Raw genomic sequence first — 439,336 nt, 5'->3', positions numbered from 1 at the left:
TGATGCCCTATTGAAACTGTTGTTCTTTTAGAATATTGCGGAATGAGGAGTCCTTTTTTCATTTGAAGTGGTACTGTTTGGTTTTAGAAATTAAAGTTTGTCAATTATAAATATGATCCTATCATACCAATTTAATTGACATCTTCACAATTTCTGGCCTCAAAAATCAAAGTTTGTCCAAATTTAGAGGACAATTAGACTACGGTTATAAAAAAAATTGTAAGAAAAGTAAGAAAATAACTCTAGGAGGATGGCTCGAACCTCTGAAAAATTAAGAAAAAGATTAAAAACCTAATGAACAATTAGCCGATCAAAGATTATGGTCAATGGTGTATGATTACAAAATTAAATGTACAATTAGATAATGACTATAAAAAATAAATAAAAATCGAAGAATAAAGCTACAAGGAGGGCTTGAACCTCCCAAAAAAAGAAGAAATAATTAGACAACGGCTATAGAAAAATTAGAAAATAATGCTAGGAGGGTTGAACCTCCAAAAAATTAAGAAATATGATGAATGATTACAAAATTTATTGAACAATAGTCTAAAACATTAATATAATGATGCATGATTACAGGATTTAATGGATGATTTGTCCATAACTAGAAACAAATAAACAAAAATTGAAAAATAGTGCTAGAAGGAGGGTTCGAACCTCCAAAAAAATTAAGAAATATTGATGTATGATAAAAAAAAAATAATGAATAATTAGACTCTCAAAGATTATGTTTAATAATGTATGGTTAAAAAAATTAATGGATAATTATACTTTGAGTAATTAGACTAAAAATGAAAATAATGCTAAAAGGAAGGCTTGAACCTCAAAAAAAAAAAAATCAAGAAATATGGATGTATGATTAAAAAATTGAATGAAAAATTAGATTCTCAATAAACAAAATGGATAAGACAAATTACAATTTTCATGCATGGCATTTGCTATGTTATTATAGGGCTTGCATTGATTATATTCTTTTTTGCATCCTTGACAGTAATATTCATTTGTTCAACCTTATTCATTTATTTGTTAGATTTTTTTGATTGAAAATGAGCATAAGAGCAGTTCAACCTCTAGCAACTCTATCCATTCATAAAGTCTTACGGGCACTTACACTCGAAAAATTTATATTTATTATATTGTGCTCCTATCCAATGATGTCTAATGCTTTAATCGGATGCAAATTTGATATATATATAGAAGATCTTATTTTTGTGGTACTATATTCAATCCGATGCAAATTTGATATATATAGAAGATCTATTTTTGTGATACCATATTCAATCACCGAATCCATATCCCTTCTTATTGTCATATTACCTATCAAATCAAAGCTCTCAATAGCTCCAACCATCCCTACGGATGATCGAGTCTCTCTCAAGACTTCTTGGTCTGTTGCTTGACATTGTTTACTGACTTGTTAAGAGATCCCTATATTTAATGGAATATATTACACTTATTGGAAAACTCAAATGAGGGTTTTCTTGCTTCTATGAATTTCGATTTATGAAATATAGTCAAATTTAATTTTCAAAAGTCTTCCAAACCAATAAACGAATAGAATGATTTGGAGAAGAAAATTTTTTCTTTCAATGCAAAAGCGATGAACGTTTTGTTTTGTGTTTTAAACAAAAATGAGTTTAATCATATTTCTTTACGTGAAATTACACAAGAGATTTGGCATATACTATAAGTAACTCATGAAGGCATGAATAAGTAAAAGAATCTAAGACAAATTTTTTGATATATGAATTTGAATTATTTCAAATAAAGTCAAGTAAAACTATTGTTGATATGTACACCTGTTTTACGAATGTCATCAATAGTTTAAAAACTCTTAACAAATATTTTTCTAATCTTGAACTTAAAAACAAGATTCTAAGATCCCGAGTTAGAATCCAAAAGTAACGATAATACAAGAAGCAAATAACCTAAATAACTTTCTGCTGGAAGAATTTATCGGGTCTTTAATGACCTATGAAATGACGTGTATTACACTTGATAAACTTAAGAACAACCTTCCAAAGAATATGAACGATTTGACACTTCGAACAAAAGAAGACCACTCGAGCAAAAGCTTAAGTGAAATTTTAACGGAGCATGAAAATTTTTTCTTTGACATAAGAAGGATACATCCAATCAAATTTTAACATCATTTATCTATCATGTTTTGATGGAAATAAAAAAATAAAAAAATAAGAAAACCATAAATTGATTAGATTATGAATAAATCAAAAAAATATTTAAAAAAAATCTCTAAACTAGAAAAGTAATAACCAATTTGATTTGGCTTTAATTGAAAGCTTTGATGAAAATTTTGTAGTATTGGATCAGTCCTTATATACGATTCGTTGATTTTGGTTTGACTTCAAAAATAATGTATCGGATATTAAGGCTTAATATTTTTAGATCAAATTTTTACCATAAATTATATATTTATTTAGAAACTCAAATATCAAAAAATATTACATAGATCCAACATATTTTGGTAAAAAAAAAAAGTTAGAGAAAATAAAAAATCATAAACTATTCAAATTCTAAGTAAATAAAAAATTAAAAAATAGAGAAAAGGTGATAGATGTCTACCTGGATGCAATACAATACTTTCCTAAAAATTTTAGACTGTTTGGATTAGTTATTGTTTATGATACATTATTTTTTGTTGGACCCCAAAAAGTGTATTGGATATCAATACTTAATTTTTTTGGACCAAATTATTAACATAAATTGTCCAACTAATTAGAATCTCAAATGTAAAAAAAATAATGCATGAATCCATCATGTTTAGGTGGAAATGAAGAAAATAGCAAAATCGTACACTGTTCAGAAAAAATTCTCTAAATTAAGCAAACATTGATATATGTCTATAGAGGTCTGATTCAAAGCTTATATAAAAATTTTAAAGCATTTGAACTAATATTTGTTTTCAATACACTATTTTTGGTTTGACTTTAAAAATAGTGTATTGGATATCAGAGCTTAATATTTTTAGACTAAATTTTTATCATAGGTTATATATATACTTAGAAGCCCAAATGTCAAAAAATTTTGCATTGATCAAACATATTTCAATGGAAATGAAAAAAAATAGAGAAAATAGGAAAACCACAAACTATTCAAAATAAAGATTGTCTAAATTAGAAAAAAAAATCTATCTGGGTTTAATGCAATGCTTTCTTAAAACTTTCGGACCATTTGGATTAGTTTTTTATATGCAATACATTATTTTTTATTTAACCCAAAGAAAAACAGTGAATTGGATATAAAGGCTTAATTTTTTTGGGCCACATTTTTACAATAGGTTATCTATCTATTTAGAAGCTCAAATATTTAAAAAATATTATTTGGATCCATCATATTTTAGTGAAAATAAAATAAGAGAAAATAGGAAAACTAAAGATGGTTTAGAATTTGAATAAATAAAAAAATTATAAAATAGAAAAAGAGTGATATATGTCCATCTAAGTCTAAGTCAAACCTATTATAAAAATTTTAAATTATTTTTTTGGTTTGACCCCAAGAATAATGTATCTGACTTAATTTTTTATTTAATTTTTTTTATTATATTTTGTCTTTCTATTTAGAAGATTAAATATCGAGAAATATTACATAGATCGAATATATTTTGATGAAAATAAAAAAATTAATAAACTGTTTAGATTCTGAATAAATCTAGAAAATTTCGAAAAAATTCTTTAAATTTAAAAATATAATAAATATTCTAATGCAATATTTTCTTAAAAATTTTAAAACATTTGGACTCGTTCTTATATGTGACACATTGTTTTTGGTTTGATTCGAAAATAGTGTATCGGATATCAGGGTGTAATTTTTTTGAACCAAATTTTTACAATAAGTTATCCATTGATTGAAAAGTTTAAAAGCTAAAAAAGTTCTAAAGATCCATCATGATTTGGTGGAAATAAAAAAATGGAGAAATAAAAAAATCACAAACTATTCAGATTTTAAATAAATTATATAAAATAAAGAAAATATCTAAAAAAATAAAAAGATTAATATATCTTTATCTAGGTCCAATTTAAAGCTTTCATGAAAATTTTAGAGTATTTGGACCAATAATTATAAGTAACAGTGAGAGAGAAGATAATAAGGAAAAAAAAGATAAAAATTATTGGATGATTGTTATCTTTATCATTTTGAAAATTTGGGACTGTAAAATTTTTTTAAAATTAGGATTCCCTGTGAGAATTTTTTTTAATTAAAGATGTTTTTCGATGAATTTTCGGAAATTCACCTTAATTTTTAAAGTCTTCAATGTCAACGAAGTAATTGCGTAATTGATATGACAAAAAATAACGTGTATCGTATGTTCTCAAAACAGCTGGACCGCCAATGAGATTGAGACTAGCAGTGGAGCCCAGCGCGATCGACCAACCACGTATGTCACAACAATGACCGATAAGTGCAAGGTCGAGCGCAGAGACCCACCAGCGTACCGGACCTATCCCAGATGGGGGACCACCATACGGGTCAAGACCAGGATCCGACCGCCAGACGCCCATCCCCAAGCTTTGCTGTTTGACTTTGACTGTTCCCTCCCGCCCTCTCACCCACACGAGCGAATCTTACAGAACCAAAATTGGATTTACGTACGTTCGTCAACCAGCTCGCATAACTACACGCCTCACCAGTCTGCTTGGTAATTGACGGCAGTCGCGACGGTCCCACAAGTAAGACGAGGGTTTTATCCAAAGAGTTACGAAAAATACAATTAACCAAAAGAGAATTGCACCCCTTCAATGTTAAAGAGTCTAATCCTTATTCTAATACTAATCCTAATCCTGATACTAATCGTCGTGACTGCTGTCGTCGTCGTCCTCGTCTTCCTCATCTTCATCGTCCTCTACTGATTGTTGATGTCGGGCGCACTGCACGCCGGCCCCCGACATCAACTGCAACTCCTGCTTCCCTCCTGCGGCCGGTGTGCCCGCTAAGTCCATAGGGAGCACCGTGGCTGTGGAAATTGGCTGGGCCGACGCCAGATTGATAATCTGAGGCCCCTGCGGAAGCGCCCAGATCTGCGCCTGGCTCGATGGCGCCGCCGCTACGGCAGCCGAGGGTGGCACCATCCACAGCGCCCCCGGCTGTATCGCCATCGATCCCGTTGCACCGCCGCCTCCCCCCATCGCCCAGACCGGGATCACCGCTTGCGTCCCGCTCGCGCCCAAGGGGGCCAGTCCCGCCGGTATCGAGATGGTGCCGCCACCCGGCAGCAGCGGGTCTTGGAGGGGGAAGTAACCGGCGACGCTGCCCTCGCTTCGCGACGGTTGAAGCTTCTTCCGCCGCTTGTTGGGCGCATCTCCGCCGTCCGCTGCGGGGGCGGATGTGGAGGTCAGCGGCGCAGAGGACGACGCCTCGGTGGGAATCTGGAGCGTCCCGCCGACGTTGGTAGCGATGGCGGGGACGGTACCGGTGCCGGTGGCGGCAATGATCGCCGGCTCCGCCTGCTCGAGGAGCCATTTTATGGTCTCGCCATCGGATTTGTGACCAAGCTCGCGCGTCAACTGGAAGATCCGAGCGGCGCAGGCCGCCGGCATCCGGACCCGCCGGCCCCGGCCCTCCACCTTGGTGTGCCGGTCCTTATTCCGTGATGCTGGTCGCCGAAGGATCTGGAACGCCCCCAACCCCATCATCTCCATCGGCTCGGGTTTGGGAACGATGAACCGATGGACGGGTATAATACCGGGCGGCGGCGCAGATGCCACCGGTCGACCGCTAACGCTTCCGCCACCGCTAGGCCGGGAGTCGGTCTTCCCTTCTAGCTTCCGGGAATCCATACTTCCTCGTCACCGTCCCTGCACACGGAGAGCTCGTCCTCTTTTCCCCTCCTCGCTGTCCAAAGAATCAATCACGATACCAACAAAACCCTAAGAAACCCACCGCGCCTCTTTATCTATCATCCACCACCACTAAACGGCGAATCCGAGTCCTATTCCAACTGGACCCCGCTTCTATTGCACCTTCCACCGTCGGATCGCGATCTGGCCCACGCGTGTTGTCTCGGTCTTCGCCCGAAAGGGTTAGTTCTGGGATTTGGCACCGTAGGTTCCTTTCCCAGGCTCCGCAATTCCTGTAACGCATCCGTGCCACTCCTTCCCTTCTTGGATCCATAGGGCTGGCCCCACTGCTGCCCTCTTTGAATACATCTCGTCTCATTTACGCGGGCATGGGGCCTCCTTTCCGGGAATTTGGGCCCCGTCCCTTGTTAAAACTGCTACTGGAAATACACTTCATCTCCTGTCACATTCAACCCCAGAACGTACCCACCTTTTATTGGATTTAAGCGTGGCCCACCAGTGGGTTCCGCGTTTTCCAGCATGGGCAATCCATCGGGAATGGTTGGTCACGAGACATCTCGCGTGACGAAAGCTGTTGGGAGGCTCGTGAGGCCGGGTCCCTTGTCGTGGTGCTCTCAGTCGACAGCCAGAGAGGAGGGTCCCACGAGCCGTGGTGGGTTCCACCCGTGGAACGCGTGGCTCGTCGGCCATCGCCGTCGGGTTCGCGGAGCCCCTCCCGCGGTGGTCCCCGGCTCCAGGCATCGCTCACGCGGGCGGGTGGACCGAGGCGGCCCCCACTTGAGCGGAGGACGCGCGTCAGGGGCGACGTCGATCGTGGGATTTAAAGGCGCGGTGGACCAGGGGCGGGACGCAGAGCCGGGTCCCATCCCCGCGAGGGGTACGCGTCGGTGAGGGCGTCAACATCCGCGATCGGTCGGTCGAGGACGGTGGGTACAAACACCTGGAGCCAACCGGGTGTGCGACCACCGTCCGATATAGAATTGGATTGGGCCTCCACCATCATCGGCGTCAGAAGCTGGGGTCCAGTTTGATATTGGGCACGTTAAATTTGTCTTCGGTGCGTCCCGCATAAAGGGAACGTTTGGATTTGATGAAAAGGCTCGGCTGTGCATTGAGGCAAATGAGCTTCGAAGTTTACCAAGCAAGTGTTTAGATTAATGGCCTTTGATACGGCATGTTTTGGAACCCCGGCATGTCACCGCTGACGCCACACGTCAAGTCAGAATCGTATCGAGAAGTTGTTCCACCTGTTCCATCCCGAGAGCTCGGGCGGTACCGTCTGACATTGCTCCGTACGTCCTGGACACGGCGCCCGATCAGAATACTCGTCCCGCCCCTCGAGGGTCAGCAGCCACGCACTACCGACCCTCGTGCAATAATATAAAACCCCTGGACGGAGGAATAGTATAAAACCCATGGCCGACCTCCGACCAAGAGGGGACAGACACAGAAAAACAATCCACCCCTACACAAACTTGCTCGTCGGAGGGGTCACAGCCGGGGATCACCTGACGAGAGCTATTTTTTGCAAGCGAACGACCACCCGCGAGCGACGAGCGTTTCAACCTGGGAATCACCATCCAGTGTACGAGGACGAGCTGCCAACCATCCCGGAGATGAAAAAGTCGTGGCTCATCATAAACGACACTCGGATCGACAGACCAAGGAACGCTGATCAATATCCGTCGCGAGGGCCCGGTCGACCTAGGCGTCCAGCTCAGCCAACAAAAGACTTCCAACATCGACCCGTGAACTAAGCCGTGCTAACTCATCAGCCATGATATATCTGTTCATTAACCGCCTTCACAACCACAAACACTTATTTGCTGGAGAAAGAGAAATTTCATGCAAAAACTTTGAGATGCCTAATGGATGGAAAAAGGACTCATAAAGAGTGTCATTCAATTCTTAGTTTAGTTGTCCTTATCATGAGGACGTCCATTATTGTTGTCCCATGGGAACATAACTGTTCGACAACCGCCAAATGAGTGAGAAATAAAGCAAATCAAGTCCTTTGGAGCACAGTTATTGACACAAATCAATCCAACGACCAGCCTTGTGTCACGTACTAGGTTATCTGCCTTCAACCTCTGGTTTTGTATCTTAACTCCCTTGTACCTACAGAGATAACATTCCAATTAAAGCCAGAAGAGAATCTACCATGAACAGGCCATGGCAGGTTGAGGATAAGTTCAGGACAAAAGGTTACTTGTCTTCCCAGCTTCATGACAGTAGCTTGAGAATTCGTTCCAGGGGAGAAGATGAAGGTGGAGCCATCGATGACTCTGAGCGCATCCACGCCAAGAACTTTCTTCTCATCGTCCACCACCTGTCCCACTTGGCATCCGCAATGGAAATGCCATATCGTCAGTACAAGGTCCCTGCAGTACCGCTCCAAGGAGGTGGAGTCGTCGTCATGTCTTTCTCGGTTGTCGATAATTAAAGATGCAGAAAGGGCCATCAGATCCGCCACCCGACTGATTAGGGTACCCAAATTTCGAGAATTCTCTGGACTCGATCACTCTATCGATCGTCTTCATGTCCTCGACGCAGGTCTGGAGGTCCTCGGGCTCCATGAAGTAGTTAAAGGTGACGGAGGGGTTGTCGCCTGGGTTACAATTCTTGAGCCGAAGATAACCCTTAGAGAGACGGCATGGCAACTTCTCACCGATTAGACCACCTCGAAATGTCTTCGTTTCCTTGTTCGGAGGAAGTGCGAGATGGTTCAGTAGCCTGGCTTAGATACACAAGGGTTTTCATGCAATAAAATTCAACCACGGCTTCAATATCATTGCGTGCTTTTACCCTAAGGTAAACTTAATTCAAATGAACACTGTGATATAATGCTCCTAACCCAGTGGAAGATCTGCGATGGTACAATATCTCAATTCTACTAGTTTAAAGATCCAAGAGTAACACCTTGGATGAGTAAGAGTTAAAAGGACTCACTCCCGAGCCATGCACCTCGATATAAAGCCCCAAGGGCTGTACTTAGGATGAGTCCCTGCAGTCTCTAGATGTGCACCTTTGCCTAAAGACCCGAGGCCAGTACCTAAACTAAGCTTATATGTTTTTTAGCCATGCACTTGGTTTGAAGACTTAGAGTGGTACCTCGAATGAGTAAGAGTTAAAAAGGACTTGCTCTTGAACCATGCATCTCGGCGTGAAGACCCAAGGGATGCACCTAAGCTGAGCTTACATGCTCTCTAATCATGCACTCGACATGAAGACCCGAGTATTATATCTTAACTAGACCGATGTAATACTCTAGCCGGCAGACTTCCATCAGAACATGCACCCAATAGAAGAGCACGCAAGTGCGCTCTCTAGAGAAAGGCCTCGAGGGATGCCCTTCTGAGGGGGGGCAAATGATAGGGACTATTTTGCCCCATGCTAGCTCATATGCCATTAAGGCCAACACCTAAGCAGGGCTCTAGGTCACCAACCCTAAAATGGTGCCATAGGGCATCCCAATGTGCATCGCATCAAGGATTGGTGATGACCGCCCTGCCTTATTAAGATCAGAGAATGATAAGGCGGTTCAACTAATCATATCCTAGACCGATCAATAAAAAGGCCTAAGGATCAGGTATAAAAAGGAACTTATCAACTCACGCTGAGGGATAAAAAAGAACTCTAGACACACTAACCTTCGTATAGTTTACACTACCGTCTTCTCTTTTTTGCTGACTTAAGCATCGGAGGGGTCACGTCGGGCAACCCCTAGTGCTAGTCTATCATGTAAGATCATCGATGGTCAGGAGGTGACCCCATTGTCAGGATGCAGCCATGCAACCACAAGACAAACTATCTCTCGGGGACACTCAGATGAACCAGCCTACAAGGGAACCTTGTAGCCAGAAAGATCCTAGACCATCTACTCGGTCATCCCAAACTGGGTCCTCACTGACAGGACCACTTTCGATTGATCGCCCATGTGGTCACCTCAGCAAGTCTTCCACATCAGCTACAAAGAGGCATTTGGATGAACTTGCACATTCAGTAGTAAACCAACCGCTTGTCAGTCCACCGTACTCATGTCACCATTAGCTTTGAAAATTATTATTAGCAAGCTAGATTTGAAATGTATATGAAATTAATATTTTGTAAACTGCATAAACAAAAAAAAAGATTGTACATTTTGAAAGCATATATTAAATGAATAAAAAAATCATATTATTTTTGAAAATATTTACTTATAATAAGTTTTTAGAATTGCACTACAGAAGCATTATGGATCAATTACTTATAGAATTATGTAATTAATCTTTTGAGATTGTTTTGCATACATATTATTTGGATTGAAATGATATAAATTTTTAAAGAGCTGTTGAATCTATTAAATATCCTATGGATAAATTAATTATTAATTTAATTATATGATAAATGTTCTGTGAAAGTTAATTGTTTGGGTTTTCATCATCCATCCCCAGCTTTTCATTGGATTGAGGGTATTATAATTTAATTGTATCAAAGCATATAGTTGGAGATCTTTTGAGAAGTATGAGTTTCAAAAATAGTTTGAGGATTCTTGATAATTTAAGTTATCGTGATATTAAGTATAAAACTAAAATATGTGTGTTCCACAATCAATTTTGAATATATATGATTTCTTGAATTATTTGTCTTAATAGATAAAGTGAGACATGATATTATGATATAATTAATGTCATAAAAATATATACCAATTTTATTTTTCAATTAGAGATGTGAAATTTAGAGGATTAAACTTCTTATTTAGGGAAAAGAATTTAATCCCTATTTTTTCTAAGGACTTAACTGAAAGTATAAAAATACAGAGACTAAAATATAAAAATATCGAAATAAAAGAAAAAGTTTTTCACCCACCGCCTCTCTTACGAGGAAAACAGAGGCTGTGAGTGGCCGTGAGTGAGAGAAATAAAAGAAAACAGAGAAGAAGGAAAGAGAGGAAAAGAAGAAGAAGAGAAGCGAGAAAAGTAGAGGAGAAGAAAAAGAAGAAGAAAGAGGAATAGAAGAAGAGGAAAAAGAGAAGATTTATGTTATCTGATGTATATGAAAATGACTAGTCACCACTATATTTGAAAAGGCTAAAATATATATAATTCTAAACTGATTTGCAAAACGATCCGTTTAAGCTCTCAGATGGGTAAAAGGTGATTGATATGTTATTTTTTGTAATATGACAGATATATGATCAGTATGACTATGATTTGAATTCTACCCATGCGAGTTATACGTTGGTAATATATTTAGAAACTAGTTTTTCTCAACCTTAACATAGAGTGATATGTGTTATAGGATAAGATACATTATCTTAGTCGTAACTCTTGTCACCAGTTGCCAGCAGCTTTTCGTGCTGGTCTTTGGTATCTTATTTTAATTTTATTAATGTCCATCATTAAGTAGCCCACTCGACAATATCTACTGTGACTCTTATCTTCCATGGCTTCGTACAAAATAATCGAAATATTGAAGCATAATAAAGCGTTCCAAGGCATGGGAGCATTCAAGAATACAAAGTTTGCGTCATGTACTATGAACGGAGTACAATTATTGTGAGAAAGAATTCAATTGCAAACTGGTTCGACTACCATGCTAAGGCTTCTTCATCTTCTTCTGCTCCAACCTCTGGTTTTGTATTTTAACTCCCATGTACCTACACCATAATAATAGATGCAGTGGTCAGCTGAAGAAGAAGAAGAAGAAGAAGAAGAAGAAGAAGAAGAAGAAGAAGAAGGTTTACTACCTTCCTAACATCATGACGGTAGCTTGAGGATTGGTTCCAGGAGAGAAGTTGAAGGTCGAGCCGTCGATGACCCTGAGCGAGTCAACGCCATGAACCTTATAGTCATGGTCGACCACCCGGCCAACCTGGCACCCCCCATGGTAATGGTACATGGTCAGCACAAGGTCCTTGCAGTACTGCTCCAGGGTGGTGGAGTCATAGCTGCCATGTCTTGGCCTGTTGTTCACGATGAAGTTTGCAGAAACACCTAGGAGATCATCTACTGAGAGGATAGAGTACCGGAAGTCCGAGAATGATTTGGACTCGATCACTCTGTTGATCGTCTTCATGCCCTCGACGCACGCCTGAACGTCCTCAGGTTTCATGAAGTAGTTGAAGGTGACGGAGGGGTTCTCGTCCGGGTTACGGTTCTTGAGTCGAAGATGACCCTGAGAGAGAGGGCGCGCCACTTTTTCGAATAGCAGTCCCCCTTGAAATGAAAACTCGTCGGGAATGCTTACTTGGTCGGCACCCTCAACCATGTTTTGTTGAGTTCTTTGCTTGCGAGGAGAGCGGAAGACGCCAAGACGCCGCTGTTTCAGTAAGATTTGGTTACTTGTGTGTTATCATGGTGAATGCCAGTTCTCGGTCATCCAAGAAGTGGATATAGTTTAGATACTGTTAGTGTAGTTGACCAGAGTCTGGAGAGAACCTGGGATGCTTGCTGATCGCCGTCGCCACCAGAGGAGTTGCCGGCTAGAGCAGGGAGGTAGTTATAGCCGGTGAAGGACTCGATGTAGCTGCCCGACCGAGTGATCCCGACGACTTGCACGGAGGTAATCTCCACTGGCTGCTGCGAGGGGAAGATGACGGCGTTCATCGGGTTGTCCGACATGCCTTGGCCCACAGCCGGCTGGTCCAGAACTACCTCAATGCCAAGAGATCTGAGGTGGTCGGCAGGGCCGACGCCGCTCAACATCAGCAGCTGCGGGCTCCCAAGGGCTCCCGCTGACACTATAATACCGCTGGCCGAGCCATGCTTCAGGTAGGCCTTGTGCATGTTGCCCATCTCATCCTTATATATCACACCGTATGCCTGTGGCCTCCTTCCTGCACAAGTATTTGTAACAGCAGCGTCAAATACTAACCATTAGTTCTACACACACACACACACACGCAATTCCCACCTCCTTTCTTGAACAAGATCCTCTGTACCGTCGCGCGCAAAAGAACGGTGAGCGTGTCGGGATCGGCATACTGGAGCAGGTCGGCCGCGGTGTGGCGACGACCAGTTTGATCGAACGTCGACCCCCCGGTCTTCGTGCCATACATGTGATCGTACGTGAACCCGTTGTACGGCGTGACGCCGGCCCCCAGCAGCCCGTCCTTGAGCGCCGAAGTCCACGGAATCAGCTTTGGCTCGAACGCCACCACCTTCTCCAACCACTGGTATGACTCGTTCACCAACCGCGCGTCCCAGTCCATGTCCCTCACCTCCTGGGTACTCGCGCGCGAGTAGAACCCAGAGTTGACGCAGGTGCCCCCGCCAAGGACGCGGGCTCGCACATTGATGACGCCGTCCTCGGAGACGAAGCGCTGGGCTGGCGAGGTCAGGGATCGGTCGGCGAGGTTCTCTACCTGGAGCTCCATGCGCGATATGTTGCGGTTGCCGTACGGGGAGCCTCCTCTTTCGAGCAACAGCACGTTGGAGATCTGCGACAGAGTCGCCGCTAAAGGGCAGCCGGCGGTTCCCCCGCCGACGATGATGTAGTCATGGTACGACACACGTGGGGCTTGCGTTGCATGCTTCACGAATGTGTAGTTGGGGCCGCCTGTTAATTTAGAGAGGATAGAGACGGAACATATGGTCAGCACAAAGTGCAAGAGGTACACTCACAGTCCAAGTCCAGCTAGACTGAAAGCGAGTACACACACACATATATATATATATATATATATATAGAGAGAGAGAGAGAGAGAGAGAGAGAGAGACGGTTGTCTGCGTAGCAGAAGAAGCAATGGGAGCAAAGGAAGACAGCAGCTGAAGCGAGTAATCGCAGTGGTGCAGTCTCCATCTTTGGTTAGGAGCAATAGGAAGAGCTTTGGAGTCGGCTAAGGGTCGTATGTATTATATATAGTGTTCTCATGGGGACGATGGCGCCACGTCATGTTGAACACACTTGGGCAGCACAGGAAGATTTGAAGGACGCCTCTACATACACGCGGGTTTACTACACGGCCCTAAATCCGTTGCGATTCGCGTGGATGCTGGCCCCCACTTATCTCAAGGGATCGCCCTCCGCCGCGTGGTTGTCGTCACGAGTAGAACACACGCGTGCACTGAAGCTTTTGCTTGCCGCGCCTTGGATTTATTGATATGTCTTTCTTTTATTTTATATTATTATGATAATTCACCAACTGAAGTACTATTTCCCAATTGAGATGCATGCATCATAGTGATATCGACTCGTGCATCAAATCTCTGGTGGGGGTTCAACCACCTCCATTAATTTTTACGCACCAACTGTCATCAGATGATCACATTAACAAGTCAGCGTTTCTTTCATCTCTCTCTCTCTCTCTCTCTCTCTCTCTCTCTCTCTATATATATATATATATATATAGTTGACGAAGGTGTACCAAGTCATTCATGGAATACCAAATTCTAAATAAAAATAAACGCAAGTGTCCAAGTTGGATGTTGCAAGGTATATCATGATGATTTGACTTTGACAAGTCTTGTATGCACTATCTAAATTGTGTCAAACAATGTCCCGTGACTATCCTCCACGCATTGATTTGTAATAAATAAGGATTTTGATTTGGACATTTGTTATTATATATTTTATGTGAAAAATATCAGTCACGCACCAATTCAATCACAAAGTTGACGTCTATGTCAACAGTAAGATGTGACACGTCCTTCCTGTTGACTCTTCTGATTTGGAAGATTGACTATTCAACCATTGGTTATGTCAAAAGAAAAAAAAGACAGGTGTGGATACAAGTAAGGTTGAGAAATATTTATGTTGTATTTATTTACTGTCACATCCATTATTTAAGACACACACTCGTTCTAAAGCGACACCTCAACGATTATTTTGATTTAAGCGATTGACTATTCAACCATTTGTTATGCGAAAAGGAAGAAGATGTCAGGTTGAGAAAAATTGATGTTACAAAGATTTATTTATTATCATGTTCATTATTTCTCGTCAATCCAGACTTTACACATGATTGGACTCTATTGCCACATTACCTACAGGAATATTATCTCTTTAAACTAACTAATAATATTATCAGGTTCACGATTAAAATTGTCTATATCTCCTATTATAATTTATCATTATTTTTTAAGAATCTAACGTCTGATGAAGATTTTGAACGTGCTGTTTTTAATTTATAGATAATAATAATAATAATAGTAGTAGTAATAACAGTAACAATAGTTTAGTAGTTGTCATTCATAACAAAAAAAATGATATCGGCGTTATCAGGTTCCCAAGGAGACATAACACATGGCCCTGCCTCCAATTTCTCATTATTTTCATGAACAAACTTAATCATTTAGAATCCATCGTGCGCAATAAAATTTTATGATATTAGCGTTTAATTCTCTCACAGGATACTGGAAAGTATATTAGCCTGCTTGCTGGATATAGCATTAAGTGCGACATGTATCAAGAATATATTGTCAAACTCATCCACATTTATTCTCTCTATTATGTTTAGGAAAATCCTCCCTCCTATATAAATAGGGAGAGAACAACTTCAATGACATATAACTTCTTCCATAATTTGGATCTTCTATCCTCTTTCAACATGGTATTAGAGTCATCGTCGTGAAGGCCACTTCTAAACCTCTCGAAGTAGACTAGTCTTCCCGTCGAACTCCATCGAATCTCGACTCCTTCTCCTATTGTCTCATGGATCGCGACTCCATCTCAATCATTCCCCCCTCCATCGCTATTCCTGTCGTGACCGCACCCGGCATCGCCATCAAGTGCAGCGTTTTTCCTTGGCGAAAGGTGGCAGCAACAGCGGCATCTTCCTCCGTCGAGCTCTTATCGCTGCAACGTTTTCCATGAACGTCCTCCAGGATCGTTATGTCGACCTCCTTCGAAGCTGAACAAGGGCCACCACGTTGCGCCCTCTTCTTCTTCCTCTTCTCATCCCTACACCGGCAGCATTCTTTACTATCGTCTTCCATCTGCCTCTTCCTGCAGAAGCAAAGCCATCTGCTCCTCGCAACCTTGCAACTACTCCCCGGCTAGCGACCTCTCCTCCTCGTTCCCGCATCTCGCTCGAGCGAGAAGTCCCACTGCCGTCATCCTTGCCACATAGCCATCACTGCCTTCTTGCAGCAGCAGGAATGATTACAGTTCTTCTTCAACGTTCCTCCTCCAGGATCGAAGGAACTAGGACGAGCAGCAGCCCTTAGTTTCTCCTCTCTGCCCTAGCAGCCCATAGTTCCTCCTCTCTGCCGCAACAGCCGCAGCAACAACTGGGTCCGCAAATGATCCAAAGAGAGTGCCTCAGGTTCCGGGCGGTCGCTCGGGTTTGCCATCACTGGATCCCCGAGTGGGGCCGGTCGGACCCGAGGCGAAGTGGGGGGCTCCAGAAGTGTTGTGTGGGCCCAAACGGGCGGCTCGTATTGTTGCAGTGGTTGGACTGCCGGCGGGTGCGCCGGATGAGGAACGAGCGGGATGATGGCCTGCACCACATCCATTAGAGCTTGGACTTGACGGGCGAGGTCCTGGAAGGCCTCGGGTGACACAAGCGTCGAGTCGGCGGGAGCGCCGTCGGGTAGCGACAAACCCGGGTCGTTGGATATTTGCTAATATCGTTCGGAGGTCGTGGGGGGGTGTTCGTCACGATGGCCTCCGTGCGGGGGATGTTCCCCTAAGGCTTCAGTCGGATGCGACTTGTCAGCCGTGGGGTCGTCTGGGCCACTCGGGTGATCACCCGACATTCTGGGCCCTCCTAGCACCAAAATATTTGCGTAAACAAACTTAAGCCGTGGCCTCGGGGCCGATGCGGCTCGGTTCGGGTCCGGACGACGGGGATCTTCCCGGTGCGGCCCTCGGGTTCGCCGAGGTGGTCGGCTGCGGCAGTCCGATCAGGACGGGGTCAGCCGTCTCCGCCGGAGGGGGCTCCTCAGCTGGGCATGCGCTCCATCTGCCGTCCTACACACAGGTCGGGTCGGGAGGCTCGACTCGACCCCTCCGACGATCAAGTCAGTAGATGGTGGAGGGGGTAGAAAGAAGAAGAGTTTGAGGTGTCTCCCTAGTGTGTTCTTTTCTCCATCCCCCTTACTCGTTCAGAGCGCGAGGGTATTTATAGGGAAGCTTGTTGTTGTTTGATGTGCCCGCTTGCAGGGGGTAGGCTAGTAGCGTATGACATTAGCGTTTGCGTGGCGTGAAGAACCAAGCCTGAGTAGGCGTTAATGCGCCTCAGTCGGTGTTCTGGTCCGTTTGACCGGGCGTGAGGCGTTGGTTGACGTCAGCCGAGTCTTATCGTAATTACTATCCTCATTAGTAACCCAAAGTTCCTAAATCTTTGAGGGAGAATTGATCGGCCAGTTGCTTTAGGAATGCCTAAATCTCCAATGGATCATTACCTATGATAATAATATCATCCACATACACTAGAAGATATATTGTGTTTCCATTTTATTATCGTAGAAATAACAAGGTATCGGACTTGGAGTTAATGAAACTCATTGATGTCAAAAATGAGCTAAGTTCAGTATACCAAGCTCTTGGAGCTTGACGAAGTCCATAAATAGTTTTTTGTAGTTTGCAGATATGTCTCGGATAATGTAGATAAACGAAGCTATGAGGTTACTACATGAAAACATCTTCAGTTAGAGTCTCTTATAAGAAGGTATTGTTAACATCCAGTTGTCATAGGTGTCAGCCTTTTATATTGTCAAACTCAAGATAAGCTGGATTATTGTGGATTTAATAATGGGATTGAATATCCATATGAAGTCAACACCAGGTTGTTGATGAAACCCTTTGGCTACCAGACATGCTTTATATCTAGCAACGGATCCGTCTGGGTTTCGCCTAATTTGAAAGACTCATTTACACTTGATGATATTTTATATATGATGAAAGGGTACTAGGGTCCATGTAGAGTTATATAGGAGAGCATCATATTCTTCACATGTGGCTTTATGCTAGTGAGGAGATTTTTGAGCTTGAGTAATTATGGTGGGTTCACTGGCCTTATAGGAGGAGTTCGTTATAACATGTAGGTCAAAAACTTGACGTAGTTTAAAAATATTATTTTTGAAGCATGTTGTCATTAGATATCTAAGGGCTATGGAAATGGTAGGTTGTATTGTTGGTATAGCCAGTGTGAGTCACTAACATTAGCCAAGCCAGTTTATGGCACTTCAATATCACAAGATCTAGGAGAAGATAAAGCTAGTGGCAATATTGATGAGGGCATTCCATCATCAATAGAGGAAACTTATGAAGAAGGGAATAGAGAAATAATAGAGGGAGTGAGAAGCTGTTGAACTAGAGGAGTGCGTTGATCTTGAGGGTAAGGACTAGACGGTATTGTGGGAGCTTCATGTGACGGGATTAGAGAGATATTCCAGTAATGTATGTTTATCGGAGTAGCTTGTATGGTAGGATACTCATGGTTTTGAAAAGGTAAAGAAGACTCCACAAAAATAATATGACGTGATATAAAGATTTTTTGAGTTTAAGGTTCGTAGCAACGGAAAGCATTATGTTTGAGAGAGTATCCTATAAAAATATAAGGCTTAGATTATAATGTTAGCTCATGTAAAGCATAAGAACGTAGCCATAGATAACATAGACAACCAAATACTTTGAAATTATGAAGGTTTGGAAACTTGTGAAATAGTTTTTCCAATGATGATTGGTATTGTAGGACTGGAATGAGCATACGATTAATGAGATAGATTTCAGTTTGAAATGCTACTGACTAAAAAGTTGGTGGCATGGATGCGTAATGTAGAAGTGTGAGACTAATTTTAATTATATGCCGATGCTTGCGTTCGACAAAACTAACTAATTGAAGAGTATGAGGGGGTAACTTGAGGTATTATATACTACAAGCTATGAGGTAAGATGTAAGGGCTTGATATTTGCCTTTACTATCAGAGTAAACTGTTCTAATAGAAAATTAAAAGAAATTCTCGATCAACTTTCTAAAGTTGATAAAGATTGCTAAAACTTCAAATTTATGGTAGAGATGATATAACCATGTATATTTAGTGAAATAATCTACAAAAATAACATAAAATCTGAACTTGTCAAAAGAAGGGGTTGGGTCGGGGCCCCAAACATCGATATAAATAATTTTAAATGGCATAGAGCAAGATATGGAGGATGTTCCAAATGTAGTCTATGACTTTTATTGCTACGACAAGCATCATAATATGTTATAATGTTATTGGTTTTAAAGGTAGAAAGAGAATAACGAGAAAGTAATTTTTGCTACATAAAGGACGAGGGGTGACCAAGATGACGATGCCACACATCAACTAGAGCTGCAACTGAAGAGTGAATAGTGGGTTGGGTTATTTACAAAGCTGACGACCACCTATAAATGTTGTCTTTATTCTAGCCTGAGACTAAGGATACCCTGTGCTCAAATCCTTAACAAGAAAAAAGTTAGAAAAGAATTCAATTGAGATATTATTTTATTTATAAAATTGAGAAATAGAAATAAGGTTTCGTTTAATGTAAGATGTATACAAAACATTAAAGATTGTGGTAAGTGAATTAAGTATTATGGAACCAGTATGAGTAATGGGAATTCCTTTACCATCATCGATGATAATATCTTCATTTCCACCGTAGTTGTTATGGATAAATAAGTTTTGAAGATCAGAGGTGATGTGATGAGATGCACCATAGTCCACAATCCAATTAGGTTGGCTCATAATCGAAGTAGTCATGAGATTCACCTGAGGCCATCGTGATGGAGCATGGAGTCTAGGTCGAGACTAATAGACTTTCACGGAATGTCCAACTTTATAATATAATTGGCAAATGATTCTTTGTTAACTTATGAGGTCAGAATGCTAGATCTGATGATAAATGAAGTTGCCACCTTGATAGTTATGATTGAAATATTGATGACATAGATATGGGGGGGTTTGTTTGAGACCAATAGGTTCAAGAGACGACATAGCCAAACCTTTATTGATGTTTTTATTGTATTAGTTACTCTTCCTCCTATATTTTTGACTGACTTGAGTTGTGATGGTTGGTCCGACAACTTATCCTCATGCTTTAAATACATCTCATAGTCTATCAGCTTGTCATAGAGTTCTTCGAATGATATTGGTGAGTCGTATATGTTGAATCTCGTATTTTGATGATGAAACTACTTGATATATGTTTATTATTTAATCTGCGTTTTGAGTGACGCAGGGTGCTTCGATCAGGATGAGACAATTAAAGCAGGAACATCATGTTGTGCCGGAGGAACATGTCAGAAGATTGGACGTCGGGCCGGTGGATCGGTCGACGTATCGACAGAAGGCTTCGGGCCGTGGACTCGGGCATCGGGCCAAGAAGAGCGGGTATTGTGCCAAGGATATCGGAGTTGCGGAGTCAACTGGCCGATTGGGCAATAGGCTGCAGGAAAGGACGATACGCAGAAGAATCGGACGAAGCGTCGAGGGACCAATGACATGCCGGACAACTTGGTTAATTGCTTAGGATTAATTGTCTCGATCGAAGTTTTTGTTTTTGTATGTGCAGGATTAACTACGATGGAAGAAAGACATGCAGCAGGAGTTGCGTCGGAGTCATGACAATGATCACGTTGGGAGTTCAAGAGCTCGACGGAAGTTCGGACAGTCGTCGGAGGTTCTGCGGGAGCAAATCCGAGAAGTCCAGAAGCTTGCCAAAGGAGCTCGTCGGAACTTGCCAAGTGGATCGTCGCAGTCCAGGAGTTTGCCGGAAGTCCGCAGGAGCATCACCGAGGGTTCATCGGATGATCGACGGAAGTTCGCCGGAAACTCGCCGGAAGAAGCGAGTGACGCACCGAAGCAAGACTACAGAATATGTCTTAGGAAATAATCGTAGTTAGCACTTTGATTAAGTTAGAAATGGGAGGTGATCCCATTAGCTTAATCCTGGGGCAATTGGGCCCCTAAAGAACTCAAATTGGGTCGAATGGTTCAACCCATTCGGACCCAGGTTGCTATGGGAGGTGCAACCGCCCAGGCAGGGAGGTAGCACCGCCCAGGCTATGTCTCCCAGCGAGACTGGGCGGTGCAACCGCCCCAGCCAAGAGGTGCAACCGCCCAGGGCTCAGTCTTCGAGCGAGACTGGGCGGTGCAACCTCCTCTGTCAGGAGGTAGCACCGCTAGAGCTCAAGTTTCGAGCTCTGCCAGGCGGTGCAACCTCCCCAGTCAGGTGGTGCAACCGCCTGAGCTCGGTCTTCGAGCTCTGGCAGAGAGGTGCAACCGCCCCTGACAGAGGTGGCACCGCCCAGAGGCTCAGTCTTCGAGCTCTGCCAGGCGGTGCAACCTCTCCAGTCAGGAGGTGCAACCGCCTGATCCTGGAATTCCGGGATTTGATCGTTTTGAGCTCCAAATTTGAACTGGGTTGGGGCCTATAAATACCCCACCCATTCAGCACTGAAAAGATACAGAACTACACCGATTTCTTTATCTTTTCTGTGATTCTAAGAGCTCAAATTTGTGTTAAGTCCAAAAGTTCTCCTCTTTCTGTTCTTCAAGTCTTGAGTTGTAAAGAGAGGAGAGAAAGGTTCTGTAAGGGTTGTCTCCTGAGCCCGTCAAAAGGAGTGAAACTGTAAAAGGGCAGTTGGCCTTCGCCTATTGAAGGAAGGCCTCTAGTTGACGTCGGTGACCTCGTCGGTGGAGGAAGCCAAAAGTGGAGTAGGTCAAGACTGACCGAACAACTCTAAATCTCTGGTTTGCTTTTATTTTGAGCACTTTATCATTACTGCAAACCTCCTACATAGCTACTGCTCTCTGCGCTTTTACGAACAAGTTTCTAAGTTCTGATCTTTCCGAATCTGCATTCAGACGTAAATCGGTGTTTTCGTACGATCTTTACATTGCAGTTTACATTTACGTTTTGATTCTATTTATAACTGCAAACTGTCTTCTGCGCTTTTACGAACGAGTTTCTTTGTAGTTTACGTTTACATTTTGATTCCATTTATAACTGCAAACTGCCTTCTGCGCTTTTACGAACGAGTGTCTAAGTTCAGATCTTTCCGAATCTGCGTTTAGACGTAAACTACGTTTTGACGTAAAACTGTGTTTAGACGCAAACTGCGCTTAGACGCAATCTACGCTTAGACGCAATCTGAGCTTAGACGTAAACTACGCTTAGACGCAAACTGTGTTTAGACGCAAACTGCGCTTAGACGCAAACTACGCTTAGACGCAATCTGAGCTTAGACGCAAACTGCGCTTAGATGCAAACTGCGCTTAGACGCAATCTGCATTTAGACGCAAACTACATTTAGACGCAAACTGCATTTAGACGTAAACTGCGTAAACTGCGCTTAGACGCAAACTGTGTTTAGACGTAAATTGCACTTAATCATAAGTAATCTTAGAATTGGCTTTTGCATCAAAATAGTTTTTATCGAATGAACACAGCTTTCGTTTTTAATCGCTGAAAGATTTCCGCTGCACTAATTCACCCCCCCCCCCCCTCTTAGTGCTCTCGATCCTAACAATTGGTATCAGAGCGGGGTATTTCTCATTTCGGATTTACACCCGAGAGAAATGGCTCTTCAAGAGGGCTTTTCGGTCTTTCGTCCACCGTTCTTTAACGGATTGGACTACACTTATTGAAAAACTCGAATGAGAGTTTTCTTGATTTCTCTAAATCTGGATTTATGGAATATCGTTGAAAATGGTTTTCAACTTCCCTCTAAACCGATGAACGAATGGTCGGATTTAGAGAAGAAGTATTTTTCTTTAAATGCAAAGGCTATGAATGCCTTATTTTGCAGTTTGGACAAAAATGAGTTCAATCGGGTTTCTTTGTGCGAAACGGCTTTCGATATTTGGCGCACTCTTGAAATCACGCACGAGGGAACTAGTAGAGTCAAAGACTCGAAAGTTAATATTTTACTGCATGATTTCGAGCTTTTTCATATGAAACCAAGCGAAACCGTTATTGACATGTACACCCGTTTTACGGATGTCGTCAATGGTTTAAAATCACTTGGTAAAAGCTTTTCGGATTTTGAGCTCGTTAACAAAGTTTTGCGCTCACTTTCTAAAACTTGGGATTCAAAAGTAACTGCTATTCAAGAATCGAAAAACTTGAACCAATTTCCACTTGAAGAACTAATTGGTTCATTGATCACATATGAAATGACGTGCAATGCACGTGAAGAACTTGAGAACCACCTTCCAAAGAACAGGAAGGATTTGGGACATAGAACATTTGAAGACCACTCGAGCATAAGCTCAAGTGATGGTGAACTTAAACTACAAATGAAACAAAAATTAAAAAGTAAAAAGCATGGAACTACTTGCTTTGAACGCAAGAAGAAGAACAAAAACTGGGATGAATCGAGCTCCTCCGAAGACGAGGAGAAAATCAACAAAGGCGAGGTGGCAAACTACGCCTTTACGGCTTTCGATGCTGAGGTAATCAAAATGCCTTTAATTTACTTTGAAATTACATGATGCTTTTCATAAAGCATTTCTCCTTTTTTAATTTTCTTGAAAATTGCATGTTTAATAATTTTATAATAAAAATACAAACAATTAGGAATCATGCTTATCATTCTAGTAATTTTGAAAATAATCATGAAAATTGCATGTTTATGATAAACAAAATGATTTTGATTAAAAATACCTTATGAAATCATGCTATATGTGGTTGAGAAGTAATAATGTGTATCATGTTGATTACTATTGTTATTTCTCGATTTTGAGTATATGAAATCCTGTTTAATTTGAAGTTATGATTAATGAGTATATATTTTTGAAATTATGTATGATGATTCTTGATATTTATGGATTATCGATTTTCATGATAATAACAGTGGCTTTAAAAAAAAAAAATTTTTTGATGCATGTTTTCATAAATGAAAAGGCATGCTAACATGAAATCGACCACTTAAAATGAAACACTTAAAAAGGGGGAAAATATATTATCAATGAAATCATGAATCTGTTTATGTTATAAATTTTGTGAGCCATAAAAATTATTTTGATGATTTAAATTTGAAATGAGTTTTATCAAAATCATGATCTTGATTTATCAAATTGAATGAATTGAAAATGAATGATGATTTTTCTCTTGAATGATTGTGACTTGTATTCCTTGTATTCATGATATGATTTTTATGCAATTCTTTGAATTCATGAAATATTTATCTCATCACCCAATTATTTCTTTTCAATATCCCTCAAGTGATGATATGAATACATGAGATATTCATGAATTTATTTTGATGTATGCAAATGAGAACTTTCGATCATGCATGGTAGGATGCAATGTGACAAATTAATACCATGATGATTTGAAATATTTATGATCTGGAATGATGCATATGTTTTTTATTATGATAATGTATGATGTGTATCATGAATGCTTAAAAAAAAAAATTAAATAAATAAATGTTTATATCATGTTAGATGGTTTTACATATTATGCATGATAAGCTATAGTGATGAGTGAAACAATGATTGAAATAATATGAATGATGATTTGGAATCATGCATATAATAATGAGTTTATATGTTTTGAAAATGTGCATGTTTTAATTTGAAAATATAATGATGCACAAGTGAGATTGATACTAACCTTTATCATGATTTAAAAATTGATGTAAAGGGTTTTTCCCTTCTTTTTGACAATGACAAAAGGGGAGATAGCTAGCTTGCACAATTCAAAAAGAAAGCAAAAATTGCACTTCTCTTCTCAAAAGAGAAGAAATTGCTATCTTGAACATCACCAAGAAGTGCTATCTTGCAAATCTCAAGACACAAATGCAATCATGCAAAATTTATAATTTTGCATATCATTAAAATTTATGATGCTTTGGTGATTATGCATGTTCTAAAATGTTATAAAATTCACTAGCTTACATGATGTAGAACTTAGCTATATTGAACATCACCAAGGAATGCTATCTTGCCTATCTCAAGAAGCAAAAAGTTAACTTGCACATCTAGCAAAACTTATATTTCAAGAAGCGAGTGTTGCTTTCTTGAACATCTCAAAATTGCTAGCTTGCGGGCCTTAAAATGTAGAAATTTTTTGCTAGCTTGTATATGGTAAACTTGCTATCATACTACCATGATGATGAGCATGCCTTATCTTCATGATTATATTTAAAAAACTATGGCAAAAATATGTCCGAATGATTAAACGTGTTAAAATTATTTTTCGGACTTTTTTGATTAAATGATCAAATCACTTGATTGCCATAATGATTTTACACAATTACTTGCCATGATTACATGTTGGAAATTATGTGCTTGAATACAAATATTTCCATGATAATAAGCATGTTTTACCTTCATGATTGTAATTGAATATCTCTAGTAAAACCATGTCCGAATGTATGAAAGTGTCAAATTTCATTTTCGGATTTTCTTGATCCTAACAATTGGATTTTCTTAATACATTATCCTCTTCCAAACTTAACAAGCATATGTCATATCAAGTTTAATTCACATCATTGATTTTTGACATATGGAATCATCTAGCAAATGCACTTATCATGTGAAAAATATTTTTCGAGAAACATATTTGATGATTCCCTCTTATAGAAGGAAGATATTTTTTTACATACAAGGATTTAACTCACTTACATATCTTAATCCTTGCAAAAATGAAGTGTGCTTTAATATCTTATCAATTTGAACTTCATATATGGCTTTCCTCCTTCATGTAAAAAGATAACAAATAAAAAGGAAGAAGCAATAAAAACTATCTCCATGTCATGTTTTCCTCGAGATGTTTGCATAATTGGTATCCTATCACTCACTGTTGGAAAATGACATGAACCAACTTATGACATCGCACTTATATTTAAAATTTGCTTATATCGTTCTCCTTGTTGTTGATGACAAAGGGGGAGAAATATATAATTGATACTATGAGTGCCATATTTGAAGAATATGAATAGATGTTATGAATGCCATATTATGATGAGATATCAAAAGCAGCATTCATATGAATAGGTGCTATGAATGTCATATCATGTTAAGATATCAAGAACTTGAATCGCAATTTTACATGTTGATATCTTACCATTTGATGATAGCAAACTTGCATAATGGTAACAATAGATATTATGTTTTTCATGCAATGAGTTAAAACTTACATCACAAACACTTGATTGTGGTACTTCTCCTTTTTGTTGATGACAAAGGGGGAGAAGTATGTTGATGACATCACATGTTATGCATAAGTTTATGATGACATGTTGCTTGGATTTTTGAATCCAAGAGTTTCTATCAATATGGCATATTGATAGGGGGAGTTTGTTTAAACTCCGGGAGTTAAGGTTAACTCCATTTATGATGACATGTTGCTTAGATTTTTGAATCTAAGAGTTTCTATCAATATGGCATATTGATAGGGGGAGTTTGTTTAAACTCCGGGAGTTAAGATTAGCTCCGTCATCAAGTAGTTGTCATCATCAAAAAGGGGGAGATTGTTGAATCTCGTATTTTGATGATGAAACTACTTGATATATGTTTATGATTTAATCTGCGTTTTGAGTGACGCAGGGTGCTTCGATCAGGATGAGACAATTAAAGCAGGAACATCATGTTGTGCCGGAGGAACATGTCAGAAGATTGGACGTCGGGCCGGTGGATCGGTCGACGTATCGACAGAAGGCTTCGGGCCGTGGACTCGGGCATCGGGCCAAGAAGAGTGGGTATTGTGCCAAGGATATCGGAGTTGCGGAGTCAACTGGCCGATTGGGCAATAGGCTACAGGAAAGGACGATGCGCCGAAGAATCGGACGAAGCGTCGAGGGACCAATGACATGCCGGACAACTTGGTTAATTGCTTAGGATTAATTGTCTTGATCGAAGTTTTTGTTTTTGTGTGTGCAGGATTAACTACGATGGAAGAAAGACATGCAGTAGGAGTTGCGCCGGAGTCATGACAATGATCATGTTGGGAGTTCGAGAGCTCGACGGAAGTTCGGACAGTCGTCGGAGGTTCTGCGGGAACAAATCCGAGAAGTCCAGAAGCTTGCCAAAGGAGCTCGTCGGAACTTGCCAAGTGGATCGTCGCAGTCCAGGAGTTTGCCGGAAGTCTGCAGGAGCATCACCGAGGGTTCATCGGATGATCGACGGAAGTTCGCCGGAAACTCGCCGGAAGAAGCGAGTGACGCACCGAAGCAAGACTGCAGAATATGTCTTAGGAAATAATCGTAGTTAGCACTTTGATTAAGTTAGAAATGGGAGGTGATCCCATTAGCTTAATCCTGGGGCAATTGGGCCCCTAAAGAACTCAAATTGGGTCGAATGGTTCAACCCATTCGGACCCAGGTTGCTGTGGGAGGTGCAACCGCCCAGGCAGGGAGGTAGCACCGCCCAGGCTATGTCTCCCAGCAAGACTGGGCGGTGCAACCGCCCAGGGCTCAGTCTTCGACCGAGACTAGGCGGTGCAACCTCCTCTGTCAGGAGGTAGCACCGCTAGAGCTCAAGTTTTGAGCTCTGCCAGGCGGTGCAACCTCCCCAGTCAGGTTGCACCACCTGAGCTCGGTCTTCGAGCTCTGGCATAGAGGTGCAACCGCCCCTAACAGAGGTGGCACCGCCCAGAGGCTCAGTCTTCGAGCTCTGCCAGGCGGTGCAACCTCTCCAGTCAGGAGGTGCAACCGCCTGATCCCGGAATTCCGAGATTTGATCGTTTTGAGCTCCAAATTTGAACTAGGTTGGGCCTATAAATACCCCACCCATTCAGCACTGAAAAGATACAGAACTACACCGATTTCTTGATCTTTTCTGTGATTCTAAGAGCTCAAATTTGTGTTAAGTCCAAAAGTTCTCCTCTTTTTGTTCTTCAAGTCTTGAGTTGTAAAGAGAGGAGAGAAAGGTTCTGTAAGGGTTGTCTCCTGAGCCCGTCAAAAGGAGTGAAACTGTAAAAGGGCAGTTGGCCTTCGCCTATTGAAGGAAGGCCTCTAGTTGACGTCGGTGACCTCGTCGGTGGAGGAAGCCAAAAGTGGAGTAGGTCAAGACTAACCGAACCACTCTAAATCTCTGGTTTGCTTTTATTTTGAGCACTTTATCATTACTGCAAACCTCCTACATAGCTACTGCTCTCTGCGCTTTTACGAACAAGTTTCTAAGTTCTGATCTTTCCGAATCTGCATTCAGACGTAAATCGGTGTTTTCTTACGATCTTTACATTGCAGTTTACATTTACGTTTTGATTCTATTTATAACTGCAAACTGTCTTCTGTGCTTTTACGAACGAGTTTCTTTGCAGTTTACGTTTATGTTTTGATTCCATTTATAACTGCAAACTGCCTTCTGCGCTTTTACGAACGAGTGTCTAAGTTCAGATCTTTCCGAATCTGCGTTTAGACGTAAACTACGTTTTGACGTAAAATTGTGTTTAGACGCAAACTGCGCTTAGACGCAAACTGCGCTTAGACGCAATCTGAGCTTAGACGCAAACTGTGTTTAGACGCAAACTGTGTTTAGACACAAACTGCGCTTAGACGCAATCTGCGCTTAGACGCAAACTGCGCTTAGACGCAATCTGAGCTTAGACGCAAACTGCGCTTAGATGCAAACTGCGCTTAGACGCAATCTGCATTTAGACGCAAACTGCATTTAGACGCAAACTGCGTAAACTGCGCTTAGACGCAAACTGTGTTTAGACGTAAATTACACTTAATCATAAGTAATCTTAGAATCGGCTTTTGCATCAAAATAGTTTTTATCGAACGAACGCAGCTTTCGTTTTTAATCGCTGAAAGATTTTCGCTGCACTAAATCACCCCCCCCCTCTTAGTGCTCTCGATCCTAACAGTATATTCGAATTGTTGTTGCTAGTTCCTTATACTCATCTCCTAGACCATTCAGGGTATGAACTAGGACTTCTTCATCACTAAGCGAATGACCTATCAAAGCCAAGTCATCGATGATAACTTTAATATGTTATAGATAATCAACAATAGTACTTCCCTCTTGTTTCATTTTTATTAGATTTGATAGAAGATCAAGCATGCAAGTACACGAGCGATTTGCCAATATGGTTTGCAACTTGTACCAAGCTTCTGTAGCAGTCATACAAGAAGATATCAGTGGGGCAATGGATCCAACGACAGAGGCTTGAATAGTTTGAAGGATGAGACAATCTTGGCATAGTCATAGTTTGCTGAAACTAGAGAACCATCGACATAGTCTGGTAAATTATATCAAAATAGAATATTAGAAAGCACATGTTGGATATAATATTTTATTTATATATGTTGAAAGAAAAGGTTTTTCTTTTGACTGTCTAACAATTTTCTCGTACAGTAAAAAAAAAAAAAAAAAGAAGTCTTATCTGCTATCAAATACTTCGTGATATATAATAGCGTGGCTATCTCCTCAACAAGTTCCTTTCTTATTCTAAACCACACACATTCACGTGATAAGAAGCATGGCCAATTCATTAATGCAAGACAGGAGTGTCTGACTGGGACAGAAGTAGGAGACCAAATACAGGCAAGTCGTCTCTTCCAAAAATTATCTCGTGCTCTCCTACACACTTGTCTCGCGAGTCCAATAAGTGAAGGCCGGCATGCCACATCAGACGAGAAGAAAATTCTGGATACAGAATCCTGTCCTATGTATGTTGTAATTTAGATTGGTGGATCGCATTGAAATATAAAACACTTGAATAATAATCATCCAAGAGAGGCTCGTCATAGAATTTGAAGTATCATCGTTCGGGAAGAAGCAGTAAAGACTTCACAAGATGGTTCTGCAAGAAAAAACTTAATGTTATCTCCCTTGTGTACTTGTAAGGGACATCCGTTTTCTTGCTGATGACACGTTTTCTTGAGCAGATAACTAAGTATAGCTTTCGTTAAATGAAATATTGTTCTCCCACTTCAGAACCATCGCCATCGGACAGACTTGTCGACCACAGATGGCAGTTCAATCACCTCTATTAATTTGCACGAACCAACTGCAATGCGATCTCTGCAATTAAGTGTAGAAGATATTTCGGGCAGTGAGGTCACTGTCAACAGACAAAATATACGGCTCCATATTGATCGAAGACTAAATCGTATTGACGGGATAGCGAGTTGGATGGACAGCGCTGCACAAGAGAAATGCCTCTTGGTTCTCTCCATGGAACCGCCGAACTGAGGTTAACTACGTACGCCATGATGTGGCCATGACATGCAACAGGTCTAACACGAGGAAGGGTGTTGATGTAGCTCACGTTCATGCCTGTCGTCCAGTCGATCGAGAGACAGAATTGCATCTCACGACTGGCTCAGTTTGGTTGTCCAATAAGTCTAACAGCAAAGGAAGGTCCGACAGAGCTTTCAGAACCACAGGTCGTTCATTGATGACGAGGAAAGCCGAATACAAGTCAATGCATTTGGTACGTAAATGATGGGATCCACACACACCTCCAACTTGTGACGACCGTCTTCATGCTCGGACTTACCAAGTGGAATGAATCCATTGAGTTCTGGAGGTCTCTTGGAAAGCAACAGATCCCAATTACCTAAAGAGTTCATGATTCCTATAGATCCCAATTACCTGACTCTTCCTATGCTTATGATGAATATGAGGTTAATCTTCTCGCCCATCTCTATCCTGATATCACATATGAATATCTTCAGACACTTGTGCATGGAAAGTTGGTGGAGAGAGAGAAAGAGAGAGAGTACTCTACTCCTTGTTCTTATCAGTTCGTCTCCTGCTGGCCACCATGCAAGTGCCACACTGTTCTGGCATCTTCCACCATCTCCCACTTGTTCAACGCCATGGCCACAATGCTTTCAAGTGTTACAATACCCAACTCACTTATCACTGTAGTAACAATCATGGGACTCTTACTGACCCCTCCAAAGATGTGTGGTAAGAAAAAAATATTTTTTTTTGAATATTTATTTTACTAAATGTTGGTAAGAGGTAAAGTACCATATAATTAATAATAATTACACGTAATTGTTCGCATGACAAGAAGGTTACAATGAAAACAGTAGACAATCCATGGCGAAAGAAGAGAGTTCCCAAAAACAGTAGAGCAATCACAGATTCAAATACCTTAATCTAAAGAAGTCCATACAAAAGCTCCTCATTTTAACTAAAGATTGATGGAAAAAAGAAAGAGATTTATGGACACTGCATCAAATTCGAATGGCCATCCATATCTTTCCATATTTTAATCTACGAGTTTAAACCCTGGTGCTACAGACCTTTCCCTGCCAAAAACCCTTGGGACATATCAACACAGAGTCGATGCAAAGGCCACCTTTTGTATGCGTGCAATCGATTTGTGTCATCGAGAACTTGAGTTTAGTTGCAACATTGCATCTGTCTGCCACAAAGTCTCCTGCATAGTAAAGGATCCAGCTCCCAGGATCGCCTAAATAGCACTGAGATAGAGTCTGCTGACTGTTCGATGTCGATAGCTGGAATCGCACCGGTTTCTTGTCCCAGCCATGAATGTGCTCGGAGCTACAAATCCGACGACCAAAACGCTTGGAAGCTCGACCCAGGTGGAGCCGAAAGAAGAGGCTGTAGGTACCGGCCGGGAAGCAGAAATCAATTTCCCCATCCACCTCAAACCACCAAATTTGCTTAAGGTATGCAATCATGTGGAACCTGCAAATAAAAACATTCGATACGATGGTCACTTCCTTTTTCTTTTCTTTAGCTCAATGTGTTTACAACAATTGTATTATTATTTGATTTCTAAAGATTAGAAATGTTTCCGAATGCAAGTCCCTACAAAGATTGAAACTACGTTTAGACATTTGAACACCAACCAATATCAGAAATCAAAAACTTGTCGAGCTATAGATAATCAAGTATTGATTCAAAACTAGTAAACCGATTCCAAATAGCTACAGCACATACCTGACTAGAAATGAACTACATGTATCACAGAGCTGAGAAGGACTTCGACTATGTCAATTCAATGTGAAGATGGGATATGTGCCACCTATCGGACACTACTCTTCTCGGTGGGAGAGTGGTGACGTCTAAGAGAAGATGAGAAGGGTGAAGAGGTTACTATCAACTAATATTTACATGTTATGATGCCACATCTTAATCTGTCTATGCTTAACATCAAAAGTATGATAAAAATGGATGCCAACACTCCAACTAACACTGCTCTCCTAACCCTCTATTGCTTGGCCAAACAGTCCTTAAACCTTCAATTTACATCTTCATCTACAGAGAATCATTAAATTCACAGTTCTTTCTCTAAAAATAGTAGATAGTTGATGACTGCATGACACAGTCGAGAGGGACCTTGATCATGTCAAATCAGTGTTGACACGTTAACAACTTACAATTTATGACATATCTACATCGTTAGAGAATTATTAAGTTTAATAGTTACATCGTGACAAGGACTGATCAGGCAATCAAAAACTTACTGCAAAATAGTCGGGATTCAACAGAACAAAAAACCATTCAGCTGATCATCTTACTCGAGAATTAAATGATGCAGCAGTATGTCATGAGAGGACTTAGCATTATGAAAAGGTAGAGGCCAAATTTCAAATATCTCTTAAGTCAAAGACAACAATACCCATTCCATTTTTCAGGATAGCTAGAGTGTGGTTGCAAAAATGCAGTCTAAAAACTGCTTTAGGATCTGATTTCATGGAAGCTATTTGCAATGGCCTCAAAACTCCTCTCTTTTACTTTTCAGCAAAAAGGTAATTGTCTGCAGCAGATTGCTGTATCGATGAAGAACCTTCCTATCACTGTCTCACTTCATTAAGAACAAAATCAAGAAACAAGCCCGATAAAAAGCTCAAACGAACGTGTAAACAAGAAAAAGGAAGGAGCTGTGCAGTGAAGATACAAAACACTTACAAGCAAATAAACATATAAAATTTAAAGGATTAGTCAAAGAGGGAAATGTTACAAACAAGTTGGGCCTCACTCCCACAATTATAAGTGTCGCATGACCATGAAAAATGTGGCTCAATGTGAAAAATAGAATCCGATAGATTAATTAGCTTATCTACTTTATTGAACTTAAATCATCGACCAAAATGCTCAGATTAAAATTAATAGTAATGCACCCATAAGACCCTTTAAGTATATCATAGTCTTGTCCACTTCCGATGTAAGACTAATCGAGATGTTACAAATGCTATACCTCCAAAGCCAATCAACAAGGCCTGTTATTCCTTTGCAAGAAACCACTGCCATGTTCAAAGAGTCCTAAAGAACCTGTATCAACAGATTTAAATTCTACAGAACCTTGCTAAGATTGCTTAAGACACAAAAACTTCAAGAGCAAAAACAAAAATCCACAACAAGCATCTTGGCACATTACAGTGATATCAAATGACAACTGCAGACCTATGTACAATTCTTAGCATTTAAGAGATCTTAGAACATTTGCCTGTCAATGATTTAAAGACCGTTGATTTGTGCCACCCAAATTGTGGGTCTTTTGGATGAGAAAAATCACACATGTTAAGCAAAGTTAAAACTCTATTCTGCAGTAAAGGCCAACACACCAAAAATACTACTGTAAGTATATAGACAAGATCTAATACCTAGATTCTTCGGTGGGAAGGTATTTCCAGTATCTCCTGTCATCGATTCCGGTGATCAGCAATGCCTTTGAGGAAATGGACAAGCAAATTCCACCGCTGCTCTTCTCCAGCCAGAATTCCTAATTCACCATGTTTCGAAGCTAACGTTAGATGAATTCCCAAGAAAGCACCATAGCTCGTTCCACTACTAATTATCTCCATTTCTTTCCAGAGTTAAACAGGGTAACCCCACCCGAATCCTAAAGATTATTTCATCTCGATCTTAAAATTGAATGATCTGAGCACGAAAATGTCACCTTTAACATCAAAATCACCGATTCTTACTATCCTGTTCATATAATTCGAAGAAAAGGAGATACCTTGGTGCCCCCATCGAAGGGGTTCGGCCGGCACAACCGCGCGTAGATCTCTTTCTTGCAAAGACTCGTCTTCTTGCACGGGCTCTTCTCATCCGAGGCCAATTCCATCAAATGCCCGTAGTTCTTGGGTAGCTTCGTCTCCCACACGAAGTCCGCCGACGCCGCCCCTCGGAACGCTCGGCTGAGCCGCGCGGCGCGGCATATCTCCAGCGGGTCGAGGTGAAGCATCACCTCCGCGACGCAGTTCTCCGGCAGGTACCCGAGCCCCGTGTCGTGGCCTTCCGCCTCCCTCTCCGGGCCCATGATGCTCGAAATCCACGAACCCATCAGCCAGATCAGTGGTACCACCTCCAAGAGGGAAGAAACACACGAAGCAAACAAACCCGACCAATTCCCAACCCCAATGGCAGCGGTCCGAGCAGGGCGCTCACGGAAAGACGAGGGCTTTCGAGGACAAGAGCAAGGAGGCAAGAACCGGAATCGATTCGCGATCTATCAGTCGCCGTTGCTTTGTTGTTCGATTCGATGCTTTGCTTTGAAACGCCGAAAGAAGCCGAAGGGATTTAGGCCACGAGCTGTGACTGTCAGAAGAATAGCGCATCTATCTATTGAAATGCTGGCGGGCAGCCCGAACACCAAGTGGCGGGGCCGCCCCTGCTCTAGTCTAGTGTGAAAGCCAGGATAAAGACGACAGAATCCACGGCATGCCACGTCGGATTCGGAAGCCGGGAGGAAGAAGACGGAATCCACGGCGTGCCGTGGCGGCGGTGCGACGTGTACTGGCGAAAGTAGTGTTTACAGGTCGGCAAAAGACTGATGTTTTGCTTACTTACCAATAATCCACGACTCACTCAACCACTCGAGCTGTCATTGGACATCGTACGTAGACCCGGAGATCACACGTCAAGTGGGGGAAAGAGCCAGCGACAAACAGCCAGGAAACTGTGTTCGTTTGACAGCAATCTGTGTCTTCTTCCCCGGTCATTGTTTGCTTCCGACGGATTGCCGCGCCACGTGTAGACCACAGGGTAGGGTAATCAGATGCAGTTGTACCAAAGATCACACGAGCACAAGGAACAGCACTTGCAAGCCAATGCATCACCCATGTCCGAGGGAAGACGGTAGGGTTCTTCATACTTGGATAACAAGCCATGAACAAGGATTAAAAGTGCAGACAAGTAGGGAAAAAGGATTAAATATTTCATTTGGCAGCATACTTTTGCCCACAAAGCCATGCATCAGTTTCTCCTTTCCTGGCCTTTGGTGTTCCCCTGTTTAGTGTGTTTAAGGTCATAGTTTTTTTCTCTTCTCTGATATGTCAACAGAGTTTATTTCGAAGACATGTGGTGGCTGATCACATGGACCAATCAATCATCAATGACACTGACAGCAAAACTAGGAGCTGCAACAATGGATCTCCTTCGTACTTTTCTCAATTCTAAAAGACGAATGCTTCCATATTTTGAAGGCCGAAGTTTTACAGTATATGTACAAGAAACATAGATTCGTCCTTTCGTTAGTTAATAGAATAAAATCTTTAGGGAAGATGGTCATTAATCATTAGGTGAAGAGAGAAGCCACGAGTTAGTTCATTGTACCGCAAGCTTCATTCCACTGCAGCCCAACAGTATCGATGATATCCTCTTGTAGATTTGCTGCTTCCTTTCGAGGACCAGACCCATCGAAACCATGATCTATTTCTTAAATTATGTGGTCCAATAATATGAAATAAAATATATTATAAATTTAATTAGCTTTTGATCAAAATTATTGGTCGATATAATAGAGATTCTAATATTGGGAGATCGTTTTGATTTGATGCGAGAGAGACACTTTGTAGGCTCTCCATGGAGCTAGAAGAAGAAAATAAATGCTATTAAGCGTCATGAATCGCCCTTAGACAACTATTTCATACGTCATCTTTTAACACCATAACAATTCAAAACTTTACATTATTTAACTGCAGGCAAACACCGCAACGCATGAAAGTTCTAATAAAACACACGAGGCACAATAATCGACTATAAAAGCACAGCGTGTATGATGTCCTCCTAGCACAAGTTCTAAACCCCTCCTCACCACCTCTGGTTTTGTATCTTTGACTCCCATGTACCTACACCATGAACGAGGTAAAATTTCAGATATAGGTACATGTTAAGGTAGGAAAACTATGCCATGTAAAGGTGGCACTTTATGTTCGTTTTGGAGCAATACTGGTGAGGGAGAGAAACTGCTTTGACTAATAATGCGTTCGATGGATTAATATTAAGAAATATGACGCCAACGGTTCATCACGGAAAAGCAAAGTTTGGCTACCTTCCCAACATCATGACGGTCTCTTGAGGATTCGTTCCAGGGGAGAAGTTGAACGTGGAGCCGTCGATGACCCTAAGCGAGTCAAGGCCAAGAACTTTGTAGTCGTGATCGACCACCTGGCCAACTAAGCACCCTCCATGGTAATGGTATATGGTGAGCACGACGTCCTTGCAGTATTGCTCCGAGGAGGTGGGGTCATTCTCATGCCGTGGACGGTGCTTCGGGATCGAACTCGCTTCATCGTGATTGATTTGGGGTACCTAAACTTCGACAGTCCTTTCGACTCGAGCGCTCTCTTCATCGTCTCTAAGCCCTCGACACATGCCTCAACGTCCGCAGGCTCCGTGAAGTAATTGAAGGTGGCGGAGGGGTTGTCGTCTGGATTGCGGTTCTTGAACTGAAGGAAACCTCGAGAAAGAGGGCGCGCCAACTTGTCAAGTATTATGCCGCCTTGGAATGAAAACACGTCTTGCTTTCCTTCCTTAGACGGAGGTGGTGATAGTTGAGGGTTCTGCAATTTACTCACAATTATTCTGTTATATGGTTCCACGACAGCGTCGATAGAAATCTGAAAACAACCTGGTCGGATGTTTCTGTACCACCACCAGAGGTGTCATGGACGAGAGAAGCTGCTAGGTTGAAGCCGGTAAAGGACTCGACGTAGTTTCCTGAGTGAGTGATTCCGGCGACTTGGATGGAGCTGATCTCGACTGGCTGCGGCGAAGGGGCAGCGATGATGTTCATGGGGTTGTCCGACATGCCTCGCCCGATCATCGGCTGGTCCAATACCACCTCGATGCCAAAAGATCTGAGGTGCTCAGAGGGACCGACGCCGCTCAACATGAGTAGCTGCGGGCTTCCGAGGGCTCCCGCTGACAAGATAATTTCGCCGGCCGAGCCATCCTTCACGTAGGCCTCGTGCATGCCGCCCATCTCGTCCGAATACAGCACGCCATATGCCTGTGGCGTCTGTCTTCCTGCACCGGTATCAATTGTAGGCATATAACTTATGCTTCCTCTTGTTGTCCTTTAACAAAAATCCTTTGGATTGATTAATAAGAATTTTTTCTTATAAATCTTCATTTAAAAATATAGATTCGATATCAAATTGATAAATAAGACAACAAAAGTGAGTAGATAAAGTTAAAAAAGTTCTCATAAGAAAAAATATATTATCGAAATTAATACTTTATTACTATGAATACCCTTTTACTATAAGAAGTTGAGCTTTATACTCTTGAATACTTCTATTTATATTATATTTTATTTTGAATGCTTATTTCAACCCAATGATATTATTTTCTTTAGATAGATTTATTACTTATCAGGTTTCAACCTTCTCAATTGATTTGATTTTTTTATTATTTTTTGTTATTTCTCTTTTTTAACTATTTCCCAATGCTTGTAGGATTTGAAATAAATAAAATAAATATTAAATCATAAATTTCTATTTATGATCTGATTTTTCCTAGAGAGGTTATCTTTGTGGAATTATATGTTAAATTTAAACTATGACTAGTTGAGACTAATGATGAATTTTTTATAGTTAGATTTTTCACTTAATTTTAAGGTATGTCTAGTATTTTAGAATCTAAATTTGTTTTTCACTTTCATTGTTCTCCCAATTTGAACGGACCAATTCATCAAACATAATATTTCTATTAATAATAATTTTACCATTTATAGGATTATAATAAATATGCTTTAGATTATAAGAAAATAATCAATTAAAATATATTTTTTAAATTTTTTGATAAGCTTACGATGATTTTATAAATTTACCAATGCATAAGCAATACAACAACAAAAATTCTTAAGCGACTTATACTTGGCTTTATACTATATCAAGCTTCAAAAGAAATTCACTTCATAACAACTCTTGTAGGTGAAACTAATTTAAAAGATAATTATCCTTAAGTAAACTTCTTGTCATTTTAATGATAGTTTGCTTCTTGTATTTTAATGATGTATGCAATGTTCCTAATTCTCTATGAATATTATTTTTTTATAAAAAATATTAAACTCGTTTATAAAAATTTATTACTTTTATCTATCTAATGTTTCTTTATGCTTCTATCGGTTTTCCTTTCCACAAGTAGCTTGAATCTTAAAAATATTTTATATTTTAGTTTTAGAAAATATACTCATGTCGCTATAATCATTAGTAAATAATAAAAATTATCAACTTTCATCAAATAATTTTATATTCATAAGTATACAAAAATCAACATGAACTAATTAAAGACATTATTTCTTACTTTCCATATTTTTTTCAAATGGTCATTATTTCTTAATTTATTTGTCATAAATGTATCTTTCATATACATTAATTGTTTCAATTTTAGGCAATCCAAAAATTATTTCTTTTAAACTTAATAACCTTAAATCCTTAATATTAAAGTGTTCATATCTTAAATGCTACAAATTAAATTTATTTTTTTTAACTTATAATAAAAGAATATTTTTTAACCTTAAAAACATTAAGTAGAAATATTTTGTTTTATGTCATACATATATTGTCAAGGTGATTTACCTTACCTTGACTAGTTTTTGCTTCAATTATTTTTTTCCTTTTCACTTGAGTTTTCTCAAGATATTTAAATATTAATCTTATGTCAAGACATATGATTAAAATAACTATTATAAAAAATATATATCATTTAAGACATCATTAACCTGTAAATGAGTCGTGAATGATTTACTACTTTCTTTATTTTTTTTACATAGCTTGCTTGCTTTTTTTCTTTTCTTGTGATTTACTTTTATAATATCAAACTTTTTATAATAGTAATATTAAATTCTACTCTTATATTTTTTAATTATAATTTTTGTTTATCATACCCACCAAAATATTCTTTTTCTCTTTATCTTATATTTTCTATTATTTTTTTTTGTCTAAAGCACCCACTTTACCTAGAATATTATTTTATTCACTCTTCTTAAGTAACTTGTTCAATCTTAATTTATGTGTTCACAAAGAACTCATTAATTCATCAAATTAAAAAGTAAATAAATCTTTTGATTCTTTAATTATAGCAATAACATGATCAAATTTTAGAGTTGAGCTTCATAAAATTTTTAAAATAATAGTATTATTATGAATATGTTCACAATAAGATTTTTTTATTAATAATTACAAGCACTCTAGAAAAAAAAATCTAATATCAATTTATTACCTCAAAAAAATACATTTATAAACTTACAAAGAAAGGTTTAAAGTTGTATCATAATCACCTTCAATAAGCCTTAAGATTCATTTTGAAGTATTAACAAAGTTTTCTTGAGGTAGTAGTTGCTAGAATTATTGAGAATATCATCTCATGTACAGTTTGTTAAATAAAAAATAATATCTTTGAATTCTTTTTTTTATTCTCTCTCAGTATAGTTTCATCATTTTGATCAATTGATAATAAAGTTTTCATCTTAATACTTCAAAATTCATAATATTTATTAACGAAGATAAATATACGATGTTGACACATAGAATTATCATTAGATGTCATAATATTTTTAAATATCTAATTTAGATTGAACTTGACTCTAATACCATAAATATTGAGGATGAAGGAGTAAGACAACTTAAAACAAAAAACTACAATACAATTAAGAAAAAATACTTCCAAATAAAAAAAGAGAGTACCAAGAGGTAAAATATACAAATACTTGCAAACAAATTGACAAGTACTTTTTTGTTCTGTGAACTAATATTTTATTCATAAAACTCATGATAACTACTTCACCATTATCTCACCCATGATTAAGGTAAGCATAAAAATAATATAACAATAACTTTTTAGATTATGAAACACTAAGTAAAACTAATTAGAACATAAATAGAACTAGCTAAGTAACTATATTTATGAATTAAGTAACTATACTTGGATAACTAGCCATGAACAAAGATTAAAAGTGCATACAAGTAGGAAACAAAGAACATACACTTGGGAATCTTTTTAGGCCAGCTTTAATAACTTCAAAGCATATATTGCCATAGTTCTCCTGTTTAATCTCTTTAAAGTCACAGTTTTCTCTGATATGCCAAAAGAGTTTAATGGAGACAGACGTATGGTGGCTGATGACATAGACCAATCGACCATCATTGACCAATTAAATTCCTGTGCCATACCTGGCAAGGGAGCGACACTAATGTTCTGAACTTACACAGAAGCCCCCTACTCTGTCAGACTAATTATATATTATTTCTATAATTAATTTTTCTTAGTATCTCCATCTTTATAATTTTAACAGTTATATTAAAATATTTATATTTTATAAAAATAAAAATATTTAATTCTATTATTTTTATTATTTTATTTTTAATCTTATATAAATTATTTTTAAAATTTTGTATAAAATTCTATAAAATTATCCTTTTAATTACAAAGATAATATGTAATTCTTTTGGTGGCCTTTTTACCATAGAAACCACTAAAGGCGACGCCTTTGGCAATATAAAGCGCTAAAGGTGACGCCTTTCCGTGGAGTGTGAGCATGGCCGGCGCTACCACCCCTTCCTCGGGCGTTTGGAAGTTGTACCGGCCGTATTGGAAGCGGACGAATTTGCTGCAACTCGGCGTCGTCGCCCTCCTCTGTTCCGCCTCTTACTTCCTCGGAATCTGCCATCACGGAGGGGATTCCGCCTCCTTCAACTCCACCGTTCTCAGCGCCGTCTCTTGCGACCGGAACCCCCCTGCCACGACAATAACTGTTGGCGCCGGGACGCTGGACTTCGCCGTCCACCACGGGGCGGACCAGTCGTCGACAGGGTTTCCGGTTGTCCGGGAATTTCCGGCGTGCGACGTCAAATACTCGGAGTACACGCCGTGCGAGGACCGGACCCGGTCGTTGCGGTTCGACCGGAAGCGACTCATCTACCGGGAGCGGCACTGCCCGGAGAAAGGAGAGCTCCTCAAGTGCCTGATCCCGGCGCCGCCCGGGTACAAGAGCCCCTTCCCATGGCCAGCGAGCCGGGATACGGCGTGGTTCGCCAACGTGCCGCACAAGGAGCTCACAGTGGGGAAGGCGGGACAGAATTGGATCCGCGTCGACGGGGACAAGTTCCGATTCCCGGGTGGCGGTACCATGTTCCCCAACGGCGCCGACACCTACATCGATGACATCGACCAGCTTGTTTCTCTAAGTGATGGGTCGATCCGGACGGCCGTCGACACCGGCTGCGGGGTGAGTGGTTCCTTCTTTGTTCTTCTTTCCCCTGTTCCTGTTGACCCTACTTGCTTTTCCGTGCTTAATGACGGCGGTCAATGGGGTTCCGGGCAAAAAATTCGATTTTGGAAAGTACTAAGATTGGATTCTTCCCCCTTTGATCTGCTGAAATTCCCGGCGTCGGTTCAAATTAGGTTTCCCTGTTGATGGAACAGGGTCGATTGACAACACGAATTTTTCCTTCTTTCTACGACAAATCGTCAGAAAAATCTGGATTAGCCTGATAGATTCTGGTCAAAGTCAACGCTCTTTTGACCATGAACCTGCATGTCGGAGAAAACTCGAGTGAATTCTTGGATTCGTTGACTATCTTTCTCTCACAAATCGGTGAATGCTTCGATCCCTCTGATTGGATGCAGGTGGCGAGCTGGGGAGCTTACCTTCTCTCTCGGAATGTCCTAACCATGTCGTTCGCGCCGAAGGACTCGCACGAGGCGCAAGTCCAATTCGCGCTCGAGCGTGGCGTCCCTGCCATGATCGGCGTGCTTGCATCCATCCGCCTCCCCTACCCGTCGAGGGCCTTCGACATGGCCCATTGCTCAAGGTGCCTCATTCAGTGGCACCTCTATGGTACTTCTCTGCTTCTGTCGCTTCTGGTTCATCTTCTTGTATCACCTCCTCTCCCGTCTTACTCTGTCATGTTCTTGTGAAAAGATGGGCAGTACTTGATGGAGATCGACCGCATTCTCAGGCCCGGTGGCTATTGGATTCTCTCCGGGCCACCGATCAACTGGAAGCAGCACTGGAAGGGTTGGAACAGAACAGAGGAGGATTTAAGCGAGGTGCAGTCTGCCATTGAAGCTGTTGCCAGGAGCCTCTGCTGGAACAAACTGAAGGAGAAAGGAGACATTGCGATCTGGCAGAAGCCTGTCAATCACATCAGCTGCAAAGCCAATCGCAAGATCATTCGATCGCCTCAGTTCTGCCAATCGCAAGATCCAGACTCCGCTTGGTATGCGCTTCTACGTAGCACCTGCACTACCCGCCTGACAAAAGGATCATCTTTTCCTGTAATGATCTGCTAGAAATCTCGAATCAGGTACACAAAAATGGAGACTTGCATCGTCCCTCTGCCTAAGGTGGCCAGTCCCGAAGAGACTGCCGGTGGGGCACCGAAGAGGTGGCCCGAGAGACTTACGGCGGTGCCGCCACGGATCGCTAGTGGAAGCGTTGTTGGAGTCACAGCGGAGATGTTCTTGCAAGACACCGAGCTGTGGAAGAAGAGGGTTGGATACTACAAGAAGGTGATCGGCCGACTGGGTCAGGCGGGCAGATACCGCAACCTGCTCGACATGAACGCTAATTTTGGTGGCTTTGCTGCCGCCCTGATCGATGATCCTCTCTGGGTGATGAACATCGTCCCAACAACTTCTCAAGTTAACACCCTGGGAGTCATCTATGAGCGTGGGCTAATCGGAACCTATCAGGACTGGTGAGTGACTCACTCCACAGATCTGCTGGTGCTGCTACCACCACCACCACTGTTTCTGCTTCTCTGTCCTCACAGTGCCATTCGTTGCAGGTGCGAGGCAATGTCTACGTATCCAAGGACTTACGATCTCCTCCATGCCGACTCGGTGTTCAATCTTTACAAGGACAGGTAAGAAGGATCGATTCTGCTTCTGCGTCGAGATCATGTAGCTCATGTTGGTGCATTATTAATTCTGCTAATCCAGATGCGAAATGGAGGACATTCTGCTGGAGATGGATAGGATCTTGAGACCCGAGGGCACGGTGATCATCAGAGATGATGTCGACATCTTGGTCAAGATCAAGAGCATTGCAGATGGAATGAGATGGAACAGTCGGATCGCAGACCATGAAGATGGCCCTCTGCAGAGGGAGAAGCTCCTTTTGGTGGTGAAGACCTACTGGACTGCTCCGGGACCAGACCGGCAATAGGTTGCGGGTTGCAGAAGATAACTTGAGATCTAACTCTTTGATTTCACAGCTTGTTTTATCTTATTGTGGTAGTTCATTCAATTCATAACCGGACCTGAGCTGCGTCAGTCTCGTATCACCTCTGACAGAGATGATAGAAGAAGAAGAGATAGTATAGGAACCAAGTCCTACACCAGCAGCAATTCTTACCTAAAATGAGATGGTCGAAGACAATTCTTCTATTACTGATCAGCATATAATAATAATAATAATAATAATAATAATAATAATAATAATAATGACAAATATTCTTGCTGAATCTTTTTGACTGATATTATCCAACATCTTTAGTCTATCAAAAGTGAACAACAATTTAATTGATATTATTATTATTATTATTATTATTAAATTGTGTTTAAGTATTTTGAACTCGTAAATTTATCCTGATTCGATCTGATAGAATAATTAATCCATTCTCATTGAATCTGAACTCCTGATTAAAATAATTAAATCTAAATGAATGATACTATGCTTCTCAAACATTAATATAGCTCATAATAAAAATGAAATCTTAATATGACGTATGTACTTAATCTTTCATCATATTTTGACATTAAATCAACTCTAATAATAATTATTAAGAGGTAATTGTTCCATTAATTTATTAAATTTAAACTATATATATATATATATATATATATATATATATATATATATATATATATATATATATATATATATATATATATAGTTTGTTCAGTTTGTTTTAAAATCGTGCGTTACATTTCATTCAGTTTGTTCGACTCAAGTCCGATCGACTCGGCCGGAAGCCCACCGAAGGCCCGAAAGCCTGTGTTTTTTGGGGCAGCAGTCGCGGGTCGCCGGCCAAGTTCCTCCAAGGTCTCCGATCCTCTCTTGTAAACGGTTTCGTAATCGCTTATCGCCGTTTCCGTGCTCTTCTTCTTATTAGTCGTCGATGTGGTTCTAATTCCTTTTGATATGGAGCAGAGAGGGAGAAGGCCCACAGGAACCCGCAAGGTGGCCATTCAACTGGATTGAGTGCGCCAACCCTCCAGCTTGCCGCCTCTGCCTTTCGCAACCTCGTCGACGACTCCTTTGATCCCGTCGAACACCGGGCCGGACGGTGGTTGATTGATGCTTTGGGTATTCATGGTCGAGCATGAGCTTGCATTACTTGTCTATCACTGAGTTCACTCACTCTTTTCTACATTTGTACGTTTCTTTCTGCTAGGAGAGATGTTAATGAGCTGTGTTTATCTTATTTCAGTTTGGTCCGACCGAAACAAATGTTCCAAATACATGATTCTACCAACCAATTGATGGTTACTGATATCAGCTTATGATGTCTATCTGAGATTGAATTGCTTTAGTTGTTTAATCTGTAATGTGCATCATTACTAGTATGGTCCTGTCTTTTGTTAAGATGTATATATGCTGATTCATGGACGTAAATTCTGTGGCTTTACTCTGAATGCATGGAGTTGCTATTTAGCTCCAAACTCTCTCTTCCTCTTTCATATGTATACATGTCTATGCATGTGTTTATTGACTAGAAAAGGTTAAAGGCTTGGTGAAATCCTAATTGTTTATGAGGATTACTTGTTTTATGGACTTGACCTTCAAATTAGTTTGATATCATGAAATGGAGAATAAGGGAGGCAAGATACATACTTTAGGACATATGACATGCTGCAAAAATCAAGCTTATTGATCAGTCAACTTGAAGGTGACTGATGGCATCAAATGATGCTTTGGAACAAGGTCCACTGTACCGAAGTGTACCGCCCATACCAGGCGGTACGTATCGGTTCGACAGGTTATTGGTATGCGGACCGTCCGGTATCGTTACAGTGCTACAGTACTATACTGTAGCACTGCTACAGTATGAAAAAAATAAAAAATTATTCGGTATGCCTTGATGTACCGCCCTGTAACGGACAAACTTCTAAACAAGATGTTGGATGTAATGCTTATGTCTGTCCGTTGTCTTTTGGCATGTTCATGCCTTGTACAGAATGTAAAGGGGCGGCCGAAGGCTTAATAGTCCCATTTTAGTTGGGTTGGTGGCCTCTTTAGGCTTGTAAATAAAGGTTGTGTCATGTGGACACGTTCGTGAGCTTTTCGGTCTGTAATGGACCATTTTACCCTTTGTTGTGCCATTGTTCAGAGCTTGTAAAGTCTGTTTGTAATTTGCATTGTCTATGAAGTGTTTTTCGGACATGTTTGCTTGTGGATCTCGATTGAGGCGTTCTCTTCAACCCGTTCTCTCTTTTGTTGGTCCTAAGGGACAATGGGAGGCTTCGGGGAGGCTGACCTTTGCGGACGGACACGCGAGGGTGCCGCACGCCTTAGGCAAAACCAGCTAAGGTCGTGACATTATGGTATCAGAGCGGGACAAGCACTCATAGAAACACTTGACATGCAAACGTGGGGGACCTAGCGGGGCTGCGTTGAGGGCAGTCAGCACACGCGCGACCGTTTTAGGGAAAACGGGCATGGAGATGTAGGGAAAAGAGTCGCTCAGAGGAGCGAGCATCTGAGATTGGCATTCAGAGGAATGGCCAACCCTTCGCGCAAGAGGCACCACGAGAACAGGCAAGCTTGGAAGAATTTGGAGCGCACAAAGGTTGGGATGGCTGAGTTTGAGCTACGGCTCAACGTTGACAACTTTACTTGATGGTGCTCAAGGCAAGCGAGGCGCTTGGCAAAGGACGAGACCATGCAAAGTGGAATGAGTTGCTCAGCGACCGAAAGAGTTGTGCAAAGCTCACAGAGGTGAGGGGAATTGCTAACTCGAAGAATTCGGTACTCATGCATGGGCTTGTATGCGAACGATGGATTGTTCGTGGCCATCCCAAGGCGGTCGAGACTCGGCGCCATGGAGCATTGAAACTTTCTCTTCGACATGCGAAGGATACGTCCGGAGGAGGCTGAAGTGTGCAACGAGTTCAGCATGATGCTAGGCCTTGAGGGGTGCAGCGGTGGCTGTATTGACGTGGAGGCGCAATCTAGCAAGTGCGTTTGCAAGAGGCAGAACAATGCACAGTTTGTTCAGCAGATCGGAGTAGTCCAAGGGGATGGTGGTCTCCGAAACGAAGAGAGATATTGCTCCAACGGGATAGTTATCCAGGAGGGATAAGTCTCGGCACTCCAGAGGGAGAATCATGTGAGACGGACTTCACATGTTGAGGAGGAGTACCTCAACAAAACAACAACTCCACGAAGCTCGATGGACTGAGCAAGCGGCGAGGAGTCGTCGCATGATCTCGCTTGAGAGAATGCATTGGTGGATGCATTGCGAGATCAAGTGGGGGAGCGACCCAAAGCAACTCAAATGGAGGCACACTTGGAGTCGATATGGAGATCGGACTCAAGGGAGGGCTGACCCGTGGAATGGTGGGCGCGAGGGCCACCATCGACTCAATGCAAAAACGAGGAACGGAGCAACTTGGGTATAACTTGGCGAAGTACCCAAGCCGCATGAAGGGAGCCAGCATAGAAGTTGGAACATGGAGCAGAGGCACAGTGCTTTCCCTAGACAGAGGTCAAGGACATGAACTCTTGCAGAGGCAGGAGTAGAATCATGCTGTTCCATGGGTCCTTCATTTTGACAGAGCGGACTCATCTTGCATGGTGCCAAAGACGAAGGGAGCTTCGGGGCACATGCACCTTATCTCGGAGGAGCATTTGATGGAGGAACTAAGGCGACTCAATTTGAGGAGGCGAAGTTGAGTTCAGAAGGCCTTAGCACGGGGCAAGAGGACGCAGAGGCGGGTACTCTTGAAGAATATGCCACAGTGTTGCCATTCGAGTTGCTATGAAGGAAGCAGTGCGCAGCGGAGATTGTGCTGGTAGGGGCAGAGGCCCAGGATCCAAGCAATGGTGCACAAATTACAGTGAAGTTGGTGGACTTCGGGAGCTACTAGGCGACGGACTGTCCTAGAGCGGTGCTTCATCTAGGTGTGACCCAAGAGTGGGTGGATGAAGGTCGATTGCCAAAGGAGCGAACAAAATCGAAGGTGGAGGAGACCCTGCGATGTATTGGCAGAGGCCACACATGGAGGGTTCACAATTCGAGTTTATTCCACAAGGATCAGAATGCAATGAAGATGTCACCAGGAGGCGACATGGTGCAGCGGATCGTGGTGGAACAGTTCGTGGCAATGCGACACACACGACATAGTCCCGTGAGGGATGAGATCATATGGAGGTATGATCGGGAGCTACTGGGAGCTCCGCTTTGGTGAACAACACGACGGCAAGAAGGGCTATGGATTCAAGGAGTGAAGGCCATGGTACCGCAGAGGCGGGTCTTCCGGGCGTGCACCGAATTTTGCATCGGATGAAAACCTTGGTCATCAGCATATGGGGGCTGGGTTCCACCAAGGGAAAAGTTCGAATGCAAGTACCAGTGAGTCCCATGAGAGGGACTTGATCATGCAGAGGTATGATCGAAGCAGCTGGAGAGTTGGACTGCTCCAGAGCTCATATTCGCTTAAGGGAGCCCGACAAGTCAGAGGACAAGGTCGAGTAAGCGAACGTTGCTACCAAGGAAGCTAAGGAGAACAGAATCGGTGCTAACTCTACAATGTGATGGCAGAGGCCATGCTTGGGAGTTGCAGTCTGTCTTTCCATCGACCAAACGGACTGCTTGGAGAACACAGTGGTGTTGAAGCAGGGGGTCGAAAGGGGCGAGGAAGCGACGACGAGTCCAGATGGACTTAGCTACCCAAAATCAAGCATCAGTCAGAATGGAGGTGGACTCAGAGGAGTGCCACAGAGACATTTCTACTGATCATGCAGAAAAGGGATACAGAGGCGAGGCGACGGATAGTAGGGCCATGGGCATACCAGCGCCATGGTACCGCAGAGGCGGGACTTCCGTGCAAGTCATTGATCCCTTGCTCTCACGGAGGGAGAGCGCTTGGTCGTGAAAGGGGCCGAGGAGGTGGAGCATGCAGAGGCAATCTCCAAGTACCGAGACAAGGCTGAAGGGCAGAGGCCAAGAAACTTCGTAAGACCGGTGTCAACAAGTTTCTCATCAAGATAGCCGTAAGTGAAGGACTTCGGGTCATGCAAGAGTGCACGACCAAGGAACGAAGCAAGCAGTACGCGGTGCTGTACCTTTGCTACTCAGTGGAGTAGGTGGCAGGGTTGATGGAGAAGACGGTACAATCCCAGAGGCGACCTCATCTATCAGAGAATTACTCCAAGTTGGGGTGAAAACTTCCTGCATTCCAGAAGTTCAATGGCATTGAGAAGGTGAATCACAGTAGCTAACTCAACGCAAGGAGTGCAAACACTTCAAGTGCTTCAGGAGTGTGAGCAAAGAGCAGGCGAAGGCCAGTAACCAGCTCGATGCATGAAGTACAACCTCGAGGAGGCGGGCGAAGTCAAGTAACCTTTGCCTTCTCAACTCTTAAGAGAATGGGCGAAACCGAGTACCCCAGTTCTCTTATCTATCCAGCAGAGGAGCTCTGCACAAGTTCAAAGACCCTTCGAAGATAATGGAAGACAATAGTTGTCAAATCCTCACCAACGGTGATCAGTGCTACTGAGAGTAGATTGTCCGCTTCATTTCCCAACGAAATGCCAATCGAAAGCGGAAGTGATGCGAACCTACTTGGATGTGACAACTAACTGAAAGAAGAGTCAATGAGCAGATTTTGTGGAGGAAGGACCCAAAACTTCTGAAGTTTGCGAGGCGATGCTCGTTAAAGCTCCAACAAGCATCCACCCAGTTCAAGCAGCATGTGGAAATTTTGAGAGACTGGCACAGAAAAGATGGTCTTTTCCTTCATTTGGTGGATCCGCAAGAATCGACAAGGATCAACACAACTCAGCCAACCCCACACCAGAGTCAGAGTCATTGGCGAGTTGAAGCAGCATGGCGGATCAAAGGTTCGACTACTCAGAAACAGCAGCGGAGAGCAGCTGGGAGCCAGGAGGCGCATTGCAGCTGGAGCGAAAGATTGAAGACTCAGCAAAGGCGAAGAGTTGCAGTGTTCACAAAGGCTTCGACGAGGACGTCGAAGGGATAAGTGGGGGAGAATGTAACGGACAAACTTCTAAACAAGATGTTGGATGTAATGCTTATGTCTGTCCGTTGTCTTTTGGCATGTTCATGCCTTGTACAGAATGTAAAGGGGCGGCCGAAGGCTTAATAGTCTCATTTTAGTTGGGTTGGTGGCCTCTTTAGGCTTGTAAATAAAGGTTGTGTCATGTGGACACGTTCGTGAGCTTTTCGGTCTGTAATGGACCATTTTACCCTTTGTTGTGCCACTGTTCAGAGCTTGTAAAGTCTGTTTGTAATTTGCATTGTCTATGAAGTGTTTTTCGGACATGTTTGCTTGTGGATTCCGATTGAGGCGTTCTCTTCAACCCGTTCTCTCTTTTGTTGGTCCTAAGGGACAATGGGAGGCTTCGGGGAGGCTGACCTTTGCGGACGGACACGCGAGGGTGCCGCACGCCTTAGGCAAAACCAGCTAAGGTCGTGACAGCCCGGTACACCGGTACCATACCGTACCAAGTCCGGATCGAAACGCTGGTACGATATGGTACAACGAACCTTGCTTTGGAGGACCTTTGTTTAGGTTTACTCCCTAGACGTGAGCAAAACAATGTGTCAAGTTTATAAATGAGTACTGCCAAAATGTGATCCCTCTATGCTGGGTGTCAGTTTTCCTCTAAGGGAAATTCTTCTGTAATCACTTTTAAGCTACTCCTTCAGATCAAGACAATCATTGGACTCACCCATATCAAAATTTCCTAGTAGGATTTCTTTTCATCGATTCAAAGCAGCAACACAGATTTTGGAACAATTTACATGCCCATTACTTCTTTTCCATGAGGATAAGAATACTTCTTTTTCATGAGCAGGACAGAGAGCATATTTATCATATAATGAGAACCATTTCATCTGAGTATGTACTTCGTTATCCACATTTCTAGAGATTATGTTGAACTTTCGTATCTAACTCATTCTTGACTCTTGAAGTAGCCATATATCATGGCATTATGACTGCCAAAGCTATAAAAAAATATTTAGGAATTACCTCAAGCCACATAACATTTTAATGATTCTTTGTTGCCAGTACCAAATCATCAAATCATCCCTGCTTCTAATACAAAGTATCATTTTCTTCCCGTAGTTGCCTGAAAATTCTTGATAATTTGATGTTGCAGCGAATATGATATTTATACTCATAATACTGCTATTGTATTTTCCCAGATGATTAATTTCCAACAGAAGCTGATGAAGGGAGCCCATTTTAGTCCTCGATGCCTCTTATATTGCATAAACCAACATGCACTTGTGAAGATGAAGACTAGGAGGAAGAAGAACAAAACCATGCTGATCATTTAGATCAGTATAGAGGGGAAGGCAAATTAAAATTGATATGAGCGCATGGTAGTCACAGAAACTAAGAATCAGACTCTTCATCTCCAGGCTCTCTGGTCTCCTTGGGATGACCTTTGTCCATTTTAAACATCATACATACTTCTTGGGAGTCCTCATTCTTTTCTGTTGTAACTTCTAGCTATTACCTTGTACACAGATACTGTATGAATAGTCTCTTATTAATTAAGAAAGGAAGAATTCCTAGCTTTCTTTAGTTATACAAAGTGTTGGAAAATCATCATTGCTCTCACATAAAGAGGGGAATGGCAATTCATTGTTATTTTCTGAGCTTTGATGTTTTTTTGCTTCTTTCAGTCTCATTTTCTTCTAAATTATGCATCCTATTTATTGTACTGGATTCCTAGGATTAAATTGGGTTATGGTGTTCCTGATCTTCATATTAAATCTAGGAACTTCATTCACTGATTTCTGAAATGGGTGCTCTATGAAAAGAGATTTGACTTTGTAAGCCTTCTGAATAATGCAACTGCAATGACAAATCCACTGAGTCTCAGAAATCTCCTTCGAGGTAGAAATAGAGTACACTCTGAATTAGATGCATTCTCTTTTATCATCACATGGCGTTGGAAGCTTGTACTGTTTTCGTCTCTGTTTCAGGAGTATCTAATCCAGGATCTGCCATCCATCAGGGTCGCATCCACCTCAATGGACGACCGATGTGACTCGAATGAGGTAGCAAAGAAAGCCTGGAGAAAGATGGTCGGTAATCGTGCGACCCCTCAGTACTATCTCAGGTTTGGAAGCTGTACCTTCCTGGTTAACGTGACAGTACATTGTGCTTCTCATTTCATGCAACTAGTTAATCAGGTCCTTAATTGATGAACAGGAAGCTGCCTATACTCCAACCTTTTGCAAGTGCTAAGAGCAAATCTTTTCTAAGCCATCAAGAATCATGAACAGGAGGAGCCCTCTGCATCTGTTTTGCATCCCTGTGAATGATCACCACCTTAGCAAGTCTATTCATGCTCATGTTTTTAGAGGAAGGTAACTGTTCAGTGATGTTTCCTCTTACTTTTTTGAGCATTTCCATGCAGAGACTGAGGTCAAACTGCATTTACTCATACTGTGAATTTTGCTTCTAGTTTTTATCCTTTTGTTCTCAGTGGTGGTGGGTTTTGAGTCTCGCTCGGAGATTCTTTGGGTGCATCAGTCCCTTTGCTGCGCTTCCTACCATAGAAATCTGCCAAATGTAGGTATGTAGAAGTTCTTTCATCCAAAAGCAAGGTTTTATGCCCAAGAATCCAAGAATTCAATCACAAATATTTTTCACTCATGATCATTTGCAGCTTACGAGGTTTCCAATCAACACTGCTGTACAAGGGAAAATCTGACTTGGAGGCATTGAACATGGTGCAGTATAAGATTATTTTTAATCTTTTCTCAAGTTTCTTGCCTGACTATAAACTTATAATCTACAGCATGGGATTGAGTTCGGATATCTGATTATGGTTGTCTTGGGAGCCCAAGCTTTTGAGTTGATCAGATGGTGGTTCCATTTTCATGATGGACGAAACACAACACAATTCCTACCATAGTGTCACGGTCTTAGCTGGAATTGCCTAACGCGTAAGGCATCTTTGCGGTCAAGACGCGAACTTAGCTTGCGTTGCCTAAGTTGTGCTTCGCCCTTGCAATATTGTTCCGCAAAGATCAGCCCACTTGCAACCTCTCGCAAGTCCCGAAGGATCTGTAAAAGAGATAGTTGATTAGTTCAAAAAAACGACCGACGGACAAGTTTCGACATCTCGCGAAAAGAGAGAAAGCTTTACAAGCAATTCAACGAGCACCTTGCATACACAAGAGAAAAGAGGGAGAGGGGGAAAATAAGGGCTTTAGAAGGTTGAACGAACAACTGCTTACCGAGTCCCGAGCGCGACAACAAATTCCCGTTAAGGCAACGTGCGAACTTGCGAAGGAGTGTTCAACGCTCGATACTATACCAAAGCCCCATCCAGTCCTGTGTCACCTGGGGGGTTCCAAGGGGCTGAGATGGCTGATGTTTTGGTGAGCGGAGGCGGATTCCAGAAATCAGCTCGCGGCACACGAAAACAGAACTGTTTTGGGTTGTTTTGGGGCTGTTTTGCTCAGTTCGGTGAGCGGTCGTTTTATACGCTGCAGCTTGTTCGAACTTACATGTTTACAAGCAAAATGACTCAAAACTAAGACAAAACATGCAGTCAAGCAGGTACATGTAGGTGTGAGCGACGAACGGTTCGTTGAACGGAGTTGTTGTGAGTGCGCGACAACCGTTCGTGACAATAGACATCACCTGGGAACTGCAACTAATGATAAATTATGAACTCTTCTACGTACCTCCTTTAATCAAACAACTGCATCACAATTGATGTTCATATAAGACATCAATTGCATATATGCATTTTTATGGTTCCAAATTCATTAAATTAATAGATCAATTATACCGTGGAGGCTTGCCCGTATGCCTCAAGTATATATATCATGTTACAAGAGAAAAGTGGATGAAAGATTCAGATGCTAGGAATTGAATTAGATTACAATTTCTTGATGAATATACTATCATTAATTTAAGTAATATGAGTTTGTTTATGATTCATTAAGTTAATAAGTCAATTATCCTATCAACATAGATTATAATAGATTAAATAGAATAATTAGCTAGTATATATGGATAGAGTTCATTCGAAGAGAGCCACCATAGAAATCCTGTTAAGGCCAGCTGTGATCTAATTACATTCCATAGAGATTGAACACACTTGTGCAGGGTGATTTCTATTGGTTTTAGATGTCACTGTTGGGTCAAAGAAGAAATAATTGAAGTATCTATCAGTGTAGAATTAGAGAAGAAAGAAGGAAAATGATTATTAAGTTTGAGATTTGTATGTTAAATTCTGATACAATGTCATGCACTCGTAACCATATCAAACTGCTGTCTTTCTCCTTGCATAACCTTCACACTTCAATCTCAGACACACCAACTCTAGCAGCTGCTGCTGCTGCCACCGCCACCGCCACCGCCACCGCCACCGTCACCGTCACCGTCACCGTCACCGTCACCGTCATCTCAATCGCGAAACTGTTTTGGCTTTCCCTTTCCTCTGGCCCATCCTTTTAGCTTGTAAAGCAATTTTAGCTTCTTCAGACCTGAATGATTCTTCCTTGCTGCGACATCCAAGCAAGATTCAATACCAAGTTCTGCAACTGACGAGGAACAATAGATAGGCTTCTTTGGACCTGAGCAAGTTTCATGACTAATGCCTGGTACTGGTGAACAGTCTGAGTCATGGAGTTCCACCCTGCAACTCATGACGTTGTCATTTGCTGGGAGCTCCATGATCCACTGGCCTCCAATTCTCTGCACTGGTTTTACTTCATGTTCTTCTTCCTTTTGATTCATCAAACCTAAATGATTCTTCCTTGCTGCCACATCCAAGCAAGCTTCATGACCAAGTTCAGTAACCGATGAAGAACAATATGTTGGCTTCTCTGGACATGAATGATTCTTCCTTGCTGTGGCAACTGAGCAAACTTCATGGCCAATGCCTGCAACCGGTGAAGAACGGTCTGTCTCATGGAGTTCCACCCTGCAACTCTTGACCTGGTCATTTGCTGGGAGCTCCATGATCCACTGACCTCCCATTTCCTGCACTGGTTTTACTTCAAGTTCATTCCTCAAGCATGATCCAACCCAGCCCAGATAAATCAGCTCCTCCATTTCTAGGTACCACCGGTATCGAAACTGGTCTAGCTGTTCAGGCATTTCATTGTTGGATAAAATCCTGATGCTGTCATCCTGGAGTGTCTCCTCTTTACTCTATGGACATGAAAGTAAGAGCATGCATCACACTAACTATTCAGTCGCTACAACAAGCATTATAATGTACTCAAATGAGGGGCAGGCTGAAATACTAACCTCTGATGCATATTGATAATTTGCCGTAAATGAATCCATCCTTGAATCTAAGACTTTCTTTCCCTTCAGTAGTTGATCAGCTATATCTTTTACTCCTTTCAGCTCCTCATTGATCTTTGATAACTCGGCATCTCGAGCATCCAGAATCAGAGCCTGCCGACGAGCTTCATGCAAATGAAGCCTATTTAGTTTGGACAACTTTTTGGCCTTCCACCGTAGACATTTGAGCTCTGTTCTCATAGACTCGAGGCTTTCAAGAGCTCGTTGTTGTTTGGAAATGGTGGCCTCAAGCCTCTGATTCTGGGCTTCCAGGCACTCGAGCTTCAAACCCAGACACTCGAGCTTCAGATTCTGCAACAGTGATTCCTGCTCTTTTGCATCACAGTAGTCCCAGAATTGCGATTCGACCTCGCATGATCTGCTGTTGATTGAATCTACAAGGCACTTCAAGCTTTCAACCTCTTCTTCCAAGCTATGTGCATCTTGGAAATTGATGATGGAGACCTCACATGGGTTCTCTGGACATTGCACCCTCATGATTTCTTCTTCTTCTTCTTCTTCTTCTTCTTCTTGTAGGTACATGGAAGATGATTCCTGGCCTTGCAAGCTCACCTCATCCTCAAATTCAGAGAGAGAAATGCAAGGGGAGGAATCCATGAGGTGATCTACTTGGCTTGATGTACTAGAGGGAGATTTGCTACTTGTTCTACTCTTTTTGGCGATGATGGAGAAGGTGAAGCCAGCCAAGGGACGAGATAATGGAATGGCAAGCTTTAGGAGAAGAGTCTTAATTTCCTCTCTCCTATTCCTTTCCTTCTCCATTCATAGAGAGCTGATGGTGCCTTGTTCTCCATGCAATTGAATAACCTATTGGAAGTCTTGTGCATGCTTCATCCTTGTCTTGCCTCAAGGGACTACTACCTTTTTGTGCACCTTCTGAGCCACCTCTTGAGGTTGGTTTCCCTCCAAAAGGGGTTTGGAATTCAAGTTGCTTTTGCTTTGAGTAATAGAACACACATAAACAAACAAGGATAAAAGATAAGAGAAGGAACAAAATGGCCTTCTCCAAGCTGATAAAAATTGGAAGAGATTTGGGTTAAGAAAGGTCTCACTGAAATAACCAGCCAACTTAAAGACAACCCAGCCGGTACTATAACTAAGCTGAATAAAGGCTAGCAGCAGAATGCCTGCAGCTCCCCTCACCCAAATGGCAAAACCTCTAAAATCTAAACCATGCATTCTTGTCACAGAGATTACAAGTATTATCCAGTGAAACCAACAGAATTCATTGTTCAAACATATATAATTCTGAGGACTTAATTCAGAATTGATTTCCAGTGAAGTCGTGGTGAAGGGAAATGCATTTCACAAATCCAAAGTGCATGTTTCTTTAACCTTTCCATTACATTGTTATCCAAAACACAGGTTGGCTTTAACATTTTAAATAACAAATATGAATGATCAAATACAGGTTGCCCGCATGTTGTAAGCACTTGATCTCCGTCTGAAGAAAAATTATTGCCACTGTGGTTTTTGTTCTTATGATTCTCCATTAGGGTCCGAGCTAAGGAATTGTTGTGGAATGTGTTGTTTGATTAGGTTCTTCATTTTATTGTTAATCCAACCTGGGCTCAATTGAACTTACTTTTCTAACGATAATTATACAAACTTGATTGTTGGATATCCTAATTCAGTTTAAATAAGTCAATTAGGTGCAGATAGTCTGAAAAAACAATTTATTACCTGAATTAGCTATCTAGGCATCTAAACCCATTCCTAGTTTGACTCAAAGTAGCCATATTTTCATATTTATCTGTTCTTGATCAATTGATATCCTAATCTGATTCAAGTGTATGATGTGCCAGATAGATACAGGTGCCAGATAGATAAAAATCTGAAAGATGTCTTTGAACAAAAAAGTGAGAAAATTGGTTCCACTTTGAGAACCAATAAATTAAATGGAATTACTTGATGGGGGAGGTGGGAGAAGAGGAAGAACACCCAGGTTCAGACCTGAGACATAGTTGGTGGACTGAAGGTTGATACTCTCAGTTATGCTATGGATCAACCTGCTCTAAACACTTGGCTGATACAATTCTCTAATAGTCTATTTGCATGTTTAAACAACATTCTTGGGGATCAGAGAGGGGTACACAAAATATTGAGGCAAAGGCAAGTCCTGTTCATCAAGATGTCATGCATGCTCAAAATAAATTTCTCCTCACCGAGCAAGATCAATTTAGTACAATAGCTTGCAATAAAAATCTATCAAGCAAATTCAAAATATTTATCTTGTTTGGATTAAGGAAAAAATAACTCAAAGTTTGGAGACTTACAATTTAATGGCCAAATTTGGAGCTTGAAACCTAAGACTCTTAGAAACTCTTGTCCTGTTGTTCTATTTCTCCAGCAATTCTCTTTCAATTTATTGTGTATGCATCTCTCAGTCAAGCCTTTGCTCAAGCATTGGCACCATCTCCTCCTCTTTCACCTCCAATTCCTTCTTTGCCTCTCCTCCTCCTCTGTGCCTGCTATATATATCTCCTCTATAGAATTCCCAAGTCCTCCAAACCAACACCAGCATCACCGCAGCCCCTGCCATGGTCACCGCCGTAATGATGATGAATGCAAGCTTGAAGCACTCCTCTCCGACGCATGTCGCCAACGATGACTCCGAGGAAGAAGAGGAAAAGGAAGAGTTTGACATGTTGCCGATAGCGTTCTGCCGCACAGCCGCGCGGTCGTACAACTGCCCGGCCACCTTCACGTTCAGTATGTATGACCCGATAGGGCTCGCTGCGCCGCCGAAGTTGTGCAGCGTCGAGTAGTGCTTCAGCCCGAACACCTCCGATATGATGGCGAAGAACAGCGGCACCTGCGCCCCGAAGCAGAATCCGGTGATCACCGATGCGGCGTATAGCGAGGCCGGGATGCTCCCGAAGGCGATGAGGAGGTGGCCGGCGCAGGATAGGAGGAAGACCAGAGTGAGCAGAAGGGGGCGGGGAAGCCTGTACTTGACTAGCAGGATCTCGGAGGCGAACCCCGCGACGACGCGGCCGGCGTAGTTCCAGATGCTGATAAGGGAGACCAGGGTGGCAACGCTCTGGGCATCGTAGCCGAGGGACTGGCCGATCTGGCCCATGTTGTCGATGGCGGTCAGGGTTCCGCCAACGCCGCAGATGGTGGCGATGACGATGATGAGCATGTCGACGCTCGCGATGGCTTGCAGGATGGAGTAGTCCTCGCCTCTCTTTGGGGCCCTGAAGACGTCGGCTAGGGCTGAGGAAGATGTAACTGAGTTTTTCTTTGGTGTTGTGATCGATGCTTTCGGATCGATCTGTTTGGATTCCAGCGGAGGACCTCCGATAGGTGGCTTGCCGCGCTTCCAATTCGATGCCTCCTCTCTCGCGACCACGACGAGAGGGAGGAAGAGGAGGATGAGGACGACGACAGAGCCGGCCGTGTAAGCGCGCTGGGAGAACTCGAAGCGGCTTTGCAGGATGATCACGGCCATGAGGAATCCGGCGAGAGCGAGGGTGATGTAGAGCAAGGAGCACAGGACCTTGAACTCGTGGGATTGATGACGATGAGGAGGAGGCTTCATGTAGCGGATGGTGTGCAGGAAGACGAGGGAGACGGCGGCGGGGAGCCAGGCGACGAGGAGGACGAGCGACCTAGGGTCACCGCCGTGGCCGTAGAAGGCGAGGTAGAGCTGGGTGAAGATGGCGCCGCTGAGGCCGACGAAGCCCTTGAGGAGGCCGAGCACGGCGCCGCGGCTATCGGGGAAGTTGCGGACGCAGGCGACGAGGGCGCCGGTGTTGGCGAAGGCCTGCGAGTTGGCGCCCACGCAGATGTAGAGGCACATCTGCCAGAGGCGGGGGCGAGGCGTGCGGCCAGTGATGGCGAGGTAGATCATGAGGTAACCGAAGAAGTTCATGGCAGCGCCGGTGGCGAGGACGACGGAGGGCGGGGCGACTTCGTTGACGAGGCCGGGGAGGACGCCGACGCTGGAACCGAGGTCCTTGAAGAAGGAGATGGTGTTGAGGGTCCGTTGGTCGTAGGCGAGGGAGGACTTGATGGCGGCCGAGTAGGCGGAGAAGATGTAGGTGGCGCCGGAGGCAGTCATGATGAGGAAGGAGGCGAAGAGGGTGAACCAGCGTCCGCGGGCCACATGGACGGCCAGGTTGATTGGATCCCAAGATGACATCCTTCTTTTTTCCCTACCCTCTCCCCCTGAGAAGAAGAGGAGGAAGAGGAAGCCGGAGAAGAAGAAGGGGCGGCTTCGGCAATTGGTCGTCAACAGTGATTGGCCGCTGCCTCAGATCTCGGAAGGGATTTTCGTTATTTCATTACATTGCCGTTTGTCTTCGAGGAAGAAAACGTGAAACTTAAGATAATTTGAGGTCGGCTACGACATAATATTTTAAATTAAAAGGTGAATATTAAGATTTATGAAATAAACCGGAAAAAAAAATTCACCATCAGTAACAATTATAACTGTGATTAAAAGGAATTTATCTTTGATCGAACCATTTAGTAATAAAATATGAAATTTTTTATGCATATTAACATTAAAACTTACAGCAACTTTAAGATCCAAGATCTTTTTAATTAATTTATTTACATTATTAATGTGATTGAGCTGCAAGGATACATTGACAGTTATCTACGTTTCACGAAACCCCAAGTACATTTAATTTGTCGTAGCGTATAAGTTGAGGTTAGATGCCGAGAAAAATTGAGGCCCAAGACAGACACATCAAGTCGGGCAAATGAATATAGTTGGAAGGAATTAAGAAAGCATGTCAACGGCAGCGACAGACAGGCACGCGTATATATGTGTAAAATGGTAAACATGCATGCTATTATATGCAAAAAAATAAAAAGAAATAATTGTTATAAATGCATAAACAAACAAGCATATTTATCGAATGTGGACCCAACATTAATCTCGTCAAATGTTGGGTCAACTGATGCCATCATAAATTTGATAAAAATTTTAAGAATAAAATATAAATATCATGTTATAAAGAATATAAACATATTCATAATTAGAAAACACTTATATGCCCATGAAAAAAATTTAAAGACATTTGATATTAAATAAATAGTTGAGGATATTTTCAAATCGAATCGAACCAATCAGCGGTTCAGTTCCTGATTTTTCGGATCTGATCCACCCATCCAATTCGGATTTTATAACTATGAAACCTCTGTATTATTTCAAAAATCACATACAAAATCTGTGAACAAATTACATGGGAAGCCGTCTCTACCATTCTGAGTGACCAACGAAAAGAGACTAATATGTATTCAGGTGATGACATAGGTGACGATATAATCATGAAAAACAGATACCAACATACCTTGAATTAGCTACGTACAACTTACCAAACAAGATTAAATGGTTCGGACCCTTCTGGATATGCCGCCTTTTTCTTTTATTTTGGTGCTATGTAGATGGAGGACCATATACAACGCTGCAGTCCAATTTCTACTACAAACATTCCGAGAGATTCGCAGGTCCGAGAAGTTCCAATATCTTCAAGAATAGAAACCTTGTGAGAAAAATCAAATAAGAGACGTCTTTAACTGTATAAAATGTGTGTCAAAACTGAACATGAATTGTAAGTTAGAAGGATTATCACCTTCACTGCACCAATTACGTGCTAGTGTAGCTGTACACATCTGCCTCTATTACTGTCCAGTTCATGAAGTATAAGATGGGTTTTGATCAATTTTCAAAATCACTATGGAACGAACACGGATCCACCAGCATTCAAGTGTCAAACATGGCAGCCCCTGATGTAAGAGACGACAATAGTCCGGCTGCTGGGCCAGGAAGAATGTCACCAAATGTTGACATGGCAGCTGCAGATCTGTCCTTGAGCTTACCGACTTGTGCATCAGACAGCATGGAGCCCCACCTAGACGTACTCTCCCCAAATTTGCTGCCAACCTATTTATTTTGGACAATAAAGTTAAAACCGAGACCCAGTTCTAGGTTTCCAGGTAGCTGGAACACAGCAAAATGTCATAATTAAAAAAAATTAGACAAACATCAAAGCAAGCTATATCAGAAATATTAGGAGATAAAGCACTGTTGCAGATCAATTCCAACAGTGAGGTTATACGTATAGGCCAAAAATCAAGCTGACGTAGCGCATGCCAACTTGCTAAAGTCTATGGGAAGATATTGACATGGATTTAACATTTTCTAAATTACCACAAAGATGATGTATGACATTCATATGGGAGACTAGTAATTCAGCAAAGAAGTGATTGAGTTGGAAAATTTTCAGACTGAGTAGCTAGTCTTTCCTAAGGCACCAAAAGAAGTCAAAGCACATAATCTAGAGGACCTGCAGTACAGGAAGATAAATCAATATTAATTCGAGTACTAGTACTACAAAAAATTGATGAACACAGTTGTGGAATTGATGTTTGTGGCTGAAATCCAAGCCATTTCCATCCATATGCAGTTGTCTACAAGGACGACGCAACTAGAGAATGCTGAAAGCTTATTCAACAATTTGAGTCAACCTAACATCATCCTAGAAACATGATGCCAATATAGAGAGGTCTCCTAAAGCCCAACAGGCTATTTGGTGGGTGAAAACATTTACCTGATCAATTACAGTATAATTTTGTGCAACTGACTAACCCCCCAAAGTTCCATAGGCCTGATCTATTATGCAACATATTTGGAAACATAAGCACATCATGGCTAGGCGATTATGGTATTGTGGGGCTGGAGTGCTGAATAAATAATACAAAGGTCTTTGAAGATTAAGTCCACTCAGAAATCATGAGCACAATCCACAGAACAATTAATCAATAATACAGTCTTTTGATATCGTAAACTTGAATTGCAATCAATAATCCAATATAAAACCCGTCTATGCTGAATGTTCAAGCATGCCTTTGTCATTGCCTAAATATATCTTGCATAAAGTTATAAACAATCTAAATAAAGTCACCAAGTCACTCATGAAAGAATTATGTAATATTGTCAAAATTAATGTACCTGTGTCATTATGGACTTAAGCAATGGTGCTGCAACTCCAAAATTTGTACCATCATCAAACTCGAACTTTGACAATTGTTCTCCATTTGTGTTTGCTTTCCAAGAACTCCTCATTGTGGAATCATCAGCTGCCTGCAGAGCTGATTTATGTGCACCTCTTGAAGACAAGGCAGGAGCACTGGAGGGGAAAAAAGTTAATATCATAATCACATCATAATTAGTAAGTTGGGGTACGGTTAATTGAATGAGAGTGATCCTTTCAAAAATCTAAGATGAAAACAAACATTTTTTCAAGCAATAATTCACCAATCTAATTATAAATTTAATCTTCTTTTGCTCCACCACTGGCTGCAACATTAACCAACTGGTGCATGTTATCTAGAACTACTTTTTTCCACATATAGCAAACACATATGAAGCTTCAAATTTAGCTATATAATTTTTGCAACAAAGTGGATGATACAACTAGACAAGATCTTTTAGTAGCCATGAAGAAGATGCTAAAACTATAGATTGAAATCATTTCGTACTGATCATATAAATAGGTGTTGGTCTTATATACACTGAGCTTACCACAGTGTCCTGACACTTTAAAACAATTCTAGTATACCATAGCATCTGTACCCGGAAGTACCGCTTCTCTTGCTGTAGAAGACAAGGCCTACAAATTCTACATGTGATACTCCAAAACATGCACTTTGTCAACTCAGACTAGCATAAACTACTTTGTAAGTTCATTGGGATCTTTTAATACTACTTTGTCAACTTCATTTCTCTTTAAAAGAAACAGACCATCTAAACAATACCAACTTTCATTATATGCTCCTAAATTAGTGGTGTCTCATCAGATAATAGAAGGTCAGACCCTTGCAAATAAATTACCATAAAACCTTTTCAAGCAATCCATACTACCAGCAGATAATATTGCAATGATCAGGCACCAAGGAACATGATCTTGTTTTCTCATTAAACCTAAAACTTCTAATTTAGGCTTCCCACCACTATGACATGATAGATTATATTTCTGTTGAGAAAACCATGTGGCATGGTCCTTGCACATTTCATTTTCACTTTTTTTATCACTCAAACCCTCCCTCCAGGTTCACACTTACGGTAGTGCACTCATTTTTTTGCAATCTCGGAAGAGATGAAATATGAATTTGTCTTCTCATATTTATACTTCTAGTTTGATTAATCATACTTGGTTGATCTAGCAAGTCATCTGTCACATGAAGTGCTAGTTAAGATCCAGCAGCACAGAGATTATCGTCAATCAAGAATCCTCTAAAGTGATGAAGTTAATTAGAAATCATTTTTCCCAAAATTTCATTCCATCTTTCCAGGTTTGTGATCCTCAATTACTCATATATTATATTGAATGTTACTGAAACACCACTTTCATTACTTTATGTTGCAACCAGTTCTTGCAAGAATAACCATAGAGGAACAGTTGGATTCTTGCACAAACACTAGCAAAATTGGAAGTTCTAAAATGAAGGTAAAAGAGTTGTGAGTTGTACCCTCCTGGAAAATGAAGATATAGAAATCTGATTAGTTGAGGAAATGCAAATTTGTAATCTTCATTAACCATAATGACACATTTAATCCTGATTTACATGACATCATATTAGCACAGCGACAATAAAATTCTGATCGTCATTAACCATAATGACACATAACTAATCCTGATTTACATGACATCGTATTAGCATAGTGATAATAAAAAAAATAGCCATAATAAAATTATTGGTTCTTTTGTTAGAACACCAGATTGTTCGGTTGCTATTGAAGGAAGCTAAAAGAATTGGAGGTAAAAGAAGTGTAGAAGATATGGTAACTAGATAGCTGAAAGAATAAGTAAAAATAGGCAAAATTGACCTAGGAAAGTTTATCATGTAAATTGAACCAGTTATGCAGAACTTAACCATAGATCCCAGCTTCCCATCTTTGTCAAATAAGAGAAGATTAATAGTAAGGAGACTTTTGATCCACATTATTAAGCCAAGAAAAACAAATTCAAACTCTGTATTATGAATGTGTAAGACATTGGTGCATCATACATTTAAGAAAACATAACTTTAAGTACTCTTAGAACTCCAAGGCCATAAGAACGGCATGCCACCTTTACTTTTTCATGCCTTCAGCTACAAGGTAAAAGTCTGATACGTAAAAACAAGGCTTTGTGCAGTTGGATTGGTTGTATCCAATATTTAGATCAATGGACTGAAAGACAGAACTACGACATAATACCTATTCTGTTCACCCATAATTTGCTGTAGTTTGACTATTAGGCATTCAAAACATCAGCATGGCAACCAGTCAATTAAACAGAAGAATTTTTAAATATTTTTTGGCTATTTAGAAGATTTACAAACTAATCTCTTTTTTCTCCTTAACAACCTATCAAGCATGTTTTTGTCTATATCTCATAACTATTGCAACTAAATGTAATCACATTATTTGGAAGACAATAATACCCAACATCTACATCGTCTAAGAACTAAGAAGCTTCTTTATATAACAGTGATGGAAGGACAAGGCTCGCATCACTGAAAATCAACACTTCTGAACCAATATATTCTAGGATATTAATAGTCCTTCAAAACTTTTGGCATACTTTTCATCCACATGTGATTAACCTCCCACAAAGACCATTCTAGAGAATGGAAGACCAGTCGTCAACATGTATCCTTCAGCAATTGTAATTTTATGAGCTAGTTACCAAAAAGTTGGGACAATTCAAGAGTAAAGGAAAAGTAGATAATGATTTTAAAGCGACAAAAATATAAGGAACCAAACGGCTGCTTCTTAACGGAAGACTTTAGCTTTAAAAGTTGGTGTTAGGTGGTGATCCTGCAAAGATCGCATTCCTAAACTTCAACATCAACTTGATCAAAATCCAAAGCATAACATACAGATGGCTCAAAAATAGAATGTTGCAAATTAAGCAAAAAAAACACCAACCTGATTGGAAGGTATTTAAATCGAGGAACAGTGGAGCATCTCATGATGTTTGAGCCTGTATTTGACTTTGTAGGCAATTTTTGAATAGTGTCTGTGTACATGCGATTAAGTTGGACCAAGAAGCCAAACAGGACAGCATATCGCTTATATGATTGCTGCTCATTTTTCCAAAGGTAAGATTCATACCTGTAAAAATTTTATATAAACAAAAACAAAGCACATTATCTCTGCATCTTTTACCTTTAACCTTATACATGTTATCAAGACAAATAAAAGCAGAACCAAAATTCAATTTTACTAGTTTACCATATGTAGCAAAAGCAGTATAAGGATTTCAATTGTTGGTGTAGCATCAAAACTTTTGGAGAAAGTACTTACGTAGCCCAATCAATGGGATCCAGCCTCAGTGAGAAGCTATTTATTAGCCTTGTAACAGCCTCAACATTAGCAGAATCAGACCGAATGTATGGATGCTTCCATCTCAACGAAGGACTCAGTGATACATTTCTTGATGAATTCTCTGCGGCATTTAATTCAGGACTACTGGTGGTGGAATCTTTGCCCCCTGATAGAACATCAGCAATGAATTTTAGGTCTAGCAGAATTTGCAAGATTCCCTTTTCTGAAACATGAGATTCACCACTCTTCACAGCTGATAAGAAACTTTCGTATATACCAACTACCTGTAAGTCAATCTGTCAATTAGCATAAAAAATAACTAGAATTGTCTGGAGGCACTGCAAAATTATGCTCTCCAAAATAACTCCATAATTCTGTTTCCACCAAAGAATGAGCTCTTCATCTGACCAAAACAAAAGTGGCATCAAGTGTTTACAACAAAAAACAGCCTGCGATAATTGGTAAATGGTTGTATGAGGTATATAGCACATATGCGACTCTTGTGAACCTCAAGGATGCAAACCATACTTCATCAACTGTTCATCTCGTTGCAACTGGAACTAACAAGTTGTGTCTCACATTTGTATATAAACCAGATACCTAAATATATATGATATTGAGCAGATGCTAGAAGTACCTAGTATCATATGCTTCATACTCTATACATACCCTACTGCCTATCCATTTATCTTCATCACTGCTAGAAACCAGTAAGTCTGCCCTCATTTATCTCTCACCACATGCCTTCTACTCGATAATTTACATCTATATCCTCTTCGGACATGTCAGAATCAGAGAAGGTTGTACCATGCACAATTCTATGGATGGGCAAAAGATCCCAATGGAAGAGACTATTGGCTAGTTTGACAACTGTCTAGGTGTTAAAAACCAAACTAACCAAAGTGGAAAACTGACTGGCTGTTTCAATCATGGTCCATATTTTATATGTTCTTCAGTTTTTTGGTTCTCTTGGTTTAGTTCCAATTTGGCCTCTTAAAAGAAACTGGCTAGGGGAAATGGCCGATATACCATAGAAAGGATTACTCTTTGGCTGGCTGGTTGGTACTGTAACCAGTATCACAATATTCCTGTGATCGTTGATCAGTTTAATAGGTGTTTTCTTTTACAGTTCGTATTCTGGGTTGGGTCCATCTCTCTAGTAATCGAATGAACCGGATTGTAGATATGAAAGAGTAAGAACACAATGGGACCTTACCCTCCTTTGTCTAAAATTCAAGTAGAAGAAGGGAAGGAATTATTTTTCAGAAAAGGGGTTTTTTTCTATTAATCATTAAGTTCAGAGTGCTATACTTAATTTAAATTATAATTTAAACTAGTAGTCAACTGTTAAACAAGATATTTATTACCTAATAAAGTTAACTTTAGTCATCTTCATTTCAGCAATACGAAGTAAGAAGTGTCTTATAATAAACATAAATTGGACTAAATAAACAGATTTGGTAGCTTTTAACAGACCAGATCAAAATTACACCAAACCCACTCCAGGCAACATCTGCACCATTCTGTATGTACCTTACTCTTTCCCTTGCATATCCCTTCCATGATCCATTCCTTGATGATAAAAAAACCAGTGATTTAAAAAGCGCTAGGCGCCAAAAGGCCCCCAAGGTCCAGCGGGAGGCACGAGCGGCGACAGAGGCAGCGTTTGCGAGTAGCGACAGCGGCGAGCGGCGACAACGACAGCGTTTGCGAGCAGCGACAGCGGCGAGCAGCAAGATCGGGATCGGGATCGGGATCGGGATTGGGAGTGGCAGCGGGTTAGGGTTGGGTAAGGGTTATATCGGTTTAGTTGGTTCGATTGAACCAACTAACCAACCGAACCAGGACTGAACCAGACCTAAAATCCTGGTTCGGTCGCCTTGGTTTACCCATGCGCTCGCCCGAAGCGCCCAGCGCCTGGGCTCGGGCGAGCGCCCAGGCGGCGCCTGTTTGAAGCACACCGCCTGGGAGATTAGTGAGGCGCTCGGGCCTCGCCTCGCCTCGCCTCGCCCGAGCGCCTAGGCGCCTTTTTCAATGATTGTGTTATGGTTGACAATATTGAAAACTAACACATTTGAACTTGGTACTCTCTCTCTCTCTCTCTCTCTCTCTCTCTCTCTCTCTCACTATGATCACCTCCTTCCTATCATGTTGATGCCACATCCTCCTCTGTCAGCATTGCCACCTCTTTCTCCTCTTATCATACAAGTCACCACCTTCTCCTCCCCCACCACGTTCTCCTCTTCCTCTCCACCTCCTCCCCACCACCTCCTCCGGCCAATGAGCATACCAACACACAGTATATACCCAATCAGTACTGGATCAATTCACCGAGGACTGTCATGATTACCAGATCGAGATTTGAAACCTTGATTCAACTATCATAGTGTATTAAAAGCAAGGATTGAAATTTCGTACTATACTGATGTACTGAACTTTGCTCGGTACGGTACGATATGACATACCGAGCGGTACACCTAGAAAAAAAATATAAAAATCAATTTTAGTACCAAGCAATACTAAATATATATATAATATATATATATATATATATATATAAAAACCTTCGATGCCATTATTCCACCCTATCCCCATCCTATATGTATTGATGAAGACAATCCATCTAAGTCAAGCGTAGACAGTGCCTAAATGTGAAGTTAGGCACTCAGGATCACTAAAAATATATTTTAAAAATATATTTTTTATATATAAAAAAGATATAAAAATAAAAAATCAATATATAAAGATATAAAAAGAAATAGATACGGCATACTAAGCAATCGCCTCGTCTGTAACCTTCGATGTCAAGGAGGTGGGGAGAAGAAAGACGACATCAACATCGGAGGGTTCTCCATGCGACGATAATGGACGAAGGAGACCGTTCGGAGATGAAAAACGCCGGGGTCTTCGTCGCCTTCCTCGAGGCCGCCTCTTCCGCTGCTCTCGTCGCCACCTCCCCTGATCCTAGCGCCTCCAACTCCCCCTCCAAGGAGGCACGACTCTCCTCGTCGTTACCTCTTGGATCGGGATCGTCGAGGGAGGGCAGCGTCGGATCGAGATCGAGAAAGGGCGTGGAAGACAAGTTCGGGTCGAGGTTCGACGGGCTCAAGTTCATCGAGACACTGGTGATGACACATCGATGACTCCGTGGTACTCTTTCTCGACGCTTCTCCCTCTTCTTCGAACGCCCTCTTCTTCCTCACCCTGCCTAGCTGTAGCCAGGTTGATACCGCCCAATAGCGGGCGTTCCGTGTGCCGGTCAGCTGGCGGATTGATACGTACCGCTTGTACCAGGCGATATGGAATGGTATTAAAAACCCTAATTAAAAGTGTTAATATCAAGCCGATCTAAGTGGTAATAGCATAGCTTACCATATATCAAGGTACAAACAACACACTTTTTCTTCAGTGATCTCAATGTATACTGTAACATACTAACATAGAGGACCAAAAAGAGGACAATGTGTGGTACATATCGAGGTTTAATTCATTGCAATAAACTACTTAAACAATTTGGAACTGATGTCTTGGAGCAAACTTGCTATAGAGCTAATTTCATTTGAAACTTCTATTGATAATGTCCAAATATTTTCTAGACTATGTAAGCTCTAAGGGAGATTTAAATGCTTACTTCCTGCTTGTATGTGCTTAACCTGCCAAGATATTTCTATGCATGTTTGCAATTGGATGGCATGAGCAGGGATTGTTGGTATGGTCTGAAACATGTTATGCTGGAGTGGTATTTGGCAAGCATCAACTCAACTCACTATAGGATTTTGGATTTATCATTTCTTTTTTTTAGAGTCCTAAAATGCTACATTTAGATGATTAAGTGAAAAATATACATTTTACATGTAGTGAGAAACTCTCTAACTTTGACTTCATCAAGTTTTATATTGATTGGGAGTCCTAATCAGCAACTAATGTCCAGTAGTCGATCTGGAGTCCAACCTTGAGCAACTAATATCCACTAAACTCCTTCAGCCATATAGTAACTTTTACATTTCAGGAGGAGTGACAAATCCATTAAGAAACTGTTGGGCAACTATAAATAAACTCCTGTGATAGACCAAAGATATTTATCTATTCTCTTTCTTAATCACTTCCTTCCAACACTTTTTTCTTTTCTCCTTTTACTTTCTTCTTGTTTTCCCTATACATTATAGTCTCCATATAAAGAGGCCACATCACAGGAAATCTTATTGAATCAACAACAAAAATCAGCCTATCTTACTTGATCTGTTAAGATATACATATGTGCATCTTCTAAGGTGTATGTGTATCTTCTATGCACTAAGGTGTATGTGTATCTTCTATGCACTAAGCACAAATATCAACATGACATCCTTGATTCAAAATTGGAGTATAAAAGCAGATTTTATTGACCATCCCAGGTTAGAACATGTTAAAAGCTATAGAAACAAATACAAACTACACATGGAAAGGAAAACATTTTATGTAGATGCAGATATAAATATCAGGCAGCTACTGACAGAACAAATAGTACCAACCTATTAATTTACATATTTAACATGACGAAAAGAAACATACCTTCTCTAAAAGTTTCCATGCAAACATTTGCAGTGTATATCTGTCAAGAACATGACCTCCAATTTTATGAATTTCTAGGCATGCTTGAAAGAGAAAGGAGGTGATATATAGTGAAGGCACAGAAGGAAGAGCGATTGTCATCTCCAATGGTCCCTCATTGGATTCGTCTTGTTTGATGATTGTTACTTCCCAACCCTACAATGGCAATAGCTTCTTGTGTATAATTTAACTAGATGCATGACTAATTATCTCTCAGAACACATTATAGAAGTTTAAATATAAGAAAACAACTGTATTATAGACAAGTATAACACAAGAAAAAATGCAATTAGTTCGTGAATTAGCTAAAGACTAATAACATCACATAGAAACATCAAGTTCTCAAACAAGAGCAAGTTACATCCGATGTGTGATATCCGACAAGAAGAAATAGTTAGACAAATCTTTGGTACCACTTGTGTCTCTCAGTGAGACTTTTAACATGTAATGTGCAAATACAAGGCAATAATAGGCAACCAAATAGATTCCAGCAGAGTTAGTCAATGTCACTAGTACAGGTCATTTGATCAATTTCTTCTACTCCTCTTAAGTTATAGTTGATTCTTCATTGTTTTCCCTTAACTACACGTATTACTCCTGCTCAAACTTCAAACTACCCAAAAAGAAATTTAAAATTTTCTTGTCTTCTTACATTATTCTTTATCTTTATCTTTATTTCTTCTATTAAAAACACGAGTATATATCTTTATCCAGGTTGCATCACATGAACTTATACAAAATGAGCAGACTAAGCACCAAATTGATATGAATAAATCATTTTAGGATTCTTTAGTCACCTCCTACTTCCCTAGCAACAAAAGTACAAAAGCCAATTGGGGCTATCTCCAAGGATCCTTCCTTACCAAGAACATCATTAGTCAAACTAGCAACCATAAAATCCTTTCTATTGTTTGAACAAGACTTCTTAGGTTTTTTTCTACCTTACCACAAAACACTAAGTTTTATTGAATGACTTTGATAAATTGTGCTTTTGTACACAAACATTTTTACATGAAAGAATCTCTATTAAATATTTGTATGTCTGTATATAAATACAAAGGCAATTAATGTGCACTCTCCATTTGGTAGCATAGAGCATAGAATAAAAAATCATGTAACAAAAAAACTTGCATGCGTATAAATAGAAATTAACCAAATAGCATTATGGCCTGGTTCAGATGCAACCTACAGATAATATGCTGATCAAGCAGGTGCAAAGCAATCATTGACACATTGGAAGAAGAGAGACACATTTAGTGCTTATGCTTAGATGCTAATTTAGTTCTTAGATATTTTCCAGCTGTACTGAAAATTAAAGGTGTTTTAAGCATATATGGAAACCCTACTTGTAGCCCTCTATGCATGCCTGTTCAAAGATTCAATAATGAGAGAGCAGCTAACTGGATGCATATCAATAATCATGTGGCTAGCAGCAGAGCGTCTTTTATATAATTCATATAGAAGGAACTGATTTTTATCTGACAGGAAGCCTGACTGTGATGAAATGTGAATTCCAAATTCCAAATACCTAAAATTAACAGTATTTGTATTTAGAAAGACCCTTCAACTATAGAAAGCAAAAACTTCTAGTGTCAAATGCAAGTTGTTCAAGTACTTCATTGACCTTTAAAAGATGTAAAATTATACCAAACTATAAAATTCACCCAGCTAAAACCTTCCAGAGTTGCTATGAATCTAAGTTTTGCAATTAATGTATAAAACCGACAAAATGGTGCGTGCTTGTTATGCTTGGATTCTAAAATATACTAAACTAAAAGTAATATCAAAAACCTATGCAATTACTGGTGTAAAATGCCACGACTTCCCTCTTAAAAAGATTGTCAAAGGAAAAATAATAATAATTGGTCTGATGGCATTTTTTTTTCAAATTACATCCAATGTTGGTTAAAGAAAATATCACCTTTAACAGCATAAAAGATACTGAGTGAACTATATTCTCTATGAACTACAAAAATGTCTTCATTCTGTCACATGTATTATGTTGCTTTGATGTTTCTCATTTTCTAGGCAGCTTTGAGTTTGTCAATTTTGCCTCTTTGCTTTGTTAACATAGTACATATCATCACATAACATCCTAGATATAACCGAATCAATAACATGCCAAGTTCTGACTGTTTTACCCCTATTTAATTGCGTGCACAACATAGCCAACTAGAATTTTTTCAATTTCAAGGCCATCAGTCTCATCTTTTTCATCCTATTTTAGTTACTTAAGACAACATTCCCACACTACAATGTACACTTGAAAGAAATCATTCATGGAAACAAGTCACTTGGTTAAAATAGTTTACTGCATGTATACAAGTTCATGTTCAGTAATTATTCTCAGTCACCACAGAGAGAAAAATGAATGCAATCATTAAAATGTCAAAGATTTTTTCCTATATAATTCTTGAGAGAAGTATTTAAAACCAATACAAACTATGAGATTCAAGGGATATAGTCATGGAAAATAAAAAAATAACATGGAAATTATTATTATTGAGAACTGTTCAGAACATTGAACAAGAAATATATACCTGTAAAGGAGTGGATGCAGATAATGCATCATCTCTATTCAGATCCTTGGAAAGAATCAGTCCTAGATCCTTAGACACCCATATAGTCCACAAGCTATGAGCTCTGATGCATAATTCTCGGAAAATTTTGTTGAGTTCATCAAGTTTTCGGCTTGTGCTGTCATCCAATGCAAACAATGCAGCAGCAGCTGAAATTGTTTGCTTCCTTGGATTATCAAGAAATTGTCTTCTAGGACTTTTGGAACTGTCAAATGTATGCCTTTTAGGGATAGAAGAGATTGGGGACTCAAAAACCACCTTAGATTGCACTGGCAGAGGAAATGATGGTAGGCTAGCAGAGACTACACCTGTCATATCATTAACCCACTGTCGCGGGGAACCAAGAACTAGTGGTATATAACTTGAATGGTTATGCAATGCAAATAAAAGACGCCCTAGAAAAAGCGATCTCTCAACAAGCATCGAGTGAGGTAAAGAATGATTTTCCTGCTTGTTGCTGCCTAAAGAAGTAGAAAGCTGTGCAAGTTCATCTCCAATTTCCTTCAACAAAACAGATATGATGTTGTAACATTTCTCTTGAAGATATGGTGCCAACTCTTTTAACCTAATAATAGAGTTATGAGATTCTACAAAGCATATAAGATCCTCTATTATGCTCCGGCATTTGTTGTCCACCACATCTCTGATCCGAGTAACTTCAGGTCCAAGATATGTGTTAAGGCTATTCTGGAAGTCATTCTCATAAATTGTCAGCTTAAGCGCATAAAGCAATCCTGTTTTCTTTTGAATTGGCTCTGAGAACCAAATACCACCACCATTAGATGGTTTCTTTAAGTAAGCTTGGAAATCATCCTGATCTTCTTTTGGATCTGCAGTCTCCACAATAGCCTGAATAGAGTTCTTCAAGTTGATATCCTGGCTCAAGTTATCAAACTCAGAATGCACGATCTCCTTCATTCTTTTAACAAATGCCTCTTCCAACCTATCTTCAAAGATATCCTTCCCATCTTTCAGAATGATGCCTCGAATCTGGTTCCATGGAGACTCAATGTCGGAGCCAAAAACACTCTTCAGCCACTGCTCCAAGCTATCCTCCAGGTCCCCTCGATCATCCAAGGCTTCGCAGACCAGTTTTTCAGCAGTCGAAAGCCCTTGTCCGCTTGCAATTGCATCAATTATATAAGCACCGCCAGCCAGCACCCCAAAGATCTCATCGCAGCAGTTTCTCAACCACAAAGAACAGGTCTGAGCAATGAACTCTGGCTCAAGAAGAACCATGACTGCTTCCAATTTCTCCCGATGTGACTTCCAAAGCCTCACCTCCTCCTCAGGATGGGGAATCGCCCCAAACAACTGCGTTCCAGGGGGAGATCCGAGCACCATCTTGTAGAACAACGGCATTTCATTCAATGCGAGAAGAAAGAGCTCGCCCACTTGCCCCAGACTAGATCTAATCGTCCTCACCACATCACATAGCAAGCAAGAGGAAGAATCAGGGTCCAAGGAGGTACCCGCCAACTTCTGCGAGATCCACAACCTCCTGGAGTCCAAAAACAGGCCGAGCACCTGCTTTGGGTCGAGATCGTCAATGGTGGCGGCGGCAGCGAGGGCATCAGCATAGGCCGCGACGGTGAGCCCCTGGTCCGTAAGCCTCTCCCGGCTCCTCTGGGAAATCTGGGCCTTGAAGCCTTCGACGATCTGCCACTGGTGCCGGAGCAGCGGGAACTTGGCAAGCACCTCGCGATCAGCGGCGTCGTCGGCGAAGAGGCCGTGGACCTCCTTGGCGCGGAGGTACCGCCCGGATGCCTCGAGGAGCATGGACTCGTCGAGGCAGCCCCAGATGTTTTCGGGGGTGTCGACGAGGTACTTGACCCTGGACGCGATGCCATAGACGCGGGCGCGTGCGGGGTTGGGGCTGAGGACGGGGGCGGCTGCAGGGGCGGAGAGGGAGCCGACGGCAGCATCGATGGCGGCGAGGTTGGAGTCAATGGACTCGCAGGAAGAGCGGATGAGGAGGATGGAGTCGGCGGAGTCGATGAGGTCGCGGTAACTCTCGCCGACGAGTTGGCGGAGCTCCTCCTCCTTAGCCTTGATCTCCCGCCGCGTCGCCGCCTCCCCGGCACGGATCTCAGGGATCGACTTCGACCGGAAAAGGGACTCGGCGTCGTGGGCGCCGCCGCCGGCCTCCGGCGGCGGAGGTGATCGCATGGGGACGGATCTGAGGGGGGGGGGGGGGAAACGTAGGGAGGGGGAAGTGAGCGGTCGGTGAGAGGAGGGAGAGGTATTTGCGAGGGAGGAGTCGTGGTGGAGGCACGTGCAGATCGGAATAGAGAGCGGGAAGGGGGAGAACGATGGGGTCGGTTGTGAGGGGCCCAAAGACGCATACGCACGGCCCACAGAGAAGATTATATATATATATATATATATATATATATATATATATATATATATATATATATATATATATATATATATATATATATATATATATAATCTTTAAAAATTTTAATTCTAACTTTTGGTGATGTGAATGTATGGACCGCTCCATCTCTTTCCTCAGCGATAGTTGATAGTGCGATACGGGCTTGTAGAGTTGTGTTCATGTTTTACACGGCATATAGCTCTATTTTAATTATCTTTTATAATTATTTTAATCATTTAAATATAGGTTATGTGCGGTCATCATACGTAAATAAAATTATCAAAAAATAGGCTATCTAAATAGTCATTTTAGGGGTTTTCTAATTTCATAGAGTGATGCGAAGTGTCAACTAGTATAACTCCCTAGAGCTAACCGGTGGAACATGATTGGATGGGTCTTTAGAGTATTGTTTAAGGTTGGTTCATTGTTTTAATCTGTAGCAATGTCGAGTGGGCACTTGTAGAGATTTTTTGCCATCGCGGATCACCTAGGACCCTTTGTCGTGTAACCATTCAGAACTTATGATGTTTATATTTATAATTTATATTGTCCATCAAGTGTTTATTGAAATGTCTACTTGTGAGGTCTTGAGTTAAACGATCATAAAAGGTTTCGGGAAGATTAATCCTTTATGAACGGACATATAAGAGTATAGTATAACTTAGACAAAACCAACTAAATCTATAACATATTGTATCAAAGTAGGGCAAACACATTTAGAAACATTTGACATGTAAACATAAGAAACTTAACAGGGCAGCATTGAAGGCAGTTAGCACATGCGACCGTTTGAGGGATACAAACATAAAGACGTAAGGAATGAAATTACTCAAAGGAACATACATCTAAAATTTACAATCAAAGAAATGACAAACCCTTCATGCAAGAAGCACCATGAGGACAAGCAAGTGGGAAGAATACATATGGCTTGATATTAATAACCAAACTTGGTGGTGCAGACAAGCATGGTGCTTGGCAAAGAATGAGACCATGCAAAGAGAGATGGGCTACTCAGTTAGAAAGAGTTTGCTAATTTAAAGAATTCAATACTCACGCAATAGCTTGTATGCGAACGATGAACTATCTATTACTAGCCTAAGGCGATCAAAACTTAGTATCATGGGGCATAAAAATTTTCTCTTCAACATGTGAAGAATATGTCTATAAGAGGCTAAATTGTGTAATAAGTCCATAAGCCTTAACGAGAGCTATCTTGACAATAAGTCACAATCTAACAAGTACGTTCACGATAATGGAACAATACATAGATTGTTCAATAAGACGGAGTAGTCCAAGAGGATGGTAGTCTCCAAAATTTCTAGAGGAAAGAATACAAAGAGAAAAATTACTCCAATGAGATAGATATTCATGAGGGATAAATCTTAATTCTCTGTAGGGAGAATCATGTGCAATGGACTATACATGTTGAGGGGGTACGTCAAGACAACAACTCCATAAAGTTTAATGGACTGAATAAGCGATGAAATTTTATCACATAATCTCATATGAGTAATGCGTTGGTGGATGCATTGTGAGATCAAGTGAAGAAGCAACCCTAGGCAACACCAGATAAAGGTACACTTAGAGTTGATATGAAAGATCGAGCCCGATTGTAACATCTCATTAGTCCCACATCAGAAGTGGGCAATATGTATGATTGGCTTATATGAGTCTGATGAGTGCATTATGTTAACTCCCACTTAAACATTTTGGTCCGTGGTTGAAGGATCAAAATGAAGTTATTGGCTACCCGTGGATAAAGTCAAGAACTAATCATGTGAAGCATTACAAGACAGAGGCATGAGGTGGAGGACGATGACTAACAAGGTTAGAATGATCATTTTAATAAAAATATCACTTTGTGAGAAGTTCTCAAAGGCACTATTTGAGAAATTTTGATTTTTTTCAAGAATTCTCCTATATATATATATATATATATATATATATATAAACTTGTAATACATGACTATTAGAATAGAAATAATAAAAACATAATTGATACTTATATCCTTTAGAAACTGAAATCTGATAATTATGATGACAAATAAATTAATATTATATTTTAGATATTTTTATATTCCTAATGTTTTATGATGACAAAAATTATTTGTGTATTGTTATTATTTTTAAACTAAACTATTCAGTGATGGTAATCTCACTATTTGAGAAATTTTGATTTTTTTCAAGAATTCTCCTATATATATATATATATATCATCAGAAAACTTGTAATACATGACTATTAGAATAGAAATAATAAAAACATAATTGATACTTATATCCTTTAGAAACTGAAATCTGATCATTATGATGACAAATAAATTAATATTATATTTTAGATATTTTTATATTCCTAATGTTTTATGATGACAAAAAATATTTGTGTATTGTTATTATTTTTAAACTAAACTATTCAGTGATGGTAATCTAAATAATTTGAATGGATGTTATGATCTTAATATTTGAAATGATACATGCTAATTAAATTTTGCAGGGATAAATATCCCATTTCCAAAATTTTCTATTTGTAAAATGAATATTTCAGTTGATAACTCTGTAATAGCAAGAAAACAATGATTTTTCAAAGCACACAAAATTATAAATATTAGAGAAAAGACACCCCAAAAAATCACTAATTGGTGAACCATATACATTTGCTAAGACTCGAAGAGTACAAATCAATATCTCTACTGTTCATCAACATCAGAACCATTAGTACGAAACAGACATGCAGAACCCTTAACTGGATATGGCAGATATTACATTCCAAGTTTGCCAATGTATGAAGACAACTCATAGTCTATTACCATGATGGACACTGAAACTGTTCCTATATTATTTATCATCATCTTAGTGCTTAATATGTTACAATTAGATTACACAGGAAAAATGGTTGCAAACAGCTCTGAAGATAAAACATGCCGTAGCTGAAAACAATTAGCTCTTTAAGCTTTTCACAGTCATGGTGATTCTAAGTGCAACTCCAAATATCTGCAAACTGGTCGGTGGCAGAAGCCAGAAGAAACGCCATGTGCACTCGCTGAAGTGATGATGACTTGATTATTTGTGCCACAGTCATCCAGGAGAAACTCAATGTAGACTTGAAAATTGGAGGCGATGATGACTTGATTATTTGAGCAGCTTGTTCACCGTCTCATCCTAGCTCCTGCAGTTGATACAACATTTATGTTTTCAGGTTCCAGAGCTTTGTTTAAATCTCGGCATTTCCTAAGAGCTGCTCTTATCTCCTTCAGTAACTCATCAACTCCAATGTGTTTTCTGCAAAAGTAGAGAATGCAATTACCACTATACTACAGTTTGAATGATCAGAACCAAGCAACAAAATGTGGAATAAGGGATACCATGAGAAGCTACTATAGATGATTTTATTCAATGTTGTATATGCAGAATATGACTTGTATGACAGCTAACTCAAAGCAAATAGTCTCCTGCAATCTCTCATGCCATAACTTGAGCTGGAATGCATAAGCTGTAGTCTCTTTTGCATATGGACAGTGGTGATCATCCACAATGAGGAACATGAATTTGCCACAGTAATAAGGTTTAACTTCTAGAAACCAACAATGAAGATAGTTGGAACAGGGTAAAGGAATGTAGGATACTTGAAACAGGTAGAAATATTAAATGGCTTTGGGAAAACCACTTCAAGAAAGTCTAGATAATTTGATAAAAATTTTGATTCACGAGGCATAAACTCTTTATGATTATAAAATAATATTATGCTTGTCATGCACATAATTATGCTATTTTTTAGAACACAATTGCTACTTGCACATGTTTGTGTTTAACTAATTTATTGATAAAATTCATGTGCCTGCAGTTATCACACACAAGTGCTCATACATTTGACCCTATTAAAGCATCTTACACTGTCTTAATAATATAATCAACTAATCAATTTTATAATGAACAGATCAAGAGATATAGTACAGTGACAAGGTTCTTATTATAACAACTCTATGATTAAGCTTTCTTATACACAACCTCGGATCAAAAGTTCGAATTTAGGTTATTTAATTAATTCCTAATACTAGCATATCATTTCCTGATTTATGTCCACAAATGAGTTAAAGCTGCTTCTGACTTAATCTAAGATGATAGGCTAGTAAAAATAGTCTGTCCATCAGGAACTTATCAGAATTATCTGCAAAAAGAGCTTACTACTTTATCTTTGAATATATTCAGTATACCTGCACAGGTGACCAAGTATTTTAGCCATATTTTGGTAGTGAAGATGATGACAAGCAATGCAATGTAGTATAGACCATGATCAGTTTGGGAATAGCCACATGCTATCGCCCAACAAAAGGATTGGGTTTGATGGATACATGGGAGATCTTCGATCATAGAGTACCTCCAAAACCAATGACAAGGAACAACCAGAAACTTGAACTAAACAATGTCCGATGAATAATCATTAAATAGAGAAGGTCAATTTGGAGCGGTTTCCTAAGAGAACGATTCTCTGGAAATAGTTATCTTATGCCACAAAAAAAAAGATAAAAAAATAAACATAAAAACAAAGCAGTTTTGCTGACCCATAAAATGTTAATAGTTGTCTTTCAACAAATGAAGTGTTTGAAATGAGGGGTTGAGTCCCAGAATGAGTTTCAGATATGAACACAACGAACATATGTTTAATGTGAATAGGTTGTTAGTGTCCAAGAAAATGTTTGCGACTTCTTTAAAACCATCTGTTGTATTATTACAGATGATAACAGAACTACACAGCAATGGAAGAAAACTAATGGATCTTAGTTTTCAAAGTATATCAGAAAAAACAAGTACAAAGAGAAATTCTTACAGTACGCTAGCGCCAACTACTGCCAGAGGACGTGGATAGTCTTCAATCCCCTTCATCTCTTCACTTTTCACTCCCGAGGTAGGTACATGTTCATCTTCAGTTACAGTGGTCAACTTTTGGCTCATTGCCAACTCAAGTGTTGCCTTACATCCAATATTAGAAATTTCTTGAATCAAATATGGCAACCTATCTCGAGCCTGTAGAAGTCATGAGCATAACACAAAATTGATCAAATGTAGCAAAGACGAATCACATAAAGCAGGGTAGAAGAGCATGTAGCTAATTAACCAAGGGAAACAAGACTAATCAAAGATTTTGTTCAGAGAATCAAATATCAAACACATAAGATACACCTCAGGAAGGTCGGTCTTGTTTAACAGAACAATGTATGGTCGTTGAAGATACTCTGGGTTGTACATTCGAAGTTCCTGCAAAAGAATTACATTAGCCATGAATTCTACAGACTGTGAAATCAGCATTGACTAATTGAACTTTTGAAAAATCTAATAAAAATATTAACAAACGTGAAAATATCCAATAAGAGCAAATTACAAATAAATTATTGATTCTCCGACAGCTTTATACAAAACTAACCTGGAATGTCCAACATAATAAGCTAAATACAACGGAAATCAACTAGGAATATTATTAAGTAGCTCAGTGTACTGATTTGGGTTCTACAGGCAAACAATACTGGGTTACTGGTTATGAACTCAACCAAGACACATCATATCCAGCTATGTGATGTGAAAACATTGAATTACCCTGATTATTTTACTTAATAAACCCAATCAGACATTAAGTTTTGCCTCACAAATCAGCCAGGACAACTTCGTAAAGCCTGAAAGCTGTCTACTTATTAATCAAGTGGATCAGCCAAACCATCCTAAGCCCAACATTTTTCAGCTATATGGTTTTGGGTTCAGATTAGTCTCTCATCAGGTGAAGGCCCAAAACCTCTAATGTTAATTCAAGTAAATATCTGCTGCACTTGTATCATCTAAACTGTTGTAATTGATGGATCAAATATATACACTCTATGGAAGATTCAGACTACTATCTGTCCTAAGAATATTATACTTCAAAATTCAAAGCAACAGCAAAAAATTACCACTTGCTCAAGTTCTGACAGTACCATCTCCATCAACTGTAAACCACTTTACCTTCCTAAACTCTAAATCCATGCATCTCATCAAACATAATTAAAAATACACCCTAAATGATTTCGCCTGTTTTATCAATACAATCATTCCTTTCAGTAAATTATTAGAATTGTTGTGATCAAGGCCAATATACTGAACATGGTAATAGAGAATTACTAAAGAATCTAACATATATCACCTCCTTAACAGTCCTATAATCATTCACAGGGTTCTCAGCAGCAGCATCAACCACATGAACAAGCATCTGTGTTCTCCTTATGTGTCTTAAGAAATTACGACCAAGGCCCTGCATTAAAAAAAAAATTCCTTGCTAAAGCATATAATAATGCCAATAGAAGCAGGAAATAGAATACATGTGTGTAGTAATACCTTTCCTAAATGAGCACCTTCAATTAGACCAGGCAGATCTGCTAGTGTTGCTTCAGAAGAATATTTCAGTGCCCCTAAAGTAGGGTCACCATCAAGACGACCAAGATTTGGCATTAAGGTTGTAAAAGGATAGTCAGCAATATCTGGTTTTGCAAGTGTAATGGCTGCTAAAAGTGTAGACTTCCCCGCATTTGGAAGTCCCTAAAAAAGCAAAATATTTTGATCAACATGTGGATTATGTATATCAAGCAAATTTGACAGTGACAAATAGTGTCCCTAAAAAAGCAAAATATTTTGATCAACATGTGGATTATGTATATCAAGCAAATTTGACAGTGACAAATAGTGAGCTAACATGGTAGCCAAGTTACTTTCATACATGGTGATTCTTCCAAAAGTATAGTTTGTTGATACTTGTTTTCGGATAATCTTTGTCCTTAGTAGATATCTTCAGAAGTAATATAACATCGCACATTGAACCTTTAATTTTTTTTAAAATAAGATTTATTGAGATTTTATCATCTGGTACTAGTCTTATGTTGGTTTATCTATCTAATGGGGTTGAACAATTGCTTTTTGTGATTGCACATTTATACTTTGTTCCAAAACCTATTGTTTTAGACTGTTGCAAAACCTATTGTTTTAGGTAAACAAGTGCACAAGGCTTCATGCCAGTGCACAGGGTGAAATTGCCCAGTTCCATCCTAAAGAGAGGTTACCAAGTGGTAACCTTTAGGGAAAATTGCCAGCCCTGTCTCCAAAACAAAGGTTGCTGGGTGATAACCTTAGAGAACTGGGCTTACCACCCAGTTTCAATTATTTAAATTGGGGGTATTGGATAAGCCTATTACCTGGTACCACTAGTTTTTCCTTCTTTTATTGGATAACTTCATTCACAACTATTACTTCTTTTCTTTTTTCCCTTCCTCCTATGATCCTCTCTCCCTCCTCTATTTCTCCCGACATTCCTCTTCCATGCAACTCTTCCTCCTCCTACCTGTTGCCAGTGCTCTGTTGCTACCCCACTACAACATCGGATGGTCGATTCCTCCCCTTTCCAGTACTCCTCCTCTTCTACCTCCACCACATTTTCTTCCCCCTTCCCTACTCCTATTCCTCCCTCCTCAGACTACTCTAATACTACTACCTCTACCTCCTCCCTTCTCCCCCCTTCCCTACTCCTATTCCTCCCTCCTCAGTCTTTATCATTGGCCCATGCTGACCGGTACATTGGCATACCATATGTTGGCACACTGATGGATACAACCCATACCAATCCGACAGGCAAACAGTACAGGTCTAGGATCAAGACTTAAAACTTTGTTGAAGAGACTCAAAACTATGTTCCTTTACCCCTATAAAGAGAGGGTGTTTTCAGAGCTTGAATCCTCATTACCTAAATTGTAATGAAGCAACCTTATCATGATATCAGTTGAGGTATCTTCTGGATTTACATTAGATGTGAAAAGAAGAAAGATCTATGAAAATACCTTTAAATTGATGAATAACTTGAACATGTTTTTCATTTTCAGTTATCTTATCTTCACTCTTTTTACACCAATCGGAAAGAGAAAAAGGGATGTTTGCTATCATTCCGGTACCACTGTCTAATCAATAAGTCAAGCTTGTCTGCCCTTTCAAAGGAAAGGTGATCCTGCCTGTCCAAGGGGAAAAGGGTAGAAAGACAGATCTCTTTGACTCTCTTTATGATTTCAATATCTTAAAAGGGTTTTTTGTAAATAACTTAATTTGTCACACAACTACTTTCTTATATTGCTTAAGATGGAAAAGAAAACCAAATAAAAAAAATCAGAATTTGGTTCAATCGAGAATTTCAAAGCTTAATTTAGAATAGCAAACCTATAAAGAAGTTCAAATTTTGATTGAAAAATCCACAAAAAAGAAGCATTTATAAATCAAATATTGCATAAAAAGGGAAGATTATCTTCCGAAACAATTTTGGAAGTAAATCATATCTAAAGAAGGCAGATTGATGAGCTGTATTCAAGGGTTCTAATTCTTGATTATAATTTTCTTGAATTGATATTCCTGTTACACCCAAGGGGTCTTGAAAAGAATATTTAAACAGTTACTAGGTCCTCTCACTGTAAATTTCTTAGAAACAAATAACAAAGTCACCCTTTCCCAATGACTTAAACTGAATCTCAATGTGTTTCACGTTTCTTTAGCTTCAGTTCTACAGACAGCATTTCATAATTGACAAATAATTATCATCAGGTTCTATGTAATACTCATTATCTGTTTCATAACCTTTAGACTTCAATTAGACATGATATGAAGTTGAGTCTTTAGAAATAGTTAATCAAACATAAGACTCAAAATAACAACCCATCTTCACATTCATTGAGTTTTCAAGTTATAGATTTCAACTAATCTGTTTTACAGTATTACTCTGCATGAATAGTTGATCAAACATAATACTCAAATTAACAATCCCTCTTCACATTCTATACATTTCAACAAATATGTTTTAGAGAATTACTCTACATGAATTGCTGTTGTCCGGACACAAGTAAAAATGTTAAATAATCCTTGCACATACCACAAGAGCAACGTCAGCAACCACCCTTAGAATAAGTTCCAAGCTAACCTCTTCCCCAGGTTGTCCAAGAACTAAAATCTGGGGGGAAGGCAATAATATGCTTAATGAAGACATATATGCATTTACTGGATTATAAAACAACAATAAAAAGAAAAGTTAATGCAAGAAAATCATGTGATATACATGTTGAGGTGTTAAATAAAGAACAAGCTGCAACGTCCCAACTATTTGGGGTTTCATTGAGCTCTATGTGAGCAATATTTATAGTTAATTCAAATCTTGGTTTGAATGGTGATATTGCTTTACAACAGTATATTATGCTTTTAAATAAACCCTGCTTCAACATATGTTCTTCATTTATTAACAAATACAAAAGTTCAAGAAAACTGCAACACTCAAAATTATTAATGATGTTGACTTTCATAAAACAATATTCTAGTTTTCATATTAGTTTTCTAGTTCATTTTTCTCTGTAGAAAAATGGGAAACAAGTTGACCTATTCAAAATCCAAAGTTATTTCCCTTATTTGTTTACCTCACCCTCGATTTCTAGTACCATTGGTGGTGACACAGGTGGCTGCAGCAGTCATAAACAGCAAGTGAATGGTGATAGCAATAGTAAGGTCAGTGGTTATGAAGATATGGTGTGAAAGTGATGACGGTTGAAGAGGTGATACTGGTGTTCTAGTGATGTGAGGCAGCAGTGGTGGAGGAGGATGGTGATGCTGGCAATAGTTTAAATGTTAATGGTGGTGCTATGATGGTGCTATTTACGAGCTGATAATGCAATCACTGGTGGGATAAAGATGGCAATGATATAGACACTATAGTTACAACAGTAGTGACGATAGTGATGGACAAAGCAACAATGGTAATGAAAATAGTAGTGGGATGGTGCTAGTGGGGATGGCGATTGTGGTCATCATATTGGTAGCAGGGTAGTGCTATAGCAGTGATGGCAGTGAAAATTCCAATGACGTTAGTGAACATGATAGTCAGCCACTGATTGTAGTTGCAAGTTGCAACAATGTGGTAGTGAAAGTGGTGATAAAGATGGCATGAGCCACATGAAAATGATATCAATGACAAGACTAGCACAAAAGATCAAGTGATTTGGGATATAATTTTGTAGCCTTCCAAAGTCTACAAAATTGAGAAAACAGGAGACGTGATTCCTCAAGAATATAATTTTCATTTTTTAATTAGAAAATTCATTTTTCAAAGTTTTCTATCTCCTGATTTTTTTTTTAGAAACTAAAGATATCTCTATAAGCACACCCTGGACATTCAAGCACCCAACCCAAAGTAAGTTCTTGGAGGAATTCGAATTGACACCATGTAATTTCACTTCTACATTTTGATGATACCACTAAAAGAGTTCAAAAGTCCCGGATGACTATTAATGTTGTCATCATAACATAAAAGGAAGCAACTTGAACTACTCATTAGTTCTTACCTTGTCGCTTTCATCTCTCATTACATTAGTAGTTAAAGCCATCAACCTTTTCCTTTTGTGTTCTGGCATCTCTAACAAACTAATCTGTCACAAAAAGAAAAAGAATTAGTGTATATAAGGCCAGAATAGAAAGTAGCCAAAATGTCAATTAATGATGTTCAGTTAACATCATAAATTCCCAGTTAAATGAAGATGATTATTAGCCATCAGACTGACTACTATTGGCTGATTTTGAGCTTTTATTATTGGCATCTTGTAACCTTTTGACAAAGGAAAGGTATATGGTATGCCTAGTTTTGGTAAACGATAGGTTTTGTCACTTATGCTTTTTTATCGCGCACTATGTATTATAAGTTTCCATTATAGGAACAGTGTAAAACGAAAAAAGAGCAAGGATGGATTTATTTTTTGGAACTTATTTACTGACTTGTCCTCAACACAGTCTCCCCATTCTTAATTCTTTCCCATGAACATTAAAAATACAAAGACCAACAGAATAATTGGACCAGCAAGCCTCAGCACATCGGAATAAGTGTGTGCCACCCACGACCTAGGGCGATGCAAAAGAGACAAGTTAAAAAAACAAATCTAATTTTAAATTTATTTGGCAATTAGATCTTCCCCTTTTCCTTTTCCTTTTCTCTGAGTAAAGGTTAAATCTCACCGGACTGGACCTACCCATTTCTTTTCTTTTTTTTTTACTAAACTTTTCTTGAGTTATATTTGTATATTTGTGCCACTCGCATTTGGCGATGACAACTGATGGCATGGTTCTGTATGATGTAATGGTCTACGCAACCAGAATGTTAATACTTCGGTTGGCCAAGTGGATATTACTGCTAGCTTTGGACTTCATAGTGAAAGTTTGGAGTAAATTTTTGGCTAAGGTTGGCATGGTAAGTGAAGACCAATTTAACAGAGGTTTAGAACCTCAATTATTTTGATTTTCATTTTTTGAGTTATATCTGCTAGTGCAGTATGCTCTTTAATCACAGGATAAACTTGTTTAAGATAAATTGGTTGTCTAGTTGATTTAGAAGAAAAAGAACTACATGCCTGGAAACTTCTGCAACGTGACAACTTCTGAAAAATAGAGTCAATCTAATACTCACCCCACCTTGTCCACCCCTTGCAACAAGAATTTCATCACCTGGCTGTGCCAAATCTGCAAGGATCTTTCCTCTTCTGTGTTTTACAACCGTGCCTGTCATATTTCTGAGATGTTAGAGACAGATGCAGATTTCCATTATTAATGTCCGGTTAAAGGTAAATGTATGTACTGTGAAGATCCATTTACATATACAGAGCGAGATACAATTATTTTACCATTGAGTGACCTAGATATCCAGAAAGTTATAGAACCATAAATCAATGTTGAAAAGGAAACAGTTCTACAGCCAACTGAACATTGTCAAGCATCATGCAACTAGTTTTATCCACAAGTAGTAAGTTTCAATTTGCTAAATATTATATAAATTCCTCATTTATGCATGTGTGAATAAATATATACACAGACACATAGAGAGAGAAAGGCAACTCATCCTCTGTAGAAGCACCACTTGCATGTGCCACAGAAAGAAAATCTAAGACAATGTCATTAGTTGAAAACAGATGCAATTTTGAGGATAGATAAATTTTATATAAGTTTTCATAAAATTTGAAATCCATACTTTGTTACGCAAACAAATACGTAAAATGTAGGTACCCATACATTTATAATATTAAATTCCTAGTTAATTATAAAGCTTGGAGCCTGTTATACTTTAAACGGCTCTACCATTGATGATATTTTTAGATGTTAACCTAGAGGTGTTGTTAATTATGCAAATATTATGTGTTTTTGTGGTGCATTATGAATATACCACTGAACATGGTAAATGTTGTCATTTACAATTGCATTAAGTACATAAGTAACATCAAAAGGCAACATCGGCTCATCATGTAGCATTATCCTAGAACCATCAAGAAAATAAAATATATCAGGTTATTGGGGAATTTATCGATTTGAGCAGTCTAAGATATTCAATGCATATCATAAACAAAGACATACATGTTTATACACAAAATCCGTCCAGACTATTATAAAATTATGTCCAAATGAATCAGAAACTCCTTTTGTTGATTTATACCAAGAATTGGCAATCTCTGGTACAAAATCAATTCCACATGCATTTTAGCAATTAAAGAAAATAAGTAGAAACCTTGATCCTCAGAAGATATGCAAGTTCATATTCCAAAAGACACAAAAACGGAACACCTGTCACGGCATCTAGTTACAAGCTACTTAGAAGTTATTGCATCCATAATAACATCTCAATCATCTTAATGAAGCAATTCCTTGATAACTTGTGCAAATACAGAAAAATGCACACCTATAGGAACAGGTATTCGTAAAGTTGGTGCAGCAAATCCATCATGGAGTTGTGAATTCAAAGTACCCATGGCATCAACATTTCCCCCTCTCTTTGCACAATATCGTTTCTTTTGGTGAAACTCTAAAAGAGATTCTGTACTCTCATCAGCATATATGATTACATCACCCCCATGTCCTCCCATTGGTAAGATAAGTGAGCCATCTGAATCCCTTTTGTACGGGCTTTTCTTCCTAGTATTCTCGTGGCCATATTTTCCTTGTGTCTTTGAATTTATCTTTTGGTTTGGCATGCTGAGAACTGCACCATGGCCTCCATCTCCAGCACGTACAGTAATAATGACTTGATCGAAATACTTGTGTGGTTCTCTGATCAGTGCAGCAGTGTCAGTTGAAGGGGATTCTTTCACCCTAGTAGATCTACAGTTAATTGCAGTATGATCTATGATCTTTGGACTATAGCTCCACTGCTTAAACCTGCAAAAGAGGCAAGTAGAGGAATGGAATAGAATGAGGAGATATTTCAAACCCCATAATCATGAATATTTGAAATCCTCTGCTTAAAGGTGTGCCTGAAGACTCAATACAACAACTTAGTTTTTGGCTATTTAATACAGTTTAGGCCAAAGTTATTGTGCCAAAGAGAAAATGAGACAACAAAATCGGATATATGTAACATTGCATAATTCTGTTTATTTCTATTTAAAACAGAAACAGACAAAGAGATCATGTGAGAAGGTGCCAGCCCACCTAAAAAGCCTTCAACTGTCCAGCATCCACTTCTCATGGCTAGCCCATATGATAAATTTTAAAAGTCAAGGACCAGTTCCTACATACAAAAGCTTCAACCATCCAGAAATCCACTTCTTGTGAGTCTATGACAGTCCCATATGATAAATCTTAAAAACGACGACCAGGTTTTATAACAATCAGGAGACATACTTTTTTCTCATTCTCTACAAGACTCTTGCAATGCTGCTCACACTTACTCAGAGAGCACCATCTAGGAATGCTCATATATGCTTTTATTTTCCAGTCATATGCGTTTAATGTAAAAGCTATTTTCTATTATCTATGTGGTAAGTATGTTCCTTGAGCTTACAAAACAAAATACATCAACTCTCTCACCCACTTCATGGACAAGGACATACAAATGTTGGAAACATATCGAGTGAACATTTTGCTAAAACTAATTTACCATAATATTTTGATCGTAGAGGCGAGGTGAGATCCACATTCAAGAGTACTGTTGGTAGCGATTTGAGGGGGAGCACAATTGATGAAATCATGTTCCACCAAATCACCGTATTCGACTATGTACAAACAAATAGGAGGGTGTTTGTAATATGTCAAGGGGGAGGGGAACTAAAAATCTCAAAATTTAAGTTGAAGAGTATGTTCCAATTAAAATCATTGAGAAATCATAGAATATGCAAATAGTTGTGTATCACTCTCCTAGTATAATCCTAATTTGTTGACAAGATGAAGCAAATTATTCATCTTAACCATGGAACGTCTGAAGTAAAAAGATGTTGACCATGAATTCAGAAAGTTGCAAATTCAATTTAGGTATTGTGGATCCAACGTGATAATGATCTTTAACAAGTTCATTGGAAACTTTGAACGATCTCTGTTAGATAATATAAGGACAACGAAGTAGGTTTCGTTTTGACCAGTAATGTAGTTTAGGCTACATTCTGAATGAGGTGTGGATGAGGGATATCATGTGCCAGGGAAATATCTGAGGTTACTGCACAAATGAGTTTGCTCAGTCCTAGCTTAATTTGAGCTAGCATAGATGGGCCAAAAATTGTACTGTCAGACCATTCAGAATAGGATAACCGAAAGCACAAAGTGAACTAACACCAAAATAATAAGAATTGAAAGGCACAGTAACGTTATGCAACTAATGAATTATTGAGTCCCTTCCTTGCGTAACATCGGGTACCCGAGCAACTTGACCTCCCAGGCAAGGATGCAACATGAAGATTCATTATACTTCCCACCAGACAAATGATATAATGATAGTTTCAAGAAGTCCTCATCCGGCTTCAGAAAAAATAAAACACATGAAATCAAGCCATTCCACATAAGAAACGAAAACTACCACTTGGGCACAAGAAACTGGACAGTGTGTCCCTTGAAACTCTCATCAATATTTTAAAATTTTCTTTCCTTAACTATAATCAAATTGTTTCATATGGAGAGAAACAAATTATGTCCACCTGTGCTTTGAGATTCTCATCAAAATTCTAAGTTTCTTCTTAACTATAATCAAGTTGATCCATAAAGAAAGGGGAAAAAAACTACCAATCCACAACAAAGTCGACTGCCTGTGCCTTGAAATCTCCTTAATATTTAAAATTTTCTTTCTTAACCGATAAGCACCCATGCAAGAAGATGATGTAATATGAAAAAAAACTAATCCCAACAGTTTCTATAATACCCGATTTAATCCCTCATCCGAAGTAGAATATGACTTGAATGGACTTATAAGGACTACCTGTACTAACATTAACTTGGACAAAAGCTTTTAGAGTTTATGATTCAGACTCAACAAAGTTAATGGGACAGCGTTTCATTTGGTCAAGTCATGACAAATGGTATCCGACCTAGTATTAAGCATGGTGAGAGACCTAGTATTAGATATAGTAAAAGGCACGGGACTAGAGGGCACGTTACAGTGTGATATGTGTTGGACATGGTGAGGGGTTCAAGAAGAGAAGGACTATCCGTGGATTAAACAAAGCCACCACTAGATTGGACGTCACAACGAAAGTAGTAGAAGACATAAGGATTATATGGAACCACCCTGTCAGGATTTGATTTTGAACTACGTTAAGTTGCCAAGGATATCAGGCCCTTAATTCTACACCGAAAGTAGAAGACATAAGGGTTAGATCGGTCTCCTAGCACTGACTTTGGATCATTAGTTCAAGCTTAATAAAATTATTGGATCAATTATGTTATCCGGCCAAGTTGTGACAGTTTCATCGACAATAAATCAAGACGATGAGCGTAATACGATGGTTCTCCACGATAATTTCAAATTGCATAATGATGATTCGATAGAGTCAGCTACGCATTACGAAATATTTTGTCCTCGACAAACAAGGATCGTAGACGACAGAAAGCAAAGAGCATAAGAACATCGACATTGGAAAGAGGCGAACCTGCGGACGGAGACGACGCGAGGGTTCGAGAGAAGAGAGAACGATGACAGGTCTCTCAGGGGCCGCTGGGTATTCAAAGACAGAGGCGGACACAACAGAAGGGCCATTTGAGCGGGCGAGCGAAGCGATTAGAGAAGACAGCGGTGGCGATGCCGGCCGAGCCGGAGGAAGGCCAATAAAAATATCATCCGCCGAAGGTTAGTTTGGAGACTGAAGATCCGCCGTTCAAGACTCGGATCGACGGATAACATTCAGCCACGTGTTGGACTAAGCTGGGCCGGGCTGCATTGAATTGCGTTCGATGACGTCGGGATGGGTTTGGATAAGACCGATAGTATATATATATATATATATATATGATTAATAATTAATGATAATTAAGGGGTTATGAGAAATAAGAATATAATTAATAATTAATGGATTGTATTCAATAAAATTATATTTTATATTTTTTAGATAATTATATAAAAAGAAAAAAAATATTAATAACAAAATGGAGATCGTTAATAGCAATCTCAATTTTCCTATATCCAGCATCAATGACTAATGAATCTATAACACCTTAACAAAGTGAAGGTTTATGATTGATTGAAAAACTTAGAAATATAAGATTATATATATTAATATATTTTTTGATTATCTGACTAGGATGGCACACTTTATATCTATCTCAATGTTTTATTATAAATTTTTAATTTTGTCATGCATCAAATTCGTATTATGTCCAAAGAATATGACATGATCATGTCAACTACATAATAATATAACATTGACATGTCTAACACAGAGAATTAAGGTGTCAATTATGTAACATCGTATTTCATGTGACGTTGAGATGTATTGATAATTATTCTCACATTATTATTTATTTATCAAGTATATAAAATTAAAAATATAAAATATGTTTGGTATGTATTTATCTACGTATGCATGTATTAAGAAAATTAGACTAAATCCCAAACAAATTCAAATCAAATTGATTTGTTTCTCGATGAGTCGAACCGAATAATAGGCCACGAGTATTCTATTATTAGATATTAAAAATAATATTATTAATGAAATCGCTTTTTTGTTTGTTTGTATGGGTTACTTACATCTACCTGACCGTTTAAGATTAGAGTCCGACATCCTTTGATTAGGTTTCGGGTATGTTCAGGTAGGAAAGTAATTATTCGAGTCGGACTCGGACTTACATAACGAGGATGCTAATCGGGTTTCGGATCCGGTAGCATGAAATTAGCGGGTATTCTACCCGTTATTCCTCCAAAACCGCACTCCACAGCGTATGTTAGCCCCTGGCGCAACAAAGACCCGAGGGCAGCCCCCAAGACACGTTGTTTTCGCCCAGAGCCAATGCTTGTCCCCACCAATCTGAACTTTACGTGAACTTGGCTACCCGCTCGATGATTGACAATGACGATGGGACCCATGGAAAAGACTCACGGAAACGCTGCCCCTCCTTCTCAGGGTGACCGATGCGGGTTGCCCGCAGTATGCTCGAACGAGGAACGAAAGAGGCAACCTCCTCCTAATTCTCTCTTTCATATATACCATCCGGTTCTCCCCTTTCTCTCGCGTTCTTCCTCGTCCGCCTTCGATCCTCCTCCGTGGCTCCAAACCCCTGTCGCTCCTCCCCGAATCTTTCCTCGAGGCCGCTCCTTCGTCCCCCTCGTGCCTTATTTCCCATCAAAATCTTATCTTGTTTGGCTTTTCTCGTCGGATCCCCGCCGCTCCCTGCTGCTGCACGTGATTCGTCCGTCAATGCTGCGCCTTGAGCTGTAGGAACGACCGTCGACGGCGACCTAGGCTGCGATGAGCACTCATGCAGGGTAGGAGCGCGGCGGCGTGACGAGGGGCCCTTTGCTGGCGGCGAGGGCGGAGATGACGACCTCGGGGACGGGGGCGGAGGCCACGACGGCGGCGGGGCCGGGACAGGTGGTCAAGGTGAAGCGGAAGCTTCTGGTCGCGTGCATGACGTGCCCCATCTGCCACAAGCTCCTCCGCGACGCCACCACCATATCCGAGTGCCTCCATACGTGTGAGTCAACCCCCGCCCCTCTCCCCTTTGCCTCCACTTACTTGGGTTTCTTATCCCTCGGATCCTTTGAGGTTGCGGTCAGTGGCTTTCTTCGGTGATACTACGTGGTTGCCCCGTGGTGTTGGGTTTCTACGATCTTGCTTCTACGTTATTGTTTTGGGTCCATGATGTTCTTCGTGTTAATGATTTGCGTCCTTATTAGTTCTTGATATCGGAACCAAGCAAGCGTCTGAACAAAGGCCGGATCTTTGGTATCTTTCAAGGTCTCCAATACCTTTCCGCTTTGGCACGAGGCTTCGTTGTCGCATACACTGGTTGCCAGTTCTGGCGTCTGTGTTGTTTCGTGCCTTCCACTCTGCTTCCATGATGAGGCAGGAGAAATGATTACTGGTTTTCGTATGCAGTACATAGCGTTTTCTTTGTCTTCTTTTGGTCTCCGTTAGTTCCAATCGAGTGGCTTTCCCGGGTTAAAGTTGTATTTTTTTTAGCAAGGAAGCAAGGGACGTCAATGCATGCAGTGATTTAAACTGGGTTTTTATCTTTGGTAATGTATAGACGAGTATTTCTTTTGCAACATTTTAGATGTTTCCTTATCCGGGAGGGAAGTTGAGATTGTTTTGTGTTGTTATGCGAGGTGCTGAACTATTGAGCTGACGTGGAGTTCTTACCTGATCATAGATGCCGGTCATAGACTTCTCTTACTTGCTTGTTTGATCCTCTCTGTTAATTGGTCAACTCTGAAGAAGTACTGTAATATGATCTTGTGGTTAAGATATCTAGATATCCTCAACTGAATCCCATTCAGTTCATGATTTTTATGCTTGGTCTTTTGCTAAGATTTTACGGCTGAAGCTTATAGTTTGTATATCTTGTTCATATTCTTGGAAGTAGGGACAGAATCCTCGAATCATTTTTTTTCATAAACATAATATGTGTTGGAGTAATGGATTGACCATTATACTCTTTTATGTGATTATTTGCTGCAATCTCTGTGTACATGTTTGCATTATGTTTTGTGTGGTTATCTTTGGCTATTCACCTCCACTTCCTTTTGTAACAATCTGACTAAAGAGCTAACACCTCTCTTTCTCTCGCACCCTCAAGTTGATCTATTATAACCTCCCTCCACACTTTGCAATTGCATCTGGTTGGTGTTGGTCACTTAAATTGGAAGTGTGTACTAGATTTTTATATTTTCAAAGTCAGAAGATTGTTTTATGACTTCTCCGAGATACATTTAATCACTTTGATATTTGTACTTGTCAACAGTTTGCAGGACGTGTATATATGACAAACTCAATGAAGAAGAGGCAGATTTCTGCCCTGTATGCGGTATTCATCTGGGTTGCCTACCTGTAGAAAAGCTCAGGTAAATTTGGTTTTCTTGGAAAACTTTATGTTACATGGTTTCCTAGTTTGACTTTGCTATATTTATTACTTTTATTTGTCCCAGAAGCCTTGTTAATCTCTTTTTGAGTTGTAGAACTTATATAAGTTTGTGTAATTATTTGCTTTTCGAGGTCAGGCATAGCCCAAGTTTTCTTGGATGCTACTACTTTACCCTTCTTTATTATTGATGGATGTTGACAAGTTTAAACAGTCATGGAGAGTTTTAATGGAAAACCTAGAAGCACCCAACACCATAAAATCTTGTCACACTATGCTGAATAACAGGGTTGATAACTGTCCCAATGATGGGAAATTACTAACATGTACTTCATATTCAGTCTTGAATAAAAGGGGTTTATCATGGGTCACATTTAATGCATATGGTGCTGTTCTGTTCATTTGTTTGAGAGAATGCTGATATATGAGATCAATAGATGGTGAATGCTTGCTAAAAATGTATATCGAGGACAATCAAGAGGATATCGGTCTGGAAATTTAGCATGAAGAGAAAATGAGTTAAATTCCCTGAATACCAGCAAGAAGTTGCATGCTGGGCACCTTTACCTTGCATTATTTTCCTTAGGACAATACCACAGCATATGATCACGGCCCTCATTACTAGTTCATTCATCTAAGGCAGAAAAGGGTTTAAGAGAACAAGGTGAAGTTCAAAAGAAGCTGAGTATTAGATAGATGCATTATAACAGTTGGGAAGGATAGAAATGATGAATATGTTAGAGAAGGTTGGATTCATCATTAAGGCCACAGTATAGGAGAACCTATGAGATCTTCAGTTGCATGATTCTTAGTAATATCTGCTTGTTTTCTTCTCTGAAGACTAAAGAAAGAGCGCAGAGAGCCAGTCCCAATGCAAGATGTCAGAAAATTTTGTTTTGTACTACTAACATTGGATGAAGATTTTCATAAATGTGCATGGTGTGGATTCCTAATGCCAACACGACTTGCCAAACTACGTAATTCTTTTATCATCAAGCTTTCTAGTAAATTTTCGTGTAGGACACTGTTGTTCATCTTGCTGTTAGTAATTGCTTCTTCAATAAATTTCACTTGTTGCCTTATTGTTATTTCTTGATTACCTGATATATGTCCATCAAATGATATAGACCCATGAATGAGGATTTAATGGGCTTTTTCAGTCCTTGAACATGCATCTTAGAAGAGGCATTCTGTTTATAGTGATAATACCTCATGAAGGCATCATGCCACCAAACTAAAGTGAACTTCTTTTATAGGTATCTTGTTTAATCTTTTTTTTTGTTTCATATATTAGGTTTAAGGGTCGTTGATGTATTACTATTTACCATTAGAATTGGATTTTTTTTTCGTATACATTAAATTGCAATTTTGTCTGGTGGGTACCTATGTATGTTGATTTGGAAGGTCCTTCCTACATGGCCACAACTATAGAGATCTATAAGTGTTATCTTAACCAGTTCTCAGAAGAGTCTTGTTTTCAAATAAAACATCTTTGTTAATGAACAATCCAAATTTCTGAAGTCCTATTGGATGCTGTTGGCAAGTGAAGCTTATAAATGTTGATTAAAGTAGAACCACATCTCTCAGAATGTTGTTTGTGTATAGGTTAGATTTTGGTAGTTAGATGAGAGTGTCGTATTGATTATTGTGATGCCATTCACCTGCCTCGACCAGATAGCATTTCACTATAGTTAAGACAGTATATTTGATGGTTCAACAGAAGATAGGATACTTTCTTTCATTTGGAAACTACAATTTGCCTACCTGATTATGCAAACTAAAATTTTAATTTTGAAATACATGGAAATCTTTTGAAAAATTTCTAAATAAATCATGGTATGCTTGGGAGGCAAAATCTAGCAATGAAGAATGTCACGTGAAATTTCTTGTAGCAATATATCTTGAAAGTTCTGATTGAATTCCTTAACTGTTGTCTATAGACTCTTTTGCCAAGATACTAGATTGTATAAGTCTTTTAAGTTATTCGGATAGGAAATCAAGCATATCTAATCCCATTGTATGATTTACCTGATATATCATGCAATTGGCTGCCATATTCATCATGGACCATCAGGAAAGATAGATGAGACCATTTAGCTATACAATGACGAACTAATGCTCATATTTTTTTTCCATTAGGAGATTCTCTTAAATGACTTGCTTATAGAAAATATGAGGAACAATTGACCTACAACTTAAGATAAGGGCATTATAAGAAATTTACATTGACTTTCAGATTTATTTTAGATCCAGTTGATATTTATTGTGGGTAAAGGGAAGGCCATTACCTCTCGTTGCTATGCTATGGTGAGACCAAGCAACTGAGTTCCATATTTAATGATGTGCATATGCAATTGTGTTACAGACACTGTCTTTAAAACTAATACTGTCATTCATCTCAATATCACCACTTTTTGAACTGGACTAAGAGATATTAATGTATTGCATAGTAATGGCCCTCTTATGACTGACAGCTGCCATGATTGCTTAAACCGCTATATAAATGGTCCACAATCCACCTGTATTTTGGCAAGAGTCATGAAGCACTCTCGATGGTGTTTGGAGTTTTTCTACAGGTTTCTTGTTGTTTCTAGCGTCTAAGATGTAGCTTTCTCAATTGCTCTTTTCTTTGAGAAGCAAGGGATTTTTTTTTTTTTTTGTGATATATACTTCAGCTTCATATTTTGGTCTAAAACCTTGAAAATTTATGTTTTTAATTTTTTATGGTTGGGCATGTTGTCTTTGAAGTTTGAACAAGGTAGCCATTTTCTTCTCTAATAATTGACTGAAATGAAAAATGCTTTTGGATAATGTCAAGTTTTCTGATAAACTAATATCTAGTTGTTCCACCAGACATAGGAAGAAGAATGTTAGACTTAGATTCTTGTCAAACCTTAACACATGGGCAATCTTGTTTGAGTTGTTACTTTAGTAACATACTGCTATAGTTATCTGTTAATGCATATCTCAATACTAAGATTATTCACAGAGCTGACCACAATCTGCAAGATCTGAGAGCAAAGATATTTCCTTTCAAAAAAGCAAAGGCTGGAGCTCCTGATCCTTCTCCTTTCATTACATTGCCTGTTAGAAGAAAAGAAATATCACTTTCCTCATTGGTGGTGAACACTCCTCGAATAGCTGCACAGACAGGCCTGACAGGAAGGCGAAGAAAAGCTGTTGGCAGTAGGGCTGCCACATCTCATGGACGGAGTCCTGCTACTAGTGAATCCAATATAAATGAGGATAATGATATTGATAAGTTGGCGAAAAAGTCAAGCTCAAATGGAAACCTGAGTAGGCTGTCCCTCAGCAGAAGACAGGTAAAAGACATACTATTTTGTTCTTTCTTTTGTGGGTAAATAAATTTGCTGCTTAAACTTTGAGTGGTCCTTTTTAAACTTTTTTTTTTCACTCTGTAGAATTATGTTTACATTTTCAGGCTTCTTTGGGTGCTGACATATCCAGCAACACTGCTAAAAAGGATGTAGAGAATGGTGGAAAGCCCCTTCAGGATAAGGCGGAGCTCTGGAAGCCTTTAAATTGTTTGGTTGAAGCTGCAAATAGAACAAAATCTTGTAGGTCCAGTATGCAGAATCTTGTTTCTAAAGCAGAGCAAAGACATGTTCCTGATAACGAAGTAAATATTAACAAAACCAGGGTTGAGGAACATCCTCACAAGTCTGAGGTAAAGGATGAGAAGAATGACAGTGATCAATTGCTTCCAGTGACAGTAAAAGCCAAAAGGTTGCAAGGAGTCAGCAAGAAAAGGAGGAACCTTAAAAACTCGGTTCAAATTTTGCCTCATGCTGCAAATGCTCAAAGTGATCGGAGGATGATAACTCCTTTGTGGTTTTCCTTAGTTGCAACTTTTGACCAGTTATGAAGCTTGACTTTTGGCAGTTATATATTTCATTGTCTGCAGGGCACATGCTTCTTATATTTGATTGTCCTTTTACTCATCTCATGTGAAATGGTTTCAGGACAGGAGATTCCTCATTGCCCCAGATATCAACTAGTTATTTGAGGATAAAGTGAGTGAATTTTATCCTCATGCAACTGTGTGACTCCAATAATTGCAAATTTGCCCTTGTTTAATCTTCCTTTTTTCATTTTAAATATTTTCAAAATTGTGCTGGAATGTAGCTATATTTCCTTTAGTTATGTAAAATGTGTACCAAGTCTTTTGGTGAATACATTTGTCAATAATATTTAAGTTGTAATAAAGAACAGAGCAAGATAGTCTGATAAAAGGATATAGAAAGCAAACAATCAAAATTTTCCTGATTAACTAATGGAGCATATAACCATATCTTTTATTGGTGACATGCACAACATTGCATAATTAATTTATGAAGGGGCTAACTATTTTAGCTGTATTTGGTCATCCAGTTAACTCCTATGCAATATAGGTAATGTAACTATCAACAAAGTGTAAGTTCTTGTACCATATTTTTAGCACGATATGATTCTATAATAGTTTCTTTTCAAGCATTTTGTATATCAACCATTTAATTGTTCTATTTTTTTAATTGATCCCAGAGATGGTAACGTACCTGTTTCTTACATTCAGAAGTATCTTGTCACCAAGCTTAATCTTGTCAGTGAAGCTGAGGTAAGTCTTCTCTAAAACCAATATATATTACTTATATCGAAAAAGTTATTGTTTTTGAGATAGTGAGGAATCAATTCTATTAATATGTGCTGTTTAAAATATAAAAAAATGCAACATAACAGAAAGAATGTTAATATATTTTGATTTTTCTGGTTGAGTTTTATTTGGTTGATAGTGAGTTGTTTTAAAGAACCAAACTTATTTGTGCTGTTTAACATAAAAAAAATGCAACATAACAGAAAGAATGTTCATATATTTTGAATTTTCTGGCTTGAGTTTTATTTGGTTCATAGCAAGCTGTTTTAAAGAACCAAACTTAATTTTAAGCCAACCCAGGTTGCATTCCACTATAGTTCTGTTGAAGTATATTTTCCTTACTATTCTGTATAGTTAGCTTTTCTTAACATACATGGTTATCATAAGCAACATCAAAAACACAAGTACGACTGATTTAACTTAACATCGACATATCTTGCATTCACTATGCCATGGTCGATAAGCTCACATGTCTTCAACTCTCTAACTGGTGTTTGCAGGTGGAAATCACATGTCACGGTGAACCAGTGAAGCCCACATTGTCTCTGCACAACTTAGTAGAGCAATGGGTACGAAGGGGCTCATCGCAGAAGCTGCAGGCAGTTATTGGCACCTCGGCCAAAGAGTTTGTTGTGGTGCTAGGCTACAGGCGCCGCAGGGTTCCAGCCTAGTGAATGCACAGCAATAACAACAATCCCAAACAACCTTTACATCGAATTGGCCGTTGCCGGTTGATTCTTCAGGACTTACCTCTTGCGTCTGAGGTGCCCCTCCTTGTGCATCCGACTCAGCTTCTGTGCTTTACGATGTAGCAGACCCTGTTTCAGTCGACGAGTGTATTCTTGTTCATACAACTTGTGCTGTGAAAGTGGTGGTATGTTCTTGATTCACATGAAACACCAATTTGTCCTCAGTTTAGCAGTTATAAATGAGGTGGCATATCATTATGGTGTCATTTTAGCTTTGAAGAAGAGAAAAGTATTTGGTTTTACTACTGGATTGTCTGTATATTCTGTGTGATTCACCATTTTATCTTCTTTTTCTGCTTCAAAATCAATTGAAACAATTGTTATTATTATAATTGTATTGCAAGTATATCTGCATGGTTTTATCATCTCTATTTCTGAAAAGAGTTCTTGGAAATGAAAAGAGACCAGAATGCTGCTTTATTAATTGTGGAGGAGTGACTGGTTGGCATTCTCACACCTAGAAATATAACCAAGATTAGATTAATAAGGTGGATACAACAACAATAAGTAGTAAAATTTTAACTCCTTGGGATCTGTCTCTCTCTCTCTCTTTTTGTTAAAATTGAGTTCTGTACAAAATAATATCTGTAATTAAATGAAAAATGTTTCTGTCAACCTGTTAAGGAATTCATTATCTCACATCTAAGGTTATATTCTCCCTATCTTTTATCAGACAACAAAAATAATTAAGACAGTATTTGTTGCAGATTTAATCAAAGCCACTTCTTTTTTCTTCATCTTCTTACTGGTTGCTCATCAGAAACAGGTTAAGAAGAGGATTTCAACTCATGATCTCTTGACAAAAAACCCAAATACCTAAACCGTCTACCCTAGTGGACATCAGCTATTCTAATATACTTTGGCTAATTAAACTCATTATTCCAGTTAGAGTCATGATCTCCAGCATAAGTTATACTTAATGAAAGCTTTCTGAAACTTTTGACAGTTCTATGTAAAGATGAAACAGTTCCAAAGGTGAAAGAATTGACAATGAGCTGAGAAAACCAGTGAGCTTCAATGCTGCCTCTGGTACAAACAGATTTCAGCTTCATAAAAAACATCATGGTTTTATATGATTCAGAAGCAAATCCACAGGCATTACCAGCAAATTTCTCGGTTTTCTTAGAGTTGTGGATTCAGAAGTACACTACTGATCCATCTCTATGAAAGCTAAAATGAACATGAACCTTCCATCACCTTATGCTTTGCTCTGTGACAAGTCATGAAAATCTATATCAGGAAGTGCAAACTATTGTACACAAATCTGAAAGTTCCATCCATTTTGTGATAGGAAAACTCAATACTTGTAAACATGTTGGATTTTTTTTAGAATCAGATAAGTCAATTGCAGGATGAAATATACATTCCAATGATCATATCTTAGAACACACACACAGTTATTAGCTATCACAGTATCATGCAGATATACTGTTATATACAGCAAGCCATAATGACTAAATAATGATTCCATCTTTTCAGGTAAATCCTCTAGTAAATATTTGGTAATTATCTAAATAATTACCTGCATGAAAGAAATGCAATTCCATCCATGCAAACACAAGCATGGGACTCATATGAAAGATGTGTGAGTTACACAGTCTTTGAAGACATCTTAACCTATCAAAATCTCGGTCAATTTCTGTGATTCCAAATACCATCGATCCCTTTTCTTTGTTACTATCATCTGTAATCACAAGCATCCATCAAAGCTCCACACATTTCACTCTGGAGCTCCAAATCTTAACCAAGCTCACATGGAAACCCACTTCAGACCATGACACATTCAGAACTAAATTTCTCCATGATCCCTCAACTGATTCATGCAAGTCTATGCTCATTGGAAAGGTACGATCCATAGCTATAACCTGATTCAAACATCAATGGAATCCATCAACTATAGCTTAAGTTATTCCCATCCAAAGTGAGGAGAGAAGCACAACCGAACCCAAGTCACTATTATCCCCTTCCTTCAAGTTTCATCCACGCTTCAACATACCGGCCATTTCTGACCGTTGATGATTTTGAATCTAAGGGCCCAAGTTTGAACCGAGGCCGCGGTATCGATCCGCGTGCGGCATCCGCGGACCAATCAGCTTTCAGCGTTCGCCCGTGCTCCTCGTATATAAACCGCGCTCCCGTTCCTCTACTCTCGCCTCGCTGCAAACGCACTAGCTTCCGTCCTCGCTTACGATACGCTAGAATTCACTGCGCTCGAGCTTGAGGGATTCTTGTGATGGCGACCGAGGATACCGCCACCGCCACCGCTGCGACCGCGATTGAAGAGCCCATCGTGGATCCTGTCCCGGCGGACCAGCCGGCTGAGGAGGATGCCCCCGCTGACGCCGCTAAGCCGGCGAAGTCGAAGAAGATGAAGGCCCCCAAGGTGGCCAAGTCTAAGAAGACTGCTGCCCCGAGGAAGCCCTCCGCACACCCGCCCTATGCTGAGGTGAGGATCCCATCAATTCGAAGCCCTAATTTATCTTCGATCTGCTCGTTTCTGTAGACCTAAAGTTGTTTTGTTTGGTGTTTGTAGATGATCAAGGAAGCGATCACGGCCCTCAAGGAGAGAACGGGGTCGAGCCCGTACGCGATCGGGAAGTTCATCGAGGACAAGCACAAGGCACACCTTCCGTCCAACTTCCGCAAGATCCTCCTAGTACAACTGAAGAAGCTTGCCGCCGCCGGGAAGCTTACCAAAGTGAAGAGCTCCTATAAGCTCTCAACTGCCGCTCATCCTGCACCGGCGAAGCCCAAGTCCGCGGTTGCCCCCAAGAAATCGGCCTCCGCCCCGGCGAAGCCCAAGGCTAAAGCGAAGACCGCCGCTGCCGCCAAGCCGAAGGCCAAACCAGTCGCTGCGGCGGTGAAGACCAAATCTAAGTCGGCCGTGGCGAAGCTGAAGCCGAAGGTAGCAGGAAAGCGCAAGTCCCCAGCGAAGCCGAAGCCGAAATCGGCGGCGCGGCCGGCGAAGGCCAGGAAGACCAAGGCGAAGGAAGTCCCCGGGAAGAAAGCCGTGAAGACCGCGCCTCGGGCGAAGACCACCGCTGCGACGAAGCGGGTCTCTGCCGCGAAGAAGCCGAAGACCGTGAAGCCGGCTGTCAAGAAGGCGGCGGCTAAGAAGGCGAAGAAGTAGAAATCTTCCAGTAATGAAAATGTCTCTTGTTTTACTAATATTTCTTCTTTTTTCTTACTCCTCGTTGTTACGTGGAGGAGGAGAAGAGGGAGTGGTGGGGCAGTCGATGTAAATGGGGCGGTGTGTGGTGGGTGCGTGTACGCGTGGAATCGCGTGCTTTTAGGTGGTAAGAGAATAGGGTGCTAACAAAGCAGCTATGCCAATGTTTTTTTCTTTTAAGAAATATTATAATCTTTGGAATTATATTCGGGGTCGGTTTGGGCCCACTTTGTGGGGGTAGATGTGGACGTTTTGCTTGAGGGTGCACGTGGTCAGTGATGAGACGGCATGTTTGGCGACGTGGACGACGATTTGAGCGTCCAAACTGACTTGTTGGAATCCGTTTCCTATTAAAATTGTTTCAGTTATAACTATCTCTTACCTTTCGATAGCTTATATGAAATATTGGAATATACAGTCTTTTATTTTGGGAAAAAAGTATTGGAATGCCAAAAAGAGAAAAGAAACAGGAAAAGCAAATGGTGGGCCATCCGAAGGGCCCAGAAAAGTGTCGCTCAGACACATGACGCGTGGACCGAAAGGGATGCCAACAGAGAGACGACTTACAACACTACTTGGGCCACCACTGTAGGACGTGGCGTACGTCCTTGTCGTTAGAGGTTTCTACTTTTAAGTCGCGACTGAGGTCGTTGAATTCAAAGTTAAAAGTGCTTCCGAGGAGGTAAAAAGAGGCACGGAGAGCATTTTGGAGGGGACGACACGATAAGTTGATGGTGAAAGCTGGCGACGGCTCGAGTTCGAGAGGTCATTTCTCTAGAAGCGTCTCGCTCTTTCGAGCGTCTCCCTCGAACGGTGGTCGTCCTCTTCGTTTGGCTCTCGGAATAAAGAGCGAAGACCAGGTATCTGGCTACCTTCTTCTGATCTCGTCGTGCAGTTGTTTGGTAATCATCGCTTACGTTTTCACATGATCGAGTAGTTCGGCGGAGTTCAGTTTCGTTTGTTGTCAACGAACGCGAGATAACTTTGTGTCGTTTTCCTTTTCTCGAGTGTAAAGGGCGGATTTATCTTGAAACTCGTGGATTCAATCTCTCTCCATTTGTTTCTGGTGATTAACTTGGATGTTACGGTAATCTTGGTCATCGGGATTCTGTATTCGACGGACTGGATCAGATAATGTGAATAATGTTCCAAGGGGTTTTGACTTGAACCTGAGTTTTGACGATGCGGCAGGCAGCAGAGGAAATGGGGGTGTACGATTGTTACTAGCGGTAGAAAATTGTCATCTACATGTGATGAGAGTGCTTATTATACTAAGAATTTAAGCTAAAAGGGAATGGAGCGGTCTTTTTGCGTGTCATCATTATTTTTCTTTTTCTTGTTTTTGATGTTATTGGAGCTCGCTTATATTGCATGTTTATGCCATATCCAATTCAAGAAGTTTTGCCCCCTTTTTTCTTTTTTCTTGTTTTTGATATTATTGGAGCAGGCTTATATTGCATGTTCATGCCATATCCATTTCAAGAAGTTTTGCAGTCAGGGAATGTCAGGGGTTTATTTATTGGTGGGTGTTTATTTATCCGGGAAGAGTTTACCGTCAGAGAATGTCAGGATTTTTGGTTACCATTGAAGAGTGCATTTAGCTGGAAGGATCAATTACATGAAAGTGGTAGGCTTTTCATTTTCGATTTAGAAAGAAAGATCAAAATGTTGTCTCAAGCTTGTACTAGTTCTCTGAGCATACAAATTTATGCTTATATTGATTGTGTTGGACTGTTCTGTGATCTTGCCTCCTAATTACGCTATAATTCTCACCTTACCTTGCCTTATATTAGATTGGTACCAAGTGGCTAGTGTCATAGTTTCAGCAATCGGATTAATACATCACCAAATACAGTGGTGGAACACCAACCTGTATCATTAAAAAATAATAAAATAATTAAATTCTGATATGTACCAACTTACATTATCTGGCACCAATCCTTGGTCGGATCCATAAACATCACTCAGTATGTATTGGTTTGGCCAACCACTGACCTAGCATGGATTGCCCACAATTTCTAGGAGAAAGATAATATCTTGTCAGTTAAAACTTGTTCGTAAAATTATCTTAGATCTACTAGAGCTGATGGTTACTATGATGTTTCTAGCAGGTGGATTCTGATAAGCAGATATGCAATTGCTTGATTTCTCAATGAAGAAAATTTGTTGTTTGTAGGTTTCTATGATCAGTTGGACCTAGTCATTAAGTAGCATGGTTTCTGAAATATATCTCAATATTTAACCTACTGAAGTCTATTTGTTTGCAATTTGCAATAGATCTATATTGGACCTAGTTGTGGTGGGCATTAGACGAGTAGCACTTTCGACTGTTGGAACCAGTTCTACGGCCAGTTAAACAAGTCATGTTTTAGTTCTGTTAATACATAGTTTATTATTATTGTTCCTGAGAAGCAATGCCTAAGTGACAATTTTTTCAGTGTTAAATTAATATACTCAAACTAGATGAGCTGGAAGCACTTATGAAATTAAGGTGGTCATATAAAATATGCAATTAGTTGTTTTGTAAAGTGCTTGAAGGACGCTCATGATGCATTCCCCTGTGGTCATCTTTTGTTATTTTTCTTTTTGGGAGAGTTTGATTCTAAGGGATATCTGGTAGCTCATACATTTGCTGGAGTGAAAACAAAAGGGTTGGGTTTGTAAAAAATGTAAGCAATATGTGATTTGCAAGAATATTTAACTATACAGAGAGATCAGCTTTTTCTTTGGGGCTAGGAACCCAGGTGAGAATTGAAATGGCTGTAAAGAGAGAGGATTTCTTGTGTCTCAATTAAGGTTCTTGCAAGTTGCTGATATTCTGATAAATGTACAACGAGGGCCATTGTGAAATGGTTATGATCTATCAAGTTTAGCATCCAGCTGTGGGAGTTTCTTGTAGTAATCTGGTTGAAGGTAGAGTTTGATTTACAAGGGGATAAGAAAAGGATGGCTCCCATGAGGAGATCTCAGCTTCATACTCCATTACTGCACGATATCTTGGTGGGATTACATTAAAATACAGGATCATTCATTGGCTAATTTGATTTTTGAATTTATTGTCTTTTTTTTGCTAATTATGTAGCAGCAAGTTTCCTGGGTCCTCTAGTCTGTTGTCAGTTGTTGCACTTATTGTTTATACAGGTCAGGGTGATTTAATTTATTGATTATACTATGGTGCGAGGAAGTTTATTTTGGATATTGTATTTTGAAAAGTATGCTTGGGAAATTGAACTTTTAGGCATTTCTGCCTTTTGTTTGGAGACAATTATTCTTGTTTGACATTCATCTTGAGTATTTAATTTGGTAAAGGCTATCATGCAAATTATAAGATCTGAATGCTAACATCCCCTTCTATTTTCATATTTCAGGCACATATGACATTTTAAAAAGATTGAATATTTACTTGAAATGGTTGAAAGCTACATTTTTCTTTTGACTTTTAAAATGCAAGTTTTGTGAAAAATTTATTTCATTGATACCAATTGTTGAACTCATATTGCAACATTATTCAGTTCATTTTCATTATTACATGAGGGTTAGCTGCTGTTTTGAACTTTAGGATTCTATTGAAGTAGTTTGACATGCCCTGGTGGGTGAAGAATTATAATGTCATTGTTCTATTATTTGCATATTATGAGTCTGACTTTAGACTCTTCAGTTTTAGAATTTTTGACAGACTAAAACATACCTGGTAGGTGTCCTTAGGATTTGGATTTATGTTTTTAAATTAGAACTTCCATGGTTTGATGTCAGATGTCACTAGGATTTCCCTTATTTGCTATGAGAATCAGAATGTGAAAAAAAGATTTCGAAGCCAAAATATGAAGAGCTACTATTCCTTGATAGAGACAGTTCATTACTATTGTTATTTGGTTGTTATGGTAAAGGATCTGAAGATAGTTTTGCACAATAGAACTCTGGCTGATAATTAGAGATTTGACACTGATCTGTATGATTTTTATAACTTGCTTCAATCATATTGATGATCTATATCCGATGTTGTTGACAGGGGAGGTGGTGACTTCTGGCAGTTTTCGTCATGATGCAGGACTTTCGATCCTTTTAATAGCTGCCTTAAGCTCTTGCTGGATTGATTCTCTTGTTGGTGACATCACCATATCATCCCAAATGAAACCAGACCCGGAGCTAGTATCTTCCTGTGGGTAGAGTTCATAGATTGAATTAGCATCCTCATTTACTTTGCTCAGCTTCTCCAGACAGATGATCTCCTGTGGGTCTACCAATAGGTTGCTGCTTCCATCCTTCCAACCTATCAGCTGCAGACAAGATGAAAGCCAATACTATATTACCCTGTATCAAGATATCATGGTGGTTGAATGTTGCACTTTCTTTAAGTGAAAAAAGTGGAGAGAGGAAGAAACCTTAGCAGATCCCATGGAGTTGGTTGAGTAGAGCCTGGCATTGTCAACAAGTTGACAATATCTTGGAAAGGCATTAGCAAACCTTTGGTGAGACTTCAATTGGGATTTCACTCTAACTGCTCTACCCATTATTATAGCTCTCCTGCCATTGACATCATAGAGTTGAGCTTGGAAACTTTCAGCTCAATGACCTTATGGTCGAAAATTTCAGGTTAGAACAACTAGCCAATGTACTTCTCCTGTCCACATTGATTGTCTCTATTCAGCTCTGTTAGTTATCCGGTATTTATGACCCAAGAAGTCTTATATATATATATATATATATATATATATATATATATATATATATATTCAATTTAGGTGCATGAACCCCCCAAGGCATAAATTGTTACATTTGGGTTTGATTCAAGAGTAAGGTTTTTTTTAGAGTCGTACCTGATTCCTCGGACTACTGCTAGGTAGGCATCACAAACAACTCCAACCATCTCTATCCTGTAAGGCTTCCTTGTACTGCACTTATTGTTCTCTTGGTTGTCCTCCACCGGTTCCCAGTAGTTCTCTGTGATGGTCCCATCATCAGCAACCTTGTATCCAGCTCCCATCCGATACTGCTGGTGATGTACATTCCGTGCCATGGCTATGGTTTGCTGAACAAATGGTTCCCAGGAGAGAGTGCCATCCATGATCACATCTCGACCTTCATTCAGCGCAGTCACGAGTAGAGAGGAAGCTGCATCTGTCGATGACTGATGGACCTGCTTGTAATTGTTGTGTGAGCTCAGTTTATTCTGGAAGCTTAGACCATGAGGAGGACAAGGATGACATCAGATTATTTACTGATTGATGTTGGAGATATTGATCTATATTCTCTAAACTCTGTTGATGATATCTGATCTGATATGGATTTCAGAGAACCCATGTTTAACTAGATTGTAGGCATAGATTAATGGAACTGAATCTAGTCTAAGATTGAATGAACTCAGAATCAGATCCATACTCGAAGGAAATTACACACATCTGGGCTGAATCAGAAGTCTGTCCTCCCTGTTTCGGAAGATTCGATAGTCATGGAGTATGTGATATGTGGTGTCTAAGCTCCAAGCGGAAGGTTTGTCTTTAGCTCCTGGACTAGTTAGAAAAAAAATCATGTTTGTTTATATTTCTGCAAAAGTGTTCATTATTCTGTTAATCATCATTGCTATCTAAGAGTTATGATATTAGTTATGTAGCATCACTCAACTTTGAAATGACACTAGAGTAAATCTATTTTTTTCTAATAATTTCATAATTGGGAGTCAATCCTCTCAAGTTTGAGTCAACTTTTTAATTAAGGCAAATCTAAGTAAAAAAATCATTCTGGAATCTAGTTTGCTGGCAATAATAAGTATCTTGTTAGAGCAGTTCAAGCAAACAAAGAGCAATCATAAAATTTTCCTGTAGGTTTGAATTCAAGAAAATGAGGGCACAGAGAAATAACGAAAGAATAGACTAATAAAATAGGAATTTTCTATGGGGACCAAATAAATTGATTACAGACAGACAGGCCGAGACATAGAGTAGATAAGAAAAATATTATTACATCAATTGTAGTTTTTTTTTTCTTGATGCTGATGTCATAATCTTTTTCAGGAACAGTTTCTAATGTTTCAAAGCAAAGCAAATGGGATTTTGATGCTTTAACTATCTTAATGTATATTTAATATATGTTTTCCTCTAGAAGAATAACTGAAAGCAGAAGAGTTAAGGAATAAAATCTCTAAACAAAGAACAGTAGAGAGAGGAATACCAGTTCAGCAGTCTGGAGCATGTCATCATGATGACCTCTGGAGCTGATAGCTCGATAAATGACATCCGTCTCTTTGAATGCATCAGCTTCAACCACCACTGTGTTTGCTGCAGCGCCAGACCAGAAGGCTCTGATATGCGGGTAACAACGTATCATGATAAAAGACTATGCATATCTAACTGATGAAAAGCAGATACAAATATGGTAATTTCCAGTCATATCAGGATCAGATATATCTAACTAGATACATTGTTGATCTGAAGTTTTTTAACTTGTTTAGTTTGAATGTGACCTAGAACCATTACTGTCCTTTTGATCTTGGTTGTTTGAGTGGAGGACATGGGACATTTGGGCATCCCACCTGTCACCTTAGCTGTTTTTAACTCTTCTACTCAGACCATACCTTAATAATAAACTCTTCTGATATACTGGTGTATGTCTAATAGTGCTACCCAACATTGGAGATGCCTGTCAAGGCAGTGATTTAAAATTTAAAATTTTTAATTTATTTTACTTTTTTTTTTCACCAAGTATCATTTTGCTTCTGGTCTCTAATTAACCGACGTCTTTTTTTCATTTTTTTTTATTACCACTTTATTGAAATTACAGTCAAGGAGTTGGCATTTCGCCAAGTTTTAGTGAATTATACTGTTAGCAGAATATGCTAGGATGAACTGCTTCAGTGACAAGAAACTAGTAATTATTACTACTTTATATATGTAGGCCTCATGAACCGACAAGATCTTACTGTTCCCCTGGTCTTAAGATGCACATGGTATGACTGCTACTTTGTGCCATGCATACTGTATATAATCTGAACATCAAATGAAAGCTTCTTTAAAGTTGGTTTACTTGGTGATGGTTTTTGTACTTTTTAATCTCTGTTCTTTATCATTCCCTTAATACATTTGGGGTCTGTTTTAATTTAGTGTGATGTTAAAAGAAAAGAACTTACTCCTTTAGTATTTCCTTTAGCACAGTGCTCTTGCCAGCTCCCATCCCACCACCCATCAGAAGAAGAACAGGGCTCCGATCAGCAATGGCTGCCGGAACCATCACGTCAGTGCACTGGGATTCATCATGGGTTCCAATGCCAATGGCCTTCATCTCCTCCACCAATGTCGATATGACTCTTGTGACCTTCAGGTCTTTTGTTACCCTTTCAAATCTTAGTTTCCTGTGTTCAACCATGTGAATTACCACCACTATGTTAGTGAATCAGTTTTGATTTGCTTAAAAGTATGTTAACTGATTCAGAAAACTATAGCTTTCTTGTGATAACAGCATGAGGACTAAAGTATAGAAATGCTTTTACATCCAAAAAACACCAAACAGTGGTGAGATGATCTACCATTACTTTTCCTCCACATTTTACCATGAATGGGGTCATCTTTTTTTGGGTTTCTTTTGTAGGTGTCTAATAGAATATGTTTTAGTTGAAACACTCACTGCAAGGAGACTTTTCCAGGTACAGTGACAAGAGACACTGTGTTTTGTGAATCATATGAAGGCCGCCTTGTCCTGATAATAGAGCTATATGGATTGCACGTGGTATTCTCTCTCCTGCTTCTTCTATTATTATTGTTTGTGTGCTATGTTGCTGTAAGTCACTGCACAAAAGCTAACATGAGGTATAGCTCCTGTATCTCGTCAAGCAACACAACAGGGATTGTCAGCCTTCAACTGGTTGACAACCATGGCCTCCCACCAGCAACTGCGAGTTAGCAGCACATTTGCTCCTTGACATATTAATATATGAATCATTCTTCTATGAGCGCAGGTACAGGTACCAAAGAACCATTGAGCTTCCGCCTCTCATGTGGCTCCACAAGCCCAACCTCACCGCAACATGGGATGAGAAGAGTTTTTAATACAATCCAGAAAATTATCCTCATGTTCAGCTGGTGAGTGCTTCCTTTGGCAAGTTCATCTAAACTACAAACATTTTTTGGGTCAAACAACAAATGTACAAAAATAAATGTTTCGGTGATAAGCATTCAATTTTAAAGAATGATACTCTGGATGATGCATCTTAGAACTGACTGTGAAAAGGGATGTGATAGAGTGAAATGGTGATGCAGATCAGGAAACTGCCATTTTAAATGAGCATTCGACCCAACTACTCTGTACTCCACTGAAAATAATAACTTTGGGTCCCAAGAAAGTCCTCAAGAGCCATCTTAATGTCTCTATGAGAAGAGGACAACTGAGTTATTAACTACCATTTTTTTCCTTGTCAAGTTAGGTGGACGAGAATTAAGGGAGATAGTGATTATTACCTTGTGGCCTCCATAACAAAATTCTTGAGTTTCATTTTCTGTTCGCTATCAGCGTTTAATACCTGTACAATATACAACAATCTATCATGGAGAACACTGCATATGTGAAAAGGGCTTCATTACTGTCTGGTGAGTATGTGCTATAAAATTTTCCTAATATATCTTGTGTTGTTACCTGTTTGATCAGGGGAGTGGTGTGATTCCAGTGGAAAGCAAAATAACCAAGAATGCATTTGTCCAGCTCCTCGACAAGCTTCACATACAGCGATTCATGGTCTGGGTCGTTTGCAAAGAAGGCAAATAAATTGTCCTCGCACTCCTTGGTTCTCCTCAGGTAATCATGTGCCATCTTGCACAGGTTAGGACACTCATTTACGTCCTCGATCCCCATCTGCCTAGCTGCAATTACACCATCAGAACATGTCATCCCTTGGAAGAGACAATAAACGATGCAGTAAACAAAATGCAAAATGTGGAGGAGGACCAGGTGAAAAGCTTTTCAAACAGGTACAATGCATGGACGTGGGTCCGTCGAATATGAACCAGTCATGGTTTTCATTTTATCAGCAGTTCTGTTTCCCTGTCATTTTTCTAGGATGGGATGGGATTCAGGTTCTCGTCGGCTTAAGGGAGGAAAATATTACAATGGGTATCTTAAGATCATAAGATTTCAGTATCATAATTGGTATCATAAGATAGCTCCAGTATGATAATGGGTGTTCTCTTACTGATGTTCTAAATAATGTTTACTGTGTTATGGAGTTTTCTTAATGAGAAGATATGTTATTCAAAGGTATGTGTGACTGAGGAAATCATGTATCTAATTCTGATTTTTATAGTTACCAACATAATGAGGGAAGCTTTCCAGCTGCTCCACCCGCCCGGACTCGGCCAGCAGAAGCACCGGCTGCGGATCCCTCATCTGCGGCTACCTCCTCCGTCGCTAGTAGCGCAGCGCTGCAGAGATGGTACCAGCAGTTGGGTTGACAATGAGCTAGAGGACAGGTTTGGAGCTCCCATCTGATAGGTGGAGCCGGAGGTGATTTAGTTAGAGAAGTTTCAACGAGAAAGAAAGCATCAGGGAGAGGTCAAGAGGAAAGGAGATCCACAAGACTGGTCAAGCTAATGAGGGGATGCTTGCCTTTGGGAATGGTGGCCTGAGGATAACATGGAACTTGAGATCCGAACCTGTAGGAGACGGTGTTGAATGTGTAACAGAAAAAAACGGGTGGTGGGAGCATGCAAAATGAGAATAGCTTTTGAGGTCAGCGCTGCATCATAAGATGAAATAAAAGAGGAAAGGATAAAGGTACGTAAAACACTCAAATTTTAATTATATTTTTTTTCTAATATACATCTGAAAAACAACAACAAAATTACTGATCGATATTGACTTGTATATATATATATATATATATATATATATATATATATCATCCTTGATCTTTTGTTATTACATATAATTTCGTTCTCAATTTTCTTTTTGATAGGTTGTTTATTAGACTGCTACCCCATGATCAGATCATCGGAGAAAGGTTGAGACGGTCAATCCTTTTACCCCACCACCTCCTGACATCTGGTTTGAATCTATGGGTGTTATTGTTTTGATGTCGCCTAAATGTAAACTGACTCTGTACAGGTCAAGCCTTGATTGGTGCATAGATTGGCTGAAATGCCAACTTATGGTGTTGTGAGCAGCAGCCGCGTCACAATCTTCCAGAATGAGTTGTCCCTCCGACGGTGGCACTGAAAGAGTTGTGGATTTGGGTTGTGAGGACACCCTTGAAACTGTCGTCATGCTATGGTAAGTGTGACTCTCAAGTTATCACCATGACTTTCTCTTTGTTGGTCTCACGAATAAATAATTGTCTAGCGGAACAAAGTTATAAATTTGTAACGTAACATATGAATGTTCTCTCACACGTTTAGATCATCCACTTGTACTCGAGATTCTGATTAGAGTTTTAAGTGTTTTATTAAGATAGATTTTGGTTAGACGTGAATTTTAATTGTCCAACATGTGTAATGTGTTGGTTCATCGTTATGTGTTACTGTCACACTCTTAAAATAACATTCAAGAAATATAAATTTATCTTTAATCAAGAAATTATGATTCATAGATAATCTAAACACCATACCTTTAGTCGAGACACACACAATAGGCTTAAGAAGCCACAGGCCAAAAACGGGTTCTTCCCGTCCCTACCGAGCACTAGTTTTTCTCTTCTTTTTACCAAATTTGTACTACCGATAAAGAAAGCAACAGTCACTACGACGACACCAAATAATTTTTATTTTCGCTCTGATTTCTCTACCCTACAAATCCAATCAGCCACCAAATGATTGATCCATCAAAGATTCACAACCTGCAATGTGCTTTCATTGCAACCGATGGCCTGACCAGTTGACACTGTAGCACACGACGATACAGCAAGAATGTCATCAAATTATCTCTTGGCATAAAACAAACAAGAGGACCGTAATAAAAATCCAAAACTAAATCCCCATCTACAGACTCGGTCTTTTTATAGGGTAAGTGCACCGGACATGCTTGTCGACTCTTTAAACCTTCCAAATATTCCCTAATACCCATAGTTTGCTCCATAGGTTGAGGAACCATAGGGTCCAGCATTGGCTGGAGATCCGTACATCGGGCCATGAGCTTGATATGAACTGTAACCATGATCGCTGGAACCTACCGTGCTCGGCTGAGGAGCTGCAGCTGCAGCCATGAAATTCTGCAACATAAACAGATGATTTAGCCCGCTAGAGGTAAAAAAAAAATTATGAGGTAAAAGACAATGAACAGAAGTGAGGAAAAACCCTCATATGCAATTATACTAGTTTTGTTAGTGAGACAAGTCCACCAATAACAATCAAATTCCCATCTCCAATATGCTGGCGGGATACTTTCTAATCATGAGTTCTAAACATCATGTAAGACATTCATTGTTTGAGTTGTCTTACATACAACAATTGCATACAATTCAATTCTAGTTTTCTCCGAAAGGTGAATCCAAAATCTACACTTATTTTCATCTGGACTACACAAACCACAAAAAAAAAAAACCATGGATGATTCAAGCACACTGCAATAAGATTCATGGAGCCAACATGGAGAATTGTGTGCACGCACTGTACAAAGTTACTCCATGCCAATGAATGGTTCAACCTAACAGGATTAAGTTTAAACACTGTCAAAGTTGAAAGCTAGATCCAACTTCCCAATGTAAGCAAAGATATAGTGTCACAGGCCTCAAACAGTAAAAACAAGAGCAAAGGTTACGAGGTATATCATAAAAAATTCATGTGGTACATGGGTTACAACTAGAAAAGAAAACTGCCCTGGTTGTAAGGATGACGAATGATAGGCATGTTTAGTTGTGCTACTTGCAGATAAGGGTACAATAGACCCAATGGTCAATCACATAAACATTGGAAGTACCGATGATAAAAAATTTGCTTATAATCTGCATGAAATGGCAGCCCCAAGCTTCTTTTCTAGGATAGATTAATTTCATGTTTCTCCCACCTCTTTTCAGCCAATTGTGCTAGTAAGATCTTTTCTTCAGATTTATGGTATGTATCTTCCACAATAGCAGAAGCATTGTAAGTTATTTAGAGACAGAAGACACCTTAAATACATGCATAAAATACACAAAAATTGTACTGGATAGACATACATGGGGAAAAAAACTTTATACTATAAAAAGTTTTAAAAAATGAATAAAATTACAAAATAGCCGTATAATTTCTTTCGATTTAAAAAATAGCAAGTAGCAAACAATAGCCATATATTGTGCTAGTAAGATATTTTCTTCAGATTTATGATATATATCTTCCAAAATAGCAGAAGTTCTTTAGAAGACAGAAACCACCTTAAATACATGCATAAAATACACAAAAAATGTACTGGATAGACATACATGGGACCAAAAAAACTTTATACTATAAAAAGTTTAAAAATGAATAAAATTACAAAATAGCCATATACTTTCTTTCGATTTAAAAAATAGCAAGTAGCAAACAAAATATAAGCAGACCGCTGACTGAAACCTAGAAGAAATAATAAAGCTTGAGTTGGTGAAATTCCAACATGAAATACCAAGGAAATAAGAAAGTTCTTTAACAACAAATGCATACAGCCTAAAGCATGAGGCTCTGTCCCTGCAGGGTCTAGGAAGTAATACATGCAGCCAACCCCCTACATATAAAAAAAAATATGCTCATGATTCAAACCTTGGTGACCCATGTTGCAAAGCAAAAGCACATGGTAACAAGGCATGCCTTGAGTTTTTCATTAAAATAATTAAATATATCTAACATAAAAAAAATAGATTATCCAGGATATAGGGTTATGGACTGTACCTGTATCAACTGCTGAGCAGTTTGAACTTGTGTAGCACTGCCAGTAATCTCAACAGTCATCTCTCCTGGGACCCCCCTTGATTCTTGTATGGTTATGGTTGCCCCACTAGAACGACGGATGTAGCTAATATTTGCACCAGCTTCTCCAATTACAGCATCAGCATATGAAAGTGAAATCTGCATATGCTGTGTAACCTGTAAAGAATCCATCAGAAATATGTAATTGAAATATATTCACAAAAAGAGCAGTTACAATTGCCCATGCTTTTGGTAATGCCTGACGAACATAGACTACCTGAGAAATCATTGTTGGTGCATGTTGATTTGCTGCCGAGTGAATGCCCATTGGAGATGTGTTTTGCCCATACAAAGATATACCATGATGGGGTTGCTTTTCTAAAAGGGGACGTTCCGGTGGAGGGTAAAAATTATGATGTGGCCGTGGAGGAATGAACTGAGGGTTGCCACCATAGCCTAAGCCACCAGAATTAGGGGGGAGACCTTGGGGTTGGCTCCAAGTTTGAGCAGCGGGCATGTTCTGTTCCATGTGCACATTTGACAATGACAACTAGACAACAAGTTTGAAGTCACAAGACATCAAAAGAAAAGTAAAACTTGAACAAGTTCGTTAAATTGCACAATTAGAATTTTTTCAGTACCATGCTAGAGAAAATCAACTTACACGCTTTTCAAACAAAGGAAGAACACTGCGATCTACTAGATACTTCCTTAAATGAGTTGCAATTAGTTCAACTGCTTTATGTGTTCCGTTTGGTTCTCCTTGTATCTCAACAACTCTATCATCTGGCAGCGCAACAGGAGGAAGATTGTCTGCAGGCAAATAAACAAGGGACATGGGTTCATGAATCTAAGAAGATGTCAAACATCATGTACAAACAAAAATAATGACACCAAATTTGCATGTCTATTTTCGACTAACCAATGATACATTTGCTGAACAATATATTTTTTCATATATAAGATTATTACCCAAATAAACTGGCACTGCAATATACTATTTTTCTGTCTTATTACAACTTCAAAAAATATATATACATCAAAATTTTCTTAATCATCTCATGATATATTTCAACATGCAATTTGGGTGAAAAGCAATATTCAGCATGCATAATTTTATCAATTTCTAGAAGCACACTACTCATACTTTTATTTGTCTCATATATAAGCCAATCCTAATTCAAATTCTGCTGATATTGCTTACAATCTGACAGCCTGTCTGTGTCGTTCAATATGGTCAATGTCAATTCATGTATAACTCCATTCACATATTTAAAAGATGTCACATATTGGTGACAAAATTTCACTGTATCAAAAGAATATTACCCAGAGACAAGAAACACTTTGGATCATTGTATGCAATGTCATGTGGTGTGCACCCTGGAGGGCAAAGTGGTAAATGGGATAGATAACATTTAATAGGTTCATTATTTTGCATCATGACCCACATTAAATTACTTATTTAAGTTCTTTGCTATATCAGAATTAATATTATGATCTCATAATCAACCATGCTACTAACTAACAATGGTAGCAGAAAACAGGGATATTATGAACTCACTTTCTATTTGTTGCAAAGTATATTTGTTGTTTTTGCTTTTGTTGAAGAATTCCGAAGTAGAAACTTCAAGAGATATTATGTTCTATTCACTTATATCTATAGAACTAAATAACGTTAATGGGATTGGATCCACAATTTGAGCCTTCCGGAACACATATCATGGTCATCATGCAAAAATATCAGGAAAAGAAAAACAAAATTGTGATTCCTCGAGAGTAAAGAAAAATTGGTGACCAGGATCAAGCGAACCCTTAAAGTGCAGTTTATAGATCATAAACATACAAGACAATATACATAACTAAATCTACATTCTAGCATTAAAGGACCAATATTTAGCCTAATATGGATTCAAAAGCTTCTGTGTTCTCATTATATCTAAACCAGAATCCTACAAGTCTTATATTGCATGTTGTATTACCCTATAAATGTTACTAAGTGACCTTTTGTGAGTTGTGCCTACCATTAGATAAGACTGAAAAAATATTAACACAATCATACATGAATTGATGAGTTGAGGGTTTCAATATGCCAAAAAAATTATTATTTCACGCCAGGAATGCTGTTTCATGTATGAAGAAGAAGTGGAAGGGCAGTGGAGCAAGAGGATGGAGGAAGGTAGAAAAGGAGGCGGAGAAAAACAAGGAGGAAGAGAAAGGAAGAAGAGGAGGCAATGAAGAAAGAAGAGCAAGAGGAAGGAGAGGAGGCAAAGGAGGGAGAGGAGGAAGGAGAAAGAGGAAGAAGAAGAGACGATAGAGGAAGAGGACGAAAGAGAAAGAGGAGGATGGAGAGGAGGTAGAGGATAAGAGGATGAGGAAGCCTACCTGCCAGCGGTGCACGATGGGCAGTGGGCGAGACGAAACAGGATGGGCTCGCGTTTGGGGCCATGTGGGCTCATGTTATGTCTTTTATTTTTTAAGATTCAGACCAAACCACCTGAGACGTAGGCGGTCTGTATATCGGGTCACGCCCTGACCGGTATGTATCACCCATTTCATACCGATCCAAGCCAACTGTCAAAGTTTGATTTTACACAATTAAGGTCTCAAGGAATATTCTACTCTTCATTTCAGGATCAAAATCAGCAGCTTGCAACTTTATATTTAATTTAAAAGCAATATTGTGTCTATCTGAATTGGTGAATTAAACAATTGAGGGCCAATCGAATACCGCCTAGCAAGGTTCCTGGTTTTGCCCAGATAGGTAGTTATCACCTTAATTACGAGGCCGTATTCATCGTTTTGGGCTTGAGCACTGATGCAGACCCCTCTGATGCGGGTAGTCTGGGTCGCTTTTTCAAGGAACAATGGGCTTAGGAAGAAATGCATGCAATATTTTACAAAGAGCAATTGGCTAGGGAATAAATGCTATCACACATGCTTTGCTCCTCATGCCTCTTTTCATTGCCCACCTAATGTCGCTAGCCCACCCGATACTCTCCCCTTTCTTTTAGTACCAAAACATTTAACGTCATACCATGTGTCAGCCCTATGTATCCCCCCTCCTTCCTCCTCTTTCCTTTTTGTACCACAGCATGTATCGGCAAATCGTGTATGTAAGCTGGTACGAACTGGACCCATACTACTCCAACCAAAGATTAGTATGGGTCAAATCAAGGTTCACCATACCATGACGTATCGCTCAATACGAGCGGTACATACCGATCCGATAAGAGACCAATATGGGCAGTACATACTGGTCTGTTGGTATGCCTCACCGTACCATATGTCAGTACATCTATATGTATCATTTCGATGACTACATCAGTACGGACCAATAAAACAAACCATGGGTCAAATTGCGAACTACGCTACCCAATGAGCTCACCACTCACATAATTGTGTCAATGTACTCTCAAGTCCAACTCAAAGGCTAATCAGGCATAAATTTTTGATAATTTGTTAAAAAGATGCAGAAAAATCAACCGTAGTTGAAAGGTACATCAAACAATATTGCAAACACTAGTCATTATGAATTGTCATTCCGATGTTGGATGTAGCTAAGCACTTCAAAGTATGAACCCAAAAACCTTAATCAGAACCCTGAATTAGAATCTAAAATCTATAGTGACTAATTATTCAAAAGTTTTTTATCTTTTGACATTGGCTTTATACCACTACAGCTGCACCAAACTTCTGCCAACTGAACTGGATCTGTCATTTAATATGAAAATGTCTACAATCAATGTTCCTGTTTCATGCCCTAAATTGTTAAGTCATTGCAGAAGAGACCATTGGTCTCAGAATATGGAGTAGTCCCGGAGCATGGCACTGGCTCTGAAAATGATATTACATCATGCCAAATAAGTTCTTTATAGAATATACATAGACAAACTAGATAAATGTGGCTTTCTGATTATGATTTTCCTAATCAATTGTACTTTTCCCATTATAAGTGATATGACCGCAAACCATATCATACATAACTGAACCAGTCCAGGCTTCATCACTCCTTTAACTAGTAAATCAATTCAGTGTGTAAGTTGTGCATCCATAATTTCTCAATAGGTTTTATTATTCCTTATCAGTTGTGATCTCTATTCTAGATAAGACATAGAATCAATACCATTCCAAGATAGAAATGTTTCAAACAAGCAAGATCATGATATTATGGTGTAAACGAGACAAGTAAACATAAGGCTCTGAACAAGTTATTTCTCTCAGCTGTCAAGCACAAGAAAACATAAGAGAAATTTTAGAGTAGCAGAACGAATAGGAATTATGCTGAGAAACTAACAAACATAAAAAAAATGAAACTAATATATTCTCAGTGATAAAGAACAATAACATAGCAATTAAAGACCTACTAGCTAAATATGGCACAATAGATTCAAATCAGCTTTTAAATTTGTTCTACATCTTTAAATTTGAAGAGCCCCTCAAAAATCCAAAACCTTAATTACTAATGAGACAAGCTCGGACAACACAAGACCAACAAGCATAAATAAGAATAAGTTGCAAAGGAAACAATTATGGACCTACTAGCTAGATGCAGTAGACGATGCTTAAAAAAAAGATTTTAAATACAAAAAGGTTTGCACGGTCATACCAAGGACACGAGCAGTAGCACTAGAAGCTTCCTGAATGGCTTTTATGGTTGCTCCCTGTTTACCAATGAGACTTCCTGCTTGTGTAGCAGACACAAGCAATCTTGTGGACACTGTGTTATCAGAACCTGGTGGAGCACGACCAGACTCCCCGTCTAAACCATCAATTATCCATTTATGAACTCTGAGAAGAGCATCCATAGCAGGAGGAATGGAAGCATCAGGTTCCTCCTTTGCTGAAATCATTACCTTCACAAATTTCAAGAAACAAGTTATATTGAGTAAAAACAATAAATTATGCAAAAGACCTTCCAACTGACACATTCTGAGTACATAATACAATCAGATAAGAAACATAGTGCCTCCAACTGACACACTCTGAGTACATAATACAATCAGATAAGAAACATAATCCATTCAACTAATGAAACAAGATGGAAAATCATTTCAGTTCTATTAAGAAGGCAATGCACATGCAAATTAATTATACTATGTCCCCAAGGACCAAGATCAACAAGAGACATGATGAAATAGAATGGTTATACTACGGAACATTAATATGTCCTCTAGAAGAACTAGGTCATTTAGTTTTAAATCCACATATTTTAAACCAACAGAAAATGATTCATGCATTTCCATACAGTTACAAGTTTCACAGGCTTACAAGTCAAGAAAGAAACATCAATAATGCTACAGCAATTCCGTCCAACCCTCGTCAAGAGAACACATCAGTGTTCCACAATTTTGTTTATGGAATGTATGCAGTCGTCTATGAGCATAAAACCATATGAATTAAGCAGGGTAGCCTCATGCATGACATTCTTGCCAATACTAAGTCTAGGGAGGGTCAGTGTATTTGTAGGCTCACCCCTATAAATCAGAAAAGTTTATGCGACTCCACAATTTCATGTGTGTTGAAAAAAAACAACCTACTGTGTCACAAGGAGCAGAGTACCATGTGAGCCGCATATCCTTTTCACATAAGCATAAAAATACGATTCATATGCAGTTAATGTTTCCACCTGATTACTACTAACTGTGTTACTGTTATTTTTGCATCATACTATATGGCTCATGAGAATATAACATTAGAAACATAGATCTTTACCCATTTTCTTATTTTGACATCGTTTCATATCCTTTCCAACTTGATACTAACATTATATTTAAATGTAAACCAAGCATCAAACGTTTGTTTTCTAAATATTCCACCAATCTGAAGATTTGCATCTATAAGTATCAACATGTTAATTAGTACTACTGATGAACATCTGATTCCTTTTCTTAAAAGATTAGATTAATATTAATATTGCTTTGAACATGTAACATTCCCATTCTCAACTAATACATATTTTGGCTCTGAAAAATACCTATAGTAGTTTTCACATCACACACTTTTTCACTTATTAAGAATGCATTCATCTCCTCTTAAAATGACAACCAAGCGGGTTGTGAAATTACCAGAAACAAAGTGAAGCTTGATGGTCATCCAACATGTGTAGGCTTAGATAAAATCCAGCACAGATGCTCAACAACTGATCTTTGCAAACTGGATCTTTGTTCTTCTATTTTGGTTCACAAGGATGATTTTGTTGCCTTAAGTCTGAAGAAATAACCTGCAAGATTAATCTAATTATCATTGGCTAAAGGTTCGAATCTGGGAATCTTAAGTGTTTATCTAAGGTAATATTTTCACTGTATTATATTGGATTATTCTCTCAGAAAATATTATTTAATTAGTCTATATTTGAAGTACTTGCAGAAAGAAAAGATGAGCATTAAGATTAAAAAAGATTAAAGATCATAACAAAATTTTATTTGATAGTTCTCGCAATATAACAACCCCTCGCCATTTTTTTTACATCCAGCTGGGATAAATACAAAAATCAAAAGGCAATCTGATTATACACTAGAATTAATTCACCCAGTTCAGATCAAAAGCTTGGAAAGCCATATTGAGGTCATCTCATAATGACTCTTGTTCCTGAGTGACAAACAGTCTATTTGCCTTTTTATGAAGCCTTTAAGGTTGCTGATAAGATACTACATCAACAACAGAGCCGTAATATGAAATGTCCCAACAAGCTTGTTGACAAGATCCAACCTACATGTTCTTGGAAGTATTTTAAGGAGTTACTACCCATGAAATTTGACGAAAAGATTTAAGTTCACAACTTAGCAAGTATGACCAAGATGGCTAGATCCTTTACACCATCAAATTCAGATTCAAGTAATCAATTCAATATAAACTTTCTGTCGATGATATAAACTAAGAGAAATTGAATATTTAAAAATTCACAAATTTATCGATGCAAGATTCTGTACGCTTTACAAACTTTAAATTCTAAGAAACATATCAGAAAGCAAGAAGATCTAATGGACACAATGTTTAACAGATTCTATTCACTAGTAGTGAGAATCTTCTAAAACTCCATTCTTATTTGCAATAGATGTTAGATAATTATATTTCTTAAAATCGACCTGATAAGGTTGAGATTACTATATTAACAACACATGTGCTTAATAAATTAACAACATGCAGCTTATGCTCAAATGACAGGGCTTTTGAGTCAATTTTAATCAACATAAGCTGACACTATAGTGAAATGTGCTAGATCGTCAACAAAAAGTATTATTTGGCAATTAAAATCATGGCTATCTCAGATCTTTTTATTTTCAGCAGGCTTTTTTTGCTTGTTTAATATCAAATTTCTTTTATTAGGACAACTATCAAGTTCTCAACTAAAACAGCAGATGTACCTAAACCAATTTCCTCAGGAAATCAAAACCTAGCTTCCTTCTGATGGCAAGGACAAAAAAATAATAATTCAAAATTTCACATGCTGAATAAGATATATATGGAATAGCATAAACTCGATGTTTTAGAATAGCAAGCATAACCATACTGATCCCAAGGAATTGATGACATGCACTTGCGGATAAAAGACAGAATTAAGCTATCAAATACTTCCAAAAAGTTAGCTTCAATTGTTGAACCTTTCATAAAAATGATCCATGGAAGTTGTGTCTAAAATATCAAAAGCTACAGGTTACTTATGTGCATCACAAATATTCAAACAATTATGAACTCACCCAACCAATGAATTAATAATGCAGTCATTCAGAAAAAAAAATCAATGAACGACTGAATAAATTGAACTTAAAGTTCAGATACACATATGGACCATTTGATCATGCAGCCTCATTGATAATCTGAGATTTTAATTAGCTTGAAAAATTAGTATTAATGCCTCATATTGTAAAACAAAGAACCAACCATCAATAGCTTGATGAAGAAGCAAAACCCACAAGCAGTCAAAGCTTTACAAATCAACAATTCCGCAAGCCAAATGAACAAAAAAAAGGGAAACACCTAATAACAAATATACACTGACACAAGAATTTAATGAGGAAATGCTTTCACATGTCCGGGATAAGAAAAGCTTGATATATATGAACAGCATAACAAATTCGATGTTTCAGCAAAAAGAAAAGGGCAAGATATAGAAAATCTGTCACGATTAAAGGATTCTTAAAGGCTAAGGACTTCAAAGTATCTAATAACAGATACTTGGCTATAGTGCCCACATTAAAGGGGGGGACCACCAAATTAACAGTATACTTACTGCTCTTTCTGCCACTCCAGGAGGTCCTTCAAGGATCTTAATCCGAGCTCTTGATTCCTCGCACAATTTTTTGATGAACTCTCCTTTGCGGCCAATGAGACCACCTACCTTATGAGCAGGAACCAATATACGAAAAACACTCTCTCCAGGCCATCCAGGCCACTTCTTTTCACCAGCTTCAGTTGCCGTCAAATCATCATGCTCTTGTTTGGTTTCATGTGAGTTCTCAGTCTCTACAGCCACCTCTTCTTCCACAATATTCTCCGGAAGGCCATCCATAGTGTGTTGTATTAACTAAAATAATCATACATGACAAATGTGTATGAGGAGTCAAAAAGTAGCAAAGGAAAATTTAATCAAGAATAAGAAAGCAACAACAAAGATGTGCCGAAGACAGCATTGATGGTGAATCCACAAATAACATATTTACAGAATCAGACTATAGCAGGAAACGAAGATCAAGAACAATGCAGACAACATCTACAATCTAACAAATTATAAACGAAGCAGCAATCCTATGAAAAATATTGTGGAATTTCACATTCGAAACAAAAACAAAAGCAAATCAAGATGAACAAGCATCTCGAAGAAAGTAAAATGCATTATTTCTAGTTAATACTTCAAAGAGATGTTACAAACACAATGGGCATTCCACTATAATATTCCTCAGTTTCAAATTTCAAATTTTCAATTTATACTGATGTAACGGGGTATCAGAGTTTTCTTCAATATATAGAAATTGTTTCACCACGAAAGGCGAAAGCATAAAATAAGGACCACATTCCAATCTTCGGAATTAGTTAAGATACTAACTAGTAAAAAATAGATGATGCACAAGCATATCATATAAAGTAGCTGAAACTAGTGGTCCCAGATAAATATGTCAAATATGACCTTTTCCATATTTTTTCACATTCATCATGGCAAATGTTTCAGTTCTTTATCTGCCCCAAATCCTTATATTTCTCAACTTTCCAATTGTATACATAGTCAGATATAGAAGTGTATGTTTCTACATATGGCCATCAGGCAAAAAAGATACAAGTCATCATTAAACATTCATGAGAAAAACCAGAAACATTACATCAATAAATCAATTCTGCAACCTTTACCGATCTGCAAAGGTTTAACAGCAAGCCTCCAAAATTTAGAACACGTTGATTGATAACGAACAAAACTACAGTTTAAGAAACACTGGATTTTCTTTGCCTGCCCACCTAAAATATATTAATATTTGACCTTAAAATGCACTACCTTTGTGCATGAGTTCAGAGTGCCGAAGGTTGTATGGTAGCTAGGTTTCCATAACTTAAGATGCCCAACACTACCATTTGCATGTCAGAAAGCTAAAAGCCCAAGCAAGAAAAAGACACCACGAACATCAAAATTTTAAGCTTCTTGGAAACCAATTTAGAACTTCCAACTTACCAAGCATGCAGCTTCTATGATTTTTATTTTCATCTAACAAGAGGGCTAATGGCAATTTCTAAACGATGCACAATTCAAGAGGTGCCAGCAGATGCAATCAGAACCTAGACATTGTCCTTGTTGATTCAGAAATTAGTCTCTACAGTTTAGAATGTGGGATCAGCTGCAAGTGTATCACGTATTGTCAAGCAAAGACATCACAAACATCAAAACTTTAAGCACCCCTAAAAACCAATTTAGAAAATCTAACTAATCAAACATGCAACTATGATGATTTCTTTTCCTCTAACCGAATCTCTACGGCGATTTTTGAGCCATGCACAATTCAAGAAGCGTCAGCTGCTGCAAACAAGAAGTTATACACTGCGAAGTGCATTATCTGTTGCCCTCTGGTGAGCTAAAAACCATGACAAACGAAACCAGTAAACTCTGATAAAAGACCAAGCATCCACGCAGCACTACCTTTCACATATTCCATAACAGACGGTACAACACAGAGAAAGCAATGAGTTCATCGAAACCCTAGAATAACCTCAACTAACAATCAATAAAACCCTAGATGTCTCCATCTAGGATACTTACACGGGCAAAGAAACTACTCTGCCAGAAGAAGAAAACCGCCTAAACGAAAACGAGAAAAAGAGGGCTTACGGCTTCCAACGATGAGATTCTTCCGATGGAGGAACGGCCGTAACAGATCCGACGGCGAGGCGGACGAATTCGAGAGTAAGAGAAAGAGAGAGAGGAAGGACTCGGGCGGCGGCGAAGAAACGAAGGATTAGAGAGAGAGGGCACGGTCGTATTTATTTCTGTGGCGTTGGGTTTTGGGGTTTGGGTTTGAGTTTGGTTTTGGGTGACGGGCGCACGTACGAGACATACGTGCGGCCTGCGAACGTAAAATTTACGATGCGGACGTCCGCGGCGTATATATATATATATATATATATATATATATATATATATATATATATATATATATATTATGATTTATATGGTATAACTAAACGTATAACATAAATTTCAATCAATCTCTTCGCTTTATTCATTTTTTTTAAGGATAAAATATATTAAAATTTTGATTAAATTTTGATCATTTGTTCCCGCCTATATAACATACACGATGTTGAAATATCTTATTAATAATATTGTAGAAAATGTACATGTTGTGGGAAACAATCTAAAACCGTGGTCTCGGGGCCAACGCGGTTGGGTTCGGATCCGAATGATTGGGGATCCTGTTGAGCGACCCTTGGGACCGCTGGGGTGGCCGACTGCGACGGTCCGATCGGGACGAGACAATCGTTTCCTATGGAAATGTACTCCTCGCTTGGGCATGTAGTGGGAGACGCTCCGTCTTCGTCTTTACACACAGGTCGGGTCAGGAAGCTCAATCCGACCCCTCCGACGATCTAGTTAGTAGATAGTCACAGGGGATTTTTTTTATCTTTGTTTTCTCTCCCCTCCCTCAAGCCGAACGTGAGGGTTCTGATAGAGAAGCTTACCGTTTCCTGATGTGCCCGCTTGTAGGGGGCAGGCCCGTACTTTCGATAGCGTCCGACACCAATGTGGGCGTTGTGTGAAGAAACGGGTTTGCACAGGACATGACGTGCCCCGACCATCGTCCTGGTCTACCTCGGTCAAGTGCGTCAAGTCAAACCGAGGCGTGGATCATTATTATAGAGGAGTCGATGTCAACGTACGTCCCATCAATCACCACTATCAGTACACATCCTTAGATTTTATTCTTGACTAATTACTTCTCACGTGATAGTTTAAGATTAAATCAATGATCCAATTGCATATAATATTCCTTTAGTAATTAGAATCCTATATGGGAGACATTTGATTAGTTTCCAATAGATCCCCAAATATAGATGATGTCTACGAGAGAAGAGATTATTGACGCTTGCTTACAAGGTCTTTGTACTTTTCAATTGATGTAAGCCTAAGTCGGGTTATTATCACTCATTCAAAACTCTTACTGTGAGTAAATTGTGTCGACCATCAGAGGTCTTCATGGATTATATGGTGATAGACGAAGGAAGAATGATGATAAAAAAAAGTCCAATATTTTTTTTGAATAGACAAACGATTTGTTTTATCACTAAAACAAAACACTACATCTTTATTCAAAACCAGATATCACAAACGAGTTTTAAATACTTAATTATTAATTTTATTATTTACTTTGAGATTTCACGAAATAATTTATTTGAAAGTTTCCAAATGGTTTTGCTCTATTTAAAAATAAAGAATGATAGCTATTTATTTTCATATTATCTTAAATTTTAGGCCTACGTATTTACTAAAATAGTAACCTTCATAAAAATTATAATTTAACTAAATATATATTTTTTACAATAAAAGATCCTTATAGTGGATTCCTAATAATTAGACTTTACAATTTATTATTGTTATCATATTTTTTAATAAAACATTAATATTTTTTATTTTTTTATTTATTATAAAATAAAACGTTGTAATTCCATTGAAAATTATTGTACCTAAGTTTCAACAAATTACAATGTCCACTTACCATAATTATCAACATTATTAAAGGTCTCGAGATATTATAAGATAATTTGCATGTGAGTTTGAATGTTACTTAAAAGATTTGTACATAATTCACAATAAAGGACAAGTTACATAGAAAAGCTTCACTCAAGGATTATTACATGATTTTATAGTATTTGAATGTGAACCCCCAAATGTGACTTAAAAAATCTCAAAAATTATCTAAATATCCTAAAACTAGTCAAATCGTTATTTATATCACATTTGCTTGCTATATTAACATATAAAGATGAGTTTAACAAATTTTATAATATTACAATTATAAATTAACATGTAAATACATCAAATTTGACTTTAAAATCACATAAAAATTAAAATAAAATAATAAAAAAAAAACACCTCACGTCAAAAGATTGAGATAAGTCGAATGAACTTCATGATATTACACTCGGTAAATGCTCTGCACCGCACTGCACAACACTAGTATACGGGATTATGATACAAATGAACTATACCATAATTGATGCTACAATCTAGTGCAACACAATTTATTGACGAATGTAGCAACATAAAATTTGCCCATCTAACTTCAAAAACATCAATAGGAAATATAACGCAAATAATTACTCAATTTTTTTTTTCAAAAGATTTTATAGTCTAATTGAGTACATTCTACTATTAATTCTGGAATCCGAGTGTACCACAACTCATTTACTGTAAAGTTTGTCCAACCGGCCACAAAATTTCACGATTAAAGAAAAATATAATGTGAGTTGTCTACTATTAATTCTGCAAGTCCCTCTTTCCTGATCTCAAATCTAAAACCCATCAACTACAGAATAGTACATTATGCTAACTATGGAGATGTCTCAACCCATATCCTTGGCCTTTTCACACCCACTGACGATCGTTAAAAATCTAACCACATTAACTTGCATGCCCAAAACCCAGCATTCTACCCAAGCAGATTAGTTCAGGTTTTGTCTTCTCTAAGGGTGTGAGAGAAAAGACTCGTGAGAGGTACAAAAGCAGATGCACTACTACAAAAGAGGAAATGCAGAATCTTCCTCTACCAAATATTCTTTAAGGAGATGAACAAAAAAAGATAAAGGTGAGAGGATTACAGCACAACAAAGCTCAGAAGAATAAATTACCTCAAATTATAACCATTACTAAGACCACATGATCGTATGTGCTCTCAGGTTACCTACCTCAAGGACGGTACAAGTATCCGTTCCCGCCTCTTGCAAAATAGTCTTGAAGCTGGTAAGAGTATCCATTCACATCTGCATCCCTCAGGCCGAGCATCGATAGATCAGTAATTCCATAAGGCTGCTGGTTCCGCATCAGTCCATCAAACTGTCGATTAGCATAGGCCAAAAGATCCATCTGCTGCATACGTCCATCCCTCAGCCCTTCGGGAGGGTTATTGGATGCACCGTAGCCCCTATGGAAGCCCTCATCATAGTACTGATCCAGTTGTTCAAACTGGCCAGAGCTACCTAGTGACCCGGTGTCGGCGGAAGACAAATTACCCGGAAAGGAGAACTGCCGACTGAAGGCATACTGGGGACTTCTTGCTGTCCTTCCAACGTTCTGTTCATCATCTAGCAAATCATTGATGATGTCAAGATGGGGGAACTCATCCCCTACCGTCCCTTGGACATGATATGGGGTAACCCTGGAGGCACTCTCAGCTGGATATTTCTGTGCAAGTGATTTTCCATAAACATTGAGCTTCCCCATGTTATCCCCGAGACTTGAGCCAAAACTCTGACTGCTGCTGCTGCTGGATTCATGGTAGCTGTCGTCTCTCCCTAGGTGCTGGCTGTGGACTACTTCAGGCTTAAGGCAACCAAAGGTCAATCCATGCCGAAGTGATGGATGGTCCATCCTTGTAGGAGTCTGAGGTGGAAGCATAGATGTAGATGATAAAAACATTGATGGAGAATGCGAATAAGCAACACTTTGGCTGCAGGATGTAGTATCATCATTTAAACAAGATCCCCTTTTACCAATTATGGCATTTCTATATGACTGTGGAACGAAACTTGGGGCAGTTGGAGAAGGATCATTGCCTAATCGACCAGCTGCACTCACAGAGCGTGAAAGTAGAGGTACTGCTTGAACTGCGGAAGGAATGGGCACAGTAGGCCTTGGTGCTGGGATGAGAGGAGCACTATAAGGCCTTGATGTTGCATTGAATTGGTGTGGACCATTAATCTTTGCTTGTGTGTTTTGCTTCAGAGCATCAGAGTGAATACTGGACACAATTGGGGGTGATCTTGATGCAATAGCTGGAACCTTGTCAGTTTGTGCAGTGTTGCTTGATGGTTGCTCTTTAGAAGATGTTGGCTCCACTGAGATGGTGGCAGTGGTGGAAACAGCCACGGAGGTGGTTATCACAGACAACTGCTTAGGCTGCTGAGGAATGTTGGATATCTTTTTACCAAGGCTAGGTGAAGAAGAATGTTTCTCTGAATCAACCTGATCATTGGGAGTTAGCTTCTTTTGAAGAGAAACTTCCTCCTGAGACAATAAGATATAGCTTAAATTAACTTGATTCCAGTCAAATCCAGTTAACATGATTCTACTCCAAAAATGCCCAATGTTCCACAAGTTCATACAGAGGCATACGCTTCAAGTATGGTACAGAGTTATATGACCGAATGTAAACTCTAAATAAGAGAATTGTGCAGATAACAAACATCCTCATCATGTAAATCCTAATAAAAAAGGGCAAACAAAACCACCTACCAAGATGAAGAATGGTCAGCTGAGAGAACCGATAAAAATGTATATGGCAATTGCTCGAATGAAAAATATTACCCCAGTTGAATAGCTTCAAGAAGACTCATCAAAAAATATTACCCCAGTTGAATAGCTTCAAGAAGACTCATCAAAAAGGCAACGAGAGAAAACCAACTCATGAAGAGACAATGACCCAGATGTTCTCATGCAAATTCAGAATGACACAATAAAGAAAACTAGTTAAACTTAAAGCCGCACCAAGCAATAGGAGTTAAAAAAAAAATGATCCATCTTAAAAAACAAATGAGAAACTTGACACCCATAAATAAATGTAAATAACAAGCACAGATGCAGACTATAGTCATGGAAGCAATAAAACAGACAAGAAAACTACTGCATGCATAGTAGGACAACCATAGAACATTTATGGCCTATCTTTTGAAAAAGAAATTATAGGTCATAATAGAAATATTAGCAAGTATACCACAATATACCAGATTCCAGAATAACCAATCTATCCATAATAAAGCTCCAAGACACATATTTTGTGCATGCCTCTAGGAATTATTTAGCAAACTAGATCAAGAAGACGTAGCATAGCATATCACAATCTAAAACTATCCAGGAAGCAGCATCTAACCTATGAAACATATTTAAGTTTGTTATGATCATAAAACCCACTAAATAAAGGTAAAACTTCAATATAAGAATAAACTTCACCTTTTCAGCTAGATTTTTCTCAAGCCGCTGCATCTCACCCTTTAGGGAGAATACACTGGCCTCTGATTCAGGTCGTGAGACCTTGCTGCCAGTGACATCATGTGAATGGCCATCAACAAGAGTTGTTTCAGATCGTGGAATATGCCCACCATTAGTTAAACCCATCCGTTCATGTGTTTCCTCATTCCGACCTTTTCCTCTGAAGATACGGCTCATTACTCATTAAAAACTCCAGGAGTTACAGTCACTACAAAATATGCTCATATGCATCATATGCAAATTACCTGTTGCGAGACTGGATATTGTTGTTGCTTTGTAAAGTGCTTCCTTTGTATGGTCCACTCATGGTAACAGAGGGGACTGAATCAGTTGAGCATGTTGAGGAGCTGTCGTCCATTGCAGATTGGCTCCTCTTTTCACTTTGCCCATTTTGTACATCACTGACACTAGCTTCAGCGGCCAGATGAGTTTCTGATGTATCTATATCCCAATTACTAGGACTGGAATCTCTGTCATTTGATCCCGGTTGCAGAACCTCAATGACATCATCTCCAGTGTCAGACACGTCAGATGCATCTTCCAGGGTACCAATCTTTTCAGTAACCAATTCTACCCGCTCAGAAGGGAAGCTATCTGAAATCCTTTCTACTGATGGAATTTCCTGTTGGAGGAAGCTATCTGAAATCCTTTCTTCCGATGGAGTTTCCTGTTGAAGTCTTTCCGGTACTTGATTACACCTCTCATCCTTTCCTCTCTCTTTACCTTTGCGACTATTACGCTTCTGTTTAGCCTGAAAGAAGAATAAGGAAAACAACAAAATTAAGTGCACTACAACCTCATCTAATTTAATTTGTTACAGATAACTAAAAAAAAGCAACAAACTATTATATGTCCATTCCACTGCAAAAATTAACAGCACGAACATAAAAAAAAAGAACCAATGTCTATAAGAATTTTTAAGGAAGCAATTGCAACACAACAAATAAAGCTAAACACAACAATTACAGAAGTGGACTGGAGATACAGTTAGTTTCATGTTAATATAAATAAGCTTACTCCACCTACCAAATGTGAAAACACAACACATGTAAAGTAAAATCAGATTGCGGTCCAGTTGCAAAAGAATAAGCATAACCTGAAGTTAAGACAATCAGCTACGAAATCCATCTGAACCAAGATAGAAAAACCTAAATGATACCTTGTACTGTATCCTAGATGATACGTTATAAAACAAACAATCAATGAAAGATGTTAAAACATACATCAAACTCAAAGCACATGACCTGGATGCCAAATATAGAACTTAGCAACAGACCCCAGTGAGATACCCCATAACCCCAGGTGGGAAACCCAAGAGTAGTCACCCAATCCAAGATAGATGAAAAGTTAATTTGTACAAGATCAATTGTGTTAAATTTTGATGAATTAATATTCAATAGTAAACCTGTTTTTTCTTTGCACGCTTTTCCTTTTCAGTAACACCACGCTTAGACTTAAGCTCATTTTCAGCTTGGCCAGCTGCTTCTTCCTCCCGAATAAGCTCCTCCTGCCTCTTTAAAGCAACAGCCTCCTGGTAGGAAACTTCGATCCTACTGCTGACAACAACATGCGAGGAACAAAGATACTTAAAAGGACAACAAGGATACTGTAGGATTAGTCCACAGACAATCTGCATAGATGGAAAGCACAAACTATGGACATCATCAAACAACACCAAACTGTAAATCCTGAACAAGAATATAGGCCATAAAATTTGAAATTCATGACTTAAGTTAGAGAAGTATTAGGATCGCTTGCAGTTACATGCATAAACTCCAGTTGACCGACTTGCCATAGCCATTTGATTAAATTGATCTGAAACAGGCTAGGAATGTCAATGCCAATGTGTAATTGCATAAAGAATCTTTAGTGTACCAAAGTTAAGGTTGCTTTGAAACTTTCTTAAAAAATGTTAGTCAATAATGCCGAAGATAAGTGATACCTGAATATGTGAACCAGGACAAAAATTTCAATAGTCCTGCGACCCAGCTCCATAAGTCGCCTTTCATCTCGCTCAATAGAAGCCTTGTTAAATTCATCTCCAGAACTTCCATCCTACATATGCAAGATGATTGAAATATATTCAGCAATAGAGATCTGAAAGATGGGTCTTCATGCACAAGAGAAATTAATATTTTGTGAAACATATCCTAAAGCAAGATACTGTGAAAAGAGAAAGCCAAAATCTAATGTATGACAAAATGCACAACCATGTAAATTGAATGGGTGTACACATTAGTCTGATATTGCGAATCAAATAGGTTTCTTCGTTTTTGTAAAGCATAGCCTAAAGGAACTAAAAATAAGATGGATAATGTTGTTAATTGCATCATATATAAGAAGATAGTTACAATCAAACACTGAATAGCAAAAGATTTCAAACAGGTAGGTCATAAAAAGAAACATCAAGAATCATGATTAGGAACAGAAGTGACTCAAACGTGCAGCTATTGAGTATATACCAAACAAAATGAAAAGGAAAAAAATATGGTACGTATTATATGGAAAAGCAATAATTCATCTACAAGGTCACAGTTGCAAGATACAACCTTCTGGAGTCCATTAACAAAGCCACATGTTTTGGCAGATCAACTGACTACAAGCACCAAATTTCAACTTCCAACAATGATGATTAAAGACAATGATGTTAATTTTGTTAAATTAGATCTAGTTGCAATGGAAACCAAACAGCAAAAATTTTCAACCTAGAAAGGATGAAAAAGAAGAAAAGGCCAGAAGTGAGAAAAGGAACAGGGTAACATGAATGTGAAGCTACTGATTATATGTATCACAAGAAAAAGGGGAAAATGGAAGCATTATATAGCAAAGTTCTTATTTGACTGTCGGGTCAAAACTGTCAAATACAACTAGATTTCATTAATAAAGAAACGAGTGTTTTGGCAGACCAGAGGTATCTGCAGATCAATTGAATACAAGCACCAGATCCTAAATTCTACTGCTGATGACTGCAACCTGAATTAGATTGCCAAGTCAATGTCAATGGTTCCCTTTAATACTATTTGCAACAGCACAAGATATCAAGTATTGGAACTTATATGCCTTGAAGGAGAGACGCCCTAGTTACCTAGTTAGAAGGTGTTCTGAACAAAACCAGACACTCGTTTCTCCTCTCATTTGGTGATCACAACTATTGAGGGCCTAATCTAAATGCTATATTGGCTTAAGTGCCAAAAAATCCCTTGAGATCTTTCAATCCATATAACTTAAAAATCTCTATGATACTGAAACTAAATATTAGAATCTCATAAATCAATTGAAAGCCTTCCAAATTAAGATAAGTCTATTTTGTATTGCCACCATTGGGAAGAATACGGAGGTCATGCAGTTCATGTGGTCAGATTGTGAGAATCAAACCCAAACACCTTACATAATAGTCTGGAATATAAGATAGGAGATAAACATGTCAGATAAGTCGAGAAACTTCTCTGATAAGTCGAGAAACTTCTCTAAGCCAAAAGTACATATATATACTAAAAGGGGAATCTGAACGCATGAACCTAGATATATCACATGGTATTACATAGAAAAACTTCTTTGGCACCGCCACTAACATAAAAAAATCAAGCATTTCAAGGAGAACAATGAATTCACCTAGAATTGCACATTAAATAGTTTCTTTTTACCTACCTTTATACGGTTCTGCAAACACTTGTCATCTTTTGAAGGCAAAGGCTGATGAGACAATGAATCTGATACAACTCTTTCGATCAAAACGATTACATCATCAGCCAACACAAACAAATCTTTATCAACATGTACCATAGGAGCTGGTAATTCCTCTAAGTCTACTGATTTATCTCTTCCATTCATGTTCTTGCTCTGGAATTCAAGAGCTTTCAGCCCACTGTATAGAGAATCCATAATTAAAGTTGATGTAACTTCTTTCTCTATGAAAAAATGCTTGACAGCAACTTTCAATATAGCATCTGTTTTGTCTCTTGACATGTGCTGCCTCGCATTTGGATCGGTTTCTGACCAAAAAGCACGAAAACTACAAAACCCAGACAATATTCATCACAAGTTTGCACCCACTTAAAAAGGAATTTGCAGGTAGTAGAACCACATGTAGCAAAATTATGATAAAATTAAAAGGTAATCGTTGCCTCATATCAAAACAAAAATCCAGTAAAGTTCCAACCTGGGCCACCTGACTTTATCTTCAACAAATTTGCTAAGCTTGCCTATTCTTTCTTCCAGAAAATGACGGCAAATTTGCTCTACATTTGACAAATACACTCGAACCAGTTCCCTTCTGTATTGGCAATCAAGACAACGGAAAGGTCGATCTGCTTTCTCCCTGAAGTAGCAAATGCAAAAGTTAAGAAAGAACATGAAAATATCAACAGTGGGTACTAATGAACAGGTAAATTTATTATATCATAAGCAGGAATAATACAAATTTCCACTCAAAAAGATGTTAAAAGAAACCCAAGCAGATGGATGTACAATAATAAAAATGAAATCACTAAAACAACATATTGTCACATTTAACATGGAAAAGTTGGTATTGCTCTCAACAGAAACCAGATAAAGGCCAATTATCCATATTTGTGCAAATTAGAACAGATACAAGCATTAGGACATCTCTGTATCCAAGGTCAAAAACATTGAACGAAGAAATTTTTAGCACGATAATGTTTCCTGTCTAATTTACTTAGTCATAACCCAGAGTACCTAAATGGAACATCATGTAAGAGTCTTATACTTGGTTTTGCATCCCTATCAAGAGATTTAAAAAAAAAATCCAAATGGTGCTAATCCTCAAAATACAACACTCCCAGAATATATACCGATGTAAATATAACATAATGCACCAAGCAAACTATAAAAACATGACCCCACATACAGGTACAAAAAAATTTATGCTGCTAACCTTTGTCTTTTTAATTCAATAACCTCTTGGCTCTCTTTTCATCAAAAAGATATACATGCTTATAAACACCACATGATGTTTATTAAAAATTAAATGGAAAACAATGTGGCAAATGTGACAAAGTGTGCCACTCACCTAATTTTGAACATCTTTATTGAACTGGTAGTGATAACTGATAACCATGATTGCAAAACTTCAAGGACAAAGAAAATCTATGGTTATGAGTATTTTCAAATAAATTTATCAACTATGAATGAAAAAGATGCAATATATGACCAATTCAAAACTCAAGTCACAATTCAACGAGGAACTTGATAGTATGACTGCCATTAGATATACAGAGCAAAACTATGTTGCAAAGCTAACAACAAGTTGTTATATTCAACTGTCACCTTATTGGGTTAAACCATCTGTTGGCTGGTGCAAACTAAATGGAGAAGGTTGTTGGAAGTTGGAACCAGGTGGAGGGAAGGCCAGGCGTTATCATCAGAGATGTTACTGCTAAGTGCTTGTTCTGTGGATGCAAGTATGAGGAGAACATTTCTATTTTATACTGCAAAGCAGTTACAGTTAGAAAGGGTTTAAACTTTAAAGACTGCAATTGGAGGAGGGCATCCAAAGGACTCATACTGAGATTGATTTGAAGAATCAGTGTCACCTGTTAAACAGCGAAAACTAATCCACCTTGGACTATTTTGATTGTAGTTATATCTTTTTTCTTTCTACTTAACCATTATGGGAAATATAAAATTTCTCATGTTTTTGGAGGATAGAATAGAGTTGCAAACTAGCTGGCAAAACATGCCAGACAGTATAGGTCTAGTCTAACCAGATCTGAAAAGGGATTGGCCATTCAATCTGCTTTTGATTTTGAACTCTGACGTAAAAAGGGACCTGTGTACCCGTCTTAATTAATACTACTTTTAGTTTCTGCAAAGAGAAAGCTATCAACTTTATGTCTTACGATCCCTTTGTTCCTTTTGTCATCTTTATTTATAAAACACAGTGTCCTATGAAAATTCAAGGCATATGGACCAAAATATGCATCACGACCCAATTCTTTTCAGAGGAAAACGAGGTTAAATTAAAAGGAAACTACAAAATGTGTAACAGAAGGATGATCAGAGAACCAAAAAATGGAGAGCCTGCTGTTCTCCCAGAACTGGCAGCCCTATGTGCCACGATATTAGAGTCTCCAGGTAGATACTCAAAAATTACAACAGGTCCATACCGACCAGTACTTCAGTTCAGTTGGTTTATTTGGATTTCAATAGCAGCATGGTAATGTCAAGAAGTATACCATTACTAAACATGTCTCAAGCAACTTTGCAGGAAAAATGATCATTAAACCACATCTAACAACTGAAATCAGGACCAAAGGATCTGCAAGACTGCCAAAACAGGATAAAACAGACCTTTCAAAGAAACTCTAATTGCATGGACAAGCCAAAGAGACATTGGTTCACAAAGACATAGAGCCTTTGATTCAAGGAATAATATGGAAGCATAAAAATAAAGCACCAAAGGAGATGACTATTAGTGTTTTTTAAAAAGCAGTCCTTGTTGCCACATATCCTGTGCAAATTGTGTGGATGCCTGTAACAAGAACTAATCTGCTGTACCATGCGGCATAATTATATATGGAATACATACAGCCACAGATACTCAAGCAGCTGCATATAGTTGAGCAAAGTATACAGCCAAGTCCACCAGTTAGATAGCCATATATGTTGTTTCCTTCTTCCTCATTAAACTGTTATTGTCACCTTGAAATACTCATGCTATGATTATATCATAGTAGTCAGTTAGAACTTTACTGTTTCTAATTACTTAGAACTTATACAACTAAATACCATTTATACACGATTTGTATCTCGATCATCAACATCTCATTTTAATTCCTCACCAAGTGTTAATTATTTGTTTTCTCTATTTATTTTCTCAGGGGAAAAGTATTATCTGAAACCAACATTCAAAGGACTCTTTTTTCTAGAAGTTAGACCACTTTAAAAGCCAATCAGCTGCAATTTTAAAGTTTGACAGACTATTTGAGTGAAAGTGTTAAATTGTTCTAAAGCCTTATTCTCATCTACTTAATCATTGTTCCTATGAACGTGAAGATTCATCCTTAATTTTGATAAGAACAGACCATGAAGCTTCATTGCTCTCAAACACTTCCACACTATGCTCAAAATCACACTCCTTGGCTAAATTGCTGTCACGATAACTATTTATAAATTGCATAGATGTGGTTGGCTCTTCCTAAATCTCATCCACATCAATTTCCGATACACTACCCTGCCACTTTCCACCCACTTTCAATAAGTTTGAAACCAAAAGCCCAATTTGGCCTTACTAATTACCAGAAAGAACCTTTTTACTTCATGCTCGGTCATAAGACCAGATGAAGAGTTTGAATAAGCCAGAGTAACAATATTATCAAAAAAATTTATGAAAATAAGACAGAATATATAAATACCCATATGGGACTAGCAAGAGTGGAGCAGATTCATATTTAAAAAGGCAGTTAACCAAATCACTAAGTTCACAAGTACAACAGATAAAACAAATGTGCAATCTAAGGTCAATATTATATAGCCAAGTATCACTCAAAGCCACTTCCACCACAACAATTGTGTGTCACAGAAATTTAGATAGTCCACATTATCCATGTCAATTGCAGATTCCTAATTTCAACAATGAGATTCAGTCAACTAAAATAATCAAGTTAGAAATTATTATTAGAAGCATTATATGAAACTAACATAGGACAAAGGTACCTAATAACTTGAACTTGGGCTTTGATAACAAGAGTGTCAGCGACAACAAAGCCATCATAAACTTTTGACAACTCCATGAATTTTTTCCAACCCCAATCATGTTCCTTCTTCCAAAACCTGTGTAATGTATCTGCAAATTTCCTCAACAGCATAAGCTCCTAAAACAGCTTAGTGGATGCTAAGGAGAGCATTTTTAAATTAACATTTTCTGCTATTTGACTGACCAGAGTACTTTGATTTTTTTGGGTCTTTGTTAACTACAGCTATCGTAAACTGTGCAAAATGACTCCAACCTGCCAATTTTATAAATTTATAAAAGCATTGTGATGTTTGTCATTGAAAATTACAACATAAGTTGTATGAACCAATGAGAATAGCAATACAACAGGCTGCAAACCTGGCAGAAGTTTCTCATGATTAGCAACAGAAAGAAACAAAGAAAGATGATTGCAGACATCACAACCCTGTGGGTAGACCAAAATGAACCTGCAAAATTTTAAGCAAATATTAAAACTTGATAACTACAGAAAACTTTACTTAGAAGACAGACTCTATCAGATATGTCTTGTATAAGCAAGCATGTCAATAGATTGTAGTGATTCAAGATTGTGGATGTCATAATAACCATGTCATTTCAGCTGCCAAGGATACAACAACAAGAACAAGCCATTCCAAATTTTAGTCAGCCACATGGATCTTCTCCTACCATTGAGCTTTGTACAAGGGCATGTCTAGCATTAGATCTCTTTTTGAAGTTTCTAGTAACGATTGCTTAGGTCTCCCATTACCTTTCCTCATACCACTAGTATTAATTGATTCATCTTATCTAGCCACAACATCTACAGGTCTCCTTTGAACATATCGAAACATCTTAGATGAGGATCTTAGCTGTTTTCAGCTACCGAGGATGAGATCTAAATTCACTGCAGGCTATATCCTTCCGTACCACCACAAAATGGAAATTTCATCATCTTATGAAAAAAAAAGTGAACTTCCTATGAGTATAACCATTATGCAGCATTTTTGCCTACAAGGGGCAGTCAAATGAACAAGGCTGTTGACATGACTTGAACCTTGTGCAACACTTTCCTAGGGAGACCAATAATAAAACATTTCTTCATGCCAAATTGACAAAAAATGTTTTGAAAACACCTAGAAATATTTATCAAGGAACAATGTACAGACCAACAAAACAATCATACAGCGGAATACTAAAAATTGTGTCACTTATGTTTAAAAGAAACAGAATTTGCAGATTTATGAATTTTTCAGCAAGATTAATGTTATTGATAGAAAAGACACATGGTTGATTATCTTCTTCATTTAGGCATCTCATTAGGAGAATTTGAAAAGAACCAAAGGATGTTCAACTAAGCATATCAAGTAGCTTCCCTTCCCCAGGCTGAATTGGCAGCCACCTCCCCCAGGCTGGACCAAGCTTAATAGTTAATACTGATGGGGCATGTCTCTTGCAGGATTCTGGCCCAGGCTTCTTTTTAAGATATCACTATACGACATTGCTTGCTGGCCGGTCACTCATATCACCCTTCCATCCCCCAATTCAATGTGAAGCATTAGCAATTTGGGAAGGCCTACATGCTGCCATCCGACTTGGACATTTCAGGATCCAGTTGGAAACTGACGCACTTACCATCCAAGAGGTGTTGGATCATGGAAAAAATCCACCATGGAGAATTTGGCATATACTTGCTGACACACGCAGACTAATCGATACACTTCAAAGTTTTGTGTCTTTTTGTTTCAAGGAATGTAATCGTGCAGCACACTGAGCTGCCACTAAAGCAAGACAGACCAGATCTAACTTTTTGTGGGAGGAAAACTTTAACCCAAGTCTCGCTGACATTTTGTATGATGACCTACACAGGTCTTTCGGTAGATGTTTGAAACCGTAATAGATTCCTCTATTCTTTTGGAAGGAAAAAGAAGGAAGTAATTTGGGTCTGAATTGCTACTCTCCAAAGTGTAGAAGCAACAATATGGCTATGTCAGATTGATAAAATAAAGCCACACATAAGCATCTTTTCACTCCGTTACAGTAAGAGATGATAAAATGTGTCAGAGCACATAAACTTCCTCTATATTTACAGATATAAACATGAACATATTTGATACAACACGTCAAGGATTTGAAAATCGTATGCTGGTTTAGGTAAAAATCTGATCGGAGTTGACCAAACCATGCCACCCAATGTCACCAAAAAATATATTACAAAAAAATCATCAGAACAGGCTTATATGGTCTGGTAGTAATAAATTTCTCCAATAATTCATAGATATAAACAACATCATATTTAACACAATACATAAAGGATTTAAATGTCAGTCCAATACTCGTTTCCATAAGCGGGAGAACCAATACGGTACCTGTAAACCAGGCAGTAGACCAACTGACACTGCCTAATATCACTAGAAAAATAATAAGAGAACAAATACTGATTGGCACCAACTTATATGACCAGGTATTCGGCCAGTACCAACTGATTACTCGAAACATGTACAGTATACTTATATTATATGTACCTAAACATAATAAAAGAATTAATTTTGAAGAGAGCATCTTTTTGGAATATTTTTCTCAAAATAAAAGCATATGAATCCCAAGATAAAAAGAACATTCAAATATCATATTAAAAGGTGGCTAACCAAAATTAAATTACTTTCACAAATCATAGGTTATCAGAAAAACTCAACAGATCTTCCTAGGCACCTAAGATGTGCAGTAATATGTGATATAAAACATTATATTGGCCATGGAAACTATATATGACAAAATTTTGATGATAACTATAAAACAGTAATTGATTTTTATTTTAATTAGGATAAATTATTTTCACTTTGCTCTATTTGATTTTGGAATTCTGTTCGCTGGCTCGATTGGCTCTTGTATCCTTTAACAAATTTCTACTTTTCCTAAACTCGGCTGGAAACTCCAGCACAAGAATTCTAAGGGTTGACAATACATCAATAACAATAAAACTTTTCTAAATACACTCCCAACAATTGTAAGAAAGGCATATAGCAGAACAATGCAAATGCCTATAGTAAATGAAATAATCAATTGGAAGAGACATAAATATTGATAGTTAACTTCTTACCACTTGTAACCACCAATTTCAAATGCATCACCTCGCAATTCTCTTTTGTTGATTGTTGAGAAATTCTCAATCTTCCATGTATGTTTTCCATAGAGCTCAGACGGCTTTGGCCCTGAACGAAAAGTTGCATCACAAGATGAACTACAAGAAACATGGTAACTTTACTGGAAGAAGAATGTCATCGGAATAACGCATAATGAAAGGATAATAATACAACTGGATGTTCGCCTTAATTCACATAAAGGGCTGCAACCGCCCAATAAAGAAGCTTGTCTATTTGCACTACAACATGTGTTTGGGGTGCATTGTTCCTACGTCAACAAGCAGAGGAACCAGAAATTGATCCTTCTGACTTCTAATTATAAAATAAAGATTTTAAACCAATGTTGGATTGGATCCACATAGCAGAGAACCTAGGTAATCCTTTGCTCAATGAGGCACGAAGCCCCCTACATCCATCTCAACATCAAGACTTTATAAAAAGAGGAACGACATGGCACATAGGAAGATGAGCACCTTGTCTCAGCAATCGCATATCTAGAGTTCAGTCTAGTGAATGGCGTGGCATATCACAATGTCCAGCCAACGCGCAAAGGGGAAAGGGACGACAGTCGCACTGATTGAATTTGGATATGACTGATGAACAACGGTTTCAATTCAGTAACGAGACATCATCTCCCTAGCAGTTCAGGGCTTTGTGAGGTCCATGGAGATAATGGCGATGGGTACAATAGTGCATCAACTGACGGTGGCAACAACGATGGTCAATCAATTATTCTGCCTACTCAAGCTTGATGGGCATGAATGACGGAGCAATGTTTTATGCATGTTACATAGGATTCATATCAAGGAGTTCAAAGATCAGTGCCTCTCATTTATACTCAGACGGATTAAAAAAACGAAGGCATTCGGCAACTTTGACAGATATGATGGAGCCCTCTGTAGTGTTGACATCAATAGGAGCTCATCTATTATGAAGGATCTCATAGCCAACAGATGTATGAACATGATCATTCTTTTGGGAGTCAACTCGTTCAGACTCCAATGTGCTCCAACCTCCATAGCCGTACAAACCATTGTCATACATGCCTGAGGAGGCTCCTACTACACGTGTAGTTAATAATAATAAGGTAATCATCGTTACCATGTTGATACGTTAAAGGCACACAATTTACAAGTATAATCTATCATAAGAGCAGTTCCAAGTTTGGGTCCGATAGACATACAATATTAAGATACTACTTCGAAAGATTGAGGACCCCGATCTACTGTTTTGGAGTCTCGTCATTTAATTTTGTGGTAGAATCATGTATATATTAATCTTATCATGATATTTTATTTTGCTCAAAATCTTGGAGTTTCAATACCTAATCTAATATTCCAACTCTTTCTTTTCATTGTAGGTAAGGGGACACTTCGATCGATGGAAGTAACTTTCTTTGACCAAGGATCATATGGTAGAATTCTTCATGAATAAAAAAAATAACAATTTCTATATTTGATCCTTATAGCCTAGAATTTCTATTGATTCTTTTTGTATTTAAACTTAAATACCAAGAAAGTACGAGAAAATAGTTTTTTTTCGTTTTCAAATAATTTTTCAGCCATTTTTCCAAACATTCAATGTGTACTGATCAATTGACCGATATGCATGGTCGGGAGAAAAGTATGTAAAATTTACAGTTGGCACAAAAGGGTGTTAATAGAACAGAAAACAAAGAGTTCGCTATTCCTTCTCATTTGACAATGTGTCGTCAACACCAACAAAAATAAATCATGTTCATCCTTTGAAATCACAAAAGCAATGATGGAATTTCAATTCTAAGTGACTAATTCAATTCAGTTTTTTTAGTTCCAAATGACTAGTTTAATTCAGCTCCAAAGCAATACAAATCAGCATTTACAATGCACTATAACTTTTTAGTGAATGACAACACAAGTCCATCGACAAGTACATTTACTTCTAAACTGATTAGTTTAAAGAATCTAAACAAAATGATATAATTGCAAAAAGAATACTTCAAATTTTAAAAAAATAAACCAGTTGAAAGGGGAAGATAGCACACCACAATCATCATCGTCGTCAGTATCCCAATATGGGGGTGAAGTGGAAGGTGCCCCGTTCTCGAACTGCTCACGAGACCGCCATTCTGTAATTGAATCACCCGACAGGCAACGCTGCTCGCTCAACATTCCCTCTGTGGCTGAATACCTAAGGCTCATCCCATGATCCTCTGTAATAGTTCCGGCCATTGCCCAAACCAATCAGATTATTTCTGATGTAAATTATGAAACCGTCCTCTTCTTCCCCTGCGAGCCAAAAGAATAGAGACAGGTTAGGAACATGCAAGAGAACAAGACAAAAGGATATAAACAAGCAGTCGAAGTTTTCGTGTGACCCACAAACAATAGGTTGAAAATACAAAACAAAAATGAAGCATTAAGCACAAAATCACCCAACACGCAGCTCAAAAAATTAAACGATAAAACAAGGTCGGTGAAAAAATCCCCTATTCTCTAAAGTCCACGCCCGTAAGAAAGGACTCCTAAAAAACCCCAATCACGCCCACGGAATCCAATTAGACCACTAAACCTCTATCCGATCTCTCCTTTTTTCTCGTTCTTCCCCGATCGTAAGCCTCCACTAACCAAATTCTAACCAAAATCGACCGCAAGCCGACGTCCCCAGCTGCGCCGCCGGCCCAGGAACGAACGAGGGAAACCCACATGGGAAACGAGTGAAGAACCCCATCGATTCGACAAATCAGCCCTAATAGGCACGCCCTGGGCCAATCGGCCGGCTAAAGGAACGAATCCACGGGAAGCCCGAGCCGATACACGGATCTAAATCGACTACCTTGTGGGGCGCGGGCGCGCGGTGCGGCAGTAGAAGGAGCCGGAATTCGGGAGAGAGATAGAGAGAAGGGCGGTGGGAAAAAAACCTTCACCCACTCGGCTCCGACGGCGAGCGAGAGGAGGCGAGGACGGAGTTCGGAGGCGAGAGGGGAGAGAAGAGGGCAAAAAGGGAGACGGCAGAGAAATAAAACTACTAAAAGCTACAAATTATATACGTATGGAGACATCAAGGGCTAAGTTCCTTATCTCGAAACCGACGTGTTTTCATTTCTTGTGTATTTATTCGTTTATAATTATATACATTATTATTGTAACAGACAATATAAATTTATTTCTTTATTTCTTTATTTAATACGAGTTTATGTTTTTTTTGTGTTTGATAATACAAAATATTCGTTAATGTCAGACTATTAATGTGTTTTAACCCTAATTCGATATTAAGCTATAACTATATTTATTTTATATCTCATTACAAAATTTAATTCGATTTAATTATATTCAATTGGTATGGATTTCTGAAAATTTTTTGATTAATTTGAGTAACTATTAAGTATTTGAACTCCAACTCAAAATTAAATTCCGCTCAAATACCTTTTTTGTGAAATTATATTCTAAAATTATTTTAAAAAATAATTATTATTATCATTATGATGACTTATTAAAAAATTCATTTTTAAATTTAAATTTAGATTATTTTCTAAAATGATAAGTGATGAAGATGATTGATTTTGACTATTATCATTATGAATTATAATGGACAGAGTATTGGTGAATTATACTTTCTATTTCAAATTCAAGCTTATGTTTTTTTTAACTTTCACAAAAATAAGTGGTGAATACATTATTCGATTTATGATTGATTTTGATACTACCTTTTTGAAATTTCGTTAAACTTATTTTCAAACTTATTGTTTATGCGCATGGATGTTGAAATTATTATAGATTGATTAAAACTATATTTTAATCATGTCATATAGATTAAATTTTTTAGTTGAATTTATGTAAAACATGATGTGTGTATATGTATACATATATGTATACGTATACATATACATAATATATATATGTATATATACATGTATATGTATACATATATATACATATACATATATATATATATATAATACATATATATAAATAATACATATGTATACATATACATATACATATATACATATATATACATATACATATATATATATACATCTACATATATATATATATATACATATAAATATTGGTTTGATGATGTGATTTAAAATCTCATCCAATTAATCTTATCTTTATAAAAAAGAAATGACACCTCATCAACAATACCTATGAGTAAAGATGATATTTTTGTAACTTGATCGGATGGACTCAAGTCGTAGAAATGTAATCTTACCTCTAATAAGTAAGCATAATCATCATTAAACCAAATTGAAAATATAGCGATTATTTTAGATTATCCACATTAAGATCATTTTTCTTCCCCAAACACTCTCGTAATCTTAGTTTCATTTGAATCAAAAGTGAATCGATTATATGATTCATCAGTTTTAAATAGAATCAAAATCGATCCTAGATGTTTTGATTATAGTTTATGATTTGTGGGAACTGAATGAAACCAATGGTTTTGATTCAAATTAATAATTTTATTTTTTAAAATAAAATTGATTAAAACCCCTTTGACCAATCGTTTGGGACTATTTGGATTGACTATTTGAGCCTAACTGTCCAATAGTCGATTGTTTGAGGTATGTAAAGATATTTTAGTTATTATATAATTAAAAAAAATCCAACAAACATATAACAATTAGTTTTTGGTGCATTTTAGGAATTTTTTTTCTTCTAAAAATGCTATAAATACTATCCAATCGATTAAGCACTTATAATACTATAAAACTCTATTTTGACTATAGTTGCAATGTTCTTTTTGATACGTCCTCTCCCATCCCCCTCATACTCTATAATCTCAAGAATTTTAAGAGTCAAATCATGTCAACTCAAAAAAGTCAATATCTTATTAAAGGTGAGGACAATCAATACAATGGGCAATGCAATCAAGTCATTTTCATAAAACTTTGAGTCCAACAAAAGGGATGGATATGAAACATTTTGAATACATCTTGCAAAGAAATACCTTACATAAGCCAAGATTAAAAAAAAAAAATATTTTTTCGAATACCCAATTAATCCGAATTTTTACTTTAGAAAATAAGAAAAACCCGAAACCCTCATATATATATATATATATAATAATAATAATAATAATAATATTTTAACAAACCATAAGTCGTCGATATGGGATTTCATGCAAATATCATAAAGAGTAAAATATTTCGTAAAATTAGACAATATTGTAGTGAAAAAACAATAATTAATTAATTTTGTTTTCATTAATTGGTCCAATAAATATTGTAAAACTATTTTGTTTTTAACATATGCGGTTGGGATATTATTTTGTTGTTGTTATTGGTCCAATAACTCTGATCAAATCCGTTAAAATGTCATCCAACGTCTCTGATCAGATCTGATCTCGCACATCAACCGACGTTTGTGATCGAATGCGATGGAAACGTTAAACCACCCCGCAGAAAAGACGGCGTGGGAGCTCCGTTATTGGTGACCGGTTTCCCACCCGAGAAATCGAGCCCAGACTACCTTTTATTCCCATTTTGTATTCCCCCTCTTTTGTCCCGATCGCGGCCCGCATTTCGTCCTCCCCCAGACCTCGAGCGCCCGCGTCCGGGGGCTCCGGCGATCGAAGATGAGCGGCGGCCGGCTCTGCGCCGTCCTGGGGGAGCTGGGGTTCGACGCCCAGGACGCGCTCGATCCGGACAGCTTCGAGTGGCCCTTCCAGTACGAGGAAGTCCGTTCCCTTCTCGATTGGATCTGCTCCAGCCTTCGGCCTTCCAATGTCCTCTCCCCCTCCGAACTCTCACAGTATAACCTCCTCCTCCTCCTCCTCCTTTCTCTTCTTTTTAATCGCTATTTATCGTGTAATGAGGGAAAAATTGGGGATTACCGTGGTTTTAGGTGATGCAGGTTGGAATGTCTGTCTGTTTGGAGGATTTCTGGACTCACTGCCTCAGGCACGGTGCTATTGTTTGTTATTGTAACGACATGCCATTTTGCGTAGCTTTTGGTGCATGTGCTGGGGTAATGACCTCCTAGAAGAATGTAGCAGTCAGTAGAGGCCCCAAAAGAAATTTGAATTTATATTTGTTGATAGTCCCGGAAAAGGGTTCCAAAAATAGTACAAAAATATCAAAATCAAAACAATTCTCTCGGCGCCAATCATAAGTGTGTTGGTCTTGAAGGCTGAAGGATCCATGACATAATAGATCAAACAAGACTGTTTTGAACCTACATTCAGTTAGTTAGACTCAAATTACATATTTCCAACTTCTGTTGTGAAAATAAGGCTCAATTTGACTCGAATAGATAAGAGTCTAATGTTATATACAACTAGGACTTAGGATCAATCTTTTAAGCTGATCTATACTGTATTAGATGTCTTCTTTTGTGACTGATCTTGTTTGGATTATTTTTTCTGGTTTGATGTTCAAGATTTGGTTGTGAACCTAATTCTCCATACTTGTGCATTATGGTTATTTCTAGCTTTGTCTCAGTGCCATATTCAAGTTAGATCTCTTCATATACTCCCCTCGTGAATGCTAGTAATATGTTCTTGGTAGTGTAGTCAAAGATGTCAAATTCTTATGAAAGTCATTTGAACAAGGGTGCAAAAATGTTATCAGCCTCGAAGAGAACAAAATCCAGGAAGAATGCTTAAGTCCGAAAACTTAAACGTTATCAGTTATGGACAATTGGACACCATGTGTGTTAACATCTCAGATCTTGTCCCATTATGACAACTAATCCTGCGGCATCAGCCATCGGGGCATCTTGCCTCTAGTGCATATCTGAGTGTTGATTGTGGAGTTTCTATGCGAATGATAAAGAAGAATGATGATGTATTTTCTTTTTCTTCTTTTATAATTCAGGAGTAACAAATTCATCTCTATACATTAGGTCTTAAGATGGGACTTACGGTTTTGTTGTTGTTGTATAAATTAAGTTTTGAAGAAATTTCAAGGGTTTGGACTTTGTATTTGATATGGTTGGATGATAATGCCGTGATCATCATTATTTTTTTTAATTTTTAGTGTACAAACCTTAGTATGTAAGAAAGGGAGTGATCATGGGCATTTGTGGTATGAATGGGTCTGGAGCACAGAAGCCCTAGAAAGTAAGCTAGAAGTTGCTTTTGATTCGGGATGGTATTTTCCTCGATATTTGGAAGAAAATATGGTGGTTAAATTTTATCTTAAATTCGGGTCCTGTTCGTTATCTAACATTTTTTTTTATTATTGGGACTGCAGGTATGAACAATTTCTGCATGAAGGAAAGCTGCTGGAGGTAGTGTATAGTTAATTTCTGAACATGGCCATTTTTATAGCACATTTGTTCTTAAGAAAAGTGAAGATGGAATGTTACTTTACATGGGCTTTGCTAAAATGAGATGAAAATGAAGCTGAAGGCCCCCCTCCACTATGTATTACATATATTCTTACTATCCCTGTAAATAATAAAATTACTAAGGATGCAGTATAGGTTATCATGATTCATGTTGTCTACATGAACTGACCCTTTAAACTTTAAACTACTTTTGGTACTGGAGTCCAGATGTGTTTGTTAAAAGTCTCATAGCTTATCTAGTAAAATCTTGTCATCGAGGCTCTCTCATCCACAACCGATGAATTCATGTTTGACAAGTATGAGATAAAATGCATATCCATGTCAATACTTCACATACTATTTGGTTATATGATTAAATCACTTTGTGGTTGTTCTTTTTCAACAAAAACTACATCCTATCATGCCTTGTTTTTCCTGATCTTATGTAGTCACATTCATGCATTAGTAAATTATAAGTATCCTATGGTATCCTATGTTTATCTTCGTTTGTTCAATGTTTATTCTGATACTAAACATGTTGATGTCCAACTGTTGTGCTTATGTTCGTGCAAGACTAGGTCTATATTGTCCACTGTTCTCAATTGAGTTTGTGAGTTGGACCTTCACTTAAGTTTGCTGCTGGATGATGTTGGTTTAAATCATTTTTGCAGGTTTGCTGCCATATCATGCCATTTAAGTGAGTGAGGGTTTTGATGTAGTATCAGTTAGTATTACGTATATAGCCTTGTCTACCTGTTCAAGTATGATCATGGAGTGTTGGCCTCTGGTCGGAGACCATCACAACCTGCCGCAATATGTATATTATAATCTGTCGGGACTACATTTAGCTTGACTTGGCCATCACAACCTGCCAATATGTATATTATAATCTGTCGGGACTACATTTAGCTTGATTTGGCCATTGCCGATTTTGGCTGGTTCTTGTAGAGTCCAACCAATCCTTGTATCTTTCTGGATTTTGGTGTTGGACCTGACTGCTCATCAAGATCAGCTTTGAGTTAGGACCTGCTTTATTTGTTTAGCCAAGCCAAAATAGTCGTGAGTAAAGTTTTGTGTGGGCAGTTTCAGTTTTTAATTTCTTCTTCCTGCTCAGAAGTGTTGACGAATGAAATCAAACACTCTAGGAGGATCTGAATGATGTTGCTTAGTTATCTGTCTGTTAAAATAAACCATATTGTATTATAAGCTTCTATATCTATAAGCTTTACTATTTTCATTGGCTAGGGGGAGGATTTGGATTCTGCTTTTGATAGCATTTCAGCCTTTTCAAGTAAGAAAGATAATCAGGAAGCAGTGTTTGGAGCTGAAGAAAGGCTCATAGATATCAGGTAGATGCTATAGATATTTTCCTTTAAATTTTTTTATAAAGTCATGATTAGCATGTCTAGGTAAAGTGTTTGAACATAGACTATATTTTCCTTACACTAGTTTTTCCATATTTGTTTCATGTGTATTTATCAATCTGGATGCAGTCACATGTTAGCATAGACATTTACTCATTCATATGTGTATCATTTTTCTCAGATGTGATGCAGTATATGACATTAAGTTTCTGCATTTCTAGATACTGGTTGGTCATTTCTAGCTTGTAAATCGAAGTAGAAGTCTTCTTGAGATTATATTCACTATAAATTCAAAAAATTGATGTTAAAAAAAAATTAAAAACACAAGAGTTATCACTATTTAACTTGGTAAGACTGGTTTGGAAACAGTAAAATTTAGAAATTCACATTAGACTTGTGAACATGTTATCATTAAGTAACGGATGACAATTTTGTCTACTTGTTTGCTGAAAATTGTCAGCCACTAATCTGTTATCATTGATTAATTTAGCTTTTATTAGGTCTATCTTGACAATTTTGTTTTATTTTAGGACTTTTAATATAATCAATAGGCAAAAGAAGTGTACATTTGTCTTTTTTGTGATTAATTTTTCTACGAAGCAAACAATTGAGATGTTGAGAGTCGTTGGAGATGCTAGACAAGCAGGGTTAGAGGTTAAGGAGGGTAAGAAAGTGGAGAGCAAGGTTTGTCGTACCGCAGCAGACCACTTGGTATGGGCGGTACGTACCGGTCTGTTTTAGCACTACTATCTAAATGTCAGGTAGGTGAGAAGACATCTCTGGACTCCTTGTTTTAAGATCAGATATGCAGTTGAAGGTCTATTTCTGTTTTGTACATATCTCAAAAATGTTCTCTGTATGATACTTTTTATTTTTGTAAATAGTTCGGGTACTGGCAGATAGTATGTCTAGCTAAATGGCAGGTAGACAGCTAGATATCCTGAACTGTTATTTTCAGGTAGATATGTGCTCCTAGGTCTATTTCTCTTTCATGCCTCTGTCGAATTCCTAATGCTTGCACTCATTAGTTTCCTTCTGGGGACTGACAATCACTGCTTACTTGATAATTTTCATAGAACTAATGCTTTCATTTATTACAAAAACCTTTCTTATTAGGGAGGCAAAACTGGCTTACAAAGCAGAAGTTCTAGAATTGCAAAAGCAGCTTGAGCGTCAACAGTCTCTATTTGATATGCTAGCAGGTCAAGCTTCAGCTCTTATCCAGGGAAGAAGGGCTAGAGTATCTGCAACATCTGTTGTCAATGCACAACTTATTACATTAGATGAGAACCTTTCAGCCAGGAACTTAGAGGTAGACCTCATTTTTCTGAACTTGTCATGTCATGTTTTGATGATGGCGATTGCATAAGTTCTTTGTTTGAAAGGATACAAATGTGCCAAAATGTTAGGTTTGATGTAGGGAGTTGAGGCAACCTTTATGCTGGTATTTCTTGCTGATGCGACATTCCCATTTCAAATTTGTGATTCTTTCAGTCTGCAAAAGAACCCCTGCTATTGTTCCAAGAAAAATTGGTTGTCCCTGTGTATGTCATTGAATACCTGCAAGATACTGGCAGCACATGTAGTTCCATGACCATATGCAGTGCTTGGATTTGGATTATTATTTCATTGTTTGATTTAGATTTATTTGTACTGAACCATCAAAAACTTTTTTTCATATACTACTATAATTTCTATAATATTTCTAGGTTGGGCTAGGGTATGAGTGAAACTGCTTTTTTGATGTCTTTTCATAAAATATAATTTTGCATTCTACAGGCATATGCACATGAAGATTGTTTACCATCTTACACTACCTGTGATGCATTGCTGTTCTTGTTTTTTGAAGTCTGTTTCTACATAAATTTTAAGTTGCATTTACTAGTACTTCCTATGATGCATGGAACTCTATGTTCACATGTTGCACTATTAACTCATCAACAACTTAACTCACTACTTTTCTTGCTTTTAGATGAATTCTGTTCTAGGGAAAATTGCCTCAACAGCTCAGGAATTGGCTCATTATCATTCAGGAGATGGTAAGTTATCTTCATATCACTAGGGTCCAACTGCCAAGCTGCCTCAAGGATATAGGATATGTTGTTATCTTCTCCTTCATTTTATGCAGAAGTTTGCTTGACTCAAAATATTGTTTAATATCTATAATATATTTTTAGTATTCTGTGATATGCAGAGGACAGGATCTACTTAGCTTACTGTGACTTCCATCCTTACTTGATTGAAGATCTGGCCTGTACAAAAGAATTAAACCAGTGGTTCTCAAAACAGTTTGATAGGGTAATCTCTCTTATTTATTAAGTGCCATCTTTGCTAGGTCTTTTAAGATTTTAATTTCTTAAGAATGTTGTTTATGAATGTGTCACTCCATCTTTTCTCCTTAATTCAGTTACAGCAATTGCTGCAATAGTTGTTCAACTATACTTGTACTAATTGAACAGATGAGATTGTTAAATTCTTAGTGCTTGAGGACTACCAGCTACTGCGACCTAGATTACTTTAGTCCAAAGAATTATGCTGAGAGTAGAATAACATTGAATTAATGGTTTAATTATAGTTAAATTTAGTTGGATGAAGCATACATACTGCATAACGATTTTCTAAAAGAGCCAAAAGGGTGAATAACTAGAAAAAGTCTATGGAGAGAGATATTAAATAGGTACACAAGTCTGAAATACTCCTACGGCTGTTGCATATGTTCTTAGTCCGAAATCATCTATGTTTGCAAGTGTTAAAGTCGTGTCCCCAAATTTTTAAAGAAAGTGTCAGCAGTAGACATGCATATGAAAATCTTCCGAATCGCACTCACCCATTCTCTGTGCAGCTGCCTAGTAATTAGAAAAAAAGATGAGCTAAGTTGTTGATGAGTTGGTCCTAGGAAAGGGTTGGCTAAAGAAGGGCAGCCAGAGGACCACTCAAAAGGCTTCTATTTAGGATTTTTGGAAGACTTTTCTCTATAAATAAGAGTGTCAGTGAGCAAAAAAACATATCAGACCTCTAATTTATTACCTTTACAGCATTGTAGTTTTTGAAGATATTTCTTAGTTTAGTGCCTCGGGTGTTTTAAAGGAAAAAATCATTCATGAGGAGGGGTTGTTTCTAATGGTTACAGGAATTCTTTGTCCATAACCACACCACTCATCAGACATTATATTTACTGTTATTATATCAAAATATATGTTAATGGTGGAAGTGAATTTTTAAACAATTTTGTGACATATTATGAAATTAAAATTATTTTGCAATTATCATAAAATTACAACCAAATTGTCAAATTGTTTTACTTTTAACTATTCTTCTAGTCTCCCTAGATCTTCATTGTCTTGCCAAATTGATATTCATATTTGTGTCCATGGAACCCTGCATGACAGTCATCTCTTGCCATTGATTGTAACAAGTCTACCTTTGTGTAATAAGGAAGAAAAGTCATATGTATTTTTCGACCTGGGGGTCTATTTGTTGGGGTGAGGGGAAAGATATGATGGCAGTGTATCACTATGGTTGTTTTGTGGTTATAAGATGTCCTGAACTGCATGATGGTTTTCATTTGACAATGTGTTGAGGCTTAGAGATAAATAGGCATTACTAATAAATAACACTGAAGTCATGTATTGTGCATCATCCTATACTAATGTATTTGACACTGTATAATGGCCCAACACGAGGTGCTTGTGTTCATTGTGGTGATGACACTTGCTACATACAAAGTTACAAATGCTAAATCTGCAATTTAAATGTTAAAGTTAATAATGATCAGGACTGGGCAATCCCAAGTCAAACTAAGGTGAGTTTTCTGATCTCTGGAAACAAAATAACCTGTGAGAAGCTTTTTTTAAAATTTTAAATGTATGTTGCTCAAGTGTTATGCCCTGGCTTGACCAAAGATCAATTTTAATGTAATTTGAGCTGGATGATTGGCATGGTCATGTCCTTTTCCTTGCTTTAAATGAATACTGTCATAGGTTGACAAATTGAAGACTCTTGGAAGCATCAACTTCTCGCTTCATGTTGTGCATTTCATGAATAGAAGCGCCATGGTTGTCAGTTTCATTAAGTGAAGTATGAAGTCAGTACCACAAATTATTGCAGATCCTATTAGTGATCAAACAAGACAAGAAATATAGACAATATTGGTATATGACATGATTGTTGCAAAACATGGTACATGCTTGAGAAGACAGGGAGAAATGAAGGGGCAGGACAGATGGAGAAAGAAAGATAGAGAAAGATTGCTGGAGAAAAGAGATGAATAGAATGTCATGATATCAATAAGTATATAGGCTTAACCCATGTAGCATTTACATGTCTAATAATGGCCACATATCAATCTTATGAACTCCATTATCAATATAATTATTCAGTAGTATGTAGTTAAGTGCAATTTGATGGTGAGTACTAGATATCTGTTGATAGAACTAATCTAGTTAATACAAAATAGCCTTTCAGTACTCTTGTACTTCTGTTTACTGACACTAATTTGTTTGTTTGGTTAGGGACCATTGCGACTTGTTGCTGAGGAGGGTAAATCTAAGTGTTCATGGGTGAGTCTTGATGACCTAACTAATTGCTTAATCCGAGGTATATTCCTGGTCTAGCTTTCTCACTTGTTGCACTTAGGAGTATTGGTTTTTATTTCTTGCAGTTCCTGCAAATTCATCTGTACATCTTTAAGTAACAGAAGTGATTAGCCAGATATTCTAAATTGTTAAAATGGTGGTATTGTGGAGTCAGATATCTGGGGATGATATTCTAAATTGTTGCAAAATTCCCATGTGGACAAAATAACAATTAGGGGATGATACTGTGTTTCAGATAACTGGTAAAACATAGTTCTTTTTGCTTGGTTTGATGATGATGGAAAGTCCTTCATACCTGATGATGAGTAATCTTTCTATTCTATAGTCTTAATGAATAGCAAGCTGCATCAACACATCTTGATGACAAAGTCTCTTGGAAGGGGATGAGTCACCATATATTTAGTTTGGCTAGAGGTCCTATCATTCATAATTCTGTATTGCTGATTGATCATTCATTACACGTCCGAGTTCTTCCACGATTCAGATTTAGCTAAGAAATGAAGTTGCCTTTAAATACTTGGACTTTGCTTATCTTTGCTTAAGAATTAATTACGGGGGTTTCAAGAGGAAAAAACTCTCCTCAGTGCCACTATTTATTCTTATGGAAGATCATTTCATATTTGAGAGATGGTCGTGGATTTTGTGATGGACATGTGGATAAGTTGTAATGCAGAGATTTCGTGTATCAATACTGTACCAATTAGGGCTTGGGCTGGTACTGTACCAGTCCACACCAGTGTGCCGATGGTTGGTATGCCTGTTCATATTTAGTTTCCAAAAAAGCCTAAAAAGCTGAACATATAAGAAAATTTTCCTGGTATGAAGCTTGTACCGCCTTATACCGGGTGGTACCAGTCCTGTACTGATTGGTGCCGGCCCTGTATCACGCATACTGTCTGGTTTACCCTGATCAGTGTAATGTAACCACCTGTTGGACTGATAAATGGTGCCCATACCAAACCATACCTGATACTGATAGTATTGCAAATCTTGTTCTTGGTCAAGACCAAGACCTATCTTGATTGGTCAAGACCAAAGCTTGTACCACCTTATACCGGGTGGTACCAGTCCTGTACTGATTGGCACCGGCCCTGTACCTGGCATCCTGTCCAGTTTACCCTGATCAGTGTAATGGTAACCTGTTGGACCAATAAATGGTGCCCATACCAAACCATACCTGATGGTATTGCAAATCTTGGTCTTGGTCACAAGGAGTGAGGTTTGATGTCTTAAATGGACAGTCTGGTATTTAGTGGTTTGGCTTACCAGTCTGATCGGTTTTTATTGGTTAAATAATAATGGATAAGCAAATTGCCCTATACCACTTGGTTTTCATTATTCCAATCCAAGACCTTTTTAATCTTGGCTTCCTTAAGTTAAAGACTTGATCAGACTAGTTTACTTCTTGAGAAATCCAATCTTATGAAAATCCATTGGTTTTAATTATGCCCTAAATCTTTCAGTTTTTTTGAGGGAATGAGATCAGAAGTGAAGAACAAAATGGAGAAGGCTGAGCAACTTTGATATTTCTTATAGGAATAAGTGGGCGGATCATGATTTATATAGGGGGAAGGATTGTGGTTTCATGGTGGGGGCATGTCATGCCAATACCTTTTTGGTATGTTACAATCTCATTCGGTGTTGTGCTGGTTTGCGTAGGCCAAATATTTTGCACCACCTATGGCTTGGATTTCAAGGAATTTGTTGGTAGTTGACCAGTGCTGATCATCATTATTGATGTAGGCAAAATAGATTTTCAAGAGCACGAGGACTATGACATTTTATTTATGGGGGCAAGAAAGATGAGTGACACCATTTTGTGGTTCTGCTCACTGTGGAAGGAAGAGAGAAAGGGGAAGAAGGCATTGGTTTAACATATGCATTACACTTCTTTGTTTATTACATTGTTGGCTTATGGGCATTTAGTGTCACGACCTTACAATGGGCAATGGAATTGTTACCTAACTGATGTTAAGTGTGTACCAAAGTTGACCCACAACCATAAATTGGATTGGGCTACAAAGTAGACTTTCTGAGCAAAGATACTTGGCAACTATTGTCTTTAGAATGTTTCTTTTTTTCTTTTTTTCCTGAGCAAAGAGCTTATTTACATTAAAAAGTTTATAATTTGGGATGTTGAGGTTTGGAACTTGCATTGTATCTGTTTTTTTTACTATGAGCAAGAAATTTACATTATCTGTATGTGTTTCTTAACGCAGCAAATGTTTACTTGCTTAGTTTTTGGCTTTTCAAGTATTTGTTGACAACTAATTCTTCTTTTCTTCTCTTGGTGTTGCATCTCTAGGAGATAATGAGAAACATAATCATCATCATAATCGTGTAGCTGAGCTCCAAAGGCTTCGTTCCATGTAAGTTTCTTTATGCTTTATACATTATATTCATTCCTTAGTTTCCTGGTCACAACACAATACTAAATTGTCCTAGTAAACTTTGTCATAAATTTTATTATTAGTTGTTCATTTGCAGTTGATTTTGAGAGATACTAGTGTCTAGGTTGAAGTTTTGCTTATTCATGATAAACAAAATAACATTATTCTCCGATATTTTGCTTAAAATATAATAAACTAGTAGTTAAACTGTTAGTATTAATATTTTAAAAAAGTGACTGCGGTATGAGCTGTTAAGGTACTGCATAGCACATAAAAGAAGATGCAACTTCCTATGTGATTCAGTTTAAATATTTTAAAAATATTTAGTTTTGTGTATATTATTAGAAAAATTAGGTAATAGTTTTAAAAATATTACAGTCCGTCTTGCTTTGTCTCATATTTGATTAGGCAAAATGGATCTAATTGGTCACAGTCACTCATTTTTTATCTGCATAATCTGTTTCATTGGGTTTATGAGTCAGGTCCTAGAAATCCAACCAGAATCATAGCTGTTTAAGCAATACTATAGATTAAATATTGTATTCAGAATCTAGATATTCTTCTCATGACATAATCAAATCCAATCATTAGGTGCCTTTGAATTTTCCATATGCAAGGAATACAGTTTTGCTTGGACTGGCACATACTGGCCGGTATTTACACATCCAAGTGTGAATCAGGATGTGGACCACCCATTTTCGGGCTGGCTGTTTTTTTTTTAAACACTGCAGCTTAGGGTTTGCATCCAGATGTGGAGTTGCGGACACTCCAGCTCTCACCGGCACATACCGGCGAATATTTACAGATCTGAGTGTGAATCAGGATGTGGACCACCCCTTTTGGGCTGTCTGGTCCTTTTTTTAAATACTGCTGCTTAGGGTTTGCATGCAGATGTGGAGTTGTGGACACTCCGGCTCACACTGGCACATATTACCGGCCAATATTTACAGATCTGAGTGTGAATCAGGATGTGGACCACCCCTTTTCAGGCTGTCTGGTCCTTTTTTTAAACACTGCTGCTTAGGGTTTGTATGCAGACGTGGAGTTGCGGACATTCTGGCTCACACCGCCTTACACCTGCACCACAGTTCCACTCGCTGCCATTGTATGTCCCCTCCTTCTTCTCTCCTCTTCCTCCTTTGCCTCCTCTCCTCTTCCTCTTTCTCCTACTCCTCGCCACCTCTATGGTCACCTCCTCTTCTTTTCCTTCTCGCTTTGTGGTGCCATGGAATACACTGATGTACCATTTGTCAGTCAGCCAGCATGGATCAGATTGTACAAGTCTGGCCATGGACCAGTATAGGTCCGGTACCCAAAACTGCAAGTGTTGTTTATAACTTTCTTATGAATTCTTTTAATATGAAACTGCAAGCGTGGTTTCATATAATTTGGAGTTCTACTAATGATATTCTACAATTTGAAATCAGACACAAAAATCCTCTTAATATGATATGATCTTTTAGCCTATCTTCTCTCTTTAGAAATGTACTTGTCTTGATTATGAGTCTTCTAACCTATGATGAAATTCTATCTTCAAGTACCTTTGATAAAATTCTATTTTCTTTATTACTTCATCCTGTAAACTTAGGATCTTCTGCATTTCCAAATATTTGTTGTATTTTGATAGGTGCTCATCACGATGTATTTTTCTATAGAATGTTTATCAACTTCAAGTATATCATTTCATCATATATACATATATTTTCTAAACCTCTTGTTGGAAAGAGCCTTTGGTGATGCTTTCTTCAGTCTCTCATATTTAATTTTCATGAAGTTGCAAATTTATTTTCTTTTGTTCCATTATATTTTTCTATGTACATGTATATCGTTGTGCAAAACTTAACAACCTGGTTGGTAGGTACTCTAGAACGAGGTATAGGTCTCTATTACTGAATATTAATGCTTAGAATTTGAAACCACAAGAAATGATTTTTTTTCCTATTAATTGGAGAACTTTTTCAACAAAATATTTCTGTCATACTCTTTTTTCACTTTCTATTTCGCTTCATCATTAGTGGCAGCTATTTCTTATATAATATATTTTAATTTGGCTATAGATTTGCTACAAGCGAAAGACAGTGGGTGGAAGCTCAAGTTGAGAATGCTAAGCAGCAGGCTATTCTTTCAATGCTGAAGGCTCAAATATCTTCTGATGAAGCTCACATTCATCGGGATATATATTCTCTTAGGTACTTCATTCTTTATTTGGCTGCCTATTGTTTTCTACATCGTTATTATTTTACATCATTCGGTTTAAGAATTTTCTAGCTTGGTACTTTGCATTTGCTGCTTGCAATGTGTTGCTTGTGTGTCCTAAGAATTTTCTCTTACTTGGACTCACTCCTGGATTAACTACATTCCAGAGTTTTAACGGTCAAACGATCAGTCTACACATCAGCTAAACTGTTCTAAGCACTTAAAATTTTTAATTGTCTGCATATAGTTTTCTGCATCATTATTATTTTGTACCATTCGGTTTAAGAAAATTCTAGCTTGGTACTTAATATTTGCTGCTTGCAATTTTGCCTGTATGTCCTTAAGGATTTTTTCTTACTCGTACTCATTCCTGAATTAACTACATTCCAGACTTTTAATGCTAAAAAAAAGTCAGTCTACACATCAGCCAAACTGTTCTAACTTGTTTTCGGATAATTCTAAATAACTATTTAGGAAAATTCTTGGCAATTTTCTTTTAACCACGAATATTGTTTTGCTTTGGATTGTGGTCCTTGATCGTGACTGATTACCAGAATGGCTTCAATTGTCGTAGCGAAGTGGCTAAGTTGCATACACATGCATAAGGTGACACTAGTGGATAAGATTGGAAAGGTTGGATGCCAATGGGAGTTGAGCTGATTTCATGGATAAGTAATCTAGTTGAAAATAGAACACAGAAAATTGAGTCTTCAATAGGTGTTACATTCTCTCTTTGTCCATGTACAAATGGTAATGAGGCTTTTAGGTGAATCTCATTCCCAAAATTTTTTTTGGGCCAATCATGATTTATGTGCTTGTTTTAATGGGAACTTACTTCTAATTTGTGTTTCCAAAATGTGATGCAAAGAGATACTTATACAACTCTAAGAAAATTTTAAATTCTTCTTGGTGACCTTTTATTATTTTGTCAGTGTCATGACCTGGGCCTAATGAGTTAATTAGCCTATTAACTTCGTTTGGTCAAAATGTCTAAGCTGAAGTTGATAGTAATCCACTCATCAGACTCTTATAAGCCAATCTTAATCTTTCCCACTTTCGATGTGGGACTAATTAGGGTGTTACAATCTCCTCCACTCAAGAGCTTGACGTTCTCGTCAAGGTTGATGCATGTGAGGCGTAGCCCAGCCTAGTGGTGGCTCTACGTCGTGACGAGTCATCGGGCTCCATCTACGGATTGTCCTTTCCTACTCGAGCCCCCTCAGCATACCCAAATATTAGTTCGGCTCTCATACCAAATGTCATGACCCGGGCTTAATGTGTTAACTGGCCTATTAACATAATTTGGCCCAAACCACTGGCTAAAATGCTTAAGTTAAAGTTGATAATAGTACACTCATCAGACTCTTATAAGTCAATCTTAATCTTGCTCATTTTCGATGTGGGATTAATCAGGGTGTTACAGTTAGTCAGGAGGTAAATAATAATGATTAAGCAGTGTGGACCATTTTTTAAATTGGGAGTCTTAGTCACTCTTTTGGAACTTTGCTTTGCTTTATTCAATATAGTTTCCCTGTAGTCACTGGGATGTTGTTTTGCTTGGCCTTGAGGATTAAGGTGCAGGAATATGGAATGACACTAGTGGAGGATTGTTTTTAATGAAATCCAAGGAGAATTGAGCAAATACACAAATGCCAAAAGAGATTATGAGATTGAGTTAGATTTTCATAGCTTGATCAAAATTTATTGTTCTTTTCTCACATTTGAGTGTACTGCTAGGAGTCTAGGAAGGAATCAGGAACAGATCACCATCATTGTCAAGCAAGTTGGCGTTGACATAATGAGTGTAGAGATTGAGTGATCCTATAGTGAGAATCATGGTTCGCATTATCGATCTGTACCGGTATACCGATCAGCCATCGATACTGTACGTACCGATATACCGACACATGATACAGTGAGGTATACCGATAGATTAATATGTGCCATCCATATCAGTCCCTTATCGGATCAGTACATATCGCCCATACCGAGTGGTATGTCTCAGTATGGCGGACCTTGGCGAGGATCACATTGGCTAACCCTACATTTCCATTATGGTGGCGCTGGTTGCTTGTGTACATGGTATTGCTAAGTCGCTGACAGAGTCAGGCTGCCAAAAAAGGATTTTTTTGATATGATACATATAGTACACTTGTAGCACAGTCATATTTAAAAGGAATAAAAATGTACTAACTGTACCTCAATGCAATGGCAAGTTACTGTGTTGGACTTAATGTCCAAACACATTGCCTGCATGTAGCCTGGAACATTTCATAGATTATGAAAAGCCCAATTTTCATTGGTGAATACACCACCATCAATGGTATGTTCTTTTGATGATCATTCAGATTTTATATTATTAGTTTTAGGAGCTGACTGATAAGGAAATTGATAGACGCGGTCGTTAGAATTTTGATATTTTTATTTTGCAAAATTTAGAATCTGCAGAATCCTCACAAGATTTCTATGTTAACCCTGCAGGAAAAAACATTCTGAGTTGGCCGGGGAACTTTCAACTCTCTCCCATAAAGAGCAGAAATTTTTGTCTGAGGTACTCACACTGTTTAATTTTACATATGACACTTCTCGTGGCTTCATCATACTAGTAGAGTTTATTGCACTTTGCTGCATTATATCAGTTAACTCTTCATCTTGTTTTATTTCATGCCTAATAGAATTCCTCAGCTGACTATATTGGTTGATAGACACTGTTGGTTGGAACCACTGATCTTTTCCTTGTTTCTATATTCAAAGAATTATGTCTGTATTTGATATTTTTGACAACACAGAAAGGTTCTTGTCTGTTTGTTTATATCCTGCTTTGTCATGAAGAGCATATGAAAAGTTCTTTCATTTTTTGAGGCAAAATCATGTCAGCTTATCACCTCTATGCCTCAGTGTGTAAAATATAAAACCTTCATCTTGGGTTGGCCTTACAATCATTGTTCTTGAGGCATTTTTTAAAACTCTACTTATTTCCCAGTCTTTCAAACTTCCAAACGAAGTCATTGTATGGGAATCATGCTGTTTTTTGAATTTTACATTTAAATTTTGGCATCAGTACCAAATACCTTAATCTGATATATTAATCACAATGATCTGATGTACATGGAGAAAGACTCGAGATAACAGCAACTTGAAATTGCTATTTTGACAAGTAATTGATGGAAGTTGATTGTTTCTTCTTTCTTAATTTCGTTTACTGAATATTGAAATTAGTAATATGGTTTCACAGCTTTTGACAGGTAATTGAGCATATGAAAAGTTCTTTAATTTTTTGAGGCAAAATCATGTCAGCTTATCATCTCTATGCCTCATAGAGTGAAATTTAAAACCTTCATCTTGAGTTGGCCTTACGATAGTTGTTGTCAACTCTCCTAACTTCCCAGTCTTTCAAACCTCCAAATGCAAGTGATTGTATAGGAATCATGTTGTTTTTTGAATTTAACATTTAAATTTGGCATCAGTGCCAAATACCTTAATCTGATATATTAATCACAATTATCTGATGACACATGGAGAAAGACTCAAGATCACAGCAACATGAAATTGCTATTTTCTCAAGTAATTGATGTAAGTTGCTTGTTTCTCCTTTCTTAATGTCTTTTTACTGAATATTGAAATTAGTATTATGGTTTCACAGGATTCATCTAAATCTATAGTACAAGTTCAATAATGATAAGGACTCCCATTCTAGGGTTGTCAATGTTGAGGTTAACTCACTGGGTGTACTGGGTCCAACCTGTAGCCGATCCAGTTAAGAAAACCCGGCTGAGTGCACTTTTTGATTTCCTCGGCATCAGCTGTTTGGGTTGGTTTCAGGTAAAAGTCTTGGACATTGGGCCATGACAAACAAAATTTCTGATGGTGTAGGACTTTAAGTGTTATTAGTAAACCAAAATTGTTTTTTCTTAGACCATACTGAAGGTAAATAATTGTTTCTGGAATATGGAAAGTAGTATATCTTTTTCCAATTTATTCATGATTTTTAAGCTTTGCACTTGTGGAGACTTCCTATACTAGGTTGAACAAGAATGTCTCAGCCTGGGGCCTAACATGACTCAGAAAAGCATAAGCAGAAACCTGGAGTGCATCAGAATTGTAAAGAAAAAATTTAGCTGCTTTTGTCTGCAGGAGAAATGAACCAGTAGCCACGTGTCTCATATGACTTCTGCATTGAGTTGTGTTGGAGTGAACAGTCCATAAGAACCCTAATATTTGAAAGATCAAGAGATTGGCATGGATCTTCGTTGATGCAAATCATAAGGTTTCAATGATCAAATCATTTAAGAACTAGTTTAAGTGAATTCAAAATTAGCAGAACTTTTAATCGGTGTGAATTGAAGATTGAAAATTTGCTGTAACACATTCTATTGGAATAGAAGATTGGTAATTAGCAGGAAGATTGAAGGGACACATTCTATTGGAATAGAATAGTGTTAGGCAAGGGTTGAGTCTTTCAGATTTAGACTCAATTTGGTTGTATTTTCAATTTTCTAAAGTTCAGTTTAGTTCCATCTTTCTTTTTCTATGTATCTAGGAGCTGTAAAAGAACTCCATCTTTCTAATATTATCTCCCTACAATCTACCATGTCACATTCTGTGTGTCAACTGTTAAATATGCTTTATAGACAATCTCACACATTATGATGTTATTTTGATAACTTCATCTTGTAAGCCTTCCAAATTTTTAGATAATTTTAATGAACTCAACAGCAATCGTCAAGTAATTTGTTTCATGGATGATCTGAAATTACTTGTTCAGCAACATGTTGAAGCTATTATAGACAAAAATACAAAACCATGATTCTTATATGTGATGTGGAAGTGGTTGCTCAACTTTTTTGAATCCACCATGACCATAGAAGCTCTATTGAAGCTGCAATCTTCTTTGGATCTATTATTAGTAAAGTTGTTATCTAGTAATCTGACTTTATTTCAATATTATGTTTCTTAAGTGTTGAAGCCTACTATTATGTTTATCATGCTTGTTTCTGTAGTTGATTTGATCCTTTTATTGCTTCCTGTTCTCCTATTTCTTCTCCAGACTATTCCACGTCTTTGCTCAGATCTTGCTCAACTCCAAGACACCTATATTTTGCAAGGTATAATGTACAAGAAAACAAAAGTTATCATGAAGAGTGATATTTTAACCTTTTTTTGTCAATTTCTCAGGCGATTACGACTTGAAGGTTATGCGGCAGGAGTACTACATTAATCGGCAGAAAATGGTATGATAATTTTCTCTCTATAGAATGCTGTTTATGAATTTATAACCTTTCAAATTCGTTTGTTGATGTTTAATAATTTTCTGATTGCTACCTGGCTTTTCCTTGTGCAATAAGCAACTTATTTATGTTTATCAACCAATTTCAAAAAGTTCCTCTGATAGATGATGAGGCACCTTTAATCTTGAAATTGTTATTGTGGATTGATCACACACTTCTACTCTTTAGTGCACTATATGGCATATGCAACTTTTTGTCTTGCTTCTTCATAAGTAATCAAATTCACACAGAGTCAAATCCTGTAGCATCTAATGGAATATGGACTAACATGCAGTTAATTAAGCATGAGGAATTATGGTTTGGCTAAGAATAACATTTCACATGAGAGACATTCTTTTCCTTGAATTTTCCTCCCTTAAATGCCAATTTTTTAATTGAACTCCCTCTTTTTTGTTCTTCAACCATGGAGTCTTCTTGTAATATTTGAGTTAATTTAATAAAATCCTTTGTAATATCTGTTTATCCGATTGCCCATTATAGTTGTATTTGAAGAACACAGCTTGAATTGTCCATACCTTTCAGACGACTGTGAATTCCTGTTGGCTAAACCTGACACAGTTTTCTGTATGAGACCTCAAATCAGCATTTACCTGTTAAGAATTGGGTCAAATAATAAGCACTCCATGCAGGATCAGATGCTGGCCCTTACTAACACAAAGGTGTGCTCTGATGTGATTTTTTTTTTTTTTTGAAACTGCACCTTCTTGCCTGCAGAGCAATGTAAAGTTCCATGGTTTCATGTAAACAATATAGTGTGCACTGTCTATGGTGCTAGTATCAATGGCAAGCAATCCTGATTGTAAATGCTGGGGCTTCCTGATATTTGGTGTTATAACAATAGTATTGTTTGTTGATTTCTCCATCATGCTGGAACTGTTATTAAAATGAGGCAACAAATAATTTTTGTTTAACTTTGCAGATTGTTTATTTAATATCTAGTCTTTCTTTTATTCTTGTTGCTTTTGGGACATATCATTTTTGGTGCCAGCGCCTTTCTATGTGTACACTTTTGACCTATGCCATCCTGTTCTAAACAACTTGGTGATCCTTGTTTCTTATAAGAAAATTAAATTTACAAATGAATAATGCCAGAAGTTCTGTGCAGAAGAGTAACCAATGAAAACTTTTTTTGGTACCACCATCTAGATGTCCCCATATCTGATGGTAATATATTTGGCTGAAAATATGTTTGAGGTAATTATTTAGGCAATTCTCTTTAATGGTTGATGATGAAACAACCTGGAACTTTATCCCTTGTACAAGGACTATCCTTTTTCCTTTGAAGCGAAAAATAGACAGTGTATATCATTTTATCAATTAAGATTATGAAATAAGGACTACAAGAGAGAGGAAGAAAGAGTGTGACAATGAAAATGAGTGAGTGTGAGAGTGAGAGGGAAAGAAGCACAAGGCGATGACAACCATTATAGACTTAACATCATTGCGAATTGTTTGCAAAAGTAATAAAAAAACTCTAGCTTTTTAGCTGAGATATTGACTTTCCATCCAAAAAATCCTCCTATCAGAAGTCTTCACCGAGTACGAGGACAATGTATTGTTATACATGACTTGTAAAATTAATGAATCTGGCAGTGACTGTCATGCAGCAAAATTACTGGGTAGAACAACAAAATTGTGCACTTTTGATCCCTTTTCAATGGGTAAAAGAAGCCTGTCTACATAATGACATGACAATATGGATTTATTCATTTATTTAGTATCAAAATGTGAAAATTTTGTGGTTGTGACTTCTTATCGTCTTTTTTGTATTCGGCGGAGTACTTCAAGCACTATTTTGATCTCATCATTCTATTTTCAACAGTATGATTCTAGTGGCACATTCTTTTCTTCTTTTGTTGAATTCATGATGGTGGATCATACTAAAGAATCTCATGTTTTGCAGTATATTAGTCATCTAGTTAATCAACTTGCCAGACATCAATTTTTGAAAATAGCTTGTCAACTGGAGCGAAAGACGATACTTGGGGCTTATTCATTGCTTAAAGTGATTGAGTCAGAGTTGGAAGGCTATCTATCAGCAGGCAATGGTCGCGTGGTATGCAAACACCTATTCATCATTTCAGCATCATATGTGGGAGGGCTGGTTCAAGTTCCAAATTGATACCAATGCTTGTGTTCTATTTGTTCAAATCCGATCCTCATTCCCATTTAAACTTTTATGCATTAGGGAGATTACCAAATAGAAATATTCTTGTATGTCACTTGTGTTTTGGCTTTTGCTTGCCATGCAGGGTCATTGTCTCTCCCTTATTCAAGCTGCATCAGAAGTACATGAACAAGGGGCAGTTGATGACCGTGATACATTTCTGCATAGTGTCCGGGATCTTCTAAGCATCCATTCGAGTAATCCTTGATATTCATAATGACTCAATACAACCTTGATTATAATATATTTAGTTACACTGATATGCTTTTCTTTTAGATTCTCAATCAGCATTACCGACATATGTATCAGCACATGGTATAGTTCAGCAGATATCAGGATTGCAGTCGGACTTGCTGTCTCTTCAGTTTGAACTCGAAAACTCTCTTCCAGAAGACCGAAGAAGATGTATCAATGAACTGTAAGTGAACTTTGTTTATCATGTGTACAAACTTAGATTTAATATACTAGAGACTGGGAATAAAATGAGTCAATATTGGACTAGCAGTTTTTGAGAAAAAGAAAGCGTTATAGCCAGCCCCATGTTATTGCATAAGTCATACCTTGTTTTCTAATAGTGGCTCATACTCGACCCTGACCTTCTAGGGATGGATCAAGTTAATCTTTTTTCCTTTTGAATTAAAAATGTTATCTAGTAGGTTACTTGGCAACTTTTTATATGCTTTTTCACATCAATGTCATGAGGATAATCAGGATACTCGACCCTGACCGAAGACGATGTATCAATGAACTGTAAATGACCTTTGTTTATCATGTGTACAAACTTAGATTTAATGTACTAGAGACTGGGAATAGAATGAGTCAATATTGGACTAGCAGTTTTTGAGAAAAAGAAAGCGTTATAGCCAGCCCCGTGTTATTGCATAAGTCATACCCTGTTTTCTAATAGTGGCTCATACTTGACCCTGACCTTCTAGGGATGGATCAAGTCAATCTTTTTTCCTTTTGAATTAAAAATGTTATCTAGTAGGTTACTTAGCAACTTTTCATATGCTTTTTCACATCAATGTCATGAGGATAATCAGAATGAACTCTTTGTAGAAATATTCATGATATGCATTAATATACATATTTATTAGTTTTGTATATCACAATAGGATTTGTGATATGTGTACACATATTTATTCTTGTATGTCTTGTATATCACATAACATTTGTGATACGTGTTTATCACGATAGTCACCTTTCATATGTTTTGATGTTATTTGTTAATATGCATATTTAATAAATGCTTTGCATCTTTTACGGTGCAGATGCACCCTTATTCAGACCCTGGAGCAGTTATTGTTCTCGTCGTCAACGACAGCAGAACCATTGTTAACACCTAGGGTATGTCTTTCTACTGTGTTTGTTGATTCATACTAAGAAGCCTTGTTACTTTGTATTTTGCTTGCTTATCTTCAAATTTTTGTATATATACTTGCCAAACCTTCATAATACCATATTTGTCCGTCTAGATTTTACGTGTAACCTTAAAGATTTAGATTTGTGTATATTTGCTTCTTGACACATGTTAGGGTATATATGATTAAACATAATACCTATTGGGTTGGACGTGGAACTAATTTTCCATATTGCAAAATACAAACAAAAGTGAACAAATTCTTCATGAGAATTTGGCATGTGCATATTTTCTTAAAGATTTGGTAGACATGATAGACAACCGAAAAAGTAGAACTAGACTTTCGAAGAGTAACTTTTCTTGAAAATTATTGTCATGATGACCATGATAGTTAAAACAGTCTTGTATGGCACTGACACTAGACCTGAGGCTAAACATATTTATGCAAATGTTCTTGTAATTTCAATTTTCAAATATTTAAAGAAATTCTCTCTAAAAGTATTGGTATAGACATTGGCAACATGGCTGGAGCCTGGTGGTTGACAGTCTTTTTTTTATATATACATTTAATGTTTGAACAATGTAAGGGGTGTCTCCTCTTCTGTTTGACATCCACTACTCTTTCTGTTTCCTGCTAAATGATGTGTTGAATCCCAACCATTATATTCCACATAAAATTTATATATTATGAAGTATTTTGAACATTCTACTTGGGAGTGCCAATAGTTCCTTTGTGCTGTTAAAATCAATGTTCCAGTTCTTTGATGTGCTAAAAGTTGATTGTTATTGCATGTTTCTGTTTTTTCGCTCAACTATCTAATTAAGGTTATTCATGCAAGCTTCTCTTCTGGGCTCTTCTCATCTGACTTGTATGTTGCTGTTGATAGCCTCTGATGCAAGCACTTGATGATATGGAAAAGGTTAATTCTCAAGTATCTGCTTTTGTTGAAGAAGTGACAGAGGCTCATCGTCAGAAGGCTGAGGTATAAAGTTCATGACTTTTCTGATCTCCATTTCATTAAATTTAGTTAATTGAGATGTTAAGCCCAAAGATAAATGATAATGGCCATTAAATCATTCCACCCATTCTTTTGTGAGTTCAATATGTAGTAAGCATTCCTTGGAAAATTCAACAATTTGTAGATTGTCAAACATCATCCACATGAGGTGGGACGGGAGAGGCAGGTATTTGTTGACTTCTTCTGCAACCCAGATCGTCTCAGGAATCAAGTCAGAGAGCTCAGTTCTCGTGTCAAGGCTCTCCAAGAGTGAGAAGTCCACTCATGGCATCTACAATTTCAACATTTCTTGTGTTGGTACTGTGAGCAAGCAGAAGAATATCATAAACATTTATTCTTTATCACGTCATACTATATTTTAAAATTTGCTGATGGGTGGACCTTGTGCAGGCCTTTGTGAATGCAGAAAATAGTCAAGGGCAGTTTCTCCGAGAAAGATAATGGTCCCTGTTTCCTGTTTACCAAGGGAATTTCCAATCCACCAATATCTTGGAAGTCCTTTTCTGATGAAGTTTGTGATTTATAGGAAGAGGAAGTTGCTGCATGTAGTGTGAGAGTCAGCCTCTCAATTCCCAGTGGTTTTTGTTGGTTAATGTTCCATGGGTGCCAGTTGGTGATCTTATGTAACCTGTAACCTTTGAGTAGCATATACCAATATGGGATTTCATTGTTGCTTGTTAGCTAGCAGTATATTGTTCCCCCGACACACCCCTCCACCCCCCAACACACTTCATCCAAGATTAAGATGGTGTAAGATGTATCGAAGTTATGGACTTTGTTATTCCTTCATTTTAAATTGTTTTTCCTCCTGAATGGTCAAGTAGTAGAATATGTTCTTTGCAAATTCATGGCCGAAAAAGTTTTCTTTCCATCCATCTCCTGGGAGTAATTTGTTCCCTTTATTTTGATCAGATCTAATTTTTAAGCTGGACAATATTGTGACCTGCTGCTAAAAAGCAAGACATTGTGAACCCTATTATTCAGATAGTAGTAGTATTCCTTTGTCAATATTTTGTTACTTTACAATTTGTAGAGACCGCTACAGTTTTACATATGTTTGTCTTTTTCTTTCAACCCTGGTATTGAAGTTAAAAAGCACTCCAAACTTGCAGTGAGTTCAAGTCAACCCAATACAGAGAAAAAAGAAAAGAGAATTGAGATTTATTATGCCCCTTTGTGCTGTCTGCCAATTTGTAGAGACTGCATCTGGCTCGAGAGATAACCCAAGCTCAAACACATCTACCCAGTTCAACCGGCAAGTTATATGTGCATTAATTTTGAGTTTTCTGTTGATACAGTTAACATTGGCATCACACAGTTATATCATTTTAATTGGTTCATAAGTCTGAGTCTTGGTTTTATAGGTAGTAAACAATCGTACCTCTCCACAATTAGATGATACCACTATTGAATTTTCATTGATACAAATGACTACCGTTATTCTTGAGATGACAGGAATTACAAATGAAGTCCAACCTATAAATATGATTAGTGCAAAGAAATGGCAGATTCAGCAATTACTCTGTCAAAAATCAGAAATGTTCATATTTCACATACAGCAGTTTGCTTCAACTCTGGGGCATTAAAGCAGCCCTTTCCATGCTACAGAGCACTGGCAAAGTTACATAGCAGAGGGAAGGCCAAAATCACATGATGTTGCTGGCAGGGTGAACAGTAACACCACTGCACACAGGCTGCTGTTGTTCAAAGAACAGAAACAAAAAAAGCATGGCTTGAACATATTCTCCTTTGTTCTGATTCCAGTTCTTTTCTTTTCTCCAGGACCTGATGCCCTATGCAGACTATACTTGATACGAATCAAAAAAGAGCATACTGATGCAACTTCTGTTTGATGCACCTATCAACCATAGTCAGGTATGTGTATATATACAATTCAAGGACATGTAGATTGATCATATAAAATGATGCATCTCCCTCTGCATAAACTTACCACTACTGGTCTCCCTCACAAGAACAAAAGAGCTGGACAGGCAACGAGAACATGCACGAGGCTAGTCTCAACATGTATCATCTATCTAAGAGGATGTGCTTAGGTTTCCAGTGTCCTCTGCAAACTCCTCCCTGTACATCTCCTCTATCATCGGCTTCCATATCCGAACTCGTGCGTTTATGAACCAGTTGGAAATCTGAACCAATAACACACCAAAATGAGAACCATCAACAAGCAGCTATTTAGCAGAGCAAATTATCCACAAGAGACTTGAGGAGGTTTGAGGTTTGGACATCACTTGGTTTCTTGTCAAGCCTGTCTTGGAAGCCAGCATGAGTTTCTCAGTGTCATCAGGATATCTGCAAGGAAAAAACAAAAACCACACACTGCACACTGTTAAGAGTTTATAATATATTTAGATCTAAGTCCTCATAACTTTTGAAACGCGGCATGTGATTCTATTTAATTAGGTAAGATATATTATAGATATGATTGGATTCTGATTATAGTTATTGACCAATAGAAAAGAAGTCCATATTAAAATAGAATTCCTTAGGAGATAACATTGATGGTAGGAACTCTCAACTTATCCTAACCACATCATCTGAGTGCATTTGAGGGTATCTGAGTAGTACCTCAGCAATTGAGAGATTAAGATTTTTCTCTCAATCTTTCTCTCCCCTAATCCCCTAATCCATCAATCAATCTAGGTAGTTCTGAAAAGATAGGAAGAGAGGAGAAGGATCTAGTTCTCCTTGCAGATTGATATTTCAGATCCGAAGATGAAGCGCTTGTAGATCAGATAAGGTTTATTCTTCTTAACAACAAGAAAGGTACGCATCATAATATTGTTAAATCTAATTTATTTGATTTCAATCTTGACATAAAAATTTTTCTGCATTACAGATAGTATGATTATAGATTTTATGCTAATATGTTAGAGTTTATACTTGGGGATCATTGCCTAGCAAGTTTGGGATCATATATATATATATATATATATATATATATATATATCAATCTAAAACTTTTGTAATTACTAAAGACTAAATCGGTTTATGTGTTAGAGAGGATTTTAGAGTTTATAGTATCTCAGGATTTTTTGTTACAATATGAACTTTTGGAATTACTACTATTAGTCTCACATTATTTGTATGTGATGTTATTTTTCTAATAATTCAGTGCATATGATCTAAATATGAAAAAAGAAAAAGAAAAAACATGGCAGCATAAGACAGTTGTAGTGCTTACGGATGAAGAAAATTTTCGAACAGCCAAGTCCGGAGGACGGCCACAGAGTCTTCGGGCAATCCCCTGAGCGGCCTCCAAGCTTGCTGAGCTTGGATGATGGCCAGCTTCTGCAGAGCTTCTCTTTTCTGCCGCATGGTTTCGTCAGCCGGCCGCCGTTGCGGAGGATTCCGGTGGAGGCTTTGCAACTCTTCTCGGTGAGGAAGAGGCTCTCTTGAGACATGGATTTGAGTGAGGATGGCATCCCTGAGCTTAGAGAAGTGGCGGGACATGGCTTGAATTGTGAGAGCAGTGTAAGTTGCGGCAACTCCTCTGCCTGCAACAGCCTCAAACAGTGATATCACTCGGTCCATTCGATGGAAGTACTGCTGGTATCGGCTCTCAAGCTGAAACGGAAGAGAGAACACATACCACAACTTATTTCTTCAGCTGCAAAGATCTTTTTCCTTCATGTCACATTTAGCATGATAGTTACACTAAATATGCCAACCGCAATAATTGATTCTACAACAAAATAAAGAAGTCGTAATGTCTCAACTATTTGGGATCTGTTCATATTTTTAGTTAAGTTTTAAAATGTTTAAGCATTTATTTATAATTAAAAAGTAACCACAACACCATTAGCTCTCCTTTGCAAATATTGATACTATCTTATAAGGTTTCTCCCTTATTTTAGAGCTAAAATAATTGATTTTGTTAAACTAAACTGCTACTGGTGAATTTTTCCTCGAACAACAACACCAAAGTCCCAATTTTTTGGAGTTTTTTTTCCGTCATTTTTGAAATAGAAGGTGGGACATTTCTTGTTTTCTTTTCAGGGGTTACCGAGTCGGTTTGCCAGAACAAATATGAAGATATGAAAATATCAAAATGGCACAAATGCACAAGTAGAAACACGATTTGCCAGATATGTAGACAAGTACTTATAAGGAATCCGATTTGTCATGCATGATGGATTGTTTTTCTAATTTAATTGCACAAGAAAATTGTGTCTGCAAAATAGTTTAAGCACATTTATAGGTTAGCCAAAACAAAAAAAAAATACTATGATCATTTAGAAAAGTAGCATTTATATCACATTGTTCTCGAGAATGATTTTTCATGGAAAAAGGCGAAACAGACATTTTGTTGTTTGTACTGAATCAACATAGCAGTACCTTTCTAATTCATCATTTTATTTCTTACCCTTGCTTGCTACAAAGGTAATGATAAAGAACTAACATCATGATTGTGTCGAAAAAAGTATCAAGATTAATACTCACATTTTCTTTTTATGACACTACAGTTTTCTTTTCTCCGTGCAACATCAAAGACAACAAGAAGCCATAAGGTCCCAACAGTTTTCCTTTTTCCACAATTTTTGCAGTAAAATGTGGGACTTGTGTGTGTGGAAATTACAAGGTCAGTTTGCTATAGCAGATATAAAGCTAGGAAAAAAATGAAAATTGGCACATATGCGCACAATGCAAACACACATTTCGCATTGAAGTACTTGTAAGGAGTCCTATTTGCTATGTAAGATAGTGCCTTCTTTTATTTAGTTTAGGCACATTAGTAGGTTTGACAAAGAAATTAACTCATGATTATGCTAAGTTCCGCCTTTCGGAATGTAGCGTTCCATTGTATATCAAACTGGCACGAGTGACTTTTGATATTCTGATAATTGTACTCGGATCGACATAGCACCTTTCTAATTCATTCCTTTATTTCTATCCTTTCTTGCTACGAATGCAACTTATACATAATCACCATCATGATTTTGCCAAGAAGTATCAGGGCCAAGATTCATAGAACAAGATATGAAAGGAGGAAAGCAGAATCCATTAATAGGCCTAGTATACATGGTCGTAGACACTCGGTGTAAGCTTTATCAAGGTGGAAGACTAAATTGCAATGTACGATGCGAGATATCGATCTTTATATGCAGTTTGAGCTTCAGTTTGCAATGTAATGTGCCATTATTACTTGGGTAAAGGAAGAGGGAGTATTCAGTTGTTGTACCTCATCCAACAGGGCAACAAGCTTCACAACTCTAACTTCAACATCATGCTGCTTATCCTCCTCAGATGAGTAGTTGTTAGCTTCTTGCAAATTTCCTTCACAGTTGATGATTTCTTCCACCTGCAGAGACTTTCTACCAGCTCTGTTAGTCATTCGAGCTGACCTAATCCTTCTGAATTCTTCATCAGAACTCAGCTCTGCTGCACTTCTTACAGACACAATCTCATCAAGCAGCTCCTGAGCAGGCTTCAAATACCGAGAATGCTGGAGTACAGAGGCCATGGATGCCAGGTTTTGAGGAGTACCACAGCTTTCTCTTGGCCAATTGAGCTCCTTTAAATCTCGTCTTCCAATCTCATGTTCTTTTGCTGGTTCGCAGTCGTAAGCACCATCAGCATTGGATGATAAGCGTGAACCAAGAGTTAATGACAGGCCATGAGTCCAACCATATATGAAGTCATGCAGATCATCCTCTTTCTCACCTTGAGGATGCACCGAATGCCTCTTGGCGATCGCAGAATCTTCGGTTACTCGAACCTGAACTGGATCGGTTGGTCCGAAGAACTGCATTTCTGGTGAGTGGAGCTGATCCTGCATGCTGCTTAATTGAAGGAAATCATCTTGGTTTCTTCTGTCCACGTGAAAAGCACAGGAATGGAAGTCCTCAAAATAGGTTGGCCGATCATCCATGTTGGTGACCGGATGTTGCCTTATAATTCTTGAAGATGATTCCTTGGCATGTTCTTCTGAGATTAAGGATTCAAACATAAGAACGGCTGGTGAAATGATGCACACTGTGTGTTCTAGCAATATGGCATCTACTGTTAGAGTTTGCAAGATGAACACTTCTTTGTCTAATGGCATGGAGTCGATAGCAACTAAACAAAAAGTTTGTGACCAAAACAAAAGATTGTCCTTTGATTATACTTGAAAATCAACAACACTCGATCATCATCGAAGCGAGGAACATTAGTAAGAACAAATAGCCTCTGTTCTGCATACCACCCAAATCAGGCAGTTCAAAGTGAGAACTAAGCTTACATTACCTAGAAAAAAAGGGTCTGCATATATATGCACATTCAGATTTCATGCAAACGCTGCAATATCATGCAGGGTCTACCTCAATGGAATCTAACAAGCAACTACCACCATGAACATGGAATTCCCAGGTCTAGAATTGATGAACAAGGGAAGATGAGGGTTTTTCTCAGTTGACGACAGGTTGAAACATCATAGAAACTAATCAAGACTTCAAATTGAGCTGAAATCTAGCAGGACAATTGCATACTGTAATATCTAATGCTTCTTCACTTACAGTGATGAGTAGAGTGAAGATGTTGCAGAACTAGATGATGAACATCAATGAGCAATGTAACACCCTAAAACTCTTAAACCCCATCCAAGTTTCTCAATCCAACAGTACCTAGAGCATGATGCAGAAACACACATGGCTTGGCTTGGGAAAGGCAATAAGAACTCCCATTACCAGCCACTCAAGCAACCCATACAAATGGCAAGTGTTGTGCATGAGAAACCACCATACCCAGATCTCAAACATACATAGGAGAAGGAGAAGAAGATGCAACAAGGATGGCTGAGGAGAAGTCAGATAGCCTGATAGGGGTGGTCCCCCTTCCTTGAAATAAGTCCAAACAGAGTTTTAAAGCTTCAGCTTTAGTACCCTACTGTATAGTGTCATGTGAAGACTGATGGTCTCTCACTCCACAAATGATCCTTTTTCCTCTCTCTCTCTCTCCATTTCTCAGTTTCTCAGTCTTTTTGGGAGTTGTGTGCTGCAAAGAAGAGCCAGGTGAGGATTCCAAAAACATATCCAATACTCCACAAAAAAAAAAAAAAAACAAAAAAAAAAAGAGAGGGTAAAGTGGTGGCTCTTGAATGCTCAATGAGTAAAACAAGTACTGCCTTTCCTGGCTTCTGCTGCTCCATGAGGGCACTATCTCTCCCCACTGTGGTGTTGCAAGGATACAGGATTAGAGATGACCATGAAGATAGGAATGTGTGTGTTTGAGTGTGATGTGGGTTTCAGTTTGCATTCACATCTGATCTTGAATTGATTTGATTGAACACCTGTTTTGCATTTGGTTTCCTATGGTAGTAGAGACTGCCACATTGCTTACCCACACCCCCCCCTCCCTTCCCCTCAAGCTTACTTCTCTCTTAGCTGGTCAGACCATAGGTGTTCTTTGGATATTTTGTACCCCCCAAATAAAAAATTGATTTTATTTGTTCCTTCATATTTGAAAGGAATTCTTAATTTTGATAATTAATTATTTATTTTTTAAAAAATAAATAAATAAAAAAATAATACTAATTATCTTAAGATCATGTCTTAATGATTCTAAGATGATTAATATTATTTTTTATTTTTTTAAAAAATTGTAATAACTAATTATCATTTTGGAAAACATATGTGATCAAGTTATTTTAGTAAAAAATTAAGCATATTTTCATTCAAGTTGAAAAAAAGGGAATACCTAATATGGGAGATGTCATGTTTATTTTTGATAAAATACCTTTTGTGGTTTTTTCATTTTTTAATGATTGTTCATGATGCTCTTGCATATGATATGATGAATTTGTCCTATTCCCACACACATACACACTCTCTCTCTCTCTCTTTCTCTCTCTTGAGATGTATAATTAATAGGGTGATGGAGTGGGCAGCATCAGTGGATGAGTTATGGTCTATTCACTGTAGCTACCCTTCTTTTGACAGGAGGACATCAATATATGGCTCATCTTTTAAAGCCTCTCTTAAAACCAATTAAATTCAAAAGAATGCCTTTCTTTATTCCTCAATTCTTTATACCTATATATAGTCCTTTTGTCTGTTTTATTATTATTTTTTTATAGTTGTTTGGCTCAGACATCTGTCGTTACAGAATAACTCATATATTCTTCCTGACAACAAGAAGACATTTATTTTCTTTATTTTGTATTACCTTCTTCCTCACTCTCACTCTTTTCATGTGTCTTTTTTTTTTTTTTGCTTATTTAATAATCTATTTGAGATTGAATAACTATTTATCTAAATTGTGACATGTACAAAACACATGTTATTTATATTAAGAACAGTAGCCATATGATCCCCCTATCTAAATACAAAGAAATGTTAGATGTCCAATGATCTAACTTGAATTAAAATTTGGCACAGACAATAGAATCATTGGGAAAGAAACTTTTCAACTTTTTGGGAGACTTCTGAGGAGGAAGAAAAGAATGCAATCATCACAAAACTATGCATCATGGCAGAACAGCTTTAATGAAGAGATTCTCCAGGAAAATGCTGTTTCTTGTTCCATTTAAATGTACTGTAGGGATTACCTGAAGCACCATTTGGAGATTTCATGGACCAGTAAACAAATACAGAGAGGACCAACAAGTCTTCCATTAGATCACTACAGATATGACATCAAGAAAAATACACACATTTCAAGGATTGTGATGCATGGTCGAGCAGCTCAATCCTACATGCTCCTTGAGAGTGTGTACACCTTTCTGCTAAGAAGAAACAAAGAAGATTGATGTAAAGCACAACTCAGGATGTGCTTCCAAATCTCTGCCTTGATGCTAAGCTCTTCCCAACATCCACTTGTGCCAACAGCAATCTGTCCTTTTTCTCTGGAGTTGGTGTCCTCCCAATCTGACTAGTTTTCAGATTGCAGCTCACAGTGTTGAGTGTTAGGTGACATGACTTCATATCTTCCAAAATGGGGTGGGTGGTATTGATTCACATCTCACCATTTGGACCAGCATCCAACAACTTTCACCATCTTTGCCAAGCAGATGGGACACAGCACGGTTTGCTGGGCAGGTAGCAGGTTTTGAGGTCTTGTTGTCATGTGTGTTCTCAGTCTCCAAATGCTCCCCTGGACATGGTGATCTCCCCTCAGTCTAGGTGTATGCTACTTACCAGTAGTACCTGCTCGTTCAGAGCTCAAGGAGAGCTCACTACAACCATGTTCATGAGTATGGCAACATTAAGGTGTATACAATTCACAAGGATTTGCTGTTTTGATGCTGCATCCTATCACTGCATTTAGATTGAACAAAGCCTTGCTCTTCAGGAAATGGTCAGCAGCAGTGCTTCTTGCACTGCAATTATTAAGTTTATCTGTGATGAGATTAGTGAAAGAGTGAAGGTTAACCATCTTCCAATTCTTTGCAAAAATTGATCTCTGATGAGGTTACTATTAATAAGTTTAAGCATCTTGGATTGGTGATTCAGATTCATCAAACTAATGAGTTAATTATGTTCTTCAAACAAGTAGAGGAGTAAATGTTGGCCATGCAAGTCTTTTGATTCAAACAAGTATGTCTGTGATATCAACACTAAATAATTCAGCATCACAACTTGAAGCTAGGAAAGGAAGAGGAAAGAGAGACAAGGAGTAGAAAGCAGACACAAGCTTGACTTTTGTCTCTCCTCATGTCCTACATAACCATCAATGAATGAGTTGATTTGAAGATGGTGTGTGGCCCGCAGACCAAACCCTAACATCTCATGTGCTCCTCCATTATGATTGGATCCAAAGTAAGGCCATGTTTGTGTTAGCTCGCCTCGATCACATGCCCACACATGGGCTGCCTGCCGTCAGATCGACGGTCGAGATCTTTCCGACGCCGTCCTTCGATGAATCCTAGCCGTCCGATCTTTGTTCCTGCATGGTCCTCGTGGGTGTCCTGCGTCGTCCAACAGACAACCCTAGCCAGTTGTCGATACCGTGATTTCCCATGCATGGAAGCCCGGAGACTGCATGCCTTCTCTTACTCTTCCTTCCATGTTGGACTACAAGTCTATATCATCCCTCCTTCTCTTCTCATCACCTGTGATCGTTGTGGAATCTAAGGGACATGGAGGCTGAGGCGAGCTACGTCAAGGACACCGAGCTAAGGCTCGGTTTGCCCGGCACCCACGCGCCGGTAGCAACGAGGGGAAGCAAACGAGCGCTGCCGGAGGACGACGAGAAGAGCCATGGCAAGAGCAAGTAAGCCTGCGAGAGCGGTTCTGCAAGAGCTGTTGGGGAAGACATGGCGGAGCGTGGCTTTTGCTGATGACTGTTTGTTGAAATGACAGGGCTCGAGTGGTGGGGTGGCCGCCGATCCAGTCGTACAGGAAGAACAGCTTCCGGGCGAGGAAGGCGGAGGCGGAAGCCGCCGGATCTTACGTGAAGGTTAGCATGGACGGGGCTCCCTACTTGAGGAAGATTGATCTTAGGGTTTACAGGGGTTACAAGGAGCTCAGGGAAGCCTTGGAGGACATGTTCGGATGCTTTTCTCTGGGTAAGGGAGCATATCCTCAGTAACATTCATGACAACCATGGATAACAACAAGCACGATGATGCAAAGAAATCTTGCATTACATCTTCCAGGAGAAGCGTCTGGGGCAGAAGGGTGCACTGGATCTGAACATGCCATGGCTTACGAAGACAAAGATGGAGACTTGATGTTGGTTGGAGATGTCCCATGGGAGTAAGTGTCTGATCTCTCTGATGGTGTTTGCTTCTCCCTCTACTGCATGAGCTGACATACATGCATCTCTTCTTGTAGGATGTTCATCTCTTCCTGCAAAAGACTCAGGATAATGAAAGGATCTGAAGCAAGAGGCTTAGGATGAACAAGGCATTCAGATCTTCAAAGGATCAATGTGGAGGAAGAGGTTTTGCCTGTTCTTGTGGATTCTTCCAAGTCAATGAATCTGCTGAAAAAAGGGAGAAAGAAGAAGTCAGAAAAGAAAAAGAAGCAGAGGAAACAAAGCTTGGCAATGAAGAAATCTGAAAACCAACAAAATTGGTGAGAACTGCTAAAAAGATATCTCAAGTTTTGGTGTTAGAATAGCTTTGTGGTGTATAAGGGGAGATACAGAACTTGTTCTCCATGCAATTGTACAGAAATTTGCTGTAATCCATGTGCAGTGAAGAATATGGTTTCAAGTTCTTGCAAGTAGATCAAAGGCTTGCTTACAAATTCCTATTTGATGTATCATGATCTGAAAGAGAAAAAGAAACACAAAATCATGTTTGTGATGTCACTAGAAACTATAAATAGAGATTTAAATGAGCTATAAGAATATTGTATTAGAAATTAAAAAGTAGGGATTGAATGTTTTCTATTATTGACTGAAAATGTTGTCTTGTACAGTGGAAAAAAGCCACTCATTTCAATATCTCAATGATGTTAATCATCAGTGCTTCTTGTTCAAATGCAAATGAATGGCACAAGCAAACATACAATGTCTAATATTTCTATAACAAGCAACAAGACTTGACCTAATGCAGATTCAAGTTTGACTACTCCATGTATTTACCCACACAGCACCAAAATATTGTAGCCAGAAACTGGATGTTCCCAATGCAAACCTCAGGTAATAACATACTCCTAGTATAGAAAAATACTGGAAGAAACAGTGACCTCCCACATTCTTCACAACAAACAAGTCAAGTTGATCCCTGTGACTGCATCTTGGATTGGTTCAGTTCTAATCCCCTGTTTTGTCAGCCATGTCAAGTTCTTGGAAGCAAGCAATGTTTCGTTGCTTGATAGGACATGATGCATCAGCAAGAATGCTAAAATGCTCAGTGTTCTTGTTCTTCTTCTTTATGGACTGTGAAATGATCTACCGGTTTGGAGCCCTCACGGGGATCCTGAATGTTACTGCTGCCATTGTCATCTCCCAGAGCTTTCAAGCTTGAAATAGTAACAACAACAAAAGAATGGCTCTGAGGTAACCTCTTTGTCCTCAAAATATGATAGTGTCTTCTGCCCCCGAGTCAACCCTGTGCAGTGCCCCTATAGAAGATGCAACATATCTAATAGCAGAAGTAGCACGTAGAATAAAGCAAGGTGATCTCTCTCTCTCTCTCTCTGGCGCGCGCGCGCTTGCTTGCGCTTCCATCGTCTTTTTTTGGGACATGATCTTCTCCATACCATGTCAGGCAGAAAAGCTATCGACGCACACATTTGTCCCTGAGAGCGCTTGGCATTTCTTCAAACACCTTCACCTCTCTTTTTCTCTCTCTCTCTCTCTCTCTCTCTCTCTCTCTCTCTCTATATATATATATATATATATATATATATATATATATATATATATATATATATATATATATATATATATATATATATATATATATATATATCATATTTAAGGCTTTGGGACCCACATTTGTCCTCGAGTGAATGGGGCTAATTATATTTAAAAAAAATGATATCGGAGGAAATATGTAGCTTCATTTATCCTATTAAAATGATAATTTTAACGTTCAATGATAGACGACGGTACTATCGCATTGATATCGATGAAGTTACTTAGCGAAGATGATAAGGTTCACCCTCATCGTGATTCCACTCGCCTCCACGAGGAGCATGTCACTAGTCTCATCATCACTTGTCCTACGCCACTCTACATCTTTGTTGACTCGACGAGAGATAAGAGGTGATATCAGAACTGATGTGACAGTGAGGGGAGCAGTATGTTGAGACTAGGATCCGCCTAATGAGTTAATAATGAGACAATCACCATCTTGACCTAGATGCCATGATCACTATCACTATCTGCGTCAAAACGAACTTCATTATCACTCATCAATTATATCACCATCGACGTAGATATAAAGTTACACAAGATGGGTGACATGCTTCCTATTGGGGTGGGTAACGTCGTGATAAGAGCGAATTTTATCGTCATAGGAAGCGGCTACACAATCACTTTGACATTACCATTCACCACCACCGAACATTAAAATTTTATTTTTATTTTTATATTTTCGCCAATAAAATTGATGTTAAATTGGTTTAGATATTTTATTTAATTTTTTAACAGGTGCTCTCTCTCTCTCTCTCCTTCGACATTGTAATCTTTGGCAAAAGGCTTTCCGGCCGATCGATCACCATATCCCATTGCCATGTTTTCGCCAGCGGCGCCCCTGGCGACCAAGAACCTCGGCTCTCGGAGATCCACCGAGTGCTGTGCCGCGCCCGTCGCTCCCGGCAGGGGGTTTCTTCTTCTTTGATTTGATCTCCCGAAACGTTACACTTCTCGATCTCCGAAATCTGGGTAGCGTTTCACCTGGCATCTTTCTCCAACGCCCTGAACTACGTGAGTTCCTCTGAGGTTTCCAATCTATTCGATAAATATGCGTTTCTTTTCTGCGGATTCCGTTGGTTTCAACCCGAGATATGCTAAAGTTCCGATTTTCTCGTCAGCACTTTTTGATTCGCTGGAAGACAATCCTGACATGCCATGCGAGTTCAGCGAAGCACATAGGAAAAGAGTGCGACATATGTTTCCATTTCTTGGATTCCCTTTAGCAATGTCGATTAATGAAAATTCGAATTCGGGTACGTGACGTGCTTACTGTACTGATGTTGTTCAGTTCTTTGTTTCCTACTGCTTCTTGATTGGTCTTCGCGTTGTAGTTTGTCCTCTGAACTGCCATGGCCATCTAGGTATCTTTCACGAATCAAAAGTTCTTGATTTGGGCTCATATCTTTGGATGATTAGGTCCATTGCAGCATAAACTGCAAGACAAATTGACAGCTTGGCTAGTCCTGATTCTGTCCACTGCTGATAAATGACATTTAGAGGAAACATAATATCATCCTGCTGCGGCCTGTCTAGGTTCATACCAGGTCCATCAGTATTATGAATGTCTATTTCTAAGATAATATCAATGATATTATCTTGTCGATATGGGGTTGCTTTCATGTCTCTAGTCACCTAAGTAGACAATTTCAATTGTGAATTCTTGATTCAAATTTAACAATAATACTACCTTTTTTGTACTTTATGCTTTTCAAAGTTTATATTGAACTGCATGTATATAGGTCTAAGAGACCTATATTCAAACTACAAGCAATCTGTCATTTTTCCCCTATTGGATCCTCAGAGCAACAACATGATAGATGGCTACCATTTTCTGCAATGAATGTGGTATCTATAATGGTACGTTCCTGTGTATTAGTCTTTTCTCTATCCAAGGGGTTACCTATTTGTAGTTATCTAATATTTCTAATATGTTATCCAGACTGTTCATCTCTTATAATGAGTGTCACCGTTTTGCCAATTTATTACAAGTGTCTGGTTTTTCCTTCTCTATTCCCTAACTGTCAGAGAAGAAATACTTTTATATATTTTCTTACAAGTTGAAACGTAATAATGAAATTCCATTGAATAATAAATGTTTCACGTGGGTACTTTCAAAAATCTGCTAATTGTTGATTTGGTATCGTCTATTCAAAAGCTAGTTTGATGTATGAAACGATAAATATGAATTTTGAAGACCTTGTGAATTATAGGAGAAAACTCTCTATCCTTCTTTTCTTGTGCATGTGGAAGCATGATGAATTAAGCCAGCCGACCCTGATTTGATAGAGTAGATAGAATAAGGTTAACCATATGTTGAGGCACATCCATAATTATCTAAAGCAAGTCTTCATCTCTTTCATACTCTGAGTGAACTCTATGCAAATGATGACTTTTAGTACGATAAAGAGATCATAATCATGGTGTAATGCCACAATTTGCAAATGTTATATCAGTACCCCTTCCATTCTTTTTTTTCTTTGTTTTATTAGGACAATTGAGGTGGAGACCACCTCAATAAATATGTGGATCAAATACTCTGTCGGCTCCTTCATAAAAATTTGAACACAGTAAATCTTTTAGTGAAGTGTGAAATGACCTGAATAAGGCTTTAAGTACCACTTCATTATTCGCTAAGCACCTCATGTCTTCTATCTGTTCCAATCAGATCATTCACATTATGATGGTTGTGAAGCTGCAAGAACTATCTGCAAATCTAACACTCATCGGTGGCTTCTGTTTGTGATGCTTTGATGTAAAGGGGATCATGTCATCGTCACTTATTTCCTGCCTTTGTTTTCTGATTCTCTGTAGCTTTAGATGTAAAAGAAATCCCTATGTTGATACAAAATGCAGCTAAACAAAACTATTATCTGGAATATAAGACCTATAACAAGCTTAAGTTGTATGGAATTAGGGTTCCTGTTCCACTAGGACTCATGATGGGAGCCATCTAATTAGTCTGTTAATATAGAGACCAAAGTGGTTAACAAACTAGAAAGGAGTGGATGATGATATGCAATGAAGAAACACACTAGACAAATTGCAGAGGAGGTCTTGTCTATCAACGTAAGCATCTATGGCGTACACTTGAAGTTCATTGTCATCTTATGACGTGGTTACTAGTCTTCTAAGAACATAGTGTTGAATCTCGTATTTTTATGATGAAACCACTTGATATGTGTTTATGTTTTAATCTGCGTTTTGAGTAACGCAGGATGCTTCGATCAGGATGAGACAATTAAAGCAGGAAAAATCATGTTGTGCCGGAGGAACATGTCTGAAGATTGGACGTCGGGCTGGTGGATCGGTCGACGTATCGACAGAAGGCTTCGAGCCGTGAACTCGGGCATCGGGCCAAGAAGAGCGGGTATTGTGCCAAGGATATCGGAGTTGCGGAGTCAACTGGCCGATTGGGCAATAGGCCGCAGAAGAGGACGATGCGCCGAAGAATCGGACGAAGCGTCGAGGGACCAATGACATGCCGGACAACTTGGTTAATTGCTTAGGATTAATTGTCTCGATCGAAGTTTTGTTTAAGTGTGCAGGATTAACTACAATGGAAGTAAGACATGCAGCAGGAGTTGCGCCGGAGTCAGGACTATGATCACGTTGGGAGTTCGAGAGCTCGACGGAAGTTCGGACGGTTGTCGGAGGTTCTGCGGGAACATATCTGAGAAGTCCAGGAGCTTGCCAAAAGAAGCTCGTCGGAACTCGCCAAGTGGATCGTCGTAAGTCCAGGAGTTTGCCGGAAGTCCGCAGGAGCATCACCGAGGGTTCATCGGATGATCGACGGAAGTTCACCGGAAGCTCGTTGGAAGAAGCGGTTGACGCACCGGAGCAAGCTGTCCTTCGAATTGTCATAGTTAGCATGTTGATTAAGTTAGAAATGGGAGGTGATCCCACTAACTTAATCTTGGGGCAATTGGGCCCTTGAAAGACCCAATTGGGGCCGAATGGATCAGCCCATTCGGACCCAGATGACTTGGCCACAGGTGGCACCGCCTGGGTCGGCGGTGGCATCGCCTGGGTCGGCGGTGGCATCGCCTGGGTCGGCGGTGGCATCGCCTGGGTCGGCGGTGGCATCGCCTGGGTCGGCGATGGCACCGCCCAGGGCTCGGTCTCCGAGTTCTAGCTGGGCGGTGCAACCGCCCCTGACAGGCGGTGGAACCGCCTGAGCTCGGTCTCCGAGCTCTAGTTGGGCGGTGCAACCGCCCCAGTCAGGCGGTGGCACCGCCTGAGCTCGGTCTCCGAGCTCTGCCAAGCGGTGCAACCGCCCCTGACAAGCGGTGGCACCGCCCAGGAGCTCAGTCTCCGAGCTCTGACAGCGGTGCAACCGCCAGACCCCAGAATTTCAGGAATTGATAGTTTTGAGCTCCAAATTCGAACTGGTTTGGGGCCTATAAATACCTCACTCTTTCAGCAATGAAAGAGCAACGAAAACCACCGAAATCTTAATCTTACTCTGTGATTTTTAGTGCTCTAAAGTGTTGTATGAGTTAAAAGTTCTCCTTCTCTTCTTCCAAGTTCAGATCTTTCAAGAGATGAGAGAAAAGTTTGTAAAGGTTGTCTCCTAAGCCCGTCAAAAAGAGTGAATCTGTAAAAAGGTGGTTGGCCTTCGCCTATTGAAGGAAGGCCTCTAGTGGACGTCGGCAACCATATCGGTGGAGGAAGCCAGAAGTGGATGTAGGTCAAGACTGACCGAACCATTTTAAATCGCGCTGCTCTCTGGTTTGCATTTACTTTGAGTTCATTATCTTTACTGCAAACCTCCTTCATAGCCTACTGTGTTCTGCGCTTTTACGTCTGAGTTTTCAAGCTCAATACTTTTCGAATCGTGTTTAGACGTAAATCGGTTTTCTCGCAAATCACTCTAAATCGAGCTGCTCTCTGGTTTGCATTTACTTTGAGCTCATTATCCTTACTGCAAACCTTCTTCATAGCTTACTGTCTTCTGCGCTTTTACGTTTACGTTTCCAAGCTCAATACTTTCCGAATCGTGTTTAGACGTAAATCGGTTTTCTCGTACGAACATCGTATTTCAGTTTGCGCTTACATTCTGATTTCTATCACAATAGCAAACTGCCTTATCAGATTCGTTTTTAACTGTCTCTTGCCTAATCACAAGTTAAAGTGATTTACGAATCGAAGTTTCTGCTGAAATCAGCTTTGTCGTACGAACTCAGTTTTAAAACGCACAAAGTTTTCCGCTGCACTAATTCACCCCCCCCCCCCCCCTCTTAGTGCTCTTGATCCTAACACATAGCTATTATCATAAATTGTTCATATCTTGATAATGAAATTAGTGCAGGAAAAGTGATGTGTTGTAGGATATTTTTCTGTTTTTCAGATGCATTGTCATCATCATAGTTCTGGTGGCAATTTTGGATGTATTTAAAATCCTACTTTGAGTTATATTCATCTTTAGTTGTTATTTCATGTAAGGATTAGATGTTGTTATAATCAATGTCTTCAATTTCAAATAATACTGTCTGTACCGGGCGATACGTACTGGTCCGCCAACAGATCGATACACGAACCGCCCGCTACCAGGCGGTACCGTCGATTGGGTTATTTTCGCCCTGTTATCATTTTAAATCGGCAGTGACCGAGGAAGAAGAAAGAAGAGGGGTGATCGAGGGAGAAGAAAGAAAAAGGAGAAGAAAAGAAGTACCTACGCCGCTCTCCCTCCTCGTCTGTTGGCGACCTCTCATCTGCACGGGGAGAAGAATCTCAGCGTCGCGAGGAGAAGAGGTGATGTCACGGCGAAAATGATATATATGTATGTATATATATATATGTATGTATATATATATATATATATGTATATATATATATATATGTATATATATACATGTATATATATATAGGCGATGTCGCCTCGTTTTTTCTGTGATATCGCCTCGGCGACGTCGCCCTGCGTGGGGAGAAGAGTTCGACGACGTCGTCGAAAAAGATTTTTTTTTTACTTTATATATATACATACATATATATATATACATATATATATATATATACATACATATATACATACATATATACATACATACATAAATATATATATATATATATATATATATATATATATATATATATATATATATATATATATATATATATATATATATATACTGAGTAGTATATCGAAATATACCGCTTGGTATACAGTACCGTACCGTAACGAGCAAATCTCGAAACTCCAGTACAGTACGAAATTTCAATCCTTGATTAGAATTAGTGTTCTACCATGACTTGAGTTTTGATAAAATGTTCTTTTTTTTTTTTAGGTTTGTAGATTGGTTAGAATACGGGTTTCAAGAGTTTATACATAAAAGGTCATCTAATGGACTCATTCGGACAAAAGAAAGTTGATTAGTTAAACCACAAAGCCATCGTGCTTCTCTCCTTCTTTAAATTCTATTCTTTTTCTTTCATTATTCTCTCATTCTCTATAATTTAGTGCTCCAGTACTTATGGTTGGAGATTAGCCAACTCATAACTTCTTTTTTTCCCTTTTGTGTTCTTATTGTTTTCCCTTAAAAGCTACCATTATTGGAGTTTTCTCTGTATCAGATCAAACCTCTACTGGTTAGAACTTAACGTTCTGCTTGGCCTTCTACTCGCTGTTTCATGCTTACTTGATAGAGACATGTAGCTTATGTAGAAAATCATAGTTCAAGTCATGGAAAATCTTTCTCTTGTAGGGATAGGACTGCATATGTTGATCCTTCTCAAATCTGCATTGGTGAGAGGCTGTGTGATGTCCTACCTAAGATGAGACAAACAACAAAGTAAAATCCAAACTAAGCAACAATATGGTCCCCAAATGTCTGACCTTTTGTTATTATTATTGGCAAAAGGTTTGGACATTTGAAGTGGTTATGTGAATGATCCACAACCATCATTGGCTAGGAAAGTTTGTTATGAAAAAGCGACTTTGCATTTCTTGATGACTTATCTAGACAAGTGTTTTATTATTTCTCATATGATGTGTTTCATCTTTTGTCACAGAAATAAAACAATTCTATACTGAATTCTATTGATTTTTAATATACTCCTGTTTTGAATTATTATCTTTTTTTCTTAATGCTTTTGGTTTGTGATATTTCAGGTGGCAAAGATTATAGACATTGCCCCTATATGTATTATGTAGCTACTTGTTGTTTTATGATCAATTGGACAAAGGTACAGAAGTTCATTATATTTTCTAAACATCCTGTCCTGTTTCAAATTGCTTGATATTGTAATCCATAATTGTTTTTCAGCAATCATATTTCACTTTCATTTTCTTTTACATGCTTCCTGCATGTAGTCACATTATTTGTGGTTCAGGCTGGTACCAGCTTTTGGTTTGTGGAACAACACCATGGATGATACATGGATATGGTGAAATCAGAGATGTGTTTCTAAAGCACTTTGGGAGAAAAGTGCTATGGTTAGTGTTTATAGTTGACATTTCATGCACATAGACGATATATCATTCAAAGGTTTGAACCAGCTGTTTATCAAATCTGCAGAAGTGACAGAGGACGGAATATTCTTGGTTGGCGAATGGATTGCATGGTACGGATTCCATCATCAGAAGATTTTTGTATTTGAACTCTGCTGTTGTTCAAGACACTCCTGATTTGCTTCCTGACACAACCATTTAAGTTATCCTTTTTACTTAAAAGTTTTTGCACTCAGGTATCTTTTGATCTATCATATGAAATTCTCTTTTCCACCCTTTTGGATTAACTTTCTGCGACAACAAACCACAACAACCTGCATAGGGTTAAGATTCAATCCCAGTGGTTTATATACTTGTATGCTATTGTTTGGTGATCAAGTGAATGAATTTTACAGGCATTGTCTTATACATATAGTTCCTTTCATGTTTCTCCAGGAAGGTGTCTCACCAAAGTTGAGTTGTTAAAGATTGTTGAGATATGTTGAGAAGGTATATAAATTGCCAGTAAGTGGTCAGGAATGATGAAATTAAACCTTTCCTAATCTCTGTACTTGTTTGATGCTTACTTTCATTGTTACGCAGGACAGAATTAAAATTGTGCCCAGATAAGTAGAGGAGCAGCTGGAGGGAACAACACATTGCTTGGGGAACACCTCCCTTGTACAGGGATCCAGGTACCTGCTGAATTCTTCTAAAACTATATCATGAATAACAGCAGCTATTCGTAGCTTGGCCGAGAGGATACTGTCTGAACGAGTTATTTCCGTTGTTTCAAATTAATTCTCATTTCATTTCTTGGTTCTATTATGTAATTATTCTGTTTCCAGTAAAACTATGGCTGTCACTAGTGAACAACCTTCATGATATGAAGCAAAATTTGGACCAACAACTTCTATTGCACTTCTTGTCTTCTAATAAGCTTTTTCCTATTAGTCAACTTAATTCTCTTTTTTTTTTCTTCTCAGATTGGGACTGTATCTTTTGCGGACATTCTTCACAGGAATAAGTATGATATTGTTCTTATGGGAAAAAATTCTGTATAACCTAAACTGCATCAGCTAGCTTGCTAATGCTTTGTTAACACCTTCTGTTTGTTCAATATCTCGCATTAACATTTTGGTATTGCAAAACAATTATATTTATGTCTTCACACTGATTATTAAATTTTGTGATAATAATCGAGAATTTATGGTTGGCCATCCCTCTGACTTGTGAATTAATGAACAGAATTTTCCAGGAGTAACTCATTTTCCTCGAAACTAGGTTTCTATATGATCTCGAAACATTGCTTACCAACAATTGATCTCTTTCAGGAGGTTGCCAGTTCTGCTGTCAATCTTGATTTGTTTGAATGTTACTGTACTTGAATTCATGTTTCTAAACAAAAATTAGTTAGAAAAAAGCAATGCTCTATATCATGTTATCAATGAATTTTCCATGGTAACCCATTGGTGAACATTGGAGTAATAATTGTAGGTGGTGTTGTCTGCCATCACAATTTAACTAGAGATGTTGTCTTACACAGAAATCAATGGTCGAAAACGAGACTTTGTTTGTGATGTCCCGTTGTTCTCTTGCAACAGTAATAGCTGGTTATTGGTAAACATTCGAGTAATAGTTGTAGGCGATTGTTTGTCATCGGCAATGAGTAACTCGAGATATTGCCTTATACAGAGCTCAATAGTCGAAAAATGAGGCCGTCTATGAGATCGGTCGCGGCTGATTCTTGAACATTTCGAGTAATGATTATAGGTGGTTGTTAGTCATCACAATATTTAACTAGAGATCTTGCTTGACTTATATAGAGCTTAACAATAGATAAAGATCCATGTAGCTATTCCTCAAATGATCATGATATTATGATTTTATTATTGGCGCGGTGATCGCCAGTCAGTCGTCACAATAACCATATGAGCCTGCAGCAACGAAGAGGGGATAGTATTCCATTCCATATGGTACTACAGTTGCCAATGGAAGACACTAACCCAGTGGGACAAGTGAACACAGTTCTGAACACTCAGATCTCACGGCAGAAGTCGGCACTTTTTGGCACACACATGTCCACTAGTTTGTGCCATGTGCTTACAAAAGATATTGACAATGGTCTCTGCCTTCTCTAATGGCTTGAGAGCAACAACCAAAAAAAAGTACAGGCCACTACCAGGGATACCCCCACCACAAAAAGCAGAATGAGTGCATGATCAGCCACCCTTTGACTTATCTGAGGAGCAGCACTTTAGAGAAATAAAGCAGCCATCACCACCACCACCATCATCAATTTCTCTGAGGTGTCATGTTAGCTCAAATCCTGCCATTATTCCTTTCCTGATCAATTCCACTACAGAAAAAGCACTGTCTTTTAAGTAGCACTTGAGAGAGAGAAAGTCATCACTGTCATCATCGACAATCATTACAACTTATAATCTCTATGTAGCATCATGTTAATCCAAACCTATCAGTATCCCTTTTCTTGATCAGGACCAGTGCCCACTACAGAAAAGCAGACCCCACAACAAAGTGCATTGTCAGTGCATTACAACCCCAGGAAAACAAATATGAGCAGGAAAGAACTTTGCCGACTTTCCTTCCATCATTCAAAAGCATATTGGAAGATTTGTCGAGATGAGTAGACTCTTCGCTAACCATAGGCTTGCAATCATACAACCTTTGACAAAAGAAAAAAGGTAGAAAATGACATCATATGATAGCTGAGTTGATTGGTACATATTGTTATACTGATGAAACAGGTTAGGTTAATTGCTTTCGTTATGAAGGGGTGTCGGGTTCAGGCTTGACTGGTTGGGCATCAGGCTGGTGTGCGTCATAGATTGCCATGGCCAGTGAAATCGGCATCATGCAGAGAGCCTTGGACTGAAGGAACTGCATTGCCGCTCCAATATCTTCCTCCATAAGCTTTGCTACTTGCCGTTCTGTGCCATCTGTCGACCACTTCTCCCACACCTGTTGGTTGGTACCGCCCTTGCCTGCCTCTCCCTGGTGACGACGAAGCAGCAAGGTCATCAGATAAAATTGAGTACTTCTTACTTAATTTTTGTGGAAATATTAATGTAGATAAACATTACGTTCTAAAAGGAGCAAATGTTCATGGGCAAGGAAAAATGGTGTATTGACAAACTGTATCAGTACGATGCACCAGCAAGAATCCTAACGACAATGATCAAGCAATGCACTATAATGTTTGTAGAAACATTAATGTATAATTGCACATAAACATTACATTCCTACATGAGCAAGTAGCCATGAACTGGATCAGTAAGATGTACAGCAAGCATTAGCAAGTGTCTATCAACAAAGAACAAAATCTCTAGATGCACTGACGGATACATGCGGTAGAAGGAAATAACTAATAACATGCCAAGTGCTTAATCAGTTCAGAAAAGAAACTAAATAATCTGAAAGGTTTTGTTTCTCCTTCACAATAAAACATGTTGCATACAAACATCACCAAGTCTGCAAGATTGTCTATTAGCCATTATATAAGTCTGCGAGAACACACAGAATGCATGGAGTGACTAACTGAAAGAAGATTGCCTGTGCATTCACAAAAGAAAAGAAAAGAAAACCCTTCATCTTTCAAGATGCAGGTATTGGTTTATTACCTCAACTGCCAGGGGAATATCAGCAATCAGCTGTGCCACAGCACCAGCACCGCCGAGCCTGCTCATGCTTAGTACCTTACATTTTAAGGATGAAATCAGTTCAAGCATGCACTTTGGAAGAAAGGGGGTAAATAAATAATATAGATACAACATCACTTGGAAAACCTTCATAAATGGGATTCTGGCAGAATTCTAAGTATGCCATTGCGATAAGTTACTGAAATGGGATATAGAACAAGCTACTAAATGATGAACAGAAGGTGCAGTTCAAAAGCACAAGATATACTCAGTCTTGGCATGTTTCAAAGAAGACCATGCACCATGGTATGATGGTCCAGAAGCTTCTTTGAGAAAGTCTCCTGTAGCTTAAATGATGCAGATCGAGAAACTAAACTGGAATTGGAATTTTTTGGTACGCAACGAAGTGGCTGCATTTGCTGTTTCTGTTAGCATTTTTGGATAGTTCACAAACTAATGAGTGAATACGATACCATGCCCACTGCAGGTGGTCATTCCATATAATTTTTCATACATTTGGCAACAATTTAAAGTCATCAATAGATCTACTACGATTACAATAATAAAGTTGGTATGAGCTGCAACTCATGCATGACACAATGACTCTAATAGAAGATAGGTGACAAAAAAATTGGCAATAGTTTGAAGTCTTCGGTAGATTCATTATGATTGCAATGTTAAGTTGGCACGGGATGCAGCAACTAATGCAATGTCATGGATCACTGGATACAAGAACATACAAGTAAAAAACACAAATAAAGTACATGTATAGGTTTAAAAGTAATTTTTGAGAGGAAGCTGGTAAAGCAAAGGCTAGACAAAAGTTAATGTAAATTAGGTACTATCATTTAGGCAAAAGAAAGTTGAAACATTTTGGCTTCAGGTATTAACATTCATTGCAAGTGGAATGGGCATATCAATGAATAAAATTATTATTAATGGTTCAGCTTTTGACACATGAGCATCCAAAAGCAAGAGAGAGGGAGAGAGAGGAAGGAGTGCAGCAGCTATGTGATAAGAATTTTTGTTAATGCTAAAAGGGCAGCCCAGTGAATTTTTGTACATGCTTCTAAATTATTAAACAAACAGCCGCTCAAAACAATTGTGATGATAGACTGCACTGAAACAACTCTTAGATAATGCAAATTTAGAAAAAATAAGTTCAAGTCTAAATGAAGCAATGACCAGATAAATTTAGTTCAATCATGAGCATCAATTTTACTTCCAGAAAACTAATTATTCTGAAAACATATATATACCTTCACTTGCAACCTCAAAAACTTCACATAGTCTAGAATCTCATCAAGCATGGCCGCTCTATCTGTCTGCACAGAAAAAGGTCCACAATGGACAAAGACTAATACTAGTTAGTTCGCTAACCAATATCCATTAATTAAAAAAAAGACAGCTCCCATATTGCTAAGGATTGTTCCAATATTAATTAAGTTGCCAAACATTATCTAATCCACATAAAAAGAAGAATCACCTCTTCGATGCAAACAATAATGGAACCATTAACCATCTTTGTCTAGGGGAAAGATACTCTCTAGGGACAGAAATGTCACAAGACACTAATAGATCAAACCCCAAGAAGAACAATACCTAGGGGTAGAGTTTCACCAGGAACTTCAAATAATTTAAGGCTTGTGAAACTTTGTAAAGAAAGAAGAAACTTACGGTGAACGTGCTATTGCCCCTGAGTACACATGTTTACTTCATAGGAGAGCATGAGATAGAAGGGGATGAACATAATTTGTCCGACAATGGTTAAATCTGTAATATTCACCAGTTGTGGGTCTGGAAGGATGATGTTCGGTAGCTTTATATCTCCATAAGATTCTAATTTTATAAAGGTGCAGAGTTTATGCCAACAAGAAAACCCCAAGCAAAGACAACAAACAGCAAGTGCTTTAAGTTTCTAGAACTTTCCTAAAAGGGAATAATCTTTATCAGAAATTCTCTGGCTTCTCATTCTGGAATCAAGCATCATTGTTTTTAACTGATACAAAAGTAGCTTTTTCACTTATCTGCTGTTAGCTCACAGCTACTGACAACCCACAAGAACAGCAAATTATAGTCACAGACTCACATCTTCTGAGAGATTTATGATTGCAGCTAAATGAAGGCAAATACTTGATACTATAGCATAGCCTAGGCCAACAATGCATATGCAGACACTCTTCCATTCCGAGCTTGTATCAAATACCAAATTTGGAAAGGAAATAAAGCAATAACTAGAAATCTCAATTTTATAAACTGCACAAACACCAGTTTGTATCAGGAAAAGCCAACTGAAGCGCTACTAACACCACTACTATTGATCAGGTTAAAACATGCGAAGCCAACCTCAAATTATCTAAGCTCCAAACATCTGAGCTTTTGAGGTATATAAGGGTATCCAACAGTCAAAAAGTAATTCAAAGGAGAAAAATAACCTGGTTGAAAGGGAGATGTAGTTTCATGCATACAGAAAATGGATTGTACTAATTTGCATATAATATTTACAATAGATCTGATTAATAGACATCAACGATCAAAGTTCATTTCACAAGACTATGAAGCAACAGTATTGAAATGTAGAAGTGAAATTTAGGTTTCCATGATGAATTATGTGTGCTACAGTGCAACTGAGAAGACAATTGAGAACATTTAAGAGTCATTACTACATATGAAAACAAAATCGGGGTTAGGTTGGAAGTTTTTGCTGTTCTTTAAGAATTACTTAAGGTTAAGATAAGATATAGCAGACAAAGTTGAGGATCAAGTTCAATACAATCTTGAACTTTCAAGATATTGTAATTTCTAAGGGATAACACAAAAATAAGATCTAAGATCCATGGCAATAGGACTACCAAGATGTCTGTGAAGCTTCTATTGGAATGCAAAAGCACAGAAAACAGTCAGCTATCCTCAATCATTCTGCAGATTATATCACCAAAAAAGATGCAGTAATCTTGACTTTTACCAATCTTTAGATTTTGGTATAATTTATTTACACTTCTCCCACATAATTTGTGATGGCAAACTGACATGAACTTTCTAATACAGCCTTCTTGAGAAGAACTCGAAAAATACTTGCAAATATAGAGGCCATAATGTATCTTACATGGATCATCAGAACTCCAATAGACCCATGCTCTACCTTTGATTAAAATCTATTCATCAAACGTACTACCTGATAATGATATATCACAAAACTTAAGAATAACAAGTTCTTTGCCCAATCAACTTGTTCCCCAAGGGCCCGGGTGTCGCAACTGAGAAAAGATCTCATCCATAAAGTCAAATACTCATATAGGTACACAGAGAACATTCTAAGATTTAATTGTGCTGTTGCATGTGTAAAACTTTGCTGGCACTTATTTTCTTTCTGCGGACTCTAAGAATATTATGTAGTACTGAAAAACGAGTGAAGACCGGAGATGATTTAGCAGGAAGAATAACCTTTTTGGTCCTGCCCCTTGCAACACATATAATTGTGCTGTTGCATGTGTAAAACTTTGCTGGCACTTATTTTCTTTCTGCAGACTCTAAGAATATTATGTAGTACTGAAAAACGAGTGAATACCGGAGATGATTTAGCAGGAAGAATAACCTTTTTGGTCCTTCCCCTTGCAACACATATAATAAATAACAAAGTTCAAGTTCTTTTTTCCAAAAAGAAACTTACTGACATCTAGTTAGTTTGGATATCAAGAAAATGTTGTTGTTTTATAGAGTTATACAGGACTCAAATAAAAACTAACTGAAAACATTGAATTATTTTCCTAAAATTAAGATATGTATATATTCTATGAAAACCTTAAGACCATCTTTCATGGAACTGAAAAAATGAAAAGGAAACCCATCTAGTCACCTTGTTAGTGTTGGGTACCAATTCCTGCAACGCTCTAATTCTTTCCGCTATTCTTTCTCTACGTAACTGCAATCAACAAGAAAAGAATGCAGTAGTAGAGCAGGTGTGAATATATATAAAGGAAATAATGTCTTCCATATGTACTAAAGAAAACACTAGTACCAGACAGAGTACAAAAGATAATCAATAAAACTTGATGAAATTGATTGTGCAGTATGTATATGTAAACATAAGATAAATTAAGATTGGGCAAGTTTCAAAGAAACTTCATTACTTCAGTTATTGAATGCCACATATAAGACAATTAAAGGATAAAAACGAACAAGTAAAACATTAAATGCTTAAAAAAACTTTAGAATTCACAAGACTTTTTAGTAAAATCACGAACTTTAAAGTGATACAATTGATACGGAAGAATCATGTATGTTTAGAAATAGGAAAATATTATTACCATTAAGTGCAATGAAGAGTTTAGATGATAACATCTTTACGAAGTGTCAGAACTTACTCGCTCAGCAATGCTATGAGGATCAGTGGCCTGGCCACGCCTTGCCCGCACCTTTGGTCGTGGAGCTGGAGGTTGTGGAAAGGCTGCAACTCCACCTTGCTTGGCTTGACCATGGAAAGCCTACAAAATTTGGAAAGAGCAATTCAAAGAAAAGAAGATATGCAAAAATGACAGACATATGAACACTCTCCAACAATTTAAGAAATATCAATCACATGAGAATAGGAATCAGGATGTAGACGAGAGAGGAACATACTTAGATGCAAGTACCTGCTACCATAAGCAGCTCTCCTCATCCTGGACCAGCAACAGATACTACATATAGGACCAAGCTTCTAAACAATTGGAGTTCATCTTACTTTTTGTTTTCCTTCCACTATATTTGCAGAATTCGAACATGAATTTAGCATGGAGTTGATTAACAATTAATGATTTTTCGTGTTTCTTGCTGCAGATAACCTCATTTACTTCATAATTCCACTTTTCATCTACAGAAGTTCATATGAATTTACAACCAAAAATTCAGAGAAACCATCAAGAAATTCAAATTTGGTGATACATAGTCCTCCAAAGAAAGAAATAAAATAAGTCATTTTAGTTTATATCTGAACGACAAATGATTTTGGACAGGACTCTCAAGAACTTGAATACCGACGAAAACCGGCAGATTTACGCCATAAAACGGGAAGGACTTTGAAGAAACCAACGGACCTGAGGAGGAGGAGGATTAGGTCGCATTTGATGGGACTGGATGTGGCCGAACCCCGGAGCAAACAACCCCGCCGACGGAAACGTATCCCTCTCCTGCTTCAAAGCCACAGACCCCGGTCAGCTCGCCAAAAGGTCACATTTGTCCCTCGACAAACTCACAAAAGACGAGCATACGTAACATCAACATCCGCCATTTTGGCCCAAGAGGGTGCCAAATCGGTGAGCGAGAGAGAGAGAGAGAGAGAGAGGAGTCATCGGCTCACCGCCTTTCCCTCCGGGTCCTCGCGAAGACGCTTCCCGCTCGAGGAGCCCTGCTCCAAGCTCAGCCCCAGGGGGAACGCGCAACCTACGCCACCGGGTGCGTCGGCTGGCCTCCGGTGGAGGGGAACCCCGGCGAGGCTACCGTCGGCTCCGCCGAGGCCGGCGTCCCCGCCGGCGGTGTAAGATGAGGGCAGGGAGAAGATCTGCTCGAAGAAGTCGTCGGCCATGCCGTCCGGCTGCTGATGCGGCGGTTGGTTCGCCATGGCGGCGGCCGCTCGGACGATGGCTTTTCGTTTGGTAACGGAGAATGCGGAATGATAGAGAAATTATTATTGTTCTTATTATATTATACGATAGAGAGAGAGAGAGAGAGAGAGAGATTTGTTTTAATATATTTTATTTTATGTCAAAAAAGCTCAAACTTTTGATGCGGACTCCAAATATATTTTTAATAAAAAAGAAGCATATTTTTAATAGAATAATATTATATGCAGACAAACATGTCATCAAATATTTATTCTTTTTATTTAGTCAATCAAACTTATCATCCCCAAATCTTCCCATCAACTATTATTTTTTTTAAATACAATACAATTATCTTATTATTTTAGTAAATTTACTATTAAATATTGATATTTGGGGTATTTTCTTATAAAACATTTATTTAAAAAAATAATATTTTAAATTTAAAAAAAAATCCAAATTATCCCTTAAATTTTTTTTACTTGTTACAGTATTTTAGCTATTAAATAAAAACATTATAAAACCAACTTGAAAACACTAAATTGACTCGTAACCTTAATCAAATTAATTATAAATTTAAAAATATAATATTATAATGATCTATGAGCGATGATAATCAAAGTGATACAGATCTATAGTATTTTCAATATATCAATAAAATACTATAAATATTATTAAAAAATATTATAAACGATCTAAATGAAAGCGCTGTAATATAATAAATAGTTGAAAACTGATAGAAAAAAAAAGGGAGAAAAAATTTGAAGAAAAAAACTTTTGAGGGGTCTTTTAGATTTTTTTAAATAGGAATATTATTTGAGAAAAAAAAATAAAGATGAGATATCTTTTGAAAAATACCCAAGATAGGAATATTTTTGTAAGGAAATCGCCCTTCATATTTTCTATGTTCTTAAAATTTTATTATATTTTTCAATCACTTTACATAGTTTATCCTTGGAAAGTTTGGAAATAACATATTTTCCATCCAAGTATTAAAACCCTATCTTTTCCTTAACATTCATCCAAACATTAATTGCACATAACCTCAAATCAATCATCTGGAAGCTCGTAATTCACCATAAGATGGATATGAATCAGAATAATATTCTTCTAATCCAAATCACAATCCAACAAGTTTATTCGATGGATGACCAATTCGGATATGGATCGATCTCGATCCTGTCCTTTATTATGATATGACCAACATAAAAATAATAAAAAGTATTCCCCTAAGAGCCCATAGAATGTTAGACCAGATTAGACCTCCTTGATCTAACTTGTCACAAGTCTAACGGTGGCATGCATGTCTCATAACCTTACTCCTGTTTGCCTCCGCTTCAAAATAATTACTACACTCATCTTGTCAAGCATCCAACAACACCATAAAGTTATATACCTTCTCCTCCATCAGGACCGATATAACACACAAGGCTTCAATCCAGATTCAGAGCCCATTAAGCAACTTAAAGAAGCTACATGCAGATTAGCATATGTAACTTCTGCAAAAAAAAATGCAGGTTAGCCATAATAATTTTGTACAAGTATTTTTCTTTTTTTCTGAAAAGGAAAAATTATCAATTACCGTTTCGGGTTGAATGTAAGAGTTCTTATATCTCTTTATTCGTCTTTTCATGCTCTCTTAGGTTTCTGGATTTATAAAACAATCTACTACTATGAGGAAACCAACCCTATAGCCCTAGAAAAAGAAAAAGGATTTGATCGATTAGCAAACCTTTTTATAACTCTGATAATCAATTTTCGTCCGAAAGTCGGACAAACAACAGGAAGGGATCCTCCGAATTGACTATTTTAGTCTTATCAATTTTGATAGGAAGTAATTCCTGATGTATATTTTGGAACGGTATCTCATGTAGTAAGCTACCATCATATCATGTTTCTTTCTCAAAGAAAAAGAAAAAAAAACACTTCTACAACAATATTCCTACCTGTGACATGGAAACTCACTTTTGAATATGAGCATTGTTCCGGGGGTTAGAGGTCAAGAGAAAACACTCGGCTCGGTTGGCCATACTATTTCTTTGCTTGCATATTACCAGGTGAATTTGGCTCTGGATTTCAAGAGAATTTCCACAGAAGTAATGATTGACCACTAATTTTGAGTGGGTAGACATAAACTATCACTCAACTTATTACTTATCCATTCAGATACCAGAAAATTTATAAGCAGCAACAGAAACTCAAGAAATGCCACGGAAACTCATGTCTGATGCATAAGAGAAGAAAGAACCCATATACCTAATAATACAACACTGAGAAATGGTTGTCGACGACAGCTCATAAGGAGCTCTCTTTGCCGCCTGAGGTTTCAAGTTCCTTTTCTTCTTCACTGCTCATGGCTTTGTCGAGGCTTTCAGCTGGAGGTGATTTACTTGAATCTTCAGGACCCTTCTTCAATTCAGTTTCAAATTCTTTTGCAGCCTGAGCATTTAAGATAGGTTAATCAGTAAGATTAAAGAAGTAAACATCAACAGCAAAATAACCAAGGGATGTGATTCTTGAACTGTATATCATGCAGAATGCAGTCAAAATAACCAAGGGACTACATACTCTTAATCGACCTCAGGAAAAAGAATCATTTTAAGTGTCAATTATTCAACGGTGAAAAAACTCTGATTCTAGGATTATTTTACAATATTTACAGCCATAGTATCTCAACCTTGTTCATGATCTTGCATGCAAATGTAGCAATCATCATAAAATGTCAGTTGGCCAGCTAAATTTAATTTGTATTATATTTTATGCTTCCATGGGACCATCAATTCTCGACTCTGGGTGTGATACTGATAAAACCATACAGATACACCACATATGACCAGAGACTAATTAAATAACCAAGTATGATCATATCCTGAGTTGCAACCTCACAAATTGCATGTTTAATGAAGAATCATAAAAGCTTTCATAACTGGGGTGATTGTATCTTTTTAGAAATCAAAACAAAAGTACAAGAATAACCACACATCTTCTCCATGATGGTAAGTGAAATTAAAGGGGACCCTGCATTTGAAAGGTCATGCTTTAGTAAAATTACTAACAGAAGCAGAACGTGTAAACATGGACAACGAAGACTTTGGCAATCTCGATAAGTAGAGAAGTCAAATATTGCATTATTCAAAAAGATACCATAAAATAACTCATTGTTGATCTCATCACTAATAAGGAGACAAAAAGGGAACTTTGATTATGTTCTAAAGATCCATAGAAAGTCTCACCAAGAATTTTAGCCAGCAAGTGGCTTATTGGCATAAGCATCGCATCTCATCATATGTCATCTTAAGTCCTAATGCATCTATCTACAGTCAGTTTAGTCCACCACCATAGTTGCACTATAACCACTCACTAACTGAGTGAAATTCACAAGAGAACAAGGTTAATGCCATAAATTAGGCCATATTAAACAAAAGGATCCACTTATCCCATCTACGTTACTCATAACTATTCTTGATTTGACTGAAAATTCAAGCTTGATTTATGTAACTTGTATAATTGGATTAGAGTGGCTGAAGGACTAGGGAACATGTAACCTGCAGGAGCTACTCCACATTGCTTGAAAAAAAGATTGACACCAGTACAACTAACTACTTGATGCTGAGGAACCAGATTGCAGCTAGAATACTTGCAGGTTTTATCAGAAGTCCACTTTTATACTAATTATGAAGCTTTGGAAGTGTCCCACATATCAAACAATAGGAGATCCAGAATCAGCAAGTATTGATGATTTAGCCTGCATATATCCATTCAAGATAGAGGAATTTGGCCCCGAGTTTTCAACTGCATATTCTAACATCTTAATCCTAAATTCTGTGTGTTCCTGTCAGGCCATAATTTTATTTGCGTATGTGTAGACCAGACTGCTCTCTCTCAGAAATTATTTACTGATAAGAGGCATGTTCAAGGAATGCTGTCTCAAACCTTAGTTCCTAGGTGCGACTCCTTAATGTTATATACTCAGTTGTTTGGGCAACTCATACAAGGAAATTGTATACCCCGAGTCGATCTCAATTGACCATAAGGTACATCACTCATAAAAGTTGATCCAGCATCCTAAATCTTGATCTAAAAAAGGATGTTCTCAAGATCCAGCAGACGCAGAATAGTTTCGCTACAATATAGGCACATAAAACAGAATAGAAAGACAACCAAACGCCCGAATCAAAGCCCGGATTACCAAACAAGATGCAGGATTCAAAGGAAAAAAGGGCATTCAATCCCTAAGAACAACTGGAATGAAACAAACCCACCGACCAATTCCTCGAGAGGCAAAAGAGAGGGACGAACCTGTTGGAAGCTCTTGACGGTCTTCCCGAAGCTGCGGCCGATCTCGGGGAGTTTCTTCGGGCCGAAGACGAGCGCGGTGACTCCTGCGATCACGACGAGCTCCGGGACCCCGAGGCCGAACATGCAGCGGCACCCGAGGCCCCGGTGGCGGCGGAGGCGGGGATGGGGCCCGAACGCAAGCGTCGACCGCGCGAGGGCCACCCTCTCTCCGCCGCCGGCGAAGAACGCGGAGTTAGGCGAGCCGAGGGAAAAGGCCTTCATCGGCAGCCGAGTCGTGCTCGCCATTAGGGATGCAGAAGAGAAGGTCATGGCCGCCATCTCTCCCCGGATGTGTTCGCTCCGCTGTCTCGATCGCAAACCACTCACGTTTTCCAGGTGTCTGTTATTTCTCTCTCAGCCATTGGCCTACTTCTTGACATGGGGTTACCAGCCGTGAAGTGGGACCCATGGATGACGGAACTGAACCGGCCCGGTCAATTGAGTCGATTTTAATCGGTTCGGAGCAGACCGTAGCTAACGTAAACCGATGCTTGAGCGGTCCGGTTTCTTTCTTTTTATAGAAATGGTGAATATTATTGGCCGTTTTATTGTCTACTCAAAAAGACTACAATGCCCTTTTTCACATATCCTAATTAATATTCCATCGAGGGCTAATAAAGTCTTCTTCACAAGCATAGGGAAGAGGAGAAACAAAAAGGTGAAGTAGAGTATGAAGATTTATATTGACCATAAACATGATATATCACAATTAAGATGGTTGTAATTGTAATATATTTGTATCACCACAAAAGTTGATGAGTCAATTAATATAGACTTATTACAAAGAAAAGACTGTAAACACATCAGCCATAATACCAACACTAAATAGATCTTATATTCTGTACCACAGCAAATGTGTTGTTTCAATAAAAATAACCATGATGGTCCTCCTTCCAGTCATGCAGCATACGAGGATTTCAATGCTTGCCAATAAATCCAATGAAAATAATTGCACGGCTGTACCATCCATGATAATGAGAAAAATAAAAGAGTATTGACTGAAGATGTAATTGAACATTTTGCCAAAATATATGTAGTATATACATTGCCACAAGCATAGCTGAAAAGAAAAAAAAATAGTTTCCACATAAAATGAATCTTCATCTGCAATTAGATACATCTATTCATCAAGAAATAAATTTCAACAGTTCATGTCGGCGGAGATCGAACAGACAAATGACAGAAGTAGTCAAACATTTGATGTATAAGGCTTCTTCACAAGCAGCCATAAGAATGGGTATTCGATGAATGATTCTGATAGTTTCTTTTGGTACACAAGTCAAATGATATCACAAGTCTCAGATATTGAGAATAACATGACAAAGATGATAGAAACTTGAACAGATAGTAGCACAGAGAAGATTGTGGTGCTCATGGCAAAAGAATATTAAATAAAAAACACCAATCTGTGAAGCAATCTGCAAATTTCATGACCCAAAAAAACGCTTAATATCATATGTAGGATGCTTTGAAGCTTTTCATCTGTAACCATATCTTGCATGCCCAGATGATTGTGAGCATTGGCCAGGCACCATAAAAACAAGGCCCGTCCAAGATGAATGTATAACATGTTTGCTACCTTAAGAAGCTGAATACTGGAGTATCATCAGGAGGCTTCATTTAATCTGTTCTTGGACGATTGGAACCAGCTTTTTGGCGGCTATTGTACAGTGGCAACAGCGAACGAGACCCATGTTTCCTCCTACCATAACACCGCCAGTATACAAGCAGAACAAGAAGCAATACACCAATTGGAATTGCCCATCTGTTCCAGTATTGCAAATATAAAGATAAAAAGATCAGTGAAAAAGGTTGTTTAATATGGTAAGTAATCTGCAGTGTGATCAAAATGTCAGTTGAAACTATGACAAGAAATGGAGAAAGTCTTGCCTGTCCAAATCAAGAATAGGGCTATAAACTATAGTCTCCCATGTAGACACAATAATGTGCCAAGCAGGATTGTAATACAGTGATTCTGATGACCAGAACATTCTTGTGTATGTCTCCAAGAAGATGAACATCAGCCAACCAGAAATCTCCAACAAAATAAACTTGATGATAAATCGACCCACTATGGCCACAATAAGTGAGAAAGTCACCAACCAATTTGAGAGTCTTTGATTGTAGTCCTTGATGAAAAGGGACCGAGATTTTCCAAGCATCTGAAGAAAATCCAAAGTCATGATCAGAAACAATTCATTTGGTTCACTGACAAGATTACGAATCATCTGAAGAAGAGCCCAGAACGGTTTTTCTCAAGCAAACAATAATAGCAGTTAACCTGATTAGCTGATTTTCACATAGTAATTAGTTTAGATTATTACAACCTTGAACACATCTCTAACAGAAGGTGTCAGACATTAGTTAGAGAAACACGTCTCTAGTGAATCTTGATTGCATAATCTAATACAGATTATAAATGTCATAAAATGATAAAATCATACCAAAAATGTCGCAAACAAAAGAAAAAAAAAACAGAAACAAGTACATCCTCTTCTTATCCTCAAATACTCGTAACATCACAATTCACAAAGAATCACATAAATTCCTAAATTGAAGCATAGAAAGATCGTCAAACTTATAAATATAACAACCAAAGAATCCCTTGATTCATCACCTGCCAATTTTGATAGATCATAAGACAATTCTAAATTAGCACACTCTCAGAATACTTCTTAAGTATATACAACAAACAAAAAACTCACCAGGTTGAGTCAAAACTAAAATATTTGATATTCTCAAACTTAGGCCACCACTAAGTTTTAGTAATGACTTCCACATATCCTAATTCCTTATGCAAATGAATGAAATGCAACACAGAACACCTTCCTCGAACACAGTACTAGGAGCCCAGCTGCTAACCAAAATCACTAATAATGCAAAAAATCATTAGTATTCTACAATTCTAAATTTGTCTTGCATTGTCAAATGATCCTCTCTATATTTTGGGATGTCACCATCTTTTTATACCATGTGATCCTGCATAACAGCAAACTGGATGCCAGTGAACCACCTATCAACTGAATGCATAGTTTAGACCATAAGTACCCGGAAACTGGAATATTTTGGGTTGCGGTATGAAGTGTGGATACGCCAATTAGATGAACTTCATGGTAAGGTAAATGAGGGTGAGGTTGAAGTGGTTTCATTACTTCAGGTTGTCGCAAGGATGTGAGAAACCATAATACAACGAGCAACAAGCAAGAATTTAGCTGAAGAGGTGTTTATTTAAATAAAAAAGAAAAAGAACATGCTGCTATATGTGTCAACTGGCTGGACCTAGGCCCAATGCAAGTTGAATTAGCAGGACTCAGACCAGAGACTTGGTTGCTCAAACCAAGCCAGAGGATCTGGGTGGGACTGGTCCATTTATAGTTTACAACAGGGCAAGGCAAGATTTGAACTTCTGAGGATAAGACTGGGCCCGGCCGTTCAGGTTCATCAGCCTTGTGTCAAATCAACCCACTTCTTTTGGCACATAATTCAGCAGAAATGGTACTATCAGAAACAAATCTAAACACATTAACATATGCAACTAATGGAGCATCTAATACATATCCCTGCTGGCAATAAGATTATATCCAGTTAACGTAGCTCATAGCAAAGTATTTCAGAAGTGAAATAACATCATTTTCTTATGATAAGCTAATCCCACCAAATTCAGAATCTTCCTTTGAAGCATTGAAAAGACACCGTTATCTTTCCTTTAACACAATCTAATCACAGTCAATATTTCACCCATCAAATAAGAGGAAACTGATTGTAACAATTAGTCACAGGACATCTTACCTTCATCATCTTCTGCTTATATGTTTCTTTTGAAGGCCCAACACAGTCTCTTTCAAAAGTTTGATTGCACTGAAGAAAACCAGCATTGAATTTTGCCATGGAAGGAAGTCTCATGACTTGAAGGTGATCCATTTTATCCTCACACTCAGTGTATCTGGCTTCACACAATTTTGATGAGTGATATTCATTTGCCAGAAGGAATGTTTTATAAACCTGATAAGACAATTGTACAAGTAAGCACAAAGATAATTTCATAAGCATGAAAAATATCTAAACTGAATAAGAGCAGATATGGCCCATAAGCTACAGGTTCATATGCATTTGCTCAATGCAACACTATTGCCTGAACAGATTTCATAATCTCACTTTTAAAATTTATAAATGATGCAAAATAGACAAGTTATACTCATACTCAGATCTATATGAGAGCATGTTTTAACATCTTTTTTAGTATCTCAACCAAAAAGTCCAATTACAAACTCAAATTCCCTGGTCCAAGTGTTAGGCTCTTCTTTTCCTATCAAAAATCAATTGCAATCCTCTCAATTAGGAAGCAGGTTATAAACCTTTCAGATCTGAATTCAGTCACATATTAGTCTCCATTTAAGTAAATCACAGATCAAGACAAATATGAAAAGATATATTTTTAAATATCCTTGAACAGTTCATTTTCAAATTATATACTTCGTTTCCAGTCTGACTTCTCTTGGTAGTTTTTTTTTTCTCTGCAACCATCCATCTTCCAAAGCCACCTGAATTCCAGAACCTATTACAAAATTTTAAGGGTCAAAGATATTTCTAGCAGCTCTTCTACTGCACCACTAAGTATTAACCATAAGTTCAAGCAAAACATTTGCAATTCCAACTGCCTGTATTTGCCAATTTTTTCACCTATTTAGTCCCCTTATGTGAGTGAAGTGAAAAAATAATGCTGGCGTAGCTCTTGGAGAGCTCTGATTTAGTATGTCTATGCAAAACTTCTAGCATTGAACACATTGTTGCACCTTTTGTATCTCATCGTCAAGTTTTAGAACAGATCTTTCAGCATGATGCCGACCAAAATGTTGTTGATCAAACAACTTTTTTGCTTCAGCCTTTGATTCTTCATGAACTTCCTGCAGCCTGTTCTCTTGTACTGGTAGCCGCAAAATGTCCATCTGTTGACTGTATAATTTCAAACAATGGTCAAGAATCACCTTGTTAAATACTTCAACAATAGAACCTGTGGATGGAATTTCTCCATTATTCAGGGCGTCAAGAATCTGAAAAGAAACAATGGATGCAATAATTAGAGCTACTTATGATGCTCGATACTTCAAATTCAAGTTTAATGGTTTTAATTTGTGCATGAAAACCACATCAAGTATCCAAGCATAGGAACAGTAACAAACAGATAACTTGTGGAATGGACACAAATTCATGCAAAAGCACCTGCTCTAGGAAAGCTACAAAATCCTTTCCATTTAGAGGTTTTCCCTGGACAACTTTTGGACGTATAATGGTTGCAACAAGTTTTTTCAACTGATCCCTTCTTTTCACATACAACTGATCCAGCTCAGTGTCCTTCATATCGCAAAGTTTTGTCCTTTGAAGATGAGGCTGTCAGAAGTTTCAAGGCTCTTGTCAGATCATAAAGTAACAAATTGCAGGAAATGTATATTAGAGCATATGTTAACTTATAGAAGCATAAAAGAATAACTTCCAACGTCCAAGTGAGGGCAGCAAAACACAATGATGGCAGGTTCCACATTCCAATTCAAACAATAAACTATCAGAAAGTTAACTAATATACTATCAACTAATGACAATAACAACATAAGAAAAAAATAAAAGAGCTTTTAAGCCCATGAATGTTGCAAAAGCTAAGACACATGAAACATGGATACTTAAAAGAAAATTGAGTCCTCATCCATCTCCTCTCCTCCTTGTCCTCATCCCCTCCTCGTCTCCTCCTCCTCATCCCTTCATCATCTCCTCCTCCTCTCCTCGTCCTCCGCTTCTCCTTCTCATTCTCCTCCCCTCCCCTTCGAGTACTGCAGTATATACCAGCATAAATTGGTATGCCATGTGTACTAGACCCATGCTGGCCAGCCAGGGACAGGGATGGTTCTGGTATCCAAGATTGAGAACCATGATTCAGTGAATATGCAATCTTGCAGGCATCACAACATGTACCATGGAACAGAGTTACAGAATTACTAGAAAAATCTTGTTATTGTGTGTGCAACTGCACTTATGGCCCACATCACAACTGTGTAACAATTTCCATTAACTACTTAGATGATAATTCTTATAGTTAGCTATAAGGGCAAGTAAGCAAAAAATAATGCATTAACAAAATATCTATGATTTATACACAAAACCAAGTGTGATGAGCCTTTTAATAAAACAATCCTGGATTTAAGCACGTATGAAAACTAAGAATCTCAATTATCATTCAGAATATATTCATTTTTATTACTAAATAACCAATAATAATCTCAGATTTCACAATTGTTGAACACAGTCCACATTCCAGTAGCAACAGTAAAACCAAGTCCGTCTAGGCATAGCTGATGCCTGATCATATGCAATAAAACAACAAGACATGATGTCATCCAGAAACATTAACAAATAAGAGGCAATTAATGCTTATTGTAACAAAGTTTAACAATAAAAATGCCCTTTTATTAAGGAAATTAAATGGGCATACCAAAGAAGACTTCTGCAAAAGATCAAAATCTCCAAATTATATAATCATTGACTAAGATAAACTGTGATATTATCAACGATAACCAATGTTTACCTGTGGTAGGCTAAAGGCAGTACTATTGTCACCCATTATTGCTAAGGAATCTCGAATTTGGTTAACCTGATTCACCACATCAAAATGGATAGCAAAGGTTTTTAAGAAAACATAGGAGAGCTCACTAAACACAACTCTATTAAAAATGATATTAATGTTAACAAAAGAGCCAAGAGGCTTCAAAAGAGCAGGGAAGGACAATTTTCAAATATTGTTCATTTATACATAAAAGTAAGAATTAACAGTTGGACCATACCTGATCAATGTTTCTATCTCCTGAAACCATAAAAAATATTGAATATAAATACTAAGGTAACTTCATAAGATTCCCATAAATGGCAAATGAAAATGAAGTGACAATCAGATAAGACTGACCATTATTATTTGGTATGCGCCGAAGGGCTTCGTTCACCATTTCTTGAACAGACTTCCCTTCTGCATAATCAAAATATATAATTTTTAGTGAACTAGCCATGAAGAGATGGTAAAATTTTAATGCAGACATAAAAGGGATAAATGGCATCTCAATGTTCTGATAAATCAAAGTGCATTACTCAAAATTCTAGGTACATAACGTAACAAAAAAAGTTGAGAAACTCTGATTCACTTGGCACTGCAAAGTATCAACCACATCAACCAATGTATAATCTGCTGGACTACTTCAAATACAACATACATGTCAAATTACTATCAAACAAAATCCGAGATGTAAAAAGAACATTAAAATCAAATCACTTTAGTCATTAAAAATGTTAGAAGTTGTCCATGGATCAAAAGACCTTTTCAGGTTGCTTGACATGTTACTCTCTTATTATAACATTATATCGTAGATTATGTAAAATACTAGTTGTATATATACTTCTGCAAATGCTAACTAATACAGGGTGTCTCACTTTGCAAACCTAGGTAGTAGCACCTATTGTCTAAAAACTGTTTTGCAGAATCTTCTGTAGTCTCATATTCTTGGCAGAATCTTCCATTACATCATATTTTTTCTTTTCCAGTAACAGTTGTCCTGATGTTCTAGTCTATCTTTTGTTATGGTGGTTGTTGCTGTTGTTGCCTACTTGTTAGCCTTTTAAAACTTTTTGTCGATTACTAACATGTATTGTCACTATTACTTAAAACTATTTCAAGTAAACAGATAAGAAAATAAACTTACGCAGGAAATCTCGTTGGATAAGCCACAAGAGTTTAGCAGGCTCAAATGCAACATCTTGCCCCTGTATAAACACACCATATTGTGAATAACTACAAGTATATTTGGTTATCTAAACCACTAAGCACATAATATCAGTAGATTACCTTCACCCTGATCTCCATGAAGCAACAGATGAGCAAAATCCAGAAGTAATTAGAAAGGAAAAATCAACAAACTAACAATAACAAAATTTTTGCACTAACAGAATTCAAATTTAGACCTTCCATAAAATTCTTCTGCAATTTCAACAGCAAATGAGAGCCGAGATATATCAGCCTCGCGAATCTACAACATGAAACAGAAATTTGAAGAATAGAGATCATAAGTGGATAAAATCTCATCTAGCATAGAAAAAAGAAGTCGGTAGCACCAATTGTAGACTCATTAAATCCAGATAAATAACAAACCGTCTCAGGAAGATTATAAATGAGAACAGAGCTCATTACTGTAGCCAGCGCAAAGATCCTGTAGAAGTCAAGGACAAAGTTAACATGATTGTATTTTGTAGCAAAATTAATGATGTAAATTTTGGTATTACCTGTCATCATATACATTTGATTTGCCAACACTTTCAAATCCTTCTGTATCTAGGTACAATACAGATACTTTTGTTCCATCAATATCCAATTCCACCGGTGTTCCCCAAACCCAAATGCCTGTATCAAAAGACGCTTGCTTACTAAATACAAGATCTTGCAACAAACAAGAGAAATATTAAGAATAAATTACTAATGTTGACTAATGCAAGATTATAAGATATGGCTTGGTAATTACTGGAAAGGTAAATATTGAATAAATCAGTGTATATTGACCTTTGGTTTTGGTATCACGCATATGTCCAACCCCGAAACCTGCACATAAAAATTCATTTATATTCAATAAAAATGTTAACGTTAAGTAATTTGTCAAATTAAAGCAAGAACAATAAGAAATGCACCTTCATCACAAGAAAGGGAGAGAAGTTGGTTGAGAAGAAAGGATTTGCCTGAGCGATATGGACCAATAACCTGAGATAGAAATCATGGTTATTAAAAAATAAAGAGAGATTATGATAAGGGACTGATTAAAATGATGCTAATTGACAATTATATTGGGCAATATTACTACAGAACTAAATTTTCATAATGACTTAAAAAGTGTGAAGCCATATCCATTCAAGGATATTATTTGGTGATGAGCAAGAATGATGCAGAATAGATCAGTGATTTAAAAAGGTGCTCGGGCAAGGCGAGGCGAGGCCCGAGCACCGCGCTTCACTTCCAAGCGGCGCGCTTCAAAGAGGCGCCGCCTGGGCGCTCGCCCAAGCCCAGGCGCTGGGCGCTTCGGGCGAGCGCCTGGGTTAAACCAGGCGACCGAACCAGCGTTTTAGGTCTGGTTCGGTCTCCGATGCTTTAGTTGGTTCAATCGAACCAACTAAAGCACCGATATCAACTGTCGCTGCCCAACCCTAACCCTGCTCGTTGCCACCCCCGCTCCCGCTGCTCGTCGCTATCGCCGCTCCTGCTCCCGCTGCCGCTACCTCTTTTCTCAGTCAGCACCCCCTTACACTCCTCTTCCTTCTTCTCCTTCTGTATACTGTTAACAGTATACTAATAATAGTATTTGTATTTATTATATTAATAATATATTATTTTGATTTTGTATTTTAGATTTTAGATTTTCTTAATTTAATAACATATTTTTATTTAAAATTTTAAATAATTATATTTATTAATTATATTATATATTTTTATATCTTAGCGTCTCGCTTCGCTCGGGCGAGCACCTAGCACCTCAGGTGTTTTTGGACCTTGGCGCCTAGCGCTTTTTAAATCACTGGAATAGATTCAAGGAGAGGGATCATGTGAACTTACTGAAGAAGACTCCAACATGATAGGTAGTAAAAGAACTTTTGAGAGAAGAAATCATAGTTGCAAAATTTGAATCAAGATCGGGATAAGCTGGAGATGAATCAATGGAATTGGTGGGACCAGCAAGACCACATTGGTAGTGTTGGAATTGGCAAAAATATTATTTTAAAATAAAAATATAACTAAAATGTAGGGAAATTAATAAAAAAAAATATGACAATACGTTATCTCTATATAGCAATTATTTCTAAAATCATCCAAAGATAATAAGTTAATTGATTAAATCTATATAATAAGAAGAAATAAGCATTAAAAATACCCAAGAATATACTCGTGATAGAGCCCCAAAATGCTCACATAGTTGAAATGTATAAAATACTGTTCTCATCATGGCCCCTTCCTATCGCAGCCATAATCATAAATCACAAAATCAAAAAGAATGAACTTGTGTATGTGAATTTGAGTGAAAAAAGAATGTAACGATGCAATAAGCAGAACTAAAACTTGCATGACCCCATCCTCGCACACTGTAAATTGTGTGAGACCAAATCTATAAATCTCAAACATCTTATAATTTGCAACGGACTCGAGAGATAAACTTAGTGCTTACTGCGACAGCAGCAATAGGGGTAGTAATTCTTTGAATTGCCTCCAAACCCTCTCTTGCAAGACGCAGTTTAGTATGTTCCGAATCTGGCTCCACAATAGGAAACCTGCAAAACAGGTATCAAGCTAAGACCAAAGATAAAAGAACCGTTGGTCGGTTCCCTACTAAGTCAACCAAAAGGAAAGGTTAAATGTTGAGCAGTATAATCTTCCTTGGTGCAGTAAAATGGACTATTAGGCTTTATTCCCCGAGTTGCATAGGATATACATAATGCCCTTGTAATTATGATAGCATTTGCTATAATCGACAGGCACAGTCAGAAATCAGCTAAAAGATCTCATCATGCCGCATCAAAACCATTCTTTCCATCGATTCGCGCACACTACCCTAACGATTTCGCAAAACGAAAAACCATGAAAACAGATCACACTTACGCTCGGCGGAAATCCTCCGGGCCAGAAGAAGAAGCGGATGCGAAGGACCAAACCAAGATCACCACCCAAAACGCCAAGACCTGCAGGGACGCCTCCATCTCGTTCGTTCAACCTGCCGATCCCGGATCGCATCCAGCGAATCCCACCGAGCTCCCAGATCAGTAGAGCTGCCTCCACGAAAACCTCCAAGAGGAAATATATCCACCGGCTACGGCGGAGGCACCGCTTTCCCCTCTCGGTCTGGAGGTCGCTAAGCGAGTCTGCGATCGAAGTATTCCGAAAAGTTTGGGTTGGGGTTTCTTCCGAGAGAGAGGGATGTGATGACGCCTCCGGAGATCGAGAGATCGAGGTAGAGAGATGGAGAGAGAGAAGCATCGAGATTTGAACCGTTCTAATTCCAAATTAACCTTCCACCTGTTGAAACTTGGACTTCATCCAACGGCGATCTGCGCTTCAAGATTGGAGATTCTTACGATGAACGGTTGTAGATGCACCCGCTGCATTCATTTTAGGGCAGCTTCACGTCTCCCTCACAGAAATTACTGTGCACAGGACTCTGTCGTTACAGCTAATAATACTGTGCATTAGATGCCAATCAAGGTTGACTTGGTCAACCTAACCCTACTGGGAACTTGGAAATCACATTGATAACATGTTCACTATGCATAGCTCTCTGCCATCATAGTGGATGGACAAATTGACTTTGATAATTTATAGAAGGTAAATTATGTTTTATAATTGTTGAGGAGAAACTCTCTAAACGATTAGACGAGACGATTGATACGATACACTCGGAGGGAGTCTAGAGTTTCTCGATTCGATCTTTTCGATACTTAAATTAATTTTTGAGACCGTATAGAATATGGAAGATTTTGGGAGTGATATTTGACTTTTATACCTGATCGATTGAGGAAATCTTTTGTAATAACTTGAACATCCCTCCTTTTGTGCCTTGTCATAACAAGCTCGAATGATCTCCCATAAACTGTTATCCATGGAGATCGATATAGGGGATAGGCCTGAATAATCTGCCATGCACAATAATTCACAAGGGTCAATAGGATTAGACAAAATGATCTTATAATTTATCGAGATCAACATATCATAACCACCCTCGTATTATTGCTTAGCGAAGGTTGATTTGATCTTTTTTTCTTTTATACATATGATCACTTGATGGATTAAAATTAATTATCAAAATTTTTTCTATCTAGCATCAATTAGCTTAGATGATTTATTTAACTCTAAATCCGTCTTTCATTAATTTATTTATTTAACTCATAAAATGATACTTTTTTTTTAAGAGAGGTTATTTTTTATTTGCAAAAGCAATGTAATAAGAACATCAGTAAGTTAGTAATCTGATGAATGTGTTGAATAAACCAAATGTGATTTGGATCTTATTTTCTAATTTTCTTTGTAGAAGTGAAATAAATATGATCGACTAGAATTCAATTCACCAAGATAATCTCTATACTTTGCATGATAAAGAACCTCAAATGTGACTGTTATATATGTCTAAGGTTAGAAGAAATAGTCAAATCAACTGAAATAGAATATTCGATTGATATTGTTATATTATAAATCTCAACTCAAATAAATATTTTAGTTGATTGGATTCAAAAACTGAATAAAGACATAAAGTTGTTTTGAACATTCTTATTCTTCTTGTTATTTCTTTACAAAATGAGCACAAATAAATGGATGTATAATCAATAAATAAATAATAAAACCAAGTAAAAACTAAAGAATTAATTCAAGTAAATTAATTCCTTGCAATCAATAAAAGAAAGTTACATGTGCATTATGCTACACATATTCACAATGTACTTTTAAGTAGGTAAAATCATTATATACATGACATTAAAAATCATTATATACAATAACAGGTATATGCTATTCATCCAAATAGCAGCTTCCCTGATGGCATCAGTGACCGATCAAAGCCAAACAGACGGTCACGATCAAAACCCTACTCCCCACGTCGCTCCATATATAACAGCTGTAGTCCCAACCCCTCGTTGGCTTTCTTCCATCGATCTTGAAACCCTAACGCGGGCCTCGCCCAACCCGAGCCCCGGCCGCCACCTTCCTCGTCCAATGGCATCGGCCGCTGTCCGCCCCCTCGTCACCGTGCAGGCCCTCGAGGGCGACATGGCTACCGACGCGCCATCCGCCGTCCCCCTCCCCGACGTCCTCAAGGCCCCGATCCGCCCTGACGTCGTCCGCTTCGTTCATGCGAACCTGTCCAAGAACAGCCGCCAGCCCTACGCCATCTCCAAGCGCGCCGGGCACCAGACATCCGCCGAGTCCTGGGGCACCGGCCGCGCCGTCTCCCGAATCCCCCGCGTCCCCGGTGGAGGCACCCACCGCGCCGGCCAGGGTGCCTTCGGCAACATGTGCCGTGGCGGGCGCATGTTCGCCCCCACCAAGACCTGGCGCCGCTGGCACCGCCGCGTCAACATCAACATGCGCCGCTTCGCCGTCGCCTCCGCCCTCGCCGCGTCTGCCGTCCCTTCCCTCGTTCTCGCCCGTGGTCACCGCATCGAGTCCGTTCCCGAGCTCCCCCTCGTGGTCTCCGACTCCGTCGAGGGCGTGGAGAAGACTGCCTCCGCCATCAAGATCCTCAAGCAGATCGGTGCCCTCCCCGATGCTGAGAAGGCCAAGGACAGCCAGGGCATTCGCCCCGGGACGGGAAAGATGAGAAACCGTCGCTATATCTCGCGCAAGGGTCCCTTGATCGTCTACGGCACCGAGGGCTCCAAGATCGTTAAGGCTTTCCGTAACATTCCTGGCGTCGATGTGGCCAATGTGGAGCGCCTCAATCTTCTGAAGTTGGCACCGGGAGGCCACATCGGCAGGTTCATCATCTGGACCAAATCCGCCTTTGAGAAGCTGGACTCTGTGTTCGGTTCCTTCGACAAGCCATCTGAGAAGAAGAAGGGGTACGTGCTGCCGAGGTCCAAGATGCTGAATGCTGATCTCTCGAGGATTATAAACTCTGATGAGGTGCAGTCGGTGGTGCGACCGATCAAGAAGGAGGTGAAGAGGCACACTCTGAAGAAGAACCCGCTGAAGAATCTCTACACCCTTTTGAAGCTGAACCCCTATGCCAAGACCGCCAGGAGGATGGCTCTGCTCGCTGAGGCCCAGCGGGTCAAGGCCAAGAAGGAGAAGCTCGACGAGAAGAGGACCCAGCTCCCCAAGGTACTGCATTTTGCTGTCATTGTAGTGTTCTTGTTTATTCTATATGTGCTAATCAATCTATTTAGCAGTACTTATTATTATTTAATATAGTATCAGATTTTTGCTTCATTTGTTGATAATTGTTGCTCAATACTTTTTGAAAATATCATTTCTGTGTTTTTTTTCCTTTCATGCTGTCCATCTGCTAGGACCTTGCATTTGGTATGATCTAAAACAGTAGCAAGCTTCTCATCATTAGTTTTGACAATTAAACTACTATTTGACATCAGCGTTTAAGATGAAATTTATGGTCTGGATTAGAATTCGTGCGGCACATATAATGTTTGAAACTCTAAATACGTTCGTTTTTTCAAGCTGTGGTTAATTTCTGTGGAATAGTTCCTTGATTGCAATTATTGTTTGTCATGTCAAATCATGTTATTGTTTGTACAATTTTCGTTACTTAAAAGTTAAAATTGCATAACATGGTAAGATGTGCAAATACTATTACCCTTTATTAAAGCATGACCTGTTGTCACCAAGCCCACATGTATTTATTATTCCAAGACAAATATAGCCACTTGAGGGGTGGAACATTGTATGGGGAGTTATATTTTCGTTTATTCTTAGCTTACTGGCAACTTATTGTTACTAGCAATTAAATGCAAGTATTTAATGTAACTAGTTTATTTTACATAGTTTATCCTGTCATCAGCATGGCCTAGGATAGTCTTGTGCTTGATGGTGCAAAACCCTAACATGCAGGGTTAAGATGTTAGCTTCCTGTTCGTAGCTGAAGTCTAATAAACTATACATTAAGTTGTTAGTTGTAAGGTTGAAAGTATAAAGCACGCTAAATTTTCAATGATGCCGTAGAAGCATTATGTATGGTTTCTACTTGACAAAACGGAGAGTAGTGGATGGAAAGTAGTGTTTCTACTTGACAAAGGTTTAGTTACGATATTGTTGTCGTAGATGTCATTAATAAATCCTACCATGTAGCACCAGTGCTAAACCAGAGTGGCATACTCGATTGGGTGATCTTTAAACAATATCTTCTCTGTTTCTAATGTTGAGGCATCCAAGGATGCCTTTGTCAAGGAATATATCTACTCGAACAGGAGAAGGTTCAATAGAAGAGAGTTGCTTGTGGCCCAACCCTTTCTGAGATGAAGAGTATCAAAGAAATGTTATCTTATTCGGAGAACCTGTGTCCTTTGCAACGCACTAATGTGATTTTTTTTTTTTAAAATTTGTTCCAGGAGGAAGCTGCTGCGATCAAGGCTGCTGGTCGGGCGTGGTACAAGACTATGATCTCCGACAGTGACTATGCTGAGTTCGACAACTTCTCCAAGTGGCTTGGCGTGACACAGTGATCGATCATTGAGTGGTAAGAGGGAATTCTTTTAACCAATTTGGTTCAGGCATTGAGTAAGAACCTTGCATGGACATGTTTATGTTGTCATTTCAGAACCGTGCTTGCTTAGATAAACGAACAAATGTTTTGTTGAATGCAAGGATTGTTTATGTTCCTATTCTGTTTCTTCTCTCTGCCCATTGTTATTTTGTTACCTGCTAGTGTAGCTGGACTCTGCCTGACGACTGTTTCTACCCATTACCTCCACTTGATTTCGAAATGAAGTATTAGTAGGAGATTGGTACTTAATTAAACAGTGTAAGGTTCCCCCAGAAGATTCTCGCTACGAGAGGCATTGGATTAGATTTAAAGCTCAAAAACATGGGTCATATGTCTTCTGATTGAAACTTTAGCTCCATATTGTAGCCTTCGAGGCTCAGCTTTTGCTTCCCTGCAGCTTGTTCTGAAGGCTGAGGACGTGTGAATCCATTTGCCATCACATGTGAACAGGTTGTTGGTCCGAAGAAGGCTTAGGACTTTGAACAACTTCAAAGTTGATGATAATGATAGTACATAAACATCTAATCTTATGAACTGATCATTACTGTGGCATTACTCTGATACAGAACTAAATTGACATTATACATCAACTTCTAGTTATGATCGTACAGAAACATCATTCTCACATCGGATATATAAACTAAGTTGGGATTCCACTCTGCCTTCACCATCGAAATGTTTCATAAAATGATTCTCATCTAATTCTGAAAACTAATTTAATTATTAAAAGGATGCTCTCTAGAAAACATAGTAGATTGGTCATGTTGCACTTGTTTGGGTTAATTATAGATTATTCATTGTAGTTACGTCTCTTTAGTGTTTCAGTTCGTAGATTTAAAAGATTTATATTTAAATATTTATAGTTATAAAAGTTATATTTAAATGTCTATAGTTATAAAAGTGAAACATTTCACTTCATTTATTCTAACGTTCGTCGGCGTATCGACATAAGCGCAAAAACGATTAGCAAACAAAAAGGGAATTTTAACATTTCAGTTATGCTTTCGGTAGTGACAAACGATGGCGTCGTTGAAGTTCGCAGGTGGTTGTTGTGGATGAGGATAATGCAAATGTCGATATTCTACATTTGTATCGACGTCGCTCGGTAACTACGTCTGCATCAACGTAGATGCAGAGCGATGAAAGGATTACTCTACATTTGCATCGGCATCGATGCAAATGTAAAACGACGTCACTCTGTATCTGCATCGACCATAATAACGATACGAGGGTGGAGCCACTCTACATCCGCGTCAACAATGCTTGGCAACTACGTCAAAACTGACAATGTTATGATAAATAAAGTTAGATATTTCACTTTCATAACTATAAGAATTATAATGTAATTTTTTTAGATTTGAGGATCGAAATACTAAAGATATCTAACTACATAAGATAATATATAACCTTACTCCTGTTACAATTATCCATCACTATCGAAAAAATAATCAAAATAACCAAAATATTAAAATTATCTTTTTGCCCATCGTCGATTATATACACTTTCGTTGATAAGTTTGACAAAACCTTGCTCCTGCTACAATCGTTCATGTCAGCCTAATAGCTCTGATTATTGATTATCATGCTGTTAATGAAGCACGTCGATTCTTATTTTAGGATTATCATTGGAGCAACTAATGTTTGACAAGGCAACCTGCATTGGCAACTCACGTATCACCACCCCGTGAAGTAGGATCACCTGTCTCATACTACAATTCTGAGCATCTAAATGATTTGTCTCAGCTTAATGCATTCGCATCTTGCACAGCTATCACCTCACTATACAAGTTCCAAAGGAAGAGGGTAGTGGCGGAAGATTCCGTTGAGCAATAACATAAAACTCAAACTCACGTTTAACGTTCAACACCAAGATGACTTTAAACACGGAAGAGCCTTAAGCAAGAACATGGTTTCTGGAGAGTTTGATGGGTTCCCCCAAACCACCATTATAAAGTAATGAGAAATACCAGGAGACTCGTATGCTGCAAAGGTGAGACATACTTTTAAGCCAAGCCATCAACGCCGTTTGCAGGCGCTACCTATCAGGACTCCCATCTCCATATGCCACCAATCCATTGTTTGGCGCAGGGCTGCTAGATCTGGAGCTGCTTTGAGACCCTCCCTTATCTTCCATGTCCTGTGGCCCTGCATCAGATTTAAATGCTGATGGATGTGGAGATCTTGACCTTGACCGTCCACTGACGGAGCAGTAGCCACCTCCTTGAGGACCAAGACGAGATTGTATCCTATTGCCTAGCGCAGGCTTCTGGTCATCCAATGGACTACGGCTTCGTCTTGGGCTCTGAGTACGATCCCTACGACGGCTGCGATACCCAACAGGGCTGCGTGACATGCTCCTGCTTCGGTCCCTTCTGCCACGGTATCTAACAAAAAAGATTGATATACAACATTGAATGTAAATCAGATCCGAGGATTATTAGCATGCTTCTATTTTAATTAGACATAACTGGAGTAAAACAAGGTATCCATGACACAAACTAATGGATATATGAAAAACCAAATTTCAAATTGCTCCACATTAAATTACAGGTTCTAGAATATATATATATATATATACTATACTATAGAAAGCATGAACTTGCTCTTTAAATTGTGCTGTTGTTGACAGACAGAACCTTGCTATTGCTTCATTCAGCACTTTTAAGAAACCTTAAGGAGAGGAACATTACAATTACGCATTTGATCCATATTACTTTCAATGCACTATTTGTTAAACTAAAAAAACTTCAATACATTTCTTTGGTAACATTTGATGAAAGATATGGCATTGTGTCATATATTCCCCAAAAACACATGCTTGGATAATTAATTGATAATTTAATTTGATCTACTCGGTTGGCAATTCATCTCAATCTACTTGAATTATCATGTAAAGCCTTTACTTTTTAGGCTAAAACTTCATACTTAGAACAATCGACATTAATCCTCTCTAGTTTTCTTTTGTGAATAAGGTCAAGGAAAAAGTATCCAGGTCCAAAGGCCATTAAAATAATTACAGCAATTGTGATAATAGTTTTATGACATTTTTAGTGGTGCCCTGATGATTCTATGAGGTCAAGAAACAACTCTAAACACCACTAGTTGGACATCAAAGTATAATCTGTATATATAAGCAAAGATATCTAAAAGACAGCAAAAAATATATCTAAAAGACAGCAAAAACTACGAGAAGGTAGAAGGACAGGCATGAGGGAGGACCTGGGTGGGCTACTGCCTCTTGGAGAGCCTTGATACCGCCGGGCAGGTGAACGCTCAGAATTGAATGTGCGTCTTGAGTACCTAAGATGAATTTCAGTCAGTCAATGTTTACTGAAGATCTATCCAAGCTTCAATTATGTTACATCACTAGTTACCTATTTCTTCCCCATTCTTGTTCATATCTGCCTCTATAATAGTAGGAGCGAACAGGAGAACGCTCTGGAGACGGAGTCCTGTATTTCCGTACATAGGCATACTTATCACTGAATCCACGTCCCTTCCTAATGCGTTTTGGGGGACCACTAGGGGATGGCTTTCTGGACACATCCAGTTGCTTTAAAGCAGGCTCAGAAGCTTTACGCCCAGGACTCCTTGTTGGACTCGCTGAATGGCTTTTGCTTCTACTGATTCCTCCGACGGAACTTTGATTAGCACCACCAATATGTGGAACTCCACTTGGACTTGATGTAGGTCCCTTGTCTGCATGGACCCTAGGACTTCCAATGCGATCTCCCTCCGGTATTATCGGGCTGCTGCTCATGTAATATCAAAATCATTCTTAATCTCTCATATACATCAGAATGTTGACAGAAAAAGAGCAAGCCTGTAAATAAACATGAAGTAGTAACAAGCAAAGGGACGGAACCTGGATCTGCTTGATTTCTCATTTGACTTGGGAGGTTGATTGGCCATTTTGTTAAATTTTCCTATAGAACGATAGGAGTCTTCTGGATCATCTCTAGTTTCTTGAAAAACTAGGCCTGATTCACGTGATGCATTAACCTGAGCAGCTACCCGTTCACTTTTCTTTGTCCTTTCTGCAGCTGATTCTTTTCCTGGGACTATTGAAAGAGATTGTTTCTTTCCTGTTGGAGATGCAACATTACCAGGTTATCAGCAAAAGTACCAACCATATTGAACAGAACATAAGCCAAGAATTATCAGGCAACAGTAAACAGAGAAACTACCATATGTTTAGTTCTCATCAGGTGAAACACAAAAGACATCAAGAAAATGTAATAAATCGTATCAATCAAAAGGTAGTAATAATCAAGAAACTACAATGTTTGTATTTCAGAACTAATCAGCCAATTGATATTCTATAATAGTCATTGCTCCCATAAATGCAGAAGTGTTTACATGAAAGTACCTGGGTCACAATTAGTTCCAAGTATTTTATATACTTACGTAGGGATTAGGATATTATTAGTATATAACTAATAATCGAACACTTCCAGTTTTGCACATGCTCTGGTATTTCTTCAGTTCAACCACAGTTTATTTTGGAAAGAGAAAATATAAGAAACAGATGTTCTCTAGAGATAAGTCTTGTTCACTAATATGCCTGAACTCTGTATCAAAAAAATATACAATACGTACACTACACACAGAAACAAATTGTCTTATACCAATTAAGTATATCACCATAATTATCAACAAATTTCCTATGTTCATCACTTTTTCTTTCCATGTTCCACTTGCAGATTGGGTAGAAAGTAACATAAAAATCAATCATCCCCTCCATAAATTTTGTATAAAATATAAACATATAAATTTTACAAAGGAAAATAAATTATACATAACATATAAAAAAATATTAACAACTAATATATCAGAATGAACAATAGGTACAAAATATAAATAACATAATGAAAGATCATAAATATATTACAAAAAGTAAATAATATAAGGAGTAAATTGTATAACCTATTACTAAAAATAATAGATTACAGGATACTAAGGGGTCACCTCAACATATAAATAAAAGAGTAATCATATCATTTGAGCATCCAAGCATTTAAACCTACAAGTATCAATTGTACATGTATGCATTCAAATGACCATTTGAACTGCTACTTGCAACATTTGTATCTGCTTGCATTTGTTAATTGCAGGTTTCTACAATTGCAGAAAACCTAGCTTCCTGTAAATACATCTGAAAGGAATGTGAAAAACACTGCTAGACGTAGAACAATTTGTTACTTGGCAAAAAATTAACCAGTAGCAAAACGAATCACAATTGGGATCAATTCTTAGATAAAAATAACTACTAACATATTTTTGAAAGTTAAACTAACTGAATCACAGCTGTCTATTAAACACAATAATTGAGAGAAAGTATAATCAAGAACCTGAAGAAATGATCCAATACCTTTTTTGGAGCTAAAAATGGACATGAACTAATATAAAGGATGACATCCTGCAATTCATATGAACTTTCATATATGTATATATCTACTATGACTGTTGACTGACAACCATGCAAACAAATTTGAAATAGAATTAAATGAATATTTGATATGTAGGTGGAATTTCAGAGGAGAACTACTTACCAACTTCAAGTGATGTATCAGCGGTTTGCAACGAGTGCTTGGCTTTACGAGTATCATCCCGATGGCCAGCTCTTTCAGAGCCAGAGCTACTACTACCGCTGGTAGTTTCACTCTCTGAGTCACTAGAACTTGAGCTCCTATATACAAGGACAATTTAAAGCACATTAATTGTATGTTGTCCACAGCAAACAAATTGCTTAAAAAGTATTAAATCTGACATGAACCAACACACCATTTTGGCTTGCGAGTTGATTTTTTGTCATGCCTTCTTTGTCGTTTATCTGTATGATGATCTCTCTTGCCTTTTCCATTCCTATTTTTCCTTTTTCTTGATGTTCTCTTTCTCCTCTTGTATCTAGCACCGCTGGATGAACTAGAATCTGATGAATCAGAGTAAGAACTAGAGCCACTATCAGATGAATAGGAGTCCGAATCAGAATCATCAGAACTAGAAGAATCAGATGATGAATATCTTCTCTTTCTCTTCTTTCTCTTATCTTTAATAGTTCTTTTATGACTTGACCTCTGTTCTCCACCAGAACTGTCATTGGAACAAAGATCCAAGCTGGACTCGTTACGTTTTTTCTCTGCAAGAAGTACAACGTATCAGATAAACAACAAACAAAACATGCATACTCCTGGTAACATCTTGCATGCTCCAGCTCTTACCTTTCTCTTTTCCTGGAGCAACTTGAGTCTTACCATCAGAAGCTTCACCACAATCTACAACTTTTACAAGGCAAAGAGGTTTCCCTTTCTCAGAACCTGCCTGTTCTATTTTCTTCAGCAGGTTAGATCCACTTACTACCTTTCCGAAAACAACATTTTTGCTGCAAATTTAATTTACCGCATCAGCATCAAATAAATTAAAAATTATATTTCAGCTTCAATAATATCATGGCCAAATGAAAACTATGAACCTGCATTGGTAAGTAACCTTAATGATGATAAGCTTAATAAGACGAAATAACACACTAACAAAATAACAAAACTGAATCCTTTACATATCTAGACAGCAATTGCAGAAAAAGGAAAGTGTTACCCATCAAGCTGTGGTGTTGCCTTGAAGGTGATGAAAAATTGAGATCCATTTGAGTTGGGTGCAGAGCTTGCCATGGACAAAAGGCCAGGTCCATCATGCTTCAGCTTAAAATTCTCATCTATAAAAGATTCATTGTCATCATAACATCTCTTGTAGTAAGGAAAAAAAAAAGATCGTAAAGCATGGCACCAATCACATAGTTTTTTACTTCCAGCATGTACCTGGAAATTTTCTTCCATAAATGCTCTCACCACCACTGCCTGGAAATACCACATATAATTGCGCTTTCAAAGTATATATAGCAAGAAGTCACATGGAAAGTAGAAGCCTGGATATAACAAAGCAATACCATCTCGCCTTGAGAAATCACCTCCCTGTTGCATAAAGTTCGATAATCATCATTTTCCACTGATGGTGAAATCCAGAAGACACAAACATGTTATTCCAAGGAAATATGTGTGGTGTTGAATGCTATATAATTTCCACAATGCCAAAAAAGATTCCAACTAAGTTTCAGCAGTATACTGCACTGTCGGACAAAAGTGAAAAGTGTCTAATTCAAGTCAGCATGGCAAGGAATGACGTAAATTTACATACTTGAGCAACAAATCCTTTTACAATGCGATGAAAGAATGATCCCTTGTAATGCAGTGGCAATTGTGTAGAATCTCCAATGCCTTTTTCACCTAGACAAAAGCCACATCTTAGGCCTTCTATTCAAGATTAGAGAATCTCTTAAGTAGAGCAAAAAGAAGCCAAAAAACAAATTTCTAATGCTAACAGTAAAATAAGACCATGTAACAACTGCAACTTAGAAAGCTAATTGTATGCCAAGCTCATCAGTACACTGACCAAAGTTACACTAGTGCATGATATGCATCACGCGTAAGAAAGAACATGTACCAAATGGATGCAATTACCACCATACCATGAGAACTGTGATATATTATCCATGTCATACAACATTACAACAGAACAAAGTCTCTCTCTCAACACATGATCATCCTTTTTACTAGATATGCATTGACAATTTATGCTGTGAGTCTGTGAGCTTGGCATATCTCACTACATACTGTATCATTTAGTGCCTACTGGACAATGAGCAGAGGACAGCATAAACACTTAAACCTACCCCAAATCCTATTCACTGACTTAAACCTGACTGCTCTTCCTAGAAATATAAAGGGTCCAACTAGATGCTAAACAAGACTACAAGAACTCTTTCCATATAGGACTGTAAGGATGAAATCAACAGTCTTTTTTTAGCACTTTACTCTGTTATCGAACAAGAGAACATGTCTTGATGCTTGAGCAAACATGCTAACAACCTTGGTCATATTTAAAGCAGCAGAACTAATGAATAAATTACTATAATCATTTGGAATCACGTGATGAAGTGATTAAAGAAAATATTTTATTTTCACTGAGACATCTCTCACCAGTAATGTGCCATAGTGATAATGTTAAATCAAGATTTTAAATCTTGGTCTGATATCCGCTTTGGAAATCAATTAGATTGGTATGCTGCTCTGTATTTTTGGATGATATACCAATTTGTACTGCTCGATATCAATGTGAAAAATATGAAAGGTTAAATACTAACTGATGCTGACCTATATAATTTCGTACCAATCCTTGGTCAGACTAGTAAAAAATGGTCTATATGTCCCAGTCCGATAGGTTTTTGAAACCCTGGTAATGACCCTATGTTTGACCAATGATTTAAAAAGCGCTAAGCGTCAAAAGGTGTCAAGGTTCTAAAATGCTCGAGGCGCTAAGTGATCGCCCAAGAGAAACGAGACGCTCTAAAATATAAAAATATAAAAAATATAAAAATATAAAATATAATTAATAAATATGATTATATAAATAAAAATAAAACATTAAACTAATGTTAACAATAGTTAGAGGGGAAGAAAAAGTCACTGATAGTGGAACTTTTGGACGACAATGACGGTGGAGGAGGAAGCTGCGAACAACAGTAACGGCGGCAGCAATGGCAACAGCAGAGGCTACCGACGGTAGTAGTGGTAACAATGACAACGACGAAAACTACAAACGGCAGCAACAATAGCGGCGAAAGCCGCAGACAACGACATCATGAGCGGAGGAAGCTTCAGAGGTGTTCGTCGGGGGTGGACAAAGCTGCAGTCCTCTCCCTCGACGATGGAAGGAGCTGCAAACAGAAGCAACGCCAACAGAAGGAAGCCGCGGACAAAGGCTAGGCCATCGGACCTGCCCATCGACGATAGAGGAAGCCTCGGTCCACTGTCTGCAACGGAGGCAACGACAGAAAACGTCGACAGCAAAGGCTGAAGTTGCGGTAGGGTTGATGGCTAGCGGTCACGCAAGGGTGTGGGGGGTGGCTTTTGCGGGCAGGAAAGTGGCCAGTTGGTTCGATCGAACCAACTAGCCACTGTTGAACCGAACCAAACTTAAAAGTCTGGTTTGGTTGCTTGATTTGAACTGGGTGCTCGCCCAAGGCGCCCGGCACCTGGGTTTAGACAAGCGCCCAGGCAGTGCCTCACTGAAGCATGTCGCATGGTCCACCCTTGAGGCACTTGGACCTTGCCTCGCCTCGCCCGAACGCCTATTTAAACCACTGTGTTTGACTAAGACATAAAAAGCTCTAACTTGGCATTCCTTTGAAACAACACAAGCTACTATTCCAAATCAGACCAACAGGTACGACATTGTTTACACACCTCAATGTGGTTGGTTTGGACCATCCTTGACCAGAACCAGATTTGTCAACGTATATAAGCAAATGGAGACGGCTGTTTGATATAAAACATACATATCCTTAAGAATTTGTGTCAAGCATAATAACTTTCAAAATATCATCTCCAAGTTTCTAATAGTGGGAACCATAATCAGGAATAAACCTATTTTCCCCATACTTATGCCATTTTTGTTTTCGGTACCAACATGCTTTATGTCAAAGAATGCCACCTAAAAATGACGAGCTAAGAGCTGTGGATGATACTTCAATGCCTTGTAGAGCAACAAGTTGAAGAAATTAACTTAAATTTATCGACCAGCCTAACAGATAATTACATTTTGATGCTTAAAATTGTTCATATACTAAACATTATCAGCATATATGTATGCATCACAGATACATTGACATATGCACTAAAATCTGTTGAAAAAGATAGTTAAGTCTTTTTATTCTAGACGAGGTAGATGGTATCGGAAATGTACCAGTGCAAAGTGCTCGAAAATTCTCTGCAGTCTTTGGAACTACATCAGCAAAAAGCTGTCAACACAAGTGGCAAAAAGTAGTAAGACACAACGCCACCGTCAAAAGTAAAGAGACGGAAAGTTGAAAATCAAGTATCTCTCCGGAAGAAGTAATACTTAGTTCAGTAAAATACCTCTATCTCCATTCTCTCGGCAGGGTTTCTGTCCACTGAAATGTCCAAAAAAACTGTGGGATTCTTCTTCATGGCCATCTTCTCTTAGTCCAAAATGCTGCATTAATTGAAAAAAAAAAGAACATTTCTTTCGAACTTGAAGTAAAGAAAGAATTGTCACTGTCTTCAATTCCTGTAATTTACTCGATGAATTTTCAAATTACAGGATCAAAATGGCAACCTTTGCTCATGGACCACTTGACAGATACTAATTATGGAACATCTATTTTTCTAATTATAAAAAAGTGAATCAGTCAATCAATCCAGTGGGAACGTCTACCAGAGTAGAAGTATATACTAACAGAATATGACAGAGCATCTAAATCATTAAAGATCAAATTTGATGAAATATAGCACTTCAGTTTTAGCCAAGAACAATACGTAACGAGGCATATTTGCATTTATTTTCCGGCTCTAGTCAATTTCTGAAAGCTTCAATTGGTGTGAACTAAATATAACTAAACCTACGTTGAAATAGGTTATCCCACGCTCCTTCATTTTTTTCTCTTTTTTGCACTAATATTTGGTAAATTTTATTTCCTACCCTTTTTGCTGGTTCTCACCAGAAGGAAAAACATTACTCATCCAGGATATAGTGGAAGCTCATGTTCGAAGAGTCATGCAATATATATGCTATAAAATTATAATCAACCTTATTAAGAACCAAGGTGAAGGGCACCCACCACATAGAGCTAACTAAACCCACGATGGGGAGTAAAGTTTTTCTCTAAGTTTGAAATGGACATTTCCTGTTCATAAGCTTTCTAAAAGCTGAAGACAGCTTTCATATAAGCAGTTACCTTGAAGATTCAAGAATACAACAAGGTTACATGTCGGATCTTTTTATTCGAAGAAAAACAAGTACATGTACATATGTGAAAATTAAACACAAGGAATCACAAACAGAGAAAAATAGGTACATAGTCACAAAATAGGATAGACAAAATTCTTCGGAAACTATACATCAAAAGCCACGTCTAGAGCAGTAACTTACGCCTCAAGAAGTCGCGACGCATTTGCATCGATTAACACAACAAGAATAGAAACTATCAAAAAGTACTACTTTCCAAATACAATGCTGGAATTTGGAATTTCTTGGTTTCATCGATGCATCACAGGAGATGCACCCATGCTAAGGAAGAAATCTTTCTCGCTCGTGATGCAAGAATTTACGCGAATCAAACCCCGAGGAGTTGTATTGGATCAGAAGAAATACGAAATCTCGGGAGTTTGCATCAGATAAGAGACAAAATTATAAGTTTTGACAGGAACTCCAGAAGATCAATCAACAACATCTCGATCTTAAACCTCGATGGATAAAACAAAAGACGAAATGACATGATTTAATCGCGCTTCAGAACAAAGAGAGAAGGAGGGCGAAGGCTTACCGGCCGAGGGTTTTCTCTTCTTGGGGCTTGCGATTGAGAGACGCGCCTTAGAAGCGGTGGTAGTTTAGGGTTTTGCATGATAACGGGTCGGTTGTCTCGTTGAGACCCGAAAAGTAGAATCCGATAACTAATTACCCAATTGGGCCAACTGGGCTTCCTGTCATCGTATCAAGCTGTATTACATATAAAGTAGTTAAATAAGCTTTTTTTCTATAAATAAAAATGTTATACTCATAATATTGGTTTTGTTTGCTTTAATTATTTACATAAATTAGTTTTTTTTCATATAATTAGAGTAAATTAATTGTCCATCATTGGCATGGAGATTCAACTAAAGAAATTAATGATGTTATATTTGTTACGAAAAAAATATGATTCATGTGGTTCGGATCCATGTGAGTAGGGTTGTTCGAAGTATCTTTGAGGTGAAAACGTCAAGGGGTCATCCGAGATGTTACCTGTACAAAAATCAAGATCGAGAGAGCTTTTCCGAACTGATCTCTATGATGCATAAGTTAGTATCCGATAGTAGATTAGTGTAGTTCCCAATGGTAAAAAAATGTGACCACTTAACTATGTTAAAAGTAAAATTCTAGTAGTGTTTTATCATTGGTATTATATATTCAATCGGTATCGATGAAGGCAGGAAGATGAACTAATGAGAATCATTTAAATTATCATAAGATACATTTTAGTATAGACCAATACGTAGTGGACAATCAATATATAAATCATGATATTTTTTAATTATAAATAAAATATCTGAATATGTAAGAGATAGATACTTCAAATAACCAAGTACTTGTTAGTACTATATGAGATTTATATTAATATTGTCATCATATAGTTTGAGTGACTTACTAGAGGAGAGTGGGGTAACAACTTCTTTGACATTCTACATATTCATCTTTAATAATAGATATCAAATGCATATTTTTGAAATAAAAAAATAAAAAAATATGAACGTTGCTTCCACTCCCAGAAAATAAATTAAAATTTATATATTTTTATTGAAGAATCAACTTGTCAGTTACTTAATCTTCGTAGAATTATTGTCTATGTTGATAATGATATCCACACACACATTCTTTTTATTATCGTAGGAATAAAAAGATATTCATTTTCGTAGGAATAAAGATGTATAAGATTTAGAGTTTATGAATTTGACTGACTAAAAAATAAAAAGTGCATGCTCTTAGAGCTTAACGAAGTTTATAAATAGTTTTTCATAGTTTACAAACATGATTTATATATTGAGAACAGATGAAGTGAAAGGATAACTATATACATATATCTTAAGTTAATATCTCATATAAGAAAATATTGTTGACATATAGTTGACATGTATTTCAACTTTTGAGTAATAGCCAAACTTAAGATAAGTCAAATTATTAGTGATTTAACAATTGAACTGAATGACTTCGTAAAATCAACACATTGTTATTAGTGAAGTCCTTTTGCCACTAGACGAGCTTTGTATTTGGTAATAGATCAATCTACGTTCGATACTTAATTTGACATTATATTTGGTATGACATCATAGAGTAGAACATCGTATTTCTCACGCTTGACTTTGTATTAATATGAAGAATTTTGTGCTAAGGTGATATTGGATTTAGCGTGATTTGAAAATATTATTTTTGGAATATATTTTAATATAGATTATATTAAAAATATAAAAATTATTATTTTATATTTATCTCTATTCTCATCTTTTTATCATTCTCTTCGTCGAAGTCATTCTTAGATTAGAAGCCTAAGAAGAGTTCAAGAGGAGCTAAAACCCCACCTGATGCACAAAGGTACGTAATATGTCGACATGTAGAAGCTATTACACAGCATATATTCGTTAGTCTTATGTCCTCCATGCATATATTTGACAGTCATTTGTATGACCGTCGTCAACCCTTTGGTGATGGACTCCGCCCTGCAGCCTGCAACCCTAATGCCCCCTATCTATATACATAGCAGTACTGGAAGGCTGTAACCCTAAACCCTTACACACAAAACCTGTATGACAGCTGTTCTCTCTCTCACTCCCTCTTCCTCTAGTCTCATCTTACTTTTAGCTTTGGCTTAGATGTCCCTTAGGTGGGGAGGGAGGGGGAGGGGGAGGGGGGGGGGATCTTTACTTGCACCCACCAACCCATCACTTGAGTCTTCCCTCTATAAATCCAGTCGGTGGGTCTTAAGAGCGTGACATATTCCTATCGACTTCCTCCACAAGGAAATGATGCTTCTTTACCTTTGTTTGATGCTTCTTCTTGGTTTCTCCTCTCTTCTGCATTCTCTCTGTAGCTGGTAATTCTTTTTCTGACTCTTAAGCTTTTCATCGCTTTGATCTTTCTTTCTGTTTTCTTCTTGACCTTTTGGAGCTATAATATTTTCATCAGATTAAGATCATTGAGACGTGCCCAGGGGAATGAGTGAAGCTGCCAGCATGATCTAACTTTGAATGACTTGGTGTGTTCATCAAGGGTTAGTCATTGCTAGGTCATGCTGCGACAGCTTCACTTCTTCCCCATCGACAGGCATAGCAATCTCCTACATGAAATATAGGACAAGACAAGATGGAGACAATGTAAGTATAAGAACCTCTTCACCTGCTCACTTCACAAGAACAATGTATAGATGCGTGATTAGATGAGGTCTTCACGGTTCTCTCTCATGAGACAACATGGATGTCTGTTAGTGTATCCTTTACGAGGTAAAAGAGGCAGTATGTCGACAATGTTTAGCTACTATGGCTTTTCTCCCCTAACTCTGCCTTGTCATGGCCATGTCTTTGGTTCAGTGTTGTCTTTGGTTCTGAAACTACAACTCTTAATTCCTCAGTCAGTATACATTGCATACCAAACTAATATAGCTCATTCCTTCGAGTTTCCTCTCCCCATCTTCTTCCTCCCCCAGTCGCCACAGCCACCTAAGAAGGTGCCACCATGCGATGGTGTGGGTGCACCATCCTCTCTCTCTCTCTCTCTCTCTCTCTCTCTCTCTGTGTGTGCGATGGTGTGGGTGCCCCATAAGAACCTGAAGCTGCCACCGTCATCTGAATCAAGCTCCAAAATCTCTGTTTTCCAGATGTTGGTTCGTCTGCCATGGGTGCATCGAAGAACAAGGTCTATATCGTGGGAATGGCTATGGGTTTCGCAGTCTGTTCCTTTGTTACGCCAACCGCGCCCTCCAACGGAGACGAGAAGGGCTACAGTCGCTTTCGGCCACCTCGCCGCCGTCCAATCGAACGCCTCAAAACATCCTCGCCGTTCTCGCCGCCGTAGCTCATTGTAACGACGGCTTGTCGGGAGGAGGCAGCTTGGCAGTTGCTTTTACGTACCAATCTATCCATAGAGCGTAATATGACCAAAACAATGACGGCATGATCGGCAGACAAGAGATAAGGGTGCACGGCAGTCAATGTTTCTTTGTGCTAAAGACACAAAGCACCACCACCTTCACTAAGAGCAGAGAAAGACTACTCTTAACATTAGAGCTAGCAGATGAGTATGACATCGAATTTAAATCATGCCTTTACCCAAATCTAAGAGAGTGGAACGACTCCAAATGATAGATATAGTAAGTATCACATCACATTTTTGGGTGCCGATCATTCTGAGAAGATATAATTAATCACAATCAGATGAATACAATAATGTAAATGTCTGGCAATCTTTTGCTAAAAGTAAAGCATTTTAACTGAGAAATTATTAAACACAAACATACAAGAGAACAGAAACGATAAACCATATGATATAATTAGTTCGGTCTTAGAGAATACAATGGAATGTACCATCAGTTTCTCACTACTCACTTCTAAAAGAAAGATAGATATGGACCCTCTGGGACAAGCCCTAGAACAAGACCGGCAACTAAGACTGAGGTCGAAGTCTACACCCTGTTGTATGCCACTGATTTGTTGAACAAGCGTCGGATGTACACAACCTGAAGCCCACTTGCACAAGCCAGCACCAAGTACTCGGTCAATGTGTAGACGGTAAGGCGCCTTCTGGTGCTCTCATTTGCTGTGTTGAAAGATATAATTAGACAAGTAGGATAACTACCAAGCACTCACTTGCACTATGGAATTATCGTCTCTGAGATTCCAACTATTTATTTACAGCAAGTGATAACAAACGCCTCTTTCATTTCAAGTCGATAATAAATAGTAACTGCATCTTTACCAAAAGTTAGTGAAATGGTAAAAATGACTTAAAATTTGCAATATAGATAAAACTGGTCAATCAACTATCGCTGACCATCAAATGAAAAGTTCTTTCAAGAACCCACAAACGATCAAAATCCAAAGAGAAATAATAAGTTGGAAGCATACAGAAAGAACGTTACTACTGTCTGTTAACAAAGATGAACTATGCATCCTGTGAAGTGTGGACCAGTAAAGTCCCAAAAGAAGCATATATTTCATTGTTCATGTGTGGTAGTAGTGTTTCCCTTTTTTACTTTCACCCATTTCTCTAAATGGATCTTTGGTCCTCTTGAATATTATCTGACCTTTCTAACATATCTTTAAGCTCTGTGTTTTTAGTAGAAGTAAAATGAAACTGAGTGGATTTTCATATTCCTCTTGAGTTGAACTGTATTCATTTCTGAATTATTCCGACATAACAAGAAAAAGAAGTCCCCAAAAAGAAAACATAACACTGCCTAAAAGAAAGAACTCCAGAAAACTAACAAAAGTATCCTATTTAAGAAAAATTGAAAGCCAACAACGAAGACAAAAAGTGGATGAAAGAGCATGTATTTGGTGAATCTTGAATGTTCACTAACAGGATAGGAAACTGATGCCTAAAAAACAATAAAGCCGGAAAGGCAAAAACAAACACTTCAAAAAAAAAAAGAACACTTATACACCGCACCCCAAACCCCACCATAAACACACACATCCCAAAACCCCACAAGAAAAAAAAAAGGAATGATCTGAAAGAAAGAATAGGCATTTTCACATCAGATGAGCTGCAAAAGGAGCAAAAAGGTAGAGCATTACTTTCTTGTTACAACCAAGTAGATACTTTTGCTTTTAAGATCCTTTGATATAACATGCTTCTACCTCTTAACTCAGTCATGGAGGAGATCAGGAATGAGAAGTACATGTTGACGGAAAAATACAAGCCCCTTAGCATCCTAGTCTCCTATAACATCTTATTATAAGAAGCCAGCAATTTTAAGGACAAGTGGCTACCATCTAGAATCTCATACTTCCAGCGCTTACATTTAAAAGAATAAAGTAAATAACCAGGGTCTTTTAAACTTTGATAAGAAAAACCAAGACTACGAAGCTATCATCTAACAAGAACCATATCAATGTGATGACTTTTATCGGAATGGATATGGGAGGTAGTAGAACATGCATCAGCTTAATAAAATTTTGTTACTTGTTGATATCTAGATTTCAGATTTCCAATGAGCATAGCCTGTTTGGTTGTTTTCTCTGAAAAGTTCCCTACTTTCTGTTACAAGAACAAAGTACAGTTTGTTTATATTTTCAGGATACAATTAATTTGGTTGAGTTAACTTGGACATGTCTCAGAGAAAGAAAGTAGACAGACCATAATGGTGGGTTTGGCTAGTCCAGTGGTTTGGGAAGAACACAGTGGGTAGCTAGCAGCAATAACATGTATAAGATAACTTATAATACAATAGGATACAATATATATGTAATAGAATCATGATGTAATAAGACCAAAATTATGCTTCTAGATGTGTGTTTAAGTTACATTTTAACTTGCAGTTTTTAAGAATGAAAACTAAAAACAAGTGCAAACATTGTTTTCATTTTGTTGTTTGAAGAAATAGAAAAGAGTGCCATAGAATAAGACCAAGTGTGTTCACAGTCGCAACAAAACTATCTGGACAGCTGTACATGACTGGAGCACTCAGATTTTCCAAACAACCAGTATTCTATCTTTCTTTTTTCCTTTAAAATAATTCTTTCTAGAGTTTTTTTAGGGTTTTCCCCTAAGTTCTTTTTTTTTTTTGAGATTTCAAAAGATATTTGTTTTCTGTGGACGCTAAGAACCAAAAAGCTTGAATGTTTAGGAACAACAAAACATTTGGAACATGATTTGCATCAACAAAAAAAAATATTATTAACATCTACAAACTATTGAGTTCATGGGTAATCAATTTCTGTAATAATCTATTCAACAAAGTATATAAATTAGATAATTTAGCTTACTGTGGCGATGACGAGCTTCACGTGCTTTTAGATAACGTTGTTCTGCTGTGACAGACTCCAATGCTTCTCTAAGCTCCGCAATTTTCACATTAATTGGGTTTAGATGCTCTGCGGTGGGATTAGTTATAAACATTTAGCTAAAGAAAATGAAATTGACAGAATACAACATTTACCATATATATGACAGATATCACTCTAGCGTGATAATATTTTTGTTTCACAAAATAGGTATAACAAAAGTAATGGTTCACCAATTTTGCTCAATTAATTAGTTAAGATCCTCCAACATATTGTCTCAGTGAAAACTTCTAGGAAATAATTTATAAGATCATCAACATTTAACTAGAAGCAGATAAGTTTCTGGCTCCAAGTTTATTGTTACTAACCATCTTTGGCTAGGTCATGTTCGTTTGGAATATGGCCTACATGAATGTAAAAGGAGACAGTCTCTGGTGTTCTGTTTGGATTATGAAAGCAGAACTTGTACATTCCACCTCTTGGAGCCTTGAACTCAAACTTGTCACCAGAAGTTCCCTTCAAGGAATGCACAGTGTTACCAGCTGGTGATGTCACCTACAAACATTTTGATATATTTCAGTAACAATCAAGTACTACAATCTTACCCCAAAAAAAAGATATAAACAACAAATTCCATATAAAAATGGAGTCATGCATGATGATGGAACATAGCTTGAACAGTCGAACCAGTGAGTGAGAACAAAAGCAACACCAACATGCAGATTATGATCTAAAGATTAATTTTCTTGTGCACCTTAAAAATGTTGACCTTCTACAGAAAAGAATCCGCAACAACGATCAAAAGAATGATACAGATTGAAGAAAAGAACTTTTGCAAAATTTTGTTAAAGAAAAGTGAAATGTTACAAAATTAAACATAATATAAGATAGCAATCATGTCAACTTGTTCATGGTTTGTTTAATTTTAAAGACCTGTTTCAGAAAGTTAAAGTACAATTATTCAGTTTTGTAAAATATAAAGAACTTAAAAGAGTGTCCATCTCCCGCTCTCTATTATCCACTTCTTTTTACTCAGAGGCTTCAAATGATCCAGCAGGCTCTTTGATAGAAGATAGAGGATTCCCATATATAACAGGTTTATTTATTCTTCTCTTACACCAATGTCTTGGATCAGTCAAATGTGCTTTCTTTTCTTTTCATGATTCCCATATATGTATTTTCTTTTGGGCTGTCATGGATTGACTTTAACAGATACCAGTCAGACTGGCTAATCCAAATTGAGAGCAGAAAAACTTTCAGAACATCAACACCACTCAATTATATTATAAAGGGTAACCAGAAAGGCTAGTTAATTTACTCGCTAGCATCTCATACTACTCACCTATAACTAATAATAAGAATAAAATACACCTACCAACTTCATGTAGATCAGTGTTCATATTCAAGATACCAATTTCTTTGATAAATAATTAGTTTATGGAAGTATCCATTTTATTGGGCCTTTAGGTTACAATGTCACATATTATGAAGGATGACAAGCAAGGAATGTTAGCCAAAAAATAAAAAAAGTAGGCAAAACTGTGCAGGATAACTTAAAGCTCTGACGAATAGTAATTAGGTCCACTTCTTCAACGTAACTTCAAGATTATTGTGGTGGGAAGTACCTTTTAATTAAAAAAAAGGTTAATACATATGCACAAGGAATAAAATCTTGGTCCTATACATATCGAACTGGCACCCATATCAGTATGGTACCAGTGTGCATTGATATATCAACACTTGATATAAGGAGGCAATCAGCCAGACAAGTAGGAGGAGATAGCAGTGATGTGACAGAGTAGGAAGGAAGATCAGGCAAAGGAGAGGGAAGGGACTCTAACAGAAAAGAGAAAAAGAGAAGAAACAAGAAAACAAAGAAAAAGAAACTGCAACAAATGTTAGAAATGAAAAAAGAAAAAGAATGATACCATAACCAGGTATGGACCAGCTTACAGCCCTTGTAAAGTGGCTTACCAGACTGTCCAACCCATGCCAGATCGAATTGGACAAAATTACATAGTCTGCATCCCAACTGGCTGTTTTACCAGTAAACACTGACCCATACCAACCAGTACAGGTGGCATTTTAAGCCATGTATGTTGAAAAGTCTTGATTTTGTCAAACTACATAGCCAGTCTATGCAACCATCTGCATGCAGATTACACAGAAACATGCAACTGTATCCATAAAGCATGCTTCAAATTCAAGTTGCGTAGATCAAATTAACCTTTAGATCCTAGGACTATTCAACTATCATCCTAGATACTTCAAATGCATAGTTTAGAGATGAACAGGGAGGATACGCAGCACTAAGCCTGCTATCAAGTATGTGCATCAAGCCATGGTAAATGTGGGGAGAGATGAGGGCTGGATGCAAAAGTCACTAAGCATGGTTTTTAAATTAAAGATTTACTTGTCTTTTGGAAAAAAATATTTTCCTTTCTCACAAGAAAGGGATTTCCTTTCTTATTCAATGAAAAAAGAGGGCATCCTCTGCATCAAGGACTCATTTTTAGCAATACAAGAAGCGAACAGGAGTATACAAGCAGCTCAAGAACATGTCCAGAACTAGAAGAAACAAAGTATTGAGACATGAAAAGATTTGAACTTTCTACAAAATAAAGCGAAATATCAGCAAATTTTAAGATTTGAGAAACCAATGATTAGATCTCAGTCAAGGCAGCCTGATGTTGACCTCCAATCGCATAAACCTCAGAAGAAAAATAAAAATTGAAACCCTTAATGCAAAGAGAAATCGGATGAACTCACGACAAGATCGATGCCAGGGTGATCGGAGCTCCAAAAGATATCGTGATCCACGACAACGAAATTGCCCGAGACGGTATCGCCTTCGTAGAGGACGAACTCGTAGACGCACTCCACGTCGTTGACAGTGACGGACAGAGCGGAGAGACGGCAGGGTACGGTCGCAAGGAGCCCGAGGATCAAGAAGACCTCCGCGAGTCCGACCGATCTCCTCGTCCTCTCCATTGAACGCCAAGCTTGATCTCGATCCCGTTTCCCCTCTCTTCTCCCTCTTTTCGTGGGGATTTCTCCTTCGATCCGGTTCTTCCAGCCGTAGGGTTTGGAAAGCCCTCGATCGAGCTCGTGAGGCGTTTCATTCATCGTATTTGTGTTTGTTCGAGCGTTTTCGTGAATTAGTCCCCCAACGTTTCCGTAATTGTTATTTATAATATCATAATATTCTTAGACGATTTTCCTAAAAAAAACCTATTTTTTAAAGATTTTTTTCGCAATTATTGTTTTCTTTTTCTTTTTTTTTTAAACGGTGTCTCTATTTGATATAATCTTATAAATGGCTCTCACCACCACCAATTGGTTGGACCAATTATCTTTAAGAGGTCGAGCATCATACTCTCCTTATGCATCGTTAATTATCAACATTAGAACATTCGTCAACTTTTCTCATACTTTACCCTTTTATCTTTTATTTTTTATCAATTAAGAAAGTAAAGTAGTTCGGAAAAAAAACATAAACGATACTTAACACGTTGAGTCACACAAAGAGAAAGAAGGAAAAATCCCATACGACGAAAGTCATGACAAGGGATAGATAATATGGGATAAGAGGTAGAGTAAGCTGAGTATAAGAGGGGCGAAAATACTAAAATTGATGATCGTATTACGTAAGGAATGCCCAATGATTAGTATGACAAAAGGCGATGATACGAAGATCATTTTTATAATTATTTAAAAAATATAAACTGAATGAAGTTAGATTATTTTGGTTTTTTTATATAAGTTTAAAGTGATATATTCAACTTGAGAGGGGTATATATGATGGAGAGTATATGAGAAAATGTCAGGTGAATGTAACTTATGACTATTTATTTAGTTATAGTTTGATGGTTAAGGTAACTCAAGTCTCACCACTAATATTTAATTATCTTACATATTCTAACTATGATATTTGTAAGTTCTCTATCATCCTTCATCTCTATCGAAAGTACATCTAATTGTTCAAGAAAAAAATTAATTTGTCATCCTCAATAATTCAACACATTCACCTCAATAATCTAGTTTCTACAACACAAACTGTATATACAACTTACCTAATTATTTCAACCTAACTTGCAATCTCAAATGTAATTATGTTAATAGTTCTTCAAGAGAAGTATCATTTTACTGATGAATCTATGCAAATTATTGCTCCAGACTGATGAATTCACAATGTCAAGAAACACCTCATGACAGGCACCAACACATTCTAGTGTTCTCCAAAGACAAGATTGCTTACAGTCTGCTCAATGCCAAAGAACACGTTATGAGAGGCACCAACAAATTCTAGGATCCTCCAAATACAATATTGCTTACAGTCCGCTGCACTGATGCACTTTTGTTAGTAACACACTTGTGCTACTTGTGATTTGATTGAGCTGCATGTGGTAGATTACAGCTTGTTGAAGTCAATCACCAGCAATTCTAGGATCCTCCAAAGACAATATTGCTTACAGTCTGCTCAATGCCAAAGAACACATTATGAGAGGCACCAACAAATTCTAGGATCCTCCAAATACAATACTGCTTACAGTCCGCTGCACTGATGCACTTTTGTTAGTAACACACTTGTGCTACTTGTGATTTGATTGAGCTGCATGTGGTAGATTACAGCTTGTTGAAGTCGATCACCAGCAATTCTAGATCCTCCAAAGACAATATTGCTTACAGTCTGCTGCACTGATGCACTTTTGTTAGCAACACACTTGTGCTACTTGTGATTTGATTGAGCTGCATGTGGTAGATTACAGCTTGTTGAAGTCAATCACCAGAAAATTCCGTCCTTCCAATGTGATCTTTGAATTCATGGCCATGGCAGCCTCGTTAATGGATGGTTACAGAGGCCATGAGCTCGCTGGAACAGGTCAGACAACTCTCTTACAAGTCATTTCTTGCCTGCCTCTTATTCCTGTTGAGTGAAAACTAAAAAAAAAAAAAAAATTTAATCCGATTAAAATTAAGAAGAAAAAAATTATTTAACATAAACTTGACAATTTCTTAAGGATCATAAAGAGGTTGATGCAGATTTATGAACACTAGAAAAGAAGAACATCTAAACAAAAAACAAATGAGGATGATTGCGAGGAAGACGCACTGTATTGGTTGCCGACAGCCAAAAGATGATGTAGGAAGCATAAAACTTCAGTCTTTAAAACATTCTTGCAATAAAACAAATGCAACACTTCAAATAACTTAATACATTTTAATAAAGAAATAACAGTATAATAGAAATTTTGAGTTTCCTTGAAATATTTTAATGCTAACCGTACCAGCAGTACCTTTGTCCTATATATAAATATATATAGTGTGGCATCATCAATCTGTAGCTGAGGAATCATTCAGTGACTAAAAATGGAGTTGCAGGACAAGATTCAGACCCCCCAGAGTGAAGTTGGGTTCCCAAGGACTAGAGATCACACCTTCTCTGATAAGCTGAAGGGAGATGCTTCCTGCATGATGTTAATGTTGATCTCTTGGGCAATCTTCTCTTTTTGCTTCATTTATTTTCATGCAGGTGTCGAAGCTAGGATTTGGATTCATGGGTCTCAGTGGGATATTCAATGCACCAGTGAGTGACTGAGGTTGGGATGTCCATCATCAAGCATGCTTTTGAGAGTGGCATCACCTTCTTCGACACCTTCAACATATACGGGCTTGCTGAAACGAGAGCTTTCATCGCGACAAGATGGTGCCAATCGAGGAAACTGTAAGTAACAAAAGCTAGAAGATCTCTATTTGTGTAACAGACAGACCAATTGTCATGGAGTTAGTTGGATTTACCAAAGCCATTCAACATCCTTGTGATACCTGCTCACAAAAGATCAACCTTCCCATGACCTTTGTAGTCACATAGGACCTGCAAAGTGAGAAAACGAATTAGTAACACACACGCGATCTTCCTACTAAAACATAAATACTCGGGTCACAGAAGCAAAACAAAAAAATAACACCATAGCAGATGGACAACTTCATGCATGATTGCATGACAAAGGGTCATGCGTCTGCTTATACCGAACGATCTTCCTCCCTTAAGACTTGACATCCCTGATAAAATCTAAATATAGCATAAAATCAAACTTCACGGTGCATGTGAGATTTAACTTAGTAGTAGCTTCATGTTGTAGATGAAACTACTGATCCACATACACCTCTCTTTCTACTTGGATCTCTTGGAGATGATTCAGCATTCCCACACTGTGCATCCCATAAGTGCAGTGCGGATCGAGTGGTCTCTCTGGTCTCAGGATATTGAGGAAGAAATTATCCCAGTTTGCAGGTATGAGATTATTTTTGGTTGCGCTCAGAGTTGATTGATACACAACTTTGCTGGCATTTTGGAAGAGTAATGTATTGTACTTGTAATGCCAATTTCTTTGTGACCCATGCACATCCATATGATGATGAGAAGACAAAAGAACAACAAGAGGACAGGTTCACCTGAATTTATCAAGTGATAAGCACTGCACAAGGTGATCCTTGAAACATTGTTAGTGGAAATCCCTGGAAAAGGATGTAAGAATATGTATCAGCTTCACCTAATAACTTAATTGCACCTGGAGCACCACGATCATCTCATTCACTGATGTACAAAAAAGGGGCAAATAACACATGAAAATTCAGTATCATGCCTCCTCCATCTTTAGTACGAAGATGTATCAACAGAGGAAGTCATTCAGTTTGCCTGATTGTTTGTTTGCATACCTTCTTCAAGGTTATCTGATATAGTGTTTGTGATGATTGTTGAAACACAGGGAACTTGGCATTGGAATTGTTCCATACGGTCCTATCGGTCACGGATTCTTGGCTGGCAAAGGAGATGCTGAAAGCTTACCTCAGGATTCATATCCGGTAGAGAATTTGACATAAATTAATCTTTTTCGAACTTTGATTCTAGATTTTGATGAAGTTAGGTTTTTGTACTAAAGATGTATTGTCATACTTGAATGATGTTTCAGTGCTATAAGAACAGCCTGTCAACTGATAACCATCCATGAATTTCTCTCAGAATTGGCATCCAAGGTTCACTGGAGAAAACTTGGAAAAGAACAAGAGACTCTTAGAGGATTAGAGAAGTTGGTTGTGAAGCATCACTGTACACCTGCACGACTGGCTCTGGCTTAGCTCCTTCGCCAAGGAGATGATGTGGCTCCTATCCCTGGTAAGTTTACAGAAAAACCTACCATCAGTGGTGTTTCAGATTAGATTTTCTGTTCAAAAATCAGAATCAATGAAAGAGACCGGAATACCTGTTTTATACTAAAATCAAAGGTCATGTCCTCCCTCTGCTTGAAGAAGAAGATTATATTTTGTTCAGGAATCTCAGTTCTGACATATCAAGCATTTTTTGCTGGGTTATGATCCTCTGGTTGCTGCACAGATAAATTCATGATGCCATTATGCACTGGTATATTACACATATTTGTCTGGCACCTGATGTTGTGAATAATATCAGGTACAACCAAGTTCAAGAACTTGGATGACAATGTTGTCACTTCTGAAAGTGAAGCTCACAAGCGAAGACCTGAAAGAAATATCTGATGCAGTCCCCAGAGATGAAGTGGTAGGTCACACAACCTATGCTTCTGTTGCATCATTCAGTTGGAAGCATGCGAACACTCCCCCTCCCTCGTCATGGTAGTCTCTCAGCTTAGGAATTCCTGCTCATCTGCCTGGACAACAATATGCAAATTGTTCTGTTTGCCTGTTTGAAAGTTGTACCAAATCGATGCTATGTAAGACTGGTATATATTGAAGCTTAGCAGTGTCATGTTTCTGAGTTCATGAGACACATGAGTTGGCATGCTTGTCAATCCAAAAATCTAAATAATATGCACCATCAGAAACACCCTTATTTTTTATGTGTCCGTCCACATGTGGTAATTTGAATTATTGAATTTTATCAAACTACTAAACTTGTAATCACCACAGGTTTAAATATTTAACAAAATCAACAACCTTATTGCAGATAATGATATCCAGAAATGTCAACAAAAATGATCCAGTTAATCTCCACCAGAAAGATCTTTCCCTTGACTCCCTAGTACAACTATAAATACATATCACAATTTCCATCAGAATTTAGTTTTTGCCAACTAGGAGCAGATAAAACATGGGAGGAGGATACTCCCATGTTTAATCAATAGCACTGCAATGAAAGGGGTCTGACTAGATTACGGCAACAAAATAATTGAATTTCATGATATAATGGTACATGTGAAGACCCCAAAGATGATGTGATGCGGCATCACGATGAATGGTTCAACAAAATCTATTCCATGTAAGAAATTTGGGCCTAAATTTCCATATTCTGATGTACAACATGAACCATATCACCATGTAGGAAATGAGAAAATGATGTGCTGAAGGGTGTCTTTAGATTAATTGAACCAATGCAGGGAAGGTAGAAAGACTCCAACCAAGATACGAACTATTGAATTGCCACCCTATCTGGGATTGGTGGAACTAAGAAAGCCTAATTTGTCAGCCAACATATTCACAACCTCGTTACCTCCAGACTCGGTTTCAAATCTACCTTTCTCACCATCGATCCCTTCATTTAGCAAGTCCTCCCAAAATTCATCGTTCAGCTCCGCATCTGATTTGACATCTTGCAGCTCAAACTGTTCTTGATTGTTCTTGTCGACCAGTTCCTGTATCTCTAGAGCCAGACTACCCAAACTTGAGACCTCCTCCACATGGGAGTCATGTATAACCTCGGCTTCAATTTTAGTAGAAATATTCAGTTTTGGGTTTCCACTTGTGCCCACATCATCATTCTCAGGAGCTCTATCTATCAGTCGTCTTCGTTTCTTAGAAATGGCCTCTTCAAGCTCTTTAATCCTCTCTTTTTGCTCAACTAACTGCTGTAGGAAGCTGGGGTTCCGCATAAACCGGGCTAAGAATGTCATCATTTGCTGCTGTTTCTGTTCTGTTGCAAGTACCTTCTCTTCCATATCTTTGAGATGGTTTCTTGTGTTCTGCTGCTCCTGTCTCAGCTTCACGAGTTCTGTCAATAACAATTGCTTGTCACGTTTTAACCTGTTGATTTCCCCTTCCAACCCAAATTCTCCGACCTCAAGAAAGGAAGAGAGAGGCTGCTGCTGCAAAGGAGGATAAGAGACTTGCTTTCTCCTCTTTATGGTCTTGAGGAGGTGCCTCTGGCCTCTGAGAAACCCCTCATTAGCAAATTCCCATCTATCTGGATCCACCTTCCTGAAACCCTGCATGGATATCCAATGTTATAAGAAGCAAAACAACAGATGGAAACTCTGACCAATGAAATCTAAAGACATTCTGTTCTCATGAAACCTCATAATTATGCAGTCAAAAACATGAAAAGCAAACAACTCAGATTTAATACCTGAAAAGCTAATAGGAAAAGCCATGATAGCTGGTGCCAGAAGAACATGGAAACACAACAGCAAAATAGGTTACTCAAACAAAATCGTTTCTACTGGAAGAGTCCATGTCATTCTGTGTATCTTCTTTCTATATTTTCTTCTCTAACTTATGAGACATGCAACTTGTGAGTATTCTCCTACCCTGGAAATAAACAAGAAGATATTACCGAAGAGAAAAACTATAAAACTAAAAGAATACTCCTTCGCCTATGTGCTTATGCAGAGAGTGATGAGAAGATAGCTGCAGAAGCAGGTAAAGTGTTGCTGCATAACCAAAGACTACCTCTTTCTTGCCCTTGGAATCAAATCTTATGGTGTACATAATTACATTCAATATAACATGCAACCATTAGCAACAGAAGAATTAGAAGTGTGTTAAAATTAAGATTTTCAAGTTTGGGTACTTGACTCGTACCATTATGGATCCAAATTCTACAAACGTACCATATGCTGATACATCAATACCTACCTAATTCTAAAAAAATAAAAAAAAGGGTACAGTCCTTTATACTGCTGAACCATTACATCTTGTCCATGAGTGATTTATTTATACACAAAAAAATGGATTTATTTATGCCGACAGATGAACGAGATAACATATTGAATAAACCAAGTAAGCTAAGAATTCGACAGCAGACAACTAGAAGGGTGTATAAAATGAGCCACATTGGAAATACTTACATAGGTATTCAGTTGTCGGACAAAGCTGGAGAAGTTGTTGTGCTTGAAGTATCTTGGGAGCAGAGTCATCGCGAATGCGTGAGGGTTCCAGACCACAAAGCTGTTGTTCCTCGGGCTCCATGACACAACTTGATCGGTGCTGGGTTCATCAACTATCTCGTAAGTCTTCATAAGGAAAGGCGGTGGACCAACATCGTGCAGTCCATCCAATGGCTTAGGAGGATCCATGGCGACATCGGTAGAAGAGGCGGATACATCAGAGAACTCCTGATGTTCCTCTTTCACTGGGTTCAGATTAGGATCCATGGTTGAAGAGAATGTCAAGAAAGTTGGCCAGATTAGTGAAAACTTGGAAAGGAAGTTACAAGCTCGAAAGGGCTAATGCAACCAAGCAAAAAATAGATTTGAGAACACTTCCTACATCAGCCAAATTTGTAGAAAAAGGATGTTTAAAAAGAAAGTTAGTGCTTTGATTTCGCAATGGCAATCTAACTACAAGATTGGAGCAAAGGAAGGTTTTTCCAGGTCATAAAACCAATAAAACGTACAACATTGCGAACTTGGGAAGCTGTGAGTCAACAGATAGAACAGCAATAAAAGGGAAATTGGTCCGCAGCAAAGATCAAGGAAATCAGCGAGAACAAATTTCGCTGTAATGAATGGAATATAACGAAACAGTATCGGGAATGCTGAAGCTTTACGACCAAAACAACGACCAACAGTAAAAGGAGCTACAAAGACCCAATTTTTCCTTCAGAATAACGAGATGTCAGAGCATGAAAGAGCCGAGTTCATCGATGAAGAGGGGAAGAGACAACATATTGAGGAAAGAAAAAGAAAAGGGCCCATCGGAACGATGACAGGGTGCACGAAAGAGAGACGAAAGCAATCACAAGTAGGAACTTCGATGCGACGAATGGGAACTAAACGAAGCAGAGCCGGGAATCTCTGAAGCCTCGCAACCAAATCAAAGTAAAAGAAACAAAAGGGAACAACAGTTCTTCAGTAGGGAGCTACAAAGACGCATCCTCCTCCTTCGGATTAACAAGATATCATAGCATGAACGAGTCGAGCTCATCGAACGAGGGCGCATCACGACTCCAAGAGAGAGAGATTCCGGCGAATCAAAGCGTCGAATTCGACGGAAGATTCCTGCAAGGAATCAAAGAAAATGCGGCATCTCGGCGGACCGTGTTGCTGGGAGAGCGCGACCGAGGATGAGCCGAGAAAACAAAAAAAGAGCCCCTTTCCTCTTCTGTAGTGGAAGTTTCTAGAGCACGTGTGGTGGGTCCTAGAAGCTTCTAGCACCAACCAGGTGGGATCCTGTCGGCTGGCAACCACCAAGCACGGGAAAGGGGAGGAAGTTTCTGGAATCGAACTTGGTGGGCAAACGTAGCAATACCAAAACACTACCGTTAGGGACAGTTTCCCTTGACATTAATGAAAGGTCATTGGCACACAACTACTGACATAAAATTTTATTTTATATGTCAAATATAAATTTTATTTTCACTATCAATGCTAAAATTTTTATTAATATATTAAATAATATACTAATATTTTATTATTCAAACATATCAATACATCATATTGGAATCACTAATAAAAATGTCATGTTATATTTCCTGATCTAATCAAGCATAATATGTTATATTTTTATTTTATAAATTAATTCTGTATGATTTTTTTCAATTAATTTCATTCGACTATGATCACATATATCTTATTCTTTACCATCCCAAGTAAATCATAGAATTGAAAATGAGAGAAAAAAGAAACTTCACGGTTTGATTATAATATCTCGATTAAGTGGATAAGATTAAGATTAACTTATAAAGATTTAATAAATATACTATTATTAATATTAATTTAAATATTTTTGATAAATGATTTAGGTACATTGATAAATTAATTAATTTATCAAACTCATGATATTTAGTATCAGAGCTGATCTATTAAAACTAATTAGCTTATCGATCATAACATTGGTTTTATAAGAATCTTTGTCTGCTATTTGATGGCTTTGTTTCATCATCGTACCAAATAATCATGACGTATAAACAGCAATTCACCTACAGAAATGTGTAGATAATATTATCAGCATTGATTAGCATAGGAGTTGCTGCATTTGAGGCCAATATCTCAGAAGTTTCTATATTGGTTGTTCCCTGTTGTTTCTTGAAGTCATCAAACTCCTACATTTGTGTGGGATTCCTATTTCTTGCATGTGTTTGTATGCTGCATCATTCTTGTTCTGATTCCTATTGCTGCATTCAGCTTCTATCTTGTATCATTCTTGTTCTAATTATTGTTGTTATGCTTAGTTCCACTCTAATGCACCAGTTTCCTTTTCTTTCTTTTTCTTTGACTAAAACATCCCACAGAAAGAAACATAGATTCTCATCTTATTGATTTTTTGATTCAGCAACATAGGAGTTAATTTGGAGATTGGGAAGAGGTCATTTTGGAAGCCTCTGTTTCTTGGCATTTTTGTTGTTTGGGAAGAGGTCATCTTATTTATTTTTCTTTAACTGTTTGTCGATTTGATTAGCTACATCGTTCAAACTGGATGAATCAACTGCACTTCTTTGTCACACAATGCTGAACTTGGAATCTATCTGCATTATAATTGCAAAACCTAATCATCCTATGTTCATTTGACTTCATCTCCTTCTTCACTGCATCAGATTTGAAGCAATGGCCAATCATCTCTTCCAAAGAGTGTCTCAAATGGACATTCCATGTTTCTTTGTTGATGTAATCGCAATCTAACCAGCAGTCTCCTTGAACATTTGATGGAGCTGGAGAAGAAGATTAGGAACTGAACCATTGTTTTTGTCTGTCTCCTGACAGATACCTTAGCCTTAAGATTATCTCTTGCTAAACTGAATAAAAGATTTGTGAATCACTGGCATTTATTTGTATGATGTTGCAGTCATGGTTGCTAAATGACTGCCACTAAATCTAAACCAGGAAGAAAGAGAATTGTATGAATTGATTCATCTTCATGATCCTCCAGTCTGTTCACAGTGTCTGTGATGTGCACATCAAGCAACCCATCAAAGCAGTAAGTGTTCTCACAAATCTGGTGTCTTCACCTTGTACATTATATCATGTTAAAGTCTGATCAGACCCTTCAGGTGTTTTGTGCTCCCTGCATTCAAGCAACAATGAAGTTTGACCACAGATTGGTGGCAGCACTGCCACTGAGTAATATCTATTAGCTTGTCAAGCATTCACTGTTGAAACACCAAACTGGCTTTTGGAACAGGGGAATTTGTAGTTGAAGCTGCAGACTGCTACTATCAAAAATATTTTTTTTGTATTTTGTATCTTTAATATTTAAATAATTAAAAGGTCGAGTTCTTGTCCTCTTCCTGCGAAATCCACTCTCATCAATCATGAATCTCCGGTTCTATCATCTCTTTTGCAGATAGTGGGGCATGAAGAATGTGAAAGGAGGAACAAGAAAAGGAAAAGGGGAGAGGGGGGCAACAGAGCTTTTGATCTTTCAACCACAAGATTTGCCTTTTTTTGTTTTAGCTTCGGTCAAAGATTCTTCCCAGCCATGAGCAGTGAAAGCAAGTGGTGAACACAAACCACTGCTCTTTCCTCCATCGGTAGATGTACAGCAAACCCGGCGAAGAACAAGAGACAAAAAATATCTAGACTGCACAGGAATCACCGTCGCCTCCCTTCCCGTTCTTTACAGTGGCGGTTGGATACCACGCATGCGTGCAGCTCGCAGTTGGCTTTCGATCGTGTCGTGTTCAGGCGACGTGCTTCTTCTCGTTGACGATGTTGAGCAGGCGGGAAACGCCCTGAGTCCACATGTCGTACTCCCTCCGGCTGCGGCACTCGAACTCTATCACGCGTTGCTCCGCCGTCCGCAGCCCGAAGTAGCAGCGCTGCTCACCGCCCTCCAGTAGGTGCCGCCCCGGCCATGCTTGGATGTCCTTGCAGACGTCCACGACGACATCTGCAAAGGAGCAGTTTCAACGGCATGTGAGACCTGGAAGAAAGAGGGAGCTCAGGTGCTTGTCGTCGTGCATGGGACTCACTCTTCTTCTTCTTGGTGATGGTGCCTGCCACATGCCGGCTCTTCATCTTGATCATCACCTGCAGCGCCAGGAACAACATAAAGAACTCATCGTCTCGAAGTCGGGACTGTAACTGCTGCAAGAATCAGATTACCTGACCCATTTTGTTGATGTAAACGGAGACGATCTTCCAGTGAAGTGCGCCTGCTAGTAAAGATCAGCTCGCGAATTGGTTTCACGAAGCTCCCAACAAGAGATGAAATGGTGGAGGGCTGGGAACATCACCTTTCCGTGTGCGTTTGAGCAGCTCGGTGCCTCGAGCGAGGAGCTCCTGGCTGCAGAGGCCCAAGAAGTTCTCCTCCGGGACGAGCTCGTCGCTGAAACTACTGCTGTTGCTGTCCAATTCCTTCTCTTGCTTGCTGCGGCGGCGGTGGTTGTTGTGGTTCGCCGTCCCTCCCTTCTCGACCGGTATGACGGCGGCGATGTTCCACACCTCCTTCAGCGCCCTCGCCTTCAGCGTCGCCGCCCCTCTCAACGCTGCCAATGCATGGGAAGTCTCATGGACCGACGAATAGACCGAGGAGAACAACCTGGGTCGTGAGCGATAGGATGTCGACATTGTTACCGGTAGCGGCGGCGGCGGTGAGAGTGACGATGTCCCCCGGCGTCCGGACGCTGACAGCAGAACTAACCACCGACGCCAGGTGCTCGCGCTCGGCCCCCATGCTCTCAGCGGCCTCGACGCACTGAGCGGCCACCAGGGTGGCAGCCGAGGCCACGGCCATGTCGGTCCTGGCGGCGCGGTCGTCTTTGCCGGAGCCCGAGGCGGCAGCGGTTGCCGCTGCGATGGCGGCGACCGCCGCGGCCACCCCGGCCACGGAGATCGCGGCATGGAGCTGCGCGTTCTGGGCCCGGGTCTCCTCCTTCTTCTTCTCCTTCCTATCCTTCAGCCACCTCCCAACTGTCTTGCTCGTCCCCCTGTAAGGTTGCGCCTTCGGTGCGTTACCAGCTCCACAGAACTGCATGGATTCCACCATTATTAAGCTCTTGCGATAGCCACGAATTCTAAAGCACTTCCCATGTTCCAAGAATTTGCCAGACCAATTACTTCCAACTTATTTCCAACACAGCTTAACAGGTTTCAAGAGACAGTAATGGAGGGGAATTGAGGTGATCAAGGATGCAGAGGAGGCTAACACTGTGAGAGAAAGCAGTTTGCCGCTTTAACGAGGGCAAAGAGGAGACAAGCTCTGCAGAGAGGAATGACAACTTCTTTGCTCACAAGCAAAACGAAGCCCACATCCCAACGCAGGCTCAGCTCAGAAAGCAACAGGACAAAAGAAGTGGCCTTTGCTCCCATGCGCAAATTGCACAGGACAACAGCAAGAGTAGAAACCAAACCATCGATGAACTGTAAGGTGGATCGATCAAAGCTCGAAAGGTGGCATTTTACGAGGACGGAAGATTACTGGGTGTGTGGAACTGTGAAACCAGAGCTATGTGGGGGGAGCAAAAAGCTCGCAGATGCTAAAGAAAACAGTCGTCCAAAGACGGGCCCTGGAAATGAGATGTCAGTGGTTTTATTGGAAGAAGATAAAGCCTCGTTTTCTCTGCCCTTTCTCCGTTCTCTTTTTCTCTCTCTCTCTACGCTGACATTATAGAGAGACGACTGTAGACAGTTCGGGCGTCACTATGACTTCGTGCAGTGTCTCCATCTGACGAAGAATCCGTCGTCTTTGTTCACAAGAAGACATTGTTTTCTTCAACACGAAGAGGAGCAAGAAAGGAAGCAACTGAAGAATTAGCGACAAGGAGAGAAAGAGAGAGGAGAGGAATGACCTTGACGTCGTCCATGTCGGAGGGGGAGACGGGAGGGCTATCGGAGAGTGATCCGCCGCCGTTGAGAGGTCCACTGCTGTGGGAGAGCCGTCCTGATGTGAGAGGAGCCACTTCCTGCCATGGCAACAAGAACAGGGGAAGGAAACAGAGTAACAAACATCAGACTTCAGCATCAGATAAAAATTTGGTTTGTAGTGGAAGAGAGGATTGATAAGGGAGATGGCACGCGGCTTACCGACTGCGACATGATCCGCTCCATGACGAGCTGCGAGGTAGCGGAAGAGGCGAAGGAGAAGGTGTTCCCTGCGACCGCTGCCGCGACGCCGAGCTCCTCCACCTCGGCGGCGGCGTCCTCGGGGATGGCGGCCGGCTGCGGGGGCGGGGGCGGCGGGGCCAGGGCCTTCGAGACCTCGAGGGCGGAGGCGGCCCAGGAGCGGGAGAGAAACTCCATCGGGTCCTTGGTCGGCTCCGGCGGGCGTTGTAGCTCCGACCGCCACGGCTCGCCAGCTTCTTCCATGGCCGCGGCTTGGCAATGGTATAGTTTCCAAGAGCCAATCTTTCGGACGGGGTTTTATAGAGAGAAACCAGAGAGAGAGAGAGAGAGAGAGAGAAAGAGTTATACCGACAACTCTCTTTCTCTATCTTTTGGTCCTATAAATGTAATCTCCCTCACCGTCTCTCTTTTACATGTAACACATTATAAAGTTTGGTGTGATATGCAATCACTAGAACACATTGTAACACCTCAATATATAATATGAAAACATTAAAATGCCATGTGATACAGTAAATAATTCCACATCAAGTATAATATCAGAATAAAGGTAATATTAGCTATGTATGGCGAGTAGGTCCAAATAAAATAAATTCGGAATATATTATCATAATTAAATAAAGTTAATATTATTAGAATCAACTTAATCTCCCCTCTTACTATGTATTATATATATATATATATATATGATTATTAGAATCAGATAGGTCTGGTTCGATCTTATATATATGTAGATGGAGCAAAATCTCATAACAGTATGATAGAGTCTAAGGAACACATCCTTTAAATTGAATTAATCTAATTTATATTATCCTGCTCTTGGTATTTGATAGATGGGGAAATGGAATCCATCCCACCGCCCCACCCATAACATCATTTTGATTTGATTTGTCCTGTAGATTGATTCCCTACCTTTGGTTGTGTAGGTGAAAGTAGTGATACGTCTCTGATTGAAGAAGGGCTCACACCATTCGCATGACGAGTAGGCTGGTCAATTGAAGACAAAAAGGGAACAATTAATGTAGAGATGCTTAGCCGGAGAAGGGTATAAAGGGGCGGACAATTACATGATGGTCCAAATTCATGAGCTGTGTCTCATGAATTGCATCAAAAAAGAGTGCATGCGCACACATAAACTCAACATTTTGTAGACGATGATCTCCAGATCAACTGCCTCAGAAATACATCTATTTGATATGTGGGATAGAGATAAAATGGAAGTCAAGCATATTAGAAAAAGGTCAAGTCTCAGTCAACCTTAGAATTGGTAATTAGATCTCACTAAAAAATTTAACCACGCATATAACCCTTTTGTCCTAAGCCAATCCACCAACCAAGTCCCAGTCCCCTTTGACCATTAGGTGCAAAGATTGGTTGAGGGAGGACCCACACCACAGGGTCAAGAGGGACCCATGAACCATTGGGTGGTATCAGATGTGGCCCTTCAGCTGGGCCCCCAGCATCCCAATTTGTTGGCTTCATCTAAAAGTCCCCACATGCTCTGCTCCCATATCAAGTTTGGGATAAGCATTCTCTTTTTGGCAGATTAGGGATGTGGCCAATTAATGCCCTCAAAACCCTTCACTGGGCAATAAAACATGGAATGTAGAAGAGTCAAACCCCATAAACACATTCTGAGATAAAGGGGAAAACCCTACCAGCTTTAGCTTTTCTAACCTTTTCTTTGCAATGAGTCAGTTGCAGCAGCAGAACTTTTATCATGTGGATCCTGAATCTTTCACCATGGCTTTACTCACTTATCTTTGCCTTGGCCAAGATGGATACTTCTTTCATGTAGCTGCTCCTCCTAACAGTCACTGTAGTTTCACATTGCTTTTGCTCATGTGGGGAGCTGTTCATTGAAAGCACTTCAGCAAGTCTGCAAAAAGAGAAAATGCTCAAAACATTTTCAGTATGTTTGGTGCAGCTCATGCTATCAGAGAGGACAATTATGCTTTGTCAACCATTAAATATAGGCTCCATCACAAGGTGAGATGCATATTTCCTGGAGTCGTTTGTATTGATTTGAGATTCATGAATATTTAGCTTTTGCTAGAAAGGAATATTGCATTACTTGCAAAAAGGAATATTGCATTACTTTCTCCAAGACATGTCTAAAGGAGTAGGCATCAAAACTTTGCAAATTTGAGAAAATATCCTTGTTCATAAGAATGTGTATTAGAAGCTCAGAGATGGATTCAAACTGGATTTGTCTGATTCCTACCTTCGATATAGCTTGCAACCCATACTTGACAGCAGGCAGCTGCCTTGCAGTAGACTATACTCCAGCTCTCCATAGTTTCATGATCATTGCAATATAACTCTAGAATAGTTCATCCACGGTTTCATGAACACAACTTATTATTTTCATATTAACTTTTCCGTCCGTATTACATATTCTTCTCCTTAAAAGAAAGATTTTATCATCTCTAGCTCATTTTATTTCGAAGAAACTTCATTTATTATAACCAAACCATAAGAATGAGAAAAATAATAAAACTGTTCCCAGTAAAAAAAAAAGGTAAAAAAAATATCTGCAGGCTTTACCTTTTTTTTTTTCCTCATTCTATCTTCTGTCTGCTACATGGTACACTAAGAAACTTCTTCTTTGCCGTTGGCCTAGAATTTAATTTGAACTTGCAAAATACTTGGGCAGGCCAGCTGGTGAGAGTAACAAGTGACATGGTGTAAGTTTCTAGGAAAGGAGAGAATCTATTGAAATTTCGTAGAGGACAATGGATGATTACACCAAGCCTCAGCAATTCCGTATACAGTTATTTGTCAGAGAAGGGAGGAGCTTTTCTTACCTGGGGCTCGTATATGTGACTCCTCCACCATGATGTTGTTGCTCCTCTTGTGTTTCCAACCCTATTTTTTTCATACAGATATATAGTCAGTTTTAATTGATGAGAGGGTTAAAAAAAAAAAACTTCATGCCAAAATACTTACAGTATGTGTGAATGAGTGGTAAAGAATCAATTTTTTGAGACGATATCATTCACTTAATCTAATTCTCCAGCGAGATAAATATAAGCAGAATAGCTAAGTTCGCACCTAAAAAAGGAAATTTATGGTCATTTATGAACTCCTCTTGGCTACATGTAAAGTAGTGGGTGATTGGTGAAAGGAGATGGTGGAGACAGGAGTATCTTGTGATCATCATGAACCTGCAATAGGTAGGTCCTCACATCTGAAAATAAAACTAGGTAAAGAGATATCACAAGCTCCACTCGCACAAACAGGCACAGGAAAGTGTCGCAGGGGAGTTACAGAGTTACCCCTTGACTGTCTTATCTGGAGGAGCTACAAAGGTTCCTGGGGATATGTTGCAGGTGGAACTCATCTTACGCAGATTTAGAAGCACCAGCTCAATTCCAGGGTTTTGCAGGGTAAACGCAACAAGGAATTAAAGGTTCCATCAAATCCTTGTCAATTTTGTAATGATGCTGACAGATATTCACTACGCAGCACAAGGGATGTTTCCAGGAGTAATGGTGGAATTAATGGCAGCAACAGCAACATACAGAGACCAGCATTTTGTTTCCCACCACCTTCTTCCTCCAGGTTGGATAAGAACCACCGGCTCACCAAAGCTTGGACTGTGACAAGACTGTGGATGGGATATAAATTCCCAGCAGATTTGAGACCAAACTCCATTAGATCTAAGTGGGCATCAAGTACTGGGTGAGTTGCTCCTCACTATCACCGGATTTGATTGGACCAATAAGGCACTTGCCCACCATGATCCCTTCTCTATGATGAGAAAGAAGATAAGTTTCGGGGTGGTTGTCTGGTGCATTAGAGAGGCAAGCATGCTTGCCTTCACCTAAAGCATGTTACTCCTTGTCACGTAAAAGGGATGTCGCAAGTGCTTAGGTTAGTATCAGGTCAATAACACAATCCACAGATGTCCGAGGAAAGCCTAACAACAACAAGCACCACTTAACCATACTTCGATCTACTTTCCAAGGCTTATCTCTTCCCCAGGCCACACCAACACTGGTCCTACCAGGAAATGAATTCTTACAAACATTTCTTCAAACACATGAGGTGTTGATAAGCCTCCCTACGGAAGTCGGCATCCTTAGTCGCCAACGACCACCACAACATATGTCCATAAGAGTTTCGCTAAACGACGTAATCCCCAAACTCCTCGGAAGCGATGAACACCTCGTCCAGCACAAGCAACACATCCAAAGATTTGGATTAAACTATACCATGCAACCAATCTACATCCCACGATACTCTGATCAAAGCATAGTTTGTACCTTTGAATCACCGGTGGCGTCAAAAGGAAGAAGAAACTGCTATTGTCATGCCCATGCAAACCGGAAGAGCTTTCCGGGTGCCCGAGTAGATGCAGGGGGATGGATGCCTTTTGTGACAAGGCCACAAAGGCAAACGACAACAGCATCAAATCCAAAGCTGCGAACTCCGAGTCTCGATGACCTACGAATCATCATCAGGTGTACGGCAAAGAATGAGACCGAAGAGAAACCGAACGATTCGTTGGTCGTTCAAACACAAAGCTGAATTAAAAAACCAAGAAAGAAAGATAAAATAAAAGACATCACAAAGTTGCCTTAATAAAGCAACAAAGTTTGCACCTTTTTTTTTCTTTTTTCTTTATGATCCAAAGTAATAAAGTTCGAATCCGCATATATTTATATTTTTTTAACTATCAGAACTAATTATATATTTATATTTATGAAAATAAAATATTTAATTTTTTATTTTAAGAATTTTTAATTTTTAATCCTATAAAATTATTCTTTTATCTATATGGATCTGCTTTCATTTTCGTAAATATAAATATCTCAATATAATTTTTTAAAAGATAAGAATCGAAATACTAAAGATAACTAATTATAAAGAGATAATTTATAATTAATCATCGGAGAATTTTAGGCTATAAATATTTTATTAAAATAGTATCTTAAATTTTGATGACATCACATGATAATAATCAATTTTGGTAATTTTAATGTGGTAAAAAAAATTTTGATCAGTAAGTATATATATATATATATATATATATATATATATATATATTCTTGGAAACTATTTTCAAGCAATTAAGATAATTAGGAATCTATTTGAATGGGGAAGGAAAAATAATTAGACAAGACAAAGAAGCCAGCGGCAGAGTAGTTGTGATGAGGCCCATTAGCAATAACAACACGGCCGTGACACAGGCAACGGCGCATGCGGCAGCGCCAATGGCGCACGGATCACGGCCGTCCGATCCTTGAGGACCACATCAAGGATCACATCAATGGCCATGTGACGCTGTTCGATGTAAACCTGCTTGTTGCAATCACGCACAGCTGGTGGCAATCATTCACACAACGCCCCCATCACCTCCGCTGCCCCTTCCATTCATCTCGCTGGCTCTACCACAGTCCACAGGCCACAAGGGGGAGCGAGAGAGAGAGAGAGAGAGAGGGTTTAGTAGACTCATCAGCCAATTCAATGCGCCGACGCAGATATCAATAAAGTGAAAAGGAGGAAAGGAAGTAAGAGCAGAGGAAGACCGGAAAAAGAAGAGACAGAGAGTATGATGGAGATCGGGAAGGCTGATACTAAGTGCTGTAGTGCCGATGTAGAGGTGTGGTGTAGATGCCATCACAGCATAGAAATGGATGGTCATTTAGGGCCACTAATCATAGGACCAGTACAAGAAGCACACTGTGGGTGCTACAGAAGAGAATCTCACTGCAGTGCCCTACTTGTTGGGTGTCGCACACCCTGTAGAAGTTGCAGTAAGTTGCAGTAAGTTGCAGTTCGGAGATCAAGAACAGGTGAGACATGGTGGAAAGTACATGACAGATTTGAAGTGCCGTGACAGGAGCAATGGTCCTGGCAGCACAGGTATACGCTTCACAGGCTCTACAGGGGAGTGTTGCTCCTGCTTCACATCAATGTCTCGGGAGCTATCGTAATTGGCATGACAGACGTCCAAGAAGATGACTCTCACCTACAGGAACTGTAATCACCAGCTGGTAATGTGATCGTGAAAGCTTGGAAGATGTTGGAGGTTCAGTGGCCTTGAGCTTTAACTCTCGCTGTTCACAGGAGGAAACTGACATGGGATCCTAGACACACTAGAATCTCAGAGATTTTGTTGTTCTAAATCAGAAGCCATTCGAGACTTGGGATGCTGTGGAAGATGCAAGCTTAAGCATGTTGACATTTGATGGAAGATGTTTAACATGAATCAAGTAATCCTTCTCTTTCTCGATTCCTGTCAATGTATCTATCCATAAGCCTTCTTAGCATTGGCTTGCTATGGACACAACTAAACCTTCATTGTTTGTTTTGGTAGAAGTTCAAAGGGATCTCTCCGATATTAAGCAATAAGATACGCGAAGTATAATTGATTTTAGGAAATAAAAGTGGAAAAAAATATTTATAGTTAGATATCTGTAGTCATTTATAGTTACGATGATTCGAGTAGATATCGAAATGGTTGATGACATTAACTAATCACCTATGTCGTGATGATTTCAACTACAAAGGTGATCGATGACTTGGTCTAATTATGTTGAGGTGATAGTTTTGATCATTGATGTGATATAATTATTGAAATAATGATAAATTAGATGAGATGGTGATTTTTATTGTTGTGATGGCATAACTACTACCATGGAGGTATAACTACTACTAACAAGGTTCTGATGGTGGAGCTTAATAGTCACTGGGATGATGACTTCGACCACTAAAGTGACATAATTACTGTGAAGATGATCGATGATGCAATGTGTATGACTCAATTACGATTTTAATAGTGTCATTTGTGTCGATGTTCATGTGTTGATGTTGGAGATATCAATTTCGCCTTTATCAAAAAGTGGAAACAGTGATTTGGAGCCAACGATCTACTGGTTAATGTGACCCTTAAACTAATCGCATGTGTGATAAGTTTTATTATTATTATTATTATTATTATTATTATTATTATTATTATTATTATTATTATTATTATTATTATTATATCTTTTATTTTATATCGGATGGTGTATATTTTATAATGTCGTTAGATCTATATATATATTGTGATAGATATATATTTCTTAATAAGATAAATTCATCTTTAAACATATATCTTAAATAGTTCTAGTCATATATTATTCGTAAGAGATATCGAGATAACCGAATAGATCGATGTGCTATATACTCGTTAATATGATAAAGGTAGCTGGGTTCATAGCTGATTGTGTAAGAATACTATGAATATAGTACATGGGCTTATTGGAGAATGAGTTTACTGAATGATTTACTTACAGAATGCTGATTAATTTGATACCTCGTCAAATAACGATTTTATACTCTCAATTATATATCTAGTCTTTAGACTTTAGATATTAACAATATCTTATTTGAGTACTCGATTCTTTTATACATAACTTACAGGTTTGAAACTTTCAGGTCTAGTACAACCGATCATTGGGAATGATAATCAATCATACGAAGGTAATTGAGTGTCAATAGAGGATCATTCACTCTCAATATCATGAGAAAAATATTTCATATATTATCACTCAAGTAAATCTTTAGCTAGAGTCAATCAAATCATGATGAATATGATAAGCACGAGATTTGAATTGAGAGAGAAGAAATTCTCTGAAAGAATCCAATTAGAGTGAGACTCGGTGGATTCCGTATGGGCTTGATAGTACCATGCTTCGTATATAATCATTGGGATATTAGATGAATGAGAGATTACAGGTACACGGTAACTTATAGTATACATGTCTAATGGATTATATATCCTTTTGTATCATCCCTACTTCTTCCTAAAGCCGATTGCCCCCTCTCTAGTTTGAGAGGATAATAAGAGGGACCGATCCCTCCTTGGTTGCTACAGCGTGGTGATACATAAATACAAGAAAAGAATTTGTTACACGAGGAGGTGTGTCGTTGTCTCACTCGTTGTATGGATAATCGCTGGAGAAGAGTTTGTGAGAGTATGAGATATGCAAATTAGGGATATACAATTTTTCTTAGGTGAGAACATCTCACACCCCTTACGTGATTTTGTCACTTTTGAGTTTTATGCTCATGATCTTTACACAACGATTCGATAGGATTATTTTGAGAAACCAATTTCTATTTTTATTTTTCGCATGATGCTTCTCAAGATTTCCCAACACAATCAATGGAATAAAGATCTCAATTACGAATATGCATGTTATAATCAAGCTTTCACATCACATGATTTGTCTATTAATCTAATTATGATAATTTATCTTATGTGATTTAAGCATATATATATATCATATTCAATATATATTTTATTATTTAGATAGTTTATATTAACCAATAAAATTTTAATATTTTTTTTATTTTTCAATAGTAGTATATTATTCTATAAAATTTGATGAAGTGATGATCCAAAATACAAAATAAAAAAACATTTCAATGACTCTATCGCTAAGATAATATTTTTTTATTTAGTCACTTTTTATTGATCACATATCTTTATGATTAAGAAAAAAAACTTTTTTCCTTATTACATGAATTAAATGTTTAATTTCCTCCGAGTAAAAGTAGAGATATTGAGAAAATATTGTGCAATGTAAATATGTGTGTTAATACGTTAATGCATGAGAAGTGGAGATACAGTTACGCCGAAGAACAAACGATCCACTACGCATGTCGCCGGTCCAAAATCCAGCTAGAAATGTTAGGCCGCGAGCCGGCCCAAAACTCAACACTCATATTTAATTCCGTCTCGCGCCCTACTATAAATTTGGCATCTGCGTGTCGCGACGGCCCACTCGGAAGTCCGTGGAACAACCGCCGCCTCGGCATTGGATGTCGAAATTCTCGCAGGGGCGCTTCCTAAGCCTCCTGGCTCTCAACCTCCCCTCTCCCGCAAAACCCTTCTCCCCCTCGCCGTCCCTCATCCTCCTCCTTCGCCGCCGGCTCCCCCTTTCACCGTCCCCGCCGGTGCCCCGTCGCTTCTTCGGAGCCTCCCCAACCCCGTCGACGCCGATGGCCCATCGGGTACGCCCACAGTCCCGTCCCCCATTTTCTTCCCCCGCTCCGGCGTCCTCGATTGTCCTCTCGATCGAATTTTCTTGGTCTCGTCCTCGTTCGTGTTCCTGACCGACGTTTCGCAATCGACGCTTTTCGATTTCGCCGTCGATTGATGTTTCTTCGTTTCGTCCTAGATCGTTTTCTTGATTTCGATGTCAACATGATTGACATTTCTTGATTTCCTATCGCAGGGAAAGCAGACGACTCAATGGAAGGAGAAGCAGCGGCCTGCAGCCGTGGGATCTCCTCCCTCCTCACCAGTTACAGCGTCTGCAGTGGCCGATGGAGTCGGAAGGTTGAGCATTGCCGACAATCCTGCTGCCCGTTCACCTCCGATGCAGCTTGGTGGTGCACCGCTGTCGAACCAGGGATCCGTGAAGAGCCAACAGAAGGGCTTGTGGAAACCTAAATCCTATGTGACTGCTACTAGTGCTGTGGCTGCTCCGGTTGAGAGCACCATCAGTTCGGTTCCAACAGAGGAGGAGACGGGCAGTAGCGCCAACAACTTGATGAAGCTGTTCAAGGGTCCCATCGGTGCACATTTTAACGTGGATAATAACACCTTCTCACACGCACAAATAAGAGCTACGTTCTATCCAAAATTTGAGAATGAGAAGTCGGATCAGGAGGTATTATCTGCTTAATGAGTTTCTTATTTCTGTTTTCGTTCATATTTCTGAGAGATTTATTGGAGTTTAAGCATAAGATACTTGGTTTATTCATCTGGCGACTCATTTTGGACTTGTTTGATTATGGATATCGTTGCCCCCTCTTAATTGCATCTCGCTAAAGTTGGAGACTTGTTGTGTATGTCTCACCATTGGTGCAAATAATTCTTTAGCCTCGGTTTGTGCAGCTACATGATCTTTTGCCACATTGGATGATTTGGTAGTTTTTTTTTAAAACCAACATTCTTCATTGGCATCTTGACTAGCATCTGTCAGATAATGGGTAAACTGTTTCAATATTCATGTTTAATTAGCAGAGATGAATTCAGGTGCAGATGTTGTATTGCTAAACTTTGTGGTTGTTTTTGTCTACAATGGACACAAATATGAACCTGGATATGTAGTTGATACCGATTTGAAGCAGGATTTAGGACAGAAATATGTTAATATTACATAATTTTTAATAACACATGAGCAATTAAGATACTAAATCATATGTTCGATTATTTTTCTTGGGTAAGAGATCTCTAAAGCAACTATGAAAGGGTAGAGAGAGGAGACATAGGAAATTTTATTGCATCCATAGAAACCTACACGAATAGCAGCTATGTCATGTATATTGGTTACTGGTTAGTACTCTTTTATTTAAACCCACAATGGGAATTCTGTTGAGAATTGTTAATTCTTGATTATGCTTAATCATATTCCTGGCAGTCATGTTGGTTTTGCATTATTATATATATTTTTTACAATATTAGTTTGTATTTGGCCTTAAGGACATTCTTAGGTGGTTTTAGAGCCTCAGCAACAGGTTTATGACCTAGGTTAGCTCTATGGCCTTTGTTCATGCATTTTTTTCCCAATATTAAACAAAGTACACATTAATAGAACCATTATGATCCAAATATACGTTGGCTATGAGAGAGTGATATGATGTACTACTTGACAGAGGAGTTGATGTCAAATTTTAGTGGCATCATCCTCATTGGTTTTCTGAAGAAAAGGTGTGGCTTAGTGCATGAGGTTTCTGGCAGTGCGCTGGTGCATTCTTTGGTGTTTTTGGTGCCTCGTCAGTCAATATCTGGTTAGCTCTATGGCTCTTGCTCATGCATTTTTTTTTGCCAATTGAGCAAAGTAAGTCCAAATAGGACCATTTTTGCTCTATGATGTGATATGCCCATTTGACAAAGGAGTTTCTGTCAAGTTTAGTGACATCAGCTTCATCTCTCAGTTGGAAAAAGGGTGGCGAGAGCATGCGGTTTTCAGTGACACAAGGTCTTGGGAGGGCCAATGTGCTACGTTCATGACTTGAAACCTGGTGACCCAGTTTGCAAAGGGGCAACTCTTCCGTGATTTAAAACCATGTGCCATTTAGAACTCATATATGATAACTATAATTTGCTTAGTTGGTAAAGTTGATCGTGTACTTCTTGAAGAATGTTCTAATTGGGTTATTGTGTTTGATGTGCAGATTAGAATAAGAATGATAGAAATGGTCTCTCATGGTCAAGCTACAGTAGAGGTATGACATTTGATTCTCTAGGCTCCTCTGATTTTTAGTATATTTATGTTTTCTTTTTTGGTTGCCAAAATCTGAAAAGTAAAAGATATTGGAGAAGAATATTTGCTGAACAAATTTGCTAAGTCCATATGTTATTATATTTGTATTTAGTTCTACCTTCTGATTTTTGCAGGTGTCTCTCAAGCACTCTGGTTCCCTTTTTATGTATGCTGGTCATCACGGTGGAGCTTATGCAAAGAACAGTTTCGGAAACATGTATGTTTGGAACAAGTTTGTTTAGTTATTATTGAAGTTTGATTTGTCTACCTCAACAGGTGATACTAAAGACTGCTTTTATATAGTTACACTGCAGTTGGTGTTTTTGTCCTAAGTCGAATGTTTCTTGAGGCGTGGGGCACTGAAGCAGGAAAAATGCAAGCACAATTTAATAATTTTCTGGAGGTACTGTTTATAATTTTGTTAATGAGCTTTTAGTTTGCATAGTTTTGGACGTTCGTTAATGAAGGTATATCAAGTATTGTACAACAAATTTTTATCAATGATTTTGCCAGAGATCTGTTAGCTGTACTCAAGGGTGCCATTTGGCATGTGTTAGTACAGGTCAGAGTGTATTATGCCAAGAAGTATCAGCATACCATGTTGGCCCTTGCTGGTGGTGCTAGCATATGACTGGTCAAATTTCTGGCATAAATCGGCTAGCACAAGGGTGTGTTGCCCAGCTAAAAAAGTGTCAGCACGTGCTTGTGCTAAAAAAAAAATCCTTGGGTATGCTGAAGTAGGAAAATTTAAGATCAGTAACATTTAACATGTTTTCCTTTGGGACACATCTGTTTGATACCTTGTATATATTATTGATAGTAAGTCGTCGGTATTTTGGACCAAGGACTGTCTTGTATTGACCACCTGTATCAGTCACTGGCCGTACTCTGTACCAATCAGTATGACAGTACTGTTGTACCAACAGACAGTATATTGGCGCGTACCATATACTCAAAGAGGAAATAGGAGAGGATAAAAAAAGAGAAGTGGTGGAGGAAGGAAGAGGAAGGAAGAAGAGGAGGCAGTGGAGGAAGAGGAGGAAGAAGGGGAGGCAGGTGGAGTTAGAGGAGGAAGGAGGAAGAGGAGGAGAAGAGGACAAGAAGCACACCCGGAATCGATGATGCACGATAGGTGGCAGGCAGTGACAAGTAGCTGCAGGCAGCTCGTGGGCGAAGAGGGCTAGCAAATTTGAGCCTTAAACTAGTGTTAGATAGTGTTCTTTTAATAAGTACGACCTGACCGTCAGAAACAAGGGGCCCTCCTTGTACTAGTTCACGCTCGGACTAGTACTAGCAAACCTTTGCTGTTCTTCCGTACCCTCAAGAGTTCCAAATTTTTATTTCTACTACAAGGTTTTGATAACCTATAACTTGTTATCAGAAGCTGCATATAAGCTTAAATAATAAACATGGCCAACAATATGATTTTTTCAAATTATATAATAAAATGTTTGCATACATTAGGGCCCTCATATGATAGTTTTCGCTGTTCTCACCACATCATGTTGCTGTGATATCTGAGGTGGTGACATGACATTCTCATAATGGTGGCACAATATTCACATGACATATAGATGCAAATTTTTTTTCAGGTCATTGCCATGTGAATGTCACAATGCCACGTTAGTGCCAATGCATTACTGTACTTTGTCACATCAACATTAATGATGTCTCTTCGAATATATTCAATAAAAGGGAATATTAAGTAAACTTTAGGGTGGCTTCTGTGTAAGGATGACATGAACAATATGTGACACCAATAATTATGCTTTTATATTATTTAAACTTTGTTAGAGTTCATTTCAGAAAGAGGGCAAAAATGGTCTTTTTAATATGCTGATGGTTATTCTCAAATGCTAGTTTGATGGAAACTAATCTTAGGGGCATATAGGATTGTCTAGAATAGATCTTGGGCATTCATAAATTCAAACTAGATATTAGAATCTTGGAGTATGTATGATATATAACCTTGATCAGGAATATACAATTTTCTTGATGCATTTGTTATTATTTCCGAAATTTTGTTGAGCTTTTAACCTTCTTGTATCTGTTTGTAACTGAAATATGTATAACTGCCTTACAGTAAAATTCTAGGATGAAAATTTGTTGGCTATGATAAACGACAAATTAGTGTTGGTCTATCGGAAACCAGTTGTAAGGAACATGTAGATGCATGTGTATGAAAAATTTAAAACATAATTCTTAACGAATAGAAAATATTATTCATTTTCTTATAAATAAAAGAAATAGAAGTATTTATACTTCAAATCCATATGCATTCCATAAAAATACTTCCCTCTCAATAAACCAATTTGTAACATATTGGTGGCGTATCATGGCGTCCGTGTCCCGTACCCGTATCCGTGCTTCTTAGAGTATGCCTTCTTTTCACTTTGAAGAATTTCACTTGAGGATAGAGACACTTCCGAATCAATCAGAGTAAATTAAACACTGTTTTTTATATAACAAAATTCAGAAGACAAATGTATTATATACCGTGCATGAATCATGATTTAGAATATCAGTTGCATTGTTACATGCTGACTGATTCAACCAAGCACCATCATATCATTTGGTACTGAATGGTATTCAGTTATTTTTCTTTTCTTATTAATAGTTTGGTGATGCTGAGAAGCAGATGTTAGTAGACTTCCTGTTTGGGTAACTGCCAAGATGTTGAGACTGATATTAGATAGGTGTTTAAAACTTTGGTGTGTTTACATGGTTGTTTCATGATCTATTATGTGTTTTTGTACATGGGATTATGCTGATGAAGAAGATTTCAAGATCTAATATGACATTGGTTATTGTTTCAATTACGATCTCGATTAGTATCATATTCTAATAAGATTGGATCTAGCTGGTCTAGTCCATTGATTGCCTAGTGTGGTGGAGTGATGGCATGCTCCAAACTAGGCAGAGACTGTCATATTTTGACATCCCTATTTTCTCATTTAGGAGCTTATTTGATTGTCATATTTTCATTGGCCAGACCTAATTCAGAGTGACTGAATGCCTAGTCGATTATAAGAAATTATAAATTTGTTTTGGTACTGGATGTTAAGTTTTATATAACTTATGCACTTTTTCCAACTTCTTTTGGTGTCAACCATTAATCATTTTAAGAGAGGTGTTTTGCTTGTTTGATGATCCTTATCATAAAGAGCATAATATAGTTCTATTTATCTTATCAATCTATTGTATACCTACCCTAAAAAAGAATTTTATCCTTTTCTTGTATTTACCTCCACACATATTGTTTTATTCTTTTTATTTTCAGCATTTCTAGTTAGGTCTTTTGAGTTGTGTTGACGTAAACATAAAAAATGCATTATTGTATTTTGCAAGTGAATTGGCATGTATTTTGGAACAGTCATTTACCAATTCATTTTTTTTCTCAAGGAAAATCGAATCTGTATATCAATGGAATTGGTAACTGCTGTTTTAGGAGACCATGGGCAGCGACCTCTCGATGATTATGGTACAAAAATTTCCTTTGCCTTAGCTAATTAGAGCATCAGAGTTTCTTTGATTGTATTATGTGTTTTCATGGTCAATAGTTTCATAATGACATGAGTATAGCTATACTTAACAAAAAAATTGTGCATAATCCATTTACTTGACAGTTGGTTCCTTTCTATGCGCTTTCCTTCCTAACTATGGTCTATTGTCTTTTTTCCTATATCCTCTTACTCTTTTTTACCAGAATTTTTATGTAAGTCTAAGTCTAACTAATGATTAGTTTGACCTACCCCAAATTTGGTTAGGAAAATGAAAGTAAAATATATAGTAGTAATTGTAATCTAGGATTGCCTTTTCGAGTATCAGACTTGTTTTGATACTTTATCGGACCGGTATGTACTGATGTACTGACACATAGTATGTTGGTACGTACTGGTGGTTCGACAAGGAAGAAAAAGAGGGAGAAGAGGAAGGGGTGGTGGAGGAATGGAGGAGGAAGAAGGAAGAAGAGGAAAAAGTGGAGGAAGAAGAAGAAAGAGGAGGAAAAGTGCAAGTGAGGCAATGACAGCGTTGAAACGGTAGCGGTGAGGAAGCGTCAAAGCAGCAATGGCGAAGTGGCGGCATCTTACGCGAGAAGAGGGTTTGCATTTGCATGCCCTAATATATTTTTTTCTTTTTTTAATGCTGATGTGGGCAGAGCCCCATCAATTTTTTGCATTATTTTATTATTTTAACTAGATCGCCCGAAATGGGGTGGTCCGTTTATTGGCCCACGCCCGGACCGTACCATTTCGGGCAGTACAGAAAACATTGGCTGTAGAAGCATGTGTCTTGCTTCATTGACTTTGTAGAGGAAGACCATGTAATCCTTGCGAATTTTTTTTGAGAAGTTTCTTGTTTTCTAACATTTGGATGCATTAGTACTACAATGTATTGGCATCACCCTTTTTTTATTGTGACAAGAAACGATACTTCAAATACAATACTGAGTCAAATTTAACTAATCCTCTATCGGCCATAAATTGGGTTCAATAGACTTAGGATGAACCAGATAAGGACAGAAGTAAAACTATCATAGTTCGTGTTGTAATATTGATTTGAACAGTAAACAATCTAGATAAGGACAGAAGTAAAACTATCATAGTTCTTTTGTTGTTATATTGATTTGAACAGTAAACAATCTTTAAAGATGGCTGCTGGTCTTCGGTGAGTCTCGAGGCAGCAGAGGCAATAGGAGAGGTTATTGGCAACCTGAAAAGGTTGATGTAGGTTTATAGTTTGGACTTTGAGTCAATTGACTGATTCAGTCTTGCAATAATATAGTTCTATGTTTGTTTTCAGCTCAAGAATGAGAGAATGAAGTTAGATAAGCTCATTGCATTCTAATGTAGCAATTTTGTTTGAGATTTTACATTTTTTTGCTCTTGTGTTGAGTTTCAGAACAACATTTGGCAATTTGGCATGTATCTTTTCACCAGCTAACCAGAACCTCATGTTGAAGGAACTTAAATCTTTGGAAAATATGTTGTTTGTTCCCTGATTAATTACAGAGCCTATGGTCTGCTGACATATTGAACTACGTCCGATTTGCTTCAACTTATGGAAAACTAGAAATGAAATTAGTGAACAATTTGAGGATTTTTAGAGATCAACAAGGATAAATTTTACCAAAGAAGCTAAACCATACCGAAAGGTCATGGTTTGGGTTCAGCTTCAAGAGATTCAGGCCTAGTCTAAAGTAAGTCTGACCACATACTGTGCTTTTAGTTTAGTTTTGTCTGAGGTCTGGACTTGTGAATTGTGCTGCAAAATTCTTCCATTGGTTTACCAAGGCAGTGATTCATTTACATTATTTGAGATTTTTTACAAATTATTTGTCAAAGTCAAGATTCTTTCCTTGGTCAGAATTTGTATGGTTCACTTTTCTTTTCTTTCTTTATTATTTATTTTATATTGGAGGTGGAAATTTACAGTATCTGGTTTTATCAATCGAAAATGCTTAGAATAGTACTTATTATCTTAAATTTCTTATTAGTTGGTTGTTTAGATTAGGCTGGTGAGAAAATTTTGTTCATGTTTTTGAGCCCTGGTACTCTGACTGTCCATGGAAATTAATGGTCATACACTGAAGTATTCCTGTCTATCACCTTATGACATATGCTATGGTTGCAGTATGTGTTTTCTTGCTCATACTACATACTCCGAAGTCTGATATTTTTTTTGTCTCTTTATTCTCTCATTACATTTTTCTTGCTTGCTTAGGAGCTCCTCTCTGTTACTTTTTTCTTTGACTTGTTTCATGTTTGCATCTTTTTTTAAAATACTTTTTCCTTGGTTAGTTAGATAGTGATACTGATTTCAAGTTGTTGAGATTTGTTCAGCATCAGTTGTATTGTCATTCTTTCTGATGTTTTAATTATTTTAATATAGTTGCTTCGTTACCGGAAATTTGCCTGGAACCCCCAATGGCTTTTTCCTTGTATTTGTATCTTTTTTGTTTCCATTTCTTTTAACTCCTTTTTTTTGTTGTTGTACCTCATGATATCATTCTTTTTATCCTTAATATTATAATTTTTCCAAGAAGTTCTAGCTTTTGTTATGACGTTCTGATGTATTGTTCACATTTTTGACAGTTGTGATCACAGCTGTAACAGATTTGGGCCATGGCAAGCCAAAATTCTACTCTACTCCTGAGTTAATTGCATTCTGCCGGAAATGGCGTCTCCCCACAAATCATGTTTGGTTGTTCTCAACAAGGTGGAGTTTGGTCATTTATTATACTACCTGATAGTGTTAAAAATAAATTTTCTGATTTGTTTATAACAAATGGACTAAGTGCAAATAGATATTCCTTCACTGATGAGTTTGCTTTTGGGAGCTGGTAAAATGAGACCGTGCATCTGACATGAATAAGGGTGGCATTGTACTTTAAACGCCAGCTACTTGATTAAATTTTCTTTTAAAATAGATATCTATATTTATTCAATCAGTGTAGATCTAGATAAATTCAAATCTAAACAAAAAGCGAAAAAACATGTTGAAGTATTGACATAATGTAGCCCAAGGATTTAAATATTAACTGCTTCTGCTGGTGCAAACGAGTATTTACTGATCCAATCAAGTATCGGTTTCAGAAAATATTGCTCAATATTGGTACAACACAATTTGTTTTTTTTTATTTAATGATATCGGATGTTATAGATTGGTATGCCACTCATTATACTAGTATCATATTGGTCTTATGATTAGCAAAACTGGTATTGTATCTGGCATTGGCTTCCCTTTGGCTGCTGAAACTGTGTTGGTTGTGCAGCCATTTTTAACCCAAAGTGGTCTTTGATGATTAATATGACAAATTGTCCAAGGGATCTTGGATGTCAAATTTTAATATATTGTTAACAACATAGATCCTGAGGTTTATCAAATTGTGCAAGGGAAACACCTTGTTTTCCTTACAGTGATTATTTGCTTCTTTGCCAACTTATTCCGGTATTTTCTAGACCAAGTCATATGCTAAAATGGAGAGTTTGTGTGGGTTGTACAATTCCAAATGTTCTCTGTCTTTTTCTTGTTTAGCCTTTTAGTGGTGTGGGTTGTCGGTTTTAATACCCTTGTTTGGCCATTACTGCTCTATTCTGTTCTATCTTCACATCTCTATTTCCTAGTGTTCAAAGTTGTGTAACTTCTTTTAAATCTTTGAACAATCTCTCTTTTATTCTCGTCTTTTTTCTTGTTTAGGAAATCTGTCACATCTTTTTTTGCTGCATATGATGCCTTGTGTGAAGAAGGAACCGCGACGACTGTGTGTAAGGCTCTCAATGAAGTGGCAGACATATCTGTGCCTGGTAATAATAACTAATTGCTGCAAGATTTACTTTACCTCATGTTTAATGTTCTAATTACTAGTGATGCCAAGCTGAAACTTGAAAAGCTTTCATTTCTGGTGTTGGTTAAGTTCTTAACTAGTCTTAAGTCTTAACTCATAAGTACTCTTTGTTTCTTTGTATTCCATAAAATTTTGGTCATGTGCTCCATGATATTTTTTACAGCTGGACATGTTTTTATTTTTCCTTTTGCAGGGTCAAAAGATCACATAAAGGTGCAAGGCGAGATCCTGGAAGGGTTGGTTGCCCGTGTTGTCAGCTGTGATAGCTCAAAACATATGGAGAAAGTTCTGAAAGACTTCCCTCCGCCAGCATTAGATGGAGGTGAGCTGGGTTCCAACTTCCAAAACTACGTCTTTCCCCAGCATTTTGGTCATGTGCAATCTGTTAGTGGGATTTAGTTATGGAGTTTGTTCGTGTTTGATGCCAAGATGAAAGATAAGCTTAGCATCATATATATTTAAAGGGGTTAGTTTAAAAGTGACAGAAATAGGAATGAAGAAATCAGTCAGTGAACAGAAGAGGTGAAACCAATCTGAAAAGTTAAAAGATATCAAAGTAAAGCATCCGCATTTTGAATCAATACACAGAACCTCGACACCTCAGCTACATCCCCTTTCTTATCCTTTTTCTTTTTAGCTGATATGCAAGCAATTTTTTTGGTGGCACACTCATGTTGACTGGTGGCTGGCATGGGATGTGCCATTTGCATGACATGATGCATCATTGGGCTGACCTTCTTGTGTTCTGATAGATAATGAGTCAGAAAAAAGTGACAAGGAAAACAAAGGAGAGAAGAGGAAGGAAGAAGAAAAAACTGAAATGTATCATTTTCTCCACATCTTATATGGTTTCTCGTAGATGTTCATTGGTCCTGCAGTATCCAGATCTCATACACAAGGGTCATGGCTGAGTTGTCCTGTTACCACCTATATATTTTAGGTCTGATTAGACTGAACCTGTTTGATATAATTCTGTCAACTAGTTCAAGAATTGAATTTATCAGCTTGACAAGAAGGCTTGATACCATTGCATATCATTTCATTTTTTTTATTGTTTTATATGGTGATAGTGGTATGTATTGTTATTACTGGCCGGTATACTGAGCCTGATAGATTACCTAAATTGATACTGGAGTACTGGACTAATGCTTAAAATCCTTGAGACAAATATTAAGTATTCTAATCTGTTGATACAGATCTGTTTAACTGACTAATATTTACTGGGTATGTACTAACCAAGGATAGATATTGAACCATCTTTGTCAGTTTGGCCTGTATGCAATTTATTATTGTTTTTTCTGGTGGTACTGGGTGGTATAGTTCCATATAACACCAGAAAGAAAAATATAAAGTTTGTATCATGATAAAGCTACAGTAGAAATTATGCACTTCCACCTTCACTGTTGGTATTGCCCCCTTTTTCTCTTCATAATTTAGTTCTTTCCGATAATAAATACTGATGCTATTTTCTACTTCCAGCTCTTAAATCTTTCATCTTCGAAAGCAATCTTCTCTCAGAATTATCCAAAGTTCTAGGGATGTTAAAACTTGAGGATGTATGTGGTTATTGGTAATCCAGACTCCAGAGTATGTTCCTCTGGTCTCTATCAACTTTCAACTTCTAGCGAGTAATGGCAGAGCCACAGATATAATTCTGGGTCTACGTTGTCCATGCAAGTCGGGGACACCAGGATATGATACCTGCATTCTACTTGATCGTCAACCCATACCTTATATCTTTTGAATACTACTCTACAAGTTGACTTGAGGAGACTGTTTCACATTTATGCGATGATAAAAGTCCATGTTTGCTGGCTGAGATGATTGAATCTCATTAGTGTGTGAGGGAGAAATTTTGACATTAATAAGTTACTGTATCCTGACTGGATTGTCGCTCATCTCATGGATGTCTAATAGATATTTCTAAGAAAGCACAATTAATAAGTCCATGTTTACTTGATGAACTGACAATAGAATGGTGTTCTTTAAAACACAATTAATGGTTGAATCTGCTGATGATTTGATTGTGCATTGGTCGCAAAGAATATCCATGTTTATATCAAAGAAGATAATACCAAGAACTGCAATAGTAGGTCCTAGACCTGGAGCAGTCCATGTCCAGACTGGTACAGGTCCAGTCCATGCCATCATACTGATAAAGGATACACTGGTATGTACTGTGGTACCAGGACAGTTTTGCAATCCTTGGACGATACCTTTTTCATTCCTTTTTTTTACTTTATTTTGGATATCATGTCTGTCTTGTTGATTGTATTTGTCTGTTTGTTTTGGGTGGCAGTTGGACTTGATCTAGGACCAACTTTGCGAGAAGTGTGTGCTGCAAATAGGTCAGATGAGAAGCAGGTAATTCACCTTGATGATGTTTGGACCCTCAGCCTTCTTCTTTTGTCTTTAAAGGTCTTTCATCTTGATGGATGACACTACTCCCTCCCTTTTTATTGTTTAAGGCATTCTTATTTTTGTTTGTGTGTGTACACTGTGCAGCAAGTTAAAGCACTCCTTCAAAATGCTGGCACCTCTATGTGCCCTGACTATGCTGATTGGTTTGGGATTGAGGAGTCTGGTGTCCATTCTCGTCAAGCTGATCGATCAGTCCTTTCAAAATTTTTACAAGCTCATCCTACTGACTATGCAACAACAAAGTTGCAGGTATGGTGCACCGACTTTCTTGATTATAATTCTATGTGGAGTGCTCTATTTAGTTTAGCCATGAGAGCATGACACATTCAAAACAATTTTGGTATCCTAGCTTATCATTGCTTCATAACAATGAAACTTTGCATAATTTGTATATTATGTATGTTTCTGTCTGTATGGAGAACACAATCTAATTCTTGTCTAGAAGCATAGAATTGACGTAGATAGTGCATGATGGTCCATCTCTAGGTCAGAAATTAAGATCTGATTTTGTTTATCTCTTAAAGTTCTTATACCATGGAAGAATCTGTAGGCTTTCATGTGCTTGGTCAAGATTGTAGTTCTTTAGAGAATTTGTTTTCGTATCTTTCCAATTGGTTTCACTAGAATTATCTTCACCTCTTCGTCTCTTCTCTTCTTTTCCTTTCCTTTGTAAAAATAATAGAGGATTGAAGAGACTCATTGTTATTGAGGCTTTTATGCCCTAAAAAATGATTTCTTGGACCTGGCATGGGTTTTAGAACATGCTGGACTATACCTCCATATGAGGCGAAGTTGTTGCGAAACGTGACCGCAGTGAGAATGCCAGCCCTCTACATGGTTCTGTTTGCCTAAACCAAAAGTCACTGCTACTTATGGTAATCCAGAAACTGATTGGTGACGTATGGTCTGCTTATCACCCATTGGCTGGACTGGGAAAAACAAAAACCTGGTTGACCATACCTTTCCAACTGATATTTTAATCATTATTTCTCGATACAGTCTGTCTATCTTAGTTTCTTTGTTTTAGGTTTCTTTGTAGGTTCCTTGACTAAGAATGAAGTATTAATTTGGATGGTTTTGAGTCAAATTCCTGTTGTGAATCATTTTGAAACTTGGATTGGATTATAAATGATCAGTGTAGCTTTATGTTGATGCACACAGTTTTGATATTTAACTTCCCAAGTGCCAGCTCGTTGCAAAATTTTTTATTTTACAAAGAGGACTTATGACAACCATTTGACAAGAATTTTTAACTTCAGATAGCATAAGTTGCACAAGTAATAGGGGGCGGAAGGAACCATGAAAGTAATAGGAAAGCATGATTGTATACTTCAAATTTTTATCCATTAAAAGATTAGAATCTTTAAGAACAGTCAACCTGCTTGTAGAGTCAACTCGTTACCATATTATTAAATATTATCATCCAAGATACAAGAGAGCATCAGTTTCGCTTGTCAAGGCTTTCTCCAATTTAAGCACAAAAGGTCTTCTCAAATCCCCAAGAAGGTAAAAAAAAAGGAGGAAATTAACCTAAAATTTGCATTACAAAAAGAAGATAACTAGAGTCATAATCGTAACTTAGTGTTTTATCGCCACTACAAGTTTTACTCTACTAGAGGCTGTCTAGAGATTTTTTTTATTTAATCTTGTCAGCCCCCAAAAACCCATTAAAAGAGACTTCTAGAGCTCTCCTTATATTACTCCTAGTTGCTAGACAACTTGTATAGTCTAGAGTATTAGCATCAAGGTTTTCAATTTCGTCTACCGACTCGTCCTTGTCAATGGTTGGGTCGATAGTAGTCCGTTCTGATGTATTAGAGGGGGAAGAGGTATTGACGACGAAATGGTGGTGGAGTACTGATTCGGTGTGGGGTTATTTTAGGGTTTTTAATGGGTAGAAACTAAAAAAAAGGAACTGAGTATACTGCCTGGTCTATAGAGTAAACCATGTTTGGCAAGTGTACTGTCCATGGTCTTTGTTCTGGTACACGTACCCGTGTACCAAGCGGTATGTATCGGTTTGCCTGATTTATTGAAATATGGTCAGAGTGTTAGGACCGTATGATGCCAATTAGACTTTAAATCAGATTCTAGATATTTCCTTGAATATTACTGAAAAAATGTTGACAATTTCTTTCCCAAATTACATGGAAAATTGAAAATTTCAAACCAATTATAAAACATGGCTAGAAAGTTATATACCTCCTTTTCCCTAACTTAACTTGGAATGAGCTGATAATTGCTTCATATTACTTTCCCAGCCCTTGTATCTACCTCGTATGTGAAAACGATAGTTCAGGACCATGCCATTAGATTATATCCTTCGTCATTGTCTTTGCCTTTTTCTTATCGAGTGGGTGAGGGATAATATGGTTTCCATTGTAGTGAATAAATTGTCATGTCGATCTTCAGGATGTGGACAAGGTGTGAAATGAATCTTCAGAAGTTGTTGCACAGGATGAGATAGTGGATCTCTTAGTCAAATCGAGCTTTAATTGCATTGGAACTGGTAGCATGGGTGCCTCACTACTTGCATGTTCGGATAAATACGTGTTTGATAGTTGATTGGCCTCTTGGATGATGCTAACTGCTGTCAAAAGTGCTTGTAAAGAGAGGAGTGGACAGCAGCAGTGGGAGAAGTTGCATCAGCACGGAGGGGAGGTGGAGCCTAGAGGGAATATTAAAGAGAGGGTGACAGGGAACCTGCATAGAAAGGGGAGAAAGAAGTGAGGGGAAAGAGGGAAGAGAAAACAGAAGGGAGAGAACAGAGGAGGAGATTTACTAGACACAGAGGACATGCAGCTGATGGAAAGTTTGCTGTAAAGATCCCATGGTAACATGCAGGTATTCGCTGTGGATTTTTTTTTTACTAATTGGCCTATGCTGTCGAACCAGGGAGCCACTTGTGTAGACAGCACCTAGTTGAAGGTACCTCCGCCAGGGCCCATCGAGGCACTTAGGCTTCACTTAAATGCCTTTTGATATCAGCAGGATGGCCTAAAATTGGTAAATTGCTGCTGGTCCGAGGCTTCATAGTAAAGATTGAAATTTCGTACCGTACCAGTGTATCGAGCTTTGCTCAGTACGGGAGTGTCAAGTGGTACATGTATATATATATATATTTATATAAAAATATAAAAATAATATAAAAATTTAAAAAAGGAGGCGTATGTTGCCTGGATGACATCACCTCCTCCTTTTCTCGTCGCCTCAGATGAGGAGAAGAATGTGATCTCCTTCATCTCATATGCGGCGTTTGGTGAAGAAGGCGGCGAAGACGCCGAAGGTCGCAGACGTCTCCGGCCTTTAGCGAAGAAGAAGCCGCGAAATCGCAGACCAGGCGATGAAGGAGACCACCTTTTTAGCTGCTCTAGCCGTCGCCTGGTCGTTACCTCCTGGATCGGGTCGTCGAGGGAATTCAACGTCGGATTGGGACGCGTTGAGGTTCTCTCGATTCTCCCTCTTCTTCTCCTTCTTCTTTGAACGCTCTCTCTTTCTTCTTCCTTCTCCCTCGACGCTTCTTCTTCCCTCGCCGCAGCTAGGTTGGTACTCCCCGATAGTGGCCGAGCGGTCATGATCGAAATCGACCTTTACTGCCCGAAACATTCCTGTATTGTCCGATATAGGACTATATCAAGTGTTTCGCCTGGTAGCGAGTGGTCCGCGTACCGGTTTGTTGGCGGACCAGTACGTATCGCCCGGTACGAGCGGTATCATTCGAAATTTAGAACCTTGCTTCATAGTGTGATTCCTGAGCAAGCTGTTGACTACTCCATGCCAATGTGGAGGGTTGTCGAGATTTCTAAAATTTCTTTCAAGGTCCAGAGGTGATGGTAGAATGTGTTGAAGATGCCATATAATTGTTGACCCTTGAGAATGTATCTTGGAATCCTCACATTCTTACATTTTGTTCTTACCGCACATGACTTGCACTCCTTGCAGCATTAAGATTTGTCTCTGGTATGAAATAGTGGTGAATCTCCACCAGTGATTTTGCACAATTAAGATGCAATTTGTCACGGTAGTTGGTGATGTCAGAAGACATGGTAGATTGCCTTACTTTAATACCAGTTGATAGTATATGATCTATCTATCATGGCTTTCTCCATTTCAAGATTGGCCTGCCTCTTAGTGAGAAAAAACAAGAGATATGTAACTTATATGAATATTTAAGTGCGTCAATGAAAAACCTGTCTCATAACCATTTATATATTATCCAGAGGGCTTGAGATTAAACTCTTTCCTTTTTTTGGTAATCTTATCATTCCTCCAATCATTTAAAGAGATTACTACTATTAATACATCCTCATAATCAAACAACTTGCTCTAACTATATTAAGGCTCCCGGACACAAATAGACTTAGAATTGCACTCTAGATTCCCTGAAATATCACAATAATAATAACGAAAGTACTTTCAGAAGTAACTGTAAAATGATAAAGTCCTATTACTCGTACGACTCTCTGAGGGAGCTTGATAACACTACTTTCTCACTCAATTAAGAATGACTTGAGAAGGCCACAATTGTTTCATCGATGGGTCAAAATCCTTTGAAAGTAATTTGTATGTTCTCCCTTTACTAAATTTTCTAGATTGGATTTGCATGCATGATTCTAGTGATCTTGTTGACGTTGAAAGCAACTTAGTGAATACTGATAGGCTTGTTCATTGTTCGTCTCTAGTTGCATCAGCTCTGATTGAATTAGATTCTGCCTATTTTTACTTATACAAGCATGCTAAGTAATAATCATGCAGGATCAATTTGAAGAAAATAAATTGAACCAAAAGAGGACTTTTGTCTTGCCTCAGGCATTGAGAGTGGGGTCTGGGTTGGGCCTTGTTTCTTTTTTCTTTATTTTCGGCATTTCATTGGCCATGATAGATTGTGAAGTTCCTACAGTTGGCTTTAGAAACAGTTCAATTTATGCAGTTCTGCTTATAATAGGCATTTTGTGGTGGATGGTCAGTTGTTATAATAATTTTATTTTTTTAAAGGCCCTAGCAGCTTGTTGTCTTATACATGATTCTATATTAAATTTGCAACAGGAGATGATACGCTTAATTAGACAAAGGCATTTTCCTGCTGCTTTTAAGTGCTACTACAACTTCCACAAAGTCAACTCCTTATCAAGTGACAATATCCACTATAAGATGGTTATCCATATCCACAGTGATTCTGTTTTCCGAAGATATCAGCAAGAGATGAGGTACACATTGCTTATCTCCCAAGATTATTTAACCTTTTCTCTTCAAATGTGTACAACTTTGTTGTAAACATCCATGTATTTTGAACTATAAATGCTTCTTTAATCTTCCAGGAGAAACCGAGGATTGTGGCCATTATACAGGGGTATGAGACCTCTTTCCATAAGTTTCTTTTTCCTCTTTTTCTATGTTCAATTTCTTCATTATCTATTGAAATCTAACACTGTAGACCTAGTTTCCTGTCATGGTTCTTCTTATAAGAGCTGCTGTATTTCTTCTTTTGATGTTAGGTTTCTTTGTCGATGTTAACTTGTTCAAAGTTAACAAAGAAAAAGCTACTGATTTTGCAAAAGACAGTAATTCTTTACTGAAGAATATTAATGGCAACCTCGAGGCCAGTTCATTTGTGGCAGATGGTCTTGCAGATGAGGATGCAAATCTGATGATCAAATTAAAATTTCTGACATACAAGGTATGATTTCTTTCTTTTGTGATATGAAGCACATGAGCATTATGACACAGTTGTTACTGTTAGCAGAGACCTTTCTACAACATTCAGTAGTTACAATAGGAATTTAGTATTTGTGTTTCTCTGGCTATCATGTAATCTGGAATCTGGAATTCTGGATATATTTTTATTATTAACAAAGTCTTTGCAATTCCAACCAATATCTGTTAACTTCTGGAAAAAGTTTCTCTGAGCAAGCTTGTTTTCTTTTGGGTACTATTTTTGTTTGTTATTATGTGCAGTTAAGGACGTTCTTGATCCGAAATGGTTTATCTATACTTTTCAAGGATGGTCCGTCGGCCTATAAAACTTACTATTTGAGGCAAGCATCCACTTCTTTATTCTAAACAAAATCGTGGAAATATGTAAATTATGTTTTTGTAATTACTAAGGTTCTTTTAAAATATCTTTGAATATTTAGGAGACAATGTCATTACAAAGATCACATTCTAGTTGTGACATTATCATGCATTCCAGTATCATTCTTCTTCTTTTTTTTGTTTGGTCATGTTGTCTATCTTATTTTTCTGCATTTTATCCAATAAAAAAACCAATACTTTTTAAATATTAGTTGTCTGCATCTTCATCTAGCTAAGATTAATTTCGTTGGTAAAACCCCCAAGATGGACGTCCAACATAAACTTAGTATCATTTATTTTTAGTAATGGTGCCCATACAAGTAAATGAAAAAACAATGGTCTCTGACTATTTTTGATGAAGCTACTGAAGCTTCGACACTCTACGGTAACTATATGTTGGACTTTTGTAGGAATATATAAGCAAATGACATCAGTGGATAAGTCAGCATTGTTTGGACTATCAATTTGGTAGTTACAAGACTTCATATATTTGTAAGATATTGAAGCCAGGAAAGAGTTTAGCAAATTGTTACTTGAAACGTTATCTTTTTTTTTCTTTAGTAACAGGTCATCTGAAAATCATTTAAATACAGAAAGTAGTGGAAGAAATTTACAGATTTGTATATGTTGAAGAAATTTACATGCATGGTCTGCTAAGGTGAACAAACCATGAACAAAATAACAAATCCTAAAATTTTTAATAGTTCCAAAAACCATTTTGGATTCACAGCTCTCATAATTGTTGAAGGCTTTATTTTCTGGTTACAATTCAAATGTCCTAAACGAACCAAGATAGGTACAATACTAGATGTGTTTGATAATTATGATAATCAGAGCTGTAAATTGCAAGCAATTTATTCAGTAATCTGGATAAAGTTCCGCTACATTTTTTTTCAGGAGGATTGACCTCCAGTTAGTAGGTCAAGTACATTGGTGGATGCAAATGTCGATCCACTATCCAGTGCTGTGCATTAAACGAAAACTAAATGGTGCTGTTATCTGTATGTACTAGGTAAAACATAATTGAAAGAATAAGTAAGATACCAAAAGTTAATTCTATTATCTTGAGCTCCTGTATTTGCCTGTGCTGACATTATAAGTGCTAGATGACCCAATGACTGATTTTCAGTCATTGTTCCCTGGACTTTGTATGCATCCTGAACATCCTGGACACATACTATATGTGCCTAGGATTCTGTGCTGCCACCGATGAAAAAGAATAAGATGAGATGAGAAGAATAATAAGAGGAAGAGAGGAAGCAGGCCACTTTATTGCTGCTCTACTGCCCTGTGTCAGTCACTTGACAGACCTTAAAGCAAAGAGAGAGAGAGAGAGAGGCATCTCACCCAAAGATTTAAACCAAGGTTTTTAATTTCGTACCGCATTGGTTTTTCGAGATTTGCTCGATATAGTATGGTACAGGCATATCGAATGGTACGTCAGGGTGTACCACTCAGTGTATATATATATATATATATATATATATATATATATATATATATATATATATATATATATATATATATATATATATATACTTGTACGTTGCCTCCTTTTTTTTCTCGTCGTGTCAGATGAGGAGGCGTACGTGGTTTTCTCCTCATCTGTGGCGTTTTGTCACGGACAAAGTTCTAAACAAGATGTTTGATGTAATACTTGTGTATGTCCGTGTCTTTCTGTTTGTTCATGCTTTGCACAGCATGTAGAGGAACGGTCGAAGGCTTAACAGTCCCATTTTAGTTGGGTTTGGTGGCCTTCTTAGGCTTGTAAATAAATGTTGTGTCATGTGGACACTTGTGAGAGATATTCGATTTGTAGTTGACCAGTTTGACCCTTTGTTGTGCAACCGTTCAGAGCTTGTAAAGTCTGTTTGTATTTGCATTGTATATGAGGTGTTTTCGGAAATGTTTGCTTGTGGATCTCGAGTGAGGCACTTTCTCTAACTCGTTTTCTCTTTTATAGGTCCTAAGGGACCATGTGAGGTTTTAGGGAGGCTGACCTTTGCGGACGGAAATGCAAGGATACTACACGACTTAGGCAAAACGAGCTAAGTCCGTGACAGTTTGGTGAAGATGTCGAAGGCCGCAGACCTCTCCGGCCTTCGACAAAGGTTGCAGGCGTCTTCGGTCTTCGGCAAAGAACGCGGCGAAGAAGCCGAGCCGTCGTCTCTCTGTTACCTCCTGGATCGGGAAGCGTCGAGGTTCTCTTGATTCTCCCTCTTCTTCGAGCGCCTTTTCCCTCGACGCTTCTTCTTCCCTCGTCGTAGCCAGGCTGATACCGCCCGATTGCGGGCGGCGATGGTCGAAATCGATCATTATCGATATTTCGACTTTTACTGCTCGATACAGCTCCGTATCGTCCGATACGGGGCTAGATCAACAGTACTGCCCAGTAGTGAGCGGTCCGTCCAGTAGATCGATATGTATCGGGTGGTATCACTCGAAATTAAAATTCTTAGTTTAAACACTGGTTCATTAGTGGTTTCAGTAAGACGTCAGACCAACATGATATCAAAATTCCAAGCAGTATGTTGACCTATATCACTTGGTATCTCTGAATATAATTATTAGAACAATAAAATGAGTGTCATACTAAACAATACTGAGTTACTTTGTCCACTTCCAGTACTTGTTTGGACTATAAATACTGTTGGTTATGTATTTATTTGATCAGCATTTTAAACCATGATCTTATTCATGTTTCCATGCCCCATGCCCTATGCCCGATGCTGGAAGAGTGAAGGTCCTTCAACCCACTTAGTAAATGCTGTAAGCCTGTAACTCAATTAACCTTAGGTGTTGGTTCTTTATTTCTTTTGGTTTACTTAGTCAGTTAATGCTGTAATTCTCACGTTTGATCAATATTATTTATACATATTCTTCATGTTTTGGAGAAAGCATTTGCTTATATGTTAATCTCGCTGACAAGTTTTGTTCTTTTTTTTTTCCAAATAACATATCATTAACACATTTGGAGCATCTTCTGAATCTATGTTCGCTATAAAAACAGTGTCCTTTTGTTTGATTTGATAGGCAGATGAAAATATGGGGAACATCAGCTGGCAAGCAGCGAGAGCTTAGCAAAATGTTGGACGAATGGTATTAGCATTTCCTTGATAGTCAAATTTTTGTTGCTTATATCTACCTGGATTTTATGATCTTGATATTCAAATTAGCGTTCCCCACATGTGCATTGATTGAACTGTTACCATTATCAGGGCTGTTTATATACGAAGGAAGTATGGAAACAAACAGTTGTCGACATCAACTTACCTTAGTGAGGCAGAGCCCTTCCTGGAGCAATATGCTACTCGAAGTCCACAAAACCAGTTATTGGTTGGAGCGGCAGGCAACTTGGTTAGGACTGAGAATTTATTGGCTATAATAGAGGCAGGTAGAGATGAAGAAGGTGACATTCATCATGATGTGGAAGCACCTTCAAGTCCCACTCATGCAGCCAAGGATACAGTTCTGAAAGATGAGGGTCTTATTGTATTCTTTCCAGGTATATCTTTTACATCTGGTTGTGCCAACCTCCTTTCTGTAGTAAAGCATTTCTGCAACTATTTCTGGAGGAATTTGACCATTCATATGCATTTTATTGGCAGACTATTTTAGTTCAACTGTTATCAACATAGTGGCTGAATAGTTACGAAACAAGCTTAATGCATCTTGTAAAACAATTAGATAATGTTAGCAGTAGGAAAAAGAACAATTACTATGTCAGTGATATTACTTAAAGGCCTCTTTATTAAAAATTTAAAATGCAAAATTCTTCTAAGTGGTTAGACTGGTCTAGGAAGTGATGTTCTAATTTTATGTAGAGAGTAGATTTAGGACATTACGGTTGGTTGAGATTACAAGGTAAGCGATTAAGGTCAAATGAGACATCAGACTTCTTCTGCTGCTTCTTCTCAGGCATGATGTTTCCTGTACCATACTAATAGCTTGCTTTCTTTTTGTGCCTTTTCAAGAATCTCTATCATTTCATTAATGATTCTGATAAGTTTATTCCACCTTATTATTTTTGTTTCTACCTTATCAGGTATACCAGGCTGTGCTAAGTCTGCTCTATGCAAAGAAATACTGAATGCTCCTGGTGGCCTCGGCGATAACCGCCCTGTGCACAGCTTGATGGGTGATCTTATAAAAGGTTTGTGAATATTCATAAGACTTAGATTTATGATGAATATTATGCAGTGATATATTACTGTTCATGATTTTAAATATATTTATTGAGCAGGAAAATACATGTCCTGGTTATTTCTCCGAATGGTATTGCTCTATCATGTTTTAAATAGTTGGCAGTTGGCACACTGTTCTAATCAGATAGTTATCTAGGTTCTGGACAGCTAATACATAAGATTGCACTGCCCATGATCTCTGTATACACGTGCACAATTTGTGATTGTTCTGTTCTGCATTTCCAAAAGCTTGATACAATGCAGTGATGCCTACTATGCCCTTCCAGCCAGTACAACAAATTTTGGTTATGGGATCAGCCAGACAAATATTTAAAATATGTAAATTTATACTTCTTTATGATTTCGTACGTGTTTGGCACATTTTAAAATTTTGTTTTCCTCAGTTGGGTACTCTTTGGCGTGTAGACTTTCGAATCATGGATTGAGAACTTAGTTGGCCCATTCAGTCAAATATTAAGATTTTAGTGGACTTATTTAACCAATGACTAAAATCTCAATCCAGTGTTGGTGCAGTTACTCTCATGGACTGGTACAGTATCATTATGCACCTATGTAGCACATCAAAACAGGTTGTTGACCGGTAAGAGCCTAACTGTCAGACCTATTTACTCCCTCTTGGTTTTAAATAAAAACAGTTTTTTTTCTCCATAATGAATCAAAATTTGTTTTCCGGATTATAGATAAATCATATATCTAGACAAAATGTGTAAGAAAGATTGTAAAGGGTGCTGGAATAAGTATATGCCAAGTAAAAGTCCAAATTATAAATGTCATACGAGTGGCTAGATTACCAGAAATCTTAACTCTTTAGAACTTGTTGTGGGACATAGTCCCCAACATTAGATAGTTGTAGATTAAAATTATAGGTTCATGAAATTGATGACTGATAATGCTCCTTCGTCATCTAAAATTGTGCCACACATGAAGTAAATTAAGAAGAGCTGCATATAGGGAGTATGGTCAAGGTACTATTCACTATTGGGTTTATTGTTTTGAACCCAAGAATGGGACTATTATGGTTATTTCCCGTGTGCGATGTCACACAACCAGAAATATTTCTGAGTTTTAGAAGGCAAAAAGAAAAACACACACTGCCAAGAAAGCAATATGGGGCTGACATTACTACTTTATGCACTGCACAAGCTGCCTATGAGATAGTCAACTGTAACACAACATCGATGAGTGCAACAGTCAAGCATCATCATGTGTCAAAACAGCTTGGTTGTATCCGCATGATATTCTCCTACTTATTCCTTCGATGCCCTCAACAAAGCCTTTTTAAATGCCGCAACTTGATCATCTCATTTTGCAACGCGCTTCTTATCTTCTACTAATGAGTCAATTTTAATCCTCCCACCTTGTTCCAACTTGCCGCTGAACATTTTCAGTTGAGGAGTTGGCAGAGTTGGTTTGCACTATTTCCCTTTCTTTAGGTAATGCAATAAGAGGATATACTACCTTTAGTCAATCACCCAAAGGTGAGGAGTGGATGGTTGTCGGGTTCTAAGCACTTCGAAGGGACTTCCCATTGATGCTCCATTGTTTAGTTCAGGAGAATTTGGATAGTTTGATCTGTTACACCCAAATTCCCATTCCTTTACTTTGATAGCTTATTCGATAGCTTTGGTCATGCCTTTGGGATCACATCCCATTTACGACAGAAACTGTGCTCTCCCCTCCTGAGCATAGTTTGGTTATTGCTCGGAAGACCCATTGATGTGGTACCATGCCCCATTCTTTGATGTTCATGGCCTTCTGTTCGACACTGGTACATCCAAGTTCTTCTTGGGTAGCCGAGTTCGGCCTTGACTTGAGGTCTCCGCAATGCCTTCCCTTTGCTAACCAATTGCAATAGCCAGATTCATGATATCATGACCTAAAGGTAAAGAATTCACAAGTTTACAAATTTCATTCAACAATGAATAAGCAAAAGTTTTGAATTTAATATTAAAGTTTACCATGTTTCGGAGACAAAATTGTTTGATATTGATCCGAGATCTCAAATTAAGAACAATCAAGTTTGGAGAGTTGGGTTTGAAGGAAAAGGTTGCCAAATCGAGGTACCAACAATATGCTTACCGCTAAGTACACTTGGGTCTAACTGTCGGGTAGAATGCCTAGTCTTAATGGTGGGCAAACTGGTCAGTTCACAAATTAATTCACTCAGTGTCTGTCCAGTAGATACCAATTTGTATTCTACTGATATGCTTGAAATTTTTGAAAATTTGTTTGGTTGAGGTATTTCAGGTATAACGGCATCTGGTTTGTATTGGCAATTGAAGTATCCAATTGTACCACTTGTTTAGCATATGTTTCTTAAATTTACAATACATTTGGAGAGAGAATTATTGTTTTTTATATCGTTGACTGGTGCTTAATAGTAACATCCAAAGTGTTAGGGGAGAATATCTTTTTTCTTTCATCTGAAATTTTGATCCATCTAATTTGTTCTCCTGTTCATGGAAATAGTTATTTCTGGAATCTATTATTGGTGAATAAATTAAAGAACTAAATAACAACATACACAATGTTTCTTTCTTATGGATAGATATTTTAAAATATTTTGTTGATTTGAGAGTTATCTGATGACCAGGAGCATGACATTTTCAATAACAAGATTGATATGACCAAAAGGAATACATTCTCATAGATGTTCAGCAGATTAGGTATAGAAGAGGATTATAGACTTGTGATGGGCTACCTATTTATGAATGATGTTTTTGCAACTATCGGTAGATTATCTTGCGAGCAGTACTGTTTAATGGTGTGAGGGTGTGTTGACAGCATTCCCGGCTAGCGTAATATAAAAACTGGCTTAGCCATTTGTTTTTACGTATTCCATGGGTCAGTATAATGCATCTCAATACCTTTCTAGAATGATATATCTTGATTTGTGGTAATGGACCATGCCAATTTTTGGTACCTTGTATGCAAGTTGTGATGGCAGAGTTGCAGAAGTTGGCAATAGTACCATATGAAACTGTAAATAAGGAAAAAAAGGAGAAAACTGGTTGGTTGGCCCAGTGATTACAATAGGTGCTCGGGCGAGACGAGGCGAGGCCCGAGTGGCTCGCTTCATTTCCAGGCGGCGCACTTCAAAGAGGTGCCACCTAGGCGCTCGCCCGAGCCAAGGCGTCGGGCGCTTCGGGCGAGCGCCTGGGTCAGACCCGACGACCGAACCAGATTTTTAGGTCTGGTTGGTCTTCGGTGCTTTAGTTGGTTCAATTGAACCAACTAAATCACCAATATCAGGCTCCCTCTCGCGATTTCCCTGACTTCCCCAAGCCTAACACTCACATATGTGTATTGTCTTGGGCTGGAACTCCATGTACCGGATCTCATATATGTGTATTAATCGTACATGCAGATGTATATTGTCTTGGGCTGGAACTCCGTGTACTGGATCTCATATAGTTCGGACATTATGACTTGTTTAACTAAAAAAAATTTCTTGGCTTGTGAACCAGATCTCCGACCAGTGTAAATGAAACCTTTGTTTGATCTGTGATGTACATGAGGTTTCCTTTTATGATGTGTTTGACAAACATGATCAAGCATATCGTTGCAGGAAGATATTGGCAAAAGGTTGCTGATGAGCGTAAGAAAAGACCCTATGCCATAACTCTTGCTGACAAAAATGCACCGAACGAGGAAGTGTGGAGGCAGGTACGCAAATATCATAGTTACTGTTATATACTTCTTTATTGAAGGTTTTTCTTAGTTTGGAAGTAAACTTTAAAGGGTTTGTCCAAATTCCAGATTGAGGATATGTGCCGAAGTACAAAGGCCTCTGCCGTTCCTGTCATACCTGAATCCGAAGGTTTGCTTTGTTGGTTTTTGGCAAGTTAATCTTTTCCTATTTGTTTTTGCATTCTTGACTTTCTGCAACTTTTATGGCCCTTCTGGATGGATAGAAGTGGAGAGAAGAGAAGTAGGTTCTTATATTTGACAAGGAGAGAAATGGAGAGAGAGTAGCTTTCTCTTGTTTGGTTAAAGTCATGAAAGAGGTGTTAAAATTCTCTCAACACCCTTTTCATATCCTCCAATAGTTGGAGAGATTTGGAGAGAAGGAAGATATAAAAGTGATCCTTTCTCTTCCTTCTGTTGATCCAGACAAGGTAAGGGAAAGTGGTCTTCTCTTCTTTCTTCTCCTTGCCTATCTTCTTTTTCCTTGCCTCTTTTCTTTCTCTTTGTTATCTCATTAAATTATTATTTAAAGCATGGTTTCAAATGTTGGTTTGACTAATATGAGCCAACAGTAATAAAGGACCAATGTTGGATCATATGGCTCTATGCCAGCTGGATTCATTTTTTAACATTTTTTAATGATACCAGACAGTATAGTTTGATATATTGCCCAATATACTAGTGCGTATCAGTTTGAAAATGTGTTGGAATTGGTATCAATTTGGTATTCAAAGTCAAAACCATGATCCAAATAGACCCATAATTAGTATAAGCAATGCCAACAATTTTCTGTTTACCTTTCTTTTATCCATAGCTAGTCCTAATATTAAATAAAATGTTGAAAGTTTTAAGGTTGCCTATAGATTTTGATGCTTCAAATAGTAAGCTTTAAGCTCCAATTAATGTGAATAATCTTATACTTATTTTTAAAGTGAAACTGTGTTCTTGTATTACATTTTTACTTTTAATGGAAACATTCTAGATCAGTAGGATTCATTTACATGTTGTTCAAGTTCCTTGATTACATCAGAGAATACCTTGCTTTTGGCTTCAAATTATTTTTGAGAATTTGGCTCAATAAGTTGAAATCTCAGGACAATTGGCCCATGTAACCTGCAAACTTGTGAAATGTGCTACATATTTCACAAAAATTGTGAATATCTCACTTACCCATTTAAAGCTTGGAAGCTCTACAGGTAGCATTTTCCATCACCTCTATTCTGGGCTAAACTGGGTATATATATGGTTATTAGCACTAAGGTGCCAAAATACCATATTACCCTCAGGTGGACATGTCGACACAAACTGGCCACGTCTTATTGCCGGTGATGTCTATCCATGTTATATTGACATGGCTATGCCACCAACACATTAATTAGTTATAATGATGCTACTCAAAGAGAAAGCTATTGTTTTTGCTGCACAGCCATCCGTCTCAAAGGTTTAACTGAAAGGCATTTGCATTTATTTTGAAAGTTTGCAAGGAAATACTTGATATTTACACTTGATAGGTTATATGAATTATCAAACCCTTGGCTTTTGATGCACATGCCCCCTTTGATGCACTTGCAATTGTGAATCTAGCATGTTGCTACTTGATTGTTATTGAATTAGATGATAAAATCCGACATTCTACTTGCCATGTTTACAAAGCCCTTGCTAGTTTTTTTTTTTTCCTTTCCTTATCAATTGCCCATTTTTTTTAAGGAAGGATGGTTTCTTCCAAGAAAAGTTTGAGAAACAAAAGAGGTTGAGATAACAAAGAATGCTAAGGAACTATAGAGTAATAGTCTTGAGATTAGAAGGGTCTTCTAGTGGCATTAGAAGACCCCTTTAAGCAAAAGGGCCAATCGAGAATATGTCAAGCCTTGACTCCAGCCTTGATTCAGGCCTTGATTTGAGTTTGGTTCAGTTGTGCTACTTAGGTTGGGTTAGATATTGGAACCAAGGTTTTTAATTTTGAATGATATCGTCCGGTACGGGCGGTATGTATCGGTCTGCCAGCAGACCGGTACACGAACCACCCGCTACCGGGCAGGACCATCGATTGGGGCTGTTTCTGCTCTGGGCAGTGATCGAGGGAGAAGAAAGAAGAGAAGGGTGGTATTAACCGAGGGAAGAAAGAAAAGGGAGAAGAAGAGGAGAACCTTGAGTCGGTGTTGCTCTCCCTCCTTGTTTGTCGGCAACTTCTCCTCATCCGCGTGGGAAGAAGAATCCTCGGCGTTGCGGGGAGAAGAGAGGCGATGTCGGCGAAAACTATATATATATATATATATATATATATATATATATATATATATATATATATATATATATATATATATATATATAACGGTAATGTCGTCTCATTTTTCTATGACATTGCCTCGGCGACATCACAGAAAATGATTTTTTTTACTCTTATATATATATATATGTGTGTGTGTGTGTGTGTGTACCGAGCGGTATACCGAAATGTACTGCTCGGTATACAGTACCATACCGTACCAAGGAAATCTCAAAACTTCGGTATGGTTCGAAATTTCAATCCTTGATTGGAACCCAGTAGTGGGTCCATACAGATATTGTGGGGCCAATAATACTAGGGTTGGCATCTTTTGGCTATTTGGTTGTCACTCCCCAAACTTGGAGATGAGAGAATTGGCCAGATGCCCATTGGCTAGGCTAGTTCAAGTCCAACCATGTCTCTTTGAATCAGCTCAACCCATAGTCATCCAAGGTGCTTATACATTTGAGTCATGTGATTTTGTTATATATAGCAAAACAAAAAACTAGACTGTTAATAATAGCAGCAGATGCCATAATATACAACCTAAACACAAGAATCAAAACTACATCTAAAAGTTTTACCAAAGTATAAAAGTGAATAAAATGATTAATGTATTACAGAAATATATATCGCACATATCCTTCAATGCATCTCTCTATGAATGCAATTATTGGACTGGCTAATTTGCATTAACCTGTGATATATCATTATCTCCATCAACCAGTAGGAACATTCTGGAAATAGTTGGTTCACCTATAAATAGTTGGTTTGCATAAAAGCATCATGCAGCCAATTAATGTGCGATTCGCATATAAGTAGTTGGTTCACCTGAGAGATCCATGAAATTCATTGGTTGTAGTTGGCTTGGACCATTCTTGCATTACCATGAGTTTCTGTGCATATTATGTTGCTGCAACTTGGGATGGATTGTGCCCCCAAGTAGGAGATGATGATCTTGAAGGAGCATTTGTGCTAAAGTAAAAGATGATGATTGTCTTAAAAGAGCATTTGTTTGCTTTGTGGTACAGTTGCTTTGTGGTACAGTTGATTACGTCTTAACATTTCTAGTACGTATATAAGAATGTCATCAACGAAAAATAATGCATACTTTTTTAAGAATGGACGGAAGATGCTGCATGGAAAGATGTCATTCAAATTGGGATGTTGTTTAGTTGGACAATTGTTGAATAGTAGCTGCTGCTCAAGAAGGCTGGATAACTACTGGCAGATTGAAAGTTGCTACAACTGATTTGTCATCTTCTAGATTGCATTGATGTTGTACAAAGGTATTCTAGCCACAGTAAAGCCAGAGGTGAGTTGAATTTTTTTAAAATTTACTTGGGAGTGATGACAAGTTCAGGGGTTTTGCGTTTCCACAACTCTGCCTCCTGGCCAATATTGTTATGCTTAAGCCTTTTTTCATCGCACACAATCTTTACAAATAAGGAATGGAAATCTTTCTGTTACATGATCAAATGTTCCATTTCATATGGGAAATGCCATCCCTTTCTAGACACAGTCTTTTGTCATCCAATCCACTTGCTTTCCATTATGTTGAAATAGATTTGATAAATATTGACAATTCTTTAATATACTATTACAACAAACAGATCTGTTAGATAATGAAATATTGGCAATGAATCAGCAATTTGAAGGCTTTTTTTACATATTCTGGTAAACCAGCATTAATATTGTTGATGAACTAACATTAATATTACTGATGAACCTGCATATTCTTAACTGACAATTTTTGGTTTGATTGTCTGTTGCATATAAAAGACGAGATTTGACTATGGAAGGTATCAGCTAACTTAGCTGATAAAGATCTTGACAGTGTATCATAAGGTTTTGGACTTGAATCCCGCTTTCGTCACTTATCTTTACACCACAAAAAGAAAACTATGAACTGATACATAGTTATATCTAACAGGACCAATAGATTGGGGGCCGTTTTAAATAATAGGTGAAATTGGCAACCATGAATTGCAATGAATTTCACCTGTAGTTGGTATCAACCATGTACTGGTAACCCACTTCCCTTCAGTCTCCCTCCAGCATCCCCAGGTGGCTCCACCTGAGCCATGATGCACATGGTGGAGCTTTTAGAAGCCATCACATGCCTATGCATGCCTTACGAGTGGTTCAGCCTTAAGCCGCTATGTTTCTAAGTTGTTGGTCTGCATAATATTTTAAAGGTTAGTCAGCTGTACTAATGCTGGTCTATCCTACACTCCTAAGCCTGGCTGCGGCCTGAAGAAGGCAACCAACTGATTATAAAAATTGCATTATTTATCTAATCTATTTAGGCTAATTAAGAGTGGATATGGGCATTAAACTCCCTGTATCCAATCCATTTTTTATCAACAATGCTTTAAAATATCTGCAATTAGTTGTATATTTTGTTTTTTTCCACTAAATAGATGTTTTTTATTAATAATGCAATGTTTTCTTTGTGAATGCTAGTGAAGTTTATAATGTGAAATTGTTTCTATATACAATGTAAACTTCTTGAGATTGTTCTGGTCAAAACTCATGGTTTGGAAAGTACATATCTTGATGATTGATATTAATTTGCAGGAACTGATTCTAATCCGTTTTCACTTGATGCTTTGGCTATCTTCATATTTCGTGTACTTCAACGAGTAAACCATCCGGTATTTGCTATGCGCTGATTTTCGGTTGTGATTTAGTAAAATGATGCTTTATTTATGATTTTTGTAATTTTTTTACTTATAATTTTTTGTGCTTTACTTTTAAAGGGAAATCTGGACAAGGCATCTCCAAATGCTGGTTATGTTTTGCTGATGTTTTACCACCTCTATGATGGCAAGGCATGTAAATTTGATAGTCTTTGGTATGGTGTATTAAGATGAGGAATTTATATACTATTCACTTCATTTTGATAAATGGACATTGGGAATTTTATTCAGAACCGCAGAGAATTTGAAAGTGAACTATATGAACGTTTTGGCTCGTTGGTCAAGATGCCTTTGCTCAAACCAGATAGGTATGAACTATAAAAACTATTATAAGTTATAACATTGTTTTAATGAAAACATTGTGAACTAAGTTGTAACTTCATTACCCTGCAGCATTGGGATTTAGTTTATATTTCTTACTCAATTAGTCTACAGAACTTGCATGGTTTGGTGACTTTTGTCCTACATTATTTCCTTATGATGCAGAAGATATTTGTGCTGTTTTCCAGGAATCCATTACCTGATCCTGTTAAGGATATACTAAATGAAGGCATAAATCTTTACAGACTTCACACAAACAGGCATGGAAGGTAAAATACAATATGTATTAAGATATCTCTATATTAGTATTTCTGAAGAATTCATTAGTCTAATGGTGTTGATGCAGTAGTATTGCCATGTAAATTAGCCTACAGAAAATAGCCATTTCTGTTTTATGATTGTCATTAGTAATATGCATATTTGCTGAAGTATATGAAAATATGAAATTAATTCCGAATTACTTAGACTATCAAATCCGGCTTAGCATCAAATCCATGAGAGATGAACAAGATTTGAGACCAGTCAGATGGTTTTGAAAGCCATCTCATTGGAATCTCATCCGGTTCCATCTTATCATGTACATGTTTTCATTTTATCATTGGACATGTCTTAAGTGCATATGACGGACTCTTAAAGCACCCACTCTGACATTAGGATAAGTTTGGTGTTGCTTGTTCACTTCGCTTGACTTTCCAACTTGGGAATTGATAATTAATATGACAGGCTTTTCAGTACTGAATGGGGAAGAGAAGCGGGAACCATATTTAATGCAAAGTGGTTGGGAGGTTCGGCCTGAAATTCTTTAATCAGTTGGTGAGTCAGGTGGATTTTTATTGGACTTGACCAACAGATGGCCATTAGGAGTCCAAGTCATTTTGAGTGGAAAAGAAAATCTATCTGCAGGAAATTATGAGGAAAATTTTGGGGATAATTTTTTTTTCTTATTCTTAATAGGAGCCTCTCTGCATTCGAAAACATAGTTACCGTGAGTCTCATATGTTCAAATAGAACTAGAGAAATTTTATTGAATAAAAATATATCAACTGAATCTTAGTTTCATAGGCCAAATGACCCTTGTTTATCTTCTTCCCTTAACCTTTGTGTTAGTACACCTGATTCTTTTTTTCCCCTATTTACCCCTTCTACCTTTCTGTCCCTTTCACCGCTTCAATTTTAAACAACTGTCTTATTTGTTGTTGTATGGAAACACTCTTAAGTTCTAGTGAGTACTGAACACTATGTTATGTATGTTATTGTGATGAATCTGATGATGACCTTTCTCTGTGACCTCTGATTAAGATTAGACATGTATTTAAATCATGACTTTATCTTTGTTCAATATAGATTTGGATGAGACATTAACTACTAACAAACTTTCTTTATACATGAGGTTTTTATAACTTCTTTGTTGCAAACTTTCATGTAGTTTTTGCGGATTCATTCACCTTACAAATCAAACACAAGTTTTCAACGATAAATCTTGGTCTGATACTAATACTGATTGGTGACCAAATTGATATGTATAAGCATAGTTATCAGATTCTTACTGAACCCAGTGTTGGACCAGAAAAATGAAGAACCAAACCACTAACTGGTCTAATTTACTTGTTGGATCAGTTATTGTTAAAAAATTGCAAAAAACCGGTTGACCTGACCTGTTTTTGGATAACCCATATGAATTGGCCAGATCAATAAAACCAATTCAGTTTTGTAAATATAGATAAGATTACTCAAATACCCATGACTTAAATGTTTTCATTAATTAAGAGGGTAATTGTATCAATTTTGAAATTAGGCTTAACATGAGAAAGAAAGTAATCCTCTCTTATTTAATCGCATCATTTTTTAAGATGCCCTCTCTTCCTCCGACCATCTCTCTCCCCTGCCTCAGACCCTCCAATCATTATTCTCTCTCCACCTCTCTTCTCATATATTCTGTTCATATTGCAACACTCTGTTTTAGTGATATTTACTTGTTACTTGTTAGTTTTCTCTATTTTATTTGCTTTCCTGCTCTGCCTGTTTGTTGGTTTAATTTTATTTAGTTTTCTCTATTTTATGGTGCAGCCAATCACTTGTGATGTGGACAGTGTTGTTGTTCATCTTACACCTTTGGGCAATACCTAATATTAATGTAATGCCTTCCTGTTGCGTGCCCAGCCCTATTTTTGTTCTTTGAAAGAGAATAATCCATTCTTCTGAAGTTATTGCCCAATAATAATAGAATTTGGATGAAATCATCGAGTCATTTATTGACCTAAAGCTAGATTAACTGCAGATGATTGTATATATCGGAATACAAAAAATTAATCATGTCTCTAAATTTCTTTCCAGAAATTGGTTTTCCATTTTTTTAATTTACTCTTCTATCTTAATAGCTAAATGGAAATGATTTCCTATTGCATGTTAACTAACAAAAAACATTGTCAACATAGAATGGAACCTGCCAAAGGCTCATATGCAAAAGAGTGGGCTCGTTGGGAGAAAAGGCTGCGAGAGATTTTGTTTGGAAATGCTGATCATCTTAACTCCATTCAGGTGCAAGACCATGTTAGGTTTTTATTTTGCACATTGTACAATTTCTTTTACTACAGTCAGCAAAGGTGATTCCTTTCTGTACATGGTTCCAGTTTAAATTCATGTAGTACATTATCATGGCTGTGACAGCATCTTTGTGCACCCTATATATATGCATATCATTTATCCTGACCATCTAGTATGCAATTGTTATTGAAGTTACAATTTGAAAAAACATTTGTTCAATGTAGAATCTACTTAAAAGCAATAATATCATTATCTGTATAAGTAAATGCTATTAAAGTTACAATCTACAGAAAAACCATTGTTTAAACTTTAATGCACCATGTACAGAAAAGAAGTCAAATAATACCAATTTCTGTTTGATGGCTGCCATTTTCCTACTTGGGAGGTAATTAATTGTTCAATGAAGGGCTGAATTTTCCACAAGGCATATAATCTTAATATCTATTATAACAACCTTTATCATGTGCATATCTCCTTAATTAGTTATTCTATCAACTATTGATCAGCTAAGGTGGATTTCATTCTTCTCTTGTTTGGTCTCCATCATGTAAGTTATTTCCATTATCAACTCATTTTGATTTGTCAAGTAGTAACATGATGAACAAGAGAAACAACAGTAGAGTTCTCATGATAACAATCATAATCAATTATACAGAAAATGTAATGCTTGATAATGGAAGAATATTTGAAGTATTGATACTTCCTATATGTTTGTCATAGATTCTAGTAAGTTATGTCAGAGGGTCGACATGGCACTGTCAATGACTTCTTATCCTTTTCTTGATTGTCTAGAATGCAATTTATGGAATATTTTGATATTTGATCCTGTTGATTGAAGCATTTTACTCTATGTCATCCATATTTTGTATTCCTTAATTTATCATTTTCTTGGACTTCAAAGTAAACAAGGTAAATGCATATATATATATATATATATATATATATATATATATATATATATATATATATATATGGTTCGGTAAGTTGTTTATTTTTTGTTCATATTCATCTGAGATATGTTGGCATCTACTTTCTAGGTTCCATTTGACTACGCTGTGAAACAAGTCCTAGAGCAGCTGAAGGATGTGGCAAAAGGCGAGTACAAGACCCCTGATAATACTGAGAAGAGGAAGTTTGGTAACATCGTTTTTGCTGCTGTCACACTGCCTGTCGGAGAAATTAAAAACCTCTTGGATAAGGTAATACCTGATCTATGCATTCTTGTATGCAGTATTTTGGACCTCACAATCCCTCAAATTCCATTGGTACCATTCCTATTCTTACCTACTCGCACTGTAATGTTACAATGTTGTAACTGTCGTCTAGTGGTACTACAGTAACCTCAAACTTTTGTTTCTGAAACAGTTAGCGAATGAGGATCCAAAAGCCAAGAGTTTCCTTGAGGACAATAGCTTGGTGAACAATCTGATGAAAGCGCATGTAACGCTTGCCCATAAAAGAAGTCATGGTGTCACTACTGTTGCTAGTTATGGTGTCTTTTTGAATCAGAATCTCCCTGTTGATTTTACGGCATTGCTATTCTCTGACAAGCTAGCTGCTTTAGAAGCACAACTGGGGTCGATCAATGGTGAAAAGATAAACTCCAAAAATGAGTGGCCTCATGCGACGCTTTGGACTGCACCAGGCACAGCACCGAAGGAGGCTAATACACTGCCTCAATTGGTTTCCGAAGGTAAAGCAACAAGGATCGACATTGTACCACCAGTTACTGTAAGTGGTGAACTGGATTTCTATTAAGTGCTCTGACCAGGCTGCCCCCGCATCTTGGTGCAAGAATTAATAAAAGGGAGATTTCCGGATGAGGCCTGTGGATTCTGTACAAAGCAGATAGATGTTCTATGCAAGTTGTTTGTTGCAGTTTTGTAGGGAAATAAGAAAGATGTTTTAGCCACGGAGTCCCAGAGTATGTCCTCCTGGGTGTTGTGTATGTTTTGCTTTTATTTATCCCATTATTTTTATGAGCTTGAATTTTTGTAACACCGAGCTTCAGTTTTGACACATCACAACTCATGTAAACAACTTACAAAGGCTGTGTCCATGTAATGTTGAGAATCATATCCTGAGTTGAATTCCAAGGAGAATATGTTGAGAATCATATTCCAAGTCTTCGAAATGTGAAAACATTTGGAAACATTGTTCACTCAATAAATCAGTGTTACCGTTCATTTTTCTCCCCTCTTTCATATTGATTTCTTGTCGACCATTTATGTTCGACAAAGCCAGTCAAAAAAAATCGTCCCTACATTACGCCTCGAGGGTACAACTCCAGCATTTAGAGAGCCAAAGTTGCTTTATCAGGAGGAACTCACAGATCATGTACTCCTCGGGAGAGAGAGGTACAAGAAAATGACACAAGGAAAAGGCCAGCAGGATGCGGGCACATGTTCGCACAAAACCATTAGAAAGAGTAAAGCTCAATGAGCTCGGTATATGGAGGAGGGTCTTAAAGCTGAAAAAAAGAAAGGAGAGCGAGCGAGAAGATACTTTGCTCAAAGTTTTGTTAGATCTCTCCTTTGACTACCCTTTCTCTCTCCTCGCGCATATAACCACTCCACATGTTGTGCAGATTGCAAACATAGAGATGGTTTCCAAGTAAAGAAAACTGGTGAGAATAATAAAATGAAGAATTCTATGCTTAAACGTAAAACAATGAGTTACAACAATCTCTCTCTCTCTCTCTCTCTCTCTCTCTCTCTCTCTCTCTCTCTCTCTCCATGTAATAAATATAATATGGATGTACTTCGCTGGAAATTTGTCATGCTGATCCACCGAAGTTTGCACATACACTCAATGGGCTGTACCTCGCATGTGAATCTTGAATGATCTCCATCAAAATACTTTGACAATGGACTCCGAATGCACATGATCTTTCCAAAATTGTTAAACTACTAGTGGCATTTCGGGACTGAAGGTGGGTGCTGTCACACCCTAACAATCAATCAAGACAGTCAGTCTCTCTTAACAATCAAAAGAAGTGGAAATCAGTGAGTGCAGCTTTTTGAGTTCTTCTTGCAGCCGCTGGGACTTTCTACGATCAAAACTCATATAGAGTGCTTCACTTTCACAAGTCGCCTACACCTATCTATCGAATGAGAGAGAACCAGAAATTTAGGTACGCAACAGGGAACAGTAGCTCGCTGTTTTCTCAACGCAGCTGCTCTTCATCACAGAGGACGATCCCATGTTCCCAACTTGATCTTCTTCTTAATATGTAATCTCTGTTACCGTCAGCTGTCGGCATGTGACTCTCGGTGTGGCTGTAAGCACAGACTATTTTAGTTTGGAAGAACCTTTAGATCTAATCCCTGTTGGTACTGCTTACCCATTGACTCTCTGTGTCTCCTCCTTTCTTTTTTTATGCTAACAATTCGCACACCGAATTCAACTGCTTCACGACCCGAATCCAATGGCGTTGAGCCACTCACTTAGTGTGATCATCATGTCTTCATTGAATCCAAGTCGTCTCTGTGATCTTAGTTAACCCCTCCCAGTGAGTGGGGAATCCACAAGTGGAGCTCGAACGAGGGAAAAGGATTGGCATTCATCTCACGAGTGCACTAGTGATATCACTCGTGCACTTCCACCTCTCGCTCCTTCTTTTCTTCTTCCATCCACAACTTCCAGCCTTTCGATGCTCTCCAAACTCTCGTTAACCATAACTTGCGTAATCAAACCCTCCTTTCTCTCTCAGCCAAATCTAAGCATGCTAGGATCCTAGACCGGTGCAGTTCAGACCTCAAAACAGAGGCCATTTGAGGAGCTAAATCAAGCAATAGTGTCATCCAATTGCTTTCTGCATCCAAAGGCAGGACTAGGCCTCTCTACCTCCTCATCAAGCATTGAGCCAGCTCTACGGCGACCTCCAAGGGTAGCCATCGGCCAGCGTCGAGTAGCCCAAAGTTCAAGGAACACACTTGGATCTATCTCTCAGAAGCTAAACCCTACCTTTCTCCATGCAACAAAAAAGTGGGAATTCCTTTAAACATTCCCATTCCCTGTAGATCACAGCCCTGTAACCGAAGGATGACAGTGGTCTCACTGTCTTGGAAGGGATGAAAGGACAAAATGGAACTCAAAGAGAGGAGAGACACACTACTCTCACACCCCCCATTCTTCCAACACTTGTACTCATCTACACACACTAGCCTATCAATGAGATTTTTTTTCTCCCAGTAGATGCGAGGATTTCATCTACAGAAGCGACAGTGAAGCAGTACAATGATCTCACTGCACCGGAAGAAATAAAGGGGTATATATATATATATATATATATATATATATATATATATATATATATATATATATGATGTTTTAATTTAGATTAGTAGTCTCTAAATTAATCATTATGATATTATAATTTTTTTTAATATAAGAAAATCATCCTAAAACTCTGGTGTTAGATGGGGCTCCCAAGCAGCAAAATGATATTGCACCGCGCATCGCTCGCTTGCATAGTTAAAAATCGATGTTAGATAGTTTTCGAATTATTTTTGTGTGTTATGTCAACTACGATAAATAGTACAAAACGTTATGGCTCCTTATATAGTGTGGGATGGTGCGCTTCTGACGTTGTTCACTATTTACTTATATGATCAAAAATTATTATTTTTGGATAGTTTAGATCACTTTTATATGTTACGAAGCGTCAATCATCTCAGTACCTTGAAACCTTGGTTGACATAAGGCTGACTCCCGAATAAAACATAATTATATCTTAAGATTTTTTTATACTGATCAAAATCATTATCATATATGTTAATTAATATTTTCAAAATATCTATTGAGGTTTTCAAACCTTAATTTTTGATAGACGAATTCCATATCTCATCATTAAATTAAAATATTAGGTTAAAAAAATATTAAATTCTAAAATCTCAAGTATTTTATTTTTGTTTACTTTGTGATTTAAATTCATTAATATTAATAATAATTATAAGTGGTTAATCTGGTTCTGTAAAATGGATTTTCACGATAGTGGCATATAATTTCTTAGTATAATATAAATCAATAAAATGATATTTTTCAGGATATTTAAGTAAAAGAAATTTATTTCTTCCCTATTTATTCATCAGCTTTGCTCCGATTTTGGGTAACCAAAAAAAAAGCCTCAAAGAGGAGAGGGAGAGAGAGAGAGCGCTCAACGCTTGCGCTTTATTCTCTTCGCTACAAATTGGATACTTTGCTGTGCCCCGAGGACGAGGTTGAGGAGAAAGAAAGGGCGGTGTCTGTGAATGTGAGCGCTCCATTGCTTCCCCCATTCTCCCATTCTCTCTTTTTTCTTCCGTTCAGTGCCCATATCGGAGTTTCTGTATCCAAAATCTGATCTTTACCACCCCGCATTGCGTTAGACTTGTAGCCCGAAGCTTTAAATCGAAGTCCCATTTGCGAAAGGAGAGGTTTTTCGTTCCCTTTCCGCTTTGGACTGGAGAGGATCCTCAGGCTCCTGCTCGGTTCTCGTTGTTTTCCGCCATAGACCCTCGGGTGATGTACCTTTGTCGAGGGTGATAGCCGGCTTTCTCTTTTCCTGCGGCTTCCTAGTTCCCTGATCCATCTCCGTGGGAAAATCTTTCGAATCGGTCTTTTGTCACGTAGCACGCAGAAAAAGGGCGGCTTTTGCTGTTCTTCTCCATTGGGATCCAAACAAGGCCCAGATTTCTGAAGGCTTCTAGGTGGGGAGGGGAACCACCTCGCGGCGGCTGCATGAAGGAGTGCTGAAACAATGAGAGATGAGAACTCGAAGAAAAGCAAGGTTTTCCTGCCGAAAGATTTGATTTTTATTGTTGTGCCTCTGTTTGGTCTGAAAGATTGCTGATTATGTCCGGTTTTTCCCTCTCATTTTGTTGGAGAAGCTATCATGGTCCAAGACGCTTGTTAGGAAATGGTTCAACATCAAGAGCAAGCCTCAGGATTTCCATGCGGATGATGATTTAGCTGGAGAAGGTAGTTCTAATTGCTTCTATTCCTATGGCAGTTGTTCTCATGCTTACAGCTTTAAGTTGTTTTGTGTTGAGTTATCATGTAGTGTCTTGGGTTAGAAATTTCTACTACATGAATTTGGATAGGGGATATTATATTTCTTCTTGATTGCTTTGCCATATGCCCTGCTTGTTAGTAGGCTTTCGCTTACATCTGCAACTGAAATATCATCCTGTTGATGTGTTGTGCAGTACTAAATCTGTTCCTTTGGCTATGCATAAACTCGTAAAAGTCATTAGAATATAAGTACACCAGCCAGTAGCCACACCCTTTTTCTTGGTCTCTTCCTTTTCTTTATTCGTTATTCTCTGTGTTCATCAGGAGGTGATGGGGAATGGAGGACCAGCTTCACAGAAAGGGAGACATGCACAGTAAAGAAAAGCAGAACAGGTATAAAGTATCGGGCTTTCTCTGGTTAATAACTTTGGACCACAAATACATAGCTAGTTTCTTTTGTTTCGCCTGTTCCGGCTTTCACAATTTCTTTCTTGGTAATTTTCCTTCATGGTCCTCAGAGCGATTGTACAAGAAGAATTACGATCGAGTTTGGCAAGGAAAATTAGATGTTGACGCAGCTCAAAGTACAGATGTTCAGGACTACAAGTAATCTTCCTCTTTTTTTTTTTGGCTCCTTTCAATCTTTTTATCTTTGAGTGGCCTCCAATTTGATATGTGATCCAAAAATGTTCTACTCTTTGGTTTCTAGAATTTTTCTCTCGACATGGAATGTAGGTGGGAAGTCTCCACCGAGAAATTTGAATCTTGAGGAGTGGATCCATGCTTCACCTCCCGCAGACATATATGTTTTGGGGTTAATTTTTCTGCTTTCCTCCTGTAAATTTTAAGATATTTGAAAGAAAATAGAAACACGCTATAGCAGTATAAAATTAGTGACACTGAAGTAGTTTATGTCAACTATATTCCTTTTTTCCTTTCAGATTTCAAGAGATCGTTCCTCTCAATGCTGGAAACGTCCTCGGCGCAGAAGACAACGTTCCAGCAAAGAAATGGCTGGCGCTTATTAGAAAAACACTGAATACTCTTCCTGGCACATACAGTTGCGGCAGCTATAGTATATCATCCCCTGTTCCTGATCCACTTGTGGAACTAGATGCTGATTTTGAGGGGTCCTCAACAGGGAAGAAAAATTCGTCATTCTTCCACCGGCGTTCATTCCATTCCATGAGTCGTAGTATGAGTATTGATGGTGATATCATGGTAATGCAACCGAGGTTGGAACGCCGGTTTAGTGTTTGTGATCCGGTGAGCATTGTGAGCAGACCAAGTAACTTTGATCCCAGTTTTAGATGTGGAGGCTTATTCGATGACAAGAAATTTGGGGGAGAATCACCTTCTACAGGTTTTTTCTCACCGTTGTCATGTGCTTATGGTGATCCAGCATACGTAGAGGAACGGGATATTTCGTCATATCACTCTAGGTACTTCCTATCAACGATTTCATCAATTTGATTTGTTCCGTTCTTACTGATAAGTTTTATATCTTTTAGAAATTCTGAATAATGCTATGTTACAGTTCTAGATATTGCTTGGTCGCAAGTAAACAGATGGTTGGCATATTTCTCACAGTTTGGGTACGAAGTGAAATCAGAGGTGACGTGAAGAACTTGAAGGTTTCTTGTGTTGGCAGGGGATTAATGGGTTATCTTGGAAATAAGGTAATCCAGGTCATGGACTGATGTTCTACTTCACTTAGTATCTCATGCCTTAAAGGACATGAATGCTGCAAAATCATCTCTTCTTGACTCCTGATTGATTTAATTTCTGAAGTCATGCTAAAACCATCCCTCTTCACCCCCACCCCTCCCTCAAATCCTTTTATTTTTGCATTTGTATTTGTTGCAACTTCTACAGTTCCTTTTGTGTGTGCTTGTCCTGAATAAAAAGAAGTCTTCTTCTTTTCTTTCCAGGGTTCAATATCAATCAGCATGTCTTTGCACCAAACTAGCTTCTGCTTCATCTGTAGTCATTTGACATCAGGACAGAAAGAGGGGGATGAACTACGGAGGAACTCAGATGTTATGGAAATTTTAAGAAAAACTAGATTCCCTCCGGTGCATAGAATATGTGATGAGAAGTCTCCCGAAACAATTCTCGATCACGAGTAAGCCTGTTATATTGCTATTCAATTCACTCATGTTTCTCTCAGACCACAAAGGGCCAGCACTCATGAGAAGCATGCTCTGATTCCTTTTCTTATGTCAGTCGTATCATATGGCTTGGAGATTTGAACTACCGCATTGCTCTTTCCTATCAGTCAGCAAAGGCTCTAGTTGAGATGCACAACTGGAGAGCACTGTTGGAAAAAGATCAGGTGGTTCACCATTCTTTTCGACTACATGTTTCTTAGTGTTGCTTTTTGGTTAGCATATTGTAAGATTATTCTGAAGTATGGAAATCTCTCAAGGTATTGAATCTAGTTCCTTTTAGATTCTCTCTTAGGAGTGCATAAAGGTCTCGTGTGGCCCAGGAAAAGCCATTATTCTTCAATTCCTCTTTATGCATTCATAAACTGGTTGTATAAGTATCTAATCCCTTTTTGTCAGAACAGCTTCGGATAGAGCAAAGATGTGGACGTGTTTTTGAAGGGTGGAAAGAAGGAAGAATATTTTTTCCTCCAACTTATAAATATTCAAACAACTCAGACAGATATGCAGGGGATGACATACACCGAAAAGAGAAGCGGCGGACACCTGCATGGTAGAATCTTAAATAACCTCTTTGGCAAAAGCTTCTCATTATGTGTTCTTAGTTTCTAAAAGTTGCATCTTTGTCTTTTTTTATTATATCCTCAATTTTCTGAAGCTAATAAGGGCCCTTTTTTGTTCTGTTGAAGGTGTGACCGAATACTATGGTATGGTAGAGGTCTTACACAATTGACTTACTTGCATGGAGAGTCTAGATTCTCCGATCATAGACCCGTATACAGCATTTTCAATGCAGAGGTTGAAATTATCAATCGCAACCGGTTTAGGAACATGGGCTGTTCTAGCTCTCGGGTAGAGGTGGAAGAACTCTTGCCTTACTCACATGGTTTCACAGAACCCAGTTTCTACTGTTGAGGCTGAAAACAACTGAATAAAAATAAAGGTCATAAATTTTGTCTTTTATTGAAGAGTCAGCCAGGCATGCCATCATTACAACTCCTTTTGGCCTTTTCTACGTGACATCGTGCATTGTTGATCACTTCCTGTCATTACTGATTTCTTTTCTCATCACTGCAGGTTGTTCTGCACTTATTCGGCCCAATAATTATCTTCATAATCTTTCTGTACTCGGCATCTACCAAGGACAGCAGGTGCTTATTCCTCATTTAAACAAATCCAATAGTTCAAGTAACTGCATTCTTTTATATCTATAAAATTTGTCTGTGAACAGTTCAACATCTTTCCATTCATAATATTTTTTATCAGATTTCTTACCCAAAGTAAATTTCAACTATGGCATGTTTGTATTTGAATTCTATAGACCTGCAATTTCAGCTAAATTTATCTTGTCATCTATGGTTTCCAGCAACCACCAGGGAACAGACACTTAGAGATTAACCCAAAGGTAATTGCTTTTCCTTTCCATTTGAACTCATCTCTGAAACTACTTTCGGATTTACAGCTTGCATTTTCTGCTTGTCTGACTGCCAGGAGAAACTATTTGGTTGCTGAACATCCAGTCAAAAGTCTTGTTCAAGGACCCCATTCCAAAATCATTTGGCTACTACTAACAACACAAATTAACCAGCTAATTCTTTTCTTTCATTCAAACAAGCAGTCGGACAGTTCATTAGGTTGATCAAGGAAGCTGCCCAGAGAACCTGGATCACTGTGGTACTGTTAAATAGGTGTCATCAGATCTCAAGTTTTGATCCATATTTGTTCTGACTGAGTGTAGGGAATTTTTGGTAGAGAGGATTAAGGCAACAAACAACTGTGTGTACAGTTCTTTCTGTTATACATGTTGGGAAAAGGGAAGGTGGAGATCTGAGTTCACTCATTGCCACAGTGATAAAGGAATGTGGCTATTATATGTTTAAAGGTCATGACAGATGGTGTTTTCACTGAAAAAGATGTGCCATTGATGATATATAGATGTTACTTTTTCTTTTTTTTTTTGCTTCTTTTTTTACTGGGAAATTGTTCTAAAAGCATGAACATGACAGATCTGGTTGGCAGAACTGGAGACATGAACTTTATGAGGACTCAAGAAATTGTCAGAGTACAAGTGTGTGTGTATATATATATATATATATATATATATATATATATAAATATATTGGGCTATACCTTTTTGGTTGTTGAAAGATCAAGTGGGGGCATTCATTACAAATTCATGGATCACAGTATAAAACTGCTGCTTGGGCTTCTCTTTTGGATGAACAGTGAGTTACATCTCATGGATATCATTTAAACTATTTGAGATGAGTTGACATATGCAATCTTTCACTCTTTTTATCATGCAAATCAGATATTGAAGTTAATTTATTGATAGAAAAAAGCAGGGCAACCAATCCTATTGATGGAAACTTATTAGATTTGGGTTAAGAACTAAACCTAGTGTAGTGTTTTCATCATCCTAATGTCAAATGAGTTGGGGCATTTGCTGAGCCCATAATGTAGAATTAGATTCAGATATCCAAAATTTGTGAGATTATGAACTTGTATGCGACTTGATACAAACATGCATACAAATTCATCAAAATATATCTTAATCCACCTTGAACATGAACCGCTATAAGTGCATCAGAGTTCTTCAGCAAGACAGAACTCGGCTTACAACACCTGCATCTGAGCTTTGAGGCCGACGAGTTGTTCTTGACATGGTTTACGTTGGCACAGAGATCTGAGACTGCTCAGGTCACACCAATCTCCTCCTCTTTCAACGCAGACCTGTCAATGTTGTCAGAAGTACTTGAAACACTGCCTTGACAAATTGCATAGAAAATGCTCTGACGAGACGTCCAGCCACAAGTAAACATGAACTCAGCTTTTATCTCTGCGACCATGAAAACTGTCACTCCATGTACAAAGTTTCTGAGGGAAGCTGTGAGACTTGTTTTGATTAGAAGAAGACTGCTCAGCTGAACAAAGAAAGAGAGAGAGATGGGAGAGATTTCTGCACTATCTTCCTTTGTGATGGTCTCTCTCTCTCTCTCTCTGAGCTTTTGGACAATCCATCAAGCGAACTGTGTTGATCTTTTGCAACCAACACGTATTTTTGATGTCTCATTGCACAAGGATCTCAAATATACTCAAAAAGAACCATCAGACCACGGTAGACATGCTGAAGAACAAGAAGAAGAATGCGTATCCACGTCTCTGCCAAACCTCGGACGTCGGCACGAGCGGCGAGACACGCGTGGGAGGGAGCCGGGAAACGACGCGACGGGGCACGTACGTCAGCGTTCGTACGTGCCTGCTCGTCAATCAAGCCCGACGCGCTTACGCCTTCCGAGGCTCGTCGCAAAGAAGTCTACGTGATGTGTGCATGGCTCTGTCTTGGCACGTACGTCATGAGGTGACTCTTTCCTTGGCTCACTCGCTGGTCGTATAAGAAGAGGCTTGTGTCAGAGAGAGAGAGAGAGAGAGAGAGAGAGGAATGAGGTGATGGAAGTGGCTGAGATGGAGATCACTGTTTCGCGTCTTTGTGCACGTTACTGTGCTATTAATGTTGAGAGAAAGATACGTAACATCTGCAGTTATAACATAAGAGAGGTATAGAGAAGGATTACCATATGATAGATACAATACTGATCATTTTACAGAATACTAATCAGATAAAGCTCACATTTTTTGTTGCACGGCTCGGTGGAGTTCTTCTGTAAGATGATTGAAACGACACCAAACATTTTACTTTGAAAGATGATCGATCAACATGAACTGCCTCGACAGAATCTGCTACGTATCACACGCATCATTTATTGGATATGATCAAGTTAGATGGGTGATGAACTGAACTGGTGCTTGCAGGAGCATCATGTGGCGTGCGTATCAAGTTGTCAGGTGTGTGTCGGGCTCTCTTTTGTGTGCTTGAGTTGATGGTGCCATTTGAACAGTGCTTCTCATGGGACTGTGTGTTTTGGGCAACAAGAAGCAATAGAGAGAGAGAGAGAGAGAGAGAGAGAGGGAGAGGTGATGTCACACGAGTTGGAGTGTGTGTCATGGTGTGTTCCCCGTGGCAGTTCCCAAGGAGGTATTGGGGTCACGCACCGATGCATGCTCGAAAGGCAGATGAGATACATCGCCGAAAGGGAAAGGCGAAAGATAAAGTGACATGCCATATGTCGTCACCCTCGCGTGACACTTTTTATGGAGCTCGGCTTCAATGGTTTCTAATTTTATCCTTTCCTTTTACTGCCATTTGCATGTCCTCCAAAGGTTGCTGCGATAAATTCTCGAAAAGTATTTTTAAGTTTGAGAAGTTTTCAAGAATTTTTCGGAGAGTATTTAAACTTTTTAAAAAATTATTGAATAATCTCGATTACGTGTAAATATTATTTTCCTTTCGTCTTCGTCGAATCCATCACCGTTTCTCGGCATGCACCATCGCCTCTACCATCGTCCATTCACCCTCTTCAAACCAAAGGTATTGCGGGCATGGGTGTGGGTGCCTACGTCAATCCTAATTGCCCTAGTCAAACCCTAGGGTCGTCATGCGTGCGAAAGGGATGGTCAACAGAACTAACTCACATTTGAAGATATAAATAACCAAGAGAAGGGATGTAAATGACTGACGTTAAGGTGAAGGCGTAAACAACCATGAGAGGAGAGAGGGTGGCAAACTGGGCATATGGGATAATCAACGAGGCGAAAGACAATAGCTGACATGAGTATGATGGTTATTTTTGAAAAAAAAAAGATGTTTTGTGAGAATTTTTTAAAATTTGGATACTATCCGAGAAATTCTAGAATTTCTTTAGGAATCTATCCTTATATAAATATAAAATATTTATATATTATTGCACCAAAAGTTTTTTTTGACCTAACAAGCGGTTTATGATATTTCACTATCATAATATGTCAAATGTTAGTGGATCTATGGAGCATGGATGAGCGATTCTATAGTGTATATATATATATATATATATATATATATATATATATATATATATATATATATATATATATATATATATATATATATATATAGTATTTTCTAAAAAGTTACACTCATTTTGATTTTTCTCAAATCATGCATTGTCCTTTGTTTTTCACTATCATCGTTGGTTGCCTCTACTAGACACATCATCATCTCTTGTTTCCTATGCTGCCTCCCCTCCCTTTTGTCTTATTGGAGTTACGATTCATAGCCCTCACGTGAGGAAAGAATGGATGTGAGGGTTATCGTTAGTCCTTTACTCTATCATCGCCCTTTGCCTCATTGGAGTTGTCATCTGCAACTATCGTAAGAGGAAGGAGGGCATGCAAGGGCTATTATTGGCTAATACTTTGCTATCATCATTTATCTTGCTACCCGTAGCCCTTGCATACGAAATGAGGTAGCCCTCTCACTCCCTCTTTTCTCACAAACGGGTTATAGGCGACGACTCTAGCAGGATAATGGGTGACGACTGAGCATAGGACTAACGAAAGCCCTCATGTCTCCTCTTTCCTGATGCGAGGGCTGCAGGTAGCAACACCAAGGAGATAGAAGAGGGGGGACACAATATAGGAGGTGGACAACGAAAGAGAGTTATTAAAGAGTATTGGAAGGGGCCAATTTAGATTGTTTTCGAATTAGAGATAAGTTTAAGAAAATTTAAAATATGAATAACTATCTGAAAATACTCAAAATATTTTTTTAAATCACCCTATATATATATATATGTATATATATATATATATGTATATATATATATATGTATATATATATATATATATGTATATATATATATATATATATATATATATATTATATAAAGTATTTCGAGTGATAATGTGCTATCTAACTTAACAATTGCATCAAATCTCGTCTATATATAAAATATCTTTATATTTAATTGATTTACATCAATTATTTTGATTTGATTCACACATCAACTTTAATATGATTTACATATGAGGTAATCGAACCTCTAACTAGTTTCGTTCACTAATCAAATTCTTTTGAGTATGAAAAGATAGAATTACCCTTAAAATTACTTTAAATTATCTTTATTCTATAAAGCAAATCAATTTTCCTACTGCATCCCACATGACTAAATATAGTCCAAAATCAAATTATACCTTATATTGGTGCTATTTCTCATACATAATATACTATGAATTACTAGCACATTGAAATGTTTGGATCTAAAATAAGTGATAGGCCCAACATAGTCCTATGAGGCAACTCAACCCCTATGTGTGTGAAGCATGATTTAGGTAATAATACATTTGAAATTAATCCATTGAATTTTGGACTCTTAGAAACATATCATCGTAAACAATTTCATATCCGGGATGAGAAACATGGAGTAAGCTCGAATCATTCAACATGTTTCTATCTTGCATCGTGCTCGAGTCAATTAACAAGCGTAAACCTTATATTACAAGAGTATTGATAATAATTATTCTTGATCCGACATGATTATATATTTGGATTCTAAAATCAGGTCGGATTAGATCCATGGCTTAAACATCAAGCGAAAAAAAAAGGAAAAAGAACTCTAAGTAGATATCAAATTATTTTTTTAACAAACCTAATTTTAGTATTTTCTTTTAATTTATCATCTAGTTATTCTTTCTAATGATTCATTTCTTTTTATTGTTAAACATGAAATTAAAATGTCTCCATTGAGAAATCCGATTGGTGAGTATATTTTTAAATAAGTGATAAAATTCAGGTTTGAATTCATGTATGAGTATTTTGTATATCATTTAGTTTAATATTTTTAAAAACATGAAACTAAAATTATTTCTTAATACTAAATTAGAATGGATACCATATCTGACACAGAATCATGTGGCCCAAAACTATGTGGGCCACCAATTCCAATCCGGCCCAAATATTACTCCGTGGGCTCATAAGATATATATATATATATATATAATTAATTAATTAATAATATTATTATTACAGGCAGCAGGCGCGCGGCTAAACACGCAGCTCAAAGACGGCGCCGAGCCAACCGCCCCAAAGACTCAAAACCCTTGAAAACCCTCGGCGTCTTCACGTCTCTCTCTTCCGCCCTCGACACAGCGGGAGAGAAGCAGCGCTGCGGCCCTTGCCGTCCTTCTACAATGGCGACCTCGCAGTCGCACGCCGTCAAGTCACTCAACACCTCCTCCGGCCGTCGGCGCTTCGTCGTAAGCTTCCTCGCAAACCCTAATTTCACTCCTCTTTTCTCGCTTGAGATTCGGTGCGGGAATCTCTATAATTCTGCTCTTTCCTTGTAGTTCAAAAGCTTCTCCCAGCGGGTGGAGGAGATCGATATCAACGTGTACCGTAGTCTGGACCCCGTGAAGGCTCAGCCCTCTGCTGGCTCCTCCTTCCTACGAGAGAGTCTCGTTTACTGGAGGGTATGTGTGCCTCTACCCCCTCCATTCTCGCTGTCTTTTCTGTATAATTCGTGCGTCTACGATTAGTCGTGGATGGAAGCTGGCCGCACAAGATTGCTCCTTTACGTGACGGGAATCGAACAATTCCGATTTTTATTTGTTTTTATTTGTTTTTATTACAGGAATTGAATACGGCGGAGGACTTCATCTCGTTTTATGAAAAGATGATGCCGTTGGTTCAGACGCTCCCGCAGGTCATACTGCACAAGGAAATTATAATGTCAGAGCTTCTTGATAGATTGCATGTGAAAGCAAGATTGTCACTCGAACCAATCCTAATGTATGTGGTGTTCACTATTTGCTACCTTTTTTTCTTTATACTTATGTTTCGTGCTTTATCCTTGAATTTGATCCTTTGTATGTTTTATATTTCAGAACACGAAACCTCTGGGATTATTTACTTTGTTGTGTTGACATTAGAAGCTAATTCTTATTCTATGTAGATGCTCTTTGGTGTGACTCGTCCTCAGTTCTTGTTATGAAAACACAAATATTAACAAGAGTTGGTTAAACTGCAATTCTAGTGGTTGACAAATGACATTCACCTGCCGAACATTGTTTCCTCTCCAACTTGTTAATAGTCATTATTGTATTTGAACTTCCTCTGAGAAAATTGAGATATTTTAAGCAACTGCTAGTCACTGTTGGAGAACTACTGAAAAGAGTCAAGTAAACCATATAGATTTGTGTTAAGATGTTATAGGTTTGCCCATCAGCACTTGTAGTCGTGTAGAATCTTGGTGTGGATTTGAAAGGTGAAAAAAATAAGAGAGAATTTCTAGAAGATACTATGAAACTGAAGAGAATTAAACATGGTGGTGTCATTCTGCTAGAATATCTCAACTCGGCGCGGTTGAAGGAGTAAGGCCTTTGAACAAGAGGTTGTATCATGAAATGTTTGTAAAATAAAGAAAAACAACTTATGATTTTTATTTAGAAGATTCTTATTGTGATACCAGATAGCTTGGCTGGTAGCTGTCACCATCTTTCTCCTTTCCTAATTATTTTCTCCTTGTGAAGTTTCTTCATGAAGTTGGTAATATGTTCTCCACTATCATGCACCTTACTGATATTACCTTACATGGATTCTTATGTCTTCATCCAAAAAACAATCGGATAAGCATCCATAATTCCATGAGTCAGATTCTTGTTAGACTCTTTAGTTATGCCTTTTTCGATTCCAAGTTTTGTAACGATATTAGTAGTGGATTTTTTTTATTCCAGGCATCTTATGTAATTAATTTTGGGTTTCACATTTTACAATGTAAGTATTATATTGCTGTTTTTTTTTATTCTTCTCACTGGAGTCCTTGTATCATCAGTTTGTCCATCTATTTGTTGATTTGGACATGTGGATGCATGTCTGTGGTAGATTTTCTTGTCTGCTTTCATGAAATGCAGATTGGTATGTTTTTACTGTATTTGTAGTTATTGTCATGCTAAAATGTGCAATTCGGTAAGGACTACTTATATATTGTGCTGCATATGAGACATGTATTAATCTATGTGCGCTTTCCTTTCATGATCTGTCTGCATCATGATATCTTATAGCTGTGTGGACTGAAATATCAACCCTTTATGAGATGAACGCTGGGTCCAATATTAGCAGTTCCATGATAACATCTTTTGTACTGGTTGCTTTAAGAATAGCATTCAACAAGGAAATAATAGAACTTCTTCTACTCTGCAGGGTTGAAGGCTGTTATAAGAGATCTGTTGATTATCTACTTGTTTGATGTTCATTCAATTAGACAACATTCTATCTATTTTCTTATAAGCTATTTTTGACATGCAGGTTAATCTCAGCATTGTCCAGAGATTTACTAGATGAGTTTCTACCGTAAGTCCTCTTTGTTGGTTCCTGATATTACAAAATGTTTTATCTGGTTTTTCTCTTCTTGTGCTTTCGTTCCTTCTATGATTTTAATCTTGACTTTTTTATGTAAAAATCTGCGGTCATTTACATATTTCTTCTTTTCTTATATGTGATAATGTCATCAAGCAAAATAAACTAAAAGATGAGTTTTATGAATAAAATTGGTTGTGCTTCTACTTATGTTTTCTGTCCACTGCTTACAAATGTTAAATTTTCTGCAGTTTTTTGCAAAGGCTTACAAATGCTTTAGTAGATCTTCTTAGAAATGGCGGCGATCATGATCCTGAAATCTTAGAACAGGTCATTATGTAATATTCAGACTTTTAACTTCTTTGCTATTATTGCTCGAAATTATAGCTGAATTTGTAAGGTTACTTTGGTTTCAGGTCTTTACATCTTGGTCATATATCATGATGTATATGCAGAAGTATCTTGTGAAGGATGTTGTTTATGTTCTCAAGTAAGTATCTCAGAATAATTTATCCCATACTTCAATATAATTTTATAGAAATTGTCCACACTCTCCTTGCAATGTCATGCTACTCATGTTGTACTATGCTGATGCGGAATTGGCGTGATGTACATGTTCATGTGTCGATGTTCCATATAAAGGAAGGACTGCGTCCTTGTGGCTTGTGCTGCTTGAGACATTTATATGATCAAGAGCTTTGAACATGGCATTGGAATCCATGCCGGTGTCTGTGTGTGTTTCCTTCTTGTTGTCACACAAATAATGATTCATTACGAAGGCACCTCATATTGTAGTTCTGTTTTACATGGGATTTAAAGAGTGCACAGTTAATGTGTGGAGGCATCTTTGATGAAGTTAGTCTTTATCCATATTTTATGGATTACAAGTTACTAAATATTGTTGTTTGGTTTTGTTGATAAAAGGATGACAATCCACTTAAGATATTTCCCAAAAGATTATATCCAAGAATTTATGGCTGAGGCTGTTTCATTCTTGCTGAGGAATGCATGCAAAGTCCAGCTGTGGAAAGGTACAATATTTTGCCATACTTCTTTGTTAGGGTGATAGATGATTTGATTGTTCATATCTGTTCAACACACAAATGTCTGAAGATTTGAACAGGCTGTTGTATCTTGGCCTTAGAGTTATTTTGCTGTGTTGCTCATAATTGCACTGAGTACCAGAATTATTTTAGCACAGAGAACAATGCCGAATTCTGATCTGTTGTTAGTAAAAATAGTTAAACAAGGATAATAGATGTTTCGTTATTGGTTAATTGCTTCTGTTTGCATTATCATATTATCAATGGTTTGAAAAATTACTTATTCACAAAGTTGCTTTAAGAGAATCATGCAAATATTATACTGCTTGCCTTGCTCATCATGATTGATTTATGTATCTGTTTGGAGCAGACTAACTCAAACTGTTGCATAATAGATTCTGCTAGCTTTGTGATGGACTTTTGTGATGTAAAAAATTCCATGGCATACATAGACTTCAATATGGTTTCGGGACTTGTATCAGAATCTGTGTTCATAATTAACCACTACATATCAGATATGACAGATACTTCCTGAATTATCTTTTTTTGTAACTATTAAAATAATTGAGTACTTGAGATACTTTACAAATACTTATTAGGTGTACTTTATTTATCATATTTGGTGATGGATTAGTTACTATACACGATTTTGGAAATTTTTGAAGTCATCTTTATTGAGAATCAAATGCAAATCAAGCTAAGAGTTTTATCTTACTTATTTCTAAATAGTTCTAGCTGCCTTCTACATGTTATGTTTTCAGTAACATCTTTGATAGCATGTAGAGATGCTTCTTTGTTTTACTTGATATTCTTTTCATAAACTTTATTACATGTTTGATTGTGAAATGAACAAAATTTTGTGATGTACTACATTTAAATTATTATGGTCATATCCACGCTTAATGAGTTTGATTTGTTCATGTCAAGTAATATTCGAGCACTGGTATATGCTTCTTAGATGAAAATTTACTAACAAAGCTTGCCTGATGCTACAAACTGTACTAGATCTTTTTTGCCCCTTGACCTGTTGCCACTGGGTGTGTGCTTGTGTGGGTGATGAAAATTCTAATATGTGATTGTTTAGTCAGCCTGTCATTTTTGTGTGATTGTTACTTAAGAAGTAATAGTTTGTCTCGGCTTGTGGACATTCAGATTTGTATATCTCTGTTGATTTTTTCAAATGGAAACAAAAGGAATGATCACTGATGCTACAGGTGTTAGCAAGGTTATAATGGAAGTCGCAAAAAGTTCATCTATGAGGAGAACAGGAGTTACCGCTTTGCTGTGGCATGTGATGCGGGGGGCTCCATCAATGCTTCACTCAAAAGCTGAAACGGTCTGGCACCTCTTGATGGACAAGTCCATTTTTAGTCTTGGTGAAAAATATCCTGAAGGCAAGTTTCTTTTGTATATGTTATTAACTCTCTTTTTTTATTTCTGCTCCACATGTTGCTGAAATGTTTTCATTATTGTTTATCTGATAGAAGAGCTAATATTTGATTATGGTAACAGATTAAGTGATATAATGACTTAATAGTACATGCAGTTTATGTTTTAGCATCATGATTTAGCATAATTAAGTTAATAGTATAATATAAATTCATATTTTCATTTTTTTCTCTTATATGCTATCTTGGTCTCTGCCATTCAAATCCTTGATGTCTTAGTCAGGATTTGTTGGACTAGCATGATCTTTTTTAGTGTAGTGGGTACCTGGTGCTTCATGCGCCCAATGTGCTAATGTCATGAATGCTGGGAACCCAGTCCCCAATTGAGCTGGTGTTCACTTAGATGTATCTTAGGTTTCTCTAGCAGTCTTACACATCATAAATGACGTCCTAATTGGACTTGCCAATTAAGGATGGCCATAGTTTTTACTCATGGGTTCAATACAGAATAGAGAAGATGTCACTAACACAATAAATGGCTGGTAGGATTGCTTCTGATTAGTTTCCATTTCATGATCTGTTGGTACTTGTATGAAAATGATCTAGCCAATTGGCTCAAACTTCTTAACCTCAAGCTGTTAGTGCTTCTCATGTCCATATCCACCAATCATTTTACCTTTTCTAGCTGAAATTCTAGACCTCCTCATTAGGCACCATAAATGTCCTCCCTCGAATTACTGACATCTTAAAAAGCGCTAGGCGCCAAGGTCCAAAAACGTCCGAGACGCTAGGCGCTTGCCCGAACGAAGTGAGGCGCTAAAATATAAAAATATAAAATATAATTAATAAATATAATTATTTAAATTTTTAAATAAAAATATGTTATTAAATTAATATAATAAATACAAATACTATTACTAGTATACAATTAACAGTATACAGTATACTGTATATTGTTAACAGTATATTATCGAAAGAGAAGGGTTAGGGTTAGGGAAGTCACGCTGATATCAGTGCTTTAGTTAGTTCGATTGAACCAATTAAAGCACCGGAGACTGAACCAGACCTCAAACGTTGGTTCGGTCACCTGGTTTAACCCAGGCGCTCGCCCGAAGCGCCTGACGCCTGGGCTTAGGCGAGCGCCCAGGCGGCGCCTCTTTGAAGCGCGCCGCCTGGAAATGAAGCGAGGCACTCAAGCCTCGCCTCGTCTCGCCCGAGCGCCTTTTTAAATCACTGTTGACATCCTAGGTAGGTCACCACTAAATCTATGTATATCCTTATATCTTCTTTGGAGTTCCAGTGTGATAATAACTGGATGAAACCTCCATGTTGGTCGACATGAGAAACCTCCCATGTGCCCCACATGAAGGGCTCAAATTATTATGACATGTTAACCTACTATGTTGTGAGTAGTATCAAAGGGGCTTGGTCATGGGTCCACCACAAATTAAGCCTGTCATTAGTAGGTTGCCCATATTTTCAGTTGTTTTACTCTCTCATGATGCTGAAGATATCACCTTGTACGCCAACATCCCCACAGCTTGTAGCACATATTTCGCAGCCTACAAAGTCATTTGGGCATCATACAGTATGACTGATTTAACCTACCTACTTAATAAGTTATATGGAACAGTTTGAGAGATGTATCAAATGTGTAAAGTTATTGATGACACATGTTATATCTATATCAATAATTGTTACACACTTTTTATTTTGTGTAGTAATACTGGCTTACTACACAATTGCCTCGGAAATCCATCTTGAAGGATAAAAAGGCGAGGCAAGGGAGATTGGACTAGAGTTCACTGTGGCTGTGGCTAGATGGTGGTAGCCAAAGTCAGAGGAGGGAATACTTGATGTGTTCTGCCCCAGGATCAGCCATATTTTTAAAAATGAAGTGCTTGATATTGAAGTTCGAAGTTTCGAATACTAGACATCTACTAGGCGGTGGGGCAATAGATGGGCAAGCGATGAGCTAAGGCTAGGAGAGATGCAATTAGGGTCTCACGACTTCCATCCAGGGGTAGATCAAAAAATGGAAGGGGGGAAGAGAGTTGGTGTTTTGGGGGGGATGTGGCTTGGGAGGGAGAGGGGGAGCAGGACTGCCCGAAAGGGGTGGTCTACATCCTGATTCACATCCCGACCGTCAAATTCTGGCTGGTATTTATCAGATGGAGCGAACCAAATCCCTGGTTGAAATCAAGGTTTGCCGTACCGGACTGTATCACCTGGTACGGGCGGTACGTACCGGTCTGATAGACTAGCGGTACGCGGACCGCACTGTACCGTTCTGAACTGTACCGACACTGTAGCAGCACTGTAGCTGGGTGTACCGCTCTGTCACGACCTTAGCTGGTTTTGCCTAAGGCGTGCGGCACCCTCGCGCGTCCGTCCGCAAAGGTCAGCCTCCCCGAAGCCTCCCATTGTCCCTTAGGACCAACAAAAGAGAGAACGGGTTAAAGAGAACGCCTCAATCGGGATCCACAAGCAAACATGTCCGAAAAACACTTCATAGACAATGCAAATTACAAACAGACTTTACAAGCTCTGAATAGTTGCACAACAAAGGGTAAAATGGTCCATTACAGACCGAAAAGCTCTCGAACGTGTCCACATGACACAACCTTTATTTACAAGCCTAAAGAGGCCACCAACCCAACTAAAATGGGACTATTAAGCCTTCGGCCGCCCCTTTACATTTTGTACAAGGCATGAACATGCCAAAAGACAACGGACAGACATAAGCATTACATCCAACATCTTGTTTAGAAGTTTGTCCGTTACAGCTCGGTACACCTGTGTGTACCGAGCGGTACACCGTACCGTACCGGTACCGAGCCCGGGTCGAAACACCGGTACGGTACGATACGACGAACCTTGGTTGAAATAACTTTCTAGTGATTGATGGCCCAATTTTTATGTTCAACATTTTCCTGATTTGGGGATTATTGGGATACCAATATGTAGTTATGTACATCAAAAGAGGACAATAAATGGAAAATTGAGTTTTCCATAGTTCATCATCATCATTATGGTTGTTGCTATCACTATTAGTTACCTGATAGAAACACTAAAAAGGCTTTTCTGCAGGTCAGGATGCTCTTCTTCAGGTTACAATAGGCATTATCCGTCGGTTATGCAATGAGATCAACCCTGAAGAACTGAAAGTGATATTCCACTCTTTGATCAAAGAAATATTGAACTGCATCAGTGATGGTGACTTGGAACACCTGAATCATTTATTGTCTCTTCTTACATTTGCTGTCTGCAATATTGATGGGAGCAAAGTGTATGGTGAGATGCAGCCTTCTTATAATTATGACTCCTTACTAGGCATTTGATCATTTTTCACTAGTTATTTTCTGTTGCTTTTCTTATTTTGTGTGAATCTGCTACCATAACTGTATTCTTTATTTTTGTGCAGATAGACAAAAGATACTTGATCTTGTTAGCTCACTCATACAATCATTTGTTGTGCCTTCCATTAGTGTAGAAATGGAAGACCTACCATCTAAAGTTCTTAGTAGAGTACTGGAATTGATGCTCTGCCTTCTAGATGTTCCGCTTATTTCTGTTGATATGTCTAGCATCTTGCTGCTGTATGCTCCTGTATTCAAGTTGAAAAGTTCAAGGTAATTGTTGCAGAGTATTATCATTGCTTGGAATATGTTTTTTGGTTTATTATTCTGTATACTATTGCATGTTCGATTATTATTTCTTGATAGACCAATTTATTGGTTTTCAGGCTACTGGAATTTTTAAGGGGGTTTATCCTGAAAGATCCTGAGATAGTGCATGTATTTAGAAGCCATATATTAAGGTACTGTATTACTTTTTTTCTTTCTATTTCCAAATACCAATCTACTGGAGAAGTACATGAGAAATGATGTTTTTAATTGTCATTGCAGTGTTATGGGTGATTTAGTTGAAGTTTCTCCTGAAGAAGCTCTTTTTTTGATGATGGCATTCTTTGAAAAACAAAGGAAACAACAAATTTGTGATGTTGTAGGAGTATCTGAAGACAAGGTTCTTAAGTTGTGCAAATTTTCAAACGAGTTCATCATATACTGGATCAAGTTATTACATGATAACACAGGAAACAGTGATCAATTAAATGAGCAAGTTTCTGAAATGGAGATGGCTATCCTATGGGGAGTTGTTAGTTGCTATCCTTATTTACCATATTCACAGGATAGTTTGGTGCTCATAAAAGATCTCATTGTTACTATTGATCAACTTCTGGAAACTGAGATAGGTAAGGATTAGTTGCTTCATCTAATGCTTGACAATTATTAAGATGAAAACTCTTTGGAGATGATTCCCTACTATGGTTGTCTGCAGAAAAAAATGCAAGTTTTCCAAAGTCCACTTGGCAGAGTATTATTGGTGCTGCATTGAGTTCTTTTCATAAACTACTACTAGTCAAGAAGCTTGGACCTTCAGAAACAGGCATATTTTTGCATCTTGCAAAGAGACACAAATCATCTCTCCAAGTATTGTCTGCAGTTGCTGAATATTCGGATTCTGTCTTTGGGTATTTTTTTTCTCTTTCTCCATATTTTTAGCTTAGTTTCTTCTGACTATTGCATCTCATTATTCTAAAACTCACAATTCTAAGTATAGGTCCAAGGCTGAGGGAGCTTCCAGTTGGAATGTATTTCAAGAGTTTGATGTTCAGGATGTTATAGACTCAGTGACTTCATTTACAGATAATTTGAGTCTTCCGAATAAGGCAGTTCGGGTATCCACTTTGAGAATATTGTCCCATTATGCACCATTAGATCATACTCTGCTCACAAGTGATGTGGGTCCTCATAAGAAATTAAAAACTGAAGAATCTGAAGCAAGCGTTGTAGCCTCCCAGTGCATTGATGTATGTTCCTTTATTTAAGTAAAATTTTCCAGTCTTTTGTATATTCTGCTGACTTTTGTTATTGTCCTAAACCAGGTTATTGAGCTTCTCCTTTCTGTTGAGCTGACTCCTCTTTCTATCTCCACAAGCCGGAAAATAGTTATACTTCTTTCCAAGTTACAAATGAGTCTTTCTTCAGGAAGGATTAATGATATTTATATTCCTCTTCTCTTAAATGGAATTATTGGAATCTTACATAATCGGTTTAGCCATATATGGGAGCCAGCATTAGATTGCCTCACTATTTTGATAGGCAGACATAAGGAGCTTGCTTGGAATAGCTTTGTTCATTACCTTGATAGCTGTCAGTCCAAATTTTTATGCTCTGGCAATCACTTGGTGAAACTTAATTCTGGAAGTTCTCAACCAAAAGGTATGACATCTATCCTGTATGTGTATGTTAGATATCTTATTGGGAATCATTGGATTTTATATTATATTATATTATTTGAATTGTGAAATGAATAATTTAAGCTTAGAAACCTTGTTAGATCTTTTAATTCTGGATAGTTTTTGCTTGAGTTTTTTTATATCTTAAATTGATGGAGTCCTGAACCAGGTTGTGAGATCTCAGAGTTGCACTTTTGGCTTGCATGGGTGGAATTTCATGTTCTTAAATTACTAAAGGAAATTTAGAAGAAAGCGACTTTACAGAAATTTCATTCATTCTTTTTCTTTTTTGTTTCGCTGCATAAATTTTGTTCTTGGTTTATATGCCACTGCCTGACAAATATCTGGAAATGTTTCTTTCTGTTGCATTAACTGTGGCTACGGATATCAGATAGTTCCTCATGGCGCAATTTGGTTTGGGATAGAAGTTAAGAACCCCTCGAATATCCCATACTGAACAATATCTAAATTTGCATTCTTTTTGTCAGAGCTGATTGACTGCTTCAAATTATTTCTTGTTCCTGAATTTGATTGCACGCCTTCCATGATGGTAACAACACTGTTACTTCAATCACTTCAAAAGATCCCTGAGATTGCTGAATCTCGCTCTCGACAACTTATACCATTGTTCTTCAAATTTCTGGGTTATAGTGGTGATGATTGTTTCAGGTATCTTTTTAATAAAACAATGTTTATGATAGTTTGACTGTACTGATCAACCTGTCATTGTTAATACTTAATAGTTATTTGCTGTATTTTCTGTTTATCACAGTGTTGAATCATATACTGACCATGCTTGCAAAGGAATGGATTGGAAGATGATACTCAAAGAGTGGCTGAACTTACTGGTACAAATGCGTAATGCTCTATCTTTATATCGCAGTCCAGTTCTCAAGGAAGTTCTAGTGAAAAGGTCGGTCATAACCAACATGTACAATTAGTACTGTATGCCATTTCCTATAGTTTCTACAACATATGTTAACATATTAAAAAAAATTGTGTTACTGGTTATCTTAGGCTTCTTGACGAAGTCGATCCCAACATACAGTTAAAAGTTCTGGATTGCTTGTTGAATTGGAAGAATGACTTTATGGTCTCATACGATGAACATCTTAAGAATTTAATCTTATCAAAGAACATCCGCAACGAACTTACTACATGGGCTGTTTCAGAAGAGTCAGAGTGCATTCAAGAAGGACACAGGCATCACCTTATTCCTATAATAATCAGATTGTTAACACCAAAAGTTAGGAAGCTAAAGACACTTGGTTCACGGAAGGTTAAATTTCTTAACATACTAATTATGATTAATTTTTCTTAACATGCTGATTGTTTAGTTGGTCTGTTCTCTGTGATTCATGTTTGCAGCATACAGGTGTAAGTCACAGAAGGGCAGTTCTTTGTTTCTTGGCACAGCTTGAAGTTGAGGAGCTTCAGCTTTTTTTTTCTTTACTTCTAAAGCCATTAATTCCCAGGCATCTTACAAATGAACTCTTTGATTCTTTGAATGATGAGCCATCTGGAGGGTTGATAGGTGGATCTCAGTCATCCATCCTTATCAAATGTTCAACCTCAATTGAGGTAGCTAATGTTTCATGGAAAAAGAAAAATGGCTTCGTGCATGTCGTTGAAGAAATTCTAAGAACTTTTGATGAGTCACGCATCAAGCCATATCTCAATCCACTAATGATGATTGTTGTTTGGATACTGGAGAACTGCATGTTGAATCTTGCAAGTGAAAACAGAAATAGAGCTGTTAATATTGCAGAGAGTTTATCTGGTAACTTACCAGACCATGAGGTGAGGACTGCAGCAAGAAATTCTCTTTTGGTATGAACTTTCTTATATTTGTTCTTTGGTAGATAATCTGTACTTCTTACTGAATTATGAAACTTTTGAATCTTTTGGCTCATTGATAAGGATGTTTTGGTCAATCACTTGAGTAATTAATATTAAACTCTTATCTATGGAAAATAAATACTGGAGAATAGTTGGATGTTGTAGGGCAGTTGTATTTTTCTAGTGAGGAATTTTTTTACCTTGCTTCTTAGTGTTATATGATGCTTAGTTTTTGTTTTCTTTTTGGGTTAAATTTTCATATTTTAGTATGTTTTCGTAGATCTTTGTGCTGCATCTCCGTACCTCTTCTTTTCCTCCTTTTTGGCAGCATCTTGTTAATGTCGTGAAATATCTGCCTTTTTGATATTCTGATATTTGACTCATTTCCAATTAGCATGCTTTTGGTTAGTAGTGTCTGCATTTATTCACTGATGCAACTGTCCACTACTCTTGTATGCCTACATGCTAAATTAAAATGTTTACCTTGTTATGGAACTTGATGTTTTTTATACAGATCACTGCCAAACAATTCAAGGATTTGCGGTCCTTATGCTTAAAGGTCATTTCTTTTGTTCTTAACAAGTACGGGAGTCATGATTTTGGATCAGATTTCTGGAACATCTTCTTTAGTTCTGTAAAGCCATTAATAGACAGCTTTAAACATGAGGGTTCCAGCAGTGAAAAGCCAAGCTCACTTCTTTCGTGCTTTGTTGCAATGAGCAGAAGCCATGTGCTTGTTCCATTATTAGATAAGGAGGCAAATCTTGTCCCTACAATTTTTTCAATGTTAACTGTGAGGACTGCATCGGATGCCATCATATCTTCAGTACTCAGTTTTATTGAAAATTTGTTGAATTTGGATAACAGTGAGGATCATCAAGAGAATGATTCTCCAAAAGGAATTTTGGTGCCTCATCTAGATGTACTCATTCAGAGTTTCCATTTGCTTTTGCAGTCACGAAAAGTTCACCGGTAATTACTACTATTAATTTTTATTCAACTAGTTTATAACATTATTTGTTCAGAAACAACTTTTTCTTTCCAGCAGTTACACTTCTTCACTTTCACATTTATTAGGTTTTGTTCATTTCAGTTGAGTTTCTGACTTATGGGTGTTCTTCCTAGTTACGCCATAAATCTGAACAAGGATATTCAAAATGTTACTATGAAGAAACTAGATGGAGATTCATCCCACTTATGTTGTAAACCCAATATTAAAAAAATATTTGCAATTTATGATGTCAAGCTTATACTGCCTTCTGTTTAGATGGGATATTACTAGGTGAATGTGGTACCTCGGAAGATTTCCACTTTTGATTTTGTGGTATGCTTGCATTATTAGCTTCTCTTGAAAATTTTGCTTCTATTTTTGTGCCTTTTTTGTTTTGTTTTATTTTATAATTTATTTTTGAAGAATTGACCCATAATTCAGATGTTGCTGGTGTAGTTACTTTCACGGAGTGTTTGATTATCCTTGTTTCTGGTTTTAGGTTGTTGTCTGCAAGGTTCTTTGTCCTACTTTCTTTTTAAAGGTAAAAGTAACATTCACATCTTGTTCCTTCTGCAAAATGAAGGCAGACATTTAGGAAGAGGAGAGGTCACACAACACACACTGATTGGTATCTTGGATAATGGAGATCATGATATCCGGGCATACTGAAATATGGATGATTCTTGACATTTTGACCTGTGTGACACAAGATATTGTCTTCAGTGAGGGAGGACACAGTTGTTCACAGATTTAGAGATGGGGAAGTGGTACTTATGCTGAAGATAATAGATAGATAACAATTATGTATCTCTTAAGAGGGAGGACACAGTTGTTCACAGATTTAAGATGATAGATAGACATTTATCACACACTATTTGTCATCATTTGACAAATTTAGACTAGAGCCAAACTGGGCAACATCTTGTTTTGTGCTGATTCTGCCATGGCTGTTCACTTGGTTGTGGGTTGGCTGGGTGGTAGAGAGGCATAAAACATTCATGCAGATAATTATTTAGGTAGTTAGACATTTGGCTATCTTAAGAGATACATAATTGTTTTTATCGATAGTCTAAACCTAGCTCCTGTCCTTATTGGCAGGTGAACAACATAGCACTTGGTGAATTTTGTTTTATAATGCTAGGAGCCTAAATCCAATGATCAAAAAGCAATATTGTTTTTGATGTTTGGATGCTATCAGCTAGATAACTCTATGGTGACTTTCATTGTATCTATTCTGAAATTCAAATTTCAAATGAGTTTTTACGGTTTTACCCAAGGTTTTTAATTTTGTATCATATCGGTGTACTAAGCTTTGCTTGGTATGGTACGGTACGGCATACCGAGCGGTACACCCTTCTTTGAAGAAGAAATCATCTCGCATGCGGGCGAGGATGGTTTCTTCTTAAAAGAAGAAAAAACCATCACCCCCTTTCCATCTCGAGAGACGGAAAGGGGGTGATGGCGAAGTGGGTGAGGATGCGACGAGACGCCTTCGTCCCTAGCTTAAACTCATCTCTTGCGAGGCACTCTGCAATGCTCCCATGACAGTCGGATTCGGTGGGGCTCCAGCCCAGGGTGAGCTCATCTCCCGCTCCCCCGCTGTCGTGTCGCCCCTAGCGATTGTGAGGAAGAAGACCAAGATGATGGCAAGAGAGAGAAGGGGGAAGTAGTAGTCCAACTTGGACCAGGATCCCTTCTTTCGTTGTCGACTGTGACCTCCCCGACCACAACGGCCATGATCCCTCCGCTCCCTACTGCGTTTCGCCCGACGGAGCGAGGACTCGCCCCCTACAGTGTTCCACTTGACAAAGTGAGGACCCTCCCCCTACCGCGTTCCGCTCGATGGAGTGCTTCTTTATGTCCCGCCACGTCGAACTCTCTTCTCCGTCATGCCTTCTCCGTCCTACGAGTGTCGCAGCCTTGTCTTCCTCGCCGTCGTGCTCCTCGTCCTGTCCGCCTGGTAGCGAGATTCGAATGCTTGGTTTTACCTTTACGCTGAGTTCTTAGAATACCCGCATTAAGTTCTGGTATTTGTCCAAAAACTATTGATTTGAATTGAATCTTTTTTAAAGACTCTTTAATTAGGTTGAACCAACTTATAAATGAAATCAATCATTAAACTGTAACAAAAACTAATGTTTTTTCGATTGTGGTGATTAAAAGATTATTTCTCATGATCTTCCACCATGGTCTTTGGCTTGTATTGGAGTTCATGCTGGTGGCCACAAACCCCATGCCAAGTTGTCAGAAATGCGAGCCACGTTAGCAGCATGTCCCTGTTCTGGGAAGTTTAAAATCTTGCTACTACCACAAGGAGTCAAGTTGGCTGTCTTGAACTAGACACATGCATTAAAATGATTGAGTAGGATCCTTTAAAAGATCAGTTTGTCCTAACTAAAGGAGTCAAGTTTGGTCATCTTGAACTAGACCCATGCGTTAAAATGATTGAATAGGATCCATTAAAATATCAGTTTGGCCTAACTGAACGTTAAGGAAACCAGTCCTAACACAGCGCAAATCAACATTTAGGATTACCTAACTTGGACTTGGTTTGTGGACCCATTAGGCTAGGTTAGACTGGTGTGGTGCTTGTTTAAGTTGATCCAAAGGATAGCGTATGTTTTGGCCTCTAATATTTCTTGGTTTGTAGTCTTCCATGTTTATTGTCCATTTTGCACATGACTACCTTTGGATCTAATAATACAGAAATATGGCACTTTTGCCATAATACAGAAATATGGTACCTTGTCAGCTCACCTTTTGAGATAACAAATGTCACTGCTGATGAAGAGATCAGAGTATAGTAAATTGTTTCATATCTTTTTCTCAAGTTGAAAGCTTATGTTGCTGTATGTTCAACTGTTAGTTGTTGTTTGTATTCTTTTTCACATAGACTCCATTTTCTATGTTGCCTTTTCATTCGAACTTATGATTAGATCAAGGTAATACCACCATACTTCATTAATGGGATGTCATCTACTGGCAAAGGAGGTTTGCTAATGAGTTGCTTTTATTTAAGGACTAACCTCTTATGCAAGAACATGCTTTCTGTTCCTTTATGGAGGTATGTTTGAGCCTTGAGGTTTTGACAAGGCTCATACATTTTCAGAAGAATTTGCTCAGGCAGAAATCTATTTGATGGAATTTTATTTGAATTTTTACGCTCTTAATGTTGGAAATTTACTTTTGGATTCTCTATTTACTTGTGTTACCTTGTGACAATGATAGGAAATGTACCACATGGCCCGGAACTTCAGAATTGAGAATATTTAAACTTTTGGTGAGATATATCACTGACCCTACCATAGCTGAGCAATTCGTGGACATCCTTATGCCTTTATTTAAAAAGAAAGACAGCAGTCCTGGTGCGTTATATATATGCAGCTTCCGTGTTTTATATGATTATCCTTAGACTAGATTGAAAAATATATAATTCGAATGTGTAAATAATTGCCCTTGTGGTATGTAATGTTGCTTGGTGGTGGAATCCAATTATACTTTTTACATATCTTTTAAAAAACCATCAGTTATGGTCTTGATTAAAATTGTCTGTATTTGCTTGTTCAATTAGATGAGGCGTTGGAAGGTTTACATGTTCTCAAAGGGATCCTGCCAGTTGTGGGGTCTGAATCATCTGGCAAAATTCTAGAGGCCATCCACCCCTTGCTAGTTTCTGCTGGATTGGAATTGCGGTTATGCATCTGCGATATTCTGAATAGACTTGTGTTAATTGATCCTTCATTAGCCTTTGTGGTAATGATCACTGCTCGCATGTCTTATTTTTATACTTGGTCTTTTGTTCATGAATGAGCTAAAGCTCTTATAACATTCATGTGGCTCATTGCTTTGATGCCTTTTTCTTGGTCTTGATTCCAGGCCAGGCTTTTGCATGGGTTGAATGCAGTTTCTTCGTCAGAAATTGGTGAGCTTGATTATGACACAAGAGTCAATGCTTATGAGACAGTAAGGCCAGAGTTGTTTGCTAAGCTGAAAGTGGAGCATGCGTTGTTGATATTATCACATTGTGTATATGACATGGCATCTGATGAACTGATCTTTCGACAAAGTGCATCTAGGGCATTGCATTCATTCATTCATTTTTCTGCATCGGTTTTGAACAACAGTGAGAGCAATTCTGCAGAGATGTTGTTCAATGATGGATCACATGAAGACACTACAAATCTAATTGTGAAAAAAGAAGATACTGTAATTACTTGGACAAAATCCTGCATCAAGCAGATAGTGAATAAAACATTTCTGAAGAATATAGGGGATGCTATGACCAAAGACATTTCTGTCCAGAAAGTGTGTATACTGTAAACTTGTATTTGTCTTTTCTCTGTTCACGTTGGTGTCTAACTAATTTGTATCTGTGCTCTTAGGAATGGATTGCTGTGCTACGTGATATGGTTTATCATTTTCAGGGATTGCCATCTCTGAATTCATTTAGACCTCTGTGCAGTGAGGATCCTGAAGTAGATTTTTTTAATAATATTCTTCACTTGCAGGTAACCTTCTTGATGGCCTGATGCTAATATGTGATAAGATAACTTATTAGTTTCTGATTTTCATTTGCACTCTCTTATGCAGATCCATAGGAGAAGAAGGGCACTGTCACGTTTTAGAAATGTCCTTGGTGCAGGGAACCTAACGGAGGTGATGATCAGAAAAAGTTTTAGAATATATTATTTTTATTTTTACTGCATAGCAAAAACTACGAGTTGCAAATAGTAATTTCTATTGTATTGTACTATTAGTATATCTAAACATTGATTTTTCTAGTCTTCTTTTAAGGTGTCTTTTTCCTAGTGTGATTCTGAAGTAGTTGCCTTAATACCTCATCTGTCATGTAGACCATCAGCAACTCTTGTCAGTTTTGTTTAAATTTCTTGACTCTCTTTGAATTGCAGGATGTTATCCTCAAAGTCTTTCTTCCACTGTTTTTCAATATGTTGATTGATGTTCAAGATGGAAAGGGAGAGGATATCAGAAATGCATGTATGGAAACACTTGCTTGTATTTCAGGTCATATGCATTGGGAACCCTACCGTCACTTTTTAATGAGATGCTTCAGAGAGATGATCCGTAGGCCTGACAAACAAAAACTCCTGTTGCGTTTGATATGTGCCATCCTAGATATGTTCCATTTCTCGCACATGAATCTCAGTGAAGTCATGGAAGGCGGGACTGAACTAACTACTGAAGTGAAGTCCACAAATGCATTGCCTTCAATTGAGTCCCACTCAGATGTCTCTGAAGTGCAAAAGTTTTTGCAAAATATACTCATGCAGATTCAAAAGCTACTGACTTCAGACACCGAGAAGGTCAATGTTAACATCAGTCTTGCTGCCATCAAAGTACTAAAGCTGCTCCCAGTGGAAATCATGGAATCACAGCTTTCAAGCATAGTTCATCAGATTTGCACCTTTTTGAAGAATCGTCTTGAAAGCATACGGGATGAAGCAAGATCTGCCTTAGCTGCCTGTGTGAAGGAGCTTGGACTGGAATACCTGCAGTTTGTAGTTAAGATTTTGCAAGCAATACTAAAAAGAGGATATGAGTTGCATGTTTTAGGTTATACCCTCAACTTTATATTATTGAAGACTCTTTCTAATCCAGCTGTTGGCAAACTTGATTATTGTTTGGATGAACTACTCTTTGTGGCTGAGAATGATATTCTTGGAGATGTTGCTGAGGAAAAAGACGTTGATAAGATTGCCTCAAAAATGAAAGAGACAAGAAAGAGGAAGTCATTTGAGACTCTGAAATTGATTTCTCAGAGCATTACATTCAGAACACATGCTATGAAGTTGCTTTTACCTATCAAGGCACAGCTCCAGAAATACACCACACCAAAGATGAAGGTGAGGCTTGAGATGATGCTGCAACATATTGCTCTAGGTATTGAATGCAATTCTTCTGTTGAATTGTCTGAGCTTTTTATTTTTGTCTATGGGCTCATTGAGGATGGCATCAGTCCAGAAGGATCTCATGGCAACGAGATATCCACTAATGGGATAAATAAGAAACCTGTTCATGATGGGTCTCAAAACAGGGATACTTCAAGTCACTGCAAACTGGGGCCACATAATTCTCATCTGATTGTTGTATTTGCCCTTGGATTATTGCATAATCGTTTGAAGAATATGAAGTTGGAGGAAGATGAACAACTATTGTCAATGTTAGATCCCTTCATAAAGCTGCTGGGAGACTGCTTGAGTTCTAAATATGAAGGTGTTTTGGCAGCTTCTTTCAGATGTCTTGCCCCATTGGTGAGACTTCCTTTGCCATCCCTTCAAGGTCATGCTGATAAAATCAAGATTTTGCTTTTGGAAATTGCTCAAAAATCAGGAAATGTTGGCAGTCCGTTGGTGCAGTCCTGTCTAAAGCTGCTAACAGTGCTACTACGAAGTACTAGAATTTCACTGTCAAAAGATCAGCTGCACATGCTAATTCAGTTTCCAGTTTTTATAGATCTTCAAACTAAACCTTCCCCTGTTGCTCTCTCTCTTTTAAAGTCAATAGTTGATCGAAAGCTGGTTGCCCATGAAATATATGACATTGTTATGCAAGTTGCTGAACTGATGGTAACAAGTCATTCAGAACCAATACGCAAGAAGAGCAGCCAAGTTCTGTTGCAATTTCTACTTGATTATCGTCTTTCTGATAAGCGCCTGCAACAACATATGGATTTCTTACTATCAAATTTAAGGCAAGTACATTACTGGCTCTCTTTTACCCTTATAATATTCTCAGTTTTCCTTGTTCATTCTTAATTGTTTGGCAGCTATGAACATTCATCCGGAAGAGAAGCTGTGCTTGAGATGTTGCATGCCATCTTGATCAAGTTTCCCAAAAGTGTTGTTGATAATCAGGCACAATCCTTTTTCCTCCATTTGGTGGTGGCTCTAGCGAACGAATCTGATAGTAAAATGCGAGCCATGGTTGCTACAGTGATAAAGGTACTGTTAAGTCGCACGAGCCAACATGCAACACGTCCTATTTTGGGGTACAGTTTGTCATGGTATATGGGTGAAAAGCAGCACTTATGGAGTGCTTCTGCGGAGGTATGTAATTCGATACCCTTCTTATGGTTGCATGTGCATGGCATATATTTGTTTGTTAGTTGCTTTCGAGTTGTCATTACACACACTGCTTGTTATGTACATAAATTCATTCATGGTATTCATATATGGTACTACAGATTCTTCTGGTAATCATTATGTGTGTCTTTCTTTTTGGTACTAATAATTTAAATATTTGATTTCTTGTTTGCCATACATGGCATTATGACAACGACAAATTCAATTTTTCTTCTCAAAGCCTGAGATTTAAACACTCCATATTCTGATGGTTCAGTTGGTCATGGAAACGCCTTTTTGAACGATTTGGTCTGTGCAAGTTTAGCACACTGTAAAAAGATGAAGTTGCCCTTATTGTGGTGTCAGTTCTGATCACAGCTCAGCCAAGCCTTTTGGTTTTTGGAATCAGATTATGTTGCTTACTCCCGAAATCAAAAGAACACTTTGAAATCCGTATTTCCTTTTTAGTTGTAAAGAACCTACATGCACAATCATAATAACTTCAATGTTTTCTATATTTCTGAAATTGCATCTTTAACACTGTTTATCCGATGTGCATGCCAATCCTTTGTTCATAAGTAAATGCAAATGTTCTTATTTCAACTACAAAACGGATTCTGGAATTAAAAACTTTAAGATTTTATGAAGATTGCATGTTAAATAATAATCTGTTTTCATATATATGTAGTTGCATGTTATAGCTGACAGCAATAATGAATGACCTGTCACTTAACCATGAATTCAAAAGTGCAAGGCTGATCAGAGGTTCTTATAGTTGAGTTATAAGGGCATCTGGACCGAAATTGAGATGTTGGATGGCAAGTGTACGCATGCCTTCTTGCGGCAGGAGAAAATGTTCCAACGTTTTATCTCCTCCTTTAATATATTATTTAAAAAGATAATGCCTAGGACCATCTTTTATCTCGATCCAGGTAGTTGTAAATTCGCTGACAATCTATTAAATGTTTGGAAACAAAGTTTAAGAATCTCGTATGCCTGTGCAAAGCAAATGCAGGGTTCTATTATGTATAATTATCTACATGCTCATAAAGTAGAGTGGATAGGCATATCCCAAGCTTCTCCTTAAGCAGTGAAGCAACAACTAGTAACAGTAATGGAATAGGTAAACAGTTATGCAGCTTAAGCGACTGGAGGAGTATTAGGAGTTGGCGAATGAACAGAAGATGAGTCGGTGGACAAAAACACTACCTGGCCTTTCTGTGACTTCAATACAATATTGGTTTAACCCTGCTTGGTAATATCTTGACGAAACAGTTGTGCAGCTTAAGCAATTGGAAGGTTACTACTAGGTATCAGTGATTTAAAAAGCGTTAGGTGCCAAAAGACACCAAGGTCCAAAAACGCTTGAGGCGCTAGGCGCTCGCCCAAGTGTTTGCCCGAGCGAAGCGAGGTGCTAAAATATAAAAAACTATATAATATAATTAATAAATATAATTATTTAAAATTTTAAATTAAAATATGCTATTAAATTAAGAAAATCTATTAACAGTATTGAAAATTAATAATTTCAAATAAATCTAACGATATTAACAGTATACAGTATACTGTTAACAGTATACTGTATACTATTAACAGAAGGAGAAGAAGGAAGTGTAAGGGGGTGCTGAGCCTGCTGACTGAGAAAAGAGGAAGCGGCAGCGGCAGCGGAGTGTAAGGAGGCAGCGGCAGCGGCGAGAGCTAAAATCCTGGTTCGGTCACCTTGGTTAACCCAGGCGCTCGCCCGAAGCGCCTGGGCTCGGGCGAGCGCCCAGGCGGCGCCTGTTTGAAGCGCGTCGCCTGGGAGATTAGCGAGGCGCTCGGGCCTTGCCTCGCCTCGCCCGAGCGCCTAGGTGAGCGCCCAAGCGCCTTTTTAAATCGCTGCTAGGTATTGCTGTAGATAAACACTATGTAGCCGTTCTTTCACTTTAAACCAAGACCAGTTTAACACTGTCTGATAATATCTTGATCAAACATATTTACTTTTATTAGGTTTTCTTAGGTTGTAATAGAAAATAATAAGAGTTCTATGTAATGATCTGAACTAGTTCATCATTTATTTTAATTTGCAAGACCTTCTAGGACTCCAGCAATCAGGAAAGGAATGATGCGGATTAGATTTATGAAAGGACAGCTTATCTACACAAAGATTAGATTTATCAACACATATCGAGTTGTCCATATTAAGGTTCTCCACTGGCCTCACAGAATTTGTCCTGCTGCTACTTGTAATATTCCTCAGGTGGTGATTACCTGCTTTAACAAGTCATTATCTTCTGAAAGATAGCTTCAAGGTGAAAAGATCCTGCAATTTGCTCCTCTCTGTTTCATCCATTTTGGAACTATTCGAGAGGTTTTCTTATTGGAAACTTGAAGGCCATAGATTGACTTATTTCACTGTCATACCAAATTTTATATTAGTACACTGATCTGGTGGTTTTGCTTGTTCATACTTGAGGTAACCTTATTTAGATATCAATAATCTATAGCAAGGTTTGACTTACCGGTCCGAGTCATACTGGTGTACCGACACATGGTACACCGGTGCGTACCGATGTTTCGACGAGGAGGAAAGGGAGGTTTAAGTGGAAGGTTCAGTGGAGGAACAAAGGAGGAAGAAGGAGAAAGGAAGAAGAAGAAGAAGAAAGAAAAGGAGGAGAAGTGCAGCGATACTTGGGAAGCAGCGACAGTGTCGAAGGGAAGCAGTAGCATCACAGCGGCGAAGAGGTGGTGACACTACAGCATCACAACGGCGAAGTGGCAACGCCGCTGCAGCATCGCAGCGGCGAAGAGGTAGTGCCATGGCTTCGTACGTGACAAGAACCCTAATATGTTTTTTTTTAACCGTTGAAATGGTCTGGGGTCCACCACTTTTTGATTTTTTAATTATTTTAATGCAGACAGCCCAAAATGGGGTAGTCCGTGGATCGGTCCATGCCTGTACCGGTACATACCGTCCAAACCATACCATTTCGGGCAGTACAGCAATCCCTGATCTATGGTCCTATTATAGCTTTTAGTGCAAAGCATGCTTGCAAGTCAAAATTAATAATATGAAGATGATAACTAGAGCTGAATAAGTGATAGAGAATAAAGGATAAATTGTTTGAGAAAAAGAAGATATAATATGATGGCAAGCATGCGTACCTTTTGTCACTTGGAATCAGACATTTGATCGCACAAAGTTCAACTCTCTTCTCATATGAAGTTTTAAGTCTTTCTAAGCAATCTCGACTCAACTGTGAGCTTCCAGTTCACTTAATAAACAAGAAAGTAAAGAATTGAATAAAGTTTATACCTGCTGACAACAGCGGGACCCTGGTGCTGAAGCTAATATTAAAAAAGGCAAACTAACAATTTATGCTACTGTTTGAGCTACATGAAATTGTATTCCTAAATTTAAAAAAAAAAATCTTACATACCTAGATTTAATTAACCAAGAACTGGCCAACTGAATCACTCTAACAGATATATAGCTGCACCCCAAATCAAACACGCCTCTTACACACAAGCCTGAACATCCCAAGGCCAACTTGATTAAACTTAAACCTAAAATATAATAAAGGATTGCAGCAGAAAGTGACCACAAGAATAGGCCACTGTGATAGAAAACTGATCAGATCTGATTTCATCAGATGTGTGTGTGGCTTTTTGGAGCAGGTAAGAAGCTTTTCAATAATGTTATTTCCTAGTGGTGAATTTGAATTTGGTTCTGTCATTCTGATGGAACAAACCAAATAATTGTCTTCCTTGTCAAGATTATGAATTTCTATTTTTCCGCTTCAATTTGAAAATAATTATAGGTGGAATCTTTTCTTTTATGTGTATGCTACCAGAATGAGGGAAGGATTTTTTTTTTTTCCTGTGAGCTATATTACTGATCCTATAATTCTTACGGTATATGGTTATCAGGTTCTTGGTTTGCTGGTTGAAGTTATGACAAAAGATATTCGGGAACATATAACTAGTATATTGCATGTTGCAAAAGGTATCCTGGAAGCTTCTATTCATGCTGCTAGCAATAAGGGTCTTGACATTATGAATGAACCTGCAATTCCACTATGGAAGGAGGCTTACTATTCTCTTATTATGCTGGAAAAGATGCTGCAGTACTTCCCAGAGTTATATTTTGAGAGGAACCTTGAGGTATGAGAACTTTGCCCTCAAAAACATTTTTACTTATTTAAATGGCTGAGATAGACACATGCAGGAATGCTCTGTTGGTTCTATTTTTCTCTCATCACAAAATCATGTCACCACTTGCTGGTCTCTCGCCAACGAGACCAGGCATCAGTTTGAGCAGTTTGAAGTCGTATAGCAAGGCAGATAGAAGTCGAGAGGGTTTAGTTAGAGGGAAACTAAGACATAAAATTGGATATTTTGCTAGAGTTATGGTGGAGGATTGATGGCAATAAATAGATAGAGGGAAGGAATGAGAAATGGTCTGGAACAAATGACTATAATGTATCATGAGTTGTCATGGAGTGATATTGTTCAATACATTTTGTAGGAGGCTTATGGCTGGTAAATTGGTTAGCTTTCCTTTTCTAAATGCTTCTCTCATGTTTCCTGTAAGAGGTAATCTTAGTGGCTCAATAATATGGAAGCATTTGTATTACTCCAAATTAATTTTTTTTATCTGTAAGATTGAAGATGTTAATTAACTAAATATATTTTCCCTGTGAAGTCTTCCTTTATGGTCAGCCAATATGGTATGCCTGTGTCGTTCACTTTTTAATATCTCACCCTCTCACTCTTTGATTTCCCTTCAACAAGGTAGCCAACATCGTGCATAATATTTAATGGGTGCAAATGAGGTTTTGATAAACTGACATGTAAAAGTACCTACTTATTGAAGCATAGAAATAAAGAAGCCTTCAGTGAGGGTCTGAGGAATATGCATGGATTCCTGAAAGAAAAAACAACAAAAATGCAGTTTGATGTGAAACAAACTGATGTTCTTTTCCTCTTATTTTGTCACTATTGCAGTCTATTTATTGTTCTTTTAATCATACATCAATTTTTAAAAATCTCAGGAAATATGGGTGATTATATGCAAGTTTCTGCTGCATCCACACATCTGGGTCCGGAATATTTCCAGCCGCCTTGTGGCCTCTTATTTCATTGCTGTGACAGAAGCCAGTAAAACCGATAACCAACAGCTGAAATCTGGAGGCTATTTTCTTGTAAATCCAAGCAGACTTTTTGCTGTAGCTGTTTCATGCTTGAATCAGCTGAAAACTTCTCTAATTGATGACACAATGAGCAATCTCATAACCCAGAATCTTGTATTTTCAGTCTGTGGTTTGCACTCCAGACTAATAAATTCACTTGTGCCCCATGACTATTGGTCGACTCTTGATTCTAGTGAGAAGGGTGTCTACCTCGAGGCTTTTGAATTTCTTGGTTCAAAAAAAGCAAAGAGTTCATTCTTATTATCTACCACCATCAGAAGTAATTTTTCTGGGACAAGTGATGAAGCTGATGAGGACAATGGTGAAGATGTCAGGTCATTGCTTGTTGTACCTCTGATCAAGAGGATGGGAAAAATTGCAATGCACATGGAAGATGTACAGGTGGGTACATACTTGTCTGACTGCCAATGGGCTCTGTGACTTGTTGGTGCTTGTAGTGTATTGTTTGGATTTAGAGTAGCAAGCCTATTTACTCTATTCTTGATCTGTACCTTTTTGATGATATCTTGTATGCAGATGCGGATTGCCTTCAATTCCTTCAAGATGATTTCATTACAGACTGGTTCTGAAGGTTCCCGTTCTTACGCTATCCACATGTTGGGTCCGCTCTATAAAGCATGTGAAGGATTTGCGGGGAAGGTCATCAGTGGTGAGTTTATATTTTGCTCAATTGAATGCCGTTGTGCAGGTGGTTAATAATATTATCCATAATGGAAAATATTTGGAGTTCGTTTGTCTTTACTATATTGCCAATTTTGCTGTAACTTAGCAAATCTCAACTTCTAGAAAGCTTAGCGTATATGTTTCTGAGACAGTAGACCTATAATTCATCCATTATAGGTCATTTTAAACATTTTTCCTTGTTTTTCTCAAAAATCATGGTAACATGCTGAAGGAATAAGTTTTGGGAACTAAAACAATAGATAACATGATATGGAGGGAAATTGTCTTAATGGAGCTAATTGCAGATCAATGTTTTTCCATCTGTGCTTGGCAAACTTATGCTTCTCAGGAGTCATATTTCAGTGCATTGTAGCATTTTGTACCACAGAGACTATCGTATAATACCGATTATGACTCTGAGGCAACAACATTGAGTAAAAAAGGAACAATTGTTCACTAGAAAATCAGCAACCACTACATAGGTTGTTTTCTAAACAATAGACTTTCACTTAAATTTTCTGCTTATTAATGGCTTGAAGAAACTGGCTGAACTCGGTTGCTTAAGATATAGTTTGCAAGAATCTTGCTTTCAAAGATTCGTTTGAATCTTTGTTTTGTCACTTCTGTTGCTTACGCTGCATACTATTCTGCATCGGCGTGGTAGCTGCATAATCAAAATTTGCATGAACTTTGAGATTGGCTCTTCTACATTTCTACGGTGATATGAACTCCAAAATGATAGGGTTCAAAAATGATCTTCTTGGGCCAAACTCTTGTGTATGCTTCATGTAACGTCTGTAATCGTATCTCTGTAACCAAAACGATGTAGTTTTGGACCCAACTGATGAATAGTACACTAGTTTTGTGGGATTAATAGGAACTTGATTGTTTCACTTGGCTTTCTTTTGTGAAGGCATCTGAACTATTTTGTGCTTCGTATTGTCACAGGTGAAATCAAACAGTTAGCCGAAGAGGTCCGTGACAGCCTCAGGGATGTGCTGGGGGTTGATAGCTTTGTGCAGGTTTACAATCGGGTTAGGAAGAACGTCAAGCAGAAGAGGGACAAGAGAAGACAGGAGCAGAAGCTCCTTGCTGTCATCAACCCCATGCGCCATGCCAAGAGGAAGCTGCGAATCAGTGCCAAACACCGAGCCCACAAGAAGAGGAAGATCATGTCAATGAAGATGGGAAGAGGAATAAGGTAGGTAGTGATGGCCCATCTTCGTGTTGGAGCTTTCGTCCCGGTGAGCTGAAGAAGTGTGTACTATGTCGTCAGTTTTCTTCTCCATTCATTTGCAGCTTCCGGCGAAATGCTGGAGGTTCTCAATTGATTCAGAGTGACAATTTTGTAGGGCCATATATATGTTGAGTTAAATATGATTATTTTTCTTCGTCGTCTTGTTTTTGTCGATCACCGACTATCCATCACTGAAAACTATAGTTTCAGTGATGGATAGAAAGCGACATGTTTGGTCATGTATAAATTCTGGACAGGTATCATCAAGTCTCAATATCGGAGTTGGTTGATCCACCAAGCAACACAAAATCCACCCGATGGAATGAACAACAAATAATATGGTCGCATTTTGAACTCTTGCAACGATTACATAGAAGAATTCATGTATCAAAGAACATCAAATTTCCACCGTCTGCAGCGAAACAAAACAAAAACAAAGGGGCCTACTCGAGCAACATGGTTCCAAGCAGAGGTAGAGTGAATACAGCTATCGAAAAGGCACGATGAGTAAGCTTGATAGCTGAACTCGGCAGCAGCAGTGGACGTTGGCCCTCGTTTAACCCTTGGTCTGCCGGAGCGCCGGTGGAGACTGGTGAAGCTGCTGGTGGAGGAGCTACTTGTGGTGGCGGCGGTGGTGGTGCCGGTAAAAATGGAGCTGCATTATAAATAAGTTTCTAGGTTTGGAGGGATTTGAAGAATGAATATAAAGAAAAGAACCAAATGCGAATGTAGAGAGAGAGAGAGAGAGTCTCACGTAGCGGTGGAAGCGAAGGCCCGTTAGCAACAGGAGAACCTGTCAAACAACGTTCGTTAGCAAACACATTAAAATAGACTCTTACATAAATAAATAGTAGCAGGAAGTAATCTTGACACAAATGGCAACTCAACCTGGAGTTGGAAGTGTCGCAGATGTGCCTGCAGACAGCATAGATCGTCGTCAGCCGTTAATAGAGCACATGAAGAATGCAAAACACTTGTTTGCTTGCGTCTTCCGGCAGCCCAAGTGCCAGTGGTGCCTCGAGAAGAACAAAGACTACGTACCCGTGCATTCGAGGGGCACCGACATGGAATCGCACATCCTGGGTAGCGAGATGGACAGCGTCCGGTTGATGGGGAGGCTGAAGGGCACGTTCCCGGTGAGTATGAGGCAGGCGCAGTCTTTGCTGCTGCTGACCACGGCGCCCAGCGCCTTGCAACAGTCCTCCGTCGGCGACCCGCCGCCGTTGGTGCTGCCCGTTATGTAGTTGAGGCACGGGGTGAAGCTGGTGATCAGCGCCGCCGTGCACGCCGTCGTGATCTGGCCCGAAACCACCCGCACCGCCATAACCGCCGCCAGCAACAAGACGAAGCGCTTGGCCTTCTCCATGCTCTTCTTCCTCTTATTCTTCTCAGCAGTCGAAGCAGAGTGTGCGTGAGAGCCTTGAGAACTGACGGTGTGGAGGAAGGAAGATAGAAACCACGGCTTTCTTATAGTTTCTGTGATGCGGTTAGATTCGAAGGTGGGCGATAGTGTTTGCCAACCTCAGCTAACATCCATCGCCAGTAGTAGATTCTGTGATGTTGATTCCGCGAACAGCAAATCCAGCATGCACGTCACCATCCTGTGGTCGCCACCTGCTCCCACCTATTGCAGAGACGGATTAGGTAGGTGGTGGTGAAGCTGTGTATTTGCTGCTACCGAGGTTTGGATTAGGTGAGGTTGGCATGCGACCTTCGCAATGCCGTTTAACCACTGCTTGCCTTTTCCTCTGATGTGTACTTTTGTATACTCCTTGAGGCTCTCTCTCTCTCTCTATATATATATATATATATGGAGAGAGAGAGAGAGAGAGAGAGAGGTCGCCATCTTTTCTATTCTCATGGATGCAACCTCATCCTCTATTCTCAATGAAGGGGTCCCAACGATTAGGCTGAGGCCCATATGCTGCAGTCCGGGCCGATTACATATAAGTACCTAGATTTATATTTATATTTATATTTTTATAATAATAATAAAAAAAATTAATATTTCAATTGATGATGATGGACGTTGTCGGCGAGAAAGAGCTCCTCTACATCTATGTCGATGCCAATACAATTATTTAGTGACCCCTTCGTCACTCTATATATGTATCAATGTCGACGTAATTGTCGAGCGACAAAAGGGTGACAATACATATCCCGAACAACCCTTTTTTCACTTGATAATTGCATTAACAATAATGCAAGGTTGCTTGACAACTGTAGCAACATCGATGCAAATATAGAACGACCCTCAATATAATATAGATGTAGAATGGCGAAACAGTTACTTGGCAATTGCATCGACGTCACTCTTATCATCCACAAATAGATACCTGTGATCTCCAGTGACACTGTCCGCCACCATCGACATCATCCATTATCATCAACTAGAATATTGAAATCATATTTTTGTCCATTATTTTCATATTTCCGTCAATAAAACCGACGATATTATGGTAAATGAATCTAAATATTTATAATTATAAAAAAATTAAATATAAATTTCTTTAAAGTCTAAAGATTTGAATATTAACGAGGTCTAATTACTGTAATAGCCCTAAAAAGAATAGCAGGAGGAGGGCGGTGATGGCGGCCTCCGGTGTCAATGCGGCGAGGATCAAGTAGAGCGCGCGCTGTCGGGAAAACGGACATGGCAAAAGAAACGAAGGGGGTGTTTTTGTAAATGAAGGATGAGGAAGAATAAAGAAAACGTAGGCAAGCATTAAAAACGTTAATGCACCAAGTGATGAGGCAGGCATTTACCTTATTATTTGATCGTAGATGTCAACACAATTACTACGACCCCTAACGATGTCATTATTATTTGTAATTATAAAAAAATATAATTAAAATATTAATATTATTAATATTATTATTTATATATCATGATTAGAGTATTATCATTACCTTTTTATCTATATAAAACTGATAATATTAGAATAAACAAAATTAAATATTTTTTATAATTACAAAAAAATTAATATAAAAATTTTAAATATAAAGATCGTTAAAAGAGATTCAATAACCCTTGCTCTGTGCAAGGAAAGAACTGAACATAGTACCAAAAACGTTAGGATATAACCCAGCATATGCAAAGACAAACGGATAGACACATCTAACCACATTGGGAAAGCAGGCAATCTATAACTAAAATGCGACAAGATAACTTCAGGCCCATTATTTCCAATTCAGGGGATATTAAACAGCAAGAGGGACTTAAACTAGGACAGACTCGTGACGGCGTAGTAGTAAATGAAGCAGCAAGAGTAATGTGAAACTTATGGGAGAACAAGGAGAATGTACATGTTATCAGAAATTATTTACTGAATATGTTCTACGCAGACCCAAATGTGTTCTCCCCACTGTAACTCATGTACAGAAAACCATCCTCATCCTTGTTTTCCTCGTAGATCGCAGACATCAGGGAAGCTGCATAAAAATGACCGTCAAACTACATAGTAAAAATAACAAAATCAACACTAACGCTTTCACTCTATCTCACCAGTCGGCGGTAGTGAATTCTTCACAAAGACGAAGATGGCCTTTTCAGCACCGAGCTTAATCCTTTTGCGCACCACATAAACAAATTGTCCCACTGTGAGATCGGCAGGAACCAGGTACCTGCATCAGAGTTCTATGTCAACATCATTGTACAAAACAGCATTGTATCAATAAATCTCCAATAAGGTTGATAGCAATCGAAAATAATCCAGATTCGTGCAGCATTTAACTATTATGCACGAACAAGCAAATGGTCCACATGGATTTTTCTCCTATCTGTTATCAAACAACACATCCACACCATTGGGAACAAAGGTTACAAGTGTAATAACTTCTATATCCCTCTGAATGATCATCATTCAGAGACCAACTGGAAATTCTCCGCTTAAAGATATCTAATAAAAATTAGGCTTTTGATATATTCAGATTTGCAACAAACACAGACTATAGAGTTGCAGGGAAAACATTAAAACATAAACATCGCACATAGCGAAAATAACTGACATTCAAGCAGAAAAAAGACTGAACCTCATTGCCTAAAAATGTATTGTATGTATCTTCCTCATTGCCTAAAAATGTATCATAAGCATCTTCCTCTTTTTATCATTTCTTCCACTACATAAGTAGTGTAGCATTCCATATTTAATAAAAGGACCTATTGATGACGCCCATAATATCTGAGCAACAAGTGTTTATATGAATGGTGAGACTGATTATGGCAATGAAACAGGGTGACATAATACAGAAAATCCTGAAGGATTTCTCTACATGCACAATTCCATCAAGGTTAAACAAATGGTCATCCCAAATACAACTCCTAAAGAAGCCCAAAATAAAAAAATAAAAAACGAAAACTTCAAAATATTCCAACTATCCATGATATTGACATTCAACGTGGATGCTATCAAAAGCTCAATAAAAGATGGGATCCCAAATACTTTCCCCAGCATGAATTATATCTTAAATATACTTGTTAGTTGGATCCTAACTGATAAGCCTTCAATAGGTTAGTGGAGTCCTTGTAACTGCTATATGCCAAAAAAACACCGCAACGACCTAACTCAAGCCTATTCATTTATGGTTATTTGGTTGGTCATTAGTCATATACTGAGAAAAGATATAACAAAATACTTTGATTAAATATGAACAAACATTAAATCATATATAAATAGATTGAACTGTTGAGAGTTCATTACAGTGAGAACCGATCTGAGAGTTCTGACCTTTACCACATAGATAAGAAAGATATGAGAACAGCTAAGGGTTAAATCCTCATGGAGCTTTTACTGTCATGTAGGATATAGTTCCATTATTCATGTCATACCAAAATCAAATCATAATGAAGACAGTCTTGGCATCTATATTTCAAATCATATGGAGATGGTCAACATAATAATATTACTATGAATAACTAAGATAAATAAATTAAATGTGCCCATGAGGATAGAATCATATAAGGCACCGATGCAATGGTACATAGTGAAGAAAGAAATGGCACCAGAAATAGGAAATATAACATAATAGATGATGAATAACTAGAAGAGACAAATTATACGTATCCACATGGACAGGATCCCAACAAGGTACTGCTATGATGCCTACATGGTGCACACAAGGCAAAAGAAAAAAAAAAGTAGAAATAGGAAATATTATAACTAGGAACCCCCTCTCCTTGTACCCACATGAGATCACATATATTTCACAAATCAGCCACATTAGCACAATGCAAGTAGAGTCAATATACATGACATGTCATTAACACATCAGCATCAATTGCTACACAACATAAAATAAAATGTCAAACTTCAAAAGTCATAGATGATAAGTGTTAGTAAGTGAATGACATTAAACAAAATGTGGGTGTTCTAGAATAAATACATTGAGAAAAACAAGACCAGTGCAATTAAAAAGGGGAAAAAAAATAACACTGCATAATTGTATTTAACCTTCAGAATGTAGGAGAACCTTGTCACAGTCTTAATTTAGTTTAAAAAATACATCCCTTCAATATAGAACAAACAATAACAACAATTGATAATAAAAGATTCTATATATTCTATAAGACTTAATGGGTAACAAAAAGAATGTGTTAAAACACTAACTTCTTCTTGTCAATATCTGGTATATCACTTCTTTCAGCCTTCTCTACAATCACCTACATCAAATGAAAACTTAGACAACACAGAACAGAACAGAGACTGGTTACCTCGTGCATAATCAAAATGACATCAATTACTCACAGGAATCCTATCAGGATATTTCTCCCGGATACGAGCAGCCTCTGCTTGCCTCCTTTCTGTAGATTAGAATTTACATGGATAATGAAATAAAACAAACTTGATTCATCACGATCAAATTGAAAACATTAGAATGCAACCATACTAGATGCTAAAAGATATATGTGGCTTTAGAGAAAATAAATAGTAAGCTAAAACCCCATCAATTTGCATTTCCTTCCTGCTTCTCTAGAGAGCAAGCATATCTAGACCAGTTAGAAGTCTAAGGTCTACCATCACTTGTAATACCAAACACATCGATGCACAAAATTTTAGTATTAAAAAAAGTAACAAGCCATCAATTAAAGATGGGGAAATGTGGTGCAAACGATCTGTGTCAAATTACTAATATAATAAAAAGTGTTGCCTAAGTGCAGAGAACTGTCTTCTCAAGCCTTCTTCAAGTAAGAAAGAACAAGGACAACAAATTAAAAAAAAAAGATAAAAATATTGCAAAATGAGGAGAACATGAAATTTCCGAGTTAAAAAGGATCAAGGAATCGCCGGTTGGAAAATAAACATTAGAATCTAGTAAGATAAAAAAACAATGCAAACAAGAGAAAACCTAATATTGGAGTGAATAAAGATTATGAGATCACAGGATGGATACCAACTATCACAATTAAAAAAATTCATTAATAGAATATAGGTGAGAATCAGAGAAAACCATTTGAATATATAAGTCCAAAACCATTATACACAGATGGATCCACTAAACGTCTCCAATTTCATCGTGCAGCATCATATTCATGTTCTGAAAAAGAAAATACCAATCCCCATTCACCAGTTACTACCATTACCTACAAGATGTTGAACAACAAGACTTGTACACCGACATCAATATAATTCCCAAAACATGCACTATCCAATCCATGATCCCAATTTTTCAGGTCAACTTCAAATAGATCAAAAGAAACCTAGAAGAATCACCAAGAAACGATAAAACGAAGAGAAAATCATATTCAATCGAAAAACAATCTAATTCCAAATATCTCACGAAACAAGAAAGAAAGAACGGTTTCCAACCAACGTTAAGTACGATTTCGGCTGCACAAACCCTAATCGACTCATGTACTTTTTTCTCGATCAAACAAAGAAAGAAAGAGAAGGAGAACACAGACCGAGAGGATTATCCAACTTGAAGGAATTCTTCGCCATGGAACCCTCTTAGTCCTGCAATTCCACAAACAACCCGGCATTGCCATGTCAAGATCACGAAGTAAAGAAGAAACACAAAAAAAAAATCGAATGCTCGTCGAGCAAGATCGCGAATCAGACACGATTATCGAAGAAAGACGAGAGACCGGATCGATCGATCGGCCGGCCGACGGAAAGAAGAACCGAGAGTGGAATTGGGGGAAACGGAGAACAATTCTTGGGCTCGGCGGTGGGTTGAGGGTCAATTATAGGCGGAAGAAACCCATAAAGTGCCCTTTCCTCACATGCTGTTTCATACCCAACAACTACCCTATCCTTTATTGCAAAAGCTGGTGGTCCCTAACTATTTCTGCAAAGGGCAGCAGGTGCATCGATCTGTAATTATAAGTGGAAGTCCGTTATTGCCAGCGAATCCTTGGCGTGTTCCTTCTATATGTAGCCAATCACCGCCCGCAAAATTAGCTAGGCTACGGGGCCCATTATGTGGGGCCCGCGATCGACCCCGTCCGTCGGAAGCGGGTAATTCGTCGAGCCGGTAAACTAGAAATCCTTTTCTTTCTCGGAGTGTAAGTTCCAAGAAGAAACGGACGGGTTGTCGTCCACACCAACTCAACTACCTCCGCATGGTTGATCCTCACAGGTGGGTCCGGCATTTTCCTCCAATGATAATACAGGTACAATTCACGCAATGAACGCAAGACGTGAAGTTTATTTCTATAATGAATATTTGGTTCGTGACATCTCTTCATTACTCGATCGATCATTAAAACAAATATAATGGATGTCAAATAATTGCTAACTTATGCAAAACCTCAGGATAATAAAATGATGCATTCATGAATTCTTCCTTTCGTGTATGTTAACCCAAGGCATAAATAATGCAAGAAAAATATCATTCATATGATTAAATCAAATTAGTACAAACATCAGTATACGTATTCATAAAAATCAAGACACCAAAAATAATATTATGGCTTTTTACTTTTCTACGTGTACGGTCTGTGTTCGTGGGTTGTTTTGGGCCGGCTCGAGCTTTAACCAATTGACCCGAGCAGCGAACAGACCAACCAAACCAAATCTTGTCCCTTGTTCCCGTTCCCTTAACGGTTTCTACCCCAATTTATTACCCGGTCGTTCACCCGCCTGGTTGTCCACACACTCGTGGGGTCTCACAGAATTACCAATCAAAAGGGAGGTAGCACGGACAGGTACAAGAAAGTAAGAAATAAATGTCCTGGCCGTGAAATTATCCGTGGCCAAAGTCTCGCTTCGGTGTAACTCGAAACCGTACCCGCGTTTAGTGGGACCCACCGTTTGCTCACGGACATTCAATGTGGTAGAATCTGACCGTGAAATATCTAGGTCGAAATCCTTCCATCCGTATACCGAGGAGTTGGAGGGAAATTGGAAACAGAGATGGCTAATAATATTTATTTCATTTTTATACGAGCCCGAAAAAAAAAAATAAAAAAATAAAAAAAATATAAAACTTGTTTTATAGCTCCAAAGACACACACCCAAACTCCCCCATCGCCTCTTCGAGAGCTCGCTCTCCCTCGTCTCCGCTTCGATCCAGCTACCCCAAACCCCAATCGATCCCCTCGGCTCCGTTCGCCTCCATCTATTCCTCTCGCAACCTGCTCCAATTCTTCAAAATCTCCATCTCTCGTAGGAGGTATGCTGGATTCGCTCTCCTTGGTCCCCTAAGTTTCAATTTTGTGTTGCTGTTCTGGGATCAGAGGCGCGCTGGTCTTTTACTAGATCCATACGGGATGGATGGTGACTGGGGATCTTTTTTTCTTACCGTGGATTCCGTGGCGCCATCGGTTTGGGTTCGTGCTTTGGATTAGGAGTGACTTCTCTTGGTGAAGGGATATTGGTGTTTCGTTGCTATGTCTTCGGTGGAGGAGGAGACGGTTGCTATGAAGAGGGGGGTCGCGAACGGGGTTTCTGCGTCGAAGGAGGTCCGTGAACGGAATCGGCAGAAGAAGAGGCGGTTGGTTTTGAGCGATTCGGATTCAGACGATTGTTTGTTTTCTCTAAGCAAGGTGGATCACAGGACCGATCAGAACGGAGACAGCTCGAGCATCGGTGAAGACAATGGCGTGGAGCAGATGGAAGAGAAAGGCAAGGTTGAGGTAGAGAATAAGAAGAGGGTTTTAAGGCCAGATTTCATGAAGCGAAATGAAGAGCTCATAGTTTCTGACAAGAAAGAAGTTACCAAGCCAGAGTTGGAAAGAAGGAGTAGGGAGCCAGCTGATGCCAAAGTTCCTGCAAAGAAACTGGAAATGGATTTTTCAGAACGAGGAGGAGGCAACAATTCTGAAATATCAAAAAGAAAACTGTTGCATGGTCGAGATGACACAAATGATATGGAGGCAGAAAAAGATGTAGGTTCCAAACCTCTAGATCCCACGAGCATCAAGAGGGATGGGTTGATGGAGAATGACACGGAGACAAACTCTCCCAGGACTAGCAGGAGAGAAGCTGAAAAAGACAAGCCAATAGAGTCATCAGGTAATCAAACACTTCGTATGAGACATAATAGCAGCAGTTCTGCTAATGAAAAGAGAGCAGATACTGCCATGTCACAATCCAAAGCTGGTGTTCTGACGTTGCAAGGGAAAAATGGTGTCTTGAGGGTCTCACCAAGTAACAAAAGGGCAGATGGGCTGAAGAACCATTCTAAAAGGAAAGATGAGGAAAAATTAAAGGCTGTAGGCTCTCCTAAGGATTCCGCCCGAGGTATACCAAAGAGACCATCTCTTTCTCCAGATCAAAGAGTACATGGAAAATCAAGTACAGGAGCTACATTCAGTAAGTATCAATCAAGAAAGGCAAAAATTGACAAAACTGAGGAAATTAGATCCAGTAGACGAAAAACAAAGCCAGTAATTGTTTCTCCGAAAAGAGAAAAAAAAAGAACGGATAAGCTGAAGAGCAGGACTAGTTTGAAAATAAAGAGCAGATCCAGCTCAAAAGCTGCTTTTATTGCAAAACAAAAATTAAATAAAGCAAGTGTAGCACGCAGCACTGAAAAACAGAACCTCAGGGATCAGATAAAAAACATACTTCTTAATGCTGGTTGGACAATAGATCTGAGGCCAAGGAAAGGCAGAAACTATGAAGATTCTGTTTATATTCCTCCTGAAGGAAAAAGTGGTTATTGGTCAATTACAAAGGCTTATGCTGCATATCAGGAACAACTGAACAGGGCATGCAATGAGAGGGGCAAGAATTCTTCAGGAAGATCCTCTAAAACATCTTCTGGCAGTGACTCTGTCGTACCGATGGAATCCTTAGATATACTAAAGAGAATTGTTAACAAGAGAGGGAGGAGGGAAGAGCTCAAGGAAACTCAAAGGGGCAAAAAGAAAGTAAAGAGAACTTCTGACATGAGGCATGCTAGACATCAAGACACTCAGGATAAGCTTGATGATAATAGAGGCAGAAAGAAGTCAAACAGTGCCTTGCCCTCAAACATGAAGATTGCTGTTGGTTCCACTGTTCTTAAGCATGTTCAAAAAGGAAGAAACAAACAGAGAGGATGCACTCTGTTGGCTCGTGGCAGCAACCAGGAGGCAGAAGCTGAAGATAATGATTATGTTCCATACATGTGGAAAAGGACAGTTCTCTCGTGGATGATAGATATGGGTGTCTTGACCATAAACGGAAAAGTGAAATACATGAACCAGAGAAAAACAAAGACAAAGCTGGAAGGCCGGATAACAAGAGATGGTATTAATTGCAGTTGCTGCAGTAAAATTATTCCTGTGCCAAAGTTTGAGCTTCATGCTGGAAGCAAACTTCTCCAGCCATCACAATATATATTTCTGGAAGATGGAGGAGTTTCCCTGTTGCAGTGTCAGCTTGATGCATGGAAAAAGCAGGATGAGTCAGAACGCCAAGGATTCTACTGTGTTGATGTAAGCGGTGATGACCCAAATGATGATACTTGTGGCATCTGCGGTGATGGTGGTGACTTGATCTGTTGTGATGGTTGTCCTTCAACATTCCATTTGAGTTGTTTGGGCATTGAGGTGCGTCAAATAGAATAACAGTAGTCACTTACAGTTTTGGAACTTCTATTCATATGTCATTGCATTTTGAAATTTAAAAGGGTCAGTCATGACTTCTTCTCTTTTGATCCTTTATTTATGGTACCTTTTCTTGATTTTCACTGACTTGGTGGAGGTTGGAGATAAATGAATTTAGTGGCCGTGGTACCTTGTGCAAAGCTAAGGAAAAAAAAAATACTTTGCAGTAGTATAGTGTCTAAGTCATGCTACATTATTACTGTTACATTTTTTATGCTTCACATTTTTGCATTGGCAGCCCGGTCCTCATACTGGGAGCCTGGTCTTCTGGTATATGCTTGCCTGGCTCAAGTAATTTATGTCTCTTTTGCAGAAGCTTCCTCCTGGAGATTGGCACTGTACAAACTGTTGCTGCAGATATTGTGGGGGTATCTCTACTGATGCCACCCGAGAAACGGATGGAACAGTTTCTTCGTTACTCTCGTGCCACCAGTGTGAGGCAAAATGTACAGATCTTGCAATTGCTCTTTGGATATTATTATTTTTATATTTTTTTAAATTTCAACCTTGATAAGGTTTACATAGTGATGAAACTTCTTGTTTTGCATTTTGGGTTTTCTAGACCACAAAGGCTGTGTTCCTGATGCAGAATCTGTTTCTGCCATTACCAAGAATTTGGGCATGTCTTTTTGTGCCCAAAGTTGCAGAAAGGTATAATTGGTAGCTTTTTAAAATTTTCAACCAGTAGCATTATTTGAGATTTGGTAACTCTATCTTGTTTTTATATTTAAATTTATTTCTAGATGATTCAGAAGGCATCAACAAGATCTTGTTTGTGTAAAGTTACTAACCTGCACATGCTTAATTTATACACATAATTTAATTAGATCAAATATCTATTTTACATGCCTGGTTCTCTGTCAATTAGGTATATTCTTGTTGGCTATCAAGTTCTAGTTTCTTTTCAAGTAGATATTGTTATGTGCTTTCAGATCAGCAAGCATATCAACAGTATGCTCTACAGATATGAGGAGCTTTTTTTTAATCTATAATCTCCTACATATCTCCATTTTGGATGAGCAATGACCGTTCTTGCACTTAGGGCATGCTCATGATGTTGTTCAATTGAGACTCGATGTCAGTTGTTTGAGTAACATAAGTAGCTTCCCTGGGAAGAGTTAGGACAGCATTGATCTCTCTGTCCAAAGCCCGATCTCATGCACAAGGTGAATTACATCTTTTCGTCTCCACAAATCTGATGATAACTAGATTTTTTAGCATCAAATCGATGCTTGTTCCAACTCAAAAGATCCACACACTTGCAGGTTTTACAGTGTATGTGTCACATTGAATACAAACTATTGGATGTTTGGTATTTAAAATGGGTTGTGTCTTTATTAATGATAATATTAAGAAATATAAGAACTATGAGAGAGATAGAAAAGCCTTGAAGACTTAGTAGTTTAAGAGCTTTGATAAGAAGTAATACATTGAAAATAAACTTGTCATAAGTCATAAAATTGTAACTCTTAAGAGTTAATTCACCTTTGTATGACAAGATGTTATTTCCTCTTTCATCAATTTTATAGATTTTGCAAGCAATTTCTTTTCCTTCCTCCTGAAGCAAACAAATAATAAGTTTTGTATTTCATTATTTTAACTTAGGACCACTTAAGCCAACTTTGCTATTAGCCATGATATTTCCATAAAGAGTTGTCATGATATGAACTAAGAATGTTGTTTACAGGTTGGATGAAATGTGTGCATCTGTTCTTTTATGCTGTCTTTTCCTGGAAAATTACCAATTATGTTTGAGAAGTGGCTAACATAAAATGTAGGAACCAAGAAAAATATAAGCTTGATGCTTGCTTTAGATAACTTGTATATAGACCAACGTGTGGGCATTAATTGACTTTGTTGTAATGTTCTGAAGCAGCCATGTTTGTTCAGTGGTGATATGATCTTGATTGATATTTCTAAGTTCATGTTAGAGACGGTGACATTAAGTTCGTGTAAACTTCTGTTGGAACAAATGACTCTTATGAAGCTTTGTTTTTCTAAAAATCTTCTAGAAGTTAATCACTTAATTGTAAATATCTAGCTTGTGCATCTATTAGCCTTTTAAGATGAACCTATACTACTTTTCATTGCTGCAGGTTTTCAAACGATTGCAGAAGATTCTTGGGATCAAGAATGACTTGGAAGCAGGATTCTCATGGAGTGTTATTAGGCGTTTTGATGAGGATGCTCCCAAAACACCACTGAAGTCTCATTTAATTGCTGAATGCAACTCGAAGGTTGCTGTTGCCCTTGCAGTTATGAACGAGTGCTTTCTTCCGATTATTGACCAGAGAAGTGGTGTTAACCTGATTCATAATGTTGTGTATAACTGTGGGTAAGCATCTATCAGATTTCCTTACTTTAGAACTTTGAAGCCATACCTGTTCACCAACAATGATCTAGTATGCTTCTAACTTCTACGATCAAATGACAGATTTAAAGCATATTTATAGAAATGTGTTGGCTTTTAATTTGGAACTTGTAGAAGATTACTGGAAGTTATTCCTATTAAAGTTCTTAATCTTGGTCCGATACCAGTTATGGTAATTACTGGCCTGATCACCAATTAATGAGTAAAGAAGAAAGGAGGAATAAAGGCATGGCCTTTTTGTTTTCTTGAAACTAACATACATTTTTCGCCTATGAAAGGGCAATGCACTTCCCCATAGAAAACTATTTAAGGTCAGCCATTGGTACTTACAGCCTTACTAGATCTTCATTCATCGGAATGCCTCGGAGGGCCAATTTATACTTATGCTAAAGTTAATTTCTTTATTTTTTGACTCTTCTAGTAACTAAATATGGTTTACTGATGTTTTTGTTTTACAATGCAAACCTATTAGCTAAATTTATCCTTTTATTTTTTCAAATTTGTAGATCAAATTTCAATCGGCTGAACTATAGGGGTTTCTACTCTTTTATTTTGGAGCAAGGTGATGAAATTATTTCTGTGGCATCTATCAGGTACATGTCTTGTTGTCTGTGTTAAATTGAAGATATCTTGATGGATGATTACTTAACTTTGTTGGCATCTGGTTTCATGAAAAGTCATTGGGTCAGATTTAGTACCTTAGGTTCATTCATTCTGTTGTGTAGGTGGGTTGTTAAATTAATCAGCAATTCTTCATCCTTCCTGCATTTGTTATGAGAAATGAAGATCTTCCTTCTTAAATAAGAGTTATTAGTGGAGGTGACTGTGATTCATCTGCACCTGCAAACTGATGTCCCAAGGCTGTCATAGATATAGTCAAAAGCTCCACTTATCTTAAAATGTAAGCAGGACATGTTATGTTTCAGTTGAAACTTGAAAGACTGCAACTAATCATGCTCTATGTATTCCGTTCCACTATGTCAAAACACCTAAGACGACTTCCATACTTATATTTAATATCTAAAATCAAGATTCAAGAAAGGCATTCAGCCCAGTTCGAAACCTTTTTTTCTTTTTTCCCTTTTTTAAATTTGGACAGAACTGATTTCAGCTGTCAACAGCTGCTGGCTATCAATAAGAGGTGTTTAGATGGCAAAAAAACATTAAGGATTTTCAGGGAAGCTGCTATTAAAAGTTTTCCCTTCTCTCTCTATTGCTGCCTCATTCACTTTCTCTCATCATTGCTACTACCTTCTCCTCGTGGCAACATTTCCCTCCTACAGTATGTGTAGCCATCTCTTCCTCCTTTTCCTTTATCTCCTCATCCTTCCCTCCTCCCCGCTTTCTCGTTGGTCTGTGTCAGGGGTGTATCTTGTGTCAACACACATGGTATCCCAGGAATCCATAGCGGTCCAGCCAGGGATCGGTTCAAGTCTTAGACTGGAATTTGGGACCTTGGTCTAGATGTCTATATTTCTTCACCTAATATTCTTTTCCTTTCTTCTATCTTCTCTTCCATTCTCTTCCTTTTTCTGCTTTCTTTCGCCCTTCCTGATTAACCTCTCTTTAGGCTACTCTATGCCAAACCATTCAGTTCCTTATCCTGAACACCCACTACCTGTGAGTGTCGTGGCTGGCCATTTGCCTTCTGGCTTCCCATTATCAAGTGTCAATCACGTTTGGACATCCATCACCTCCATAAATGGCATTAATCAAGTACTGCCGTTGGCTAAGAAATCAGGTTCATAGTTAACCTTCATCTTCCTCCTCTTCCCTCTAGATTTTACTGCCATCACTTCTGTTCTTTCCTATGCATGATGGCAGGTTGTAATGGGTTAGTTTTGGGTACATTGGACCTTTTTATAGAGTGTTGACTTAGAAGCCAAACATTCTTACCCAACTACGGCTAATTGTTATACCTTGTTTATATTCTAATAAGACTTAGCTAATGTTTTCTAAAAAGTAATTAAGTAGAAAGTTTGATCTAAACCATAAGTTTTCTTTAGATACTCAAATCTTTAATCAGGATGTTATTTCCTTTTAATGTCTTCATCTATAGATCTTTTTTCTTTCATCTTTGTTTTTGAAGGTCTAGTGATTTTATTGTGTCAAACAGAATTCATGGAACTAAGCTGGCTGAAATGCCTTTCATCGGGACGAGAAACATGTATAGACGCCAAGGGATGTGCCGTCGGCTTCTAGATGGAATTGAATCAGTATGTTAGCTTGATTTTTTTATTTTCTAGCTTTTTAATATTGTTTTGAAGATACAAAATTGTGATTGTCTTGTTCTGTCTTTTTGTCAACACATTCAGATTCCAAATATATTTTGACAATACTAAATACAAATCATTATTGGCAAGCAGTACTTGTTTCGTTTTGTGGCATCTTATGTGCTACTTAGCTATTTAATTTAGTTTGTTTGCTCAAAAGGATAAAAAGAAGGATGGCTAAATGCACAAAGCTCCTTTCAATGTGAGATATGGGAAGAGATATGACCTGTCTGTATTCAGCTCCATGATTTCTGATTTACCAATGAATTTATTCTCATTACTTAAAAAAAGTTTAGACATGCTGCAAGCTAGAGGCCAACTTAGGCCATGTAGGCTATTGTCCACTGTGATCCAGTATATAGCATCTGCCTGCAAGGAAGCGGAGATTTCTGTTTCACTTTTCAACTATCTTACAAGTATCATGGTCTTTACAACTGCCTTTATATGCATGTGTAAAGTTATAAACCAATTTGTCACTTGACAGTAGTCATTTATAACCTCAATTGAAGATCTACAGTTATAACAAGTGGTTTAAGCCTTCATTGAGAACTCATGAAAGTGTTTTTCATAAAACATTTTAGTTTTTTTGGTTTATATTGTTTTGGTCATAATATTAGTCTAGTGTTCATACAATTTTGATGGCTTTATTGCTTTAAATTTAGGTGAAGATTGGTGATTTTATTTTCTTTGAGCCACTATTTAAAATGCATGTGCATATGCGTGGATACTGTTTGATACATGTAAGATGCATATTATACTGAAGAAAAACACAGCATTTTATATAAAGCATTCAGGTCTGTATCCTGCAGTAACATCATTTTTTTTCTATATATCTTATACGAACTTCACAAAGCTCGCGAAGTCTATCTACAATCTTATCAAAGCTTGGGTAAGTCTTAGGAAATTTAATACTGTTTTTTTTCACTTAGGGTATGTACCGGTCTGATAGGGGACTGGTATGAGTGGTCTATACTGATCTATCGGTACATCCTATCGTATCATGTGTCGGTACATCAGTTTGTACCATACTGATGGCTGGTCGGTATGTTGGTATGGACCGATAAGACGAACCATGATATGTACTATTGGGTAAGCATGTTATTTGCATTTGCACTTTGGTGAGTCATGAAAAGAAATTTTTGATACAGCATAAGAAGTTTGAGCAATCATATAAGGGCATTCTGGGAAGGAAAAATTCATATGGCAGAATTTTGCCTCTTCTATATCAAAGTTGATTGTACTTTAAGATAATGTGCTGGCATTTCAGAAAAATAAATTGGAATAAAATATATTGCTATTTTATGTGGTACTGTTGACAATGAAATTTCTTTATCCTTGTGCTAAATCTTTATTAGCCTAACCATTTATGATGTGCAGAAAATTATTACTGAAGAATTTTGAACTAACAACCTATTTTGTTTGATGCAAATTCTTGCATGGGCTTTCTGTAGCAGCATGTAATAGTTATTATGGTACCAATTCAAAGATTAGTTCATTTTCATTAATTAGGGTAAGTCTAGTTGCTTGTCAATTTCTTAGACTTCCTCTGTGGTTGATGACTTTATAATCATCTATGTTGTTTGATGTGACAGATTGATGTTATTTGTCTATAGAAAATCATTTTTGATTCATTAAGGATGCTAAATATCATTTACCAAGATTAAAATTCTCATCCAATTGATATTTCTGTACTGAACTGACACAAAATATTTATGTTCTTAAGAAATGACATTGCAACAGTACATATGGACCATCTGAAATTGGGGTGACGTCTGTTGTGCACATGTATTTTGACCAGTGACTTATTTGAGCTTGTTTTCTGCTTGGGCATTTTTAGCAATGCATGTACAGTTAGCTTATTCATAATTATTGCTGTAATTTAATTGTTTTCGTAATTTATTTCTCAACATTTCAATTGTTATTTCTTTCTTCTTGCTTCTTTTGCAATAATTTGTTCTCATTTTCAGGCCCTCTTCTCTCTTGATATCAAAAAGCTGGTTATACCTGCTATTTCTGAACTGAAGGACACATGGTCTAATGTATTTGGCTTTAAACCTCTTGAGGTTTCACAAGAATTAGAAGTTAGATCCATAAAAATATTGGTTTTTCCTGGTACTGGTTTATTACAGAAGCCACTCCTGAAAATGCATTCTTCTGTACAATATTCAGCTGTCGATGGAGGTGCGTGATGAATGCTATTAATAATTTATAACTATTATTTTTATAACTCCCTTTCATATTTCTTGTTTGTGGTTTATACAGTTGATAATGACATCAAACATCAGCATCAGACAATATCAACTCATATATCATCTGAGTTCTCATCTATTGAGCCCAACCTCCATATTCCTGGTCAGGATGTTGTCCATTGCATAAATCCAAATCAAGATGCAGAACCTAGCTTGTCATCTTCTAGAGTTTCACCTGATTCTTCTGATTCTCCTCGACCCAATTGTAAATTTCAAGAAAACAAGATTTCGGAGACTGCTGGTGATTTATGCATGCACAATTTTCCTGGGGGAGGTTTATCAGGTTCTCATGATGAAGATAAATGTCAAGTTGATTTTTCAACTAATCAACAAGCTGAGTTGATTAGTGAGCTAACTTTTTTTGATAGTCAAGAAGGGGAAAATGTAGAAGCTAATCCATCCGCCGATCTGCAAGAATGTGATTCTGTTTCTAAGCAGAGTTATCCGGATGGTTTTGCCTCTGATACTAAAAAATCAGGATCTGCTTCTCTTAGCATGCATTCCACAGAATTTAACTTGTTGCAACATAAATTGGAGGATCATTGCACTCCTCTAGGTATTGATACTTTCACATTGAAACAGAATGTTAGGATGAATGTAGAACTTCCACTAGGCTCCTTGGAGTCTACATCAACTCCTAGTTTTCAATGTCATGTGACAACCAAAGCTCATTCTCCAAATTCATCAGAGAGCAATGACCAGGTATCTTCTGAATCTGCCCATGATGCAAATCATTTTGAAAAATCTCTTATGGTGCATTTAGAGCCATGCTTTCTGTTAAGCAGCATTTGTAAGGTGAAAGCTAAAGATTCCATCCTTGATCCAAAGTCCTCTGTAAATGATGGGAACTCAGAACCTTATGCTTTTGAAATTGTTAAAAGATGTCTGAATGTTGCTGCTACAGAAGAAAGTGGGGCTTTTTACTCAAGTGCTGCAGTTCCTGATTCTGATGAAAATGCTAGGTTTTCTATACAGCAAAGTATTTTAGACACAGTTTACGTAACAAATGGTACTGTTTGTGAATCAAACTTATCTTGTGTTGTTAAGAGCTGCAGGATACCAAGTGAGACTAACCATTCTCACATGGCTTGTTCTGGGATGGTAGATGCAGATATCCATGATGTTCAGCCTAATTTAACACCTATCAATTTCGTTGCTGCTGATATTTTGGACAAGTCTCATCATATTTGCAATGAGTTCACAAATGGAACTGAAAGTAAAAAATGATGAGGTATCCTTTGTCCAATGTATTGATGATTGTAGTCTTCATGATGATTCTGTGGACATAAAGAAGTTTGATTTAGGTTCAGAACCTTCTTAATGGCTACTGATAAACCCTCTGTGGCTTAATCCCAGCAGAACATCTGTTTACTGGTGTTGCTGGGTTTCCTGTTGGGGATGATATTCATATGATACACAAGGTTTTTCTGAGGCAAGATGCACAAGGTTGTTAGTGGACCCCGCAGGTTGCCAGTTGTGTACTGGAGAATTATTTTGTTGATTCATCTTGTAAATAGTAAAGGCCTTTAAAATCATCCAAGCCCCTCTATTGTGAGTTAGAAAGATTATCTTAAAGGAATCTTATCATCTGAGCATGGTGAGAATGGTGTGTTATTTTTCACATGAAGTATATGGTGATCTATTGCATAATCATCGTCAGTTTCAATCAACATTTCGCTGAGTTACCATTGAGTTTCTAACAGAAGTGCAAAATGAAGTAAAGTAACCTAGTTTTGGTATGTATGCTGTCTTCACTTCTATCTTTCTCCAATTTATTTTGAACTCTGATGATCTGCTCTTAGTTACAAATCTAATGATGGAATTGACATTGAAGTTTTGCAACTTATACTCACTGCAAAATCAATTTTGGCTGTTAACTCTTGCTGCTAGTTGATGAGATGTTCATAATTTCACTATTCATGATGTATGTTCTTGTTGCTACATCTATATGCTGTAGATTAGTACTTGCCGCGAACACCTTGCATCATATAATCATAATCTCAATTATTGCATGTGGCTAGATGTCCTTTGCCCTCATCACCATAAATTGATTGCCCCATCAATTATAGTTGATCTGGTCGCTGCAGGTCATACTTGTCACTCGCGGTAGCAAGTTCGCAGACCTAGCCTCCAGGATTGCAACTGTCATCATCTGGTCATTTCTGTTCTATTCATCCACAGCTTTGAACAGTCTCTCCGACACCTTTCAATCCTTTTGTGTTTTCTTGTAGCCAATTTATCCACTAGATTAATTCTGGTATTTCCAGAAACTTGGTTTTGAGCCTAAGATTGATGTTATTATACTTGCTGATGGATGTAGATGAATTGGAGTGCATGAATTTAAGGGATTCTAAAACTTAAAGGAAGGTTCAAATAACAATCTCGTAGTTGTGTAAGATTTGAGTAATGTATCTAACTCAAGGGTATGTTTGTTATAACTTCTGTGAGGTTTTGGTTGGGAAATTGAGGGCCGCAATATGTTATTTCTAATAACATGAAGTTCCATTTTAATATTAGAAAGTGTTCTTTGAACAAAATGTACTTGATAGTTCTGATTATTCGAACGTTGAAAGTTCAATACAGTGTATCTTCTTGTTGGGCATTTCTTTCTAGTTATTTTGTTATCTTATGCAGATATTAGTTAAATTTGTCTTTATTTGTTGAGATCACCCAAGCTTTGACCTTTTTTTGTCCAACTATGAAGCTGCATCATTCAGTCAAATCTGCCCCTTCCTGGGTTGGTTGTGGTTGGTCATCAACTTAATGCTGTTACTAGTACATTCCAACTTTAATAAAAAACAACTGGATCTAGTTGAAAAAGGGAATAAGTTTTTTCTACAGCTCTAGTTGGTTCAGAATTTTCTAGACTGCTGTGTGGTGGTTTATATTTTTTTTAACTAGTTTTTCCCCTGTCAAAATTGATTAACAATGGTTTGTGAAGATCAACATACAAAATCTGGGTCCTGTCATAGGACTGGTAAGGTTCCATCATGGATCAATATGCTAGCACTCAGTACGGATTAGTACTGTTCAGAATGAAGAGAAACAGTAATAAGAGGGGATGATAAAGAGAAGAGATGGAGGAAGACGACTGGTAGAGAGAGGAGGAAGAAATATACCAGTAGGAGGATGAGGAGAAAGGAGCGGCATGGTATGGCAAAGGCAGTGGTGGCCAAGGAGGGGGGAAAGAGTGTGTGAGAGAGTGCATGAGAAAGGCAAGAGAGAAATGGAGAAAACAAATGGCAATTTAAAGGTACAAGGCAATAAGTTAAATGCCCAACACAATTCTGTACCAGTTTGTTTACCATTTGGTAAGCAAGGTACGTGAGCTTGCCAGGTGTAATAGTCCAAACTGGACCAAACTATACTGATGGAGAACTATTGAGTCTTACAAAGGATTACAGAAAAATTTATTCTAGGCAAATATATCAATAAAAAATCATCAATTAGTTGACCTAGAAATTCTAACAGTTAGGTTGAAAATTGAAAAGTCTTTTGGTCTTTCTAGGGACTCCCTTTGTATTAAGTGCACTCTTGTATTAATTGTGTTGATATACTATTTAGGTATCCTAGAAGTTACATTTTGGATTTTTAAAAGACATACTAATTCCGTAGGAGATTACTCTTGGAAATCATTGGCTTATTAATTGTTTCAAGGCTTCTAAACCCCTATATATAGTGGAACTTGTTAATGGATCAAATATTTTCAGATTTGAATGAAAAGAATTGCATCTTCTCTAGTCTTTTATTCTCTTTTGTTATCTCACACTTCTCTCTCTACTTCCCTATTCTGTTCTACATCAGTTCGGTATCAGAGGATATCAACAAACTTGCCTTATACCCCATTAGGTTCCAACTAGCATCAAAAGGTTCGATCAACACTCAAGGATCCTTGCACCTCCAATGTCAACCCCTTGCGTGTGGAGTTGGTCCTTAGGGTGACTGTCCCATGTGGAATTGGACCATATAACTCTTATTATCGAGTAAAATTTTGAAAACTTTACTAATATTTTTTATTGGATTGAAAAATTGTATATTTCATCGGATCATAATTTTCATCACTTCTCCCCTTGTTTTCTTCTTCTTCTTTTTTTCTTAAATTTATCATCTTCCCTCACCCCTTTAGTTGCAACTACAGTACTACTAAAATTTGAACCCTTGAAAGTTATAAAAAAAAAGACAAAAAGTGAAAAAAAAATGAAAACCATTTGAAACTTTACATTTCTATCTTGTGCATTACAACAATTAATAATCTCATTACCAAAAAGTAATTTGTCAATAGCATTAGAATCATGACTTGACGAGGTGAAAAGCCAATCAATCATGATGAGTCCCTAAACCAACAGAGTGAGGTAGACCAAGCTAGCAGATCATGACACAATATTGAATTAGTTATGTGACCAAATAACTCAAGTCGTAAGAGCTTTCTAACATTTTGAAAAACGACCCAAGAATGAGGAGATTGATGAGCCGATTAGTTAACATGTCTATTCTCCCCAATTCGTAGCTTCAAATTAAGGAATTTTACCTACTTCCCAAGCCCTAGTTTAAACAAATCCTAGGTCCACCTATAGGGCACCTATTCACAATCATGCTCCAATAATTCCTGATGGTCAAGCTTTTGACCTTAATGATGAATTCCTAGAACCTATAGAAATCCATAAACCTGAGTAATGGGCCAACAAGTTCGACTTGCTGACAATATGTGAGAAATGGCTAGAAGAGTTAAAGTGGATGTGTTGGACTTTGACAGTAGGTTTGACCCTGTGTTTGTTGACCGGTTATATAGCATGGAAGACTACTTTGAGTGGTATGGAATGATTAATATTGAATGTGTACGATTTGCAAAAATAAAACTAATAGGCTCTGTTTGGAAATATTGACAACATGTCCAACGTAATCTCGAACACCGTCGAGAGCCTCTCATCACTCAATGGGAAGTCATGAAATAAAAACTTTTAAGGAAAAATATTTAATAACCTACTTTCGAAGCCAATTAGTTGAAAAATTGTTAAACCTTAAATAGTTGAATTCTAGTGCGGTAGAGTATTTGCCCCAATTTAAGAAACTTTTACTTAGGTGTGAAATAGAAAAGGACCAAATTATCATTGTTCGGAGATTTGTTTATGGGTTGAGGTTTGACATCCAACTGGAAGTCTCCCTTAGTTTCCTTAACACCATGGAGGAAACTTCCCAATGAGCCCTTGAGATTAAGGACATCAAATCTTATCCAATTCGTCAAGCATCGTCTCAGTTTCTTGACAATAGAACTATTACCCAATCTACCCCAAATAGTGGCTCTATCAAGTAAAAAATCCCATGAATTGTCAAACTCATTCAACTACTGATTCTCAAACTAGTTCGTTTTCAATCTAGTGTTATTATTACCATAATAGAGGTCACTTGGCCTCTCGTCCTCAATGTACCCTTACCTTAAAACAATAACCAAAGGATCAAATCGAGGGAGTAAACCAAGTAGTTGAATCGGAAGCCTACTTAGGTGACGAAAACGAACTAGTAATTGAAGGTGCTCATGTTAATGTTGTTTGCATAATTCTCTCTACTGCTAGTGATTCCAATGAATGGAAGAAGATAAGTATCTTCCATACTTTTATTCGAAGCATGAAAAAACTTACAAATTGGTTATTGATGGGGGTATCACACTATCACTATGAACGTAGTCTAAAATTTGCTATCAAGAGATTAAACATTAAGGTAGAGTCACACCCGATTCCATTCAAACTAGCTTGGGTTGAAAAAACCACACTTCCCGTGACAGAGAGATGCCTAGTACCCATTAAAATGGGTAAGATGAGATTTACTGTGACGTTCTACCATTAGATGTTGCCTACAGTCTTTTAGGTCGGCCTTGGTTGTATGACCTTGATGTTACCAACCATGGAAGAGAAAACACCTGTCTTTCCATACAAAGGTAAAAACATTATTCTGCGACAAACAAAACTGTCAGAAAAGGTCAAATCAAGAACATTCAAATCTCATCCACAAGCCCCAACAACCAAGGGACTTCACTTATTGGATCCTAAATCTTTTGTAATTAAGCTTTGTTCTGGTACTCAAAATAAAGCTGTTGATGTCTAGACTTTAGTCACATATATCGAGAAGTCTAAGATGGAAACCGTCATGAACATACGAACTTCATTCCTAAGGGTGGTAACCTTTTTCGATCCACTAGATTGTGTATTCCTCGATCCTCCCTTCGAGACATTTGTTTGGGAAATGCACGTGGGTGGATTAACATATCACCTAGGTCAAGACAGGACCATTGCATTAATCGAGGATAGATTTTATCTGTCTTCCTTAAAGCAAGATGTTGCTCGAGTGTGTCGGAGTGGCACTTGTCAAATTGTCAAAACTCGCAAACACAATACTAGCATATACACTCCATTACCCATTCTGTAATTACCATTGCAAGATGTGAGTTTAGATTTTGTTCTTAGGCTTCCCAAAATAGCCTGTGGAGATGACTTTGTTCTCGTTGTTATTGATCAATTTTACAAAATGACTCACTTTATCTCATGTGACAAGACCAACGACGTCTCACATATTGCTAAATTGTTATTTCGAGAAGTGGTTAAATTACATGGCTTGCCTTAACTATGGTATCTGATAGGGATGTGGAATTTATCAACTTTTGAAAAACTGTGGAAACTGTTTGACATAACATTGAAGTTCTCTTTAGCCTTTTACCCCCAAATTGATGGTTAAACTGAGGTTGTTAACCATTCCTTGAGAATCTCCTTAGATGTTTAGTTGGGGAGAAACTCGAAAAACTGAGATTTAACCTTACTCGATGCAAAATTTGCATACAATAACCCAGTCAATCTCTCCACTAGAAAAAGCTTATTTCAAATTGTCATCGATTATACTTTAGATTAGTTGGTCTAAAAATTCCAAGTCACATTTTAGATTTCTAAAAGATATACTAATTCGTTAGGAGATTACTCTTGGGAATTATTTTCTTCATTAATTATACCAAGGCTCCTAAACCCATATAATAGTGAAGTTTGTCAATGGATCAAACATTTTCAGACTTGAATGAAAATATTTGCATCTCCTCTAATCACTTACTCTCCTCTCTTATCTCATACTTCTTTTTCTTTTTCTTACCCTCTCTTTCTCTCTACTTCCCTACTTTGTTCTACATCACATACATATACCACAAGGTTCATGCTCCGATTGGTTGTCGGACTAGTAATTATTGACGTGAACCCCTTGGTCAATATATATATGGTTTCACCATTTTGAAGTTGAGTTTTTGTGTAAGTACTTGTTGAGTCCCATTGCCCTTTTATTACCACTCTTTTGGCAACATTTTGTTAGTATACACATTTCATTTGTAGGTTCTACCTTGCCAAAACTGTAAGCGAGGTTGTTTCACTAAAGTCATTTCTGATATTTATACAAATGGGCTTTCTACTGCATTGTTCATTTTTCAGTAGATGATTCATTTTTGAGCATTACTGTAGTCAAAATAACTTTTGCAAATTCCTGGTAATTTTAGAAAAGTTGTTGGGAGCTCATGCCACCTATTTCCATTTCTTCACTTTGAGATGCATGAACATTAGATTTACTCGTTGCAACTTTTTAGAACCCAGATTTATCATTATTCATATTGTTGAATAGGCGGTTAAAAAGACTGACAAGCCAATGTTCATCAAGGACTTACGATAGTTCCTACTCATGTACAGAGCAGATTCAGTTGGAATAATCAATCACCACATCCGGCAGGCTTTTCTCTGCCATGTATAGAAATCGTAAGCTTGTTTTGTTTGCTCATGTTTCATCACTTTGACCGACACGGTTAAACCTATTATTGAATCTTCGGAAATTTTTGGAGGCTTTGGATGGAAGTTTTAGATGCACCATGAATGTACAGAATCATGATAATTTTTATGGAAGTAGCTAGCCTTCTTAATTTCCAGGCATGACCAAGTGCTGTGAACAGGAAAGTTTTGTTGACCATGTAAAATGGTTATTCTCTTTTTTGTATATGTATATATTGGCAACTTATCTTTGTTTTCCATCTTCTGTTAGTATGAGTAGTGATAGCTTTTTGGTCATCGTTTTATTTAATTTACAAATTGGTTTCCTTGCATCTTTTATTTATTCTATTATTATTTTTGGATAAATGTTTCTGTAAGATGGATGGAGTTGTTTCCAGGTTATCGAACTTATTATCGACCAAAGTTGGTTTGCTTGTATCTTTTATTCAGAGATGTTTAGGGGGGCGTCTTTTAAAATGTTTATCTGCATAGATAGAAAAACATAAAGGAAAATTGTTTGGCTAAATGGGTTTCATGAGATTTTTTATTTCTAACGTTGAATTGTCGTGTAAAGGTGGCAGCTAAAGAAGCAGAAGCCGTGTGTTCAGATGCTGCCCTGCTGGTTTGCCTTAATCCTTGTACCGATGCCAGCGCCAATCACTCAATTTTTTGCTGACAATTACTCATAAATTATAATATATTCGTATTCTTTTCCTCAGACTTTGTCATGTGGGTTGATGTCTGCCTTCCTCACTGACTCTGTTGGTGGTTTTAGAACAGATGGGTGTAGGAACAACTATATTTCCTATTAATGGCTAAAAGGGATAAATTTGTTGTCGTTATATTGAAATATAATAAATTTGAATTTAAATATTCAATAATTTATTAAAAAGAAAAATAAATTTACTATTCCATGTTGTTGCCATTCTCAGAGGAAAATTTATAATGTTTATGTCGTTACATTTATAAATGAATATGGTTATGCTTTATTTACAAAATTATGCGATGCAAAAGGAATTAAAAAATATTTATCATATTGTTGATTTTTTCTTTAATGCAGAGTGAGAGGTTATCTGCTACTTATGCAATGGGGGAATTACTTCATCAAGGACCTGATTTGGCGAATCAAAGGAATGGTCTCCACAATGAATCAACGCGGATTAGGAATACTGCTATAGCGCTGACTAGGGTTTGGTATTCTTGTCAAGTTAGTTTAGGTCAATTAGGAAACAGGTAGCATATGGTGGTATACCCAATTATGCTTTAATGGCTTTAACGAGGGGTAGACGGAGACAAAGGCACGACCCAAAGGGACGATCAGATCTATTAAAGACTTGGCAGAGTGAGAATGGGTGAAACTAAATATCCGTAGAGATCTAAGGTACGTCCAAAGTCTCCTCTAAGTGTCTTTAGAAGAAATAATAACTATCAATTCGTCACTAAAGGCGATTGTGTTTTGTCTTCTTCATCTTCTAGTAGAGTATTGGAGGTGTTGCTAGCAATTGATGGGCAAATTTTGAAGGTTCTTTTTCTTAATTCCAAGGCACTAATGGGTAACAATGAAGGTCATTTTCAGGTCATTTTCCTTAATGGGATTTATAGGTATCAGCGAAGATCAATACCCAACTACCCCATATTTTCCTTGCCAATACTTTTAGCTCCATCTCTCACCCAATTACCCAACACAGGGTACTTTTCTCTAATTGACTACATATTTTGGGGTCCTAAGAATTCTTGAGTTTTTAAGTGTGACATATTTTAATAAATCTTTTTTTATGTTGTAAGAGATTATATATATATATATATATATATATATATATAAGAGAGAGAGAGAGGATTTTCTTAAGCATAATGTTTACTCGATGTGGTAAGAAATAGTTGATTTTTAATTATTGAAAATACAATCATTCCAACAATCAACAGTTTATCTCTTTTTCTTAGTTTGGTTAGATTTAAATAATTTTAGTTTTGTCAATCAAAATTCAAAGTTTGTTGAAGTCCCACAAGCACTATTCATCCTCTCTTAATGCTGATCCTAATAGATTAGATTAATCGTATAAAACATGGAAGTTGTATTACTATAGTTGAAATTTGTATTCGTAAAATATGCAAGTTTTATTCCTATATAATCCTATTTCTAATTAGAATTTAACTATATATATATTCCAATATAGTTAGTTATATTCTAAAATAAATGTGTTCCTAAAAAGTCCAATTTTTTTTTTTGAGTAAATAGCCCCATATATATTAAAGATCTCCTTGGTTTTAGGATCTCGTTTCGATTTCAACATGGAAGCGGAACTGTCGGAGGGTGAAAGCGAAGAGAGGGCTCAAAGCAAGAAACAAGAGATAGAGGAGAGGGCTGATTGGTCGAACCTCAAAGCTGATGCGTTGAAACTCATCGCCGATCGACTGATCATCAATATCACCGACTACATCTGTTTTCGTTGTGTTTGCAAGGCATGGCGTGCCACCAACCCTCGGAGCCGCTCGCACCCTCCCCAGCTCCCGTGGCTTGTTCTGGGATGCGAAGATGACTTCGACCGTCTCGTCTTCTACTCCTTCTCGGACTCGAGAGTCCACAAGATCAAGCTTCCAACGATCGGTGATATGGTCGTCATCAATGGCTCGTCCGATGGATGGCTCGTCCTCGAAGATAGACCTTCCTCGACCATCTCTCTTCTCAATCCTCTCACAGGTGTTCAAATCCATCTCCCATCGGCCCCAGGTCAACTGAGGAGCACTCATGACAATGCCGATTCGAGCATCACAAAGGAATTCATGCAAGCACTGATTTGGAAGATTTCGATGTCTTCAAACCCACTGGCGACCGATCAAGATTGCACCATGATTGTTATCGCCTCTTGGAACCGTGCTCTCCTATCCATTCGTTTCGGGCACGACGATAACTGGAGCTTGCTAGATGACACGACCGTGTACCTCGATGTCATCTACTTCAAAGGAAGCTTTTATGCTATAGATTACACCGCACAAGTCTTCATGTTCGACTCCCAACTCAAGAAGGTGGCCATCACCGAGCCTCGACAAGAATCGACCGACACGTTATGGCAGTTCGCAGAGTTATCAGGTGAGCTCGTAGTCCTTGGAAACATGGTGTCCGAGAACCCTATCGTCGATGAGTGGGAAGGCACTATAACGTTCACGACGGAGAGGATCGATATCTTAAAGTTGAACATGGAAGGTTTGATATCATCGTCACTAGAGGAGACAAAGAGCTTAGACGACCACATACTTTTCTTAGGCGTTACTTCTCGATCTATCTCACGCCCAGCCGCCCAATACCCACATGGAAAACACAACACTATCTACGTTCATGAGGTTTATTCTTGGCACGATGACGAACTTGCTTGTTGTAGGTCAGGAGTATATGACTTAGAGACTGCCTCTTTGAGGCCTCTACCATATGACCATGATAATAGTGAAGTAATATTGGATTGCATCATAAACATTTGGCACGAGCCATGCCTATTTTAGTATACCACATCTTCGTTGATGGATTACTATGCTGTATTTCTCTATGGGTTTCGTAATTTTCTTATTTATAATATTGGTAGGATCTTCCATATAATCAAAATGTTTGTTATACAAGTGTTTTTTCTCTCTTTTTATTTCTTACTCTCATTTTAGCAATAATCGCATTGCATGATCATAAGTTTCGGCCAACTCGACTATCAATTTTCGTCTTAGGAGGTTGCATCACTTTCATGATTTTCATCTATTGATTTTTTTTTTTGGGTTTAAATTTATTATATGATTCCTCCATTTATGATTTACGAGTGTGTGTGTCTCAAATTTTCAAATAAGGAAGTATGTAAAGATTAACAACACAAGAAGGAGAAGAGATGCAAACTTCTTTTTTGTGTAATAGTACATCACATCCTCCTTTTGAAGGTTTGGGAGATATTTTTTACACTTAGAGATACATTTCTCTTTAGAAGACTGAAGAAGAGAAACTTTACCAATCAAGAGTGAGATCAAATGTTAATGAATTCTCAACGAATGCTTGGATTCACTTGCCTCAAGCACTTGGATTCACTTTTTTTTGTGTAATAGTACTACCACTGTTTAATCGAAACGATGTTGCCACCATTGCTCTTTTTTATGATAAAATTAATTAATTAATTTAAAAAGCTAATCCTATGTTAAGCTAAGCGATACAGAAGATGTTTCGATTAAGCGTGTAGACTATCGGAGAATCAGATATTGGGTCAAAAACATGTGTCGAAGGTTGATGTGCCTAAGGATTGATCGACGAGCTGAAGGTTTGGATGACGTGAAGATAAAAGTTCTATCGATGCGCTAAAGGATTTGTGGCACAAATCATGTCATTAGTTCCAAATGACATGATGGTAAAATCCTCATTCGTTCGGGAGTCCACACGTCGAAATCCTCGGATCAAACCATGCAGGTTATACCTTGAAAAATATGGTAAAAATCCTGTGAAATTGCCTAAAGAATTTACCTCGTGTAACTTAAACATGAACATAATTTATTTGGTTCGTTAAATTTTTGATCGGCAGAATCTTAAACACCAAACACATGACTTCTTTTTATATGAATGAGTTACTATGAACACTGCATTAGCTTAAACACACGACCTCTTTCATGATAATGACAAGTTCATGATATCTGACCCGCCATGGAACCACCTAATGAGAAGGAACTAAGATTATCCACCACCCAAAGTCGAGTTGTTTATTCGGGCAAATTGTAAGTGGAGCAATCAATTAGCAAATTCGAATGAAAGAAATCGGTGGATATATTTCCGTGACCACGACTACATGCATATATCATATATCATAAATATGGGAGTAGGATCAAACGAAACTGTTGATGTCCCACTATGATTATTGCTATCACCATAGAGATATATAGTGCTAAAAATTATTTATGAATATAAATATCCATTAAGTACATCATAATATAATATAGAGATTGTTATCCCGAAAAACGAAACCATTGGAGATATAAGAAGCAAACAAAAATAAGTAAAAAACTAAGTTATTGAGAATTATGAGATAAATCAAAAATCTCATAGTCCACTATTTATTTATAGTACAAGGACAATAAGACTTATCTTTTGAGGAGTCTACTAAAATAAAGATGTTGCATACAATATAGGTAAAAAGCCATTGCACATTCCTTCGATGTCCCTGTGTGATATCGGACGAAAAGATACATTTCTAAATTATATATTTTGGGCTTACAATACAAATGTTATTCGTGATTGCTTATGATACGAAGGTGATGCATATAGATGGTATCATGTTTTCCACGAGGGTATTGGGTAGCTCAACACGAGATGGAACGAGAATTATAGCCCATGAGAAGTATGTGGTTGCATCATGTGAAATAAAGGCTTTATAAGTTTGCTCCCAACATTATAAAGTAATTAGTGATGAGATAAACATATACTAAGAATTAACCCCAATATAGCTTAGTATTATTTGAATATTTCCCTTGAACCATGACTAGTAAAGCAAACGCATCACAAGTTTTCTTCTTACTGTCAACAAGCAATTAGTGATGAGGTAGATAAACTGTTAAGAGTAAAATTTATTATCAAGGTATAGTACCCCCTATGGCTTGTCAATGCAGTACCCCTTAAGTGGTGTGTTGACTATACTGATCTCAATAAGGCATCATGGTAAAGAAATCTAGGGCGTTAACATATGCGCAGCGGAAGAACAGAAAACAAAAATCTCATATTTCTCAAAAAAGGTGTTTATCATTGTACGAAGATTAGTATGCAAAAACTCGTGAAACTAGAAACCACATGTGAGATAGTTATATTACCTAAGGAGATCGTATATTCCTGAAATCCTACGGATCTATGGGAGAGGATAAAGGAGATCAATTATCCTCCTCTCTAACGGTGATTCATACGGTAGGAACTGCGAAGACGCTCCTCGAATCACTATCCAAATCTCCATATACCCTTGCTAGTTGAGAAGGAGAAGAGGGAGAGGAGAATAGGAGGTGGTAGTAAGAAAAAACTTAGCTTATGACTATTTGGTTTCCTCCTATTTATAAATGTCCCCTATCAAATTAACCCTAATGGGTCGTGCTCTATTGGGTATTGAATCTCCATCTAATTACTCAAGTATCTTAGATTAGTAAGTATCTACCCAATAATCTCTTATTAGCTCTTATTGGATCTCATCTATGGGATCCAATAATTTAGTGGCTTAATGGATATCCAATAAGATAGGGGCTCCAACGAATATCTTATATTTGAACCTATACTCGTCGCAACACCTATCATAAGTGTGTGATCTTCTAAGTCCAATATTGAGCTAGTCGTGAGTCATACCTGTTAGAACTTCTTCTGGCTTAGTGAATCATTATCTCTATAATAATTTTGTCATCTTATCGACTACCGGTGTACTAGGCCACTATGTCGCAGTCCCCACATAATATAAGAGAATCCAATCATTTTGATATATATATTCTCAATTACTATATACCTATAGTCTCTCATCCATCTAATATCCCTGAGATCGTATACTGAGCATAGTGCTGTCAGGCCCATATGGTTTCTCCTTGAGTCTTGCTCTAATCGGATTCTCCCGGATAACTCTTTCTCTCTCAATCCGAATAATCATGACCAAGGATTTGTCTAAGTAAGAACATATAAAATATTTATCTTAGGATATCAAGAGTGGATGATCCTCTATCGACGCTTAATAGTCCTCATAAAGTTAGCTACCACTCTCGATGAACGACTGTGCTAGATCTAGTGTTGGGAAATCTTGGGGGCGACATCACATGTGTAGCGGAAGAACAAGAAAAACAAAATCTCCTATTCCCAAAGAGATGTTCGTCATCGTGCAAAGATTGGTGTGCAAAATTCGCGAAACTTAAAACTGCGTATAGAATAGATTATGTTACCTAGGGAGATCGTATATCCTTGTTTCTTTACAGATCTTTAGGAGAGGGTGAAGGAGATCAAGCGTCCTCCTCTCTAGCGGTGATCTACACAACAGAGCTGCGACGACGCTCCTCAAAACTCCAGGCCTGCTCTAAGGTGGAGAGAGAAAGGAGAATAGGAGAGGCAAGCAAAGGCTCTAGCCTATGAGGCTTTGAATCCCTCCTATTTATAGAGGTCCCTTGTCAAACCCTAATGGATCCTCCCCAAGTGGGTATTGGATCTGCATCCAATAAGACAAGGGCTCCATCGGATATCTCATATCCGAACCTCTACTCATCGCAATGTCTACTATATGTGTGTGACCCTCTAGGCCCAATATCGAGCTGGCCGTGAGTCATACCTATCAGAACTCCTTCTAACTTAGTGAATTATTATCTCTGTAATAATTCACTCGACTCATCAACTACGGACATACTATGCCACTACACCGTAGTTCCCAAACGATAACGGGAATCCAATCCATTGGACCTGTCTGTCCTCAGTTACTGTGTACCTATAGTCCCTCATCTATCTAATATCCCAGAGACCGTATATCGAGCATGGTGCTATTTGACCCATACGATTTCTACTTGATTCTCTCCCTAATCGGATTCTCCCGGAGAACTCTTTCTCTCTCAACCTGAATAACCATGGCCAGGGATTTGTCTAAGCAAGAATACATGGGATATTCCTCTCATGACACCGAGAGTAGATGATCCTCTATCGACACTCAATAGCCCTCGTAAGGTCGACTACCACTCCCAATGACCAGCTATACTAAATCTGGGATAGCCAAACCTATAAGTCTGGTATCAAAGAGTGGAGCACTCATACAGGACATCCTTGGTGTCTCAAGTCTAAGGACCAGATATACCACTAGGACTACGAAATCGTTGTCTGACAATAATGCATCATCAACCATCCAACATTCCGTAAGCGGATCAATCAGTGAATTCATTCTCCAATGAGCACCTGTACTGTATCCCTAGTGTCCCTACACGAGCAGCTATGAGACCAACTGCATCTATCATATGGACGGGTATACAGCATACCAGTCTGTCCGGTTATCATGATGTCCCTCTCGAGTAACCTATGATCAGGATTATTTAGGATCTGTGTTTAAAGGTGAATCGATCTCATTATCGTGATCTCATCACGATCCGATTCCCATTGCACAAATCCAAGGACATCACAATATATATATATGCATATATGCAATACTTATAGAGTGATATATGTCAAAATATAATAAGCAAAAAGATTCGGTATCAAGTCACACGTGCCATCACTCATGTGATTGGCTTATTGGGCACCTATGACTAGCATCTAGAACTTCCAAACTTATACATCTGGTATCAAAGAGTAGAGTACTCATACAGGACATCCTTAGTGTCTCAAGTCTAAGGACCAAGTACACCTATCGGGACGATAAAATCATTGTTTGATAATGAGGTATCATTAACCATCCAGCATTCCGTGAGTGGATCAATCAGTGAACTCATTCTCTAATGAGCACTTACACTGTAGCCCTAGTATCCCCACACCAACAGCTATAAGACCAGTCGCCTCCATCATATGGACGAGTATATGATACACCAATCCGTTTGGTTATCTCGATGTCCATCTCGAGTAACCTATGACTAGGATTTTTTAGGCTTTGTGATTAAAAGTGAATCGATCTTATTATCGTAATATCATCACGATATAATTCTCATTGCATAGATCCATAGACATAACAATTTATTTATGCATCAAACAATATAAAGTGAAAAAATGTCATAATAATAATAAGCAAAAATAGTACATGTCATGTTACACGTGCTATCACTCACGTGATTGGCTTGCAAAGCACCTATGACTAGCATGTACGAAGGACAACTACCCCGTCCCTCGAATTGATTAGTTGTTCATGCTATCTCGGTTCACGAGCCCCTCACTTTTATGTAGTTTTCGGTTTCATAAGTTATTCGCTTCTAATTATCATATATGATTTGATATAAATCTGTTTTGAGAAATTAATTTTTATTTTGTTTTATTGTTGCGCATATGATGCTCTCCTAGGTTTCACAATAAGAGGAAGATTGAGGCTAAGAAGAGAAAGTTCCTAAAGATATCACAGAGGCTAAAATGAGATAATAAACCTCACCCCCCATGGCTAAGAGGGATTTATAAGGTAAGGATTTACCTCTCGTCTCATACATTAAAGATAAGTGTCTTATTAGATATCGTTTCCAATAACTCTTCAAGTTGGATTTGAAGAGACGCTAATTAATGAAGGTGATACCCTAACTTCCTAATTAATTGCAACATGGTGGTATATTAGAAAGGGTAGGAAGCACACCTCCCTTGAAAGTGAAGGCAATCCCAACCCTTCAAGGGATACCTCGGAAAGCATGAAGATCCCCAATATATCCCCACGAAGGTGAACACCTTAAGGTACACCTAAGATCATGAAAATATGTATCCAAAGCATGAATGTTAAGAAAACCTAACCCATATAAGAAGAAACTTATCATAACAGAAGACCGAAGGGAAAATTTGCCCGATATGCATAGGTCGGGAGAACTCGACCCCATGAGAAGAAACCCACTACAATAATGGAAGGCATAAGAAAATATATATTCGAGATGTATGTTTTGGAAAAGCTCGATCATATAAGAAGAAATGTATCACGATAAAATATACAAATGAAAATATGCCCAAAATATATGGGTCGACAAAACCCAATCTTTGGAGGACCCCATTAGAAATACGCCCAAGGTGCTCAAGGTGTTGAGGTTGGGAACCTTCGGCCTTCGCATGTGCCCTAGGTGTGAAGGTTAAGCACAACATGCTTTGAGAATGCCCAAATGGGGTCAGGATACTACCCAACCTCCCCATCTGAGATGGGGAGGTTGGGCACCCTAACCCCCCTCGTTGCCTAAACTAAGGCAGTCAAGTGCCCCGACCTCCCCCTATTGTTTAAGGTGGGGAGGTTTGGTAGTACCTTGACACCCATTTGGGCATTCCAAAGCATGTTGGTCAAGCACCCCTTATTCCCCTTAAGACAAGGAATTAAAGGAGTATAAAATCAATATGTTAGATGAGTTAGACGTCAAAACCCTCACTAAAGAGCTCCCAAGCATGCTTTTGGGGTTAACAAATAATAGAGAAGGTATCGATAACCACAGATGGTCAAATTAAAATTTTCCCCTCACTGGTTTACCCATGTAGATAGGTCCAATGTAAAAAAGTACAGGCTGACTCCACCCTTATCATCTATGTAGACAAATGGTCAAATTAAAATTGTCAGAGGTGGTTAAACTTTACTTTCTCATAGAATATTTCATGGAATATATCACCCATTTATTACCAAGTATAATAGCTTACTTTTTAATAGGGCTATGAGGATCATTTTATATCATTTATTATTGTATTCATCTATCTTAAATTACTAACATAGGCGTCGGAGGAATCAGGTTAGGAAACTCCTCTCAACCTCGATCTTCGTGTAGGTGACACTTCGAGAACTTGATATTTTTACCTTGAATGCACCTCAGCCACACCTCAGAGATCCCTATGCACATGGGTCAGAATTGCATTGAGCTAACCAGGATATTGACAATATTTTTTCATAACAATATCTATCTTGGTGCTAAGATCATGATCGGATATAGCCTCTTAAGTTGGAATATGATAATAGAACATTAGATCAAATAAAATTATTAATGTCCCATAATAATTATTACTAAATTGAAAGAAGAAAAAATAACTTGTTGCCATCACCATAGAGATATAGATTATGCTAAAAATTGTTTACAAATATAAATATCCATGAAATATATCATGATACAGAGAATGTTATCCCAATGTATTAAAACAAAACAATTCAAGATATAAGAAGCAAACAAAACTAAACAGAAAAATAAGTTATTGAGATTCATAAAATATATCAAAAAAGTTATAATCCACAATGACGATAGTAAGATTTAGTTATTGTCTAAGGTGGTAAAAAAGAATATACTAAAATAAGGATGGTGTAAACCACATGGGTAACATTCCAGTACATATCCTTTCAAATCCATTATGTGGTGTTGGCATGAAAGAGGCATTCTCTAAATCATATATTCCATGCCTACAATATATATCTTGTTCTTCATCATCATCCATGATATAAACATGATGTATATAGATAGTATCATGTTTTCCACGAGGATATTGGGATATTGGGCATGAGATGGAGCGAGAATTAACACCTAGGAAAAGTATGTGATTGCCTATGCTCTTTGCCTCCTCCAGCGATGGCACTAGACCTTTCATATTCAACTTTAGGATATCTATCCTCTCTGTCATGAGAATCGTAAGATTCTCCATTGCATGGTCAACGGAGTTCTCAATCAATATGTTTCGAAGGACTATAAGTTCACCTGATAACTCTGCAAATTGCCATAACAAGTTGTTTGTTTCCCGTTGAGGACCGACGATAGCCACTTTCTCAAAGAATGAACTAAAGATGAATACCTGTGCAATTTCGTCTACAGCATATAAGTTTCCTTTGAAGTAAGTGACATCATGATACTTGCTCCTATCATCCAACAAAGTCCATAAATCATCCTCCCATAAACGGATAGAGAAGAGTGCATCATTCAAGGTGGAGATAATGACGATGATGCAATCATGATCATATATTGATGGGTTTGAAGATATTGCAATCTTCAATATGGATGGGTAATAATCTTCAATGTTTATTAAATAACTCGGGAGCGCTGGGAGATGGATACGAGCACCTGTGAGAGGATTTAGGAGAGAGAGGAACCGAGAAGTTTTATGATCAAGGACTAGCCATCCATCACATGAGCCAATGATGTGTTCATCATTTGTTGGAGGTCGAATTGAGTGAAATCTTTCATCTGAGAAGGAGTAGAAGATGAGACGATTGATATCGTAGTCACATCTCATGAGCAACCATGGGAGTTGAGGAGGGTGCGTGCGACCATGGTGGTTGACAGCATGCCATGTCTTGCAGACGCCATGAAAACGAATATAATCAGCAATGTCGACGGTGAGTTGATCGGCAATGAGTTGCAGTATATTCGTATCGAGATTTGACCAATCAACTCTTTCCTCTTCTTTCCCTTCTTCTTCTATGCATTTAGCTCTCTTTTCTCCTTCACCCTTAAAAGGTCTTCCAACCATGTTGAAGGATGAAACACTATCCTAAACCCTAATTCAAGGAGATATATATAGATTCATTTACCCCCCCCCCCCCCCCCCCAAAAAAAAAAAATCTCATGTTTTGGGCTTCTACATGAGAGCAGCCCAATATCAAGAATTTAATATTTGTAAATATTAAATATTTGCATTTTTTTTTTGTATATGTATGGGAGTTGTCTTTCTAAAATATGAAAATTGTATTAGTAGAATATGAAAGTTACAATCTTCCTATATAGTTATATTCTTAAGTAGCTGTATTTCTAATTTAAATAGGATGGTTGTTTAGGATTTACATGGATAGTTGTAATTCTAATATATTAGGAGACTTGCAACAATATTACTAATGTGAGGATATTTGTATTTTATATTTTGGGATTTAAATCCTTTCTATAAATTTGAAAGTTCATTTATGATGAAGGTAGGAGACTATTCATTCCACAAGAAATATCTTCCGATCACTCATTTGTGCTCCTCGATCCATCATAAAGTTTCATTTGTGCAGATAGATACTTGATCTCTTTGAGGAGATCGACCTCCTAAGATTTGTCAAAAGACTGAATAATATTTCATTGCTCGATGAAAATATATATATATATATATATATATATATATATATATATATATCCATATTTATAGAGTTAGTCCACGATGACTTGAACTCTTAATAATAAATAAATATTAAATAAACCCTTATCTAATTTTTACTGAACTAAACAAACTCAATAAACATTATTCAAATAAAGATATCCTAATACTATATCATTTGCTACAAATCCCTCGAGAATAATCGCCAACCACCTTTTTCTTGTTTTTTTTCTTAAGAACAATAGCTTCATGACACCACCTAATAAAGAATCAACTATCCATCACCAAAAGTTTACTTGTTTATTGTATAGTATAAGCTTGCAATCCTTTTTGTATTGCCACTCGATCATAGGAAATTGGTTGATGTATATCCATCCTGGTGCTGAGATCATCACTGCATGCATGTATCATACAAGTGATGCAGCTTCCTAAGTTGGAATATGGCAGCAGAACATGATTATTACTAAATTCAAAGAAAAAAAAAAAGAAAAACTTGCTGCCATCACCATTGAGATGTAGATTATGCTAAAAATAATTTACGAATATAAATACCTATGAAATCCATCATAATATCGAGTTTGTTAGCACAAACCATTCGAGATACAAGAAGCTAACAAATTAACTAAAAAAATAAGTTATTGAGACTCAAAAACAAAAAGGTTATATAATCCACCATTTATAGTGTGATGACAATAAGGCTTAGTTATTGTTTAAGGGAGTAAAACAAAATTAGAACACTAAAATAAGCATGGTGTATACCACATGGGTAAATAGCCATTACATATCCTTTCATTTTTACCGTGTGATATTGGTTTGAAAGAGACATTCTCCAAATCATATATTCCAGATCTACAATATATATCTCTTTTGTCATCACTCATAGCATAAACGTGATGCATATAGATAGTATTAGATTTACCATGTGAGTATTGGGCAACGGGGTATGAGATGGAGCGAGAATTGATGCCTAAGAAAAGTATATGGTTGTCTATGTTATTTGCCTCCTCCAATGATGGCAGTGGACCTTTTAGGTTCAACTTTAGGATCTCTATTCTCTCTGTTATGAAAATTATAGCATTCTCCACCATATTGTAAACGGGATCCTCAATGATTATGTTTCGAAGAACAACAAGCTCATCTGATAACTCTGCAAACTGCCATAACATATAGCTTAATCCTCGTTGAGCACCGATGATAGCCACTTTCTCCAAGAGGGAATTGAACATGAAGACCTGTGCAGTTTCATCCACAGCATAAAAACTTTCTTTAAAGTAAATAACATCATGGAATTTACTCGTGTCATCCACCAAGGTCCATTCATCGTCCTCGCCTAAACGAGTAGAGAGGAGAACATGGTTTAAGGTGGAGATAATGACGATGATGCAATCTTGATCATATATTAAAGGGTTCGAAGATATTGCAATCTTCAATATCGACGGGTAAGAATATTTAGTATTCCTTAAATGACTTGGGAGTGCTGGAAGATAGATATGAGTATCCGTGAGAGGATTTAGGATAGAGAGGATCCAAGAAGTATTATGATCGAGAACTAGCCATCCATCACATGAGCCAATGATGTGTCTATCATCTGTCGGAACTTGAATTGAATGGATTCTCTCATCTGCGAAGGAGTAGAAGATGAGACGATTCATACTGTAATCCCATCTCAAGAGCAACCATGGGAGTTGAGGAGGGTGAGTAAGATCATAGGAGTCGCTAGCACACCATTTCTTGCAAACACCATGAAAGCATACATAATCAGCAATGTTGATGGTGAGTTGATCAACAATGAGGTCTAGTATATTAGCATCGAGACTCGACCAATCAACTCTCTCCTCTTCTTTCTCTTTTCCTTTGCTTTTGAACCTCTTTTTGCATTCATCATCAAGAAGTTCTCCACCCATGTTGAAGTTGAAAGATGAAAGACAGTCCTAAAACTTAATTTAAGGAGACATATATATATACATATATATATATATATATATATATAAACATATATATTCATTTATCCAAGAAAAAATATATCATCCTTTGGGGTTCTACCTAAGAGGGCCCCTTCTTTTTTAATTACCGTTTATTTTGTATTTTTATGAAAGTTGTATTTATAAAATATGAAAATTATATTCATACAATATGGAAGTTACAACCATGTTCCTATATAATTATATTCTTAAATAGCTATATTTCTAATTAAAATAGGATAATTGTTTAGCATTTACCTGTATAGTTGCAATCCTAGTATATTAGGACACTTGCAATATTGTTGCTTGTATTTTACATTTTGGGATTTAGATCCTTCCTTTAAATTCCAAAGCTCATTTATGATGAAGTAATCAAAGAAAATATTTATTCTACAAGAAATATCTTCCAATCACACAACTGTTTGCGTTAAAATAAAAATTTAGCAAACAAATGTGATAGAAATTCCATAATTCATTTTTTCAGCATGATCTTCAACAGATGTTATTGAAATTCTCTACTTGTAGTGACAACATTGTCTTGTCGACTGGTTGCGAGATTTTCTTATACAACATGAGTCGTCTTACGATTTGGAGCTCAATAATTAGTGCACCTCTATTCTTATAGCTTACGGAGTTCTAGTTTTTTTTTTTTTTTTCACTCGAAGTTCGAAGGAAGGTCGCGGGAAAAAACTATAAGAGTTCACTCAATATAGCATCCATTCATTATTCAAGCATCCGACGTCGAGTGGTCGAAGCATCAATGGCTCTAATGATGGATGGATAATGCTCCAAAACCAATATTCCTTGAGCATCTCCTCTTTAAAAAGACTCTCACAGGTGTCTATGTTCATCTCCCAAGTCATTTGAGGAGTGCTAATGAACGTATGTGCTATCACCATGACAAGCAACAGTAAGAAAATGATATTCAAGCAACCACTGATCATGAACAATGCAATGTCTTTGAATCCTTCGATATCATTGCCATCTTAATCTCCATTTGGAATTGTGCAATCTGGCTTCATGATTGGCCGAGCTATTGGGTGAGCTTGTAGTCCTTCAATAGTGTTTTTGATAACCCCGTTATTAATGGGCTATAATCTTGAAGCTAAACCTTCTATGGTTGTCATTTGGAAGTGGTAATAGCTTATGTGACCACATACTTTCGTTCTCGATCCAACTCACTCCCTGCTGTCCAATACCCTCGTGGAAAACGCAATGCTGCATAGTTTGGGATCCATAAACTTATATGACTTAGAAGAGAAAGACTATTTGAAGCCATTACCATGCAACAATGAGAGTGATAGGATGATGTATGGTTACAAATGCCGATTTTAATATGTCTTTTTCTTTTTTGACTATCTTTAATCTTAATTTATAAATCATCTTGTCAAAGTTCTTAGAATCGGTGGATTACTATGTTTTATTCTTGAGTCTTAGTAAACATGTGATTGTCACTACATAAATTTATTGATAGAATTATTGAAAACCTCTTATTACCCACAAAAGTTTTTGTTGAAATAATTGTCACTAGACATTTTTAATCACAAAACATAATTGGGCAATTTGTCCAAAAAAAAAGCCCCAATAATAGGATTTTATCGGATGACACACACTATGTTTGCTTTTTACCGATGGTGCCCTTTTTTTTTAAATTAGGACTAAAATAACCTCTATAAAATTTTAAAAAGACATGTTTTTTATCAAAATTTTTAAAAGACATGCTTTTTACTAATGGTGCCTCTTTTTTTTATTAGGACTAAAATAACCTCTATAAAATTTTAAAAAGACACTCGATATCCATTAATCTTGGTTGACTCTAGTTCATTTGTATTGAATAGGTTTCTTACACCTGAATAAGATCAAATTGGTTCAACAAAATTCTAAGTTTATTTATTTATTATTATTGGGGCCTAGATTCCTTCCTTTTTTTTTTCCCAAATTATGTCTTTGCTCATTCCACCGATGCAACAACAATGTGTAAGAAGGTCATCGTTGCCAACCTTCTTACTCGTGGTGGTTGCCATCATCGTGGTCTTCATCATTGTCACCATCACTAACAAGAAGCAAGGATAGAGTAAGCCCTAGCTTCTTTTATAGTGTCATTAGGAGGCTATCATCGGAGGGGAGAGGAAGAGGACTAGTTGATAGCATTAGTGGTCGTCATTACCGAAGAGGAGAGGAAGGGAGTCATGGTCGTCATTGACAATGAATCAGGAAGTGGATGTTGCATTCTCACCAATAGTATGTTGATTATTGGTTGAGCCTTTTTGCTATCCACCGGTTATTAGTTGAGCATTGAGGCTCTATGATGACGATATCATCTGTTGAGCATTGGTGACTAGTTGGGCAATGGAGCTATAGCATAGTTATTGCCAAAGTCTTAGGTGGTGGCTATTGCCGATGTCCTTATTCTCATTGGTCAGTATCACCTTCAATAAAGCCTTGTAGAGCTCATGATTAACAACGTCCTTATTCTCTAATTGTAGTGATAACTTTGCCAGCTTCATGATTTTCTAGAACAGTATTAGTGAGTAATAATTCGATTTGAAGTTTAATAATTAAAGCAATTGAACGAAGGCTACTTTGATAATAGTTTTGATCTCAAACAAATGTATTTGGACAACAATATTGACGAAAAAGGATTGATCTAAATTATAATCTCTGCAGACAAAATAAATAGTAGATCCACATCAACTTGGAATCTTCCAATAGCAGGTTTTGGTCCAGTGCAAGTTCCTCCTTGATTTTGCCTTTGCCAAACTTCTTCTGATCAGTCTTTGCATATTATCTAGCAATCTCGTACCTCTTTGAATAGCTTGGAAGCATTCCTATCCTTTACTTGATGGATGAAATTATCCAAAGCATTACACCAAAGATAACTTTTTGTTCCTCAAGTCTCTCTGTCAGTCTGACTCCAAGCTTCAAAACCGATCTTTTTAGAAAGTCATGAATCATCAAACCATAGTTTTAAACTTCTACCTCCTCTGATCATCGTTTCATATGAGGTTCGTGTTCGATGATCTACGGTTCGAGCTTTCGTTATAATAAGCATAACTTAGAGAGAGAAAAAATAAATCTATTTTTAATGTGAATTTAAAGTGCCTAAAATAGAAAACTAAAGTAAAAGGTTCTCTAGTAACAATAATGTTCTAGTGCAACAAGCATAGACAAATCATGAGAATTGTTGCCTTCCTGGTAAGAAAGAACAAAAAGAACATCTTGTTCCAAATGGTTTTGATTCGTCAATGATTCACCATGTTAATTTTCATCTCACAAAATTAGTCACTGGGCACTACTGAGACTGGGAGCTTGGTGGCCATGCTGTAAACTTCCTTTGGCACAAGTGCATGGTGATGCTTCTTCCATGCAGCATACGATGAGGCCAACAGGGCCCACCTCAGGCCACTGTTGCAGCATCAATGTGGGGTGTGCTCCCATGGCCCTCTTGTTCTGGTGGTGGTGGTGGTGGTGGTGGTGGTGGTGGTGGAGTTGGGGAAAAGAAAGTGAAGTAGAGAGTGCAACTCTTCCAAAGCATTGGGGTGTGGAATACAATTCTTCCAACTCCCCACATCAAAGTTGTCAGCAAAAGCTCACAGTGTCTTCTCAGTGGAGTTTGATTCTTCCCTCATCCATGTCATGGCAATTTGTTGATTCATTTTAAGCATGAACATGATTGAATGAGGTAGCAGTAGTGTTCTTCATATCTATCTCTTTAAATCTAAATTCAGCATATCTTTCTTATAAAACTTAGTAATTTGTAGGCATACATACCAATATAGTTTATCTTTAATAATAATATCCTCTAGATAGAAAAATAAGATCAAGTGATTCCACTATGAACTTCAAAGTAAGAAAATATTTTCTTTTGGAAAAACTAAAATGAATAGTTTGTTTTAATGATCAAAGAGAAATCAAAAAGAAAATAAAAAAATCAATAATATGTAGAACCTCTAATAAAAAAAATATATTTTTTTTGCTTTGTGCTTTGTTTTCTTCTTCTGGTTACTACTCTCCACTGTTTCTATTTTCCTATGGCCATGGAGATAAGTCTGCTTGCTTTATTTTCTGTTCTGCTGCAAATGCCTCAATATTATATATCTAATTCTGATGCAGACACCACTTGTAAGATAAAAAGAAACAACTTGGTGGGATTCTGATGATGAATCGAGTGCTTAGTTGCACTGGTGACTCACTGCTACTGTTAGTGGCTTCTCCTGATACATTGCAAGACAGTGAAGTCTTTATTTTTCTGAATATAAAGATGATGTGGTCCATGCATGCAATAATTGCAAGTAGCATGATGCATGATCAGATTCTTGTTTATTGAAGCCAAGGCATGAAACATGTGTGTTGATGTTGATTCTTCTCCCCCTGCTGATGTGTTGTTTATGTTTCTTGTGGGATTAGCTGATGATTTCTTTTCTTATTTTTTTCCTTGCATAAATTTCAGAAACACAGACCAAATTCTTTGGTGAAGAAAGAACCTCCTCTTTTTTTGTTCCCAAAAAGAAGCTAACCTTTACTAATCATAATGAAAAGATGAAAGCCCATTAACATCTAACAGAGAACCTCTCCTTGCAGACTACTTTAAAATAGTGAAGATGGATCCTATTTTTCACTTTCTTTTCTTTTTGAGTAGATCCATCTTTTTCTTTTTGAGTTCTTTTTAAGAATATCAAGAAATCCAATGCCAATTTTTGTTTTGTTCTCTCTTTCTAGATTTTATTTGGACATGCCACATGACTCAAAAGAATTATTGATAACAACAACATTTAATTAAATCATGAAAAAAAATTAATAGGGATTTGAGCTTAATTTCATCAAAATTTTACCTCTTAAATATCACCAACCAAATATTATTCTTCAATCCTAAGACAAGAAGTTTTCAAAATCCAAATTACTCCCTTTTTTTCATTTGAAATTACTCCCATTTTTTTAAAAGAAATCCTAAGATTTCAACCCTCTCCACCAAAAGAAGCTGTACATTATTATATTGATGTCAACATCAACTTAAAACATGCATTCCTATAAATATAATGACTCTTAAATATATATATATATATATATATATATATATATATATATAACCTAATATTTTAATAAAACTTAAAATATTATAAATATAAACTTAAAACATTCATTCACATGATATATATATATATATATATATATATATATATATATATATATATATATATATGTATCTGTATATATATATATATATATATATATATATATATATATATATATATATATATGTATGTATATATATCATGTGAATGAATATTATATTTTTAATAAAAGTTTGTAATTTAATATTAGAAGAATTTATTCTCAGTTTTTTTTGGATTTTTTGCAGTTCAAATAAGTTTTAGGGTTTGGTGCAAACCCTAATCAAACACAATCTCATGCAGGTATTGTTTATCCGCTCAATCATGTCTATTTCCTTTATTGGGAAGACAAAGTGTCTTAACCTTAACTTTCCCACATAACATCTTCCTCTAAACAAGTGGGCAGTTCCGGATGTGGGAAGAGGAGGTGGATTCCACCGGCTTCAACACTCTTCATCTCACGTCACTCGCCGCCCCAGATTCCGACCTCGAAAGAAGGGCCGCCAATGGAAGCTGATGCCACCTCGGTAGGGCCCGTTCCAGCCGCGGCAGGATTCGGATGATGGCCTCGCCTTTCCCCGCGGCCTCTTATACCCCCGGCCCCTCGCAGAACGTCTGAGCCAGCCCGCTTCTTCCTCGATCTCTTCCATCCTTCACCACCGGTTGTTGCCCTAATAAAAAGTTCGATCTTTGTTCGGATTTTGGCATCTGTATCGGCGTGGGGGTGGGGGTAACCGCGCTCTCCGTCTTCCTCTCTTGATTCCTCCGGAGGTACGATGGTGTTTTCTTTTTCTCTGATTTCACACGTGGCATTATTCTGTTGGCACAAGCGTGGGGCCCGGCAGAAAAACCGGAGCTTTGGGACAAAACCTCATCCACTTCTGAAGAAGTCGGTGGGGGCAAAATAAGTAGAAGGGATTGGTGGTGGTGAGAATCTCGTGGGGTTGTGCTTGTGACGAGGCTTGATGATCAAAGAAGCGGCACAAACAAACAATTTCATCTCTTTCAACCTTTGCATGATTTGGTGCATTAAATCTCTTCATCTCCTTCTTGGTTGGTTTAACTAACCATCACCTATGAATTCTAATGCTGTTAAAGATCAAAGAATTAGTGATAATTGTGATTTTGTAATTCTTTCAAGTCCTTTCTTACCAAATCATAGAACCATTTGACACTATTCGTGGGGATGATTGCAAAATGTGACATTTAAATGACTAATATCTTTTCCAATACAAATGGAGCCGAAGAATGAAAAAGGAGGAGCTAAGGATGGTCAATGCCATGAAATTATTTATATGGCATCTAAATTTTCTTGTCTTTGCATTCTAACTTGATGATTCATTTACTATGTTTGCATCAGCCAAAGCTTATGGAGGCTTTCTGAAAGAAAGAGCAGCAGACTGCAAACTAAATGGCAGAAAGTTCTGTTGCAGACTCATGGTTTTAGTTAAAAAAATGGTTCCCATATAAATAATCTCTACTCGAGTCACTGGTGAGATCAATCACATGCCTACCATGAGCAACTTGTCGGTGTGTTCTCCTTTTATCTGATAGGTACATGTGATCTGACGTGAGACCACTAGAAACCTTTGTCTGTAAAATGTATGGCTCCTATAATTCAATAGAGGAAGTTTCCTGGTGGATAGTGTCCTTGTTTGTCCTTTTCTTACCATACTAGGTTTAAGTATCATTTCTTCTCATATGGGGTGAGGGTAACCAATTTCCTGGACAAGTTTTCCTGAACCGATGTTTGCCTAGTTTTAGGTCAGCTATAGGTGGCGTCAATATCTTATCCATGTATTTCAGCTATAAGCACTATAGCACATGGGCCATCAGCATTTATTTGTATGATTCCAACTCACTTATTGCTATAGACTTCTGTGCTAATTCATCTCTGTTTTTCTCATATATGCCCTGGGTGAGTAACCATTTTTCTCAAGTAGCCAATCACAGACTTATTTGCAGGTCTACATTTGGTTCTGCAAAATTGGCATTGAGAGTGGGGATATTCCATCAGCAGTTGGTTTTGCAGGGTGTCTGGTGAGAACCCATGCCATGGTTTTAGATAATAGAGATGACTCATGGGCTTTTCTGCCCTTAGATTACTGTCTTTAGCTTCAATTTTGTGTTTTTGGAGCAGATTTTTGGGCAAAATGAATGCACTGGTTGCAACAAGTAGAAATTTTAAGCAGGCTGCTAAGCTGCTGGGTTTGGACTCTAAACTGGAGAAAAGTTTGCTCATTCCCTTTAGAGAGATCAAGGTGAGGAACCTGGCACAGACATTTTTACTCCCTCAATCAAATTTTCTTTCTGGTCCTTTTCCCTCTCTTTACTTCTTAGTTCTCCCAACGGTACTGCTTATGCTTTTTGATCTGCATGTTTAATCATCCTACTCTCTAGTCTGTCACTTTTAGGTTTTTGATTAGCTTGCCATGTATTGGATCACACTTCAATTTCAGTGAAAGAGGTGCAGTAATCAAGTTGTAACAATTCCAGCAATGTCTGCATTTGTTTCTATTCCTTTTAATCCTTTTGTCATACTCGAAATATCTATCACTGGAAAGATTTTCTCACTTCAACACATTTCACATACTTGTGAATACTAGATTTAGGTAGAGCCTCATAAGAAATATACATTTTGGTGTGTCTGTGATAAATATATGTCCTTCACATGCCTTCAATGATGATGCAAAATGTTCCAATCTCATCATGATGCATTTCTCTCTGGCTTTAAAATGATAATTAAATGAGTTGTGCAACTAATTGAAGTGAATAAGAAAACTAATGTGAAGCAATTTATTCATCTTGGTTAGATCAAGATTGAAGCCGACCCCCAATAGTTGGTACTTGGTACATTACAGCTTGTTATTGTTGTAGTTAAACTGAGATTGAATCGAGTCTCCCAAAGTTGTTGATCAGTAAATTTGTTCTACTTGTTGTTACCAATCAACTATTTGATAGTGAATCATCATCTTAGATGATTGTTGTATAATACAGCAATATTTCTTCCTTAGGAAAAAGATAAAGAGTAATGTAAGAACTATGTAAAATTTTTTACAGCATCAATATTTTACTGCAGGTTGAGTGCACAATTCCAAAAGATGATGGTACTTTAGCATCTTTTGTGGGATTCAGGGTGCAGCATGATAATGCTAGGGGTCCTATGAAGGGAGGAATCAGATACCATCATGAGGTGGGTGTGCATGTCAAGTTTCCATTCTTATTCCTGTTGGATCTTTTGTCATGTATCTTGGCATTTGCATAATTTTGTTCTATCGTCGCTTTCTCTTAGTATTTGTCAGAAGCATAATTGGCACTGTATTCATATTTGTGAAGGCAATGCGACTATAACATATAATATCTGGAGTTCTAAATGACACCGGGTGTATTTTATTAAATTCATTCTCTCATTAAATTTTATGTGAATACTGCAGGTTGATCCAGATGAAGTTAATGCCTTGGCACAATTAATGACTTGGAAAACAGCTGTAGCTAATATTCCATATGGGGGAGCTAAAGGTGGAATAGGATGCAGTCCAGGTGAACTTAGCCGTTCGGAACTTGAGAGACTTACTAGAGTTTTCACGCAGAAGATACATGATTTAATTGGCATTCATACTGATGTTCCAGCACCTGATATGGGAACTAACCCACAGGTTATTTGTTTTAGTTTCATTTTTTCTTCATGATATTTCATGAGCATATATTTTCTATCTGGAAAATACTTATCTAATTTTTGTTTTCTGAGAATGACAACAGACAATGGCTTGGATACTCGATGAGTACTCAAAGTTTCATGGCTACTCACCAGCTGTTGTGACTGGAAAACCTGTTGTGAGTACACTGATATGAAACCACAACTTCTAATATATTGTGTAACTTTAAAGTTGTATCGCATTCCACTTTCGCTGTCGTTCATAATTCAAATATAGAATTATTGTTGGTTATGTACCTAAGAATATCTAGTTATACACAAAATGTGTTAAATTCTGTGCAGTAGGATGAAGAATGTTAATTGAGGTTTCTGTAGATTTGGCACTGCTGAGTTGCAGACCCCATTCGAACCCAAGGATGTGACAATGGCCCTTTTTGAATGAGAAATAGATCACATAAAAGGATGGGAAATAGTATAAAGTTCACTCAGTGATTGAAAAAGGCGATCGGGCGCTCGCCTAGGCGCTCGGGCGAGGCGAGGCGAGGCCCGAGCGCCTCGCTAATGTCCCAGGCGGTGCGCTTCAAACAGGCGCCGCCTGGGAGCTCGCCCGAGCCCAGGCACTGGGCGCTTCGGGCGAGCGCCTGGGTAAACCAAGTGACCGAACTAGGATTTTTGGTCTAGTTCGGTTGTTAGTTGGTTCAATCGAACCAACTAAACCGATATAACCCTTACCCAACCCTAACCCGCTGCCGCTCCCGATCCCGATGTCGCTGCTCGTCGCTCCCGCTCCCACTCCCGCTGCCGCTGTCGTTGCTCGCGCCTCCCGCGAGCCCTCCCGCTCCCTTTCCCTTTCCCGTTGCCGCTGCCACCGCTCGCCGCTGCTTCCTCGTTTCTCCGTCAGGCTCAGTATACAGTATACTCTTAATATTAAGTTTATTTGAATTTTGAAATGATTAATTTTCAATACTGTTAATAGATTAATAATATATTATTTTGATTTTAATGATGTTAATTTTTATTTATTTGAAATTATTGTTAGGTTTCAACATAAATGACTTTGATGTAAAATTTTATTGTTTTGAATTTTGAAATTTTTTGTTAATGTGACATTGTGATTTTGTATCTTAGATTTTCTTAATTTAATAGCATATTTTTATTTAAAATTTTAAATAATTATATTTATTAATTATATTATATATTTTTATATTTTAGCGTCTCGCTTAGCTCGGGCGAGCACTTAGCGCCTCAGGCGTTTTTGTACCTTGGCGGCTAGCGCTTTTTAAATCACTGAATTCACTTAAATGTTTCTGAAAATAACTTTCTTAACTGAGAAGCCTTTTGTCACACAAGATAATTTCATATATGTGGATATGATATGAGAATCTATTGAATTTGACCTTAGAGAACAATGTTATGACTTGAGAATGCCCTCACAAACAACTAACAAAGAACAGTTTTAGCAACTGACAGTTGGGGAACTCATGCCACTGATAGAAGTTTCTGTTTATGTAAGGTTTTTCCCATTTTATAAAGGTTATCTGTGAGCTTGCTTTTTAAGTTTTTCAGCAATCATGGAAATTTATTCTGTTGAAAAATCAACTTAGATCTCTCTAATGTAAACTTAACAGAAGTTAAGCAGGAACCATACAAATATTAAAAAACAATTAATGATTCAAGATTTCTTTTTTGTTACTAATAGTTCTCGAAGTGTGATAATGATCTATCCTACAATCTTGGTTATTCTTTTCCTTTTACTTATTTCTATTTATTAATGGTAACTATTTCTCTAGAAAACATGATTAATGGCTTTGTCGACCAAGATAAGATGGTTGATATGATGTCCTTTCTGTTGAAAGGACTGCAATATTAAAGCAATCCTTTGAGAAGAAAATATATTATACTTATTATGTTTTTGATACATCTAGTTATTGCTTCATAAAATGTGTTCCTCATCACTTTTGAGGAAAAATTACTCTCTGTTCTTAAACCAGCAAATTACTCAAGGTGATTTCTTTACTGAGAGAGTAATTCTTTCAAAGTTTTTTTATTATTCTAGAGTTTATTGTTCCTTTTCCATGTTTATTGGTGATCTTTTCTTTTCTTTTTCTAGGATCTTGGTGGATCACTTGGGAGAGAAGCAGCTACTGGAAGGGGGGTGCTGTTTGCAACAGAGGCCCTGCTTGCAGAGTATGGAAAGAGCATTAAAGATCAACGCTTTGTAATACAGGTAAATATATATAACATGTTATTCATATGTGGAAACTAACCATTTGCAAACATGAAAGAAGAGTCTGTCCAAATAGTGTGAACCATCAACCTTGGAAGATCAAAGGAGGTCAAGTTTAGTATCCTATTTAATATGATGAACACATAAATTTTATGAAATGAAAGCTTTCTGATAGGAATCTACTTTGCTAGCATTGAGTATCAATAGCTTTATGAAATCAATTATTTAACTCAAAAGTGTTATTTGATTTCAAGTGAACAAATAGTTGAAAGACTTGTCTCTTAAGTTGTTTAATACATATGAATCATATTCTTTGGTTATGAATGATTACATTATTGATACCAGTGTATAAAAGTGTTCTATGTGGTCTTGTATGGGAAAAATGCAAGTTAACTGAAAATTACTGGCTAGCAGTCTAAGCCTCTTACTGCCTAGTACCTGAACCTACTTTTTTATCCTCCAAGTACAGAGACACTTCTTAACTTCTTCTTTTAATAGTTTAGTTGATCAATCTTCTGTTTACGACACTGATGCACAACAATTATTGCTGATGGATTAATCTTGTAAATTGAAGTGGATTATAAAGGTTAAAAGATGTGAGGGTTGGTCAAGGAAAATGATTTAAATAAGATTATGAGATCATGTATAGATCTTCTTCTGTATCTGATTAAGTGGTAATGATCTTAATAGCTCATTTTGTTCAAAATTTAGGGCTTTGGTAATGTTGGTTCTTGGGCGGCCCAACTTATCAGTGCAGCTGGTGGCAAGGTGATTGCTGTTAGTGATGTTACAGGGGCAATCAAGAACAATGAAGGTCTGGACATTGAAAAACTACTAAAATACTCTGTGGAGAATCTAGGAATCAGAGGCTTCAGTGGTGGAGAATCAATTGATCCGAGTTCCTTGCTAACTGAAGATTGTGATGTTCTTATTCCAGCAGCGCTTGGGGGTGTGATAAACAGGTTATTTCGTTTATGATTTTTGGTCCTTCCTAGGGATGACTAGCCTACTTGTAATTCTTGAAAAATAAACTGACATCTTCGGCTAGCAGAAACGAAATTATGCTTCTCCTTTCTTGATAATCTTCTAATTTTACTTGTTAATCTGACATCATTTTTTTTATTATTCTTTTGACTCTTATGCCTCTCCAAAGGGAAAATGCTAATGATATAATGGCCAAATTCATCATCGAGGCAGCAAATCATCCAACTGATCCAGAGGCTGATGAGGTGATAACCAAGTTACAAGATATTGTTTAGATCAAGAATAACTGCTGATGGATTTGCTAGTATTTTGGTAATTTTTTGCCCTTCTGTTTTAGATCTTATCAAAGAAAGGTGTGGTTATTCTTCCGGACATATATGCAAATTCTGGTGGTGTTACTGTGAGTTACTTTGAGTGGGTTCAGGTTAGTGGTTAATTTTAGTCCTGTTTATACATTTTTTTTCAAAAAATTGACCTGTAAAGATACTAAACTGAGTCAAATGAGTTTGGTTTCAGATTTTAGATGTGAGACATCGGTAAATAAATATGGATTAAGTAGATAATGGAAATCGCTAAAGCACTCCATGAACTTGATTTAGCATTTTGTGACATTGTCACTCATGATGCATCAATAAAACTATCACTTGGCTACTGCAGCTATAAACTCATATTTAATGGATCTGCATTAGATTACCATACTTTGTCAAGTGCATTACTTCCCATGTTCTCTTGTTTCCTTGTTATTGTAATTTTGATTCTGTGTTAAGAATATCTGATGATAACTCTGTAAGAAATAGGAGTGTTTCTGGATACCAACATATTAATATAAAATGTCTTCAAGCAATGACTCTTAACAGCTTGTTCTTATGGGATTTGTGAACTACCAAAGAGCAGTCAAGATTCCTTCTGTTTGGTAAATGTGACAACTGCTGTTTTTTTCAATTAAACATTAGTCTCTGTTAGAAGAAAAGCATGGGACTTTAAGCTTGTGGAGTTGCCATTAATGAAAATCGCAGCTTTTATGCAGTGCCAATTCATTACCTTAACATAGATCATATTCAGATGATGTATAATAGCCTGAGTCTTAATGTGTCCGCAAAAGAGACATAATAGCTTCTTGCATGCTGGAGTTCTATTATGCAGCACATAGTATAAAAGAGTTGTCTTTACTTAGCCTATAGGTTATCATCTTAACTCTTGCATTTCATCAACTCCTTTAGTTTGGCCTATATGGCCCTCATATTTAGATCCTTAGACTTTGGGCTCATCAAACAGACAAGAACAACATAATCCTATTTTGTGAACTGAGGAATACTCTTATATGGGACTACTAGAGGGAGGTGAATGCTTTAATGTTTATCGTATACTCCTATTCTTGTACCACGGGCAGTTAACAATGTCCTGAAGCATTGTTTTCCCTTTGCATTCAGAATATCCAAGGATTCATGTGGGATGAAGAGAAGGTTAATGCTGAGCTCAAAACATACATGACCAGAGGCTTCAAAGACGTGAAGGAGATGTGCAGGGCACACAACTGCGATCTCCGCATGGGAGCATTTACCCTTGGAGTCAATCGAGTTGCACGAGCAACCGTTCTTCGAGGATGGGAAGCTTGATGGCAAGGTTTTCCTTTTCTCCTCGTCACAGCAAAATAATAAACCCACAGTTGCCATTTAGAGAATTAGTTTGTGCCTGCTTCTGATTCAATGTAGTACGAGGCTGGGTCTGTTTAGTGGTCATCAATTAGCGATCTTGATGATCTTTCTTCTTTCCTGAAAATAAAATGTGAGCATCAAGCTGGTTTTGTGCAGGGCCTTTATGACAAGAGGACCTGTGTGAAGCTTGCTTTAGTTGTTTGTGTTGTTGAACAAACTCAGTGATGAAAGAAATGAGTGGAAAGAAGAAATTGGCAAAACTTGCAAACAATCTGAACAGTTGTCAGGTTTATGACATACAAGTGAATTGTCCCACCAATCTGGCATTTTTTGAGGACTATAGTTTGGGTATGTGCAAGAATACCATCATCCATACATGGCACTTTTGATGAACTCAGGATTGGTGCTTGGGAACAGAATTGATTGATTTCGTGCATGCTATTTTACAAGTTAGACAAACCACATGCCTAACAGCTCTCCATTGGAAGCCTCCAATTTTAAATGCAAATTTAAGAAATGCATGAGATGCTCAAATTTTAAATGCAAGGAACAGAAGGTCTTGACAACCAGCAAAGCTATGAACATGCAGCATCATAGTACAGATCAGATGAGCTTGTAATAAATAGTTCATTCCCCATAGAATCAGGGATAAATTTTCCAAGGTTTTTGGTTGCCTGCATTTTAGATTCCTCAAGTTGTCAACAACTTACAGAGATCATGCACAATTGTGCATATGTTTTCCCTTATTGCTTCCTTAGTTAAACTCTCATTTGTCATCCTCATTAATTGCTTGCTACCCTGTTAGGAGCCACACAGGTTCATTTGGGATCAGCTGCCACTGCTAATTCACACCCAAAAACTCTTACATATGACATAATGAATTAGCAGTGGCTACAGTTTTAGTTATTATTACATCCATCTACAATCTTACTTTAGATGATTTGACAATGACACCACTTAACAAGATCATGCAAATCTTGAGATCTCTGCAGGAACTTTTCATTGTCTGAACTGTTCTTCCCTTGTACTGCAATTGACTTTTGTTGCCAAATTGCTTTCAGCTACTTTCACCCTCCTCTGTCTTGATATAAATATTCTCATGGACCATTAATTAGAGTCAAATTAATTATATTCTGTTCTATCTGACCACAACCAGGAATATAAACCAAGCCATGTGGAGCTGGCACCCACCCAATCTTCTACCTAAGAAGAGGGTGATGTGCCAACTACTGGATTCCACCTACCATTGTTTTCTCACTGGTTCACCTGTTCTGACTCATCTTGTCTCTAATGCGACCCATAAGATCATGATGCAGCATATGCTTCTGATTTGTCTTCGTTACTGATGCTTTAATTATATTGTCATTATCTTGACACAATGATGTGTGACTTGATCACTTCAAAGATCTGAGGATAACAATTTATGACATTTAGACTGATACCAAGTCTTTGGACTCTTTTCTTAGTCTCCATGTGTGGATTTTGATTCGTGGAGTAAAAGAAGTTCAAATGAAAAAGAACAGTTCCCTAAGGAGATTGGACATGTTCTTGGCAGGTAAAATGGAAGTTACAAGCAGCAATAATTGCAAAAAGAGAATGAATGGCCTAATTCCGAGCCGACCGACATGAATGCTACCCACGCTTGCGAGGAAGAAAAAGAAAGCGGCTTCACTGTTATGGCTACCGAATCGGACACTCACCGATGGGAAGTAAAGGGGGAAATGGACTTTGTCGGGTTCCTGTAAGTGTTCTGTTTGTTACTTCCGGCGGTGGTTAAAAGAGCTTCCCGGCGTGGTTTATCGCCCTCGCTTTGACTCTGGTTTTATGCTTCACGTTCGCCCACGTTCCTGATTTCTCGAGGAGTTACCATCTCTTCTCCTTGGTCCAGTTATTTCCCTCTTCTCTTGGTTGTAGCTCCGCCTATGTATCTTTGTTCTTCGTTTCCTGGGAGTTTTCCTCTTTGTGCGGCTTAAAGCGATCGGAAAACTGCAGCAAAATCCAATCTTGATTCCGGAACTTGGCTTTTAAGAATCCGGGATTTCATTTCCTGGAGGAAAGGTTGCTCCTTTTTGGCGCTTGCATTGGGTTCCAAGGTTCTCCGATCTTTTTTTCCTGGTTTTGGGTCTTGTTGGGTGATTTCTGTCGAAGAAAATTAGTCTTGGCTTTGATTAAACATATGGATCTTTGAGGGCATTTATTTTCGAGAATTCTCTTCTTCAAGTCATGAAATGGGTCTTTGTACTCGCTTCTGATTGAAGGTTTGGGTTTTGAGGGCATTTCTTCCGAAGATTTCCTCTTCTGGATCGTGAAATGGGCTTTCAATTGCTGAGATCTGACACGAAGGTTTCATCCTGCAATTGCCACTATCCTCTCGTCTGGTGCTCGAAGTCGTCGGTCTGCTATTACCCGCCTTGCCTTCCAAAGTCACAGTGGGAATATGCCCAAAATGTTACTACCAGATCAGCTCCAGTTCCCATTGCTTTGGAGGAGAAGCACTCTGATGACAAGGTTGCGATCGAGCAGAATAGTTCAGAGGATGGAAAGGATGAGATCTTTCTGAAGAGCAGCCTAAAGAAACCAAGGGAAATGGATTCAGAACAGGTCCGAAAGGGCAATGTCAAATGGATGGACTTGTTGGGGAAGGAACTTGCTGAGATCAAAGAATTCGAGACAGAGTAAGTTTCCTTTTATCATTCTATAGTATGATGCCTCGTAGAATGGTTCTTGTTGCTTCAATCTTTATGAGTTTGACAGATTTTGGATTCAATTGTTCCAACTTCCAAGTACATTTCTGGTTAGTTGAATTTTAGCTTTCCTTAATTCTTAGCTAAATTTGAAGTTATTGTATTTCTTTCAATGGTCAAGAAAAGTTGCCATCATGAACATGGTTTGAATATTTAAAGAAACATGCCTTCATTAGGATTGATTGAAGTGTAATTTTGTTTCTTTGTGTATATTGCTTTCAACACTGTCATAATCACACTCCCAAAAAAAGACTTATTTGTTATTCATATGTGTTATTCTCGGAAGCCGTTTTCTGTGTTAGTGGTTTGTTATTTCAAGAAACTTGGCCGAAGACATATTGTGCCTTTGCTTTGCGACTATATGGCATGTTTCGTAAACTTATGATGAATGTTCTATTTTTAACAACTTGCTAGTTGTTCCAGAAGTTTCTCGATGTCACTTTGGATGTTGTTCTGCGCTCGAGTGTCGTCAATGCAAGGTTACATTTCCTAGTTGAAGACTTTCACTTTGTTGCTATGGTTTCGGCTTGGCCCTTGGCATTTTGGTTTAGCTAGTTTTAGTGCATTGTAGGTCTCTCTTGAACCTGCCTGTAAATGGTTTTAACCTCATTTTAGACTCGGTCAGAAATATCGATAATTCTTTGCAAATGCAAATGTTTTTTGTATGCATATATTTTGCGAATGCCTATCGATTGTTTGCAAATGCATATATTTTAGTTGCACCTTTAGCCTCTGCCAAAATTGTGTCTTATTATCGGAGTATTACAAGAATTATTTTGGCAGAGGTTATATGGAGTATAGGTACAAAGATTGGTTTATTGTGATTCTATTTTTTTCATGTTGAGCGGAAATAAGAACAGGTTTAGATGGATATGTAATATCAATTAACTTATCCTTGTGCTCTAAATACTTCAGTATTAGAAATTGCTGTATCAGCCATCATTTACGGTGGTTACTAAACTTCGAGGAGCTTCTTTTAAGGATTGCAAAAAAAGAATGAAAGTTAGTTAACCTGGATGACATTGCTATTTACTTGCTAAACTAACATAACACTGAGGTTAACACGCAATCACAAACCATACGGAAATAGTTCAGATCTGATACTGTCTCTGAGAGTATACAGAGTTGACCTAATAAGGTCAAGACTGATGTAGTCTCACAGCTAGCATACAGCTGGATTCATGTGGCCCTTATTGGTTCTGCAACACATTTACCTTCATTCTTATTGAGATCCTTGACATGCTGTTGTGTCACAGCTATGTTGCACTTGTTTGGATTTACCTGATGGAAAGCTGGTATGGAGAAATTATGCTGACTTATAATTTGAGTTACCGACACATTTACACAGACAAACTTTGACACAAGGTCTATGCAGCTAATTATGAACATGTAATGACACTTCCTTCATGACTAACCTTATGTAATATGGAAAACATGGTGAACTTGATTCCATGTTCATCTTACCTCAAGGCTCCATTAACTTGGTACAACAGTTATCAGGAACAGTGGCTTCAGATTCCATTACAATCTTATTCTGTTGAGAAATTTGCGAATTACTTATATAGAGAAAACGGGAAACATGATGTTGGTTGAATTTGGAACATCCTTATGCTGGAAAGAAAGCAGAAGGTTAGTGGGTGATTTTTTTCGTCTTTCCATAGAATTTGATTTTATCTGGTGAATTACGCGCTTGTTATCTGCTTTGGTTTTTGTTTTATGAGGTGATTATAAATATTGGTCGCTTATCCTTACCAAACTTCTGCATTTTCATTAGACATTCTGTCTGTGATGAGGTTCTTCATAAATTACACTTCAGAGACTTCATCTAATCATTCTATATAAATATGACTACTAATTTTCATGATGATCCGATGACTGATTGAAGTTATTGTCTGCTGAATTTATATTCTGTGATCTGAATACAGTCTTTTCTTGCTTATAGTGAGTCTGAAGAGCCAGAGGATTACACTGAGGGCGACACGGCATGCATTTGTGTCATTCAATGAAAACGATTTACTTCTCTGGAGTCTTCATGGAGAACACCAAGCTGAGTAAACATCATCCAGCTGCTACAAAAATCCACTCGATGATCTGATTCTGCATGAAACTCACCATCGAGAACTGACCATGAGCCATCAAGCACCCAGCTATCCTGCTCCTTTCGGTTCCCATTCGCATCAACAAGTCGAAGTTAAATGCCAAGGAGATGCATCCAGCTCCAGAGTGGCCCTGAGTTGGAAGTGAATGTGAAAGCTAACAGGAGGATCTATCGGTGCCCAGGTTATCCAGCTTGATGGCAGATGTATTGGAAGTTTTCCTATGTTGGATTTAATTGGAACTGATTTTTTTTTCTTTTTCTTTCCTTTCTTCTTTTTGGGGGGCATGAAATCATGGTTGTTGTGTTGGTTGTTCTCTCATTATGGAGCCTTGTGAACTCTAAATGCACTCTGTTGAGACTTCCAGCTGATTGCAGAAACTTGACATTAGAAAGGCTTCTAATCATTGAAATCTGATGCTGTGACCTTTATGTGTCGACAGCAAGCTTTGGTTACAGGTCACTGTGCTTGGCACACAGCGCCTCCATCTCTCTCGCCACCTCTCCTTCATCTCGACCGCCGGCGGCTAAGCGGGTTTGACGCAAATATGGTTGCGTCGAGGGGTATATGTGCGAAATGCACAAGCATTAAAGGTTTTCCGCCAAATTGCTACCTGCCTAGTGATTCGGAAGGAGGTTTGGGACCCACAGGGAGCCTCCAACAACGTGGCGAGCCATCGGAAGGGATACTGCACCCAACACAACGCAAAATTTTCACGTGCGTACCACGTGCCGACCGCGTCCATTTTAAGCCCACGACTTGGAACAAAACCCATGCCCGGCGTCCCGTTTCTAACGGCGGCGATGTCATCGACGGAGCAGTCGCCGTCTCCTCCTCTTCCCAATCGAAGCGCCGAGGTCCGGCGGGACGCCATCTTCGACCGTTGGGTCCTCATATCCCCCGCACGCGCTCGCCGCCCTTCCGACTTCAAGTCCCACTCCCCCGCCTCCTCCTCCGCCTCCGGAAACCCTAGCCCTAAGCCCTCCTGCGCCTTCTGCGCCGGCCGGGAAGGCGAGTGCGCGCCGGAGATCTTCCGCGTCCCTCCCTCCTCCTCCGTCGACTGGAAGATCCGGGTCATCGAGAATCTCTACCCCGCGCTCCGCCGTGACGCCGAGCCTCCGGACCCGAGCGATGGCCTCGCCGCCGCCGGCACGGGGAGGTGCGCCGTGACCGGGTTCGGATTCCACGACGTGGTCATCGAGACCCCGGACCACTCCGTCCACCTGCCGGACCTCTCCCCCGAGGAGGTAGGGGAGGTGCTCCTCGCGTACAAGCAGCGGATCTTTCAGCTCTCGCGCCTGGGATCGATTAAGTACGTGCAGGTATATAATTGAAAGCTGGAAATTTACAGAATTGATTCATTTGTTGTGCAATTAGATGGCATCCTTCTGAATCGTTGGGAAAAATGGCCTTTTTGTTCCCCTTTATTTGTATAACTTGAGACGCTACCAAATTTGAATCTGATGCTTGAAACAAGAAGTCATTTGCATCTCGCTAGTGATAAGAATATCCTTGGTTTGTGATACATCTTCTGAGCAAGTGGGCTGTTAAACGATAACTTTTTCTTATTTGCTTTATATCAGGTTTGTTGGTTTTATGAAGCAAATGTTTATGTTATTCGTATAATCTCTTGAACTGATAAATTTTTTTTTGTCAATGGTGGGAAAAAAAAAAGGTATTTAAGAACTATGGTGCATCTGCTGGAGCATCGATGGCTCATTCGCATAGTCAGATCATGGGCCTTCCCTTGGTTCCTCCATTGGTTTCTTCTCGTCTTGATAGCATGAAAAAGTTCTATGATATGACAGGAAAGTGTAGCCTGTGCGAGGTTCAATCTGAGGATATTTTGGTCTGTGACACGGTCCATTTTTTTGCAATTGTTCCCTTTGCAGCTTCGTATCCCTTCGAGGTGTGGATTGTACCTCGTGATCACACTGCACATTTCCATGAAATAGATCATGAGAAGGTAAGGTTTCCTGATCTATTCCTTCTGCATATGTTGGGTTTGTTAATGTCTCCTACTAACTTGTTAAGTAAATCTATAGTGAAAGGTTTCTTCAACACATAAATATAGAAGTGTAATCAATAGGGAACTGAATCCCGTTAGAAATTTGCAAATATTTGTCATATTTCTAATTTATGCAAAAGAAGTTTCAGCATGGTTGAATATTCCCACTCTTCCTTTGTTTTCTAGATATGTGGGCTTTATTCACCTGTTCATTAACATTTACTGCAATCCATAATGAGTGGCTTTTATATGAGTTGTGTAGACCTAAGTTTCCACATGCTATTACATGTATTTGCATGCCTGATTAGGAAGTTGAAAAATCTACAAAATCTGGTGGATGATGCATGGTTGTTTACAAAGACATGGACTTTAGACAAAGATAGGTAGTGTTGTTCCTCAGGAGAGTTGGATTTTTCTCCATCTCTTACGAGTGTTGTTGCCTTTTGGTTTTCCTTGGATATGCTCTAGTTTTAAAAGTTTATTGCTTACGATGACATGAAGTCTACCGAGCCTCTAAATTCATATATCAATGTTTCTGCTGGTTACAATTAAAATGAAATTTATTTCAATGCACAAACAACTATTTACTCCTCAATCTGGTCTTAAAGTTGGAAAAAGAAGTCCAAACTGATAAAAGCATGAGGACAGAGGATGAAACAAAATTGTCAAATAAATGAATAGTTTGTCCCTACCTCTAATCCATTGTGACTGTCTTTTAAGTACAGCATAGGATAACACCATAAATATGCTGGTGGAAGGAAGACGCGGAGACTCTGCATCCGATTATTGTTATATGTTATTTTTGGCAGTGGTAAAATGAAGTGAAATTCCACATAGGTTAATTATACTATTCATATGCATCATACATATTGAAGAATCCTATTTCTTGGGACCTAGCCCATCAGGAAAGACCTCGTGTCCGTGAGGAATAACCCTGATTCAGACGCACATTAATGTTCACTGGAGGTTCATCTTTTTCCCAATGTTGTTGCAATAGATGGGCCTTAATGACTGGACATGTAATCTTACTTGCCATTATGAATCTGTGGTCAGAGGCTTGGCTCTAAAAGCAGTAAACATATATTTGAAATCAAATGCCATAACCTGGTATTCTGTTACACTATGGTGACTTTTTGCTGTTGTGGACAGGCTGTGGACCTCGGTGGCCTTCTGAAACTTATACTCCAGAAGTTGTCCAAGCAGCTCAATGATCCACCATACAACTTGATGATTCAGACAGCACCATTTGACTTGTCAACCTCCTGTGCACCTTACACACACTGGTTTTTGCAGATTCTTCCTCACTTGAATGTTATAGGGGGTTTCGAGATCGGGAGTGGATGCTTCATCAATCCTGTTTTCCCAGAGGATGCAGCGAAGATCTTGAGAGAAGTTGATTGCTCAAAATAAGTTCATCTCTTGCCTGATCACTAATTGTATGAATAATTCATTCAGAAAAAGAAACTCTTCCAAAGGTTGTTTTCATGGCTGTTAACAGTGAGAGAAATAATTTCCTTATATGAATTGAGTTGCCCAGAAGGGGAACTATGCTGGAATTATCTTTGCATCATTCAATTATCACACTTCTAATGTATCTTTGGAAGCTGACCTTGTTGCTGAGTGCATTGAACCCTAATATTAGTAACTTGTATACTTGCTTGAAAGAACTGATTCGAGTTTCCAGCATCGTGTATTGGGCTAAACAAATTGATTGATCATTCATGGTCCAAATATGAGCTAGCAGTTTATTCATGTGTTAAATCCTCATTTTAGTCTGTTGCAAGGTGAAATTTCATTTTGCTAGATTTTGTCGCTACTGATTGTTGAACAATAATATACACTATGGAATTCTTACAATGTGGTTGGATTCATGATTTTTATTGGTTTATGTATCACCCAATGAATTAGTGTTTGTTGTCTTCGAGGTTTTAAATGTGGTAAATAACAAATAAAATTTATATGTTAAATATTAAGTATTGTTTGGTAAAAAAAATTGTATTTCAAAAGCTCATTCAATACTTTGTTACAAATTTATCCTTCCAAAATTTTGATTTTTATTTAAAGATAAATATATATTTTTATATAAATTAATAAGTAAATAAATAAAAGATATATTCGTATAAATTAATATAAAATAATTTTTATAAATAAAATTTTATTTTGTAGAAAATAGAAATCATATTAATTTCTCTTTAAATTATTTTAACAATCTTATAATTTTAGATAAAAAGTCATAGGATATTTTTAAATTTTAAAAAATATATTAACATCTTAGCAAATGCTGAAATACTAATGTTATGTTGGTGTACATCAGCATTAGATCCAAATTAGATGTGATTTATAAATAATTTATCAAGCATTAATTCATATTTAAACATGTTTTTGATTTTCAATGCTCAGTTCAAATATATTTCCAAAGGCACTCATACAACCCTACATATATATTGAGAAGAAAAAACGCATCTCATGATCTAAGCAGTTGCATAGCAAATGGATTAATTGTCTCTATTTCCACATTTCTCGATACACATACAAGAAAAAAAAAATGTTAAAGTCGATTAATCGGTTGGGCAACTTCAACATAGTGGCTTTCTTATGATCCAAATAAATCCAAGGACAATGTTGAAGGATCTAACACCCCAAGTCAGTGAGATGATCAAAAATCTCATCAAATGTCATTCAGATACTTTGTAAACAATCTCACATTAGGAAGACAAGGATGCATCAAACTTGACAAAATTAGGGGAGATTAAACAATCTCACATTAGGAAGATAAGGATGCATCAAACTTGACAAAATTAGGGGAGATCTTCCAATCTCCCCAAAGATAATGGACACCGATGACTGCACATATTATGAAGATAAAAAAGGTTCTCCTTTTAATCCAAATAAAACTAAGGATGATTTCAATCATACATCTGAAAAATTAACATTACAATGGAAGGACAAGTAAGCTATACAATAATCATTCCATATATCATAGGAAAAGAAGAAAAAAAGCAGCTGGTATTGCAATTTGTTAATCCAATTCCCAAGATCTTGAGAGCATTTCAAGGCTCCAAATAGTCAGGAATTGAGTGACACAATTGCTGGTCTTGTGGAGAACAAAAGATGCTTAGTCTTTGTTGAATATTCCAAAAAGAGATTTGATAGCATTGATGGCATTCTCATTGATGAAGGACTCATCAAACTTCTTCATGAGGGGTTCAAATTCCTCCGAAGCACGTACGTTGGCCAGATCAGGATCATTGCGGATAGTCTGCAGCATTAAACACATGCATATGACCGTTAAACACGACACTGGCAACAAATGAAGTAGTTGCAGTCTTTTCGTTTTTCCCAACTATCAAAGAAGGTGAAAACCACAAAAGAAAAGAACAAAGAAAATAAAATTTGGCTTAAGTTGTTCCAGTTTCTTCAAACTCCAAATTTTTATTTTTTAGATGCTGTATAACCACTCTTGTTTAAGGATGAAAGAGTTCCTCCATTAGAACGGACCCTTAGAAAACACTCTTTGAACTGACATTTAGGCTCTATAAACAAAGTCATAATTAGATACTCAAAATCTTCTCTTCTTCTTGCTGTTTTATTAGTGTTGATTTACTGCTTGATTTTCTGAAAAAGTTCTACATAAGTTAATTCATGATTCTACTCACACGAAGGATAATACTTATTGAATACAAGGGTAGAAAATGGATAATTCTCATATGCAAGGATGAGATTTCGCCTTTCTTTATCTTTTAATTTAATTATTTAACTTTTGATGATGCATATTTTTACTATTGTTCGAACAGATGTATCAAAACAAAGAGATGAAGTCGATGGCTTATATCATAAGATCCATGTAAACAGAGTAAGCACTGGAACTACGAGTCTGATTACCTTGAAATCATCGTATCCTGCTACCAGTGCATCTTCTAGTGCCGAAATACCAGCTTGAATCTGCAAGGAGAGTCATCAGCTCCTGCTTCTCTTTCTGTCGTTTTAGTTATTTGACTAAACTATTTGAGTTTGACTTACCTGATTAAGCTTGGAATAACAGCACGCCACATTGTAGCTTGCTATTGAAGATTCATCTGCCTCAGGTTTTGAGCCCAGCACAGACTCAAACTTTTCCAAAGCTTCTTCATACTTCCCATTCCTTGTACACATGAAGTACCTTAGTCAGACTTCAGAGATGTCGGAGGCGAAATGTCAAACTCATTAGTCAAGCACAGATTTCCATTAACAAGTAATTAAACGATTAAACATTCTCAAATAATGAGGAGATTGTAAATGCCTTGTTGAGCTGAAACATTATTCGTAAAACTGTTCTAGTTGTATTCAATTGTCCTCGTCAAATAATTATGTCAATGTTGTGCTACCAAGATCTGGAACCTGATCATTAGCCGAAATCCTTGTTACACAAGGAACACACATTGAGCTGCTTAGCAGCAACCTACGTCTGAGACGAACCTGCTTCGCCTCAAAGGCATATTGGATTAACAGAAGATCTTTGTCTTATCATTTTAACCTTCTCACATCACTTAAGGATATCATGAATTGAGACTGAAAGGATCGGATTAGATCCATCGATGACTATTGGTTGGTCAGCTTGCGCTACTCTAGCATGAGTATTCTTACTTGCATTATCAAGTGAAAACTCTTTCTATTTGACAAGATTGACTTAGCAATTTAAACAAGAAAAATTGAGGATTTAGTTTCCAGTTAAATCTTATTTGGTGATTTTAACCAACCACATCATACATAGGAGCTACAGGCATATTAAGAACAAATGTATCACCGATGAAATAGCATATTGTGGAAAATTTTACTAATATGAAGATGGGATTACTGATCAGCTGAGCTGAGTATAGTCGGGAACCAGGCATGCTTACTAATATGTCTTTGTGAATAAGATTAAGAATATATAGCCAGTTAACAGTATCTTTCTTCATTGTTTGATTGATATGGATACCATAAAAGGACACATGTTAACTAGTAACAAGAAGATACAGAAAACATAAAAACAAAATAGAATTTGAATTCCCATATTCTTGGTGAATTCTTCCAATTTGACGATAGTGACTTTTCAGTTTTTGATCTTTCTTGGCTTCTGACTTCTCATATATGTTTTTCTCATTCCTGCATTTCTATGCAAAATCATTAATTAGAAAGGTATCATCAGAACTTACTTGTAAAGCTTTAATCCTTCTCGAAGATCATTCTGCCTGCGTTCTTTTTGTTCCTTCTTCCGCAAGTAATTTTGCATCTGAAACAAAATTTTCAAAATAATGCATGCATCAAAATCGGACTGCCGATATATAGAACTATACTTTATTAATACATTTATCCTTAACTAATTAGGAGATTTACACTTGAACATGTAGTATTTCTGATGTACGAGGGACTCATGCCATCCTGGGCATTGTTTCTGTTGCTCAAGTCACAGAGCTACTTGTTATATGAAATGAAAGTCCATAAGATTGAGCAGTTTGTAGCTTAGACTCTGAGAGTTACAATGTGCCTGATAATGAGATCTAAAAGCTGTACTTCATCTTGAAATCAATATAACATTTCATCTACTTCTGTGTAGTAGTTTCGAAACAGTGTGGGGTTCTTAACCTGCAATTCCTTTTCCAGAAGTACATTTTAGAACTAACTGACCACTAATCAAGTGTTGTAATCCTGATATGATGAGTAGACCGAAAATATGAGCTGATGTGAAGATGAAGTAGGACGTGGTAGTGATAGGATATTTATCAAGTTGTAGGGATTCTTATAAATGGTACTTACTTGAATTTGCCTCACTCTGTTGCTAATAAACCCAGCATTCCTCTCAGCTCTTATAATTTCTTTCTCCGTCAGTTCACCAGCATCAGGCAACTTTCCTGGGGCATTTCAACATAGCAGGATTTGCGTGCTAGATTACAAGTGCTTACAATTTTCTATTCTTCAGACAAGAAATCAAATGCTTGAACAAAAGAAAGAACAATTCTACAACTGTTTCACATGATAAGATAGAATTAGAAAATGGATAAAGGATGCAATGACTACCGGAAGATATTCTCAGCTGATGTTGCTAGCAAATTAGTGCAAACCATTTTGAACAATTGAAAGCTTGGCGAATTGATTTTAAGAATTGGCATCCAGCTGAGATTTTACCTATTATCCTTTTTGGTGCCTATTCTGTGCATCATGATTTGTTCTATCAACATGTCAAAGGCATTGCAAAATCTAAGATATTGTCATTGTATTGGAAGAAATATGATTTGTTGGATTTGTATGTTAAAAACATGGTGATACTTGCATCGGTCCATAAGAGCTGATAAGGTGGGGAAACTCACCATCTCTCTTCTGCATTTTCATGAGCAAGGGACCGATTCGCTGCCGGATGGTGTACATCGTTCTCCCGTACTCAGCAGCCGGCCATATTTCGGTGCCAAACACAGCACTGCATGCCATTTAAGCATTTAGCTCATGTGTGTGTCTGCTGACAATGAACTTGACGCAAACATTGCAGAGATGCACGCAGATTGAACACAAATCTTAGAGAGGGAGGAGAGTTTATGAAAACCAAAACGACCAATCACCGACATGCCTGACCAACAAAGAAGAGAGAAAGAACGAACACAGGCAGACGGAGCAAAGGCAACAACACCTTGTGGCAATTACTCTGTCTCCCACAGTGAACTTCCCCGACGTATCGGCGGCGCTACCGGGTGCTATCGCATCGATGTAGGTGCCTCCATCACGTCCCTTCACGAACTTTAGCCCATATGGCTTCTCCAATTCAACCTCGTACTCCTCACCTTCTCCTGCTCCGCCCTCCCCACCGTCCGACTTCGAAGGCTGAGACTCAATAGCTGAAGAAGAAGAAGAAGAAGAAGAAGAAGAAGAAGAAGAAGAAGAAGCAGAAGAAGAAGAAGAAGAATCCGCTCTAGCAACAAGGCCTCTATGCTTATAGGATTTGGTGCAGGAGAAGTGGGGGAGGAGAAAGGAGGGTGGACTTCTCCTGGTAGGCTGTGCTCTCAAAAGGGAAGGGGATGAACAGAGAGATGGATTGGTGACAGTAGCGATTGACATGACTTGTTGTGCTGCTCTCGCTGGTGCACCTCTTCACCTGTGCTTGCGAAGCGGAGAGGAAGCACCGGAACAAGTGGAGGGGAGGAAGAAGGGGGGAGAGGAGTCATTGGGAAGATCACAAAGGAGTGGCACTGGTGGCTCATGTTTGCAGTTGAGTTGAACACACCATAAACGGAGGCCACACAATCCAGCAGAGGTGAGAGAACATCCTAAATCTAAGCCATCAACGGTGCAACAGTCAGCACAAGGAAATGGTTCCGGATCTGGAATTCATCCACTTCACGATGACAGGTCTGCATCGAATAAATACGAGCCACGTGTTAGAATTTAATATTAATTGTAATCCTTTTGTTACTATTTATAATTTTATTTTAATATTTTAATATTTTTAGAATATTCATTTGACATAAATATCCTCTTTTTCTTCCTCCTCGAAGAATCATAACAACGAGGATTTACGAGATCATTAATTCATCAATTTGATGAGCCTAAAGCATATCGTCTAAAATATTTAAATCTAAATTAATGGTTAAACTCTGTTCTTGTAACTCAACTTCTTGTTTGTCAAATGGAGAATAAGGACTTGAGGGAAATACAAGAAATTTCCATAGATATGGTAGAAGATTGGCAGAGAATTTGGTTCACAACCATCTCCCAGAGAATGGTTTTGATCATTCGATGGAAGTCTCAAACACACCTTTGATATGATGGCCTATTCTCATCATCTCTGTTTTTGGTCAACTGTTCACTGAATAGGCATTTGATCTTACACAACATACATGTCATTTTAGAATCAGCTACACATTTATCGTTCTTTGACATGTTACTGCTTGCACAGCAAAGGGATTCTCTGGAATTGTGATGAGTCTTCACTGCAAGTCAAAACTTTGGAAGACCTCACACTCATAATTGAGGTTGGGTTCAATGGTGATGCTAAGCAGCCTCCCTAACATGTGCTTGAAGAAGCAATTCTCATGGACTTGAAAATGAAGGTCTTTGCTGATAAGCTCCAACATTATTATTCATGCACAATTAGTTGATCAAAAACTATAATTAGAGCATGGAGATCATGAAGGATGCTACATCTGCTTGTTAGGATATAATAACTCACTTCCATACTGAGCTTTTCCTACTGGCTTCAACTGTTTCTCTACTTCATGAATCAACTCTTATTTCAGGCATCATACACAATCTGGTGAGCTTGACATGCAACAGGACTTTATTTTTTTCTTGAGAATTTGCATAAATATGGATTTAGTTAAACTGACAAGATTTTATAGTCCAACTCCCGATCCATATGTTATATCTCCAATTGGCAGTACTAGATTTCTTGGCATCCTTGAGTGGAAAATTCATAGCCATGAGTAGCAATGCAACCATGTAGATCTATATTTTTCCATAGACTGGATAGAAACCTTGCAAAACTTTCCTCTCAACTTCTGCATCTGGAGAACGATATGATGGTAACTTTCTTAGTTTGTTTGGTCGGGAAACTTAGATGTGAACAATGTTCTTATCATTCTTTTCACTAGGATGAATGGTCTGAGCTACCTTCTCATTCTAATCCATCTTGGATTTCTATTCAATTCCCTTGAATGTGTTAAGCTCAGTATAGGGAGAACTCATTCAGAAACAAAAAACCATTTGCAATTGAGATGAGGATCGCTGTGTTGTAAGCTATGATAAATAACACTAGAGCTGACTTGGAAATGCAGTTGCCATGGATATGCCAAACTAGAATTCACTATATCACAAATACAAATTATAAATTTGGAGATTGCTATCTCTTCAGAGCTTCATGAGTCAAGCCTTTAAAGCAATGCTACAAAAAATAAGTGCTGAAATTTGTCGAAGCAATAGCTTTGAAACATGCACTGAATAATTGATAGAAAAAAAAAGATAAATGAACTTGGTGTGCTGAAGACTGATAAGTTTGGAAAGAAAAGGTCATGAGCTTTTATATCTTATGAACATGATGTATCTGAAAGCAGCACTGACATAACACATCTGAAAAGCCAATCTGATTTTTGAATATGGATGACTGAATGAATTCCAAACTACTTATTTAACAGCCTCTGTGACTAAAATCATTCTCAAACATCTCGAACAAAATGAAGAAATTGTAGGAAGCAACTTTCACCAGAGAAACTCAGCTCAAGACAGATGAAACTGAAATGAAACAACAGAAGACAAACAAGGAAAAAATAAAATTGAAAAACAAGAAAAAAAATTATATATAAGAAAATAAACTTAAAGAAAAAGGAATATACAGAGAAGAGTCAGTGCGGAAACCATTATTATAATTAGGCATCATCTTTTGAGGGTGGGACTTGGTGAAGTAGCAAGGTTACCGAAAATTGTCTTAAAGCATATTGATATACAACAGTTATAACATATTCTTAGGCTTGCTAAATAGCATAGGGCATTTTGGAGTTCATGAACTGTCTTTTTGCACCATTTGCCTATCACCAGCCACTCTTAGTGATCTTTCACAATGATGTTTCTATGCAAGGACGCTACATCCAACAAGTTACAATGTCAACAAAGCATTCTCTGTTCCAGTTATACTCCATCTACTTGTACTCTGAAATATTCATGTATATATATGTATATGTATACAAATATATATGTATACATATACATATATATATATTCAAGTGATCAACCTCATTAGTTGATCATCATCTGACTTATACTCAAAAGTCAATTTGGCATGGATACTCTTTAAGGACTCAATATTTGACTATTATGATAATAAGAATATTAAGATTATTTTTTATTTTTCAAGCTCAATTTAGTTTATAGCAACTATGATTGGAAGCAATTGACTCGAGTTCTCTGAATGGATATTAATAGGAGATGTGTGTGTGTTGCAATGGAGTTTGAGAGAGTTTCTCATCAACAAGGTCCAAAAAGAGTTTCTTATAGATGATTAGAACAAAAACAGCTTAAAGGAAGTCCAGTTTCCTGGCACTAATTTGGAGTAGTGACCATATATTCACAGAGGATTCTTATTGCAGTTGAACCAAAAGAATAAATAAATCTCTTGATAAATATATAAGTATGTAGAGAAACAACTATATATATACTGAAAGCAAATGCATGTTCTAGGAATTCATTGATATGCATACCAACTACATGCTCATCCTTTCCCTTACATGCTGATCCAAAATAGCAAGTGCCTTGTGCATGTTTTACTTAAACCAAGATGCTTGCTTTTTTCTTTTGGTACTGACTCAAAATAGATGACTTACTTGATTTAGAAAAGGATACCACACATATATTCTTCCAAAGTTTGAAAAATAACATAATTATTATTATAAATTTTAATATAATATATATGTCCTTTAATATAATAAGATCCTCCATTATATAAGTATCATTAATATTCATCCAGAAAATCCAGGATAATGGCTTCCGAATATGATTAGTTTTAGTTTACTTGAGTCAAAGAAGTATACGGATATTTTTATTCTACCTAAAACATTTTAGCATCATTATAAGAAAAAGTAGAGAAATTGAGCAGATTCCGAATCTCTTAGAAAAAAATATTTAAGTTAGAAAAATACGACTCCTCTGATAAAATACTTTTGAGTATTTATGTTTTGCCTAACTTATTCAGCCTAAAACTTTTTTTTGGAAAAAATACAAACAAAACTTATTGATTATTTTATGTTTTGGATAAAAAACATGCTTCCCAGAACTATTTGTTACAAACTTGATATTAGTGTTGTTCTATTTAGGTAAACAAGAAACTTTCATATTTGGTTTAAAAAGTCTTAGTGTGAGATCCAAATTTGTAGAATTATGGCCATTCACCATCAAGAAAAAGATTTTCTTATCAAAGATGATGAAATAATTTTGAAAAAAAAAAAGAAATATACATCAATGCACCAATGAGAAGAACCTTCCACTTAACAGTCAATTGTTTACATCAATGCATCACTAAAAAAAATAAGATGGAAAAATAGAAGAACCACTTATGTCTTAAAAAAAGTACTTATGGGTTGATGATATGTCATTATATCTCCAAATCCAAAATTGTGAGTGCTTGATAATTGACAGAATACAAGAACCAATAAAATGAAGCAAAGCAATTAATTAGAGAATTTTTTATTTAGCATTATGAAGTTCCTACTAAACTAATTATTTTTCTTAGTAAAGTTGAATCTCTATTTTTAAAGGCATGGAACTTCTCATAGGAAAGAAAAAAGAAAGGTACATTTACATTTCTTACTAACACCAAAGTCCTACCTGTCTCATTATTGGACTCAAGAAGGATATTTTTGTGGGTCCCTTCTTCTACACAATAACTAGTCAGGAAGATGAACGGGTAACAAATGGAGTAAGTCTTGGAGTTAGAGTGACGCTCGAGCGGAGCGTCGCGGGCGCTTGCGGTGCTTCTTTATCAGCTTCTCATCGAGACCAAAACCCTCTCTCTCTCGCTCTCTCTCTCTCTCTCTCTCTCTCTCTCGTAGGGTTTCTCCTCTCGACTCCCGTTCTCCCTCTAGGGTTTGGGCCATCAGATCCTCGCGGAATCGCGTGCTGCTCGCGCCCCTTCGCCACCTCCACTTCCGACCATGGCGGCCGTATCCCCCGCTCCTCCTGCTGACCGTATCCTTCCCTCGCCTGGCGAAACGACTCTCGTAGTTCCTCAATCTGTTTCCGCTTCGACTTCAACCGTTTCTGATGCTATCCGTATCTCCGTTTCGTTTAGCCGTATAAAGACTGGATTTTGCTCCGCTGATTTTGATTTTTAGGCGGTTCGGTCGGGTTTTTTGCTTATGTCGGACGCCTCAAGCGTGACGAACGCTCGTTCTGTCGGTCTTTACTTCGAATAGAGGGTTTAAGGTCGTCAAAACGAGATTTTGAACTTTCATATTGATGCTTGGCGGCAGGATTTTACCGTTCTTGATATGTTTATTAGTTGTTTAACACTGTGGACTTCTCCTTCTCGAGAGATTTTGTGCTTGGATTTTATTAGCTGAAGCTCATGAAGCGATGAGCTTGAGCAATCGATTCCTAATTTTTCTTTGGTCTTGAACCATATATTTCATTCACGATCTGAAGACTTATTATATGGTTTCCGACGTTTTTGCTGGTCTTCTGCTTTTGTCTAGTGTTAAGTATCAGTGCATTGTGAAGGTTTACAGTGAATATGTTAACATATTCCTTAACCAATCCGTCACAGAAACCACGGATCTGATGCAGAGGCTATCATTAGACCCTAAGAACAAGGGTAACGATGCTTCGGATGTTGCAAAGCAGGTAACTTTAGCAAATTTGCCAACTAGTCGTTGTAGATCATGGTTGTGCTTTTATGGCACAAAATATGTAAGCTCTGAGTTGGAGCAGGGTTAGTATTAATACACTTTTGGATGCATGTACCAGCCTTCTGGAGTTCAGTATGGTTCAGCCAATGGTGGGGAAGTACCAATTGCACCGATCCCAACCTATGAGAGATCTCTGACTCCTCTACTTCAGGAGCATATGGATGCGAGCATGTGCTACTTACCTAATGGATACACTTCATCTTTCTACTATGGAGGTTAAATTGATTTCAACTCCATGAATTTGTGTGATCTTAATGACCCTTCAGATGTGTCAGATTCTATATTATCTTTTTGGTTAAAAGCTTTGTTGATCGCAATTAATGTTCTGTTAACATATATGATTGGTGAAAAATATGTTTCTTCATGACTCTTGATGCTTCTTATGCTTCTGGGTAGAGGAATCACCTAGGTTTATCTTACTTCAGGTTATAATGGATTGATGACAGAGTGGGAGGATTATCCTAGATATGCTAACCCTGATGGAGCAGAGGTGCCTCCACCTGTAAGTTGTCTTGAACTTTCTATTTTCAAGTGTCAGTTGTGAATTGTATTGTTAATTTTCAGGCTCGGTAGGTTATTTGGCATGTCTCATCATCATTCTGTTCTGTTATCTATATGTTCTTAAGAGCAAGTTTCTGATAGTATTTCCTGATTATTTTAAGGGAGTTTATGGGGACGTGTACCATCATGGGTATGGTTATGCTTCATATGGTCCATATCCTTCTCCTGGTTCCCCAATTCCGACTTTGGGGCAAAATGGTCAGTTATATGGATCCCAAAACTACCATTTTCCAGCTACATACTACCAGCCTCCAACACCCACCAGTGCACCATACACGACAGCCCAAACTTCTGGTTCCATTGGGGAGGTTTCCACATCTGCTGCGGCTGACATCCCTCCTAGTCCAGCTGATACAGCAAAAGCTATTTCAGATGGAACAACTAAAGCAAGCTCGAATAGCAACAATGGATCAGCAAAAACAAAGCCATTTAGTCCATGTTGTTCATTTGATAAAGGTGCTTTGCCTGGTGGGCATCCTCCTGCAGGCTTCCAGGATCCAAGGTTTGGCGTTGATGGTATGTGGTCACCTGTTCCATTCTCTGATGGTTCAATATTTCCGGATGGGCAAAAGAGACCACCTCTAAGTACTGCCTCTCCTACGATTTCACATACTGGCAGCACTACATCTACTATAAACCAGAACCTCCGTCCTCTTCCTCATCTCATGGTATGTAAGGTTTAATGCTATCTTGTCTGTTAATAGAATATATCTACATTTTGCTGAAGCGTAACCATATCTGTGAGGAGTTATGCTAACCAATATAGTTTGTGCCTTCAATAAGTGCCAAAACATTGAAACTAAAGACTTGCTTGCTGCAAGCCAAAAGTTACTTCTTAACCTTCACATGCTTTGTGTATATGCGCTTGGAAAAATTATTAGAGGCAGACCAATTATTTCGTTTGCTTTCATGTAGGACATTGCTTTAGTCTTTCACTAAGGCGTTCTAATTTTTCTGGCAGGGAATACATGGTTCAAGACCAGCAACTCCTGGAATGGTGAACAAGATGTATCCTAACCACCGAATATATGATCATCATGCTAATGGATACAGAAGTGGTCAGGATTTTCGTTCAGGTATGCATGACTCCAGAATGAATGGAAGATGGGGGATGTCCATGGATAGCAAGTATAAGCCGAGGGGCCGGAGCAGTAACTTCTATGGTTATGGTAATGAGAACTTGGATGGGATGAATGAGCTCAATAAAGGACCAAGGTCTGGTCATTTCAGAGAGCAGAAGGGGCTTGGACCTACAATTACTCTTGCAATTAGGGGGCAGAGCCTTCCTGCAAATGGAAATTCTCATGATACTGACGGAGTTCCCGAAAAAGATCAATACAACAAGGCAGACTTCCCTGAAACATATTCAGATGCCAAATTTTTCATCATTAAGTCATACAGTGAGGATGATATCCACAAGAGCATTAAGTACAGTATCTGGGCTAGCACACCCCATGGGAACAAGAAGCTTGATGCTGCTTATCAGGAATCTAAGCAGAAGACAAGTGGATGCCCTGTCTTCTTGTTTTTCTCTGTAAGCATTAGTTTTGAATGTTAAAATTCTCTCATACTTTTATGTTCTTTCTTGGGATGCTGATTCTTTTGCTATTGATTTATAGGTCAACACAAGTGGACAGTTTGTTGGTGTCGCGGAGATGGTAGGTCCAGTCAATTTCAACAAAACATTGGATTACTGGCAGCAGGACAAGTGGGTTGGTGGTTTTCCTGTGAAGTGGCACATTGTAAAGGATGTACCAAATAGCATTCTGAAGCATATCACATTGGAGAACAATGACAATAAACCAGTCACAAACAGTAGAGACACTCAGGAGGTGAGGAAGTCGGGTTTTTTTTTTTTTTTTTCCCCTGTTGACCATCTGGAATCGTAATTTTGATTATTTCTGCCCGCATACACTTAAGGTGAAGCTCGACCAAGGTCTTCAATTACTTAAGCTTTTCAAGGAGCTTGTGAGCAAGACATCCATTCTGGACGATTTCAATTTCTATGAAACCCGCCAGAAGATGATGCAAGAAAAGAGAACGAAGCATCAGCAGCTCAAAAAAAAGGCATGACCAGATTCTATATCTTTGAGCCTATCATATGCTGGGACCTTATTTGTTGATTTCAACTTATAATAATGCAGCAACCCAAGGGTCAACTGTTGTAATCATCTTTGCCTGATTTTCTGGCCGCAGTTTATATACACGAACTTCTGGCCGCAGGTCATGGATGGAAAACCAGTGGATTCTGAGGAGAAAGATAAGGAGGAAGCATATAGGAATGCAGGGCTTCGGAAGCCCTCGGAAGTGGTTACAATTTCGAAGAAGGAATCTGGCCAGGGTGGGCTTCCACCTGTGGAACATGTGCTATCAGAAAAAAATGGCTTGGCTGCAGCAGTTGGTGTTGCACCTAAGGATGTCAAACCAGCCACAGAGACGCAGCTCGCGGCTAATGGTGTTGTCAACAATTGCTAGGTTTTTCCACCCAACTACAAGCAGCTGCAGCTATTGGATGCCTGCACATGAGCTGCTGCTTTCAGGGGTCTGACATGTATGCTTCGTGTGAATCTCAGCTGCTGCATTGTAGATATGCAAAGCTTTAGTCTTACCTAAAATCCAGTTCAACATTGATTTTATTTAGGGTTTTCAGGTTGGTGATTGGGCTCTTGGTATATGATTACTGTTTATCCGCCCAGCATGGATGAGATATTGAGACTTTAAATCAGTATCACAGAAGAAAAATTTTAAGATCTTACGACAAGTAGAACTTTCATAGATAGTGGTAGAACATAAATTTGTGTGTCATACATGTCAATGATATTATAATAATATAAAAATTAATACTCACATTTTCTAAAAGCAAGTTTGGAATTCGACTTGAATACAAACGATGAACTGCAATAAGATAGTAATGTAATAAAAAAACTAAAAAAAATTCATTTATGGGATTCGTGCGGCAGTTCTTAAGCTAATTTGTCAACTTATAAAATATATGAAACATCACAAATTAGGATAGACGCACATCTATAACCGCAACCAGAAATATGTTCAGATAATGATTAAACTCCAAAATTTTAAAGTCACGAGGAACTGATACAAACAACATCGATAAATCTTTGAAAAAGCAAATTAGCATAATTATTTTGAACAACATGAATAGAGCTTTGGGTGAACAACTGCAAAGCAATGCCTCAGGTATACCAGGCTCAAGAACATTGCTTAAACAGTCTCTTGGTAGTTTCCAAAAGTGCCCACAGTTGGGTGGTTTAAAGTTGATGAGGAATTATTCAATTATGTAGCTCCATCTCCACTTGTAATCTCTGGATATCATCTGCATAAAAATTACACTTGGGAATAAGAAGAAAACTTCACAAGGAGTTGTTCAATCGCCAATCGAATCTCTGAAAATTATAAACAGAGTACGATAAAAAACAGTGGCCGAGCAAGAATTTTATTTCACCATAATGTATTTGCTATCATTACAGAGAGGATAAAAAGTGCATCTTGAATGAAAATCTTAACTTAAACACAAAACAAAGATAACCAATAAATTGAATTGATAATATCACACAACTGGTGGAACATGTAAAGCTTATCACAAATTATCCTCAGACCTCCTTTGCAACTCAATCCCAAGAGTTAAATCTTATATTAAAATTTTTATAATTATAAAAAATAAAACATCTATCTTTATCCTAACATCGTCGATTTTACCGATGAAAACACAAAAACAAAAGATGATAAAAATAATCTTAATATTCTAATTGATGGTACAACGGTAGTAAACGACAACACCACTAAAGGCCGATGGTGACTGTTATGGATAAGAAGAACAACAAAAGAGCGGCTCAACATCTAAGTCTATGCCAACATAAATGTAGAGCAACATCGCTCTACAATTGCATCGATAGCCCTTTTGTCTCTCTGCATCTGCATCAACAATCCTTTCACCACTCAACAACTACATTAATGTTGACACAGATACAAAGCAATAAAAAGGCCACTCAAGTGTCAATTATAGATGACTACGACAAAAGATGAGAATCGCTCTGCATCTCTATTAACACCAACGCAATTGCTTAACGACATTTTCATTGATATGCATCTACATCGACATTGACGTATATGTAAAACGACCCACACCTCTTGTCGTTGCTCTCCTCATCCACAACCACTCGAGCGATCCTTTCGTGGCTCTACGTCTGCTTCAACATTGACACAATTGTCGAGCGACGAAAGAGCCACCGTATAGATGGCAACCCTTTCACTGCTCGACAACTACATTGATGTCGACAAGAAACGACAAAAAAGCCACTCGACAACTACGTCGACATCAATGAAGATGCAAAGCGACTCTCACCTCTTATCATCGTTCTCCTCATCTACAACAATCACTTATAACACTAACAACACTGCCATCCACCATCATCGATGTTGTCCACCACTACTAACTAAAATATTAAAATTAACTTTTTATCTTTTATTTTAATATTTTTATCGATTAAATCAACGACGTTAAGATAAATGAAACTATATATTTCACTTTCATAAATATAAAAATTTTAATATAATTTTTTTAAATCTAAGGAACAAGATGTTAAGAAGGTCTAACTATAGCGTAAAACCTATAATTAGCCCGAACATATATGAAAATTTAGTTTAATGTTAAGATACAATTAGACAAACCAATATAACATAATAAAGCAAACTTATAGCCATAAAAATCAACAAAAATAGTTACGTCCCAAATGACAAGACAACAAACAAGAACATCTACATATAATAAATAAAAGTTTAAAAGCTAATTTACTATACTAAAATGCCTGCATTCATGAGGCAACTAGCTATGCAAGTAGCTCGCGTCATCTTTTCCTTTTTTTTGTAAATGTATCACATGCTAACAAGCTTATTTGTTTCATATTGATATCTTGTTATACCTGTTAAAAGTTAAGTAACCAAAACAATAACAAAACTTGTCATTGGAGAGAATCTAGGAGTCATCAGTGAGGGAGATAACAAGTCTGAATGTTACAAACTAATCAAGGGATATAATTTTAGGGTCCTGAAAATAAAAATTACAAACATGGAAATGTAATAAACCCTACACAACTCAAAAATAATCCTTTTTATTGAATGATTTCAGATTGTCGAAGTCCAATGATAACTTAGTATCAAAGCATTCTCAATTGACAAAAAATCACAACTGCAGAACCAAAGAGAAGAAAAGGTCAAAGTTCTTATAAGAGCCTCAGAGATCTTGGTGGATAAAGATCATCAGATGGTTATCACCATCAAGAGTAGCAAATATCATCTCACATCACAGGCACTTAGAGATGGAAAAAAAAAATTCTATGTTAAAGAACAATCTTAAAGCAGGGTCATACACAAATTAAAACGCCATTAGAGAAAACATAGAAGGAAACACAAATCAAAATTGTTACAGAAAACAGACATTTGAACCAACATAGATCTGAATATACAAACCCATAAATGCACTATAACACATCGGACGGTGTCTAACAAAAGAAAACTTAAAACAAAACAAAAATCCACAGAAAGAACAGCATATTTGGAGCTTCTGATCTGGTAGTAAGAGATTGGAAACGGCTTGATGTGTCAGAAGTAGCTGGTTACTAATATCATTTTTAGACATCATCGGGAATCCGTCTGTTCCTTTCATCATCCAACATCACGGTTAGAACAGATCATAAAAATTGGATCTTGAAGGAAGATCTGTCGAATACACTGCTTCCAGAGGCATGAAGCAACATAGAATCAATTGGAGAGGAGAAAGATGTATCGACCTTGTCACCGAAAGATCCTACAGAGAAACCATGTAAAGGGAAAAGGATCGTCGGAGCTAAAGGAAGAAGTGAATCTGGCCTAACGATAGATTCCTTGCTGCACCGAAAAACCAACAGCAAGTAATTGCAATATTAGGCCTCGAAAGCCGACTCAAGAAACCCATTAATCGATTAAAAAACTCCCACAAACATCGGCAAATAAGAGATCACGAATTTCCGAATCAAAATCCAACGCATTAGAAATTGGCTCCACGAAGAAGAACGCAGACCTAATGGAGAGAAAGGGTGGCGAGAGGTGGACGGCGGGAGCAGGAGCCCTGCCAAAACCCTAATAGAGTTCCATTGGAATCGCCTCTCTCGCCCATTTAAGGACGCCCCGCGGAGTGATTCGAGATACTTCGGGTTTAAAGAATTGCGGCTACTTCAAAACCTATATATTATCGGGTCGGATCCGAATAGGTCAAATACCGTTATCCGATAAACCTATATATGCAAACATTAGAATTTATACCGTGATCGGATATTATCGAGTATTTGACCCGAACAAATCATGTGTAGAACTTTGGTTCATACTGAATCCGATGAAGATAATGGATCCAAAATGATTTAAAATTAAGAAATTGAAACCTAAATATTATCGGGTCGGATCCGAATAGGTCAAATACCGTTATCCGATAAACCTATATATACAAACCACGAGCTAGATTTTTTTTTGTTAAATTTAAAAAATGGAATAAAACCGAGGCTCATATTTTATGTAATGTAAGAGTTGATGCCGATGAATAAAATTTTGTAAATGATAATAGATAAAGCATTCGATGAGTTTGGTTATATCCTGAGAATATATTCATAAATGAGAGGAGCTCAAAGATAATATCGACTAACTAATTAATCCATGAAAGGAGATAATTATCATTAGCATGTTTTGTTAAGATTGACATAGTCAAACACATATTTTTTTTATTTTTTTTAATAAGTACAACATTAAACTACATCTCGATAATAAACTTTGCTCATAATAATTTGTCTATTTCATCGTTAATTGTTTATCGGTAACGAGGAACAAATTTACGAGACCTTTGTGAAGTTGTGCCTCGAGAAAAATATTTTGATAATGTTAAGCTATTTTAAGGTCAATTCATAATATGTCTTTCGATGACTATGCAAAACACATCATATGTTCTCCTAAAGAAAATTGATATATTGCACCCATCTCTCTTTTAGAAGTGCTCGACCTTAATAACTCAATCGAGTCGAGCATTTGTCAAAGGGTACTTCAATTAGCAACTTCATTAACTTAGGATACGAGAAACTTCACAAAATATTGAGGGTCTCATAAGTCGTACCTAGGGTCGGGCCTTCTTGGTAAGGAGATCACCCTCATGTAAGTATTGGGATTACTCCATTTAGTAGCTTCTTAGCTTTCCAATATCGATTCTTGTCGGGAATTTATTATCATATGGTAGATCGATACCACCACCCTTAGTTGTATGTCGATTATGTTGTACATTGGCCTATGATTATGTTGTATGTCGATTGAATATCTACCATTATGAATTTAGCTAGTATCGTTTTGAAGCAATATTCATATTCAAATATGACACATAGGATTATGATCCCAGACAAAATAGAATCGGTAGTGAAGAACTCATAGGGATATGGTCATTAGTTGAGAGCCTAAATTTTTGAAAAGCGTCAAAGTAGTTGATATCGATAAACTTACTTATGTCAATCATAACTCTTTTTACCTGAATATTGATCATCATTATTGAAACTACTAAGGCATCATCATTGTTCGAGTCAAGATACTATGTATTTTCCTCCTTAAAGGTTATATTTTCCTACTAAGTACTTTTTAATGATAGCTTGAACATAAGTTTTATGACCCGATGAGTTATCTTCCTCCGAGATAGGTCCACCAATAATAACATCAATTTCCAAGGTCGAGATGAGGGTTTTTGATGTTTTTGGATTAACCACGTGAGATGTCTCTAGTATACGAGTTCTTCAATTTGTAATTTCAAATCGGTGACAATCCTCCTCGTTCATCCATATACGCTGATGTTATATTGATAAATCAATATCCTAATACTTATTTTCATAATCATATTTAAACCTATCAAAATTGAACATAAATCTCATGATCTTATAGAAAAATAAGAAAATCTATCGATTCATTATCTCTATGTTATTTTTTCGGTGAAATAGACAATATTTATATCGTGAGTAAAAAAAATAAAAATAATTACACTTGTTTTAGAAACATATTGAAAATATGTCAAATTAGAATTTAAATATTCTAAAATTCACATAAAATATAAAATAATGATTGTTTCATTATATGGATGGGGTTATCATGCTATGTTGAATATGCGAAATAAAATTTGTATCATTATGCTCCTCTTTAGAATAATGTCAAAAACATGGTAACTTTTAATCTAAATATCTCAACATTTACATAAAATAAAATAAGAAAACTATTGGTTCACTATCTAAATGTTGTTGTCCTTCTAAGTCTGAGATAAATGAACTATATTTTATGCCATTAAACTTATTTTTTGAATCATGCCGAAAAACATGAACTAGGGAATTTCTTCCATCACATTTGTGGTTTATTTGCTATTTTTATGAATGTAATTGTGTGATCGAATGATACTTCTTGTAGAATGAATCATCTCCTTCGTTGTTCCATCGTAAATGAGCTTTCATATTGATAAAGAAGGATGCAGATCCCATAAGCAGGAGTAATGACACAAGCAATTACCATGATGTCATCTACTTCAAACAAAGCTAAACTGCATAGGTTTTCATGTTCAGCTCCGACCTCAAGAAAGTAGCCGTCACCGGCGCTCAACGGGGCCTGAGCAATTGGTTGTGACAGTTCACAGAGTTATCAGGTGACCTTCTACTACTTCGGAATGAGTTGATTGAGAACCTTATTTACAGAGGGTCAGAGTATGTTAGAATTTACAAGACGGAACGAATCGAAATCATGAGATTGAACTTGAACTCAAAGAGGATGGAATGGATCGAAATCTTGAAGCTAAACGGGTTGAAAGCTCTCCGGAGAAGGTAGAGAGCATAGGCGACCACGTAATCTTTTTTTTGGCATTACTTCTCGCTCATTCTCACGATTGGCTGCCCTACTCCATTACGTTATTACCATCTTCTACTTCTTCTACATCACTTTTGTGATAATTTCTTTCATTCGGTGTTGCTACTTGATTGCTCCCATCACAATTTGCAATGATCTGAGCTGTGTAATACAAAGATGGATTGTGATAGTGATCCTTCACATCATGGCAGAGCGAGCTGGTACGGTTTGGTTCCGTCTCATATGTGCAAGATCATCCACCTTTGGTGGGCCTGGTTTTGGGCTCTGGCTTTCGAGTCGGGTGCTCCTCGGGCTTCGATCCTTGTACATAGGTCGGGGTCGGGAAGGGGTTCCTGACTTCAACCTCTCCGAAGATCTTATTGGTGTTGAATTGTTGGAGAAAAAACCTCCTCTTGTCTGACCCTCGAGAGGTTTTTATCTTCCTCTCAGGGGGACTGGTCATACCTGGACTGTTTTATTATTATCAGCGTTGTACTCGGTCGATGCCGTCCTAGTTTTCGTAGGACAATGCTATGCGGGGTCATCCCGGCCTTTGTGGGTCGGGGGTACTCTGCGGGCGCCGTCCCGATATTTCGGAATGACACTGTGCTCGGTCGGTGCATCCTGACTTTTGCGGGACGATATTGTGGGAAGCCGTCCCGGCCTTTGCAGGATGACGTCGTACTTGGTGGGGGCTGTGCTGGGTTGGCACCATCATGACATTTGGGGGATGACGCTATGCCGACTCAATCTTTACGGGTCGGTGCGATATACACTCGGTGCCGTCCCGTCCTTTCCGAGACGGTGCTATGATTCGTCAACGCCGTCGGACCTTTACGGGATTTGTGTTAGTTTAGGTATGCCGACCTAGATGCTGATGTGGTAGGTTCCAAGATGTGTCCTATCAGATCGTGTGGCAAAATTGTCTGCAAACAATTACTAAGCTACCACTGATTTCCAACTTTGATGGGTCATACATATATCATGAACATAAAAAAGGTGTGTTTTCTTTCCCTTGTGTTCATAATAACTCATTTATATAAAAGAAATAATGTATACTTTTTCCCTCCATGCATCCACTAAAGCTTCTTTCACAAAATTCACTCAAACCAAATAAATCATTCATCTCAGATACACAACAACATATATATATATATATATATATATATATATATATATATATATATATATATATATAAATATAAATATAAATAGTATATTATACAACGAACATAAAATAGAAGGCAATATATGCATATATAAATACGAAAACAAGTCTAAAATATATAAATTAGAAAATTAGAAAATTATGTTAGATATATAATAATTAGATTAAATATATAAAATATAATAATTATCAAATTATTTTTTAATACTTTATATATATATATATGTATATATTTTGAAATAATTATAGTATCAATTTGTGAGTAAGACTGCATAAGCTTATCGTCTCGAGTGATCACCGACAAAATAACACCCGACGTAGGTTCATTTTATTGTCGAGGCTGTGAGGTGCCATCCGATTTGCCGATTCCACCATATTGTTCGTTTCCGAAACCTAGAAAGGGGTAAACCCTAAATCCGCCGAGCCCTTTGGATGCGAGAACTCCGCGAGTCGCCGCTCTCTGTCGGGGTATCACCATGGGCGCCAGTCGGAAGCTGCAGGGTGAGATTGATCGAGTGCTGAAGAAGGTCCAGGAAGGCGTCGACGTCTTCGATAGCATATGGAACAAGGTACTGCCGCGTGGGGATAGGGGAGATCCGCACGATTCTTAGCTTCCCTTTGTGGTTTTGATGGTCTTCGGGTGCTTTTGGTAGGTTTACGACACGGAGAACGCGAACCAGAAGGAGAAATTCGAGGCGGATCTCAAGAAGGAGATTAAGAAGTTGCAGCGGTATCGCGATCAAATCAAGACATGGATACAGTCTAGCGACATCAAGGATAAGAAGGTTAGGGTTTCGTCCTTCCTGTGGACATCTTTGATCTGGCGTACACTGTGACCTCCTTCTGATGTCATGTCTCTGATGTAGCTAGGATTGTTGGTGTCTTTGTTCTTGCCGTTTGTGGGATCTTAATGGTACTGGAAGCTTGACAACTTGATTTCGTGACATGTACTGAGCAGATATTCTTGAAATGATTATACTCGAAGCAAAAGGGGGAACTTTCTGCTATGTAATTTGGGATCAAAATTCACATTTTCCTAGTGTAAAAAATTTACCTTTCTTCTTGTCTCCATTGGACTTGGCAAGTAATAACATCCTAAATACAAATCGGATACAGTGTTTTAAGATAAATACATCACATTTACTTTCTTAACACTAATGTTTGTATCTCTCTGTCATTATTGCTGGATCTTTCAGCGAGTTTTTCTTATAGTTCTCAATATTGATCAGCTAAACAAATTTGTGGTTTGAAAACGACACTTTTATTTTGTTTTTTTATTTATTTTTGACCAACAAGGTAATATTGTGGTGGCTTACGCCGATGAGCTTATCAGCCATTTTTTATAATGGCTGACCTTTTAGAGATTCTTGATTCTTGTTCTCTGTAAATGGTTTTTTTATTTTGTTTCTGCTTCTGTTTGTCAATGGTCCAATATTTTTATGTCAATCGAACGTACATACTGACTTGTTGGTTTCACTGGTTTATGTTCCTCTATTTTCTGTGGTGCTTGTATAATGTTATGTTGGTACATGCTGAAATCCCATATCTGCTTATTAAATTCATATTTTGTCTTGTTGAGACATTTTTTAATTTAATTCTATAACAGGATCTTTTTATATCAGTAGGTTAAAATATACTAGTTAAATTCAAAAACTGTATGGTGTTTTTGTTGTCAACAATGAGAGAAAGAGTTGATTGAAGATGATTTTGTTAAAAAGTTAAAGACATAATAAAAGTGAAGTTGTCCATTTTGCTTGCTGTGTGATCGTTTAGAATAAAATACAAAGTTCACCACATGACTGCAAGGCAACCTATGACTTTGTGATAAAAAAGCCGAGCATAAGGAACAATGTATCCAATTGCATTCAGACTTGAGGTGAAGATGTTGGGTTATATGACTTATGTAAGGAATGGGGAAAAACACTTACTGGTTGGCAACTGAAGAAGTTTCCCTTGGAAATAAAGAAAAACATGTGACTTGGTTCAAATCTGTCCTGAGGTCAAATATGTTTGTAAAGCACATGCCTCAAATCAGGTTAGAGGTTTCTGGAGATGCAAGGAGCTAACAAAATAGCAAGTTACATGTTTGAAGTCACTGTCCTTGACAAAGCTAAATAGTGGGAATTGATGCATGTGGCAATAATCTATGTTGAATTTAGACAAACAAAACTAGGAGTCATGTTGTAAGCATTCAGTTTTTAGTATTGCAACACATCCATAGAGTCCTTGAAACGTGACTCAATGGTCAAACCCTGACAAGACCTGGTCACTACCACATGTGATGCAAAGCCTCAGACAGCAATAATTGGCTCTGATCTTGACCGAGACAGACAGGGCATTGATTTTGAAAGCATAAATTGTGATTTACCAGGACGGGGAAAACATCTAACGTTGATAGGATAAGAGGACAATACTTTCTCTTTTCTGGATATGGTCTTCTAAAGCAAGTCTTAAGGCAATTCGGAGGAGACTAGATATTTCTATGTGGTCATAGATGTTTCAGGAATTGGACTGTCTGCTGGACAGCAACAGGCTCTGATACTCATGTAATGAAAAATAAGTTGATCCCAACAATCGGTATGGCTGGCTAGCCCCATTCCATTGGGTAACAACCTCCAAAGGCTCCAGTGCCTGGCTTCGCTAAAGAATGACAACTAGATAGTGATTGGCAGAGATCTAATCCTAGTAATTTAGGAATTTAGTATTAGTTTTCACTTTTCAATAATAATGATGACTATTACCCTAGAGGCAGGACCAGGCAGTTATTTCCTGAATTCTGAGTTATACTAATTTGGTTCTCTATTTTGGTCCTTTGAAGGTCCTTTCCCTTGAAGAACAGGGACCCTAGTTGGGAGGGGGTTGTTCCTAACAGCATTTTTTTTTTGTAGCATAATTTGGTTTAAATTCTCACAAAAATTTCTAGTTTACATTGTCAAGAAAATTGTATAAGCAGAGAATCCCTTGATTTGTCTTGTTGGATTAGTTGCTTATGATTGAATTTAGTAGTGTTTGTCCATAAGACTATGTGGTGTGTATCTAGTTTACCCTGTCAAATGAAGATGGTATAGTGGAGTATCATGATTAGTCAATCTGGTTGGACTAGTTGCATATGATTAATTTAGATGTGTGTCCATAATGCATTGTGCTGTGCCACATTACTGTTTACAAGTTTTTCTGAGCTCAGATGTTTTGTGATGTGGTACTTTAGTTTATCAACTTATAAATTACAGAGGAGGTTATATTCTTGACAACGAGTGTCATTGAAAGTTTTTCTAAAATGTTATTAGCTTATATTTATTGAAACAAAATATTACGATGCATAGATTGATGTTGTATGCTCTTTAGTCATTGCACTCATCTTTATATAAGATTCTTCTGCATTTTCCAATCACTTTTAGAAGGTATATTCAACCATTTTTTTATTTTCTTCTGCTGAATTTATTATAGTTGAACTGTGCTATTAAAATGCTGCACTTTAAATTTGAGGTTTATGGTTCTGGGGTTGACAGTCAATTTTGTGATATACCTTGACATAGGTTAGTGCCTCTTATGAGCAGGCTCTTATGGATGCTCGCAAGCTCATTGAACGTGAAATGGAAAGATTTAAGGTTTGTGAGAAGGAGACAAAAACAAAAGCCTTCTCCAAGGAAGGATTAGGTCAGCAACCTAAGACAGTAAGTTGCATGTTGTCCTTTACCTACTATTAATGCAATTTACAAGAAGTCACTTAATTTTTGATCATCATGGTCTATATGGCTTGCTTTTTTGACTCTGACATCTATGAAGAAGTGCTTTTTCATTGGCTGACAATCCGATTGTAGCTTCAGAATATGTTGATAAATGAAATTGTCTTTGTTAGGCCTAGTCTGATGCTTATTTGATGGTTTTAAAGAAACATTTGCTCGAGGATCATGCTCATTATGTTTATTTCCTAGGAGGTAGTGTATTTTTTTAATAATGAAACATCTAGTAAATCCCTCTCTTCCATATTCTTAGTATACGTGCACAGAGACCAAAGTCAGCATGCATATAAGGTAGATTGAAATAGTGATCTTACTTTTCTGGAAATTAAGCTTAATTTAGCATGGAACAAACCTTTATATGTGATGATTCACTCAACTAATTTGAATACCAATACCAACCATCTAGTAGTTGCTTCGTCTAGCATTCTAGATTGGGCAGATAGAATAATTACAGTTTTCCAAATTAAGAGTAAGATGCAGTTGGGAAGGTGATATTACTAAGAGTTTCCAAACCTGATGATATGAATGGCATCAGTGATTGCAAAAGGCGCTCGGGCGCTTGCCTCGCCTCGCCCAAGCGCCTCGCTAATGTCCCAGGCGGCGCGCTTCAAACAGGCGCCGCCTGGGCGCTCGCCCGAGCCCAGGCGCTGGGCGCTTCGGGCAGCGCCTGGGTAAAAAAGGCGATCGAACCAGAATTTTAGGTCTGGTTCGGTCCTGGTTCGGTTGTTAGTTGGTTCAATCGAACCAACTAAACCGATATAACCCCAACCCTAACCCTAACCCTAACCCAACACTAACCTGCTGCCGCTGTCGCTCTCGATCCCAATCGCGATCTCGTCGCTCGCTGCCGCTGCTCGCGCCTCTCGCGAGCCCTCCCGCTGCTCGCGCCTCCCGCGAGCCCTCTCGCTGCTCGTGTCTCCTGCGAGCCCTCCCGCGAGCCTTCCAGCTGCTCGCGCCTCCCTCGAGCCCTCCCGCTGCTCACGCCTCCCACGAGCCCTCCCGATGCTCGCGCCTCCCGCGAACCCTCTCGCCTCCTGCGAGCCCTCCCGCGAGCCTTCCCGCTGCTCGCGCCTTCCGCTCCCTTTCCCTTTCTCGCTGCCACTGCCGCCGCTCGCCATCGCTGCTTAATTAATAGCATATTTTTATTTAAAATTTTAAATAATTATATTATATATTTTTATAATTTAGCGCCTCGTTTCGCTCGGACGAGCGCCTAGCGCCTCGAGCGTTTGTGGACCTTGGCGCCTAGCGCTTTTTAAATCACTGAATGGCATGTTGTTGATTTGCATCTATTCGGCATATGTACTAGAATTAGTAAATAAAGATGACATGATATAGAATACCTGGCCTCGGTCTATGTTAACCTGAACATCAATCCTCAAATTATGTTCCAATTTAACTCAGTTTTTATCAGTTACAAGAATGCTTAAAACTATTTTACTTTATATGTCCCCTTTTTTGTGTCTATTATCTAAGAAGCTAAATCACTCTAGTATTTCTCTGATTGAGTCGATTGTTGTAACTGTTTTTCATTCTATATATGAACCATTATTGGATATAGTTGGTGTGTTCTGACTATTTCAAATCTATCTTTCTTGCCCAATAAGTACTTGACCTCTATTTTGCATGTTTGCAACCTTGCTTGTACTGCCAGGATCCAAAAGAGAAGGCCAAATCGGAAACAAGGGACTGGTTGAACAATGTGGTAAGATGCAATTTTTTAACCACATTATGATTTTGTCCTTCAATTATTGCTTCAGAAGTTTTATAACTTGTTAGTGTTTATTCATTTGTTTGTTTAGGTTCATGAAACTTCATGAATCTTCTGTCTATAGCATTTGACTCCTTTTTGTTCTTTGTGTTGGGTTATACTTGATTCAATTAAAGTCACCAAGTGTTTATGAGAAATTCTTTTAGGTTGGGGATTTGGAGAGTCAGATTGACAATTTTGAAGCTGAGGTTGAAGGGCTTTCTGTAAAGAAAGGGAAAACAAGACCACCTCGGCTGGTAGTTAATTGAACAAATTGTTTTGCCCAATTAACTGTACCACATCGTTCGCTTATACTGAAGATCTTCTTTCAGACGCATTTGGAAACATCTATTGCGAGGCACAAAGCTCACATTTTGAAATTGGAGTTGATTTTAAGATTATTGGATAATGATGAATTGAGTCCTGAACAGGTTAATGATGTTAAAGATTTTCTAGAAGATTATGTTGAACGGAATCAGGTACGTCTTTGTTTTCAATTCGATTTGGAGTCTTTTTTTCCACTATTGTTTCTGACATTCTATGAAAATCTCTTAAATACATTTAGCTGGCTTTAGTTTAATTCATTCTCAATTATTTTTGAAGGACGATTTTGATGAATTTGGTGATGTTGATGAGCTTTACAGCTCTCTGCCACTAGAAAAGGTGGAAGCCCTAGAAGATCTTGTTTCACTTGGTCCTTCCAGTCTTGCTAAGGTAACTTGTCTCTCCAACAAGTATTGTTTATTTTATATTTTCTTCTTTTTGAGCATGAATATGTTCACCGCTTAAAATTGGTGTAAAAACGAATTCTGTTTAGACGTCTTGATGGGGTTTATTCTGCTTTTAGTTGTGGAAGAACATGTAGTTTATTGGCTTGTTTCTTGTCATATTTTTTTCTTATTTGAAGACATAAGAAGGGCTTCATCCCAGACGCATTTTTCATGATTGAACTCGTTGGTTGTATTTTGGAAGGTTTTGCCTCTAATTAGATCATCTTGGAGCTTTACATGATTCTGGATTTTGCATCATTTGCCAGATCAAAGAATTTTTTTTTTTACTTCTAATAAGGATTGTTATGGTATCTTATTTGAAATTGTCAACTTATTATCCATGGCATTCAGCTATTAATGACCAATATCTCTATTGATTGAAGTACGATTTCTCTAGCAATTCTAGTGTACCAAGACATACCAAGTGTATCATATTAGTCCATCTGGATTCTGGTAGGAACTGTAGTGCATAATCTCTGATCAGTTTACCCTTCTTGTAAATGTGTTCTGGGCCTTGGGTTGTGATTCTCTATAAGTTTTGTGTCATGAATAATTGCAGCAGGTAATTTGAAATCTCAATGTTAGGAAATGAGCTTATAAAATGTCCAACTATTTTTACCTGTACTAGAATCCTATAAGATCTGTGTGATATGATACAACTTGGTAAAGTGCTGTTGGCAATGATGGGTACATCCATGTACTATTAATACTGTTGGACTGCCATGGTTGTTGTGGACTGGTAATTAAATCCAAATGTGTTCAATGAACACAATAATAATGACATTTAATGGTCCCAATTATTTCAGCTTCATGGATCTGTTGCTTCCGAGCTTTTATGAGGATAATATCACTGGCTAAACTAGTGGTCATCAAATCTCTTCTTATTATTAATAGGAATATCAAATATGGCTTTTGTTTGTCTGATGAATGTCTAATATGGCCTTTGTTTCTCTGATCAATTCATTCATTATAATATTAAATAACATTTATAAGAACCAGAACTGAAATGTGGCATGCATGGATGCCACATCACCATGTCAAACTGATACAGGCTCATGGAACTATACATACAACATGATACAGTATCATATGGATTGTGAACCTAACATGCCGGTGGTCTACCAAGTGACATGATATATAATGTTAAGTCCTAAATCCTAATAAACTCGTTGGTTCCATGTTTGTTATTACTTCTTTTAGTTGCAAAGTCAGGTTCAATATATATTTTGGCAACTCCTATCGTATTTCTATACTCTGATGTTTATGTACTCATAGTATCCAACCAAAACAATATATTGCATGCACAAGTGAAAAATGTTGTAATTCGTTTTTCTACTTATTGAAGCCTATGAAGCTTTAAATTTACTTTTGTATGGAATTGTGGGTGCTGAGTTTGTCATTAAAATCCATATTTCTGCTATCAACTTGAGTGGTTCAATATCTTCCTGTTTTTTTACTACATATTTAGCATTATAGTTTCATAACCCTTTTTTGGTTCTTCCCCATATTTAATAATTTTTGTATATATTGATGATTGTCATATTATATTTTTTCTGAAAGATTACTAACTTTTTAAATTATCTTTTGAATCTTTTCTTGTTCAGCAGGGCGTTGCTTCTGTTTCAACTGCTAGTGCACTTTTAGGCTTGAAGAATGCTGTAGCCAGTTCGGCTGCTCAGTTATCTGTATGTCTTATTTAATGAGCAATAATGGACACAACATGAATGAATTTTAATTGTTAGACTATGTCACAAATATTTGCTTTTTAATAGTGCTAGTCAGTAAATGGTCGAGCCCAATATATAGTGGACCTTTCCTGCTTGTAGGTTTTGTAACAGCATAGTTCACCCTTTTACTTGATCCTTAGAGTGGCTCAAATATATCACATTTATTTATTTTTTTGATAGTACTAGTTAATAAATGATCAAAATCAATATTTAGAAGCAATGATTGAAATTTCGTATTGCACCGGAGTTTCGACATTTGCTCGGTATGGTATGGTATTGTATACCAAGCGGTATATATATATATATAAAGTAAAAAATTCTTTTTCGGCGATCTCGCCTCTCTTCTCCCCACGCGGGGTGCCTCTCTCTCTCTCTCTCTCTCTCTCTCTCTCTCTCTCTCTCTATATATATATATATATATATATATATATATATATATATATATATATATATATATATATATATAAGTAAAAAAAAATTCTGCAACGTTGCCTCTCTTCTCCCCACACGGGGCGACGTTGCCTCTTCTTCCAGCGACGCTGAGATTCTTCTCCCCACGCAGATGAGAGGTCATCGACAGACGAGGAGGGAGAGCGGCGTAGGTACTCCTCTTCTCCCTTTTCTTTCTTCCCCTTCTCCCTCTTCTTTCTTCTTCCTCGATCACCCCTCTTCTTTCTTCTTCCTTGGTCATCGACGGTACCGCCCGGTACGGGCAATATTATTCGAAATTAAACACCTTGTTTAGAAGGAGGTCCCTGCTTGTGAATTCACCCTTCTATTTGTCCATAAATAGGACCTTGCTTGTACCATAGACATTTTTAGTTAGATGATTTTCACTTGCAGCTGATACTTACCTACCAAATGTAAGTAAGTATACCTCCCAAGGTAGTGCGTATAACTACCAGAACCGTGTCTAAATCTGTTTCTTTACTTGTTATACTTGTTTGGATAGAGCATTGTTATGTTCATTGTAATTCCTTTTTGTGTGTTGTATGTGTTTATATAGTCCGCGTGGACTGATATCTGAATAGAAAGTTCTTAGTGTTTATAATTTATAGAACATAGATGTCTTGGTGGAAGGCTTGTGCAGTAAAACATCCATTTTAAAATAATTTTTATAATATCTATGCTTTTTCTGGTTATTATATTTGTTAAACTTGTTCTAAATGTTTATATTTTTTTAGATTTTTCTTCTTCATGGCCTACTATTAGACCTTTGAAAAATGCATAGGCTTTTGGTGATGGTTCTGCATAATGGGTCTTATATTTTATCAGTTAACACAGATCATATCTCAGGACCAAGGTGATGATGCAGCTTCTCCGGAAAGTAACGCTGATGTTGCACCAAAAACCCCACCTTCAAAAAGTGGAGCTATGGTGACTGTGGTATCAACAGTTCCTCCTGGTATAAGTTCTGGGATATCAGTGGGGACCAGTTCATCTGCAACTGCTAATGTTCCTGTGCGTCCATCAGTTGCTGGACCAACAGTTGCAGCTATACTTTCTGTGCCACCAAATGTTCGAGGCGTTATAGAGAACTCATCTGCTGCTGTTTCTTCTCCTCCTAATTCATCCAGCTCACTTAAGGAGGATGATAATATGACCTTCCCTGTGCGTAGATCTTCACCAGCCATCCCTGAAATTGGAATAGCGAAAGGCATTAGCCGAGGGATCTCTAATCAACCATCAATTAGTACTTCGATGACTTTCAGTTCAGCTGGTGGAATCACTGGAAATGTTTCTCTTGGTTCTGTTCCTCCATTATCTGATTTGTCTAAGCGAAATGTGTTAAATGTTGATGAGAGAATTGGGAGTAGTGGGCTTGCACAGCCTCTGTTGTCGTTTCCTCTGGATAACAGAATTCTCTTGCAGTCGTTGCCAAGGACCAATGATGGAGCTGGTTCAAATGATTCTAGTAATGTTGGAGAGGGTTCTACTGCTGGAGGAAGAGTCTTTTCACCTTCAGTTGTCTCTGGGATTCAATGGAGACCTCAAAGTGCAACTTCTTTTCAGAATGCAAGTGAGAATGTATGTTTTTTGGTTAATATCCCATAAAACAGTTATTTAGTATGGTTTTTTATAATTTTTATTAGGTCAATGTTATTTCTCTTGGTCACCATACTAGATCTAATATTTGATGGTTTGTGGGAACTCTTGTGCACTACGCTCCCTTTTAGAAATTTCTTTACATGCTACCACCTGTAAAGCATTATTTGGAATTGTGTTGGACTTCCATTTGTCATGGTTTTGTTTTTCTTGCTTGGGAGCCTGAGGTCCCAGCTTGATGAATTCTCTCTTCAGGGCCAATTTCGTGGGCGTCCTGAGATAGCTCCTGACCAGAGGGAGAAATTTCTGCAACGGCTCCAACAAGTGCAGCAACAAGGGCATAGTAATCTACTTAGCGGGCCACATCTCTCTGGTGCTAGTCACAAGCAGTTTACCACACAACAGCAGAATTCACTTTTACAACAGGTAATTCTTTCTTTTTCAAATGTTAAAAAATGTAATGCGGTTTTTCCTTCTCATGAAAAGGTCTTTGGTTCCACGATTTGCAAACTTCTCTCCATGCTGTTATTGTTATTATATGCTTTTGTTAAATGTGTAGCAGATTGATGTTTTTTTTCTTTCACTCTAAAGTTTTTCAACCATAATGTGGAACTACTTTTGTGGTGCCTGTGCATCTTCAATGTAAATTGTTGCTCATATGCCGCAAGTAAATGGTTGGTTGCACTTCCTAAAAGAATCAATCTCGTCTCTTGTTCGTATTACTATTAGTTAAAGAGTGTAGTTTTTCGTATCGATCGACTATCATTGTAGTTCTTTAAAATACTCTTATCACCTTTGTGCTAGTAAATAATAGTGTTCCAAAAAGGTGCTCGGGCGAGGCGAGGCCAAGCACCTCGCACAGTTGTTGAGCGATGCACCTTAATGAACACTGCGTAGGCTCTCGCTTGAACCTAGGTGCCCTAGGCACCCGGTTTAAAGTGAGCAATTAAACTAGATGGTCAACTTTGGATCGATTGAATAGTAACTCGGTTGGTTCAATTAAATCAACCACGCATAGTAAATAGTAATATTAACCACCTTGGACCCATAAACCTTAGGTATTTCACTGCCTTGACTCACCTATGGTCCCGTTGCTAACTTCGTGTGAGCCTCTGCTTCTGTTGCGGATGCATAGGTCCAACACTTCCTCTATCGTCAACAAAACCATCCAAATCTCCTGTTGTTGTAGCTTTTGTGTGTAGTTCCCTACGACGCTGTTGCTTTTGTGTGCAACTCCTTCCTCTGCCGAGGAATAGGACTGCAACTTCCTCTGTCGTTGATGGACACATTAGAAGCTTCCTTTGCCCCTGTCGTGGTCGTTCGTAGCTTCCTTCGCTGCCACTACTATTGTTGCCATCGTCCGAAGGTTCCTCTATCACTGTTGCTCTCTACTTTCCCATGGTCTATTGTCGATGATTCTTTTCCCCCTCTCTAATGTTATGACTATTGTTAATGACGGATTAAATATTGTTAACAGTGGATTGTTAATCCTTAATTGATATTAAAACCAAGGTTTGCAATATCGAATGGTACCCCCCGTATTGAGCGGTACATACCGGTCCGTTAGTTGACCGACACGTGGATCGCTTCCTACTGGGCGGTATCAACTCGGTTGTGGCGAGGCAAGGCGAGGAAGAGGCGTTTGAAGAAGAGGGAGAAACTTTGAGAAATAGTTCCCGGCGTTGCCTCCTCCTCCTTCGTTGTCTTCTTCTTCGCTGTGGCGTCCGTTGCCATCGCTCCCTTGACGCCGTAGCTCTTTGGCGCTCACTACTATCGTTCCCTCGACATCGAAGAAGATTCTTCTTCTTCCGCTCCTTCGCTGCGGTGCCCACTGCCATCCCTAGACGCCACAGCTCTTCAGCGCCCGCTGCCATTGTTCCCTCGACATCGAAGAAGATTCTTCTTCTTCCGCTCCTTCGCTGCAGCGCTCGTTGCCATCCCTCGACGTTGCAATTATTTGCATGGGGTTCGAGTGGGCACTGTTAAGTTATATATATTTTTATATATTTAATATCTTTTAAATATAATATATTTAATATTGTTTTAATCGTACCATCGTTAACTATTTTAATTTTATGTGATTATATATATATATATATTTATTTAATATTAAAATTAATTTTAATATTTTTAAACATACCGTTCGGAACGCCCATACCTTTCTTTGTTGCTGTTGTTGCTATCGCTATCGTTGTTCTCAATCAACAACCTCCGTTTCCTTAGTCCTCACATTGGTCTCTACTCTTCTCACATCGACTCAATATATTGTTAACAGTATATTAATAATATACTATTAATAGTATTTTTTTATTTATTAAATTAATAATATATTATTTCAATTTTAATACTGTTAATATTTATTTATTTGAAATTATTATTAGGGTTTCAAGATAAATGACTTTGATGTAAAGCTTTATTGTTTTGAATTTTGAGACTTTTGTTAATATGACATTGTGACTTTGTACTTTAGATTTTCTTAATTTAATGTCATATTTTATTTAAATAATTATATTTATTAATTATATTATAATTTTTATATTATAATATTTTAGAGCCCCTCATTTCGCTTGGGCGAGTGCCTAGCATCTCAGGCATTTTGGGGCTTTGGCGCCTTTTGGTGCCTAGCATTTTTTAAATCATTGCTGGGGCGGGCACCTAGGCGAGCATTTAGCGTACTGGGTGTTTTGGAGCCTTGACGCCTAGCACTTTTAAAAACACTGGTTTGAAGCTTTGTAGGAGCTATACCACACTCTCTTGGGCCTACTCCATTAATGGTTGGAAGCTTGGAAGTTTAATTTTAGTCAAGAACCAACCAATAGAGATCCAAGGTTTGATTCAGTCTAGGTTGAATGAGTTGCATCATAAGACATTATTACACTTGCATCCCCCCCTGTATACGTAGAGACTGCATTTCCAGATAACTTTCATCCACACTTAACAGAATTAACAAAATGTCATAGACCTGTTTGATTATATTCCTTCAGATATGTGATCCTATCGTTAGCTTTGTCCTTCCAAATTGTCATTAAAAGTGATAGGTATAGTTCTAGCATGGATGTACATATGTGGACTCATTCTTCTATGTTCATGTACCCATCAGACATATATTCAGAGAAATGCATATGTGCATAAGTAGACCTCATTGTGTCGACAAATTTGCTTTGTATCACCATCCTAGCATTAGTATCCAGCATGCATGTCATTATCACTTCAGTTTTTTTGGTATGTCTGTAGCTCTTTTGATCAAGTCCATGTGGGAAGTACTTATGCACAAAATTTGCATGTTGTCACTGGTTTTTATTCGGAAATCTATATACACTAGCTTCTACTGAAGAATGCATAGTTGTAACTTGTGATGCATACGAGTACACAAGCATCACTAATGCAATTGAGAAAATCGGATGCTTTTGCTATGGATCTTGCTTTTTATTCACAATGAAGCATTAGGTACATTGAAAAAGCATCAAGAACAATTTGTCAGGCATGTGGAATGTCAAACTTCTTTAATTAAAGGCGCTTCAATTAAGTATTTGCCATTTATCAAGAATTTTTGCATGTGTATGTAGTCATAGTTTGTCTAAATGGCATTTGGGTGCATAATATTCTTGTCATCCTACTTTCTTTCGGACTGTTTTATATCAATCTTGCTGCCTTCAAAGTTTGATGTGTATATTTTTCTAATAAAATGCATCCACGGCACAGTTACCAGCTCTCTTGGCATATATCACCTTGGATTTATGACTTAAAAACTCTTTTTGCTAGAAATTATTTATTTCTGAGCATGTACAAGTTGCTTCTGTATCCTAGACATGTACCTTCAGGATAAATAGTGCTTTTGAAAGAAAGGTTTATGTGGGAAAGAAAGGTTTTTGTGGCAATGCTTTTTAATCTTGTTCTTTCTGTAACTTCACTAATGTTTCATGACCTTTATATGTATGCAGTTTAGTCCTCAAAGCACTTCTGTTTCACCCCATGTTGGCCTAGGGCTTGGAGTTCAGGGAGCAGGGCTTGTGTCTGTTAGTTCGGCTGCACAACAGCAACCAACTCCTGTTCTTCAACCGTCCTCCCAACATCCCTTGGTTTCAACTGTAACAAAAGATGGAGGTACCTTAAATTTTTTTTTTCACATTCTGTTTCAAGAAAAATCTTTCTTACCCTATCATCATATAAAAAAACAGATTCTGTACATGACAATCCGGAAGACCAGCAGCAACATAATATATCTGAAGATCTGATTGCAGATCCTGCCTCAAGTCCTAGTGTCAACAAGATGATGAGTGATGATGATTTGAAGACATCATATGTGGTAGGGATTTGTGAGCACAATTCAAAGTAGTCTTACTTTTGATTTGAGACACTTCTTTGTCTTATCTATGCTTACATATGTTTGCACACATAGGCGAGACATAAGCTTCTAACCTTTAAATCGAGATTTGTGATTTTGCCTGTTATGGTATGGTATGAGTGGTATTTACTGGTCTGATTGGAAACCGGGGTGGTACTCTTGGTGCCTGATCTATACCATACAGTACAGGCCTTGTACCACTCAATGTGACCTGTGCAGGGTCGGTATGCCTGGTACATATTCTATACTGATGAACAGTTTCTATTTTTTTTTTTTTAATTTTCAACCTTTTTTGGATTTTTTTGGGACAACCTAACCTAGATGCCTGGAGTACACACGATTTGGATGTGCCATGACAAGCATCGAAAGGTGCCTGATTGTCCTTGGACCCACTGACTGCATGTGAAAAGGAAGAAGAGAGTATATTCCTTGCCTCCATTGTCATTGCTGACGACAAGACAAATAGATAGACGTATTGTGGGTGGGGGGAACAACAAAACATACTGCTTATTTTTGATATTTAATTAATGTTTTTTGGAAAATTAATTAGTGATTTATATGTAGTATAAATGTTATGGATTAATATTTTACTGTATTTGCATAATTTTTTATATAAACAATATACAGACAGCATAATTTTTTGATTTCATGTAATTAATTTTTGGAGAAGTTTTGTGTCAGAGGATTAATCTGTAAATACTGATTTTAAGAGATTGATAGAAATACTCCAACACTTCATCTTTGTCATACTCCATCTATCACATTCCATGTTATTGTCAGATAAATCATTTTAGTTTATTATTAGGAGAGTTAGCGAATTAACAAACTCCATCTTGATAAATATATGTGATTGATAGGATAGGAATGGCTATATTACTTGGAGCTAAATCTGAGCTAATAAAACCACAGATTTTGAAAAAAGTGGGAAAAACCAATAATTCATGAGAGCATTATTTGTAAAATGGCACTAGTCCACAAAGCATTGGATTCGGTAGCATCAACTGCAATAAAGTCCTGCTGAAAATAATTTAGTTATCTTTCAAATAAATGCCTGATAAATGTTTGATCACTAAATTTTAGTCTGTCATACCTTCCAACTTAATTATTGCCAGCCATCTGTCAATTGTTAAAATTTTGAACGCCACCTATCATCTATATCATCATTCACTGTTTCTGACCAATCATCATCACCATCCATTACCATTTATTGTCAAACTTTGCCTTATTGTTTGCCCATCCTAAATAGCTGAAAGCAGATGCTTAACAGTTAGGGTTGTAATGGAGCCAATATTGAATAGTCTGTCTGGCTCTAGCAAACAAGGGCCCATTTTTGCTTTGGTGCATGCTTAGGCTAAGCTTGACTTCCTGGATTTGAAGTTAAGCTTGAATTGAGTTAGGATATCTGAGCCAAACTCTAGCAAACAAGGGTCCATTTGTGCTTTGGTGCATGCTTAGGCTGAGCTTGACTTCCTGGATTTGAACTTAGCTTGAATTGAGTTAGGATATCTGAGCCAAACTCTAGCAAACAAGGGTCCATTTGTGCTTTGGTGCATGCTTAGGCTGAGCTTGACTTCCTGGATTTGAACTTAAGCTTGAATTGAGTTAGGATATCTGAGCCAAACTCAGCACTAGAGCTTAAGTTCAGCTTGTGTTTAGGTTAAGTTGCACCATGTTAACCTTTATGTTGCCTGTTTTGGTTGTCCTGCTATGTAAAATCCAGGAGCCGACAGTGTCTTCTTTCTCCATGCCAAAGGGCATCTTGGAGGAGTCCCCTGATACCGTGGTCGGTACTTGGGAAGAAGGTGCAGAGGTAGAGGTATCAGCATCCTAAAGGGTATCAGAGTGAGGATGATGAAGAATGAAAGAGAAAGTAGATCTTCCCTACTTTAGGGCTCCCCTCTTATTAGGGCTCTTGTAATCAACTTGGAGATATAGGCAGAGAATCATACTGCAGAAGGTAAAATAAAATGTTTAATCTTAACAACATCACTTCTATTGTTGATTTCTTTAGTTCAAAATTTTCTTTGAAGAAAAACTCAAGTAACAATTGAAAATTATTGATTGAATAAAATTCCTAATTTTTGGAATATTTTTTGGTGGCCATCAGGGAACAAGCACTGTGGCAGTGTCAGAAGTGAATCAATTATCTAGGGATACTGATCTTCCACCTGGTCAGCCATTGCAACCCGGTCAATCTTCTGCTAGCCTTGGTGTGATTGGTAGAAGAAGTGGGTCAGAACTTGGTGCCATTGGTGACAACATTAGTGGTGTAGCTGGGAATTCTGGTGGAATGCACGATCAGATCTACAATCTACAGATGCTTGAAGCTGCATACTACAAACTTCCACAGCCCAGGGACTCAGAACGTGCAAAGAACTATGTTCCGGTGGGGAACTTATTTCCTTTATCATTCTTTAAGCATTCTGTTAGATCTTTTGCAAAATCTTGTCAGATGTTTCAATTTCATTTAATGGTATTTTCTTAATTTTTCAGAGGCATCCTGTAGTGACTCCATCTAGTTATCCTCAAACTCAGGCACCCATAGTTGATAATCCTGCCTTTTGGGAACGACTTGGTCTGGATCCATTGGGCACTGATGCCTTGTTTTTTGCGTTTTACTACCAACAGGTATCAAGTCATTTTTTGTGGTCTTATGATTTAATTTCTGAAGGAATTTCTAGGATTTGTGCTTGTACTAGACACTACGTATGCTACATAAGTTGCTAGACATTTTGGACTACTGGTCATTCATATATTTCTGCAGAGCACTTATCAGCAGTACTTAGCTGCCAGAGAATTGAAAAGGCAGTCATGGAGATTTCACAAGAAATTTAATACATGGTTTCAACGGCATGAGGAGCCAAAAGTCACTAATGATAACTTTGAGAGAGGAAATTATGTATACTTTGATTTTCATATTGCAAACGATGGTTCTCAGCATGGATGGTACGTTACACTGCATCTTTTATTCTTTCTGAGATTATCATATTTTATTGAAATGCATATTTTACTTTTTTTGTGTTTCTTTTAGTGTTTTCATTTGATTCTTCATCCAGACTAATTTATTTTTCCTGTAGTCAATCTAAACTTAGTGTATAAATTCTCTGAATATTTATTCTTCAGTCTTACTTTTTTTTCCTTTCGTGAATACAATTCAAAAACATTGGAACATTGTTATGAGATTTATTTTGCTGGCCTTCTGCTTTAGTAATCATATCTTTGCCACCAACCATATCTTGTTGCAATAACTGAAAACTTGTTTGGTTGCAGGTGCCAGAGGATTAAAACTGATTTCACCTTTGAATATGATTTCCTCGAGGATGAACTTGTGGTATAAAATTGCTGAATCACATCTTATTGATCAACAAATTTCAAGTTTTGGTATGTTATAATATGTGCCTGTTCTGTGTTAAAGTAAAGAACATATTTGTGAATCCCAATGGAATGATTGTATCTTTTCAGTTTAGTTTAGAATTAAATCTACAACTTTAATTTCATTTGAGATTCCTTTGCTACTTGTCAGTCACCTTTAGAAAAGATCGAGACTGCTTGGTCGTCTGTGATACAATGATGTGATTATATGAAGCATTGATTTATTTTAGGGAGAATAGTTTGGTTGTTATCTTGTTCAGTTGTAAGGAAATCTACATTCTTTTATCTTAAATATTTATACAATTAGTTAAATATTCTTCTTCTTTTTTTATGATTAGAGTAGGGAATGCTGGACGAGGAGCCTAATGTTTTGTGGCATTTCATTCTATTCAATTAGAAAATATATCTTTTCTAGAAGTGGTTTTAGATATCATTTGTCAGATTTAATTTAAACCCAAGCAAAATAATTGATTATGGTACTTAAGAGCTTGCTGTCATAGAACACACATATGTATATAGTTTTGTTTGAATAATGGAAGCAAAACTTTCGGAGTGTGGAAGCAAAGGAGAGGAGAGGTGAGGTGACTGGTGGAATCTTCAGGCTGATATGCGGGAACTCATTGACATCGCTGATTACATCCGCTTTCATGGCGTTTGCAAGACATGGCGTGCTGCTATTGTGGCTGATCTTGGAACATGACTATCCAATCAATAGGATCTTCTTCTACTTATCGGATGACACACAGGCCACTCGAGTCAGCTCTAGCAAGTGATGGATGCATCATTAGTTCTTGTCTAATGTGATGGATGGCTACTTCTTTACCACGAAACTTCATGGTTCATACTTATCGTGAATCCTCTCACAAGTGCTTCTCTCTCTCTCCCCGAGTGATCTAGAGTTACTCTAGATGAAATTGCACAGGTTTTCATGTTTAAAGAAAGTGGCTGTCATTGGTCCTCAACGGGATTTAGCAACCTGTTATTGTGGTTTGTAGAATTATCGTGTAAGCTTGTAGTCCTTCAAAAAAAAACACAAATTGATTGAAGATCTTGCTGACCATGGGCTAGAGAATATTAGCATTTTCATAA

General features: G+C 38.1%; 37 protein-coding genes, 3 long non-coding RNA genes, 2 other non-coding genes and 1 pseudogene across 123 annotated transcripts; 18 read left to right on the top strand and 25 right to left on the bottom strand.

Moving 5' to 3' along the window:
- Positions 1-4,679: 4,679 nt before the first annotated feature.
- On the bottom strand, positions 4,680-5,893 carry LOC103983818 (transcription factor PCF2-like). Its single transcript, XM_009401107.3, has one exon. It carries the CDS (start codon positions 5,793-5,795, stop codon positions 4,806-4,808), a length of 990 nt encoding a protein of 329 aa, XP_009399382.2. The 5' UTR covers positions 5,796-5,893; the 3' UTR covers positions 4,680-4,805.
- Positions 5,894-11,309: 5,416 nt separating this feature from the next.
- On the bottom strand, positions 11,310-13,618 carry LOC135611660 (protein HOTHEAD-like). Its single transcript, XM_065107300.1, has 5 exons — positions 13,517-13,618; positions 12,711-13,355; positions 12,236-12,633; positions 11,545-12,116; positions 11,310-11,454 (listed from the first exon to the last, which is right to left on the bottom strand). The coding sequence occupies exons 1-5, from the start codon at positions 13,596-13,598 to the stop codon at positions 11,394-11,396; spliced, it is 1,758 nt and encodes a 585-aa protein (XP_064963372.1). The 5' UTR covers positions 13,599-13,618; the 3' UTR covers positions 11,310-11,393.
- A 17,130-nt stretch (positions 13,619-30,748) lies between these two features.
- LOC103983817 (F-box protein PP2-A13) lies at positions 30,749-34,325 on the bottom strand. The gene is made up of 3 exons (XM_009401106.3): positions 33,615-34,325; positions 33,256-33,374; positions 30,749-31,333 (listed from the first exon to the last, which is right to left on the bottom strand). Exons 1-3 carry the CDS (start codon positions 33,939-33,941, stop codon positions 30,904-30,906), a joined length of 876 nt encoding a protein of 291 aa, XP_009399381.2. The 5' UTR covers positions 33,942-34,325; the 3' UTR covers positions 30,749-30,903.
- A 1,729-nt stretch (positions 34,326-36,054) lies between these two features.
- LOC135613220 (protein HOTHEAD-like) lies at positions 36,055-36,932 on the bottom strand. Its single transcript, XM_065110316.1, has 2 exons — positions 36,510-36,932; positions 36,055-36,441 (listed from the first exon to the last, which is right to left on the bottom strand). Exons 1-2 carry the CDS (start codon positions 36,930-36,932, stop codon positions 36,055-36,057), a joined length of 810 nt encoding a protein of 269 aa, XP_064966388.1.
- Positions 36,933-40,421: 3,489 nt separating this feature from the next.
- On the top strand, positions 40,422-43,176 carry LOC103983815 (probable methyltransferase PMT15). The gene is made up of 6 exons (XM_018826508.2): positions 40,422-41,111; positions 41,513-41,723; positions 41,808-42,105; positions 42,193-42,585; positions 42,676-42,753; positions 42,830-43,176. Exons 1-6 carry the CDS (start codon positions 40,422-40,424, stop codon positions 43,053-43,055), a joined length of 1,896 nt encoding a protein of 631 aa, XP_018682053.2. The 3' UTR covers positions 43,056-43,176.
- A 10,115-nt stretch (positions 43,177-53,291) lies between these two features.
- LOC135612097 (protein NUCLEAR FUSION DEFECTIVE 4-like) lies at positions 53,292-58,749 on the bottom strand. The gene is made up of 3 exons (XM_065107905.1): positions 56,704-58,749; positions 54,368-55,364; positions 53,292-54,268 (listed from the first exon to the last, which is right to left on the bottom strand). The coding sequence occupies exon 1, from the start codon at positions 58,572-58,574 to the stop codon at positions 56,811-56,813; it is 1,764 nt and encodes a 587-aa protein (XP_064963977.1). The 5' UTR covers positions 58,575-58,749; the 3' UTR covers positions 53,292-54,268; positions 54,368-55,364; positions 56,704-56,810.
- An 812-nt stretch (positions 58,750-59,561) lies between these two features.
- LOC135612096 (conserved oligomeric Golgi complex subunit 1-like) lies at positions 59,562-74,113 on the bottom strand. Of its 2 annotated transcripts, none has more exons than XM_065107904.1 (7): positions 71,888-74,113; positions 69,309-69,503; positions 64,737-65,041; positions 64,359-64,544; positions 61,395-61,572; positions 60,016-60,326; positions 59,562-59,925 (listed from the first exon to the last, which is right to left on the bottom strand). In XM_065107904.1, exons 1-6 carry the CDS (start codon positions 74,093-74,095, stop codon positions 60,147-60,149), a joined length of 3,252 nt encoding a protein of 1,083 aa, XP_064963976.1. In that variant the 5' UTR covers positions 74,096-74,113; the 3' UTR covers positions 59,562-59,925; positions 60,016-60,146. The 2 variants fall into 2 exon arrangements, with proteins under 2 accessions (XP_064963976.1, XP_064963974.1); XM_065107902.1 differs by having other exon boundaries at positions 59,562-59,909.
- Positions 74,114-76,937: 2,824 nt separating this feature from the next.
- LOC135612095 (probable GTP-binding protein OBGC2) lies at positions 76,938-90,373 on the bottom strand. The gene is made up of 10 exons (XM_065107901.1): positions 90,229-90,373; positions 87,057-87,532; positions 85,797-85,888; positions 84,685-84,768; positions 83,229-83,306; positions 80,666-80,866; positions 80,475-80,582; positions 79,487-79,561; positions 79,134-79,330; positions 76,938-77,587 (listed from the first exon to the last, which is right to left on the bottom strand). The coding sequence occupies exons 1-10, from the start codon at positions 90,333-90,335 to the stop codon at positions 77,455-77,457; spliced, it is 1,551 nt and encodes a 516-aa protein (XP_064963973.1). The 5' UTR covers positions 90,336-90,373; the 3' UTR covers positions 76,938-77,454.
- A 1,375-nt stretch (positions 90,374-91,748) lies between these two features.
- Positions 91,749-99,294, top strand: LOC103983810 (E3 ubiquitin protein ligase DRIP2). The gene is made up of 7 exons (XM_009401098.3): positions 91,749-92,266; positions 93,536-93,635; positions 96,642-96,975; positions 97,095-97,531; positions 97,636-97,686; positions 98,195-98,267; positions 98,804-99,294. Exons 1-7 carry the CDS (start codon positions 92,110-92,112, stop codon positions 98,972-98,974), a joined length of 1,323 nt encoding a protein of 440 aa, XP_009399373.2. The 5' UTR covers positions 91,749-92,109; the 3' UTR covers positions 98,975-99,294.
- A 1,920-nt stretch (positions 99,295-101,214) lies between these two features.
- Positions 101,215-102,425, top strand: LOC135612093 (histone H1-like). Its single transcript, XM_065107900.1, has 2 exons — positions 101,215-101,498; positions 101,586-102,425. Exons 1-2 carry the CDS (start codon positions 101,286-101,288, stop codon positions 102,180-102,182), a joined length of 810 nt encoding a protein of 269 aa, XP_064963972.1. The 5' UTR covers positions 101,215-101,285; the 3' UTR covers positions 102,183-102,425.
- Positions 102,426-102,923: 498 nt separating this feature from the next.
- LOC108952784 (uncharacterized) lies at positions 102,924-112,663 on the top strand. 28 transcript variants are annotated; one of them, XR_001977887.2, is made up of 8 exons: positions 102,924-103,081; positions 106,231-106,380; positions 106,469-107,711; positions 108,321-109,940; positions 110,170-110,293; positions 110,856-111,977; positions 112,159-112,203; positions 112,308-112,663. It is a non-coding gene; the product is annotated as an uncharacterized LOC108952784 (long non-coding RNA). The 28 variants fall into 28 exon arrangements; XR_010486747.1 differs by having other exon boundaries at positions 106,231-106,814; positions 107,062-107,711; XR_010486766.1 differs by having other exon boundaries at positions 106,231-107,711; positions 108,321-108,593; positions 109,858-109,940.
- On the bottom strand, positions 106,028-111,652 carry LOC135612091 (calmodulin calcium-dependent NAD kinase-like). Its single transcript, XM_065107898.1, has 8 exons — positions 111,512-111,652; positions 110,844-111,067; positions 110,669-110,730; positions 109,345-109,566; positions 108,390-108,519; positions 107,039-107,358; positions 106,604-106,745; positions 106,028-106,498 (listed from the first exon to the last, which is right to left on the bottom strand). The coding sequence occupies exons 1-8, from the start codon at positions 111,588-111,590 to the stop codon at positions 106,259-106,261; spliced, it is 1,419 nt and encodes a 472-aa protein (XP_064963970.1). The 5' UTR covers positions 111,591-111,652; the 3' UTR covers positions 106,028-106,258.
- A 361-nt stretch (positions 112,664-113,024) lies between the features above and the next one.
- Positions 113,025-125,561, bottom strand: LOC103983808 (flowering locus K homology domain). Of its 2 annotated transcripts, none has more exons than XM_065107897.1 (7): positions 125,364-125,561; positions 123,285-123,578; positions 119,661-119,907; positions 115,719-115,867; positions 115,332-115,604; positions 115,037-115,231; positions 113,025-113,406 (listed from the first exon to the last, which is right to left on the bottom strand). In XM_065107897.1, the coding sequence occupies exons 2-7, from the start codon at positions 123,561-123,563 to the stop codon at positions 113,251-113,253; spliced, it is 1,299 nt and encodes a 432-aa protein (XP_064963969.1). In that variant the 5' UTR covers positions 123,564-123,578; positions 125,364-125,561; the 3' UTR covers positions 113,025-113,250. The 2 variants fall into 2 exon arrangements, with proteins under 2 accessions (XP_064963969.1, XP_064963968.1); XM_065107896.1 differs by having other exon boundaries at positions 115,332-115,574; positions 125,364-125,522.
- A 2,686-nt stretch (positions 125,562-128,247) lies between these two features.
- LOC135581277 (TNF receptor-associated factor homolog 1a-like) lies at positions 128,248-144,583 on the bottom strand. 4 transcript variants are annotated; one of them, XM_065107893.1, is made up of 13 exons: positions 144,469-144,583; positions 143,593-143,836; positions 141,527-141,638; positions 138,808-138,896; positions 138,635-138,703; positions 138,411-138,540; positions 134,896-135,054; positions 134,385-134,748; positions 132,679-132,791; positions 132,142-132,292; positions 130,982-131,487; positions 130,698-130,896; positions 128,248-129,755 (listed from the first exon to the last, which is right to left on the bottom strand). In XM_065107893.1, exons 2-13 carry the CDS (start codon positions 143,777-143,779, stop codon positions 128,439-128,441), a joined length of 3,396 nt encoding a protein of 1,131 aa, XP_064963965.1. In that variant the 5' UTR covers positions 143,780-143,836; positions 144,469-144,583; the 3' UTR covers positions 128,248-128,438. The 4 variants fall into 4 exon arrangements, with proteins under 4 accessions (XP_064963965.1, XP_064963964.1, XP_064963966.1 ...); XM_065107892.1 differs by having other exon boundaries at positions 144,384-144,545; XM_065107894.1 differs by having other exon boundaries at positions 132,142-132,289; positions 144,384-144,523.
- Positions 144,584-146,978: 2,395 nt separating this feature from the next.
- LOC135585710 (AUGMIN subunit 3-like) lies at positions 146,979-170,035 on the top strand. 2 transcript variants are annotated; one of them, XM_065107891.1, is made up of 19 exons: positions 146,979-147,307; positions 148,750-148,786; positions 150,071-150,174; positions 151,306-151,501; positions 152,162-152,228; positions 152,384-152,487; positions 154,701-154,785; positions 157,090-157,153; positions 159,232-159,363; positions 161,852-161,921; positions 164,418-164,475; positions 164,546-164,601; positions 166,562-166,714; positions 166,911-167,022; positions 167,102-167,243; positions 168,097-168,172; positions 169,073-169,168; positions 169,329-169,501; positions 169,595-170,035. In XM_065107891.1, the coding sequence occupies exons 1-18, from the start codon at positions 147,132-147,134 to the stop codon at positions 169,455-169,457; spliced, it is 1,857 nt and encodes a 618-aa protein (XP_064963963.1). In that variant the 5' UTR covers positions 146,979-147,131; the 3' UTR covers positions 169,458-169,501; positions 169,595-170,035. The 2 variants fall into 2 exon arrangements, with proteins under 2 accessions (XP_064963963.1, XP_064963961.1); XM_065107889.1 differs by having other exon boundaries at positions 147,008-147,307; positions 169,329-169,453.
- A 686-nt stretch (positions 170,036-170,721) lies between these two features.
- On the bottom strand, positions 170,722-175,954 carry LOC135581250 (BEL1-like homeodomain protein 11). 4 transcript variants are annotated; one of them, XM_065107888.1, is made up of 6 exons: positions 175,720-175,944; positions 174,887-175,150; positions 174,405-174,772; positions 172,407-172,789; positions 171,454-171,514; positions 170,722-171,351 (listed from the first exon to the last, which is right to left on the bottom strand). In XM_065107888.1, the coding sequence occupies exons 2-6, from the start codon at positions 175,092-175,094 to the stop codon at positions 171,241-171,243; spliced, it is 1,131 nt and encodes a 376-aa protein (XP_064963960.1). In that variant the 5' UTR covers positions 175,095-175,150; positions 175,720-175,944; the 3' UTR covers positions 170,722-171,240. The 4 variants fall into 4 exon arrangements, with proteins under 4 accessions (XP_064963960.1, XP_064963959.1, XP_064963958.1 ...); XM_065107887.1 differs by having other exon boundaries at positions 174,405-175,150; positions 175,828-175,954; XM_065107886.1 differs by having other exon boundaries at positions 174,405-175,150.
- A 3,225-nt stretch (positions 175,955-179,179) lies between these two features.
- LOC103983803 (auxin-responsive protein IAA4-like) lies at positions 179,180-180,185 on the top strand. Its single transcript, XM_009401087.3, has 4 exons — positions 179,180-179,413; positions 179,503-179,708; positions 179,799-179,898; positions 179,977-180,185. The coding sequence occupies exons 1-4, from the start codon at positions 179,280-179,282 to the stop codon at positions 180,041-180,043; spliced, it is 507 nt and encodes a 168-aa protein (XP_009399362.2). The 5' UTR covers positions 179,180-179,279; the 3' UTR covers positions 180,044-180,185.
- A 2,106-nt stretch (positions 180,186-182,291) lies between these two features.
- Positions 182,292-190,243, top strand: LOC108952812 (uncharacterized). Of its 3 annotated transcripts, XR_010486620.1 has the most exons (8): positions 182,292-182,524; positions 182,632-182,766; positions 188,622-188,695; positions 188,843-188,945; positions 189,028-189,073; positions 189,396-189,464; positions 189,543-189,634; positions 189,926-190,243. It is a non-coding gene; the product is annotated as an uncharacterized LOC108952812 (long non-coding RNA). The 3 variants fall into 3 exon arrangements; XR_010486622.1 differs by having other exon boundaries at positions 189,028-189,449; positions 189,548-189,634; XR_010486621.1 differs by having other exon boundaries at positions 189,028-189,449.
- A 1,273-nt stretch (positions 190,244-191,516) lies between these two features.
- LOC103983801 (transcription factor UNE12) lies at positions 191,517-198,261 on the bottom strand. Of its 2 annotated transcripts, none has more exons than XM_065107884.1 (7): positions 197,937-198,261; positions 197,674-197,769; positions 196,963-197,082; positions 196,455-196,520; positions 193,858-193,923; positions 192,581-192,655; positions 191,517-191,954 (listed from the first exon to the last, which is right to left on the bottom strand). In XM_065107884.1, exons 1-7 carry the CDS (start codon positions 198,195-198,197, stop codon positions 191,727-191,729), a joined length of 912 nt encoding a protein of 303 aa, XP_064963956.1. In that variant the 5' UTR covers positions 198,198-198,261; the 3' UTR covers positions 191,517-191,726. The 2 variants fall into 2 exon arrangements, with proteins under 2 accessions (XP_064963956.1, XP_009399361.2); XM_009401086.3 differs by having other exon boundaries at positions 197,674-197,766; positions 197,937-198,260.
- Positions 198,262-199,222: 961 nt separating this feature from the next.
- On the bottom strand, positions 199,223-202,864 carry LOC135612089 (sec-independent protein translocase protein TATA, chloroplastic-like). Of its 2 annotated transcripts, none has more exons than XM_065107882.1 (3): positions 202,477-202,864; positions 200,434-200,616; positions 199,223-199,676 (listed from the first exon to the last, which is right to left on the bottom strand). In XM_065107882.1, exons 1-2 carry the CDS (start codon positions 202,792-202,794, stop codon positions 200,473-200,475), a joined length of 462 nt encoding a protein of 153 aa, XP_064963954.1. In that variant the 5' UTR covers positions 202,795-202,864; the 3' UTR covers positions 199,223-199,676; positions 200,434-200,472. The 2 variants fall into 2 exon arrangements, with proteins under 2 accessions (XP_064963954.1, XP_064963955.1); XM_065107883.1 differs by having other exon boundaries at positions 199,223-199,673.
- Positions 202,865-203,490: 626 nt separating this feature from the next.
- LOC135612088 (uncharacterized) lies at positions 203,491-213,548 on the bottom strand (annotated as a pseudogene).
- Positions 213,549-215,205: 1,657 nt separating this feature from the next.
- LOC135612087 (large ribosomal subunit protein uL4-like) lies at positions 215,206-217,900 on the top strand. The gene is made up of 2 exons (XM_065107881.1): positions 215,206-216,388; positions 217,630-217,900. The coding sequence occupies exons 1-2, from the start codon at positions 215,282-215,284 to the stop codon at positions 217,741-217,743; spliced, it is 1,221 nt and encodes a 406-aa protein (XP_064963953.1). The 5' UTR covers positions 215,206-215,281; the 3' UTR covers positions 217,744-217,900.
- A 1,691-nt stretch (positions 217,901-219,591) lies between these two features.
- Positions 219,592-229,236, bottom strand: LOC135612086 (peptidyl-prolyl cis-trans isomerase CYP63-like). Of its 3 annotated transcripts, none has more exons than XM_065107877.1 (14): positions 229,183-229,236; positions 227,756-227,852; positions 227,583-227,637; positions 224,976-225,064; positions 224,728-224,752; positions 224,600-224,638; positions 224,379-224,496; positions 224,006-224,166; positions 223,569-223,923; positions 223,337-223,473; positions 221,650-221,869; positions 221,159-221,536; positions 221,004-221,084; positions 219,592-220,168 (listed from the first exon to the last, which is right to left on the bottom strand). In XM_065107877.1, exons 2-14 carry the CDS (start codon positions 227,831-227,833, stop codon positions 219,820-219,822), a joined length of 2,085 nt encoding a protein of 694 aa, XP_064963949.1. In that variant the 5' UTR covers positions 227,834-227,852; positions 229,183-229,236; the 3' UTR covers positions 219,592-219,819. The 3 variants fall into 3 exon arrangements, with proteins under 3 accessions (XP_064963949.1, XP_064963952.1, XP_064963950.1); XM_065107880.1 differs by having other exon boundaries at positions 221,159-221,533; XM_065107878.1 differs by lacking the exon at positions 229,183-229,236 and having other exon boundaries at positions 227,756-229,176.
- A 3,663-nt stretch (positions 229,237-232,899) lies between these two features.
- Positions 232,900-238,529, bottom strand: LOC135612085 (transmembrane emp24 domain-containing protein p24beta3-like). The gene is made up of 4 exons (XM_065107876.1): positions 238,160-238,529; positions 235,759-235,945; positions 235,373-235,480; positions 232,900-233,201 (listed from the first exon to the last, which is right to left on the bottom strand). Exons 1-4 carry the CDS (start codon positions 238,514-238,516, stop codon positions 233,068-233,070), a joined length of 786 nt encoding a protein of 261 aa, XP_064963948.1. The 5' UTR covers positions 238,517-238,529; the 3' UTR covers positions 232,900-233,067.
- Positions 238,530-239,419: 890 nt separating this feature from the next.
- Positions 239,420-246,719, bottom strand: LOC135612083 (heat stress transcription factor A-2b-like). 15 transcript variants are annotated; one of them, XM_065107873.1, is made up of 7 exons: positions 245,491-246,719; positions 242,656-244,629; positions 241,847-242,564; positions 241,162-241,265; positions 240,688-241,066; positions 240,504-240,567; positions 239,420-240,331 (listed from the first exon to the last, which is right to left on the bottom strand). In XM_065107873.1, exons 1-2 carry the CDS (start codon positions 245,794-245,796, stop codon positions 243,853-243,855), a joined length of 1,083 nt encoding a protein of 360 aa, XP_064963945.1. In that variant the 5' UTR covers positions 245,797-246,719; the 3' UTR covers positions 239,420-240,331; positions 240,504-240,567; positions 240,688-241,066; positions 241,162-241,265; positions 241,847-242,564; positions 242,656-243,852. The 15 variants fall into 15 exon arrangements, with proteins under 15 accessions (XP_064963945.1, XP_064963943.1, XP_064963944.1 ...); XM_065107871.1 differs by having other exon boundaries at positions 240,688-241,113; positions 241,190-241,265; XM_065107872.1 differs by having other exon boundaries at positions 240,688-241,078; positions 241,190-241,265.
- A 2,340-nt stretch (positions 246,720-249,059) lies between these two features.
- LOC135612081 (VAN3-binding protein-like) lies at positions 249,060-252,064 on the bottom strand. Its single transcript, XM_065107859.1, has 7 exons — positions 251,605-252,064; positions 251,370-251,483; positions 250,156-250,549; positions 249,816-250,067; positions 249,685-249,734; positions 249,552-249,609; positions 249,060-249,469 (listed from the first exon to the last, which is right to left on the bottom strand). The coding sequence occupies exons 1-7, from the start codon at positions 251,884-251,886 to the stop codon at positions 249,261-249,263; spliced, it is 1,359 nt and encodes a 452-aa protein (XP_064963931.1). The 5' UTR covers positions 251,887-252,064; the 3' UTR covers positions 249,060-249,260.
- Positions 252,065-260,414: 8,350 nt separating this feature from the next.
- Positions 260,415-296,597, top strand: LOC135612080 (tRNA ligase 1-like). Of its 3 annotated transcripts, XM_065107856.1 has the most exons (27): positions 260,415-260,652; positions 260,877-261,314; positions 262,825-262,875; positions 263,048-263,130; positions 263,217-263,316; positions 266,316-266,394; positions 269,009-269,132; positions 270,114-270,220; positions 270,455-270,583; positions 272,561-272,625; positions 272,767-272,931; positions 277,729-277,889; positions 278,001-278,032; positions 278,178-278,359; positions 278,638-278,717; positions 281,788-281,853; positions 281,973-282,259; positions 282,800-282,907; positions 286,528-286,625; positions 286,719-286,779; positions 291,493-291,569; positions 291,675-291,746; positions 291,846-291,922; positions 292,124-292,204; positions 294,371-294,473; positions 295,517-295,678; positions 295,845-296,597. In XM_065107856.1, the coding sequence occupies exons 1-27, from the start codon at positions 260,461-260,463 to the stop codon at positions 296,235-296,237; spliced, it is 3,573 nt and encodes a 1,190-aa protein (XP_064963928.1). In that variant the 5' UTR covers positions 260,415-260,460; the 3' UTR covers positions 296,238-296,597. The 3 variants fall into 3 exon arrangements, with proteins under 3 accessions (XP_064963928.1, XP_064963929.1, XP_064963930.1); XM_065107857.1 differs by lacking the exons at positions 260,415-260,652; positions 260,877-261,314 and adding an exon at positions 262,307-262,437 and having other exon boundaries at positions 262,585-262,875; XM_065107858.1 differs by lacking the exons at positions 260,415-260,652; positions 260,877-261,314 and adding an exon at positions 262,712-262,717.
- A 2,997-nt stretch (positions 296,598-299,594) lies between these two features.
- Positions 299,595-304,592, top strand: LOC135581087 (type IV inositol polyphosphate 5-phosphatase 7-like). 3 transcript variants are annotated; one of them, XM_065107854.1, is made up of 15 exons: positions 299,595-299,733; positions 299,849-300,249; positions 300,350-300,440; positions 300,798-300,866; positions 300,992-301,079; positions 301,183-301,287; positions 301,415-301,915; positions 302,011-302,152; positions 302,405-302,598; positions 302,700-302,808; positions 303,046-303,194; positions 303,331-303,584; positions 303,719-303,792; positions 304,008-304,046; positions 304,133-304,592. In XM_065107854.1, the coding sequence occupies exons 2-12, from the start codon at positions 300,220-300,222 to the stop codon at positions 303,554-303,556; spliced, it is 1,704 nt and encodes a 567-aa protein (XP_064963926.1). In that variant the 5' UTR covers positions 299,595-299,733; positions 299,849-300,219; the 3' UTR covers positions 303,557-303,584; positions 303,719-303,792; positions 304,008-304,046; positions 304,133-304,592. The 3 variants fall into 3 exon arrangements, with proteins under 3 accessions (XP_064963926.1, XP_064963927.1, XP_064963925.1); XM_065107855.1 differs by having other exon boundaries at positions 299,607-299,733; positions 300,093-300,249; XM_065107853.1 differs by having other exon boundaries at positions 299,615-300,249.
- Positions 304,593-309,564: 4,972 nt separating this feature from the next.
- LOC103983790 (uncharacterized) lies at positions 309,565-336,761 on the top strand. 2 transcript variants are annotated; one of them, XM_018826537.2, is made up of 31 exons: positions 309,565-309,772; positions 309,863-309,985; positions 310,147-310,304; positions 311,820-311,864; positions 312,122-312,200; positions 312,287-312,360; positions 312,795-312,901; positions 314,128-314,307; positions 317,392-317,595; positions 317,726-317,933; positions 318,047-318,121; positions 318,210-318,556; positions 318,643-318,835; positions 318,925-319,174; positions 319,250-319,586; positions 320,092-320,272; positions 320,376-320,516; positions 320,621-320,882; positions 320,972-321,403; positions 321,957-322,414; positions 325,662-325,798; positions 326,005-326,186; positions 326,310-326,738; positions 326,816-326,941; positions 327,024-327,089; positions 327,344-329,145; positions 329,221-329,500; positions 333,425-333,658; positions 334,549-335,088; positions 335,224-335,356; positions 336,319-336,761. In XM_018826537.2, exons 1-31 carry the CDS (start codon positions 309,707-309,709, stop codon positions 336,573-336,575), a joined length of 8,106 nt encoding a protein of 2,701 aa, XP_018682082.2. In that variant the 5' UTR covers positions 309,565-309,706; the 3' UTR covers positions 336,576-336,761. The 2 variants fall into 2 exon arrangements, with proteins under 2 accessions (XP_018682082.2, XP_009399347.2); XM_009401072.3 differs by having other exon boundaries at positions 320,972-321,433.
- Positions 336,762-336,930: 169 nt separating this feature from the next.
- On the bottom strand, positions 336,931-338,058 carry LOC135612079 (non-specific lipid transfer protein GPI-anchored 20-like). Its single transcript, XM_065107852.1, has 4 exons — positions 337,649-338,058; positions 337,496-337,522; positions 337,362-337,400; positions 336,931-337,262 (listed from the first exon to the last, which is right to left on the bottom strand). Exons 1-4 carry the CDS (start codon positions 337,971-337,973, stop codon positions 337,051-337,053), a joined length of 603 nt encoding a protein of 200 aa, XP_064963924.1. The 5' UTR covers positions 337,974-338,058; the 3' UTR covers positions 336,931-337,050.
- Positions 338,059-339,734: 1,676 nt separating this feature from the next.
- LOC135612078 (autophagy-related protein 8C-like) lies at positions 339,735-343,799 on the bottom strand. 2 transcript variants are annotated; one of them, XM_065107850.1, is made up of 6 exons: positions 343,692-343,799; positions 343,509-343,560; positions 342,352-342,407; positions 342,214-342,266; positions 340,113-340,231; positions 339,735-340,039 (listed from the first exon to the last, which is right to left on the bottom strand). In XM_065107850.1, exons 2-6 carry the CDS (start codon positions 343,543-343,545, stop codon positions 339,945-339,947), a joined length of 360 nt encoding a protein of 119 aa, XP_064963922.1. In that variant the 5' UTR covers positions 343,546-343,560; positions 343,692-343,799; the 3' UTR covers positions 339,735-339,944. The 2 variants fall into 2 exon arrangements, with proteins under 2 accessions (XP_064963922.1, XP_064963921.1); XM_065107849.1 differs by having other exon boundaries at positions 343,666-343,798.
- Positions 343,800-345,055: 1,256 nt separating this feature from the next.
- LOC103983787 (uncharacterized) lies at positions 345,056-363,821 on the top strand. Of its 4 annotated transcripts, XM_018826604.2 has the most exons (10): positions 345,056-347,585; positions 347,956-348,088; positions 348,205-348,293; positions 349,739-349,977; positions 350,520-350,606; positions 352,130-352,229; positions 354,254-354,467; positions 354,549-356,271; positions 362,180-362,310; positions 363,380-363,821. In XM_018826604.2, exons 1-8 carry the CDS (start codon positions 345,438-345,440, stop codon positions 355,760-355,762), a joined length of 4,224 nt encoding a protein of 1,407 aa, XP_018682149.2. In that variant the 5' UTR covers positions 345,056-345,437; the 3' UTR covers positions 355,763-356,271; positions 362,180-362,310; positions 363,380-363,821. The 4 variants fall into 4 exon arrangements, with proteins under 4 accessions (XP_018682149.2, XP_018682151.2, XP_009399342.2 ...); XM_018826606.2 differs by lacking the exon at positions 362,180-362,310; XM_009401067.3 differs by lacking the exon at positions 363,380-363,821 and having other exon boundaries at positions 362,180-362,616.
- A 787-nt stretch (positions 363,822-364,608) lies between these two features.
- On the top strand, positions 364,609-365,814 carry LOC103984326 (putative F-box protein At1g65770). Its single transcript, XM_009401818.2, has one exon. It carries the CDS (start codon positions 364,609-364,611, stop codon positions 365,812-365,814), a length of 1,206 nt encoding a protein of 401 aa, XP_009400093.2.
- Positions 365,815-373,252: 7,438 nt separating this feature from the next.
- Positions 373,253-374,425, bottom strand: LOC103984325 (F-box/kelch-repeat protein At1g57790-like). The gene has a single exon (XM_009401817.2). The coding sequence runs from the start codon at positions 374,423-374,425 to the stop codon at positions 373,253-373,255; it is 1,173 nt and encodes a 390-aa protein (XP_009400092.2).
- An 8,047-nt stretch (positions 374,426-382,472) lies between these two features.
- Positions 382,473-390,955, top strand: LOC103983785 (glutamate dehydrogenase 1, mitochondrial). Of its 5 annotated transcripts, none has more exons than XM_009401065.3 (11): positions 382,475-382,871; positions 384,066-384,140; positions 384,241-384,361; positions 385,180-385,293; positions 385,535-385,756; positions 385,860-385,934; positions 387,866-387,982; positions 388,694-388,944; positions 389,136-389,211; positions 389,304-389,390; positions 390,397-390,955. In XM_009401065.3, exons 3-11 carry the CDS (start codon positions 384,254-384,256, stop codon positions 390,580-390,582), a joined length of 1,236 nt encoding a protein of 411 aa, XP_009399340.2. In that variant the 5' UTR covers positions 382,475-382,871; positions 384,066-384,140; positions 384,241-384,253; the 3' UTR covers positions 390,583-390,955. The 5 variants fall into 5 exon arrangements, with proteins under 5 accessions (XP_064963915.1, XP_009399340.2, XP_009399338.2 ...); XM_009401063.3 differs by having other exon boundaries at positions 384,054-384,140; XM_065107841.1 differs by lacking the exon at positions 382,475-382,871 and adding an exon at positions 383,809-383,945.
- Positions 390,956-392,099: 1,144 nt separating this feature from the next.
- On the top strand, positions 392,100-395,916 carry LOC135612076 (uncharacterized). Of its 3 annotated transcripts, none has more exons than XM_065107847.1 (3): positions 392,100-392,362; positions 392,880-393,296; positions 395,308-395,916. In XM_065107847.1, the coding sequence occupies exons 2-3, from the start codon at positions 392,932-392,934 to the stop codon at positions 395,369-395,371; spliced, it is 429 nt and encodes a 142-aa protein (XP_064963919.1). In that variant the 5' UTR covers positions 392,100-392,362; positions 392,880-392,931; the 3' UTR covers positions 395,372-395,916. The 3 variants fall into 3 exon arrangements, with proteins under 3 accessions (XP_064963919.1, XP_064963918.1, XP_064963917.1); XM_065107846.1 differs by lacking the exon at positions 392,100-392,362 and adding an exon at positions 392,378-392,714; XM_065107845.1 differs by lacking the exon at positions 392,100-392,362 and having other exon boundaries at positions 392,380-393,296.
- Positions 395,917-396,215: 299 nt separating this feature from the next.
- LOC135612075 (ADP-glucose phosphorylase-like) lies at positions 396,216-399,025 on the top strand. The gene is made up of 3 exons (XM_065107844.1): positions 396,216-396,783; positions 397,137-397,427; positions 398,619-399,025. Exons 1-3 carry the CDS (start codon positions 396,235-396,237, stop codon positions 398,877-398,879), a joined length of 1,101 nt encoding a protein of 366 aa, XP_064963916.1. The 5' UTR covers positions 396,216-396,234; the 3' UTR covers positions 398,880-399,025.
- Positions 399,026-400,322: 1,297 nt separating this feature from the next.
- On the bottom strand, positions 400,323-404,753 carry LOC103983782 (protein MET1, chloroplastic). The gene is made up of 7 exons (XM_009401058.3): positions 404,110-404,753; positions 403,796-403,902; positions 403,245-403,339; positions 402,644-402,720; positions 401,490-401,610; positions 401,352-401,411; positions 400,323-400,728 (listed from the first exon to the last, which is right to left on the bottom strand). Exons 1-7 carry the CDS (start codon positions 404,532-404,534, stop codon positions 400,585-400,587), a joined length of 1,029 nt encoding a protein of 342 aa, XP_009399333.2. The 5' UTR covers positions 404,535-404,753; the 3' UTR covers positions 400,323-400,584.
- Positions 404,754-408,969: 4,216 nt separating this feature from the next.
- Positions 408,970-413,064, top strand: LOC103983781 (YTH domain-containing protein ECT4). 3 transcript variants are annotated; one of them, XM_065107838.1, is made up of 9 exons: positions 408,970-409,148; positions 409,726-409,802; positions 409,926-410,082; positions 410,293-410,369; positions 410,530-411,096; positions 411,390-411,962; positions 412,048-412,260; positions 412,349-412,495; positions 412,652-413,064. In XM_065107838.1, the coding sequence occupies exons 1-9, from the start codon at positions 409,115-409,117 to the stop codon at positions 412,901-412,903; spliced, it is 2,097 nt and encodes a 698-aa protein (XP_064963910.1). In that variant the 5' UTR covers positions 408,970-409,114; the 3' UTR covers positions 412,904-413,064. The 3 variants fall into 3 exon arrangements, with proteins under 3 accessions (XP_064963910.1, XP_064963909.1, XP_064963911.1); XM_065107837.1 differs by having other exon boundaries at positions 412,625-413,064; XM_065107839.1 differs by lacking the exon at positions 408,970-409,148 and adding an exon at positions 409,162-409,180 and having other exon boundaries at positions 412,625-413,064.
- A 391-nt stretch (positions 413,065-413,455) lies between these two features.
- LOC135612073 (uncharacterized) lies at positions 413,456-416,630 on the bottom strand. The gene is made up of 2 exons (XR_010486743.1): positions 416,502-416,630; positions 413,456-413,759 (listed from the first exon to the last, which is right to left on the bottom strand). It is a non-coding gene; the product is annotated as an uncharacterized LOC135612073 (long non-coding RNA).
- Positions 415,673-415,754, bottom strand: LOC135613282 (small nucleolar RNA SNORD24). Its single transcript, XR_010487265.1, has one exon. It is a non-coding gene; the product is annotated as a small nucleolar RNA SNORD24 (small nucleolar RNA).
- LOC135613285 (small nucleolar RNA R12) lies at positions 416,040-416,118 on the bottom strand. Its single transcript, XR_010487268.1, has one exon. It is a non-coding gene; the product is annotated as a small nucleolar RNA R12 (small nucleolar RNA).
- A 4,169-nt stretch (positions 416,631-420,799) lies between the features above and the next one.
- Positions 420,800-438,476, top strand: LOC135580862 (uncharacterized). Of its 9 annotated transcripts, none has more exons than XM_065107835.1 (16): positions 420,800-421,063; positions 421,148-421,279; positions 424,052-424,168; positions 425,892-425,942; positions 426,155-426,244; positions 426,320-426,466; positions 426,591-426,701; positions 428,365-428,442; positions 429,760-430,512; positions 430,786-430,956; positions 434,472-434,634; positions 434,709-434,836; positions 436,983-437,261; positions 437,369-437,503; positions 437,640-437,821; positions 438,146-438,476. In XM_065107835.1, the coding sequence occupies exons 1-16, from the start codon at positions 420,971-420,973 to the stop codon at positions 438,210-438,212; spliced, it is 2,697 nt and encodes an 898-aa protein (XP_064963907.1). In that variant the 5' UTR covers positions 420,800-420,970; the 3' UTR covers positions 438,213-438,476. The 9 variants fall into 9 exon arrangements, with proteins under 9 accessions (XP_064963907.1, XP_064963905.1, XP_064963906.1 ...); XM_065107833.1 differs by having other exon boundaries at positions 428,362-428,442; XM_065107834.1 differs by having other exon boundaries at positions 424,031-424,168; positions 429,781-430,512.
- Positions 438,477-439,336: the final 860 nt, after the last annotated feature.

The sequence above is a fragment of the Musa acuminata genome, chromosome BXJ2-5, assembly GCF_036884655.1.
Source record: "Musa acuminata AAA Group cultivar baxijiao chromosome BXJ2-5, Cavendish_Baxijiao_AAA, whole genome shotgun sequence".
Taxonomy (NCBI): Eukaryota; Viridiplantae; Streptophyta; class Magnoliopsida; order Zingiberales; family Musaceae; genus Musa; species Musa acuminata.
The sequence above is the reverse complement of the archived record's forward strand: the minus strand, read 5'-3'. Positions and strand labels throughout refer to the sequence as shown.

Bases quoted from the DNA above. Each gene is read 5' to 3' on its own strand.
- LOC103983818 (XM_009401107.3), bottom strand. From the start codon at position 5,795: ATGGATTCCCGGAAGCTAGAAGGGAAGACCGACTCCCGGCCTAGCGGT.
- LOC135611660 (XM_065107300.1), bottom strand. From the start codon at position 13,598: ATGGAGACTGCACCACTGCGATTACTCGCTTCAGCTGCTGTCTTCCTT. The intron at 13,356-13,516 runs GTCTCTCTCTCT...CTAAATTAACAG, and splicing joins CTTCTGCTACGCAGACAACC to GCGGCCCCAACTACACATTC. The intron at 11,455-11,544 runs GTAGTAAACCTT...ATTATGGTGTAG, and splicing joins ACCGTCATGATGTTAGGAAG to GTACATGGGAGTTAAAATAC.
- LOC103983817 (XM_009401106.3), bottom strand. From the start codon at position 33,941: ATGGGTTCGTGGATTTCGAGCATCATGGGCCCGGAGAGGGAGGCGGAA. The intron at 33,375-33,614 runs GTATCTCCTTTT...ATGGTGAATTAG, and splicing joins CCTTCGATGGGGGCACCAAG to GAATTCTGGCTGGAGAAGAG. The intron at 31,334-33,255 runs GTATTAGATCTT...TTTTATTTGCAG, and splicing joins CTTCCCACCGAAGAATCTAG to GTTCCACATGATTGCATACC.
- LOC135613220 (XM_065110316.1), bottom strand. From the start codon at position 36,932: ATGCCTACAATTGATACCGGTGCAGGAAGACAGACGCCACAGGCATAT. The intron at 36,442-36,509 runs GTTGTTTTCAGA...AGTAAATTGCAG, and splicing joins GTACAGAAACATCCGACCAG to AACCCTCAACTATCACCACC.
- LOC103983815 (XM_018826508.2), top strand. From the start codon at position 40,422: ATGGCCGGCGCTACCACCCCTTCCTCGGGCGTTTGGAAGTTGTACCGG. The intron at 41,112-41,512 runs GTGAGTGGTTCC...GATTGGATGCAG, and splicing joins CCGTCGACACCGGCTGCGGG to GTGGCGAGCTGGGGAGCTTA. The intron at 42,106-42,192 runs GTATGCGCTTCT...ATCTCGAATCAG, and splicing joins CAAGATCCAGACTCCGCTTG to GTACACAAAAATGGAGACTT.
- LOC135612097 (XM_065107905.1), bottom strand. From the start codon at position 58,574: ATGTCATCTTGGGATCCAATCAACCTGGCCGTCCATGTGGCCCGCGGA.
- LOC135612096 (XM_065107904.1), bottom strand. From the start codon at position 74,095: ATGCGATCACCTCCGCCGCCGGAGGCCGGCGGCGGCGCCCACGACGCC. The intron at 65,042-69,308 runs GTATGTTTCTTT...ATTGACTTACAG, and splicing joins CATGGAAACTTTTAGAGAAG to GTAGTTGGTATATACGAAAG. The intron at 60,327-61,394 runs GTACATTAATTT...CAAAATAAATAG, and splicing joins TTAAGTCCATAATGACACAG to GTTGGCAGCAAATTTGGGGA.
- LOC135612095 (XM_065107901.1), bottom strand. From the start codon at position 90,335: ATGGCCCTTCTGTTGTGTCCGCCTCTGTCTTTGAATACCCAGCGGCCC. The intron at 85,889-87,056 runs GTGTGCATTTTT...GAAATATGACAG, and splicing joins ACGAATACCTGTTCCTATAG to GCACGGTTGTAAAACACAGA. The intron at 80,583-80,665 runs GTATTACTACAC...TTTTTAATGCAG, and splicing joins AAGGTGCTCATTTAGGAAAG to GGCCTTGGTCGTAATTTCTT.
- LOC103983810 (XM_009401098.3), top strand. From the start codon at position 92,110: ATGACGACCTCGGGGACGGGGGCGGAGGCCACGACGGCGGCGGGGCCG. The intron at 93,636-96,641 runs GTAAATTTGGTT...GATTATTCACAG, and splicing joins CTACCTGTAGAAAAGCTCAG to AGCTGACCACAATCTGCAAG. The intron at 97,687-98,194 runs GTGAGTGAATTT...AATTGATCCCAG, and splicing joins ACTAGTTATTTGAGGATAAA to AGATGGTAACGTACCTGTTT.
- LOC135612093 (XM_065107900.1), top strand. From the start codon at position 101,286: ATGGCGACCGAGGATACCGCCACCGCCACCGCTGCGACCGCGATTGAA. The intron at 101,499-101,585 runs GTGAGGATCCCA...TGGTGTTTGTAG, and splicing joins CACACCCGCCCTATGCTGAG to ATGATCAAGGAAGCGATCAC.
- LOC135612091 (XM_065107898.1), bottom strand. From the start codon at position 111,590: ATGAGGGATCCGCAGCCGGTGCTTCTGCTGGCCGAGTCCGGGCGGGTG. The intron at 108,520-109,344 runs GTAAGTTCTTTT...CCCGCATATCAG, and splicing joins CTAAAGGAAATACTAAAGGA to AGCCTTCTGGTCTGGCGCTG. The intron at 107,359-108,389 runs GTATTCCTCTCT...AATTACAAGCAG, and splicing joins TGCTCCAGACTGCTGAACTG to GTCCATCAGTCATCGACAGA.
- LOC103983808 (XM_065107897.1), bottom strand. From the start codon at position 123,563: ATGGATGGCCTTCCGGAGAATATTGTGGAAGAAGAGGTGGCTGTAGAG. The intron at 119,908-123,284 runs GTAAGTATACTG...AAATTTGTGAAG, and splicing joins CTGGAGTGGCAGAAAGAGCA to GTAATGATTTCAGCAAAGGA. The intron at 113,407-115,036 runs GTACAGTCCATA...TTTATGTTGCAG, and splicing joins CTGCTCAGCAGTTGATACAG to AATTTCATGGCTGCAGCTGC.
- LOC135581277 (XM_065107893.1), bottom strand. From the start codon at position 143,779: ATGGCCGGAACTATTACAGAGGATCATGGGATGAGCCTTAGGTATTCA. The intron at 141,639-143,592 runs GTGTGCTATCTT...CTTTTCGTTCAG, and splicing joins TGACGACGATGATGATTGTG to GGCCAAAGCCGTCTGAGCTC. The intron at 135,055-138,410 runs GTACCTTTGTCC...TTGCTACTTCAG, and splicing joins GCCCAAGTTCAAGTTATTAG to GGAGAAAGCAGATCGACCTT.
- LOC135585710 (XM_065107889.1), top strand. From the start codon at position 147,132: ATGAGCGGCGGCCGGCTCTGCGCCGTCCTGGGGGAGCTGGGGTTCGAC. The intron at 157,154-159,231 runs GTAAGTTTCTTT...ATTTGGCTATAG, and splicing joins CTCCAAAGGCTTCGTTCCAT to ATTTGCTACAAGCGAAAGAC. The intron at 169,169-169,328 runs GTATAAAGTTCA...AACAATTTGTAG, and splicing joins CTCATCGTCAGAAGGCTGAG to ATTGTCAAACATCATCCACA.
- LOC135581250 (XM_065107885.1), bottom strand. From the start codon at position 175,094: ATGGATGATCGGCCAACCTATTTTGAGGACTTCCATTCCTGTGCTTTT. The intron at 172,790-174,404 runs GTACAACAACTG...CTTCCGTTTCAG, and splicing joins TTGTTGCCCTGTTGGATGAG to CTTGAGAGCCGATACCAGCA. The intron at 171,352-171,453 runs GTGATGTCCAAA...TTATTGGTTCAG, and splicing joins CAGGCTTGACAAGAAACCAA to ATTTCCAACTGGTTCATAAA.
- LOC103983803 (XM_009401087.3), top strand. From the start codon at position 179,280: ATGGAGGCTGAGGCGAGCTACGTCAAGGACACCGAGCTAAGGCTCGGT. The intron at 179,414-179,502 runs GTAAGCCTGCGA...TTGAAATGACAG, and splicing joins AAGAGCCATGGCAAGAGCAA to GGCTCGAGTGGTGGGGTGGC. The intron at 179,709-179,798 runs GTAAGGGAGCAT...TACATCTTCCAG, and splicing joins GTTCGGATGCTTTTCTCTGG to GAGAAGCGTCTGGGGCAGAA.
- LOC103983801 (XM_065107884.1), bottom strand. From the start codon at position 198,197: ATGGCGAACCAACCGCCGCATCAGCAGCCGGACGGCATGGCCGACGAC. The intron at 197,083-197,673 runs GTCCGTTGGTTT...CAAATTTTGTAG, and splicing joins CTAATCCTCCTCCTCCTCAG to GCTTTCCATGGTCAAGCCAA. The intron at 192,656-193,857 runs GTATATATATGT...TTAAAATGTAAG, and splicing joins TTTTGAGGTTGCAAGTGAAG to GTACTAAGCATGAGCAGGCT.
- LOC135612089 (XM_065107882.1), bottom strand. From the start codon at position 202,794: ATGGCGGCCATGACCTTCTCTTCTGCATCCCTAATGGCGAGCACGACT. The intron at 200,617-202,476 runs GTTCGTCCCTCT...TTAAATGCTCAG, and splicing joins CCGTCAAGAGCTTCCAACAG to GCTGCAAAAGAATTTGAAAC.
- LOC135612087 (XM_065107881.1), top strand. From the start codon at position 215,282: ATGGCATCGGCCGCTGTCCGCCCCCTCGTCACCGTGCAGGCCCTCGAG. The intron at 216,389-217,629 runs GTACTGCATTTT...AATTTGTTCCAG, and splicing joins AGAGGACCCAGCTCCCCAAG to GAGGAAGCTGCTGCGATCAA.
- LOC135612086 (XM_065107877.1), bottom strand. From the start codon at position 227,833: ATGGCCATGAAGAAGAATCCCACAGTTTTTTTGGACATTTCAGTGGAC. The intron at 224,753-224,975 runs GTATGTAAATTT...TTTATGCAACAG, and splicing joins TAAAAGGATTTGTTGCTCAA to GGAGGTGATTTCTCAAGGCG. The intron at 224,639-224,727 runs GTATTGCTTTGT...TGGTATTTCCAG, and splicing joins TGATTTCTCAAGGCGAGATG to GCAGTGGTGGTGAGAGCATT.
- LOC135612085 (XM_065107876.1), bottom strand. From the start codon at position 238,516: ATGAATGAAACGCCTCACGAGCTCGATCGAGGGCTTTCCAAACCCTAC. The intron at 235,946-238,159 runs GTGAGTTCATCC...AAATGTTTGTAG, and splicing joins ACCCTGGCATCGATCTTGTC to GTGACATCACCAGCTGGTAA. The intron at 233,202-235,372 runs GTAAGCTAAATT...CTTTCAACACAG, and splicing joins TGAAGCTCGTCATCGCCACA to CAAATGAGAGCACCAGAAGG.
- LOC135612083 (XM_065107862.1), bottom strand. From the start codon at position 245,796: ATGGATCCTAATCTGAACCCAGTGAAAGAGGAACATCAGGAGTTCTCT. The intron at 244,630-245,490 runs GTAAGTATTTCC...ATATCCATGCAG, and splicing joins TCCGACAACTGAATACCTAT to GGTTTCAGGAAGGTGGATCC.
- LOC135612081 (XM_065107859.1), bottom strand. From the start codon at position 251,886: ATGGAAGAAGCTGGCGAGCCGTGGCGGTCGGAGCTACAACGCCCGCCG. The intron at 250,550-251,369 runs GTCATTCCTCTC...GAATCCATGCAG, and splicing joins CCGACATGGACGACGTCAAG to TTCTGTGGAGCTGGTAACGC. The intron at 249,470-249,551 runs GTGAGTCCCATG...GCTCCTTTGCAG, and splicing joins CATCACCAAGAAGAAGAAGA to ATGTCGTCGTGGACGTCTGC.
- LOC135612080 (XM_065107856.1), top strand. From the start codon at position 260,461: ATGTCGAAATTCTCGCAGGGGCGCTTCCTAAGCCTCCTGGCTCTCAAC. The intron at 269,133-270,113 runs GTGGAGTTTGGT...TTTCTTGTTTAG, and splicing joins GTTTGGTTGTTCTCAACAAG to GAAATCTGTCACATCTTTTT. The intron at 281,854-281,972 runs GTATTAGCATTT...TACCATTATCAG, and splicing joins AGCAAAATGTTGGACGAATG to GGCTGTTTATATACGAAGGA.
- LOC135581087 (XM_065107854.1), top strand. From the start codon at position 300,220: ATGAGAGATGAGAACTCGAAGAAAAGCAAG. The intron at 300,250-300,349 runs GTTTTCCTGCCG...TTGTTGGAGAAG, and splicing joins AGAACTCGAAGAAAAGCAAG to CTATCATGGTCCAAGACGCT. The intron at 303,195-303,330 runs GTAGAATCTTAA...GTTCTGTTGAAG, and splicing joins AAGCGGCGGACACCTGCATG to GTGTGACCGAATACTATGGT.
- LOC103983790 (XM_009401072.3), top strand. From the start codon at position 309,707: ATGGCGACCTCGCAGTCGCACGCCGTCAAGTCACTCAACACCTCCTCC. The intron at 317,596-317,725 runs GTGAGATGCAGC...ATTTTTGTGCAG, and splicing joins TGATGGGAGCAAAGTGTATG to ATAGACAAAAGATACTTGAT. The intron at 335,357-336,318 runs GTGAGTTTATAT...GTATTGTCACAG, and splicing joins TGCGGGGAAGGTCATCAGTG to GTGAAATCAAACAGTTAGCC.
- LOC135612079 (XM_065107852.1), bottom strand. From the start codon at position 337,973: ATGGAGAAGGCCAAGCGCTTCGTCTTGTTGCTGGCGGCGGTTATGGCG. The intron at 337,523-337,648 runs GTACGTAGTCTT...TGCTGTCTGCAG, and splicing joins GGTGCCCCTCGAATGCACGG to GCACATCTGCGACACTTCCA. The intron at 337,263-337,361 runs GTGAGACTCTCT...TTTATAATGCAG, and splicing joins GCCTTCGCTTCCACCGCTAC to CTCCATTTTTACCGGCACCA.
- LOC135612078 (XM_065107850.1), bottom strand. From the start codon at position 343,545: ATGGCGAAGAATTCCTTCAAGTTGGATAATCCTCTCG. The intron at 340,232-342,213 runs GTTAGTGTTTTA...ACTCTGATGCAG, and splicing joins CCAGATATTGACAAGAAGAA to GTACCTGGTTCCTGCCGATC. The intron at 340,040-340,112 runs GTGAGATAGAGT...ATTTTTATGCAG, and splicing joins GAATTCACTACCGCCGACTG to CTTCCCTGATGTCTGCGATC.
- LOC103983787 (XM_018826606.2), top strand. From the start codon at position 345,438: ATGTCTTCGGTGGAGGAGGAGACGGTTGCTATGAAGAGGGGGGTCGCG. The intron at 347,586-347,955 runs GTGCGTCAAATA...TCTCTTTTGCAG, and splicing joins TGAGTTGTTTGGGCATTGAG to AAGCTTCCTCCTGGAGATTG. The intron at 348,089-348,204 runs GTACAGATCTTG...TGGGTTTTCTAG, and splicing joins CCACCAGTGTGAGGCAAAAT to ACCACAAAGGCTGTGTTCCT.
- LOC103984326 (XM_009401818.2), top strand. From the start codon at position 364,609: ATGGAAGCGGAACTGTCGGAGGGTGAAAGCGAAGAGAGGGCTCAAAGC.
- LOC103984325 (XM_009401817.2), bottom strand. From the start codon at position 374,425: ATGGTTGGAAGACCTTTTAAGGGTGAAGGAGAAAAGAGAGCTAAATGC.
- LOC103983785 (XM_009401065.3), top strand. From the start codon at position 384,254: ATGAATGCACTGGTTGCAACAAGTAGAAATTTTAAGCAGGCTGCTAAG. The intron at 385,294-385,534 runs GTGGGTGTGCAT...TGAATACTGCAG, and splicing joins GAATCAGATACCATCATGAG to GTTGATCCAGATGAAGTTAA. The intron at 388,945-389,135 runs GTTATTTCGTTT...GCCTCTCCAAAG, and splicing joins CTTGGGGGTGTGATAAACAG to GGAAAATGCTAATGATATAA.
- LOC135612076 (XM_065107847.1), top strand. From the start codon at position 392,932: ATGGGCTTTCAATTGCTGAGATCTGACACGAAGGTTTCATCCTGCAAT. The intron at 393,297-395,307 runs GTAAGTTTCCTT...TCTTGCTTATAG, and splicing joins ATCAAAGAATTCGAGACAGA to TGAGTCTGAAGAGCCAGAGG.
- LOC135612075 (XM_065107844.1), top strand. From the start codon at position 396,235: ATGCCCGGCGTCCCGTTTCTAACGGCGGCGATGTCATCGACGGAGCAG. The intron at 396,784-397,136 runs GTATATAATTGA...GAAAAAAAAAAG, and splicing joins GATCGATTAAGTACGTGCAG to GTATTTAAGAACTATGGTGC. The intron at 397,428-398,618 runs GTAAGGTTTCCT...TGTTGTGGACAG, and splicing joins ATGAAATAGATCATGAGAAG to GCTGTGGACCTCGGTGGCCT.
- LOC103983782 (XM_009401058.3), bottom strand. From the start codon at position 404,534: ATGTCAATCGCTACTGTCACCAATCCATCTCTCTGTTCATCCCCTTCC. The intron at 403,903-404,109 runs GTGTTGTTGCCT...AATGGCATGCAG, and splicing joins GACAGAGTAATTGCCACAAG to TGCTGTGTTTGGCACCGAAA. The intron at 400,729-401,351 runs GTAATCAGACTC...TTAATGCTGCAG, and splicing joins CAGGATACGATGATTTCAAG to ACTATCCGCAATGATCCTGA.
- LOC103983781 (XM_065107837.1), top strand. From the start codon at position 409,115: ATGGCGGCCGTATCCCCCGCTCCTCCTGCTGACC. The intron at 409,803-409,925 runs GTAACTTTAGCA...TGCATGTACCAG, and splicing joins CTTCGGATGTTGCAAAGCAG to CCTTCTGGAGTTCAGTATGG. The intron at 411,963-412,047 runs GTAAGCATTAGT...ATTGATTTATAG, and splicing joins CTGTCTTCTTGTTTTTCTCT to GTCAACACAAGTGGACAGTT.
- LOC135580862 (XM_065107828.1), top strand. From the start codon at position 420,971: ATGGGCGCCAGTCGGAAGCTGCAGGGTGAGATTGATCGAGTGCTGAAG. The intron at 421,280-424,030 runs GTTAGGGTTTCG...ACCTTGACATAG, and splicing joins GCGACATCAAGGATAAGAAG to GTTAGTGCCTCTTATGAGCA. The intron at 434,635-434,708 runs GTACCTTAAATT...ATAAAAAAACAG, and splicing joins AACTGTAACAAAAGATGGAG to ATTCTGTACATGACAATCCG.